This window comes from Megascapheus bottae, chromosome 25 (genome assembly GCF_031878675.1).
Source record: "Megascapheus bottae isolate mThoBot1 chromosome 25, mThoBot2.hap1, whole genome shotgun sequence".
In the NCBI taxonomy this organism is placed as follows: domain Eukaryota; kingdom Metazoa; phylum Chordata; class Mammalia; order Rodentia; family Geomyidae; genus Megascapheus; species Megascapheus bottae.
Window position 1 is genome coordinate 15,077,852 of NC_143533.1, and position 495,552 is coordinate 15,573,403.

The following is a 495,552-nucleotide window of genomic DNA, read 5'->3' on the forward strand; positions in this document are numbered from 1 at the left end:
TACTTCATGCCGAAGCAGCACTGGATGATTTAATAAAGGAAAAAAATAATAACTCAGTAGAAACACAAGGCAAAAAAATAGGAAGAAGCAGTTCACAGGGAAAGAAATCTAAATGGATTATACAAAGATAAAAAGGTTTTAATGTTATTTACAGTGAATGATGATCAAACAATGTGAATACTGACAAAGTGGACAATGTTTGATAATATGGAGACCAGGAAGGAAGAAACTGCCCATCTCTAACATTAGGGAGGAGAGGAAAATGTTACCATGGGATTGAAACTTTTGTCTTTCCCGTCATGAGGTTTGAACAGGCGCTGTCCCTGAGCTTCTTTTGCTCAATGCTAGTGCGCTACCACTTGAGCCACAGGGCCACCTTTGGCATTTTCGGTTTTGTGGTACTGATGAATCGAACTCAGGGCTTCGTGTATGCTAGGCAAGCACTCTACCACTAAGCCATACGCCATACTCCCAGCACCCCAGTCCCTTTTTTGCTTTTTTTTTTTTCTTTGTCAGTCAAGAACTCAGGGCCTGGGTGCTGTCCTGAGCTGTTTTGCTCCAGGCTAGGACTCTAATGTGAGCCACAGTTCCACATCTGGTTTTCTAGTGGTTAATTGAACTTTATTTGAACCTTGATCCTCAGATCTCAGCCTTCTGAGTAGTTAGGATTACAGGTGAGAGTCCGGCTTTTGCTCTCTTTTTGTACATAGGGTCTTGGGCTTTTGTCTGGGAGTGGCCTTGGACACTAGTCCTCTTATTCATGCCTCCTGCATAGCAGAGCTGAGATTGCAGGCCATACCACCACATCTTGCTTATTTGTTGAGATAGAGAGTCTTTCTCTTTGCCCAGGATGGCCTCAAAGCATGATCCTTTCAATCCCTGCCTCCCAAAGAGCTGGGATCACTGCATCTGGTGAGATTGAATGTGGGTAGGGAAGAGAACTGAGTACTGACCAACAGAAACACTGAGCAGCTGTAACTGATTTTCTGTGAATGGCATTTCTCAGTCATGGAAGGGTGCTTAGCTGCTCAGGATCAAGGATTTAAAATTCTAACTGTATTTCAGCGCCATGTGCAGGTATTGGGGCTCTTGCTTGGCTTTTTCAATCAAGGGTGATTTCAATCAAGTGGTGATGCTCTACCACTTGCGCCACAGCTCTATTTTTTTTCTGGTTAATTACAGTTAGGAGTCTGCCTGGATTTTTCTGCCCTGGGGCTGCATTTGTTTTAGGCTTCTCATATCTCAGCCTCCTGAGTAGTTCAGATTATAGGCATGAGCCACCAGTAGATGATTTTTTTTTTTTGCGTGTCCTGGCACTTGCATTCAGGTTCTGGGCACTGTCTTTGAGCTTTCTCAAGGCTAGTGCTCTACCACTTGAGCCACAGCACCACGTCTGGATTTTTTTCTATGCATGTGGTACCAAGGAATTGAATCCCGGTCTTCATGCGTGCTAGGCAAGCACTGTACCACTAGGACAAAATCCCTGCCCCTGGATGAATGTTTTTATGTCAAGGCATCTAGGGTTACCTGCAGTTCAGTCTGGTTCAGTTACACAAAAAACAGCAATAAAAAACTCTTCTACTTGCAGAATAGTTGGTGTGTTGAGACACTGTAATAAAACATCCATCTTAAGAATTCACAGCTGGTGAGGATCCATTCTATGCCCTTCCCTACACACAGATGGTGGACCTGAGGCCGAGTCCTGCCAACGTGTGCCAGTCCAGTTGGAGGCTGAACTGGGAGTCCACTATTCATTTTGCCTCCCTTGGTCAGGCATTACCAAAAAGTTTAAAGCTGCAAATGATTTTTTAATACTAGCATCAGTATTTTAGAGACCAGGATAATATCCCACCATGAGATTTCTAGACAGCAAAACTATTTTACCGTAGCAGAGAATGATTCAAAATCCTTCCACTTTGTCCTCTGCATTCACATATGATCTTAGAATTTTGAATGAATGTTTTGTTCTTTCCCAGCAGACCTTGAATCCTGATCCTCCTGTTCTTAGCTGCCTGAATAGCTGGGATTATAGGCATGAGCCACTCAGACTTGGCAGTGTCATGCATTTGTCTCGCATTTTCTTTAAAAAATTCTCATTATTAAAATTATGTAGAACATATAACTCAACTAACAATAATTGTTTAAAAATGATCTTATAAAGTTTCAGGACTGGAATCCCATCCTTTTTGTATTACATTTTCTGAATAGCAGTTGGTTTTTCAACCAGAAACAACGTGCAGCTAAAAAAGATAAGCACACTATAACTTTGATCTATAGAGAGTTTTTTTGCACATGCAATGAATCTCCCTTTATATTAGACCCAGGAAAGAACAAAAATCTTAAACTCTGTTCCCTTGGACTTGGGCATGGTGGCTCATACTTGTTATCAATCCTGGCTTCTAGGGAGGTAGATACTAGGAGGATAATTTCAGGCCAGCTTGGGCATTTGAAGGACCTCATCTCAAGCAATAGTGTGTGTGTGGTGTGTATGTGTGTATGTATCTTCCTGGTTTCCTGAGAAGTATACATGGATGATTTTAATCTAGGCTGTTCTGGGCATAAAGACAAGATCTATTTGGAAAATAAAGCAAAAAAGGTCTGGGGGCTTGGTTCAATTGGCAAAATGCTCACCTAGCAAATTCAAGGCCTGAGTTCAAATCTCAGTACTGTGGAACAAAATTTCCTTGACGCAGCTGCTGCCCATTGAGCCTGAGAACTCCTGTTGTTAGTGACTTAGGCTTAGGATTCAGAATCCATTTGAAGGTTCACCAAATTATTACAGGCTTTTTAAGATCTCTGGCTTGCTGGTATTTAAAGGTTATTTCTAATAGCTCTGCAAGGGAATGCTTCATAAAAATGAAATAAAACCAGGAACAGTGTTCTAAAGTCCCTTGCATAGTACAAAATTCCCCAACCCAGAGAGTGAAATGTCTTCTCTTTAAGCTCCCTTGAGTGACAGGCAGAGTGACTGGCCAGTGGGGGTGATATGGCAGTAAGGAAAGAGCATTAATCTTGGAGTCTGGAGGCCATGAGCCTGGGGAGCTGCTTTCCAGCCTTCCTGCTTGATGAGTTCTGTGACCTTTGCAAATCCTTTCACCCCTGTGGGGTATGTTCCCTCATTTGAAAATGAATGGGGATTCAAGCTAGATTATTTCTAATATACAATCCATCTTAAGGTTCTATTTAATAGAACCATTTTTAGTAGTTGAGATTGAGAGGTAACTTGTCAATTTTTCATTTTGAAATAAGACTCGTGAATATTTGAGAGGAAAAGCTGGTGAACAGATGGATCAGGATAAGGAAAGGCAGAGGGTATGTGAACTGTGATTCTCAGGACTAATTGACTGTAACCATGGAGTTTCAGCTGGAGTAGAGTAGATTCTAAATCTATAAGTTGATACAGTGATTTGTATCTTAAGTGTCCCCCAAAGATTCATGTGCTAAAAGCTTGGTCCGTAGCCTGTAGCACCAGTGGGAGGTGGGACCTATCGGGAGTAAGGTTGTTGGAGGTGGGGCCTCATGGGAGCAAGTTAGGTCATTGTTGACATCAGTACCAAGAGCCTCCCCAAAGTCACAATTACTATCCCACTGGGATGCCAGGTATGGATTTTGGGGGAGACACAAGTATCTAGACCACAGCACAAAGACTGTGATGTTCCTTGGGAGAACATGAGGTGAGCTGAGAGATTTTTAAATTTTTTATTTTGCCAGTCCTGGTGCTTGAACTCAGGACCTAGGCACTGCCCTTGTGCATGTTCTGCTCAAGGCTAGCACTCTGCCACTTGAGCCAGCGCACTGTTTCCAGTTGTTTCTGTGTTTGTGGTACTGAGAAATCAAACCCAGGGCTTGCCAGTCAAGCACTCCACCACTAGACCACACTCCCAGCCCCTGAGCTAAGAGATTTTTGTGTGAGTGGAAGAGAAAAGTCTAGAAGCCAAAATTGGCAGTCAGGTTTTGTTTGTATTGTATTCTCCCTTGGTAGTGGTGGTTTGGCAGAAAAGCAGTTCTCTTTGGAGAGCTACTATTACCCTGATGCTTTTCTGTCAGAGACCCTCATGCCTACTCAGGGGGTCTGCCCTTGCAGAAAAGATATGCCAGAAGCCATCCACAAAATTGAACCTAATTTTACCAGTGTTGAGCATGTTTGGGATTTGAATGTTCTCACTAATCCTAACATTTTTTTTTTGAAAAAGGATACTTGGTTCCTCAGCCTAAGAGGATGCTGCTTTCTTTGAGTGGGAAGTTCAGCAAATCATCCCAGTTACGTGCATCGATTCTCCCGCTCCAGCAGTTAGATCGATGTGAGGAGTGGATGCTGTTACATCCTGTGCTGTCTGTCCACAGTCGGAGGCACCTGCAAAGATTTTGAACTTTTACTTGGGGTAATTGTTAAAAACAAAACCATTCTGTGTTACTTCTGGAAAACAGGGATGTAGTGTGGTTATGCCTGTTCGTAGACCAAGATTTGGCAAAGATCAGAAAATCTGGAGGGGTTTTGATTCTACTTACGAATCCAGAGATGGTGGATATTAGTTCTTTATGCCATATGATAATGAGACAAAAATCCTCTTAAGTCTGTCACCTTGCACTGCTTTGTATATGAATGTGCAGAAACTATCCTTGCAAATTTCTTTCTCTTTTTTTCTTCTGCCAGTCCTGGAGTTTGACTTGAGTCTTGAGCACTGTCCCTGAGCCTTTTCCTTTGCTCAAGGCTAGCATTCTACCAATGAGCCACAACTCCACTTCTGGCTTTTTAGTGGTTAGTTCCACTGGTGCATAGTTTTGATCTATTTTTTGATGTGGCATTTAATTTCCTTTGGATTTTTGATGTTTTAAAGACTCAAAAATGTTAGGAAGATACAAAAATTGTCTGGAAATGATCCAAGCTCATTTCGATGAGAGAAAAGTTGGTTCCAGTGCTGTTGTTTTAAATTTTATTACCTGCATATGAAATATCCATTAATAGGGTTTCCATCAACCTCTGTGCTCAGGAGTTCTAAATTGAGTTTTTTTTTTGTTTTTAATACTGTGGTCTCTTCCGTAAATGTTCATATTATCTTTGTTCTCTTCCTAGTTCTTATCTATAGCCTGAAACACAACTCTCTATCCTTTCTTTTTCTTCTAACTCATTTCTTCCTATTCAGTTCCTTTTTTTTGGGGGGGGGGAGAAGAGGGGCTATAGTCTTAGCACTTGAACTTTTTTACTCGAAGCTAATGTTGAGCCCAGGCTACTCCATGAGCCCCAGCTCCACGAATGGCTTTTTGCTGGTTAATTGGCAATCAGAGCATCATGGATTTTTCTGCCCAAGCTGGCTTTAAACCTCAATCTTCAGATCTCAATCTCCTGAGTTGTTAGGATTACAGGCATAAGCCACTGACACCTGACAAGGTATAGCCTGTTCTGATGCTCACATGGAGGTAAGGAAGCTACCTTTGCTCCTGTCTCCCTAATTCTGGCTTCTCTCATCTACCAAAGTAAATAGTTACAATAGATATTATTGACTATGATTAAAATATTTTAAATACTATTAATTAAAATTATTTTAGTTTGGCAGTAAGTGTGCTTATTTCAACTATCCACTATCTTCCACTGTCTATTGTTAGATTTTAAAAGGGTTTGTCATCCACCTTGGCAGATTGAAAAGCAGCTTTTATGACTTGCTTTGAAACGAAGTTAAAACTTAATTCTTCCATCATATCCCAAGAGATCTGTCCTTTTGAATTATTTAAGGCTGGCTAATAATCCGATGACACATTATCCCTCCACAGTGATAGACTGAGATAGATCTGCTCCTCAGGCCAAAAAAATTCCCCCAAGACACCACTTCAAATCAAGTTCATGAATTATCATCTCCTCCTTGAGCCCATCCTATGGTTAATTACCATCAGGAGGGAAGTCACTGACTTGCACTGTCTCCTTGAAGTTGAGAAGTTCTTTGACTATATTCAGATGCCACAATCTTCTGTGATAGAGGAGAGGGTTAAGTACATGTGACAATATAAATATGCGAGGATGCATTTTTGTGGGGTTTACTGTTGGTCAATCCTCTGAAAGTCCTGGCTGGGCATAGAATAAGACACCCTGGCTCCCCATCATCCTTCTGTGAAAAGACTGCAGAGGGCCTGCCTAATGCTTATGTATAACATGGGTGTTTCTTTATGACAGGATCATATTTAACGTTTCAGATATGTACTCAGGGTAAAAATAATTTATTGCAATTTATAGAAATAACAGTTTATTAACTACCAAGTCACAGTGGGTTTTGTTGTTGTTTAAGCATTGTTTTAGTTGGGCACCGGTGGCTCATTATCCTAGTTACTCAGGCTGAGATCTGAAAATTACAGTTTGAAGCCAGTCCAGGAAGGAAAGTCTGGGAAACTATTAACTAAAATAAACTACTGAGAAAAAGCTGGAAGTGGCTCAAGTGGTAGAGCGCTAGTCTTGAGCACAGAGGCTCAGAAACAGCACCCAGGCCTTGAGTTCAAGCCCCAGGAGTGGCAAATGAAAAAAAGGACAAACTTACCTCAGAAAGTCAAAATTGACTTCTGCAAAAAAAAATGCACCATTAGCCTGAAATCTGGCAAGCAACCACATAGAGCAGGCAGGATGTTCCCTCCCTCACCCATGTATCCCTAACACACAGGCCCTGTCCCTCTGCTCAGATTGGTTGAATTCAGGTTCACAGTCTTGAATAGGGTAAAATGTATTTACATAAAGTGACTTTGAACTAAGATTAACAGTACACTAGTACTCTGTGTGTATGTGTGTGGGTGTGTGCATGTGTGCCCACATGCACATATGCCAGTACTAGGGCTTGAATTCAGAACTTGGGTGCTGTCCCTAAGTGTTGTTGCTCAAGGATTGCACTCAACCATTTGAGCAAAAGTTCCACTTATGGTGTTTTGGGTAATTTAGTGGAGATAATCACATAAGCATTCCTGGTTTGGTTGACCTTGAACCACAATCTTTAGATACCAGATTCTTGGGGAGCTAGGATTTATAAGAGTGAGCCATTGGTGCCTTGCTGTGACTTCTTTTTTGGCCAGTCCTGGTTTGAACTTGGGGCCTAGGTACTGTCCTTGGGCTTTCTTAAGGCTACAGCTGTACCACTTGAGCCATAGCACCACTTCCAGCTTTTTCTATGTATGTGGTACCAAGGAATTGAATCTGGGTCTTCATGCGTGCAGGGCAAGCAGTCTATCAGTATGCCAATTTCCCAGCACAGCTGTGACTTTTTTGCTTTTTGTTTTTGACAACTGTGAAGGTAGACCCTGTTTTCCTTTTACATGTATAGAAGCCTACATTTCTGATTGTGAGGTTGGCTCGGGTTCAAAGCTCATTTAAATATGATTTAGGTCTCTAGAGGAGAACTGTCTCAGGCATATGTGTGTGCTTTTTGTTGCTTCCAGAATAACTTTTCAAGACTGTGGCACAGAATTGAATTGAGAAAGTCAGTACATTCATTTCAGTAAGAAAATTGATTCAGCTGAAAGTGTGAGATATTGACATGTTAGGTCATAAACAGCTAGTATCGGGGAAGAAAAAACAATTAATTCTTAAATTGAAAACAAAAAGAAAGGCATTATGGGTATTGGCTTGGTCCATGTGATTCATTTTTTCTGTCATTTCCTCAGGCTCCATTGGTTTGGGGAAAAGAAGCCATAACCATGGCTCAGTCAGCTCTTTCCCTACTGGAAACGAATCACCCCCCTTCCACCCCCTCAAAGTATTGCATTTGCTGAGACATGCTCATCATAGAAAACTAGTGGGAAATAAAAGAAAATGAGTTCTTATCCCATCCAAGATGACTTGTGACTGAGGGCTTGGCATGAGTTCCTGGGGTACCAGATATTGGATGTACCTCAATTACTCCATTTCAGTGCGGACTATAGCAGCTTCGAGACAGCAGTAAAAGGTTTCAGCTCAAATGAATACACTTGGAAAAGTTCAAAGTCAGTGTTTTGCCCCAGCTTGAGGAAAGGCTACTCCTCACTGCCCTGATAAATTCAGTGAAATTCAGTACATTTTTTTTCCTTCCTCCATTTTGGTCTCTGTCTCTCTCTGCTTTGTCACGTCTCCTTTGCCACCTGCTGTACCTGGCTTCTGTCTCTCTGTGGCCTCCATCTTCTTCTTCAGAATGGCCTTTAGGATAAAGGATCTTGCTCTGGCTTCTGCTGAATGTGCTTGGGTGTCTCTGAAAAAGACTTTCTTCAGGGTCTCTGACCTGTGTGTTCCCCGGTTAGGAAGCTGTTATGCTGGGGGGATGCATTTTTCATGAAGAGATGATAGTAGGATGCTACTGCTCTATCAAGAAGAATAATGTTATATAACATGCAGAAAAATGGATGGACCTAGAAAAAAAGGAGGGGAAGCGAAGTAAGCCAGGCCCAGAGAGGCCAAGGGCACATGTGTTTCTCTCAGAGCTACATGATGAGCACCTATGAAAGCATAGGACTACACACACACACACACACACACACACACACACACACACACCACACGTTTCATCTGAAACACAGTGTACTCTAGGGAGGATTCCAGTGGTGTGAGCCTTTGCATAATGAACTTACAGTGTAAAAAATGAGTGACAGGGAGCTTGAGGTGAAGGGGTAGGGATGAGGTCAAGGGAATGGGGTAGATGAATGGAGAGGGGACGTGGGGTGGAGGCAGGCACATGTGAAAATGGAACCATGTAACTTGAGGGGACAGGTGGGGCTGAGGGAGATGGGGAACAATGAAAGGGGTGACATGGACCAGGATGCATTGTAGTCCTAAACAGACGTGCATCAAATCAAAACACTTTTGTACAACTACTTAAGGGAAATACATTTTTTTTTGTCAGTCCTGGGCCTTGAACTCAAAGCCTGGGCACTGTCCTTGGGTTTTCTCAAGGCTAGGGCTCTACCACTTGAACCACAGCACCACTTTCAGCTTTTTTCTAGGTATGTGGTACTAAGGAATCAAACTCCGGTCCTGGTACATGCTAGGCAAGTACTCTACTACTAGGCCAAAGTTCCAGCCTCTAAAAAACCTTTTTTAATTTGAATTCAGGGCCTGGGCTTACCCCTAAGCTTTTTTTGCTCAAGGGGCTCTACCACTTTGAGCCACAGCTCCACTTCTGGTTTTCTGGTGGTTCACTGGAGATAAAGAGTCTCAGGATTGGGGGAGGTGGCTCATATCCGTAAGCATAGCTACTCAGGAGGCTGAGATCTGAGGATCAAGGTTCAAAGTCAGCCCCAGCTTAAGGCTACTACCCTACCTGTGGGCCTGGGCCTTGTCCCTGAGCTCTTCAGCTCAAGGGTAGGGCGGTACCACCCTACCCTTGAGCCAAGCCCCACTTTCCTTTTCTAGAGGTTAATTGGAGGTAAGAGTCTCAGGTCCTTTTGAACCTTGATCCTCAGATTTCAGCCTCCTGAGTAGCTAAGATTACAGGTGTGAGGCACTGCACTGGCTAGGTACTTACTTTTAAGCACATTTTTTTTTTTCTCTCTGAGCAGACACAGTGGGAAGGCAAAATACACCCTTAAACTGTTGGATGGGATTTGATTGTGTTAGGTTAACTTCCCAGGCAATGGCTTTGGAGACTTTCTTCTTTAATTATAGATTAAAGCAGACCTTGACAGTGTCCTTTTGAATCAATGTGAAATACAGCACATAAATCAATACTACTATACAGTGTAGAGTAAGAAATTCTTAAAAAGAAAATGGAATTTACAAATGGTCTTAGACAAGAGTTTTTCTTGACTCCATTTTGATCAAGTTTAAAATCTTAACACGCGCACTCATGTGCGCACACACAATTATCTATCTTTACCTTCATCTCTGTAAGGTTTGTGTTCAGATTTCCAGTTGATTAATCAGTTGATTAATCTTTTTTTCCTTAAGATGGTCCAGTATTAGAATTCAGGATTTCTTAGAATGTCGAGTCATATAAATATATATGTAAGCATGTGTGCTGGTATTAGGGGTAAACTCAGGGCCTTGTATTCTTGCTTAGCTTCATGTGTATGTGCATGTGCTCTACTACATGAGCCAAACTTACATGTTTGACTTTTTGATTGTTAATTGGAGATAAGAGTCTCATATTTGTCTGCCTGTGCTGGCTTGGAAACTTGATCCTCAGGTCTTAACCTCTTGAGTAGCTGGGATTACAGGTATGAGCCACTGGGTACCTGGCCAGTTTTTCTAATCATTCATGGTCATTGTTCTGGTTTCTTTTTTTTTTTGCCAGTCCTGTGCTTGGGCTCAGGGCTTGAGCACTGTCCTTGGACTTTCTCAAGGCTAGCACTTGAGCCTCAGCACCACTTCTGGCTTTTTTGTATGTATGTGGTACCAAGGAATCGAACCCGGGTCTTCGTGAATGCTAGGCAAGCACTTTAACCACTAGGCCAAACTCCCAGCCTGTTCTGGTTTCTTTACCTTTTTTTTTTTTTGCCAGTCCTAGGGGTTGAACTCAGAGCCTGAGCACTGTTCTTGAGCTTTCTCAAGGCTAGAACTCTACCTCTTGAACTACAACATCACTTCCAGCTTTTCCTAGGTATATGGTTATTAAGGAATCAAACCCAGGTCTTTGTGCATGCTAGGCAAGCACTCTACCACTAGGCCAAACTCTCAGCCCTTCTTTACCTTTAAAGAAAATTGGACTAGATGAGCTCGAACAGCTCCAGTTTCTGAAATGTACTAACGACTCTGTTGTTAAAAAGGATCTCTTGGCATTTACTGACATTTTCCTCAAAGAGTTTGAGGAAATATGAATGTGTGTGAAAACATGAGCCCAAATGGAAAGTTTGGTAAAACATGGAAAGCTGTTTACTTGCTTAAAAAAGAGAAGTTGGACTATAGTATATGCATAGGTGGAAAATCAGCTCAACTGGAGGATACCTTGAGCATTCCACTAATTTCTGTACATGCTCATGTTTGAGATTTTCTCTCTTTTGGTGCCTGTCTAGGACTTGAACGCAGGCACTAGGTGGTGTTTCTAAGCTTTTATGCGCAAGGCTATCACTCTTACCACTTGAGCCACAGCTCCATTTTCAGCTTTTTTGGTAGTTCCTTGGAGATGAGTGTCTCATGGACTTTTCTTCCCTGGCTGGCTTTGAACCATGATCCTTAGATCTCAGTCTCCTGAGTAGCTAGGATGACATGTGTGAGTCCCTGTTGATTATGTCTGAGATTCTTGATAAAGCGTTCTTAATTTAAAGTAGGGATTTATTCTGCATATTCACATAGTCGTATTATTTTTCTTCCATTTTTTTTAATGCCTATCAGTTGTGGAAGGTATTTGAGTAAAGGTATAATACAAATCAATCTGTACATTATTCAATCATCTTTCTTGATATTATGGATGTCAAAGTACTATTTCTGGTAATTGTGTTTGTCTTATTGTCTGTGTTTCCCCCTCTTGTGGTTTTAGGAGAAAGACCTTTGGCTAATACGATGGGAATGGCAAACACTTTCCATACAACCAGTGATGGAGTAAGGAAGTAAAATCTGTACAGGCATGACTCTTTTGCCATGTACTAGAAAGATGCCAGGATCATATCACATGTGAGGACTATCCTTTGAATTCATCCAAATCTGACTGATTTTTTTTTTAGTTGTTTTTGAGAAAGGATCTTGCTATGTAGCTTTGACTTACCTTGGATCTATGATCTACTACTGCAGCCCAAATGTTAGGACATGGCCTTATCCGCTGCCCATGGCTAGAGAATGATAGGTGATTCCCATAGGTGTTCTCTGGTTGTTTATTATCATCTTGTATTGTTCTATTGGTTTAAAGAGTTGTTTTTTTCCTCTGCTTTCCTTTTCTTTTTGCTCCTCTCCTCAGCTCTCCCCTCCCCGTCTACCCTCTCTGTTCTCCTTCCCTTCCTGACTTGACATTCAAGGAAATCCTGAATTCGCCTATAATTTTTTTCTAACATCTCTGAGGGGGAAATAGCCACAGTTGCTAGGACAACTATTATTTCTTAGTTGTCTTAGCATAAAACCATACAGTATCTGTAACAGCATATCTTTAAAAAAGAACATTATTATTGTTATTATTTAATTAATGGTACTAATTTATTTAACTTGGTTTATTCAGTAGCTACCTGCCCTGTAAGTTTAAGTTGAGCCCCAAGGCTAATAAATTCCCTCTCATTGCAGCTCCAGTTTTGTTTTTGTCATGGACTCTGGCAGACAGTCAATCAAGATTTTGCTTATGTTTACTTAGTTTCTAGAACTGAGGGGATCTGGAGGTTCTGTTTAAAGAACAGAAATCACAATGTAGAACTCGCAATGCTGTCCTGAGCTCTTCCTTTGCAAATTCTGGAAAATCACAGCTAGTGATCTCATAGACCTGAAGAAGGCTGCATTGTTGGCTCCAGGAGGACCAGCAGGCAGCATGATCTTGGGAGTTAGAGCCCGCTGTTCACACGCTGCGGGGTCAGCCATGCTAAAAATACGCCAGACAGTGCATGGGTTCTGAGGCAGCAGCTGCAAACTCTGCTTCCTTCACCCCGTCTACACCTGGGAGATCTGGAAAGCATTCAACTCAGGCACATGTACACGCACATATACAGACAGACAGTCTCTCTCCCTCCCTCTCCCTCTCTCCCTCTCCCTCCCTCCCTCCCTCCCTCTCCCTCTCCCTCTCCCCCCCTCTCTCTCCCCCTCTCTCTCTCTTCCCCCCCCTCTCTCTCTCCCCCTCTCCCCCCCTCCTTCTCCCTCTCCTTCTCCCCAGCCCGACATACACATACACAAACATCTAATTGTATAAGCTAATTAAGGCAACCAAGTTACTGCCTCCTTCCCTCGCTCCTTTTTCCTTCCTTTCCCTCCTCTTCCTCCATTCCCCCATTCCTCCTTCCCTCCTTCTCTTCCTCCCTCTTCCTTTCCTTCTTTCCTTCTCTCCTCTTCCTCTCTTCCTCCCTCCCCATCCCTCCCCCCCTCCCCCTCCCTCCCTCCCTCCCTCCCTCCCTCCCTCCTTCCCTCCTTCCTTCTCTTCCTCTCCCTAAGCCTGACACCTTGTACTCAAAGTCGTCATCAAGTTACAACCCTCAGGGTCTCTTGTCATAGAAGGGTCTGTGGGCTGGAGAGCACTCCATTGAGGCTGGTTGTGAATTTGGGTGTGTGCCAGGGATCCCTCTCCTCTTGCTGCAGCCAATTTCTGGAACAGGTGCCAGCTGTTACAGGGTGGTAGCCAGGCCTGGAGCCAAGCAATTCAGTTTTCCTTGAGTGATTGGCAGCCATCTGAGTGCTTACTTCAGGGGAAGTGTCCAGGAATGACAAGATCCTTGTCATCTTGGGCCAGTGTGATGGCAGTCCAGCCCTGTGGGTGGTCCGCTGGGGTGGGGACAGTGTTATGCTACCTGGATTTATTTATTACATACTAAGTGAGGGGAGGGTGAGTGTGAGGGAATTAAACCCAGGGGGCATTGAACAAGTCTTGTATTTTTCTTTGTGCTGACACTGGGATTTGAACTCGGGGCCTCATGTTCTCATTTGGTATTTTCCACTCAGATCTGATAAATAAATCCTCCCAAACTATTCCCAGGCATTCTGCCACAAATTGTGTTCTGCCAGATGCTAGTGGTTCACCTGTCATCCTAGTTACCCAGGAGGCTGAAATCTGAGGTTCAGGGTTCGAAGCCAGTTCAGGCAGGAAAGTTGATGAGACTCTATTGCCAATTAACCACCAAAAAAGCCAGCATGGATCTGGGAGTCAAATGGTAGAATACCAGCTGAACCAAAAAAGCTCAGTGTCAGCACTTGAGCCCCACATTCTAGCTTCAAGTCTTCCTCTCTCCCTCTCTTCCTCTCTCCCTCTGTCCCTCTGTCTCTCTCTCTCTCCCTCTCCCCCTTCTCTCATACACACATTGTAAAATTGTGCTTTGAATATATTTTGAAGTATGAAGGTGTTAATTTTAAGTGAGTCAGCAAGAAGAGAATGGCTGGAACCGGTTGGAGAAATTGGTTTGAATTAAAAAAAAGTCAAAGTATTCTCCCAACTCAGAAATCTTCTTCTCAAAGGTAATAAAGGAAACACTTGTGTTATTGAATAAGCTTTAAGCCACAGTGCATTGTGTATCACTAAGGGATTGCAACGGGCAGAAAGAAATCTCAATATATAGCCAAACAGTCATAAGCAACAACATAAATGTGTTCTCAAGATCAGGAATAAGTGGTTCTCAATATTTGCCACCCATAGTGCAGTTCAAGCTTTCCCTGGTAAGCAGAAGTGGCCACCTGTGTTCACTAACTTGATCTGGAGAGAAAAGACACTTCTCTTCTCTTGAAGACAGGAAGTCCTTCAATAACTTGGGGCGAGCAGCCTGAAAAGGGGAGGACATGGGGACCCAAGAGCTTCATCTCTCCAGTTCTGAATTTCAAAGAGATATTTCCTCAGCTTTTTAGGAAAAATGTGTTGAGTAGACACAGGCCAAGCAAGGAAAGGCTAATCTGATTTTCTAAAGAATTGTCAAAAATGAGATTGTGTTGCAATGTTTTATAATTCCCAGCTTTCTAAGGTTAATAAATAGAAAAGAGAGAAGAAAAATGTTTTCCTTTTTTTTCTTCATGCTGGTAGTGGAGCTTGAACTCAGGCCTCATATAGTCTTGCTTAGCTTTTTTCTTTAAGGCTGGCACTCTGTCCATTGAGCTACAGGTCCATTTCTTGTTTTTGGCAGTTAATTGGAGATAAAAACCTCTCAGATACGTCTGTTGGTTTGGAATTTCCATCCTCAGAAGAAGCTAGGATTACAGATGTGAGCCATTTGCACCTGTCACTTCGGCCATATTTTTCAACAGGCAGAGTTAAAGCACACTTTACATTTGTATTTCTCCACTCAGATGAAAACAGCTCCAGAGTGAGAGGATCCTAAGAAGGTGAATGGATCTGGAGCCCTGGGATGGGAAAAGAATCTATGCAGATGAGTCTTGAGAAGCAAGGATCACTCACCCATACACATCCCACTACCCTCTGGGGGAGTAGCAGAGTGCTGTGCTTAGTAGCCTTCTTATAGCTCACCCTGTTGGCACGTTCTCCTTCATCCTTGCCTGGGAGTGTTGGCTGATCTTATTGAATCAATTTCCTTCTTTGGATGTTTAAGACATTTGAAGATGCGGCTCCCTTCTAATTACATTTCTACATTTATTCGTCATTCCTTCCCATTCATTTCCCATCAGACCTCACTTTCCCAGGCTTCAGCCAAACCCATGCTGTTTCTTGCTTTTGGTCTACAGAATTCTCGTTTATAGTTGATTAAGACTCTTTATTTTTCAGGTTTGTAGATTAGAAAAGGTACAATTTTGTGGATTAAGGGGTTGCATTTTTAAAAGTCAGGGAGATGAGAATGTTTCTTTTTGCACAGTATCAGCCCTCTTCCTTTGACGTCCTTCATCTCCCCCTCCGGTCCCAGCCCACATGTTGCATAGTCACGTTCTACATAGTGTCTCCTGTATTACCACAACTGCATTTGTTCACCTTAAAAATACTGAGCTCACTAGGCTATCTTTTAGGTATATACAGCAGTCTCTTTATAGTCTTCTGTCATATTTATTCACAACTTGAAATAGGAATCCATAAAATCCTTATTTGCACACATTTCCTAACTTTTTTTGGGGGGAGGGGGTCAGTTGTGGTACTTGAACTCTGGGCCTGGACATTGTCCTTGAGCCCTTCAGCTCAAGGCTACTCCCTACCCCTTGAGCCACAGTGCCACTTCTGGTTTTTTTGGTGATTAATTGGACATTAGAATCTCATGGACTTTAGTGCCCAGGCTGGCTTTGAACCTCAGTCCTCAGATTTCAGCCTCTTGAGTAGCTAAGATTACAGGCCTGAGCCACCATGCCTGGCTTTTGTGTGTGTTTTTTTTTTTCTTTTAAAAACTCTAATAGAGTAATCAAGAAGCGTAAAAAAAGATGAAACACAATAAAACACACAGAATCAATTTAATAGCAAAAAAAACAAGGCAAGCATCCCAAATGACAAATGAAATACGAGGACCAGATAGGATCATTCTGGTATGTTTATAGGAATCAGGAGCAAATAAAAATGAAAATAAATTCAGGGCAGACTGATTTAGAAACTAAAAACTGCAGTTTAGAAGCTCAGTATAAGAGGAAGAATGAGGAAGGATTAAGAAAAAAGTAATATAGATGGGGAGAATTTGAGCCAAGTACCTCATATGCATGTATGCAAATAGCTAGATGCCTTTATACAATTAATGCTAATAAAAATTTTAAAGCCTCATAAAATTAGCTATTCTGTGCACAAATCCAGGCACAAATAGTAATGTATCAATAGCAAGTAGACATTTATAATCCTGAATGAGAGCCAGAGCCCAGCCTTCTGCACTATGCTTTCTCCTTCCTCATCTCTGTTACTTGTGATTTATTTGGATAATAAATGGTAAAAGAAGTGGGTACTTTTATTTCTTCTCAGAGGAGGAAGCTGGAAAAAGAGTTGTGTTTTTTTTGTTTGTTTTTGTTTTTGGAAAACACCCACACCGAACCAAATTTTTCCTATGAATATTCAGCCAGTTTGAGGCTGCAGATTGTAAACCTTGTTATTTTTATAAAGAAAACCCTTTTTTTTGGGGGGTGGGGAGAGGGAAATGGGGACAAAAACATAAGAAGGTATCAATGTGTGAGAAGTAATGCACCTACTATCTGGCGAATATAACTGTACTCCCTTTATACATTACCTGGATAATAATAAAATAATTTTTTTTAAAGGAAAACCCTGTTCAAAGAGCACAATGTAGGTCAGTAAGATAGGGAGGAAATGAAAATGGACTTCCTCTGACTGTATAGGCTCCTTTGGGAAATTGTGCCTTTTTCCTCCCCTGACTCTTACCCCTTTCTTCCCTCCCCCCTCTCTCTGTCTCTCTCTCCTCTCTCTTCTCTCCTCTCTCTACTTGGGTCATAAGCACAATACTTCAGTGTTTTTACTTGGAGACACAGTGTTGCCATTTTTTTTTTTTTTGTCACGGGGCTGTCCCTGAGCTGAAGAGCTCACCCTTGAGCCACAGCCCCACTTCCCGTTTTCTAGTGATTAGTTGAAGACAAGAGTCTCAGGTTCTTTAATGCCTGGGCTGACTTTGAACCGTGATCCTTAGATCTCAGCCTCCTGAGTAGTTAGGATTACAGGCTGAGCCACCGAGCCAGCAATCCACTTTTTGTTTTTGTTTGTTTTTGGAGATAAGCGTCACAGAATTTTCCTTTCTGTGTGGCTTAGAACCGTGACCCTGAGATCGCAGCCTCCCGAGTACTAGGATTATAGGCACAAGTGACAGATGCCTGGCTTGGTTTGCTTTTTTTTTTTAAAAGGTGGAGTTCAATCATGGGCAGTGGTTGGGGAAAAGATAAGAACATATTTCATGAATAGGGTATTAATACCATAGGAGGAAGAAAATAGTTGATAAATTTGCCAAGAGTCATTATAGTGGACTCATGGGGATGGAAGTTAATTTGATTCCGAAGTGGTTAGATGATGATACGATAAGAGACTGTGGACAAACCTTTAGATGAGCTTTATTGTGAGAGATTTGGAAAAAAATTGGAATAGTAAGACTTAAGATAACATTGGCTCCAGAAAATGTTATTGCAGAGTTGTAAACATACTATCATGCTACTGGGAATGATCCACTTGGGAGGACTAAAATAATCATATGAAAACAAAACAAAAACATGGGGAAAAGGCTGGGCATGGGAATACACACCTGTAATCCCAACTACTTAGAAGTAGAGACACAGGATTGTGTTTCAAGCTAATCTTTTTTTTTTTTTTTTTTTGCCAGTCCTGGGGTTTGAACTCAGGGCCTGGGTACTACTTTTTGCTCAAGGCTAATGCTTTGCCACCTGAGCCATAGCACCACTTTTGGCTTTTTCTGTGTATGTGGTACCGAGGAATTGAACCCAGGGCTTTGTACATGCCAGGCGATCACTCTACCAGTAGGCTGTTCACCCAGCCCTTCAGGCTAATCTTGGGCGAAAGCAAGAGACCATTTGAAAAGTAAAGGACTAGGAGCCAGTTTTCAATGGTTGAGACCCTGAGTTCAAATTCCACTGCCATCAATAAAAAAGTGTATGTGTGTGTTGGGGGATTATTATACTTTTAACAGGACCAAGGGACTTTAGTATCAGGTGATTACATGATAGGAAAATAGAAAAGTGAGAGGCCCTAGGGATTAGAACAAGTGAGTGAAGGATGCCCAAGACAAACTTGAATTAAATTTGAATTAAGGGGTTGAACTTGTTCTAATTCTGACTCTTCATATCTCTGTCTTGTAGACATTCTGGGGGTGGGGTGGGTGGGTCATGGGCCTTGAACTTGGCCTGGGCATTGTCCCTGAGCTCTTCAGCTCAAGGCTACTGCATTACCCTTGAGCCAAGTCCTACTTCCCATTTTCAAGAGGTTAGTTGGAGATAAGAATCTCAGGTCCTTTTGTTCTGGGCTGGCTTTGAACCTTGATCCTCAGATCTCAATTTCCTGAGTAGCTAGGATTACAGGTGTGATAGATCTATCTGGTCCCTAGGATAGATCTATCGATCTATCTATCTATCTATCTATCTATCTATCTATCTATCTATCTATCTATCTATCTATCTTGCTTTCTTTTTCTTTCTTTCTTTTCTTTTTCTCCTCCTCTTCCTCCTCCTCTTCCTCCTCTTCCTCCTCCTCTTCCTCCTCCTCCTCCTCCTCCTCCTCTTCCTCCTCCTCCTCCTCCTCCTCCTCTTCCTCCTCCTCCTCCTCCTTTTCCTCTTCCTTCACCTTGTCTTCAACTGAAGAATGAATAGTTGGAGAGAAGAGTATGTTCCCCCCCCCCAAAAAAAACCCTCCAAAAACCTTGAGTTAACTGCAAATTAATCCCAGATAATAAGTTTATCAAGGGAGCCTATGAGCTTTAACTCCAAGCCAGCAGCAATGGAATTAGCAAGAAAAAGGATTTAGCTGAAGAAATGAAGTGACAACTGTAACTGTTTTCCATAGGAGACATATAACATGGGTCAAATGAAAAGACAGGGAAGGTAGAGGAAGGTTAATTGGAAATAGTTATTTATAGGTTTGTATCTCTTTACATTTTGTAGTCTCTGGGAGTCTAGACTGTTATGTTTATGTAGACAGAATTGTGACTGAAAAAAGCAAAAAACATGTTCTGGTGATTTTGATTTTCCAGAAATAGCTCAGAAAAAGTTCATTGTAAGTCAGTTGTGATTGATAGCTGCCCCTGAGGAAAGAAAAAGAAGGGTGGGGGGAGGGAGGAGAGCATACCAGGATGTAATTGAGCATGCTCATTTATAACATGGAAGGCCCTCCTCTCCTCTGATACTTCATTTGCATATTTGTCCAACTTAGCTCAGACAAAGGTAATTGTTTTTAGGAAGGGTGTTAAATGGGATGGCTGAGAATTTGGGGCTCAGAGTGGTGGAGCCTGAGCCTGTGTTTGAACACTAGCTTTGTTAATATTTAGCCCCTAAGTTGTAGTTGTGTGTGTGTGCGTGTGTCGGTCGGTCGGTCCGTCCCCCTGTCCCTGTTGGTCCATCCATCCATCCGTGTCCGTGGGCCTGAAATCTGGGCCTGGGCACTGTGAGGAGCTTTTGTGCTCAAGGCTAGTAGTCTTCCACTTGAAGCACTGCTCCATTTCTGGCTTCTTAGTGGTTAGTTGGAGATAAGAGGCTTACACACTTTCCTGCCTAGGCTGGCTTTGAACCCTGATCCTTGGTTCTCAGCTCCTGATTAACTGGGATTTCAGGCTTGAGCCACTGGGTGCCAGTTCACCTGGAAACTTTGTAAAGCTTTTAATGACTTGTTAGGCAATCCAATAAAAATATCTGGAGTGAGAGGTTCTACAGTCATGGTTGACTCACAGGTGAGGTTGCTTCCTGGTCCAGGAGATCATACTTGAAATAGCAATGAGAGAAGTTGAGGTGTGCAGGAAGCAGAAGGAAGAAGTAGAGATTAAGGAACCAGTAACAACTCACTGGTTTCAGGAGGAAATCAACAGGTATCTGTTGATTCAAGATTCCTGAGTTTCTGAAGCTAAAATTCCTGGAGGTTTTCTTTGGTTTATTATTATTATTGCCACTCCTGGGGCTTGAACTCAGCCATGCTGTCCTTGAGCCACAGCATCACTTCGGTGTCATGACTGCTTTCCACAGAAATGAGTCAGGAAGTGAATACTGTATTCCGGGGAAGGCTGGATGGGACTCACCTGTCGAAGAAGTGTCAGATTATGTAGAGGTTTGCAGATAACTACAGATGCTTCCCTTTCCCTCTCCTCCCACCTTGCTTTTCTTTTTTCTTTGGACTTTAGGAAAAGCTGATCATATTCTCAGCAGGTAGCTCCTCCTTAGTTGAAATCAGTGGTTCTCAAAATGCCTGGGAACTGAGTGTGTAAATATTTGTGTGCAGGCTGTGGAGTTCAATGCCCTCTTTTACCAAGCTCTCTTGGCCCATCAGCTTCAATCCGCCTGGGGTATTCTATGCCCTTTTGCTAGTTTGGGGTCTGGTTTTGGAGACCAGTGAGCTCTGAGGAAATATGTATACCGTGGAAAGCTTTTGAGGTTGATTTTATGGCATAAAGAAGCACACTGCAAGCCGAGTGCTAGTGGTTCATACCTGTACTTCTAGCTACTCAGAATGCTGAAATCTGGGGATTGAAGTTCAAAGTCCATGAGTCTCTTAACTCCAGTTATCCACCAGGAAGTGGGAAGAGGCTCTGTGGATAGAGTGGTAGAGTGCTAGTCTTGAGCACAGAGAGCTCAGGGAGAGTGCCCAGGACCTGAGTTCAGATCCCACTATCAGAAAAAAAAAAAAAGGAAGCCATTTGTGCTGGCAGCTTGATGTGGAACTCAGTGGTTGGAGCATTGGAGGTGGATGCATGCCTGGGACATGAATGCCCCTTTGAGGAAGTCTGTCTGCAGGGCAAACTTAGTTGGGTGAGCTATTTATTTTTCTGGATGTTTATGCCAGTTTGAGATAGTTTTCTCTTAATTTGCCACTGATACCATCCCATAATTTTCTTGTAACCAAAAGAATGTTGAACTCTATGGTATGGAATTCTGTCTGCATATTTGGTTATGAGGGAAGCTTTTGTTTTCCTCTTAGAGATTTTGATTTAGGACTGGCCTTGGCATTGGAGTTTTTTCATATATTTTTTATTGTAATTAATAGAAGGGTTACATTATATTCACCAGATAGAAGGTGCATTACTTCATATACATTGATACCATTTGTCATGTCTTGGTCCCCATTTCCCTCCCCCTACCCCTGCCCCTCATCTTGTTTTCCTCCCTTCCCTATCTGACTTCAAATAACCAAATACGCATATATACAATATATCAGATAACCAGGTGAAATACTATAACAACATGAGATAACCAAGGGACATCAAGAGATGAGAGATAACATAGTACATTAAGGACAACAATCACTCGTTATATGGCTTTTGTTTCTATATTCTGAAGGTCCTTTCATTTAGTGTCAATCTATATGGCCTTATGTATCTAGCTTTTGTTCTATTGTAAATCTTTGCTAGGCGAGCCCAAGGTTTCTACTGATTATGACACATGAAGGAAACCATTGAGCCTATGTTCCTTTGAGTCTGGCTTACTTACAGCAGATTGTAAAATGCAGGGCAGTTCTGAGAACTGTTGATGAATCAACTCTTCTCTTTTTTGAAAGTATTGAGAACAGTTAAAAAATATTATCATCAAGGTACTCAAGAACTAATAAACCAAAAGAAAACAGGTGTTTTAGATGATATGCTTTTATCTTTTTCTCCATAGTTGATGACTAAAATGATATTGGTTAGGTGAACATGACTACTTCTATACATTTATTAATCCAAGTCTTACCAACGAAGAATCTTATTCTGATAATAGATAGATATACACATACAGTGGTACTATATATATATATATACATACATTTAATTTTTATTTTTGCCACTCCTGGGGCTTGAACTCAGGGCCTGAGCATTCTCAAGGCTAGTGCTTTACCACTTGAGCCACAGCACCACCTCCAGCTTTTTCTGTGTATGTGATACTGAGGAATTGAGCCCAGGGCTTTGTTCATGCTAGGCAAGCACTCTACCACTAGGCTACACTCCTGGCCCCTATATATTTATATATGAAGAATGAATTATCAAGTGTTTGGCACCTTTCTACAAGTCTTGTTTCTTGATTGAGGTTATTAGTGAATTTGGATAAAAGTAAGTTTTCCTACAGATAGTCTTAGAAACTTTTGGGTACTTGTGAAAAATGCTTTAAGTTAAATTTCTTCTTTGTTTGAGCAGGTCTGCTTCTCCTGTAGCTGGTGAAGTCACTCAGGCTCAGAGACTAAGGACATGTATTTTCTCTCATGTGGAAGTTAGATCTAATGTATAATTGTAGATCTAATTTATCAATATGTAAACTTACAATACAGGGTCATATACATAAATGCATGAACTGAAATATGGTATACGCAGGGTGTCGTGCCTTTGAACCCAGGGGAACAAAATGAACACCAGGAAGCTGGAGTCTTAGGTGTCAGGAGAGGGTAAGATGGGGTGAGGGAGTAGAAAGATCAATGGAGAGACAAAGAATGAGCAAATGCTGTCGTAATATTCAATGTGCACATGTGAAAATGAGCCAGGTAACATAAGGGGAGGGTGAGGTTGGGAGAGATGGGGAATGATTCAAGGGGTGCATTGCACTCATAGACTGGTGTGTCAGATTGAAGCCCCTTTGTACAACCACTTAAAAGTAATATAATAATGCTAGGGAGCCTTTTCCTGGGACCTTACTCAGACATATGGAATTATGAACACAGTTGTTCATGAATCATAAGTTAGACAGGTGGCTGTCATGTAGGCTCTGATTTGAGAACTTTCTGGCCTGCACTCTTACCATCCCTTCCCCCTTATTATCCTCGTTGAAACCCAAGGTTTTATCTTCCCATTTGCTAAGAGTACCAGAGTCACAGGTGCATTGTAATGACAGCTCTCTAGTCAGGGAGGGAGTCAGTGCCAGTGTTGGGTCAGCTTGCGCTAGTGGGTTTTGGCTTTGTGAAAAGCTGATTATGTTGGCTGTTGAGTTTATTTCTCAGAGTAGCAGATGTGTGGCCCGTACCCTTCCCACAGGTATTGTAGAATCAAGTGAAATAAAAGCAGACAAAATATTTGAGTGTCCTAAGTATACTTTGTGCTTAGTATGCACAAAGACCCAGGATCCATTCCTCGGTACCACAGTCATAGAAGTGGTGCTGTGGCTCAAGTGGTAGAGCACTAGTCTTGAGAAAGCCCCAAGGACTAAGGGCAGTGCTCAAGCCCTAAATTCAGTCCCCAGGACTGGCCAAAGAAATGCAAAAGATGAGTTAATAGAAATAGTGGGCTACTATTTAATGTTAAGGGGGCCAGAATGTTGGTGCAAGGAAAAGAATAAACCAACAACTTTGAAAAGCAAGCAACTATTAACTCAGTAGTAAAATGGGTGTGATGGGAAACACTTTGGAGTTTGTTGAGTGTGACATATGATAATTATCCTTGTGTGTTTGTGCACGTGCACACACTGGACCTGGGTACTGTGCTTGAGCTTAAAAAGCTCATTATATTTTTAAGTAATTATACAAAGTAGTCACCATTCACCAAATCAGTTTATAAGTACTGTGCAACTTGATCAGTTCTCCCCCTTTCATCCTTCTCCCTCTCTCCTCCCAGGCGCTCTCTTCCCCTCCATTTCCTTAATTTCATAGGATGGATGTGGACTATTACGACTGTGTTTTCCCTCCTGCCTCTCTTCCTTTGCCTGCCCCCACCTTCCCTTAGCCTCCTCTTCCCCACTCCACTTTTTTTCATATATCTTTTATTGTAATTAATAGAAGGGTTACATTATATTCACCAGATAAAAGGTGCATTACTTCACAAACATTGATACCCTTTCTCATGTCTTGGTTCCCATTTCCCTCCCTCCACCCCTGCCCCTCATCTTGTTTTCCCCCCTTCCCTATCATATTTCAAATAACCAAATAAGCATATATACAATATATCAGATATCAAGTAAATTACTGTAACAATATGAAATAGCCAAGGGACAGCAAAAGCGATGAGAGATAACATAGTACATTAAGGACAACAATCACTCGTTATATGGCTTTTGTTTCTATATCCTGGAGGTCCTTTCATTTAGCGTCATTCTATATGGCCTTATGTATCTAGATTTTGTTCTATTGTAAATCTGTGCTAGGAGAGCTCTAGGTTTCTACTGATTATGACAAATGAGGGAAACTTTGAGCCCATGTTCCTTTGAGTCTGGCTTACTTCAGTTAATATGATTTTTTCTGTCTTTCCATTTCCTTACAAACGGGGAGATGTCGTTCTTTCTGACAGCAGCATAGAATTCCATTGTGTATAAATACCACATCTTGTTGATCCACTCATCAACTGAGGGGCATCTGGGTTGGTTCCATATCTTTGCTATGGTAAACAGTGCTGCAGTGAACATTGTTGTGCTGGTGGATTTAGTATGTCCTTGTTTCTGGAAGATTGGGTAAATGCCAAGTTCCCCACTCAGCTACCTGGTATTTATTTTGTTGGACTGTGAGTTGGTTTTTCTAAGGAGTTACCCTACTTGAACTCAGTGTTTTGGTTGGTATGTTTGTGCACACTTGCATATAACTCTGTGGATGACCCATGGAGGGTCATCTGGGCTGATTGCATTCCTTGTTGGTGGTAAATAGTGCATCCCACACCTCGTGGTTGTTACATACTGGATACTGGTTTTTTTTTTTTTTTTGCCAGTCCTGGGCTTGAACTCAGGGCCTGAGCACTGTCCTTGGACTTTCTCAAGGCTAGAGCTGTACCACTTGAGCCTCAGCACCACTTCAGGCTTTTTTTCTAAATGTGGTACCGAGGAATCGAACCCGGGTCTTCATGCATGCTAGGCAAGCACTTTAACCACTAGGCCAAACTCCCGGCCCTCTGGATACTGTTTATATGCTATAACAGGAGTGATTTCGGGTGTGTTTGTGTGTGTGTGTGTGTGTCCCTGGCCTGGGGTTTGAACTCAGCACCTGGGTGCCATTTCTGAGCTTTTGTACTCAAGGCTAGCTCTCTACCACTTGAGCCATAGCTCTATTTTCAGCTTTTTGGTAATTTATTGGAGATAAACATCTTCTAAGCTTTTTTTTTTTTGCCCAGTCTGTCTTTGAACTGTGATCTTCCAGAGTAGCTGGAATTACAGGTATGAGCCACCAGTGCCTGGCTGATTTTTTTTTTTTCTTTGAACACTGAAGCCTTTTTTTTCCTGCTTAGGTACTTAGAGTAAGGGGCCAATTATTTATGTTCTTTCTATGACTCAGTTGTACCAGTGCTGGCAGCAGCTTTAGAAACTAGGTATTTGTTTCTGTTTAAATGAAGCCACAACTTCTTTTTCCACTGTGTCTTTGTTCTGGGAGGAAAGTTGTGACAAACTTTGTTGATCTGTCTCTCTAATCAAGTCTTGCAAGGCCTAAGCATGCAGGTTCTGTAAGACTGTATAAGATTGCCTAGTGTCTATATTGTGTTCAGTCTGCTTGCAGGCTGGAGAAAGGCACTCAGGCAAGTGACTTATTTTGTGTTTTGTTTTCTGGAGGGTGCTGTGTCAGATGCCAATCCAAGCTGCCTGTCTACACTGCATTCCAGTGCTCTCGTCATCTCTGAAAAATCACCTGAGCCACCGCAGGCCTACCAGCTGCTGCCTCTCAGGTAGGAGAAAACTGCTTCCATTCTCCAGTCACTGAGGAGTACATCTTTTCTTTTTGGGCTTTTGCACAGGAACATTTCTAGCTGAGTTTATCTTGTGACCACAGGACCCAAGTTTGGTTGATTTTGACATGGGTTTATGGATAAAAATATTTATATTAAACTACAGTGGTATGGAGCCTCTGGTTTCAATACTGGGGATGAAAGCGACTTGTTCTCCTTCTTTCCCTTTTTCTTTTTTCTTTTTTTCTTTTCTTTTCTTTTTTTTTTGGTGCCAGTCCTGATGCTTGAACTCAGGGCCTAGGATGTCCCTGAGCTTTTGTACTCAAGGCTAGTGCTCTACCCCTTTGAGCCACAGCCCCACTTCTGGCTTTTTTAGTAGTTGATTGAAGAGCCTTATGTGCTTTACTATTTAGGTATGTCTTTAACCATGCTCCTCAGATCTCAGCCTCCCGAGTAGCTAGGATTACTGGAGTGAGCCACCAGCACCTGGCTTAGCCCATAAGGGTGAAGATAGCAAGGTAGTTGTCTAGATTTAGTAATGAATATTCTCCTTGATACAGTCTCTGGTCATCCAAACACATCATGCAAGAAAGTGAAAGAATAATAGAGAAAAGTAGAAATTCAGAATACCAATGGCTAAAATGGCATAACAGTTAACACTGTTTGGGTGGAAAAATTGCAGGCATGTAAGGCTCAGAGAACAGAGTTAAATTATCATGTAACTCTGCAGTACTGCTTCATAATAATGTGAAATGATCCTTAGCTTACTCGGCACAGATTTCTTACCCTTGACCATGCAAGGTCATTCTGGAAGATGGCCTGGGTTAATAAATAAAGGTGGGACATTTATTGTCCCTGCTGACATAGACGCTTCACTGATGGCTTCTGTAATGAGCCATGATGAGTTTGTGGGAGTAAACTGCCAATGTTTAAATTGTAGACTAAAATATATCCAGGGAAGGAGCCTTTGGGCACCTGAGAGCAAATGGCAGGACCATAGAATTGTTGTTCAGTATGCTTTGGGATGTAGATTCTAGCACAAGTGAGTTCACAACGTGCAGAGGTAGTGTTCTCAGGATACCCAGTGCTGATCTTTCCACGACCTGAGAAATGGCTTCAGGTGTGGATAACAAGTGCTCTTCCCCTAAAGGAGCTTTGTCTGTTGCCATCTTCCGCTTCAGCTACTTGCCATTGCTTTTTAGTGGTTGGCTCATGCCCGTGATCCTAGCACCTCTGGAGGCTGAAATCTGAGGATCACAGTTCAAAGCTAACCCAGGCAAGAAACTGGGTGAGAATCATATAGCTGGAAGTGGAGCTGTGGCTCAAATGATAGAGAGAAAAAGCAAAAGGGAAAGTGTCCAGGCGCTGAGTTCAAGCCCCAGGAGTGGTTCTTCTAGTTCCCTTATTTTTTTTTTTTTTTTCTGGTCCTGGGCTTGAGCTCAGGGCCTGAGCACTGTCCTTGGACTTTCTCAAGACTACCACTTGAGCCTCAGCACCACTTCCAGCTTTTTTCTGTGTATGTGGTACCGAGGAATCGAACCTGGGTCTTTGTGCATGCTAGGCAAGCACTCTACCACTAGGCCAATCTCCCTGCCCTAGTTCCCTTAGTTTTTAAGCTCTCTTGGGTGGCAATAGCAGTTTTCTCTTTGAGCCATTCTTTTAAAGGAATTTCACTGACTTTTTCCTGGAGCATAAAGCTTTTGCATGCTAATCGTATATAGAGAGCTAGAAACTTGGAAAAGAAAAAGGGACTTCAGATGGAGAAAAAGGAGAGTGGATCAGAGGAGGCCTGGGCACCTATTTTTAGTAGCCATGTTTATTTGAGCTGGGGATTGAGTGAGATAATTTTGGGAGACATTTTGTCATGAAAATGAAATGAAAATGGCCCAAGATGGATTAAATAGTTAAAAAAATTACTATTATGTAGGCAGTAATACCTTTTACTACTGATCTAAACTTATTTTCACTTAAAAAAACCAAACAGGAATATAAATTTTCTTTCAATTGGAAGCATCCCACTGTGACCCCAGGTTACATTTGGGTTGTGCTTTCTGGGTGGCGCTTGGTATGCCATAATCAATAAAAATTGATTTCCTCTAGTTCCCCTCTATTACTCTTAAATATTTCCCAGACCCCTTCACACAAGGGTAACTGAATTTCCACTTGGGGAATGTAATCCCCCTCTTTTATTGCTGTTAATTTAGGATTTTCTCTATTTCTTTTATTGAAGTAGAAGTTCAAGCTCAGAAATTTTGAATTTAAGATAATTTTGGCTTCTAGATATTTGCTATTTTTTTTAAAAAATAAAATTCAAAGGTGTGTGTGTATAGGTCCCGAGGTTTGATTTAAGGGTTTGGATGCTATCCTTGAGCTTTTCTGCCAAAATCTGCCTCTCTATCAATTGAGCCACTGCACTACTTCCATGTTTTTGGTGGCAATCAGAGATAAGAGTGCCACTGAATCTCCTGCTGGAGTTGGCTTCAGTTTCCCTTATTGTAAGACTTTGTGCAACTTGAAACTATGGTCCTCCTTGGACTAGAAACTGGTATAAACTATTGGTACTTTAGTGAGGGATGTCTTTATAAAACATGACTCATTTGGCCCGGTGCTAGTGGCTCACGGCCTGTAATCCTAGCTATTCCTAAGGCTGAGATGGAGGTTCAAAGCTTGCCCAGAAAGGAAAGTTTATGAGGCTCTTGAACCACCAAAAAGCTGGGAAAGGAACTGTAGCTCAAGTGGTAGAATACCAGTCTTGAGCAAAAGAAGTTCAGAGACAGACAGCGCCTAGGCCCTAAGTTCAAGCCCCAGGACTGGCACTTCCCTCCCCTGCCCCCAGTCAGAAAGTGTCAGTACAGAACACTATTATTGAGTTGAGGTACTTGATAACACACAGCACTGCTCACAAATGAAAGCTAAAAATACTCATGTGTGGGATGGAAGTTTGTAGGTGTATCTGACTATATAAATGCAGAACCTCAAATAGAAGTGGGGGGACATGGTGTTGCTTAGCAATGCAAATAGAAATAGGAGGAAAACAAGAGTCTTTGGTGGAGAAAAAAAGTTATTTACTAGAAGTAAAGATGTACCAGTGGCTGATTTTTTTTTTAACTTTGTCTGTAGTGGTGAATAGAATCGTCTTGAAGTTCTTGGCTGGTTATTGGCAATAGTGACTTGTCCTAGCTTTGAACCAAGGTTCTTAGATCTCAGCTTCCTTAGTTAGGATGACAGACATGAGCTACAGGAGCCTGGCTGAGCTCTAGCTTTTTTCCATCCACTGACTCACCTGAAAAGGAGCCTTTCAGAGTGGTGCCAACACTAGGAAAGTTTTCAGTGGTTAGTTGATCTTGAGTTACAAAAGTTCTGTAGTTGAGGGGAGGAGGCGGGGCACACTTACACGACAAAGCTCAGGTTCTGAAGGGCGATTGCCCTAACATCTAATTTATCTTTTTCCTTGTTGCTCAGATTAGCACAGGTTAGCCACATCATAATTAGCTCAGGCACAGTGATCTCATCTTTAAGGCTTTACAGTGCTTTGCCAAGGTGTTTACACTAGATATATAAGCATCTGTTTGTTGATAGAACTGCAGCTGCTACCTAAAATTTCAGGGAAAGGCTGAATATATTCACAATTAGAGCTTGATGTAGAATGAAAGGGACAAAGATGATCTTCTAAAGCCTGCTTTGATCTGATGTGAAAGTAGAAAAATGTACGAGGCAAGTAAGGAGCTAGCCAGAAAGAATATCATGGAAGGTCATTCCTTTATCATTGAAAAAAAGTTAATCAACAAGTCATGAACAGAGTTTTCTGTTCATTAAAAACTTGCTTAGGCCTGGTGCCACTGGCTCATGCCTGTTTAGCTATTCAAGAGGCTGAGATTTGAGGATTGTAGTTCAATGCCAGTTTGGACAGGAAATTCCATGAGATTATCTCCATTGAACCAACAAAAAGCCACAAGGGGAGTTGTGGCTCAAATGGTAGAGCACTGATCTGAACAACAAAGCTCAAGAACACTGCCCAGGCTGTGTGCTGAAGCCTCAGAATTAGCAGGAAAAATGTCTCTCTATATAATCAACAAGCACGGAGTCAGACTTTGAGACAAATCAGGGTTGTTAGCTTCATGTAGCTGCTATTACAATAAGGAAACTAGACCAAAAGCAACTTCGGGGGAAAGTGAGCTCACTTAGTCATCATAATCATGTAATTAAAATTGATAAATCATTCCACAATTAGGATTAAAGAGTTGTAAGCATTAGGTGGGTATGTTTGATTTATTGTGGGTTGTGTAGATCATTCTTACCACTAAGTTTTGCAGGAGAAAGGCATACAAATATAGAAAAATAAACTGGTAAAAGCTTTTGTGGTATAAACTATGTATGAAATGTTGTAATGTGTGCAAAAAAGCAGTAAATTGTAGATGGAAGCCGAATTCTCCATCTAGACATTAAATATTAAATATATTCAATTAAGTTAAAATGGATCAGGCATTTCCTAATAGCATTATTTTAAAAGAATCAGAATTTGGCTCTATTTTGGCCAAGGGAAAGAAATAATTCTAAATAAAACAGAATGTAATTATCTTTAGTTTAAAGAGTTGAATGCCAGTGATTTGCACCTATAGTCCTAGCTACTCTGGAGGCCCAGAGTACAAGCATTGAAGTTTGAGGCCAGCCTGAGCAGAAGTTTTCAAGACCTTAATCTCCAAAATCATGAGCATAGATAACAGACAAAAACCAAAGCCAGGATTGGAGATGTGGCTCAAGTGGTAAAGCACCAGCCTAGCAATCTTGAGATGTTGAGTTCATTTTCTAGCACTCTCTATTCCTCAAAGCCATCGTGCTTCTTAAATGATTTTACTTTATGAAGCAAACTCGGTAATATCTGTAGCTTTCAGTGATGTATTAGAATCTGGGTTATGTAAGTAATATTAATGAAGTTAATTTGGCAAGAATCACATGTCTATGTATTAATGATCATCATAAACTATTAAAGCAACAGTCACTGTATCATTAGATCTATCAGATGACTTGTTAGCAATTCATTTGTTGGACATCATTATAGTGTATTATCAAGTTAGTGTCTACTTGCTGTTTTAAATGGTTTAAGACCAAGTAACTAGTTACCATTTTACATTAAATGTAAGACAGTCTTTTTAGTGAATATGGCACCTAAGTAATTTACTTGTGCATCCCTTTCTCTTTCTTTGTTTTTATTTTTTAATTTTTAATTAATTAATTTGCCAGTCTGGGGCTCAAACTCTGGGCCTGAGCACTGTCCTTGGCTTTCTCATGCCTAGTGCTCTACCACTTGAGCCACAGCACCACTTCCAGCATTTTTCTATATATGTGGTACTGAGGAATCGAACCTGGGTCTTTGTGCATGCCAGGCAAGCACTCTACCACTAGGCCAAACTCCTGGCCCTGTTTTTGTTTTTATTTATTTATTTATTTTTATTTTTAAATACATATTTTTATGCTAATCCTGAGGCTTGAATTTGGGGCCTGGGCACTGTTCCTGAGCTTTTTGGTTAGAACTTACTGCTCTAGCTCTTGAGCCATAGTGCCACCTCTGGTTTTCTGGTGGTTCATTGGAGATAAAGGTCAAACTTTCCTGTACAAGCTGGCTTTTTTTTTTTTTTGGCCAGTCCTGGGCTTGGGCTCAGGGCCTGAGCACTGTCCTTGGGCTTTCTCAAGCCTAGAGTTCTACCACTTGAGCCTCAACACCACTTCCAGCTTTTTTCTATGTATGTGGTACTGAGGAATGGAACCTGGGTCTTTGTGCATGGTAAGCAAGCACTTTACCATGAGGCCAAACTCCCAGCCTCAAGCTGGCTTTGACCCATGACCTTCAGATCTCATCCTCCCAAGTAGGAGTACAGGCATGAGCCATCAGTGCCTGGCTTTATTATTTTTTTGATATGTAATACCTTTGTTTTAATTTATTTTTTATTGTCAGGGTAATGTATAGAGGGGTTATACTTACATTCGCCAGGTAGTAGGTGCATTACTTCTTACACATTGATATCCCTTCTCATATTTTTGGTCCCATTTTCCTCCCCCAACCCCCTCCCAATCATCTTGTGTTCCTCACTTCCCTTTCCTATTTCAAATAAACAAATGTAGGCTTTATTTTTGTGTTTTAATTGTGTTAGAGATCAAGATTGGGGCCCCCTGATACTCATGGACGTGGTCAAGTAGTCGAACAATGCTTTTTCGTCTGTTTTTACAAATGTGTGTTTTATAGGATCCCACTTTGTCTTTTGTTAATCTGCACCCATCTTAAGTTGATTTTGAGAATTTTACTATTTTAAGAAGTTGTACAAAGGGGCTTCAATGCAGCCTGTCAGTTTACAAGGACAGTGCATCTGATCCATGTTGCCCTTTCCATCATTCTCCCCTAGCCATCCCTCTCATTCTCTTTTTTTTGATTTTTTAATTGTAATTAATAAAAGGGTTATATGATATTTGCCAGATAGAAGGTGCATTAATTCACATACATTGATACCCATTCATATGTCTTGTCCCCCATTACCCTCCCCCTCTCCCCGCTCTCATACTCTTATTTATTTTTGAAACAGAGCCTTTCTATGTAGACAAGGCCAGCCTCAAACTTGTGGTCCTCCAAGCTCAACCTCACAAGTGCCAGGATTACAGGTGTGCACCACCATGCCTGGTTCTGATCTTAATTTTGCTTTGTGTTTCTTACTGGCAAAATCCATGATGGGAATATTGCATAGAAAGGAAAAAAAACATGGGAATATTGCATAGAATGGATAAAAACAACAGGAGGACCATCAAATTAGCTCCTTGTTAGGGGATACTGACTTTGAAACTCAGAGGCCTCCCCCAGAACCTCCTGATAGCTAGTAGTACAGGTGGCTTCAAGTGTGGGGTGTGTGTGTGTGTGTGTATTGAACTCAGGAGGCTTGGGCACTGTCCCTAAGCTGCTTTTGCTCTAGGCTACTGTTCTACCACTTGAGGCATAGTTCTACTTTAGATTTTTCTTTTGGAGATGAGTCTCATAGACTTTCCTACCCAGGCTGGCTTCCTATAATGATCCTCAGATCTTAGCCTCCCTTACCTAGGATGACAGGCATGAGCTATCAGAGCTTGTCTTGATCATAGTTATTATTAAAGCTAGAAAAGGAAAAACCTTTTTCTTCAACAGGACTGAAGTCTGATGGGGAGTTAGGAAGTATTGAAAGGTCTGAAATGCAGACATGAGAGTGTTTCCATTGCTAAGATTGGCTGAACTCTGATAACTGAAGGTTTTCCTGGCTCTCATCCTCTCCCTGTATCCCAGCTCCCTTCCTCCTATTATCCTGACAGGTGCATCACTTGCAGAGGGAGACAGTAAGAGGTTAAGGAACTATCCAGCTCTCTACTTTGTTCAGATTTTCCTTCTGTATGGCTAAAACAGATGTGGAGTTAAGAAACTCGGAGGCATCATTATTTTCGATTGCTTTTTGCTTTTATTTTTTTTTAAGAATAAATGTTCACCAGTGACTGATTTTGCGATCAACATTAAAAAAATAGCTCCAAGCACTTCATTGTAGAATCAACACTCTCCCAGTCATTTGGCTTTTTCATATCTTGCTAATAGGCAACAGAAGATTCATCATGCAATTTTATTTCCCCATGGTGTTATCACAAATCCAGACACAGTGAAGTTGGCATTGTGATCTATGCCTGTAATCCCAGCACTCGGGAGGCTGAGTTGGGAGGATCACACATTTTGGGGTGCATAGTGAAACTGTCTTAAAAACCCAACCACACAAATGTAGTAAAAACCACAAAAATCCAACAAAAAGCCAACCAGAATCCATTTAGAAAATTGCTTTTGAGGCCTTATGTCTCATAACATTCCTAGGACTGTTTTTTCAGACAGCAGGATTGTTTGCAGAACCTGACTTAAGTTACTCAGGGAATACTCTGTCCTTGTAGACTTCAAAAAGGCAAAGTGTCTGTTGCATTTTGTACCATCCTGGGATATTTCCACCAAAGGTCTCTCTTTGACCTTTGCCATCATATTGCTAACTTTGACCTTAATCCTTGGTTATTTATGTAATAGTCCTTCAAGAGTTAAAAACATACTCAAAAATCAAAGTCCATCGTTACTCATTAAGTCAGGGCTATTTCATAAGTAAAGAAAGACAGAGCTTACATTAGATTGTATGTGGACATTAGATTATATGCAGAAATATATACTAGGTTACATGTGGGCTTATATAAAAGAACAAAGAAATGAATAAGTAGGCTGGACCTTCATGAGCAGGTTACCACTGCATAGTTGTCAGGCATTCTACCTCCTAATTTTAGAAGTGTGTGTGTGTGTGTGTGTGTGTGTGTGTGTGTGTGTGTATATATACATATATGTGTACGTATGTGTATGTATTGGGGGTGGGTCCTGGGGCTCAAGCTCAGGGTCTGAGTGCTGTTCCTGAGCTCTTTTTGCTTAAGGCAATACTCTACTGTGTGAGCCGCAACTCCACTTTAAGCTGAAAAACAAAAAACAATAAACCTGGCACCAGTAGCTCCTGGCTGTAACCTTAGCTACTCAGAAGGCTGAGATTTGAGGATTGAGGTTTGAAACCAGCTTGGGAAAGAACGTCCATGAGACTTGTATCTCCAAATTACCAGAAAAAAAGCTGGAAGTGGTGCTATGGCTCAAAGTGATAGAGTCCTAGCCTTGGGCAAAAGAGCTCAGGGACAGGGCTTGGCTCCTGAAATCAAGCCCTACGAACACTGCCACCAGCATCAAAAATGTCTCAGGGACTTCGTGCTCATCTACCACTGTCATTACCATCACCACCATCATCATCTTAGTTCTCGTCTATGTTTGAGGGGGAAAATGGCATTTGACTTTTCAGGTATGGCTTATTTTGGCTAATTAAAATCTCTGAGCAAAAGAACGTAAGTGCTGGGGGTCATCTGAGGTTTTGAGTTCTAGAATGCAAAACCCAGACCACTGCTTCAAGGGTTGACTTAAAAGGATTTGAGGTGGTAAAATACTGAGCTCAGAGTACAAGGAATAACTTCCCGCTCACCCTTTTGGAGGGGAAAATAGCTTTCTCTGTTAGAAGTCAGTTTTGTCATCGTGGCTGTGTTTTATGCCATCCTGCCAGTCCTCCAGACACGACAGAAAAGAATAAAGCAGAACAAACATCCCCAGCCGTGCCACTGCCCTCTGCTCAAAGTGGCCTTTGGAGCAGCTTGCTGGAGTGCATGCTTATAGATGGCCGCTTTCAAGGAAGTAATTTGCAGTTCCGTGGTCTTTTATTTTAAAATGTGCTAATGTACTGGTGGAAGAGGGCAATAATTTATCAAAACCAAAGCACTATCAAAACATACCCATACAGTGATCTGATGTTTACACTGAGGTGATGTGGCCATTAAATGGAAATTACTATCCAGTACAGCTGAATTTGCCATTTCTTTTGGGAGGGGGAGTAAAGGAGAGCCATTTATATTTATCACCCTTGCTGCTGCCAGGCTTCTGCATACCAAAAAAGGATCAGCTTCCAGAGGCTGATGTTGCAGGAATGTGGCAATTATTAAATATTATATATATTGCTAAATTTTAGTTGGTATCAGACAACTGTGTAGCAGTATGTTACAGAGCTTAAAAGAAAAGGAAATTTCCATATTTTATCTAATGGGGCCGCGATGTGGAAGGAGTTGTGTCCATAACACAAGCAAATTGTAAGACTGTAGAGAAGTCTGGTAGAGTCATTGTGGTATTTGTGTAAGCCCAGAGAAATGAATAGATGAATGATATTGAATAAACGTATGGATAGCCTGCTCACGAATGAAACTTGATGTATAAAAGGTAGTTTCCCAAAGGCACTTGACATCCAACTCAGGACCTGTTGGAAAGCTCAATCTGGAGGGCAGACAGTAGGAGAAATGGGTGGCCATCTGTATGATTGAGGAATAGGGAAGGTCTCAATTTAAGAAGAATTTGTGTGGGAAGGCTTTAAAGTGAAATGAAAAATACTGCTTTTTTCTTTTTGGAAGAGTTTGAGGTTTCCTACATGAGTGTATTATTCTGCTTCCCAATCTTTGCACATCTTTAGACAATTAGGTCTGAAATGTTACATTGTCATAAATAGAATACTCAAATAGCAGTACATAAAGCACAAAGTCCTGATTTGAATAGTCTGTTATTCTTTTAATACTTAAGTGTAATTTTGCTCATTTTTAAGTTTTTAGGTGCTTTAAAAAATTTACAGTTTTTGTTGTTGGTGGTGGTGGTGTTGGTCATGGGGCTTGAATTTAGGGGCTGGCCATTGTTTCTGAGTCTCTTCATGCACTCTCCCACTTTCAGCCTTTTCTGAGTAATTCACGAGAGAAGTAGTTCATTAAGGTCAGAGACTCTTCTACCCATGCTGACTTCAAACTGTAATACTCATATCTCAGCCTCCTGAGCAGTTAGGATTTACAGGCATGAGCCACCAATACTCAGCTTTATTTATTTTCGTATGTATTTTTTATTATCGTTAAGAAGTTGTATAAAGGGTTCTTTTGAACTCAACATATATTTATGAGTACAGCACCACTCCATCAGTGTCACCCCTCCCATTATTGCCTACTTCCATCTGTGCCAGAGATTGAACAGGGGACCTTGTGCATCTCGGGCAAGAAATCTACCACTGAACTATATCTCTAGCTCTACTTTGATCCCCTTAAGACACATAGTAAGTATGGGTGTTGGGAGATGTGAATGGGGGAGAGGAAGTGTGTATGTTCTTTACCAGGTGTCTGTGAAGTATGGTAGATTCCAGTTCACACATCTACTGTGCATTTTTTGATTGGACAGGGCTTTGTTTTTGGGTGAACATAATCTCTCAGTGAGTATCATTCTCAAAACCTCTCTAGGCTCTCAAGGTATGAGCCGGCAAGGAGGCTTCTGTTTTTTTTTTTTTTAATATATTTTTATTGTAATCAATAAAAGGGTTACATGATATTTGCCAGATAGAAGGTGCATTAATTCACATACATTGATACCCTTTCACATGTCTTGGTACCCATTACCCTCCCCCCACCCACCACCCACTCCCCAGAGGCTTCTGGTTTTATGCAGGCCTGTGCTCCTGTGTTTTCTTTGTTTCTTGACATTTCTCTGTGGCCCTAGGGATTGTATTGAGAGCATAGAAATCGATTTGCATGTCTGGTAGGCAAATGAAAAATAACTCTGGTCTCTATACTTTTGACTCTTATCAATCGTTTGTTTGTGTCTTACTACTGAGGATGTATTAGGTCAGCAATCTGAGATTCATTAATTTGAGGGAACAAAATAACCACAGGGCAGTCAGTGATGGATGCTGGCGTGTGAGCAGTGGTATTTTGCAGAATTCAGGATTTTATGTCTCATATCTGGGTGCTGGGGGTAGCCTTGGTGCTCTGAGGCCATGGGAGGCGCTAATGGGTTGTGGCACAGACAGAAGTCATGGCATAGTCTGAAGCTGGGCTTGGGGAAGCCCCTCCTTCTGGGGTTTCCCTTCAGATTTGAGAGAATTCTCCACTTCAGCTTCTCAATGTACAAAAATTATGGCAAGAGTAGGAAAGTGGGTCCTGATGTATTTTCCTTGACTTGAAAATTAATATTGAGCATATCTCTTGAGTGTATACCATATTCTAATTATTATTCATTGTTAAGATTTGGATATAAAATGTCTCCTAGAAGGCTCATGTTTTGAAAGCCTGGTGTCTAGCTGGTGGATCCAGCCATTGTGAGGTGATAGATCAGGTGGGCTCTGACCTGAATCACCAGTGGAATTCATGGGTGAGGTCAGTGATGGTAGGTGATTGGTAGGTGTGCCTGTGAAGGGCGCATCTTGTGCAGGAGCTAGTTCTCTTCCCATCTCTGGCTTCTGGACCACCATGAGGTAGCTTTCTCTGCCAGGCTTCTGCTGGCCTGAACTCTGCCTCCTCACAAGGCCTAGCAATGGGGCCGGTTGACACCACACGAGAACTGTGGGCCCAAGTAAGTGGTACCTGCCTTAAAATATTTCTGATATTTTGTGACAGTGACAGACAAATTCATACCCATGTAACCCGTTTTTAGAAAACACTGAAGGCCAGGAGTTTGGCCTAGTGGTTAAAGTGCTTGCCTAGCATGTATGAAGACCCGGGTTCGATTCCTCAGTACCACATACATAGAAAAAAGCCGGAAGTGGTGTTGAGGCTCAAGTGGTAGAGCTCTAGCTTTGAGAAAGTCCAAGGACAGTGCTCAGGCCCTGAGCTCAAGCCCAGGACTGGCAAAAAAATAAAAAAATAAATAAAAAATAAAATAGAAAACACTGAAAAAAAAACCCTAAAGATGAAACTAATCCTATTACGAAAAGGTAGCCAATTCTAAAATATGTGTGTGCACCACATGCATGTATGCATGCATGCATACGTGGATGTTGGTGCTTAAGCTCTGGGCCTGGGTGCTGTTCCTGAAGTCTTAAGGCTAGCACTCATCATTTGAGCTATAGCCCCACTTACGGCTTTTTCTGTGTAGTTCATTTGAGATGTGTCTCAAGGACTTTTCCTGCCGGGCTGGCTTTGAATTGTGATTTTCAGATCTCAGCTTCCTGAATAGCAAGGATTATGGTCATAAACCATGGGCTCCCAGCAATATTACAACTGTTATGAGGGGGGGAGAAGAGTAGGGAAAGTGGGAGAAAAACAGGGGGTATTCAACAAGAAACATATTCATTGCCTCACGTATGTAACTGTAATCCCTCTATCCATCACCTTGACAGTAAAATTAAATTCAAAATATATTTATGAATAGTCTTTACTCATGCCTTAGGGACATGCATATTGTGTATTTTTGAAAGATGGTAGATTGTATTTTATATGCTATTTTCTTCCAGTTATAAAATAGTCTCCCATGATACAAAATATTGCTCAGAAGTATTTATTTAGTGCTTAGTAAAATTTAAATTTTGTTGACATAGCATAATTTAATTTGCATCAGAATTGCTTTCAAGTCTTTGTTTTCATAAATAATCCAGTTAATACCTTACTACATTGCAGGACTTTGATCAAATTTTTGGTGACTGCCTAGGGATAAATTCCTTCATGCAGTGTTACTTTGTGAAAATGAGTGCCTATTTCTCCTATTTTGGGAAGGTTGGGCCACTGTTTTCATGGGCTGGCTGGAGGAGGAGGGGATCCCTGTTAGGAAATCAGGGAGGCAGAGAGGGCCTTCCCCTTGGTCATCCAGTTTTCATTGGTTATGGGGCTTGAACTAAGGGTCCAGATGCTGTCTGTGAGTTCTTTTTTCTTGAGGCCAAAGTGCTACCACTTTGAGCCTCAGTTCCCCTACTAGTTTTTGAGTAATTAGAGATAAGTGTGCCACAGGGACTTTCCTGCCCACTAGGCTGGCTTTCAACAGCGATCCTCAAATCTCAGCCTTCTGAATATCTTAGGATTACAGGCGTGAGCTGCAGGCACCTGACTTTGTCATTTGTCATTCCGGTTTTTTCTTTTCCTTCCCACTCTCCCCCTCTCTCCACCCCCCCCGACACGTGCCTTTGCGCCTTTGGCCCAACGGACAGACCATGTGATGGAAAAAGGTCCCTTGTATTGTATTTACTGTCTTGTGGGAGACATGGGTTGTAGGCTGAGGGGCTGTCTGTCTGTGGGTGGGTGGGGTGTTACTTTTCAGTTGAAGCTAAGGTTGGCGTCCTTGACCTGGCTGTTGCAGGCAGCATTGAGAGATTTTGTAACTTGTTTTTCTGTATCCAAGTAGAAGTAATTGGTAATACTTGCTTTGTGTTTGGTGCTGTCTAATGGTAAAGGATCAGTATAAAGCTGTTAGTTAACAGACACTTGCAAGAAACTTGTTTGGCAGATCTGATGCATGATTATATTAGGAATTATTATTATTATTTTTTACTAGGCCACTGTTTTGACAAGCCACTGTTGCAAAAGTATTTTGTCAGGGAAGTTCACCTCACTGAAAAGTTCCAGCTAGGTGATTGCTTGAGTTCTTTTGAAATACAAAATTTTAGGCTCAGCTTCTTCAAAATGTTTTCTGAAGCATTAATTGTTTTAGATTTTATTAGCACTGATTTTTTACATCATATTTCAAATGTTTAACAGTAAGTATTCAAGAATGGGATTTTCTTCTGTGGGTCGTGGGGCTTGAACTCAGCCTGGGCGCTGTCCCTGAGCTCTTCAGCTCAAGGCTACCACCCTACCCCTCGGCCTGGGGATTGTCCCTGAGCTCTTCAGCTCAAGACTACCATACATCCCTTGATCCAAGCCCCACTTCCCATTTTCTACGGGATAATTGGAGATGTGTCTCAGGTCCTTTTGTGCCTGGGCTGCCTTTGAACTTGATCCTCAGATCTCAGCCTCCTGAGTAGCTAGGATTACAGGCAAGAATGGGATTTCTATATGCAGTCACTGACACATAAATTTAAGAACAAAATTAAAATTAAGGTGAGAGTTTGTATTTCATAGATATATATCGATCTATATAACATTGTCTATAGAGTATATATCCCATCATAGATTTTTATGCCTAGGTAGTTATATCTCCAAGATCGTGTCATTGACCTTGAGTACCTGAATGTTGAGTCATCACTCTTGTACTGTTTGGATCTAATATCCACATATCAAGGAGACCATGAGCCTTTTGTTCCTTTGGTCTTACCTCACTCAACATGATTCGCTCTAGTTTCATCCACTTCCTAGCAAATGCCATTATTTTATCTTGTCTGTTGGCTATGTAGAATTCCATTGTATATATGTACCACATTTTTCGTATTCATTCACTGTAGTGGGGCATCTGGGTTGTTTCCATTGCCTGATTATTGTGAATAGTGCAGAGATGAACATGGCTGAGCAGGTATACTAATCATACCCTGGGTTATGATGCTCAGGGTAGATGCTTAGGGGTGGTATGGCTGGGTCATAGGGAAGGTCTGTTTTTCATTTTTTTTTTTTTTGAGAAACCTCCAAACTGCCTTCCAGAGTGACTGTACTAGTTTACATTCCTACCAGCAGTGCAGTAGGGTTCCTCTTTCTCTCCACATTCCTGCCAGTATTTGTCATTGTCTGAGTTCAGAATATTGGCCATTCTGATTGGGGTAAACTGGTATCTTAGGGTTGTTTTTATTTGCATTTCCTTTATGACCATAGATGATGAGCATTTTTGCATATGTTCCTTTGCCATTATAACCTCTTCTTTTGATAGGTCTCTCTTTAGTTCCCTTGCCCATTTAGTGATTGGTTTGTTGGGTTTGGGGGGATTAGTTAAGTTCTCTGTAGATATTTGATATAAAGCATTTGTCTGATGGATTATTAGTAAATATCTTTTCCCAGTTGTTTGGCTGTCTTTCTACTTTAGTAGCTATGCCTTTGTCTGTGCAGAAAGTTTTTATTTTTAGGTAGTCCCATTTGTGAAGTCTCCAAACTATTGTGACCCTGGGACTCTGTTCAAGGAGCTTTTGCTTGTGCCTATGAGTGCCAGTGTTTCTCCTACTCTGTTGTGTAGCTGTTTCAGGGTTTCAAGTCTGATATTGAGATCTTTGATCCATTTTGAGTTAATGTTTGTGCATGACGACAGGCTGGGATCAATTTTTAGTTTTCTGCATGTGGCTGCCCAGTTTTCCCAGCACCAATAATTGAAGAGGCTGTACTTATCCCACTGCATATCTGACTCCTTTGTTGAATACAAGTATGTGGTTTTGTTTCTAGATGTTCTGTTCCATTGATCTTCTGGTCTATTTTTGTGCTGATACCATGCTGTTTTTGTTATTATGGCTCTATAGTAGTAGAGTTTGAAGTCTGGTATCGTAATATCACCTGCATTGCTCTTTGCTTAGAAATGTTTTGGCTAATCTAGGTCTTTTATTGTTCCATATGAACCTTTGGATTACACCTTCTATTTCAGTAAAGAATGTCTTGGGATTTTGATGGGGATTGCATTGAAACTGGATATCAATTTTGGCAATATGGCCATTTTCACTATATTGGTTCTCTCTACCCATGAGCATGGGATGTCATTCCATTTCCTGGTATCCTCTTTGATTTCTTTCTTCAGGCTTTTACAGTTTATGTTAAATATTTCCTTTACATCCTTGGTTAGGTTAAATTCCTAAATATTTTTATTCTTTTGGGGGTTACTGCAAATGAGATCATTTTATTGATTTCTCCTTCTGTTTGTATATTGTTGGCATACAGAAGGGCTACTGAATTTTGAAGGTTGATTTTGTATCCTGCCACTTTGCCAAAGTGATTTATTAGTTCTAGGAATTTGGGAGTGGAATTTATTGGGTCGTTCAGGTATAGGATCATGTCATCTATGAATAGGGATAGTTTAATTTCTTCTTTCCCTATGTGGATCCCTTTGATGTCCTTCTCTTGCCTTATTGTCTGGCTAAGGGTTCCAGCACTATATTGAAGAAAAGTGGAGGGAGTGGGCATACCTTTCTAATTCCTGATTTTAAGGTCAATGGTTCCAGTCTTTTTCCATTTAGTATGATATTGTATTGGCTGTAGGTTTGTCATATATGGCTTTAATTATTTTAAAGAATGTACCTCCTATTCCTATTTTCTCTAGTGCTTTCAACATTAATGGATGCTGTATCTTGTCAAATGCCTTCTTGGCATCCAGAGAAATGATCATGTGATAACATTAGCTCTATTGATATGATGATTGATTTACGAATGTTAAACCAGCCTTGCATCTGTGGGATGAAGCCTACTTGACCATAGTGTATAATTTTTAAAATTGTTTCTGGACTCTGTTTGCTAGTATTTTATTGAGGAGCTTTGCATCTGCGATCATCAGAGAGATTGGTCTGTAGTTCTCTTTTTTTGTTGGATCTTTTCCTGGTTTGGGGATGAGTGTGGTAATAGCTTCATAAAATGATTTTGGGATGGCTCCCTCTGCTTCTATTTCTCAGAGTTTCAAGACCATAGGTATTAACTCATCTTTAAAAGTATTGTAGAATTCTGCAGTGAAACCATCTGGACCTGGGCTCTTTTTGGTTGGCATGCCTCTAATTGCTTCTGCTGTTTCATTGTATGAAATTGGTTTGTTCAGTTGACTTATCTCTTCTTGGTTCAATGTGGGCAGCCTATGTTTAAAAAAATCACCATCAATTTCTACTAAATTTTCCTGTTTATTTGAATATAAGCCCTGGAAGTACTTACTCATGATGATCTAAATTTTTTGAATGTCAATTGATTGTTCCTGTGGGATCTCTAATCTTGTTTATTTGAGTCTCCTCTCTCCTTTTTTAGATTAATCTTGCCAAGGGTCTGTCAATTTTGTTGACTCTTTCAAAGAACCAACTTTTTGATTTATTTTATGTATAGTAGATCTTATTTCAATCTCAGATATTTCCGATTTTAATTTTGTTATTTCTGTCCTTCTAGTTTTAGAATTAACTTTTTCTTGCTCCTCTAGATACTTTAATTGTGAACCATTAATTTTTCATGTTGAGTTTAGGAAACTTGACCAGTGTGTGTGTGTGTGTGTGTGTGTGTGTGTGTGTGTGTGTGTGTGTGTGTGTGTGTGTAAGTATATTCTGTCAATACAGAAGTTTACTGATGATATGCTAAGGAATTGTTGAAGGTTTTGTAAATATGTAAAACCCAATCCCATGGCCCTTCAAATTCAGAAAGAACTTTTATGGGACACCTGTCCTTGGGGCTATGCACTGTTAGAATTTTCTGCTTAACTCTGGCTATTGAGCCACCGTGCAACTTTTGGCTTTTTGGTGGTTAGTTGGTGATAAGGCTCATGGGCTTTCCTACCTGGGTTGGCTTTGAACTGTGATCCTCAAATCTCAACCTTTTGAGTAGCCAGGATTATAGGCAGGCATAAGCCACTGGTGCCAGCCTGTGAGAAGATGTTTTTCTACTACACGAAAGAAACATCAAAGATCCATTTTAACTCTGAGAAATCCTCCATGGAGGATGCTCAGAGTTTTCACAGTGAACTTCAAATTTTAAAAAATTATTTTTAAAAAGTCTATTTGGATTATTATTAGCACGTACCATCTTAAACATTGTAAATATTGGGTATTTGTTTTGGCTCTTAAACACAGTGTACATAATTGAAGTAGCATATTCACTTACAAAAATCTGTCTTTATGTATCTATTATGAACAGTCATTTAGCGTATGGCTTATATATAAGATTTGAGATAGGATCTTAACTATATGGCCTGTGGCTTCTTGAAATCATGATCCTCCACTCCAGCCTTTCCAATAGCTGGGATTATAGGAATATACCACAGTTCCTAATTGAGGTGCTTACTCTTGATTTTATACACACATTGAACAAGGTTCTTAGCTCCTGCAGAAGATTTTGGAGATGGGCACTAAATTCCCAAAAGATGCTTTATGAAATGGGAACTTTATAGGTGGACTTTATGTGACAGGTGCTAGAAACTGGTTTCGCTTGTGTTATTCCAGGCCTTCTAGAGAAAAAAAAATCATGGATTAATTGTGGACAAGTACTTTGGTCAAAAACCTTGAGCTTTTATCTAATAATTATAAATATAAAAATCTACTTTAGAGCACCTGTTTCTGACATAAATAAGAGTTTTGTGCAGAAGAGAGTAGTATCCTGTTTTTGTAAAGTCTATTTTTATTTTATTTTTGTGCTGGTCCTGGGCTTGAACTCAGCACCTGCACTCTATCCCTGAGCTTTTTTGCCCAAGGCCTGTGCTATACCACTTGGGCCATAGCTCCAGTTCTGGCCTTTTTTGTGGTCAATTGGAGATAATGAATCTCATGGACTCTCCTGCCCAGGCTGGCTTCAAGCCATGGTCCTCAGATCTCAGCCTCTTGAGTAGCTAGGATGACAGGCATAGCCATTAGTACCAGGCTAATATAATACAAGGCATCTTGATGGAAGGGCATATCACCCCTTCCATCGTTCACCCCTGTCTACAGCTTCCCCATCCCCTCAAGTTCCCTGGCTCCACTTTCACAGCTGTACACTGAGTATTACTACTCCCTTCACCCACCCTTCTTCTACCCGCCTCCCCTTGGCCTCACTCCCACATACCTCTGGTTCCAGATCCCTGGCATTCATTTTGTTAATCCTCCCATGTGCACAGCATAGCTTAGTAGATTGGTTTGTGTATATGTCTACGGCCCTGGGGTGTGTTCTGGTATGTTCATAAATTAGATCTAACTTCCACATGTGAGGGGAAACGTGTGTCACTCAGAGCTTAACTTACTTGATCTAACGTAATCCCCACCTTGTTCTCTAAGTACATTCCTCTTAACTGCCTAAATTTGCAGGGTCCCCATATTGAAAGGGGAGGTAAGTGGGGTATATATTTTTGAGTTCTTAGTGTGTGTACTCAGAGTTGAAAAGAGATTTGTTATTTACCTAAGGCTGAAAGACCAACACTGAGAGACTATGGGGGCTAAGAGGAAAGATGAGAGAAAATGAGTGGGAGAAGGGAGAGAGCAGTGTTAAGCCACGTTCTTGCGGGATGGGGTGGGGTGGACTCCAGGTACCCATTGTTTTTAAGTGAATTCCAACAAGCTTTTGTCCTCCATGGAAAGACTGGTGATTGAATCCCCATGAGTGCTTATTCCATTCGCACAACTAGTACTGGCACACAGATGCCAGCATTAGTAGTCAAATATCTGGGTGAGTGGTAATATTGGAGAGAAAATAAACTCTAGCTGGGACTCTTGGGGTGATGGAAGATGAAACTGATTTATTTCAGGCTAACACAGTTTTCAGTGAATTCTTTGTTGTATACTTCAGATCTGGGGCAACAGGGTTATTATTTATTTATTTTTAACAAAAGTTCCTTTGAACTCAAGCAGTGATGGATCCTATTTTCTTTACTGAGCTGCAGAACTAGGCATGGTTACAGAAGGTCAATGAGATAGGTGCGTGCTTTCAAGTGTAAGAACTCTTTCTTTGTGGAAGCAGACTATTTCAAACCTCTTGTTCTTATTTTAGTCAGTTGCTTAAACAGCTAGCTGGGACAGCTCTGCTTCAGTGTCCTTAGGATTAAGAAAAGAGCTTTCTCCATGGGTTATGGTTGTTAAGATGAAATTTTTACATAGAGGAAGGAGGAGAGATGAGAATCACATTGGAAGAAGAACCGGGAGGCTCTGGAGATAGAAATAGCTCTCCGATATTAATTACTAATATTTCAAAAAGTCTAAGGCCAAGATAGATGTTTGGTAGGAAACTAACACTCTAGAATACAAGTGTATATGGAGAGGGAAATAAAAGGAGATTAGAGAAAACTTGAATTATAATTAAGTGCCCTTCAATAACACAGTCACACAGTCTTCTTGTCTCCTCCCCCACCCCCAACACTCTTGCCATTTAGCTGAATTGGAGAAAATGTTCAGGGAGTCTAGACTGATTGACACAATAGGATTTGTACATGAAAGTTGTTTTCCAAGCTGGGAGTTGTTGGTTCATGCCTGTAATAATAGTTACTCAGGAGGCTGAAGTCTGAGGATCACACTTTGAAGCCAACCCAGATAGAAGAGTCTATGAGACTCTTATCTCCAGTTAACTATGAGAAGTGAAGCTGTGGCTTAAATGGTAGAGCCCTAGCTTTGAGAAAACAACAAAACCCAAAACGAACAGGGACAGTACTCTGACCCTGAGTTAAGCCCTAAGACTGGCACACACACACACACACACACACACACACACACACACTCACTCTCTCTCTCTCTCTCTCTCTCTCTCTCTCTCTCTCACACACACACACACACACACACACACACACTTACTGAATTCTCTTGCATTTCCAGGAGATCTGAAACTCACACTTCAGCTGCATATTAGCACTGTGTTTGAATACCTATATGCTGCTGCTCACAGAAGTTGAAATGCCCAGCTCAGTTGGGCAGGAATTGTGCACACAAACATTATAGAGACTTGAGTATCTGGCTATTCTTTGATAGATTGAAGGTTCTGTCAGTTTATGTTGAGCTGGGACACTCAACATATGCTAGGCATATGTGTCCATTGTTTTCTTTGGCTCATTAATGCTCACATTCTTGACCTAATGAGAGATCTTAATCCAGAGCATTTTTTTGTTTTGGGTTAGTCGTGGGACTTGAACTCTGGTCCTCTTTAGCTCAAGGCTAGCTCTCTACCTCTTGAGCCACAACACCACTTCCGCTTTTCTGGTGGTTGATTGGAGATGAGTCTCATGGACTTTTGTGCCCAGGCTGGCTTTGAATAGCAATTCTCAAATCTCTGCCTCCTGAGTTGCTAGGATTACAGGCTTGAGCCACCAGTACCCAGCAATTCAGAGCTTTTGTGTTCTTCCTTCCTACACACCTACACACTGGTGGATCAGCTTTGTGAGTGGCTTTTTTCTTCTTCTTTTTTTTTTTTTTGGCCAATTGTAGGGCTTGAACTCAGGGCTTGGGCACTATCCTTGAGCTTTCTCAAGGCTAGCGCTCTACCACCTCAGTGGTGGAGCCAGAAGCCCCACTTCTGGCTTTTTTTGTCTTTATTTGTTTTTTATTGTAATGTACAGAGGGGTTACAGTTACATTCACCAGGAAGTAGGTACATTACTTCTCACACATTGATACCTCTTCTCATGTTTTTGTCCCCATTTCTGTGTATGTGGTAACCAGGAATTGAGCCCAGGGCTTCATGGATGCTAGGCAAGCACTCGACCACTAGGCAACACTTTCAGCCCCAATAAATATTTTTTCTTTAGTGTTGGTCCTATGACAGGAACTCAGGGCCTGGATATTCTCATTGAGCTCTCCTCCCACCCCTCCCCAAAGCAGGCTCTTTACCACTTGAGAGCAACTTAGGGCTTTTTTTGGAGAGGTTCATTGGCAATGAAGATTTTCATGGACTTTCTTGCCCAGGATGGTTTTGAACTGTGATCCTTAGATCTCAGCCTCTTGAGTAGAGAGGATTATAGGTGTGGGCCACTGGTGCCCAACTTGTAGCTTTTGTTTTGCAGTAAGTGGCATTGTGGGGTAGTTTTGTATTTGAGATGGACAAGCCAATGAGGAGATCAGGAGAGTCTCCTAAGAAGTGATGAATTGAGGTATAACAGTAAGGAAGGAGCTTGAGAGTCATGTAGAGAGACTTGTGGGGAACTGGTAATTGGAGGTAGGAAGCAATAAAAAGGAAGTTATCACTCTAGGGGTATGAGGTGAGTTACAGTGCCAATTAAATTCCAGGGGGAATTTAGGAACTTAAAATTAGCTGTGAAGTTCCTTCACGCCGTGACACCTAATGAGGAGGCAGCATCACTGTATAGTCATTCTTTAGAGAAAGGACACTGACCAGAAGACAGACACTGAGAGGAGAATCAATCAGCTCTGTGTGTGTGTGTGTATGTGTATGTGTGTATGTATGTGTGTGTATGTATGTATTCATGCACCAGTCCTGGGGTTTGAACTCAGTACCTGAGTGCTGTCCTTGAGCTTTTTTGCTGTCATCTAGTACTTTACTACATTGAGTCATAGCTCCACTTCTGCTTTTCTGGTGGTTCATTGGAGATAAGTCTCCTTGCAGTCTCTATGGAGTCTATTATACTCGTTCATTTTAACCCCTTGCTTATCTCCCAGTGTGTTTAATAGTAATTTATAGCTACCACAAATAAGGGAAACTATGCAACCATTGTTCCTCTGGTTCTGGCTTACTTCACCAAATATTTTTTTCCCCAAGTCTTTCCATTTCCTTCCACGTGAATATCATTCTTTCTGATGAATGAATAGAACTGGTGTGTGTGTAAATTTTCTTGATCCATCCTTCACTGAGAGGTATCTGGGCTGATTCCATATCTTGGCTATGGCAAATAGTTCCCCAGTGAACATGGTTGTGCTGGTGGTTTTAGTGTATCCTTGTTTATCTTCTGTTGGGTAGAATTGCTGGTCATTGGATAGTTTTTTTGAGGAACCACTATACTGCTTTCTAGAGTCATTGAACAAGCTTATATTCCCACCAACAGTGTAATAAGAGTTCCAATATATTTGTGATGGATGAATAAAGTTAACATTTTGTGTATGTGTGTGTGTAAATATGTTTAGGAACTGCATAGTTGCTATAAAGAATAAATGTGTACACAAATCCCTATTTCACATTTTCCAGGTCCTCTCATCTATTGTAGGGCATCTGGGCTATTTTCATAACTTGGCTATGGTGAATAATGTGGCAATGAATAGGGGTGGGTGAGAAAGTGTGTTTGCTGTATCCTGACTTGCAGTCTTCTGGATAAATGCCCAAGACTGGTATGACTGAAATATAGAGGAGTTCTATTTTTCATTTCTTGAGCATCTCCAAACTGCCTTCCCTACTGGTGGCACTGATTTACATTCCTGCCCATAGTGTCACAGGCTAGCCCCTGCATCAGGAGGTACTCCTGTGCCAATCCTCAGCCCACCTGCTTGTCTCCCCAAGGCACTCTCAGGGGCTGGAGGACTGCTCTCACGCCCTTGCATGGCCTTCTAGAGAACATCACTCTATAAAACTGCTCTTGGCCATATGTTGGTTATTGAGCAGTGGGTGGGAGCAGCACTGGTTCTCCTTCTTGCCTCTGTTTCCCTCATGGTCCTCAGTGCCTTTGTTGCATTATTCCTAGTTTATTCCACTGACTTGAAGCCCCGAGAGGGCTCCAGGGAGAGCACTGTGGACTACCCTTCTTTTCTCTCCATTTATAGACAAGAAAACAAGAGTTCCACACTATGAAGTGGAGCATTGCTTAGGTGAGAACTAGGACTCCAGGTCAAGTCTTCTTGATCCTGCACTGAAGCAATCGTGATTCTGGAGACTCGTCAAGGAAATGGACCTGGGAGCCAGGTGTTGGTGAATTGGGTGTGAAAACAGGGTACTCTCAGAACATCTCCCAAATTCCTACGCAGAGTTAATGATGTGCGCCTCTGGGTGATGAATGAGTGATGAGTCCATGATCTTTCCAGTGGTTTCCTTTCAACTTACAACAGCTGGACACACTGTATCTTAAATTCATGCCCCATGTGAGGGCTGCATTGTCTACACAGAGACTTTTTTTCTCAGCTAATACACTTCCTGAAATGTGCAGTGTGCTTGGTAATCATTATTGAAAAAGAAATGACCTATTAATTTATTGTCAAGCCTTAAAATATCATTAGACCAAAACAAAACAAAGCAATTTAATAAAAAATTCATCAACTTGGCAGGAAGAGGTTTTCTTTCTGGGAGCTCACCTGTGTATTAGATGAACTTGAAGGCTAGACAGTGAGGGTTTTTTTTTTCCCCTCTCATTTGCATTTCCTTCCTTGCCAAAGCTGGGAAATCTCCAGTGATTTGGTCCAGCAATATCTTTCCCTGACAGGCTGATTGGCATTGCTATTTATAAGTGAGAATTTTTGTGGTTTTCATTTTTTTTCTTGGAAGGCAATTAGACCTGTTCTGCCTGAGATGGTAATGTTGAGATCTTTCCCTCAACTTTACATGTAGTTATACAGGACCAATAAAAATATCCTGCTGCTAGGTGCTGGTGGCTCAAGCCTGTAATTCCACCTAGTCAGGGGCAGGGATCTGAGGATCGTGGTTTGAAGCTAGCCTGAGCAGAAAAGTCCTCAACTCTTATCTCCAATAGGAACTACTCAGAAAAAGCTGGACGTGGTACTGTGGCTCATAGTGGTAGAGCACTAGCTTTGATCCATAGAGCTCAGGGATAGTGCCCAGGGCCTGAGATCAAGCCCCACTACCAACATCAAAAAGAGATAAGAAGCTGTGACATGTTTTGCCAGAGGAGGGCAGGACTTAAGGGGAGGGGGCAGATGAAGAAAAGAAGCAGTGGAAAATCCAGGCATAGTGTTCAGTGTGCAGATGTGAGCATGGATCTGGCTAACTGGAGGGGTGGGGGAGGGGTTGGGAGAGATGAAGGAGAGTGATGGAGGGAGTGACACTGAAGTCATAAACTGATATGTTGAATTGGAACCTCTTTGAACTGCTACTCAAAGAAAACAGGGAAGAAAAGAAAAAGAGAAAATGGGTGCAAAAGCTCTTTAAAAAGCATGAGCCATAAAGCTAAATAATGATAGGCATAATTATTATGGAAGTACAGAATATTCTTATAAAGAAGCTCACTGGTTAAAGGTCTTCTAAGCAAGCTTGATGTAAGAACTGGTTTCTTTTTTTTCTCCCTCACAGAAGAAAAAGGATTAGCAAAGTGTTGTATCCTCCTTAAAAGTCTACATAACACAACCCCAAATCGCTGCCTGGGGAAATGGTTCAGCCTGCACGGACAGCTATGACTCCAGTTTCTGCCCACGGGGACAAGGTCCCCTGTGTGGGAGAATTTGACTTCTGCAGGCTCCACCAATCAAACCGCTGCTGCACACTGGCTGGTGCTGGTGGCGGGACCGCACCTGCACCCACACATCCCCTGAGCCTCTCCCTGCAGCCCAGAACGTGCGTGGCTGCCCACACTCCCTCAGCACCCCCAAAATACAGTGAACCAATGGAGGGAGAGTTTCTTTTTAGAACCATGACATTTTCTTTTTTTCTGAAACAGAAGAGAGCAAAGGTAGGAAGTTTGGCTTATCCATGGTTAATACCCTTTTACTTGTCCTAATAATAACTGAACAAGTAGATCATATCAGATTTCTGGAGTATAGTCAGTTCTTGTGCCCACCATGGCTATGGCAGGACACACACACACACGCACACACAATATGTTCCTGCACTCATAATGAAAGACTACATAATTCTCACATCTTATTATTTGTCCTTTTATGACACCTAGAGCAGAAAGGTCCTGCTGTGTGAGGTTGTTGCAGCACTGACAGGACCCAACATCTGGAGTGCTAAACTGTCCACATAACACAGGTGCATCAGAGAACTTTTTTTTTTTGTCAGTCATGGGGGGACCTGGGTGGTGTCTCTGAGCTCTTTCTGCGCATGCCTAGCACTCTACCACTTTGAGCCACAGCACCATTTCTGACTTATTCTGAGTAGTACTTATTGAAAATACGAGTGTTGAAAACTTTTCTGGCCAGGCTGGTCTCAGTCTGCAATCCTCAGATCTCAGCTTCCTGAGTAGCCAGGATTACAGATGTAAGCCATCAGCGCCTGGTAGAGGGCTCAAATTCCAGCAGGTACTTTAGGGTCATTTGGAATGAAGGGTTGTTTGAGCTGTGAACTCTTCAGGTACCGAGGTTGCATCATCTTCATACTGCGAGTTGCATTGGGATCAGTCCAGGAGTTTTGTTTTTGCTTTTGCTTTGGTTTTGCACTTAACAGTTGACATGGAAACTCTTTAACAGGTGGCTGCTTGACAGAGATGGATGAAAGCTATTAAATGCTGGAGCACTTACCTGGTTGAAAGGCAAATGACTTGAGGCTTGGGGAGAATTCTTTTTCTCACAGGAATGGGGTGAAGTAAGTTAAATGTATAATGCCACCTGGCCTCAAGCATGGCTATCTCCCCAAGGCCTGCCTTCAGCTCTATCCTCTGCCTGCACTGCTGCTCACCCTTCTGCCTCCCATGTTTCTCTCCATGCTCTTACTTCTTAGCCTGTGTTAGCTACACAGGGGCATTTCATTTAGACATGTCCAGGTGTGCATACTGCTTCCATCACTCACCCCATCCCCGCTCCTCCCTCTTCAAACCAGTCATGTTCCATTGTTAAACAGGTACTGTTTAACAGTACCTGTTTACCTGCCTGCCATTTAGGGTGTGTGTGTATGTATGCGTGTATGTGCACGCACGTGCATGTGTACGCTGTTTCTGGGGCTTGAATTCAGGGCCTGGGTGCTGTTTCTGAGCTTTTTTTTTTTCTCTCCCAGGCTAGCAGCTCTGCCACTTTGAGCCACATCTCCACTTCTGGCATTTTGGTGGTTCATTGGAGATCAGAATCTCTCAGGCTTCCTTGCCTTGGCTCCTTTTGTACCTTGACCCTCAGATATCAGCTTCCCAAATAGCTAGGATTACAGATGAAAGCCACCAGCGCCCAGCTGTCAATTCATTTATTCTTTAAAGAGATTTCCTTTTACTGTGGTGTTTCCCATGCCAATCTACAGTACTTCAATCAGATTAAGCTCCTTGCTCCTCTCATTTTCCCAATTTCCATGAATCCCCTGTTTAAATGCCAGTCAGTGTGTTTCTTAATTTTGGGAGGTATAGTTTTTATTTTTTATTTATTTTTTGCCAGTCCTGTGGCTTGAGGTCAGGGCCTCAGCACTATCCTTGGGCTTTCTCAAGGCTAGCACTCTACCACTTGACCCACAGCACCACTTCTGGCTTTTTCTATGTATGTGGGGTGCTGAAGAATTGAACCCAGGTCTTCATGCATGCTAGGCAAGCACTCTTACCACTAGGCCAAACTCCCAGCCCCCTATCTTTTGATGCCTGTAATATGTCTTGAACTCAGGGCCTCATGCTGTTGCTCAGCTTTTTCCACACAAGGCTGGTGCTGTACCACTTGTGCCACAGCTTCTACTTAGATCAATGAGTGTCCTTTTGCTATTATGAACTAGTTTCACACACTGCAGCAGGGTTGTAAATAATTATATGAACCCCCATAAGCCTTTTATTGATCTTAATCCAGTTTCAACATCCTGTACAAACACTGATCTTTAGGAGAGATGCAGAATCCCACTTTACATTTAGTTGCTAAGTTTCTTTTGCCTGGAAATTCCTTAGAAAATTGCCTCTCTCTCTCTCTCTCTTGCTCTCTCTCTGTCTGTCTCTCTTTCTCTCTTGCTCTCTCTCTGTCTTTCTGTCTCTCCTCTCTCTTTCCTCTCTCTTTCTCTCTCTCTCCTTTCTCTCTCTGTCTGTCTCTCTCTCTCTGCCTGTCTCTCTCTCCTCTCTCCTTTCTCTCTCTCTCTCTCCTCTCTTCTCTTCTCTCTCTCTCTCTCTCTCTCTCTCTCTCTCTCTCTCTCTCTCTCTCTCTCTCCCCTCCCTCCCTCCCTCCCTCTCTCTCTCTCCCCTCCCTCCCTCTCTCTCTCTCCCCTCCCTCCCTCTCTCTCTCTCTCTCCCCCCTCTCTCTCTCCCCCCTCTCTCTCTCCCCCCCCTCTCTCTCCTCTCTCTCTCTCTCTGCATTTCCTGACCTTGGTTTATTGAAACAGCACTAGTTGGTTGCTTTGGAGACTGTCCCTACTTTGTTGGAATTTAGCTTGGTCTTCTTCATGCCTATCCTGAAACTGCTTTTGTCATGAATTATAAAAACTATTCTACCACTAGGCCAAACTCCTGGCCCCATGAATTACAAAAAGTTTATACACATTCTTCTATAAAACACTCATCTTGAAAAAAATGGGTTGTGTGTGTGTGTGTGTGTGTGTGTGTTTAGGCATAAACAATCACGTTTGTAAGCTTACCACTGCCTCGAGTATATTATAAATAAGAGGTTTTAGTTAGAAAAGAAAGGAGATTTTCTTTCTTTTAAAACCCAATCTAGTTTTGACAGGGTACCTACCATATCTTAAGAATCTCATCAATGCTAGTTTGTTTTTGTGGGTCCTGGGGCATTGATTGGCTTGAGCTTCTTTTGCACAAGGCTGTAGTGTTCTGCTGCTTGAGCTACAGCGCCGCTTCTGGACCTTTCTGAGTAATTTACTGAAGACAGGAGTCTCATGGACTTTCTTGCCTGGGCTGGCTAGGAGTCTTGATCCCAAGATCTCAGCCTCCTGACAGCTAGGATTACAGGCGTGCACCACCCGTCCCCAACCTTCATCAGTGCCATTTGATGGTGATAATTATGATTCAAAATAATTGAATTCTAGATATGTAGCAAAGACCACCATGAAGGATTTTGTATAAATTACTTGGGAAGGCAGGGCTGTGAGGGACTCTGATTCATATTCTTAGATTGTTTTCTTAGGAACCTAGTAATATCCATTGCTGAAAGCCATGTTTTCTTAGGAAACTAGTAACATCTAAGGCTGAAAGTCATGTTTTCTTAGGAAATTAGTATAATCTGTTGCTGAAAGTTATGGTGCCATCTGCAACCCTTCCACGAGACACCCTGAAATGCAGAAGGCATTAAGAAATCTAGATGAATGTATTTGGCTACCTGGTTTATGGAGAGAGAAGTTCGGGCTCATTTGGGGGCTGTTGGAGCAACAGTTAGAATATTAAGCGGCTTTCAGAGCATGATTGTGTCCTTCTAAGTCAGGATCTGAGGATAAAAGGCAGGATCACAGGACTTCCTGGTCCTCTGTATTGACAGGCAAAGCAGTGTTCCTCCAGGAATTCAGAACCGACACCCACATCCTGACTCTGCCCAAGGATGTTCTGTATGTTTTATACCAGACAGTGTTATGACAGGCTGTGAAAGTTACAGAAGTAGAATGTCCTCTTCTTATTTGGAGCTGGAAAGGTTTATGGCTCAGCTCACCAATTAAAAACATGATAGTGCTCTCAGTTTCTCCCTTGCTCTCTCTCTCCCTTCTCCCCCCTCCCTCCTTCCCCCCCTCCCCCCTCCCCCCTCCTCCCCCCTCCCCCCTTCCTCCTTCCTCCTCCTTCCTCCCCCCTCCCTCCTCCCCCCTCCTCCCCCTTCCTCCCCCTCCCTCCTCCCCCCTTCTCTCTCTCTCTCTCTCTCTCTCTCTCTCTCTCTCTCTCTCTCTCTCTCTCATCGTCTCTGTGCTTATTTCCCCCTCTATTCCCCTCCCCCTTCTTTCTCTTCTTCCTTCCCTCTTCCCCTTCCTCTCCCTTCCTTCCTTCCTTCCTCCCTTCTCTATCTCCTCCTTCTTTCACCCCTCCCCTCCTCTTACCTTTCCTCTTCATCCTTCTTTCCTCCCCATTCTCCCCCTCACCTCCAAGCCTGCCATCTCAACCAGCCACTCTGAGACCCACAGGCATTAGCTGAGTTTTCATCAATAATGTGAGTTTTCACATCAACCATATTTATTCAAGCTAAGTACCATTCTTTACAAACAAGAAAAATGAGTTTTCCTCCCTGTGCCTGCCCCCCCCCCCAACTTGTAGGCCAACATCCCTTCTCCTTTCTCACCCTGCCTCTTGGCAGCTTCCAGGGTTCCCAGTACAAGCTTCTCACATTAAATTCACCCCGTTAGCCTAGTTTAGTTGCTGCTACTTTTACATCAAGCTTTGACTCTCTGACTCCTGCATGTCCCCCTAAGCCATGACAGAAACTTATACCCCACACTGCAGTTAAATGTGTGAAGCTTTTCCGGGGAGGTGGTGTGGGGTCAGGAAATGACACCATTCCCCTGCTGTTCAGTCTTGGTATACCTGGGGCTATCTCAATTATGAGTCTTTTCCTGGGCCCCTTAATACCTTGGAAATTGTGGGCATGGACAAAGATGCTTTTGAGGCAGCAAGGCTATTTTTAGAAACAAAATAAAAGAAATGCAAGGCTGTCTTGTGAACAGACATCGTGCTGGACCAAAAGAAGCAACAAGGGTGGGGAGGGCAGATGGGAGGGTTCCCTGATTCTAAGCAATAAAGCTTAAGGAGGAAGAAGAGGCTATTTAAAGATAAAACAAATCCACAAGTGATAAAGGTTTTGCTTTTGCTCTCATTTGGTTCTGTCATCTCAGAAGTGGCAGAAAAATTGTGCTTACAAAGATCTGTCTCTCCCTCTTTTTCACCCCCCCCCCCCCGCATCTTTTAAAATTCCTTATTTATCAAATGTTAAAGATTGAACACCGGCCCTTCCGCATGCTAAGCAATGTTGTAACACAGAGTTAAATTGTGGCCCCTTAGTAACAATTTCTCTTGCAATGTAAATTCACAGTACAAGGACTGCATTATATTTCCATGTATGTATATACATACACTTTGACTAAAGTCAGCTAGAGTAGCTATAGCTAAGAATTGGTTTTTGTGTATGTGAGATCTGGGGCTTTACGTCAGGGCCTTGGCATTGTCTCTGAGCCTTTTCACTCAAGCCTGGCAGCTTACTACTGGACCCATAGTTCTACTCAATTGTTTTGCTAGCTAGTTGGAGAAAAGAGTCTCATGGACTTTTCATCCAGACTGGCTTCAAACCGCATTCCTCAGATCTCAGCCCCCTGAGTAGTTAGGATTACAATCATGAGCCACTGGCCCCTGCCTACCTCTGTACTAAAGTATCTAAAAGTATTTTTTTTTAATCAGAGATTTTATACAGTATTTGTCCTGTGATTGATTGACTTCCCTAACTAAATATTGGGTGTAACAAACAGCCATTAAAAAGAAATGAGAATTGATTTTTTTTCAAGTTAGCTTGTTTTTTTTATTTGTTTTTCTTTGCCAAGTGGGCTGAATGTTATGTTTTAGCTTAGTGAGAAGAGTAATCCTAAATATTGGTTAAATTGAGGCCAAAGCTCTTCATTCCTACTAGATTGAATTTTGGAATCCTTAAATATTTGACCTCTTCTATTATAAAGTGAGACAAGAAGATGAGATTCTGTTTTCCGTGTTTTCTTTCCCTGAAGGTTTCAGTTGAAAGTACTCCATCAAATAAAGCATTATTACATTGTGAATAATGTATTAAGTCTTTGCAGAGACCAGAAGCTGCAAGGAACCAAAAAAGGGGGGCATATTTTTACTGGGAAATATTGTTTTTGTGCTCAGTTAATCTCATCTTTCCCTTGTAGTGTGTTTATTGATGTTTTCGTCTCAGCTAGGTCTTTTATGTTAATCTCTTACCATCAAACTTCCTCCCTTATTTATGGCAAGAGTATGTATAGCAAACCATTTTGGTCTCCATTTATGTCTTATTATTTATTTATTTATTTAGTGGGTCATGGGGCTTGACCTTGACCTGAGTACTGTCTTTGAGCTCTTCAGCTCAAGGCTACTGCCCTACTCCTTGAGCCACAGTTCCACTTCTGGTTTTCTGGTGGTAAATTGGAGATAAGGGTCTCACAGACTTTAGTGCTCAGACTGGCTTGGAACTGCTATCCTCAGATCTCTGCCTCCTGAATAGCTAGTGTATTTACTTTCTGTTAAGTAATTTATACATGTTTTTAAAGTTCAAAAATGGCCTTTAAAAATGATATTTGTGAGCTAGAAGTTTGACCTAGTCATAGAGTGCTTGCCTAGCATGGGTTCTATTCTTCTGTACCACATATAGAGGAAAAGCTGGAATTGGTGCTGTGGCTCAAGTGGTAGAGCTCTAGCCTAGAGAAAGCCCAGGGACAGTTCTCAGGCCCTAAGATCAAGCCCCAGAACTGGCAAAAAATGGTATTTGTATTATCTTTTAGTTGTACAAAGGGGTTTTGATTCCACATGTCAGTTTGTGAGGACAATGTGTCTTGGGCTATGTCACCCCTTCCATCATTCTCCCCATCTCCTGACCCCACTTCTCTTTACAGTCTTCCTGGTTCCATTTTCACATGTTTGCTCTGAACGTTTTGAGTACACTTGTCCATGCTTCCTCTCTCCCCTTGATCTCATCCTATCACCACTCCTCCCAGCTCACCCAGTACCTCTAGTTGATCAGCCAAAGTTCTGCTTGTTCCCCTCTTAGCAGCAGTCTGCCATCTTACAATTGGGTTGCTTGTATTATAGGATAAATTGTATTTCTTCTAAATCCATATGTTTAAGTCTTGCCCTTGGTGCTTGAGAACTAGACCTCTACCAAGTTCAAATGATGTCATGGGACAGGGCCCTTTAGTAGATTCTGGGGTGTGAGGACAGAACCACCTTGGCCTCACATCCCAGAATCCATTTCTTTTTTAAAGATATTTTATTGTAATTAATAGAAGGGTTACATTATATTCGCCAGATAGAAGGTGAATTACTTCACAAACATTGATACCCTTTCTCATGTTTTTGTTCCCACTTCCCTCCCCCACCTTCTACCCTCATCTTGTTTTCCCCCTTCCCTATCCTACTTAAACATATATACAATATACAATATATACAATATACAGATATATCAGATATATAATATATCAGATAACAAGGTAACAATATGAGATAACCAAGGGACAACAAAAGAGATGACATAGGATAGTACATTAAGAACAACAATCACTCATTATATGGCTCTTGTTTCTATATCCTGGCCTTATGTATCTAGGTTTTGCCTTATTGTAAACCTCTGCTAGGAGAGTCCAAGGTTTATACTGATTATGACAAATGAGGGAAACCATTGAGCCTATGTTCCTTTGAGTCTGGCTTATTTCACTTAATATGATTTTTTTCTAAGTCTTTCCATTCCAGCATCCATTTCTTCTAGGGTTACTGGTTTTAAGTATACTTGTTGCTGCAGTCCCCAGTGAAGAGCAGTAAGGCTTGAATTTAAAAAACAAACAAACAAAAAACAAATGTTAGGATTTTTAGAAAGATGAGGGCTGCTTGTCATTAAATTTAACCCTTTCCTCCCTCCCTTCCACTCTAAAGAACATAGACTGAGGTCTATGCCCTGAGAAAAGAAAGGTCAAGTCAAGCCCCAGGCGGGGCTGAGGGGGGGGGGTGGTGGTGGTGGTGGGTGGTGGTGGTGGTTTAGATGGTAGAGCACCAGACAATGAGGAAAATGTCAGGTACAGAGTTTGAGTACCATCTCAGAAAAAGGAAGAAAAGGAAGGAAGAGGGTAAGTCAATTCTAATATAAAGCACCAAGATGAACGCTATTCTGGAAGCATGCACAAAGATTTGGGCTCAGCATATATCTGATTAGGGGGCTTAGGACGGGCGAGAGAGCTGATCTATAGTGAGTTCACAGGGCCTGGAGGGGTAGAATAGGAGAATCAAATCAGGAGTTTTTCTGATTCCTGACATTGCTGCTAAGATTTGATGCTATCAGTCAATGGGTTATTAGTCAAACCAATGGAAAACATACTTATTTGTTATATTTCCATACAGACGTGATTATCTAACATATTACTGATGACAATCATTTCTGTGTTTCCTCTGCTCATGTGTGTCACTTTTTCTACGTGTGTATTTATTACCTAACATGTATTTTTTTTGAGTACATAATCTCTGTTGTATATAATCTGTTGCCAGTGTTGCCAACACTTGCTTCAAAGTTTCTCTTTGAACTTTCTAGTGGCTTTGAACTTTTCAGTTTTGATGTGGTAAAATATGGCAATCTGGTTCACTCAGGCCAGGGGAACGAGCTTTAGGAAAACATCCCCTCCCCCACCTCTGTGTTTACTGATGTGACCATATTTCCCATTCTAGCAGTGACCTTGTTAATAACATGGACAGCTCAGCCCATTTAAAAACATGAATTCCTATGCATTTCTATTAGCACATATAAAAATAAAGAGAAATGTGAAGGAAGAGGACATAGAGTTAACAGCTGTATGTAATCCATCTGCTTCAAATGACTAATTAAATAGCTTAGCTGATGAATCTCAATGATTTGACCTACTTTCAAACAACTCTAGAAGGAAACTCTGAGAGATACAGAACTCTTTTGTATTACTTTTACTGTTACTGTGAGTTACCTCTGTACTCTAGGAGAGATTTGATTTCCAGCTTCCTGTGTCATCAGTACTGTATTGGCTCTTATCGCTTACTTAAAGTTGCCTAATCACAGGAAATGAAATGAATTTCATTTCCTATTTGTTATTGTGAGTGGAATCAAAACTAGGTACTAGGTAAAATGTTAAAATATATATCTTTGTAGTCTTTCATCCAGGAAAAGTTTTGCCTGCCTGTCCACCCTCCCACCCTTTCTCTATCCCAGTTCTGAGGCTTGCACCCAGTGCCCTCACTTGGCTTTTTCTTTCAAGACTGGCGCTCTACCACTTGTGTTACAGTCTACTTCCTGTTCTTCCTGGTTAATTAGATGTAAGTCTCATGGAATCTTCTGCCTGGCTCACTTGGGAACCATGATCCTCTGACTTAATAGCTAGGGTAACAGATGTGATCCACTGGCACCCAGAAACATCTTTTTTTTTTTTTTTTTTTTCCCCAATCCTTGAGCTCAGGGCCTGTCCTTGAACTTTCTCAAGGCTAGAGCTCTACCACTTGAGCCTCAGCACCACTTCCGGCTTTTTTCTATGTATGTGCTACCGAGAAATTGAATCCTGGCTAGGCAAGCACTTTACCACCGGCCCACATCTTTTTTTTTTTTTTTCTAATTAAATAACTCAATCTTAAAATCATTAGGCTGAGTCTATCGCTTAAGTGGCAGAGTACTTGCCTAGCAAACATGCCGGAAGTGGTGCTGTGGCTGAAATGGTAGAGTGCTAGTCTTGAACAAACGAAGCTCAGGGACAGTGCCCAGGCCCTGAGTTCAAGCTCCAGCATTGGCAGGGGAAAAAAAAATTAAGATTATAAGTTACCTAGTAGAGTTGAAACTGAGATGTTTGACTTCAAAAGAGAAATTAGGGAGAAGGAAGGAGTTAAGTATCTGATTTTTTTTGGGGGGGGGGAGGGACTGGGCGCAGTCATGGGGCTTTGAATTTAGGACCTAGGCTCTGTCCCTGAGCCTATTTGTGCTCAAGCCTAGCATTCGACCACAGGAACTGCAGTGTGCCACTTCTGGATTTTTCTGAAAAGTTTGTTGGGAGATGAGTCTCATCAATTTTCCTGTCAGGGCTGGCTTTGAACTGTGATCCTCAGATCTCAGCCTCCTGAGTAGCTAGGATTACAGGTATGAGTCCCACCAAGTATCTGATTTTATAGCACCCTAATGGGCCAGGCAAATCGCAATGATTTCATCACTTTATCTCCCCTGAGACTTATCCAATAATTCCAAACTTAGTAGTGGCTTATATCACTGTATTGATTCCTGTTAAATTTCCAATACGTTGCTGAACAGTGACCTCTCCCTCTAGCCTGAAGAAGGCCCATCAGCAAGGTCCTTTCTTCTGCACTTTTGACCCTCAACCCCTCTGCTTTTCTTAGGTTGGCATCAGGTGAACTCTGTCCAAAATGAAGGGAAAGGAAGAGGAAGAGAGGGATGTGAGGAAGTAGAAGCAAAGGCAAAATCTGGAAAAGGTGCCAGGAGATCAGAGTAGAGGGAAATGAGGAAAAGAGCCATTTCCATGGAGCTCTCCTTATTTTTTAAATCTCTCTTTGTTGTTGTTGTTGATGGGGTGGTGGTCATGGGGCTTGAACTCTGGGCCTGGACACTGTCTCTGAGCTCTTCAGGTCAAGGCTACTATCCTACCCCTTGAGCCACAGCACCACTTCCAATTTCTTAAATCTCTTACATGATAATTTGCATCCCAAATCATGTGTTAGAAGCAATAGAATGAAGGAGGACAGAATAATCTAAATTCATTCATGGATTTAACTGCTTTTGTTTTGTCTGAATGAAACTATGGGTGCATGCGTCTCTATCACTCTTCAGTGTGTGTAGATTTTCTGGCGAGAGGATCAGAGGCTACAGTGTTTAATTTTTGTGATCACCACCAGACTGTTTATATCACCTGAGTTTAATATTCAACTGAACTAGGCTTTACTATGTTTTATCTCTAATGTACAGAATAATTTAGGAAGGAGTTTGGGAGTGCTTGAAAGCTGCTGAAATTCACATAGCAAGTGAAGGTGGATCTAAGACTTGAAATTAGACTGTTGGGCTGTTGATCTATATAGCTCTTCATTAGTAGAATAGCTCTGAATTTCAAATTGTGAAGAGAACTAGGGCCAACTGCAAATTGAAGGAATTTTTCCTAGTATATTTTGTGACATGTTTGTATCTCCAGAAAAGACTTAATAAATAATATTTATTATTTCTCTGAGAAACCCTGTGGAGAAAGTACTTTGTTAAATGAAAATAAATTCTTAACATTAGTACAAAATTTAAAGTACCACAAACTACATTGCATTAGTAATAACTTAAATTTTGTATTTAAGCTTACCTATACTACATTTAGATGTACATACTTCATAAGCATTTCTTTTTTGTTGTTGTTGTGCTGGTCCTGGACACTGTCCCTGAACATTTTTTTTTTGCTCTAGACTAGTCTTGTACCGCTTGAGCCACATCACTGCTTTCAGCTGTTTTGCTCATTAACTGAAAACAAGAATCACAGATTTTCTTGCCTAAATTGGTTTGAGCTGTGATCCTCAGATCTCAGCCTTCTGAGTTGCTAGGATTGCAGAGATGATGCACCAGTATTCAGCAACATGTTTTATTTTTTAAAGTTTCATTGTGAGATTTTTTTTTTTTGCCAATCCTGGGCTTGAGCTCAGGGCCTGAGCACTGTCCTTGGACTTTCTCAAGGCTAGAGCTCTACCACTTGAGCCTCAGCACCACTTCTGGCTTTTTTCTATATATATGGTACTGAGGAATTGAACCCGGGTCTTCGCATGCTAGGCAGGCACTTTACCACTAGGCAAAACTCCCAGCCTCATTGTGAGAATTTTATGTTGAGTTTCTTCTAATCCTATTCCTCAGTTTACTATTAATTTGTCCCTTTCCACCCATCCTTTGTTTTCTCTAGCAATCTCTTCCAGAAATGAGTGTTAGGCTTTATAACATATATATGGGATTTCATTTCATAGAAAGTCTTCGGTGTAATACTTCCACGTTAAATACTTGAGGAAATAAATACTTAAAAATGAGGGATGAGGAATTAGGGCCTTTATAATACTTTCGTACTCAAGTCTAACTCTAATAGTATTTTTTAACCTTAAAAAATTCTATTTTTAAAGAAATAAAAACATTTTTCTTCTCTTACAAAAATAGTCCCTATCATTGTATTATAACATTCTAGGCCATTCATAAAAGCACAAAGAAGATTCATAAAATCAGCCTACATATTTTTTCTCTCCCACCATGAAACTCTTAGCATCTGTCTTCCTGTAGAGTCACAGCAAGCCATAGCCATGACTGATAAGATTTGGCTTTCCTTAATGTCACTTCTAGTGATAGTGTGACAGGGCTGTCCAAATGCTAGTTGGACAGCTTTATGTTGTTAGAATTCTCTCTGCAGAAGAGCGATGGAAAGACTTAGCACGTGTGCATCCATTCTTCTTCCCTGCACCTTGGCACATATCACCAACTGATCATGATTTCTTCAAGACAGTGGATATACCACTCCATGCACTGGAAATGGCTTAAGAGATGAGCTCTCTTTGCCAGCTTAAACTCCAAGGTTGGGCACTATCCCTTTTGTATCCAAAGCTAGCTCTCTACCACTTTGAACCACAGCACCACTTCCAGTTTTCTGGTTGTTAATTGGCGATAATTGTCTTACACACTTTACTGCCCAGGCTGACTCTGAGCCATGATCCTCAGATCCCAGCCTCTTAAGTAGCTAGGATTACCCAGGTGAAGCACTGGGACCTGGCTCCAAGTCTTCTTTTTTAATATTCTGACTTAACAATTCTTTTCCTTATATGACTCTGATGTTGAGACGCACAGGTCCCAGCATCTCTTGAACAAACTGCCCTCCATCCCGTTCAAATCCTCAGCTTCACATGGTGCCCCATCCTTCCCTTCTCATTGGATGTAACTCCTTTCTTTGCCAGTAAGGAACTGAGTTCCACTCAGTGATTTAAAAAAATTAATAACGTTCTGGGTCGGAAATAATTTTAGACATAACATAAAATTACAATAATAATTTCAAGTTCTTGTACACCACTCATCGTTTTGCCTTAACATTATCACCTTGTGTAACCCTGTTACAATGGTCAGAAATGAAAAATTAACATTGGTGCATCATGATTAATTCAACGATAGGCATTATTCTTAGCTGCTGGTTTCCCCACCAATATGAATTGCATCTTGGGATAGCACAAGAATGACACTAGTTGATATTTAGCCCTCAATGTTTTGTTTAAAATAGAGCTAGTTCTCCTGCCAATTTTCAGTGCCCTTTGACCTTGGAGATAAAAAATCTTGTAGCTTTATGACTACAGCTAAAGTTTGGCCTCAGTGTGAAGGACAAGATATTTAGAGGTGTCAGGCCCACAAGACTCGGAAAACTGAACATTCAGTGGACACTATCTCTGCCAAGAGTAATAAAACTTTAAGATTGCCATATTATTTCCATCACAAGAACATGAGCAATGTGCCCACTGGTGTTATTATCTCTGGGCATTGTTTCGGGCACATTTTTTATTAAATCAATGCCTGTTTTAAAATTCTGGACACTGAGAAAAAAATAGTATTGGCTTAGGCAGCCAGGGAGAGGTCTGTTCCCAGTAGATTGCAGTTGGCCTTCTTAAGACAAGCCAGGCCTGGGGCTGGAAATGTTTACACACATTAAAATGCGGGGTGGTGATCCTATTCTTCAGTTTGGTGGAGGAGAAAATGTAGCATTAAGCACTTCTAACAGCTTCTCATGAGTAGATGGACACTAGTAGCTCAGGCTTGTCATCCTAGCTGTTCAGGAATCTGAGATAGGAGGGAGAATCATGATTCTCAAAGCCCAGGCGGGACAGTGTGTGAGGTGTGAGATGCTTATCTAATATACCACCAAATAAGCCAGAAATGGTAAAGTGCTAGCTTTGAGCAAAAAAGCTCAGGAGTAGTACCTAGAACCTAAGTTCAAGATCCAGGACTGGCACGCGCGCGCACGCACACACACACACACACACACACACACACACACACACACACACACACACACACACACACACACACACACACACACACACACACACACACAGAGTCAGGATTTACTGGTAGCTGTCAGCTGTCCCATGCCTGTGACACAGGCATCTTGATGAGCATGGTACACTGTGAGTCATAGCACTTACAGGTTTCAAAGTGACAAAAAACAGGATTATTCCCAGAACTGATGCTGATAATTGGTAAAAATGTGTGTTTTCAATGCTTGACTGCATAAGGTTTATCTGGAGAAAACATATGTGGATATTGCACTTGGAAGAGACTTTGAATATATATTTTGTCCTAAAATACAAACCTCATTGTCTTAGGCACGAACCAAAACAAAGGTGCCTTTATTTTTGTATGTTGTGTATTTCTAGAAATTATATAATGGCTGAAAATGGCATGCCCGAGTTAATATTATAAGAGGATTTCTGTTCCCAGAATGCTAAAAATATGAGATGCCTACTTGCTATTTGACTTTGAAACATCACATTTGAGGATTAAGTGTAATAATTTTTGTTTTAATACCTAGGTTGTGTCTATCTCAAACTGGTGAGTACCCATGGCTAAGTGTACTTAGCTTCCAGAACAGCTGCGGTTTACATTGTTATCCAATTTATAAACCATCCATTACTTTAAGGAAATTTAACTTGTCTAGCCTCTCTTTATTAATCTATCAAGTGAGAACCCATAATATCACCATAATGATTCAGTATAATGTTTGGTACATTAGAGTAAGAACACCATATATTTTCCTTTTCTTCTTTGTGCTGGTCCACAGCTCCATTTCTGGCATTTTTGGCAGTTCATTGGAGAATAAGCATCTCACAGACTTTGCTGCCTAGAGTGGCTTCAAATTGTGATCCTCAGATCTCAGCTTTCTGAGTAGCAAGGATTATAGGTGTGAGCTACCCACTGGCACCTGGTTTTATAGTAAGGTTTTAAGCATGGTAATTTTGTCCTCATTTTAGTCCTTCTGCATGTGTTCATATGAAAATAGGTCACATTTTAGATCCCAGGCAAATGTCTTTACCGTATTCCAAGTTGTCATCTTTTGGATAAATGTCCAACACGGCTACCACTGGATGGTATAGTAGTTGTATGTTTGTGGACATATGACCATATGCACATGTGTTAATGCAAATATGGTCCACACAGGGGCAGACTCCAGTGGTGCAACTCTTTGGAACAACAGTCTTATAGTTTAACAAAATAAATGCCAAGAAACTGGAGCATGTGTTGTCAGGGGATGGGACAGGCAGATGAAGACAGGAAATGTAGGTGATCGTGGTTACATATGTGAAAATGGGGCAGGGGAAGTGGGGGGACGGGTGAGGTTGGGAGAGCCTGGGCCAGCACGATGGAAGAGTTGACGATGCATCCTAACAAACGGACAGTCACAAAACCAGCTCAGCCCCTCTGTTACTGTGGGCTCCCTCACAGTAAACCTTTGTGAGGCTGAGAGATTTGGCACCAACAAACCTGTCAGGGTTTGATGAAGGCAGCCAGTGGTCCATAGGAAAAGCATTTTTATTTTTTTTAATCTGTTTCAATTCATTGGTGTTCACTACTTGCTATAACAAGCAATTCCTCAAACCTAGTTTAACCCCTCCAGGCTCAACAAGAAACAGCTTGCATTTTCTGCACAATCTTAGGCTGTTTTCAATTAGTGTGTGTGTGTGTGTGTGTGTGTGTGTGTGTGTGTGTGTGTGTGTGTGTGTGTGTGTGTGCGCGCGCGTGCACTCACGTGTATGTGCATGCACAGCCCTGGATCTTGAACTCAGGACCTGGGCTCTGAGCTTTTTTATTCAAGGCTAATGCTCTAACCACTTGAGCCATAGCTCCACTTTTTTTTTTTTGTGGTGGTGGTGATTAAGAGACAAGAGTGTTACGGACTTTCCTGCCTGGCTGGCTTTGAACTATGATCTTCAGATTTCAGCCTCCTGAGTAGCTAGAATCACAGGTATGGGTACCTGGATTGATCATTTTTCTTTTTAAAAGGTGACCGACCATGATCTACTAAATTTGTTCAAAAGTACTCTGCTAAGCCTTGAGTTTTAAGGCAAGTGTCTGGACGTGAACCCTCAGTCAGAATTAAGAAGGCTCCGATGTTTCCTATAGTTCTGTCATGCCATGGAGGAGGAGATGGGAAACAGAAGCTGAGCTGGAAATAATCATGGGTCTGGCTTCTTTCTGTTTAATGGATGTCAGCCATGACATGGCTGTGATGTGCTATGGATGTGATGTGTGTGGCCCCTAGTCCATCTCCGCTCTGTGAGAATTCTGTGTTGGAACTGAGCATCCACAGTGCTCACCCAAACACATTCTCTGACATTATGAAAAGGCCCTAGCCTTTGTCATTCTTCACAAGCTGGAAAAGCTTTATGTTTATCCATTCAGCCATTCATTTATGTATTTATTTTTGCCAAGATCATCTTCATCTGACATTTTCCACTAGACTTACAAAAGTATGTTGACAAAGAATCCCTTTTTCCTGATTGTTTGGAAGAGGGTCAGGATTTGTGACTATTGGCATTTGGATTGAGGAAAGAAATCACCTCCTTCCCTATTCCCTCAGACACACACGCGCGCGTGCGCGCGCGCGCACACACACACACACACACAATGATTTGCTCTCTGAGGAATTTGTGATGTATCTCATCAAGAACTGCATACAGTAGGACACCCTCCGTGACCTTCTGTCTTGGCGGAGTGCTTTTGAACTGAAACCATGTTTTGGGCTCAAAGATATGTTTGTAAGCATAATTGACCTCTGTTGATCCCTGCTCTTTTTCCAGAGACTTCTCTGAAGAGGAGGTAGTGAGTTGTTAGGCTGGAAGTCATTAGGAGTGACTGGAAGTATGAGGCTTGAGGGGGACAAGGAAAGTAACTTCAGCCCCTTTCTGTGGGGTGATGGCCCAGCAAAAGGCCGTATTTTATTAGCCTTACCTGGCATTTCACAGGTGGGCAATCTGTGTGTAAATCCCTCTGAAGACTGAAACCGTGGCCTGGGAGTGGTTGTGCTTACAAGACTTATGCCACCTATGGAGGGAAAGAATCTCAACATGGCAGGCACTAGATTCTCAAGGAGTGTGATGTATTTGGAGGTTTTTCTACCTAGAAAGCCAAGGCTTTCTCTTCATTCTCAAGGAATGGAGAAGGACAGGTGTGAGAAACAAGGGCTCATGAGCAGAGGAGAAAGTTAGATATGAAAGTTCACAGTGGATTACTTGTGAAGGCTTTGAAAGTAGTTAAGAAGACTTGAGATGGATGCAGACTGAGGGCCCAGCAGAAAGGAGAGATGGACCAGCGGGAGAATGGAGAGATGGAGAATTGAAAGGATGGAGGAAACGTTTAATCTGATACCTGTGACTCTAACGTGAGAGAGTGGAGGGTGGAGCAACATTTTGTGGTGGTTGTTGGTCATGGGGCTGGAACTTAATGGAGCTATCCTTGAGCTCCTTTGCTGAAGGCTAGGATTCCAGTGCTCCACCTTGACTCTGTGCTGCTTCTAGCTTTTTTCTGTGATTCATTGGAGATTAAGAGTCTCAGGGGCTTTCCTACTAGAGGTGGTTTTGAACTCTGATCCTCAGATCTCAGTCTTAGTAGCTAAGATTACAGGTGTGTGTGAGCCACCAGCACCCAGCCTGGGGCAGCAAACTAAGTATCAAATGTCCCTTAATAATAGGAGTTAAGGTTTTCGCCTAAGGCCTGTGACACAGAATTAAAATTCATAGCCAAGTATGTCTATGTCTCTATCCTCATTTGTAAAGTGAGCATAGTGAAGAAATTTTCTGGGTTGTTAATAGAATTAAATAAGATCATGAGAATTAAATAAGATCGTCTGTGCTAGTAACAGATTATAGGAATGAAACCCTACTTGATTTGTTGTAAGTGAAATATGTAATGTCTTTACACTGTATATGGCTGTTCAGGTCCATCAAAATCATTGAGATACTTGTAAATATACACATACACTCGTAAATATTCTCTCTCTCCCCCCCCTCTCTCTCTTTCTCTCTCTCTCCCCTCAGAGTGATCTTGTCCAAGAGCCTTTTAATCAGAGAAAAGTTTCTAAATTTTTAATAGCAACATGTCTGTTATCTTCATTTTATTCCTTAAAGCAAGAAGATATGGGCATGCTGTGGAGACTTAAAATGGTAGTATTGACGATAATTTCTTTTGTACAGAAATCATCATGACCCTCCCCCCCTGCCCAGTGCTGGTAGAATTTATCATCTTGCATTTTTTATAGACTCATTGGGGGAAATGTCATGGTTTATCAGAGCCTCATAAATCAGGATCTTCTGATTTAATCTAGACTTCAGGTATCTCCTGGGGGAAGAGAATTGCCTGGAGTCTCTGTGTGTGCATGCGGATACCTGTATCTCTGTGGGCATGTATGTGTCACTGGGTGTGTATGACTGTCTATGTGAATGTGTGTATATGTATGTATACATTTAAATAAAAACATGCAAGGCGAACAGCTCATATTTTAAAAATAGGAAGAAATTTGAGCTAGGAAGAGATATCACTGGATATAAGAGATGTAAATTTTCTTAAAATGTAGGTCCAAACACAGCAGTAACATATAGTACGTGATAGCAGTTCTGAGCTATTATGCTTTGTAAATGTTTCTAGAGTTCTAGAAGTCTCCCTTTTTTCTGTAGTATTTCTTTGCCACATACTGTGTCAAAGCTTCTGTGGTAGCTGTCGTGACAGTTCATACTCAGAAATATGGAGATAAGCCATTGGGATGGTTTGGAAATCTGTATTAAAAGTGATGATGGCTGGGCGCTGGTGGCTCACACCTGGAATACTAGCTACTCAGAGGGCTGCGATCTGACGATTGTACTTTGAAGCCAGCCCAGGCAGGAAAGCCCACTGGACTTTCTTTCTCTCTTTCTTTCTTTTTATAACAAATTTCAATTTATTTGAAGCAATTCAGTTTCAAAAATTTTAAGCTACAGCAGTCACGAAAACCAGGGAATAGTCCAAAATAATGAAAGAATGATCAGATCAGGAGTACTGTATTATTTAACTTGTTTGTTTTTTTTCTAACACTGTCATGGCTTATTCAAAACCCAGTGTTGCACAAAAGTATTCAAAATTTTAAGGAGAGATTCTTGAAGAACTTAACACATTGTATACATACTGCCATACAAAGAGCATTAAAACAGGACCCGAAACTTCTATAACATATAATTCCACCCTTATTTGTATGAAAATACCACCCACAGAGATAAGGAAGTCTTAAAAGTTATCTGGAGGCTTGGAAGTGAAGTCTTCAAAACAAAGAACTTTAATTTTGATTGCACAATAAGATGATTGATAAGAGTCAATATATAGGTTTTACTTTAAGCATTTTATAATGGGCAGAGTGAGCAATTTTTAGGAACTAACATTTCAATTGATAAAACTAGGAGAAAAACAATGTTCATCCATTGTAGATTTCAATCTCTCCCACCAAATTTATCTCAAGAGTTTTTATTTCAGTTATTTGATCAGTCTTTAGTTTTTCACAAATGTCTTATTTTAAAACACTAAATTACACATCTTAAACTGAGAGAATGACAGCAATACTATACTCAGATGGACTCTTTATTTTTTTGTACAACTATTTAAACGCAATAAAAATATTTTTATAAGGGAGATGCTGGACAAAGCAGTTTACGAATACAGCGCATCTCAAACCACGTTGCCCTTTTTAACATTCTCATCCAATCTGCAATGAACTATCCAGAAGCCAGAAGTAGAGCTGTGGCTCAAATGCTACAGTGTGCATGCACGCCTCCCCCCCCCCCCCCCACTCTCATACTCTCACACTTCCTTGCTTCCAAATGCACAGTGGTTATCCATCTCTTCCCTCCTCTCCACAGAATAGTGGAGATTTCTTCATTGAGAAGTAGAGTTACAGAGAGTCTAAGTGTTGGGGGGCAGAGGTGAGGGATTAAAGTAGTTAAACTCTGAAAGCAAAGGGATTATGTCAATGCAACCAGTGGGACAATGGAGCCATTTCTTCTCTCATCTCCTCAGCCCTGCTTGTTTTATACCTTCGCCTCCTGTCACCACGCTGAGCTACATCTTCCACACAGCCCTTTCTCTGGGCCTGGTAACCCAGCACCGCCAGTGGCCACCACAGCTGGTGCTCTGCCCTTTTGGCTGGTTGTCATTCCCTGCTTCCAGAACAAGTGCTCGTTGTTAAGTCCCTTTTGAGTATCTCACTGTTCTGCCGGGGGCAGGAGAGGCACGGGAAGTTCCTCTCTGGAGTGTCTTTTCCATAAAAAGGACAACCCCTTCAGTGGGAGGTTTTCCTTATTAGCCAGCTATTCACTCCCATCACCATCTACTGAAAACCAGTCCACCGCTGGGCCCAGCCCAGTGCAGAACTCCCCGTCAGCGCCCTCCACAGAACCACAGACCTGTGAAAGAAGCGCATCCTTCCATGTGCTAGACAGCCTATGCTTCATCTTCCTCACCTAAAAGGTTTATACTGCTGTAGCCGAGTTTGCTTTTGGTTTCCCAGTAGAATTGCAAGCAAAGAACAGTCATACATACATGCATGCATACGTACATACATGCATACATACATACACACACATGCATGTCTATATACATATATGTGAAAGAGCCCTCCTCACCCCCTGTCCTCAGAAAGGACTTAACAGTGGGCACTTGTACTGGAAGCAGAGAGTAACCACCAGCTCTGGTAGCCACGGTCAGTACTGAGTTGCCTGGCACAGGGAAGAGGCTGTCTTGGGGAGATGGAACTCTAGGGTGACTGGAGGTGAAGGCATATATGTCTGTCTTTGTCTGTCCATTCACATACGTGTGTGTGTGTGTGTGTGTGTGTGTGTGTGTGTATGTATGTATGTATGTATGTGTGAGCGTATGTGCTAGTCTTGGGGATTGGACTCAGGGCCTGGGCACTGTTCCTGAGCTTTTTATGTGCAAGGCTAACACTCTACTACAGCACCACTTCTGGCTTTTTCTCAGTAGTTTATTGGAGATAAGAGTCTCATGGACTCTCCTGTTTGGGCTGGCTTCAAACTTCGATCCTCAGATCTGAGCCTCTTGAGTAGCTAGGATTATAGGTGTAAGTCCCCTCCCCCCGACTGTGTTTGAATAAGTTTCAGAGGATTGATTCATGGACATCCTCAGCACGATAGGTCAAAAATTCAGCCACCGTCACTACTTGGTATCATGATTTTCACGATTTCCAACCTGCAATCAATGATCATCAGTAAGGCCTCAGGGCAGCACTCCGTTCACCCTGCAGTTACCTCCTCGCATGTTTCATAGGAACTCGAAAGCAAGAGCTACAGATTTCAGGAATGATGACTGCTTAGTCTCCAAATTCTAGATGATCTTAGCCTGTGGCAGAGACACTGAAAGAAATAAATGTGGCAAGTGCCTGCTCAGCATTGAATGGAGAACACTGTGCTATGATTTAGAGTACTTGATTATGTATATAAGTAATATGAAGTACATAGTTTGCATTCAATACAGGATAATTTTATCCTTAATGTCAATATCCTTAGGGTCTTTTTTTTTATTTTGGTCAGTCCTGGGCTTGAGCTTAGGGCCTGAGCACTGTCCTTGGACTTTCTCAAGGCTAGAGCTCTACCACTTGAGCCTCAGCACCATTTCCAGCTTTTTTTCTATGTATGTGGTGCTGAGTAATTGAACCCGGGTCTCCGTGCATGCTAGGCAAGCACTCTACCACTAGGCCAAACTCCTAGCCTGTGCTGTGATTTATAAGGAAGAGAAAGAAGATAGACTTGACAAGAGGAAAAGGGAATGAAAAATACATGTAAAAAAGCGAGCAATTGCGTGTTGATGAATGTAATGTAGTAGATATTATTTCCAGAGAACATTTCTTTGGGTTAGAAGAACCTTCTCACCCACCTTTTATTTTGGTCCTGGGAATGGAACTCAGGCCATTGACCTGCCATACAAGCACTCTGCCACTGAGCTGTGCCCAGAGTTCCAAAAGAACTTAAAAAAAATTTTACTGTATAGTTAAATGTTCTTAAATTTAAAATCTAGTGGGTTGACTTCTAAGCCTGGTTATCTGTAAAGCCATATATAAAAAGAGACTGTCTCAGTACTTACTAATAAAAATGTTCCTAAGGCTGGATGCCAGTGGCTCATGCCTGTCATCTACTCAGGAGACTGAGCTCTGAGGATTGAGAGTCCAAGCCAACCTGGGCACAAAAGTCCATGAGACTTTTAGTTCCAGTTAGCCAAAAAGCAGGAAGTAGAGCTATGGCTCAAGTGATGCAGTGCTAACTGTTGTGCTCTGAGGAGGGGTCCCTAAAGAAGACCACCCAGATCAAGGCGTCCAAAATGCAACAGCAAGGTTTATTGTGGGATACAAGCCAGGCAAAGAACTTGTCCGCACGGACCCAACACAGTGAAGCCGGGAGGAGTTGTTAATCAGTGTTTTTAAAGGCAAAACCCACAGATTTACAGCCACCAGGTGATTGAGTGAGATAAGGTGGGGGTCAGGGGACTTTCCAGGGTGCCGGAAACTGACGGGAAGTTCTCATACCGGTTGAGTCCCATTCATCTGTCAGAGAGTAGTTTTATGGCTTGGCAAACAAATGCTATACATGCAATCTAATTTTTGGCACAAAATAGGCTAGTTCCTGGAGCTTATGGACACCAGCATGAGCAATGGCTGGCTAGGGTTTAGAAGTTCCTTTCAGATAAGGTGGCTTATTAATTGTTCTTTCCTGTTTGTGAAGCTGCTGGGTCCTCGGAAACTTTTTCGAAACCTTTATCTATGAGTCAAGTGGAGTTTCTATTCTGCTAACTGAAGGGGAATAATTTTGGGTCTGGGGGTAGTTATTTTTCATCTATACACTAACTTTGAGCAAAAAAGTGTTCAAAGACAGTGCCCAGGCCCTGAGTTCAAGCTCTAGGACAGGCAACACACACACACACACACACACACACACACACACACGCACGCACGCACGCACGCACGCACGCACGCACGCACACACGCACACACGATCTGAACTTTATAGAAGTACCGAAGTAAAATAATAAAAGCATTAAGAGAAAAAAAATTTAAAAAACTTTGACAAGTTGATACAATTCTGATTATCTACCAACAGAATTATGTGTTCATTTTCTCTTCTAATTTCCATTTTAATATCTAAGTCAGGTTATATAAATAGTTTTGCCAGAAAGAAATCTTGGCTGTATCAATACCTTAAATAGTGACTAAGCACTTACAAATTAAATTTCTCTGGGGAATTAAATTTCTCTGGGGAGCGTTACCTCTCAGGGTATGGAGCAGAGCTGTTCCATGCATCTGTTGCCATGTAAACACATTGTACCTGATTTAATTGGGAACACCTGGACTAGCAGCATTCCAGTGTGATTTTGTTTTCTTAAACAGTCACTTTGTACATTCTGCCTCTTTCATATACTTGGAACTTTAAAAAAAAAAAAGTATTCTTGCCAGGGTTTGCCTGGGGAACAGCGTCTCTTCTTTGGCCATTTCATAGCTTCATCCAGCTCTTTCAGACAGTCCCTACTAAGATTCAGTAGGTTCATCTGATTCCACATGTGTCTTCTCTGCTGCCCTTTTTGCCACCAAACACCTCTCAAATACCTCAAGGGACTTCTTTTTTTTTTCCATTGCCAGTCCTGGGGTTTAAACTCAGTCCCTGGGTGCTGTCTCTAAGCTTTTGTGCTCAAGGCTAGCCCTGTACCCCTGGAGCACAGCTCCACTTCTGGCTTCTTGGTGATTAATTGAAGATGAGTATTATGAACTTTCCTGCCCTGGCTGACATTAAACCATGATCCTTATCTCTCAGCTTCTAATCAAGTGAGATTACAGATATAAGCTTCTGGTGCCTGGTTTCAACGAACTTTTTAATATATTTGTGTGTCATTTAATATTTAATTCAGTCCATTTCTGATCCAAGTCCAACTTACAGTCTCAGGAAGTTCAAGTTGGTTAGAGTACTCATTGATGACTTTCATGGTGCCATATGCACCTAAGATAATAAATATATTATTATATATGTTACATACTTAATATAGATATATCATATATATGTAACCTTTTTTTAAAATAGGCTTTCACAAAAGCCATATAACGAATGATTGTTGTCCTTAATGTACTATGTTGTCTCTCATCTCCTTTGCTGTCCCTTGGTTATCTCATATTGTTATAGTATCTCACTTTGTTATCTGATATATTGAATTTATTTGTATTTGGATATTTGAAATTTGATAGGGAAGGGGGGAAAACCAAGACGGGTGGGGGGTGTGGGGGGGGAGGGAAATGGGTACCAACACATGTGAAAGGGTATCAATGTATGTGAATTAATGCACCTTCTATCTGGCAAATATCATGTAACCCGTTTACTAATTACAATAAAAAAAATAGGCTTTCATTTTGATTTCCAGAACCCTGTACTGTATTTTTTTTTTAATTTCCAGAACCCTGTACTTGTTTTCTTTTTGCTCTCAAGCTCGTTCTTGGATTCTCTGCTAGATCTTAGCTGTACTTCATCAGGCTTGTTAACAGGGACCATGGGAAGCAGAATACATTAACTGGAAGCCTGGGTGCCCTGTGGTTCCTACCGAGAATATGGCTGGCTTGTTTGATTAATTCTGCGAGTTGGTAGGGAAGTGAAATCTCTCAACTGAGGGTCCAGTCAGGTAGAAGAGAGTTTAGCTACAAGGAGGAGTTTTGGTTTTTGGTTTTCCAAAGGTGTGTGTGTGTGTGTGTGTGTGTGTGTGTGTGTCTGTCTGTGTCTGTGTCTTTCTGCCAGTACTGGGGCTTGAACTCAGTGCCTGGGCACTGTCCCTGAGCATTTTTGCTCAAGGATAGAGCACTCTACCACTTGAGCCACAGCTCCACCATCAAAAAGTCAGAAATGGAGTTGTGGTTTGTTTTTCCTACTGTTGTCTGCCTTTGTATTTCCTGGACGATGGTAACAGAGGCAAGCCTTAACACTCCCCCCAAAAATCTCGATTCCTTTTCTCTTACTTGGTATGTTTTCCCTCCATTTTTTTCTGTCATTATTTCCTCAGCTGTACAAATCAGGAATTTAGCAGTGATACTTTATTTCTCCCTTTGTCCACCTTTCACAGCCTGCCACATCAGACACTGCATTTAAAGAACCAAATCTCATCAATACCACCCACGGCTCTTTGTTTCCATCACCAATCATTGAGGCACCTGTTTTCTATCTTTGCGTTTGAGGACAATCATGAATTCCTAACAAACCCTTCTAGTTTTTCCTCCTGGCTCTGCAATCTGTTCTTATTCAGCAGTTAGAATGAATTTTTAGAAATATAAAATTCAGTTTAGGAACCGGGAGGTTAGCCTAGTGGTAGAGTCTTTGTGCCTAGCGTGCACAAAGACCAGGGTTGGATTCCTTGGTACCACATATATAGAAAAAAGCCAGAAGTGACGCTGTGGCTCAAGTGGTAGGGCTCTAGCCTTGAGAAAACCCAAGGACAGTGCTTAGGCCCTGAGTTAAGTCCCTAGGACTGGCAAAACAGAAACAGAAACCTCAGTTTATTTTCTCTGGGCTCCACTTCCATTTTATTTATTTTCTCACAAGCAAGTCCCTTTTTCCCTGGTGAGAGTATGGTTCAGAGAACACTAAGGAACAAGCATAGTAATTACTGTAAGACTGACTGCCACAAGGGTCATGAGGACGTTGAGATTTAACTGTGTTTCTCAATTACCTCCGTGGAAATGACACGTGGGTTATAGTGGATGCACGTCAGAATGTACTTGCTTTTCATCTCCAACCCTGTTCACCAGCCCTGTCTCAGAAGGTGAGGAATAGTTGCAGGGTTTTCATAGTAGAGGCAGAGTTGGCTGGTATTTGGATTGGAGAGTGTGCAAAGAGGTGAGGATGCCTGCTAGGAACTTTCACTAGCCATTAAAAAATCAGCTATTCATTTATGTAATGCAAAATAAAAAGTCAGTTGCAATCGATTGCATATTGATTCTCTCCACTCTGAAAAAGAAGAGATGAACTGGCTGCTTCGGCCATCGAGCTGCCCTAGCAGCAGCACGGTGACCCCGAGGGTGGCTTGGCTCTGAGGCCTGGTCATTCCTTGGGTCTCACAGCCCTGCTGCGTTATTGGCCTGCTCTGCATTCTTCTGGTCAAATTGAGAGATCCATCCTATGTGATGTTCATATAGATCTCCAGATTATTATTACTATTTAGGTGCCAATGAATGTTTTTATGTTTCAAACATGGAGAGTGCTTCTTTCTTCATCTATTTAATAGACTTGGAAATCAACCAACAGCTGTGTTCATGACCAAATTCACACCATGACAGACTGCAAGCCAGTGTGCTTTCCAGCCAGTGGGCTTTTATGACAGTCCCTCGTAATTTCCCAAATCAGTGATAATCCTAACAATTTAGCCTAAGGACAGAAGAGAGCTAGCTTATACTCCACCTGTATCCCCACCACATGTCGTTGTTTATGTCCAGCCACACAACTATGTATACACTCACACTCCTCCTCCACCCCATCACAATGTAAGATAATTGGATGTTTCTTCACCTACTTCTCAAATCTAAACATGTATCAGAATCCCATTAAGCACAGAGATTTTTGGTTCTGGAAGTTTGGCTGTGGGGTTCTAGAATTTGCATTTATTATAAATTTATGGACCCCAGGACGCCTGTATTTGAGCAGTGCTCTAGGAGCAGGAAAGAAAGGATAGTTCCTCTAATGCATCAGTCTGAGAGATTTCATTACTCACCTCTTTCCTTCTTGGCTTTCCCAGGACAGCTTTCTCTCAAAATGCTTCAAGTTTTCCCCTGGAAAAATGGTCATGATAAATCCTCAAGGCGGTTACAAATATCACTAACAATCTGCAAGCAAAATGGAATAATAAAGTACACTAAATCCAAAAGACAGAAAGGAGCAATGAAGGACCATAAAATAGTAAAATGGGAAAGCAGATGATTTCTGCGTAATCACGACTTTTAATAAAGGCAAATGGACTAAATTTAAAAAATGATGACAAATGTTTTCTGTTTGAATGTCAAATCTGTTATGCTAACATATTTCATTGTGTGTATGTAATTTTATAATGTATAATTTAATTTATAAAACAGCAAAATATTTGTTTAATATATTTATACTACATGTTATACTAATATAACATTTGTGTTTAAAATTAGAATCATGTATATTTAATACTTCATATATGAAACAGGGTTTTATATATAAAATTATATAAATTCCTCTCCTTAGTGAATATTTCTGGAAACGTGTTCACAGAACACGTTTGTTTGGTAGCACTGGCTTGAACTCAGGAGTGGATTCATACCTCCTTCAATACAAAGAACTGAGATTTTGTAAAATCATGAGGCTGGGATGGTTCCAAATATCTCCTGCTGTACTCTCGAATAACACATAAACTAAGGGAGGAGACCAAATAGAGCCAGGGCCCATTCTTTCTGCACCAGCAGGAAGCCAAGGCCTTGGCATTCTGATGACCTACACATCTCCTGATGTGTGCTTGTCACGCCAAGCCTGTGGTCATGGCGGAAAGGGAAAGAGGAGGCTTGAGGAAATCCAGGACAGGGACAGAGGGGCAGAAGAGAATTTAGGAAATGGACAAAGAAGAATAAGGGAAAGAAAAAGTAAAAGTTAAAGCACGACAGCTTTGACCACTGGAAAGGAGTTTGGAAGTGTGGGGGAGAGAATCAAAGCACAGCTTCAGGCTGGTATAGGAGCAATCTCGAGCCACTGTTCGGATGTCTCACTTGCTGTCATAACTGATCCAGGGGGGCTACTTAGAGCGTATGCCATAGGCTACACCCCATTGATGGCTATAGCCCTCCTCTTTTCTTTTGAAAGTCCAAGCTAGCTTTATTGTTTTTCTTCTATTTCTGCTGCTTCTTTTAAAATTTATAAGCTATAATGACATAGTTCTCAGTATTAAAAAATTTTACTTCAAAATATAAACCATATAAAGTTAAAAAAATAGTCTGGGGCTAGTGTTGGTTGCTTATTGCACTTATAATCCTAGTTATTCAGAAGGCCAACATCTGAGGATCAAGGTTCAAAACCAGCCACCAGAAAACCAGAAATAGAGCTGTGGCTCAAAGTGGTAGAGTCCTAGCCTACCACTTTAACTTTTACTTATAGATTTATGTATAAATAAAAGCATATAAGTATATACATGTAAACATAGTACATGATATATAAACATATACAATACTGTAGTTAGTGGAAATATAGTTATAGAGCATATAAATAAATATAATATAACTATAGTAATATATAACTATGTATTCATATATATTTACTATATATAAGTATATAAATTTATATGATCTATGAATCATATGAACAATAGTACAAAGACAGTGGTTATGCTAAGTATATAAACATTGTTATAGCTGTTATAACTATGGCTATACATCTAGTCTGTATGTATATGTAACTATACATCTACTATATACACTAGATGTATATACATCTAGTTGCATATGTAACTAGAATATATACTAGATGTATAGTTACATATGCAACTGGATGTATAGTTATAGTGTAAGTAGATGTTATACATAATTACATGTATAGATATATTTATATTCTAGTATATAGAACTATATACTAGCACATATATAAAATATACACATATTTTATTTGTATATAAAATACACATATGTTAATATACTATATGTACTATTATGCATATAGTACTATGCTACGTATACTATACTATTATGCATACTAGTATATATACACTAAATATCTCATGTTAGTATATGTACTATATGTAACATAAAATGAATATATATGTGTATGGACTATAGTGTATACAGTATATATTTATATATAAATTTTATGTTTAACCCACATTATACACTATGTACCCTAGAGTACAAAATATGTATAGTATGTGGAGTATATACTATATACTGCACAGTATATAGTAAACATACTATTTATACCATATATTATATAGTATATACCATATGTACACTATATTATGTTTTAGTTATATAATTATATTTTTATAATTTTACTTATATAAAATTATAAATTTTTTATTTTTAATTTTTTTTCTTAATTTTTTTATTGTGATTAATAGAAGGGTTACATTATATTCACCAGATAAAAGGTGCATAACTTCACAAACATTGATACTCTTTCTCATGACATGGTCCCCATTTAAATTATACTATAAAATAATCAACATATATTTAGTTAATTTGACAGACCACTGGAAGTAAAAGATTTTGAAATCAGGTTGAAGTATTCTTTCCAAATTTCTAAATGAGTCTATGTGACATTTTATTAAGTGGGTAACACAGATCGTTCCTGGAATTATGATAACATCACATAAAAATTTCCAACTATCTTTGTCATTCACTGTTTCCTTAGGATAAATGAACACAGGAATAAAAAAATGAGTCTATTATCTGTATTTGAGATAACTTTTGTGTAAATGTATGGCATTTAAAGATTAAAGTACAACTTGATCAGTAGATAGGCAGATGGATCCATAAATCCTTATATTTTTTAAATTGGAGAATATAGTTACATTTGAAAATGATTTATGTGTGCACTGTATTGTGTGTTTTCAAAATAGATTTTGATGTGTTACTGAGATATGAACAAATATATGCTTTGCTGTTAGGAAGGCCTATTTTAAAATTTCCTTCTTTCCTTCTTTCTTTCCCCTTCTCCTTTTCCCTTTCATGCCAGTCTTGGGGTTTAAATTCAGGGTCTGGTCACTATCTCTGAGCCTCTTCGTGCTCTACCATTTGAGGCACAGCATCACTTCTGATTTTTATTTTTTTTTTTAGTAGTTTATTGGAGATATGAATCTCATGGAGACTTTTCTACCTGGGCTTGCTTTGAACCATGATCCTCAGATCTTAGCCTCCTGAGTAGCTAAGATTACAGGCATGAGCCATGAGTGCTGGGCTAGGATGGGATTTTTTTTTTTTTTGCCAGTTGTGGGGCTTGAACTCAGGGCAGGGCCTGAGCACTGTCCTTGGACTTTCTCAAGGCTAAGGCTCTACCTTGAGCCACAGCACCACTTCCAGCTTTTTTCTATGTATGTGGTGCCAAGGAATCGAAACCAGATCTTTGTGCATGCTAGGCAAGCACTCTATCACTAGGCCAAACTCCTGGCCCAGATGGGATATTTTTTTAAACATAATTTTATTATTATTTAGGTATTGTACATTGGGGTTACCATTTCCTAAGTCAGGTAATGATTTACATTTCTTTTTTTTTTTGGACATTATCACCCCTTCCTTTGCTTTGCCCGTTTCCTTCTCCCATCCCTGCCTATAGTTTCGATAGGTCATTTTTTAATTATTAGTTTTAGTCAGTCTGGGGCTTGAGCTCAGGCCCTGGGCTCCACCCCTGAAATTCTTTTTCTCAAGGCTAGAGCTCTACCATTTGAGCCACAGCGCCACTTCTGTTTTTTTCTGTGTATGTGGCACTGAGGAATTGAACTCAGGGCTTCATGTATGCGAGGCAAGTGCTCTATCACTAGGCCAAACTCCCAGGCCTTCATAGGTCATTTTTAAGCAGTGTCTACTGACTAGCAGGATTGCATTTGTTCACAGTTTGTCCCTCCATTTCTGTGCCCACCCCCTTCACCCCTTGAAAGAAAAAAGAAACCAAAGCGAAAAGGGGTTTTATTTATTTATATTTATTTAACTTTATGAGCTCTGTCTGTGAATTGTTCTTTACTTGCCTTGCACTCTGCAGCCAGCACCTAGGCCTGGGTGGGACTAAGTGTGAAGCAAGGTTTGTGATTACTACTGAGACAATGATATGTATTGTGAGACTTGAAATGTGCTCCCATGAATGCCGGGAGGTTTGAGAATTCATGTATTTAAACATGTGTTTTTATTTTTTCTGGACTAATGCCTGGTGATTTTTTATCTGTCACTGTGTACAGATACAGGCAGTTTTGTAAGAAGGCTGAGATAAATGGGCTTTGTGAGTGACAAAGTGACAACATTAGTGGCCCAAATGAGAATATATGAGAGCGCCGAAGGCACAGGGAATGTGATGAAAACTCTAGTGTGCTCAGCACTTGTGCTGTGCTGCTTTGGGAAGTTGGAGAGGTGTGGAATAGTGTTCTAATTTATACCAATTACTGGCTTGCATTGGCCTATGACAAGTATCTTCTAAGATCACATAAATTAAACCGGTTCTTACTGAAAATGAAGAAAGCTGTAGTATAGTGGTAAACTCCAATTGTGTTGAAGATAAGGAGCTACTTGGTTTCCAACATCATGGAACAGCATAATAGAATTTATCTAAGGTATACAAACGACCAGATTGTGAAGATAAATGTCGTCATGTCAGGAAGCTGGTTTTGATGTGAGAGAGTGGAGCCTTAGCCAAATGACTCATACTGCCTGAAATCAAACCCACCAGGCGGGGTGCATGCCTGTAATCCTAGCTACTCAGGAGGCTGAGATCTAAGGATTGCGATTCGAAGTCATCCCAGCCAGAAACCAATAGATGGTGCTGTCGCTCACAGTGGTAGAGTGCTAGCCTTGAGAAAACTTGTTCAGGAACAGTGCCCAGGCCTAGAGTTCAAGCCTCACAACCAACAACCAGCAAAGTCCCCTGACTTTCTATGTGTTCTGTTATATATGTTTCTGTGTATGTTATTAGTGCTCTACTTTCCTTCTAGTTGTTTAATCTCTTCTTTATGATTTAAAAAATTCTCCAGCCATGTAAGTGTGTTTATATATTATGGAGTCATGTAAAATCTCATATTTTGGAGGAGGGAGAAGGAGAGGGGGGGAAAGAGTGAGAGAGAGCATGCCAGAGAGCATGCGTGCTCAAGGCTACTGCATGGTCAGATAAGCAATCTTTCTCATCATTTTTCTCCCTACCTTGTTCTTTATATCAGTATTACTGGGTCAGTTTCCTTTTGAGTAAATTGGTTCTTTTAATTAATGTAAGTATTTGTATTATTTCATTGGATATCTGTCCTTTATTTTTCTCTTGAACTTTCTCAATCCTAAGTACAGAATTTTCTTTCTTGATACCACTACACAGGATTACTTTATATCCTTAAGCCATTTTTCTTTTTGGAAGGAAATAACACGTGGGCATCCTTTGTTATTTATTCGTTGGAAGTCCCCATTGTGTATAAAATAAAGAGAGTCTGGCTTTCTGAGAAGGTCAATGTGAAGTGGTTTCGTGGCCCACTGTGTCTGCCAGCTGGTGACTAGCATGCAGTGTGGTAGGAAGACGGGGCATTTGTGGTAGAAAAGGGAAAACAGTCTCTCGGTACGTTTTTCCCTCCTCCTGATAGCTTCCCATCTTTACACTTTCCCCTGTCTGTGGTCCTTCCTAGTCTAGTATTCTACTGATTCCTTCAGTCTTGGTACCCTGCTTTCCTCCTCCTGTGGCTAATCTTGCAGTGTATAGTTCATCTTTCCTGGGTTATGACTGACCTATAGTAAAAATCTATTTTGGTATTCTGGCTGTTTGGCCTAGTGGAAGAGTGCTTGCCTAGCATGCGTGAAGACCTGGGTTCAATTCCTCAATGCTATATACCTAGGAAAAGCTGGAAGTGGTGCTGTGGCTCAAGTGGTAGAGCTCTAGCATTGAGAAAGCTCAAGCACAGTGCTCAGGCCCTGAGTTTAAGTCCCAGGACTGGCAAAAAAATCTGTTTTTAAGTGAACATTTTGATGAAGGTTGACAGATATATCACATAAACCATGATTTAAAAAGAAAAAGAAAGGTAGGGCTGTAGTCTTGAGCTGAAGAGCACAGGGACAATGCTTAGGCCCAGGCAGGGGTAGGGCGGTAGCCTTGAGCTGAAGAGCACAAGGACAGCGCCCAAGCCTAGTGCAAGCCCCATGACCCACAAAAAAGGCATTTTTGTCACACAGGGATAGTTCCTCATGATTTATGTTATTTATTTTTATCTCTGGGGCTTGAACTCAGGGTCTTGTGCTGTTGCTTGACTATGCCTCCAGTTCCAGCTTTTTGCTGGTTACTTGGACAATAAGAGCCTTGCAAATTGGTTTGCCCAGGCTGTCTTTGAACTTTGATCCTCAAGCTCTTAGCCATCCAAGTAGCTATCATTATAGGACTAAGTCACTAGTGTTTGGCTTGGAAACTTGATAACTTTTATTTAACTTTATATCACAAGGGTTTTGTCTCTCACTTAACAAACTTTTATTCATAGAAAATGAAAAAGAAATCTTGGACTTTCTCTTCCTCTTGTTGTAGCTCCCCAAATTCTATGTATGTTTATCATCTATCCATTATGTCAAATGATTTAATTCTTAAACTAAGGCTATGGGAAGACCTTTAGATTGTATACAGAATGAAACACAAAGGACTTCTGTCTTGGTTTATTGTTATGAGGACTTAGCATGTAGCTTTATTAACCTTCAATTAAAGAAAACACAAGCAGGGCCGGGAGCTTGGTCTAGTAGTAGAGTGCTTGCCTAGCATGCACAAAGACCCAGGTTTAATTCCTCGGTACCACATACATAGAAAAAAACCAGAAGTGGTGCTGAGGCTCAAATGGTAGAGCTCTAGCCTTGAGAAAGTCCACAAACATTGCTCAGGTCCTGAGCTCAAGCCCAGGACTGGCAAAAAAAACAAACAAACAAAAAAAAAAAACAAAAAAAAACAACACAAGCAGTCCCCTTGAGGACATTGAAATAATAAAGATTAGAGTACATAAAAGACAATAATTAAACCATACTTATTCAACAGAATACTCATGTGGTACCTCATGTGACATCAAGTCTATGAAAACCCCTCACTTATATGATTGGAATCATTTCAGAAAATGAAAACTTCATTTTTATTTTATTTTATTTTTTGGTTGTGGGGCTTGAACTCAGCCTGGGCATTATTCCTGAGTTCTTTTGTTCAAGTCTAGCACTCGATCATTTTGAGCCACAGCTCCACTTGCAGCTTTTTCTGTGATTAACTGGAGATAAGACTCTCTTGGACTTGTCTGGCTGGCTTTGAACTGTAAACTCAGATCTCAACCTCTGGAGTACCCAGGATTACAGGCATGAGCCACCAATGCCTGACAATTTAGATTCTCAATTCCATTTTATTACAGGGGTTTCAAGTCTCTATACTCATTGCTTTTGCTTTCTCTTGCTTTGCTTTCTTTCCAGTGTTTGTTCAATCACATAAATAATAATTACTGTACAAGTGGTTCTACCATAAAACTCAATACAAGTCATTTTTCCCATCTCCGATTTGGGGTTTCTCGATAGGTGCTAGCCTTGTTTATGTGTATTTTCTTACAATAGCAACCTTTCTACTTTGAGTGGAATGGATTTTAGCATCAAACTAGCTATTTGGTTATTTGAAATTGGATAGGGAAGGGGGGGAAAACCAAGACGAGGTGGGGGGGGTGGAGGGGAGGGTAATGGGGACCAAGACATGTGAAAGGGTATCAATATATGTGAATTAATGCACCTTCTATCTGGCAAATATCATGTAACCCTTTTATTAATTACAATAAAAAATAACAACAACAACAACAAAAAACTAGCTACCTGCTTGCAGGAGGCTCCAAGAAGATAAGCTCACATTGGCCGGGGGCGGAGGCTGATTTGAGTCTCATTTTATGCATACAATGAATTGCTATTGGGTGTAATTTTGGGCTGTGGGTGAATTTCACCTGTCATCTCCAGGGCTGCGTGCCTCAAATAAGATCTTGCCATTTCTGATGCTCTTTGTCTTCATTAATCTTCCTCCCCTCATCATTTCTCTTGCTCACTTAACATGGCTTGACTAGCTTAACAGGCAGGCTACACAGACTGCAGACAAATACCTGGAAATCCAAGGATTAGTAAATGTATTCTCTTTTATTTTGCTAGCTGTTCTTATTTTTTTGGTCATTGTCTAACAAGGCCACTTTGTCCTCATCTTTCCCTCCCTTCTCTTCCTCTCCTCCTCCTCTTCCCCTCCTGTACTCCTCCCTTCTTCCTTCTCTTCTTCCTCTTCCACCCTTCTTACTCCTCCCTACTTTCTTGATCTCCTCCATCTTTTCCTCTTCTTTCTCTTCCTCCTCCTGCTTCTCCTCCTCACTTCCCCTAATAGCACTAGAAAGACAGGTAATAAGAGAGAATCACTTGGACAGGCTCCTGGGATTGATACCAGTGTAAAAATCTCTATTAAACTCACCACTGTCTACTCCATAGTTGTTTTGCTAGTTTAGAAGTTCTTTGAGGTCAGGACCATGCCTTAATCTTTATACTTCAAACGTAAAGCATTTGAGGTTCTTACAGTGTACCCTGGAATGCAGAAAGACAGTTGTATGGTAGGCTAATGTACCATGGCCTGGTTTGGAGATCACAAAAGATGTGGCAGGTTAATTGTCCAGAGGTGTTACATGAACACACACACACACAGCTCCTCTGCTTAGACGAGTTGAGCCGGTGGTGGAAGCTGATGAACATGTCCACCCCTCGGCACGGGAGAGGCTGGCACCCTGGTGCTCAAGGAAGCAATGCCATACGGAAAGACAAGACAAAGGCTGTCCTTCTAACTTATAATATTAATATGTTGTCTTTAGATTACCTTTCAGAGTTGCTTATTTTGGGGGAGAGCCTTCTGGCAGCTTCCAAAGAGGACTTTTTTCCCTCTAAAACTGTCATTATGACTTCATGGATGTCTGCCCATCCATCCATCCATGTATGTATGTATGTATGTATGTATGTATGTATGTATGTATGTATGTATCTTCTATATCTAATTTGTGGTTGGGCTTGAATTCAGGGCTTTTGGCTTGCTAGGGATATGCTCTACTACTTGAGCCATTCTCCTAGAGATTTCTTGGGGTGTGTGTATGTGCGTGTGTGTGCACACACACATGCGTGTATGCATGCATAAATGCGTGGATGCATGCATAAATGCGTGGATGAATGTGTGCACTTGTCCTGAGACTGGGTACTCTCCCTTAGCTTTTTGCTCAAGGCTAGTGCTCTACTACTTGAGCCACACCTCCACTTTCAGCATTGTGGTGGATAATGGGAAATAAGAGTGTCACAAGCTTTCCTTTCTTGAGTTGACTTTGAATAATGATCCTCACAGATCAGCCTCCTGAGTAGCTAGGATTACAGGTGTGACCCAGCGGTGCCCAGCTCTGAAGGTTTGTTTTTTTTTTTTTGCCAGTCCTGGGCTTGAGCTCAGGGCCTGAGCACTGTCCTTGGACTTTCTCAAGGCTAGAGCTCTACCACTTGAGCCACAGCACCACTCCTGGCTTTTTTCTATGTATGTGGTACAGAGGAATTGAACCTGGTCTTTGTGCATGCTAGGCAAGCACTCTACCACTAGGCCAGATTCTCAGCCCCAGCTCTGAAGTTTTAACCAATACACTTCCTGTTTTCATTCAAACAGTTATTATTGGCTCTGGGGTGGCAAGTATTCCTCAAAGGCCCTTGGGTTACAGACTTGGTGTCAGAGTGGCAGTAGTTGGAGTTGCTGCCACCTTGAACCAGGTGGGACCATATTAGTAGAAAGTTGTTAATTTATTGAGGGGACTGGTCTCTTCCTCTTTCTCCTTTGCTGACTGCCTCATGTTGTAAGGTGTTACTTCTGCCCTATGCCTCTTACTATGAGATGCTGCTTTGTGACTGGTCCAGAACAGTGGGACCAATTGATAAGGGAGGCTGGAATGGCCAGAATCAATCATACCTCTTCGTGTGCTACTTACCTTAGATATTTTGTTTAGTGACAGAAGGCTTGCTATCTTATTATCCTTATTTCCTTATTTTCTACTTTGGCCTCTATTTTTCATGGAAATATGGTTTCAAGTTTTATTTCTTCCTTAAACAGGAATATGCACCAGATCCATTTTTGTATAGTCTCTGAAACACACAGATCTGGAATAAGCTATTTGTCCTCAGAGCCCTGGTTCTAGTAGAATGCTTTGCACAGACAGTAATCTGGGAAATTGTGGTGTTAATTGCTACTGAGTTTTTATTGCTTTAAAGCCATTTCTGGGAGCATAACTAGAAAATACATTTTAAAGGAAGAAATGCATATTTACAACCAAGATTTAAGAATGCAAATTTCTACCTTAATTAAAATATATATCTTTTTCTGTTTAAACTTGAGCAGATTATTTTAGTGTATTTTAATAGCTCTTTCTCTTATTCTGCAATATGCACATAATTGCAGATAGCAATTCCAATATTACAACAAATAGTAAGGCACACCATACACAGTTTTCTACCTTGTTTTTTTTTTTTTTGCTTTACATCTGTTGAGTGAAGATCATTTCATATTGCTTCATGGAGGCATTCCTCATAATACTTTTCATGTGTTTCAAAGCCCATTAAGGGAAGAATAATATAAAACGTCCTCATGCTGTCATCTTGGCCTTCATTCCCAGATTCTTCTAGTTGATATTGGATCTCCTCTGCTCTTCCTCTCTCTCTCTATAGCATATTTGATATATTTATATACCACGTACTAGGTGCTCTTTAGCATTACGTGGTCTCAACCATTTGAAAGTGTATCACAAAACTTTCACTCCCTCTATTACTCTGTTTATATCTCTTTTCCTCATAAATGCAGTGCACTTATCCAAGAAATACATGAGTACAGACACCATTTGCATTTCACCATTTCTCCTCACAGTGTATCTTACAGGATTCTTCAATCCATGTCACCTATAGATCCTGGCTGTCATGTTTACATCTCCTTTTAATAGGTAACCCCTTTAACATGATTACAGCCCCTCAACCTGGGGCCTACATTGCTTCCTCATGAGCATATTTACACTGAAGCTAGATTTGAGGGCCTGCTAACAATGCCAGAAGGAGAGGGAGCTCTGTTCTAGATTGGAATATTGCCGTGTATCTTGTGTATTGTAAGGAAAAGAGAAAACACTGTAAAATAGTAAACTAACACTTGAATTTAATGCCTACAATTTGCCTGTTATATTACTGTGAGATATCAAAGTGTTCACCTTTCAAACCACAGTCGTCTTCACTGTTCTCTGTGTGTGTGTGTATGTGTGTGTGTGTGCGTGTGCGCTCGCGCATGCATGCTGCAGTTTAAAGTTATGGCTGGGTACTGTCCTTGGGCTTTTTTGCTCTACCACTTGACACACAGCTCCCTTTCTGGCTTTTTGCTGATTAACTGGGGATAAGAATCTCGGGGATTGGCTTTGAACCTTGATCCTCAGGTCTCATCCTCTTGAGTAGCCAAAATTACAGGTGTGAGCCATCAGTGCCCAGCCTTATTTTAATATTTTTTGTATCATTTTTCTCTAGCACCAACGACCCTTCCTGGCTTGATGGCACACACCTGAAATTCCTCTCTTATGAAGTGGAGGCCATAGGATCCCAAGTTCGAAGTCAGTCTGGGCTACAAATCAAGACCCTGGCTCAAGCAAAAGAAAATGAAATCTTACAGTGCCATGGCCAAGGTTTAATAAGCAGGCTTGCATTACTTCTGTTGTTTAAATTAGTCTAGTTTCTGTTAATTTGGAGGGCTGGCTTCTAAATAATATCCGTCCTATTAAGTTTCCATATTGCCTGTTTTAGGGGATGTCATGAATGGAACGGGGCTCACATACGCTACTTTCCCCGCAAGCCCTGTGTGTTGTGATAGCACAGGCTCGGAGGGTTTTCCTTTACCAGCACCTGTGGTGACATGTGGACATTTTCCTGAGTCCCTTCTCTTGAGGATTGTTCTGGAAGGTTGGCTATTGCAGAGGAAGCGATGCACCCTACAATGGCTACTTTTTGGAAGGACTTTCTGGAAATAGTGGGGCTGGTCTTCCTCATCCAGTGGGCATTTGGGCTGGTGATGGAGTTGCCATTCTCCTCCGCTACTTCACCTCAGAAATACCCCACATGTGACATGGCTAGCCCTCTACAGCCCAGGAACCTATGTCCATGGGGACAGTCCCCTGTCACATGACTTTAAAAAAATGATTGCAAGATGTTGAGAAATGAATCTGCACACACCCTTCTTTTTGCATATGCAGACTCACAGCGGTGTACAGTCAGGAATGGAGGCGAGCGTTGTCATCAATGGTGGCTTCGTTTTCTCACACATTAGTTCCCATAGCCCTGAGGATGCCAGGTCTAGCTCACACTGCCCAAATGGGTCATTGTAAAATAGCTGTGCCTCTTGTCATTTCAACCTGACCTTATTCGGGGCCTCATGCTTGGGCAGCAAAACTTTGCCCAGTCATGCAGAACCTGTTTTGTTGTGCACTGGCATGAGTTATGTCTTATTAAAGGGGATATATTAAGAGGTTGATGCTGACTCATCTTTTAGCATTACTGCAGCTTCCTGCTGCCTCCTTCACTGGCTACTAGGGACACTTTTGGTAAGGGTCTGAAGTCTCTGAAACTGGCTCCACCTATAATCATGGTTACTTAGGAGGCTAAGATCTGAGGATCAAGGTCAGAAGCCAACCCAAGCGAGAAAGACCACGAGACTCATCTCAGTCAAGTACCACCTCCTCCCCCCAATAAAAGCCAGAAGTGGAGCTGTGGCTCGAGTGGTACAGTGCCAGCCCTGAATGAAAAAAGAGCTCAGGGACAGCTCCCAGGCCCTGAGTTCAAGTCCGCGGAATGGCACACACATACAAATTCCTATGTGTGAGGTCATGATCACGGAACTTAGTAACCATGAAGTGCTAATTATGGCTTTGTTTAAATGAGTGAACAACCAAAACCTTGGCTGCCCAATCCCATGTGCATATGCAGACATGTTCCCTGTGGCCGGCTCCCAGGACTATGAGGCTGCAAGCCTGGTGCGCTGTCGGGTGGTTTGCTGGCTGGATAGATACCAAGGTAGGGGGACCCGGAGTGACAGGAGCCATCTCGCCATCTTCTTCTTCTTCTTCTTCCTGACTTCCATGACTTTGGACAGGTTACAGAACCTCTCAACTTCAGAGATTTGTGTCATGAATGACTATGGTCATTCATCGTAGAAGGGGTGTCACATTGAGCAGTTTCTTATATGTGGCAGGGGTCCTTTGAATAGGCATTATCGCTCTACAATTCTTTTTCTCAACTTCAGCTTTATAGTATGTAGTTTATAGACTAGCGTGTTACCATTTGAGCCACAGCTCCAGTTCTAGCTTTTTGGTGGTTACCTGGAGATAAGCATCTCATGGATTTTCCTGCTTGAGCTGGCTTTGAATTGCGATCCTCAGATCTCAGCTTCTTGAGCAGTGCGGATTACAGGTGTGGGCCCCTGGTGCCTGGCTAGTCAGAGAATATTACAGCATCCAAATGATGGTCTGTCCATCAGGAAACACTTTTCAAATCCCCAGTTTTCCCCCAAATGACTAAAGCCTAAATCCAGTATAGAAGTATTGAAATATTTGAATTGGGACTGTCTTGAAGTATCAGTTGAAATTAACTCTTGGTGGTGAAATTAACATCCTTCTGTGTTATAAAAAAATAAGTAGTGTCAACAACCATTACTGGAAAAAAGTTGCTGTCCATCCGGTCCGAATAGACCTTTTCTAATGGTGAGATTGCTGTTGATTCTCTGGAAGGACTTCATTGGTCAGTAGTGAAAATGGATGGGACATATTCAACCAGAGACTGGCCACAGTGACCCACACTGCTTGGAATAACAGATTCCTGAGCGTTGACCTGCACATGTAATACATTTAAAGCTGTAGTCAGTGCAAAATACACCCCGACACACAAGTATGGTTGCCCATGCCTTGCCAGAAAACAAAAGAAAAAAAACCCAAATCAAAAACCTTGGATAGAGTTGTCAACTTTTTAGAGGATTGGCTATCATTGGCATTTTTCAGGAGGAAATCTAGGGAGAATTAATAGCACTAGAGACAGGAAGTAAGCGGCTTTTAAAAGAAGAGCTAGTACCATATACGATTACATTGTAGATTCTGTCAGTCAGCCAGGCTTAATACGGCCCTACGAACTGAGACCACAGGAAAAGAAGCTATTGTTCACACCATGGTAAACGGGATCTGGTCATTGTGTGGATTCCATCTTGGTGAGAATGAAGGACCTATTAGAGATGACATTCTTCAGCACCTGCACAGCATTGGAACTCAGAGCAGGAACGTGAGTCGAGTTGGGCTTTGCTAGATATTCCCACCCTGCATTTCAGATGGGCTCCCTCCTTTATCTTGGCCGTGTGATCTAATGGTTGACACTAGCAGGAAGCACCAGAGACCGGAGTGTTGATTTCTGTCTTCTACGCTGGCCAAGGGCTGTGGTGCCTAAGGCCACCGCTCGTAGTGGAGACAGTAACCCACTACTGGCTTCCTGCATCTGCTCTCGGCAAGACACTCTTTGTGGATTCCCTTAACCCTGTCTATCTGTTTCTCTCTCCGTTTTTTGGGGGGATGAATAGTCTGTTGATTAAACCCTCTTTATTATCCCTTTGAAGTAGGCTGTCTGTTGGTTATTGTAACTTTTTTTTTTTCTCAAAAAGGAGTATGGTAGAAAGGATGGCTCAGTTTAATCATAGATTCTCTCTCAGCTTTCATTAAATGTTGGCTATAAACCGGTTAGTAATCTCAGCCTGTTTATATTCCTCACCATGGGGTCGCTGTGTGTGTGTATGTGTATACATATATATATATGTACACACATACGTGCATACTAGGGCTTGAACTTAGGCCCAGAGTGTTGTCCCTTAGTTTTTTTTCTTTTTCTTTTTTTTACTGAACACTAGTGCTCTATCACTTGAGCCAAATCTCCACTTCCGGATTTTTGTAGTCCAGAGATAAGACTCCATAGATTTTCCTGCTTGGGTTGGCTTCAAACCTTCATCTTCAGGTCTCAGCCGAATCTGAGTAGGATTATAGTCATGAGCTACTAGAGCCAAGCCATATGTAGTTCTTATTATTCATAGAACAAAAAGAATATCGTGATAGAAATTAGATAACATTTTGAATTGACTAATGTTTAACGTTGTTATAGAATGCTAATATTTTTTAAAATGAGTTATATTCTATAGTCTATCCAAAAAACCACTGCAAAATAAACATTTAAAAAGTATCATTCCAGTGCCATCAAGAAACAGACGATAGTGATCTGTTGAGTAAAATACATGTTCTGTCTATACGTTGAAGATGTCAGATGCTACAGGACAACATGTGATGCTCATTCCCATGGGCCAGGCTCATTTCCTTAACATGATAATCTGTCTCTCCGTCTGATTTGTTGAAGACTTTTGCATTTGTTTTCATCAATGATATTGGTCTGTTGGGTTTTATTGTTGTTATTGGACCCAGGTTTTAGTGTTTAGAGTTTGTTTGGAAGAATTCCTTTTTTTATTTTTAGGAATAATTTAAGGAGAATTGATTGTACCTTTTTGGTTTTTCTTTTCTTCAATATTTGGTAGAACACAGCAGTGAACCAGCCATCTACTATGCAACTTTTCTTCATTGGGAGGTTTTTTTTTTTAATTCCCCATTTCTTCTGCTTACTTCTCTGTTCATGACATTTCATTATCAGTCTTGGAAAGCTTAGGTGTGTGTGAAGTCTTTGAAGCTAATCCAATCTCCTGGTATATAAGTTTTTCTCTAAATCTCTAGTGAGTCCAAAAAACTTATTGACAATATTTATCTTTTGGCAAACCAGCTCTTTATTTTGTTGATTTCTTGTATTCTATCTTTAATCTTTATTTCTGTTCAGATCTTAATTCTTTCATTCAATTGATACTGGATTTTACTTGACCTCTTGTGTATGTGCATGTGTGCCTGTACTGGGTTTGAACTCAGGGCCTGGGCACTGTCCTTTACCTTTTTTTCTCTAGGCTGGTGACCGCTAGAGTCCCTGTTCTACTTCTGAGTTTTCGGTGGTAAACTGGAGATAAGTCTCATGTAGTTTCCTATCTGGGCTGACTTTAAACTGTGATCTTCCAATCTTGGCCTTCTGAGTAGCTAGGAGTCTTGGCTTGAGCTACTACTACTCAGCTACAAACCTCTTTCAATTGAGTTCATTTCTTTGTTTTAGCTTCATATCTGACTACCACCTATTGCCTAGAATTGCTTAAGATTTCAAAATAATGCACCTCATTCTACATTTGCTTCAGGTGCTCAGTAAATGTGAACCCCTTTTCCCTCGAATTAAAACAATGATTACTATCTTTAGCTGTCCAAGAGACCAGATGATGAGTGCAATGCGTCTCACCCAGGTCACCGCTTCCATGTTCTCCCGCATGTTTCCCAGCCCCGTCCATAAGCTTTTCTCAAATTTGGACTCAGCCTGGAACACTGAGGCTGACATCTTTGAGTAAGACTGTCTGGTCTTATTTAAAACAACAATACTAATTGCAAGACAGAGCAAACATAAGCTTTCTCAGTCACTGGCATGTAACAGTATGTGTGTTCGTTTTAATGAGTCCACGTGGTACCCTTTTCCTTAGCAAAGAATGCATCACACTGGGAGCTTTTACTTATTCCAGTTGCTGTGTTAGGTGTGAAAAACAAGTGACAGGGTACTATGAAGCTAATGTTACTTGCTACCATAAATCAGATTTCGTATATGAGTGTCTATGTGTATATGTGGAAGTAGAGGAATCTATCTGAGGCTGATGGAAGATCTATTTACTGCTTAGAATTATCTTGTTAAAATTTAGTGAGGCCAAAACATCCTTCCAGAATGTGTGTGTGTGTGTATGTGTATGTGTGTGGGTACATTATTTATACAGATCTAATTTTTGTTTTTGGCCCATACTATCTAACATCCCTTACCCTTATTTAGTACAGAGGTGGATTGTCTGTCACATAACTGGGCATTTAGATTTGGTTCATGTACCCCATAAAGAAAAATAGGGAAATAACTTGCTAAGGTTTTTTGTCAGTCATGGGTCCAGAACTCAGGAATATGGGTGCTATTCCCTGAGTGCTTTTTATTCAAGATTGGCACTCTACCACTTTGCGCCATGGTGCCATTTCTGGTTTTCTGATGGTTAATTAGAAGAGTGTCATGGTGTCTCTTTCTCTGGGCTGGCTTTGAACTGTGATCTTCTGATGTCAGCCTCCTGAGTAGCTAGGGTTATAGACATGAGTAGCTGGCTCCAGGCTCCCCTAAGCAGCTTTTACTCCATCTCAGAGATGACGGTCAAAGTGAGGGCAATGGAAGGCAGATACCTGGCCAACGGTGCCCATTCAGAGCAGGCAAAAAGATCCTTGAAACCTGTGAACCCTGTCAGACTTCTAAGTAAAACTGGCTGTCAACTGGGTAATCTGAAGTAATTTCTTAGGTGGAGAATATTGTATTAAGCAGCTGGAACATGATCCCGAGAGCCCTTTCTGCGGATAGGTAGACCCGTTTACATGGCCTTCACTGGACTCCACAGGTGACAGCTGCCAGTTTGCATTAGTAGACATGCATGGAGTGTTTAACCACACTACTTCCTCTGAATCCCATTTTATCAGCTTTTAAATAATCACTGTGTACACTGGTTTGTGATTTGGAGCACTTAGCCAGTAGGCAGGCATCGTGACTGCTGAGAACTAGCCATGGCTGGTTTTTGAAACAGGTATGTGTGGCAAGGAAGGTTGGGTGCTGAAGCCTTGTTACCTGGCCAGCAGGCACAGAGTGGAACGGAACACGGAAGTCCTCACAAGGCAGGCATCTCATCCTCATGAAGGGAGCCTGTCTGTGTGCTTTAGGCAGGCCCAAGGCTCAGGGCTCTGCTGCTATTCCTTGTAAAGATCCAGTCCTTGTTTTATCCTCTGTATAGTGAGCTTGAACCTGCGTAGACCAGGTGGGAACCCAATGCGATGGGAGGTGGATCTCCATGGAGAGACATGACTGAAATGAGTCCAGAGTCCTGCTGAAGGTTACAAGCTAAACTGCACCCTGGGCAAAGGGGCCTCGGTGGGCCAGTGTCATGAGTTACGATAGGTGGTAGGACAGGAGTGATGTCAACTTGCTTAGCAAAGAATACATAGAACACAACCCTAGGAGGGGGGTTCAAACTTGGTTATCCAACTAAATATTTTCTTCTTCCTTGAAAAAACAAGAAACACTGTCAACTTTTTTTGAGTAACATTTGATTCCAGAACACATTTAAAAGTAAACTAATACAATTGGTCCCTATTGGCAATAGAAAGAAGTGATGTTATCTAAATGCTGCTTCATTGCAATGACAGGGCCCAGAGGGAGACAGAGATGAACCAGGAAGCTGCAATCCCTCCCCCCACCTCATGTACTTTTGTGACATTTGACAATTTTCTCTAGCTAGGGGAAATCATTAAATTTTATGTTGCTTAGAATCAGTTAGTGAGAACAACACTGTTTTGCTGATATGAGAGAGTGGTTTTGATTAAACTGGTTTTTCAAGAGCATTAATCCTAGAATTAAAATACTACTGGTATAGTTTGGTCCTTCTTTTAAAAGAGTTCTCATGTCTGGGGTGTATGATGTAATGGAAATAATCCTTTTTCCCCCATCAATGAATTTCTAATTTATATTCTTTCCAAATGTGTTTCCTTTTTACCGAGTTTATTTTTTAAAAGATACTCCTTGTAATCCTAGCTACTCAGGAGGCTGAGATCTGAGAATCAAGGTAGCCTAAGTACAAAAAAACTCTTACCTCCAATTAACGTCTAGAAAATGAACAGTGGGGCTTGGCTCAAGGGTAGGGCCATAGCCTTAAGATGAAGGACAACGCCCAGGTCTGGTCCAGTTCAAGCCTTATCACCGCCTCCCCCCCACACACAGATACTCCTTACATAACAAACCTTAGTTATTTACAATGTTAACTGTATAAGCTAATCATTTTTTGTTTTAATAATTGAATTTTATAATATCTAAGAGATCTTTTCAAATCTCTCTTGATCTCTAGTCTCCCTTTATATCTTAGCTTCTTTTCAAAGAAAAGTATCTCGGGATTTTCATTTTTTACATGTAAATATTTTGAAACATGTGTTTCTTGAAGTACCTGTAAGTTTCAAGTAAGAGAAGAAACCTTGTGCCTGGATGCTGCTGTTCCACATAGTTGAAAGCCTCGGCGTACAGTAGCGCCTGTGTTGCCATGAGTTCCTGTGTCCTGTTGATGGTCCCTGCCAAGGCTCTGATACAGAGCTCTTCCCCAGTGTGGCCTCCCTTTTCTGTCTCTCTTTGTGGTAGGCCTGGGTACTGCTGTCCCTCAGCTTTTGTTCTCAAAACAAACACTCTACCACTTTGAGCCTCAGGAGCACTTTTTTTTGTGGTTTATTGGAGATAGTCTCAGAGACTTCTGCCTGGGCTGCTTTTTTGAACCTCAATCCTCAGATCTCAGCTTCTTGAGTAGCTAGAATTACAGGTATGAGTCACCAGTGCATGGACTGTTTGCTCCCTTCTCAAAACACTATGATGCCTTGTCCCATCTGGACCCTTCAATGACTTCTTCCATGTATGGAACCTACTTAATGTTGACAGATGGCTTTCCCAAATGGCTGCACCGGCTGCCATACCTACTGGAATTTTGGGGGAGATACAGACTCTTTTGAAGAAACATTTCAATTTAAAAAAATGCTTGAAGGTTTAAGTTCTGTATGTGTACCTGTTAGATGAGCACCTGTATTTTTCTAGGAATTCAACAAGCCCCCCTTTTTTGGTTAGTGTTTATAATTTCTTTTAGCATTACTCCTATATTTGTTTCATAGTCCTGCATTTCTTTCTGCACTTCAGTTGTGTTTTCTATTCTTCGTTGGCTTGCCAAAGGTTTCCCTAAGTTCTTAATCTTTTCAGGAAACAAAATTCTCGTTTTGTTAAAATTCTGTGTGCGTATTTTGTTGAGAACTTTTAGGTCTATTTTTTTTCCCGTCCTAATATTCACTTTGTCTTCTGTCACATTTTTCTTTAAATTAAAAAAAAATATTTTCAGGGTAATATATAGAGGGGTTGCAGTTACATTCACCAGGTAGTAGGTGTATTATTCCTCACACATTGATACCCCTCCTCATGTTTTTGTCCCCATTTCCGTCCCCGTGTCACATTTTCTGTTCCACTATTTTGCTTCTCTTTCAACCAATCCAATTGAATCCCTGATTATGTGTGGTTTCATTTTTCCATGATTTTAGTTACCTGTGGTACAAGAAATACCAAAAAAAATTATTCCTGAAACAGTGTTTACAGTTGAAGTTGTGTGCCATCTGAGTAGCCTGAGGAATTGGAATATGAATGCCATCACGGTCCGGTATCCATGCTACAGGTGCTACCTGCTCTTGAGTCACCCAGTGGCCTTTTGAGTAATGGTTATTCTGTATATATTTTTAAATATCCCCCATTTCATTTCATAATGGCAAAGAATAATATCACTATCAAGGTCATTTATAGTAATATTAAATGTAAAAATTTGTAATGTTCATTATAAGTGGTTTAACTATAGTGACACAACTATAAAATATGTAATTATGTTAGTATAATCTTATATAAAATCATTAATCTGTTACTGATAATTATAATTTAAGAATTTATACTCAATACCTATGTAGTTATAATTTTAATATCTATATAGTTGTAATTTTAAAATTATAATTTTAAATTTGATAGAAATGATCTAATCATATTCACATAATACAATAATATATAATTGTATATTATTTATGTAATAACATAAAATTATTCATTTATTACTGGGCCTGTGTTTTAAATTAAACATCATACCTAGGGAAAAATATAACATATATTGTATAAGCTTTCAGTTATGATTCATGTCTTCAAGCATCTCTTGGGGGTCTTAGAACACATTCCTACACATTCCTTCCTGGATAAAGGGAAAGTACTGTGTCATGTGTGGTACCCTATGTACCAAAAGAAAAAGTCAAATATTTAAGTTATTACAAAAGAGATATCTCCTAAGTTATTCAAATTAGTATTTATGGCCCATCATTTTTCATTTCTTAGTTGCTTCTGCCAAAACAAAACCCATGAGAAGTGTGAACAGAAGAGATGGATGGATGATGTAGACAGCCTGGGAGTCCACAGAGCAAAGCAGCAGCTGTCTCAAACGACTTGGGTGAGCGTGGCTACAGCCATGGCCTGAGGAAGCTCTGCTTCTTTAATGGCCGGAATTCTTCCACTCTGTCGAGAGCCAATCAGGTAAGTGCTGGTGGATACTTACTAGAATGCGTAGAGACATTGAGGAGGAACAGTTACGTGAGTACCTTTTTTGACAATGTTACCCCTTCCCTGGCTTTTTCCCTTCTGTCCCCATCCACAAGTTGTGTAGTTCATTGCACATAGTATCTAGTGAGTACCAGTGCTGCGCCCTTTGAGGACATTATTATATGATTTTTGGGCTGTCCCTTTGTTGCTCAAGGCTACTGCTCTACCACTTGAGCCACAGTTCAATTTCCAACTGTTAGCTGGAGATGAGAGTATCATGTACTCTCCTGCTTTTCTGTGCACCTCAGCCACTTGGAGTAGTTAGGATTACAGGTGTGAGCCATTGGTGGACACCTTTTGTTTTTTTTTGTGTTTTTGCCAGTCCTGGGGCTTGAATTCAGGGCCTGAGCACTGTCCTTGGACTTTCTCAAGCCTAGTGCTGTACCACTTGAGCCACAGCACCACTTCCGGCTTTTTTCTATCTATGTGGTACCAAGGAATCGAACCCAGGTTTTGGTGCATGCTATGTAAGCACCTAGCACTAGGCCAAACTCCCCGCTCCCGTGTTAATATTTTTATATTCAAATTACAATATCTAAGATAAAATGGTAGGTAATATAGCTCTACCTTTATGCAACTGTAGACTGACTAATAGGAGAAAATAAATGCTAGGCCTCATATATTTTGTAAGACCGAATCTACGACATTCGTTAGATCTGTTACTTGTACATGTGCCTCATTTAAAGTGAATTCAGTATATAAATTTTATCTTAGAAGTAGGTGAATTCGAGCAGGTGTGATAAGAATGTCTGATTGCTTACCTTAAATAATTCATCTGAGAACTCCTTCGGTAAATGTTCCATTAAGATTATAAATAGGCCAAAATAGATTTACATGGGTATCTGTGAGAACTTAATATGAGATTTATCTGTACGTGAGTAAGTGTTGTCTTTGTACATAAATTGCCACACTTCTAATAGAGCCATACAGGTAACAGAGACCCTTGTGAACCTCAGAGTGACTGAGTCTAGGTAAGTAATTACAAGAGGCTTCGTGAGAAAAACGTGCTGTATTAATAACTATTCCACAGTTATCACCTGGGCTTTATAATAGAAGTAGGCTGACTTAATTCATATCATCACTATTGACTTTGATATGATAGAAAAATATCCAATTAAACATAGAGCATACAAACACTATAAGCTCATAATTTCTTTTAAATGATCAATGCAGTGCTGAGCTTCCACTGGTTCAAATGTTGGGTGATTTATGATAATGTGCTTCTAAAGAGCTCAGGTCAATGTTATACAAAATGGATCTCATCAGTTATTATTGATGTTTCATGACCAATGTTTTGCAGTTTTATATGATTTGTCTTCAAGGCTTATGTCCAATAACACATAGGTAGGTACTTATTTTTCCTGAGTACAACACTTGGATATAATTATATCCATCTCAACAAAAGACTTTATGTTTGTGTTACTGGGTAATGAAATCATAGTGCATATATTAAAGGAGAAGGCAAAGATACAGTAGTGTCGAATATGCTTAATATACATTTATTAACGCATATGCCAGAGGATAGCATCATACTTATGCATTTGCAAAAAGTCACTAACAAAGCAACTGACTAAGAATTTAACATGAATTATCCACTGTCACCAGTTTGTATATTCTCATACCCAGTAGCAGAATGGTTCTGAGATTTCTAGTAATCAATTCTGTTTGAAATGTAACAGATTATAGTTTTTCTTTCTTTCTGCACACATAGGTAGTCCATTAAAACAGGACTGAAAACTACACTACAATGTATGGGTTCTGAGGTTAAATATTTAGGGATAGACTAAAAACTCAAAAAATGCAAATATTCATAAATGATCTCATATACCCAAACCAATCTAGATGGATTTTTATTACTGAGCAGTATTGTTTTCTTACTGTAGTCAATGCCATCCGGTACATGTAACAAAAAAAACTGAGCAATTCTTCAGAGTTTATTTTACACTTTTTTCACTAAATAGATGAATACATGACTATAGCTCCAGTGCAATAATATATATTATTAGTAATGCTGCATTCAGTATAGTCATTGAATATTTATAAATAAACATTTAAATAGATAAGGCGGAGATAGTCATAGCAGTTAAAGGGAAAATACTAGCAATTTTGTTATCACAGATAATTTAAAGAAGCAAATCTTCTGTCTAAGCTATGAATGCCATAGCTTTCCAAAGAATGAAATGTTGAAATGTGATAAAGCTGAGACATAATGCTACCTGGCAAATGCACTGGCTTTTTTTTTTCTTATAAATTGTGACGTGAGCGTGGCAGTTGTAAAGAATATGTATCAAACAGTAACAAACAAGCACTGCTTGGTCTGAGTTTGCTTTTAAATTGCATTTCTTCACAGTGATATTTCAGAAAGGTTGGAAACTGGTCAGCACAAAATATTTCCCACCTTTTCTATTTTAATTTGTATGCAAAAAAAATCATCACCCCTATATCCATGACTATAAAATTACAAATGCTTTCTGGGAAATCACCGTTAGACATCTTACTAGTTCTGGTAGAAAAAGTGTAAGACATCCAGAATGAGGGGAGGTGAAATTAGAACAGAGCTTCAGCAACAAATGCTATTTTGGAGGTGGTGGGGGTGGATAGAAGCGAATTCAACCAAGACCGGACTTTGTTAGGGATGGGCAGATTGCTCACAACCATGACACACTAACATTTAAAAAAGATAGTCGAGATTATTTCACTTCATTTTGGCACTTCATGGAACATGTATTTCCTAAAGAGCAGGATTATTATAAAAAGTTGAGTCAGGTTTTCCACATACCTTGTAGACATTGTGGTCAAGTACTGGCAAGACACTGAAAGAGTGTGATAAACATTCCTGTGGAGTTTGGGCGTGCATGCAGTGTGCTCAGACAATGAGCGATTGGGTTTCAAGCACTGTCTTCCGTAGATCTTGTCTCAGATTTTAGTCTTACAAACTCTTTAGCCACATCATCACTGGTCCTCTGAGAGAGGATTCTCAGGATAGTCAGGCCAGTCTCATCCAGAGAGATACTTTTCAAGAGTGGATACCAGGCTCCATGGCTTCCTTTCTCTGCTATGTTACGGAGCTGAATGACGGTCATTCCAATAATTCTATCTTCCCGAGCAAAGCAGTAATCCTTGACTGACAGGTGGAGTTCATAGGACCCTGGGCGATTATCTTTACCTAGAATGCTGTGCAAATCAGAAACACAAATGGAGATTTTACTAGGACTAGACTGGCAGGTTAGAGTATCATACATTCAAACCTCTATGCCTTTACATTTAATAAGTATAACAAGAATGTAACTTCCCTCCCCCCAGGAAGAGTTGTAAGGTCTGCCTCTCCTGATCAACATACAGGCAGTAGTCTCAGGAACATGGAAGGCCATTGGAATGTCACCTATTGAAATCCTTTATCTTGGGCTTCTAGGTAAGCTATCATGTCCCGACCCTGGCTCACAGAACAGACTACCAAGCACTATTGACAAGATGCTAAATTGGATACAAATCTCTACAGTCAGTCAGTGACTTCTTTCCTGTGATGTGGAGCTGCTCCTGCCTACGAGCAGGTACTTACCTCTACACTGGGCTCAAAACGCTCTCAATTCTCTTCCTTACAGGATCCATGCTTTCTCTAGGTTTTTAACATTCACATGCTCAGTTTTCCTGACTACTAAGGCAATAAGTCATTGTACTTACTATTTTTAATTTTTATCATGTCTAGAAATCAACCCCTGTGGGAGCAAACGTCTTCTATTCCATGTATCTGATGTATGTTGACATTGACTATATGCCAGTGCTTTTAAATTCCTTCATTCAGTGGCTGGATGTATCTACCAATGATGAATGTGAGCACTGATAAATGAGGGGATCTAATGACAGTGTCATTTGCTGTCAAGAGGAAAGCCAAACCTCTGGGTTTTACTTTCCACTTGGAGCTGTACAGTGGTGATTTCAGGATGGAGTTAGTTGGGTTGATAACTTACAATTGAAATGTCTCATTGTACTTTGGTGACCAGGTGTTGCTTTTGGTCTTTGTGCCTTGTTTTCTCTTCTTGTCTCCAAGGTTGGGTCCTAGCATGCAAACTTCCACAAAGGGGCGGAACATGGCTGTGGTCTGCCAGTTCAGGTCATTGATAGCAATCACTACAATCCAAAAAGGGAAAAAGACGACGAAAGGAAGGGGTTTTAAGCAAATGAATGTATCCAATTCTATAAGCAAGGAATTGTATATGAAACAATAATAATACGGATCAGCTGTAACTGGTATGACATTGGCAGTAAAAAGTTGTAAGTGAAATAACTGACATTTGTTACTGATGAAAAAGCAAATACTCGGATGTGGCATGCATGCTCAAGTGGTAGAGCGGTAGCCTTGAGCTGAAGAGCTCTGGAACAGTGCCTAGGCTGAGAGTTCAAGTAAGAAACGCAAGCACGCCTCTTGGGCAAAAGTATACTGTTTTTATGTCATGAAATACTTAGAAAAGATACAAAAATACTCCTTTAAACTCATACTTCTGACTTCTTAGAGTGGCTTAATATTTTAGTATGCATATACACATTCAATATTAGGTACAAAGTGGACCATTTTAGGTACAAAGTGGACCATGAAGTATTTTATTCCTAGTAGCTTTAAAACCCATTATGGTTATCTAATTCCATTGTCTACATACAGAATGGAACAACCAACCATAGTCATTTATTGAAGATAGTCATAGTGTTTAATGATAATAAACCTTCTGATAATATGTATGTATCCCTTCGCTTATTCTTTTAAAACTTTCCTAGTGATATTATAAAATCACAAATGATTTATAAAATGCTATTTGAAGCATATTGAAAGTAGCTTTTGAGGAACACGAGTATGTGCATCTCTCTGTAGCATGACTGGTACTCTGTATTCTGAACTTACTGGAGCTAATAGTCATGGTACATTGCTACCCTTTCTCATGTTTTTGTCCCCATTTCCTCCTGCCACCCCTCCCCTCATCTTGTTTTCCCCCCTTTCCTTTCCTATTTCAAATAAACATATATATATATATATATATATATATATAATATACCAGATTCTGCAACAATATGAGATTAACCAAGGGGCAACAAAAGAGATGAGAAATAACATACTCATTAAGAACAACAATCACACATCATAAAGCTCTTGTTTCCATATCCTGGAGATCCTTTCATTTAGCCTCATCCTATATGGTCTTAGAGGAAAATAGATTTTTATTCATTGTTTCTCAAGGGGACTTTAGTTTTATGAGTTCAAGAGTTTCAATAGAAGGATTATTATGGAAATTAATTTTTAAGTTTAATTTGAAAAAGTAGAGTTCCTAGGAGAGTTATAAACCAACGGGAAGTATCTAGTTGAGACATATCACTAATACCTAGGTTTTGAGCTATTATAATCCTTTGCTTGGAGAAGCCAAGGTTTGTACTAATTATTATAAATGTGAGAAACCATTGAGCCTATGTTCCTTTGGGTCTAGCTTATTACTTCACTTAATGATTTTTTTTCCAAGTCTTTTTCTATTTCCTTGCAAATGGGGCTAGTTATGGTATTGCACATACACACCGCTAGTACCATAGCTAAGATCATATAAAAGATACAGTAGGAGATCATAGTTCTGGATTAAAGTTTGAACTTTTATCTACATTTATTTAAAGTGACATTTTATAGATGGATACGCTCTTAAATTCCACTTTTAATTCAGAAAAGGGGAAAACACGATGACTGAGAGGGGGTATCAATGTGTGAGAAGTAATGCACCTACCACCTGATGAATGTAGCTGTAACCCCTTTATATATTATCCCAACAATAAAAAATAATTCAAGTACTAAGTAGCTAGATCATGTGAATATTAAGAGTATTTTGATTGTCAGCCATCACTATGATTGACAGCATCAATGACACAATATATCCAGTTGTAAAACTTTGTAGTTACTGAATATGTAGGTAACTAGTAAAACATTTTGAGGAAATTCTCAGTGTGTCCTATGGTAGTTTTAATATGCATTTTGGAAACCCGGTGCAAGGAAGGTGGCGTTATGTGTGTGTCATGGTTGCTGTAGGCCTTTTTACCTTTGACAGTGACTTTATGGTCTCCAGTTCCAGGGGTGGCAGCCACGTCTACATGCACAGAAATCTGACCCACAGCATCTTTGGAGGAGCAACCTGCCATGAAGCAGAAGTGGGTTAGCCTGCACTCTGTGACCACTTTCCTAAAGTGTAAGAGTAAAATAGCTCATTGCAAATTAGAAACAAATAATACGAAGTACTGATAAATGTCCATGAGCTAAGAGCTTTCCTATACACTGACATTCTAGAGCGCCAGAGACATGAAGAGACTCAGTGCACAGTGCATACACAGGGGGTATAAATTTACATATGTTTATATAATGTACTTAGAGAATTTCATCTGTTCCTCTTGTTTGGGCTGCCCTCGCTCCTTCAACCCTAGATCGGAAGCACTTGTGTAATACGTACCCCCGACTTTCACAACGTTCAATGCATAACTGAAAAGGAATCACAAATATTTTATAACTATTCAAACATTAAGATGTCATGCAACTTCTACTTCTCCAAGATCAAAGCACAACAATAGACCAAACCAGGAGACAGGACCCCTTACCCACAAAAGGTCACTATCAAAAGCTCAAATAGTCTTCATATTAGCCTTCTTCCCAGAACCACGAGGAGAAAAGTTTAAGTCTGGGAGAACAGAGGTGTAATACACCGTTTTGACTTGACTTGGAGAGAGAGGTGGAAAGATCGGAAGCAACCATTGATTACTAACTTCAAAACTTGGGTCACTTTTTTAGGAGCACAGTACTACATGGCCTGTGAGATTCTGGAGAGGTGTCTGTGCTAGGAAAGTGGGCTCATAGAGAAGAGCTGGTAAGTAATCATGTTGGGAAAAATAAAACGACTTCCTGTCACTCCTAACCTGGTGCTACAGAGTCCTATTCAAGGATACAAATAGACCTATCTTCCCATTATCTAACTCTTGTTCTGTGTTACTTTTTTTTAGAAAGAGTAATGTGTATTGAATGAGAAGTTTATTTCTATGCCATTACAATTTGTAATAGGAATGCTAATTAGTTTTGCACCAACGCAATTGAATTTTTAATGAAAGAATACAATTAAATTTTCAATACATGAAATTATACTGGAATTTATACTTTCAATAATTGAAATATTGTTCTTGTTAGCTTGCTTGGTAAGCTTTATTAACCTGTACTCCACATTATCGTTATCATGATAATGTCAAAAATGACTGGACTTACCCCCTATATTTTTTGTGTGGCTGTAGGTACAGAGAACTCAGGGTCTCATACTTGCTGACCTCTACCATTTGAACAACTTCCCCAGTCCTCCAGTAGGTTCTTGAGGTTTATTTTCTATCTACTCCTGCTGTCACAGGGTAAATTTCAGTGGTTTCCCAGAATTCTGCCTTCTACTATGGTTTTGCCAGACAGAAATCCCAGTAAGAGATTAGAAGGAAAGAGGAGAGAGAACCCAGCACCTTTCCTGCTTTAGTTTCTATCCTGTGGGGTCCGCTTCTTCTAGCTGAATTCTACAACCTAGCTATCCCTCAGGCAGCACGTATTATTTCCTGGTTCTGTTTTTGCTATAGTGATGTTGGGAGGTTAGTTCACTATTTCTTCTGGTTTTATAAATACTTCACCATATCTTTGTTTTTAATTTTCTTTTTAAAATATCCTCTAGGAATCTTAACTTGGGTATGCCTTCTGATTCTTAGAAAATCAATGCTGTTAATTTAAAAATGCTTCCAGAATATCCTATCTCATTGATTTATAATGCATTAATCTTTGGTGGTGCTGATGTAGGGGAAATTGCAAATAGAGTTATTATACTATGTAGCTATTATGAATGTGGCATCAAGGAGAAAATGTCTATGGTGGCTCTGAAAGGTTGAATGGAATTTATCTTAGTCAAGGGCACAAGGTGTAATGGTAACTCCTAGAAGTTGCAGAATTCAGTGTGGACAGAAAGAAGAGGGGCAGATAGAGAGTCTTTAGACACTGTTCTGAGTTGCTGAAAATTCTTACTATATATGCCACCAATGTCTGAAAATGTAAGATCGCAGGAAGGCCTCCTACCTGCACTGAGCACGGTTCTCTCTCGTCACCCTTTCTTCCCCAGTCTATTATGCGCAGGAACAGGTCCCGCAACTCAGCCTTCATCTCCCTTTTATTCCATCTCTTACTGCTTGCATTGATTTAAATCAACATTAATGCAACATTCTTGTTCCATTATTCTTTATGGTGTTTTTGACTGCCTCATATGTTATATATGCCACTGTAGTAACTCTAATGGAATTAAAACTACCTAAACTTCCATTCTTTCAAAATGACACAAAATTATCTACCTGTAACACTGCTGAGGCATCGAAAAGGTAAGCTACTTATTTTTGTACTTTTTAATGTGCCTTGCAGGTAATAGCTGTCCAATAAATGGCTCTAGATTCGTTATCATCTTCATTATTGAGCTATTATAACTCAAGTTATTGAATGCCATACAATCCATGCATAATGCAACATTAGAAAACTATAAAATCCATAGAGGAAAGGGTAACTAGTTTTCTAAATCATAGTATCTCTAATACCATAGTATTATACCTTTGGAATGACTGTATTTATCTTCAACAACTTGGAAGCTCTTTGCTCAGTAAGAATTCCTTGGCTAAGTGTAATAAAGATGTCAGATTTTTGTAAGACCGCCACTCAGGTATCTGCTGGGAAAAACATCTCCCTGCTCTGATGTCTTCACTTGGATCAACCAAGAATCCCGGGAACTGTTCTTTCTTGATAAAAAGTATGGTTGTAAAGTCCTACTGGCTCCACAGAAGAGGTCTAGAACTCATGGCAATATCAAAATGACAAAAGATGAATGCTGAAAACGATGACAAGAGGGACCCTGACATACTATTTGTGGAAATGGACAGTCATTAAGGACAGCAGTCCAGAGGATTCTCAGAAGAGAGAGAACTGCCATGAAAGTCAGCATTGGGTGCACGAAAGAAACACCTTCTCTCTTCTCCTGTTCATGGCAGCGCTAGTCACAACAGCCAAGAAGGACAAGAAGCCCAAGTGCATCGGCAGTGCCCTGGCAGGAGATGAAAAAACTCACCATGGTACACCTGCATGACGAAGTACGATTCTTCCATAGAGAAGAACTGAAATCCTGTCATTTGCAGCCAGCTGCATATGTCTAGAGGACATCACATTAAGTGAAAACCAAAACCTGCCTGATCCCACTCAAGGGTACAATTTTAAACAGTTACTATCGTAGACGGTGGGTGTAGAATGGTTGTGACTGGAACATGGGGGAGGCATGTGGGGACGTAAATCAGTGGAGACTAAGAGTTAGGTGCAAAGAAGTTCCAGTGTATGCTGGAAATGTACTGTACAACTTGCGGGGAGGAGGGAGTAAGGGAGGGAAAAAACTGGGAGAGAATAAGGTCAAGTGACACTGCTCAAAAAGAAAAGTAGTCAGTACCTGACTCATGAAACTAACTCCTCTGTATTAAACCTTTACCAAAAGAGATAATAGCTTTGAATCTGAAAACTTCTAGTATGTCCTACACAATAGAGCAAGATAATCACAATACAGCTAGAATGAAGGATTACATTTTCACCATCACAAAATTATCAGTGTTTGAGGAGACAGGCATGTTTAACCCCACTTAAACATGACACTATATATCCACATCAAAGCCTTATGTGATATCACACCCATATATCTATTACATATCAACAAAATAAATGGCAAACTAGGCATTGAGCTGGCTCTAATTCTGCCAGTTTAAATTTCATATAAGCCTTTCCATAGGGCATAAAATAGCAATGTCTGGCTTTCTACCCTGAATAAATAGCAGGAAATGACTGCCAAATTGTTCCTATAACATTTATAAATTAGTACAGCTTTCTATCAAAGCAGTCACCAGAGTAACGGAAAGGCTTTACTTGGATTGCTATGGAATTCAAGAGATTTATATAAGGGGAACTATGCATTTCTAATTAAGACAAATATGTGAGTTCTGGATACCAAGGCAGAACAGAACTGCTGTTACTACTCTCATTTATGAAGATTCCCAACACTCACTTGCCCCTCCAGAGTAACAAGCATACAGCGACATTCAGAGGTAAGTGACTGGGGAAGGACACCAGCAATCAACTAGAGAGAGACTGGGACCTTCCCCACAGGAAGGAAGGAAAGCATCTGCCAACCTGACTGGGGTAGGCCCAGCAAACCATGGTGTGCATGCTGGCTAACCTTGCTCTTAGGAGACAGTGCCCCAATTCTCAGAGGCTCACGCCCATGGAAACAGTGATCAAGTGTCTGCACAGTGGCACTGCTTATGGAAAGACTCTCACCTCATTGTCCATAGGATCCCTAGGCTGCTCTGGCTGGAGTCATCTGTAAGGAGGTGACTGCATGGGGCAGAACCTTCTGCACAGCCGAGCACATTCAATCCCACAGTGACCCTGTTCCCAGTCTGCCAGGCATCCTGCCTTGCGGGGGACAAATGTTGTGAGGTAGGGGTACCAGAAGGTGCCACCCAACCTCAAGAACCTGGAGATGAGGGAGCTAGAGCTTTGAGACTGGGAGACAACCAGCCGGCCGTGTGAGCTCCAGCTGTCACTCTGCCCACAGCTTGCATTTGGCTGAGGGGTGCGCTGTGCAGGTAACTCTGCTTGCTCTGGTTGAATCTCATTTTCCAGCACGTGCAGGCCCATGGGGTCCCCCACCAAGTGACTTTGCTTGGCTTCCGTGTGAAGGGCTACTGCCACCCCCGTAGAGGTGTCCACACACTACCTTCCCCTGGGAGCCATCCGATGGCAGACACAAGTGAGGATGGCTGAAGCGGCCACCCTTCCTGCCCTGCCTCCAGGGGAGGCCTCCAGCCCGTATTACCCATGGGTTGGAGTTTTAAGTGCTTTAAGCTCTTGCTAGCAGCAGAGGCAGCATCAATCCAGCCTAAGGACCCCTCCCCCCACATATCCCAGGGCTCACGGGCCAGAGCTCCCCGGTCCCCTAACTTTTTCCCTTGTTGAGTGGTGACTGGTCATTGTTAATATACACACACAACCTGGAGTTGCGTTACCCCTTAGTGCCTCAGTTCTATATCCGTAACCACAGGTCATGAAAAGAGGAAACGGAGTACAGAAAGAAAGGGCACCAATGGTCTAGATGAATTTCCTTCTGGAATGAATGGTCACTCCAGAATGGCATCCTTGCAGAGTCTAGGTAAAGAACCACTTGGTGATGTGGGTATGGGAAAAGATCTCTCCAGAAAGACGAGACTGATGTAAAAAGTCTTAAAAACAAGTCCTCGTGTCTGGGCTCTCATTTTCAGTCCAAGGTTCTTCCCACTGACAAACTAGCTTGGCTCTGATCTCTTATATAAGCCCTGTATTTATATCCATATATTTATATAATTAGATTCTCCTCTAGATATCTTACTGTTTTACTGTGATTTTACTTAATATTGAGACAGGGTATTCTATGTAGCCTGGCTAGTCTGGAACTCTCAATCCTTCCATCTCCTGAAGGCTGGAATTACAAAGCTACACACAAAGCTGTGGCTTTATTGCTATTTGTCTTTTTATGTTTGAATGGATTATTACTTGTATAAAGGATGTTGATGAATTTGTATTTTTGTCAGTCCTGAGACTTGCTCTCTGGGTCTGGGCACTGTCCTCGGGCTTTCTCAAGGCTAGAGCTTTACCACTTGAGCAAGCCTCAGTACTTCTGGCTTCTTCTACAGATCTGGTACCAAAGAATCAAACTTGAGTCTTTGTGCATGCTAAGCAAGAATTCCTAGCCCCTGGAATAGCTTTATAAGTCAACTTATTTTCCTAATAGTTCCTATATTAAAATGTTTTTATTTTCAATGTATATAACTACAGTGTCTATCTTCTTATCTCTGTATAACCTTGAGAGAATTATGACAGGCAAAGGCTACAGTAAAAGGCTCCCCCAATTTGTAAATAAAATACTAGTATTTGATAACCCTTTCCTCAAGCTCAAGTTATAATGAAAGAGTTCATATTTAAATTCTCATAAATGTCCTCAAAGCAATCAATAAAATACCCACAAATAAATGACTGGAAATATCCATTTCAATAGAGAACAATGTAAGACTATGAAAAATAATCTGTACCCTGAAATGAAAATGTTAGGACCTTGATAAACAGAAAATATGGTGTCATTCTGCAATGACCTGAACTATTTTGCAAAAACATGTGTATAAGAACACCTAATAAGTGAAAAATGGTTTTCTCAGGTTAATTTGGTAAAATAACAAGAGAAAATAACAATTTTAAAGGCTAATATGTCCTTTCAAAGGCTAATATGTCCTTTCAAAGTAGAAAAGTTATGTCCTGAAATAAAATAAGCCCATGAAATTTGACTCAGACTCAGAATAATGAAAAATTAAGTATCTACAGAGTAGGTAAAATTCTGCCCAAAGTATAGGAAACAAGAGCAAATGTAGACAAATGAGATAATGTCAAAACTGAAATGCATTTTAGAAAGGAAATAACCAATAAATAGAAAAACCTACGGAACAAGAAGGGAAAAGCCATTTTAGCCTGCATTGTTTTCCAAATAGGGTCTGACACTTATGCTCAAGCTGGGGATTGGACCACGAGCCTCCTGTGTATGGTTGCTGCACAGCTGGGATGCCATGGACAGCCTTTTGTGTTGAGATGGGGCTCTCATTAGCTAGATGCCTGAGCTGGATCGGAACTGCAGTCCTCCTGATTTCTGCCTTCCAAGTAGCTATGACCGTAAGTGTGAGCCATAAGTGCCTGCCTTGCCCACTTTCTCAATCAGAAGCAATTTTAAAGTTATTAGAAAGATGTTTGAGTCAACTATATGTGAAATATATGTGAAATATATGCATCAACCTGTTAAATGTAACATTACCTGTGTATGAACTTGGAGAAGTTGGAGTAGAGGAGAACATCCTATTTCTTATGAAATCCTATGACTGCACACTAAAATCATGAAGGAAATCTGTAGGTAAGACCTAGTTAGGCACTTAACTATTCAGAAAGCTGAGATATGAGAATCATAGTTTAGACCAGCTGGGACAGGAAAGCCCAACTAACCACCAAAACCTTAGAAATGGGTGCTGTGGTTCAACTGGTAAAAATGCTAGCCTTGAGAAAAACTCAGGGGTAGTACTCAGGTCCCGAGTTCAAGCCCCAGGACCAGCATACACACACATACACACACAGCTATTATTATATTGAATATTGTATGCAAAAAAAAAACCAACAAAATTGTACTGATAGCCAAGATGAGAGGAAGAAAAGGGAACACTGTGTGAAATCTTGAGTTTTGGGCCATGTACCACTGAACGGTGGATGATGAATACAGTGTATAAGAGAGATGGAGTCAACTATACTCACTTTTCCCATGGAAAGAACATGTTCATGTGATCTGATTCGCTTTCATTAAGTTGCCATTTGTCAAAGACAAGAACTGAATATACATATATAGTAAGGAGCTGAGCCACGAGCATGGGGAAGAGCGGGCAGGGTCACCCGGCATGTGACGGCCCCATGCCCTCCCCCTCAGGAGACATGCTGCCGTCTGCAGCTCAGTTGTTTGGACCAGCCTGTGATCCTGTCACGCAGTGCTCATGTCCCACCTTCTGAAGGCAGCACAGGAACAAGTAATTGAGGAGTGCTGAGAGGAAAATTGGTAATGCGCACTGATGGAGGATGAGCAGCGTCCACAGTGATGTCATAATAAGTATGCAGATGATAGCGAAAGGCAGAATGACTTCCCACCATCAGTGAGCCATGCCCACCCAGCAGAAGGCTCAAGCAGCAGCCCCAAGAGCCATGTCATAGAGACATGGAGAGGGAGAGAGGAGACAGACACAGGAGAGATACATGGAGACAGTGAAGACAGTGAGTGACAAATGACAGAAAAGATAAGACAGAGACACAGACATACACCCTGGGAGACAAAAGAAACAGAAGCACAGAGAAGTCAGTGATACAAGGAGAGACACAGATGGAGATGGGGAAGACAGAGACAGACACAAAAAAAGACAGAGACAGAGGAACAAAAAAGACAGATTGGGGCCAGGAGTTTGGCCTAGTGGTAGAGTGCTTGCCTACCATGCATAAAGACTAAGGTTCGATTCCTTGGTACCATATACATAGAAATAAAGCTGGCAGTGGTGCTGTGGCTCAAGTCGCAGAGCTCTAGCCTTGAGAGAACCCAAGGACAATGCTCAGGGCCTGAGGCCTTGCGGGGGGGGGGGGGAGGGACAGACAAGGAGACAGGAAGGAGATAGATGGAGAGACAGACATACACATGAGAGACATAGGAGATACATGAGATGAGGGGTGGAGAGAGAGAAAGACACTGAAAGAGAAACTTTGCAGTGGACAAGTGGATCCAGTAGTTCTTGGCAGTGGTCAGGTTCTGAGCTTATGCCTGACAGATCACATCATGTTTGCATTTGGTAAGAAATTGAAATTAGAAGCCAAAGCTCAAAGTAAAATGTAACTCTCACTGCCACTGTGAAGCAGCCACTCTGTAGGAGGCGGACAGCCACCAAACAACTCCTCCACAGGAGAGGCAATGGGCGCAGTGATTTAGCACTGGTCCAGTCCAGCAAATGCAGCAGGAATGGCATGTCAGATCAACAATAATGAGGACAGAGTGAATAATATTTGTCAAAAGAGACACAGGGAATAGATATGACTCCACTTCCAAGAACATACAGTACTCGAGGCAACATTCCACAAGGTCCTCTGGGCTTCCCTTTCTTTTTGCCGGCACCTGGGAATTGTCCTCAAGCTCCTTGTGCTCAAGCCTAGCTTCTACCACTTCAGCCACAATGCCACTTCTGGCCTTCTTTCCTGTGATTTAATTGGAGATAAGAGCCTCACAGACTTGCCTGTCTGGGATGGCTTTGAACTGTGATCCTGAGATCTCAGCCTTCTGAGTAGCTAGGATTACATAGGCATGAGCCACTGGTACCCTGCTTTTTGTTTATTTAGTGACCATTACACAGCACTAAGACTGTAATCTGGGATATAAAAATAAATTTTAAAATAACCAAAATTCACAAGGTGCCAATGGCTCACACCTGTAATCCTCAATTCTCTGGAGTCTGAAGATTGCAGTTTCAAGCCAGCTCTTTTTTTTTTTTTTTTTTTTTTAAGCTAAGGGACTCAGGCCAGGCCCTTGACTTCAAGCTTCACTAATGTCACACATGTGTGTACGCACGCGCGCACACACACACACACACACACACACATACACATATACAGTAAATAATTTGGTAACACTAAGATGCACTATACTCATAAACTGACAAGTTGAATTAAATCCCTTTGTACCACCATTTAAAGGTAACAAAATAAGATTTAAAATAATGAAAAGATAAATGATTACATTACTTTTAAATCAGATATAAAACTAAAAAAAAATCTAATATATTCTAGGTATTTCTCCTTAAAACAATTCATAAAAGGATTAAGTTTCTTACACATGTGAAATAGGGGCTTTTAAACAAACAGGTCATTTTTTGCATACCAAAGGAGAGCTGGGTATGGTGCTAATGCCGATGGCCCTAGCCATACAGCTTTATGTGGGAGGGTTCTTATATATGTATGATATATATAGTGACCAGTCTTGACATTGACCAACATGCATTGTACTCAGTATGTAACATGTTAAATTGTAGCCTCTTTGTATTCATGGTAGTAAAAAGGAAGAAAAGGAATGTGCCAGTGGACCTCTTTGAAAGTTTATAACCAGCCTCCTGCCATTTTCTCAATTGTTCTGAGTGAAGTCTTGGCTCAGATCTGGGGCTAGAAAGGAGGAAGAGAATTCTCCAAAAGAAACATAATTTAGAATCTAGGAAAACCTCCACGATTTTTATCACGGTGACAGATTGTTTTCAACATATAATTTATAAAATTATATATATGTAAATTATATACGAAATATCATTCGCTTTAAAAGTAATTGAACAGAATAGTATGCTATTATCCAGAAGGTGATTTGTGTTTTACCCTCACAGGAATGGCCCCGCAGTGTTGTGGAGTGTTTGCACACACACATGAATGTTGCTTTGCTCAGGATATGGCCACCGGCCCTGGCTTATTTTCCCTGTTGGTGAGGAAAAGGCCTCTTTTCAATAGTTGCAGGCAGCAATGGCCTAACGTCCATGAACCCTGCTTACGCAGACAGGAAATGCTCATGGATTTTGTCTGTTAAGAAAGGAAAAAAATAGCCCTTGCTAGCAAAGCACTGATGCCATGACTAATAGGGACGTGACTCCTCTTTGTTGGTCCTGTTTCATCCTAGCTGACTGAATCCAGGGCTCAGTCATGCTGTTCTTCATGAGGTCTCCTTCCAACAACAGGCAGGCATTACGGTCTGTGCAGCGTGGCGATCCATGACCCTTACCGTAAATCAGAAACTCCGGAGGAATTTTAAAACACAATTTAAAAAATGTCCTGGCTGTCCAAGTACTGGTGCCTCCCATCTCTAAATCCTAGCTATCAGGAGGCTGAGATCTGAGGATCATGGTTGGAAGCCAGCCTGGGCAGGAAAGTCTGTGAGACTTGTCTCTAATGAATGACCAGAAAATTGGAAGTGGTGCTGCAGATCACAGTGGTATGGCACTAGCCTTAACATGGAGCAACAAAAAAATCCTGGTAGCTCACACCCGTCATCCTAGCTACTCAGGAGACAGATCTGAGGATCATGGTTCAAAGCCAGGCAGGTAAATCTAACACTCTTATCTCCAATTAACCATGGAAAAGTAGAAGTGCAGGTGTGTGGCTCCATTGGTAGTAAAATAACCAAGCAAGCATGTGACCATCACACACGCACGCAGACACTCTGGATGGAGTCTGAATATGCAAGCAGAGATGGGAACTTCGCGGAAAGTCCCATGGGATAAGCAAAATCCACAAATCCTCCCCAGAGAGATGCTCACGGAGGGCGAGAGCGACACGGCAGTTACCATGCGGTGCGCCCGACGCAGGACAGTACTCTACTCCAGTGCTGGGGTTGGGCTGCCCAGGGGACTGGGGTTCAGAGCGTGAACTCCAGGAACCAAGGGCATGCCCCTCCTGTGCCACGCAGCAGCTGGTGTTTCTTGACACTGAACGCCCTTGGGTGGTGGCTGCCTTACGTGGCCCACAGCTCAATGTGCGCCGGGCCGCGCAGTGGTGGATGGGCCTCTTCTCAAGACCAGTGTCCCCCTGCTCCTCTCCATGTCTTCCTCAGTGTCACCACCCAGCAGGTGCCGTGCCTGGTGTGACAGGCAGAGTTGTAACTTCTAGCTGGGGGAAGTGCTGGGACAGACAGCGCTGCTAAGGCAGCCTCAGCCACTGGAGGTAAGAAGATGCCTCACTGCAGAGCGCGGCGCTCGTGTTCACTGAGCCAGGCCTGAGCCCACACTGGTTGTCTGTGTTTGTTACTCACAGAGGGGATTCTGTGCAGGGTGTCTTTTACCACCCTGTCTAGTACAGTGCTATTCCACACCCCCTGGGTGGACCACCAAAGGTTTTCAAGGCATCAGTGGCATGGCACAGCCCTAGGCTGGCACCAGAACATTCTTCTTCCAGCAGGAATCGCTGACTTCAAAGACCAAAGGGAAGTCTACTCCCCCAGGACTGGCCTCTATTTCCCAGAATAATCTATCTTTAGAACTGGATCTCCCTTCCGGAAGTCAGGGAATCTCCCAGAAGGTGACATGCCCTGGAGGCTAAAGGTAGCAGGGCATCAAAATTAAGTGTTCACAGGCAAAGCTAAACCCAGACACTGCAGCTGTAACTTCTGGTTTAAGACTAAGTACCCTTGCACATTTTTAGTTGTTGTTTCTTCCTTAAATAATTGGAGATAACCTACAAGTGCCAGATATGCAGCTAAGTGTATTCTAGCAAAACTATAGGATGAGAGCTTACCTATTCTTTCAAACATGTCTGCACATTAAACTTCTACCCTTAGAAATACTAAATGAATATGTTTAGAGTTGATTTTTCCCCTCAATACAAGGATCTAAACTCAGGGCTTTTCCTTTGCTTGCTTTTGCTTGACTGGGGCTCTGCCACTGGAGCCACGCTGCCATCCCTGAAAGTTAGCCATCACAGAGGAAAGTGTTACATTATTGGAGAAGAGTGATGTCTGAGAAACATAACGGCAGGGCTTGAGAAGTCACCACAGGAGCCAGCTAGACTAGGCGGGACTGGGAAAGGCAGATCCGGTGAGGAGGCTGGCAGGTGCTCAGGTCTCAGGTCAGCAGGCTGTAGGCTGAAGCCTCAGAGGCAGATCAAAGGCCTGGAAATCTGGACACTGGGCACCCATAGCCAAGAGATTAAAAATCTATTACTAAGTGGAAATCAGCATGGAAGCGTTTTAGTTATGAAGATAGTAGAGAGTTGTGTTTAGGAAGTCAGGTTATGAAGATTCATACTTTTGCCTGTAATTCTAGCTACTTAGGGGGCTGAGATCTGAGGATCATGGCTGAAAGCCCGTGTAGGTAGGAAAGTCTGTCAGACTCTTGTTTCCAACTAATCACCCCAAATCCTGAAGTGGAGCAATGCCACAAGTGATCAAGCTCCAGCCTGGAGAGAAAAAGCTAAGGGACAGCACCAAGGCCCTGACTGAGTCCAAGTCCCCGCACCAACACAAAGCAACAATAAAAGCTCAAACAACAAATGAATACTGGAAATGAGTCTGCAATGAAGTCTGTCTAGAACGAAGAGCTATTACATCTTCATTATTAATGTGAAGGGACTTGGGGTGAGCTGTAGACACACATCTGGTCTAGGATATTGGCACCTGAATTTTCTGTGTGTAACTAAGAATGAATGCAGCCCCACAAACAACATGCTAGTAGCAAATTAACTGGACAAGTAACCAGATCTTCCCCTATCGTCCCTCCCTCCCTCACTCCTCCCCCCCCCCAGTTTGGAGTTTGAACTCTGGGCCTGGGCACTGTCCCAGAGCCAATTTGTGCTCATAGCTAGCATTCTGTCACTTGAGCCACGTCTGGATTCTTCTGATTAATTTACTGGCGATAAGAATCTTATTAAGAGTCTTACGGACTTTCTGCCTGGGCTGGTTTGAGGTGTGATCCTCAAATCTCAGCTTCCAGAGTAGTTGTTGATTACGTAAGCCACTGGTGACAGTCCACATGCTTTAATATACATTATCTCCCTCCAAAGCTATACTCAATTACAAGAGTTATTCTTATGCGATGCATGTCTACTTTTGGTATCTTCTAAAACCCACAAAACATATCTATAGGAACTCCTAGGAAGAGCAAAAAATCAAGGAAAACATTCACCACGAAACAGGTGTCAAGGTAGCCCCTCACACTGCACATCCCACGACGCAGATGTCATCAGTCATCATGACAGTGTTGTGTGACTCTTGTCCATAGGGAAGAGGAGCAAAGGGAACAGAGACAGGGCCAAGGTGTGAGAGCAGCTGACCTCTTGCAGGTCTCCTCTTCCCTAACAGGTGAAACTTGAGTTGAAAACTGCAGAACCCACAAGCCAGTGTACATGACTCCACCAGAGCTACACGGAATCACACTAGTTCAGTTCATAATCATAAAAATACAGGCGAGTAGAGATTCTACAATCCATCAATCTATGTTCTTCAACAGATAAATTATAAACAAAAGGACAGGAGAAAACTAAACTAAAAGGACTTAGATACCAACTTATAAAACGAGGGGCAGGTCAGGCACCAGTGGCTCACGCCTACAATCCTAGCTACTCAGGAGGCTGAGATCTGAGGATCGCAGTTTGAAGCCAGCCCAGGCAGAAAAGTCCCCATAAGACTTTTTATCTCCAATTAGCCACTCCAAATCAAACCCAAACGAAGCAAACCCAGAAGGAGCACTGTGGCTCAAGTGGTAGAGCAGTGTCCTTGAGCACAAAGAGATTCAGGGACAGCACCTAGGTCAAGTCTCAAGTTCAAGTCCCACAACTGGCAAAAATAAAAACTATAATGCCTAAGGATCTATTCTGGGGTATGAAGACTACAGTAACCTTATTTTATTTGCAGACTTGTTATATATGGTTTTAACCAAATGTGGTGAAAAAAATAGATAACTAAATTAAAACTGTCAGGTCAGTTGATGAGAAATCCTTACTGCTGCTTTGTTGTTGGTTGTATTTAAATTGTGTGATCTGTACTTTGTGCCCTTCAGTTGTTTTTAAAAATAAGCCTTCTCCAAACTCAAAATGTGCCCCCCACCAAAACAAACATATAAAAACAAATGTACTCAAGAAAGTGAACATTTTAGGTGATTTGAAAGACAGCCAGTCTTTTGTAGAAGGAGACGTGGTGTGGGGGAAAAAAAGGGCCAAGGATCTGTAGTGCCACCCCATAGCCATGCATCCTGAACGCTGCTAGCACACTCACACCACAGTCTCCTCAATCCCAGGAACACCAAGCGTATATGGTATAAAACAACTCTTAAGAGATGACTAAGAGGACCACTACTACACTGCTGGTGGGAGTGAAAACTCCTTCAGCCAGTATGGAAAGCAGTATGGGGGTTCCTCAAAAGACTAAACATAGAGCTCCCCTGTGACCCAGCAATTCCACTACTTGGCATTTACCCAATCGTCCAGAAACAAGGACATACTAAATCCACAAGCACAACAATGTTCACTGCAGCACTATTTACCATAGTGAAGATATGGAACTAACTCAGATGTCCCTCAGTTGATGAGTAGATCAACAAGATACACAATGGACTTCTATGCTGCTGTCAGAAAGAATGACATCATCCCATTTGTAAGGAAATGGAAAGACTTAGAAAAAAATCATACTAAGTGAAGTAAGCCAGACTCAAAGGAACATAGGCTCAATGGTTTCCCTCATTTGTCATAATCAGTAGAAACCTTGGGCTCTCCTAAGCAGAGATTTACCATAGAACAAAACCTAGATACATAAGGCCAGATACGATGAGGCTAAATGAAAGGACCTCCAGGATATAGAAACAAAAGCCATATAATGAGTGATTGTTGTCCTTAATGTACTATGTTATCTCTCATCTCTTTTTCTGTCCCTTGGTTATCTCACATTTTTACAGTATTTCACCTTGTTATCTGATATATTGTATATATGTTTATTTGGTTATTTGAAGTTGGATAGGGAAGGGGGGAAAACAAGATGAGGGGCAGGGATGGGGGGAAGGAAATGGGGACCAACACATGAGAAAGGGTATCAATGTATGTGAAGTAATGTACCTTCTATCTGGTGAATATAATGTAACCCTTCTATTAATTACAATAAAAATATATGGAAAAAAGAGATGACTATGAATGTCAGGATAGGGGTTCCCTTTATAGTAAAGGTTTGATCCAGGATTGAGCAAATGGGGATCTTCTAGGGTGGCTGGAAAAATTCTCTGTTGACTCTAGTCAATTATCCTTGCCTCTGTTTCATAAAGAAACTTCAAAAGAATGCAAAACAAAAATGTCAAAATGGAATCAAAAGGCATAAACTCCTCTGAATTGTTTATCAAAATGAATTACTAGGAAATGGAGGCATGTGTCTTATTTGGGGATTGGGGAGCAAAAGAGGCGACAGGAATGGAGTCATTGTATTCAATGTATGCTATGTAAAAACAACAGAAACTATGTCACTTGTGTTGGTAGGCATCGGAGGGGGAAAATGGCACACAACGGGGGATGACTCTGATCAAGAAGTATTATATTCATAACCTGAGTTAGGGCCTTGTAACCCCTTTGTACAATTCCTTAACACCAATAAAAAAGTTAGAATGTTCTAAGATACGCTTACGCTTCATTTGTCAACCAGCGGTGAGCATACTGAAGCATCACATTATCTGCCAATCTTTCTCCGCCAATCTTTCTCCTCTATTTCAATACTGCACTCAGGTGTCCCCTGTGGAACTCTGGAGTGGCCTTTTCAAGGCTGGCCCTGTGTCTCAGAGCAGGTGGCGGCAGTAACAATTCTCTTCCTATTTCTACCTTCCTCTGCTCCTCTGCATGTTCCACTCAGTGAAATCTATCTGCTGTCCGCATAGAAGCCTATGAGACCCTCGCAGTTGTGACGCTGAATGAGTTGTTGCTGAGCTCTGATGGAGTAAGCCATCCCCTCCCCCCAGACTCGAAAGCTTCATGGAAGCCAACTACACACTTGCTTCCTTTGGATAGTGTCTTGGTCCCAATAAGCTGCTAACTGGTGGAAATGAGCTGCAATTTGAATCTAAGCCAGGATAACTCTGCCAAGAAGAATGCCACCAGATTGGGCAAGAACAGAGGACTGGTGTCCTGGCTGCAGGGCCTCAGGGGAGGACCAATCCTGCTCTCAGGCAAGACTGTAGCTACAGGAGGATGGAAATCACTGCATTAGATGGTGGATATCAGGCAGCTTGTCTCCCTGTTATTAAAGAAACAGGGTTTCACTGATCCTACTCTTCCTATTTTGAGGGAAAATGGAATCTTAAGTGAATGATGGTAGCCTGGGGTGATTTTCCTTCCAAAATTCAACAGTGGAAGGAAAGAGAGGAGAGAGAGAGGAGAGAGAGAGGAGAGAGAGAGAGAGAGAGAGAGAGAGAGAGAGAGAGAGAGAGAGAGAGAGAGAGAGAGAGAGAGAGAGAGAGAGAGAGAGAGAGAGAGAGGAGAGAGAGAGGAGAGAGGGAAGAGAGAGACAAAGAGAAAGAGAAAGAAAAACAGAGAAAGATAGAGAATGAGAGAGAGACAGAAAAACATAGAAAGAATGAGAGAGAGAAAGAGAGAGAGAGAGAGAGAGAGAGAGAGAGAGAGAGAGAGAGAGAGAGAGAGAAAGAGAAAGTATGTTTACCACTCAAGCAAGCTCCAAAGTGAGAGTGCAGCCTGGCAATAAGCAATGAGACGTCTGTATTTTCTCCTCACACAAACTTGCACGCTTTTGCCTGCTGACAGAATCAGGAAAACTCAAAGTCAGTCCTTGTGTGTCTGCCTAGGACTGATGCATCTAAGACACATGCTCTTTGCCATCTTATGTCTTTTTCCCCCCTTTGGCAGGTAACAATGTAAACCTTATCCAAGCCAAGGGTCTTCTCTCCCACTGTTTTCTCAGACCATTTCTACCATCAGAATTGGAGGCACAGTTCCAATAAGAAGCAAGTTGGAAGGCCCTGAGTTCAAATTCTAATACTGTCCAAAATACTTAAACGGAACAATCAGAGACTAAATACAAAATATAAATGAAATAAAGAGCTAGTTCTTGGTGCTGAGAGTTTGGCCTACTGGTAGAGTGATTGCCTAGCATGCACGAAGACCTGGGTTCGATTCCTTGATACCACATACATAGAAAAAGCCAGAAGTGGTGCTGTGGTGCCAAGTGGTAGGGCTGTAGCCTTAAAAAAGCTGAAGAACAGTGCTCAGGCCCTGAGTACTAGTTAGAGCTACTTCTCTAAAAACATAAACGAATTCCTCGAACTAGGAAAGAGAGGCACAAATGATGGATATACCGCAACAGACAACACTGGGGACACAGTCAATATCAAATTATTCAATTACACATTCTTTGCCTTCATGAAGAAATTGGAAAAATAAACAGGTAACAATCAAATGAGATTAAGTATCCAAAATTTTTCCAGCGAAGAGGTAAGACCAGACATCTACTGAAATCTATACAAATATTTAAAGAACTAATACCAAAGGTTCTCCAAAAGTTAATTCTAAGGAGAGAAGAGGAAGGATAGCCTCCAAATACATTCTACAATGTATTACCCTAATGCCAAAGCAAGAAGCCACCCGTCTACATCAAAAACTAGACAGCAGTGAAACTGAAATGCCAATGATCTAGATCAAGTGAGATTCATTGTAAAGATACAGAGACATCTCAAAATATGTAAGAAATCAGGAACATCAACAGATTGAAAATCTATAGTTGTTTCAAGAGAAGCGGTAAAGGCATTCGATAAAGAATTCATTTGCGATGAAAACACTGTAAAAATTAAGGAATAAACCTAAGTTGAATGAGGGTTAATTATTATAAATCAACACCTGGCATTACAATGAGGGAAAGCTTCCAGCTTTCTAAGGTGTGGAATAGATACAAATCTCCCCTTCACCACCCTTGTTCAGATCAAGTTTTAGCTACAACAACTAGGCAAGAGATAGACACAGGTATTCAAAATGGAAAAGAGGGAGTTAAATTGTCCATTTGGAGATGATATAATCTTATGCCTAGAAACCCCCCAAACCCCTACCAAAAACATGTTAGAACTAATAAATGACTCCAACAGACCCACAAAAATATGTAAAAACCAGTACCAACTGGTAAATTATCTAAGTCAAAATTAAATAATCTCACTTACAGTAACTACAAAGTAAAAACACAAAAATCACACATTTAAGAATTTGACCAAGGGGCCGGGAGTTTGGCCTAGTGGTTAAAGTGCTTGCCTAGCATGCACGAAGACCCAGGTTCGATTCCTCGGTACCACATACATAGAAAAAAGCCGGAAGTGGTGCTGAGGCTCAAGTGGTAGAGCTCTAGCCTTGAGAAAGTCCAAGGACAGTGCTCAGGCCCTGAGCTCAAGCCCAGGACTGGCAAAAAAAAAAAAAAAAAAAAAAAAAAGAATTTGACCAAATAGCAGAAATAGCTTGTTAATACTATAAAACAGCTGGGTTTAAGCTCAATGGCAGCCCTAGGTACTAAGGAGGCTGAGGTCTAAGGATTGCAGTTTGAAGCCAGCCTGGACAATTAAGTCTAAGACATAAAATAATCTGAAAGTAGAACTGTTGTTTAAGTAGCAGAGTGCCATCCCTAAGTAATAAAGCCAAGGACCAGCACCAAGGCCTTGAGTTTAAGGTCCAGTCAACACACTGACATTCATGTATATGCACGTGCGCGTGCGCTGCGCAGCGCGCACACACACACACATACACACAAATTATAAAATATTAATGGAATAAATTCCAAGGACACAGGAAAAGAACCCAAGTTTATGAAAAGAATCATATTTTAAAATATCTATATGATCCAAAATAATTTATGTTCAATGTAATCATTATTAAAATACCTAAGACAATTTAAAAGTCCTAAAAATTTATATGGAATTAACAACACACAAAACAGTGCTTGCCTAGCATGCACAAAGGCTTGGATTTGATTCCTTGGTACCACATACAGAGAAAAAGAAGTGGTGCTGTGGCTCAAGTGGTACAGTGACCTTGAGGAAAGCCCAAGGACAGTGCTCAGGCCCTGAGTTCAAGGCCCAGGACTGGAAAACAAAATAAAACAAAAAACAGGCAGCATGAGCCAGTGTACTACTTGATAGTAAAACATTGCAGGAAAAGGTAGCAATCCAAACAGCATAAAATTTGCTGGCATGCACACTGGTGGAGCACAGCAAAATCCCTAGGAGCAACGCACACAGCTACAACCAACTGATTTTGATGAAGCACTGAACAGATGCATTGACAAAAGTATAGTCTCACTGTGGAACGGGGCAAGCTAGGAATCCAGATGCGAAAGATGAAACTACACCTCTACGTCTCGCCAGATTCATAAATTGGTTCAAACTTTGTATTTCAAATCCATTTCCATACCCACGAGGGTGTGCCACATAGAAAATTTAAGAAAAATGCTTCAGGATAATTGGAATAAAGGAGGATGATATCTGAGAAGTAAAGGAAAATTACCGAAAGGGAATTGCCTGAAATCAAAATGGTTTCCCGTCACAGAATGCAGAATAATTAACTAAGAGGAATCCTTTGTGGTGTACGCATCTGACTAGTGGTTGATGTCTGAAACTTGAAAACTTTAATAGCAAAAACTAAAAGTAAAACCAAAACTCCAAAACACACAGTGAGAGACAAACGGGTAATAGATTGAAATGGACATTTCTCAAAAGACAACATAGCAGTGTCAAAAGGTAGCATGAGAAAAATGGTCAATAACATCAAAACAATTCAAAATCACAGTGAACTGCTTTATCCCATGAAAATAAAGGCTACTATCAAAAAGGCTAAAGGAGACTAGATGCAGCAACCTCCACTGTAAAAGGGTTCTTACAGAGTGATGAGAATGTAGATTAATTCAAGCATTATGCAACACAGGACAGAGATATTCATCAACAAACTAACAGTGGAGTTATGGCGTGCTCTGGCAATCCCTATACCGGGCAGAGATCCAAAAAGAACAAAATTAATATGTCACAGAGACATCTGTACTTCCGTGTCCTTTGCAGCAATGTGGTCTTCCTTCCCCTTGGACATTTTCACCCAGATAGATATCTTTGAGGTTTGTAAACAAAAGACGCTAAGCCCTGGTCTAAGTAAGACAAAACCTGTCTGTGTGCACGAGGACTGGCTGGGACTGTGCTAAAATCCTTACAACCCTTTTGTGCTTTCTCTGGTCTACTGCAGCTGCTCGGGGCTCCCTCCTCCCAGTGTTGTATCTCACTCAGTCATGCTTCATTGACTCTCAGTTGGGCTCTTCAGTCATTGCATATGCGACCAGCAGAAAGTCGCTCCTCAGAGCAAATCGCAAGACCTAAAGACATCTACGTTTTCATCATGGTCATACTCTATTTCCTTCCAACTCAGAAAACCATATAGCCAAGTATGTTAGCACCAGCCTGGAATCCCTGTACTTGGGCGACTGCAGCAGGCGGATCACAAGTTTAAGGTGTCGGTTACATAATGAGACTTTGTCTCAAACAACAATAAAACTGTCACAAAACTAAAAAAAAGACCAAAATAAGGTGATGACAAATTCACAGGGAGGTACATGAAAGATTGGTTTTGGGGAAGGGGACAGTCTTGGAACCTGAACTCAACTGAACTCAAAAGCTCACACAACTGAACACAAACGCTTTTGTGCTCAAGGCTAGCATGCTGTGACTTGAACCATGGTTCCACTTCTGGCCTTTATGGTGGTTATTTAGGGAAAAGAAGCTCACAGACTTTTCCTGCCCAGGCTGCATTTGAATCAGGATCCTCAGTGACACTCAGAATACTCGGAGCACCCTGTCTCCTGAGTAGCTGGAATTACAGACTCATGCCCACTGTCCCCAGGGAAGTGCTTTATTGTTAATGTCGCAAGCCTGGTAGGAAAGATGCCTGGTTGGACTTAGCACTATTTATGTACAATGTAAAGTAAAAAATTCCTGGTGATTTCTGAAGTTTACATATAACCTTCATTTTGAACTTTTAGACTAAGTAGTTTAACTCCTGACCAATTCAGCTAAACTCAGTCATGGTGGGTGTTGAGTCCAAATGTCCAATTCATTTGCTTGGAACACTCAAACCATGCCTAATTATCACACCAAGACAATCTGAACTACTACTGAAGTAATTTCCATCAGTTGACAATTTTAAGATGATGATGTTAATACTTAATATTTGTTATGTTTCAGAAATTATGTTTGCTACTTGATTTAATCGTTTTCAAGATATGGAGCCATTAATTAAATGAATAAAAATTGTATTTCAATTAGCTCACTACATTTCTCTACAAGATCAAGTGTAACTTATTGGAAAATTGCTAACAATGAAACCAGTGGAAGCAGCCCAAGAATTTTAAATTTAAAAACAAATTACAAAATAGGTCTGCCAGAGGAGCTTGCCACCAACCACTGATATATATGCAAAATAAACCAACATGTCAATAACAAGCTACGCACTGCCATGGCAGCAGCAGTCAAGAAATAACCAGCTTGCATGCAATGGATGAGTGAAGAGAAAGTGGCATGCATCAGTATCACCTGAGAGTATTCTTCAGCCCAGAAAAATAATACCATTTTTAAGTTCCACTGTACTAATTACTCTGGTTTTAGCCTTACGAAATGGATATACATAGCAAGATGTTTCACTGTACTAAATAAACATTAAAATGGAGCCCGGCACCAGGGGCTCAGGCCTGTAATTTCTGTTACTTAAGAGGCCCAGATCTGGGGGCTGCTCCTTGACACCAGCTGGGGTAGGAAAGTCAGGGAGACTCATCTCCAGTTAACCACCAGAAAACACTGAAAGCAATGCTGTGGCTCAAGTGGTAGAGTGCTAACTTTGAGCAAAAGCAGCTCAGGGACAGTGCGTAGGCCCAGAGTACAAGACTAGCAAACTAAACAAAGCCAACAAACAAAACAACCCAAAAGCAAGCAACTTAATTCTTGGTTCACATAATGAACAATGACATCCGACTTCAATATATACATGAAAACCCCAGAGGAGGTCGCCTTTAAGGAATTCCGTAGGTTTAAATGAAGTCCAAAGGTCGGGGCCCTCATCTGAACAGGCTATTGTGTCATGGCAAAAAAGAGAGGACACTGGAGTTTTTCTTTCTTCCCCTGAACAGAGGAAAGATCACAATAATATCTAACCCCGTCTAGTGATTATGAGTCACTAGACCCATGAGAAATCTCCATTGTTTAAGTTAATACCCCCACCACGCACATTTCCACTTCACAAGCCATCCCCCATGGTGGAAATTTTTTCCTAGAGACTCCTGCATTTCATCAGCTTCAGCCTCCTCCCCTCCTCCTCCTCCTCCTCCTCCTCCTCCTCTCCTTCCTCCTTGTAGGACGTGATGCTTATGGCTTTGCTCTGTTGAACTTGGTTCTACTTGCTAAGGAGGAGGCTCTAGTAACGGACACTTCTGTGAGAGGGAATTCGAGGTGTTTACAAACCAAGAGAAGGCGATGGCTTCAAGCAGGAGCTAAAACTCAGTGGGACATTAACTGCAGAACAAGACAGCCAAGAGGATGACGAGGTAGCAACAGAGTCTGGAGCTGCAGTGGGTCTAGTGGGTCCTCAACCTCTGTAAACCCGTTTTACCCTACGAATAGGAGCTGGCCAGGAAACAGCCAAGCTTTTCATTGTTTTCATTGTCTCAACGACAGCTGTGGATTAAGGTTTGGAGGTCTATTAAGAGTGGCCCAAGGGCTGGGAGTTTGGCCTAGTGGTGGAGTGCTTGCTTAGCATGCACCAAGACCCGGGTTCAATTCCTCAGTACCACATATATAGAAAAAAGCCAGAAGTGGTGCTGAGGCTCAAGTGGTAGAGCTCTAGCCTTGAGAAAGTCCAAGGACAGTGCTCAGGCCCTGAGCTCAAGCCCAGGACTGGCAAAAAAAAAAGAGTGGCCCAAGGCCAAAATAGTTGCTTCCTGGAGAGCCCGGGCAGAAGAAAATGTCAGGTTCTGGAAAGTCCACAGTAAGGTTGTAACACAAAATGTGTAAAATAGAACAGTTTACTCACACGTCCAGGGACATGAGAATGGCTGACAGGAAGTCTGGCGTGCTACGATGTTCAGGCTGATGGTGCGGCCTAGGGGCCCACAAATTTGTGTTTTTTATTTTGAAAGTCTGACTCTTCAATTCCTTAGGCGTTCCTGTGGGGCCTGTGGATTGGCTCATTTAAAGGAAACACGTGTTGCATTTTCATTGGCTGTTGGGTTTATTGTGCTCTGCAGCTGCAGGGAGCAGTGGAGTTTTGAGAAGAGGAACAGATGTGGGTCGTTGAATTTGAATTAGACCAAAGGTAATGGGGAATCCAGCTGGGTTGCAAAGGACTTATCTTGGACTTGAAAATGAATTCCAAGGGAGCAAAAAGCATCCAACACATTTGTGATTCATTCCCTTCGTAGGACTTGATCTTTTGGTTTTAAATGATTTGTACGTGTGTGCGCGTGCACACATAGACATAGACATAGACATAGACATAGACATAGACATAGACATAGACACACACACACACACTCACTCACATAACAGACAAAACCGAACTGAAAATACTTGAATCATTGCTTTGTTTTAGACTAATGGGCAGGAATCTCATTTCTAGGTTCTTGTATTATTTATTGACTAAGTTTCAATGAAAGCTAAGCTACAAGAAAAAAATAGTGAGTTAGAGATGCTAGCTTGAGCTTTGACTTTGGAAAGTATGGAAATGATTTTGGTTTTCTTTCATAAAAAGCCTTTCTGGTATTCTAGTTTTGCCTTTTTTTTTTTTTGTAGCTTAGTCTTCACAAAAAGTCTTCCCCCACCCTCCAAACAAAACTTTCACTGGAAGAACACTTCTTATAGACTGTATATTTTGTTATTACGAATTTTGAGGTTTTTTTTTTTTTTAAATCTAGAGGCTCTGGTCTATGAACACACTGTTTAAACAAAATATGTGTCGGAGCCGGGCTTCCTCTCTGTAAACTTGAGCTGCCGTTTTTCAAAGCGTGGTCCGTGGTCCCTGAGACCTGTAATAAACACAGCTTCGCAGATACCAAGCAAAACCTTCCAAACCAGAATCTCTAAGACTGACACTCAAATGTGTGTGGACTGCTACAAACCCTTTAGATGCTTCTGAGGAGCCTTAGCCACTACAGAACCACCATTTTATTTTGTGTGAAACCCTAGATAAGGGAATGCATCTTGTACATACAGAAGATGGACTAAAATCTTTTAAGTCTTTTGCATACTTCTGAAGGCCAGTGCTGTGTGTGTGTGTGTGTGTGTGTGCATGCACACACATACATGTATATGCATGCATATATACGTACCATTCCTAGGGCTTGAGCTCAGGGACTGTGCCCAGGCTCTTTGTACCATAATCCTCAGATCTCAGCCTCCCGAGTAGCTAGAATTATAGCCCTGCACCACGGGTACCCAGCTAGAATTTGCTTAATCTTAATCACCACTCTATGCAATATTTATTTGGTAACTTGCTTCCTGAAGTAAGCTTTAAAAGTTACTAAATCATATGGAACCAACTCAGATGCCCTGCAGTTGATGAGTGGATCAACAAGATGTGGTATTTATACACAATGGAATTCTACGCTGCTGTCAGAAAGAATGACATCGCCCCATTTGTAAGGAAATGGAAAGACTTAGAAAAAATCATATTAAGTGAAGTAAGCCAGACTCAAAGGAACATAGGCTCAATGTTTTCCTTCATTTTTCCTAATCAGTAGAAACCTTGGGCTCTCCTAGCAGAGATTTACGATAGAACAAAATGAAGATTCCTAAGGCCGTATAGAATGACGCTAAATGAAAGGACCTCCAGGATATAGAAACAAAAGCCATATAATGAGTGACTGTTGTCCTTAATGTACTATGTTATCTCTCATCTCTTTTGTTGTCCCTTGGTTGTCTCATATTGTTACAGTATTTATCCTGGTTATCTGATATATTGTATATATACTATCTGGTTATTTGAAGTTGGATATGGAAGGGAGGAAAACAAGATGAGGGGTGGGGTGGGGGGAGGGAAATGGGGATCATGACATGAGAAAGGGTATCAATGTATATGAAGTAATGCACCTTCTATCTGGTGAATATAATGTAACCCTTCTATTAATTACAATAAAAATATATGAAAAAAGTTACTAAATCAAATATGTCCATTAGCCCACACCCATATTTGTATATATGCAGCACACATGTGTGTGTAAGTATACTGTGTGGTTCCCAAACCAGAGAATTCTTTTATATACCGAGAAATTTTGAGATCCTTTGAATACTAAAGAGAAACATTAATGTAAACCCACAGACGAAAATTTAAGACCCCCAAAGATTCTGAAATCCATCTCTCTTAATGAACTACATCTTGGTAATCAGTTAAATGAATTTACTCCACAGAAGAAAATTTTGCTTTCCTCTCACGTGTCCTACTTCAGAGCTCCGTCTCAAGCCACCTTTCTCTCTCCATCTTTATTATTTTTTTTTAACCAACCCAACCCACCTCATCTCTCATCTGGAACCTTGCTATAGCCTGCAGCTCCTCGGCCTGTCTCATCTCCTGTCTTTCTTTTTTCCTTCCTTGTATTATTGCTCAAGTCACATGAATGCCACTCACCCACAGCTTCTGGATGTCACAACGGTCTTAAAAGGGCACCTAGCAGAGCAATGTGAAATATTGGACCAATAATCCAAAGACCTCTGTCTGACTTTGCAGGATTGGTCTGATGAAAAAAATAGTCAACCAAAAAAAATGTGTAGGAAGATGTGAGCTGAAGTGAGTGGCAGGGTGTGAGTTTGATGGTCACACGTAAAGGCCGACTATGTCTTGGGGGGAAAATCCATTTAGTAATTACTTAGGCCAATCTTAGCACTTGAAAACTAAGTAATGGAGAAAATGGTAAGTCCAAAAACAGAGCATCTAATTCCAGTAAGAGTCAGCATAATTCACAAATGAAACCTGGTCTTATCCAATTGAGAAATGAGAACCACAGAAACATGCCCACATGCAGAATATTAACCTGCTATGCATCATATGATAAAGAGGATGAATCTTTCATGTATTCATGCCAAAATCATGAATAAACATTGGAATGAAACCTATTCCTTGCCAGAAATATGGTATTTTAGTACATTAGCACAGTCAAAATGTTAATATTCCACTTCATGATATACAACAAACATCTGCCTGCTCTGTTCTGTGACAACTCTTAAATTATACAAATGGTTCATCCAGGACTCCCAGTGGCTTGGTTTCCAAAGAAGACAATGTAGAGGGGACCATGGACGCAGCAGCCCCGGGCACTGTGCTTAGAGGCTGCATGGAGAATGAACGTCTGACTTTCCTCTTCCCTTGTATGATCTACTCTCTTCCCTCTTCTGCAGCTTGAGAGGAAATTCTTACTGGCTAAACCTAGAGGGAAACAGATGGGGCTTCCATAGGTATAATCCAGACAGCTCATGAGAAGAGAGAGGCATGTTATCAGGAGGGACAAATGGAAGCCATTCACCATAGCCTTCCATTGTGTTATACCTGACACTTAGCACCAAGCCTGACACATTGCAAATGATCCTTAAAAATGAGTCCAAGGTGGACAGGGAGCGTGGCCTAATCATAGAGTGCTTGCCTAACATGCATGAAGCTCTGGGTTCTATTCCTTGGTACCACATACACAGAAAAGGCCGGAAGTGGTGCTGTGGTTCAAGTGGTAGAGTACTAGTCTTGAGAAAACTTAAGTTCAAACCCCAGGACTGGAAAAAAAAATCCAAGGAAAAGAACAAATTCAGTTACTTAAACTGAACACAATATTGGTTATAATCATGATTACATTATGATTATGGCACCTACTATTTCCAGCCTTACATTAACAAAGAGTTATCAGCCACAAAGTTATAAGCTTTATTCTCTAAGGACACACACACACACACACGCACAAACACTTTGGGTGCTTCAATAGTTTCTAGCATAAAGATGTAAACACAGTAACTATGTTGGAAAGTAATTATGTTGCAATCACAGTCATTCAAATATCAAGTCTATGCTAACCATACACATTCAAATAATTGTAAACATATTCAAATAATTCCAATATGAGAAGACAGAATGGCTAGTTATCAGGCGTGCTATAACTCGCTGTGCTAGCATATATTAGGAAATGATCGTTCTGCTAGCAGGAAAGAGGGGAGAAAAGGTAGAACAGGAGACTAAGCAGCAACATCCTGCACAACACCTGACACAAGAAGATACCGGAATCAAAAGAGTTTTCTGAAAGCAGGGTGCATCTTCTTACATCCAGCTTGGATTCCTACAGTGTGAATTCTTCCAATGAATATTTAAGTTCTGATTCCTGAGCATGCTCAGTAGCTAGGGCTAGCATGAACAGGATGAAGTCAGATGTTTGAGGAAGGAGTTTCTTGATGACATAACAAATGTATCCATTTAAAGATTACATGCAGAATGGAAGGGAATTTAGTCAATATAAAATGTCCAGAAAGGAAGCAAGGTTCACACTTCCATGGGTCATGTTTGTCATCTTAGCTATTCAGGAGGCTGAGATCTGGAGGATAGTGGTGTGAACTAGAGATTCAAACATTTTACTCACATTGTGTAAAAAAGAGACTTATAAACACCAAGGCCAAGTCTCTAGTGACACCTGTTATCTCAACTACTTGGGGAAGAGGTGGAGATAGGATAGAAAGAACAGAGATCTAGGCCCACCTGGGCAAAAGTTAGCTGGGGGTGTCCTATGTCTGGCCTCAGTTCCTCAGGAGGTTGAGGCAGGAATTGTGGTTGGGGCCAGTGCAGGGAAGGTTAGCCTGATCTGAAAAGCAAATTAAAGCTCAAATAGTAGATTAGATGGAGGTTCTGAATTTAACCTCCAACATGCATACATTCATACAGACATATTTCTGTACATATATTCTGTATTCTAGTTGGTAGAGCCACTAAGTATAAAATTTTCCTTTTTGTTTCCTGCTACTAAGGTTTAAACTCAGGGCCTTACAATTGCTCAGCAGATGCCTCTGCTATGAACTATGTCTCCAGTCCAGCATTTTTTTGCTGATTGTAGGGCTTGAACTCAGGGCCTAGGTGCTGTTCCTAAGCCTCTCTGTGCTCAAGGCTAGCATTGTACCACTTGAGTCACAATTCCACTATCAGTTTTTTTGAGTGGTTAATTGGAGATAAGAGTCTCATAGGCATTTTTCTTCCCTGGGCTGGCTTTGAACCATAGTCTTCAGATCTCAGCCTCCCTGAATAGCTAGGAGTACAGGCATAATCCACTCTCACCGGGCTCCCACCCAGCTTTTTGTCTCTCATTTTGGAGATGAGACCTAGTGAACTTTCATGCCTAGGCTGGTCTTGAACAGATCCTCTGACTCAGCCTCCTGAACAGCTGAGATTACAGATGTAAGCCATCCATACTTGGCTAAAAGTTTTATTTCCTTTAGGGAAGAGTTACTACTCAGGCATAAAGCATCTCTGTTTTTGGTGAAAAGAATTCGTGACTCAAGTTCCTCATGCTGTAATAAAAGCTCAGATAAGGAAGCAGAACGCCATGTAGGGTGGCAGAGCAGTTAATCATTCTGCACTTCGTTCTAAATTGTGTTACCACTGAAAAACCTCTACTTAATACATTCAACTTTTGGATATTTTTCACTGTCTACTACTGCATAAAATATTCAAAGAGCTCTTAGTATACTGAAATAGCTGTAAGGATTAAAGCATCTTTTTCTGATGAATATTGTAATTAACATGAAAGAAATGCACTTTTTGTTTTTTACCACCTTCTAGCACTGTAAGTAACACATCCTTGACAAGCAACACTGACAAGAATAGTATAACTTTTCAAGCTAACTACCCCATTTAAACCATGCAGCCAGCTCAGGAAGGAATACATAAAACTATTACCATTATTAAAATACTTGCTGTTCATGACACCAAAATTCTACCCTATAATTTATGTGTGTGTGTGTGGGTGTGAATACCGTAGGGAAACCTCAAGCTCTTTTCAGAATATCCATTGATAGGTAGTAATATGGAAAATAATGTTTGGAAAGCAAACATGTTTTCCCTCTAATAAAACCATACCAGCCCACTGTGGTGGCTCACGCCTGTAATCCTAGCTACTCAGGAGGCTGAGATCTGAAGATCATGGTTTAAAGCCAGCCCAGGCACTAAAGACCTTGAGATTCTTATCTCCAATTAACCACTAGAAATCCAGAAGAAGTGCTGTGGCTCAAGGGGTAGGGCAGTAGCCTTGAGCTGAGGAGATCAGGAACAGTGTCCAGGCCCAAAGTTCAAGCCCCATGACTGACAAAACAAACAAGCAAAAAAAAAATACCCCAAATAAAAGCAATCACACAGAAAACATACCCATTAGCTTGGCACTGGTGGCTTATACCAGTAGCCCGAGGTACTCAAGGAACTGTGATCTGAGGATCACAGTTCAAACCAGCCTGGGTAGGGAAAGTCCATGAAACTTATTCAGTTATCTACCAAAAACAGATTGAAGTGGAGCTGGGGCTCCAAGTCTAGCTTGAGCCAAAGAAGCTCCAGGACAGTGCCCAGGCCCCAAGTTCAGTCCTAGGATAAGCACAAAATTATAGACTACCGACATGCTTATCAAATAGGAATTTTAAAGTTAAGATAGTAAGGTGAATATTTTCCTGGACAGTTTCTGGGCCCAGGACACCATTCTTTTTGACTAGCTTGTGACTCGGTCTATTTGCCTGCTTCTCCAATCTTTCCTGCCTCTTGAAGCTATAATTTCCATTCTTCTAGTATGGCTTTTTAAAAATCATTTTCTCATTGAGCCGCTTGTATTATGTTAGCGCAGATTTTCCTGGCTTCTATTTTGTTCCAATTTGATTTTTGCTGTTTTTGGAGGAATCCAGCTATTTCTCTAAGTCTCTAGCCTCCAAATGCTGGAAACAGAACCACTGCTCTCAGATGGGACAGACAGACCACCATTCCCACATGTCACAGCCAGGGCTGCCACTCCAGATATGAGAGGCAAAGTGCTCTAGATACTGCCTAATGTCCTGTGGGGGAAAAATCACCCCTGCTTGCTAAATCATATTCATGCAACTTGCATAGATAACATTTGGGTCTTGGTTAGAGGTGATTTTCATGAGTGCAAAATGAGACAGTACTTTTGAATTAGAGTCAGTGGCTAGAATAACAAAGTCATTAGAAACTCAGCTTTGTTTCACTTAAGAACTGAAGAACATTTCTCCAGCCACTTTCGGTTTGTTTGGTTTTTATCCTAGTGTGTTCGAGTTCGAGAAGCCATTGTTTTTCCAGTAGGATAGGTTTCATTTGAACTCTGTGGTTCATAAATTTCTAATGGGACTTGAAGAACCTTGGATATTTTTCTTTCCTTTCTCTCTCCTAGTTTCTTTTAGTACTAGAGAAAGATTAATCTAACAAAACCCTACAGTGAGACAGAAGAAAGAAGAAAGTAGGGTAAAATGGGAAAGAAGGAAGAAAACATTAGGGAAGGCAGGAAAAAAAACCCCAAACGAGTAAGCAAGCATTCTATATGCTTTTCTATACTTAAAATCCACTTATGGAAAAGTTAAATTTTAAAACAAATTACGTTCTTTTGGACAGTCAGAAGAGATAATTTAATTAAAAGCACTGAGTTTTTCCTTCATATAAAATACTCCAGTTAATGTAATTCTGACAAAGTGAAAAACAGAAACGAGAAAGAAGGAAGAAAATGTTTAAAGGAAGAAAAAAGAAGGAATGTTGTGTATCACCAGTTGTTTCTGCAGTTCTGGTTACCAAAGCATGAGAAACAGGCACAAAGCAGCTGGGCGGGGATTGGGGGGGTCAAGGTGTTCAGCAGTTACATTTATCATCAAGGTACTGAAGAGCAGGCGCTGCAGAAGTAGACTTACAGACGTACAACATGGATCTCCACTTTTTAGGCATGGGGCCTTGGGTTTGGGTTCTCTGAGAAGTAGAGCCTGACATACACATTCAAGGAGAAAAGCATCTATTTGAGAAGACACCAGAAACATACTTCATGAGGGAGAAAAGATGTGAGAGAAGGAAGAGTCAAGGACGCTACAAACGAGTGTTATCAAACTAGCCTTTTGAGGGGGAGCTGGCGCCCCATCTCACAGGGGTATGTGGGGGAAAAGGAAGGTTATTCACTCCCCCTTTAAAATAATTTGCCAATCAACTTCCCACTCTTCTCAATTATAACCAGTCAATGGGGAAAGAAAACCTTAATATTTCGTATTAATCCAAATACAAAATCACCCATTCTTAATAGTGCTTCAGTTTAGTGTAGTGACAATATAAATACTATGTATGGTAATTCTAATGTCTTATGTTGCTTTAGAGTTTGGTTTACCTTAGTCTCTGGTTGCATGTGGTACTTACTCTGTGAAGTCTGAGTGTCTATGAATTTCTTTACCAAGGCGTCAGTCGTCTGGGTATAAAGACTGAGGGCATATCTCAGAGACTGAAGATCTGGGCTTTTCTCCAAGAAATTCTTTTTCAGGCCATTTCCTCCTGCATGGAAGTATTGCTACAAAAGAATAAGAGTGTCATATAAGCAAGGCATTTAAGAAGAACTATGGAAGGAATGACTTTATTACTTCAATAACAAACCATTTGCCCACTGCAAAGTCATCATCACTATGTTCCTGGTTCCCCTCAAATAAGATCTTTATAGAGGTTTAACTAAGCCTTTCCCTCACATTGCTGCACTTTTCATTCACCACAGCCAATTTATAGAAAATACCCAGATGCCCTTCAAGTGACTGATGGATCAATATATAATGCACACATATGCATATATGTATGTTTGTATATAAATGTGTGTATGTATGCATATACAATATACACATATAAATGTACACAATGGAATTGTACTCATTCATCAGGAAGAATACTATGATATCATTTGCAGGAAAATGGATGGATTTGGAAAAAATTATGTTAAGTGAAAGAAGTCAAGCCCAGAGGCAAAGAATGCATGATGGATTCTTCTCATATGTGGAAGTTATATCTGATTTATAAGTATATTTGAACATATGCAAGGTCATATGCATGTACGCACAGACATTAACTAAAGTATGTGAGGAGGGTCTTAATGGTATAACACCTTTGAGCAACTAAATTACAGTTTAACAAAATGAATACCAAGAAGCTGGAACCTGTGGTAAGGAGGGGGTAAGGTGAAGAGGAAGGAAGATGAAGAGAGAGAGGAAGGATGGGAAAATGTAGCTCTAATATTCAATGTACACATATGAAAAGGGAACCAGATAAATTGAGGGGCTGGGTAGGGTTGGAACAGATTCGGGGGAATGAGTGAAAGGGTGACACGGCTCAAGATGCAGTCTACTCATAAATTGTTATGTTTACTTGGACCTCCTTATACAACTACTTAAGGATAATAAAACAAGTAAATAATAAATGTCAGTAAGCAAAATGAGGTTATATGCTCAGATACTGTGGTCAGAATCCTTATGGGGTGATAGATGTAGCTGAACAGTCATCAACCTCGCTATTCTATTTCTGAAGAATATGTAGGACTGTTAAAGTCACATTCTTTGCAGACACTTGCTTGGAATTCTAGACCTAGTGCCCTCTGCACCATCCTGCTCCCTCTCCAAACACAGGGGTGCAGGTGGAAGCCCGCTGGATACAGCAGAATGCCCTGGGAAATCCAACCCCTTCTGACTTTGCATCTCATAAACAGAATAAAGCATGATTTTGTTGTTGTTGGTTATGGGGCTTGAACTCAGGGCCTGAGCTCTATCCCCAGGCTTTTCTGATCAAGGCTAGTGCTCCACCACTTTGAGCCACTGACTCACTTTCAGTTTTCTGGTGGTTAACTGGAGATAAGAGTCTTATGGACTTTCCTGCCCAGGCTGGCTTGGAACCATGATCCTTACATCTCAGCAGTTATATTACAAGCGGGGGCCACCAGTGCCTGACTATAAAACATGATTTTCTTTTCCTGCTGTTGACACCAAACTTGAAACACTTCCATGTGTATCCACAATGTAATAGAGAAGATATATGTTCATTGACGATAAATATGGTTATTGAGAGGTGTTAGTGTTTTTCATGTTGCATTTCACAAGAAATCTTTGTGAAAGGCGTAGAATGCCTACAAATGAGTATAACATCATGAAACTTACTTTAAGCATTTAAAATGGCTCTATACTGTATTTATAATAGTCTTTGGTGGTTAGATAGTTGATTTTTCTGTCTTGATGCTAAAGCAAATAGAACACTCATTGGGAAGTATGGCTCCTTCTCACATAATAGAATATTAGAGAAGATACTTTACAAACAAATCTTATTCACTCTTTCAAATGAAGAGGTGTCATTTCTTTACCTAATTCTTTTGAGTTTCTAGGTGGAACAATTCAGTGAACTGAAAAATCCGAACTTTCTCAATTCTCTTCTCTATTCAAAGGGAGATGTAGAAAACATTCCCTGCATTTGTAAGCATGAGTGAGTTCACTTCGAATAACACAACGTAGAAGAGATTGAAAAGAGCCTAGATATAGACAATGGGATTTAACTTTAAGAAACTATAGGAACTATAAGAAATGTGGTTGTACCTGGGTGCTGGTGGCTCACATCTAGCAGTTCAAGGCTGGATCTGAACATCAAGGTTCAAGGCCAGCACAAGCAGGCAAGCTCATGAAACTCTTCTCTCCAATTAACCACCCAAAAGCCAGAAGTGGGGCTGCATTTCAAGTGATAGATAGCCTTGCGTGTAGAAGCTAAGGGACAGCATTCAGGTCCTGAAGTCAAGCCCTAGTACTGGCACAAAAAAAAAAAAAAAAGAGGGGAAGGGAAAGGAAAAGGAAAGGAAAGGGAAGGAGGAAATAAAGAAAGGAAAGGAAAGAAGGAAGGAAGGAAGGAGAGGGAGGGAGGGAAGGAAGGAAGGAAGGAAGGAAGGAAGGAAGGAAGGAAGGAAGGAAGGAAGGAAGGGAAGGGAAGAAAGGAAGGAAGGGAAGGAAGGAAGGTCTCAGCTATGAGATATAAACTTTGTATTTGTCCCAGAATACTTTATAATAACTGTGTAGGAAGACATATCTTTGTAGCACTCAGGGACTTTGGGAACTAATTGTGAAATAAGAGCAAAAACTAAGATATGAATCTGCTTTGAGAATGCTAGAGGGCCTCCAATGAGTTTTAGCTTACAATGCTCAACTGACTTCTTCCATTCCAGCCCCAGACTTATGAGTCAGTCATTCCAGGAAAGCTCCTAGTAGGATACTTGGTGTGCAGAGACTTGGTATGGGCAGAAATGACGCCTTTGTCTTTTGAGTGTATTTTGTAATAGGAAATGTTGCGATAGAAAACCCTATGATAGAGGGTAGCACTGTCAGGAGAGAACACAAAGCACATGGTGCAAAGAATAAGAGCATTCTAGCCTAGCACGTGCCATAGGATCCCCATTCAAACAGAGGAAATGATTTCCACAGCAATGCTAATGTACACTATACTGCTTTATGGAAGCAGTTGGTGAAAATGGCACACAAGAGCGCTCTGGGTTTTCTCTCTGACATAGGAAATCAGGAAAAAAGAAGTTACAGTTTTTGTATAAAACTTGGCTGTCAGGGATTTCACATTCACTTTTGGTTGTTTTGGTCCTAGGGCTTGAACTCAGGGCCCTGGGACTTAAACTCAGGGCCCAGGGGCTGCTTTTTTTTGGGGGGGGGGCTGGGCACTGTCCCTGAGCTGGTCAGCTCAAGACTAGCTCTCTGCCACTTGAATAATGGTGCCACTTGCAGTTTTCTGGTGGTTAATTGGAGACAGGAGTTTCACAGACTTTCATGCCCAGCTGGCTTGGAACCCTGATCCTCAGATCTCAGCCTCCTGAGTAGCTAGGATCATAGGCATGAGCCAGCAGTGCCTGGCTGTCCCTTAGCTTCTTTATTCAAGATTAGTATCATACTACTTGAGCTTCAGCTCCACTTTTTTTTTTTTTTTTGATGATTAACTGGAGATACCAATCTCATGAATTTTCCTGCCTGGGCAGACTTTGAATTGCAATCCTCAGATTCAGCCTCCTGAGTAGCTAGGATTACAGCTAGCTTCAATTGACTGACACCCGGAAAATTTACTTCTGACTTTGTGGGGGACCCCTGAGGAACTGGAGGAGCAGAAATGATATTTGGCTGAGGCTTGTGTTTAAAGGACTTGAATGTGGAGATGCTGTGTAGGAAGGAGTGAATGACTTTACGTGTGAAACTAATTTTGCTATCCACAGCTACATGTCGACATTGCTCTGCATTCATTCCAGTGAATTATAGGCTAGAAGAAAATGATATGGTAGAGAGGAATTATATGCTGGGGGAAAATTTGAAAATGTTAGGGTTTGGAAGCTGTTTAGATGTTTCTCTGACACACCTGTAAGCAGATTCTTTTCAACTGGTTCGAAATAAAAGATGGATTGCTGGGTCTCTTGGTCTACTTTTTTGAGTAAAACTCAATCTAGAGCCCTCTGGTCTAGAATCTTCTGGTTACACTGGTACTGATGGGAAGAAACTAATCCACAGAATAAGTTGAGATAGGTCATTTCTTCCTCTCTCCCAAAAAGAGAGCTTGAACATTCAGCTGGAGGTGGTATCTTGGTTTTTTTGTGGTAGAAAAAAAAATGGGTCAAAGTGAGCCAACACTTAGGAAGTTTTCTACATGATAGGAGCTGTTTAAATAGCTTTATTTAGGGCTGGGAATTTGGCCTAGTGGTTAAAGTGCTTGCCTAGCATGCATGAAGACCTGGGTTTGATTCCTCGGTACCACATACATAGAAAAAAGCCAGAAGTGGTGCTGAGGCTCAAGTGGTAGAGCTCTAGCCTTGAGAAAGTCCAAGGACAGTGCTCAGGCCCTGAGCTCAAGCCCAGGACTGGCAAAAAAAAAATAGCTTTATTTGTGATAACCTATTTAAAAACGTATTATTCCCACAGGAAAGGAAGCTGGACATTTGTATTTTATTTTACTATTTCTCTCAACTACCCACTCTCATGGTGTTGCAACTACTAATGTCACAACACCCTGAATTATTTCCAGTATTTTGTTTACGTGTTTATTCATATTCAACTCTTGATGTTTGGAAAGGTTCCATTCTAGACATACTGGTTTCACTGATGTCAGGGTGGGTGTTGAGTAAACACATATTTTATTTGACCTGGGGGTGAGAAGAATTGTATGTCAAGTATCATTTCTGTCATCTTGTGAATGGAGGGAGAATTTTTTTGCTCCTTATGTTCTTTATGAAACTGTAGAAAATAAGCTACTTCAGAGCTGGCTGTGATTTGTGAGAAGAAAATAGTACTGCCAGATTTGAAAATATGAGGATAAATATTGCCTATACGCTTAGCAAGCCATCTTTAAAAAATTCCCCCCAAAATGGTGTCACTTTTTCTAGCTCTTCATATTTACCAGATATTACAGGTCTTTTCCAACCTATTTTTAACTAATTTATGGAGACATGCTAATGCATTTTTTTACAAGTTGTCAAAGGAAAAGTCGCTTGTTATTATTGTATTATTATATATTATTTTGGTAGCAATTGCTTATCACTTTTTGTATTATTTTAAGCACCTGTATCATACACTACTTTTTGCAAATCCATGTGGACAATTCATTTCTCAAATTTAGGTGTACAGCTTTACTGACTTTCTTTGCACTAGTACTGGGGCTTGAACTCAGGGTACAGGATGAGGTAGGCTAGCACTCTACCACTTAAGCCACTTTAACTTCGGTGGTTAATTGGAGATAAGAGTCTCACAGAATTTTCTGTCTGGGCTAACTTTGAACTTGATCCTCAGATCTCAGCCTCCTGAGTAGCTACAGTTGCAGGCATGAGCTACTAGTGCCTGGCTACTTTCTCATCTCTTCAGCTGCTACAGCAGGTAAAGCACAAGTGGCAGAGCCCAACCAACCTATCTCAAACATGTCAATCATAACTTTTGTTATTTCTGACATTATAATTGAGACACAGCTGGGCACAGTGTCTCATGCTTGTAATCCTAGGTCCTCAGATGATCGTGGTTCAAGGCTATTCCAAGCAAAAGCTTTGAGTGATCCTCAGCTCAACTGGGATGGTGCCATGTGCTTCTCATCCTGGAGTGTGGGAAGTAGAAACAGGAGCCTAGCAGTCCAAGATGGCCGGGGCATGAAGGTAAAGCTAGTTTTCAGAAACACCTAAAGCAAAAAAGGAGTGATGGTGTGGCTCCAATAAGAAATGTCTCTGTAAAAGTTCTGGTTTTTTTTTTTTTTTTTTTTTTTGCCAGTCCTGGGCTTGAGCTCAGGGCCTGAGCACTGTCCTTGGACTTTCTCAAGGCTAGAGCTCTACCACTTGAGCCTCAGCACCACTTACAGCTTTTTTTTTTTTCTATGTATGTGGTACTGAGGAATTGAACCTGGGTCGTCGTGCATGCTAGGCAAGCACTGTACCACTAGGCCAAACTCCCAGTCCTAAAAGTTCTGTTTTTAAGTAGCACTTTCTTCCTTTAGCAAAATGGGTATTCGTTAATTATATTACAAAATAATCATTTGAATGCGAAGATATTTCAAAAAAAAAAGAAGCACCTTCCTGGCAAGTGCAAGACGCTGAGTTCAAAAAATTTTAAAAAAGATAAAAGGAACAATATGTCACTGCTGTGAAAAAGTAGTTGCACTTCGATCAAAGTTTTTGAATTTAAAAGAATATTTTCATTAATACCTGTGTAGAGAGGGAATTACTTTAAGTTATTTTTAAATAGGAAAGAATCTAGGCAACTGAATTATGCATTCTACTATAGAAAGAAGAAATAGCATCTGTCTGAAGAAATAGCATCCCCTTTGTCTGAGAAGGGCAGGAGATTAGTATTTTTTTATATGATTTGAGTAATGGCAGAAAACGCAGACACAAATTCTGCTAACTTAAAGCCCTCTTGACCCATCTGTTTAACTAGGGTTTCAAGATGCATATCATTTTTTGAAGAAAAGAAAATCCTGGGCGCAGTGGCACACACCTGTAATCCTAGCTACTCAGGAGGCTGAGATCTGAGGATCCTGCTCCAAAAGCCAGCTAGAGCACTAAAGAAGTAAAGAATGTGAAACTCTTCTCTCTAATTAATCACTAGAAAATGGGAAGTGGTGCTATGGCTCAAGGGGTAGGCCGGTAGCCTTGAGCTGAAGAGCTCAGGGACAGTGCCCAGGCCCAGAGTTCAAGCCCCATGGCTGACCAAAAGCAAAAGAAAGAAAATCCTGCAACATTAGTTTATGGCACTAAAGCAAAGGGAAAAGCCTTGTGGTGCATCTAGGAGAAGCATCATCTTACCTTGATGGTAGCTAGGACCATCTCCATAATAGCACACTGTCTTGGTGTCAGACCCTTGGCATCCTCCCGAATCATGTGCTCCTACAAAACGGGAATAATTTGCTTTATGAATCGGCTCCCAGAATCTGTATAATTTCCACATGCAAGCTCCTCCTGTTTGAAATAACTTCCAGGGATTTAGCAATAATGACTAGAAGTTAGCCTGTGTTTATGCATTCAAATAAAAACATCTCTGGAAAAGCAGAGTGATAGTTATTATTTAAGTAAAGCCAGCAGTATTTCCTCAGGTATTTTTGATATTGTATCAACAGTCTAAGTAGATTTATAAATATTTAATGTATTTAACTGTATCAAGCTAATAGGTTTCTTTCCAGCAAAAAAATAACCTAAAAAGACAGTCTACAGAATGGAAGGTCTTTGCCAGCTATATATCAGATAAGGGCATAATATCCAGATGTACCAAGATCTCAAGAAGCTGAATCCTCAGTGAAGCAATAACGCAATTAATGGGCAAAGGATCTAAACAGAGACTTCTAGGAAGAAGAGTTAAAAATGGTGATTTTGTCTCTATAAAACTTGAAGTTCCAAGGATATAAAAGCAGAGATGCCATCTCACAACTAGGAAAGAAGGTTTGTTGGGTACTACATCAGACACAGACAGAAGCAAAATTGGGAAATGGGGAAGTGGGTCTTGTAACATTGCTTGAATTCTTAATTAGCAGTCGCAGAAAGCCAAATTAGCCCTGAACTATAAAATTCCATGAACAGTGAATACCCTCTTTTCTGTCACTTGAAACTAAAACATTTCTAGCTGATATAACATTCCACTCAGGAAACAGAAGTCTTGGGAGATGGAGTATGTTTCATTAAAAACACAGATGCTATCTACATGGTTGGGGTAATTTCTTTTATAATGAGACCTAAGCTATTTTGCTGTCACAGTTTTATAGGAGAAACTTTGGCACCATGTAAATCAATTTTTCAAGCTGGGGTCCAGAAATCCCAGAGTGGCAATAATAGATAGAGATCGGAGATCCATCCATCCATCCATACCTACACACACACACACACACACACACACACACACGTATTTGTATTTGTAGGTGTATCTTAATTCCTATTATTCTAGATAGGCGAATATTTACATAGTTATATTTTAAATTACATCTAATAAGTACTTCCAACAAATATTTCTTAACTCTCAACTCTCAGAACACCTGTGGAAATAAACTTTAGGTGATGGTTATGTCTTTTAGGTAGATTATCTTTGAGATTTTTTTTTTCTGAGAAAGGAGAAAATGTTGATGATAGAGCAGGGTGCTAAAATTATAGAGCATATCTTTAACACTGTAATTATGTAAGTTTGATTAGCCTTCTTCTGTGTTACAGATACAAAACAATACCAGAGGTACTTAGCTCTGAGCTATCAGCTGGGGTAAAAGGAATATAGCTCCCACTTGAGGTCAGAGGAAGCAAATTCTTTGCAGTCACCAAGCAAGCATAATATATGTGCTATCTGATTTATTCTCACAACAATCCTATAAACTGAATGATAAAATTTTCTGCATTTTACAAATGTCACATCTGAAAATTGGAAAAGTTGGGCTGGGAATTTGGCCTAGTGTTAGAGTGCTTGCCTAACATGCATGAAGACCTGAGTTTGATTCTTCAGTACCAAATACATAGAAAAAGCCAGTAGTGGTGGTGCTGTAGCTCAAGTGGTAGAGCTCCAGCCTTGAGAAAGCCCAAGGACAGTGCTCAGGTCCTGAGTTCAAGCCCCAGGACTGGCAAAAAAAAAAGAAAGGGAGAAAATTGGAAAAGTTAAATGAAATTTCAGTTACATGCTTTGGTCCAAGTCACAAAGTTTGAGGGCAAATAAATTAGCCAGTCATCTGTAGCTATATTCTAGTAGATAGAATAAAACAATGTATTTCATCAGCTATGTTCCCATCCTAGAGAAATAAGGACTGAGAATATGTTGTATACATTCAAAATTTTAGGAATTCCAAGTGGCAGTTAAAGATTATTTACTTATTTATTGTGTGCACATGCGTGAGCACACATGTATGTACCTGAGTTTGAATTCCAGGCCACGTCACTGTCTCTTAGCTTTTCACTTAAGACTGATGCTCTACCATGCAAGCCATAGCTTCACTTGTGGCTTTTTGTTGGCTAATTGGAGATAAGAATCTCATGGATTTTGTGTCCGGATTGGCTTTGAACTGAGATCCATAGATTTCAGACTCTGGTGTAGCTAGGATTATAGGCTTTAGCCACCAGTACTCAACAATGGTAGGGTTTGTAAACAAAACTTTCTGTTGAGTTCAGCATGTGGACAGGTTCATTGATTTGATGAATTTCATTTTCCCACATAGTGATTCTTGGCTTTAAGATATAAGATTTCACCACATTTTCATGCAGCCCTCCATTATTTCTGGCCAGGCAGTGGTGGCCTAGCTACTCAGGAGGTTGAGATCTGAGGATCATGATTCAAAGCCATCCAGGCATGGAAGTCTGTGAAGCTCTTATCTGTAATTAACCACCAGGAAGCCGGAAGTGGCTCTATGGCTCAAGTGGTAGAGCATTAGCCTTGAGCTGAAGAACTCAGGGACAGCACTCAGGCCCAGAGTTCAAACCCCTCGACTGATGACAAAAAAAACCCAAAACAAACAAAAACCTGAACTGGAAAAAAAGGTTCCAGTTTCTTCTAAAACAATAATGCTAAATGTTATAAACACAAGGTTACAGATTTATAAAGCAAACCATGAGAGCAAACAGGCATCTTCTTAATTCTGCCCTGGTATAATATTACTAGCAGGATGGCTTCACACAGCGCTGTAAGCAGCTCATTACTTTTCACTGGCAACCAGCTTCCTTCATTCTAATTACCTTCAGTTTGGAGAGCTGTCCCAGATCTTTAGCAGCAATGAAAATCATCTGGGGTCCCTAAAAACAAAAAAAGATTGTCTTAAGATTTTTCAGTCTTAGCATTGAAAAGCAATCAACAGAGGCTGTTTTTTATTTCTCATACTAGATTGTGGTTGTTAGTGTATTTAATTTTGCTTTTTCATGTTTAAATAGTTCTATAAAGGGATTTCAATTGAGCATGTTTGTTTATGAGTATAATATATTTTTTTGGGGGGGGAGTTGCTGCAGTCCTAGGACTAAACTCAGGGACTGGGCACTGTTCCTGAGCATATTCTGCTCAAGGCTAGCACTCTACCACTTGAGCCATAGCTCCACTTCTGGCTTTTTGGTAATATTGGAGATAAGTCTCATAGACTTTCCTGCCTGGGCTGGCTTTGAACTGTGGTCTTCTGATCTGAGCCTCCTAAGTAGCTAGGAATACAGGTGTGACCTGCTAGCACCGGCTTCGCAATGCATCTTAATCAACGTTATGCCTTCATCATTCTCCCCAGTACTACGCCAATAATCTCCACTCAGTCCACTTAGCTAGTTCCCTTTTCACATATACACACTGAACATTCCAACTGCATTTTTCCACCCCCACCCTTTCTGCATTCAGCTGCCTTCCTCAATTCTTCAAACTTCAACTCTTCAAACGAATGTGTTTTAAGGACAAGATATGTCGGAAGACTGGCAGTATAGCAAAGCTCATTGTGTCCCTCTTCTGACAATCTTAAGGAGGGGGGTATCACCGAATCAGTTGCATATGGATTAAACTCTCATTATTTCTATCAAATCCCTTACTCTACAGCTCATTGAAACAAATCTGTGAGCATTAAGTCATAGTGTTGAAGAAAATAGAACTGCGCATCCAGAAAGGCCAGCCCTTCCTCAGTGGGGGCTTTCTCTAGAACTTGGAGTCCCTGGAGACACATACACAAAGAAAGAAAGAACGAAATGAAGGAATGAAGGAAGGAAGGAAGGAAGGAAGGAAGGAAGGAAGGAAAAGAAAAGACAGAATCCCCAAATGGAGCTGGGCTCCCCCGGTGGGAGATCACACCTGCAATCCTAGCTTTTTAGGAGGCTGAGATTTGAGGATTACAGTTCAAAGCCAGAAAACCAGTCTGGGCAGGAAAGTCCACGAAACTCTCCTTACCAATTAACTGCCAAAACAAACAAACAAACAAAAGGCAGAAATGGAGCTGTGGTTCAAGTGGTAGAATGTTAGCAGTTCAAGCCACAGAACCAGCGCACACACACAAATCCAGAGCTCATTAGAATGAAATAATGGCTGGAGCCATGTCTGTCAATGTGTGGATGTGTGTATATGTGTTTGTAGGTACTAAATTTGGCCAAATTCATTAGTAGCTTGGAGTATCTTCACAGAAAGGAAAACCTGCACTGATAGTTTGTATTGTCTTTCTCCATTTAGAATACATAGTCACTGGAGATCAGCAATCAGGGCTAAATTTAATTCATGTTGATAAATATGAATAATGATAAAATATGGTGTCCAGCACACTTAGAAGCACAAGGAAGTATTTAATCTATGAATGAATGAATAATGAAGTTCACTGGTGGAAATCTCGGTGTGAGAGAAAATTCAGATGGTGATAAGCCTTCCTATGAAAGATCTCATATATAGAGAACAATATGATATATAGATATACATATATATAGCATGCTACCACAATATGATATAACCATTCCTGAAGAGTCTTAACATTCCTCAAAAACAGGAGTGTTTTTTAGGAGCAGTGGGCTAAAAATATGCAGCCTGGACCACGTGATTGAAGTCCAGACAATTTTGTGCTCAAGGAACTATCCAAATAGTAATTTCTAGTTGGACAACTGGCAGGGAACTCAGTGACGCTGATGGCAAGGCATGAGGGCAGAAACATATACACTAGAGCACAGTAAGACTGTATCTACACATGTGATTTGGCCATCTATGTATTTAGATTGTAATAGATGAAACCACATATTGATGATGCTAAGCAAAACTCCATGTAACTTATATTTTATCAGTTGCTGGCAGTAAGCTGACAAATACACATGCATGTTTGTATCTTTGTATGTTTTGTAAGAAAATACTTTCTATTTAATTCCCCTGGGTAAATATGGACTGAGAGCATAAAAATGGTGTCAGTGTGTCTTCCCTAGTCACCGGAAAAAAAAAATCAATTACACTCTAACAAGCATTTGTTGGGTTATTTTTATCTTGCTTGCTGCAGGATACTGAAAGCCCCCGGTATGGCGTAGTCACCTGACCACAGTCTAGCTTTGCTGCCAAATGATCTTTCTGGTTCTCTTGTACTTCACTGTGTGTGATACAATCATGGCTCTCAAACCCACTAAAAGCTGTCACCTCTATTAACCTCCAAGTGAGAAAGTAATAAGTGAAGATGGCCTGGAAAGGCAAAGATTATCCTGTATTGTAGTGTTGGAATTACCTTTTTAGGCTACAAGATTTAACAAAGAAATACAGCCTCTCTCCCTCTCTCTTTCCCTTCCCATCCCTTTCCCCCTCCCCTTCTCTTTCTTTTTCTCACCCCTACTCCCCAGTACAATTAAGGAAAAATTACAAGTGTAAGCCAGATCATCTTACAAATCGAACTCTGATGCAATTAATAAAAGATGAATTTTGATTGGCACGTAGGTGGGAAGTTTAACTCCTATCATCACTATTTAAACTTGATTTAGACAGAAAAATGTAATTAGATAGATCATTTGTCAAGAAATTATTTACCAAATACTTGTTTCCAAAAAATTGTATTTAATTAGTACTATATGTTATCTGGATACATACCATTATTTAAAAGTAAAAAAAGACAATGTAGTAAGATATAAAAAATTAAAAGAAAACATACTTACTGTTTGATCTGTCAGAGGTGGGAGAACAATTTGTTTTTCTATTTTGTTAAGGACTAGTTTCCATAGCTCTTTCAAAACTCGCTTCAGGACTGTTTTCTCACAAATCTTTGCTGAGAGACTTAATCTGAAATAATATTGAAACATAGATACTCACTTAAATTTCATCAATATATCAACTTACTTAATTGGTTAAAAATCTACATAAACTACTGAAATTCCAATAACAGAATTGGCCCCTATCTTGGAATTTTATTAATTTTCTATAAGAATAAATGAGACAATATGTCATCTACCATATACAGCTTTGGTCTCTTCATTGATACCAGTTATTCTACATTTAGTATTGTAGTTTTTGAGTGAAAATTGAGTGAACCTAACGCAGTGCTCAGGATTACAACTGTTGTGTGTTGTAGAGATTTTGGATTTGGGAATATTTTCAAAGACTATCACCAGTATCCTTAAAAAATCTGAAATTTTATGGGATATATATATATATATATGTATGTATATATATTTACCCCCCAGTGGAGGATCTCATGCATGCCCAGGAAGCACTCTACTACTGAATAACACTCCACACCTTCTCCAGAAAATTAGAAACTTTCTTTTTGAGAATGACGTTGGCATTCGAAATATAGTGATTTTAGAAAAATTCAGATTTTGCTGTCCCTTGGTTATCTCATATTGGTATAGTATCTCACTTTGTTATCTGATATATTGAATTTATTTGTATTTGGATATTTGAAATTTGATAGGGAAGGGGGGAAAACCAAGATGGGTGGGGGGTGTGGGGGGGAGGGAAATGGGTACCAAGACATGTGAAAGGGTATCAATGTATGTGAATTAATGCACCTTCTATCTGGCAAATATCATGTAACCCTTTTACTAATTACAATAAAAAATGTATAAAAAAAAAGAAAAAAAAGAAAAATTCAGATTTAAGGTTCTTGAGCTTGGGAAGCTTATATCCATGTTTATGAGACTGTGTCTTTGGTTCTTTTAGATCAGTAACTCCCAAATTTGGGTGTGTATTAAATTACAGGTACCCTGACCTTCCCCCAACTTACTCAAGTAGACTGGTTGAGAACAGGAACAGTGAAGAAACATTTTAAAAAGCATCAACCAACCAATGAACCAAGGGTCCCTTTAAGTTAAAAACTTTGACTTAATCGACATTAAGGTTTCACTCATCACTACTACTACACCGTAAACGTCTTGGCACCAGTGGTTTCAACTTTCTTTCCATCATTTCAAAGTGCTTAGAATAAGCTTTTCAGTAGATGTCCACACAGTATATAGTTACTGAAGGTTGGTCAGGCAGCTGTCTGCTGGCCTGTCAGTCGAATTAATTCTAGTCACATTTGTGTTATTTTCTTCTCCAGCAAGTGAAATTGGACACTGCGGATTCAATTCAGTCTTTTTTCTATGTCTAAGAGGATGCAAAACAATATGATATCTGTGGAGCCTAAAATTTTAAATCTTCAGAACACCAACATTCTTAGCTTCCAATATTTATTTCCTCCTATTTTTCCTTTGCCTTTTGTACAGAAATAAAAATGTGTTGTTCTTTAATGAACCCATTTGTCTCTCAGAAGATACTTTACATAGAGAACAATTTTCCTCAAACTCTTACTAGCTATCCTTAGGAATTTCTGGAAATTAAAAGAAGGATAAAGTTAGGCAGAAAACTTACGTTTTGTCCAAAAAATCCATAAGAGGTCTTAATACAATTTCTGCTTCCATCGTTGCACTGTTCTTATTAGATGTGGTATTGCCATTTGCTCTCATTTGATTTAACTCAAAACTCATCTGCTTTATACACTCTTCAATTATAAGCTGAAAACTGAAAATAAGGAATATGAACTTGAGAGTCAAATGTGAACATTGTTTCTCAGTCTGTCTGAATTCTACCCCGAGGAGTCTGATCTGTTTCAAATCCTATGAATTCCTTGCATTTTCAAACTTAACTCTGCAAAGCATTTTGTTGTGATCAAGTCTTACTTGAATTGCTTTGATTTAAAGCAGATAAAAGTGATGGTTTTTCAGGCTGAACAAATGTGAGTAGGGTTTGTTCTTTCAGTCTCTATCCCTGATAGAAATAGTTATCATACTTTTCTGAGTACTGTTTAGAAAAATGGTGAATCCAGAAAGGCGGCTGTTACTAGGACCTAGTTTCTAGACCCTTGCTTCTGTGATTCCATGCTTTGCTGACTTTTCTCCAGCCTCACTGGCTCCTCCTCATTAAGGGCTGGCCTCCATTATAGTAGGACTGCCATATTTATGAGATAAAAGCAGAGTGCACAGTTAAATTTCAAATCATAAACATTTTTAGTACAAGACTGTCCATGTAATATTTGGGAAATTCACTAAAATTCTATATTGTTTATGTGAAATTCAAATTTAACTTTTAAATCTGGTCATCTCTGTTGTCATACTCTGGGACTGAGCCTTAGAAATCATGTGTTTTCCCCAAGACACTTGTCTGTGTCTGTCTGTCTGTCTACCCACCATCACTTTTTACTTTTGAACATGTGAAACAATTTACTCATTGTCTCTGTTTAGCCCTCTCTGGCATCCTTTTAGAGACAAGATTATGCTTTTCTTTGGTTGAAAAATCTTCAATGGCTACTAAATACAAGTATAACAAAATCTAAAACTGTTTCAGAGACAGAACTGGCTGACAGAGGCTGGCGTGGGTGATCTCAGTGCTATTGTTTCTCCCACACTTCTTCTCACTATAATATATACTCACTAGTCTCTCCCTTGTGTTCTTGTTAGATCCTGAGAACAAGCTTACTTTAGATCTGCTGTTCCTGGCCCATCTGCCATGGAATTCTCATGGTGCTCTTGGTCTCTCATTTGTGTCAGGTGTATACAACAACACACCTCAGAGAAGTCTTCTCTGAGCACTCAAACTAAAGTGACATTCCTATCATTTTCTACTCCCTATTACTTCCTTCTCCCCCCACCCCATTACCTGACACAGTACATACATTTGCTTATTGTTTGTGGCTTCCATTAGGATGTAAGCTCTATAAGAGCAGGGCCTTGGTTTTTTCTTTACTGTATAACCGCATGGTGGTAATAGGTCTTGTGCCTGGTACAAAGCAGTTGCTCAAGAAACACTGGGATGGTAGTTACAAATACTGTAATTTATTTACCAGTATTTATAGTAAATATTGTATTGTAGTGAATTATTTACTTATAATAAAATTAAAGAAGAGAGATTGTAAATTTTCTCAAATTCACACAAATGGCATCTCTTTGGAAGTGACAGGTATGCTAAATAGCTGGAATGGGTTGAACACTTCCTAATGTATAAACATGATCAAAACATCAAATTAATCACTTTAATTATATAAGATTGTGCATGTGAATGATATCACAGTAAAAATATTTTTTTAAAAAAAACACTAGTTGAATGTACTAATAGATCATCTCCTAACTGCCTAGCCATTTTAAGTATGTTTATGGAGAGTAATTCTTTGTGTTGTACTTTTTTTATTCTTTGTATCCCCAGCCCCAGTTTTGATGGTTCTTATGTAAGCAGTGGCAACAAGTAGGAGTGATTAGCATTCCTATTAATAATATTTTCCAATAATATTATTCCAATATTATTTCCAATAATATTTTCATGTTCCCAACAACAGGAATAAGTGTAACACGTGAACATGCCAGTATAAAAAAACAGGATGATGGGAAATGGTCATATCACTGGAATGATAATTAGGAAGGAAGGAACTCATTTCAGTATCAGAATCAAGTCTAGTCCTGTTCTTTTGTCACACACAATGATTCATTCCAACACTGAAAAGCAGTTAAGTACATGAATTCCTCAGCTTTTATGTAGAGGCTTAGAAGCTTTCACTATATAATGTTTATGTGTTTAAGTGTTGGTTCATGCTTACATATATTTATAGATTTTAATAATGTGCTAATCATTATTTTAGGTGTTTTAAAAAAATAAAGCAGGCATGGTATCTTGCTCTTGTAACACAGCTGAATTCTCCTAGTATTTACATAATGAAATAGTCTACTATAGTCTTTTTTATTTTTTGTTTTTACCTATTGCAGAAAATCATCAGTGAATTTTAAATGATTACATTTTGTGGTCATAGCTCTTTAAAAGCAAGTTATATAGCCATGTCAGTTTGATATATAGTCAAAGCTTAATTCTATTTTTACTATTATGTTTGGCTTATCTCCATCTTTAGCTCTGGGACAACATCTCTTTAGCTTCCTTAACTTCTCATGGTACTATTGTTATCTCTTTTGACTCACGATTTGTGTTGGATTCCTTGATCCCTCGAGTTTGACTGACCTTTATGGATGTGGCTCGTTTCTTAACTTCATTTTATGCAATTCGAAGGAATAAGCTCTTCTAATCTCATTCAGGAAAATTCAAATCCCTGACCATCTGGCTTTTACATAGACAGATCTGCCTTAGGTTTTAGTCAGGTCGTGGTTTCCAGGGAATGTGGGGATGGTGGAGAAGGTGGGGATGGTGGGTCTCTGTGCTGGCAGATGTATTTAAAAGGGCAATGGCCGCAGATAGTTGGGATGATAGAAAAAGAAGGCAGAGGATGTTGGAAATATCTAACGCATTGATGTAAAATTGGATCATTCATGATTTTTTTAGCTGGACAAAAAATCACCATCGTAGCACCTACTTTTTTGGGGGAGGGGCACCAAATCTCAAATTACAGAATCCAGGTGGGGGATAGATCAAGCAAAGGGTATGGAATTTATATTTTAAAACTGGGAAAAGTAAGGGTTATCCTCAGATCTATATTGTAAACTCAACCCGGAAGCCAGCAACATGATCTCATTGATCCCTGTAGACTCCCCCACTAGACCCCCAGCTGGGTGTGCGCGTGATGTATCACAGCAATAAGGAGGCAATAATCATTCTTCCTTAAGGAAAGCATGCAGTATTGCCCATTTACTCCAATAACTGGAATCACTCAAATTGACCAAAGCACTACGGTCACTCCAGTATCTGAAAAGTAACAAGGGCATAGTAGTAGCTGTGGTTTACAGGTTTCGAATAGTTGCTTCTACAAACACATCTCTTTAGGGGCCCTCTTGATGCCACCAATCCTCTCTTCATCATTAAAGTCTCTGCTGTGACTATTTTAAAACCAGAATTCACATTTGTAGACCTTTTAATCCAAATAAGCCTCCTTTTTGAGTGGGTAGAGGTAAGCCTTGACAGGATGCAAGAGGGAAGGAGGGAAGTAGGCCATACCTTACACACCTGTTTTGGGTTGTGCTTTGCTAAATTGTATATTGCATTGTACTTCTATACTGAAATACTCATACTGAATAATTCATCTCTAACCCTACACATGGTGAAAGCCAAGATTCCCTGCTGTAGGTCTCAGGGATCTGACTGCAACTATTAAAACATCCTAAAGATGGGAAACTATTAACACATTTACCTTTTCCTTTTCTATTTAATAAGATCATAGTAACTACCTAAGTACAGTGTGCTCCTTACCTTTCGCCGTAAGTGACGCTGAGCTCATCCAGAACTCCACTGAGTTTAACTTGAAGCTCTTTTAGAATAGTGCTAGCTTCAGGGTCTAGCTGCAGAGAGACCAGAAATGGTATTACTTTGGAGCTTGGAAAAGCATGACTGTTTCTCTTACAAGCATCTTGCTTGTAACTTGCTTGATAACTTCTAACACCAACCAACTCATATATATTTTTTGCTCTCCTGTTTTTTTTTTTTTTTGGTGTTGTCTGTTTGCTTGTCTTTGGAATCAAATGCACAAGAAACTGTGAAGAAACCAGGAGGGCTTTCATATATGAAGAAGTCAATGGAATTAATTGCACGGCATGCTTGCAAATTAGAGCTAGACAGCAGCAAAGCTTTTATTGATTGCAGCGAGGAGTGCAAGGCATGACAAGAAATATTCCCCAGAACGGGATAATTTTATAATTTTGTAAACCTAATATGCAAAGAAAAAGAAAACCTAATATATACATTAGTTGAACATAGGTGCCACTTTAAAATATATTTCAGTCTTTAATGCTGTCACTTTAAAATATATTTTAGTCTTTAATACTGCCATAAAGAAATGGACTTACTAGAAATAGAGGCTTCAGTTAAAATTAAATTTTGAGAACAAACTGGGGATTCCTAAAAGAAAATGCATCAGACCTTGGGTTTCATATTTCAGAGTTGTCCAAATTTTGAAATATTTGCCTAAACTTGACTGCCTTACAATTTTTTTTCTTTTTTCTTTTTTTTGGCCAGTCCTGGGCTTGAGCTCAGGGCCTGAGCACTGTCCTTGGGCTTTCTCAAGGCTAGAGCTCTACCACTTAAGCCTCAGCACCACTTCTGGCTTTTTCTATGTATGTGGTACTGAGGAATCAAACCTGGGTCTTTGTGCATGCTAGGCAACCACTCTACCGCTAGGCCAAATTCCTGGCCCCTTTTTGCTTGGCATTTTTTTTTATTGAAGAATTTATTAACATTGATTTTTACATCATATTTCAAATGACATGTTTAACACACAAATATTCAAGAAGGGAATCTTTATATACAATCACAGGCACTTAATTTTTAGAACATAATCAAGATTAGGCTAAGGGTTTGTATATCATAGATACGTATTAATCAATGTAATAAAACATTATGTCTATAGAGTCATAAGTTTTTATGTCTATGTAGTATTTATATTTCCCATACCATGTCCATATCGTTGGGCATGCAAATATTTTGTCCTCGCTCTTGCACTGTTTGGATCTAAAAGCCACCTATTAAGGATACCAGGGCCTGCTTGGCATTTTTTATCCATAACATAAAGACCTGAAATGTTTCCCAAACTGAAACTTGTTGAAGAGCAACAGGATACTTCCTCTCATCACCTAATTTTGATTTTGGAGCATTTTGGATTTTAGATTTTTAGATGAAGTGTGCTAAACCAGTATTGTGCTGTGCCTTTATTAAAATATATTTTCCAAAAATTTTAGCATTTTATACAATAAGAGAAATTAAGCATTTATATGTCCTTTTAGAGCTGATATAACTGACTTATTTTCCAAGGCATCATTTGAAACCTAGAGTTGAACATTTAAAATTTAACCTTTTAATTTTTTTCCTTTACTTTTTTTTCCATATTTTTTATTGTAATTAATAGAGGGGTTGTTTCCTTTTCTTTAGCTATTGTTTACAGCTTGAAGTTGAGCTGGCAAGGAAATTTTGGGGTAAAGTATCAGATCAAGAAACATTATTTCTGGTATATTTTTTATAGTTATCCTCTTTGAAGACAACTTTTACTCTCTGCTATAAACATATACAATAAATTGACACACTGATATGTTAACTTGAGTTAATTTTCTCAATTAAAGATTAACATGTATTTACTAAGCATTTTAGAAAATTTGACCCAGTTTTTCAAATTATACTATTTGCAAAAAATTACTGCTTGGGTTTTAAAGAAACATAAAACAAAGACTTGTAAGAGACACACTTTATTAACCAGAGAGAAATTCACCTATAGGATAATCAGTAGTAATCTCTGAAATTGAAATGTAAAAATGTCCTTCCCTTGAACCTGTAGAAATTTAGTTTCTGATCATTAGTATGTGAAGTTCTTGTGCAAACTAGTCTGATACTGAAAAAAGCATGGGATAAAGCCAAACTTCTGGAAGTTTCCATAGACTATGGAATCTTCCAGATTTCATAGTTAAAGTCCAGAATTCAGGATCTACACAAATGCACAAGCCATCCCCAAACACTTAAGCTACTTCTCTGGGAGTAGAAAAATTAAAATACCTCCACAGTCTCAAACTTTCCAAAAGTTTGATTCAGCTATAACTAGTTTTAGGGCATTGATCAGAAAAGCAATAAAATAATGTTCACATAGTTTTTTAAAAATAATAAACGAGGGCCAGGAGTTTGGCCTAGTGGTAGAGTGCTTGCCTAGCATGCATGAAGACCTGGGTTCGATTCCTCAGTACCACATACATAGAAAAAAAGCCAGAAGTGGTGCTGAGGCTCAAGTGGTAGAGCTCTAGCCTTGAGAAAGTCCAAGGACAGTGCTCAGGCCCTGAGCTCAAGCCCAGGACTGGCAAAAAAAAAATTAAAAAAAAAAAGAATAAACGAAGCAAAATACTGTTGATACAACTGATACACATCTAAACTAAATCGACTAACAAATCCTACTTCCTGAACACTTAACCAAGAAGAGACAGGTGACTGACCACTCTGATCTTAGAATGCCATTCATGTTATACTCTGTTATGGTTTCCTGTGGTTGCTGTATTAACAACACAACCATGCTTACAGGGTCATATGCACTTGCACACACACGTATATTAATTGCAGCAGGGATCATGCAGAGGAGAATTCCAGTGGTATGACTCCTTTGAATAACTTACATTCTAAAATGGATACCAGGAAGCTGAAATCTGAGGAGTGGGTGGTAGGAAAGTCAAGGGGAGGGGAGCAAGCAGTAGATGGACCAAGGAAGCCTGGGAGATGTGGGTGTGGTAGTGTATATGAGAAAATGAACTAGGAAAATTGAAAAGTAGGTTTGGTTTGGGGGGTGGTGAGGAGGTGAAAGGGATGACATTGATCAAGATGCACTGTCCTTCCCAAATGACACATTGAACGGAGACCTCTGTACAGCTACTTATAGACATTAAAACTATATATATGGAAAAGGGATGATAGAAAAGTCCTCTGATTTGGTTTTATCCAGCTTCCTTTTTCCCTGCAGACAGACAGCTATACCTTACCCACACAGGTCTCCCTAAGGATATAACTTTAAAAGTACAGTTTTATTTTTTTTTAAACCTCAAGGTAGGATTGCCTGTTATTTAAAGTATTTTCATATTTGTTTGATAGATAACTGAAGGTTGTTGGCTCACTAGTTAAAATAATAACTTTAAAGCCATACAAAATGATTACATGGGGCGCTTGTGTGAAATTATGCTATTTTCCCATAAAACTATTTCAGGCCACTTTAGGTATTTTGTGAGCAGACATTTCTTATCAAATAATTGGTTATTACTTGGAAAAAAAATCTCAGACTGTCAAACTATGGCAATTTAACTATGGCTTTTAATTTTGTGATAGACATGTTTGTTTCTAAGTAAGTACAGACAGAAAGCATGTGCCACAAAATCAGGCCAAAGGAGATAAAAAGCCAAAAGGAGAAAAATAATTAGCTTCAGTTTTGATGCAAATAATACCGGGAATTATATACACACAATAATTCTGATGCCTGATGCCAGTATGTGTATCCAGCCGACTGTAGGGTTTTTTTTTGGCAATAATGAGAATAATGAAAACATGTATCTAATTATAGTCTTACTAAGAAGAGAAAAGTCCTAAGATTTGATTGAGTTCTATATTTTTTTTTGCCAGTCCTGGGCTTGAATTCAGGGCCTGAACACTGTCCTTGAACTTTCCTCAGGGCTACAGCTCCACCACTAGAGGCCACAGCACCACTTTTAGTTTTTTTCTATGTATGTGGTACCAAAGAATCAAACCTGGGTCTTTGTGCATGCTAGGCAAGCACTCTACCACTAGGTCAAACTCATCAGATATCTTAACATGAACTCATGAAATAGAGTTTGCATGACCAATGATCTTCAGAATGAAACTCATCTCCTTTCCAGAGTATTTACTGCCACCTTATCTCCATACTTTCCTATACTTCACCAAGCTTCCTTGCCTTGTGTTCAACTCATCGATTCAGGTGTACTATAATCTTGTCACCTGCAGAAATGTAGGTCTGGCCGGGAGTTTGGCCTAATGGTAGAGTGCTTGCCTAGCATGCATCAAGATCTGGGTTGGATTCCTCAGTACCACATACATAGAAAAAAGCTAGAAATGATGCTGTGGCTCAAGTGGCAGAGTGCCAGCCTTGAGGAAAAAGCCCAAGGACAGTGCTCAGGCCTTGAGTTCAAGCCCCAGGACTAGTAATAAAAACAAAACAAAACAAAAAAACTGTAGGTCTGGAGGAAGGTCACTACCTGACCCTCATTTCCTGAGAAAGTAGGTCCAAGGTTTACCCATTAGTCTGGTAGGTTCACCCTTCTAACAATAATTCCTCTAATACTCTTCGCGTTAAATAAATCTGTTAGTACACATGCATTAAATTCTTTACCTTATATCTTTTAATATTTTGAATTAAATACTTTAATAAATGCAAAGTCTACCACTACATCTCTGGAAAAGAAAACCTCACTTTCCAGAAAAACTGTGCTTGAATTGAGGACCTGGTTCCTTCCTTTGGATTTTGTTTTATGTATCATTCCCTGGTCTTCATCTTAAATCGTTCTACCATTATTTTTACTTTCTTGCCTTACAAATAGGTCACAACAATGTTAGATATGTTGAAAGATAGAACAAATAAGAGAAGTCAACTTATTTGGAACAATCTTCCAGTTGACATTCAGCTAATATCTTTCCTTCCCTTGACCTGCCAAAGGCTCTCAAGAACAACCATTACCTCCCCATCCTTGACTCTGCAGCGTGACTTTTGCTCTGGGTACACCAACAATATGTTCAGTATAGATGACCAATGGCATCAGGTTGGCCAGTTCAGTCACCATGTTTATCCTGTTCATCTTCATTTAGTTCTTTAGGCTCTTACGTCTTTGTTCTCCATTTCCTTGCTGACTTCAAGTCCTCCGATATACTCCTTATATTAGTGTCTCCTTCAATTTGATCTTTCTATTCTTTCTATTCTACATTTTCTCCATGAGCAATCACAAGCCTAAGGCTCCAACTGCTACCTCTATGCAGATGATCCCAAATCTACCACGCTCAGTGTTCGCAGCACACCTGAACACGCTGTCCATCTTCTCAAGAGTCCACTTCGGTGGTGTGCATACATAAACCTCAGTTTATGAATGTATTTAGAAATGGAACTTATTACCTTGTCATCCTGAATTTACTTCTCTTTTTATCGTCTCTGGTTTGGTTAGTGTCCTTCAGTACTTTATTTTCTGTCAATCCTTTCTCAAGGCTGGTGCTCTACCACTTGGGCCACAGCACCATTTCTGGCTTTTGTATGTCTGAGGTAGTAAGGAATCGAATCCAGGGTCTTCGTGCATGCTAGGCAAGCACTCTACCACTAGGCCAATTTTTGGGCCCTTCTATTTTTTTTTAAGGAAGAAATATTAAAATAATCTTTCAATTCTACATTCTTCCTCCTATATGTACATGAACATGGTCTCTCTGAAATATTTTCTCCATGTTGCGTCCCGACTCAGCACTTCCCACCTCCAGCTTGTGCTGCTGTTCTCTACTTTCTCGCTCCGGCTATTCCCAGAGCAGGTTCACTGTAACCATGTCTGATCTTAGCCCTTGCTCATCTTGCCAGCTGGCATTCACCAGGGAAAGGATTTCAAGCAATTTCTCACAGTCTTATCTGGCTTCTGGCATTTCTTTTACTTTTGAAAAAGGTTAATTCTCTCCAACACTTCTACTGATCTGGATCTATTGATTTAACAAAGACTAGTTCAAACTGAAATAATTGATAAATCAGTGGAGATTCCCTAATAAGGTTGTTCTCTTTGAAATGCCCTAAGTCACTATAAAATTGTGACATTTGCTTGGGGACTATAGTACATGGTTGAAAAAATATATATTATCCTCTCTACTTAAGCCAATTTCCTTAGCACCGGGGACATTATGCAGTTTTTGTTGCTGCTTTATTTTTTTCATTTTTCTTCTTTGAAGGGAACTGCCTCGAGTTTACATGCTCATCTTAGAGACAGATTATGTCATATTCCTCATTTCATTCAGATTTGCATGGATGATGTGCTATGGTATCAGTTATATTATATGTTCACATTTCTAACTTTCTGGTTTTTCAAAAAATTGAAGGCTCTCTATAGTTGTCTCCTATGCTAATTGAAAAGAGTATTCAGTGAACCTATCATTACACTTCAAATCAGCTACATGTCTTTGGGATAAGTCAGTTTATTTAGCCTAGATAGCCAAAGGGGAAAGGGAAAAGGATAATTTTATCTTTTGTAATTCATTCACTATAGTTCTGAATTTAGGATTTTTCTACCTCTATGTTTGTTTGTTTTTGTTTTTGTTTTTTTTGTTTGCCAGTCCTGTGGCTTGAATCCAGGGCTGGGCACTGTCCTTGGACATTTTGTGCTCAAGGCTAGCACTCTGTCACTTGAGTGACAGTGCCACTTCTCGCTTTTTCTGTGTATGTGGTGCTGGGGAATTGAGCACAGGGCTTTGTGCATGCTAGGCAAGCACTCTACCACTAGGCCATGCTCCTGGCCCCTTCTATGATTTTTCTACTTCAAAAATTTAGGATTGTTCTACTTCTATGTGTCTAGACTGTTTTACTTTGAATTATGTCTTTGAGCCTTATCTAGTGATGGGACACTTCTATTTCATATAGATTATCTTTCTATTAATGGATAACAAAGACTCCTGTCCTTATAACTACAAAATTTTTGAACATTAACTTCTCTTTTTTACAGCTGGGCCATAAAAAAAAAGTTCAGATAATGTCATGTTTTTAGAACCACATGGACATTGAAGCTATTTTTCCCCAAGGCAATTCCATTCTGAAAATGTTCACTATAAAAAGAAGAATTTAGTGTGTCTAAAGGCTGTGAAATTGCGCAAGGTAAAGAATAAGCCAGGATAGAAGAAATGAGATCCTGTAGTTTTTTCCTGTAAATACTGACTTAAAAAAAGTCATTTAGTCCTAGCTGGGTGCGGTGGCTCATGCCTGTAATCCTAGCTACTCAGGAGGCTGAGATCTGAGGATCAAGGTTCAAAACCAGCTCAAACACAAAAGGACCTGAGACTCATCTCCAATTAACCCCTAGAAAACAGAAAGTGGGGCTTGGCTCAAAAGTAGGGTGGTAGCCTTGATCTAAAGAGCTCAGGGACAGGGCCCTGGCTGAGTTCAAACCCCATCTCTCACACACACACACACACACACACACACACACACACACACACACACGCACGCACGCACGCACGCACTAACTGTAATTAAGACTAAAAAATAATGTGAAAAAGGGAAGCTATGTTTTGATCACTGACTGCAAGGACTGGTGATGTGTTGGAGCACGCAACAACAGTCAAAAATGATGCTTGCAAAGTCACAGGAAGGAGTTTTTTCCCTTGAAGATGGCAACTGAAGGGCAACTCTGATTTCTTTCCCTCTTGGCTTTCTCCTGAAGTGTTCTCAAGGGTCAGAGAGAGAGGTTAGTCTAAAAAGAGACCTGACAGTAAGTAACCCACACCATGAGCTCTCCAGAACACTGGGGCAAGGGGGTTAACAAGCAGTGCTTGTGTGGTCAGCATGAGGCAGGCAGCCAGGGATCTTTCAACTTCTGTGGCCTGGCCTTTGCTTGAACCACACGATTAGCTGTTAAACCTAACTTTATGTGGTATCTGTTCATGCTGGATTCTTATAGTTATGAAATCACTTCAAAATAAGTTGCCCTTCTAGCCTTCATTATCCTCTTAATTTTCTATTCAGTCCAATTTGTTAATTCTAATTACAGAAAAGCAATCAGTCAGCATCTGAATTCTATCAAAATAAAAGCCCAGCACTTCAAACATTCAGTTCTTTTTCTTTTCCTTCCTTCCTTCTTTTTTTTTTTTCCAATCCTGGGGCTTGAACTCAAGGCCTGGACACTGTCCTTGGGCTTTTTCAAGACTAGTGCTCTACCACTTGAGTTGCTGCACCACTCTGGCTTTTTCTGTGTATGTGGTGATGAGGAATTGAACCCAGGGCTTTGTGCATGCTAGGCAAGCACTCTACCACTAGGCCACACCTCTGGCCCAAACATTCAATTTTCTTTATGTCCTGGACCTGAAAAACTAAAAGTCACTGGTTACATTCACTCAATTCAGACAAGGAATATCTCCCTTTCCAGCTTTCTTTTTACATGACAGAAAGCGAGAAATCGGAGCTTATTCTATTATTGCAGGGTAAAATAGCCACAATTTGTGTGTGTGTGTGTGTGTGTGTGTGTGATGATACTTGGGCTTGAAATCAAGGCTTGTTTATTGTTCTTTACCTTTTTTGCTCAGGGCTGGTGCTTTACCACCTGAGCCTCAGGTCCAGGTTTTCGCTAGTTAAGTGGAGATCAGAGTCTTATGGAGCATCTCCTGCCCAGGGTTGGTTGTGAAACAGGATCCTTAGATCTCAGCCGTTTGAATAGCTAAGATTACAGGCATGAGCCACTGACATTTGTCTTGAACTTTTTTTTTTTAAAGGTGACGCTTCATGATTTGTGAAGCTTATTTTCTTGGTATGCTTTCTAGAGGAACCAGAGTTATAATGCCTTAGGGTACTCTTAATTGGTATATAATAGAACAGGCTGGAAACTCACTTTATGTGGTAAACAATTTAATGGCTTTCTTTGTTCTTTTGATTAAAAAAAATGAACTGGGACAACATGGCCTATAGGACACGGTACATGCCACCATAAATGCTAGCTGCTCAGGTGACTACTCTCAGAGTCATTGCTAACAACAGAATATCCAGGATATTCAGAAGTTTACACATGCTTCCATCACAGACTCTGCTTTAGCCAGATCAGGTTAAAGCAGTGGAGGGGCAGCATCACGCAGCTTTGCCCACCAGCGGCAAGCACGTCACAGACAGAACCAGAGGCAGCAACAGTGCTATCTGAAGCCAATTAGGAAACATAGAGCATTTAAAATTATCTTGAACAAATGCGTAAGTGATTATTTTCTAACTAGATTTTGTTCTAGTTGTAGCAAGAAGTGTACATTCCAGCAAAGATGATGGAGGGCAATAAACTCCTAAGAGAGGAAGAATAAAGCCTGGGTTGGCAAGTTTCCCTTAGCAATATCAGTCAGAGTTCTGATAAACAGTTCCATTGACAGGAGGAAGAAACTGGGAATTACCATTTGTTCACGTTGTATAACTTCCACAGGTCATTGGGTTTTTCTATGCCAAGTGCTATAGCTTTGCTTCCTACTGAATGCTGAATCCTGTCATTCTCTCTCTCTCTCTCTCTCTCTCTCTCTATATATATATATATATATATACATATATATACATATATATATATATTTTTTTTTTTTTGCCAGTCCTGGGCTTGAGCTCAGGGTCTGAGCACTGTCCTTGGACTTTCTCAAGGCTAGAGCTCAACCACTTGAGCCTCAGCACCACTTCCGGCTTTTTTCTATATGTGGTACCGAGGAATTGAACCCGGGTCTTTGGGCATGCAAGGCAAGCACTTTAACCACTAGGCCAAACTCCCGGCCAACCTTTTATATTTTTTTAAAAAGCCTTAAGTTAAGGAACCCATTTAGATACTGACATATACAGATAATTGTAGTAGGAATCTACCAAGTATTTTGAGACCAATGAAGCAACCGATAACTCTAACATAGTTTTATATTTATCAAGCTCTTTTCTGGGTGTGGGGAGCTGGGAGATTTCTTCCTTGCAATACATCTTTTGATCCCTATGTTGTTGCTATTTGGATCTTCTTTTTCTAAGCAACAAGAGATAAGAGATTAAGATGGAAGGGGAATGGAGAAAAGAAATAAGGACAAGGATGGAAATATGGAAGTAGAGTCAATGATACCAGCCCAACAGATTATATATATTGAGAAGCTAAGCCTTAAAGTTGATTTCACTCATTTCCTTCAGTGGATTGTCCTTGTGCATTATTTTGGAGGAGTTTAACAAATAAACATTTGCATGAGTTACAAAGAGAGAAAGCTCCTATGCCCAGAAACCCTCGAAATTTCTGCCTTCATCATTTTTTTCCCAGTAAAGTAGAGGAGGTCTCTGATTCAGAATTCATTTGAAACTAAGTTATAGAGTCCCTTATAACGTGTCAGGTTAGAAGATGGCCTGCTCTGAACAGTTTCCTAAAAGTTCAGGCCCCAATTGTTTACTCTGATTTGTCTGATTCATAAATACTCAGTTTGCCAGCATATTACCATATGAGATCTGACACTTAGAAGAGTGACGAAATAGTAGTAGCGGGAGTAAGTTTCTAGAAATACATTTTAAAGGTCACTTCATTTTTTAAAAAAATCCACTGAATTTAGGTCAGATTTCCCAGAAAAACCAGTATTTTCTTCAGTACTTTTCCATACATGCAAGTGGACCTCTAGGTTTGAATATAAAACAGCACTGAAATTAAAAGAGCATCTCAAGTGATAACTCCTGACTGTTGTACTCAGGCCCAATCTTTTAAAAAAAGCCTCAGAAATTTAGAAATTTGCTTTGAATTCCAATCTGGCATTCCATGTGTTCCCTTTACCACATAAGGGGAAAGGGAGTAAAGGTAACATGAAGGAATCTTAAAGAGAAATGTTTAATACACGTGACACAGTACCCTTGGGAGAGTTTCATTGGTGGGAGATGGAATGGAAGAACCCTAACTTCTTCGTGATGTTCTTCCCAACATTCTCCATCTCTCAGATGTTTACACTGGTTAATGAAAAAGACGACTACAGCGGGAGGAAGCGGGGTGCGCACAGCTAAGGTTTCTCTCTTGGTCCCATCCAAACAAAGCAGATGAGAACTGGTAGGAAATGCGCTCAAGGTGTAGGGAGGGGACACACAGCCAGGGAAAGCTTGGAAGGTGCTTATTACTACCACGAACCTCATAAGAGAATCTTTCTCCTTCCTTCTTCTGTTGTTCATTATTGGCAAGCCAGAGACATTGGACAGAGACAGGACCATTACATGCACAACACAGCACATTTGACACAATTTTCCCCATGTACAAAAGTAAACCACTGACAGATCCAAAACCACTAGTGCCAGAATACCACTTACAAATGGACACTGTATGATAAAAGGAAAATCGACTTTTCTGCGGTTCTTTACAGATCATTAGCATATGCATATATACATATACATACACACGTGAAATTGTGTGTTTAGATCTACTGGAAATCAAGTACTTCCTCCTATTCAAACTTCTGTTTCCCAATGTATTCTGTTGTAAGCAATTATCATCTTAATTGTTCATGGTATATTAGGCTGTTATCAACTTCCTGGTCATTGATAAACCACTTAAGAACTTGGTCAAGACACCTTTCACAGCTAAGCAATACGTTGCTAATGATCTGTAAGTCAGACATTTGGCAAACACAGTAGTGAAGATCTACTCACCTCTTTCCCTCCCATCGATTCAAACATTTTTTCCAGCTGGACTCGCAATTGTTGAATATTGTTCATCAAGATACAGGGCTTCAAGTTAAAAAAATAAAGGACAGTATTATGAATACCTTTTATATATTTGATTATTGAACGAGTCATACATATGTCACTATTTGTGGTGTCTTATTAAATTTGGAAAGCACAATAATTATGCTATTTTAAGCTATGGTTTTTAACAGCCTAGAATGGATAAAAAAATTAATGACCATCATATAGGATGAGTCTAAATGAAAGGATCTCTAGGATATGGAAACAAGAGCTTTCTCTTATGTGATTGTTGTTCTTAATGTACTATGTTATGTCTCTTCTCTTTTTTTTTGCCCTTACGGTTAATCTCATATTGTTATTGTATCTGACTTTGTTACCTGATATATTGTATATACATTCATTTGCTTATTTGAAATAAGAAAAGGAAGGGGAGAAAACAAGATGCTTGAGAGGGGGTGGAGTGAGGGAAACTGGGATAAAAAAATGAGAAGGGTTATCAGTATGTGAGAATTAATGCACCTACTACTTGGCAAATGTAACTGTAACCCTTCTATACATTACCCTGACAATAAAAAAATTAATGACCATGTTGGTTATATTTAATAACTTGTTCACACAATGAACCATGAAAGATTTGCTACCAAAGTTTCTTTCATCCTTAGTTTTATATACTTACAAATTAAACATATTGTGTAATATTATGGTATTATATACTTACAAATTAAACATACTGAGTTTGAAAATTTTGGATTAGAGAAAAGTGGGGAGCTTAAATTCTCATGTGATCACATGGTATTAAAACCAAAACTGCCACCAGAAATTTTTATCTCCAAGAAATGCTAAAAGAAACTGATATATTGAATGGAAACTCCTTTGCACAGCTACAGATAACAAAAATAAATAAATAAAACACCTTTAATAGAGTCTCCGGTTGTCGATAGAGTCTTTAGGCTGGCAATTGCATCCCTTCATTATCTGGCCTCTTATCCTACTCTTTGATGATCTGAAACATTGATCAATTCAAAGCTTTCTTTCCTAGCTTTTTTTTCACTGTTCTGTCACTCACTTAGCATTTGTCTTATGTTTCCCTAGGTTAGAGTTGTTGATATCTATATTCTCAGCTAGACATTATACATGTTGTTGTGTATTTTTCCAATTTTCTTTATTTACCATACTATCCTTAAAAACATTTCTTCTGTGAGTCTGGGAGGGCAATGAGAGGAGGGAGCACACAAATGTTAGAAAGAAGGATAATCATAAAGACACTCATTCTATTCAATTGTATTATGTAAAAAATTGGTCCAGATAACCTGAAGGTAGAGATGGGGTCAGAAATATGGGGGAGGATGATGGAAAGATTGAAATTGATCAAGATATATCATGCTCATAACCTGCCTCTGGGAATTGAAATCTTTCTATATAACTGCTTAATAAAAATAAATATTTTAAAAACTGCTGTATGCCAGTGGCTCGTGCCTTTACTCCTAAGTACTCAGGTGCTAAGATCTGAGGATTACAGTTCAAAGCCAGCCTGGGCTGGTACATCTATGAGAATCTTATCTCCATGTAACCACCAAATAAATAAATAAATAAAAGCTAGAAGTGGAGCTCAAGTAGTAAGCCTTGAACAAAAAGGCTTAGTGTCAGAGCCAGGACTTGAGTTCAAGCCCCAGGAGGGAGGGAGGGAGACAGAAAATCAGACAGAGAGACAGAGACAGAGAGAGAGACAGACAGACACACACACACACACACACACACACACACACACACACACACACACACACCTGAAGAAATAGTGATATAATAATGGCAAAGATGTAAGATTTGGTGACTATAGTAGATATGACTTTAATAACTGTAGAAATTAATTTTGCATTGGAAAATAGAATTTGGAATCTTGACAGAATCATTTAATGGTTGCTACACATTGATTCCAAAGAGCTAGCAGATGAAAGGAGAGACAGCAGACAAAGAAAAGAAAATAGATCTATCTTCCAGATTGCCGGGAAAAGAGCCAGTAACGAATCAAGGACTCTCAGGATGTCAAAGAGGTGGCTCTCCTTAGTGGAAAGATTTTATTATAACCTTAAACACATGACTGACCTTTGCAAAACTTTGTACTTGACTCTTAAAGTGACCACATCCTAGATATGATTTACAAACACAATTTTAAACCTCTATTCGGTTCCCTTGAATTCCAGCCACTTAAAATGCTTTAGTTTTTAAATGCAGGCACCTGAGAATTATCCCCCACAGGTTCAGATTCTGCAGGCTGAACTGGAATACCCAGAAATCATTCTGCTCTGAGTGGGACTTCCTGATCTAAGCTTACTCTTTTCTATAGATGGGATGGAAAATTTTCAAACTTTTAGAGGAAATGAGTATCTGAGCCAAAGTCTACAAACTGAGCCAATTAGGAATTTCATTTCCACTAGAAAAACAAAAGGACAACTTGGTATATTTTTAGGGACTTGAATTTGAGCAATCCTACCAGAAAGGAATCCAAAGTCAAAATAAGACCTTGACCTATAATGAGAAGACTTCATGGGTGAAGGAATTCGTTACTTACTCCTCATGTGGTTAGGTTAGCTTGGCTCTTCTGTGATGATCTAAGTCTTCAGGCTTATCCTTCTTATTTCCTTTTTTTTGTCTGTCATGGGGCTTGAACTTTTGGCCTGGGTGCTGTTCATGAGCTCTTCAGCTCGTTTATCACAAGTGAGCCACAAAACCACTTCTGGCCTTCTAGTGGCTAATTGGAGATAAGAGTGCCTGGGCTGGCTTTGAACCGTAATCCTCAAATCTCAACCTCTTGAGTAGCTATGATTACAGATGTGAGCCACTGCATCTGGCCTTACTTCCCTTTTCTATTTTCTATGTTGTTGGGAGTGTGATCAAACCCAGGGGGCCTTGCATGCTATTGCCTCACCACTGAGCTACATTACTATCCTTTAGGCTTTGAGACAAAAAGTCTCCCTATGCTTCTCAGGCTGATCTCAAACTCAACTCTTCCTGCATTTATTTTCTGAGTAGTAGAATTACAAATAGGAACCTTAAGGCCTTACCTTGAGCCTATGTTTATAGGTACATATAAAGTACCAGCTTTATAAATTAAAGCCAACTGACAAAGCATCTTTTTTGGATTTTTTTGTTTTGTAATCATTTTTTAATTGTAATGTATAGAGGGGCTACAGTTACATTTGCCAGATAGAGGGTACAATACTTCTCACACATTGATACCCCTTCCCATGGTTTTGTCCTCATTTCCCTCCCTCCATCTCCTCTCAATCATCTTGCTTCCCCCCATTCCTTTCCTATTTCAAATAAACAAATAAACATATATACAATATATCAGGTAATGATGCCAGATACTGTAACAATATGAGATTACCCAAAGGGCAACAGAAGAGAAGAGAAATAACATAGTACATTAAGAACAACAGTCACATAATATAAAGCTCTTGTTTCCATACCCTGGAGCTCCTTTCACTTAGCCTCATCCTATATGGCCTATATATCTAAGCTTTGAGCTATTGTAATCCTCTGCTAGGAGACTGACAAAACATCTTGATGTGATGACTTCCTATGGAAAATAAAAGAACTACTAAGGAGGAAATGAGCACCAACAGTTGGATTCCCCTGGTATGATCCCAAATTAATTATCTAGGAATATGTAGATTTTTAATTATTAAGTCTCCATTTGTTCCTTATCAAAAAGCAAAGCCTTGGGCCAGGGTTCACTCTTTTTGTGAATCTGATACTAAAGCCAGTGGTTCAAGTCTACAAGGTACGTTCTTTTTTTTTTTTTCATTCTTTTTTGTCGGGATAATGTATAGAGGGGTTGTAATAGCATTCATCAGGCAGTAAGTGCACTATTTCTTGCATATTGATATTCCTTCTCATGTTTTTGTCTCCATTTCCCTCCCTCCACCACTCCCAATAATCTTGTTTCCCCCCTTCCCTTCCTTATTTCAAATAAACATATATACAATATACCAGGTAACAAAGCCAGATACAGTAACCACATGAGATTAACCGTAAGCAAGCTCTGTTCTTATGTCCCTCCATTTCCTGCGGTCCCTAATCATCACCCTCTATGAAAATAAAGAAATAATCTCCCTTGCTAACCTCAAGTTGGAAAATATAAAAATCAACTGAGAGCTACTTGAAAGTAGAAAGTTTTACTCACCACATTCTCCTTATTACAGTAGGAACTGAAATCAGTGGATATAATTGCTGCATATTGGACCAACACTTTATTGATAGTCTAAGAAAGAAAATAAATTGGAAAATGTATCCATGTAAGTAAGCAAATCAGTACATATACTATGCACACTAGTGTTAAACTGAGCATATATCATTTTTGGCCCAGAAGGAACCATGCATGTACAATGACTAAGCCCACACCCTTCACAAACCAAGAATTTTATTGAGTAGCTTAAAATGAACTGGGAAAAAATTTCAAAGCATAAGCTAAAGTAGCAATTCCAAGTTAAATGTTTAAAAGTATAAACTCCAAGTATGACTATGTGTTTATTTTGCAGACCTTAACAATCACAACAAAACCTAGAATTACGGTAACACGAAGACATAAAGTTGACATTTTGTGGAGGCATATAATAATATGATTATAGTACTAAGAAAACTTGGTCTTGAAAAATATGAGATCTTTGAGCAGGATGGGGGAGGGTAATGGAAATAGTAACAATGTGACCGTGATCAAGAAGCATGGTGCTCATAAACTGACACATTGAATTGAAACCTCTTTGGAAAAGACTTAAAGATAATTAAAAAAAAAACCCAAAATGTAAGACATTATCGACAGAACAATAAGTCTAGGAAAATGTATTTCTAACAGGATTGATCTGTCTTCCACCTATGACTTTTCATGTTTACTTTAGGCTTAATGCTGAATTACTCTGGGCTTTGCTAAGGAGCACGTGTTCATTTGTACACATGAACACGACTCTGTCATTTGGTGACTGTGCAAATGGTAGGAGGTACTTCACTACTGCAAACATGGAAGCACTGTCTTGACTTTAATGCTTGTTGATCTCAGTCATTATGATTTACTGAGGATAAAGTTGGGATGGCACAAAATCCTCTATAATCCAGGGTTGCTTAGATGTTTTGCCATCTGCTGAGTGATTTGTTGAACAGCGAGGGGCAAGGGGCGAGGGGCAGAAGAGGGCGGGAGCTCAGGCGGGCAGGAGTTCTCAGGGCCTGTGACCAGGTATAACTTTCCTCTCCTCTCTCACAGTGCTTCGATGGAGTCTGTCCAGCTAGGAAACCTGCTCTTGCTCTTCTGATGGAGAATTCAACTGACTTTTCTAATGTTCTGCACAGTTTAAACAGTATGCTACTACATATATGAACTCTGGGAATTCAAACAATTATCCTAGGGTTCTACTACAAGTGGAACAGCATTTTTTAAAAATCATTATTGAAAAGGTGATGCTGGAGGTGTGGGGAGGGTTGTGGGGGTTACCGTTTCTCACTGCTACCCCATCTCTCATTTCTCCTGCTTGCCCCTCCCTAAGTGGCACAGAATTCTAACAGCATATACCATTCTTTTTGAATACTACATCCATAATGTCCCATCCCTCCTTTCTTCCTTCTCTTTGTATTTCTCTCTCCCTTCCCTCTCCTTCCTCCTTTTGTCTTTTTGCCAGTCCTCTCTCTTTCTTCTTCCTCTCTCCAACCCACCCTGCCCTTCCCTCCCTTAATCTCCTTCCCCCCTTCTCTGCTCTCCCTCTCTCCCTTTCCTTTATCTCTAAATTCCTATACTTCGCTGTCTCTTTCTTCTTTCCCTTCCTGCCAACCTACTCTTCCCTCCCTCTCTCCCTTTCCTTCCCTATCCCTTCTTTCCCCATCCTTTCCCCCCTCTTTCCCCTTCTCCTTCCCTCCAACCCACCCTTTCTTTCCTTCCTGCAGTTACATAAGTCAGGTCATGAGTATATTTCTATTTGGACAATGTCATCCCCAATTGAATTTTTTCATAAGCTCTTCTAATATTTCTTTCCCTCCCTCCCCCTCTCTTCTTTCTCTATCCTTCCCTCCCTTTTCCTCTTTCCTCCTTTCTTCCACTCTCTCTTCCTCCCTTCCTCCCTCAGTTTGAAACTACAATCCCTCTGCTTCATCTTTCATTTTGATAGGTCTGGCTTGGGTCAAATCCTACACTTTGCCTTAGTCTATTCTTCAACATTTCTCCCTTAGGCGTGTAACAGTCCTTCTCTTACAAGAAAGCCAGTGCTTCAGGTTTTCTCAAGCACCTCCCACTCTGTTTACTGTGATCCTACTATTTATGTTTGAGTTGTGTCCCTTTCCAATTAGAGTATGATTTCTTTCTTTTTTCTTTTTGATATGTTTTATTTGCAGAGCTGAGGATCCAACCCAAGGCCTAGTTCATATTAGACAAGCTCTCTACTTTCAAAAGATCTTAGCAAATAACAAGTTGCTTTAACATTTTAAGGTGAGAAAAGGTCTTAAGAGAAATTGGCTGACCAAAATCAATCTGTCACATAAGAATACAGAATCCACAAAAATCAATTGTACTTCTCAAGATTTCTGTGACATTTATTGGCTGATTATCAGACTTCCATTTTAAGGATTCCAACTTTAATGCATGTTGCACTATACTGTGATGTTTGCTACAAACTAGTCACCAATTTCAATATTAGGTTCTAAGACTAGACTGTCTAATAAGAAGGTTTTAGATGATCCAGCCAAGCCGGAGTGGTGGCTCACGCCTGTAATCCTAGCTACTCAGAAGGCTGAGATCTGAGGATCAAGGTTCAAAGCCAGCCCAGGTACAAAAGGACCTGAGATTCTTATCTCCAGTTAACTTCTAGAAAACAAGAAGTGGGGCTTGACTCAAGGGTAGGATGGTAGCTTTGAGCTGAGGAGCTCAGGGGCAGCACCCAGGCCAAGTTCAAGCCCCATGACCCACACAAAAAGAGATATATCCATTATTGCACAAGTAGGAAGTAGACAATAAAAGGGGATGCAATTCCTGAAAAGGTTTGAACCTAACAGTGTGGAATTATGAATTGAACTGGGGTAGAGGCATCAGAGAAAACATGCTCTACTCAACTGACAACATTTTTCAGGCTGTCACCAGTCCAGAAAGGACTCATTCCCTTTAACTCACCTTTGCAAATCTTCTCATTAGGTGAGACAATGCTTCAGGATTCGGGCATTCCAGTTTCTTAATAATCTCGAAGCTCTGATTAAGCTGAGCAAAGACGTCAACCACGGAGCATGAGAAGAGAGCATGATCTGATGTTTGCTGGAACTGAGGGGAGGAAAGGCAAGACCACCCCGGGATGCAGAGCGTTAGGGAGACGAATGAAGAATCGGCTCTACTTCACAGAAGCCACTGGGTCTCACATATCATGTACCCATATTTCCCTGCGATAAAATGCTTACTACACTTTTCAAATAGTTCAATGTGTCAGCCCTGGCATGGTTTAGTGAGCTGGATTTGGATCAGGATTTTGAGTCACTGAGAGGAACAGGGAGGTGTTTCTAGTCTCAACAATTTGGAAAGGTTTCAGAATAGTCAAGTTTTGTACCAGTTTAGTAACTTGCAGAATTATTGATACAGGAAGAAATAAAGACACTTGGGGGAAAAGATTTTGTGCTTCTGTTTGCTTTTTTGTTCTTAGTGATATTAGGGTTTAAAATCAGGGTCTTGTGCTTGCTAGGAAAGTACTACACCACTTCACCCATGCTTCCAGCCTTTTTTAAACTTAGTTTTCAGAAAGGGCTTCAGTTTTTGACACCTGCCTCTTGGCTGGCTAAGCTTATAGATGCATGGTATCATGCTCAGCTTACCTTTTGAGGTAATTTTTGTTCCTAGGCTGGCTTAGAACTGCAACCCCCTCCCCTATCTCTACCTCCTGTGTAGCAGTGATACAGGTATGTACCATCATATCTGGCGGTTTTGTTTTTCATTTGAGCAGCTCCTTAGGGTTTTGATCCGAAAACAAAATTGTTAAAACTTATTTTTGTCTTTGGGAAAATCATTCAAGTCAACCCTGGAACAAGGGACAATGGATAGTTGTGCACAGTTTAGAGACAGGATCCTAGTAAGAAGCCAACTTAAGGCAACTACAACTCACTCCATCTTTTTTGTCTCTTTCTAGTGCTCCATGCAGGAATTCCACAGCCACATCTTCATTTTCATCCAGCCACTGCATAACAAAAGGTTCAAACCACCTAAAAAACAACAACATACCACAAATCACATCATTTGGATATCAACATTATACTGTTCAATTATGAAAATAATTCAGGATTCATCCTCTCCTTTTAGTTCCTTCTTCCAGTTTTTCTACCTCAGAGGTCTTCTCTTTTTTGTTTGCTTATTTTATTGTTGGGGCAATATATCATACTCTTTAATAGCCCCATTACCTAATAGGCAATTACATAGTTGTTCCCCATTTTTCAAATTTCCTCTTGCAAGTCTATATGAGTATTCGCAGCCCTTGGTATTTTATGAGTGATTTTGAGTAGATTTGCTGTTAACAGAGTACTGGGGCTTGAACTCATGATATCATACTTGCTTGGCTTGGCTGCTCTATCACATGAACCACACCTTCCATTTCCAGCTTTGCCAGTAAACTGGAGATAAGAGTCTCTCAGATTTGTTTGTCTGGGCTGAGCCTCTGATCTCAGCTTACCCTCATCACAGGATCCTTCATTTCTTTCTTTCTTTTTTTTTTTTTTTTTTTTTTGCCAGTCCTGGGCTTGAGCTCAGGGCCTGAGCACTGTCCTTGGACTTTCTCAAGGCTAGAGCTCTACCACTTGAGCCTCAGCACCACTTCCGGCTTTTTCTATATATGTGGTGCCAAGGAATCGAACCCGGGTCTTCATGCATGCTAGGCAAGCACTTTAACCACTAGGCCAAATTCCCGGCCCCAGGATCCTTCATTTCTAACAAGATTTGATCTCTGTATTTTGTCCATAGAGCTCATACTGTAGAAGTCTCCACTTAAGTTTCAGATTCCTGGGGGGCTTGAAACTCATGACCTAGGTGTTGTTCCTGGGCTTTTTTTTTTAGCTCAAGGCTAGCACTCTACCACTTGACCCACTGCTCTCAGTCTGGGTTTCTGGAAGTTAATTTGAGATAAGAGTCTCTGGGATCCTCAGATCTTAGACTACCAAGTAGCTTGGATTATCGGCACAAGCCACCAGCACTCAGCTATTTTAAATTTTGTTGATGTCCCTCCATTCCACTTATTTCTTTCTGCCTAAATCTCCACATATAGGTAGACCAGGAAATTGCATACACAGTGTTGTGCTCAGGTCCCGGGGGTCCATTTTTGTGAGAGTATGGTCCTACAAATCTAAAAAGCCTTCATAACCCTGGGCAATAATAGTTGTGAGTTATTGATCACTGTTTGCAGCACTGTATTGCAAAAAGGTAAACAGATGCAGTTATGAGTAGGAGAGGAGGAAATCTCCTAAAGTGAATTCATCTTTTCTTGGGCACTGTCACTTCTCACTTGGGGGTTGGATTGAGTGCTCTCTCACACTGCTTAAAGTGATTCAGTTTAATTAGTCTTCAGTGAACACATTAGTCTGACTTGAGTTTAATGTAGTAAGTCTACCAGAGATAAAGGCAGATGTCTCTGGCACACAGTTCCCCTGATTTACTTCCCTCACCTTGATCAATGCTATGACCACCAACTGCTTCCATATGTGCACTTCATATTTAATGTTTTCCAACTTTTATGATCACACATAGTTGTTAAATTCTGTAAACTTCTATTTTCAAAACTTCCTTTCCAACTATTTTTTAAATCTTCATTCTTTAATTTTTTTCTTCTTTTAAAGAAGGTTATTGTAAATGTACATAAAGGTGATATAGAGAGGGGTCACAGTTTCCTACAATGTCACCCATTTTTTTGCTCTCTCCCAATTTTTTTTTTGCTAGTCCTGGGCTTGAGTCCAGGGCCTGAGCACTGTCCTTGAGGTTTCTTAAGGCTAGAGCTCTACCACTTGAACCACAGCACCATTTCTGGCTTTTTTTCTATGTATTGGTATTGAGGAATTGAACCCAGGTCTTCGTTCATGCTAGGCAAGCACTCTACCAGTCTGGCCTTCTCTCCCAATTTTTCCTTCCCATCCCCACCTACAAGTTGTATAATTCATTCTCCATATAGTGTCCAGTGAATACCACTGTGATACTTTACCTTTGTGTTCTTACTTAAGCACTCTATCTTATTAGTATAAACTCTTGAATTATGATGGATATGGCTTTATATTTAATACATTTTCATCGACAAAATAGTTGGTATTTACTAACATAGTAAATAACTGTGAATACATTATAAAATATATATGCTTTGGGGAAGGCTTAGATTGAATTAATAACTATGTATGTTAGACCTTGGGTAGTGAGAACAGGTAAAAAAGATTCTTGGGAATTTCTGATATAATGCACTGTTATTATATACTCAGTAAATTCCTTGAACTTACTCTTCCTAACTCAATTTTTGAATCCTTTGCTCACTGGCTTCTCAACTGCTCTCTTACTTGTAGTATATATTCTTAATCTGTCCTATTATCCACTTGTATGTCTGTGAAGAAAGCTGGACTACAGACTGTCAGTATCTCATCATCACCTTGTTCTAAACCTTCTCAGTCTCTTTCCTGACTTTCAGTCTCTTTGAATTCCTCCAATGACTTATTTATGCAGTCCAAGGTTCATAACATCTACTCATAACAATCCCAAACTATGTTTCCCATAGTGCTTTCTACTGACTTTTATTTTAAAAGAACTTCCCTAGAGCTTTTTAGAAAATGCTATTTCCTCTGTCTCACACCCACCTATTCCATACTCTACAATTATACTCACAACTTTTCAATCCCATCTTAATGCTTATTTTCCTTTTTCTTGCCACTGATTTTTCAGTGTACAACCCATGTGACTACACCATGTGCTGTGAGTACTGTGTTATGTCCTACAAATTATAGTAATGCCTTTCTTCTGTGAGAATCTATAATATTTCGTTTAGGCTTTTTAACTTGTTTTGTCTTCCTGCTGTGTCATACTTTTCTTACTTATCAATCATTGCCGAAGTGTAAGCTCCTTTCAGGGAGAAAACCTGCACTTTATGCACTATTGTGCAAAACAAATGATAACTCTTAGCTTCATGCCGGACAAATGGAAGGTGACCCTTTAATTAGATAAAACATGTGAGCACCTCCATTAGAAAACCTGCACTTTCATACTTTTGAAGGTTTGTTGATCCTGAGGGTTGAACTCAGGGTCTAGGTGATGTACTACTTAAGCCACAGCTTCACTTTTAGCTTTTTTACTGGTTTGTTCTAGATAAGCATTTCATGCCCAAGCTGGCTTTGAACTCTGATCCTCAGATCTCAGCTTCCCGACTACGAATATTACAGGCATGAGTCACTGGCACCCAGCTCTGGCACTTTTTACAGGAAATAGTTTAATCATATTCTATTATACAGTTCTTTAAGTTGAATATCCAGGTAAGGCACCTGGAAAAAAGCACATCACAATTCAATTAAATATGGCTCTTACTTGCCAACTTTTAAGCATTAATTTCATGACAAGAACTTGGCATTCAAATGAAGACCGTGAAGAGATTTTTTTTCAGCCACTGCACAGTTCAGAAAGAACTATGAATGGAGAACAAATAGGAGGGATATAAAAATCATTACTTACAAGGAGTATTCAGGAACTGCATCCTTGAAGGCAGGAAGTTCTCGTACATATTCATTATAAAACCATTTCACTTTGAAATGCAAATTCATGTAATCAGTGCTCTTGCATAACCGTTGCTTCTCATGTTCTATAATAGAGGAAGTAAAACAATTAATAAGGTTTGGTTTGCCAACAATGCTGCTGTATCCCAATCTGCTTTTGGTAATCTTATCTCTGTAAAGGAGAAGAAAGAATGTTACAAGTAGGGGCAAATTGCTTAAGGAACACTTGAAATATCACAACATATAAAAAATAAAAAACACATGCCCCTTTAAGACAAGTCAAGTAGAAATGCAAAGTAAATGATTTCCATGTGTCATAATGGAAAAAGTGTGAATTTTGATACAACTAAAGAAAAAGAATGTACTAAGATTTTCATATTTTGGCTCTGATGCAAGATAATAGAATAAATTAATATTCTGAGCATGAGTAAAGCATGATTTAAACCAGGAGCCATAACCACAGATTAATACGGTATATTTTTTCTAATACTTAAAAAATTAAGGTAGCTGAAAAGGTAGAAAATATATAATTTCTCAGCTAAATGGTTTTTATTTCACCTTTTAAGCTCAGCTAGAATTACTCTGAACTCTGTGGCTTTTTGATATTTCTTTAGCGGAATTTTCTAATACGGAACATTTCTGCCTGAAAGTGTGGCTTAAAACTATATTAGTGATATGGTCATAGAGAACTCAGAGAAAGGAGATATAGAAATTTGCTCATGATACATTTCTGATAGTGATATCTTAAAAAAATACTAGGAAAAAAAGATAAGTAGAAAATTATCTTCCTCCCTCATAGATACATTTCTGGTCTATCTACTTAGAATTCTGGTCTAGACCTTCCATCCGCAAAGCTAGATGGTTATATTTAAAGTAAGCAATTACTCCGGATTAGACTTCATTAATGGACTTAATTTATGCAACATAGATTTATTGGTCATCTGTTATGAAACTGGGAATTCAACAAAGCAGCAAGACAGTGTCTCTGTTACCATGGAGCTTATAATATAGTTAAGAGGCAGACAATAAAAGTATTCAATGTAATGTGAAGTAGTGGTAAGTGTTCTGGGGAAAAAATAGTACAGGTTAAGAGAGGAAATAAGCTGAGAGTGCCTTTTTAAATGGGTATTCAAGGAAGGTCTCTAATGAGATGACAAAAGTGAGAAGCATTCTGAATTCAGAGAGCAAACCATACAGCCATCTCCTGCGATTCCATCTCAAGTGAAGAGACTCTCAAGTAAGAGTGCACTTCACAAGTGCAAGAGAAGCAAGGAGGCCAATGAGACAGAAGCAGAGGGCACAGGGTCATGTTGAGAGTTGAGCAAGTTGAGTTTAGGAAAAAGCCAGGACTAGTTGGCATAGCACTTCAGAATCTGTAATGCAGACATTTCCCCTGGGTCACTGGATAACTCCAAACAATTTGGATCTAATTTCCATTCGCAAAAACACCACCCTGTTTCCTGTCTGGAGAAAACATTAAGAGGACTCAAAATGGGAGAGGAAAGAATGTTGTAAAATGCTATTATTGCACAACACCAAGCAGTGGACTTGGTGGTGACAATGATCCTTGTCATGAGGATGGGTTCTAATCTTGGCCCTGAGCCATTCTATTATCACACAATCTTGCATCTCATCTCCTTTCTTCTTAATTGTTTGGAGGGAAGAAATGACCACTGATGGACACAAATCTATTTTCATATAATCATAGGTTGATAGATGAACAAATGGTTATTAAGGTATCCACCACCCCTTTTGCAACTCTTTAATTTTCTCATCTTCTCCTTGGACTATGCCACCACTCATCCTAATGGAGAGTGTGTTTAACCCTGGGTTTGGTCTACAGGATTTCTGGCGTAGAGCTTCCCTGGGAGCATATCACTGCTTAATTTAATTATTTAAGATACTGAAATAAAAGGACTGATTTCTGTCATGACTTCATTTTTCTAACAACTGTCAATAAAATATGAAAATAATTTCCTTCCATAATCCTTAGCTCTTATTAACTATGCAGGAGCAAGTTTCTTATATTTCTCAGAAGTTTATAACTCTTTAGAGCAAAATCACTGTCTAGTTTTGTGGATTTTCTTATTAAAAGACTCAAATCTTGATAGATTTTACTTCTGCAATTTCGTGTACATTTTCTCAGAATGTATTTAAAAATAACCTGTAGTGGAGAACCATTTTTAGAATAAAATTGATTTCTATCAATTATTTATAACATAGAAAACCAAAAAGTAAGAATTTATCTTTTTGGAAGATTTAAACTTAGCCTTTTTATCCCCTTTATTCCTTATAAGGGGAAATAAAACAAATTGATTTATCATGAAGATAAAGTGAAAAAAATGATCCATATAGGTTATTGTTGGCCTGGAAGTAATCAAGTAATTACTTCCAGTAAAACAATAACTGAACAATTAAAAAGTAATTAAATAATTAACTATTCGGTAATTTTTAACCTACTATTAGCAGCAATGGCTATTTTTCTTACATTATGGTTAATTTCTTTGATTAATAAGTTTCTTTCCTCCACAGACTCATTTTAAGTCTAATATAATAGATTTCAGCTACTGGTTTAAAAATAATATCTGGGTAGACATCCCTTACTCTAGCCTGATGACATTTTACACTGAAAATATTTCCAATAGGTACAAAAAGGTATGAATACTTTCATGACCACTAAAACATGAAAATCATGGTCAGTGTGAAGAGGAATCTCCACAATATCCTGGCTTTATAAAACTTCAATAGATGGTCCTCCTAGACAGGTTATGAGAACCTAAAAGTATGACCCTGTAATAATCCTGGTACCTTTCTTACACTTTCTCTTGGCTAGCCAGTTTTTCTGCGTCTTCAACTGCATGCCAGGTAGAGAAATTCTGTAGGGGACCAAGTTGTTTATTCAAAGGCAGAGTTCTTATTGGTCGTAGAGATGTTACATCAAGCTCATTGCTTGATCATCTTATACACCCCACTATACTTGTCAGGTTATTTTCCTCTTCATCTGGAATGAATCCTCAGCTCATCTACACTCAGCCATCGTTACCATATTTAAGCATACCTTTAAATTCTCATAATCTAAGAAGTTATCACCAATTGATGTCATTCCATACTGACTGATCTCTTAGTAAGAGATTCTACTAATGACTCCTTGTATTTTCCTAATAACCCTTCCTTTAAGTATACTTTATCTCCAAGACAAATCAGTATCTCTTTCATAGAGCTTTTATCAGTGTCAGTAAACGGAGGTTCAATTATTTTTACATGATTGAGTTGTAATTTATCATTTATAGGATAAAAAATTTGACTAGTGAAACTATGAATACTATAACATCTAATCTATCATCTCCTCATGTATTCTGAAGGAGTAACTGTTTTATTAGGACAATGTGAAGATAAATAGAATCACATAACACCTTGGAAAGCTGGGGATTTATCCTGTTCTCTCTACAGTCTAATTGTCTCCTTTGTGTTCATTTGTTGGAGTTTTTCAAGCTGTGAGACATCACAGACATATTCCCTAAGCAGACAACAATAGCATGAGAACATATTGAAATCACATGAAATGGAACACTACCATCAGATATGTGCTATCAATTCAGCAAACATTCTAATATATAATAAAGGAGCTATTATTCTTGTGGCTATACAAGAAACTAGCAAAATCATTGTACTGTAGAAGTGCTTAAATGCAAAGAAAGGAAATGGCTTTGAAACTAGTCTCTAAAAGCATTTCATTCCTAAGTTGTTAGGATAAGAGTCAATCAAGTGGTCTGTCTCCTAGGATTTCATTGAATTATTATTCTTTTCCAGATAATCCAAAATTACTGGGAATGGTATCACTTGATATATATATATATATATGCATATATATGTATGCATATACATGTGTGCATGTAGGAAGAATGTGTGGTTACTTTGGCCTCTCCTAGCAGAGATTTGCAATAGAGCAAAACCTAGATACATAAGGCCATGCAGTATGACGCTAAACAAAATGACCTCTAGGTTATAGAAACAAAAGCCATATAATGAATGGTTGTTATCCTTAATGTACTATGTTATCTCTCATCTCTTTTGCTGTCCCTTGGTTATCTCATATTGATACAGTATCTCACTTTGTTATCTGATATATTGGATATATTTGTATTTGGTTATTTGAAATTGGATAGGGAAGTGGGGAAAACAAGATGAGGGGTGGAGATGGGGGGGAGGGAAATGGGGACCAAGACATGAGAAAGGGTATCAATGTATGTGAAGTAATGCACTTTCTATCTGGTGAATATAATGTAACACTTCTATTAATTGCAATAAAAATATATGAAAAAAAGAATGTGTGGTTACTGCTGAGAATGTAGGATTCTAGTGTTATTCAAGTAAAATTTTAGTTAAACCTAAGATATATATCTTTTCCTTGTGCTAGCTACAAGAAGTATGGAATGTTTTAAGATATATTTAACATAGAGATATGTGTTCTCATCCTTCAGATGAAAGAATAAACCTCTACTCATCTAATTAAAGAATACCTCAATTTTTATCAAGCTGATTTTCTATTTATAGCCAATTAAGAGAGAGCTTATCTACAATGCGTATTTTCAAGAATGGAAAGTGTATTATTATGTTACTAAAATATCCACATAAAAGTAATTGGGAGGAGTCCCGAGTGTAGCCTAGTGGTAGAGTGCTCACCTAGCACGCACGGAGCCCTGGGTTGGATTCCTTGGTACCACATACTCAGAAAAAGCCAGAAGTGGACTGTGGCTCAAATGGTAGAGGGCTAGCCTTCAGCAAAAAGTGTCCAAAGACAGTGCCCAAGCCCTGAGTTTAAGCCCTATGACTGGCAAAAAAAATAATTAGGTAGCAGGGCACTCATACCTGGAATCCCAGCTTTACAGAGGATATATGTCATCTGATGATTATGGTTTGTGGCTTTCCCAAACAAAAACAAGAGACTCTATATCAAAATCATAAGCATAAAGGACTGGAAGTCTTGTCCAAGTAGTAGATACTTGCCTAGCAAGCTTGAAGCTCTGAACCCAACTCCCACTACTTCCTCAAACATACAAAACCCCCACAAAATTGGAAAATACTTGCAGGAGATTTCTTTTTCTCTTTGTTCCAGTGATGTTTCTGTCAAATAGGTAATAAAAGATGACTACTCTTGCAGAAAAAAATAGACAAAGGTTAGGAATAGAAAAAGAATTACAAATGACTGTACAGGGTAAAATGCTTACTCAACTGCCTTAATTATTAAAAAGAAAAAAAGAACCTGAAGTATTTATTTTCAGCAGAAGTTTGATAAAGATTAAACATATTCTTCAGTATGTGCTAGAAAGAGAGAAGCAGGTATTTTAAGAATCCTATTAGTCAAAACTTTAAATGATGAACCTTACCGAAAATTACTATTGATGCTTAAGATTTAGATTCTGTTGCTTATTGCTTACTTAAAAAAAATCACCATCAATCATGTCTTCAGTGTGAGTGTGTGTGTTTTACAATCATGTAGATGGATAATTTGGTGCTCTGGCTTTCAGCCTGGGACATCCACTTCTCTCCTGGGATTGTCCTTTTCCTTTTTTTTTTTCCTTGTCAATTCTGGGACTTGAACTCTGGCCTTGGGCGTTGTCCCTGATCTCTACAGCTCAAAGCTACCACCCTATCCCTTAGGGCCCTAGCGCCACTTCCAGTGGTTAATCGAGATAAGAGTCTCACAAACTTTAGTGCCCAAGCTGGCTTTGAAGTGAGACCCTCAGATCTCAGCCTCCTGAGTAGCTTGGATTACAAGTGTGAGCCACTGTGCCCTGGTTCTGGGATTGTCTTTCTATCTCAGCCATCCTGTCTAGGGTCTCACCCTAGATCATGTTCTGACCAAAAAAAGCATTCCCTTCATAAACCTCATCTGGAGGCATCTTGCTTGTTGATAACAGTCTGACTATTGGAACATAAACTGCCTCCCATCTCCTTGCTTGTTTTATCCAAGGAAAAATGACATTTTCTCTATAGGATCCCCTTTGTAACTATTTCCACCTCACTTTGCTGAGTCAATCTATATCATGATTGTAATCCTAGTTGTGACTCTTACCTAATTGGCTTCTCTTTATCTTTGTCATACCCATGTGACAAAGACATAAGGGGAATAATTCCCAGTCCCTATCTGCTCTGTGACAGGACTTCAGTGTATCCATATGCTTGGAGATCCATATTACCATGCTATCTGATCTGATCTAAAAAGATGACCACAGAATTCCAAGAAGGGCCTTGACACAGGTATCTGCCTCTCACAGAACATCTTTGCTTCCTACAATCCAAGGTCCTCAGTTTACACAAATGTCTTTCTCTGTCCTCAACTATCCAAGAATCTCTTCTTTCCTGAACGGGTCCGCATCTCCCACTACCCTTTTCACCAGTCTGCCTTCTCCTTTGCCCTGCTCTTGCCCTTACAATCAAAATTTTCGTACTGTGATTTAAGGCTTAACTTGTGTACTTGCAAACCAGATCCTACTCAATTTCTTCAAGGTGAGGAGTTTGCTGAAATTACATGATTTGTCTTCTACATTACTCATTTTTTCTCTGTGTACTGAATTACTCCCGCCATCATAAAAATGAATGATATTCCCTCATTATTTTAAATGTGTTTTTAATACTGAAATGAAGACCAAGAAGATTATGGAATTAATATGTCCTGTAGAATAATGATAATCTTTAAGCTAAAAGAAACCACAGTATCAAGAGATTATACAACCTAATAAGCCCTTGCAACAAAAACAATGCATCTTAAGTGGTAAATACCAAGAGAAACATGCATTTAGCACATGTTTGTATAGTACAATGTTACTTTATCAACAGTCAAACTAAAAGTTAAAACAGTAATCAATCAATTAAAGATCAATATTTAGGGCAAAGGCATATATTGGAAGAAAAAGCAGAGAGATAAATAAAATTAACCAGCAAGTATGAGACAAATTTCCAATTTCTGTTATGGCTGAAATTCAAAGTCTAAACAAACAGGTTCTCCTTTTTAACTATCCCAATACCTAATTTAAAATGAGCACCATATTCTATTCTGTCACTGGTCTGCTGAGAAAAGAACACCCATATACTGATCATGCTATTGAAAACATTGGGAAATAATTTGGCAATGAATTTTGAAAGAAATACAACATTAATCTTTTTCAAGTCAATAATTCTACTCTGCATAATTTGCCCAAAGATATAAACAACAAAATGAAAAGAAAAGCAGACTACAAGAACATTTTCACTGTAGCATTATTCATTATAATTTAAAGAATACTAACAACTTGATTATTCCCCAAACAGGAATTACAATGTTGAAGTTGATAGCTTTGGTGGAATATTACATAACTATTTAAATGACTTTGACACTATATGTCAATATGCTGTGCTTCAAATGTGAAAATAAGACATCATAAACACTGGTGTCATATGAAATTCTACAGGCAAATATAGCACTGGAAAATATGATGGTAGGATCGTAACTAGCCTGAAGTTTTATTTTTTTTACATAAGATAATGAAAATGCAAAAATAAATCAGAGCCAGGTGCAGTGGCTCATGCCTGTAATCCTAGCTACTCAGGAGCCTGGGCACAAAAGAATCTGAGACTCTTATCTCCAAATAACCTCTAGAAAATGAGAAGTGGGGCTTGGCCCAAGGGTAGGGTGGTAGCCTTGAGCTAAAGAGGGACAGTGTCCAGTCTGAGTTCAAGCCCCATGACCCACAAAATAAATAAATAAATCAAATAAATCAAATAAATCAATTCACAATATTCAGTTTAGGAATCAGGTTTCACGTTTCTTCAAGGATATGATTCCTCCACCAGACCCCCAGTCCACAGATTTTAATATACAGAATTATTCACTTGAATAGTTAATATGTTGTAATGATGTGTTCTATATTTAGAATAATTTTTTGTAGTACAGGAAGATAGGGACATGTAAGTATAGATGGATCGCATACAGGAAGAGAGATTTGGGAGGGCTGGTGGCTGAAAGGATTTCATGGGAAACATAGTATCTTGAACTAGTGCAGTGATAGGTGGGAGAGAGAGAGAGGGGAGGGAGGGAGAGGAGGAGAGAGAGGGGAGGGAAAGGGTGGGGGAGAGAGAGAGGGAGGGAGGGAAGGAGGGAGAGAGAGAGAGAGAGAGAAGGAGAGGGAGAGAGAGAGGGGGAGAGGGGGAGAGGGGGGAGAGGGAGAGAGAGAGAGAGAGAGAGAGAGAGAGAGAGAGAGAGAGAGAGAGAGAGAGAGAGAGAGAGAGAGAGCGAGCGCGCGCACGAACTTGCGCGAGAGCTCAAGTGCATGCTAGCTAGCTTGGAAGTAATACAGCTCTAACTCTGTCAGCAAGGAAAGAGGGAAAGGGGTAGATGTGTTCTGACTTGAAGATTCAACACCATTATTGGTGTCAACTATAGGGACTATGAATGGGAGAAGTGCTTGAAATCACGTTCTCAATGTGCTGGCGGGAATCTGGAACATTTTCCCTAGAAATGAATCAAAAGTTACAGATGTATAGATGATAAGCAGTTCAAGAATGTGGGAAACTGAACTTAAAGTATCAAATTAGACAATGTGTGTCAGTACAGAACAGGTACAGACACTAAGGTAGATTCTAGTTCTCATTTACAAGTAGAAAGATTTGGGCAGTAAGAATCTAGGACTTTAGAAAGAAGATCTCTTCATAGTGACTACATGCAACAATCCCCATATAAATCTAGGTTATTTCTTTTTTTAAATATGCATGTGTACAATTTGGTCAGCACAAAATTCCAGAAGTAAGAAAATTCAATGTTTGAATCTCAGCTCTCTTGTAGACATTTTATTTTCCCCTCAGAAGGAAAGCAAACAGATGGCATTTTTATTTTGTGGTTCACTTCCATCTGAAGATAATTTGGGGCCATGAGACGTACAAGCAATCAATTGAGTTTGTAAGGACGTAATCATGCGTTTTTTGTGGCTCAAACTTTCTGTGGGGTCAGAATTGTGGGCTGGGTCATTTGAAATTTAAAAATACCTAGAGGAAAAGGGAAGTGTAGGGTCAGGGTAGTAATATGAGTATTCATGGTTCTTTTTTTTCTTCTAAGAGGGCCTGTATGCTTTCTACAAATATCTGTAGAAGGGGAGGCCTGGAGTTTGGCCTAGTGGTAGAGTACTTGCCTATCATGTATAAAGAGTTCAATTCCTTGGAAGTGGCACTGTAGTTCAAGTGGCAGAGCGCTAGCCACGAGCAAAAAGTGTTCAAGGACGGTGTCCAGGCCCTGAGTTTAAGCCCCAGGACTGGCCAAAAAAATTTTTAAAAAATGGGGCTGGGAGTTTGGCTTAGTGATAGAGTACTTGCCTAGCATGCATGAAGACGGCGTTTGATTCCTCAGTACCACATACACAGAAAAAAACTGGAAGTGGTGCTGTGGCTCAAGTGGTAGAACCCTAGGTTTGAGAAAAGTCCAAGGACAGTGCTCAGTCCCTGAGTTCAAGCCCCATGACTAGAAAAAATATTTAAAAAATATTTTGTAGAAGGACTAGTCATATGACTACCTAAAAATTGATTTTTTTCCTTATGAATGTACCTAACTCTGCCAATTATAGATATGCATGAGGTTTAGATAGTTGAAAAAATGTAACAGATCTAATTACATGAAAGTGGTAAGATTACTTTCAGCATGTACAGAAAATACACTGATATTTTAAGCTGCCTGTAAGTTTCTTACTTAAGTATTTTTATATAGATTTCAAATCTAAATCTACATAATAACTCTATGAAATGTAAACATGCCACCCACATTCTTATTTGTTATAGGACAGATCTGGACTAAAGATCTGTCTAGAGAAAGGAAAAGGCTGTGAAATGAGCAGTCAACTCTATCATTGATGAGATTCTGATTTTATGAAACAACACCAAATGTTTTGAGAATTACAAGTTTTAGAAATTTTGGAGCATCTGTTGAGCCAGGTTTTTCCCCCCCTATGCCGCATATAATAGAAGTGACAACAATATTTAGATGCTACTGAATATGTATGTCAAGCTTGCCGGCTGGGAAGTGTTTCATGACTAAAATATCATGAGCATAATCAAACAGCTAAATATGGACATGCATTTCCTCTTTTGGAACATTCTGGGGACTTGCCAACATGGAAAACAGTTGAGGCTAACTGGTAACCATGAAGAGTAATTGTCCAAGGGTAAGCTAGTTTCACAATAAGGAAAAACCAATTTGTTACTGGACAATTTAAACTGGTGAATACACATGCACATAAACAGCCAACAGAGGAATGTAAACTCTAAATTTCACAGACTATAGCATTTAAGGATCAATGTTGAAAATTTAAAAATTGGCAGTTAGCATGTATTTTGGGCTGGGCATTGGTGGCTCATGCCTGCAATCCTAGCTACTCAGGAGGCTGAGATCTGAGGATCACAGTTCAAAGCCCAGGCACTAAAGTCCTTGAGACTTTTATCTCAGTTGCCTTGCAATCTACTCTTATGATATAGATTATAATACAGACCTTAGTAAATCTGTTTTGTAGAACACACACACATATTACCATAGACTAAAAAGACGAAACATTGCATTTGAAATACTGTATTACAGTCGAAATATTTAGCCATTACAAAAGAAGTTGAGAACTTTTACAAAGTCAGATGAAAAGTGCTGGATCTTCATGCAGAAAAAAAATTCTTCTGACTAAAGATGTGAAATTGGCAAAAGAGAAGTAGTTCTCTAATAGAAAGGACCCATATTCAAGAATATCTAAAACTTAGATTTTTCAATTATTTCAGGAAATTTGATTGTCTCAAAATTCTGCATGGAATTGGTTTTATACATTGCCTTTCTTGAGTATGTCAATTAACAAAACCAAATATTAACCCCCAATCCAGTACTCTGATAGCAATTTTTTCCCTGAGTAGTGACTTAATAAATTAACTTCTCTCTCAAGGTCAGCAGAAGCCATAAAATGTTAATGACACTCTTTTAGATATTATCTTCTGTCCAGGTTTTTCTAAAGGAGAATCTGCAACATGGTTATAACATCTGAAGATTCCCTTAGGAAGACTTGCATCACTAAGTAGGCAAGATCTATTCAAATTCACATAACAATGATTCCCACAGTTGCACTAGCTGTTTGAATATGGGTACCAAATGGCAGAACCTCTCAGTGGAATAGACAAATGAAAGACCTCTAACACCCAGTAGGCTCATCCTACTTCTTGAAATTCCTGAGCTAGGATTTAGGGTAAGTGATTAAAATCATGGGTTTCCTCTTCCATGTAGTAAAGAGAGAATGTGATTTAAATTCTCATGCAAATAGTTTTATCCAGTTGGTGCACACTCAAACAACTCTTCTAAATGCAACAGCAGAGGAAATATGATTTGACAAGCCACTTAGCCTCTGTACATCTTAAATGTTATTAAAAAAAGCTTCATATTTATTTACCTCATAAAACATTGGGAGGCTTATTAGCCAAATGAACAGGAGCAACTAGCACATTTTTAAAAATATTTAAAATAGGATAGGGAAGGGGAAAAACAAGATGAGGGGCGGGGGTGAGGGGAGGGAAATAGGGACCAAAACATAAGAAAGGGTATCAATGTTTGTGAAGTAATGCCTTTTCTATCTGGTGAATATAACTCTTCTATTAATTACAATAAAAATATATGGAAAAATATTTAAACTCGGATGAAATGTAGCATTCAATATGAAAAGCAGACAGATATTTATAATAATAGAAATTTTAGGAGCATGGCCTAGTGGTAGAGTGCTTGCCTAGCATGCATGAAGCCCCTGGGTTCAATTCCTCAGTATCGCATACCCAGAAAAAGCCAGTGGCACTGTGGCTCAAGTGATAGAATGCTATCTTTGAGAAAGCTCAAAGACAGTGCCCAGGCCCTGAGTTCAAGCCCTAAAATAATAGAAATTTTAATATTTATTTACACTTTACCATAACTCATCTAGAAAGTCTGGTAAGTGATACCAGTTCGGTCTGGTTTCCAAACATTAACAAAAACTAAAAAAACTAAAAATAATGTGAAAAATGAAAGACTAAATACAACCATATTTTATTACTCCAAATTCATTGGAATAAGACTTGATAAATCATTACTTCAAAGGAGAAGAACCTGTAATCCCAGTTCCCCAAGAAGCGGACATCTGAGGATCACATTTCAAAGCTAGCCTGGGTAGAACAGTCTGTAACATGCTTATTTTCAATTAGCAAATAAAAAGCTGGAACTGGAGCTGTGGCTTAAGTGGTAGAGCATCATCCTTGAGCACAAAAGCTAAGGAATACTACCCAGACTCTAAGTTAAAGCCCTGTCCTGGTGAGGAGAAGGGGAGGAGGAAGAGAGGGAAAAGGAAGAGGAGGAGGAGGACGACGACAACAAAGGGCAGGGTAGGGAAAGAAAAGGAAAGGAAAGGAAAGGAAAGGAAAAGGAGACAAAGAGAGAAAGGAAAGAAATACTGAGTTGATATTCCCTTGTTTTCAAAATGTAAGTATTGTATTTAAGACCTCTACTTCTCAAATATGGCAATTATATATCTTAGAGTCTGACTAAATATTTTCCATAGTATAATGTATGATTTTTGTTGGTGGTGGTGGTTGTGGAGCTTGAACTCAGGGCCTGGGCACCATCCCAGAGCCTCTTTGTGCTCAAGGCTAATGTTCTTTCACAGAGGAGCCACAGCTCCCCTTTCCTGGTTTTTGAGTTAATTGGAGATGAGTCTCATGGGGAATTTTCTGCCTGGGGTTGGCTTTGAATTGTGATCCTAATAACTCAACCTCCCGAGTAGATAGTATTTCAGGCATAAGCCTCTGTTGCCTGGCAGGTTTTTGTTTTCCTTTTCAAAGCTGCTGAACTTAATTTCAGGACGCATAAGGCAAGTATTCAATAAGTAGATTCACTTATACTGTAGTAACATTCATAGTCCGAGAAGTTAACTTAGTCCTTTTTTTTTTTTTTTTGGCTATTCAATTTTTTCAGTTGGACCCAGAGAAAGCAGGTTAATTGCATACTTATTCTGATGTCTATCAAAAGACTGTGGGGTACTACTTGGGTCAACATGTTTTAATTACCTTCTACGAAAATAGGTAGCAAGGTGAATTGGTAGCTGGGTAAAGGTTACAATGAGTAATGGCACTGAAACATTCTGCATGCTTATTTTTCTTTCCTGTTATTTAGAAGTCACACTAATCAGCATTTTTCTAGATTAATTACACATAAGGTTTATTCTCTCAGTATACTCTAGAATTAGAAAGCATAGTTTCAACTTAATTACAAGAGATTGGTGAGGCAGGTGGGAGCAAAGAAAACTTCCAGGAAGGAAGCTGAAATGTGTTTTCTTTTAAACAAACAAACAGCCCTGCTTTTTCTTCTTCAAGGTGAATAAGGAAGTGGAGAAACTGTTAAGTAGGTAGAAACAAAAGGTTGCAGACATGTTAGATCAATAGGGATAACACAATGGTGCTTCTTCTTTCCATAGTGCTTTGGACTTCTGCTCAAATACTTGTTTTTCCCACAGTGCCCTTGGAACCTAATCAACTAATGAAAACAGCTCAGGTAACTCATGCACAAGCCATCAAGCAGTCAAAGCCCAAAGGAGGACATATGGGAGGATTCCTTTGGCCTCCTCGATGGAGCCTCTCTCTTGGGAGACTTCTTACTTTCCTTTAGCTGCTTGCCTTTCACTTTCAAATAAACTTTCTGTCTGCTTTACACACTTTGCTGTCTTTCATGGGTAAGAAAATATAAACTTTACCTCTCCAGGGCATCAAAAGGAAACAAGAATCTTTGGAATTTCTGAAAATCGTGTTTTGAGAGGTAGAAAGTAGAGGGTCTTATAAGCTTCAGTTCTAGTTTCCATTTCATTGACTTCCATGCTTATTCCCACAGGGTCACCTGTAGTTCTCTTGTGTTCACAGGATTTTTTGTCTTCTGTTTTTGTCACTTCTAGCCTCCCCAGGTTTTAACTGTAATGCTTTCCCACCCTCATTTGTTCATTTATTGGTCCTGGGGCTTGAACTCAAGGTATAGGTGCTCTCGCTGAGCCTCTTTTTGCTCAATGCCAGTGCTCTAGCACTTGAGCCACAGCCTCACTTTCAGCTTTTTCTGAGTAGTTTATTGGAGATAAGAGACTCATGGACTTCGTTCTGTCTGGGGGGCTTGGAACCACAAGTCACAGATCTGAGCCTCCTGCTTAGCTAGGATTGCAGGTGTGAGACACCAGAGCCTGGCTTCATCCTTATTTTGATTTCAGATCTTTTGGAAGCCACAATAACCAAGATATTCCAAGCACTCAATGTGGAAAGGAAGATGGAGATGAAGGAGAGAGTAAGCAGAGGGCTGAAGAACAAATCAGAGCAAGCAAAGGAAGATGGACCTGAAACTCACTTATTTCTCTTGGTTCTTGTCAGATTCACTCTCCCTGATCCCTATTTCCCCATGAAATGACACAGGGAATTTGATGGAATGCTATTCAATTTTTGGTTTGTGGATCCTGACAGCTAAATTTGATAAGCCAGCCCATGAAATCTGCTGGATAGTTAAAATTTGACTTTACCTTACAAAAGGAGAATTTTGCCATATGTGCCAGGTGCCACCCTTGCTAATGTAAAATAGATTGTTTGACATTCGGTAGTATTTGGCTGAGGATTAAAATTAAATTGCTTACCCATGAAAGGTACTCTGGATACTGAAACCCTACTGTGCTATTATTACTCAGTTATCAACATGGATCCTTAACTCATAAATAATGTATTTTGACATGAAATTAACTGGAAAACATATAGGAACTTTCGTTTAGAGACAGTGAGAAATTCTTAGTTCTAATCTGAAACAAAGTCATTCTCAGTACATAATTAATTTACACAGACACACCCATACAGATAGTCTTCGTACACTTTAGATTTTTATTTGTCCATCATTTACTAAGCAAGTACCATATACTAGGTCAGATTTAAGGATTGAAACATAGTTACTAGAGTCCTATCCCATCTATAGCTCATAATCTCATCATCTTACCATTAAAACCATAATTCTACTAAAAAGCAATAAAATATGTGAATCTTCAAAATATATAAAACATGGAGAGTTAATGGAAAATATCACTGCACAAAATTTCACACAAATTTCCAATTAAACCCACTTTGATAAAATCTGGCAATGCTATCTTTATAATACCTGACTTATCCACAAATATGATACAAAAGAGATTCCTCAGGAGGCTGAGATCTAAGGATCATGGTTCAAAGCTAGCCTGGGCAGGAAAGTCCATTAGACTCTTATCTGCAATTAACCACAGAAAAAACTGGAGGCGGTGTGTGATGGCTCAAGTGGCAAACTGCTAGCCTTGAGCACAAAACCTCAAAGACAGTACCTGAACCTAGAGTTCAAGCCCCAAGGGTGGGCAAAATAATAATAATAAAAAAGTGATGAAGTGTTTGCAAATGCATTGAGTTTTCTTCTATTAAAAATCATATGGACCTCAAGAAAGATGTCAAAATTATATCAAAGGAAATATATCTGATTAGTTGAGATTTCACTCAAAAGTAAAACCAAAAACAGTAGTGATAACCTGTAGTATTTCTATGCAGTATTTTATGTTCATAATAAAAGATGAAACAAAACAAGAAAGCTGTCTATTGTCTATTACCTTTAAAATTTTTTTTTTATTTGCTATAGCCTGGGGCTTGATTTGAGGGCCTAGGTGCTTTTTGTGTTCCAAGCTAATGATCTGCCCAGCTTTACTTCAAGTTTGTTTGTTTTTTTTTAATAATCAACAGTTAATTGGAGAAAAAGTATTATGGACTTTTCTGCCCAGGCTGGCTTTGTACCATGATCTTCAGATCTCAGCCTCCTGATTAGCAAGTATTATAGGTGTGAGCCTCCAACTCCTGGCTAAAAGTTTTATATTCTTTTACAAGACATAGTTATTTCTTCAAATATAAATAGTTGGCCATGTTTTCCTCTTCAAGTTTCTCTCATTGGCTTTCATGCTGCCCTTTGCACTTCTTGACTTAGTCTATTCTCTTCATACGTTCATTTACTATGGAAATATTTCTTTTCTTTAGGTAAAGTTCTAAATGTTCTAATGTTAAAGGTTGGCCTAAATCAAAGCAACATATATTTGAAGAAAGGGGATAAATAATTCATCAGAATAAACTCCAGTGATTTTACAAAACTAACTCCATTTCAATATGAAATGAGATATCCCATCCAAACATATTTTGACTTCCTATACACCCTTTTCTAAAAAAATAATCATATTTTCTTTCAAATATGAATACATTTTATTTTACTTGGATTAAGCCAAGTAAATAAGATCTAGCAAGTTCTGTCTTTATGGTGATCAAATGAATGGCTGCTTATTAAATATTTAAAAGATTAATGTCAAATATAAAAACAGAACAAGTTGGCTCATAGAGATAAAGCCATGTTTGGAAAAGTGGTTGTGTTTTTTGAAATTATTTCCTTTGTCACAGAAGATGAGTTCATGAAGTAAAGCAGAGACTGTATCCCAAATCCAGTGATGCATAAATTGTAGCCAGCTCTGCTGTTGACCTGACTGCTGCTTAGGAGTCAGGCTCAAATGCTTTTAATGACAAGACGAATTATGCAGCCCAAATTATATAATAACAACACACAGTCTTTCTAGGTCAGTAGCTTGCAGCACTACTCCGCACTCAATTAACTTTAACAACGTTCTATAAAGCAAATAGGCAGAGTAAGAGCATTACTATCAAAGCACCAAAGAGTGCTAGAGCAATTTTTCTCAGTATATGCCTTCCAAATCCTGAGATACTCTTTTTTTTTTTTTTTTTTTTTTTTGCCAGTCCTGGAGCTTGAGTTCAGGAGGGCCTTGGGCTTTCTCAAGGCTACCACTCTACCACTTGAGCCACAGCACCACTTCCAGCTTTTTCTGTGTTTGTGGTACTGAGGAATCGAATCCAGGGCTTCCTGCATGCTAGGCAAGCACTCTAGCACTAGGCCACACTCCTGGCCCCTCTGAGATATGTTTAATCCTTATTTTTTCTCTAATGATTATAATTATTACTAGTTTTTTTAAAGATATGTTTCTGGAAGTCAACTATTGATTGAAATGAGAAAAGGAAAATGGAAAAGAGAGTGAGTAGATTGTCAGGTGTTTTTTAAACTTTCTGCTAAGAGCTAAAACTTCAATGATTCCTGTAGAAGATCATTTGTAACATTGACATTTCTTTCTCTACTTGTGCAAGAACTGTGATATATTTATATTTTATGTACTATATATTTACTACATATTATGAAATATACATGATACTATATAATTACCATATACTATGTTATATATAATTATATACATAAATATACAACATATATTTTATATAATGTATAACACATTCCATAATACAGAACTTATATGAATATATTATTTTGGAGTTTACAAAGTACATTAACACATAATTTGATTCCCACACCAACCTGGGAACTGTTACTATTATTTTGTGAGTTAGGAATATAATATTTAGAGATATTATGCAAAACACCACAAAGATAGTAAGTGATTAAGCATTTTGTACTGTGTTCCTTCGAGTCTGGAATCTTGTTTTGATTGCCTTGGAGTTTGCAATACCACCCATGATCAGGTGAGGCATGGCTAAGTATTCCAATCTTATCCTCAAGATTCTTTCACAAGGTTGCTGCATTTATAATTTGACTCAAATAAACAAAGGCAGAGGGAGTTTAGATAAGGTTTTGTGATTACAAGGGTAACAAATATAACCCTGGAACATAAAAGGGTTTCTCATGTCAACTATGCCTTCTTGAAAATATGGGCAAGGACAATTATTGTATTATATAATTCAAATAGGTGAATTCTATGTTAATTAAATTATATTCTTAACAAATCTACTTTTAAAAGCCAAGTAAATTAAAACCTTATTTAGAAGCTAAATAAAGAATAAAATCACAAAATATTAATGAACCCCTTCATCTTCATCTACTTTTTGTTAATTCCATATCAATACTTTTGTTAATCTAGAGTATGAACTCAGGTCCCTGAACTTGCTAGGTAAATGCCTCTGTCACTGATTCATGCCTCCTGACCTATCTTGAATATCAGCATTTTGAGTTAGTTTTTGTAATGAGTATATAATTATGTAAGCAAAATTAAAGATGTTTTGTTGATTGCATTTACATTTTCATTGTTTCAATTATTTAACAATCCTCAACTTTATATTTCTTTACATAAACATTATATTTGTTTAAAATCACTACTTATTTTAACAGAATAATATGGAACGAAACACTCAGTTTCTGTGCAGGCAAAGATAAAGACAATGACTAGACAAATGTAGGCTGGCAGTCGATGTGTTCTCATCATGGGCGTCACATTCCCATGGGAATGTGAGTCACCCTGTAGGTGGCTCAGACCTTTGGCCCAGTATGCACCTTTCACTTTAGAGGACAATGGAATACAGATCTTGGGGTAAGATGGCAGATGAAATGCTTTTTGTTTTGTTTTGTTTCCATGCGACTCAATGAGTGACTAAAGTCAAGGTTGCAAAAATAATAGTTCAAGGATAGAAAGAGACGGAGTCCATTGGGAATCATGAAAGATGAAATAAGACAGCTCAAAACAGGACATACAGGAAGACTGTGCAAAGGGAAGTAGGAAGCAGTTGGCAGATCCAACACTGGCTCCCTAAGGCCCAATAGATAGCTGCTGAAAAAGCACATTTTTTTTTCTATTAGATCGTGAGTTCAAGCAGAGAAGCCTGATTTATAGTTAGATCACTGCCTTGAAAAATAGCAAAGGGTGATTACAGATTATTTAAAGAATTATTTCTGTTATTGCTTTTCACTGTCATAAGCTTTGGTCTTCTCTTAACTTTCCTCTCCATGGATATTATTTCTAGGTCCAGATTTTCCTCTCCTTAAATTCTGCCGTGGTAAAGTACACTTCCATAAAGATTACCTGCAACCACATCAGTCTACAAGTGAAATATACCTAACCAAAGTACATATGTGTATGCTTGTGTGTAAGCGTGTAGAAATATACCTGTAACAAGGCCTCCTAAAGTTTCTCGTAAAGAAACTTCTTTAGTTTTTCCTAAGTACTTGAAGAGTTTATCACCTACAGTTTAGAGATACGTTTTAGAACAATAATCATAATAATCATAATAATCCATGTTTTAATGTGTCCATTTCTTACATTTAAAGCTAACAATAAAATCACAATTGAAGTAAAGCATTGTTCTGGTAAGAAAGGATATGTGTACTTACCTTCTAACGCATATTTCATATCTAGAGCAAAAAGAGTCCACATAATCTCAGCACTTATTTTCCCCATGTTTAGTTCTTGAGGAAACCTAAAACCAAACATAAATTATTAGTGTATCAAAAGATGAATTCGGCTAAGGAAAATATTTGACTCTCTACACACACTGTACATCCACACCCCATAATAGTTATTATATAATGCCTGTATTTCTTTTATTCATAAACTTTCTGTTTATGGATTTTCATATGAAAGGGAAAATGCCACACATAAGTGTGGTCCTGAATACAACATTGGTTGATGGCAAAATAGATTTCATTGTATCACTGACAAAGTAATGGTGCAGAAAACTGAAGTTAGATACTTATATATCACCCTACACCAGAATCAACTGCAAATGGATCAAAGACCTTCAGGAAAGAGCAGATACCCTAAAAATATTACCGGAAGGGATAGGGGTACACTAGGGTTTCTTGGCACAGGTCAAAATTTCATAAATAAATCCAGAAACACAACAAATTAAAGAAAGGCTGGATAAATGGGATTGAACCAAACTGCAGAGCTTATGCATGGCAAAGGACATAGCTAGCAAGATAAATAGAAAGGTCATACATTGGGAGATTACTAGTTATACAACAAAGGCCTCATATCAAAAATAAACCTAGAGCACAAAAAATTAACTCCCCCAACAGCAAATCCTCAAAGAAACAACCATTCCATTATTAAAAAGAGACCTCTTTGGAAAGGAAATAAGAATAGCCAATAGACATATGAAGAAATGTTCAACATCTCTGGCCATAAAAGAAATGTAAATCAAAACAACATTGAGATTCTATCTCACCTCAGTTAGAATGTTCATTATCCGGAAAACAAAGAATAGCAGATTCTGGCATAGATGTGGCCAAAAGAGAATGCTACTTCATGGATGGTAGGAATGTAAACTGGTTCATTTACTCTGGAAGGCAGTATGGAGGTTCCTCAAAAGACTAAATGTAGAACTACCCTATTATCCAGCAATCCCACTCCTGGGCATTTGCCCAAATGAACACAAACAAGGCTATCAGCCCAACTATGTGCATTGTAGCATTATTTACCATAGCTACGACATGGAATCAACCCAGATGCCCCTCAGTAGATGAAAGGATCAGGAAAATGGGGATATACACAATGAAATCCTATACTTCCATCACAAAAAATGACATCACCCCATTTGTAAGGAAATGGAAAGATCTGAAAAAAATCACAGTAAGTAAAATAAGCCAGAGTCAAAGAAACATAGGCTCCATGGTTTATCATTTGTAATAATTAGGATATGTCTAGGATAATCCTGGCAGAGGATCATAATAGTTCAATAGTTATGTACACATGACCATATAAGATGATGCTAAGTGAAATGAACTCCAAGATATGGAAACAAGAGGCTTTTGTTGCTTTTAAAAAATGTACTGTATAAAGTTATTTCTTTATTCCCCCCTTTGGTTTACCCAGTTATTGTTGTGTTTGATTTTGGTACTCTGCGCCTTGTATATATGTTTATCTGATTTGGGAAAGGGAAATAACAAAACAGTGAGACAAAGAACAAAGGGTGAACCAATGCAGCAGCGATCCTCATAGACACCACGCTGGAAATGAACTTTACAACATGGGGGGAAGGGGAGTTGGGGGGAAGAAAAGTGGGAGAAAATGAGGGATGGGATAACAATGTTCAATAAGAAATGTACTCATTATCTTATGTATGTAACTGTAACCCCTCTGTATATCACTTTTACAATTAAAAAAGAGCGTGAGGCTCTTAGTTCTAGCGGGGGCGGGGGGGAAGGAAGGACAGAAAGAGACAGAGAGAGAAAGAGAGAGAGAGGAAAAGAATTAGCAGTGATTTAAATAGTATAAGGACAAGGAGAAATGTAAGATTATAAACAGACCCAGGCGTGGTGGCTCACACCTGTAATCCTAGCTACTCAGGAGGCTGAGATCTGAGGATCATGGTTCAAAGCCAGCCCGGGCACTGGGTCCATGAGACTCTTAGCTCCAATTAACCACCAGAAAACTGGAAGTGGTGCTGTGGCTCAAGGGATAGGGCAGAAGTCTTGAGCTGAAGAGCTCAGGGGCAATGCCCAGGCCCAGAGTTCAAGTCCCACAACCAACAATAACAACAACAACAAAACCCAAACAAACAAATAAGAACAAAAAAACCTCACTCGTTATGATTATACAATCATGTCCCTTTCCTGTCCACATGGCTCAAGAAATTCCAGAAATCAGGCTATCATCTAGGATATTTGTGTAACTATCAGTTCCCCCAAAGAATTCTTTATTCCTTCCTACATTTGTGAGAAAAAAACCCTAATATGGATAAAATACAACAGATAAACTGAAAAAAATAGATCAGTGCTTGGGAGTCAAGCCATCCAGTTTTTTCCATGACTTGATTTCTTTACATCCTATGTTTTTAGCTTTTAAGAATGAATGGAATCATTGCATTCCAATCCTTCTGGGTTTTCCACTGTGTTCAAATTGCTATCAAAGATTTGTAAAATACATGGTATCACTTAGCCACCACAGTTTATATGTTTCATCTACACTACTGTGTAAGTATCAAGATGACTTAAAAGCAGGGCTGTTTTCTTTCAACATACTCCTCATTTGAATTTTCAGCATTTTGTAGAAAGGGCCAGCTACAAAGTACGTATCATTTACCTAGTGGGCTTACTTTCCACAGTCTGACACAGATTTCCTTTGCATAAGTCCCAGCAGTAACATCTTGTGGCTAAATCTCTGTATAATCAAAAGGATGGAGATTGTATTTCCCCTCTGCTACTGAACTAATTGACTCAGTAGAACAATTAGTCTTGTCTCTAGAACTCCATTACCTCTTCTGACAAATGAGGATGATAAAAATTGTGCAACATGTGGGGGGGAGTTATTGTAGGGCTGTGGTGAGGTTTCAATGATATTTTACATGTAAATATGTTCACATCTTTAGCACGTAGTAAACACTCAGTCCACGGGTGCTGCTGGTGATACTGCAATTCCAACTGCAAACAGGGTGTTGAAAATATCGTCCAGATTCTACTGGTTTCTAGTGAGAAAAGTAACCCAGAGGTGAATGGAAGTTTATGTTTGTATGTGCTGGGTTTCCAGTCTCCAGATCAAAAAAAAAAAAAAGAAAAAGAAAAAAGAAAGAAAGAAGACGATAGATGTTAACAGCAACAAACTTGATTGCAAAGGAAAATTTTTATGTACTCAGAGAAACACACTTCAGACATCCCAATGGACACACTAACAATTCCTGTGCTAATTAGAAATAAATTCCAAACTGCAACAGACACAAGCCTGTACAAGCTTGTGCTTCCACAAGCTCATCTCATAGAAATTAGTACATCTGCTTAAAAGTCAATACAAGTAGCCCATAAATATGACACATTAGTTGTTCATCTTCCATTTATATATACATTATATGCATATATATCAATATATTGATTTAAGAATATAGGCATTTGTTGACACTAAAAATACACATACATTTAAGTTTAATAAGTTTAAATACATGTATATTTTTATCATTTCTTCTACAATTTGATCCTTCTTTTAGTTTGAAATTACAGAATATAAAGCCTATCTTTGCCATATATATATATATATATTGATTTAAGTATTTAGGCATTTATGATGATACTGAAAATATACATATAAGTTTAATAATTTATGTTTAAAATTATGCTTATTTTAATCATTCCTTCTATAATTTGATCCTTCTTCTAATCTGAAATTATGGAATATAAAGCCTATCTTTGCTGTACGTGGTGGCACTCACCCATTATTCTAACACTGGGTAGACTGAAGCAGAGGGATCAAGAGTTTGAGGTTAAGGGCTGGAGGCATGGCTCAAATAGTTGAGAGCTAGCCTAGGAAGCTCAAGAACTTGAGTTCAAATTCCGATACTGTCAAAAGAGTTTGAAATCTTCCTGGGCAACACAGAGAGATCCTAGCTGTCAATAAGTAGATAGATAAGTAGACAGGTAGATGATAGATACATAAAGTCAACTTCTTTTTCAATTCAGCCAAAGTCTTAAACTATAATTTAGAAACACAGGTTTAATGAAATAACTGATCTAGTCTACCTTTAGGAGACTATTTCCTATTTTTAATTTGCAACAATTAATACAAAGCATAAATGTTTTAAACTTCAAGTCTTATGAGACACAACGGTTTAATAAACCTATTTATTATCGTGCAAATTGCTTAGTGAGATAAGGAAAACATCATCCACCACTGTCAAATTTGATACTTCTGATTCATTAGTCGTAACACATAAAATTAGAATCCATTAAGTGTGAGGCATCATTTTGATATGCAAAGTAGGTCTTGAAAGAAAAGTTGGCTCATTATTACAAATGAATAAGCAATGGTTATATGTTACTGCCTGCCATGGCAGTGACTGAAACTTGATTCTCTTACCTCCAGTTCAAAATGGATTTAATTTTCTGTGCTCTCAAATTAAAAAAAATCCTGTTAGTATGTTCTGTATTTCATCATTAATGCTATTTTCCATACTTAAGAGTGCTTTTGCTTTATCTTTAGTTACTATGTATTCCTCATATTGAAAATTATTGAAATGGTTCAGAGAATTATAATGAGATACATTTGATGGGAGGAAAAAAATTAAATAAAAATTGAGGACATATGAGATCAGAGATGCACTTAGATCCTACAGAATTATTAAGTATGACTGTATTTTGTCATGCCCTATACCTCATTCAAAGAGGAAAATGATTATTTTTATGGTTCTCGATTGCTTACAAAGCACAATTCTTTAAATCAGTGAATTCTAAGAGAATTTTTAATTTTTTTCTCCTAAACATACCAGTGGCTACATATTTCATATTTAACATTTTTTATTACACATTTCAGACTTTTTTGTATTTTTTTTTGTTTTGCCAGTCTTGGGCTTGGGCTCAGGGCCTGAGCACTGTCCTTGGACTTTCTCAAGGCTAGAGCTCTGCCACTTGAGTCTCAGCACCACTTCCAGCTTTTTTCTATGTATGTGGTACCGAGGAATCGAACCTGGGTATTCGTGCATGCTAGGCAAGCACTCTACCACTAGCCAAACTCCCAGCCCCAATTTTTTGTATTGGTTTATATCTAATTGCAACATCCTCCAATTTTGTTGAAAGTTATTATAACCTAGTTTCAGATACATTAGAAATGTTGGCCTGAATAAGTATGACATTAAATGAAAGGACCTCCAGGATATAGAAACAAAAGCCATATAATGTGTGATTGTTGTCCTTAGTGTACTATGTTATCGCTCATCTCTTTTGCTGTCCCTTGGTTACAGTATTTTACCTTGTTATCTGATATAATGTATATATGCATATTTGGTTATTTGAAATTGGATAGGGAAGGGGGGAAAACAAGATGAGGGTGGGGGTGGGGGATGTAAAAAGGGACCAAGACATGAGAAAGGGTATCAATACTTGTGAAGTAATGCACCTTCTATCTGGTGAATATAATGTAACCCTTCTATTAATTACAATAAAAATATATGAAAAAAAAGAAATGTTGGCCTGAAGATCAGTGCTCTTCTGTCTGTAGAGAAATGCAGTCCATTAACCATACTGTTAGTGTCTAGTTGGCCAATCTGATACTTTGCCTTTACCTCAGATTTGTGCAACATTAAAGTAAAGCTGGATTTAGAAAATCATCTAGGAATAAATATTTTACATAGGAGAAAACAGAGACCCAAAGAAACTAGATAATCTGCCCAAAGTCACACAGCAAATGCCATTTGGAGAAAATAGTAGTTTTAAAGACTCTCTTGTACAACAGTCATACATCTAATCCATTTATCTTATTTAAATTCCATAAATTACAGGTAGTAACTTACAAAAGTTGACGGGTGCTTTTTTTGTGTGTGGTTCACTGGGCTTAAACTAGGCCTGGATACTGTCCCTGAGCTCTTCAGCTCAAGGCTACCATCCTACCCTTGAGCCAAGCCCCACTTCCTGTTTTCTAGAGGTTAATTGGAGATAAGAGTCTCGGGTCCTTTTGTGCCTGGGCTGGCTTTGAATCTTGATCCTCAGATCTCAGCCTCCTGAGTAGCCAGGATTATAGGCATGCGTCATCCTGCCCAGCATGGGTACTTTTTAAAGGTATATTAACTTTGTAAATGGAATAAACCTTGTAAAAAGTGGTTCTCATCTGTAATCTTAGCTACAAAGGAAGCTAAGATCTGATGACTGTGGTTTGAAGTCACCTGGGCAGAAAAGTCTGTGAAACTCTTATCTTTGATTAATGAGCAAAAATCCAGAAGTGGAGATGTAGACCAAATGGTAGAATGAGCCTCTGAGTGACAAAAGCTGGGCAAGAGTACAAGGCCCTCAGAGGCCTTGTTCAAACCCTAGTATGACACAAAGAATACATTAATTTTTATTATACCCACTATTAAAAATACATGGGGATTTTTTTGGCCAAATCTATAAAGGGGATCCAAATAGGGAAAGGAGAAGGAAAGCTATCTTTCTTTCTGGACATGATCCTGTATTTTAAAGAACTCTATAGATTTCCTCACCCAAGCTATTAGAATTGATCCAAAACTTTGGCAAAGTAGTGAATTACAAAATCAATCCACAAAAACCAGTAGCCTTCTTGTATGCCAGCAAGGAGGAGAGTAATGTTGAAATCAGAAAAGCAACTCCATTTGTAATAGCTTCAAGAAAATAAAATATATGAATTATCTTAATCAAGGAAAGATCTCTACCATAAAAACTTTAAAACTCTGAAAAAAGAAAGGGAAGCAGACCTAAGGAAATGGTAAAAACATCCCAAGTTTCTGGTTGGGAAGAATGAACATAGTAAAAATGGTAAGTTTGCCTAGAGCAACATACAAATTCAATGCAATACCCACCAAAATCCCAACAACTTTCTTCAAAAAAATAGAGAAATCAATCCAAAAATTCCTATGGAATAATAAAAGATCTGAAATAGCAAAAAGAAAAATCCTTAACAAGAAGAATAGCACTGGAGGAATATCAATACTAAACTTCAAGCTTTATTTTAAAACAGCTTGGTACAAGAATAGGACCACTGGAATAGAAGACACAGAAATCAGCCCACAAACATATATTCACCTAATCTTTGATGCGAGAGCCAAAAACACATATTGGAAGAAAGACAGCCTCTTTAACAAACAGTGCTGGCAAAACTGGCTATCAAGATGCAAAAAACTCAAGCTAGATACCCATCGTGGCATTTTAATAATACAGAATGGAATATATTCAATACCAGTATTTTGACCTTTTTTTGTTTGGAAGAGTATACTTTTTCTTTCTGAAACAATAGGAAAACTGTAGAAAGAAGCAGAGGAAAGATAAAAATTTTCATGTTAAATAAAAAATGAGATCTTGGCAAATATTTGTCTCCATGTCCAAATAATCATATTCTATGTAGTTCAAACTAAAAAATTCTCAATAGCACTGAACTGATATTTACTGATGAAAGTAGACACATAATGTTCTCTGCTGCTTAATTTGGTAAAAAGGTTTTCCTTGCCATTATACTCTGTGCTTAAAACACATTATTGTCATTATTGGCCCATTGTGATGGCTGGAACTCAGCGCCTGGGTGTTGCCCTTGAGCTCTTTTTGTTCAAGGCCAGTGTTGTACCACCTGGAGCCACAGCTCCATATCCCATTTTTTTTTTTTTTCACTTTCCTGGAATACAACTACAAAGATTTTCCAAAAAATTTTCAGAAAAAGAGTAAACTTACTGATTCAAGACAGGTGTATAGGCAGTTTTATCTTCATCAATGATAGTGACCATCAGTGTTATCAGTTGTGGCCAAAAATCCAAATTCTTGGTGGTTGGTCCCTGATCTTCCCGAGTGATATCCTGTTTCTTCCTCTGCTCATGAGGATGATCACATGCAAAAGAAAAAGGTTACATAGGATGACTTAGTTATTTGTCATTGTCAAGTAGGAGGATCAGAGAAAAACAACTGTGGTAAGAACTCTTAAATGGCAGATAGAAAGCTACTAAATGCAGATTTCCTTTCTTCAATGAATGGTATCCCGCAGGGCAAACTCTGGCCAGTCTTGAATTTCTAATCATTCTTTTGCTTGTGGCTTAACTTCCATCATTCTTTATTTGGTTCTGGAATGAAAATTTCTTCTCCTTCTGAACTAAAATTGACAATCTTTGGAATTACTGTGGAAAAGTCCCCCCTTATCTTGTTTTTTTTTTTTCTTTTTCATCTGCAGAGCTATAAAGGTACATGTGTTTCCAGGTGTGAGTATCATACCCTAAATATTTTGCTCCAAGTCACAATGGTGTAGAACTTAACAGCTGTCTGCTTATAAAAAGTATCATTGTAAAATTCTATATTATACACCTGCTGTATGAACTGCCTGCAAGTCCACCATCCTGCCCACAAGTTTATGTGGTGAACTGGAATGTTGTAAATATTCAATTTATTCCAGTTTAAATTCCCTCTCCCTCTTAGAAAGATGAATGTGGCCTGGAATAAGCCAAACCTATTTTGAGGTTAACAAGATAAAATAATAATCTTTAATGTCTTACATATAAATTGGGTACACAATATATACAATTCTTTCCAGCATGAATATAAATTACTTTTGTATATAGTATATCAAGCATGTACATACTTTTTTTTTTCTTTTTTGCTAGTCCTGGGCTTCAGCTCAGGGCATGAGCCCTGTCCTTGGACTTTCTCAAGGCTAGAGCTCTACCCTTGAGCCAAGCCCCACTTCCTGTTTTCTAGAGGTTAACTAGAGGTAAGAGTCTCAGGTCCTTTTGTGCCTGGGCTGGCTTTGAACCTTGATCCTCAGATCTCAGCCTCCTGAGTAGCTAGGATTACAGATGTGAGCCACTGTGCCTGACCGATGGAGTTATTTTGTGTTCAACATGCAACAGATGTTAAAACATTCCAAGCTAAATTACAACGGTCAGTAAATTAGTGGATAGCATAAATTGGTTCAAACTGGCAGGATAAACTGTTGCAAGCAATCAAAGGGTCCTAAGAACACGGTGCATCAGATCACTGAGAATCATTTGCGATGCCTTGGCAGATGTCCTTCAATTCTTGAGAAAGATCAAGATGTATTCATAGAAGGAAAAGGAGGATGATTTTTTTTTTTTGTCAGTCGTGGAGCTTGAACTCTGGGCTTAGGCATTGTCCCTGAGCTCTTCAGCTCAAGGCTAGCACCCTACCTCTTGAGCCACAGCACCACTTCCAGTTTTCTAGTGGTCAGTTGGAGATTAGACTCTCATAGACTTTAGTTCCCAGGCTGGTTTTGAACCATGATCCTCAGTAGCTAGGATTACAAGTGTGAGCTACTGTGTTTGGCCAAGGCAGATGGCTTTTATGCAAGATTTTTGAAATCAAGATTTATGTTTATTGTGTGAGTTGGACTTCATTATTTTCACAAGAAAGTCATTATTGACATTCTATTAAGCTCGATAGAAATTTTTTTCTGTGTGTGCAGTATTTAGAAATCTGGACAGCCTGGTGAGCTGTGAAGGCTGTAAATTAGTTTGAAAAGACACAGTGGGCTCTATTAAGATATTACCATTAATCACTGTGATGTGTACATGGCTAACGACTTGTCTCACATATTTCACTTGGTGTGATTAAGTGGAAGGATATTACTATAAATGATATGCCTTATCATCATTCTGAAAAATGTGATAGGGAAAGGAAGAGAGGAATTAATGGATGCGTTAAATCCAAAGTCCCTTATTTAGTATATTAGTACATATTGGAATTCTATCACTCTGTTTATGACACCAGAGTATTATTGATGCTGCAGGCTTTTTTTTTTTGCATGGAATTCTCTATACTGCATCAGAACAAACCGAACTAGATGTTTAATTATTAATTTTATATATAATACACTATAGTAACACAAATCAGATTTTCAGTACTTTAATATACTGCATGCTTAAAATATAGGATATAATTAGGTGTATTTTCTTAGTTTCTTATGGACTAAATTTTTCTAGGAGGGAAGAAAGGAGAGTGATGGGGTGAGATTAATGAATATACTGTAAATATGTGTGGAGGTGTAATAATGAGATACCCTTCTGTATTATTTTGTACTTGCATTTTATTGTCGAGGTGATGTAAAGAAGGGTTACAGTTATATTCTCATCAAGTAATGGGTACATTACTTCTTGTACATTGATACCCTTTTTAATGTTTTTTTTTTTTCCAGTCCTGGGCTTGAGCTCAGGGCTTGAGCATTGTCTTTGTCCCTACCACTTAAGCCTCAGCACCACTTCTGGCTTTTTTTTCATATATTTTTTATTGTAATTAATAGAAGGGTTACATGATATTTGCCAGATAGATGGTGCATTAATTCCCATATATTGATACCCTTTCACATGTCTTGGTCCCCATTTCCCTCCCCCCCACCCCACCCCTCATTTTGTCTTCCCCCCTTCCCTATCCAATTTCAGATAACCAAATACAAATATATCCAATATATCAGGTAACAAAGTGAGATACTATACCAATATGAGATAACCAAGGGACAGCAAAAGAGATGAGAGCTAACATAGTACCTTAAGAACAACAATCATTCATTATATGGCTTATGTTTCTATATCCTAGAGATCCTTTCATTTAGCGTCCTACTATATGGCCTTATGTATCAAGGTTTTGCTCTATTGCAAATCTCTGCTAGGAGAGCCCAAGGTTTCTACTGATTATGACAAATGAGGGAAACCATTGAGCCTAAGTTCCTTTGAGACTGGCTTACTTCATTTAATATGATCTTTTCTAAGTCTTTCCATTTCCTAGATGTCCCTCAGTTGATGAGTGGATCAACACGATGTGGTACTTATACACAATGGAATTCTATGCTGCTGTCTGGCTTTTTTTTCTATGTATGTGGTACCAAAGAATTGAACCTGGACCTTTGTGCATGCTAGGCAAACACTCTACCACTAGGCCAAACTCCTGGCCATCTTCCAATGTTTTTTTTCCCCCCACCTCCTCCCAATCATCTTGTATTTCTCCTTTCCTTCCCTATTTCAAATAAACAGAAAAATGTATATATAATATACCAGGTACCAAAGTCAGATACACTGATAATATGAGATAAACCATAAGGAGAGAAACCAAACCAACCAAACAAAAACAAAGAGAAATGGGGGGGGGGGGAGAATAACCTCACACGGTAGGTTGAGTGCAACAAATAAAAAAATCAAACTATTGTTTCCATATCCTGGAGTTCATTTCACTTATCCTCATCCTATATGGCTATGTTCACATAGCTATTATCTAGTGTGGTCCTCTCCTAGGAAAATCTTAGATATGTACTACTTATTGCAAATGAGGGAAACCATAGAGCCTGTTTCTTTGGGTCTCACTTATTTCATTTAATATGATTTTTTTCCAAATCTATTTCCTTATGAATGGGGCCATGTCATTCTTTTTGATGGCAGCACAGAATTCCATTGTGTATAAATACCACATCTTGATCCATTCATCTACTGGGGGCATCTGGGTTGGTTCCATATCTTAGCTATGGTGAATAATGCTGCAATGAACATTATTGTACTAGTAGCTTTAGTATGTCCTTGTTTATGGACATTTGGGTAAATGCTCAGGAGTAGGATTGCTGGGTCATGAGGGAGCTCTATGTGCAGTCTTTCGAGGAACCATTATACTGTTTTCTAAAGTGGTGAACTAGTTTACACTCCCAACAGTATATCAGTGTTCCATTTTGCCCACATCATTTCTATATTTCTAAAGTCAACTAATATAATTTTTTTCTAGGTAACACTTTACTAATATATCCTAAAAATCTTCTAAATATGTAGGCTTATGATTGGAAAAATGAAGGTACTGCATGGTGATAGAAATTTAGAAATATTAACAAGAAGGAGGTTTGTATTTACCAAAATTAACACTTAAAATAATAAACCTCCACCAATTATGAGCTCATTAATTAGAAGTTACAATACATCCACAAAATATGACTTAAAATCAAATATAGTGATTATTACAGTAGTAACTAAAAATTATTTTTTCAATAGATGATGGAGGAAAGAGACTTGAAAGAAGCCAGAATCTGATGGAGAGATGTTTTAATTCAAGAAAGTCAAAGCTGTGACAAAAGATGTCTTGACAACAAGGTTCATTGTGAAGGTTCACTGAATCTTGTTGCTAACAAGTAGAAAAAAATAAAGACCACTATGGATATAAGTAAAATGAAAGGAGATAGAACTGAGCTCAAACACTTCAAAAGAAATAAGTGTGATAAAACATAGCAGGATAAATTAACATTCAACTGTTCATTACACAGCTCTTATGTAATATGATTGTGTTTGCAACATCCTTTATCCTTGAGTTGATTGTTTTGCTTCTCATACTTCTGAGAAGGAAACCACAGCACTAGTATTTCCTAGGTTAAAACTAGGAGTCCTGCAATTGGTTTGGGAGGTAGACATAAAGTTTAAGACCCTTTAGGGATCTCAGCTCCTGGTGAAGATAAATGTAGACAGTTGATTAGGCAGGAAAGGGGAGAGCATCTATCTTATTTTGTATCTAGACAGGACTGAGGAAGACAATTTCTCTAAGTGCTTTTCCACATCTCAAGGCAACCTCTCCGACATTCTTAATAGAAGTAGAACTGGCCTTCTTGCGTCTCCTTTTTAGATATGACTACCTTTCTCTTACTGGCTAGTAATATCTATGGCTACCTCCAATAACACAACAGAGGAATTTTTTCAACCTTTTCCAATTTCAGTATCCTCTCACACAAAAAGAACATGTTAGCCTCGAAGAATGAATAAACAGACAATAATGACTAGACCACATACAACAGAATTCAGACCCTAATTTCTCCTATACAGTCAGACATAAACCAACCAATTACCTGTAGTAATTCACCCAGAATAGTTAAGGATTTAGCACTGGCTCTTCATATTTTTCTGTTATTGCCAATTCAGGACCAACTAGAGAAAGGCAGACATGGTTCTCAAATCAGTCAGAGAGGATGCTCCTTTTCTATTTAGCTGACTTGAAGCTTTCTGATCCTAATGGCCTTCAGTCTATTACACTGTGAGCCTAACACATGGCCCTGCCGGCCCCAAGTCTTAGCCAAAATCAGGAAATCATGGTTATTTTCTCTGCTATCCAAGAACTGAATAAAAACTATATTTGAGCTGGGAAATGGTGGCTCATACCTGTAATCCTCACTCCTCCCAGGAGGAAGAAAACTGAAGATCATAATTTGAAGCCAGCTCAGGAAAGGAAAAGTTTGTGTGACTTTTATTGCCAATTAACCAGCCAAAAGCCATGAGTAGAGCTGTGGCTCAAGTGGTAGAGTGCTACCCTTGAGTAAAAAATCTAAGAGACAGTGCCTAGGCCCAGAATTCAAGCCTCAATATTGTATTGGTTCTCATTTGAATGGTTTTCCTTTCTTTCTAAATATTAAAGATACCATCACCAGAAAGATAAGTAAAGTGAGCCTGAACATAATTTCCACCACTATTTCTTAAGTATCTTTTCTTCTTTTTAGTTTCCATCCCAGGACCTAGTTATATGGTTTATAAACACAAGTGACAATTACTATCACATAGTAATAATCCCAAGTTCATTTTTTCTCAGGTATTCATCACAAGTAAGATGATCTTTCAGAAAACAAAGTTACTGATCTTTGTGGGAAATCCCAGTGCACTTCCAGAGTCCTGGACAGTCCCAACTACTAAATAGTCATTTGCTCTTTAGGTAGAAGTGCAATCACGGTCTAAGGTCATTTCCATTTGATTTTGCTTCCATCTAGAGCAGTCTCTGTGTGTGTGTGTGTGCACATGTGTGCCAATATTGGGGTCCTCACTTGGCTTTTCGTTCCTTCTACCAATTGATTCACACCTCTGTTTCCAGTTTTTTGGTGGTTAGCTAGGGTTAAGAGTCTCAGAGACTTTCCTGCCCAGGCTGGATTTGAATTTTCATTCTCAGGTCTCAGCCTCCTAAGGAGATGGGATTATAAGAGTGAGCCACCAGTGGCTGGCTGGCAAACATTCTTAATTTACACCGGTTAGTCTCTGCTGCCCTGTTCCAACACACAGTCCTATCAAGTTACTGGTCCTTTTATTCATTTTATCATGGCCCATTCATTTGTTTCTCCTGTTTTGACTGAATTCTCTTTGGGGCAGTGGGAGAAACCAAACATAGATACAAAGGGGGATTCAGGGAGCTCTGCTCTGAGCGATACCTACAGTTCCACTACTGGTTTTTTAGTGGTTCACTGGAGATAATAGTCTCACAGGGACTTTGTTGCCCCAGCTGGCTTCAAACCATGATCCTTATATCTCAGCTTCCTGTGTAGGTAGGAAGCACCCAGCTTATTATGCTTCTCTTTACCTTCTTCTCTTGTTTTTTGTATAAAAAGAATAGGTGAGTGTTGTTCTCAATGTACTGTTATTTCTCTTCTCTTTTTTCCTCCTTATAGTTAATCTCATGTTGTTACGGTATCTGACTTTGTTACTTGCTATATTGTATGTACGTTTATTTATTTGAAATCAATAAGGAAGGGAAGGGGGAAAAACAAGATGATTGGGAGGGAGAGGGAGGAGGGAAAATGGGGACAAACACATGAAAAGGGGTGTCGGTGTATGGGAAGTAATGCACCTGCTACGTGACAAATGTAACTGTAACTTTTCTATACATTGTCCCAACAATAAAAAAATAGATGATGTTCTTTTAAAATGTATTTTCTAATCACACTGAAGGATTAAAAATATCAATACTGATTATATCTATCGCAATTTATATATATTACAGATAGGAAGCTAAGCCTGGAATGGTTTAAAGAAACATATTCAAGGTCATATGAGGTCAGAAAAATCAGAATACTAGACCACAAAAACTCAATATTCTCAAGAGAGCTTGTTTCATTCAAATTGCAGCTTTCTTGTGAAGTCAAGAATGAATCAAGTTAGGAGAAAAGAGTCAAATTTTGTTTGTCAATACATGTACAAGCAAATGAACGTATTTCTCAAGAAAGTAAGAAGTAGGAAACATCATTATTTTTTGACAGATGAAAGTATTTATGAAAGTTCTTCCATTTCTCTTGCTTTGTTTGCTTTTATTTATGAAAGTTCTTCCATTTCTCTTGCTTTGTTTGCTTTTGGCAATGTTCACTTTTTATCTTACTTAGATCTCTTTTCAACGTCATCACCTTTTATCTACCCACTTCAAAGTTTGTTTCTACTATTAATCTTTAATGTCGCTGTCAAAGCTGCTTTTTTCATCCCCTAAACATTAGCAAGACATAGTAAGTTGCTTCAGTGAGCCTTCTGAGCAAACATTCTTAATTTATAATGTTTGGTCTTTGCTGCCTTGTTATAACAAATATTCCAAGTTTTTAAAAAATTCATATTGTCATGGTCCTTTCATCTGTTTTTCCTGTTTTAATTCTGTTGTTTGGGGGCAGTAGGAGAAACCAAACATAGACAATGGGGCAATTCAGGGAATCGCGAATGGGAAAAATGTGGACATGTAAGTTGAAGAAATGAAGAATGGCTGAACTCCCTAACTGGTTAGATTTTGAACAAACACCTAGCATTCTAGTTAACTTGTATATTAATCTTAGTTTACTGTTACTGTGGCTAAGTAATGATAACTTAGCCTTCTGGGATAGCTGTGGCAGAGTCCATATTCCACTTTTCCTGATCTAACATGTAAGCATTTTTTAAAAATCTAGTTTAAATGTGCCTTGGGGAAAATAGAAATTGTAACATCTACAGGGAATCTTAAACAATACAGTAAAATTTGAGAAGAAGTTCAAAGCTATTATTGGAGATATCTAGGGCCACAATGCCACTTCCAGTTTTCTAGTGGTTAATTGGAGATAAAAATCTCACAGACTTTAGTGCTGGGGCTTTGAAACACTATCCTTAGATCTCAGAGTCCCAAGTAGCTAGGAATACAGGCATGAGCCACCAGCACCTAGCTGGCCATTGTTTTTCTAAGTCTTGGCATGGGTTATATTATTGAGTTACACAGAGTAGTTTCAGATCTTATAGACCTTGTTGCAGACTGACTAAACCAGAGTACCTGAAAGAGGAACTCTCATAGTCATCATTGCTCTTATGAAGTCCTTGTATTCATGGAAAGAACCAACTACTTACTAGCTTGGAATTAAATCAGGTAAAAATAAGCTTCAATTTTTAGGAAGAAGACAGATCCAATTTCTCCTAGATGCCAATATCTGCTGCCATCATCATCATCATCATCATCATCATCATCATCATCATCATCATCATCACTAAAGGCATTGATTTAACCTCTACATCAGAAATATTGCCCAGTAAACACAGTTCCCTAATATAAGATGAGGTGGTATATCTTACTGGATATTTATGTGGCAAATATTCAAGTCTATAAATGAAAGGATCTCTAGCATATGAAAGCAAGAGCTTTATCTTGTGTGATTGTTTGTAACTACTATTATTTCTCTTCTCCTTTCTTGTCCTTTGATTAATCTCATATTACTGTATCTGACTTTGTTACCTGGTATATTGTGTATACATTTGTTTATTTGAAATAGGAGAACGAAGGGGGGAAAACAAGATGATTGGGAGAGGGGTGGGGTAAGGGAAATAGGGATAAAAACCGTGAGAAGGGGTATCAATGTATGAGAAGTAATGCACCTGCTACCTGGTGAATGTTAACTTTAACCCCTCTATACATTACCCTGACAATAAAAAATTAAAGAAATTCTACTGTTGGTAGATTCCATTGTCCTGTCCTTTTGTAAAATATTACTTTTTAAATAATCAAGTCAGTAGAAAATTACTGTTACCCTGAAATAATATACAGCTGCAAATTAGGACCAACTAGCAAGAAAATAAGCAATAACTAACACTCTAAAGCAAGACTAATGATTCAAAACTAAAAAAATTATATTGAAGTAGTTAGAAAAGTAGGGAATTCCTATATACTGGAATATTTCACTTTCCTCACAATGAAATTACTCAAGGAATCTTTGTGGAGTCTTTCCAGCTTTAATACATCAGAAATATCCTAATATGTAAAGTGCCAAGACTGCATTTCAAAGTGTTTGGACACTCTAAGTGGTTTTTAACAGCTCTTAATGGTTTGTTGAATTTGAATAGCCTATAGTTCTGTAAGAAATCTTTATTTAACTATAAAATATTACAATTCTCAACATGGATAGCTAGAGCTACAAATTATGTAACAGCCTCTGAATAACAGAGAAAAATTACTTGAACACTGGTAGAAGGTTATATTCTGGTCTCTGCTTACATTAATATGTATTAAATTTGGGCAAAGTGAAAATCTCCTCAAAACCTACATTTTTCATATTGAAATGTTCACATTTTCATATAAATATACAAATAAATATAAATGCTATATATAAATGTGTACCTATATACATATGGATATGTAAATATTACATGTATAATAAATATATACTTATATATAAATATACTCTAAATTCTGGCAAACACATTTAAAGACTATTTTACTATTAAACATTTTATGTATTATATAAAATATTTTATATAAAATTATACATATTAAATATATGTCAACATTTTAGTAATATTTGTTACCATAATAAACTCACATGATTAAATTGATGGTATATGATACAATTGCCAAGATGCTTACTATTAGCCTCAAAAACATACTTATGAAGGTTCTTGAACCATTTTAATGGATGAGCCAATGACATTTTCTTTCTCTTTAATCAAACAGATTACAAAAGAAGAATGCAATAGTTCACACTCAGTGGACACTGATTTACCACTAAAGGTAACTTATATTAAAAGCATTGGCATCATTTAGACCAAAGAGTAAATTCAAGATGAACAGGAGAGCCCACCTAAAGACATGAGGAACTGTGAAGTATGAAGACATTAAAAACTAAATTTTATCTGCCTTGTGTGTTAAGAAAATGGTGCTAACATTGTGGGTGAAATGTTCAATTAGACAAGTTTTCAGCACAATTTCAAAAGTTGTTTTATGCCATGTAAAAGGTGATGCTTGTTGTCTGGTGAGAGAAAGCTTGGCAGCAGCAGCATCTTCAAACAATGTGGAGAGAAGTAGATTTATCTGAATGCTGAAAGGGCCACCTGTTTTCTTATAGCTACCCAGAGTAGGAAATCAAAATGATTATTTTCCAAGCACAATCCAGGGGACTATAAAGATATCAGAGTCTCATTGGTTTCAAAATTTTATTTTCTCTTCCACTCTCTTTAGAGGGAAAGACTGTCCAGGTGGCAATCAAATTCAAGCATACTTCACTAGTGTGGCTGTAAGTCCTGTGAGTTGTTTGGGTCCAAAGGAAGATTTCTGAAAGGTTCATGACCAACTAGTAGGGCTTAGAAAATGCCTAAGTGCACTGTCTGGTGGCTCTCTGACTTAATCTGAGATGGTGGTCCATCCATGCCAGAAAGCTATGTGGATGTGTATTGCTTTTATCTAATGAAGTTTTGCAAATATTTGAAATAAAAATATCCAATTAGGATGGAAAACGGTTATATCGGTATACAATAAAGAGACATTTGACCCGTCAAACTCAACTATGGTGACTAAAGAGACTAACAGACTATCCATCTGTAATCATGAGATGTTGTTAATGGAATGAGATAGATAATATAAAGCAAAAGCCAAGAACCTAGAGGATGAAACTAGGAGTCAAGACAATTGTGCCCAAAGAACAGAACTAGGCCTTCACCAAGAACCAGTGCCTGATACAGGGGCTGTACACCTGTGGTCCTATCTACTCATGGGGATGAGACCCAGAGGATCACAATACAAACTAGCCTGGACAGAAATACCTCAGGACTCCATCTCTAATTAAATAGCAAAATGTTTGTACTGGAGGCATGGCTGAAGTGGTAGAGGGCCAGCCATGATCAAGAAAACTGAACAAAGCAGAGTATTACAATAGCTCAAAACCTAGGTACATAAGGCCATAGAGGATGAAACTATATGAAAGGATCTCTAGGATATGGAAACAAGAGCTTTATCTTGTGTGATTGTTCTTTCTCTTCTCTTTTGTTGCCCTTTGGTTAATCTCATATTGTTACTGTAGCTGACTTTGCTAACTGGTATATTGTATATATTGTATATACATTAATTTGTTTATTTGACATAGGAAAAGGAAGGGGGAAAACAAGATGATTGGGAGGGAGTGGAGAGAGGGAAATGGGGACAAAAACGATGAGAAGGGGTATCAATGTGTGAGAAGTAATGCACCTACTATCTGGCCAATGTAACTGTAACCCCTCTATACATTATCCTGACAATAAAAAAACCTGAACAATTACAAGTGGGCAAATATCATATCTCCTACATTCTGGATTGGGACAATTCTGGGATATATTATAGGTGGCTTCCCAGTTGTTCTCAGAGAATCAACTCTTCAGCTGACCTTGAAGTCATCAGTCAGTTCATTATACCCTTTTATCACTTTCCTCTCTTCCTTTTCTTATTTTCTCTGTATATACAATTCTTTCTTAGGTCATTTTTTATATGAATGACACATAATCCCCCACCCCTGTGAGTGTGTCTCTCTCTCTTTTGTGGGTCATGGGGCTTGACCTCAGCCTGGGCGCTGTCCCTGAGCTCTTCAGCTCAAGGCTACTGCCTTACCCTTGAGTTAAGCTTCACTTCCCAATTTCTAGAGGTTAACTAGAGATAAGATTTTCAGGTCCTTTTGTGCTGGGCTGGCTTTGAACCTCGATGCTCAGATCTCAGCCTCCTGAGTAGTTAGGATTACAGGCGTGAGCCACCAGACCTGGCTCCTTCTCTCTTTTTTAAGTCCCTTCTGTTAGAAAACTCAAACTATACCAGGAAGATCAATCAGGCAGAGTGATTTTTTTTTACAGACTCTTACATGAGTAAGAGTCACACCTGTCACTCATATTTTAGTTGGTTTGCTTTTGTAGCTAGCTTGAAATATAATAGTATAGCTCCATTATTATTTGTAAATCTTCTTACCCTTAATGGAATCTTGAAATTCTGTATATCTCCTTCACCTGCTCCTTTTTTAGACTAGATATTGCTAGATTCTTCAAGAAAGTCAATTTAGGGTATTTTTCCTTGAAAGTGACATACACCATTTCCCCATCCTTGAGTTTCTAAAAATGGACTTATCCATGGAAAAGGATGTCGTTTCTTTGAGATAGCATGCTATAGCTACTTGAATGATGGTTGGGGTCTCTTTTCAAGGAATTAAGAATTCTTCTAAATATCATAGAAATAGTAATCTATCATTCTGAAGACAAAAGACCTGAGGGAGTGGAATAGATGGAGAAAATAAAATGATAGGATTAAAAAAGGAGAAAAATCTGCTGTTCCCAGGTGTTTTTTGCTGTTTATTATTGTCTAACAGGTCATCTCAATTTTAGTAGGTATAAGTAAAATGTGTTATTACTGAACTATTAATCATATTGTTCACAGGTCAGAAGTCTATGCACTATTTCTGTGGATTTCCCTTTCCTGAAAATCCCAGGAGGCTGCAATCAAGGCATTGGAATTTCTTATGTGGTTGTTGGTACAACTAAATTCGTTCTAGCTTAAAAATTTCATAAAAGGAATTCTATGGTGCCATCGGAAAGAATGACATTGCCATTTGTAAGGAAATAGAAAGACTTGGAAAAAAATCATATTAACTGAAGTAAGCCAGACTCAAAGGAACATAGGCTCCATGGTTTCCCTCATTTGTAATAATTAATACAAACCTTGGACTCTCCTAGCAGAGGATTACAATAGCTCAAAACCTAGATCTATAAGGCCATATAGGATGCGGCTAAATGAAAGGACCTCCAGGATATGGAAACAAGAGCTATATAACGTGTGATTGTTGTTCTTAATGTATTATGGTATTTCTCATCTCTTTTGTTGTCCCTTGGCTATTCTCATATTGTTAAAGTATCTTACCTTGTTATCTTGTATATTGTAAATATGTTTGTTTATTTGAAATAGGAAAGGGAAGGGGGAAAAACAAGATGAGGGGAGGGGGTTGGGGGAGGGAAATGGGGACAAAAACATGAGAAGGGGTATCAATGTATGTAAAGTAATGCACCTTCTATCTGGTGAATATAATTGTAACCTTTCTATTAATTACAATTTAAAAAAAATTTAAAAATTCCATAAAAACTTGATTCCTTAACATCATTTTTTTTTGAGGGTGGGGTGGGGCTTGAACTTGGCCTGGGCGCTGTCCCTGAGCTCTTCAGCTCAAGGCTACTGCCCTATCCTTGAGCCAAGCTCCACTTCCCATTTTCTAGAGGTTAATTGGAGATAAGAGTCTCAGGTCCTTTTGTGCTCAGGCTGGCTCTGACCACCTTGATCCTCAGATCTCAGCCCCCTGAATAGCTAGGATTACAGGTGTGAGTCACTGTGCCTGGCTCCTTAACATTATTTTAAGACAATTTTCTGACTTCAAAAGAAATTTCACATGTTCTTTTAAAGGTCTCACCCGACTGGGCCAGACACACCCTCTTTTTTAAAAAAAAAATCAATTCATATTGATGAGGAATCTTATTGGACTCCTTTGCCTTCAATAAAGAACGTGAATTTTTTGTTTTTGCTTTATGGATTTTGCCTTGTTCTATCAGCCAGAGGCAAGTCACAGGTTCTGTCCACATTCAAGAGAAAAGCAAGAGCCTGACTCACTGGGGATTACTTACGATTCTGTAAATCTGCTTCAGGGTAGAACTTACTTAAAACTTTATGCAGAGGAAAATGATACTAATGACTCAAGGGAAAAACTTCAAGTTTATTCTCTGCATGACTGATTAGAAATCCTTGATAAACTTCTCCCAATTGGATATATCATAGATTATGTCTATAATTTATAAAATATCAAACCATCATTTATACACAACGGAATTCTATACAGCCATCAGAAAGAATGACATTGCCCCATTTGTAAGGAAATGGAAAGACTTGGAAAAAATCATATTAAGTAAGCCACATCTAAAGGAACATAGGTTCCGTGGTTTCCCTCATTTGTAATAATTAGTACACATCTAGGACTCTCCCAACAGAGGATTACAATAGTGCAAAACCTAGATACATAGGGTCATATAGATGAGACAAAATGAAAGGATCTCTAGGATATGGAAACAAGAGCTCTACCTTGTGTGATTGTTGTTCTTAATGTTCTTATTTCTCTTCTCTTTTGTTGCCCATAGGTTAATCTCATATTGTTAGTGTAGCTGACTTTGTTGCCTGGTATATTATATATATATATATATATATATATATGTTTATTTGAAATAGGAAAGGGAAGAGGGGAAAACAAGATGATTGGAAGGGAGTGGGGAGAGAATGGGGACAAAACCATGAGAAGTGGTATCAATGTGTGAGAAGTAATGCACCTACTACCTGGCGAATATAACTGTAACCCCTCTATATATGACCCCGACAATAAAAAATAAATCAAACCACCATGGCAAACAAATGATTTGTAGTATCATGTGTACACTGAATATAACTTCTACAAGTTCATTTAGAGGAACGTATGCTGGAAGTACTCTGGTACTTTTTCACTTGGAAAAATAGGCAGAGAATACTTGCAGAAAAATCACTCACAAAAAGCCAGCTGTCCATTGCCTGTAGATCAATCCTTTGTAATTTGAATTTGTGTATCTAATGGAAGTAACAATCCTGCAGCAAATATGAAGGTCAACAGTAAAGTTCTCTCTGTAATATTCAACTTAGAGTCCCAAAGAATAATAGGGAACAGAAGTCTTTATAGAAAAGGTGGTATCTAAGTTGAGCCTTTATGGCTAGAGGTTGGATTGTGAAACTAATCATAGCAGGTGAAAGAGCTCTATCAGAAAGGGAAGAAAAAATATGAACTGTGTTTAGGAAGATGGTCTGAACTGGTCTGAATAGGGTTGTGTGGCCCATATAGGGTGTGGCTTCTTTCCTATGATTTTTTTTTTGGTCCTTTCTGTACTGATAGCTTCTGAGAAAAAATTTTAATACACAAGTATTTTTTTTTTTTGTGGGTCAGCCTGGGCACTCTCTCTAAGATCTTCAGCTCAAGGCTACCACCCTACCCTTGAGCTAAGCCCCACTTCCCAATTGCTAGAGGTTAACTGGAGATAAGAGTTTCAGATCCTTTTGTGCCTGGGCTGGCTTTGAACTTTGATCCTCAGTTTTCAGCCTCCTGAGTAGCTAGGATTACAGGTGTGAGCCACCATGCTTGCAGACAGAAGTATTTAAAAATGGACTTTTTTTTTTTTTTTGCCAGTCCTGGAGCTTTAACCCAGGGCCTGGCTACTGTCTTTGAGCACTTTTGTATAAGGCTAGAACTCTTCCATTTGAGCCACAGCACCACTTTGGGCTTTTTCTGTGTATGTGGTACCATGGAATCAAATCCAGTGCTTTGTGCATGTGAGGCAAGCAGTCTACCATTAGGCCACACTCTTTAATTTTATTAATTAAAATTAATAATTTTGTCATTACTAGCTGATTTTATGCATCATTGAACTGTATAGACTTTATAGTAACTTGTTTTTTCCTTGAGTTTTTTTTGACAGATTTCCTATGAGAAGACAGTGGTGTTAGGACCCTCAAAATCCCTGATTTCACTGGGTCTTGGGAAATGAGTGTCCTGTTCTAACAAGGATATTACTCCCCCATAGCATATGAAGAAGAGCTGTACAAAATATACTTCAAACTGGACAGACATGTCATCTCAGGAAAGAAAGTCTTTTATCGATTTTTCTTTTTTTTTTTTTCTTTTGCTGTCTTTTTTTAAACCAGTCCTGGGCTTGAGCTCAGGGCCTGAGCACTGTCCTTGGACTTTTCTCAAGGCTAGAGCTCTACCACTTGAGCCACAGCACCACTTCTGGATTTTTTTTTCTATGTATGTGGTACCGAGGAATTGAACCCAGGTCTTGAGGCATGCCAGGCAAGCACTCTATCACTAGACCAAATCCCTGGCTTCTCTTTTATCGATTTTATACAAAGTAATTGTGACTACTTAGGCAAATGGCTGCCATAAACACTCTCCTATCTATTTGAGATTGATATTTAATAGAAATACCTCTGAGGAACTTCCTCTTCCCCTTCTAGTGTCAGGTTTCCTTCTCCTTGTTTTGTTTTGTTGCCAGTCATGGCACTTGAACTCAGGGCCTGGACACTGTCCTTGGACACTTTTTGTTCAAGGCTAGTGTTCTGCCGCTTGAGCCACAGCACCATTTCTGGCTTTTTCTGTGTATGTGGTACTGAGGAATCAAACCCAGGGCTTCATGCATGCTAGGCGAGTACTCCACCACTAGGCCACATTCCCAGCCTGAGGTTTCCTTCTCCTTGTAATCTCTGATTCCTTAATTTATGCAAATATCTTGATTCACGTGGCTAATTATTCCCACCCATTCCCAAATGTCCTTAATAGATAATAATGTTTTAGCACATAAGCTTTATAGACTGGAGATAATAAGAAAGAAGAAAATTATAATGTACCAGATATTGGGGGGGAGAGAGAATGTGTGTTCATGTATTAAAAAACAAATGTAATAAAATTCTTTTGGATAATGATGCTTTTTTATCCTAAGAATGTAAAATGGGGTTGGAAAGTAAATCTCAGGCATAGACTATAGAAGGATTTAAACCCACATCTGTAAAGCCATAAGGTAAACAGAAAATACCCTAAGCTGCTGGCTTCCTGATAACATTTTGTCATGTTATAGAGCGAAATCTGCTATATAGCAGGATGGAGTTACTCACAGACAAAACATCAGCTATTAATTTTTCAAACAATCACTGTAAAAAGCAGATGTGCTTACACAAACACAAGGATTTTGTATCTCTCCAAGAGATGCTTAATTTTTAAAGGGCACTGTTAATAAAAATAAGGAATAAATAATATACGCTAGCAATATTCCAAATGGTTTTCTGAAACACCAATGTATGAAACACACTCATCTCCCAGAATGCCTCTGCCTAATGTATGGCAAAGCCTGGAATAGTGATCTCAAATGTAAGAATCTCCAAGCTGAGGAACTGGACAGAAATTTTATGAGTATGTATATACTTTCTGAATACCTATCTTGGAGATAAAAATGTAGATAGGTAAAAGGATAGGTAGATGGAGGGGTGAACACACATATACACATATATGATATATATTGTACAAACACATAATCTCAGATTACCAGGAAGTACAAAGTATATATTGCAAATATAAAAAGAAACAAGTTTTTTTCAAATATAGAGAAAACTTCACAAGGTGATGGTCTGTTATGTTGTTTAGTGGGACACAGTAAGTACCATCAGTCCTGTATTTATGTTTCTAAGTAGCCTGAGTACAGGACCTCAATGTTCCATAAGTGTTTTGAACTTTTGTTACGTTCACATGAGTTTACCCATAAAAATGTTATTAAGCTGAGATCTTACTGTCTTTCACTGAAAGTATGAACTGTCATCATTTTAATCAGATTACAAAAATCCCTACTACTCAATGGTGAAGTGAATTTCAATGTATATTAAATGACATTCAAAGCCCAGGAGGCCTGGTTTGTCTAAGAAAATTGAACAGTGAATTGGAACTTTCTCAATTCTGAAGACCACTGGGCTGTTTTTGAAAGCAAATGTCTCTTCTCTCATCGCAATGTAATTACTTACAAATAAAATATAAGTTTTATCTAAAAGAACCAAATTATTTTTATGCCATTTAATTTTGCTTTTCATTTAGCTCTTTCTTTTGCCTCATGCTTGGGTAATCATCTAATTCATTTGGGGCCAGCTATATCATATAACAGCTAAATGCCATGGGTATGTAATCTTTAACTACAGAGATATGCATTCATGTTTCTTCCACTGGCTCCTATTTCTTTTTCTTTCATACTGCATCTGTGAAGCGAAATACCCATTTTCTCATGGTTTTGTCCTTCAGAGATACAAAAGCCAAGTTCTTGTTTATAATCAGTACCAAAGAACTAGTGTGCTTACAATGACTTAACATAATTTCAGCCAAAATGAAAGAAACGTGGTTTTGAACTTGCTTTCATATGTGTGTATGAGTCCTGTTGGATTTTTTTTGAAATATACTGAAAATAGCTAACTTTCTCCACACTTTCAGTAAACACCTATACATGTGTAGGATCCCCAGACTGGCAAGTATTTAAAAAATAAGATATTCATCTTGCTGTATGCATTATTTGTACTCAACATCCACCAAAGTGATGGAGCAGATTTTGGTGAGTCTTTTGGAAAGAACAAGATTTTATTAGGCTATTTAGTAAAGTCATATTGTCACAACAGCCCATTAGCTATTCTCTGTACTTCTATCATACCCTTCCACTGAAGTCTCAATTTTGTAGTCAGATTCATCTTATATGTATACATATGTATGTACAAGTACAAGGGCTTGAATTTAGAGACTTGTGTTCTTGCTCAGTTTTCTGGCTCACAACTAGTGCTCTACCACATGAGCCATGCCTCTAGTCTGGCACTTCGTTGGCTGATTAAAGACTTATTCTCTTGGGCTTTTCTGTCTATGCTGGCTTTGAACTATAAGTTTCCAGGACTTAGCCTTCTGAGTAGCTAGGGTCACAGGTATGAGTCATTGACATCTAGTTGAGTCACATCTGTTTTTTATGAACACAAATAAGATCATGCAAAGTCCCTACATAAAATCCATAGTGACTCTTGAGATGGTTTGGTTTGCTTCAGACAAATTCCAAAATCCTTAGCTTGATTTCTAAAACATCTGTTTCACTCTTCTCAGCCTTACTGATCACCAGCAAAGGAATTTATTTGAAGTTCTTAAAATTTTCACAATTTTATCAAAGGACTTATAACACTCTGATTCCTATGAGGCCTTGTGGTTAATTCAGTGCTGAAAATTGTTTCAGCCTTCATGTCTGAGAGTGCCAAACCCTCATAAACTCCTTCACTAGAATACTCTCTTTGGCCCATTTATCTTCCGTGCACAATAATTTCTTTACGTTATATTCATATAGCTTTTAGATAACAATACAACATATGCTGAAGAATATTTCTAGGTCAATATCTACTGATTGTACATATGTGTGTATGTATGTGTGCATTTGTAAATATGTATATGTCTATATGTCTATATATATTTGTACGTGGGTATATATATATATGTACACACACACACGCAGTTTTCATATACATTGCCAAACCCTAGCTTTAAGTTTTTATTTCTCACATTAACGAAAAGGATTAGTATTATAATAATATATGATATCTAGCTTGAAACCCAGCCTATATATAGTCCCACTTGCCTTCTCCTAGAACTTTTTGTACTCAAGTAACCAAAAAATTTTTCCGGGAAATTGATCCATTTCTATTATCTAGTAGAGCAACTATGCTTTTCAGGGAAGAAAAGAGGGTATAGACACTAGAAAGCAACTGCAAGGGCAAAGTGCTAGTGGCTCACACCTGTAATCCTAGCTGCTCAGGAGACTGAAGTCTAAGGATTCTGGTCTGAAACCAGCCCAGTTAGGAAAGTCTGTGAGATCCTCGTTGCCAATAATCCACCAAAAAAAGCCAGAAGGGGAGCTGTGGTTCACATGGTAGAATGCCAGCCCTGAGTGCAAAAGCTAAGGGATAGCACCGAGGCCCTGAGTTCAAGCCCAGGACTGACACAAGAGAAAACGCAATCATAAATACCAATTTTATAGACTATAATAGTGTATGGTACAAAACTACAGAGTACAAAAAGCATGTCATAAAAGGTTGAATATGTAAAATCTACATGAACTATAAAGCAGGGACATTAGGGATATTCTAGAATTAACTATGAATTAATAAGGAAAAGACAAGTAACTCTAGAGGACTAGACAAAGGCCGTGTCAACAGGCAGTTCACTGAAGGGGACACTGAGGTTCACTAAACACATGTACAACATGATCAAGTTTACCCTGTTACAACTATGGTCATCTCACAAAAAGGAAGAGAGGAAGACAACTCACAAGCACAAGGTGAAATGTCATTTGTTGTTGCATATTTAGTGCTTTCCTAAATGTTAACATTTAGTCATCTAACTGATAGGTAGATGCATGGCTGATTTACTTCCTGTCTTATCTTTTGTAGTTTTAAAATCCTTCTTACCAACAAATTAACAATTTTTTAAACAAATTTACTGCATTAGTTCTTTTAAAAAAAGTTCCCCATCTATCACTTTTTATAAGGTAAAATGATTCAGAAAGATATGCAAATTCAGGGAAGAATATACAAAGAAGAGCTGACAATCTCAAAATCTAATCTCATGTCTGTCACCCACTGTGTGATCTTGAGCCAATCACTTAATCCTAAACCTGATTCCTCTTCTGGAAAACCCTAAGCGATTAACATATGTCCACATTATATAAATTACTGTCCAGGAGTGAATTCATTCAAGTATACCAAAATGCTGTGATGGAATGGTATAAATATTCTCAAACCTGAAGTTATTTTGAAATTCAATGAGTATGTTTTCTCATTCGCTACTAGGATAAACTTATTGACATTAGACACAGAAAAAGGAAGGTAATAAAAAACCCTATTTTCTTACCGGGTCTATGAGCTGAGAATAGAGTTCATGGCAATTGTCGAAAATATACTTGTATGTAGAATCCAGGCATGCGCGGACACAGTCCTTGACCACCATGCTAGCTTTTGGGGGACTCTGAAGCTCTAGAACCTGACAGATAAATTATGTTCTTAAATGCAAGAGAATGTTATATGACCATAAACTTTTCTTAAACATAGTACAATGTTACTTGTATATGTACATGTACATGCACATGTTAGTGCATGCATGTGTGTGCACACACATGCACGTAGAATTCATAAAGTAGCTAGGGCTGAAAGCAGAAACACAATTGAGTGTGGGAGACAATCAATCCCTCTATTAATATTTTATTTGTTTGTTTTGCCAGTCGTGGGGCTTAAACTGAGGGCCTGAGCACTGTCCCTGAACTTCTTTTGTTGACAGTTTACCACTTGAGTCACAGACCCACTTCTGGCTTTTTCTTCATGTATGGTATAATGAGGAATTGAACCAGTAAGCCACATTACTAGCTGTCAGCTCCTCTCTTACAAAGAAAAGTCAGCAGAACATTTGACTTAAAGTTAAAATAAGTAGGCTTCATTTCCATTGAGCATTCTTTGAGATTTTTTTAAAATGTCAAGTCCATTAGTGAAAGAGCTTTAAGATAAATTTAAAACTAAATTTGAGCCAAAGACATTGTAGTATTTATCTGTCTAGGAAAATCCTTTCTTTAATACACCTTACATTGGGAGATTCATTTAGAAGAAGAGAGATTGAAAAAAAGAGGCTGGGAGTTTGGCCTACTGGTAGAGTGCTTGCCTAGCATGCACGAAGACCTAGGTTCAATTCCTTGGTACCACATGCATAGAAAAAAGCCAGAAGTGGTACTGTGGCTCAAGTGGTAGAGCTCTAGCCTTGAGAAAGTCCAAGGACAGTGCTCAGGCCCTGAGCTCAAGGCCCAGGACTGGCAAAAAAAAAAAAAAGAGTAAAAGAAAGTTTACCAATAGGGAGGCACAGGGGCTTAGTAAGGAGCCAAGGGGCAGTGGATTTGGCAATGATGTTTATGTAATAGTTTCCCCAACTGTTTCTTAGGAATGGGGTGTGAAGAGCTCCCAGGCTGGCAAATGTACGGAGGTCTTGAGAGTTTGGCATTCTTGGGAAGGTTGTAGAAGCTTATGTCTTTCATCCCTTGCCCTATGCAAGTTTTCCTTTTGGTTGTTTCCGAGTTGAGTTGTTTATCATAAATGTGTTGCTGTATGTAATGTGCTTTCTTCACATAAAAAAATAAAGTTCTGCCAAGCAATCAAGTATTCTTATGGCACACTGTAACATGGACAGAAATAGAGATACCTTCAGTCTAAAGAAGGTGATGCTGGTTAGAAGATCAACAGTTGATTTCAGGTCTTGCAATCTTTCACTATTGCTTGCAGGAAAGTTTTCCTAGTAAAGAACCAACAGAAAATGGGTACAGTTATCATTCAGTAAGAAAATAAAACCGAAGCCAGCTTACTATGGAAAAAAAAACAGGAAACACTGCATAGACACTTAAATAATATTCCTAAAGAGTTTAAAAATATGTTTATCCCCAAACATGTAGAAGGTAGAACATGAAGAAATAGTCCCTTCTTCATTGCACCTCCTTTTAGTCTTCATGATTCAATAAAATGTACCAAACATTATTGAAATGTTAAAGATGTTCATTTTGTGCACCAAGTACATTTGCTACTAAAATAAGTGGGGATAGTGAGTATATAAAAATATGTTCATTTCCTACACGTATTTTTTCAGAAATACTTTGAACATTATATTTGTAATTCACATAAGTGAACATGCGGTGTATCACTTGGAGGTAAAATAATAGAATTGTTGACAATGGACATCTTTGCATGAGCATATTGTATTGATGTCCTGACTGATCTAGGAGAAGAGAATCACACTGCAAATTCCAATGGGGAATCGCAGAGGCTGGGGACATACCAGTAGATTATACCAGTAATAAAGAGTAGTTTCTCAAATGAGGACTTAGCTACATTTCTACTACCTGGATGAGATGAATATCACAATATATGATGGCTCTTTTTAAACCTAACACACACGCATACACTCACAGAGAGTTATTACTGTAGTCTTAACTGGCACAATGCTCCCTAACAGTAAAGGAGTCCAACAAAATGACTTCCTGTCTTGTAGAAAGTGAAGTCAATGTGTTCACTTCTCTATGTAGAATGGGTCAATATGACAAGAAACTACTTGAAGCACACATAACAGTTTGCCTGTAGGAAGATAATTTTGTACTTACTCTGTACTTAGATAGGTCAATTCTTAAAGAGTTGTGCAACTGGTCCAGTAGTTTTATGAATTTTTCCCTCTGTACACAAGAAAACACGAAGTAGAAAGATGGAAATGAATGAATGATTCTGTATGAGTTAGTGTTGCCATTTTACTGAATGGAAGGGTTAAAGATGTCAATGACTGGTCTAAGATTATAGTTGCTAGTATGTGGCATGGTGGTGATTTTAACTCAGGCCTTTCTGACATCAAATCTATTCTCCTCCCAGGAAGTCACACAACCTTTACTTTTTCTTTTTTTGTTAGTCATGGGTCTTGAACTCTGGGCCTGGGTGCTGTCCCTGAGCTCTTCAGCTCAAGGCTAGTGCTTTACCATATTGAGCCACAGCACCACTTCCAGTTTTCTGGTGGTTAATTGGAGAGAAGACTCTCGGGGACTTTAATGCCTGGGCTGGCTTTGAACTGCAGTCCTCAGATCTCAGCCTCCTGAATAGCTAGGATTATAAGTGTGAGCCACTGGCACCGGCCCATACTCCCTTTCTGGAGTGAATAAAGTATAACTGTTAACAAAGCACACAGAGTTGTGCTCTAGAGAGAAAGCTCCAACAAATCAATTACCACCGTACTCATCTGTATGCAATGATTCATAGTGATGTAATAAGTCAACAAGAGAAAGTACATCCCATCCCCTCAGTCTACTCCCAAGTAACAATCCAAGCCCCCAGAAGATAAATGACTGATTTTTCAAAACTTATCTATGAATGTGGAAACAGCCATTATTTTGTGTCAAAAACAATTTTCAAAGCTATTTTCTCCTTTTAGAGGGAAATGTAGACAATCCTCTAACAGGATTAGTTGCCTTTAAGCAATATTTATGATTTAGTGCTGAAAGTGGTATAAAAATCAAGTCCCCAAGATTGCCATTTCTATCTGTACTATTCAATCAGTGCTGAAATGTCTTCCTGACAGGATTGAAAGATGATGAATAAAAGGTATTTGATAGTAAGTGAGCTAAACATGAACAAGGAGCCAGCTACTGGTGGCTTATGCCTGTAAGCTACTCAGGAGGCTGTGATCTGAATACCAAGGCTCAAAGTTACCCCAGGCAGGAAAGTCCTTGTGATTCTTATCTCCAATTAAACAGCAAAAGTCTGGAATTGGAGCTCTGGCTCAAGTGGTTAGGGCTGGTATTGAGCAAAACAGCTCAAGGACAATATCAAGGCTCTGAGGTCAGGTTCTGGATATATACACAAAAATAGACAAACAAGGGCAAAATTTTAAAGCCATACACAAAACCAACAGTCGTTACTCATTTTTCTGAGTCTTCATTTCCTTATTTTAAAAAAGCTAAGCAACAAAGCAAAAATAAGAGGAGAAGATGGAGAGAGGGCTCTGCCTTCATTAATATTCTATAAAGACAAAATTGCATTTTGCAAGGTACTGACAAAATAATACTCTTGTTAAGCAAGTAAAGACTGTCTCCCCACAAGTACAGATGAGGTTAATGTCTCTGTTTTCTCTCCCCATCCTCTCTCTAATCACAGCTTCCCAAAGGATGAGACAAGCAATGCAATCCTTTATTACCTTCTTCCTTCCACTCATGTGAACCAGTAGCTCTCTATCAAGACAATAATACAGTAAATAAAAGAGCCACTGCATAAGTTAGGGCTACAGTGGAGCTAATTATTCAGATGACTTTACAAGTCAGTCTTACAGTGATTCATGCCATTATCTCTGGATGCTTTGTATGACCTCTGGGATTGGCACAAATCATCAAAACAGCTGAGGTGATCAACCAGGCTGTGGCCCAAAACATTGACCCTATTATACATGCTAGAGCAAGCTATGCTGGCTGCTTACCCAATATCAATTTTTCCTCTATTCCTAACTAATGCCATCCCATGTGCCTAATATGACCCTAGAGAAATTCTTACCTTCCTGGACAATTTAATATCATGGTCTAGGTAGCATGATATGCGTGTGTGTGTATGTACTTGCATCTATATGTACACGCATATATGTACATCTAATTAAGAGGAAGGATTCAACCAGCATATTAGGAATGAATAATTATATGAAAATATCTTAAATTGATATTGAACAGATGACATTCACTATAGGATTCTGTGTTAAATATAGCTTTCAACTGCTTTTTCCTTTCATTTGGTATGCTCTTCTTCTCTTTTCCTGCCTAAACTCTGATGTCATGAGGAAGAACCAGTATCGTAACTTTAAAGACAGGGAGTCAGGCCAGGCACTATTAGCTTACTTGTAATCCTAGCCATTCCAGAGGCTGAGATCCGAGGATCAAGGTTCAAAGCCAGCCTAGGCTGAAAAATCCAAGAGACTCTTATCTCCACTTAATCAGCAAAAATCCAGAAGTGGAGCTGTGGTACAAGTAGTAGAGCATTCGCCTAAAGCAGAACAGAGTGCTCATGCTCTATTTTTGAGCCCCAGTATTGACAATGACACATGTGCACATATGCACACACCCTCAAAACACCCAAAGTAGCCAAAAGAACCTTCGTTCCTTGTCCTACAATTATCTAACCACTTTTGAAAGCACAGTGACTCTGAGCTGCTATATTAGTATTGAATTCCTTACCTCTAGATTTTACATCACATGGGGGGAAAAGGACCTCACTGAGTTAAATTTGTGTACTTGAGTTTGTCTCATTCAGCTGACAAGAATTTTGATGAATCCCCACCTCACAGTTGGTCTCTCCACCTTGGGCTTCAGATTCCAGCTGGAAATTTTATATGCCAGGAATATAAAGCACCACAGTGAAAACTGCTGGGGTTATCGTCCCAGAATCCCAAACAATATCAGATGCTGGGAAATTAAAAGTGTGCCACTGATTGAATTTTCAGAGTGATTCTTTAAACAGCAGGGATAGCTTGAGATGTAATCTGATTTAGCATTATTTCTATTTAACTAGGATAGAGACTGGCTTTGCAAGAATGAAGGAGGTCTGCTGTCTGCATGGTACCTTCTGAGGACTAACAGAAGATGAGTGATTAAAATGGTTCCTCCAAAGCTTATGTCTACAACATCAGGAAGTGCCACATTACTCAGCTCTTTGTATTAGGTAAGCACCCCCTATATCTAGAAGGAGAGGAACCAATGATAATAATACAAAGTATTATAAGTTATCAAAATTTGGATTTAGCTAGTTGCTCAAAATGAGATGAGAATTTGGTAAACTATCTCTTTCTAAGCTGTCTGCCATGTCCCTGCTCTCTTGCCCTATCAGTTCTCTTATTTTTCCCTCTAAATCACTATTTAGACTCAGTGTCACATTGCCTTTCCATGATTAGCATAGTCATCCTCTTACCAGCTTCCTTCTAGGCTCAACACCAAGGACTGGGTTATTATTGCGATTTGCACGCTGAATACCATACTTGTGTTAAACCTTCCCAACAGATTTCTTTCAGGACCTTAGCTCATGACTAATAGATGCAAGTATATTGATTTGCACCGCTGGAAAGAGACGCATTGCTGCACGTGGTCAAGTTGTTTCCTTGTCAGTAGCTTTGTGGTTTTAAAAACACAGTTGTACTAGCAACTACTTCATGGTGGTAAGGAAGGTTATAGTTTTTCTCACAAATCCATTTTATTTTCCTATGTGGAGAGTTGGGACAGTATTTTGGGACAGAGTTTTGGGACAGAGTTTTGGGACAGAGTTTTGGGACAGAGTTTTGGGACAGAGTTTTGGATAGTATTGTACGCAACTAGGTTTTTACTTAAAAGTTGGCAGGATGGTTTGTGTTACTGCCAGTGTACTCTATCTTAGACACAGTGCACCTCTTCCCAGTGCTTCTTTACTCTGTACCATGAAATCCTGTTTATAATCTACACTTGAAGCCCAAACAGCTCAATGACTATTAAAAGCTCTCAGTCATCTGAGGTTCACATAAGGATCCAGTCTCCCTCACGTATCCTTCATTCTGTTTGCCCTACTGACTTATTCACACTTGAGAACTTATTTTGCATCTTTTTCCTATCTTTTCTGATCATTATTTTATTGTTGTTAAATAGTTGTACAAAGAGGTTTCAAGTGAACATCTCAATTTATATGTGAAATGCATCTTGATTACTGGGACCACCACCAGCATTCACCTTTCATCTATCCTAACTCCACCCATTCCCTTGTTTTCGATTTCTATTTTCATATATGAATGTGAGTATTATATTATCAAATCATTAGCAACAATATACTATATTCTTTTTTCTTTTTGCCAGTTCTGGGGCTTGAATTCAGGGCCTGGGCACTCTCCTTAAGCTATCTCAAGACTAGAGTTCTACCACTTGAGCCACAGCACCCACTTTTGGCTTCTTCTATGTATATGGTACTGAGGAATCAAACCAATGGCATCAAACATGATAGACAAGCACTCTACCACTAGGCCACACTCTCAGTCCAAAATACTGTATTTTTTTTTCAAAATACTGTATTAACAGATGATTGCATCATTGGTATTGTGGATATTTCCTTCTAGTTTTATTTCTGTATGTGTGTATGTGTGTGATTTTATGTATAAATGTGTGGGAATGGTTATATGTTTGTGTGTGTATAGTTTTTATGTTGGAACTATTTTCTAGAGTTTTGTATCACTTTTCTACTAACTATTGTATCATAGACAGTGTTCAATTACATGAATTCTCCTTTAAAATCTTGATTTTAAAAGTTGTATTACATATTATATTCTATATGTTACATTCTATTTTTTGTGACTAAATAAACCCTAATGGAGTCACCCAACTGTGTAATTACTCAATATTCCATGAAGTCAGGCTTCATCCTCACCTGCTTTCCTGAACAACAGTCATTGGTGGACCAATTTCAATGGTCTCGTTTTTTTTTCCATCTTACCTGAACTGTCTAAGATTCCTTTCTGAAAGAATTTACATTGTCTAACTTTCATGATGATTCTCTACCTATTCTGCCTATCTCCTCAAAACTCAAGGTTCCATCTTTTTTCTGCTTATTCTTGTTCACTTTTCAACTGTACCATGTCTGAAAAGTATTTGCCTACAAAAATTTTGATTTTTATTTTTTTTAGCACAATGAACTTTTTCTTTTCTTAGAGATTTGTTTTTACAATTATCACAAGAAAGTTTCCTTTCCTGCTTTGGCTTGGAGACCTGACATGTCAGTATGACTGCTTGGGAGAAGAATAAAGAAGGGACTACATAATCACCACTGTGTCCCAACTGATAAGCTTCGGTAGCTCAATAAAATCCTGCAGTTCCAAAGTGAAGATGGCAATGTTATATTTAACATACTGGAAGAGGCAAACAGCATTCTCTTCAATAGTTAAGAGAAAAATACAAATCTATCTGCCAAATCACTGATGTATGAAGCTATAGTTTGAAGACACATTCTGTTTGCTTCTTTGCTACAAGAAGTTATTTGAGTCACAGAACGAAGTTTCTTGTAATCATCCTGCCAATGAAACTGCAAATGAACTAAAACCAATTTGCTTTTTCTTCTTGGGGTCAGCATGAAGCAAAAGAGCAAAATACCTAATTTTCCTCTAGGTAGCTTTTATGGCAGATATTAATCATATCACCATATCATCTTTCTGAGATGTAGAATGGCTCAGTGTTCTGCAAGACGGGCTTATTTTCAGCAATGCAAAGTGGCAAAATATTAGAAGCCAAAAAACTTCATACCGTGGAATGCTATACAGGTAAAATTCTAAGAGCAGGAGTTCTGTTACTGAGATGAGAATTTGACAACAAAACTTCCCTGTAATCTGATATATGGCCAACAAACAGTATTTTGGTTAACTGACCAGGGAATGGTCAGTGGTTTTAAGTCCTACAAGAGTCAATCTGTGTAACAGAAGTAGCTGCAGAGGTATTGAAAACACTCTATTTAGGAGAAACAAAATTATTTATATAATTCCCAAACTCTCTCAGATTATACACTAGAACAGAGTGTGTGTGTGTGTGTGTGTGTGTGTGTGTGTGCGCGCACGCGTTCTGGTACTAGTGCTTGAACTCAACTCAGAACCTAAGCATTGACCCTTAACTTTTCTGTTCACGTCAGGTGCTCTACCACTTGAGCCACAGCTTCACTTCTGGCTTTTTGTTGGTTAATCAGAGATGAGTCTTATAGATCTGTCTGGTCTGGCTTCAAGTTGCAATCCTCAGATCTCAGCTTCCTAAGTAGTGAGGATTCCAGGCTTGAGTCACTACCACATGGCTCATCATTTGTCAATCTCATTTTATCTTCATCATAAATTTGAAACAGGTTAGAAACAAATTTGTTATTGTCGTAGAGCAGACTGAGGTTTAGATGACCAAGGAACTTGCTAACTCACAATAAAAATTCAAACCCATCATTCCCATCCCCCCAAGTGTTTACAGTTATTAATGTTTCTTTTAATTTGTCAGTAACTTTCTCTTTTGGCTCATGCAGTTATGTTCTCTGTTTCATTCTAATTCATACATCTCACTCATGTAAAGGAAGGGGGGGAAATGAGAGTATCGAGTAAGAGTAAAAACAAAAACAAATTTAAAAAATGAAAATATATATATAAAAAAGGAAATAATCAAGCCTTTGGGGTTGGATACATGTCTCAGTTGGTAGAGTACTAGCCAATGAGCAAAAATGGCAGGTACTTAGTGTTAATCCCATGCTCAGACCAAAAACATACCAACAAACAAAACAGAAAAAAACAGAGAGAGACTAAAAACAGAGGCAGATTTCCCTTTTGTTTAGTTTGTCATTTACTTTCTGGGCCCCAAATATTTCTATTCTAGGATACACATTCCAAAATTTGATTTCTGACAATATACTCAAATATATATATATATATATATTTTTTCAGTGAACCAAATTGGAAGGGTGATGGGATAAGTAACTATGTAGTCTTAGAAATCACTTTTCTAAGGTTCCCCCTACCTGTCCCATGAACCAAAGGAGAAAAAAACCTCTTGCCTCATGACCTAACTAAGCAGGACAATTGCCTTACCCAGCTGCCCTGGCCTGAAACTTGGCTATCTTCCTGGATTTCTTTCTCTTTCCTTCACTGGCTATGTCTTCAAAGACAGTAAGTTCTGGCTTTATGATGGATTTTATGGCCTGAAAGTTGTGGTATCAGTTCTTCCTTTCCCATTTCCACTTTACTCCCACTTTTCACTTCACTGGGTGATAACTAATTTACATGCTAATTATAGTCTTACCAATTTTAATTTTATTACACTTGGATAGAATGAATTTCACTAATTTGTTTGGCAGACAGATGTCTTAGAAGATCTAGGTTTCTCCTTTTTTAAAGTGCTGTTGTTGACTTTGAATACTTCAGGTACATAGCTTTAACTAGACAGTAAGTCTCTTGGACTCTTTCTTTACCTACTTCTTTTCATTTAGAGGATGAACTATTGCAATTATCAACAATAGAAATCAAGGGGTGATGCAAAGGGAGCCTATCACGCTCCAGGGAAAGCAGCCAGTCAGTTTTCTGGAGACTAGTGAACGTGAAATGGTGAACCCGAAATTGTGCATGCATGCACAATTCCCTACGAGGTCCTAGCATGTACTTACAAAACGCATTTCCCTAGTGGAACAGATCATCCCAGCTATAGAGATTCAACCAATGAAGATTCATTTTTCTTGGCTGTCAAATCGAGTTATTTCACAGAAACTAATGCATTGCAAGACACAACTTATTATACCAAGAGAAATTCCCGAGGTGTCCCTTTTTGCAAAAAGATTTGAGTGAGTTATTGGTTATAAAAGCCCTCGAAAATGTATGCCCCCTAGAAGTTACCGGATAGTTTAATGTTTAAAAAAAATATATATATGTATATACTCACACCAAAGTTAGTAGCAGCGAACCGATCAGAGGCAGAAACCTGGATGTTTGTTGAAACTGTTGTGTGAGCATAGAAAGCATTTATATTTGCCAGCAACGTACTCATGACGGCAGGGACACCAGGGCACATGTATTTCGAAGACAGGCATGAGAAGTGCCTGTAGGACCAAAAAAGCATAAAGTGCCTTGAAAAACAGAAGTGAATTCATTTGCATCTCAGCCTAGCTTCTTTTTTAAAATTTTAAGTTGTTATTATAAAGGTGATGTACAGAGGAGTTACGGTTACCTAAGTCAGGTAACAAGAACATTTCTTTTGGGACAATATCAGGCACAGCCTGTCTAATGTCAGCAACTAAGTCATTCTTCCACCTATGAAAAGGAGTAGGAAGTGCCCCAAACTTTAAATGAAAGAGAAAATAATTTCAGCCTTTTGATCAAATTTCTCATTCAAAAATGGAGTGTCTAGAATGTATCTTTCTGTGAGATCGAGGATTTCTCTCACCTTGAGAGTATGTGCAGGATGCAAAAATATAATTGGAAAGTAAAGACACAAGAGCCTCCCTCCAAACTACCAGGATAAGTAGAATATGTTGAAATTTAGATACTTTTTTGAATAAAAATTACTTGAAAAATTGTGATGATCTAGCTAAAAAGAAAAAAAAGAGTCTCCCCTTCTGTCCCTCATCCTGTCCTCATTGATTTCCATCCCTAAAATGCCATATTCCAGACAAAAACTTGTTTTTTTTCTCTGAACTCCATTTCCATTAGTGTGTGTGCATGTCAATATTGGTGCTTGACCTCAGGACCTCACAGTCAGTGCTTTTTTGTATGTATGGCTGGTGGTCTATTGCCTGAGCCATACTTCCAGTCTGCCATTTTGCTGGTTACTTTGGCTATAGAAGCTTAAGGCATTTTCTCTTACATCTAGCTTGGAATAAAAACCTTCCAGATCTCAGCTTCCTTAGGTAGCTAGGATTCTAGATGTGAAACACTGATGCACAGGTTGTTGTACACTGGTATATATTTTACAAAAAGCAGAAAAGCAAATGGCCTCCTTCCATAGCACATTGATTAACAAGTCAACCTTGTTACTTTAGTTTTTCCAGAAAGAAATATCTTCTCTAACTAATTGTTTTCTAAGTACTTTGTTAAGAGACATGGTTTAATTAGGCACAGGATAAACTTTATCTTTATCTTGAAGACTTTCTTTTCAACTTTGAATAATAGTGTCATTGATAATGTCAAAAATCATCCAGCATTCAGTTCTATTTCTTTTCTCAAGGAAACCTGGTTTCCTGTGGGCTGTAACAAAAGCTCTGAAAATTGAAAGCACAGCTTATGATAAATGTGAAAGATAAAATATGTATACAAGAAAGAAATGGGCAATATAGAATCCAATCGTATTTTACCCTCATATCTTAGTAATTTACCCTACAACTCAGCATCGTGGTATTTTGTATTCTTGAATGAATAGCAACATATGCTGAAGGTGACTAGCAAAATAAAAGTGCAAGCAGAGAATTGTAGCTTTTCTCAGATCTCAAGTGGGTCATTTTTGCCTATCTTATTTTTTATAGTACTAAATTATGACAGCAGGTTCATTTTTTAAGATGGAAAATAACAATGTATACCACAGAAGCTACATGACTTACATAATTTAATTACAGGAATTGAATCATCAATGAGTGCTTTTTTAAGGTGAATTATATCCATTTAATTTAAAAGTTAAAGTATGGATTCTACCAAGAGTGGTTTTTTTTTTAGCTTTTATATCAACTTTATTTTCAGAGCTAACCTGAATGAGTTAACAATATCCCCCGACCACTGCCCACTATTGTAGGAATCATATTCATTCTTACAGGTACCAAAACCTCATACTCAGCAATGAGTTCTGGATTGCAAAAGAGGATTTACTGTTTGCACCAGCCTATAAGGCTTTGTTACAACAAATTAAACTAAACAAAGACATAATTGCTACAGCGAAGTTTTTTTTTTAATTAAATATCCCTAGAGATATGCCATCACATTTTTTTTTGCTCAGAAATTCACAAGTAACTGTATTTGTTAACTCACATAACAGGTCAAGAGTTAAAGAATATGCAGTCTTAAGTTTAACCATGGGGAAGATGTTAAGAGGAAATACCCCTATATAGTAGGAAAAAAGAGATATCATAAAAAGAACAGGTAATTGTCAAAATAAACTTCTAAGAAACTTTAAAGCTGAACTTTTTGTCCTGAACTTGAGGTCATGACAATGAACAACTTTGTTCTAAGTTTAAGAGAAAGATTAGTGCCTACAGTGCAGCATGTTACTCAGTTTTGTGTGTGTGGGAGGGCGAGAAGGGATTTGAACTCAGGGCCTTATGTTTGCTTGCTCAACCTAGGTTCTACCACTTGACCCATGCCTCAAGACCAGATTTTGCTGGTTACTTTGGAGATGAAATCTAGAGAACCTTCTTCTCGGACTGGCTTTAAACGGTGATTCTCCAAATCTACACCTCTTTGAGAGAGGTGAGGCTTATAGGCACGAATCACTGTTGTTTGGCTAATCTCGACTTCTTCCACTACCTACAAGTTTTGGTGCTCAATCAAGATGGCAGCAGCACCTTAAGAGTTTCTTCAAGCATAAATCACGGAGAAAAAAAGCCAGATAGGAAAAGGAAGGTCAAGGATCAGAATTGGTAACATAGGGATTTTTGCAAGGGAAAGGAAGCTTTGCCCTAATTTGGTAAGACTCTTAAGAAAATGAGGACAGAAATTACTGGATTAACAAATAAACATCATGGTTCCTTAGCAACATCATTGTTACTGGAGAGACAGGAGTTTGCACCCAGAGGAAATGAGAAGCAAAATGAGAGGTGCCCAAAGTTACCCAAGGTTAAGTAGGTCAGGGCAGATTGTGGCTGGTAACTAGCTGAGAAGGCTGGCTCTCTTATGTGAACTTCATGGTTTCCTGCGAGTTTTATGGTAGAAGTTGTTATCTTAGGTGAATCTCAAAATGATGCCACTGACATGTGCAAATATTGGAAGCAAAAAAAAAAAAATCAAACTGGGAGGTAGAAGAACAAATGGACCCTTTCAGCCTATGTCCAATACTGCTAAACTCTGATCCTCTTATCCAGATCATACTTAACCTACTAATTTCCCATCCCCAGGAATTAGCCAACAATGTTTTCTTGACCAAAACAAAGCAAAGGTACTGGGCCAGGAGTTCGGCCTAGTGGTACAGTGCTTACCTAACATACATGAAGACCTAGGTTCCATATATGTATATCACATATACAGAAAAAAAAAGCTGGAAATGGTGCTGTGGCTCAAGTGGTAGAGCCCTAGCCTTTAGAAAGCCCAGGGACAGTACTCAGGCCCTGAGTTCAAGCCCCAGGACTGGCAAAAAAAAGAGTTAAAGGTACTAATCCATAATTAAAGAACTGAAGACATGTACCCGAGGTATGACAGTTTATGGCAACATCCAATTACTTTGTGAACTGAGTAGCCAATGCTGTAATGATGATAGCTACTTTGAAGGTTAATAATGCTCTACTCGTCAGCAGTATACTGAGAGAAGTATTTGAAAATTTCCAGAGCATCAGGCATGGATCCATCTTAGAGAACTTTTGGAAATATCACACTTCCTGATTAAAATTTAACAGGTAATTTCTTGGGAGGGATAGGAAGTAGCTAGCTGAGTCACTACCCCTTTAAGCCTCTCATGGAAACTTCAAATAAAAGATGAGGTTAAATCACAACTACACTAGAAATATAGGGCACTAGTCAATGATTTCCTAGTACCTGGGAGGAATATTCCCTAACTTCAGGGCAGCTGATGAGACTGAGCAATAACCAGTGCTTTACTAGTATCTAAACTACTAAACTAGTAACCTAACTAGAAAGACATGGGGAGATATTTCTAGGAACCATTCATTGTATTCTTCTGCATCAGAGATTTGGGCCTAACTTGCTTTCCCAAAGGTCTGTCAATCAATCCCTATTCCACTCAGAAAGGAGACAGTCTGGAAGAACACCTGGGAGGTGCACTCTCGGGAGGATGTGTGTTTTGCTCCTAGCAATCAAAATTTACAGGTTGCTCCTAGTCTCATGCTTTGAGAGGAAACTTAGAGCATGCCAGTAGGAGCAGATGAATGTCTTTTCCCTGTCTAAGAGAATACTTCATTTGAAAAAAGACATGGCAGAGAATGGAAAAGAAAGTGTTTAGGGAATTGCCTTTCACTTTAAGGTCTGCTGGCAGGTGTTGGCAGCACTCAGGTGGTCCATAAATATGAAAAGGAAACCCTCAAACAGCATCATTAGCACATTCTGTTATCTTATTTTTTTAAATGTACTATATATATATATTAAATATTGCTAATTCAACTCTTACTCTACTGTAAATTTGTGTGCATGAGTGCATGTATGAATGTGCATGTATGCATGTGGTGTGGTGTGTGTTCATGTGTACATGCACAATTTTGCTGCTGGTTCTGGGGCTTGGATGCTGTCCTTAAGTTTTTTTGCTCAAGGCTAATGCTTTACCATTTGTGACACAGCTCTACTTCTTCCATTTTTGGTGGTTAATTGGAGGTAAGAGTCTTATGGGGTTTCCTGCCGTGGCTGGCTGTGAACCTCGACCCTCAGATCTCAGCCTCCTGAGTAGATTACATATGTAAGCCACTGGCTGGTTGTCCAGCCAAACAGTAATCTTACACTAACTTAGAAATATAGAACTATCAGAAACTCATTTTTATGTCAGTCCTGGGCGTGAGCTCAGGGCCGGAGCACTGTCCTTGGACTTTCTCAAGGCTGGAGCTCTACCACTTGAGCCTCAACACCACTTCCAGCTTTTTTCTATATACGTGGTACTGAGAAATGGAACCTGGGTCTTTGTGCATGCTAGGCAAGCACTCTACCACTAGGCCAAATTCCCAGCCCCTGAAACTCATTTTTAAAATATCATGACAAAGTTTTACAAATAGGTTTGAAGGGTGACTATGAACAAAGTGCATATATGGGAATGTCACAATGCAACCCCTCAGTTTGTACAATATATACTACTGTTTTTCTTTTTAAGTAAGATTATCACTCCTTGAATGAGATTTTCCCATCTATAAAATGGACCATCTAATTCTGACAAGCGCTATCAGACTATGCACCTGGACATGGATAACATGTGAGATCACATCTTCCTGTCACCAGCAAGTGACTTGGTTGAAACCTTGAGAGTGTTTGCCTGAGGGTCTGTCCTTTGCAGAACTTCCAGCTAACGGGCTTCTATCCTATATAAAATTTGGCAAAATGCTCTGAGTTTATGTGTACTCTATGTGTGGTTACAGCCAAAGTAATTTTTTCCTTGCTTCTAACCGCTTCTTTAAAAAAAATTCCCTTTTTCCTTTAAAAGGTTACAATTACAATATTAAACTGTTTGCAAGGGGAAACAGGATTAACAGTTAAAAACAACTTTTAAAATGATTGAGTGCATCTGTCTTGCAAATAACCCTTCAACCAAGACATGTGAAAGGGTATCAATGTATGGGAATTAATGCACCATCTATCTGGCAAATATCATGTAACCCTTCTATTAATTACGATAAAAATATATGAAAAAAGAAAAAAACTACCCCTTCAGAATAAGAATACATGAGTGCTCAAAAAAGCAACTAGGTCACAAAGTACTACTGAAATCCCTAGAAATGTTTAGCATTCTCCCCTTCCCGTCAAAGACTTGATTAAAAATGGATTAATAATGTTAAAAGCACTTGTCTACACTTCTACAAGTATATTGTCAAAACAATTTAACAAATGTAGTTTGAGACTCCCTGGGAAAATTAAAATAACATGCTCAAAAACAATACTTAAATTGTGAATAATACAGCACGAAACTAATATAAAAACTGACAGAGAGCCCAATGCAACAGGACAGAGAGCTCAGAGATAAGCTGAAATGACAGCCAGCTGATTTTTTTTTTAACAAAGTGACAAAAACACACAATATGGATGTCTTTGCAATATGTATGGGAAAAGCATATCCGCATGAAGAAACATGATACCAACCCTTATCTCATATTATACAAAAAATCAACTTAAAGGTAAGACCTCAAAGTATGAAACTATTAGAAGAAAACAGGGAAACATAGACCTAAATAAGTCATTTAATTTCTCTGAGTCTCAAATACACTTCCTGTTCCCAAAATGGCAATGATTATTCCTAACTCATGTTTTGTTTCTTTAGAACTATTAGAAGAAAGCCTCTGTTATTTCTAGGATTTGAATTAAATGTAGAGATTCCACTTAGCAAAGGGAGAAGCTTTATATAACATTGGTCTGGCCAATGGCTATTTGGATATGAGCCCAAAGAATTGAGGACAAAAGCAAGCTTCTGCAGAACAACAGACACAATCAATGAATGAAGAATGAGAAGGTAATTGCAAACTATCCATCTGATAAATAGTTAACATTTCAAATATATAAATAACAAAATAATCCAACAGTACAAAAATTGTATATCTTAAGATTTAACATTCATGGGCATATTCTTCGGAGGAGGTCACAATTGATGAAGAAGCACCAAATGCTAGAGTTCAATAGTCTAAAAGTTCTAAGTTTTACCTATACTATTTGTATAGAGTTCTGAGAATCCATAACCACAAAACCACCTATTAAAGTAGGCTAAATTACTGTCATAAAATTACAGTTGTGTACATTAATACAGCTCATCAAATATTAGATATTGCTGCATGCTAGTTATCTTAAACGTTGTAGGTGGATAATTAATTTTTCCTGTGATGCCACCTAACTTTTGTCAAAGACATGTTGCTTCTCAACAAATCTAATTAACTAAGTTTATTTTATACTTCAGGACCCTGACTTTTTTGTTGGGCATCATTGGTTTATGGGAGGCATATTTTCACAAAATTATTCTCCTATTTAAGCTTCCCTGATAGCTGGGATAATAGTTGTTGAGATAAAGTTCTCATGAACTTTTCTTATCTGTGCCAGCCTCAAAAATGTGATCCTCTTGCTCTTGGTATCCTGAGGAGCTAGGATTACAGGTGTGAGCCACTAGTGGCTGGTGAAAATTACCTGTATTTTAGAGAGTCGATTTCATTTGGTTGCTAAGTGGCACAAATTGTTTAGTGCTGACACTTCTGTAAACAGGAAGGTGGTAGCCCCTCTCTTCCTCAAGAATGTTCTAGAATAAGGATATATTCTTTTATGCAACAGTAAGATGAGTGATAGGGCCCTTATGGGGAATAGTCTATGGTTAAAAAATGTGATGAGTGCATTTACAGTGAGCAGGAAGTATCTTGGAGGACTGGGAAATTGAGTGTTAGTGAACATGCTATTTACCAGCAAAACAGATTCAGTTCCCTGAATACAAGGAGAAATCCACGGGAGAAAAATTTAATAATGCACTAGCAGACTCTCTGACTTAATACACACTTCCTCTTATTTATTTCTTCTCCAAATCCATCTTCAAAGAAGTGGGAATGTACATAAGGGAAAGCAAAGAATCTGCATTAAGCAGATGATTATGAACTCACCTGGGGATTTGGATAAGCATACAAAAAGAAACTGTAATGTGAGTTATTTTTTATATCCAAATGGCATAACTAGGAGAATGCACAAGAATCAAGTTGGTTTTGTACTTTCCCAAACTTGCATGTCTTCTTACTACACAGACATCACATTTTTCCCCTGTGAAGTAGAGCTCGATTTTGTGCTTTTAAAAATTAAGAGGAAATAATGTGTGATGGTTGTTCTTAATGTACTATGTTATTTATCATCTCTTTTTTGCTGTCCCTTGGTTATTTCATATTGTTGCAATATCTTACCTTGTTATCTGGTATATTGTATATATGTTTATTTGTTTATGTGAAATAGGATAGGGAAGGGGAGAAAACAAGATGAGGGGAGGGGGTAAGGGGAGGGAAATGGGGACACAAACATGAGAAGGGGTTATCAATGTATGTGAAGTAATGCACCTTCTGTCTGGCGAATATAATGCAATCCTCCATTTATTATAATAAAAATACAAAAAAATTAAGAGGAAGTAGTTCTGAAATAAACTTGAACTATGCAGGCCTACGATATCTCCTTTCTGCTGTTAGTAGTAGTTACTTGTGTGGGGATTTCTTATGGTGATCTATCTATATATAGAGAGAGATATAGATATATCCCTTTCTCTATATATATCTCTGTTTTTTTGTTTTGGTCCCCTGAAGCAAACCTTCAAAATAGGAGGAAAATACTGGGTCACTAGTCAACCAGTTTAAATTTGAAGACAGGTTTATTTATAAATTGTCTTTCCTTTTCCAGCTGAGTTGTATTTTTAGCTTACAATAAGTCAGGAGTCAAGTTTATATAGTTCAATTGCTGAAGTATCATTTTGAAATTATGGTCAAAAATGATACCAAAAAGTTATAATTCAATAAATGACTAAAAAAAGTCACTATCAAAAACTTTTCCAAATGTTAAAAATGATCAGTACAGTTTGTTGTAAGATGCTTAAACACAGTACAAATGGTAAAAATGATCAGTACAGTTTGTTGTAAGATGCTTAAACACAGTACAAATGTTGGGATCAATATCTGTGTCAGCTGAAACTTTTCAAATTCTGTTTTTTTTTGCCAGTCCTGGGGCTTGAACTCAGGGTCTGGGCATTGTACCTGTGTATTCTCAAGGCTAGAGCTCTACCACTTAAGTCACAGCACCACTTCTGGCTTTTTTTGTGTGTATGTGGTTCTAAGGAATCGAACCCAGGGCTTCGTGCATGCTAGGCAAACACTCTACCACTAGGCTGTGCTCCTGGCCCTCAAATTCTATTTTATTTGCTTTTGGTGCCAGCCCAGGCACAAAAGGACCGGAGACTCTTATCTCCAATTAATCTCTAGAAAAAATGGGAAGTGGGGCTTGGCTCAAGGGTAGGGTGGTAGCCTTGAGCTGGAGAGCTCAGGGACAGCACCCAGGCCGAGTTCCAAGCCCCATAAAAACCAAACAACAACAACAAAAGACCAAAAAACTCCACAGAATGCTGGGTTCCACCTCCCAATTTCCCATTTGGGGGTCTGGGGTTGGTAGAGAATTTGGATTTCCAGTTCCCTAGAGCCTGCTGGGGATAAACAAGAAAAGTGAACATAGTGGTAGTCACACTCCTAATACTTGAGAGCTATAAAACATGTATAATAAGCTGGGGGCCTGTGGAGACAGCTGAGGATCACAGTTGAGGCCAGCCCAACCAGGAAAGCTTTTGAGACTCTTAGCTCCAATTAATTATCAAAAATCTGGAAGTGGAGCTGTGGCTTGTGTTAGAGCATTGAACAAAGAAGCTCAGGGACAGTGCTAAGGCCCTAAGTTCAAGCCCCAGAATTGGCATACCTGCCTGTGTGCATGCGTGCATGTACACATGTGTACACATACATACATACATACATACATACATACATACATACACACACATACACGCATGCACCCACTACCATAAATAAAAGCAGAAAAACAAACATGTACCACAAAATCAGTTTCATTTGAACTATAGGAACAGATATAAATGCCTTTTCATTTTAATTTCAGTAGACACATCAGACTGTGTGTTTTATAGTACTTACGTCATAGCTTGGTAAATAGATTCAATCCCGTAACGCATGGCAAACTCATCAACGATTTCTTGGGAAGCATCATCAAAAAAAACCTTCCAGGCTTCATCTCCTTTGACCTCTGGGATCTTCACTCCACCATTAGCTTTCACTTCAGTCAAGTAATGGAAAAGATTCTGAAAGCAAGTGGGTTTACAGGTGCTCAGTGAGTCTTCAGAACAGACCAGAAGTACTTAACCGGAAGTTTCAATAAGATAAACTTGCACACAGTCACTTCTAATACTGTGCCAACATCTAAAAGCAAAAGGAATATCCTGAATATTTATTTTATTTGTCCCACAATATCTGCCTTTACTTCTGTCTCAGACTATATAGAATCAGAAATTTACATAGTTTATATCCACCCAGCAATTTCCAGAATGAAGTAAAAATGTTTGTGTGTAAAAATATTTTGCATTCATGGACCCAGAGTGAATTATAGTGCTCTGGATGGATAATATGAGGTTGGCTACACTGACACAGAATTTAGTTAAATAAATGATATAAATAAGCTTTTTAGTTAAATAAATGATATGAATGGCAAGATTCAGGATAATGAATAGAGGGTGGAAACGAGTGTTTGAGAATTATGTAATGAAAAAAATCAGTATTCTCAATTCTTTTCTTCTAACAGGTTTGGAACTGCTGTATAGATTTAACTTGGATCAAGTGAAGATGCTTTTCTTGGATTCTATCTCCTTCTGGCTGTTGAATCAGGAGAAAAAGATTCTGCGAAAAGAAGTTTAAAAACACAAATCTTTTCTTCCTGTGATCAGTATGTTTGAACCAATCCTTTGGTTTTCACAATTAAGCACATAGAGAACCAATGCTTAATTATAAAATTAATTCATAATGCTTAATTCATAATTAAAGAGTGGTTCTGTAACCAATTATTGTAATAAATAAATAATTTAAATATTCTTTCTCATTTTCTCTTTAGTAAAATGAAGTGCAAATATTCACATATGCCAAATATCCACAGATTTAAAATTTCAAGTTTAGGAAAAATGATATACAAAATAGCAAAGCTGCCTTTTTAATGTCTCTTAGGAAAGATACTTTATCTGTTTGAAGGTAGTTCCTCATCTTTTTGCTATATCCATCAAGTATCATTTGTATCAGGATTCTCCAGTGACAGCTCTAACCTACTTGTTCAATACAAAGGATCTAAAGGAACCCCAAGATATTAATAAAAGGGACTAAGGGAACAATGAGTCTGTCTTATATCACCTGCCTCATGAATATATTCCAAAGTCTCCTTAAAGATAAAGCTCTTCAGGGTCAATGCAAAAGACCAAGAGAGTGTAGTCTGAACTCCAGTCAAGTCCATGATTAAAAAAAAAAAACAACTTACTACTTTGTCTTATCCATCATCAAGCACATTTTTCTTTAGTATGCTTTATCTTTAATAAAATGTATTTACCTCATGTAAACATGTATATTGTATATGATACGGAGCAACCTTTTCCTCTCCTTTTATTTCCACATTGATTTTCAACCGAATGGCTCCGGATACAGCTGACTTATCTGTCCGTTTCTCTGATGAAGTAATAAATAAAGTATGTGGTTATTCATGTCACCTAGAGCCAATTTCTTATCCAAGTTCTCAAAACATGTAATAAAAAGCATATATGCCTAAGGTTCAGTTTGATGATATAGTCATGGTGATTCACAGTTTAAAATATGTGCCTGTTATGTCACAGTAGCTATTAATCTTACAAGGGAGGGGAAATTAGGAGAAAACAAAGTAGGGGGTAATAATGTTTGACAAGAAATACACCCTTTACCTTATTTATGTAACTGGAACCCTCTGATATCATCCTTACAATAAAATTTAAAAGGATTTTCCAAATAGAAAATGTCAATCATAAAAAGATCTTGCCCTTTCAAATTGGATATTTGAATACTGGATATTTGCATGTGACCAGTTTAAACAGTAAAATTAAGTAAATGTTGTTTGAATATTGGATATTTGCACGAGATCAGTTTAAACAGTAAAGTAAATGTGACAATTAAAAGTAAGAGGACTAAAGTTAACCAAAAAGCTAAAAGAGTTTCATTTAAAAGTATCTCAAAGCTCAGTTTCTTTTTTTTTGTTTTCTGGACTAGAAAAAAAATGAAACAAGGGCAGGGTAATCCTAACAAAAAAACACAACAACATAATTTTTATTTTCAATGATTCGTAAGAACTATAATCTGTGTAGGGTCTTTGTAGATTTACAAATATCAATTATATACATATATAATATATACAAATATTAATTGATGATTTAAGTGCAATCAAAATGCTGTCTATTCAAATTGTGTGTTTGTATGTGTTTGAGAGAGAGAGAAAAAAAGACAGGTAAACTGATCTACAGATCTGACAAAAAATTCCTAAAGTGTCGGGGCCAGGAGTTTGGCCTAGTGGTAGAGTGCTTGCCTAGCATGCACGAAGACCTGGGTTCGATTCCTCGGTACCACATGTATAGAAAAGCCAGAACTGGTGCTGTGGCTGAAGTGGTAGAGCTCTAGCCTTGAGAAAGCCCAAGGACAGTACTCAGGCCCTGAGTTCAAGCCTCAGGGCTGGCCCCCCCAAAAAATTCCTAAAGTGTAAATGTAGGCAGGGGTCTAAGTTTGATACCTATTCCACAATTAAATATACAGAAGTTAGGCTTATATTTTAATGAAGGAAAGTAGGCCTTAAACAAATTGACACAAAATCTGTGCTGGAAATTCCTTTGACTGGTCACATTTATCAATGTAACTACATTTTTAGTTATATTTGATGTATGTATGTGAAAATGGAAACCAGTAAATCGAGGGAATGGGTGGGGTTGGGACAGATGAGGGAGAATTATGGAAGGCATGACACAGATGCATTGTACTTATAAGCTAAAATCTTAGATTGAAACCCTTTGTATGATTCCTTAAAGAAAACAATGATGTTATAGATAAGTCATGAAGCTACTTTTCTTTTATAGAATGCCTGCTGAAGTTTCATTTCACTTTTTAATCATCACTGGGTTGTAAAGATTCTTTTTTTGCCAGTCCTGGGCTTGGGCTCAGGGCCTGAGCACTGTCCTTGGACTTTCTCAAGGCTACAGCTCTACCACTTGAGCCTCAGCACCACTTCCGGCTTTTTTCTATGTATGTGGTACCGAGGAATTGAACCCGGGTCTTCGTGCATGCTAGGCAAGCACTCTACCACTAGGCCAAACTCCCGGTCGTAAAGATTCTTTTCTTACAGTCTCAGGACCATGCAAGTTTTTCCTGCCAAAAGAGATACTGTTGATTCTCAACAATTCTCTGCTGGCCCTAAGAGGAATTCAAATCCTGGCATCTGCATGCCGCCTGCCTCTTTCTAGAGTTTCAGGGGAGCTTTATTGATTCTTTTGATTTTTAACTGTGATTATGCCAACGGTTCTATGGAAAGGAGACTCTGAGAGAACTGCCAGGGCTTGTGTCCAAGTCTTTTGTGCAGTGGGATGAATTCTGAGAAGGGAAGTTAGACAAAGAACTACACACAAAGCTATGAAAGCTGAACATTGCTTCTTTCCTCTCTCCTTCTCTCCCCTCCCACCTGCCACCCATACTCCTCACTTTCTCCCTCTTCATCACCTTCCCCACCTCAGGTTCAACAATGAGAGTACAACACTGCTTGCTGAAGATCAACTGGCAAGGCCAACTACACTGTGCGGAATTATAATTTCCTCTTCAGACAAAAAGTTTCAGCATGAAATCTGGAAAGCCAATTTTAGTAGAAGCACGTTGGGTTCCTCAGCAAACAACTATAACTCTTAAATACCTGGTTTGAGTCCTGGGGCTTGAACTCAGGGGTTGGGCATTGTCCTCGAGCTTTCTCAAGGCTAGCACTCTACCATTTGAGCCACAGCACTGCTGGCTTTTTCTGCTGATCTGGTGCTAAGGAATCAAACCTAGGGCTTTATATATGCTAGGCAAGCACTCTAACACTAGGCCACACATCCAGCTCCTTGAGGAATTTCTATTCTTAGAATTTTACTAACTCAAGTACTTACTGACTAGAAAGAGAGGAAAAAATCTATGCATAGGTAAACTTCTTTAATTAAAATATAATTTGTGACTACAGCATAGACTCAATGGCTGTAGTTTCCTTCTAACATCTTAGCTTTTATATGTAAAGTCACTTAGTAATTTAAACAAGATGTGGGCGGGTTCTCATTGTCACTTAGGTTCAAAATTCTACTTCAATATTATAGAAGTCCCAATCTTCTGTAAGGAATATTTTTTTAATAAAATATTCCTGGTAATGATTTCATAGTCTAGCTTGACCATTAGTGTCTAGATTAAGTTAAATCTGCTCCCTTCCTTAAATTATTACACAATTTACAGTTGTGTTAACCCATGAGAAACTTCAGATTTAACTTTTTCAACTACTATATTATTCCAAGTTTGCAAGAAATAGAAATGTCAACAGCAGTCTTATATTGCTAAAGCTTACTGGTGACTTAAGTGGTATTTCTTTGTAACACTGGGGCTGTGACAAGTTTTGATTCATGATCATCATTCCTCAAAAATTTAATTAAGACATTTCAGGGACTGCAATTAAGATCACTTTGGATCATGTCCTTTATAGAGAAATGCTGATGAAGCTAGGTTATTTTTCAATTCTAATAAAAATCAGATAGGATCATCAGTTCTCTCAAGGCCAGCCTAGGAATATGCCACCAATAATCTAATTTTAAGTTATTTTTGAGTAGATATAAAGATAATCACCTAAGTTGTACCAGACATCCATTTCTCCACTCAGTGTTCTTACTTCTACAATTGTTTGTCCCAGAAAATCATCTGATTCCTTTTTGAAATGTTGCTTGACTCTGGATTTAATATCATCATCTTCATCCCACACTCTGACTTTGATTCGGTCTGTGGAGTTATGGCATTCGCTGAAAATAAATGTGCAGAAGTTAGCAACCATGGGAAATGGCTCTAAAAATTCCATCTGATGTCAGCAATTTATTGTAAAACTGTCTAATCCAGAAATATGTGGTATACTGCAATATAAATGGAATTCTCCACTGATTTGCTCCAACCACTGGATGCCGCAGAAATACAATACAGGTATATTGACTAGTTCAATAATGTTAATAAGGGAAAAATCCTATTCCATTTCTGTCTATTTCTGATAACTATATTAGATATAGTCAAATGTGGGTCAGAGATGTTTGCCTGGGGTATTTTCAATTATGCCACACTTCCCATTTGCAAGAGTTATCTTGAAGAACATACTTGGGACATTTTTTTCATAAAAATACAAAGCTAATTTTATTGCAGTAGGCAATGGATAATTAGACTTTACAGAGTAGAAAATGACAGTACAGCAGACCCTTGGGTCTGTGAAAGTACATGGCTCCAAGAAGATCATCTCTAAGGAAAAACCAGGGGTGCTTGGGATGCATACTGTTTGTACTGCACCGTAGATGCTTGATTCATTTTTCTGGCAATGCTGCCATACTTGCATCCAAGACTTGCTGCCTATCACTGCATCTAAAATGTTTATTTTATCACTGAAATCAGGCACATTATATGACCACTTTTATCTAACTTTTATATAGTGGTTTTTTTTTGCATCCTTTGCTTTGGGGGAGTCAGATTTTCACAAAATGAAGGGCAGATAACCACTTAGCAGATGAGATAGCAAGTTCAACATAACTGACCATAATGCATGACTAGCCAAGAGCTTGATTCTACATCAACAAGTTGTATAATGAATAGATGAGAAATTAACATTTTAGTTTTAAAGTTCCTTCCCTTCCCATACCTTCGTCCTCTTCCCTCCCTTTTCTTTCTTCTTTTTATTACCATGCTTAGTCAAAACAGCATATAATAAATCCACAAATAAGGTGGGCTTACTAAATAGCAATATGAAAAACCTGATAAACTACCAATCCAAGAGTGCAAGTTTCTCATTGTTGTGACATAATACAGAAGAGAAATGACTATAAGAAGGAAAGATTTCTTGAGGCCTATGGTGTCAAAGGTTGAAGTCTGTGATTGGCTGATACCATTGCTTTGGGCCTGAGGCAGGGGCAGGATATCATCCTGAAGAGACTCAGTGGAGCAGAGATACAACCTTGTGTCAGGTGGAAAGCAGAAAGAGAAAGGACAAAGCCAGGGATAAGATTTATTCTTCAAAAGAATGTCCCCAAGCAGTCCTCAACTTTCTAAAAGCCCATTGGATGAGGAGTTTCTCCGTGGATGGATCCACTGGTGGTATCTGAATACTAATGATCCAGTGTCTTAACACTTCCACCTGGGGATCAAGCCTTCCGCATATGATGATGCTTCCTGTCCAAATCAGGGCATTCCATATACAGACAGGACTGTCAAATCATATAGAATTGGATCAAATTTACTGAAAATTTGAAGAATCTTAACATGTGCTATTCTTAAACATTCTAGCCTATCTTTCAATTGTAGTTTTCCTTCATCTCTTTTGCTGAAGCAAACTATGTATGTATCCCACACATATTATAGCCTTTTCTGAACTTATGATGTCTTCAATATACTTTGTCCTATGCTTTGCCTTCTGACATGGTAGCTGATATTTTCTTATCTGCTATAAACATCTTGCAAAAGAGGTATTACTGCCCCTCTTATAAACAAAGTGAGATACACCAAAATTTTATGGATGAAAATAATAAATCCCAACTCTGTCACTACAATCAGATAAATAATTGTAAATAGAAAATCACCATAGCATGGAGATTAGATGACCAAAGCTTTGGTAATTTGCCCAGAATTTATATCAAAATGGCCAAGATTTTAATGTTTTTGATCTGTTTTTTTTGCTAGTCCTGGGCATGAGCTCAGGGCCTGAGCATTGTCCTTGGGCTTTCTGAGTCTCAGCATCATTTCTAGCCTTTTTCTATGTATGAGGTACCAAGAAATTGAACTGGGTCTTCATGCATGCTAGACAAGCACTCTACCCCTAGGCCAAATATCTGTGGTCTTTAAAAATCTAAGTAGAAACAAAAATTCAACCACTAGTCTGTTTGCTTTACTCTTGTCTTAGGAAAAGATCCAAAGAAAATCTTACAGGAGCAAGAAAAATAAGTTAATCTTGTGATGAGCTTAACACTTACGATAGTAGTAAAGCAGAAAGATGTTCCCCTTACTAGCTTTTTTATACAAATAAGACACCAGAGTGCATATTAGCCCCTAAACATGAAAGATCTAATTAGTTTTTAACCTGAAAATAGAAGGCAAAATAAGTAGAAAACTCTAGGATAATAGATAGGTAATTATTTTTGTAATCAATTACTTAACACAAAATATCCTGTCTCATTTTGATGAGACAATGTATGTGAGTATGTTTGCATATATACAAATATCTATATACATATTTATGAAAATAGTTCTATACATAATACTGCAATGATATCCATTTTTTGTTTTTAATTATTTATTGTTGTTATAAAGGTGATGTGCAGAAGGATTACAATTAGATGAGTGCATTGTAATGAGTACATTTCCCTTCATACAGTGTCTTCTGTTTCCTCACTCTCTCCCAGTCCCTCCTCTCCATCTCCACCCTCTGATTATATAGCTTACTATATAAACCATAAAGAAGACATACCATATATATATATAATGTATGATATAACCAGATGCACATGGTATGACCTTATTTATCCAGTTTCGTTTCTATATATTATATACAAATACTATGCTGTAAGAGGAGAGATAATACAATCTTGCCAGATATCTACTTGAAATAACACACACAGGAACTTCAGAAATGGGCACTTTGACCTTTCCAACAATCCCCGAGCCAGCTAATTGCTTATGAAACCACGTTTTCTCTGCATAAACCAGAGCAGACAGTGCTATATGCAACAGAGAATACTAGCTATCATAATAACTTCAGAGGCATGAAAAGGGCTGCAAGTAACAACACTAAACTATAGAACCTACCCTAGAGAAGATGCTAGGGCAGATGGAAGACTTAATTGCCCTGGGATGGTGAGCGAGTGCATTCTGATATGCTCTGCAAGAGCAGCACAGCTGTGCTTGTTATATATCTGACTCCAACCACATGCCTCCAGTAGAGGCGGATTCTTCAGGGAATGGTGGGGTAGCATTCAGCATGCTGGCGCACACTTTTAAAGAATCTCAATACTTTCCAATCCATACTGTAGTCAATGCTCTCAAACTTGAGCTGGGTAGATCTGTAAGCAGAGGTGAAAGGGAGCACAGTTTTCCCCCAAAGAGGTTCACTTTGCTTGCATCCAGCCGTGTAAATTGAGAATATCATAATTTGGAATCCCGCAAGGTGGAGAAAAGCTGGCTTCTTTGGCGTCCAAAAATATGGTGACTATATAAGCAGAGGCTTCTAAGTGCAACTTTAAATAGAGATAAAAATTGTTGCTCCTGGACTTTTCTAGTACTTCCCTTTCTTAGGTCTCTGAGGGGCACAGAAGGGGAAATTAGTGTGAAGATGAGATTAAAGGTGTTGTGTTCTCTCCCTAGCATATTTACTTTACAAGGCCTGAGGGTTCAGGGAGGCAAATTAGAACACAGAAGCCAACAGCTAAGAGCTAAAACTTCCAGTCTTATGTGGTTACTGACTCATAAAAAAACTATCTTGAATCCTGATTGCTAGAAGACCCATAACTTGTCTCTTAGAAACATAAGTGAAATATAACTCAAATTTGTCTGGCTACTGCTATACTTAAAAGAATTTCCAAGTCTTACATTTAGTGCAATAAGAAGTAGACTCCAAGTACAGTGCTCTCTCAAGAAAATCTCATGCCAGGATTTTTCAGGCATGGCCCCAGTTTATGGGTACCATCAACACTGCAATGACTTTTAATTATGCTTAGAGTCTCTTTCCAATTATTTGTACTCCACACGGTACCCATCTTGAGCATAGACACTGACAAAGTGCTATGCAGATGTAGATCCTAGGATTTGGTAGGCAATAACAGACAGCACAGAAGAAAGGTAACAGGGTCTGGTACTTGCTCATCAATTTGCTCAATTAGTTATTTCTGTTACTAGGATCAAGATATTCTGATTATAGCATCCAGTGGGACATTATTTGCTGTGTCAATTGTTATGAATTTCCCTCTTCCTGAATAAGAACTTTTAAACTTATTATTCTCCCTTTCCTCTCTACATCTGGAATGGGGAGAAGTTGAGATGTCTTCGACAGGTCATCTAACCAACCAAGAATCAAATCTGGAACTCATGAAAAGTCTCCCTAAATATTCTCAAAGACTTTTCTGCCTGGGCTGGCTTTGAACCATGATTCTTTGAAATAAGTTTCCTATCTATGACCCAACTATGTGTCTACATATCTCATGATGATTTTCTTACTCAAATTATCATAATTTAACCCATTATAAGATTAATTGGTCTAAAGCTTGATTACATGTTCTTCACTAGAAAAAAAAAACAAAACAATTCCTACTCAAGTGTACCCCTTGCTCAGTACAAAAGCAGTAGACCCACAAACGGTTGTTCAAATGGACAACGAACTTAAGAATTAAGGTAGAGCTAATAAAACAACTACAATATCTCAGAAAATGTATGTTGGAAAAAAATCAATAGAAATAATGTCATTAAATTCATTGATACACTAAAATTTCTAGCTATACATTTTTCCATATATTTTTTTATTATAATTAATAGTAGGGTTAAAGTATATTCACCAGGGAAAAGGTGCATTACTTCACAAACATTGATACCCTTTCTCATGTCATGATCCCCATTCCCCTCCTCCCCTCCTCCCCGCTCATCTTGATCTAGCTACATATTTTAAGCAAATAAGAGATTTGCTTAAAGGTTCTGCAATATTTCTAACTAGCAAAGTGCTAGATTTTATTGTAAGATACATTTGATGATATATATTTGATATAAATAAGTCTGTCTTCCTGCCTGTCTATCAATCAACTTATCTATCAAAATTAAGACCAGGTACTGATGATTCACAACTGTTATTCTGACTATTTAGAAGGGGGAGATCTGAGGATTGTGATTCAAGGCCAGCTCGGGAGGGCAAATCTAAGAGAACCTTATTTTCAATTAACCATCAAAAACTGTGGCTCACAACAAGAGAGTACCAGCCTTGAGTAAAAAAGCCAAGTGACAATGTAACCCAGTTCTGGCAAAAGAAAGAAGGAAGGAAGGAAGGGAGCAAGGGAAGGAAGGAATCATACAAGGAAGGAAGGATATAAGGGTCCCCATAGGTGGTATAATTCATGTATATTTTATTTTTAAAAATTTCTTTCTTTTTCTTTTTCGGTCAGTCGTGGGACTTGAACTCTGGGCCTTGGCGTTGTCCCTAAGCTCTTCAGCTCAAGGCTACCCCTCTACTCCTTGAACCACAGCACCACTTCCAATTCTTTACAATTTCTGCTACAAAAAAATTATACTTTAAAATATCTTCTGGTAACTATATGTAATCTCATTTCAACTGAAGCAGGAAGGTAGGGCATTGATTTAAAATCCTATGAGCCACGAATCTGTAAGAGCCATTTGGAGACAGCCTTTCAAAGAGTAATTAAATTCTCGACTTACAGCCTAATTCCGTAAACTCTGACCCACTAAGTGGCAATACTATAGATACTCAGCTTTCACATTTCCTCTGAATGATTTAGTATGAATGATGTAACCATTTCCGTTGCCATGTTGGTTTTGAATTGGTTACTGAATCAGGATCCCTCACCCTGCGATCTTTGAATTCTTTGTATTCTGTTATAGTAGATGGAAAAACTCAGTAACAATGCAGGGAAACTTTCCACTTCTTTGCACCTTTTATTTCTGAGGATATCATATCAGGCAGCCCAGATTAGCCATGAACTCATGATCCTGTGGCCTCAAACTCTCAAAGTGCAGGGATTATAGACATTAAGTCACTACACTCTGCTCTCACAGAGACATTTATTATGGGAGTTAGTAAAACAACAACTGGCATTTTAGGTTTTCTCAAGGATTTTTTTTGTACTTGTGGCATCATTATAAATTTACTATGTAAGTTAATGACATTAGAGATCACAAAAGATGAATTACACTATTAGCATGTTTCCTTTAAAAAAAAAAGCAAAGTGAAGCAAGAAAGTCCATGCACATTAATGTATCACAAAGTCAAAAGGCAAGAAGGGCTCTTTTGTGATGCATTCATCGCCTTGTCACAACTGTCACAAAAATACCTTACAATCTTTATAGTCAAATCTCTCTCCTCATACACTGTCATGGCAGGATAAACTAATGGTTTGGGGTGTGTGTGTTGGTACTAAGGCTTGAGTTCAGAGCCTGGGTGCTGTTCCTGAGATTGTTTTTGCTCAAGAGCTTTATCACTTAAGCCATAGCCTTACTTTAGTGAAGCTTTTTGGTGGTTAATAAGAAATTAGAGTCTCTAAGATTTATCTGGCTAGGCTGGCTTTGAACTTCAATCTTCAGATCTCAGCTTCATGAGTAGCTAGGATTACAGTGTAGGCCAACTGTACCTAGCTAGTATAAATTAATTTTAACAGCTGTTTTGAAAATTGTTAATATTAAAAATTAAAGAACCAAGTCCAACAAGAAAAGAATGGAGTAATGGAATGGGATGGTATCCCCACAATGCAAAAGATTTTTTAAAAATATTTGTATATTCATTTGTATAAATGAATAACCTAAAGAGATACCACAAAATGGGTACAACTCAGAAAGCATCATGTTAATTGCATGCTAATTGTTAAAAACCATCATATTTAAAATGTGTGAATGGCATTGTATGTCTGCCACATCACAGTAAAGTTGGTCTGGTTCTACGATTTTTTTATTTTGTTCGTCATGGGGCTAGAACTCTGGGCCTGGGTGCTATTCTACAGCTCAAAGCTACCACCCTACCCCTGGGCCTGGGCATTGTCCCTGAGCTCTTTAGCTCAAGGCTACCACTCTACCCCTGGAGCTACAGTCCCACTTCCCATTTTCTAGTGATTAATTGGAGATAAGGGTCTCACTCCTCCTCCTCTTTCTTTAGTGCTGAGGCTGGCTTTGAACCACAATCCTTAGATCTCAGCCTCCTGAGTAGCTAGGATTATAAGCATGAGCCACCGCACCTGGCTATATGTTTTTAATATATTAGTTCACTTCTCTGTGTCTCAGTTTTCAAATGTCTAATGCTGGTATTAAGCAACTGATTGCATGAGTGTCTCAGAGGAGCACACAGGACCACAGAGATATCACCGACAGTACCTGTAAATCTGTTAAATGAGTGTAGTCATTCTTCAGCCTCACAATTAACCGATGAAGTCTGTGTTTTCATACTGTCTTCCACAGTTGCATTTCATGAATCATGAGGAAACTGTGAAAGTGGCTAACTTCCAAGACAGAAATGTGCTTCCTAAGAAAATGTAATGTGTGTGCTCAGTTTGCTTTACTTGCCAAGCTTTGTTTAGATAACTGTTGAAAATGGAAGATCACACGAGAGAAATATGTGATTACTGGGAGCAGGAGGAATTACTCATCATTCTATGTAAACTAAGAATGAATGATGCCAAGAAAGTACAAAGTCCCATTAAGGGTTGGAGAGACCAAACGCTGTGGGTGGCTCAAAGCAGTAGTTCACAGGTCAGAAAGAAGAGCTGATGGGAGTCACTCTGTACTCTCTTATTTTTTTTTTTTAACTTTTTTTTTTTTTGGTGGCATTAGAGTTTAAACTCAGGCCTTCACAAGTTACTGAACTGAGCTGTCACTCTACCACTTGATCCATGCTTTTAGCTGGCTCTTGTGGAGATGGAATTCTGAAGATTTCCCTGCCCAAACTCGCCCCAAATCTTGATCAGCCAGATCTCAGCCACCTGACCATCTAGGATTACAGGACTGGGACACCAGAGCAGGGACCCAGTCTATCTCCTTGATGAAGAGTTCATGTCCAGGATTTGGCTATGCTCTAAATAGGGGGATACCTGCTCCAACTCAAAGCTCTTTCTACTGTCTAGTAGAAACAATGTTCTTTCTATTGTCCAACTTGCTGGACAATCACCTCAGATTCTGAGTGTTTAGTTGACACAGTCTTTGACATATGTGATATTTCCAAATGGATATGAATTGTATACTGACTACATGTGCACAAATAGATTAAAACTGGTTTGTCAGTTCTACTCTCTTAAAACCATCAAAGAAATACCAGATGCATGTGACAATCAAATATCAATGAATACATTAAAGCCCGGTAGTTCATTTTTACCACTATCTTACTGTTCTGCAGGATTCTTACGAATTCCTTTAAACTAAAACCTGACTCACACAGGGAAACAAAAAAGAGAACTACTTATTCCTTGTTTGTAGCTACAATGAATAGAATGATAAAACACACTGCCCTTAGCCTGGTTAAGTGAACCCAATGAAACTGCACATATATATACACACACACACACACACACACACACACACACACACACACACACACACATATGTATATACATACATATATACAAATACACACATATTTAAAGTCTGCATTTATAAATGCATTAATTTAGTCAGAAGCAGTCAGAAGTCAGTCTATATCCTAAAACACTTGGGAATTTAACATAGAAATTACTTATACTATGGGCCCCCAGAAACTAAGCACCACAGGAAGCTGCTACATAGCTTCTGTTGGAAGAACAGAGGGAAGAGGTAGTGTTATTAGACCCCAGAAGCAGAGGATACACAATCAAGGAAGAGCTAAGAGGTAGGGAAAACTACAGAAAGACTCTAGCTAATGAATTTGAATGATAAGGAGACACCCAGACAGACCCTAGGGGGATGCCTGCCCTGCTAAGGCAGGAAAAGAAAGGAAGAAGTATGCGCCTATCTCTCATTTTCTGACATTTGATAGATCTGAAGTTCCTTTTCCTGGATAAATTTAATGGGAAAGGAAGTCTGGAAGAGATAGCCTGCAGAGTTGAGTTCCCTGAGATACAGAAAAAAAGTAGAAGAAAGTTCAGGGAGTAAGCAGAAGAACAAACAGATCAGCACATATGTCAGATCTAGGTAGAAAATGCTACAGTGAGATGCCTAAAGCTATTATATTTAGCCTGGACCTTCCAATATGTCTTTGCTTTCCTGCCCCCCACCTGGAAAGGTCTTAACATTTGCTTCTTTTTGTTGTTTTGTTGTTAATGTTTTTTGTTGTTTTTGTTTTATTTATTTATTTTTTTGAGGCACTGAGATGGAGTTGTTGGTACATAGCCCAGGCTGATCTCAAACTTGCAATCCTCCTGCTTTAATCTCTTGAGTGGCAAAACTATAGGCATACACCACTGTTCCTTGTTTAGCATTTGACTCTTTTACAGATGAAATTCTTAAAGCACTAAAGGTATTTTTAAAGACTGTATCATACAATTCTTATTTTAGGAAATCAAATAGAAAATATGGAATAGTGGAATTAGGAGTGGTGACTCAAGCCCATGATTTTAGCTACTTGGGAGGCAGACTTTGAAGACTGTGGTTTGAAGCTGGCCTGGACATAAAGTTGGTGACACTCTACTTCAACCAATGGCTGCTGTGGTCGTATGTGCCTATACATTAATCTTCATGACAGAGGGAAACACAAGTAGAAGGATCACAACCAAGGTCAGCCCAGTGACACGTTAATAATAGGGGCTCCAGGCATGGCTTAAGTGATGGAGAATAACACCAATGTAACAAGGGTGAGGCTATGAGTTCAAACCCTAGCACCATATGCACACATATCCACTCACACTCAAAAAAACGCTACTGGACGAGGTAACGCATGTACTCTAAATTGCTACAAGTAGGTTAAGTTCTGTTTATCATTTGACACCTTGACTTTTTAACTTTAATATTTCATGTATATCCTGACATGGATATTACATGGATACCACCATAGTATTCATTTTGAGCGATCATATACTGGTTCATTATATAAAAATATGAGCTGGGCACCATTGACTCACACCTGAAATCCTAACTACTCAGGAGGCTGAGATCCAAGGATCGCAGTTTAAAGCCAGCCCAGGCGCAAAAGTCCATGAGGCTCTTATCTGCAATTAACCACCAGAAAACCAGAAGTAGCACTGTGGCTCAAAGGGTAGGGTGGTAGTCTTGAGCTGAAGAGCTCAGGGGCAGCACCTAGGCTCAGAGTTCAAGCCCCGCAGCAAACAAGCAAAAAAAGCGTGCTAGTTTACAGGAAATCTTGACTGTATACTTTATGAACTAGCAAAAACAGTTAAAGAAACAAATTGTTAAAAGTAGATTTGAAGCTGAGCATTGTGATGTACAATGTGACCTACAATTTTGGAGGCTAAGGCAAGAGGATTGTGAATTGGAGGCCAGCCTAGACTACACAGTGAGTTTCAGCCAGCCTGGGCTACAGACCAAGATTCTACCTCAACAAAAACCACACCCAACAGAAATGTCAAGGTACATTTCCTAGGTGGAATATGAGTAATAAGTATATGGACATCAACATACATTCAAACCTGTACACATTACTAGAATATTCCTCTAGAAATCATATATATGCTTTCCATTCTCTACTATGAATGATCATATTTTAATGTTTTCTAATAAGGACACTGAAAAATCTATACCTTTTGTTTTGACTTTTAAGTAGCACACCCATCACACATGAAATGACATATGCTTGTGTATTTATTCATTACTTTTCCTCTTTCTGTTACTAATGTCTCAGTGAATGGAAAAAATGTAGTAAAAAGTGGCCCATCATCCTGAGACACTTCTACATAGATTAACGCTATTTTTTTTGAAAAGAGAATATGTTAAACTAAATAATCAAAACTTAGCTCTGGTAAAAAAAATTGCTTTGAATAGCCATGTAATTGGTTTTTTCCCTTTCTTTACTGGAAGCGGGGCTTCCATTTCTCCAAGAAACTGAAGTAACAGAGACATGTTAGTAGCATACTACAGTTGCATTCACTTCTGAAACCAGAGTTTATATGAAAACCAACCTTAATCAAGAGAGGCAATCATAAAGGTAAATACTGTTTACTTCCATTCCCTCTGATCTGAAATATCATCAATACATAAAACATGGCATCAGGACTACAGAAAACCTTACCCAGAATCAATGAGGAATTGTTTAAGAAATCTCAGGAAATACACTCCAATTAACTTTTCCACTTAAAACTAAGCTTCAACCAATTACCTGGAATAGAGCAATGCTGCTTGAGAACTCATAAAATAGTAATGTTGGTAAGGCCATATAGTATGAAGCTAATTGAAAGGACCTCCAGGATATTGAAACAAAGCCATATAACGAATGATTGTTGTCCTTAATGTACTATGTTGTCTCTCATCTCCTTTGCTGTCCCTTGGTTATCTCATACTGTTACAGTATCTGACTTTGTTATCTGATATATTGAATTTATTTGTATTTGGTTATTTGAAATTTGATAGGGAAGGGTGGAAAACCAAGACAGGTGGGGGGTGTGGGGGGGAGGGTAATGGGTACCAAGACATGTGAAAGGGTATCAATGTATGTGAATTAATGCACCTTCTATCTGGCAAATATCATGTAACCCTTTTACTAATTACAATAAAAAAATAAGTATAAAAATAGTAATGTTGGTTATATTTCACTTTTCCCTTGAATTTTGGTGGGTATTATGCAAAAGGGAAAAGAGAATTTTTTAAGTCTAATTCATTGCACAGATATTACAAAACCTGTAATATAAACCTGTAATATTTTGGTGTTTGTATGTATTTTATTTGGCCAGAGTTTGAAATCAGGGCTACTTGCTTGCTCAGCAAGCATTCTTTTCCTTTTGAGCCTTGCTTCTAGTCCTGCCTTTTGCTAATTATTCTGGGGATGGAGGGTTTTTTTGTTTTGTTTTGTTTTTTTTGTTTTTGCTAGTCCTGGGACTTAAACTCAGGGCCTGAGCATTGTCCTTGGGTTTTCTCAAGGTTAGAGCTCTATCACTTAAGCCACAGCACCATTTCTAGCTGTTTTTTCCAATGTATGTGGTACCAAGGAATCAAACTCAGGTCCTCGTGCATGCTAGGCAAGCACTCTACCATTAGGCTAAACTCCCAGCCCCTGGGGATGGAGTTTTGAAGACTCTTCTGCCTAGGCTAGCTTTGAACCTTAATTCTCCAGATGTTAGTCTCCTGAACTAATAAGGATAAGAGTGCAACTCTAGCACCCAAATGGTATTTATTTTTGTTATGTATTTTTGTTCCTGCTGATACAAGGGTTTGATCTCAGGATCTAATACTTCCACCTCAATTATTTAGGTGCTATACCACTTGATCCATAATTCCAGTCTCACTTTGTTGCTGGTTAGAACCTCACAGATTTTGTTTTGGTTAGCTTTAAATCATGATCCTTAGATCTCAGCTTCCTGAGTAACTAGAATTACAAGTATGAAGCACTGATACCCAGCTTTTCATTTTTAATAATTACCTTTTATCATTAAAATGCCAACTTAAATGGCATGAAAAAGAAAAGTATATGTAAGTATGTATGATATAGCTACAGATGGACAAATATAGAGATAGAGATGACATAAAACTAAAAAGATAGAGATAGATATGAATATCTAGGTGAAAAAAGTACTAAAATACTTTGGAACATATCAAAAATTCCACAAGTTCATTAAAGCAGTATTTACCATAGCTAAGATATAGAATCAGCCCAGATGCACCTCTATGGATGAAGAGATCATGGAAATTTGATATATAGGCACATCTATTATTTATTAAAAAGAATGATGTTGTATGATATGTATGATATTCATAAGGAAATGAAAGACTCAGGAGAAATATATGAAGTAAGCTAGATCCAGAGAAACAAAGGTTACATGTTTTTCCTTACTTGTGGCTGTTAACTGGTAATAAATGAATTAACTAGAATATAACAGAGTCTACACAGAGCTCAAATAGCATTAATTTTTTTTTTTTTGTGGGTTATGGGGCTTGAACTCCGGGCCTGGGCGCTGTCCCTGAACTCTTCAGCTCAAGGCTACTGCCCTATCCCTGGGCCTAAGCACTATGCCTGAGTTTTTTAGCTTAAGGCTACTGCTCTACTCCTGAGCCCCAGCCCCACTTCAAGTTTTCTAGTGATTAATTGGAGATAAGAGTCTAGCGGGGGCCAGGAGTTTGGCCTAGTGGTTAAAGTGCTTGCCTAGCATGCACATATATAGAAAAAGCCGGAAGTGGTGCTGAGGCTCAAGTGGTAGAGTTCTAGCCTTGAGAAAGACCAAGGACAGTGCTCAGGCCCTGAGCTCAAGCCCAGGGCTGGCAAAAAAAAAAAACCAAAAAAAACAAAAAAACCTTGATACATAAGGCCCTATAGTATGAAGCTAATTGAAAGGACTTCCAGGATATTGAAACAAAAGCCATATAACAAATGATTGTTGTCCTTAATGTACTATGTTATGTCTCATCTCCTTTGCTGTCCCTTGGATATCTCATATTGTTACAGTACCTCACTCTGTTGTCTGATATATTGAATTTATTTGTATTTGATTATTTGCAATTTGATAGGGAAGGGGGGAAAAACCAAGAGGGGGGGGCGGTAGGGGGGAGGGTAAAGGATACCAAGACATGTGAAAGGGTATCAATGTATGTGAATTAATGCACCTTCTATATGGCAAATATCATGTAACCCTTTTATTAATTACAATAAAAAAATAACAACAACAAAAAAAAGAGGCTAGCGATCTTTTGTCCCCAGGTTGGCTTTGAACTGCGATCCTCAGATCCTCAGATTTCAGCCTCCTGCTTAGCTAGGATTACAGGTGTGAGCCACCGCGCCCAGCTCAAATAGTATAATTTTTAAAGAATAAATCTGAATAAAATAAACATCAGGAAATGGGCACCTGCAAAGGGAGGAGAGGGAAGGAATGAGAGTAGGAGAAAAATGAAGGGTAGAAGGGTTGGAGAATGCAGTCAAGAATTTTTTTGGTCAGTCATGGGGCTTGAACTCTAGGCCTAGGTGCTGTCTCTGAGCTCTTCAGCTCAGGGATACCACCCTACCTGTTGAGTCACAGCGCCACTTCTGCTTTTCTCAAGGCTAATTGGAGATAAGATTCATAGGCTCTTTAGTGCCCGCGCTGGCTTTGAACTGCAATCCTCAGATCTCAGCCTCCTGAGTAGCTAAATCATAGATGTGAGCCACCGCACCAGGCCATGGCTCAAGTTTTTAAAAAGCATTATAAATACCATGCTTTAGGTAGTAAAAAGTATTAGTGATTCATATATAGTACCTATACCTACTATCAACATTGAATAAAAGGTATTTCTTAGTCAGGCACTGGTGACTCATGTCTGTAATCCTAGCTACTCAAGAGGCTGAGATGTGAGAATCATGGTTTAAAGCCAGCACAGGCAACTAAAATAGTTATATAATTCACAATAATTCTGGTTTAAATAACCAGGTTTCATTTTGAGCCTTATGAATGAATATACATTTCTTAGAATATGCAAATAAGCAACAGCTTCAAATTAGATATTAAATAAGGCATGCTTTAAACCATATTAATCATGACTCTTGCACTAATTATACTAAAAATGTTAGTATCTTCTTTTTGGATGGAATTTTCCCAAGATGTATACTTATTACTCCACAGTAGAGCTCCATAAACAATAAACCTATGAGGCTGGAAAAGGCCTTAGAACGTACTCAGTGATAAAGATATGCAAAATGTTCCCCCTGAGTTTGTGTTAGCTTTATATAGGGAGCTTTCTTAGACATAGTTTGATGAGGGCAAAGAGAAAAAGCTTAACATTATTCAGTCATAGTGTAAGCTCAAAAGGTTCCTAATTTCATGTCTTTACACAGGTCAAAATCAGTTTTGTTCTTTTTATTGTCCCTCTAAGTCCAATCCTAGTCAAAAGTAGCATCACAGTTTATTGGACAGACACATATTGAAATAAAAGAACTAATTTATCTGAAGGCTCGTGACACCATTAAGATTTTACCAGGCGAGCCAGGGACTTGTGGCTCATGCTTGCTACTCATGAGGCTGAGATATGAGGGTTACAGTTTAAAGTCAGCCCTGGCAGAACAAGTTTGTGAGACTGATCTCCAATTAACCACTAGAAAGACAGAAGTGGAAGTGTGGCTCAAGGGGTAGAACACTAGCCTTGAATGGAAAAAGCTAAGGGACAGAACCACAACCTGAGTTCAAGCCCAAGTATTGATACACACACACAAATATAAATATATATATATATATATATATATATAGAGAGAGAGAGAGAGAGAGAGAGAGAGAGAGAGAGAGAAAACACAAGAGAGAAAGAAGGATTTCATCAAGCTGGAAAAACATTTTGACCATTAAAAAGTCAACATCTGGGTTCATCAAAATAAGATTCATGTGCAGAGAACAAAAAGACATGCCTTTGGAGCTTCTTAGAAGAATACCAATAAGAAGGAAAAGAGGATGAAGTCCTTTTACAAATAAAGAAGATACTTGCATGGGTAAGAAATAAACTTCACAATTTTTCCTTTAAAAATAATCCTGGGGCCTGGTTTTTGGCCTAGTGGTACAGTGCTTGCCTAGCATGCACGAAGATATGGGTTCGATTCCTCAGTACCATATACATAGAAATAAGCCAGAAGTGGTGCTGAGGCTCAACTGGTAGAGTTCTGGTCTTGAAAAAGTCCAAGGACAGTGCTCAGACCCTGAGCTCAAGCCTAGGACTGGCCAAAAAAAAAATAATCATGAAGTAAATCTAGGTTCTGTGAATGTTTTCTTTGTAAATAGTAATAGTGCTGGTCATGAGCAAAAAAATGCCTAGAAAACTGGGTTTTGTGTTGTGTAGATCTAAGGCAGTAGAAATCTGCCAACTTCCTGTTGAGCTAGGAATAGTACGACATGGCAACCTTCTTTTCCTGCTTTTAAAATAGCTCATCTACACACATAAAGGAAAGATGTAGAGGAAAGAAACAAGTAGAGACAGATTGGCAATATAGTATTTGGGTTCCTGAAAATACTAAGTCAGATTGTTCGAAGTACCCTTACTAGATATATTATACTCAGAGAAAATTGCTTTAATCCACAAATGAGTGATAACCAAGTAGTAAAATCGCAAAGCTTCCTTCTATCTTCTGTCTGTCTGTCTGCTCTCTCTCTCTCACAGAGAGAGCAGAGAGAGAGCGAGAGAGCGAGAGAGATGAGAGCGAGAGCGAGAGCGACGAGAGCGAGAGAGACGAGAGCGAGAGAGCGAGAGAGCGAGAGCGAGAGAGCGAGAGAGAGCGAGAGAGAGCGAGAGAGAGCGAGAGAGAGCGAGAGAGAGCGAGAGAGAGCGAGAGAGAGAGAGAGAGAGAGAGAGAGAGAGAGAGAGAGAGAGAGAGAGAGAATATCCCTTTTCTATGGATAAGACAGAGACAGGAAGAGGTAGAGGGACATACCAAGGGGAGAGGATGGGAGAGATGGAGGAAGGGAGTGAGGAAGAGGGAGAGGGAAGGAGATTGGGGGAGAGAGGGAGAGAGAGGGAGAGGGAGGGAGAGGGAGGGAGAGAGAGGGAGAGAGAGGGAGGGAGAGGGAGGGAGAGAGGAAGGGAGGGACCTACAGTGACTCCACTTCTCCAGGGACAGTTGTTGCTTCTAATTCAATGCTCTGTGAAGTTTTTAGGACTTCATTGGAATTTCTTCAGTTTTCAATTTAAAATGCAGAGAAGTTCACTGCACCTGGCCTACACAGTTTGGCAGGGCTATCTTTAGGGAGGCATTGCGATCTGCTTTTACATGGTTTGTTGACTGTGATCACATTCTTTTTTTGGTGACCCTAAGTTCATATTCCATGAAGATCAGTTCAGATCTCTTTTCACTCACCCTTCCTCATCTTTCCAAACCCTTAGGTTTGACTGTGATGTCCTGATTAAAAAAAATTCCATTCTATTTTTCCCAGTGTGCAGATGAATAACAATTCCACTCTCCATCTTAAGTGAACGGCATGACGGGCTAGTATTTTTCTCTACCTTGAGGTCTCTCCATAAGGTACACTAGGCTTAACAAGAATTTTTAAATGTCTAGTCATGTAAAAGTGTGACTAGATTCTGCTTTAGACAACTGTGGGATCATCTTCAATGACAAAATGACATGCCAGTCCTAACACTGTAAGCTTGCTCTGGCACCTGAGATGATTTCTTTCCCATGAAGCCTAGGAAACAGTGATGCCAGAGAGGCAGGCTATAAATCAAACCCTTGATTGTGTTCTGGATGTCATTTTTGAAATATTTATCATGGTACCATGCAGTTATGTTTATTTACTTGTAATGTTAGACCAGCTGTCTCCTATAGCATGCACCAGTATGTTTAATTTATGCTCATCCCTGGCTTGGTGAGACTCAGGGGCCTGAGACATTGCCTGCCACCACAGCTGGGTTGCTGGAAAGTGAATGTGGCCCACAGACATTTCAAAATGGCCAAGGCAATCAGGCCTCTGTACAACAGCATTACAAATCTGTGGTGTTTTTTATTTGTGGGGCTTGAACTCTAGGACTGTGCACTATCCCTGAGCTCTTCAGCTCAAGGCTACTACCTTACCCCTTAAGCCACAGCCCCACTTCTGGCTTTCTTGTGGTTAATTGGAGATAAGAGTCTCAACGCCTTTAGTGCCTAGGCTAGCTTTGAACCTTGATCCTCAGATCTCAGCCTCCTGAGAAGGATTGTAGGCGTGAGCCACTGTGCCTGGCTGTGATACTTTTTTATTCTACTCTACCTCCTAAGGTAAGGAATAAGTTTTTATACACATTTCTGGCTAAAATTTACAACCTCATAGGACACATAGTTTTCTGGTATAAGAAGGAATTGTTTTTTGGAGTCAATACTTTCCCTGGTTCAGTGTTCTGCCTATCATGGTCACTCAGCAGAGCAAGAAAAGCTCATCACCAGGTTAGGTGCATAAATACAATATGTACACATCACTACCATTCCAATGCAGCACCAAAACAAATGAGGTCATGTTTGTACTATAGTGACAGGAACTATGTTGAATAGCCTGATAGTAAGAATTTTTCTCTCCCTCTTCCTGTTTTCTCTCTCCTTTTCCCTATCCTCCCTCCCTTCCCTTCTCATATTCCACCCCCTCCACTGCTGCTAGTACTATGACTTGAACTCCAGGCCTCCCACTGTGTCTTGGCTCTACCACTGGAGCCATGTCTATACTTTTAACTTTTTGCTGGTTAGAGATGGCTCTGAACCATGTTTTTTTTTTTTTTTTTTAGATCTCAGCCTTCTTATTAGTAGAGTCATGAGCTACCAGCACCTAGCTAACACAATCCTTTATTCCAAGGCTTAATATCAATTAAAATAGATTAAGCAACTCTTCTGTCACCTTTATTATCTACCCTGTAGAAAGTAGTACAAAATTTTGTTTTTATTCCAGAAAGTAGAAAAAAAGATGTATCTTGTTCTAGCTTTAGAAGCCCCAGAAAATATACCAACAACTTCATATATGAATATGTGTGTAAGTAAGTAAATAGTGTCTTCTTTGAAGGAGAGGCATGGCCCAGGTGGTAGAATGCTTAAATAATGCAAATGAGAGCCTGAATGCCCAAGTTCAAGCTCTAATACTGGTATACATGTGCATATGTACATGTACACACACATACACACATACTCAAAGTAAGTCTTCTAATTCTCATATTGATTACTCAACTGGGAACACTATAGTGCCTTTTTTCTTTCTCACCCACCAGGATAAACTTCTTTCCCTTCACTCTTGAGAGAATAATTTATGATAGGCATACAACATTTCACTACCTGTAGCACAGGAAAGTAAAATCCAACAACATCATTAATCCATCATTAATCAGGAAATGATTAACCATGCAGCTTACTAAGATCAAAGACCATAGGTAATGAGCACCTTAGGTTTCTATAAAATCTTCATCACCTTCAAAGCAGTTCTGTTGTTACACTATTTCAACTAATCTTTGTGTGCTGTCTTAAAAATTATATGTTTACAACTCCTTCCAACTAAGACTTTGACAAGTGCTTAATGATTCATGCCTCAGTTCTTAGTCACCTTTTCTAGAACCTCCCACTCTAGAGTCATACAACCTTCACTGTCATTGATTGATTGATTGCCAGTCCTGGGGCCTGAACTCAGGGCCTGGGCACAGTCCTTGGACACTTTTTACACAAGGCTAGTGCTCTGCCACCTGAGCCACAGCACCACTTCTGGCTTTTTCTGTGTATGTGGTACTGAGGAATCAAACCCAGGGCTTCATGCATGCTAGGTGAACACTCTACCACTAGGCCACACTCCCAGCCCCTCCACTTGAAGTGTCACAATTCTGTTTTTAACCTGTAGTAAGAGAAGTAAAATTAATCCTAAGAAAAGAGAAGAGGTAATTCAGAGGGAGGTGGTGTGAGGATATTGAAGGAGTAACACTGATCAAGGTGAATTGTATCCGTAAACTGCTTTGTTAAATGGCATCTCCTTTGTACCACTACTTAGAGATAACTTTAAAAATACATTAAATTACTGTTTCTGAAACCTTCGTAATGTGAATGGTATCTCAAAATTCCGAAACCAAGAGACCAAAACTGTTTAAGACAACTTTAGCATGAGTTTTTACATTATTGAATAATTCACCAAAGAAGATAGATGACAAGGAGGTTTTTAAATGATTACTAGAGAAATGTAAACTAAAACCTGTATAAGATATCACTACACACCTTTTAGAAAGACTGAAACTCAAAAAAACTCATCATATCAAGTATTAGAAAGTTGGAATAGACCTGGCACTCACATACATTCATGGCAAAAATGTAACATGTTATAATCACCTGAGATATAATATGGGAAAAAGAAGATACACTGCACAACGTGGATGGGACTCAGAATAGTCATATTGAATGAATGGAACCCCATCAGATGGGCATATTTCTTATTGTTTTACTTATAAATGGTTCTAAAGATTATGAAATAAAAAATAGTTTTATAGCATCAGAAAGCAGATCAATGATTTTCCTAGTCGTAGTGAAGTAGCTGGGACCACGTGAAAAAGATTACTAAGGTTGGCATTAAACGCTGGAACCTGTAATCCTAGCCACTCAGGAGGCTGAGATCTGAAGATAGTGGCTGAAGACAGCCCCCACAAAAAAAGTCCTTGAGACTCTTATCTCCAATTAACAACCCAAAAGTCAGAAGCAGAGCAGTGGCTCAAGCCGCAAGCATGCCAGCCATTAGTTAAAAAAAAAAAAAAAAGCCCCTTCAAAATTGAGGCATTGAATTCAAATTCCAGTCTTAGCATTCAGATGTGCACAGGCACATGGACACTCAGATGCAAAATACTCTCACAGGAAATGAGAAACAGGTCAAGTATGAAGGACCCCATGAAGGACCAGTGATGCCTCAAGTCTTTCATCTACCATTAGTCATAATCTCCAGGGGTCAGGAGACTGCTGAAGTGCACCTGTGACCTCTGAGTTACTATGAACTCATCCCAAGTTTCAGATCATGTTGTGAACTAGTTTTCCCCTCCATCAATGTCACCCCAACAGTGTCATCTTTTATCTGAAATATTCTTTTTGTTCATATGCTTCTAAAGAATACATTATACACATTCTAAGAGTATCAAGTTTAGCACAGTAAGTTTTGCACCTTTTGTGATTGGAAAAATGTAAATTATGACTTGGGTTATTTGGATAGCTTCCATCCATTCTCAAATATTCAAATATTTGTAAAAGTGTTTCCATGATCTACTCACAAATAAAACTTCTCATCCCATACTGGATTCAAGTTTCCAAAAATGGTTTTCGTCCTTCTTTTATTTTTTCCAACTTGAACTGTAACGTAGGGGTCGCTTGACCCTGTTTTGTCTTTTGCTTGCAAGCCTTGGGCTGATACCACTGAAATAAGCCAAATAAGCACATGAATATATGCTTAGAAACCATAAGGAATATAGACACTTTGATTTTTGTCCTTTAGGTTTGTAGATGCATCCGTAAGACTTTGAAAATATGCAATAAAAGGATAAGTACATGGAAGACTAAAATATTCCTCTGATGGCTGAAAGATAAACGTTCTCTTGTATATTAATCTTATTTTCTTATCCATTAATCCACTGATGGAGATTTAGATTACTTTCATAACTTGGCTATTGTCAATGCTGTTGTAAACAATCCTGGGAGTTTAGGTATCTCTTTCCAACATACAGATTTCTTCTAGATATCTACCCCCAGTAGTAGGACAGTTGAAAAATATGGTAGTTGTTTTGCATTTTTGAAGACATTTCCATACTGTTTATTACCGTGGCTGTTATTAATTTATATTCTCAAAAGCAGTGTCTAATGGTTTCCTTGTTTCACATCTTTTATCATACTTGTCATCTTGTTTTCAAAATAGGCATTTTAACATGTGGGAGGTGATACCTTATTGTAGCTTTTAATCTGCATATCCCTGATAATTAGGGAAGTTGAACTTTTTTCCCCCCATACATCTTGTTGGTCAGTTCTAAGTATTATTTTGAGAACTGTATATTCAGGACCTTTGCTTATTTTTAAGTAGAAAAAAAGAAAAGGAAATCCTTTTAATCACAACTGTGTGTATAAACCTGGAGGAAATTATATGGAATGAAATAACACTTGGAACAGAAAGACAAATGTTGTATGTTGTTACCCCATGTGTAATGTAAAAAGGTTCGTCAAAAGAAGAGAAGTGGTGATTATCAGAAGTGAGGATAGCTGGAAGGAGGTAGAATGGAAAGATGTGCATTGAACATATCTTTATGACTTGACAGGAAAAATAAAATGCAAGAGATCTATGGTAAGACAGGTATCATAGGAAATATTACCTGTTATAGTCTTCAAACACATACAGAGTAAATGCTGCATGTTTTCACAACAAATTTAATGTGTGAGGTACTGTATTTGTTAACAAGCTAGATTTAGAATTGCCATAATGTATATATACTTCAAAACATTCAGTGTACATAATTGAAAACATGCAATGTTCTCAGTAAAAAAAATAAGTCCTATGGATAGTATTTGCCTCTGTATATACTGATTAGTAGTTTACACATGCAGTCTCACTGTACATGTACATTATTGTCCACATATTGTTCAAAGATGACTCTGCATGTATAAAATTCAACATAATCAAAGGTCTGTGACTTAAAACTTAAATTAAATCTGTGGATTTGCACTCAGTATTGATCATCAACTCAACTTAGCTAAAGAAGGATCTTTATAATCACATTATAAATATGAGTAAAGGTAAAATCTTACTAATCATGAACAGTCTGTGTAGGCTGTTAACATCACAAGCCATTCTGGAAATTCTCAATTTTTCCATCTACTTGGTATCATTAACTCTCATGGCATCTATTCAAGGATCCAATGGTTAAGTGAGGAAGAACTAAAATGATGGTTCTTTAAAAAAAAAGTGTACTGAAGAGATTGACCATACCTGAAATTAATGGCAGGCAATAAAAAAATCTAATTTCATATAGTGTTTGAGGTATTGATGAATGTATGAGAAAACAGCCTGAAATTCCTTCAGTTATCTGGTATATATTTTAGAAATTTGAAGCACCAGCTAGACTTGTCAATATTGCAAGACTGAAAACATTTCTACTACTTTTTACCCATGATGTCGATTAGCAGAACCACACAAAAACCTCGCTACAGAATGAAAATGTTAAGGGAAGACTTATTTTTACCTGTAATGGTTATTTTTGCTGACCACTTAGATGTCCCGTCTAACACACTCTGCTTGGCGGCCTTTGTGTATTGCACAAAATCTTCTTTAGAAATCTGAAACATTTCCTGAATGACTTCAAAGACCTCTGGCCTATTTTTCTCCCTGATCTTCATTCTTTCTTTCATGGCTGTGATAATGGTTTGCGTCTTGTCTTCGGCACCGTGCTTAGAACTTTTTTCTGCTGCTCCTACAATGGAGAAAACAGTGATGGTATCAGTTGCCCTCAGTTACTTTGTACTTGTTCAAAAGAAGAGAAAGGGGGCTGAGTATGACAATGCACAGCTACCCCAGCTACTTGGGAGGCAGAGACTGGGGATTTTGTGCTTTGAGACCAGTGAGCACAAAACACTTACAAGACTATTTCAACAGTAACAACAACAACAAAAAGCCAGGCTTGTTGATATGAAACTGATCTCAGCGATGTAGGAGGATCATGATGTTAGGCCAGCCCCAAGAGAAAGCTAGAGACTCTTAATTGGAAAGTCACTAAAGCGTAAAGGGATGGAGTGTAGCTCAAGTGTTAGCAAAGCAGTCTCGCAAGTGCAAGGCCCTCAGTTCAAATCCTAGTAGCAAATAAAAAGGAGGAGAAGAAATGGGAAGAGAATGTTTATATTAGTCTTGAGGAGAAATGGGGGCTTTTGGAAAAATACTAAGAAAATAAATCACTCTATTGAGCTGTGAAACAATTAGTCCTTGTTAATATTATCATTGGCAAATAAATTGACCTCCATGGATCTCAGGTTTCTCAATGATCAATACTGTAAGAAATAAAGAATTCTAATAATATTTGGTTAGAATTTTCAAAGGAAGCTTTTAAAACCCCAAAGTACGCACAATAAATATTATATTGCATGAGCATCTACTCGCTAAAAACTCAAAGCAAAACTGGAAAACAGATTAGATATGTGACAGATCAATAAATTCAAATACTTGAGTTCATCCAACTCATTATTTTTTCTTGTTGGGAATTACTATCAATGTTTCTGAATTTTCTTTACATTTATTATTTTTGTTTCCATGTATTATCTATTGAAAGGTGCAGTGCAAAACTTCATCTATAAAAAATGTGATTTTACTGGGTAGCAGGATTAGGATCACTAGTCTGGGTAACATGCAAAGTGTCTGAGCAGATTTGAGCTTTCTCATATATTTGTAATTTGTCTATAATTTATCTACCAATCAATCATCTCTCTATATGTGTATGTATACATGTATGCATGTATGTATCTATCATTATCTACCAATCATCTCTATCTACCTAGCCTTCCAGCTATCATCCATCTTTTGCTATCTCTGTGTAACTATTTATCTATCTGTCCATGTATCCAGCTATCCATATGTCCATTTATTCATCCATACAAGCATCCATCTTGTGAGGGTGATGCATAGAGGGGTTACAGGTAGTAGATATAGCACTTCTTGAACATTGATACCCCTTTCCCATACTTTTCTTCCCCTTTCTCTCCTCTCATCCCTTCCAAATCATCTTGTTTTTCCCCGTACCCTTAACTATTTTAAATAAACAAATATATATACTGTATATACAATATACCAATAGTGGGGTTTTCATACTCTCTTGCTCACATCTTACACTCCACCACTTGAGGCATGCACCCTGCTGATATTTTGCTGGTTAACTGGAGATGAAGTCTCTTGGACTTTCCTGCTCTGGCCAGCTTTGAATCAAGACCTTCCAGATTAACAGACTCCAAGAATTACAGGTGTGATTGAACAGCATCTGGCTTTAATGATAGGCTGCTTTATTGATAGGCTACATGTTCATTTTCTACATAAAACCTTTTGTGATTCCTAAGACAGTGTGTGTGTGTGTGTGTGTGTGTGTGTGTGTGTGTGTGTGTGTGTGTGTGTGTGTGTGTGCATGCGCGCCTGGAGCCTCACTTCTGGCTTTTTTTGGTGCATAATGGGAGATGAGTTTCTTAGACTTTCTTCCCTACACTGGCTTTGAACCAAGATCCTCAGATGTCAGCCTCCTGAGTAGCTAAGATTATAGGCATGAACTACCAGTGCTGGGCCTAGGAAACTAGTGTTATGATAGATGTCAACTTTCTGGACTGTTCTCTTTGTAGCAATGAAGTGATGAAGCATTTCCAAATTTCTCTTTTGGGCCCCTCGGTTTCTCTACCTATCAAAGTCAGTCAATGTTCTCAGTGCTGGGTGTGCCCTGCTGGGTTGTATAATATTACACAAATCAGTAGAAAACCCTGATTCTGTTTCTCATAACTTCTGTTTCAATGTGAAGAAGATAGTGTCACATACCAGTGGAACACACTAATAAATCCTAACAATTTGAAGGACACAGATATGGGGGAAGAATCTGAAGGCCTGGGTTCATAGTATAATTGTTGTAGTTTTCATTTACAGAGCTATAAGCATTATCCAAATTGTGTTGGATATTTTCTAGAATTTATAAAATGGACATCTAAATACTTCATAAATATGAGATTAAATCAGATAATTGCATTGTTTCTATCCTTGAAAATCGAATTCTGCAAATATTAAGTTCCATTTAAGAATAAATGATAAAGCAAAAGAAAAATCAATAATTAATTTCCCTCCTGATAAATTCATATATACTTTGATAACATTAGCTTAATGAGAAAATTGATTTGTTTTAACGCAGAACATTTGTTTCTTAAAGTGGTGAAATATATCGATGATAATTAAGGTGTGACTAGCAGTTGGTAAGAGGTGAAAATTTATCTTTCTGGTAGAAAAGAGGAGATTATTTTTTATCCTTTTGTTTGAACTTGGAGGACTGCCACATTTAAGTGAAAAAATATAATAAAAGGGTTAAGTTCTAGTGAATAAAAATTTAAAGGACATTCTAAATGCTCTCCTCACCTGTTAAAGCATGTCCTACAACTGCCACATATGTGTAAATTATTCACTACTAATATGGAACATAATTTATCAATAATGCCCTAGCTACTGTATATATACTGTTTTTCAGTAAAATTTGCTTAGATTAGACTATTTAGCTGCAAAAAAGCATATTTTGCCTCAAGTTTTGGAAGTCATTAAATGTAAAGGATCATGGTGGCTTAGAAGACCTAATCTTCAAAAGTGAAGGTATCCTCAAAAGCACATCTTAGATACTTTTAAATTTAGAGTCTGTTCCCTGAATAAAAATTCCCAAATAAGCAATAACTAATCATAAATTCAACAGTGTTGAGATATTTTTGTCCAACAGAGTCAAATCTCTGATCTTAATAGCTGTCTCTTGTATATTTTTCAAAAAAAGTTTTTATCGTAAGGATGATGTACAGAGGACTTACGTTATACAATTCAGGTACTGAGCATGTTTCTTTTTTAACAGTGTCACCTCTTTCCTTGTTTTTCCCACTATTGTTCCTACTGATCCCTCCCCAAGTTGTATAGTTCATTTTCAACACAGTATCTAGTGAGCATCACTGTTGTAAAAAACTATTACAAAGGGTAAACTAATCCCTTGTTCCACCATTTCTGGACATCCGCTTCCTCTCTCCAAATCAGACAAACTTACATATAAGACAAAAGGTATGGAAGTCAAAAGCAGTGGCAAAAGGGGGAAACCAGAAAAAAATAATTAGGGAAATTTTAACAACTTCAGATCTTACCATCTCTTTTTATGTAAAAAGAGATGGACATGTAAACTCATATTAACAATTCTAGAAGAGCAGGCTAATAGAGACTTAGGTTTAAACCTGTTATCTGTCATTTCTAGAAAAGACATGCTGCTGCTTTCACATTTTTTTTCTGATTCATTTCTATTCTGAAGAAAACAAAGTGATTCAACTCAGTTTTGTTTTGCTCATAGAATTAGCACACATTTGTAATTTTTTTGGTTACTGATTTACAAATACCTTTTATTCTCCTGTTTATCAAATTCACATGTCCTATTTTCTAATCAAACCATGCCTTAAATGGTTGCAATTTGTCATGGATTTCTAGTCCTATGGGTTTATTATTTTCCTTCAGGCTTATTCTGTTTATTTCAAAGCAATCGGAGAGAACTTAAAGTTTGCATTTATCTAAGTCCTTCTTCCAAATGTGAAGTAGTCTATTATATTCACTGAACTACAGTGAGCCTAACAATAAATGAGATCAAAAGAGAATGCACAGAAAAACACTTGATAAAGTGTAGTACATTATCCAAATGAAGTCCATTGCTGTTACTTTTTAAATATTTAATAGATAGGTCAGTCAGTACTACTAAGCACAGCAAAATTATGAGATAGAAGCCAACTTTATATCCCAGGCAGGGAAAAAGAAAACTCATTTCTATATAATTTAAAGGGACAATCAACCAGAACCTCTTATTTTCCTTCATTATTTAACTTATTAACCAAAATATCTCAGTTTTAAAACAGTTACATGAAAATCCAGTTTTAGTGGTTTTATTTCAGAGTCCCCTTTCTTTCTCCTTTTTAATCACTCTTTCACTCTCTTTCCTTTTCCTTTCATTTTTTCACACATATCTATTAACCCTCTGTCTCTATCTACAATTTTAACATTGTACCTTGTCCCCAGTCAATTTTTTTCTTATTTTTCTCAATAGCTTTTCCAAAACACTTTCATTTTCTTTGGGTCACAAAGCTAACCTCCATTATCCTCTCTTTTCTATGTATGATTGTGTGTTCTTCACAGAAAATAAAGACCTCTTACACTCAATAGTTACATTCTCTTGCCGCTACAGGAAGAAGAATAAAAACAAAATCTAGACCTGATTTGGAGCATTAGCATATTCCATTGCTGCAAATACTGTTGGCATGGCAAGTCCTGCAAAACAATCGCCATGACACATCAACTGCTACATATTCTCTCATGCTACCCAGTAATGCACACTTCTATTAAAATGTACATTACAAGTATCTGAGCAAATACACATCAGAGATGCCAAACTTTTTCTTGGGGAAATTTAAGATAAAATCGTGTTCATAATTGAGTATTTAATTTGGCTCTATGTTTAATTTAATGAGTTAAGTTCTTCTGGTAAACCCGGATCCTAAGGCTGCAAATCTGCCAGAAACAAGAACCCATTCAATGCAAAAGGATATACAAGCTATGGGGAACATACCAAGAAGATAGAAAAACATGTGTGGTGCTTGATTTTAGATTTTAAATTCTTAGAAAATAAATGTGGTGTGTCCATCCATAGAAAGCAGAATATGGCTGACCTACCCACTATCTGTCTTTCAGAGTCAGCAAAAAGCAAGGGCATAACTCCAACTACAAATGGAAGAAATCCATTAAGAAAATCACATCTTCATAGACTAAAGAGCATAGTAGTTAATGAAGCTTTAGGTACAGAAGGAGAATCTTCATCTTACACTACTGACTGCCGTGCTCTGAATGTATGTAATCCTCCCAAATCCTTATACCCAGGTCACAGCATTAGGAGGTGGAGTTTTTGGCAAGTGGGGAGGGTCATGAGGGTAGAAGCCTTCAGAAGGGCACTGGTAACTTTTTCACAATGGCCCATTCAACAGTGTGAGACACACAAGGAGAGAGTAGTCCAAATGTGGAAGAATCTGACTGAATTGATCTGATACTCTGGGTCTTGGGCCCCCACCTCTGGACCTGTGAGGAGTAAGCTTGAGTTGTGCAGCCATCTACTCACTTTATGAGAATTCCCACTTGGGAACAGACTAAGATGCTAGCATTTTGGACGGGGTCTAGTTATTTTTGCTCCCTGAAGCCTTAGTTTTTCTGTCTATAAAACAAAGGGAAAAATGATGCCTTAACCACCTTACATGAGGATTAAGTTGTGACAAGATGCATAGGTATCACAATAATAATTGAAGACAGGGAAAAGACAGTGACAGCTATTTTAAAAGTTTCACCTTAACAAAAGACTTTGAGTTTCAACTTCATAGTAATTGCGACACAACATGAAAAGTCCTGTGAACAGAATCAAGCTCAGTGACTGCCACACATTACATACACGGATGGCGTGTATGATGCTCCTGTACAGACAAGAAATGAAAATTCAAAGAATATGCAAAAACACTTTTTTTTGAAAGTTAGTGTAATGGCATGCACCTGTAATCCCAACTTGTCAGGAGGATGACATAGGGAGGATCATATAGTTCAATGACAGTTGAGACAAAACGAGTGTAAGGCTGTATTGTGTCTGTGACTGTAGATATAGCAGGAGGTAAAGGTAGGAAGATCAAGGCCCATCCTGGCCCAGAGAAAAATGAACAAAGCATAACTAAACACACAGTGATCTAGGGAAGATAAATGGGCCCAGAGAATGTGGGGGTTAGCATCCATGGGAAGTATGCAGAGGGTCTGCTGTTGGAGGCTTTTGAACAGTGCTTTTCCTTTCTCGTCCTCTTGTTGTATAGAAATGGGTCGTTGTTGCTTTTCCTTACTCAGTACAGTCTCGTGGGTGGGCTTGCTCTGCATGCTTCTGTTTTTCTTTCCCATGGAATCGTGTGGGTGGGCATGAAGTTGGCATTTTCTACTCTTTCCCATTAGTTGCTTTACAACCAAGATAACCTTAGCCCTCCTCTCTTAACATACCTTCAATCATTGCAAGGAACAAACCTACAACTCCCCCAGTCTTCAAGTCAACCGCCTCCCCTTTTCTTATAAAATCAAAGCCACACACTCTACATTTTCTGGAGAACAACAAAGGACTGACGTTTAGTGAAGAGTAACTGGAGGAGGAAGGACCTAACATAGCATCATCTCCCACTTCTGTAGGTGTGGCTTTGTCACGACAGTGGGACAGTGTGGGCAGGTAATCCTCTCCCCAACAACTACCAATATCTATAGTGTGACTTCACTGTTAGGGAACTTGCCCCCCATCCCAAACAAGCACAGTACTCAAACCTGTCCTGCACTATCCCTGCCACATCCAACATCTCACTACCAGGACACGAAAACTTTCAGAATGAGTATGGAAAATTTAAAACTACAAAGTCAGAGATGCTCTATTAAGCACATGTTCAAGGCTGATATATTCCATCTGCGATTTCTAGAGAACTTCTAATCCTTACAGAATTGCAAAATATGTAAGGAACAAATCAATAATAAAAATGTGCACAATTTTCTCAATACCTTTACAGAGCAAGGAAAAGCAGAAGGAAATATGTAAGAGGACAGATGCTTTTGTTCTGACCACATTTTGGGTACTTACATGTGTTTACAACTTACTCAAGAGATAAACAGAAACAGATGTACACACCATCTTCAAACACAGGATTTCTTTTTAAATCATTTTTTCCCCTTAAATAGCTTCTGACATCTAACAACTTAGGTGACGACATTCCCTGTTTCCACTGTTGGGAGCTGGCCAGGAGGGGTTGTGGCTGGGCTCTACTATCTTCTGTAGGACACTCTCCTAAGACATGTTCACTGCAGTGTGTGCTAAAGCAAGGTGTGCAGGTACTTCATTGTTGTTAATTTGTCTAGGCACGGACAAAAACAAGATCACTGTGAAAGCCACCGAAGCCCAAACAACCTCTTAAGAGAAGTGTCCATTGTTAAAGTGGCTGGAACTACAGTCATACAACATAGTGCTCTACTTGCTAGATAAAATTTTTAAACAGGTGAGGTTACAGGCTTGTCTCTACACCTATGCAATATATTATCCAGAGCAAACTTTTGTCTTGTAATGCTATTTTGGTCAACTGTCTTAAACTTTACCCTGGCAAGTGTCTCTCTCACAGTTATGGATAATTAAAGGAATATACTAACAGCCAGTATGTTTCTGGTTTCCTTTGGCTAGAAGGTATGGGTAAGTATTATGAACTATGTACACATATCAGGAAAATGATATCTGGAGAGTCGTGAAAAATTCTAGCAGCAACAGAATTGGAAGTCAGGTCTTTAAAAAGTAGCTGTCTCTCATTATTATAATACTGGTACAGGTATATACCACTATATGCAGACCAATATAGTACTTCTAAGAATCCTGAGTCCTAATCACATGGACTCATTTTGTATAATTACTGTTGAAAGAATAGAATATCAAAAGTATCTAAAGTATGTGTTCATATGTATTCATCTGAGTCAGATTTTGAAATAGAATGTTTAATCCAGCACAAGTTCCTCATCTTTTTTCTAAGCTTTGAAGGCTCAAAAACAAACATAAAAGAACAAAATAAGCTCCTAGCTATGGTAGATACTCAATATATGCATTATTTTAACTATTTTAAAAGATCCTGTGTGCAAAATGTGGTAATGTAACAAAGAAAGCAGGATCAATATCCAATTTGCAAAGAAGAATAGGTGAGCCAGATTTTATTAATGTTAGAGTCTACATGTGCTTCCATTAGGTAGAACATAAGCTTGACATGACCAGTGGGAAACACAGCACAATTTACAAGATCTGCTTTGCTGAATTCTTGGGGAACCTCTGGCTTCATGGAGGTACTTAAACTCTGCCATTTCATATTGAAATAAAGCAAATGTTAATTTTGTGGCACTTTAGATTTCTACTTGGAGGGAAAAAAAGGTTAGATGCCATTCTTTACTGAAGTTTTTTTTCCAGTTTCTATAGTCATATAATTTTTATATTACAAAGATAATCTAGGAAAATATTTTATGTTGATCTCTCTTTCATTTGTCTCACTCTAAATGAAGTCCTCATTACAACAAACACATTTGTTTTTGCTTTGTCCTCGTTTAAAATTGCAGTAATGGGTCAATGGCTGGGTCCTTACTGATTACAGTTCGCTCTTTCACTTTCCATAATTCAATTCTGCCTCTACCATTTCCCCTCTAAACATAACTTCTAATGAGCTAACTGTAAGAAGAGCAGGTGGAAGTTGACTTGCAACTGAAGGGTAAAGATCAGCCCATTCTCTTTTCTCTATTACCCTTTGTTATTTTCCATTCCTACCTTCCACCCTATGGCTGTCAGCCCTTGGCGAGGGGAAGATCGTCAAGTACCAGAGTCACTACTAGGAAAAAGAGCTGAAGAAAAACTGAGATGAGGCAGGAGATGCTGTTTGGGCAACTTATTGGCTATTTACATTCTCCTCTGAATCTTTTTTTTGTCATTGTTGGGATAATGTATAGAGGGTTACAGTTATATTTGTTAGATAGTAAGTGCATTACTTTTCACATATTGATACATTCTCTCATGTTTTTGTCCCCATTTCCCTCCCACCACCCCCTCCCAATCATCTTGTTCCCCCCTTTCCTTTCCTATTTCAAATAAACAAATAAACATATAGACAATTCACCAGGCAACAAAGTCAGATACTGTAACAATATGAGATTATCCATAAGGGTAAAAAAAAAGAGAAATAACAGCTCCTTTGAATCTTAAGAAAGCACTGTAACAGTGCAAGGGATCTTAACAATCACCCGGGCTGATTTCTCTTGACTCACACTGTGCAAGTCACAAACCCAAGACCTTGTGAGGATGAAACACCAAACCCAACCAACCAGAAGTAAGTGGACATACTTTGACATGGCCACAAGTAGACAACCTCTTTTCCTTTCCCTCTTACTCCCTCTGCCCTCTCCATGTCCTTTGATAGAATGCATTGATTTCAGAAAAGAATTAAGAAGATGAGAGTTCCAGTAATCCAAAGCAGACTAGGTAATTATTTTCAAGTATTTCTCAGAAACTGGGGAGGAACTAAGTCTCTTTGAAGATTTATACTTGACAAGTGTACAATCCCGATCCAAGGGCTTACTTGAAGGATGCCAAGGCAAGCTACATCAGCATAGCAGGAATGCATTCCCTCAGAGTATCAGTAGGCAGTGTGTGTGTCTTTTGTGCAAGTCAGGGGAGCAAGGAGGGCACCTGTGACAGGTTGAAAACCTGAAGAGGTCTAGCCTGGAGGCATGTGGGGTAAGGCAGGGTCTGCTCACCATGCAGGCATCCTGAGTACTCACTCTGCAAACAGTCGGCATTGAGGAGGTCCTGGCACTTTTCATGGCACTTGACTCCACACTCCAAACACTTCATGCCTTGTCGTGCAATGCCCCATAGGAGTCCCTCACACTCATAGCAGTAGGTGGGCGTCGTAGCTGTCCAGACCTCAAAATTGTGTGGGGTAGTGGAAGAGATGGGGTAGATCAATGCCTGCAAGGTTTTCTTGAAGACATGCATTTTCTGCAAGACAGAGGTTACCAATGCAGGTCAAGGCAGAATTCCAATTGGAGAATTCCAATTTCAAACCATCTATTTATCACATTTCTCCCAAAAATGCAATTTTGAGAGATCTCCTTGATTACTGATATAAGCAGTAGCACTAACCACAATGATGCTGCTTATTTCTTCTCTCAGTATTCTGGGGCCCAATTCAATTATTTGCTCCCAAATATTCCAGACTGGACTGGACTCAACTGCCATACCATTTGATTCATAGTAATCTGTAATTCTAACTTACTGATAAGTTAAATAATAAGTTAATATATGATACTAACTACTTATTGATACTTATGTTCCCTGATACACTCCAACTCCTATAAGGACTTAACAGTCAGAGGACGACCTGGCTCTTGATTTAAGGCAAAACAAACATTTAACCTAACTGCTAATGGCTCTTGACTGCCATCCTAACTGCTCAGGAGGCTGAGATCTGAAGAACGTGATTTGAAGCCAGCCTGGGCAAGAAAATCTATTGAAACTCTTACCTACAATTATCCACTAAAAAGTGGGAAGGGGATCTGTGGCTCAAGTGATAGTAGAGCACTAGCCTTAAGTACAAAAGCTTAGGAGACAGTGCCCAGGCTCTGTGTTCAAGCTAGAGGAGTGGAACAAAACCCAAACCCAAACTAAAATATACTTCAAAAAATAAGCTTAAATTGCACTGGTAGATCACTTTGTGAAAAATAAGTACAGTGGAAGGAAATACATTGCCAATTCTACAGCAACTATTTGAACAAACTAAAAAGTCTGAAAAATAAAGCAATCAAGCTTCCACTTTAAAACAATGGCCAGTGTTTTCAGACCATCAGTACTCAGAACTTCCAACTGTCAGTGAATCCAGTGGAACAAAGCTTGTTTGCCTCACTGGCTTTCTTTCTTTTCTTTTCTCTATCATGTTAATCTGTAACTAAAATAATGGAGTTTACTTCCCGCTTTACCCTCTGAATTTTCCTTGGGAGACTGTGTAAATTGACCAATCCATACACTTCAAAAAAAAAATCACACAAAATTATGTTTGGAAATCATGTGTTTCATGCATTTCTTGCACATATTTTAGTAAAGAAATAGATTTTCTCTCCTGTAGGCAAATATTTTACCATTTCTGAACAAAAGGATCAGAGAGATTTGCAGTCAAGTCTTAGAGACAACTCAATCTTGGAAATTTATTTTAAATGTGAGAACAATGCTAGAATAAGTTTCTGAGTATAAAAACAGACGTATTTTCAGCGCAAATTTACTCATCAGAATAATCATCACCTAAGACTGACTCTACAAGCTAAAAATTGCTCAGATAAAATTTTTGGTAATAAAACGTACAAACAGAAAATAGAAGCTATGTCTATTTTATGCCTATTGATGAAAGATTCTTATTCTGACTTATATTATCTCTTAACTAATACTAATTAACATTTGCATTTGCCTAAGTAATTTGTGTGTCCACAGATGAGGAAAACAAATAGTTAATGAAAATAGTAATATATTAATCATATGTTTATCATGAGTTAAACATAGATACATGGATGTACCATGACTACTTGTTCATGTTGTAAATATTCTTTTATGTGCAGTTATTAAGATCAATTAAAGTGTAAGCATAATAGATTCAGTTCTCTAAGTTGGAAGTTTACTTTCAATGTGGAGGCAAGCAAAGAATATAATAAATCTAAAGGAGACAAGTCAGAAGTAAATGAAATGAAAATTGGAGAAAAAATAGAATCAAACAAGGCAAACAGACATTTTCTTTATTGTTTGTAATCCTTGACTTTAGCACTGATTCTATAGGAGAGAAATTATAACCTGTAACCAAACTTGTTTATAAATAAATTATGATGTGGTTTAAATGACACACATTTTATAAATAAAAATCCAACAGATAGAATTGAATTCAAAAATTTAGAAAAAAAAGGAGCTGAGGAGTATGGCTCAATGGTAAAGCTCTTGGTTTCATCTGCTTACAATCCTAAAATTATCTCAAGTACTATAGAGAGACACAAAGAGAAAAAGAGAGCTCTTTAGTGCAATCCTCATCACCATCAGGAGGAGGGAAACAAGGAAGAAAGGAAGGAAGAAAGGCAGGAAGAAAGAAAGGAAGGAAGGAAGGAAGGAAAAATAGACAATCTTATGAACAAATAGAAATTAAATAAATACAATAAAAACCAAGCCACGAACAAATATTTAAAGTTCATGGTTATAGTCATTATGCTAAATAAGTTGATTTGACTCAGTAGTCAAATAACCTCTGTCAAAATAATTGCAAGTCCAGATGGGTTTAGAGGTAAGTTGTGCCACTCCTTCAAGGTCAAGAAATTTACTTGTGCAAACCATGCTAGATTTACTTGGGAAAGGAGAGCTCCTACTTTATAAATGTAGTTTAACGTCAATGCCAAAATGGTTCAAGACTATAACAAACCAGAGGCTATTTTTCCATATAAACATTGATACAAAAGTTACATAAGTAGCAGCATGTAAGAAAAAAATCAAGACCAAGAGAGTGTCTGCAACTTACCCAAAATCTCACAACTCTAAAATTGTGGAGCTAGCCTAACATGTACCTCAAGCTAAGAACTGCTTGTGAAGCACAGAATTACAAGCAATAGCACTGTTTTCTGTTCTGTTTTCATTTTGGGTTTTTTTTTTCTTTAAGACATCTTCAAATTTTCTTCTTATCATGCCAACATTCTCTAGCGAGGATCTAAGCATCAACTGCAAGGAGTCAGGTTGGCACTTGTGTTCATGAAGTCAGTCTTAGCTGATATCTTACTTCCTGTCTTAGAGTACTCTCTGTCCTTTGGAAGAAATGATGTTTTGCGCGCGTGTGTGTGTGTGTGTGTGTGTGTGTGTGTGTGTGTGTGTGTGTGTGTGTGTGTGTGTGTGTGTGTGTGTGTGTGTGTGTGTGTGTGTGTGTGTGTGTGTGTGTGTGTGTGTGTGTGTGTGTGTGTGTGTGTGTGTGTGTGTGTGTGTGTGTGTGTGTGTGTGTGTGTGTATTTCCTTAATTAAAACTGAAATGGTATCATTTCCCACATGGCCTCCTCAGCTTTCCTCATGGAAAAGGCAAATATTTCATGCTTCCACATCCAAAGGATCTAGCAAGGCTGTCAACAATCAAGTGTGGAAATTGTTCACATCAGCATTTTTGTTAGTTGCCCGTGTAATGACTGAACATGACAGCTTGTCAAGAGTGACGTTTAATTCGGCTGTTGTACAGAAGTCATGTTTCATTTACTTTTTGAGACATGGGCTCCAGGGAAATAGGCTGTGTGAATTTGAGAAGGAGTTAATATGCCCTATTCAGTCACCCGACACACACAGAGAAATCCTTCTACTTAGGCATTCTAAGACTGAATAAAAAAAGATACAATGATATTTTAAAATTTGTGAACAGTAGATGGATAGTTAATTTACCCAGAAAGTAAGGATTAATTTCCCTACTAAAGATTTCAGAAAATGTAATGGAATCCCATTAATATCTATGGCTTTCCTATTAACTTTGTGTTGAAATTGACATGCACAGTTCAGATCACTTGTCTCATTGAAAGAAAAAGAAGAGGAGTTTATCAGTAACATCCTTCAATGCTGGTTATTTCCTTAAAAGAAAATGAATAGATTTGTCAAGATTCAGCAAATAGGATGGGAGTCTCCTCATCATGTGCCAGAAATTGTCAACATTATTTTGTATCTCAAGTAAATCTAAACTATCACATAATATTATAACTCTAACAGGTAAGACTATGACCATAGGAAAGTAGTCTGTTTTCTTAATCCTATAATACAACAACAATATACAAACTTGCTAAAGTCTCTAGATATTTGAAGTGGATATGCTCAATGTCTGTGTGGGAACTCTTCATCTTTTCACACTTTTGATTGGATATGCATGATTTTATGTAGGTCAAACGCTGATGGAAAAGTCTGAATTTTGGATGGAAGATAATATAGAAAGATAAAAATGAGAAATAGTGAGGGAACTAACTGTCATTACATGTCAAGTGTGTAGAAAGGTAAAAGAAGATTTGCATTAATTGCCTAGGGCTGGTGACTCACACCTGAAACACCACATATTTGAGAGGCTAAAATCCAGAGGACCAAGGTTCAAAGCCACCCCAGACAAAAGTTTTAGAAACTCTACCTCCAAAATAACTAGCAAAAGGTCAGTCTGGAAGCATGCCTGAAGTGGTAGAACACTAGCTGAGCAAACTTGAGGCCTTGAGTTCAGATCATGGTCCCGGCAAGCAAACAAACGAACGAGTGAATGAATAAGATGAAAACCTACACAATTTTTCTTCTATAAGGATGACAAGAATTGCCAAATCTGGGAGAGGCAGGACATATTAGTTCCCACAAGGGAGGACACAGATATATTTTCTCAGCAAACCCTCTCAGTCAACCATGCAGGCCAACATCCATAACACAATATCCATATCATAGATATCCAGATTTCTCAAACATCCCTTTCCCACAGACATCCCTGAAGCCAACAAAGTCAGAATTTCTGGGAATAACAGATGTCTTACATCTTCCCATTAGGCTGTTTAACACAAATTTATAAGCATTTACAAGTGCCTGGTGGTACACTAAATAATGGTGATGGAAGCACTTAAACCAGAGCAATGCACAAGTGATAGGACTCACTTCAAAGATAAGAGAGTCCATCAGGAAGGATCCGTACAAACGCTCGTATTTATTGCAATAACACAAATAGCAAGGGCTCATATATACTGTTTATTGTGCTCTGGGCTATGCTGTTTCTTGAATCTTTTCAGTTTCGTTAGATCCTCACTTTCTAAATGACAGAATCCAGATTCATGAAATTTACATAATACACATGACCTAGCAGTTTGACTAAGTGGTATGGATAGAACTTATACATAGCTTTCCTTCCTGAGCAAGCTACAGTAAGGAGTACATGCTAATGCTACATGATCAAATGCCTTGAGAGCCTGAGAATGAAACTAATAACTCAACCTGAAGAGGAAGATGGAAGAAGATGGTAAAAAATGAACCTTAGATATAAAAATACTTATCTGAGTTTTGCAAGGACAGAATAGCAGGCAGTCTATACTCCATTGGAAAATGTATGCCCACTGGAAGCTTGGAGGACAAGTGGTAGGATATTGAGCTGAGGTTTTGTGGATGTTTTATTGGGGCCAGGCGTTCCCCAACTCCTAGTTACTGAAACATTGAAATGAACATTTTACAGGAGTAGCTCAAGCAGAATTTTCACTCCTGAAACTCTAATCAATCCATTAACAGACATGGGCACTTCACCTACCAGTTCCTCATTGTTTAGTGATGTCCTAATCACCATAGCCAGGGAGAGTCCAGATTTCCGGGCAGCCAGGGTCTGAAATAAACAATATTGTGATTTATTAGTACATGGGGAGGTTGTGGGGCATATATTGCTTAGAAAAATGGAAAAATAACATTGGCCACCACTGGTTATATGTCTGACAGTGGGGACCTGGCATTCTCAATCAAGCAAACAGAATGGGAACTCTTAGAATTGCTAACGCTGGAGACGTTTCTGCAGATTAACAACCACAACTCCTCTGCTTTATAGGTAATGAAATTGAGGCCGAGCACATTATCTCTCCTTAGAGCTTCAGTCATACATGCACACAAGATTTTGCACATATCTAAATTGGGAAGTCACTTTCCACCCCTAAAATAGACAATAAATTTAAAGCTGTGAGCTGGTAGTTCATACTGTGATACGGAAGTATTTTGTGATCCACAAAATACTTGTTAATGCTTATAGCCTTTTCATTTCAATAATTTAATACACACCAGTATTAATATCTTTAGTTACTAATGAGAAATAGTTTCTAAATTATGCTCATCTCTCATTTCTGCATTTGTACTTACTGTATACATGATTTTGCTTTTCAGAACTGAACCAGATGTTAAATTCCTGGAAAACTAAGCTTCTTATTATATTTCCATTCCCTCCCCTTGCTCTTTTATTATATCATTAGTAAGGGCAGGGAATGTGTGAGAGAAGATTGCCAAATGATAATCAAATAACTTGAAAAGCACTTACCATGGCCTGAAGATTCCAGCATTGAAAGCAAACAAAGTTTAAATAATTAAACATAAGAAAGGTAGGAAGAACATGTAAGCAACAATGTTAAATTAGTCTAATATTTTAAAATAACATCTGCAGTATGAAGACAGAATCTGAGCTAATTATATTGGCATGTCATGATTCCCAGAGTTAGCTCTCCCTAGGCAAAATCTTTTTTTAAAAAAATTATATTGTAAAAGTGATGTACAGAAGTGTTACAGTACCATAAGCCAGGTAATGAGTACATTTCTTTTTGAGCAATGTCATTCCCTTCCTCATTTTTCTCCCAGTTTTCCCCTCCCTCCACGTCATATGGTTTATTTCTATCAGTGTCTAGAGAGTATCACTGGTGAATTGGTTCACTCTTTATCCCACTATTTCAGTGCTACCACTTTACTACTGAGATCAAATAAACTTATATACAGGAAAAGGGGTACAGACATGCCCATAGAAAAATGTAGAACTTTTTTTTTTGAGATAGGATCTCAAATGCCTCAATCTACTATATGTTATGATTTTAGGCATGTGTCACCATTGCCAGTCTGTCACCTGCAACATTTTGGATAATGAATAAATTTTTTTAAAGTTGGGCACTGGTGGCCAATGCCTATACATATAGCTATGCAGGGGTGGAGATACAAAGGATTGAAGTTAAGAAGCCATCCACTGAAGGGCCCACGAGATTCTATCTTCATTTAAATAGAAATAATACCAAGGCTGAAGGCATGGCTCAAATGGTAGAGTGTCAGCCAAGGAGAAGCCCTTGAGTTCAAACCCAAGGAATACCTTTTTAATGATATCAGCCCTTTTCTTCTCAATAATTAAATACAGACCAGTATCTTACAATTATCAGTCCTATATATTTTTAGGTAGTCCCTAGAATATTTCATTATAGGAGAATGAGTTATTTAGAATCATGCTTGGAACTACAGGGAACTACAGTTTTCTTTAGATAGAAGAGTATACTAGTTTCTGTAGAATTGATCTTTATATAATATTTTTTCTTCATATAATATTATAAGGAGTTGATTATTATCTGGTTCCTTTATAAAGCACTCAATTCTACTGGATAGAAGTCAAAGCAACTCAAACTTCCCAAGTTAAACTTGAACGTTCAGCTTATAGTCAGTTAAAACCAAACTGCAATAGCTCACTTGGCAGGCTGTGTGATTCTTTTGGCTCACTTACAGAGTCTTTTTAACTTAATTTGTAATTTCAACTAATATCAAGAACAGCTGAAAAGTTAGTCATTTCCCTCATCAAATATATTTTAAAGAACAATAAACATAAAACTTGGTATAATCTGGCCTCATATATTTTACTCTATTAAATATTTATAGCTAGCTAGTTTATGAGCACTCCATTTCATTTCAATGGAGGAAAAGTCAATGCAGGAAATCAGGAAGAATTAAATGGGAGAGACTTACAACATCTCGTACAATAGGCAAAGTTTTTTTCCTGCGGAGATCAGGCATGCTGTCGATACCATAAAGTCCCCGCCCAGCCCTGGAAGAGTGTAAAAGAGTAATAATTTCAATAAACAAAATAATTTTTTATAAGAAAACAATGCAATGTATATTATATAAAGTTTGGAAAAAATGAAACAGATGCCACAGTGTTCAGCTAATTCACAAAAGAGCAAGGATCTGAGGCTCTAAAAAGATGTTATCAAGTTTATTAAAATGGCCTTCATTCCACCAACCTATTACTTATTGTTGTAGTGATAACATAAATGCTTTCCTGAATTTTAAGAAGCTGCAGATTTGGAAAGGGGAAAAGAACAAACCTATTTTCCCCTTCACACCATTATAGTAACCTGTTTTCCTCTATCCTCTTTTCCTATTTCTCCCTTCACACCAACTCACGCTTATAGCTCTCCCATCTCAAACACTGAATACCTAGGCAGGTCAATGGTTTCAAAGCCATTTTGCCAGTATCATTTGCTCCAATATTCTGCTGTGATCTGCGAGCAATTTTTGCCTTTGCCCTTCCATGAGCAGTATCATCAATGACATAACATTTGCATTAATAAATACTCTTCCACCACATGGCACATCAGTCACACTATCTGCCTTCAAGTGTTTGGAAATGTTTTGACACTTAAATAATACAACTTTCACACCAAAGTAAAGAATCACTGTCAGTTGAGCAAGGGATTTCATAGGCTGCCAAGTAGTACATATCTGAGTGGTATATTTTCTATCAGTAAGGATTTCTTTTGTTTTCTTTCTTTGCAAAGAACTTAATTCAAGACCTCAATGTGCTATAAACTGAGTACAAGTGGCTCATGCCTGTAATCCTAGCTACTTAGCAGGGTCTCATTTCACGCCAGCCCAGGCAGGAAAGAAGCTGTAGAGTGGAAGTGTGGTAGAGCGCTGGCCCAGAGTGCTCAAGCCCCTGGAGCAACAAAAAAGAAAAAAGAAAAAGACAGCCCTATACACTCACAAGTATGGGAATCACATATAAGCAGTTCTAGAGCTTGGCATTTTCTCCTATACTTGTCATGACAAAGCAAAGGAGCTAGACCAACCATGAGCATTATGGAATAAGGAGCTCATGTGAGAACTCAAGTATCCCAAATCTCTCCCCCTCTTCTGAATTTGTCTTATTTATTTGTTGGTTGGTTGGTAGTGAGGCATGAAGTCCAACTCTGATGCTCTCATTTTGCCTTTTTTTGCTCAAAGCTGGCACATTATGATTCATGTCATACTCTACTGCTGGCTGCTTGTTAGTTTGCTGGAGATAAGAGTGCCTTGAGTTTGTCTGCTTGGGCTGATTTTGAACCAAGATCCTAAGGAGGATGAAATTTAAGGATCACAGCTCAAAGCCAGCCCAGGCACAAAAGTCTGTGAAACTCTTACCTCCAATTAACCACCAGAAAACTGGAAGTGGCATTATTTGGTTCAAAGTGGTAGAGCACCAGCCTTGAGCTGAAGAGCTCAGGGACAGCGCCCAGGCCCAGAGTTCAAGCACCACAACCAATAAAAAATTTTAAAAAGGTCCTGCATAGAAAACAAATACATAGTATTTTTTTATTTGTTTTGAGACAGGTAGTGGATAGGGTATATAATTAATCATTTTTAGCATTATAAAACATTAAGACATTGTAAAATAATAAATCATTCTAGATTCCTTCCCATAATTGAATTCTCTGTCAGACTTTTAAGATACTTCTTTGTATTTGTTAAATGGTAGGACACAGTAACGTATTTTGCTGGTTTTACCAACATTTCATGTTGTACATTGTGTGTACATTGAACAGAATTTCATAAAGATCATTACATTCCTCATTTATTAGCTCTTTAAGATGTTTCCTTCCTACCCTCTTTTCCAATTATTGTCAAAACTGAATGAATATTTGTGTCTATTTTAATTGATGATTCATTCCCCAAGCAGGATTCATCAACAGTTCCTGCAGTTTTTTAAGATTCTAATTTTTATCAAAGCTAAGATACCATCTGTTGTAAAACAAAACATAATTTTACATACTACTGAAAATCCAATTAAATTATGATACCACATTTTCTTAGTAATTAAAATTTCAATATAGAGTACTCTTTTTTTTTTGCCAGTCCTGGGCTTGAGCTCAGGGCCTGAGCACTGTCTTTGGACTTTCTCAAGCCAGCACTCTACCACTTGAGCCTCAGCACCACTTCTGGCTTTTTGCTATGTATGTGGGGTACCGAGGAATCGAACCCAGGTCTTCATGCATGCTAGGCAAGAACTCTACCACTAGGCCAAACTCCCGGCCCCTATAGAGTACTCTTAAATGAACTTAATTTATGACCCAGATTTCTATAATTTATTAATCAATTTTACTTTACATAGATATGAAAAAAGAAAAACAAACTAAAAGATTCTTTTTAAAAATGAAAGTCAAACTTTTAGGGATTCATCTTCAAATTAGGATTGAGAGTTTTCCCAAATTACTGTTTTCTAAATGACTAAGAGCATCACTGACTGGGTCTTAGGTAACCCATTGTTATATATTTTGATGTTGTTATAGGAGAGAGCTGTGTTGAGAATGCAAAAATATAAATGTATAATATAAATGTATACTAGTTAAACAGTGGTATTTGGGGGATCTGTTCACTTCCTCTCTGTGCCTTATTCCAAATCTTACCTGTTATCTTACTATATCTTACTAAGATTATACTATTCCACACTTACCTATTTTTTACAGCTTTTTTATTTTAATTAATAGAAGGGTTACGTTATATTCACCAGATAGAAGGTGCATTACTTCACAAACATTGATACCCCTTTCTCATGTTTTTGTCTCCATTTGCCTTCCCCCAACTATTCCCCTCATCTTGTTTCCCCCCTTCCGTTTCCTATTTCAAATAAACAACTAATTGTATATACAATATACCAGATAACAAGGTAAGATCCTGTAACAATATGAGAATAATCAAGGAAAAATATTCTTAAAACATTAAGAACAATCACACATTATATAGCTCTTGTTCCCATATCCTGGAGGTCCTTTCATTTAACCTCATCCTATATGGCCTTATGTATCTAGGTTTACAGCTATTGTAATCCTCTGCTAGGAGAGTCCTTGGTGTGTACTAATTATCACAAATGAGGGAAAGCATTGAGCTTATGTTTCTTTGGATCTGGCTTACTTCACTTAATATGATTTTTTCCAAGTCTTTCCATTTCCTTATAAATGGGGCAATGTCATTCTTTCTGATGGCAGCAAAGAATTCCATTGTGTATAAATACCACATCTTGTTGATCCAATCAACTACTGAGGGGCATCTGGGTTGGTTCCATATCTCTGCTATGGTAAATAATGTGCAGTGAACATAGTTGTGCTAGTGGGTTTACTATGTCCTTGTTTCTGGATGATTGGGGAAATGCCAAGTAGTGGAATTGCTGGGTCACAAGGCAGTTCTGTATTTAGTCTTTTGAGGAACCGCCATACTGCTTTCCATAGTGGTTGAAGGAGTTTACACTGCCACCAACAGTGCAGCTGTGATCCCTCCTCCTGGCCACATCCCCTCCAGCATCTGTTGTTATTAGATTTCTAGCTGGAGTGAGGTGGAATCTTAGAGGTTTTTTTTTTTTTCCTTTGAGAATAGCTTTTTTTTTTTTTTTTAAATTGAGATTAATTAGAACGGTTACATTATATTCACCAGAAAAAAGGTGTATAACTTAACATTGATACTCTTTCTCATTACATGGTCCCCATTTCCCTCCCACTCTCCCCCTGTCTATCTTGATTTCCCCCCTTCCCTATCCAATTTCAAATAACCAATTAAGCACACTTACCTATTTTTAATCACCGTATACTCTCTACCAGCACTAGTCTCTTCATCAAGAAGCATAAGCTACCCTTTATTTATCTTTAAAATAAAACTTGTGCATAAACTTCATTAATCTAGGAGGCAGAGAACATCTTTTTAGCAGGCTGCTTACAAGGCCCATGAAATCATTTGATCGGATGCTGCTGAGGTAACCACAATAAATCCAGAAACATTTTTTTCATAGCAACTTAAATATCAGTACCAGTTGATATCACATACCAAGTACACTGGGCAAAAATAACAATTATCCTCAGTAACTCCATTATGTGTAAGTATCTTCTTCTTCAGCTTTGTTATCAAGGTTTCTCAAAAAGGGAAGAAAGGAAGGAGAAGAGAAGAGGAGGGGTAATTCCTATGAAGGTTGACAACTGCTAATGTTAGAAAGATGTCTTATGTTTTGATTGAGCTGAGTCCAAAATGTTTGAGGACAACCGTTCTAACTCTTCTGCTATAGGTCTTGGTTATTTGTTCCCAAGCAATGTTTCCATTACAATAGCTTAAAAATTGAGTTGGCCGAGCGATGAAGCTCATGCCTGTAATCCTAGCTACTCAGGAGGCTGAGATCTGAGGATCAAGATTCAAAGCCAGCCTAGGCACAAAAGGACCTGAGACTCTTATCCCTAATTAACCTCTAGAAAATGGGAAATGGGGCTTGGCTCAAGGGTATGAGGGTTGCCTTGAGCTAAAGAGCTCAAGGACAGCGCCCAGGCCTAGCTCAAGTCCCATGACCTGCCCCCCCCAAAAAAAACACAACACCAAAAAAACAAGAAAACAAAAAGAACCCTGGAAGGTATCCAGCATGAGGGAAAAGTAGTGAGGAAGTCACTGGTAAGGAGGCCTTGCCACCAGAAACTTCACATTAAACAGACTATGGCCTTTGTTTCAGAAAAAGTTTCACCTATGAAATATTGTGTGGGAAGAGTAAAATAGAAGCTTGAAGATCAGGGATAAAGGGGGAGAGCACAGTCTGAAGAGCCTTAGTGGGCAAGGACTTAGTCACAGGGGGGAAAAACGGTAAGAATATTTACAAAGCCAGTGAATTTTTTTTTTTAAGTTTTATAAATCTTGTCTCCTAGAAAGCAGAAAAAAAGTACCTTCCTTTTGGCATTGCTGGGGATGTGCTGAGATAATATACACAAGCAGCTTCTGTATTATTGCTGGTAATTATTTTTATCACAAAAAATGATATCAGAAAAAACAATTTTGAAGCTGGTTTCAACCACCATGAACCCAGGGTTAGTGACATTTTTTCACACTAAGAAAGCTATCAGGAAGGAAACCTCTGGCAGATATGTACTTAGTTTGTAGCTACACAAAGAATAAAAGGTCAGAAAAAACCCACAATTTTGAGAAGTCCTGGGTGTTTCGTAAGTTCTGTCAAACTTCCTCTTTGACAGGACTGTGGTCCAGACTTTCTCTGCTTATCCTTGCTAGCGCTTTAATTCTAAGAATGTTCCATCTTGTTTGAGTCACTTGTTTGAGTCCTAGTCACTGGCATTTTTTCATTGTAGAAGAGGGTCACAAATGACCTAACCAAGTTCATTTTCTTGTTTACAATTTCTGAAGAACACCGAATGCATCCTTCAAATATTTTTTTCTAAGCTTAGTCTCAAAGTGAAAGTATACTTTAGAAGAATAAAGTTCTTCCTCAGCACTCATCAGCACAGACTCCACTATTGTCTTTCCTAGATCCCCTTAAATATGACTACAAGTAAAATGCTTTTGTTTATTGTAAATTACAGATAGTATTCTGATGTAGCCTTGATGACCTCTCTGGAGAGAACATTTCAGACCATTGTGCCATCTCTTAATAAAATTAATATAGCCATATTTTCACTGGTCTTGGAGACACCACTGGTTCTTTGATTAAGCACGAGAGGAGTGGCTTGAGTTTAGAGGCCATGGGTGTGTGGAAAATGTATACAAAATTACACCAGGCAGAACAATGGTGTTCATGCTTGAGAAGTGTTGATTTCCTAAGAGGAAAATTGGAACAGGCCAGGGAACGTTCATCTTTCATTCCATTCATTCTGTGCTACAATAACAGAACAATGAACTGACATGTAGAATTGTTCATCTTTTACCTTCCCACAAGCCTGCCAGCCAAGATATCTTTCAAGCCAAGATATCTATTTTAGAGTCAAATTGTTCTACCTGCAAAACTCCGTGAATGTCTCCTTTTGATTTCTTTGCATTGCATGATACTGTCACATGCACAGAAAATGTCTATGAGAGCACATGTGTGTTTATCTTTGTTTCATTTTTAACAAGCAGTGCAAACAGTAAATCCTCTTTTGTAGCCCAGAACTCACTGCTGAATATGAGATTCTGATACTTGTAAGAAGGAATACGATTTCTACAATGGTTGGCAAGGTTTATGTTTGGGGGTTTATTAACTCACAGAATGGTTCTGAGAATAAAGTTGATGTAAAAGTTAAAAAATAACATCTGTGATACTACAGAACAGCTAATCTATGCCCTAAAGTGAAACAGCTTATATTTTAGGGATGTGGAGATTGAGCTGCAAAGAACTTAAAAGTGTATCCAAGGCACCTGGATTATTGTCCACAAGCTAGAAGTACTCAAAATGTTCAGAATTTCAGACAGTTATAATTCTGTCCTTTCTCTTTGTGTGACTCATATTCAAGAGCTTGACTACTGTCCTTTATTCATTCTCTCTTTCTCCTCTCTCTTTCTCTGCTTGGGTTATCACATATATTCGTAGCGAATTTTATTGTGTCATACTTGGAATTTTTTCAATGTCTTTCCACTATTTTCACCATCTCTACTTTGCCTGTTTCAGAGCATCTCTAGCCATCTGCAGTGTTCTTCTTCCTCTGGGTATTCAGCAATGACACTTCCACGATGACAGCACTGTTGTATAATGATTAATATGGAGGGCAAGTAAAGGAATCTGACAAGTAGCCTAAAAGGTGTAGTAATCCTGGATTCCTGTACGGATTTTGTAATAAGGGTCTTGAATGGAGTGGCTTCATCACATTCTTTCTGAACTATGGAAAATTCACCAATCTAACCCACTATAATATTTTGAAAATGGCTTCACTGCTAAACATACGCTTTGTACTGGACTCCATTATTCTCCATTCTTTTGTCACTTGCCCTCTTTTTTTTTTTTAAGAATTTCCCCCATTCTTTATTTTCAATAAGCTGATCTGCTACATAAGAATTTAGTGACAAATAAGCTTTGGAAAGATATGTCACTTGCCCTCTTACAACTCTGTAATTCTCCTGTAATATTTTTGGCAGGCTTTTTTATTTTCTTCAGATCTTGGCCCTTTGACACATATTTTTAGAAGCACTGACAACCTCTGTCCTTATTTTTAAAAAGCTAATATTATGTTTAAATGTAAAGGCAATTGGAAGAGATGAGCGATCCTGGTTGGGAAGGGGACTGCAAATTGCATTTATAATGATGGAAAACTTATTTTTTACAGCCAAAGAAATAATCAAACATCCCTAAATTTTTGTCATGAGTTAAGTAAGTGCAAACTTAAATGAAGATTTTAAACATTCTTCTGAAAGTTTTTCTCAAAGCTAGACTTTAAGAAAAGGTCAGTTGTCAGAGATTATCTTCTAACATTCAGTTTAATACATTATTATATGGCTCATTTCCCCAACAAACTATCATAAGGACAATATGTCCTTTCCTAAAGCATACAGTTTCCTATATCAAATTCTTTGTTGCCCATCTCATAAGGTTATATATACCGAAATAACTTCACACATTATTTGCTACAGAACAGAAAACAAATAATGTAGCCCCAAGCTTTTCATAATCAAGTACCAATTACTATTGGAAAACAACTCATACTAGATAGTAGGGTCAAAATTCAGGATGCCAGTTGCTAAACTTTTGCCATAACTATGAAATTATGTCTATAATTGTATCTTGGATTTTAATTACTGTTCTTTTATTTTTTATTTTAATGCATAGAGGGGTTACAGTTATATTCACCAGATAGAAGGTACATTACTTCTCATACATTGATACCCCTTCTCATGTTTTTGTCCCCTTTTCCCTCCCCCTTCCCCTTCACCTCAATTTTCCCCCTATTTCAAATAAACAAGTAAACATCTATATAATACACCAGGTAACAAAGTGGGATACTGTAACAATATGAGATTAACTAAAGGGCAACACAAGAGAAGAGTGAAAAACAATGTATTAAGAATAACAGTCACTCATAATTAAGCTCTTGTTTCCATGTCCTGGAGGTCCATTAATTTGGCCTCATCCTGTATGGCCTTAAGTCATTTCTTTTGGGGGACAATTTATGTAGAGTCATTGGAGTAAAATCATTCATAATTAATGAAAGATCAGCTTCTTAATAGGCTATACTTTCATGCAATTAAATAGAATCAAATAGCAATAGCAAGGAAACTACCTGTCTTAAAGCTAAAACCTTAGATTTCTCTTTAATTATCCTTTGCTTAAAAAGAATTGTGCATATTTAAACCTAGGACATTAAAAAAACAATTAATACTTCTTCTATCGTGAATGAAAATTCTCAGTACCTGAATGTAAAGGTAAAAGGTACAAAGTGTATCCCAGACTTTTTCAGCATGTGTCCCTCTTGTATTTAGACAATGTTCCTTCCATTTTTAAAAAAGAGTTTTCTAGTTCCATGATGACAGGGATGCAAACTATAGCCCAGGCTCTAGCTCAGACTAAAATATCCAACTCAGTCATTTCAGCATTTTTAGATAGTGCCAGGGAAAAAAACCTTTCAGGATCTGCTCACCTGAATAATGGATAAAGAATGAATACCTTGCTCTGGGCATCATAGTAAGTTCTACATTCACAGATAAAAGATAACCAAAACAACTTCTGACTATGTATTATCCTATGATTGTCTTATTAAGGAAGATTACAGAACTGTTAGGATAGAACAACAAATACAACAAACAACAAACAAACAAAACAACAAATACACACTAGGTGACATTTTGATCTATTGAAAATTCAGGGGATTAGTGAAGGGATTCCAATAGATTGTATTAAGATAAAATACAATATTGTAGTATCAAATATGAATTTGCTGTATTGGGATTTGAAACCAGTCGGTTACTCCATTATTTGAGCCATTTTTTTGTTATTGCTAAGATGATAGGTGTGTGAACAACTTTTTATTGACTGAGATGGGTGGGAAGTCTCGAGAAGATTATACCTAGGTCAGACTTGAACTGTGATCCTTCCAATCTCAGCTTCCAAGTAGCTAGAATTACAGTATGAACCACTGTACCAGACTCTAACCACTCATTTTCATTTAGTTATTCCTCGACCTCAAGCTCAAGCTGTTTTTTGTTTGTTTGTTTTTTGCCAGTTCTGGGGCTTGAACTCAAGGCCTGAGCATTGTGCTTGGGCTCTCTCAAGGCTAGCGCTCTACCACTTGAGCTACAGCACCACTTCCCGCTTTTCCTGTGTATGTGGTACCAAGGAATTGAACCCGGGTTTTTGTGCATGCTAGGCAAGCACTCTACCACTAGGCCAAACTCCCGACCCCAGCTCAGGCTGTTCGCTTATCTTACTAGATATGTGATCTTGACTCTGATAGCCAGGTGCCTCCTGAGCCCTTTGGAATAGATAACACTCTCACCTCAGAAAGTTCAAGCATGACTACCCACTCTGCTTGGCTAGTTGCAAAATAATTACCTGCTCCAAAATAATTGTGTCTGCAGCCTGCACAGGTACTCAAGGGAGCAATTACCCAGGGCTGTGCTTTTGCACCAAAGCTTACAGAGTTAACAAGATTAACTGCATGCTCTTAAATAACTTTATTTAATAGCCAAGAACCAATCTGATCCCACTACAATTGTACCCAAGTTTTATCCTTTATAATATACATTATTGTGCTGAAGTTATCTGCATACAGGTTCTACCCTCACAGATAACAGACTCAAGATGGGAGCTACAAGACACTTAATCTCTACAATTCAGTATAGAACTTTTATGCATTACTTAGTAAATAAAATTGAATGGAAGAATTCCTTAACCAGTAAAAACACTCCTTGCAAAATGTGCATGCATACAATCACACACACACACATGCATGCATACAAACACACACACCTTGAATAGCTAGGAATTAAGAGACTATCCTAGTTTTCCTTTCCATCTCAGGGTTGAGAATAGAGATTATTGTTGAAACAAACACGATCCTCTGAAAATTGGAAAACGAAATACCTTCCTTATTTCTTTAATCCAAATGTTGTCCTTCCTGTTCTTAACATGGGAGAATTTGTCTCCTCAAGGCAATTAGGAAATGAGGTAGAGAACGGGAATTGTGCATTCTTCCTAAGGGAAGGGCTTTGTATTTTCAGGTGCAGCCGCTGAGACTGAAATGATGCTTTATAAAATACACATCCAACCCCCAAGTAATTATAGCTATTTAAACAAAGGCTAATCCATCTATGTTTAGCTTAATGTGCAATCAGCTCTGCTAGCAAACTATCAGACTAGTATTCTTGAAACATTATTTTAAAACCATCTACCACTAGGGTAGAGAGGACAGAGGGAAGCAAACCATGTAGACCTGGAGGATCTGGCTGTGCTGCCCAAAGACACAGAAAACAGGGACACTTTCTTTAGTCTGTCTAACCCTGGTAGGGAACAACTCAGCACACAATCGTGTCATTTTCTTTCTTGAGGTTAATGATACTCAGAGCTGTAAATGACCTGGCCAATGGTGGGTAAGCATGGTTCTCTGAAAGCCATGTATTTTCTGAATAGGATCAATCACAAAAAAATAATCTGAAAAAAATCTCCCTCAATTTTTTTTTCTTTGGGTGCATTTTTGCCTGGAATTTGTCTTTAACTGCTTTCATATGCCTCTTTCTTCAGCAGTGTGACATGTAACTGATTTTTTCCCTTTATTACTTTGCTCTGGCAAATGTGACAAAGAGTGTACACATCAATGTGTCTTATACACTGCACTATAATAAGGGAACAAAGGTAGCAGGCCTTGTGCAGGTCACCAAAGGCTGGTCACAGAATGTAATAATTCTGAGTTCTAACTTCATCACTTGGTTTCTCTGTGCAAGTGAAAGCATTTGAGCCAATGAAAATTTGAGTTTCATAAAAAGTAACTGTGTGTTAGCAGTGAATCACCCAGCAAGAAGTCATCTCTTAGCTCTTACCTTTCAACCTGGGACATTGTAGCAGCTACACAGCTGCCTTTGCCTCTGATCCTATTATTATCGTAGGGGATAAAGACTTAAGTTGTATCTTGAGCTCTGCTGCACAGCTGAGAATGCTGTCATGGAAACTCATGGTCTTTGATTTTTCTGTCATACAGTGACTAAGATCAAATATAGGATAATCTATAAACCCTACTAGTATTGCTCCAGACTGTTTGCAGTGAGGGACACTCTGGAGACAAAAAAGTGAGCCCTGGAGATTAAAGATTCCAGTTTGTATAACGCTTTTTCTGTCATGGCTCTGGAGAACACACTTCAGTGCTCAGAGATGCCACATGCATAGCCTGCAACTGACCACAGTTGGATAATGAATACCAGAAAAATAAGTGATTGCTACAAATTAGAGCCTTTTTTTAAAGGAGAGCCAGTTATACAATATCCACTAACCCTAACCGTTGCTAATATCCCAATAAGGAAATCCTGTAATTCGTCACTGAACTTCATCCTTTTTCCTGTCACTGTCATCTTTGATATTCTTCACTAAGCCCTTCCAGAATTCAGTTCTCATTAGTCAAGTAGTCACTCAAAGAACTGTCTAACAGCCAAAGAATTGTCCTAGCATTGTTTCATTTCTCCAGTTAGTACTTTTATTTTCTCCATGACATGTAGTAATATTTGATGAGTGCTCCCTTGGCTATTTCTTTTAATATCCTGAAATTTAAGTTCAAGAGCAAGATCCTCTTTTACTTATTTGACAGTTGCAAGACATTAAAAGCCATGTGTTGAATGGATGAATTTTTTTGAATACTCTGATAATCAGCAAAGAAGTGCTTCATCTTCTTGAGCAAGGGAGGCTACATGTACCCAGAGCAGTATGTTCAAATGTGTTCAGACTAGAAAGACAGTGCTAATAGGATAATAGAAATTCTGGTGAATTGCATTATTTAACTGAATTTCAATGAAGAAAGAACAGTCGGAAAATTTATACTGCCAGGGAATAAAGATAAAACACACTGAATTATTATAGTCTTAAACTGTAGGAGATTAGCAAAGGGGGCTGCAACTGGAAGAAACTGCAAAAAATTTTCCTGTGTATGTAAGAAGGAAGAAATAAATAAATGACTTTTAAATAGTTTTCATTTCAATTACTACTTCTAAACTGTAATTCTGAAAGCCAGATTTGTGAATTCAGCACTCAGTAATATGTAGGTAACAAGAAAATCATTTCAGGAAGACGGTTTTCCTTAAAGAGCTTTTGCTGAGGTAAGACCGTATCACTTAACCCTATATGGCCTTGAACACTCATTGATAATTGAAGCTAACAACAGTGGATGTAGAGTGACAGGCTGTTGTTACTTCACTTGCAGTAAATTCAGAAAAGAATGACAAGGTAGGGAATATAGGTAGTGTTTGTGAATTGTGAGAAGAGGAAACACGGACAAGTAGTCTCCTGCTTGTAATTGAAGGTACTTAAGAGGTTGAGATCAGAGGATTGAGGCTGAGCCAGCCCCGATGGAAAAGTCTGAAAGATTGTCTCCAATTAACCAGCCAAAATGCCCCCTTGAATAGATGATGTGGCAGAGCAATAAACCTGAACAACAAAAACAGATGAGTAAGAGCATGAGGCTCTGATTTCAAGCCCTGGTACTGACATACACATACCTTAATAGTAACTAATTTGTATGGTTAAGCTACATGAAGGGACCAAAATGATAAAAGTCTGACCTTGCTCTTTACCTTCTTAACCTACTGTGCAGTTCCAGCATGCCCTCTCAAGACAATTTTGTAGACATTGGTTCAGTCCCTGAAGCTTTCTTATAAAAGCAACACCATTATCTAATCAGGACTATCCACCCAGAATGTAAAATAATATTTTTTCTACTTTTCCAAGTTGCTTAAATTAATTCTATTCCTTTCAGTAGCAAGGATTTGTACTGAAATGGGTATCAAGGAGCACCAGAGAACAAAATGCCACAAGGAAGCAGCATTCCTCTCATTCACCATAATTTGATCTACATCTGCTCCTTGTCTAAGTGTCATCACAGTTAACATTGACTCATGACTAGTAAACTAATATAAAAGGGTCAATTTCTCCCATAGTCTGCAGCTTGTGGCTCATGCATGCAGCCTTAGATAGTCAGAGAACTGAACTCCATAGAATCATAATTTGAGAGCATCCCGGGTAGAAAGATCTACAAGACTCCATCTCCAATTAACCAGTAAAACCCAGGGCTGGGGTCTAAAGATGGAGAGCTCCAAATGATCAAGTGTGAGTCCCTGAATTTAAACCTCACCACTGCCCACAAATAATAAATTATAATCAAATTACCTTCAATATCTTGTTTCCATTTGCCCCAAATATCTGCAAGCCTGCTTCAACAGTCTCTTTCATGTTAGCACTGTAGACACAACTCCTCACCTATAATACTCTAAAATCTGTTAATAACATCTTCTGAGGTAGTGACTACTTAACAGAGCCCATTTTCCTAATAGCTATTAAAGATCCAGCAGGCAAGGAGTGCTATGAAAATGCTGTGTTTTTTTTCATTACAAGTGCTATTAAAATAAATTGAATTTTTAAAAATGGCACACCAAAGGGTTCAATTTATAAAAAAAAAATCTTAAAAGAACATGAACCAGCAAATGAAACACACCCATATTCTCCATCTCCTTTTTCCTTGTGTGCCCAGGGAGTGACTATTTCCTGGTTATGGAGAAGACAGACTCTCTAGAGTCACTTTTTATATATGCTACTTTGGTTTCTCACACTGACCTGGGAAAGTAAGGATCTTCTCCTGTTTTCTACAAGCTCAGATGATCAGTATTTCTAATAGCTAGTGAGATGCCTTGGCTGTTTCATTTAATTGTCTTTGGTGCAGAAATAGCAATTTTCTAGGAATAATGGACTCTTTTCGGAATACTATTTTGCTAAAAGCCACATTCAAAGCAACAGCAGTCTTAAATTTCAGACGCATTTTTCTCAAAACAGTATTATCGATGTATATAACTTATTGTTAGAGAATTGGATATTCTGACAATGAGAGAATTCACACTTCTTCCTGAGAAAAATACTTCTAAATAGAAAAGGCAGTATATGTAAGCATTAGTGATCTTCCCTATTTGTAATGATCAATTTTAAATATCCAATACGTGTAGTAATTCAAGGATGGTATCTTGTCAATAGGATAATAAAAGTTATCCACTTATGATAATCAAGGGAGCTCATATACATAAAGCCCCTAAGCAGAGTGCACGACAGTAAATGACAGCTAATATGATATACAATAAAAATTATCATAGCACATCAGTACTAACATCTCTGGGTGATCTTGGTGTTTTGTTTATTCTTTGTGCCTGTACTGAGGCTTGAATTCAGGGCCTCAAATTTTCACTCAACCTCTTAAATCATACTTCTGGCTTTTTGCTGTCTTACTGGAGATAAGAGTCTCATAAACGTTCCTCTATGGGCTGGCTTTGAACAACAACAGGAGACCTCAGCTTCCTAAGTAGCTAGGATTACAGGAGTAAGCTGCCAGTGCCAGTGCCTGGCTTGCAATCTTGTTTTGATTCAATTCATATTTCCTCTTATGAGTATCAACTATGTTAATGTTTACAAGCTGTTTCCTGGAACCTCACTTAACTAATGAATGTGAAATAAATGTACTTTTCTGTACTTAACATGATCATAAAAGTTTTTTTATACATTCTATTAAAATTACACATATTTTGACAATAAAAGTATATTTATTTTATAAAATTGCACTGCCTATTTTTGTAATAGGAACCCAACAAATAGTTTACTTTTCTTTACTTTCATGCACAACTGGGAAATTATTTAACATAATCTGTGTTTATATAAAATAAGAGTATTTTGTGGCTTTTTAAGCTATTGAAATGAGCTGTATATTAAGTTAAATGAAATTGCTTCTTTTAGTTCTACTATGTACCAAATGCACTCTGCTGGATGTTGGAAACATAGAAGTCAGTAAAATAAGTTGTATAAATCCTGGTAACCTTGAATGTGAAACAGAAACAGAAAATTTTCATGAAATTATTACACTGATAGAGATTAGGTGCTGTTAAGAAGATACACAACGTGTCATAAGAAATTATTACAAATGAAAATCCTCATCACAGAGACTAACAAGGAGAGAGTTTTTGGAAAGATTTTCTGACTGAAATTGGCTGGATAAATAGAAATATGCCAGTGTTAAGTGGAAAGAATAGGTATCAGAGACAAAGGATGAGAGGCAGGAAAAAAAGCTAGACATATCATAGATACATGGTAGAATATCCAGATCCAATGTAGCAAGAATGCAAACAGTAGGACTAAGGACTAAAGAGGTATTTCATAGCTGTTTATTTTTTATGCTTTATTTTTTTCAGAGTCGGTGCTAGAGCTTGAACTCAGGGCCTGGGCCTTGTCCTGAGAGGGTTTTTTTTTTTTTTTGCTCAAGACTAGCTAGCACTCTACTACTTGAGCCATAGCTCTACTTCCAGCTTTTTAGGGGGTGCTTGATTGGAGGTAAGAGTCTCACAGACATTTTTGTCCAGGCTGGCTTTGAACCATGATCCTCATATCTCAGCTTCCTGAATAGCTAGGATTACAGGTATGTACCACAGGCACCCAGTACCTCCCATCTATTAAACAGTAATGGAAAGTCAGAAGAATTTTGATCATTATGATTATACAAAAATGAATGCATAATGAAATATTCTATTCTAGCCAAGGAAATAGCAGAAACATAGTAGATTTGGGGGTGAACTAAAGCAGTTTAATTCCTTACAAGGCTAACTCACAGACCAACAAAATAAATTCCAGGAACTACTCAAAAAGGATGGGATCAAGCAGAGTGGGGTAGACAAATTAAGAGAGAAAGGGGGAAGAATGCAGTCATAAAATACAACATATATCCTACAAACTTAAGCCAATTGAGGAAAGAGAGGTAGGCTGGGAAAGATGGGTGAGAATGATCATTGATCAAGATGCATTGTATTTAGAAATTGCTTTCTGAATGGCAACTCCTTTGTACACTTACTTAAACAAAAATGTATTAAAAAACAAAAACAAAGCCAGGCACTGTGGTGCACACCTTTAATCCTAGTTACTCAGGAGGCTGAGATCTGAGGATTATGGTTCAAAGCTAGTCTGGGCACTAAAGTCTGTGAGACTCCAATTAACCACCAGAAAACCGGAAGTAGCCTGTGGCTCAAGGGATAGGGTGGTAGCCTTGAGCTGAGGAGCTCAAGGCCAATGCCCAGGCCCCGATTTCAAGTCCTATAACAGACACAAATAAAATAAAATAAAATAAAATAAATAAAGTTATGTGTGTGGGGAAAAAGGTGCTGGCATTTTACTTTAAGCCTGATTAGGTTTGAAATGTGAGTCAGCAGAGGATTCAGATTTTCTGTTGGGCTGCTCATCTTATTTATTTTGATTACTCATATTATATCTTTCATTTACAAGTCCAGTGATTTTTTTTTGTTGCCTGTATATAAGATACACACACAGGAAACATCAAAGCTCTGGTTGATTGCCTTTTCTTGAGAGGGTTTCCTTTTCTTTCATTATGGAAAGTAAGATGGGGATGAAAAGATACTTGTTGCTTTTATTCCACCATCAACTGAGATTAGTTATTACCTGGCCTGGAACTTTTCTAAGAATTTATTTCTGTTTCATCGTTATTTCTGAAGCATTTGGCATGCTGTTGACTGAGAGACTAGTGAGTTTCTATCTCCATATCTATAAGTCACTATGGAAAGATTTAATTAGCCTTTGTAGGTTTTGAGTTTTGATATCTGACCTTCCATGCATGTTACTTCTCAAGTTGGCATTTGTCTTGGGCAAAAGCGGGTCATGTTCCTTCAGGGCAATTTTATTTCTTTAATTCGGTTAGGGGATGGGAATAGTATTCTTATAAAGTTCCCTGGCTTTCAGCAGGCACTAAAATTTGGTAAATATGCATTGTAGAAAATATGATTTTATGTGTTCTTAAAAGACTGTGTAAGTTCCTCACAAAAATGTTTACTCCTCTGCATGACCCTGATTCATACTGAGAACTGATAAGCATTGCCAGAAGGACAACAATTGGTGTCCAGCTTTGTACCCTGGAAAGGCCTACCCAACTTGGACTTTCTGTTCTTTTAACCTTGTTTGATGGCACAATTCTTTTTAGGGGCTGCTTATAAAACACAAGTTATTTAAGACTTTAAGAGCTGTTCTTCTATGTATTTGTGGAGAGCTTTTATTTTGGAATGTCTCACGAATGGCTTAAAACCCTGTTGATTTTTTAAATCATGACAAAACCAAGCACTGATAAGCTGGCTCATGGAGGCTATCCTGACATGGGTACTTTCTCTACTCAAGGAGATGGCAGAGGAAAAAAAACATCTCTTTAAATCCCACTTCAAACAAAAGAGATCTAGATTAAATGGTTTTACACATACAAATTTATAAGAGTTTGCCACTTTCTAATAGGATTCTATAGCCTAATTAAAAAAAAAAAGCTTAGTGATCAAATTTTCCCACCGAAAAGAAAAAACACCATGAAAATCAAACAGAGAGTGGAACCTGGAGACTGATGGTTTTCTCATTTAGCCAAAACAGCAGGCAAAAATAAACTCTGCATAAACAAAATATTCTGAGTAATAAATTCTTGTAGGATAACTGGCCACAAAATACTAAAAAAGGAAGATAATGGATATTTAATATTTGAATGCAATCAAGTATTAAAGTAAAATAGGCTTCTGTGAAAAGAGAAGATCATTTTCTTAGGAAGGTCATAACAAAGCTGCTATACTAAGCTAACTCAAGAGGACAAACATCCACAAGTAACCAGAGGTGTATTGAAATAACTCTGTATTATACATCATTGTAATTAAAGGAAACATAGTTTACTAGCTTTATGATTCATAATACCTCTGATTATATCATGCTTCAATAAAAAGTTGATTGACAACAGATTTTACATTTCTTTTCTTTGAAATTTTGAAACCTTTTTTCTCTTTAGCTTATTCCTCAGTCAACATTGATGAATTTTTTTTTAATCCATAGTAAAATTCTGCTGCAGCAAGAAAACAAATCATGGGAAAGAAATGTTTTACAATAAATAATGAGCTTTGAAGATTTGGAAAGATGTGGCTCTGATCCTCTGCTGTCTAAGTACTTCTGAAATAAAAGCTTGGTGAGTGCAAGCAAAACAAATGGGGTCAAAACCTAAACTTGGCAAAACTTTGAACCTGGAAAAAAATATTGCAGGGTTTGGCAAAAGCAAAAATTGAATTTCGTGAGGTTTCATTTAAATAAGTTCAATTCCAATGTTTGTCAGCTTCAGACACTTGGTATCTTAGAGAAACTTGGAAAACAAAAAACCAGCAAAAGATATCTCCCCTCTGACCTAGTTTATCAGTAGGTATAAACAGGTTCTTTTTAGGAGAGAAGGAAAGATATGCACATTCCTTTAACTATAAAGTGCTGTGACTTGAAAGGAAATAACTAGTCAGGGGGTACTGGAGTTAATGCATAGCCCAGCCTTCATTTAAGAGTTTAGGATTAAGAGCCAGGCAACTGGTGGCTCACTATAATCCTAGCTGTCAGAAGGCTGAGATTTGAATATTGAAATTTGAAGTCAGCCAGCCAGAGAAGTCCATGAGACTCAACTCCAATTAACTGGTAAACAAACAAACAAACAAACAATAAGTGGAGATGTAGCTCAAGTGGTAGAGCATGGATCTTAAATGAAAAAGCCAAGTAAGAATGTGAGGCCTTCAGTTCAAGCCCCAACACAAAGCCATAAAAAATGAGGACAAAAATAAAACTATGTTTCTCTTGTTTAGAAAAGTTGGTATGTTTTAAGTACAAGTTGATATGAATCAACTTGTTTTTGGTTTTGTTTATTCATGCTCTGCCACTTTGACATTAAGAACACAATATTTAAATCCTAACAAAACATTTGCTAAGTATTCTTGATATGAATCAAAGCAGCCAAAGTATTGTTAAAAATTAAAAACATCTATGATCCTGCCATACCACCCCTGGGCATCTACCCTGAACATCATAACCCAAGATATGATAAGGACACCTGCTCAGCTATGTTTATCTCTGCACTATTCACAATAGCCAGGCGATGGAAACAATCCAGATGCCCTACTGCAGATGAATGGATACAGAAAATGTGGTATATATACACAATGGAATTCTACATAGTCAACAGACAAGATAAAATAATGGCATTTGCAGGGAAGTGGATGAATCTAGAGCGAATCATGTTGAGTGAGACAAGTCAAGACCAAAGGAACCAAAGGTGCATGGTATCCTGAATATGTGGCTATTAGATCCAAACAGTACAAGAGTGAGGACTCAATATTTACATACCCAATACTATGGACATGGTATTGGAAATATAAACACAACTACATAGACATAAAAACCTATAGCTCTATAGACATAATGTTTTATTATATAAATTAATATGTATCTATGATATACAAAAAATTAAAAACATAGACATGTTTTATTAATATATTAATATGTATCAATGACATACAAACCCTGAGCTTAATTTTAATTATGTTCTAAAATCTATATGCCAGTGATTGTATATAGAGATTTCCTTCTTGAATACTTGTTTGTTAAACATGACATTCGAAATATTATGTAGAAATCAATGTTAGTAAAATGTTTAATAAAAAAATTAAAAACAATGTTTTCAATGACTAATGGAGTTGACTAATGAGGTAGCTCATTAGTGGTACAAATACTTGCATTCCTGGAGAATATATAATTAGTATAAAAGAAAATTCTACTTTGTTTTACAATTATTAAAGGAAGAAATAACATCATTTAAACTCAAAACATAAAGAAGGAATGCTTCCCTACATATTTTATGGGAATAACATGATGTCAAGACAAAATTCACACAAATGAATTACCTGAAAAGAAAACCAAAGAGTAACTCCCCTTAGGAAGACAGATACAATATAGTATCTATACATTATTGTATTGATTTTGACAACATATTAAGGAAAAATATATGATGACCAAGTAAGAGTTTATGTAGGAATGCAACGTTGATGACAACTTTTGGTAATACAACAGTTATATTTGTCATATGAGCTGGTCAAAGGTAAAAGCCTACCTGAGCATGCAAAAATGGTACTTGACAAAATTCAACACAAATATATGATTTTTTTTACTCTTAAGAGTAAGCATTTTATTTGAGATACTAATAAATGTGTTTAGATAAGAAATGTAAACCCATACATACTGTAAATAAAGCTATGGAAATGTTTACATATTCAAAGACTAGATACCATGAAGATTATGCATCTTGAAATTAATAAACAATCTGCAAAAATATGAAAACTAGTGAGAATGCAATGGTACAGAATGCAAGATCAATATATCGAAAATAAATTTGCTTGGTGCCAGTGACTGATGCCTGTAATCCTAGCTACTCAGGAGGCTGAGATCTGAGGATCACAGTTTAAAGCTAGCGCAGCACAAAAGTCCACGAGACTCATCTCACTATGAAACTGGAAGTGATACTGTGGCTCGAAGTGATAGCCTTGAGTTGAAGAGCTCAGGGATAGCGCCCAGGCCCAGAGTCCAATTCCCACAACCAACAAATATAAAATAAATACTCAACTCTAATTATGAGAAACAAAAATAACAGAAAAATCAAATAAAAATTATAATAACATCTCAAACCAGAAAATACTTAGATGTAAATTCAAAAATGCAAGCAGAATTGCATACTGGCTATGAAAGAGAAATGCACAGACAAATTGGAAAAAAACAATAAGCAATGATATTCCACATTCTAGGCTCAGAACAGCAACAATCTTTTTTTTTTTTTGCCAGTCCTGGGCTTGAGCTCAGGGCCTGAGCACTGTCCTTGGACTTTCTCAAGGCTAGAACTCTACCACTTGAGCCTCAGCACCACTTCCGGCTTTTTTCTATATATGTGGTACCGAGGAATCAAACCCGGGTCTTCATGCATGCTAGGCAAGCACTTTAACCACTAGGCCAAACTCCCGGCCCCTCAATTTCTAAGATAATTATTTTCCTGCTTACTGGGCATTTATTGTACATTGGGAATAACAACATGAAGTTAAATGTCAATGATACTTTCTATTAAAAATTATTCTAATAAATGGTTTCCCTCATTTGTCATAGTCAGTAGAAACCTTGTGCTCTCCTAGCAGAAATTTACAATAGAACAAAACCTACATGCATAAGGCCATATAGTATGACGCTAAATGAAAGGACCTCCAGGATATAGAAACAAAATCCATATAATGAGTGATTGTTGTCCTTACTGTGCTATGTTATCTTTCATCTCTTTTGCTGTCCCTTGGTTATCTCATATTGTTACAGTATTTCACCTTGTTATCTGATACATTGGATATATGCTTGATTGGTTATTTGAAATTGGATAGGGAAGGGGGGAAGACAACATGAGTGGCGGGGGGGGGGCAGGGAAATGGGGACCATGACATGAGAAAGGGTATCAATGCATGTGAAGTAATGCACCTTCTATCTGGTGAATATAATGTAACCCTTCTATGAATTACAATAAAAATATATGAAAAAGAATTATTCTAAGTTTTACTTGGAATATTTGCCACTAATACTGATTTAAGGTATTTTATCAAATAATTCATAAATTATGATGAGAGATATATGCTATCTGTATTCATATTTTGAATATATAAATATTACAATTACTTATTTTGCAAATAAGTAAATAATAACCTATCTCTGCCACATTAATTCCAGATAAATTATTCAACAACATGAGGACTGTCCTTGGACTTTTTCAAGGCTAGAGCTTTACCACTTGAGCCACAGCACCACTTCCAGCTTTTTCTATGTATGTGGTACCGAGGAATTGAACCTGGGTCTTCGTGCGTTTTAGGCAAGCACTCTACCACTAGGCCAAACTCCCAGCCCTGAGATAACTTTTAACTATAATCCCAACAGGGATTTTCTTTCATAGCACTTGTAAGCATTTTTTTTTCAAAAATCAAAAAGCTTAGAATAGCTCAAAATAATTTTGAAAGCAAACAAAATTAGGAAAATACACTGAAGGATTTTATGTCTTACTCTAAAGTGGCAGATATCATGATGATAAGGATATAAAAAAAAAACCACAAACAGAGCCCAATGCTAATTGCTCACACATGTAATCCTCACTACTCAGGAGGCTGAAATCTGTAGGATCAAGGTTGGAAACTAGCAACGGCAGAAAAGGTCTACAGATTCCATCTCCAATTAACCAGCAAACAAAATACAGGGCTGGTGACATGACTTAGATTGTATAGCACCAGTGATGAGTGGCCAAGTTGAACAAAACTGTGAAGCCCTGTGTTTGAGCCCTGGAACCAGGATACAGGAATACAGAAAGGAAGGGGGAAGAGAAGAAGGAACAAGGGAGCAATACAGATAGATCTGTGATTAGCAGAGAGTCCAGAAATTGATTGATTCATTCATATAAAGTCAGTTCATTCTCATCAAGGTAATTGTACAAGATAAATGCTAGTATCTTCAATAAAAATACTGTAAGAGCTGAATATTCATATGTGGAAAAATAAATCTTATCTCTTACGGTTCTAATGTACAAAAAAAAAAAATCAAGAAGCCAGGCCCTGTTGGCTCCTGCCTGTAATCCTAGTTACTCAGGAGGCTGAGATCTGAGGATTATGGTTTGAAGTCAGCCCGGGCAGGAAAGTCTGTGCGATGCTTATCTCCAATTAATTATCTAAAGGCAGGAAGTGGAACTGTGGCTTAAGTGGTATAGCACCAACCTTGAAAGACTTAAGGGACAACACCTAGGCCTTAAGTTCAAGCCCCAATTACTAGTATTAAAAAAATAAAAAGAATAGATCATAGATTGCAATATAAAAGCTACAACTATGAATTTTCTGAAGGACACCGGAGAACAAGTTGAGGATTGAGGGAATGAAGAAAACTGCAGTCAAGGTACATTCCACTAGAGAAGTGACCCTTGATACTGCTGTGATTGACTGCTTGAGGGAAAAGAATACTTAGTGTGATGCCTCCTTAATGGAAGATTCAAGAATATGCACATCAACTGACAATAATTATAAGTTGTCAGTGATTACCTGCAGTCTTGAGTTTGAGGTTGATTATATTTCTATACTGATATGGTGTTTCTGCTAACAAAAGTACATGTACAATCATCATAATGATCACACTGTACATTGAAAAATTTTTATTACTGTATACCATGAATTGTGCCCCATCCCTGTGGCTTTCCTGCCCACACTTTTAAAACAGATTCTTCATAACCTTTCTTAACTCTATTCTGAGGGTGCACACATCCTAACAGAAATACCTCAGGTATTTAACCTCCTGGGTTTCTTCATTAAGTACTTCTAGTATAATGAGATTCTTGAAGTCTCTTTTCTATCCAAAAAGTAAATTAATGTACTAAAAAAAAATCACTTATGAAGTATTCAACATAGGTCCATCTCTAGCTGATCATTGTGCATTCAAAGCATTGTCTTCAACCTAAATAAGTTTCAGGTTCAAGATTCATACTATAATACCAAAACTTCTGCAACATTTTTAGATGAAATGATTATTTTGGACATAAGAGTTTAGGGGGAAAGGATATCAACAACCCATGTATCATGCTTTTAATTTTAAAGGGGGCATATTTGATGTTTTCTCAGTCCCATCTACAATAAAGGTATTTTTCAAAACCCCATGATTTTTACTGATTGCCTTCCTTTATCTATGTATACTTTTTTGTATTCCTTATAGATTCATGTATTTGTCTTTTGTCAAATGATGTATGTGAAGTTGATAATCCTTTGTGTACAATGAGCTAAATGATTATGTTTTTCCCATTTTTTCCCTTAGCACACTGCTTAAGATACTTCTTGGTTTTCTTCTGTTTTCTGCCTTAGAATGTCATTATTAAAAATTTCAAGTCTTTAACATGTTGTATACTATTTATATACAAATGCTCATCAAGTGCAAATCTATTAAGTTACTATCAGCACGGATAGAGACAAGTACCTCTTTTCTTCTAAAAGATATGCGAGAGCTTAGTCTTATCTGAAAGCAACAGAAACATATTTGGAGAGCATTCATTTTTTAAAAGAAGTGTTAATGGAACTCCTATTATACACAGCACACCATAATAGGTACAAGGAACAAGTGATTTTTTAAAAATAGTGTCCTTGTTAAAATGAAGCTTGCAACCTTGTATGAGAGAAAAAAAGACATCAACCACACGATCAAATAAAAGATACATGTTTGAGCTGGCAAGTATTTGCTAACGAAAATTACTAATCACTAGTAGAGTAAGCAGGGGAATTTGATATAAATTTTAAGGCCAGGGAAAATGTCTTGGAAAAGAATCTCCTAAGCAGAGACCTATGGTGTGAACAGGAGTAGAGAGAAGAGGTGATTATGTGCCACAAGATGTTGCAGGGGTCAATAACAGGAAGCATTGTGAAGGGAGGAGGAAAAGCTTCAAAGGATGTGGAGGGAGTAACACAGGCCTTCCAGGTCATGTTGAGTCGAGCATATTGGGTTTTATTTGTAACTTCCATGAACGTTACCTGAAACTCCCAATAGTCAACTCTGGAATCAGTAGAGTGCTTAGTAAGGGGGCCTGTAATGGGCAAAACATTGCAAAATAAATAAAAGCCCTGTAAGTAGCGGTAATTCTATACTTAAGGAGAATTTGGGTTCTGAAACTGTTCATAATCTCATGGGTGGGATTGATAGCCATCAGGCATATTTCTAACAAGCTTATAACCTTGTTTATTGATGTTAACAGGATTTAGTCTCCTAAACATTCTCTAGGGCTTTTCTGAAAGGATGGTTTTCATCAGTATTGAAGCAAATGCAATCAAATAATCACCTCTTTGGTGATGTGTGCCATTTATTATCTGGGCCAACTATAAAATTTTCTTGCATGAGTTCTGAGGTTTCCTCTCTTTCAAGCTGGGGTCTTCAGCTCATCTAATCTTCGTTGAAGTTACGTTAATTGCTTTCATCTGTTCTTGGTAAAAGTATCTGTTGTTATTAGATTTCTTGATAATGGCCATTTTAGCTGGGGTGAGGTGGATTCTCAAAGGTGTTTTGATTTCCATTTCTTTTATGGCCAGAGATATTGAACATTTCTTTCATGTGTCTACTGGCCATTCTTATTTCCTCTTCAGAGAAGTCTCTATCCTACTCATAAAACTACCTCAAATATAATCAAGCACAAGAAGACATCCACTCCTGCCTTAAAAGCACAACATGAACAAAATCTCCCCATCTGAGGTTTAGTGGTGGTAGAGAGAACTTGAACTTTACTTGGAATTTTTTTGCACATTTTTGGGCACAGAGCTAATATATTATTTAAAACTTATTCTTATATGTATGCTGAGTTTGCGTTTTGATCTTTTTTATTTTTTGGGGGGGGCAGGAAATCTTCCAGAATGAGGCCATAGAATTCAAATGTTTCCTCTCCAATTGCATGGGCTGGCCCAGAATGCCTTCTCGTCCGTCTATCTGGGATTCAGAGGCACAAGCTAAGAGAATCAGGTCTCCAGACTCTGCAAACAAGGGGTTAGAACCCAAAGGCAACTGAAGAGAGAAACACACCTTTCTGCTTTTTCATAAATTACTAGAGAATATATGCTAGTTACTTGTCTAGGCTCACCACTACTCTTTTGATTAGCTATTACTGATGGTGAAAATTATTAGATATGAGTATTACATTGAATATGATTCCCTTTTCTTAAAGTTATGTATTTAAGTAGGCTATCTTTTAAAAGAATAAAAACAAAAATCTGGAACCATTAGCACTTGAGAGGCAGACATGAAAAGAGAGAAATTTATATATAGCACTAACACCACATGGCCCCATCATATCTAACTTCCTAATTACTAGAGACCAAAGAAGCATGGAAACGTTAAATAACCAACACAAAATCTGTGTTTCAACAACAATAAAAACCCCAAATCCTTCCATGACACAGATGTGCAATTGTTTGGAAAAAAAAACCAAGCTCCTATTGGTAGTCGACAGAAGGGCTTATAGTATCCAATCTGAAAACACAAACATACCAAAACCAAAACAACTCTGAATTTGTTTAACTGATTGTACAGATGTTTATTCCCATTATACGAGAAATTGTGGCAGTTCTTAACTGTCCCTGGCCATTGCAGTAAGGTTAAATCCATGAACATTTAAATGTGCCAGCTACAGTTTGAGTGGAGAAAAAAATTATTAATCTCAGGATGTTTCTATAATAGCTGAATGATGGGCTACATGTGTCTGCAGCAAGTCAGATGATTAACATGCAAGACCAAGGACTTCACTCTCTGTCAAAACTGGCCAGCTTTGTAAGCTCATGTATATTATTCAATTTATAAAATGACCAGAGATGAAAATTGGTGATATTGTTTTTACTACAACTCATATGATTTGGGTAAATTAGCCAAGCCTGTGTGTGTGTGTGTGTGTGTGTGTGTGTGTGTGTGTGCGTGCACTTGCACAAGTGCACTGATAATGGGACCTAAACTCAAAAAGCCTGTCTCAGCTTTCTACTGAAGTCTGGTCCTCTACCACTTGAGCCACAGCTCCACTTAATGAATTTTTGGTGGTAAATCTGAGCTAAGAGTCTCACAGTTTCTCCTGTCCAGGCTGAGTTTTAACCCTATTATTCAAGTCTCAGCCTTCTGAGTAGCTAGCATTACGAGCATGAGCCAGGCCAACCTCCTGTTTCCAGCTTGAGGGGTCTTTCTGTCACTTGCTTGCCCACACTTAGGCTGACATGTCCTTGGACATGTCATAATCAACTCTGAATGTTCAGACTTGTGGTTTTCCTCCTTTTTCCCTCATTATAATGAATGCCTGAGTTCCTACTAAAATACAGTTCAGGCTGGGAGTTTGGCCTAGTGGTAGAGTGCTTGCCCAGCATGCACGAAGACCCAGGTTCAATAACTTGGAACCACATACATAGAAAAAAGCCGGAAGTAGTGCTGAGGCTCAACTGGTAGAGCTCTAGCCTTGAGAAAGTCCGAGGACAGTGCTGAGGCCCTGAGCTCAAGCCTAAGACTGGCAATATATATATATATATATATATATATATATATATATATATATACAGTTCAACATACTTCAGGTATTTGAAGTCAGAAAAACATGTTTAAAAAAGGCAGGCCAACTAATCTCTAGAGAAACAACCATCTCATTAAAAGATGGGCCAAAGACTTAAAGAGAGTCTTCTCTGAAGAAGTAAGAATGGCCTATAGACACATGAAGAAATGCTCGACATCTCTGGCCATAAATGAACTGCAAATCAAAACAATTCTTAGATTCCACCTCACTCCAGTTAGAATGGCCAGGATCAAGAAATATAATAACAAGAGATGCAGGCAGGGATGTGGCCAGGAGGGACCACTACACTGTTGGTAGGAGTGCAAACTCATTCAACCACTATGGAAAGCAGTATGGCATTTTCTCAAAAGACTAAACATAGAGCTCCCCTATGACCCAGCAATTCCACTACTTGGCATTTACCCAATCATCCAGAAACAAGGACATAGTAAACCCACTAGCACAATGATGTTCACTGCAGCATTATTTACCACAGCAAAGATATGGAACCAACCCAGATGCTCCTCAGTTGATGAGTGGATCAATAAGATGTGGTATTTATACACAATGGAATTCTATGCTGCAGTCAGAAAGAACATCCCCCCATTTGTAAGGAAATGGAAAGACTTAGAAAAAAAATCATATTAAGTGAAGTAAGCCAGACTCAAAGGAACATAGGGTCAATGGTTTCCCTCGTTTGTCATAGTCAGTAGAAACTTTGGGCTCTCCTAGCAGAGATTTACAATAGAGCAAAACCTAGATACATAAGTCCATATAGTATGACGCTAAATGAAAGGACCTCCAGGATATAGAAACATGTAATGAGTTATTGTTGTCCTTAATGCACTATGTTATCTCTCATCTCTTTTGCTGTCCCTTGGTTATCTCATATTGTTATAGTATTTTACATTGTTATCTGATATATTCTGTATATGTTTATTTGGTCATTTGAAATAGGATAGGGAAGGGGAGAAAACAAGATGATGTGCAGGGGTTGGGGGAGGGAGATGGGGACCAAAACAGGAGAAAAGATATCAGTGTTTGTGAAGTAATGCACCTTCTTTCTGGTGAATATAATGTAATTCTTCTATTAATTACAATAAAAATATATGGAAAAAAAGGCATGCCAGGGCCAGGAGTTTGACCTAGTAGTAGAGTGCTTGCCTAGCACGCACGAAGACCCAGGTTCAATTCCTTGGTACCACATAAATAGAAAAAGCTGGAAGTGGGGCTATGGCTCAAGTGGTAGAGCCTTAGTCTTGAGGAAAGTCCAAGGACAGTGTTCAGGTCCTGAATTCAATTCCTGGGGAAAAAAAAAGAAGGCAGGCCAATAAGCCCCTATCAAAACTTGACGCCAACCTGTCTTTAAAATCCTTACATTTGAATCATATCCTCATGAATCTTATGCATCTACCAAATTACACCCATGATGCATGTATTCAAATGACTGCTCCTGGCTAAAGTAAGGTCTTAAATGTCAAAACACTGAGAAACATTCCAGCCACAGTACTGCTGGCTTTCTTTTTCCAATTCCTATGGTACACTGCTTGTCTTGTTCACCTGACTATCTTGTCCGCTAAATATAATGCACAAGAAATAAACTTGTGATTTGCAACTTGTACTCAAATAAAAAAAAAAGACCCACAGAATGAATAGTGCTATTGAATGAATAGCGCAGTGTCTTGACTTCATTGAAATGTTATAGTTCTCTCCCTCTGGGTTTTCCCCTTTTATTCAAATCCATTGATATTAATATTGTGTCAGACTTTTACTGCGTTCATTCTGCCTGCTCCATTGGTCTAAATAGAATATGAACGCTACAGAAAAGTTGGAAATTATGGTATCAGCATATTTACCAGACAGTTCTACTGTTGTCTGCTCAGTAGTGTACATAAAATAGCTGAAGTATAGTAAGGCACGTTGCCAGGGGAGGGAGTTGTTCAATGGCGTGAGATCGAGTGTGAGGAGTTTCTAAGTGGGAGACAATGTCTTTCCAGAGTTGACGGCAACAAAATAGGGGTCTGCTTGCCTAGCACTAGGAAATAATATCTCACTCACGTTCCAGTTGACAGGAAGATGCAGCTTGAAGTAAAGAAGAAACAGTTCCAGCAATGAAATTGAAAAGCGGCTGGCTGAAGTAGGCAGTTATATTTTCAAGCAGGAATCCATGAATTTTCTTATGCAGAAGCCCAGGGATGTAGAGCCTCATGAATAGAAGTATACTACCTAACTTAATTTTCTAAATATGTTTCTGTGTGCGTGTGTGTGTGCATGCCCAAGTTTTGTGATGGCACTCTTTTTTTTTTTTAATTTAAGGCTTATATTCTTGAGCTACAGCTCTCTCTCTCTCTCTCTCTCTCTCTCTCTCTCTCTCTCTCTCTCTCTCTCTCTCTCTCTCTCCCTCTCCCTCTCCCTCTCCCTCTCCCTCTCCCTCTCCCTCTCCCTCTCCCCCTCTCTCCCTCTCTTCTCTCTTCCTCCCCCATTTTTTTGCCCTGGGGCATGAACTCAGGGCTTGGGTACTTGGTGCTCAGAGCCAGCATTCTACCACTTAAGCCACAATACCATTTCAGGCCTTTTCTGATTAGTTTATCAAAGATAATAGTCTTACAGACTTTCCTGCCTAGGCTGGCTTTGAACCACAATCCTAAAATCTCAGCCTCCTGAGAAGCTAGGATTACAGGCATAAACTACTCACACCTGGCTAAATGATAGATTTTAGTGAGTTATGTGTGTTAATTGGTATGCTAGCATCGAGGAAATTTTTGAGTAGCCAGTTGGGTCCTCCAAAGTCCCATGGATCCACTAAGCAATTGCTTAGGATCTTACTGATTTTAGCAGTGAAACATCTGCATTCAGGAAACCTTTCCTGAATCATGAAAACCCTACCTCTGCTCACCAAAAGCAAAGCTTTACACGTTCCCTAGAATGTTTCGTAGAGCTAGTACCTTCTATAAATGAGCTAAAGAAAACACTGAAAAACATGAATTCTGTGACTGCATTAGGATATAGTGGGATGACGATTGCTAACCTTCATTTGCAAATAAAACATTAAAGACCCAAGGGGTTCTGGAGTTGCTGCTGTATAAATCTAGAACAACGATTTAAAGTATTTCATCCTGAAACAGGTTTCTATGTCAAGATGAGATTCAGGTCGTGTCACTTTGTGTAAAAAGATTCATACTCAGATCTTTCCAGGGATGATGGCATGTACAAATCTCCATCTCTGGCCTTTCTTATCTGACACCTCAGAGTCTACACATCAAGATAATGAGGAAGAGTTACAATGGTGCTTGTTATGGTTGACAGGCTTGTGTAAAAGTCCTCAAAGCAAAAGAGAAGCTTGCTCTGCCTGAGTGCTCTTGTTTCTGGAAACTAATACCTTTCTAAAAATTCTTTTACATAACTTTTGACAGATGATTCTTCTCTGGTTGATTGAAAAAACTATCGTGAATATAAATAAGTATTCACTATCTTCTTCCTCTCATTACCCCAGCACACATTAGTTCCTATTCATCCCTGTGTCTACTACACCTGAGTCATTCTTTTCCAAGGTGGAAGTTCTGATATGTCTATATTTATCTATATATGTATATATGTGCATATACATTTATGTGTATACACATACATATATAGAATATACATATTACACACATACATACAGAAACATATGTATGTGTAACTCCAAAGAATGATAACATTAGCAAGGCATTCACACTTACAGGTCACCTTTCCAAACACATAATCTACTTCTCTAAGCAACATGTGATGACACCAGTGTCCAATACACTTTTGGGTTTGAATATGACTTTCTGGTGTGTATTTTATTTTGCATGTCCACATGCCACAATTCAAGTTCTGAATCAATGCTATCTCCTCTATGAGATCTGACCTGATCATTCTAAATCATGAGACACTGGCGTTCAGTGGCTCATGCCTACAATCCTAGCTACTGGGAAGGTTGAGATCTGATGATTGTGTTTTAAAGCCAGCCCAGACAGAAAAGTCCATGACACGCTTACCTCCAATAAACTACTCAGAAAAAGCCAGAAGTGGTGCTGTAGCTCAATTGGTACAGTGCTAGCTTTTACTACAAAGAGGCTCAGGGACATTGCCTGGACCCTGAGTTCAAGCCCTAGGACAGGCCAAAACTAAAAACCCACAAAAAAACAGGACTTCTCCTCTCTTAAGATTACAGAGTCCTGTGTCCAGTTAGCTATTATAGCTGAGATCACATATACAATAATACAAAATAATACAACAAGATTCTCATATGTTGTGGCATTTTTTTCACTGCAAGTTCAAAATATGCTATCTTTTAAGTAGGGACAAAATTGTAGCACAACATTCTATCTACTTCAAGTTAGGAAACACATATACTTGGAAGAGCTTTTTAGTTTGCTAGTAAGCATGGAACAAGGTATGTTTTCACATTCCTTGTGAGATACCCCGCTGGACTCAGGACTTGTTTTACATCACAGTGCTGCAAGTGACAGGTGTTGCTCTCTAGCCCTGGAAGAACATGCCCGCATATGCTTACAGCTGTTATGTTAGAATCCTGTCATTACCACTGCAGAAGCTTGTGGCGCTAGCTGTATTATGAATGACACACTGCATCCTTGTGATCCCAGGCAACAGACAGACACTGGAGCACTGTCTTTTTCCAGCTCACTTGGCATGCATGAATGAATGCAGAGCAGACAAGCAGATTCAGTGCTTTAAGCCTCTGGAGTGGTTTGTTCACAGAAAATCTGACATCATGGTGCTATTATAAGATATAACATAAGTGACAGCCTCTTAACACTGGAAGAGGGCTTCAAGATTTTTCTCTGCACTTTCTTTTTGTCACACTCAGTGGTCTACACTGTGATGGAGTGTGTCATGAGCTACTAGGTTAAGGGAATCAATATCAAAAATGAATTCATTATTCTATTTTGCAATTATCTATGATTCAACCACAATCTCACTCCTAAGATTTTGCCCTCTATTTTCTCCATTTGCTCTCTACTTTATTTGCTGCAACTTTGAAACAGACATGCCTTGAGACTGGACACTGAGAAATTCTCTTGATGCTTGAAAATTATCCACCCTCTGCCACTAATATATTATCAATACCTTTTGAACAGTTATTTCAAAAGGCTGTTTCTGGAAGAAAAATAATGTGTGAAGTGTCAACTGAAGATGCCAGTGACTCGATTTAGAAAGTTGCATAACATACATTTAAGAAAAACATGGAGGTAGAGCTTTGTTACTTTGACAATGACAAAGGTCCCTGTTTGTAAAGGAATGAGAACCCAAGCTGTGAGGAATGAATGATGGGAGTTCTGGTAGGTATGGAGATTCAGGGTCTTTAAAGTCATCAACTCCAAGGTCATTACACAATTTTCAAGTTGCAAAGACAATATGGTGTACTGGCTAAAATAACAGAATTTTAGATTAGATATATGCTTATAAACAAACTTTGCACTTAATAGTACTTAATTCATAAGCCACTGTAAGAACCAAGCAGAACAGTTTGTGGTATAAAGTTAGAATTAAATTAGTTGTTTATCTGTTTACATATAGAATAGCCTAATTTTGTTAAACTATACACAGCTCTTGACTTCATATAAACATAGATATGAAAGGAAGCATGAAGAAAAAAGCCTGTAACAAACATGCCAGAGTGAGACCACTATATAACTCAGAGGGCTTCATACATGATTTTCCAATTCAATACTACATCTTTTGATGCATTAATTAAATGTAATACATGTAACCATGACAAAAAATAGTAAGGATTATCTTCATCAAATAGAAAGATATTCATGCAGACATCCGTAAGTGTAAGCAAATAGATCAAAACAGCACTTGAGATACAGAAACACAGTTCTGTCACACTGTGTGGCTATATTCATGTATGTCAAGATTATGCTAAAACATTGTTTGGTTAGATTACTCCAGTTGCATTCCATATATGTGCGTATATTTATGTATACTCAGATTAGAATTTTTGATATGAAATTAATGTGTCCCATTAATTTCAAAGCAAAAAGTATAAGCTTTGCTTTACTGTGGAAGATAAAGAAAAAGCACCTAAAGCAATGATGCTTTAATGGATTATACCATCCTGCAACAACAAGCCTTCTCTAAACACTTGACAACTGCGATTTACAACAGAACAAGTTAGGAAGGTAACGAATGTACTTACCCACCAAATACCTGTAGTGCAGAGAATTTGGAAGCATCCAAGTCACTGCCATTTACTATCCGAGCCTTAAATGAAGAAGAAGAGAAAAACAAACAGACCTTTAGCATACTACGACTGGATGGATGCATATCTCGGACACAGGTCAACTGCACTACACACGTAACACCTAGTATGACAGATGCTAAGCAGGGTCAGCTCCAAGTCAAAGCTGTATTTTGGTGAGTGGAAGTTTTGAAATTAGCCATCCGCATTTAAACAAAGCACTGGCAAAGTCCAGGAAAAATACATCATACTGCAAATACTCTTTGACCTTAAAACTGGATTATGTGCAATGAAGATCATGAATCAGTCAGCAAGGTCATGGCTTAGCCAGACTTAAGGACAGATGCTGTGTTTGACCGCAGCAGACCCCTGAGTTTGGCAGGTATAAGCTAAGGTAAGCGCAGCTGGCAAGGTGTGACCTCTTCAGAAATGCAACGTATTGAAGGCACACTTTCAAGGACAACCAAAGAATGGAAAGCCAGGATGACATGCACATTTCACAAGTAAAACAGAGAAACCAAAACAGGTCTAAGATGTCACAAACAAACATGTACAAAAGACAAGATCCCTCAGGAGGGAAGAAAAAGTATGATTGAAAACCTTTTCATCCATAGAACTGCTATCTGAAAGAGAATTGGGAAAAGAAGGGATAAGTGTTAGATGGAGTACATTTCAAGGAATCATAACATACACACGAATAATGTGCTATTGTAACATTGTTTAAAAACACAACAGGTTTCAAGAATAAATCCCCAAGGGAATAGCGATAGTTGGGCCCATAATTTAAAGAGCTGAAAAATGTTCCTAAATGCTTGAAAAGTATTTAACAGGCAACTGCTGTATTTTGTGAATAAAAACATGCCCTATTGAGAAAAGAATACCATTGGAAAATCAAAAATCCTGGGCTCCTGCCAAGGTTCTGCCATTTATTAAAGGCATTAAGAAAATAAATTTTCTAGCATTTAAACCCAACTTTTAAATCCCAACACTGTTGACAAAATCAACTGAGTAAATATTTATGGAAATAAACCTCAGATGAGTATACAACTTCCTATTATTAAAGATCTATGTCTTCTCTTATCATAAAGCTGAAAATGAATATAAAAGACTGTCTTACCCATATTTAAAAATGTTCACTGACTTAAGATCACAGAGTTAGTAAATGGCAGAAATGAGACAAACACAGGACTCGAGGTCCTCCACTTATGTGTTTTAAATCCATTGTTTTGGGTGAATTTTACAAAGCAACCAAAGTGGTTTGTCTCTAGTCCTCCAGTTCAGTGTATAACAAAATATAGGGCTGATATTTTAAAGTTTCAACAGCTCATGAGCGTAAGTAGATAGACAACTAACTATTAGGTGGTTATTATTATTGCTGTGTTCAAAAAAAGCTATAAATCTTCTGGCGTCATAGAGATAAGATCATTGTTACTTCAAGTAGAATGATTGCTCTTACTCAGCCATGCTTATTAAGAATAAAGCTGGAGCAACAACTCTACTAGCAGGATATTGGTTCTGGATGGACCTTAGAGTTGAGTCACATTGCTTTTCTGGAGATGAATCTCAGAAAGATCATTTGCCCAAGGTCATGTATCTCAACAATGATACTTACTGATGACAGTCTGAAATATCTGAATTTCCCTGACTCATTAAGTATGGATTGATTGCCATGATTAAATATTTTGTGTTTCTAATGTCAGGATTTTAGCTTCAAATACAAAACATAGTAAAATTATATTGTAAGGTAATAAAGAAAAAATCTTATAAGTGTGTAAAGTACTGTAAAATATATCAAATACAAGTCAGCATTATTTTAGAAGAAAAATACAACCACATCCAAGAATATCTTATCCCAAATATGATTTAAAAACCTAAGAATAACTAATTGAATATGACACATCAACCAATAACACATCTATTATTCAGAAATTTGTCTCTGAATGCCAACTATTCTCAAAAATTAATTTGATTTCATTTTCTAAATGGTTCTTAGAAACTTCTTTAACAAAGGATTATAATGGATTATCCTAAAACTGAATATACTTTAAAAAAACCCTCCTATTTAAAATTCAGAATCATCAATATATGTGTGAAATATTAGCCATTTCCATTAAGAAGAGAAAAACACAACTCTGATTATTTTAACTTCAGGAAATTCTGGCTAATTTAAAAAGCATTAAAACAATCAAAGCATAAACATAAATGACATAAATAGAAGAAATCAAGAGATAAAGTTGCTCTTTATCAGGATTATAATCTACAGAAAATAAAACCAAATACCTGGGAAATTATCAGAGTTAATTAAAAACAGTTAACGAAACAGTCAATATATAACAAAATAGTAATTAATAATAATAGCTATTTCCTACACATTAGCAGTTTATTGGTTTAGAAATAAAGATCTCATATCAAATATTCCAAATTCTGAATAAATAGTTTTTATCCATTATTTCCCATTGAGATCTGTCTTCCTCATCCACCTCATTGAACAAAAGTAATCTTGCCACGGTCATTAATCACAATGCAGATGCTCAACCCAGCAATGCATTGACTCATTCATTCGTGAGTTGCTATAACATGCATTGGTTATCAATGGACTCATTTCCATGTGTACTTTTAAACTTTCCTTCCTTGGTTTCATGGACTTTCTTACCTCCCTGCTGGTAATATTCAGTCCCTCTAAGCTCCATAAAACATAGACATTACCCACCACTGCCTTCTTCATAGCCCATTCAATGTCCCAATGAAAGAAAATGGGATCCAGGATTAAGACAGTCATAAATTTCCTCATTTCTCTTCCACCTCCCAAACTTTGTCAGTCAGAATCAAAATACAAAATACTGAAGTTTCTTTTTTTTTTTTTTCTGCCAGTCCTAGGCTTCAGCTCAGAGCCTGAGCACTGTCCTTGGGCTTTCCTCAAGGCTAGTGTTCTACCCTGAGCTACCATACCACTTCTGGCCTTTTCTATGTATGTGGTATTGAGGAATCAAACCCTGGTCTTCGTGCATGCTAGATAGGCATGAGGCCAAACTCCTGGCCCTGAAGTTTCATTTTTATATCATATTCTTTGAAAATTATATACCTTAGCATTTTTCATTTCCTTCCTCTAAAACAATTTTTCTCTCTTCGTGATTCAGCCATCAGCCTGATACTCTTCAAATCTCTGCTGGAGCAAACTTCTCCCCCTGAAACATTTTTTTGATTTGGGGTTCAAGGCCCTTGTACTGGGCATTTTACATTATAAATCTCCCAGAACCTAAGTATCTTGAAATTAGTAGAATTTTCAATTTGTTCTCTTAACTTTCACCATATTGTTAAGATGGGTATCTTTATCTCATGCATATACCACAAGGTCCCATATATTTAAAAAAATTAAATATAAAATAAATGAAGAAAAACAAAGTATAGAAGGAATATGTACTAAATATACAGAATAATATATTGAAAGTTAGATTTTAGATAGTTCAACTATGACACTTAAGTGTGGAAAAATCCAATTACTATATTATTGAAGTTAGCAATAGAATAAAGATAAAATTTTATGACACTAGAAATAATTTCTAAAACTACTGAAGGTATCATAAATCAAACACTGAGTGCAAGACTGTACAAATTCAATACATTTAATAAAAGTTTCAGAAACCTTTTAGTAATGCTTTCACTAGTGAATTCCAGTTTTGAGAGTTGGTTCTAAGGAAATGTTGACTGAATAATTGCAGAGATAATTAATTACCAGGATATAATATTAAAGTAGATGTATCCTTCCTCAACAACTTCAAAAAAAAAAAAAAGCATGGCTCTGTGAACTTTTGATCTTGGCCTCCTATTCTTCAGCAATGCAAGTGCCATTCTAAGATGCTTAGTTTGTAGCACTTTGTAACAGTATTAGCAAACTTTAAATACTGAAAAATAATTCATGCATAAAGAACAACATTGCTTCATTGCTTGTAATTCCAAAGTGAAAAAAAACCCAAATCGTACATAGTATAGATGTCTGGATTAAAAATCTATGATTTTGACATAGTAATTTGTGACCACTAATACTGATGCATTTAATGATCATTTTAATCTTAAATTTCCTACATTTTAAATGTAGGAAATGTTACAGATTATGTAGTAAAACTCAGGAAGTAAGATTATGTTTATAGCATAGTGTTACTTATGTAAAATCAAAATATTTGAAAGCAATAATCACCAGAATGTTAACTATTACCAGTATGTTACTATTACCTATTACCAGTATGACAACATATTCCTTTCTATACCCTGTGATATTTTCTAAGTTCCTTTTACTTAGTAATCAGATTTTTTTTAATAAAAATGATATAGTGTGTCATCCAACAGTAATAGACTACATGTTCTTTCAAAGTACCCATGTAACACTTTCAAAGACGTAATATGTTGGGCTAACATAGCAAATGTCAACCAATTTAATACTGAAATCATATCAAGTATATTTTCTGACTATAATATATGAAACTTAAGTAAAATAAAAAATTTAGAAAATCAAGATATGGAAAGAAGAAACCAACTTCTAAACAAGCAGTGGGCAAAGAACAAATCAGATGCTTAACAAAACAATCAAATGTACTAACAACATAGCAAACTTGCAAATTTTACATATTACATGCTACTATGAAAATAACAGAATGTAAACTTTCCCTTTCTGCCATTAATATATGTGAATAAAAATGTATGGAATCAGCAAAAGCAGTTTCTCGAAGGGAATTTATGATAAATATAGTATTTTAAAAACTGCCAAATGAACAATCTTAGCTTATATTTTAACGAACAGAAAAACAAAACAAAGTAATTTCAAAGTTAATGGAAAGAAAGAACAGGGAAGATTAGAGAATGAAACAGACAATAGGATAACAACAGCTATAAAATTAGTTTTTTTCAAAAGATAGACATAATTGCAAACTGTTAGCTATACTTAGTTAAAAAAGACTCAAGTAAATGAAGTGATAAACATGTTATAATTACTAACAAAATAAATTAAAAACAAAAAATAAAAAGGACCAACAGGGACTACTGTGAATATCGATGAGCTAGAAAATCTAAAAATTGGTTGCTACAACCTACCAAGAATAATTTTTTTTTTTTTTTGCCAGTCCTGGGCTTGAGCTTAGGGCCTGAGCACTGTCCTTGGACTTTCTCAAGGCTAGAGCTCTACCACTTGAGCCTCAGCACCACTTCTGGCTTTTATCTATGTATGTGGTACCGAGGAATCAAACCCGGGTCTTCATGCATGCTAGGCAAGCACTTTAACCACTAGGCCAAACTCCCAGCCCAGCCTACCAAGAATAATAATGAAAACAAACCTGTAGACAAAATGACGCAACAATAAAAATCTCATATGTGAGTTCTGGCAATCAGTGAAAGAATGACAATTTGTTTAGTCTTTCTTAAAATTTAAGAAGAAGGGGCTGGGAGTTTGGCCTAGTGGTAGAGTGCTTGCCTTGCATGCACAAAGACCTGGGTTTGATTCCTTGGTACCACATACATAGAAAAAAAAAAAAGCTAGAAGTGGTGCTGAGGCTCAAGTGGTAGAGATATCATAAAGCTAGAGCTCTAGCCTTGCGAAAGTCCAAGGAAGAGCTCAAGTCCAGGACTGACAAAAATTTTTTTAAGAAGAAACACTTAGTCTATTTTATAATAACATATTCATATAAGAACAATACAAAGAAAGAAATTACAAGACAATATTCACGATGAACATAGATGAAAAAAAAAATCCCTTAACAAAAGTTGAACCAAAGCGAACATTAAAACGACTGAGCACTGGTGGTTCACAATTGTAATCCTAGCTACTCAGGAGGCAGAGATCTGAAGATTAGTTAGAAGCTAGCCTTGGCATAAAAGTCTGTGAGATTATCATCTTCAACTACTCAGAAAAAAGCCAGCGGTAGAACTGTGGCTCAAGGAGTATTGTGTCAGCTCTGCATGAAGAAGATAAGAGTTTGAAGTTCAAGCCACAGTAATGGCACAAATAAAGGATCATATACTATGATCAAGTTAGATTCATTTCTAGACTGCTGGCTTAGTTTAATATTCACAAATCAAGGATAAAAAAATACATCATTTCAAATGGCCAAAGTATTTGATAAAATGTTACATACTTTTATGACAAATAATATATGCCTAATGACAATAAAAGCTATTGGTGACCTGCCCACAACTAACATTATAAACAATAGTGAAGAGCTAAAAACTTTTTTTTCTAATGTTAGGTACTCAAGGATTTCTACTCTCAACAATTTCTATTCAACATAGAAGTATCAACTAGACAAATCACAGAAGTTAAAGGAAGTACAAACATTAAAACTGGATCTGAAGAATATAAATTCACTGTTTGTTCTATGTTAACATGGATAATACATGTTAACCTAAATTGTTCAGAGAATTATGTACAATAAATATTGATTTAAAGTATTTAAATAAGAATTATGTAGAGATATTCATTTAACTCACTTTAAGGAAATTATGTCAACAAGAACGAAATAAAAGACAGATAGTAAAAGATATTCTATTTGTTCTGTGTGTGAAACCTTATACACAAGGAACTTTTTGAAGCAGATGTTTCAACTGAAATTATCATTTGGGGCTGGATATTGGTGGAAAATGGGAGTTTGGAGACAAAGTATTCAAACTTTGAGGGATCTAATTAGGGATCTAATCTGAAGCATGTGGGTAGAGCTAACGTTATATTCTCAGGATTTACTAAGAAAATTGATGTTCAGAATTCTCACCACACACATATACACACATGGATGCAGAAATAATAGTCATTAAAATTAGTGATGAATTTGCTTATTTTGTTGTAATCATATAATTATCATGTTTTATACAACATATACAATTTTAATTTTAGTTACATTAATAAGGTTGAGAAAAATATAAAAATAGAATATGCAAAAGGCCTGACTATTGCTTTATAAAGTACTGTGATGAATACATATGTAACAATGTAAACACACACAATCATATGTATCTGTTCTTATGCAAATATGTGTATATATTAACATATGTAAATGCATCATAAGATATGTGACCAAAAATAAATATAGATATACAAAGGTTTTGCTTCCTGATAAATTGCTTTTTATACTCTTGATAATTATTGTTTTCAAGTGATGACTAAATCACTCTCATCAAATGATGAAAATTCTCTACAGTGCTGCTCCCAGTATTTCCTGTCTTGGATATCATAACCTTTCAGAGCATGGCAGCTCAGTGACTTAATTTCATTAGAGCTAGACATAGGTACATCTACCTACTGAATAATTTTAAATCATATAGATGAGATTGAAATCATGTTCCAGTGCTGTATACATTTTTAATGTCTCAGAATTCCATAAGCTGGAAATTTAAAATTTAAAGAACCCATAAATTACTAACTGAACATTCTATTCACCTATGCTGCTCACCAAAACTCATGTAATTCAAACCCTCAATGTATAGGAATGTTTGTGGGTATGGATCTCATAAGGATTAACATCATCAAATTTCATCAGTGAGCCATTCTGAGAAGAAAATTTGAATATGCTCTAAGGTAATACATCATTTCCCTAATCCTTTTTTATATGTCTATGTCTAAAAGGACATGGCTTTTGGCTGGGTGTGATAATGTATGTTTGTAATGTCATTACTCAGGAGGTAAATACAGGAGGAACATGAGTTTGAGGCTAGCCTAAGCTACATAGTAAGTCCCTATATTAAAAATCAAAGAGTTAAAAAAAAAGACAGGCCTTTTAAATCTTGTATACCATGCTTAAATGTTACCATTTGGAAGCTAAACAACAGTGTGTCTGAGGGGTGGTTTATGTACTCATTCTGGGGCTGTTTAGTTTTTGTTATTTTTAACTACTCTAAGACAGTACTGTACAGTTCTAATTATTGCAATTTCAATCCAAGACAAAATTAATAATACTGTCAAAAGTAGTCATAATATTCTTTTAAAAACAAAACAATTTGGTGTATGTGGCTTTGCTCAATAACACAAACTGAAAATATTATAAAATCTCTTTAAAATTCAAAGAAAAACAAAACATGTATTTTGATATACTACTTGACAACTTTGTGTAATTCTACATAAAAATACACTTAATTCAAATATAGTCAAATAATACTTTTGCTTTAATAGCCTTAGAGGACAGCTTATGCTTTGGGGAATGCAACTTTCCTTTAAAATAACTTTCTTCATGACTCACAGCAAGAAACATGCTGGAGTCAGACACTGGCCCTCTCTGTACCAGCCAAAATTTTGCAAAATAGGTTTTTGTTTGAAAACTCGGAAACAGACAATTTGTTTATTTTCTAATTGCTTTGTCTTCCAGGCAATTGCCAGTCAACAACCCTTGGTTAAATTTTTAATATCATCCAATTTTGAATTATTATTTTGGCCTATTTAAACCTGAGCTGCATAGAATCTCAATGTGTTTTCACAGGGAGGGAGGGAGGGAGGGAGAGAGGGAAGGAGGGAAGGAGGGAAGGAGGGAAGGAGAGAGGGAGAGAGGGAGAGAGGGAGAGAGGGAGAGAGGGAGGGAGGGAGGGAAGAATGACTAAGGAAAGAGAAACCTGAGGAGACAGGAGATAGCCCATAATGCATAGAACAATTAGCTTTACTTGAAGATAGGAGGTGACTGCTTTGCTGAAACTTCAGAAAAACAAGAGGACCCATATGTGTGGGGAAATGATGCTTGGACAGTACATTAACTCTGAGTGAGTTCAGCGCAAGTTACCATGCAAACTTTTAAATCAGAATCACTTTTTAACAGCAAAACCTTCAAGAAATCTTTTCTGATGTTATTTTTTTACAATATTTAGAGGTTTTTAGGCGATGACTGGGGTATTACAGCTTTTGTTTTAATATTTATTCTCTTTAAGACATCCTGAGCATTAGTAATGATTCCCTTTTTTATAAGAAAGGAAATTATCCATTCTGAGAAGCCCAAACTCTAGTCCTCTGAGTATATTCTACATATATTATCCCCTGCTTCTATAAACATGAATCTCAAAGGTTTTATTAGTCTTTTGGATTTCAAATAAAGGTAGATGCTATGTAATTACTACATTCCTTATATCTACTAAATGAGTCAAGGGATCTAGAAAAATGATTGTACTGACAAATAGAATTATTAGAGCTCTAAAGAATGACTCTAACACACATTGCACAAACTGCCTTTAAAATTTCCCTAAGTTAGAAGCATCTATCTAGAGACATTTCTACTTGGGTAAACCTAAGTATCTCAAACTCAAAAACTAGAATTGATCTGATCCTTTGCTCTTTTCCTCCTCCATTTTATTTAAAAGAGAGAAACCAGTATCCATTCAGCCACTGAGTCAAAAGCCATGAGATCATTTTAGAATTGGTTTCCTAATACTTATTCCAATTATTCCATTTTCTCTGAAAGATAACCCCCGTGGAAGAGAAATATAAATTATAAACATATAAAATCATATAAGGTTGTGATACAATGTTATATGAAAACACACAAATTGACTAAAGTACAGTATATGCAGAAGAAGATTCCAGTGGTGTAACTCTGTTGGATAACTTACACTTTAACAAAATGAATACCAAGAAGTTGAAACATGGGTGGGGAGGATAAGACTAAGTAGGGAGGGCAGAAAAACAGAATGAGGAAGGGTAGGAGAATGTAGTCATGATATTTAGTATACACACATAAAAATGGACTCAGATAACCTGAGAGGATGGGAGAGATGGGGGAGAATAAGGGAATAGTTGCCATTTATTGAATTGCATTTTGTATTCAAACTGACATGCTGAGTTGAAATACTTATACAAATGAATTTCAAGATATTAACAGATAAATGATCGGCTCTTGACCTGAAGTAATTCCACCTTGGTCATGTCTACATGTATTATATGTCTATATGAATTATAAGTAACTTTTTATTTAAAATTATTTTCTTCTGCTTTAAAAATGTTTATAGAGCACATTCATAATAATCAATAGTGGAAGAAGTAGGACTCATTCAAAAACGGAGAGAAAAAATAAATAGCTGTATTCTAATGTAACTCATTCAGAAATAAAAAAGAAAAGGGAAGAGAAACAGTAATATAGTGCAGTAAAATCAGCAATGGGATGTTCTACCTGTACTATCAGCCAGATAACCAAAAAGAAAAGGATTAGAAGTAAAAACTGAATCATCAGGCTATCTAGATACTGAAGTTATCAAAAAGGAAATTTAAAAACTATGGTAAGTGTGTTGAACAAAACATTTATCAATTTTGCCATAAAATAAAAATTTATGGAAATTAAGAGATTCTCAAATTAAAAATAATAAAATATTTAAATGAATTTAAGCCATGTAGTTATTTGGTTGCTGAATATCTTGGTATACATATACTACATGTGTTTTATATATATATATAATACATCAACAAATGTATTTTTTTGGTCTTGGGGCTTGTACTCTGGGCCTGGGCGCTGTCCCTGAGCTCATCATCTGAAGACTAGTGCTCTACCACATAAGCCACAGCACCATGTCAGTTTTCTGGTGATTAATTGGATATAAAAGTATCACAGACTTTAGTGCCTCAGATCTCAGCTTCCGGAGTAGCTAGGATTACAGGCATGAGCAACTGTTGCCTGGTAACAAATGTATTTCTAAGTTTATTCCTCCTACAGTGCAGAAAATGGATTAGGGAATGTAGAGGGCTGGGCAGGAGTAAAACAGTGAGTAGACTGAAGAAGCCATATAGTTAGCCACCAAAAGAGATGGTGGACTGGTGATGAGGAGAGAAAAAATGACAAGTGGAAAGATTGCAAGATAATATTAACTGAATTGCTAATGTATTTATAAGTGACTAATGTATTTATAATTCTGTATTATACATTATAACTATAATGTATAATATATTTATATTTCATTTTATTACAAACATTAAATTTGATATTACTATGAAACATCTGTTGCAACTACACAGCTGGGTATTCAAGTAAGGAGGGGAATGGTGACTAAACATATAGATGCAGGTGTTGACATAAAATAGAGAAAACCATAAGACAATGAAATAGGGAGAAAATGGAGAGGAGGAAGAGTCTAGATCCTGAAATGCACCACTGTGTAGAATCTGGATGCAGTAAAGAACTGAAGGTATTTCTAGAAAGGGAACAGCCAGCATACATAGTACTTCCACCCATTCTCACCCTCTCTGAAAGGATTCCAGTGGAAGTAAAAGAAAACCCTTAAAAGAAGTGATGCAAAAGAATAAAAAATAGCTGGGTACTGGTAGCTTATCCCTGTAATTCTAGCAACTGAGGAGGCAGATATCTGAGAATCACAGTTCAACACCAACCGTGTCCAGATAAAGGCAAAAACAAATACCCAGTTGCTCAAGTCGTAGAATGTCAATCATTAATAAAAAGGTTGAAAGAAAGCATGAAGCTCCAAGTTCAAGATCCAGTAAAAGGGCAGGCAGAAGGGTGGGCGAGCAGGTGGGTAGGCAGGCACGCATGCATGTGCGCGCACACACACGCACACACACGCACACACACACACACACACACACACACACACACACACACACACACAGAAAGAGTAGGAGTGGAGACAACTAATAAAGACTCTTTCATTGTACAAAAGTAAGAAAATAGGTTGGTAACTAGAGGTCTTCCTCTTCTTCCCACCCCAAACATCAACCTGAATGCTACAAAAGCTTCTGCTTATAAAAGCAAATGTTTAAAAACTAAGGTTGATATATAAAGACTGCAAGCGAAGGAGAATCAAGTGTGGCTATGTGGGCAGAGACACCAGACAGATATAGGAATTCCAGAGTAGAAGGATTGTTGGCTTCAATTTTCTTATGAATATTCTGAAACACTCCATCATACTATGGGCATATTAGAAGAAGAAAAAAATGCAACATGCCAGTTTAGTAGTCCAATGCATCTTGAACAATGTCACCCCTTTCGCTGAACTGAAACTCCCTCAAACACTTAAATATATATATCTATCTACATGTATATGTGTACCTATACACATATCTGTAATCTATTTGTATATATAACACATACTATATACATCTATGTGGTATAATATACATATAGGTGGGCCAAAAAGGTTAAAAGAAAGAAGATATAAAGGTAATCATTTTGGGGTATTAGGAAACAAGTTTTTGAGCTAATGCAGAGTTAAGAGCCCTTCTGAGATGCATAGCCAAAGATCTACAGTAAGACCATTTGTGAAGATTTGCTATTTCTCTCTTGTGAGAGCAAGCGGAAGGTTAGATGTAAACACAATCTGGATTTTTTTTCCCTAGGGTAATGAGTAATAGACAGAAAATAGATGGAAGCAAATAGTCATTCACAGAGATGCTATAGACTCTTACAGTGAAACACACCAGAAAGTTTGGTTACCCCACGGCCGGGATGATAAGTTTGAATTTGTTATCTATTATGATTCTACTCTACTCTATTCTAATCATCAGCCCACAAAGAAATCTCAAGTTTGGAGATTTAAAGAGGTTTGTAATAAAAGTAAATCATGTGAAATACTTGACTCCAGAATGCCATTTCCTGTCACCCTTGAATTCTTTCCTTAGGCAGTGTCAGGGAAGGGGCTATTCTATCATTGAGGCAGAAAGAAAAATTCTAACCACAGCGTGTACAGGATGAAACTGTGGAAAGAAAATGTTTAAGAAGACATAAATCTTTCCACATCTCTCAAAAGAAAGGCCCCACATCCCAAGTCTGAAGTCCAAGATGTACAGGAAATGTGAATTCAATGTCGGTCAATATGGATATCAAATTTCTGAAGAGCTGTTTTCAGATTCTTTTAAAAACACAAAGGAAAGTAACATGGTTGATGCATAGCAAGCAACTTTGCTCACAAACAGAACGCTCAAAATTAAGGAATAAATCTCAACAGGAAAACTCTGGTAGCAGAAACCAAGCCAAACGGAAAATTTTACGACCTAAGTAACAAACTCAATAAAGTGATATCCTTAGAAAACCTTCCAACTAAAAACTATGAGCTAATAACAGATTTAGAATCAGGTCAGATTACAAAATAAAGTCACATGTTAATAATAGCAATATTCAGCTACTCAAAGGAGAAAAATATATAAAATCTATATAACAAGTAATTTATACTTCAAAGTAATAAGACAAGTAATCTGATTTATGAATAATCTTGTAATTGCAATCTGTGAATTTACATTTATTATCTGTATTTACAGAAGGAGACCTCAAAAAAATGCAAGCATATAGAAAAGCAAGGACAGGAGAATTTGCCATTATAAATGTATCAGCTCTTCTAACGAACCCATGAATTTAAAGTAGCCCTGGTATAAATTTCTTGGTAGTATGAAAAGCTCCCCAAACCTTGGAATTTGTTTTTAAACCAACTGGGAAGAATAAATGGGGAAAATGTCCTCTCCGACCTCCTCCAAATGAGACTGGTGCTCTGTTAAGAGAACTAGAGAAAGGTTGTTGGTTTTATTTCCTATTAAACTACATAAGGCAAGAAAGACAGGAAGGTCTTGTCATGTGAGGGTCATTTAGAGAAAGCAGAGGTGCTAGAGGAGCAAGTACGAATCCAAAGCTAAGATAAGTCAAAGGCAAGATCAGTCTCGTTAGCACCGTGAAGCAGTTCAGCATGATCCACTAAAAAGAGCCATGGGGTGGCACCCTGGGGCAACCCGCTCACCAGCAAGGTGTGCCTCACTGGTATTTAGGGATGACATTATGAACCAAGGCTAAGTAAACACCTGGTTGCACATAGGCTTCAAGTTTACCTTCAGGCTGCTCAGTCATATCACCCTCAGGCCATAATGCCAGCCCTACGACTTATCCTCAGTCACAGAGGAACCAAACCAATCCTTGCTTCCTAGGGAAAATACACTTGTGGAAATCTTAGGCAACTTAGCCCCAAATGGGGGCTCTGCCCACCTGAGATCCAAAAGGAACCACTGAATGCTTATTACCCTGTCTCTCTAGAAGGTCAATATAAAGATGGTAAAAGAGGATGGGTAATTCCCATCCATCAGATAGTTTCAATTATTTCATGGCAGTATTCAGAACAGACTTCTTGATTGGCTCAATTGTTAAGGATATACCCCTGAGCCTGGGTAAGGGATTGAAGTCTGATTTTTACCACTTTCTAACAGCTCATTTAGACCTGTTTTGTATACAAAAGCTGGGGTCAGTATAAGATGGTTGTGAAGATTACTAAAAAGAAATTAAAGAAGCATGTTTATAACACAGCATTATAAAGCATCGGCTCTTTTTCTTGCTTTAACTCAGACATTTAGTATTTGGTAGACAGAAATTCTTATCCTTACACCTTCGTGGCAATACCTTTTGCTTTCTATAAAAATAGCAGAATCATAACTGACAAATCTGCTCTCAAACAGTACCTGGAAAAAATATCCTTCAGTGGGGGCAAAATTGTCCCAAGAGAAGATATATTCAGAATGCACTCTCCCCTGCAACTCTAAATCAGTTCTATTTCTAGTGACAGGCTTCCCTCTAGCTAGCACAAAATAATAATCGCTTGACATTTACAAGTGATGCATGTCCTCAGAGAAAGAAACATAACCAATGTCAGAGTTCTCCTGTACATCAGCAAAAGAAACATGTGTATGCCCCAGGCTTACTTACATGAAGTCAAAATCCTTCCCAGTCACATGGGGCCAGACTCCACTACAACCCACTGCTTCCGTCAGATACCCCACAGTGTAATCTCCAGTAGGGCTGAGGCCTACTTCTTAGCCTCATTTCATTCCCTCAAGTCAGTCTGGAGAGGCATGGAACCAAATCTCATTTTCAGGTATTTTATTTATACCCTCATAATATCTCTTCCCATTAAGAGTTGAATTGTCAGGTTGATTGATAGGTTCCATCTTAAGGCATTCTCTCCAGGCAACAGAAATTAATGACCCTTGCTGAATAAAAATGTGATACATCAACCCAGCCAGGTATTTAGATTGGCCAAAGAAAAAGGATATGGAAGCAATACAAGAGTGTCTCCACTGGATGAGTCTAAAATTTAGGGAAAAAAACCCCAAAATATAGAAAGGCTATAAATACTTTTTCCACTCAGTTTAACACCTCCACCCTCACATGAGCCATCTTTCTCCTCTAACCTGGAGAAGATGCATTCTGGAAAGTGCTATTGACAAATGCTGGCACATGACACGAAGTCAAGATCCTCAGGCCACGCTTCATCTCTGCCAAACCCAGGAATTCTAGGAAAGTCCAGGTAGGACTTTGTCACACTAAGATGAAGGACATCCATCTTCATCCTTACTAAATGGAAGAAATGATAACGAAATGACAAACTTTCATAAGATCAACTGCTGCTTATACAATGAACTATCTTTGCAGGTTAATAGGCATAATTCATCTTTCGTTTTCACAAGAGTCAACCAACCCAACTTTACCAACCTGGGGAAGATAAGTGACATACCTAATGTCAGACCCCTGGTCCATAAACCACATAGTAAAGAGGCTGGAGCAGGATGGAGGCAATTAAGAGAGGCAATTAATGTTACATAGGGAAAGAAAGGGTGGAACACACATGCTGGCAATGGTACCTACATCTATGAGATCTTGGTATTACCAAACCCAGTATCAAGTTTCTGGGATTTCCTTTCCCCAAAACCAGGGGTGCAGGGAAGAGCAATTATAAGTTTTCTTTTGGTTCACTAGGGGAAAATTAGTTTCTCCTTCTCCTTGAATTATTCCCCTTCTCAACCCTTCTTTATTGGAAGAAGTAAAAATAATATTCCAGAAAAAGCAAAACAAAAGTGTTTAGAACACCAATTTATTGCTTGCAAAGGGAATGCTGGGTCAAACTACATATGACATTGTCTTCACCCTCCATATGCTTAAAATTAGAGATAAAAGGATGCACAGAGGGCAGCCATTTCCTTCTCAACCTGTGATCCCAACTTTCATCTCAACAGCAATTATAAAAAATAGCACACATAAGAAAGATAAAAGAAAATTTCCATAAGAAAATAGTATGCTTTGACAGCAAAGACCCTAGGAATAGATAAACGTATTTGAGCCAGGAACAACGGCATACACATCTAAATCCTAAATCTCCTACTCAGGAGGTAGAGGTAAGGAGAATCACCATTGGAGGCCAGCACAGCAAAAACTAATGCTGAAAAGCCCATCTGGAAAAACAAACTAAAAACACAAGTGGCTCAAGTGGCAAAATATTTCCCTAGCATGTGGAAAGCTCTATGTCTGATGCCCAACACTATAGATAAACACTTGAACACAAAAAACAGTTTTCAAGTTAATTTTCAATTCAAACACCACTTACCATAAAACCATGATTTACTTCCTGGTTTAATCATAGTAAACCATAATTAAAGAACAAAATAAATCCTCCCAAATCAGTACAACCTCCTGTCTACTTAACACCCATGTATTGATTCGAACTACTTCTGCAGTCAGAGATGGATGCTAATTAGGCCAATACTCAATAACAGATTCTCCTTCTCCCCAATTTCTAAGAGACAAAGACTGTCTTGCTCAAACTGGAAGTGACTGGACCAAGCAGGGGTATGTGTGGTGAACCTCGAGTCCTGCCTGGGACACTAGGTGCTGTATTGGATAGTTAAGGGAAGAGCAGTTTACAGCTGCGGCTTCATCTTGACCTAACACACTGCACAAAAAGAAAGGTGTGACGGATAGGGAGATAATTCACTTCCATAGAAACTAGTAAGAGCCCATTGTAACAGAGTAATTTTAAAGACTCTACCAATCAGAGGTGCATGTTATATTCTGGATTCCTCCCTTGTAGATGGGTATGTTTTCATTTGAATGTTTCACATGTCTTTAGGATACAACGGTCTTTTTTTGTCCCCTCAAAATTTTAATATAGCAATTAATTGTACAAAGGGGATTTCATTGGGAGATCTATGCATACATGGAAACTTGATTATACTCACTCTTTTCATAGCTCTCCCTGAACATGGTGATACAGACCAAATCTTTTTATTTCTCTACACCTCAGCATCTCTTTAACTTTGATTAATAAAGCTCAGAGAAGTCTTATAAAATTATTTATGGGATACATGCCTAAACACTGGAAGTGACAACAGAGAACATATTCTGAGGCAGAGATTATGACTTAAAAAGGAGGCAGAAATAATTCAACCTTGAGCCTGGAGATTTGGAAAGCAGAAATCAATCATTTAAATTAAAACTTAAGAGGAATGGAAACTTAAATGTCTCTCCAATCCATTATGTCTGAATGATAAAGATAATCTCTAAACCCATAAAACACAGCTACAGAAAAGGAAAGAATCCAAAATTTAGTTGATTGGACTTAACTAATTAAAAGGAACAGTAGGAAATATACAAGAGCTATCACCATAATAAAAAGGTGGTGAAAAAAGACAAATAAAATTATGCAGGCTTATTTGTTTAGGTTGCAATTGCTTATTTAGCATGGTGCTTCGTAATTATTGTTATTAAATTTAATGAGATATTATGGGACCAATAAAGTGGTAACTGTTTATGCCAATTACAGAATTAGACTGTAAGAGTGAAAATCTTGTTGAAGAAATTTGCAAATAAGAAAGTGCATTAAAATGCACCATGGAAACATGTTCAACAATCTGTAATGAGTATTTAGACATTTCCAAAGAAGGTATTCAGTAACAAACAACCTATTCATGAGGCTGTTCTTCCCATTTTCCCTTTGCCTCTTAGGAATGCAGGGAAGAAAACCTGTTGCTTCTGTATTTGTCTACAGATAAACCAAAAAGCAAATGCCAATAATATAGCTACAGATAAATCAAAAGGAAAATGGCAATAGCGAGAAAATACCAATTTTGGAAAAAAGAGACAACAGATTTATTTTGTCTTGGGTTTTCCTATCTCAGATATGATTAAACCAGGAAGTAAATCTATAGACTACAATATCCCAGAGAGAATGCACCCCTAGACCAAGATTAGCTATAGATAAAGCTCCTGGCTTCCATCTTAGAACTGGGAAGAACAGAAGATACAAAGCATGTGCTGCAGTAACAAAGAAAGATATTGAGGATCAAATTCTTCAGGGGATTAGGAGGGATATACATAGATAGCACAATAAACAAAATTCAAGGTGGTCTCAGGAAATCAGATAGAGTGATATACGTTTCCTTTCCAAGGCCAGACATGGAAGGTTAAGAACAAGCATATCAGTAGCCAGAGATATTGAGAACAGCAGGGAATATATGACCAAAAATAGGGCAGAAAAGATTAGAAAGATATCTTCAATTTTGCAGGACAGATGGTCCCTGATGCACCTGTTTAACAATACATTTTATGAAAATGATTTTGATTATGTCCCATACTTTATGTATGGACACTGAAATACAGATTTTAAATAAGTTTTACACATTTTTAATTGTGCTTCTATTGATATTTTATCCATTTCAGAATATTTAAAAATTCTTGGCTTGCTGTCTACAAAAATAGAGCAGATTAAGGGCCGGGAGTTGGGTCCATGGTAGAGTGCTTGCCTAGCATGCACGAAGACCCGGGTTCGATTCCTCGGTACCACATACATAGAAAAAAGCTGGAAATGGTGCTGAGGCTCGAGTGTTAGAGCTCTAGCCTTGAGAAAGTCCAAGGACAGTGCTCAGACCCTGAGCTCAAGCCCAGGACTGGCAAAAAAAAAAAAATTTAGCAGATCACATTTGCCATATACTGATTGTTTATTGACACTAGTCTAGTTCAAGGTAAGCCATTCAGAACAAATAATTTGAAGTCCTTCTTTCCTTCCTTCTTTCTTTCCTCCTTCCTTGCTCACTCCTTCCCTTCTGTCCCTTCAATCCTTCTTTCATCTCCCTGTTCCTTTCCTCTCTACCTTGCTTTGTCCTCCCTACACTTTTTCTTTTTTCAACTTTGTTTTGGTGCTCCTATGTGGTTAAAATTGGACACTTTCTTAAAGTGGTACCAGGACAAACTCATGGATTGGTTATGAAATGCATATAATTGGATAGGGAAGGGGGGAAAACCAAGACGGGGTGGGGTAGAGGGGAGGGTAATGGGGACCAAGACATGTGAAAGGGTATAAATATATGTGAATTAATGCACCTTCTATCTGGCAAATATCATGTAACCCTTTTATTAATTACAATAAAAAAAATAAAAAGAAATAAAAAAAGAAATGCACATTTTACACAAAATACAAATCACAGAAAATAAAAGTAGTCATTATTTATATAGATATTACCATGTCCTAGGTACTGCTTGTTGCACATAGTAAACCTCTGAGGAAATATGGAACTATTACTACTTATATTTTTACATAATAAAAGCTGAAGACAAGGATGGTTCGGACATATTATGATCTGTACCTACCCACAAGTTATCTGCAGTTAAGTCATTTTAAAAGTTGACCAATAAAAAAATATAGCAAAATCTGTTGTGAATTGGTAGCTAGGTACAATCTGTATTATATCTTCCACTTAGGGGAATAACTATATATTCCATTATAGAAATATAGTTTATCAAATGTATACCCTAAATCTTGCAGGATTTCTTCCATAATAGCTGATGTACTTACTATTTTTCTGACATTTTAAACATTTTGGATTTCAAACAACTTTGTCCCAAATGATGTTGGAGAGTGAATTTTACAGTTTTAACTCCATATTCTGCCACAAAGTGTGACCTGAAGAGTGTGATCAAGGAAAGGAAAATGAATTAACAGAAGTCTTTGGGTTTAATGTAGCCTCTTGGTAATTTGTTGGCATCTCCCAAAACTAACTTCCTCTTCTCTCATTTTGAGATTTTAATTATTCACAGGACCAAACAAGAAATCTAAATGGAGAAACAACAGCCATCATGAGTGGGCAGCAGACTGAGAAATAGAGGTCTTGACTTTTGCTATGTTGACATGTGTGGATCCAGATATAATTAAAGTGTTTGGGGGAAATACATATAAATAACTGATTATGCAAATTAGTCAACATTTAACATAAAGATCCAACTCTGTAGGTTTACCAGGTATGTAAATTAAGTGAGATACATCAGCTACAAGCCTCAATCAGATGATGGACTATAATACTGTCTTATGTTATAAAGTTCAAGTCCTTTCCTTCCCAGTTTCACATTCAGTGGGTAGCGTTTTGCCCTTCTTTCTATGCCTATAGTAGGTATATATTCCATGCAGTCAGCTCTCCACATGGACTGTCTTCTATTTTCATAATTTATGTCCTTTCGCCTTAACTAGATTAAAAGATATTTGAGGGTCCTTATGGGTGATGAAGTATCTCTAAATTTCCATAACAACTGGCTTAGTGCCTTCTCCACAGCAAGGATTTAATGAAAAACATTTGGAGTGTTGTAAAAACAGGTTTATAAATAGCAGTACCTACATCAGAAAAACTCAAGTCTGAGTAACTTGGATTCTTCATTGCCAGTGGGAGCCATTGTGGCAAAATTACCCAAATTTTAGGAGCTTTGGACTCCAACAGACCTAAATCAAAATGTCAGCTTCAACCTGTATGACCTTGAGCTTGTTACATACTTTTTCAAGAATCAATTTTACCTCATTTGTAAGATGAAAGGTTAACCACAGCCAATTCATTCTGTGGATTAAGTGAAATAATGTTTCAAGTATTTGGTATAGAGCAGATGTCGGGTGGCTATTGATTCCCTTCTTTGCTTTTGTAGAAAAGGAAAGAAAAGGTCTATACAGAACATCTAGGACTACCACTCTTCATATTGTTCTTCATTAGCTACAGAAAATCAAGTCCAACATCTGCTGTGGAATTCCCACAGTCAAGCAAATCTCTGTGGTTGTAGATGAGTACCCCACATTTCCCCTGTAATTTATATAACTGCAACTCAACTACTGATTTCTCAGTTGCCTTGGAAATTTAAGTCTTCTCCTACAAAGCAATTGAAGTACCTCAGCAAATGCATGACTTTTAGCCAAGAAGATGTCTGTAGCTGTCATAAAGTAAGTTTGAAGCAAATTTGGCAAAATGAATGTGCTTTTCAGAATCTGAAACACAGCAGTTTAGTCAAGAACATGGTACTCAATTAATTTTGTAAAGAATGGAATAGATTTGTAAAATAACTAGCCCTATTAGGAATCTTACAGGTTGGGGGGGATGTGGCTGAAGTGGTAGAATACTTGCCTAGCAAGAGCAAGGCCTGAAGCTCCATCTCCAGTCGTGCACAAACAAAATAACCAACTAACCAATCAATGAGCAAACAAAAACAAAAGGACTGTTACAGAGGTTCAGTATTCACAGACAACACTTGTGACATTATCAGTGCCCTAAACATATTGTTGTAATAAAAAGGAGGCTATGAACAGGACTTCCAGACTGTTAATCATAGAATCCCAGCATGCAAAGGAACTGTCAAGCTGGATATGAGTGATTCATATCTGTAATTTTAGCTATTCAGGAGGCTGAGATCTGAGGATCACAGTTGGAAGCTCATGAAGTCTGTGAGACTCTTATCTTACAGCAGAAAGCTAGAAGTGGAGCAGTAATTCAACTTGGTAGAACACCAGTCTTAAGTAAAAGATCCAAGTGAGAACCCAGGCCCCAAGTTCAAGTCCCAGTACTGGCATATACACCAAAAAGGGACTACCACAGCTACCTGCCACAGCCCTTATCACTGTACCTTCCTGATGTCCTTCTTGAAGTTAAAGACTTTCAAACAAAAGGTAAACTCAAATCCTTACAGTGATTTGACAAATCAAGAGCACTAAAACTCAAGCAAGATCTGAGGTCTGTTGCTTATTCTCTTTTACTTCATTTCTGCAGTCATATAGGATAGATTATTATGCAAGCATATATATTTGTAGGAATAAATTCTGAATATCCCACTGTATTTTGGGAATTATAAAACCTAATAGATAACACAAGATAAATCAAATGTGTTTTCTTACATAATTTGTCACAGGGATGACAAAACCAATGTATTATTACAGCTCAGTTGAGAATGTTTCCATAGACATAATGCCCCCAAACAGTAAGTTGTTAATCATTATTGTCTAATAATGCACTTAAACCTTATTATGGGATCAAAACCATAATGAGACAAACAATTCAGTTCTCACAATTGTAATGTGCCTGCAATTTAGCGCCTACTACATTTGTAGCAATCTCTGTATTCCCTTGGAGTATTGTGAGGATCATGCTCTCTCATTTTTCAAAAGGAAAATCATGTACTTAGTCTGGCTCTGCCTGTGATACTAAGAACAGAAAGCTCAATTATATTCCTATACCTATGGGTAAAACCCACCGGTGGGAGCCATTTCCAAGTATAGCATAGTAGACTAGGAAGTGCACTGGCTTGGGAGTCAGGAGAATGAATCTCTAGCTGTGGCCCTTCCTAGTTCTGTTATTCCTGCCATAGCCAGCAATCACTTTACAAACTTGGGCTTGACTCTTCATCTCCACTTGAAGTAAATCAGATGATCTTTAACTGATCTTCAATCACAATACCAACATCTAAGTTCTTTACATCTCCCACTGTTGTGGTTGCGCTGTTCCTTTATACTAACATTACCTTAGTTTTTGTCAAGGCTTTAGACTCAATGGCCCTCTAAAAGGTACCAGCCCCCTGATAACTGTCACCAATACAAAGGACAAGAAATGACGGGGAATGTTGTTTCCCTTCGGAAAGTATTTTGTTGCTCATCTGAAGTTTAAATATACCTGGGAATACTGTATCTTATTTGGGTCCAACTCCTTAATCTGGGAATGAAGTCAGTCTAGACATTTTTACAGGAGCAGTTTCACATGTAGTGACCTTATTGTCTCTCAGAGTCTTGTTTCCATTGTTTCTCACAAGAATCCAACTCTTCATGCTAATCAGGAAAAGGATGAGGCTACAATACTTAGAAATTATCTAAGATCAGAATGTTAGAGATAAACACATCTCAATACCCACAACTAACTACAGAGATTTATAAGTATTTACTTCACTTGAGAGTTGCCTGCTTAGGATAAGGCATTCATGATGATGTACCTATTAAGAGTATTAACTTCTCATTGACATTCTGTTTTATATACACTGTACATTTTTATCTATTACCTAAAATGACTTTACCTGTCATAATATGACTTATTGATTGAAACAATTTCTCCTCTGGAGGAAGGGCATTTTTTAATAATCAACTGAAGAGAGTCAAATATTTAATGTCACAAAGACATTAATTAAACATAGAAATTGAGAATTTAAACACAGATGCAGAGTGCCTTGAAAGACAACTTAATAGATTAAGAGATCAAGCAAAGGATTAAAAGGCATTTTAAACATGGCACTCATCTAAATATTCAATAAGGTCTTTAGGACGATAACCCAGTTTTTCCTTGAAGAAATTAAGTGAGGACACATAACTTGCAAAAGTACTCAATCTCAATTATGAAAAATGGTCAATACTCAAGGTGGCCTAAATAGTGGTAGAGCAAGAATTACTATCTCAACCATCTAAGAAATTCATTTATCTGGAAAAATAGCCTTATAAACCAAGAACTTTGGGCAAAAACACCAAGCAAGCCAAGCATTAGATGGAATGAGTGGTGTAGCATCCCATATTTGTATGGAAAACATCTATTCTGCTTAGTATGTAAATAACTAAATACAAGTTTCTATGTCTCCTACCAATAGTCATCCTAAAAGTCTAGGCAATAAGCTTGGATGTTTCCATGGGAGAAAATCTTCCCAATTAGAATACTATGCAGGATAATCTGACAGATACTTTCACATGAACATACACAGTCCTATTACTCCTTTACTCCTCCTTCCCCAATTCTGAGTGCTCACAGCCCCTTCTATGTTAACTTCTGAGTTCTACTCCTCCATTGACAGAAATGACTTGTCAGTTTAACCAGTAACTTTCTAAACATTAAAAGTCCAATGTATGATTCCTTCTGAGACTCCCAAATTCCGTCTGGGGTGGGGTTGGGGATGGGGTTTCAATTTTCTGAAGTGAAGAATTTTCTTGTGACCACCCTGAGACAGAGCTGAGGTTTGGGACTGAATATTGTTTTTTTTTGGGTTTTTTTGGTTTTTTTTTTGCCAGTCCTGGGCTTGAGCTCAGGGCCTGAGCACTGTCCTTGGACTTTCTCAAGGCTAGAGCTCTACCACTTGAGCCTCAGCACCACTTCCGGCTTTTTTCTATGTATGTGGTGCCAAGGAATCGAACCCGGGTCTTCATGCATGCTAGGCAAGCACTTTATAACCTCTAGGCCAAACTCCCGGCCCCCCTGAATATTGTTATCTCTGTGTTTTTTGTACATATGTGTGCTGGTAATGCTGAACTGAATATGGACTTCAGCACCCAAAAACATTAAGCACAAAATGAGCTGAGTCTAAACAAACCTAAAACCCGAATTTGCTAACAAAGGACTTAAAAATCTTATCTTCAAGTCCACTGGAGAAATTCCTTATGAGAGCAGGAATCAAATAACTAAAAGGCAAAATTTTATTCAGTATTTAATAGGTTATAAATTCTCCCCCAAAGAGGCAAGAAGAGCTTTAGATTTAACCTTAATGAAGCTATGACTACTTATTAAATTATATGATCCACAATATATTTTCATTGACACTAACTACATAAAGAAAACCAACTATTCCTGGAAGCTACTCTGGAATTGAGTGTTATAACTGGCTTAAGAGTTTGAACTTTCATATGCTTAAAACTACCACAGTATTAAAGTCATAATTAAGAGATAAGGTATTTCAAATCTCCAGAATTTTTTTATATATTTTTATTGTAATTAATAGAAGGGTTACATGATATTTGCCAGATAGATGGTGCATTAATTCCCATACATTGATACCCTTTCACATGTCTTGGTCCTCATTTCCCTCCCCCCCACCCCCACTCCTCACTCATCTTGTTTTCCCCCGTTCCCTCTCCAATTTCAAATAACCAAATACAAATATATCCGATATATTAGGTAACAAAGTGAGATACTGTAAGAATATGAGATAACCAAGGGACAGCAAAAGAGATGAGAGATTAGATAGTACCTTAAGAACAACAATCATTCATTATATGGCTTATGTTTCAAATCTCCAGAATTTTTTATACCATGTGTGCATTCCAGAATATTGAATACTCTGGTTAATCATTGAAGAAAAAAATGAACTAAACTGCATTTATTTTGGTTTCTCTAAAGTCAGTTTTCTTAGTCATTTTGTGTTGATCTAACAGAAAGCCACAATCAAGATTTGTTCAAATGCAAACAAATCTGTTTCTTAGAATTTTAGAAGCAGGCAAGTTCAACCTCAAGGAGCTGTCATCGGCTGAGGGCTTTTCTGCTGCATCAGGGACAAGAGAGTGAAGCAACACATGACCCAACAGGGAAGGATATGCCGGCATAGTTTTCTCTTAGTTTTTATATTAATCCACTAATGCCATTATTGCTTTCCACACATCTATTATCTCATCTAAATCCTAAATACCTCCCCCAAAGGCCTCACCTCTCAACACAATCAACATAAAGATCTGAGAACTAATTTTCTACCTTTTGAACAACTGGGAGACATTCAAACCAATGTATAAGTGCTATGATTCTACCCTTTGTTGGGAATCAACATCATTAGTAAGTGCAGGAGAGATATGAAGATGTTCAATAACACCATTTCTTTTTCCTTAGCACACAAAAGGAACAAATTGCCAGTATCACTGGCATTAGCTTCGAGCCATGGGACTAACTCTAAACCAACAGACTGGGCTGGTCCTTTAGAATTCATGCCCTTCAGAAAGTCCTGGACTTCCTTCTACTAACTGGAAACAGTATCTGTGTATTTGTATATCTGCATTTTTCATATCCTCACTGGGAAGAAAGCCTCCTAATCAGCATTGAGCTATTGTATGGGCAAGGAGTCATGGCTTTTTTTGCATTAAACCTCTGAGATTAGGGACCTTTTTTCTAAAATACTGTTCCAGCATGCTTCTGTCATCAAGAAAGAGGCTCAACACTGTTTACAACAATAATAGTAGAATGTGATTGGTGCGTGTGTATGTGTTTACATACAATACACATGTATGTATATAATATGCATCATGGAATGTTACACGGACACAGAGAAAAATGAAATCATGTCATCTGCAAGAACATAAATGGAAATAGAGAACATCATATGGAGCAAAACAAGGCAAGCTGAAAGATCTAGATACATGTTTTGCTCATAGAATTGAAAGACATAGTCATGGAGAAGTGCATATACACATATGTAGATATAATTATAGGCATATATGTCTACACATAGAACATGAGCCTAAGGGACAACTGAGGAAAATAGGGAAGGAAAGAAGAATTTTGACATATACCATATGAGTACATGAAAATAACATACAGAATCTCTGTGAAAGCTGTTGATCAACAGAGAGATAAAGGTCAGGGAAAGATAATGGGGCTACATTGAAGTGGGTAAAACTTGTGGGAGAGGATTGGCTAATGGGAGGGATATGAATGAGGATGAATATGGTCAAAGTAGATTATTCACATGTATGAAAGTAGAACAATAAAATTTGCTGAAATTGTTGTAGGAAGAGAGTGACTAAGAGAGGGGGAGATTGATTGAAATAGACTGTATATATGTGTGAGAGTGTCAGGAGGAATGTTTCCTTTGTATAACTAATGTGTTTTAATACAAACAAAAGAAGGAAGAAGGATTGGAGAGAAGGAAGGAAAGATTGGATGGGGGGAAGGAGAGAGGAAGAGGGGCAGGTTTAGGCCGAATATTCTGAATCATCTTAGTACATCATTCCTAAAAAATACTCAGGTCTAAAAAGGAAAGGTGTAAAAAAGATGAAGAGTGTATGCTGGTAGAAAATAAAAAACAAAACAGAGGGCAAATGGTGGAACGGAGGGGACTAAGACAGCTAAAAATCTAGAAACTGCAGTAGTCCAGGCAGAACTGAAGAGCATCTTTGTCTTCCTGGTAAAATGGGTCACTGCCAGGGAGGCTATCCCTGAGGACCTTCATGACTGTACTTGGCGTTTCTCTCTTGCATCCATTCTAAGAATGAGCTCTGGACAAATTGAAATGCACACTGCAGAAGACGACAGCTCAGAGAGAGACTGTGTGGTCTGCATATGTAATTTGGAGACCAAGATGTTTACTCAGAATTCCAAAAGTATCAGGAAAACTGGAGCGAATGAATCTTCGATCAGCAGTTTTCTATAACAAAAGTGGTATCAGCTAGAAATCTTGCAGGGTGAATTTATTCACATATTTCACTTTTCAAGTACTCTTATCTTTTTCCAATTTTGAGAACTAAACACAAGATTTTCTTCAAAAGTCTCTTCCTTCCTTCCTACTGATGTCCAGTAATAGCAAGTTCAGTGCTCTAAGATTTTTGGCAAGCTTGTCCACAGAGATTGGAGCTCTTCAATTAAAGCCTGTTTCCTGGCGGTAAATTGAACAGTGCCTCTTGTTGTTTCTCTCTAACTGCACTTAACAAGATTTTAGGTACTGATTCTTGTTGGTAGATTGAATGCAGAGGAGCGAGAAGGATGGGAAATGAGAAAGAGAAGTGAGACATGTAAGTAAATATGGATTTGGAATATTTCAAATGAGCCAATGTTGGCTACCCGCATCTCTTGAGAAATCTACCACAGTGCACTGTCTTGAGGCTCCTACATGCATATCCAATGAGAGACTGCAGATTGTCTCTGCTAATTCAAAGGGAGATGGTAAATACCGGAACCACTGATTCTTCCAGACCTGTACTGTGAGGAAAGATCTCATCGTGGTATCCCCTCTTCAGACATTTTTCAAGCTTTGGGGTAATGGTCATTTCTTTATTTGTTGCACAACTACTGAATTAGGGGTATGCAGAGCCAGTCTTTCTGGGCAGAAATAATGAATACTGAACATGGAGTCGTAGCCCCTGGATGTTGCCACTAGAAAACTTTGACTTGAAAATCTCTAAAAAATTCTCTGTACCTTACCTTACTTTCTCACACGTTAATCATTCTTGCTGAAAAATTTTGACTGTAGTTAAGAAGCAAAAAGACACATACCTGATGAATCTAAAGGAGGGAGGAGAGCCACTGAAACGAGGAGATGTTAGATACAAAGAGGGGGAATGAGATGCCTTGTCCCTCCAATTCCTTTAATTACTTGGTTGTGGAATCAAGTATCAGAAATTCATGGGTGACCATAAGCAGTGAGTGTTCTCTCCATGAAACTACTAAATACCCATTTTATCATTGGAAATTCTACTGTCAGATTTTCCAGGGCAAGATCCCTCCAAGACAGAATCCTTTTAAAATTTGTCTTCCATGCTATTGAAATATATATTTATATGTATATATACAAAATATACACAGCAATACAATACCCATGCATACTTTTGCTATACTTAGACAGAAATAAAGAATAGAAGAATAAAGACAAGAAATATTGAAGCAAATGAGGATACTAAAAGTAAATGACCACTATGCTTGACTGAGAAACAATGGCTTCTAAAAAGGGCTATTAAAATTAAAATGACAAAACATATGCTTGCTTTGCCTTATGCTCAGTTCTCTCCCAAGGTGTCCTATACAAGCTCACCATTTTTCCCTACCACAGGGAGCAGCCTGGGAAGTCCACATATTTCCCACTCATCCCTGCATCAGTCTTGCTTTGGAATTTCTCTTCCCTTAAACCAAAGCTAGTAGCATCTTCTTTAGGAGTAGCAGCCAGATTCAAAGGAAAGTTAATTAAGCTAATTCACACTAAGTTTATGAGTAATCATCTCCCCACATACTCATTAACCTACGCAGTAATGTTTCCTTATTAACTCTGGTAAAATTTAAGTTCGTATATATAGAAGATAAGCACTCTCATCCAGAAAGTTGGAGACAAAAACCACACATTTTCTCTTAATCGGCTTTTGAGAGGAAAGTGAGCCATTTCTTCTTACATCAACTTCCTGAGTCAAGATCAGTGAGTCTCTTCAATCACAGCCTCCTCTCCCAGTCAAAAGGTCTGCAGTACAGACTTTTATAATAAGGTAGGACAGGACCTGTTTGTGCCCATTCTTGGTTGATCATTATATAAGCAGAGAAGGATGTGTCTCTTCCACACACCCTTATATCCATGTTGAGGAGTTACCTTCTTTTCTCTACGCTCTTGCTCCCTCTGCTCTGTGCCGCTTAAGCATATGTAAAGGGGCTTGATGTACCATTTCAGTAATAAATGAAGTTATATTCTAAGATCTGGATCTCAGAATAAGGACTAGAAACTTCCTAACAATTTTTTATGATCTTTTTTTCATATATTTTTTATTGTAATTAATAAAGGGTTACATGATATTTACCAGATAGATGGTGCATTAATTCCCATATATTGATACCCTTTCACATGTCTTGGTCCCCATTTCCCTCCCCCCACCCCCACCCCTCATTTTGTTTTCCCCTGTTCCCTATACAATTTCAAATAACCAAATACAAATATATCTGATATATCAGGTAACAAGTGAGATACTGTAACAATATGAGATAACCAAGGGACAGCAAAAGAGATGAGAGATAACATAGTACCTTAAGAACAACAATCATTCATTATATGGCTTATGTTTCTATATCCTAGAAATCCTTTCATTCAGCGTCATACTATATAGCCTTTTTTTTTCCAGTCCTGGGCTTGAGCTCAGGGCCTGAGCACTGTCCTTGGACTTTCTCAAGGCTAGAGTTCTACCACTTGAGCCTCAGCACCACTTCCAGCTTTTTTCTATGTATGTGGTACCAAGGAATCGAACCCGGGTCTTCATGCATGCTAGGCAAGCACTTTAACCACTAGGCCAAACTCCCGGCCCACTATATGGCCTTTTGTATCAAGTTCCTAACAAATTTTTATGGTGAGATTTTTGTTTTCAATCACTGATAGTGAATACAATTGATGACATTTTAATATAGAAAGGTGAATTTCATAGTATGCAGACTGTATTTCAATATGCACTTGTTAAAGTACTCTGAAATTAAAGCAGAAATAATGGGTGGTACAAGGAAAAATGGCTTCTAACAGTGCTACCAGTCCAAGGATGCATCATCTAATCAGTGAGTTAACAATTTATAGAGATGTAGTTGTATGATCTGCACAGGCAGACAGAAAGAACAGGATTAAAACAGAGCCAAAATAAATCCTGAAGAAATGTCCCAAGACGGAGAAGCTCTGATGGTAGAATTTACCACCAAGCTGAGGATTCATTAAAACGAGCCACATTCATATATATTAGTGGCACCAACAGGAATGTTGAACCATGTGAAATCACCCCTCAGAGATGATTTCGTTCAGAGACTCCTTTTCCATTCTTCCTTGTGCCTACAAAGATAATGAAAGAAGCTCAAAATTGCTTAGAAAAGACATAACCAGTTCCCTTCCTGTGACTGCTACCCCAGACCAGCCTCAAAGTGAAAAATAATCTGTTGCTAAAAAGAAGAAGTCTAGACTTAGGTTTTAAAATTCAAAGTCTATGCACATTTATGTCGCAAAACATGATGTGGTATAATTTCCAGTGTCAGATGGCTTGATAGCTCAAAAACAAACAAACAGTGGTATTAGTATTGCCCAAATCTTTTTTCTAGACAGTGTTCTCTCTGCAAAATCTATATGTTGTACAAGGCTGCTTCTGGTATTATGGAAATAAATTAGAGTTCGCCATGTCTAAAACAGACGAAGCAATTAAAAGATGCTTACCCCCTTACTGTTTGAAAGGGATGAATTTATTAAAGCTTACTCTGGTACAGTTGTGGTATGAGCCATACTTGTTCTCTAGCAAGCAAGCATATCATAAGGCTCTTTGTTAGAGAAAGGAGTAGCCATGTTTTCAGGCTTAATAAGTATCACTTACTGAAATCCGTTACAAAAAAAATTCACCTCACAACCTTGATGTCTAAAACCAGTCAGAGCCAATGCTCGCTAAAAGCTTTCTAAGCCACTAAGCAAATGAACATTGAGTGTCTGCTTTGTCCTCCATATTTTGTATTTGGGATTTGTAGCTTTCCTCTTTCACAGCGACAACTCTACTTCATAGCTGTGTCCATATATTTAATCATTTGCCTAGATCTGCACGTGTACTGAAATTGAAAAAGCACTGTTAATATTGCACCTGCCAACTTGCATTTTTCATAAATTCACAGTCTTTCAGTGATAAATTTTAATTTATGCCACTGTTTATTTATGTACTCTTTGTTTTGTAAATTTATCTGATTTGGGGAGGGGCAGGGGAAGCATAGAAACAAATGGACGAACAAAGGATGAACAAATTCAACAGTGAAACCCCCTAGATACCATGTTTGAAATCAACTACAAACTTGGAGGGAGTCAGGAAAAACTGGGAAAGAATGTGTGAATGGGTAACATTGTTTAAAAGGAAATGTACTCATCACCTGACTTATTTAACTGTAACCCCATTGTATATTACTTTTACAATTTTTAAAATTGAAAAAATAAAAAATTGGTATACATTGTTTTGTTATCCAATTAATATATAATTATATTTATTTTTAGCAAACAGGAAAAGTGTTCCAGAAATTATTTGGTTGCAATATCTGGCTAGTGCAGAATTAAAATTTCTTGGAATGCCAAGCCCAAGCTGAATCAGGCAAAACGGAGATATAGAAGACCAGGTTGTAAAAATGGTACAGTCTCCTTAAATCTTCCCATGAATCCTCTTCACCACGGACAGCTGGATGTTCCCAGGACAGATACATTTTACCAGGGATGAAGTACTAGAAATGTTCCTTTCCCTGGAATTAGGCCCAGTGACAGCTTCATTCAAAGCATTCACTTGAAGCCAGATGTTTCATATGTACCTTATTTTATAGCCTCTCCCATTGCCTGCTCTCAAGTTCAAACTACTTAGGCAGTACCATCTTCACTATCCATGAGCTAGAGTTAATTCCCCTGCCAATTAGAAGTATCCTGAGGAATTTTATACCCTGCTCTGAGGAACAGCCTGGAGTTCTTAGAAAGGTTTTGAAAAAGAGCTCACCTAAATATTTGAGTCACCATTACTCTTGGCCCTTGGACCAGTAAGAGAGTTATTCTTTTTCCTGACCTCTTACTCAATTTTCCCTCAGAAACTATAGGCTAATTTAGAAGTATAAGCCAAATGAAAATTTAGCTCTTAAATGGTATTAGGGAGATTAATGAAGTAAACACTAAAGCAATAATAAAAATATAGGTAAACAATCTCTAGTTATTGAAACGAAGAAAATCTCCTACATTAAAAAATGAATCCATCACATAGAAAAATTTCCTGATAGGACATGATTTATGGATAATCAAACTAAACAATAGTAAACATTAAGTTGGGAAAACACTTGCCTGTAATATAATAGACTAATATTGTTATGTAAGTCAAAGAGAAAATACTATTAGAAAACATTTCTCAAGAAAAAAAGTACAAATGTCAAATATCTCAAAAGGGAAAATGTAATATAAACATAAAAGACAAAATTTCAGCTCCTGAAATTCCTAAATGCAAAGGGCACATACAGTAAAACTAAAGTTCCATAAACTCTCTTATCCATATAAAAAGGTCTCAACTTCACAATAGTGAATAAATATGTACTTATTTTCTATCCTGATTACCCACTTAAGAAATTCAATTCTTGCACTAACTCTAAGGGGTAAGCACTACAATTTTTTATTATTCCTATTCAACAAATGAAGAAGGTAAAAGTAAGTTAAGCACTGTTTCAAATCATAAACTCAAACTAGAAAGACAAAATCATTTTCTTAATCACTATCCATTGTTGCCTAAGCATGGCATTTACTTATAAAATATCCTTACAAATTTATTCATAATTGGTTAGACAATAGGCACCAAATTTGTTAAATACATTTTATATGAGTCTTGAAAGCGATATTTGGTGATTGAAGAGATTTAATCTGAGGAATTCAACTTGAAAATAATGATTAAAATAATTTATAAACAGGGAAACTCAGGACTTCATTATATTTAATTGCCCTCCCCCCATGAAACCTAGAAAACAGTCTAAATAGAAAATGTTAAGAGAATGTTTTTGTTGTGATTGGTAGAGACAACATATTTGGGATTTAACAGCAAATGTTATGTAAGAGATTTCATGATATATAGGAAATACTTTGAATGTTAAGTACCAGCAAGCTAAGCAGACATACCATCGCTGGTGGTACCTAAGTTTCCAGGGGAACAGATAGCGTATTAAGTACACAGATTACATATAAATTAAAAGGAAGAGCAGGTTCTGTATGGCAAAGGACATAGCTAGCAAATTAACTAGAAAGCCTACAGAGTGGGAGAAGATCTTCACTAACCATACAACAGACAAAGGCCTCATATCTAAAATATATCAACAGCTCAAAACATTGAATCATTCCAAAACTAATCTCCAAAGAAACAACCATCCCATTAAAAGATGGGCCAAAGACTTAAAGAGGGTCTTCTCTGAAGAAGAAATAAAAATGGCCTATAGACACATGAAGAAATGCTCAACATCTGTGGCCATAAAAGAAATGCAAATCAAAACAACTCTAAGATTCCACCTCACTCCAGTTAGAATGGCCAGGATCAAGAAATCTAACAACAGAGGGGATGCGGGCAGAAGGGATCACTACTACACTGTTGGTGGGAATGCAAACTCGTTCAGCCACTGTGGAAAGCAGTATGGTAGTTACTCAAAAGACTAAACATAGAACTCCCCCATGACCCAGCAATTCCACTACTTGGCATTTACCCAGTCGTCCAGAAACAAGGACATACTAAATCCACTAGCACAACGATGTTCACTGCAGCACTATTTACCATAACAAAGATATGGAACCAACCCAGATGTCCCTCAGTAGATGAGTGGATCAACAAGATGTGATATTTCTACACAATGGAATTCTATGCTGCTGTCAGCAAGAATGACATCGCCCCATTTGTAAGGAAATGGAAAGACTTAGAAAAAAATCATATTAAGTGAAGTAAGCCAGACTCAAAGGAACATAGGCTCAATGGTCTTCCTCATTTGTCATTATCAGTAGAAACCTTGGGCTCTCCTAGCAGAGATTTACGATAGAACAAAATGAAGATTCCTAAGACCATATAGAATGACGCTAAATGAAAGGACCTCCAGGATATAGAAACAAAAGCCATATAATGAGTGACTGTTGTCCTTAATGTACTATGTTATCTCTCATCTCTTTTGTTGTCCCTTGATTATCTCATATTGTTACAGTATTTCACTTTGTTATCTGATACATTGGATATATGCTTGGTTATTTGAAATTGGATAGGAAAGGGGAGAAAACAACATGGGGGTGAGGGTGGGGGGGAAAGACATGAGAAAGGGTATCAATGTATGTGAAGTAATGCACCTTCCATCTGGTGAATATAATGTAACCCTTCTATTAATTACAATAAAAAATCTATGGAAAAATAGGAAGAGCAAGGTGATGGAAATTAGGAATTCTGTGGTGGTACAGGCAGCTGATAAAATTAAGAAAAAGTAAGCTTTACAGATATAGTACAATGTAAGCAAAGACTTTGAGAAGGAGGTAAATTAACTAAGAGAATACTGGAAGGAAGAGTACATTTAAAAGAGAGAAAAGCTAAAATACAGGCTCAATAGCAGCTGCTAGCATACTCTTTCCTACACATTTGAAGAAAGTTTGTAAGAGCACTCATGATTTTGTTCCTGTTGGTCTTTATTTTCAGGTTATGGACCATGCTAAGCCAATACATGGTACAAGCTTGAATGGCCTATGGAGAAGACTTAAAAATCAGCTCCAGAATGATGACCAAACACGAAATTATCCATCTATACATAGGTAACTCAGAGGCATATTCTATACTGTCTACTAGAACAATGGTTCCTAATGAATTAAGGTCCTTATTAAAATTCGGATTATCAACCAGGCACTGGTGGTTCGTATTTGTAATCTTAGGCTACTCACGAGGCTGAGGTCTGAGGATGATGATTTGAAATCAGCCCAGGAAGAAAGCCCACGAGATTCTTATCTTTGATTAACCACCAAAAAAATCAGAAATGGAGCTGTGGCTCAAGTGGTTAAGCCCTAGCCTCAAGTAAAAAAAATGTTCAGGGACAATTCTAAGCCCCAAGTTTGAGGGAAGGAGAAAAAAAGGAAAAAAAAAAAACTGGGAGAAAATGAAGGAGGCGGTGACACTATTCAAAAAGAAATGTATTCATTACCTGCCAGGTAACTATGACCACTCTATCACTTTTACAATAAATATTAAGTAATCTCTTCTTTAAAAATCAGGTTGTATAGGATGAGCCCTGAACATGTCTTTTTTTTTTTTTTTTTTTTTTTTGCCAGTCCTGGGCTTGGGCTCAGGGCCTGAGCACTGTCCTTGGACTTTCTCAAGGCTAGAGCTCTACCACTTGAGCCTCAGCACCACTTCTGGCTTTTTTCTATGTATGTGGTACCAAGGAATTGAACCCGGGTCTTCGTGCATGCTAGGCAAGCACTCAACCACTAGGCCAAACTCCCAGCCCCTGACCATGTCTTTTAAATGAATTCCTAATCAATACCAAAGTAACTGGTCTGCAGGTCATACCAGAAGTTGCAAAGTTGTCGAGTTTTATTGAGTGGAATTGGGTCGATTTACCCAAAATATAAATATCTTTTATGAACTTCCTTGCATCCCTGACTCATTTCCTCCCTCCCACACAGTGCTTCCTAGCACTTTAAAATAAACTCATTGCATTCACTTTGTCTTTGGGCCTGCTTGGATGAGCTCTAACCATAGGAGTGTGTCTGCTGAGCTAGAGGGACAGAGTTCCTCCAGCTAATTGGTGCAGAATGAACAGACTCAATACTATGAAAAAGGAAAAGCAGGTGGAAGGGTAGTAAAGGAAAAGTGTGAGTCCACTGTAAGGGCTTGGGTTGAAGCTCAGAGTAAAACTAAGAGCTATTATAATCTTGAATAGAGGCTGGCACGAGAATTAACTCTGACATCAGTGGTCTCACTCTGGCTGCTGGTGGTCAAGGGCAGAGCAGAGGGCAGAGACGATGGAGGAAGATAATGAAGGAATATGGAGAGATGCTTGCAAAGGAGTCAAATCAGTTGATATGTAAGAAATACATAATGACATTTAAAGACATGAAGCAAAGTAGTCAGTACTAAGTATAAATAGCTGGGGGGAGGGAAGCGTTTAAGAATTGGTCCCTGAATTCTTAGGGGAGGAATGTATAGGTTTAATGCCTTTGAACAAATAATGTAGTGTTTATCAAAATAAATATCGGGAGATAGAAACATATTTGGAGGGAGGGTAAACATAAGAGGCACACAAGAATGGAGGGAGGACCAAACATAGCCATTACAGTCAATGTACATTCTGTAAAAAATGAATTACATAATCTAGGTAGGGACAGGAGGGGGAAAAGGGAGGGGAAACAAAGATGGGTGACACTGATCAAGAAGCATTTTACTGATAACTTATGGAATTGTAATTCCTCTGTACAACTATGCAATAACAACAACAACAATAAAATAATAGAGAATTTAATTCCTGAAACCTGTCAGTTTTAGGAAACTGGAATCCAATTATGTTCCAAGTCAACAGTAACAATGTCTATTTGGAGAAATTCTAAATGGTTGTTATTTTTCTTGACTCATTAGCTCAACTGCAGTGCTATGCCTGTGGAGCCAAAGACCCAAGGGATATAGAACATCCAATGACTTGTCATTCTATCTCACTGTGGCCTTGACAGCTGGGAACAATAGAAAAAGAATAAAGGCTCTTGACAACTCAAATGAGGCAATAAAATTAAACGAGATTTCAATGAAGAAAACTGATGAAATGGAAATAAAATGTGTCTTGAGTCAGAGGAGAAAAACATTTAATTGTATTAAGAAAATCAAGTAAGTACAAACCCTGATTAAGTTTAAAACTACAAATTTAAATATAATTACTTGACTGGGATTTTTCTGGTGTTACTATGATTTGAACTCAGGGCCTTGTGCTTAATGAGTAGGTACTCTACCACTTGAGCCATGCTCTAAAATAGATGAATCTAGATGATACTATGTTAAGTAAATCAAACCAGGTACTGTATTCACCTATATGTGGAATTTACTTATTTTTTGTTGGTCCTGGGGCTTGAACTCAGGGTCCGAGCGTTGTCCCTGAGCTACTTGGTGTTCAAGGGTAGCTTTCGACCACTTGAGCCATACTGCCACATCTGGCATTTTCTGAATAGTTTATTAAAGGTAAGAGCCTCATGGACTTTCCAGCCATGGCTGGCTTTGAACTGAAATACTCAGAGCTCAGCCTCCAGGTTAGCTAGGATGGCAGGCATGAGCTATTAGTACTTGGCTATCTACGGAATTGTAAAAATGTCAATCTTAGCCTGGTGCTGGTGGCTCATATCTATAATCTTAGGTACTCAGAGGGCTGAGATCTAAAGACTGTGATTTGAAGGCCAGCCACAGTAAACAAATCTTCAAGGCTCTTATCGCCATTTCACCAGCAAAGAAATCTGAAATAGGAGGGTGGTTCAAGTGTCAGGCTTGAACAGAAAAGGTCAAGTGAGAGCAAGAAGCCTTGTGTTCAAGCCCCAGTTCAACACCAACATTAAGTAATAAATAAGAAAGGTCAATCTTTCAGAAACAGAGCGCAGAAAGATAGTAACCAAAGGCTAAGGAGAAGTAGGAAGAAGATGATAAAGGGAATATGTCCATCTTAGCTGTCTATTAAACTGGAGGTGCAGCTTAGAGTCATCTATTTTACTGCATGATATCCACAGTGAACAATAACTATTGTAAATCCCCTAAAGAAATGCATTTTTAAATTATCATCACAAAAGAAAGATAAATTATAGGGGTGAACAAAGTGTTTATTAGCCTGACTGAATCTACCTACAACATATATATGGATCAAAGCTACACACTGCACCTTGCAAATACATCGTTATTATTAAAGAGAAATCTGAAAAAAGGTAATTACTTTACATTATAGACAATTCTAGAGTATTAAAAAGCAACAATACTAGGTCAAAAAATTACAGCTATGCACTACTACACTGTAGTGAATCATTTTGCAAATGAGTTGACTTTTAATATTATCAGTACTTCTACACCCAGCTTCAAGGAAGATTCTTGGGAGACTCAAGACAGATGACACAGAGAGAGCCAGAAGGAGATGATTGATAGGTAGGTAGGTAGGTAAGTAGGTAGACAGACAGATTATAGAGACACAGAGGGAAAATAAGGCAGCAAAGTAAGACAGATCCAGAGAACCAAAGGTTGCATGGTTTCCTTAATTTGTAGTAGAGAGAATGTACCTATAAATCTGTAAGTGAACATGTTGGCTGGTTGCAAATCAATTACTTCAAGTATAACAGAATCTATGGAGGGCTCAATTAGTATAATCATTTTGAAAAAAAAAACCAGGTCAAAGCCCCTAAAAACCAACACCAGTAAATGGGTAAATCCAAGATGGGGAGAGAGGCTAGTCAGAGATGGGTAGCAAATAAAGGAAGGGATGGGGAGAATGTAGTCAGAATCCATTGTGTACATCATAAAAGTAAGAAAAGTAAGAGAAGGGGTGGGTTGAAGGGGGTGAAAATGTTGAAGTGACACTGATAAAGATGTATTCATAAACTTTGTTGCATGATGCCTCTTTTGTACAATTTGAACATAACCAATGTAAGAGCAATACACACAAGATAATATGTTAGAAATGAAGCCTATGACTTGGCGGGGGATGGGGAGAAAGAGGAAAAACATGGAGAGGATAAAAATGTGCAAAAAGAAATGTACTCACGAAAGACTTGGAAAAAATCATATTAAGTGAAGTAAGCCAGACCCAAAGGAACATAGGCTCGATGGTTTCCCTCATTTGTAATAATTAGTACACATCTAGGATGTCTAGCAAAGGTCATATAGGATGAGACTAAATGAAAGGATCCCTAGGATATGGAAACAAGAGCTTTATCTTGAGTGATTGATATTCTTAATGTTATTTCTCTTTTCCTTTGTTGCCCTTTGGTTAATCTCATATTGTTACCGTGTCTGACTTTGTTACCTGGTATATTGTATATATATTTATTTGTTATTTGAAATAGGAGAGGGAAGGGGAAAACAAGATGATTGGGAGGGGATGGGGAGAGGTAAATGGTGACAAAAATATAATAATGGGTATCAATGTGTGAGAAGTAATTCACCAACTATCCGGCAAATGTAACTGTAACCCCTGTATACATTACCTCAATAATAAAAATAAAATTAAAAAAGTGTACTCACTACCGTATGTATGTAATTGAAACCCCTTTGTACATCACCCTAACAAAATTAAATTTAAAAAATATTTGAAAGATACAGAGAGAAAGTGTTCCTGTTGTGATACCTACCACACTTCTAACTTCAAAGAGTTTGACTTTTTTATATTACATATATAAAGAAGAACATGCAGTGCTTGTCTTTTTGTGTTTGGCTTATTCACATAACATAATAATCAGTTCTGGCCAACTTGTCCAGAGGGCAGAGTTTTTTTTTAAGTCTTTCTTTTCTCTTTTTTCCATATATTTTTATTGTAATTAATAGAAGGGTTACATTATATTCACCAGATAAAAGGTGCATTACTTCGCAAACACTGATACCCTTTCTCATGTCTTGGTCCCCATTTCCTTCCCTCCATCCCCGCCCCTCATCTTGTTTTCCCCTCTTCCCTTTATTCTGAAAAGCATACTCCACTGGGTATGTGCAGCACATTATTTTTATTCATGTACCAGTCCATAGACTTAGGTGGTTTCCAGTTCTTGACTGAAGTAAACACGGAAGAACAGATGACTCCAAGCTGCTCCTCCAGTTTAATAGCCAGCTAAGATGGCATCCTCCCTTTATCCCTTCTTCCTACTTCTCCTTAGCCTTTGGTTACCATCTTTCTGCTCTCTGTTTCTGGGTAGTGTTTTATAGCAAGGTGTTCATGGTTGAATTTGTTCAGGTTAGTAATGAAAAAAAATAAGGCATTGCTATCTCACCATGCCTGGGCAGCCAAGGAGAGAAAAATCTGTTGGCATCAGTCCAATGCCCAGTAAGCAGATGGCCTTGGGCATAAAACCATCATGACAATTGGCACCTCACTGGGATGCTCTGAGCAGGGGAAAGGCCTGGAAAACATCCTTCTTTGGCTGCCCTTCCTTCAGAAGCATATTGGTAGCACAGGATGGGGAACCTGCCTGCCTGCTGCAAGGAAGAGGGAGATGGCCTTTAAAATCTAGGCTACTGCAGCCTCCTGGGTAGTCAATCTGGTGCCTTTCAGCTTCCAGAGAGGATCTTAAAGATGTGTGTGCCGATTTCCTCTAGGACAGGGGATATCTGACAGATTTCATTCAAAGTCAGCTCAGAGAATGACAGCAAGCCATCTTCCAAGATTTTGGTAGAATCTGAGTTCTCTATAGCTAAGTTTTGAATGTCAGTTATATAGAACAAGATGGTTTTCTCTGATTGAGAATTCTTAGCATTGGCGTATAGATAGCTAAATGTATTTTTGTGTTCCTATAAGTGCTACTAGACATTTAAGTGGCACTTCTACTTCACAGAAGCTTGCTAACTTGGAATTTTTAATTTAGTTTATAAATGAATTACGTATATCGAGAGTATATAATGTGAAACCTATATAGGTCCAATCTGAGTAATGTCCCATTACTTGTCTTTAGCACAGTTTCTTTCTTAAAAAATTGAAGATCCGGCTGGGAGTTTGGCCTAGTGGTAGAGTGCTTGCTTAGCATGCATGAGGACCCGGGTTCAATTCCTCCGTACCACACACATAGAAAAAAGCTGGAAGTGGTGCTGTGGCTCAAGTAGTAGAGCTCTAGCCTTGAGAAAGTCCAAGGACAGTGCTCAGGCCCTGAGCTGAAGCCCAAGACTGGCAAAAAAAAAAAATTGAAGATCCATTCTCTTGAAGCTTATGATCTCATCTTATTTATGTTACCTAACCCTAAGGTTCCCTAACCAACTGATTCAAACTCCTACTATCTCTCTCCTTTGTCCTTTCCCCCTCTATCTCTCACACATGCAGAGTTGTGTTTTGCCTCTCTCTGACTAAACATCTCTATATTAACTACCAATAGAATATAATGTATTTACTCCACAAAATTGCCATGAGTCATAATAAACAAAGGCCTCTCCCCAAAATTACAAATGATATAGAAAGTATTAATTTAAATTATTTTATGTAACGTTTGACTACTTTGCATTTTCAAATCCATCTTACGTATAGATAAGCATTACAGATAAGCATTATCCACACTTTGAATAAAACTGCACCAAAGTCAGAGCCAATGCCCCATACATCTCTTTTATTTTTTTGCCAGTCGTGGAGCATGAACTCAAGGCCTGAACACTGTTCTTGGGCTTTCCTCCAGGCTAGTGCTCTACCACTTGAGCCACAGCACCATTTCCAGCTTTTCTTTTTTTTTTTTTCTATATATATGATACCGAGGAATTGAACTTGTGTCTTCGTGCATGCCAGGCAAGCGCTCTACCACTAGGCCAAACTCCCGGCCCTTATATACCTCTTTTAAATGAATTCTATAGTGTGTTGCTTCATATAGATGTATTTTAGAGTGGGGAAATCTAATTGTGATTCCAATTCTCTTAGAGCTTGTAATGAGTGAACAGTAAAGGCATTTGATTATTCAGTTAGTAACCCAAATAAACCAGAAAATGGCAATCTTTTTTAAGGTCTACTCCCAGTTTGACGAAGACAAGTCACAATTAGCTACTGACTACAAAAACAATTCTATTCTATTATTTTGAGCAGATATCACAAATAACATGAATGTATCTTTATGAAACATTAAAGTCAGAATTTTAGGTAAAGATGAAAAATTATAGTTGGGAAAACATTAATAAAATATAATTCATTAAAAAGGTATAATAATCTCTAAAATGTAAAGTAATAAAAATATAAATCAATAGTAAGTAATTTAGATGAGTGCACATTTACTTAGTTTGATGAATACAAACATTAATGAACTCTAATACTTATACATAGGTACCAATATTTGATCCAAAATTTCTTCTTCAGGAAATGAAGAATTGTTACATAACATTTCCTCCTAGTCTACTCTTCAGGAGGAAAATTCTCTAATCAGTCCCTTTACTAATTCATCCTCAATGATGTCTGACCATTTGGCCATGATCTGTGGTCTTGAAGGCATTATTCTCCCATAGTGCATCAATAGGAGATAAAGAAGTTCATGGTCATTTATGAGACCATGATTGGTGGGCTCTAGCTCTTTCTATAATCAGGCTCCAAATTGTTTGATGGGAAGAGTGGTTAAATCTAAATGTCCATCTTTTCAAAGTTACAATTAACTACACTTTTCTTCTCACTCCTATAAACCTAATGGAACCGAGGAGCAGACCCCAGGCTATGGCTGAAGGAGCTATATTTTGATTTCATTATTTGTCTTCCTTTACAACCAATGCCACATAATTGCTTAATATAAATGTAGCACAGAAATCTTGTTCAGTAGTGGGGCAAAGTGTGGGCTCATTTCAATATTACCCATCTGAAGTATGGTTGGATTTAAAATCATGAAGCCCAATTTGTTGGGAAAATGGAAGGAAAAATAAAACAAAGTCATTGCATTAAATTATCCCAAAGAAACACAGAACAACCTCTTAAACAGCACTGTTCAATGTTAAAACATGATTAACTTATGTAGTATTTAAATATAAGTACCTCCAGCCAGGATCTTCTCTTCCAACTCTGCCATTTGCTTCTTATAGGCCTTTAAAGCTGCTTCTTTAAAAGAGGGGCGGATTCTCTTTGGCTTCGTGATTGCCACGGGAGGTGGTTCAGGGATGTTTTGGTTTTCATCTTCTCTCATTTCCATGTCTACGGATGATTCATTGAAGGGTTCCAATTCCCCTTCACTCACCACATCATCTCCCTGCCCTTCATACCCCTCATCTTGTGGGGTTTCATAAGGTGTTTCATAGGAAGGGTGGTTGTACTCCTGCATTTGTTCATCCGCTTCTGTAATACTAGTCCTGTTTTCTAGCTTAGCCAGGACTTGTTCCATCACTTCCACATAATCTGTTTCATTATCAGCCACAGGTTCACTATAGTCTTCTTCTTCCTCAGCTTTGTAGTAATAGGGCTCTGTGTAGACATCTGAGTCAAGGGTTGTACTTGACTCATCTGCAGTTGATTGAGATAATGTCCGAAATCTGCCCATGAAGGAAGAACCACTGTCCTCGTACCCACTAAGACTCTGTGTACTTTTGTTCCATACCACTTCCAAAGCTGATTTAGCCCTCTGGAGTGTAGATCCAAATTTTGGGAAGCTGAATGTCTTATCAGAAAGGTCAATGCTTAATCGACTATGCCAAGATTTGGGTGGGGCATCCTCTGAGTCATCACTTTGCAGTTCACTTTGACTTCGGTACATCATTGACAACTGGCCCTGGTTTTGGTACAGTTCATTAGAATTCACCTCCTGAGAAGAATCATACTGGCCAACCCACTGGCCTTGTGGTTCATTATCCAACCCAGGGCATGGAGATGAGTTATCATCTTGGGTTAAATCATAGCTCTCAGAGTCATCTTGTAGGTCACTGTGGTATTTTCCCAAGTCTTCTAGGTCTTTATTGAGGACATCCAGTTGTTGGTCAGACAGACTGTTTGTGTTATAGTCCAAAGCTTCCTGTGTGGATGAATCTAAGCCTAAAGCAGCCCCTTGCTCTATTTGATTCCATTCTTTCCATGGAGAAAGATCCTCATGTAGAGAGAGCTGAGAATCAGTATAGTGACTTCGGTCTCCAGATGCACATGCCATGCTATTACTCATTCCACTATCCACTGTCTCTGTATTCTCAATTTCACTCTGTACTTGGATGCTTTGAGGGCTCCCATCAAATCGCTGGTCATACAAGGTTGTTGTGCCCTCCTGTTTTCGCTGCCAGAGTTCCCTGTCTGAAGATGACAAGAGGGAACTCCCATTAGTTCTAGTAAAATATTGGTTTTCTGAAAAATCTTCTGAGTACGATTGGCACAATTTGGAAAAGTCTGATTCAGAACGACTAAGTTTCCCAGTGAAAAAATCACTCTGTGAGTGCCAGAGAGGAGTTGCCTCTGCATACTGGGGTGTGGTTTGCTTTTCCAAATCATTTGATTGTGGCAGTTGGGAGGGCACTTTAGCACGAACAGATTTATTTGAAACTCTGCTGCTATTAGCACTTTTATTCTTAGATCTAGCACTGTGCGATTTTGAGCTTGACTTAGAAGTACTCCCCTTTGTGGGATACTCTGCTTTGGAAAGCACAGCGTAACTGTTTTGATTGAGGTCAGAGTCCAATTCTCCATCGCTGTCTTCAGGTGACTGCCAGTTGTTCTTCTTGATTTTGGGCTCTGGAGTAGACAACTTCATGTCCATGCTCTCGTATGTCTGGGAAGATGGTATGCCTTTCTCTTTTCTTTCTCTGATGTCATAAGTCAGAATATCTGTAGAGATGCCAATGCCGGTTCCTTTGAGTTTATAGGATTTTTTTAAGACAGAATCTCTTTGTTGAGGAGTTTCAAAGTACACAAGGATAGGTCGAGGTTTTGCATTTGGGCAGTCCTTCTGATGTCCTATCCTCTGAGCAAATTCAATTTTAATAGCATTTGGTGCATCTGAAAAACCCATTTTATCTACTAAAATATGGTATGCCACACTCTCCACATATTCAAATCTTTCTTCCGGCACATTTAAAAATCTCAGGCTTGTCTTGCTACCCGTATGACTTAAGTGTCTAATATAATCATGGATATCTCTAGTTTCTCTCCGAGACTGAACAAACCCAGTACGTAGCTGCTCAATCTCACTTTGTACAACCTCCACACTACTGGAGATCTCATCAATGGAGTGCTTGAGAGCGTTGACATGTCCACGGAGTTCAGAAAGTTCTGTTTCAATCTGACTTATTCCCTGAAGTTCCTTAAATATCATTTCCATGACATCATGTGTTTGGCTAATGCATCCCGAGGAGCTGAAACCAGGCTCTAGAGCATTGGTCTTTGGGTTTCGGGCTGTCCTATCCAAAGACTTGCTTCTTATTCCCCAAGTTTTCTTTACAGTGCTCAACTCTGAATCTGAGGAGACACATTCTTGACTTTTCTTCCATTTCCTCAGTTTTCGTAAAGCTCCTAGTTTTAAGCTATGCAGAGTGCGTTCTCCATCAGAGCTGCCCTCAGAGGGAGCCAGACTGCTTGAACTCTTTCTGTTGCGCCTAACTGGCATGGTGTGTGTTGACTGTTCCTGGTTTTCGGTACTGCTCCTTAGTTCGTTTAATGATTCTGAGTAGGAACTCTCAATAGAAGATAGCTCTTGAAGCAGATCTTCATTATCACTGCTGGTTATATTAGTATTCTTCTGCAGGCCATTGGCAATAGCTACTCGATAACTGAACGTTGGAGAGAGGGAAAAGTCTCTGTTAGCTTCCTCTTCTTCAATAGATAAGTTGCGAGCAGATGAACACTTTGCAATTTTCTTTACTGTGCTCTTCAAAGTGTTAGAAAATGTGGGGGGTTTGTTCTGGCCAGCAGTAGGAAAATCTTGATTCTTTTTCTGCTGATGATTCTCTCTTTTTTTGGTTGTATTTCCCAGTTTCTTTGTAAACATTCCTTTGTAAAGCTTATGGATATAAGGTAAAATCAAGCTCTTGAAAAGATTAGCCACCATGGAGAACAATTAGTACAAACGTCTGCCCCAAAGAAGTAAACAAGCAATCAGGATAGAAAGCTGTAAATCCAAGGCAGACATCACTGTTCAAATGTTCTGGGAATCACTGGAAATAGCAGGAAAGGCCACAATGTCAATGTCCTGTGGATACCAGAAGCAGAGCTCCATTTATGAAAGGATTTCCCTCTTAGAGGAGAGTAATTGTAAATCTCTCTGATTTCCACATAACTTCCGGTAGAGTCTGAAAAAGGACAAATATTAAAATAAGTGTCAGAATTCAATTCTCTATCCCATTTTCTAAAATTTTTCAAAAGTATCATGACACATAAAAATAGATGAAAAATTGCAGAGAGGGCAAAGAAATATCTGGAGGTAAATACAAATTTACCTATTACAAATTATGCCTTTTCTAAAAGCATTTACTGATAGCCATGATTGAAATGGTTAAAAAAGGTAATGAAGATTACTTTTAAAATACTGGTAAAATGGCAATTTAAATAGAGACATCAATTTCCTGTTGTCATTTCTACTTTATCTCCTTTCCTGAAGTCATGTTTATTTACAAAAACATAAGGATTTAAATGTATTTTCCCTTAGGATTAAAAATTCACTAAATATTATTATCCACATATGTAAGACTTTTCTAATTCAAGTAATCTCTTATTTCTCTACCTATTTAATTATTAAAATTTTTTAAATTATTAATCAAAATATATAACATATATGATAAATGGATGCCAAAAGAAACTAGATCTTATGTAGACACCAAATTGTCAAGGGAATACCATAAATTGAAAATGATTTAAAGCCATGCCAAGTTAGCACTGGAAAAACAAGGGAAAAAAAGCAAAATACATTTGCAATTGTAGGTAATACATTCACATTTTGAAATTTGTGGTTGAGATAGCAGAACCAAGTAGGCAGGACATAAAAGTTACTGAGGTATGTCCTGCCTACTGGAATAACATTCATATCCAGTCCTTCTTGTCTGTAAAAAGAAATTGTATTTCAACTCTAAAATCATTTGTCTTCTGCAGACTTCATCCATCACCCAAGCACAGTTGTACCACACAGTTAATAGGTTATTAGAATTCTTCCATATTGCAATCATACTTATTTCCTTCACTACACTGTGCCCTCTTTAGGTAAAAAAAATGTCTTAGATAATTTTAAACATTCAAAACAGGGGACACTCTAATATTTAGGAGAGAATCGGCATACATTTCAACCACTATGCATCTCTTACTAGGCTACTCAAAAGTCAACATTATCCTAAACTTTGTTATTTCTCTCAGTTACTTATCTCAATCAATGTTATGATTATTTTCATTCCCAAGACATACAGGAATAATCCCAGATTTCATAGGATCCACCCATATGCATGTCTGATCGTGTCACTTCATTCAACTACTAATTCAATCCTGGATTGCATATTTTCTCCCCTGGATTCTTGTGAAGAATGTTCTGTGACTTTGGATTTGACTGCCAACTTGATTAGTCTTGAAAACCCTCATAGATTAGTAAAGCACATTTCTAGGTGTGTGGTCAATTCCAGAGATATGCCTCATCAGTAAATGTTTTAAACTAGACAGTAGAATCTATAATTCAAAAGATTCTTTCCAAAATAAATATAATACATAAACATGATTTTATAAAATGTTTTCTTAGTAGTAGAATTCATGGTGACTTGAAAAGCACTGATTCAAAGACACTTCACATCTGGTAGAAGGCAGAAGGGCTACAGAGGAGAAACCTAACAACATTCTGAGTGAGAAAGCTCAGGGGAAAACACTGGGCAGCATGTTTCCTAGGCGGTTTTGAAAGCAAGTTCCTTCCAGCACAGAAAAAAAGATACCCAGGCTGGCTGTGGATGCAAGTGCCAGCCAGCCACACCAGTAACTATAGAGGAGTCTAGTGATGGAACAAGCTGGGATGAAACTAGTGACAAATAAATAGGTTGCTATGGAAGATTAAGTCTTCCAGTCTTGTCAAATGACTTTCCTGGGTCAATGATGCAGATTTCTTCCTATTCTCTGCATCTTTTCTACATGAGGGAATAAAAGGTCTGTGTGTATGTCATAAGAATGTTTGTGACAAAACTGATGAAATATACTATGGTGTAGGTAACTGACCCTTAAAATTCATGTACTAAAAAGTTTGATTCCAAGAGTAACACTGTTGGGAGCTTATAAGGTCATTCAAAAGACAAACCAAGACTGGAAAGTTGTATACATTTCTTTAATCTTTTGCATATTGTACCTACAGTCTAAAGAATAGTGTCTTATTTTTCTTATAAAGCATTCAACAAATATTGTGAAACTTTAAAAAAAATGTATTGCCTGCCAGACAGTCTTGGAGTGCTCTGGGTGAGTTGCTACATTAATATTTGATAGTCATATGTGAAATGGGTCATGTTATTAGTTCCATTTTACAAATGAAAAGATTGAGAGCATGGCTATTTAGTCCAAAGCTGCTCAGCTGCAAAACGTTGGAGTAGGTGCAATTTGATGTGACCAAGTTCTGAGTCCTTTCCTCTAAATGCCAGGTTGTCCAATTGTGCCTTGGAGTATCAACCTTAAAGAACAGATGGTCATGGATAGAGTACACTCACAGAGCTCACACCTTAAGAAAAATCTGTAATTTCTATTATTAAATCTTTATTCCTCTTTACTAAAGGATTTTGTTCTTGACTTCTGTATATGAAGTGATATATGAGAACATTCTTCAAGACAAGAATGAGACTAAGCCTTGACTCGCATCTTGCACTGTTGGTATGGCCTGGTTCTGCTCCCAGCCCTACAGCTTACTCAGTCTGTATAACTTCTGACCAATGCACAGAGAGAAAAGCACAGGGACATTGGTTCAGAAATAAGCAACTTAGAACAACAGATCTGCAAGCCTAAATTGTTATAAAGTTCCTGTTTTTGCTCTCTAAAGTCATTACCAACAATTCAACCCTTTCATTTTCCTCAGTATCACCAAATATAAAAACTCTATGAACATGACTGGCAAAATAGGGGTGTTTCAGTTGAATTAATGGAATTGCACTGGGGTACTTTTTATCCTACCACTCTTAACAGAAATTATAGCTCTAGACAAAGTCCCAAGAGGTAAGGAGTATGTATGGTTTCAAAGAATGAATCCTCAACTTTCACGCACAGCACAAAAAGGAAACCTAAAAGGTCCAAACATCTGCCTGAGTTCACCCAGCAGAGTTGGGGCAGAAACACAGCAATCCTGCCTCAACTCAATATTCTTGTCCTGGTGCTGTGCTATCTTTTTTTCCCGTAAAGCTACAACATCTAACAGTTTGGGCATTTTCCTCCAATTGTTCATATATACCTTGACAGGGTAATCTAAGTAAATTGACTTTTATCTTGAGTCTTTATAGTCAATTTCTAAATCTGGAATTGGAAAGTCCATTGAAATTAAGAGGGATTTCTGAAGTAAATCTAGTGAATTTTTGACATGCATTTGAGTTCTTATTCTGGAGCAAAAGTCACAACCAAATCTAGTGACTTCTGTACCTAACATATTACCATATTAGACAGGTGACCATCGAAATGTCCTATGCCAAGATAGAGGGTCTTTGTTCTTCCTAAGTGTGTGTGTGTGTGTGTGTGTGTGTGTGTGTGTGTGTGTGTCTGTGTGTTTACTATCAGCATCTTAACAGGAATGGATAGTAATATTTGCTATCTTCAATAAGCTAATAGGACTAATCTATCTTCTTGAAACAATTTCACAAAGCAAAATATCATGTTCATTTTAAAGATGAGAAAAAAACTTAGATGAGACTGTAGGTGAATTACCCAAGTGACAGAGCTATGATTTGAACAATCTCTATATGAGTACCAAACCATGATATGCTTCCTATGCTAGGATGCAAATTGAATTAGGGACATTTTAATCTCTGGAACAGGCAGCATATGTCATTTGTAGCCTATCTTTTCTCCAGTATACACCATGACTTATGGGGGTGATTTTAAGGTGCAGACTTAAGCCGGAATGCTTGCTTTAAATTATGTTTTTCGTGCACCAGATGGACACATTGAACAAATGGTTTAACCTCTGTTCCTCAGTGTGCTCACTTAACAAGTATATAATAACAGTACTAAATTAACCAGGTAGCTTGACGAATTAAATAAGATATCATCAAAGTAGTTCTTGGGACATTAGAAACACTAAATGTGTTGGCTATTATTCTTTTTATCAACCACTATTAATAAATAATATTTTCATCCGATAAGACCTCTGGTTTAACTCAAAGAAGCAAGAAAACCCTATAATCACTAATACAAACCATCCAACACTTCTGGGTACTGTAAAATTCATACTAAGTTTTGGGGCTGGGAGTTTGGCCTAGCAGTAGAGTACTTGCCTAGCATACACGAAGACCCAGGTTCAAATCCTTGGTACCACATACATAGAAAAATATCAGAAGCGGTGCTGTGACTCAAGTGGTAAAGTTCTAGTCTTGAGAAAGTTCAAAGACAATGCTCAGGCCCTGAATTCAAGGCCCAGGACTGGCAAAAAAAAAATCGTACTAAGTTAGACATTTGTATTGTTATATGTAAGGATATTTCTTCAAGACTGTTATAATGGAGTTGATAGACTCATTACAAATAAATCTCATTTGGATTTTAGTGATACTAATACCCATATTTGGATATTTCAATATTTCTGAAATCAGGATTGAGAGGACAGAAAGCTTCCTTTTTCTTATTAATCTGAAATGATATGATCTATTTCACAGTAATATCCACCAGATATGTTATTGAATGTGAAAGACATTCACAAATATGTGTATCCCATATTTCTTTGTGGGGTACATTGTTGGGTTTCCATTAATATCCATTTTCTACTTTGTTTTTCCTTCTTTTACCTTGACATCAAACCCCACTAAGACAGCCAGAGTGTCTTGAATTCTTTACTTGGAAAGGTGGATTTTAAGCCAAGATCAAGCAACATTTTCTTGTAGAAGACTCCCTGATGACCAATCCACACAAGAGTTAACATTCCTCCATTTGTGTTAAGAGCTCAGGTGAATGTAATGGAGGCCTTTAATGAAGAATCCCCACACATCCACTGTAACATGTGTCATGGGATAATAAGAACCCTTATGTTTTTCCTATCTGTTTTCCTTGATGAAAGTGTGACAGAGATTTCAAATTTTGCCACACATACACACACATATACACACACATACACAGGAACACTGTTCACTGTACAACTGAATAACAGCTTCCCTGGTATACTTTATTAAGCATCCTGATATAGTCTATTGAATAGGTACCTACTAGATAGGTGCACCAGTACATTCTATTGGACATATCTATTGAATGTATTGAATAACATTCCATGTAATTAAAAAACAATTCAGTAAATGTCTAAAGAATGCAATAAATTAATGCATCAAACCACACTATGGGCTATCACTAAGTCACTAAACTGTAAATGGGACGTGACCTAAATGTTAGTAGGAACTATAAATGGAATTTGACCTAGATGTTAGTTTTGTGGAGGGGGAAAAGAGCTATTTTCTTAATACAAATTTATTGCTCTCCAAGATGAAAGAATGATCTCATCTTCTAAAAGTGTAAAGACCAAAAGTGTAAGGTTTTATTAAAAGCCTATAGAATTTGCCTTTATAATAAAATGTCAGTGAAAATATGCTGAAGCTACATTAAACACATTTACAATAAGAAATACTACATAGTGCTCGGTGCTTGTGGCTCATGCCTGTAATCCTAGCTACCCAGGAAGCTGAGATCTGAAGATCATGGCTCAAAGCCAGCCAAGAAAGGAAATGCCTTGTTACTCTTATATCCAATTAACCACCAAAAAAACAGAAGTAGAGCTGTGGCTCAAAGTGGTAGAGCACTAGCCTTGAGTATAAAAGCTCAGGGACAGCAACTAGACCCTGAGTTCAAGCACCTGGACTGACAAGAAGAAAAAGCAATAGTATATCATGTAACAAAGTGGTTCACTAATTCAACAGATACATGTTCAAGTAATGAAACTTGATGAGCTCAGTATTTGGGGAATCACAATAAAAATCTTCTGACAAAGCATTTCTCCTACATTATTATGTTAGGCTGGCTTATGTTCCTACTTATGTTCTTGTCCATAAACTTGCTATTAGGTCCAGAGCACATCTCTAAAAGCAAAACATTGTTTAATAATCAGGCTGACTTCTAAATTTGGTTTTTCTAAGACCATAATGAAGAGCAAGATACTGATGTATAATGAATTTCTGTAATGCTAAATCCATGACCAAAATTGATTTTAGTTTTGACTGAAATGAGCTAGAGATTTATGCTATTTATAGTATAAAAATGCCACCACCTTAGTTTATATTGAGATTTCAAATTATGTCATATGAATACATATACATACACATATATACTCGTGTTTGATCCTAAGAAGAGTGAGAGTGCTTCATCATGGGAAGATGTCATATGAGTCATTATCCCTAGGTCAATGTTTAGAGATCTTATTTGAGTTGGTCAAGGTCACAGAGCTTAGTTCCAGCATTCCTGACTTATACAAATTACTCCGTTATTTATAATTAAGTGCTGTCCCTGAGCCCACAATATCTTCCTGTTTTTTTTTTTACATATTTGAATCATCCCATGGTACCTATTTTAGAAGGAATACTTCATACTTCTTCATCAGGGTTATTCTCTCAAACAACCTATCTACCTTTGAAATTAAGACTATATAAACATTATATAATTAAATAACATAAATAAAATACCATGCAACTCATTTTACACAATTTTAGAAACTTGCATTCCTTTCATGTGAAAGTAGTCCATTAGAAAGGTAGATCAATACTGGATCTTAAAACAAATGTCAGTCATTTCAAAAGATTAACATTTTGGATTGTAATAAACTTAAAAATTAGGCACAACTACATATCTAGAAACATCCACTATGACATTTTGAAGTTAAACAATATTCTTCCAATAACTCATTGGTCAAAAGTGAAACTATAAGAGAAATAGAAGTATTTTAAAATAAGTGATAATTTTGAAAACATTTGAATTCATAAGAAATAGCTAAAGCAATGATTGAGTGATCAAGTATAGCTTCAAAAATATTGAAAAATTCCTCATCTAAGTTTTATCTCCAGTAGCCAGCCAATGAGGAGCAAATGAAATGCACAACAGTTAGTAGCAAGGATACAATAACATATCATAAATCTTTGGGAAAAGTGATAAAACAATCTGAGGAAAGCACAAATTGTCAGTATCACAAATAAAAAGAGACTCATAGTTATTAATCACAGTCATGAAGAAATCAATGAGAATACTATACAAACTTCATTAATGCATAAGAACTATTCATTTCTTAGAAACAACAAATTATAAGCCCTGGAGGAAGTTTTCTGTATAGATTGTCTTTAGATCTAGTTTCTTGCCTTATTGGGTTTTTTTGGTCTTTTATAGTTTGTTTTTTTTTTTCCAGAGCCGGGGACCGAACCCAGGGCCTTGCATTTGCCAAGCCCCCGACCCCTAGATCTAGTTCTATCTATTAGAGAATACCTAAAGTAAATATATATGTAAGCAAATAGCTTTCCATAAAAGCAGCTCTGGGCATTGGTTCCTCTAGGAAAATCTAGTAAATATTAAAAAAAAAACAAAAAACAAATGAGCCAGGTGCAGTGGCTCACACCTGTAATCCTAGCTACTTAGGAGGCTGAGTTCAAAGTTATCCCAGGCACAAAAGGATCTGAGACTCTTATCTCCAATTAACCTCTAGAAAATGGGAAGTGGGGCTTTGCTCAAGGGTAGGGTGGTAGCCTTGAGCTGAAGAGCTTAGGAACAGTGCCCATGCCAAGCTCAATCCCCATGACCCACAAAAACAAACAAACAAAACATAAATGTGAACATGAAACTAAGAAAACTGAGGGAATGGGTAAGGCTAAAAGATATGGGAAAGAATTATGAAAGGAGTGACATTAAGATGCATACATTATTATATTTATAAACTGACATATTGAATCAAACACCCTCTGAAAATTCATTTGCATATTTTCTATAAAATAATCATAAAATAATCTATAGATTGAACATGATCCCAATCAAAATATTAGCGTAGGTTTTCATACTTCAAAAGAAAAAAAAAACTTCCAGACAGGCGCAAGTGGCTCCTGCCTATAATCCTAGCTACTCAAGAGCTTGGGACTTACAGATCACAGTTCAAAGCTAACTGGGACAAGAAAGTTGTGAGACTCTTAGCTATACTTCAGCACCAAAAAAAGCTGGAAGTAGACCTGTGGCTCAAATGGTAGAATACTAGCATTGAACAAAAGGTTCAAGGATAGTGTACAAGCCCTCAGTTCAAGCCCTGGGACCAGTACAAGAAAAGGGAACTACTGAAATGCACATGAAATACAAAGAATCTAGTAGTTAACAAAAATCTGCAATAAGAAATAATAAATTTAGAAGTGGTGCTATGGCTCAAGTGGCAGAACAGTAGTGTGGAGAAAGCTCAAGGACAGTGCCCAGGCCCTGAGTTCAAGCCCCAGAACTGGAAAAAATACCCAAATTTGTACCAGGGGCATGGCTCAAGTGATAAGAGTACCTGTCTACCAAGGATTAGCTCCTGAGTTCAAATCCTGATACCATTCAGATAAAATAATTTCAATATATTTTTCAGATTACTAGTAGTTCTTCCAACCTCACTGTACATAAGTCTAGATGTGTCTTTATTCTGTAAAAAAAAGTGAGAATTTTAAATGAATGTTTCTAAGAATGTTGCTCAGCATAGCAAAAAAACAGAATGTAAATGCTTACATAATTATCTCTCTCCCTTCCCCTTTTCTGTATTGGAGCCAGCACAATTCTCCACTCACAACAGAGCCTCTTTGGATTTGAATGCATAGATGAATGCCAATTATTTATGTTTCAAAGCACTCAGGCAACATGGGTGTGGCATTTAGAGTAATATTTTCAACAAATGAGCCTGGAACAATTAGGTAAACATATGGGAAATTTAAATTGGTGTCGCTAAACAGACCTGCAGTTTCATCACTTTCCTGTACCACAGGGTGCTTTTAAAGTAAATCCCATAAGAAACTATTCCAAAATGCCTAATAGCAAGACCTCTTTTAAACTTTCAGTAAAGACATCTCATTCCATGTAAAGACATGTAATGTAGGATCCCAATGAATTCAGTTCAGTGTCTGAAAATTTTCTGAAATTTTCATTATGGAATAATGAAATATGTAAGTCTCTTCAGTTTAAAGCTAAAGCATGAAGGCTGGGGGTGTTGATCAAGTGGCAGATGAGCTATCTAGAGCAATAATGATAACAATAACAACAACATGCTTAGCATCAACTAACTTTCATTTTCATCTGTGTGTATGTGTGTGTACACATGCGTGCCTGCACATATGCAGGGTGTGTGTGCAAGTGTACACACATACTATTACTATTCCTGAGCTTTTTTGCTTAAGGTTGGAACTCTACTACTTAAGTCACATCTCCACCCCCAGCTTTAAAAATATTATTTTATTGGTTTTTGTATAGATATATACAGACAGGTTACACTTACATGAATCCGGTTTAATCAGTACAATTCGTTTTGAACCATGTCTCCCCTTTTGTCTCTCCCAGTCTTTCCCTCCTCCTGTCTCCACCTTTAAAATAGCCAGTTCATTTTCCACATAGTGGCTAGTGAGTATCACTGTTGTACTTTTTCATCCTTGTTCCACCTTTTTATGTGCTCTCTCTATCCCTCCCAAATACAAACAAACTAATGAACAAGATAAAAGGAAAAGAAAAGAAAAATAGCTATAATGGAAAGTAAAGAAAGTCTCTTGTTTACTTTGGTTGGAGTTCATTTTATCCATCAGAAAGAACGATATTGTATCATTTGTAAGGAAATGGAAAGACTTGAAAAAAATCATTAACCCAAGTAAGCCAGGGCCAAAGAAACATAGGCTACAAGGTTTCCCTCGTTTTTAATAACTAGAATATACATTTAAATCTACAAGTAAGTCTACACTGAATGTCTAAAATAACAACACTAACATATGATACATTTTTAGACCCTAGTCATTAACATAGAGACCAAAGGAGGCTACATATAGGAGTGGTGGACAAAGGCTCAAATAGCTATGGACAGATGATCCTTTCCAGCTTTCTGGTGGTTAACTGGAGGTAAAAGCCTCACAGACTTTCCCACCCAGGCTGGCTTCAAACCATGATCCTCAAAACTCAGCCTCCTGAGTAGTTAGGGTTACAGAGATGTGAGCCACCAGCATCTGGCAGCATCAGTAAACTTTTACTTTAAAGAATAACTGGGAATAAGCACAACAAAGGCAGTCAGTATAGTACAATAAAGGTTGGCCAACAGAAAAAAATAAACAGAAAGGATAAAAATATCAATAATAATCACAAATGTAAAAATATGCCATTTAAAGGCCTTTCTAACAAAAGGAAGGAGTTTTCCATCCTATACAATCCCATTAAGACTAGGCAATTGTGCTTGTGATTTTTCTGGTTTTCTCACTCACTCTAGACCTTTTATATAGGCCTTGACCATGGTTGTAAGTAATGTCCCAAAATGTGAAAAACTACAGACTGTTTCATATCCAGGAAGAACGGCATGCCCATTTTCTAAAGCACCATTTTGTAAAAATAAATAAATAGTAAGATAACAAAAATAAAAGTAAATATCTTCTGCATCAATCATGTCTTTGAAGGAGGATACAGACATGCTATCACCAAGGATGCATAGTTTTCTAAAAATCCTTGAATAAATAGTGTCAATCTTAATATTTGCATTCCAGCCTCCTGCCCAGTCATTCCCTTCAGAATAAATAGGAAGATACAACATAGCATAGTTATGTATGCCACACAGGTATCCTCCCTGAAGATTGTGTTACTTTTCCTCCAAATTGCAAGCGCTGTATTGGTTGCTAAGGGCTCATATTTGAGTCACTCTGTGAGAATGGTCCATGGTCAAGAAGTTATTCTTCCTCCTCTGGGGCAGGCTACACTCAGTGAGTAATAGATGGGTTCAAATGATGAAACCTCTTGCTTCAAACTGAGCTTTCTGTGGAGACTGACTGAGTGAGACCTCACTTTCAAATGTGTTGCAGCTCAGCATCTCCCTCTATATAATTCGTAAGATGCTCTGCCCTCATCTCTATTTTATAGTCTGTTGCCTAGGGAACCTGATCCAAGACAGTTGGTACCAAAAGATCACTAAAGGTGTGACTCTAAATGAGTTATTTTATGGATCTGAAATCTAATCATTGAGGTTATGTACAAAACCAACAGCTTTATAGAAGTACAGTTAGCATTCTCACTATTGTAGGATGGGACAGGATAGCAGTAGCAGGGAAGTTACAAGTAAATAAATGGCATGCTTTGGGTACTTGAGTTCAAGAGAAACAATTGGCATAGAGGAGATTGATTCAGTGGAGAAAAACAGTGTCAGGTTAAAGCAATCATTAAATTGATGGTAACGGTAAAGACAATAGACCTTAAATCACCATAGTCCATACTTCTTAGAGTGGTGCAGAGAAAGGTAAGCACTGGGCCTAGGAATTAATCAAAAGAGGGTAGATAAGATTTAATTCCTGACTTAGGTGGGTTAGCTAGGTTGAAACCAAAGACTTCATTATGGAAATAGCACGGAAAGCCTTAGGATAAGACCTCTGTCATATCCTAACTTGAAACTCTTGAATCTCTAGATTCTTTTGAATCAACAGGTACAAAAATATGACCTTCACCTTCTCCAGAGCTAGCATTACATCCTTGGCTGAAGACAATACAGAAGTTTCTTCTTTGAGAGAAAACGCATTCATCAATTAAGGTCTATCACAAGCATTCCCTCCCCCTGGATCTGCAGACCAATAACTGAAGCGGATCCATGGTATAATCAAGTTGATGAATCACAGGTTATGTTAGGTAAAGAAAGAGGGTATACTGAAGATGGTGTAGGATCTTACTATACATATATATATATGTATGAATAGAATAATGGATTTTGTTTATGCTAGATCAATGGGACAGAATACAGGAGAATTTGTTTCTGTATCTACAGAAAGCAAACAATTTAAAGGAGCATAAGAAATGATGAATGGATGATGTGGATGTTGAGGGCATTCTCCGTAAAAGATTCACCAAAGTGGGGAGGAAAAGTGGGAGAAAAACATGGGAAGGGGTAACAATATTCCAGAAGTAATGCACTCACTACCTTACAAATGTAACTGTAACGTCACTATACATAATTCTGACAATAAAATTTTTAAAAAAAGATTTACCAAAGCTGTTGATCTTTGACAGCTAGAAGCCCCAATACCAATCATGAACCTGATACAAGATGGATCAACCAGACATTTAGCAGCTGTTAGTTACATTGGGGTAACTTTTACTAATGAAAGGATAGTACCTCATAAACTGGAAACAACACAATTTAAGCAATGGGATTGCCATTCCCATGCAGAGAATTTCACTTCTGATTCAGGGTCTCCTTTACAGAAATAGAGGTAGGAAACCAAATATTTCCCTAGTTCTATCACATCATACCCCGGAAGATTCTATCATAATAAACATACTTTTACTGGTACATTTAAAGTATTAGCTTGGTAAATAATTCCTTGAGGTAGGCAGCCCATCATTTAGAGTGCAGCATCTATTATAAATCTGTGACTATGACCCAGTAGACAGAATGTATGAGTCTAGGAACCAAGAGATTCAAGTCGAAATAATACTACTCACTATCATTCTGTATCCCCTGGGTGATTATGGATATCCTGGATTCCAGAAGGGAAATTGCTTCTATAAGAAGATACAGTAGAGAGCATATAATCTTCAGATTGGGTTACCACTTTGTCATTTTACACTTAGAATGAATTGACTGATCATAAAGAGTATACAGTATTGAAATTTTACAGTGGGGACAGATGCTCAGATAAGCTACTAGACAAATACTTGACAACTCTTTGTCCAAATGGACTGCAAACAGATAAAAATACCCAATGACTAAGAGCTAAGATCCTTCACCAATCACAATCTTGGTCATGGTATCATGTAAGCCATGTCTAGCAACAGAGGTGCTAGATGTATGGTGTTTAGATTTCGGCATCTTATATATTCGCTATAGCCTTAAACCAAGCTGAAAGTATAGGAACTTCCACCCACTTCATTGTATTCATTTATGTTTACCCAGGAAAACATTCCAGCTAGAACCTTGGAGAAGTAATTCTCCAATGGTATTAATTTGTCTCATGAGGCACATAGGGTGTGATGTGTTTAGGACTAGGATGCTCATTCCTTGGTCATCCTCTAGGAATGACCTTCAACTGAGGGAAATTCTTGGTTTCCTGGACTGGCATTAATTCACACCTTTTACATGTTTGTTCAGAAATATGTTCTAGTTCTGAGCAGCAGGTTGTTTGAATTCAAACCAACAAAATATATTTTCATAATATGTTACAGGTAGTGGAAGTGGATGGTGGGTGACAAAGAACAGTATCTGCTTCTCTGTTCTAGGCACTTGCTAAACATGTAAGTTTAATGATGACTGCAATACTCCACAAAGCATTCTACACTTTCTCCGATTGTAAAGATTGGCCTAGCACAAATTAAGACACATCGGCCAGCATTACACTACTAAAAAATAATACCTACTACTAAATTTAGGTGATGAAATCATAAAGCCTTAAACTTATACCATTATATTATACAGATATTATAAACATCTAACTATAGTATTTGTATCTGAGGAAAATAAATCTATACTGCCTAACTATCTACCATATTATACCACACAATGTATAAAATCTAACCATACTAAATATGATCATGAAAAGCCCCTGGTGATATATTGTACAATATTTTAAAATCACTCCTGATTCCTTATTGTGAATTGTTTTCTCTCCAAGACAGAGACCCCACTGCCAAGCTGTGCTATACTATGTAACTAAATCCTAAATGAAGGATTACGAGCAAAACATGGATACCCCAAACAGTTGGTTTGACTGATGGAGTTAAGGGACACAGAAAGGTCTGTGCCTAGAACTACTAAAATTTGTGAAATAAATTTTATGTAACATTTTTTTGTCAGTTGTGGGCTTGAGCTCAGGGCCTGAGCACTGTCCTTGGACTTTCTCAAGGCTTGAGCTCTACCACTTGAGCCTCAGCACCATTTCTGGCTTTTTTCTATGTATGTGGTACCGAGGAATCGAACCCAGGTCTTCGTGCATGCTAGGCAAGCACTCTACCACTAGGCCAAACTCCTGGCCCCTATGTAGCATTTTGTCCTACTTAATGATGCTTTCCTCTGCCTAAGTCCTCAAGACAGTCTGTTTTTACCTGACTGAAACTTTTAGATGAATATGATTACTTGAGAGGTAATTAATGAAGATAGCATAGATTCATTTCTTTTCTATTTGGAAATTTTTGATAATAACTAAGCTTCAATATAGTAAGAAGGATAAAGAAGGGGTGAGTTGTTTTCTGTTCATAAGACCACCATGACCCTAAAATCTTATGAAATAAGATTCTCTTCTGGGGCCGGAAGTTTGGCCTAGTGGTAGAGTGCTTGCCTAGCATGCACGAAGACCCGGGTTCAATTCCTAGGTATCACATACATAGAAAAAAAGCCAGAAATGGTGCTGAGGCTCAAGTGGTAGAGCTCTAGCCTTGAGAAAGTCCAAGGACAGTGCTCAGGCCCTGAGCTCAAGCCCAGGACTGGCAAAAAAAAAAAAAAAAGATTCTCTTCTGAACATATCGTTTATTTTAAGCTATTGTTACTTAAGAGCTCAAACTTTAATAGAGAATTTGAATCCATCAAAACGATCCAAGGGAAAAATATATGAACTTTTACAGTTTTAGGAAGGAAATATAAAGCAGGAAAAATACATGCCTCTATCCTCAATAAAATCAAAAGTGTTCAATGTGTTTTATCATGTCACACATAGATGTGACTCCAATGTGTCCTTCACCTATCAATACAAATGTATTAAGCCAGTGTTGTACCCCTAATTAATTCTCCAGGAAAGAACAAGTCAGATGGTCCCCATTATTCCTACTCTACATTTAATCTTCTTAACCTTTCTGTGCCCACTTGAAATCTATGTAATTCTTTATCTAGGGCCTATTGTTTTGGTAATCCCAAGTCACAGGTAACAAGTATCTAAAGGAAAAATCCAAAGAGTCTCATAAAAAGATTAAGACACAAAAAAGGTATATTTTATTAGGGAAAGATGTTTTTCAATGAGGCATAGAGAAGCAGGTTAAGGTAGAAAGCCATGTCTATGTGAGATTCAGCATTCAGATACTTAAGCTATCTTATCTTGCTTGCCTTTCAGACAACCTGCCCTTTTCTCATTTTAGAAATTTCCCCCAATTGAGTAACCCCTACCTCATTTCCTTCATTTGGTAAAATAATCAGTAATAAAGAAAGCATGGAATAGGAATATTGTTAGCCCATGTCTTTCTCTGCTTTCCTTATTGGCACGGTAGCCTGTCAGCACCTAGGACAGCTTTTTACAAAACCAACTGATGGAGTAACCTGATGTTTCAAAGCTCATGTATGTCATAGTATTAAGAAAACTCTTACTTTGAAAAATAGATACAATGATGCTTGGGAACTGATTTATAAGCACATTTAGCACAACTTCCCAGGAAAAAATTTCCTTAGGAAATTGAACATTAACATTGTATATTTTGCCTATCTATATGGTGTATTAGTTAAGAAAAACTTGGACTAAAAAGTGAAAAACAATCCTCCCACCGGTGAGCATTTTTCTATTTTATTATTATTGATTTTTTTGAGAGAGGGTCTCTCAGGCTGGTTGGGAACTCCTAATCCTCTCGACTCAGCCTTCCAAGTGCTAGAAGTAGCCATACCCAGCTCACCTGGACTTTTATCCAACATTCAAAAAAGGAACTAGTTTTGCATGGCATAATAAAACATACAAACATGTTCTCTATTTTTAAAAGAGTGTATCTAATGGAAAAATTAGGAGAAACGTGAGGAATAATTTTTCAATTTAAGGTAACTACCCATGCTATGGTGTCTTTAGGAGTTATTTGGATTTTTCTATTTTTTCATTTTTTAAAATTTTATTGTCAAGGTGTTGTGAAGAAGGGTTATAGTTATATTCATAAGGTAGTGAGTACATTATTTCTGTTTTAATGTTTTTAAATTTTTTATTTTAATGTATAGAGGAGTTAGTTATATTCGCTAGATAGAAGGTGCATTACTTCTCACACATTGATATCCCTTCTTATGTTTTTGTCTCCATGTCCCTTCCCCTACCCCTATCCTGATTTTTCCTCTCCTATTTCAAATAAGCAAGTAAACATCTATATAACATACTAGGTAACACAGTGGGATACTGTAACAATATGAGATTAACCAAAGGGCAACACAAAAGAAGAGAGAAAAACAAAGTACATTAAGAATAACAGTCACTCATACTTAGGATCTTGCTTTCATGTCCTGGAGGTCCATTAAGTTGGCCTCATCCTATATGGCCTCATGTATCTAGGGTTTGAGCTATTGTAATCCTCTGCTAGGAGAGTTCTAGATGTGTACTAATTATTACAAATGAGGGAAATCATTGAGCCTATGTTCCTTTGGGTCTGGCTTACTTCACTTAATATGATTTTTTCCAAGTCTTTCCATTTCCTTACAAATGGTATTTTTCTATTTTTATCCTTGAATTTCCTACCAGGCTATTGTTTCAGGCAGAAACCAAGAAAGATTGCCTAGATCCTTTTTTAAGCAATTAAGCAGTACACATTAATCAGATTGTGTTGACGGTTTTCCAAGATTGTAATTGAGGTTATATAACCTTGTCTTCATTAATAAATGCCAATTGAGCCACAATGTTCATGTAAGAAATATCTCATCACAATTTAGAAGGAAGATATTTAGCAGATTCTAAAATATTAAACAGTTGTAGAAACACCCTAACTTACCTTGTAGTTTTACTGAGACTATATTTGGTATTTATACCTCACTTTTCCCATAAGGTTGTAAGACACTCATCAGTATCCTAGAAGACAATTCCATTGTCTGCATGGTTAATGCAGAGATAAAATTCTGGGTTTGAAGTCTAATGCTTTTATGCTTTCTAGCTGTATAGAGAGATCAACACTCATTAACCCACAGATATTTATTGGGTGCTAGTTATAGCTTGTGACCTGTACTGAGACTGGTGAATTGAGAAGCAATAATCCCTAACCTTTTGCAAGATCCAAATAAATAGTTATTCAAGGAAAAGATTTCAATAAACACTATTATTTTCTCTACCAAAATATGATTGCTTGATGCCAACTTGATGGCACTCAAATATTACAAAGCCCTACCACTCACCAAACATTCTCTGTTGTAACACAAAGCATCTCTACTTATTGGCTTGATTATAATGAATTTTCATTTTGTTCTCACCAAGCCATCCCTGTTGCAACATAGACTTATCATTCTTTCCTTCTTTGCATGAGTTTCCCAAATTCAGTAGATGTAAGATCTTTTGAATGTAGGTCTCTGTAAAATTCATCTTTACATTCCTTCTCTAGAGCTTGGCCAAGTGACAGAGTCTTTTGGGGGGAGGGGGTTCATGGGGCTTGGACTCTGCCTGGGTGCTATCCCTGAGCTCTTCAGCTTAAGGTTATTGCCCTACCCCTGGACCTGGGGTTGTTCCTGATCTCTTCAGCTCAAGGCTACCACCCTACCTTTGAGCCACAGCCCTACTTCCCATTTTCTAGCCATTAACTGGAGATAAGAATCTCAGGTCCTTTTGTGCCTGGGCTGTCTTTGAACCTTGATCCTCTCAGCCTCCGAACTAGCTAGGATTACAGGCATGGGCCACTGCGCCTGGCTTCACAACTTTCTTTTCATCACATAAATATTTTTTCTGTCTGGAAATACTCTTTCTGGCCTAGAATTAGCCATTACATAGGGCACTGCTTTCTACTTAAAATATCAAGAAAAACTCCTTTAAGCACTATTTGTATTATTGATGTCAGACACAGGAATCTGCTATATTATATCCCCTTTGCTCTATTTTAATTCACCATTTCCCTTCCTGGACCTGTGCCTAATTTATGCAAGCATTAAATGAGATTTACAGAAAGGAGCACATCTGTCTTCAAAGAAAACTCACCATCTACTAAAGGGTAGACAAGAAAGCAGGAACAGTCACTAGAATTCAGATCAAACTAGATGGCGAGGGACAGGTGCTAGGAAAGCCTTAAGGCTTCTACACAGGTAAGTACACATGAAACCCATATAGACACATCTGGTCTGAAATAGAACTTTATTTCACCTGCAATCGCTGCTCACAGCTCTGTAATTAACCCAGAGGAACCCCCCCTAAGACTCCAAGTGTTTTATAAATAGTCTCTAATTAGAACAAAAGTAGCAACCCAAGAGATCAGAGAACACTTCTCAATCAGAAAGATGCAATGATTCCTCTTAGATAGCCTAAGGCATAGAGCAAGAACAGAAAATGTCTACTCCACTGCCTCAGTGTGCTGGGGTCTCTACAATGGGAATTTGGGGCTCATATTTCACATCCAAGCTTGATTTTGTCTTGTTCTCCATGGCATTTCTGCTCTGATATTCTTTAGTCAACAGCTGAGACCTACAAACTTATTTCAGTAACAACAACCTAAGCAAAATGCAATTAAGACAAACTTGGTTGTACTAAGAAATATAAAAAATTCACTGTCTTTCAGCTCCAATTCTCTTTCAGTAGGGTGCTGGCTTTGCTTTTCTGGGAAAATGATGCATTTTTCATAACCACAATCTCTTTCTTATTCCTTAAGGATGCGTTTGGACCTGAGTATGTGATGTTAGAAGAGTATATCCCTCTGTGCTGGTAACCAATCAGTGTAGGAGTTAAATTACATTCCAAATGATCATTACTACCACCTCCCAAACCAAACAAAATAGAACTGTAATTACTCCCACCATTGCTTTTCACAAACATCATATTACTTAACTGAATCAAAAATGCCTCTCTATAGTATCTACTTATCAGCGAATCAGAAGGTATTAAGTGTATTACTAATCTTGCTAAGCATAATTTAATATTTTTTCATGTAGAAAGTAATTTGGGGAAGTGCTGAGAATTCATGCTGTCATAGTGAATACATATATCATTATTATACAATATTTTACCCAAAAGACTGCATGTCTCTACTTACTCTTATAGCATACTTGCCTATAAATAGGTGTCTTTTCTTTTAAAATTATTGCTATAAATTTGAATTTTGTCCACTAGTGTTTAAATTGCTGATAAATACTTCAAAATGTTTCTCTATTCAATTTCAGATTGGTTATTATTTACACTGATTTTCATAGGCAAGAAGTAACAGATTTGGTTTTCTCATATTGTTACAGTATTTTACCTTGTTATCTGATATACTATATATATGCTTATTTGGTTATTTGAAATCGGAAAGGGAAGGGGGGAAAACAAGATGAGGGGTGGAAATGGGGGAGGGAAATGGGGACCAAGACATGAGAAAGGGAATCAATGTATGTGAAGTAATGCATCTTCTCTCTGGTGAATATAATGTAACCCTTCTATTAATTACAATAAAATATATGGAAAAAAGAAAAAACATGAACAAGCATTGATTTTTGGTCCACTTTTATCTAACATTAAGTAGTGCAGTAAATCATCTGCCCTGTAACAGTTTCACATAAATAAATGAGATTAACTTTACAGTAAAGAATGAGAAAATATGAGAATTGAGAAGCAACTGGGAAACATATCTAGAAGTTATAATTACTTTAATAAGAACCTTCTTTATGTTCCATAATTTAAAAAATATCTAAAGCAGTATGCTTGTGGCTTGCACCTATAATCTTAGTTACTTCGGAGGCAGAGACCTAAAGGATCATACTTTTAAGTCTGGTGGGGACAGAAAAGTTCATGACAGTCCACCTTCAAAATAGCCAAAAAGTTGGGATTAGAGATATGGTAAAAGTGCCAGCCATGAGAAAAATGCTGAGAACATGATATTCTGAGTGTATGAGCCTATACCAAGAAAAACATAGATACTGTTTTAGAATCTCCTTGAAATTTAAAACTTGCATCCATCTTGTGGGGTTTAAAATTTTTCTTAGTTCTAAGAAACTTCACTCTCAAAAAAGATGCTAGATATTCAGAATAATCAACAAATAACATCTTGAAGTCTAGATAATCACAACTATTAGAGAAGTTCATCAAAACATATAGTGAGAAGGGTCAAAAGGAAAATACTATAAAAATGCAGAAACTCACAAGAAAATCCTTGCCAAGTATACTCTTTGTAGATTTTAGAACTGACCATACTTCTCCCTCCTAACTGAACTCAAGAGAAGAATTCAGGACCTACTCCAACTTATTTTTGCCACCTTTACAGAAATCTCTCTCCAACTGGAAATATCACAGGATAAGGCATCTACCTGTAACTAGCACATGAACTACTATTTTAAAAATAGAATGCCTTAAGAATTCATTTAAAAAAAAAAACTAAAACAAATCACTGGGAATTCCTTGAATTTCCTCCCCAAAGTGTGACTTATCCATGATCTTTTTGGGAGCTAAATGCCAGCAGATAATAGCTATAGTTGCAGAGATCAATCCTGGAACATTTGCTATGCTAAAACAGCTAATAAAATAGGACGAAGTTATACTAAAATTTAGATTATTGGTGGATATCAAAATAAAAAATTGAGGTTAGAGAAAATAAAAGATATTGGGATATGAAGACCAATGAGAAAGAAGAGGCCATAACCAGTTGACATGGGCCTTTAGTGTGTCAGAGTTATAATGTCAAGTTGGGCAAGCAGTTCACTTATTCTTTTTTTCATATATTTTTATTGTAATTAATAGAAGGGTTACATTATATTCACCAGATAGAAAGTGCATTACTTCACAAACACTGATACCCTTTCTCATGTCTTGGTCCCCATTTTCCTCCCCCCACGCCACTTATTCTTAAATATCCATCTACCCTTTCCTTCTGCTTCCTCATGGTTGAGTTCATTAAGGCATTACTCAGTCACTTAGTGTCCCTTTAGGTTGGGAGCTTTGAACAAAAGAGAATAGGCTGTGTGGTAAGACCTCTCTTATTTCCAGGAGCATTTTACAATGGCATATTCTTTATGAAAACCTCATACACTGTACCATTTCATTTCATAGAAATTACTGACCAAACATTGGGAAACACAAATACACTTAAATTAAGATTTCAATGCAATTGATTTCATAAATAACAGGATACTCAAAGCTAATACAGTTTCTTCTAAAGTTCACTTATGAGGTCATAACTATCTCAGGACACAGGACTTTGTTATTTCTTATTTTGTATACCAAATGTTTTCCTTCCCCTGCCAATATTCAAGAATGCAAATCATACACAAAAATCAAGCATATATTTACTGAGCAGATACCTATTATTCACAGATGCTAAATATAAATACAACTGTACTAAATTCTAAATTCCATTCACCAAACACCCTATATTATTCCATTTCCTAAGATCCTCTATCTACAATTTCATTATTTTCTTTTTGAGAATTAAGAGGGAGGACTGTTGAAGAATTGTCCTGTTTGCTTACACATTGTACTTAGTGATTTAATAGTCTAGATAACAGTATTTTTCAAGTAACATGAGACACTAAAGGTTTAAAGTGAGTGTCCACACCAGAGGAGAATTTCATGCAAAAATCTGCAATATGTTAATTAACGAATTTGAAAAGTCCCCAGTAATTATAGTCTCATAGCATGCCAGAATTTGGATCTGTGAGCAATCAGTGGATTTTGGGATCGAAATTGGGTAAGGAACTTGAAAAGTAAACTGGAAAGGCCATCTGGGGTCTAGTGGTAAAAGGTATTTCTTTCCACATAATGAATTTTTATGTTTTATTTTAAATTCAAGTTTTTGAGCAGGGAGTGATATATGCCATGACAGTTTTCAAGACAATGAATTTGGCAGTAGCATGCAGAACAGATGCTCAGAGGACAGGTTCATAACACAAAGAACAATCAGAAGACCTGAGGAGTATTCTAGACATAACATGGCAAGGTTGTAAACATGGCAAGGGCTGACCAGGAAACAGAAAGAAAGCATAACTGAAGATAATTATGAAATAGAAAATCTGAGTGGACAAATGACTGAATGTGAGCTACAGGGAAGAACACGGCAGTGAGAATGATGAGATTTGAGCCCAAGAGGAAAAGGGAATCAAGAGGACAAGCTGCTTAGGGGAAAGTACTGGAATTAAATCTGAACTTGTTAGTAGAAATCCATTGGAGAAACAGTATAGGCCATTAATGCAATTTAAGAGAGTAGAGAGATTTAAGGAATACTTGATTGGGACTTGAGGATAAACAAATGAAGACAGCAATTGAAGAATGATACTATTATAATGTGCTGTATGTATTAAATGTTATACTTATCAATTATTCTTTGTGCCAATATGTTCTTCAGCTACCTGACATATAATATAGTGATTTCTTACTGAGTAATAAAACACACTTTTGTTTGCTCAGTGGGCTATTTCCTACAAAGCAAATAAATTATATACATTTAAGAATATGAAATTTCTTTTCATATTCTTTTAAGAATATGAATTTATGAAATTATCTAGCTAATTTGCCTCCTGGCAATCAACCTCCATTAAGTTAAAGATTATAAATTCTCTTTAGACTTTAGAAGACTGTCTACTTGAATTTGTCTCTTCAATCATGAAATCTTACAAACCCCCTACCTTGACTTTCCACAGGATTCTCCTTCAGTGCACCTATCCAGAGAGACGGCTGGAGCGAACATAAGGAAGCTATTCTAATGACTGGAGTATGTTTATTTTTATTTTATTTTTACTTTCAAAACTGTGTAAGGGGAATTCCATTTTACATATCCACTTCTATATGCATTGCTTCTTTATCAGAGCCACACCTTCCATAATTCTCCCTTATCCATCTGCCCCTTCCTCCAAAATGCTCATGTTCCCTACTTCCTTTATCATATTATACCGAGTATTCTGACTATACTTGTCCCCAGATCCTATTTTCAAAAGTGCCATTCTATGAATGACTGTAAAGAAAAGAGAACAGATAAGTCCTCTAGCAGCATTTGTCTCGTGCTAAACAACAGCAGTTCAACTGCTATCAAAGATCCAGCAAATACGTAATGACTCACAGTTACAGAACCAGTCATAAGCACAGTACGGTGGTCCTCAGACCCACAGGTTCTGCATTCATCGATTCAACCAACTACAGACCATGAATTTAAATTTTTCCCACATAGAGTGAGAATTTGCCAACTTTTTCTTACTATTCGTACCTAAATAATTACTATCACAACATTTCAATTACAGTTATTATTAATGAACTAGAGATGATTTAAGATATGTAGAAGGATGCGCTTACAGGATATGAAAATAGTTCATCATCTGTGGGTTTGTGGTATCTGTGGGGATCTTGAAACCAAATGCCCATTGGATATTGAGAAATAATTGTATAGAGCTATGTAGGATACAATTAAGCTGACACTTTTGCCTATTTGTCTCAAGGATGAAAAGCTGACAACCTTCTATTCAATTTTAACAGAATTAATATTATTTCTTCAGTTTATTAAACAACTAAGTGCCTTCTGCATGCTTCTGGAGTCTTTGTCAAAGTAAATCAGAGGAAAATAATTCTGTAAGTACATCTCAAATGAAGTCCACTTTATAGAGTTTTAAGAAGAGGCAGGAGACCAGAGGGCATCAAAAAGAAATAAGATAGAGTGATGGAGAGGAAAATGTGATCCAAGCATATGATACACATTTGAAAATGTTATATAAAAACCCATTGTTTTGTACCATTATATGCAAAAATAAGAAACTGTTTCTGTAAAAAGAAGGCAGAGGTGGGACGGGAGGAAGAAGAAGAAAGAGGAGGAGGAGGAGGAGGAGGAAAAGGAGGAGCAGCAGCAGTGTCTCTAAGCTGGAGAAGTAAAAGGGAACTGCATGGGCATCGAAGCACACATACAAATAAGAAAATCAAGATTTACAAACAAAATGACACCACAATATTTTCTAGTCAGGAGAAGACTTAGCCTGGACATTATAAATTCTACTTTTCTTCTACTAGAGAACAAAAACTCTAACTCCTGTCCAAATGGGCACACTAATTCTCTAGATTTATCTTACTCTCAACGTTTACCTAGGATTTCTCATTAATGGGCAAATGAATTTTTCCATTTTTTTCCAATTACATACCCATTAACAATGGCAGGATTCCAAACACATCCCTTCTTCCTCTAGGTATCCTTGGATCAAGTCCATATCCCAACCTTTACTCAGAATAAAAGACTCAGATACTCTACCTAAGATCATCAGCTCTTCCATACTGAAATAGAGTAAACTCATCCCTACTCCACTTATAATTTTACTTCTCTTTCTCTGTTGTTTTTTTCCCCTTTAGACTGTGTGTGCCTGGGAAAATTACTTTGAGAGTATGGTATTTCTAGTTATAAACAGGTGAGCCAAATATTTTTATGTGAGACATTTTTTTTTCTCTATCCAAATGGCATATTGTACCCAGATCCTCAAGAGCCAAAGTGCTCAGAAAGAAGTTGTGCTTGGTCCTGAGCATTGGTCAATGAAGACTTGACTCACAGAAATAGTAATAGGCTTAAAGTTGGATTATACAACTTCTCCAAGACCAACATACATATAGACGTATCAATAAATGTGTGTATACATTTGAAAAGGAAGCCTACCTATTGTGATTACCTTTCAAGACTATGTTAAAAACTGCCAAGTTTGAATATTGAGTTTATCTTGTTATCTGGCATCATTTCTGTATTTCTGTAACTATCTAGGTAAGTAGATAGAGCTATATAAATGTTTTCTTGAGTAAGGATGGCAGTAACTTCTACATGTGGTGGCTAACACATACACGAGGCATAAGAAACATATGACTCGTGGATCACAACTACTTTCTTGGATCACAACCAGTTTCACAGGGAAGGAGAAAAGATTCAGTGTCTACTTTTCTTCTAGGGAATTAGCTCTAGAACATTTATTCCTGTCTTCCCAACTATGTCTTAGATGGGGACAAATGAAACATACAGTGTTGTAGCCCTCATTATCTGTGTAGATACTTTAAGACCAGGAACTCTTTCTGCATGTTCAAAAGCTACAGGCTGAGAAGGATAAATAAGTCCTCTTTTTAAAAAGAAAAGGAATGACAGCCTAGCAACACAAACTATTTACAAAAAGATGTAACTTCAATTTTTAGAATTTTCAATTTCTGTTTGAGCGATGCTATTCTAAACATGCACTAACAAGTAAATCAATATGAGGTGTGCATATAATAGAGCTAGTTGCTTCCTGTCTGAAAAAGGGTATTTAAAATCCCTAAAAATTTTTAGCTGAAAAGCAGAGATACCTTTATTCTAATATCTTGCAAAAAGTTGGAGAAAGCCCTCATGTAGTGAAGATTATGGGATGGAAAGAATGCACAGCGAAAGTTGGTACTAAAACTAGAGAAGACAACGTACAGGTAGCACAGTGCTCCAGGGAACTCCAAGTAGAGTGTAGGCATGACATTAGCTAGGAAGATCAATATACATGGAAGACATGGAACATTGAGAAAATATCATACCAAAAGTATATGATAATACTCAAGGACCCAGGTTTGCCCTAATATTGTAAAAGACTCAGAAGTGCAGTCTCTTCTCACAGATTCTACATACGCTCAATGTAATTTGTTTTGGAAAAGGGAATCAACACATTTTCATCTGTCTACAATGACCCATGACACTTAAGGAAACAGTTTTGTGTGCTACATTTTTCACACCTTAACATTTAAAGACCAGCAGTCATAGATGTTATTATACAGCCTAGGAAGGAAAGCAATTCCATGGTTAATAAGAGACATGCAAAGTGATCGCTCTGGGCTTATCTAACACATTCACCTCATATTTCATTTAGGTATCAACTGACACAAATGATGATTTATGGGAGAAGTTTCCAAATCTCTCTGCTAAGAGTCTAATAATAAATAACTTCATGCTTAGGAAATGGGCCTGAAGATATAGTAGATCCAAGTTTGTGTTTGTGTGTGTGTGTGTGTTCTCATTTATATATATATATATGTATATATATATTCTTATTGATAGCTAATATCTCTCTTCTAGATGTAAGTATCTACTTATATACAAAAGTATCTACTTTCTAATCCAAGTCCACAATTCTACTGAAGAAATTATATTCCCCAAAAATGTAATTGGAAAAGACAACTTTTGTAGCTAGAAAGGATGACTCATTTGGAACTTAGAGAGTTACAAATGGTCTTTTGTTTTACCTCAACTTCTTACTTTCACAAATGATAATTCCAATACTTCTACAAAATTATTGTTGCATCATTGCTTCATCTACAGATGTCAGATTCTTTTCCATATAACAAAGACACAGTTCTTCATGTTCCCCAGATGAACAAAACTCAATACTTGTCCATCTTCTATCACTCTCTACATTCTTCAGAATTACTTGTAGTGGCTGATCATATGTTGGCATGGTTATTTTGGCAAGATACAGAATAGTGAAGCAAGTGGTTACCTCATTTTGTTTTGTAGTTCAAGTCAGAGCTCCTGACCATTGCCTATGGCAAAAAATGAGGCATCCTCTTTAAGTAGTGGATTATCTTATAGTATACATGATTAATTAAACCCTATTTTCCCCTAGCTCATCTGGACTTCTCATTGTAATAATTAATCATTAAAAGGAAAGGTCTCAGAAGTTTAGGGTTAAATCTTTATGTGAACAAAGCACTAAAAATCCCATCTATAAAAATATTTCACAAAGATATAACCAACATTTTCATACTGTTTCTTCCCTCTGGCAAAGCTCATTTACATGCTCCAGTGTAGCCAGAATTAACCACTCCTGTGGCAATAAAGTATTGAAGAGTAAAGGATAGTAAGATTATTCTAGGAGCACTGCATTTGTCACTCATTCCAAATAATATAGGCTTATATTCTTAATGTTTCAATACAGAGTATTTTTCTGAACTCTGTGTGCTACCTTCTCATCCTCTTTTAGAAAAACTGATTTTAAGCTTTGTCATCTCAGCCTAGGTACTAAAGGCAACCAATGTTGGTAACTGTTGCCCTATATGTCTTTTCTGTTATTGCACAAGTATATTGATGATGTAATTCAGAAGTTAGGCTTTTACAATCAGAAGGATTTTTTTTAAAGACTGCCTCCTTCTAGCATTTAGAGAAGAGTTGTAAAACAGAACCAAGTCTGCAATTTTATTAATGCATCTCTCGAAAGTAAATCTGCAGATCTCCATTCTGACCAGGAGCTAGATAGGCAGAAGCAATGTAAAGATCAACTGGCTCCAGTCTAGATGCCAAGCTAGGGGAAAAAAAAGAAAGCCTGGAGTGACATAACACTAGTCTATGACATCTTACCTTTTAACCCTTTCCTAAAGTCTCAACTTTTCCATTTGGTTCTCATTTCCCCTCTAAAATTCAAAAGAAATAGGGAATTCTCTAGCTGGCATCCCAATCCATGCTCTTTTTCTCTATGCAGATATTCTCCTGAAAGTTGAGGAGAAACTAAGCAAGATCTGTATCATTCTAAATTTAAAACAAGGCGGTGGTTTCAAAGACCCTGTCTTCTACAGAGTCACACCTATGTTTAACACAGAAGAGGTAAGCTGTAACAATGCAATAAAGAGCTCTTTGGTTGTAATTCGAAGTGCAGACAGAATCAAGAAGAAAAGGCAGAGGCAAAATATCACATGCAGATGAAGCAGTGCAAAAGGAGAAAAAGAACATACCTCAGGGATTCTCCTTTAAAAAAAAAAAAAAAAGGTGCAGCCAGCCGAGTTGTTCCTCCCCTCCTTTTGGGGTGTATGTTTTCTTTCAGGAATCCCACTTGCAATTGTGTTTCTAGTCTCCTTTTCTTTATTCAGATGTATATAGTTAGAACAGGAGAAGCAGTGTTCCAGCGACCCAATCATGAGCAATCAGGCATGTCTTTAATCTGCCACCGTGTCTGTTCCTTTTTTTGTCAATCCTATCCGCGCTTCCTGGGTTGCCTTCCAAAGCAATTTTTACAACTTAGCTGCTGACAGGAAACTGCCTTTCACTCTTCTCAGTGCCAGATTCCTTGGGCAGCTCATTTCTCATCCCTTTCTCTAAGGAAGAAAAATGGGATCTTTTTTCTCTTGTTGACAACGGCCAAGGTTCATTAACAATTGAAGGTGAGTGCGTGTAAGGAAACTTCACACACCCTGGGTGGCTGCTACTGAATCAGACCTCTGCCTTTCAGAATGCAGCAGGGATGCTGCGAGATTCCCCAGCCTCCTGTATCAGGAGAGTCTAGGCTCCCTCTGCTGCCGCTGGAGCTGCACAGAGCAGCTCTGCCAGGGTGAGACACAGCCTTGCTCACAGATGCACTGTGGACGCTGCCAGGTGTGGCCAACATCACCGCACTGACAACTAACCGTGTGCATCATCGTGCCTGGGGAAATGCTGGGATGGGATGCCTAACTGTACCTGTATCACTGGAGGATGACCTCGGAGACTATCAGAGGACAGAGTCTACTGGTGGTGTTAATGGAATAACAGGATGGTTATTCAACACTGTTAGTTAATAATTACTGCTCCAAAGGTAACCTAGAATCATGACAAATATTCTGACCAAGGTGTAATTCTCAATTAGACATCAAAAAGCAGTTAACAAGATTCCTTATTAGATGGAGATACTGACATCACATCCCAGGTGGGAAGCTTTCCCTTTTTCTTCCTCCCTTTCTCTTTCTCTCCCTCCCTTCTTTTCTTCTCCCCTCCTCTTCCCTCTCTCCTTCCCTGCTTTAATTCTTCTTCCCCTCCTCCTTCCTCTCTCTCCCTCCTTCTTCTTCCTCCCCCTCCTCTTCCTCCTCCTCTTTTTTAGTGATTATGAAAAGCCACTTGAAGGTGACTCCCCAATGGTCTGAATTAAAAACACATACACATATCAAAATAGGAAATGTCAGAAAAATGGTGCTTCAAGCGTTCTTCTGACTTCTCCTTTGTCATTAACATTTGGAAGATCTGATGTAGGACTGAATGGGCTGGCTTTCTTTTTCAGTCTTGCTGAGTAGAGGAGCAGTGGGGGAATAGCAGCTCCCACTTTCCATCAATTAAACATTTGAATTCTCTAACCCTCCTGTTGAGACAAATATACAAAGTACTGATTCTTAAAATAGAGCCTTAAACAAGCTCAAGTCCTGAAATAATTTGGAGGATTTAGGCTGCATCTGCTGTACTGGCTCAGTTGTTTTTATTTTCTTTGCTTTGTAGAGAAATGGGAGGATATTTCCCAGGCTTGGGAGGAAAAGTCAACTAGTAACTAAGGTTAAACAGAGTAAGAAGACTAAAGTCAGAGTCACATGGCTATTTTTAGTATAATGTAGGGATAAGTGTGGATAGATCAACTGTACAATTCGTTCTATGTCTCCATGAACATTTGATATAGAACAGCTCTCAACCAGCTGAACAGTTAGGCTTGATAGAACACTTTTTGGCACAGCTGGTAGCAAAAATATACTCTACCTACCAAACATGTCAAGTAATGAATAACTTTGCAATTTGGAAGAATCATCCCTAAATTTGGGTTATGATATGTCTGCCAGGGACTGGCAGCTGAGCCCTCTCCGTTCCTAGCTCCCAGCCCCACCTTGGGCCCACAGTAGCAAAGCTTCTCTCCAACCCCACCAGCTGCTCAAGTGTCCACTAATGGACTTGAGCAGCTGTTCAGGATCTGGTAGCCTGGACAAGTGTCTTCCATGCCCTCCGTGCTCGTGGAGTGGCAGGTCTGGCAAAGCTCTGCTGTCTCTCTCCCTGTCTCTACATACTTAAGAGCAGCAAAAACAAATTAAGTCAGACCTAAACAGATGTGATAGGGTTTGCACATATTGAGGGGGTTTTTTGGCACAGAAAAATTCAAACTAGATGTCCTTCAAGACATCAATAGAGAAGCACATGCTCACAATCGGTTGGTTCATAGCCTGCCCCTTTTGTGTGTGCAATAACCACAATAAAATGTTAAAGATATATAGAGAGAGACACACACACATAAATACATACATAGCCATAAATACAATCAACAAATTAAGACTTATACTCCATTATTAACTGTTTAAATCAACAGAAGGAAAACAAGTAAAATGATCTAAGTAGTGTGGTATATAGAATGAACCTTTGGTGTGATCAGAAAATGGTAAAAATATTGATCTAATGCAAACCATCTGGTAAAGGAAATAACCCCCTGGAGGGTGAGAAGCAGTCTTTGTTGGTAGTAATTAATCTTGTTTTGTATTTACACCAGTACATGTATCCTGAGGAGGAATATTTTGCTTAACATTAATGATCAAAACTCTGGTCTTACATCTCAAAGTAGAAATCATTTACATCTCTGAAAGTGACAGCTATCATGTGTTGAAGGGACAGAGACTGCTAATAAAATATGTCATTTCTGAAGAGAGTGATAAAGCTTTATTATTTTCCTGACTTACAAGGGCAGAATTTGTGTGACTACTGAATGCCTGCTTTGAATAAATAATATATAATTAGAATGACATACAGAAATAAGTTAGAGCACTACATATTCTTATGAGAAGCATGCATTCCATTTCTGCAACATAGCTTTTCAAACTCTTTGGCTAGTGTCAGGAGGAAACCCAGGATAAGAATGAGTGATTTCCACTCACATGCTTGGTTCTCCCAGGTAGAGGCCTCAAATCTTACCACAAAGATGGACTGACTGATGAGATCATTTCTCCTTCAAATCCTCCAGCCACAATTTCAAAACGAAAATTTCTAGTGTCCCATTTAGCCTCCATGTCCCAAAACGGTAAACTGGGCTACTTTGTCGCATTTATAGATGTAGGGGGTGAGAGGTAGAAACAGAGTATCTAAGATGCTGGTCATTTTTCTTTACTAGTAAAAAAAATGTATTATCTATTTGGCTAAAGCAAATAGATTAAAAAAAACTTCCTGTTTACTTGAAGGTAAGCAACGGAGAAATTCTTGCCAAAGCCTTAAAAAAAATCAGTTGCCTACTGACTCATAGTTTTAGCTCTGTAGAAAAATCTCTGGAAGTCACTGCTTTCTGTATTTATTGAAATGATTGGATTGGTAGACAAGATTATTGAGCAATATAATTATGATTGCTATGATTACCTTTTTTGTGGTACTGGGGCTAGAATCCAAGGCTTCACACCTACTCCCTACCATTTGACCAACATCTGCAATTCTTTTTTTTTTGAGGTAGAGTTTTCCTAAGTTTACCTTCATCGGCATCAGCCTATATCCTCCTGTCTCCTTCTCTCAAGTAGCTGGAATTACAGGTGTGAACTACTTCATCCACCTTCATAATTATTTTGAAAGTACCAAGTTAATGCTTGTTTCTAGTTCTACTAAAGTGAATCAAACAAAAGGAAAAAAATATATGAGAATAAGCCATCTAAATGTAACTTGGAGAGATTTGCTATATGAAGGTACATGCTATCAATGTATAGCTTCAGTTCCGTTCTGAAATTAGCTTGCCATTCAGTTCTGCATCACTTTAAAAGTTTACCTCTGAGTAGAGAGCATATAACTTCAGAGTTAGAGTCATAGGAGATTCTGCTGCTTCTCCTTTGTCCACACTCTTGGCTTGCTCACCTACAAGAAATGAGCTGCTATGTTATAGTGACACTCAAGCGATAGCCAAGGAGACAATCACCTGATGAATCACCAGGAACTAAAGGAATTTAAAAGCAGCAGAACAGGAACTGAGACTTCCCTCCTATCAGCGAGTGGATGTTGGCCCCTCTAAACACACTGAAGCTGGCAAATGACTGTACCCACTTGCTGACAGAACAAAACAACGTGAGACAGCTTAAGGGACAAATCCCAGCTAATGAATTCCTGAAACTTTGAGTACCACAGAGATAATAGTAACTGTTCATTGTGTAAGTAAAATAAAAGTACTTTTGAAACTTCAAAAATAAGGAAGATTGCCTATTGTGCAACTGTAAGATTTCAGTGCACTTACGTGTTTTAAGTCATCAAATCTGAGGCTCAATGCATTCAGTCACAAGATGAGAAACTTCCCTAATCATATTGGCAAGTCCTCTAGCATTTTGAGCAGCTCAGTGAATCTCTACTGTAGCACTGGTTATTAAGTACCTCAACTCTTAACTTACTCCTCTGCCTTTCATTGTTCAATTGTGAGCTCCGAGAGGGCAGATCCATGGTTCATTCATCATGGTATTGTCAATGCCCAGCCAAATGCCAGATAGATTTAAAGGTAGCTGAAGTAACAGTGTGATTAGTAAAGCACAAAGTTAGTGAGGGGAGGACATGGGTTGTCTTGGTACAGCCAATTAGCTCTGTTCTATTTCTTGGTCCAAATGGCCACCTTAATTCTCAGTCTGTGGGTGCACCAATGTTTTAACTACACATTATAAGCATAGTATGATCTCAGGTCCAGCAGTATTATAATCATTATTGCATGTATCTTATTTGATACTTGCCTTCTTAACACCTAAGGCATACATACACTAAAATTTCTTTCTAATAGTCAATCCTCCTTTTTTTTTTAATCAATCTGCAATGTTCTGTTGGTTGTGCCTTCTACCATCTGTGGAGCTGAGATTTCTGGAAGTCCAGAGTTTCTGGAATGCAAACCCAACCCAGGTTTTGGAAATGTAATTGTTTTCATCCAAGTAGTACTAAAACTGTAAATGCAGACAACTGGATGCTCAAGAAAGCCATGTCAGTACAAAATCAGTTGAGGGTGATAAAAGAAGAGAGAAGACTACTATGGAAACTGAAGAGTACACACCTTCATTAACACGATAACTTCCAAATGAGAAAGGTACCAAACAAAATCTGTGGTTACAATAGGAAAGAAATTTGTAACTTTGTGTGAAATCTTGCAATGGCTAGAACAACCTACATGCAAAGCAAAATTTAATGAAGAAATCCAATGTGTTGGCCACCAACTTTCAATCCTTGGTACAAGACTCAAATGGATTAAGAAATGTAGACCCTCTTCTAAATTTAAATTCTACATCAAGGAAAGACTCCTCTCTAAAATAGAGAGAAACACATAAGGAGAAAAGATGTTCTGCATCTTAAGAATTCTACAAAAGTCTTCTACTGAAGTCTTCCCATAAAAGCATTTTAACTTTGGAATTTTAAAATTCATTTAGTAATTAATGCCCCTTGGAACTGCCAGAACGCTCTGGAGTTGCTTCCCCATTGCACAGCATAGACTGACTCTCATCTCTACATCACTCTGATATGCAGTGGCTAGACCAGATTCAAGTATCTAAATTATGAATATAATTACATTTTATCATTTGTCATGCTCTATACTATATAGCAAATGAATGTATGCATTTAATTTCAGGTATGTAAATCATGTCCAAGTAGCTTTTCCCCAATTAAATGTATTAAAATATTTTTTAAAAATACAGAAATCAGGGGCTAGGAGTTTGGCCTAGTGGTAGAGTGCTTGTCTAGCATGCATAAAGACCCAGGTTCCATTCCTCAGTACCACATACATAGAAAAAAGCCAGAAACAGTGCTGTGGCTCAAGTGGAAAAGCTCCAGCCTTGAGAAAGTTCAAGGACCGTGCTTAGGCCTTGAGTTCAGCCCCCAGGACTGGCAAAAAAAAAAAAAAAAAAAAACAGAAATAAAAAAAAAAGAGGACACAAACTTTACAGGTTCTACAGATTTGGGGGGAATGGGCCATATATTATACTTGAGTTATTCCATATTTGAATACATAAAACTGCCCAATTAATTTCAATAAATGGTTTTGTGTCAATTACAGATATTTATAACCAGGAAAGGTAAATATATCAGTAAAGTGTACAAAAGCTCAATGTAATTTGATCTCCTCCTTGGTCCCTACCTTGTTCTATATAGTGAGCTATCTTTAAGTAGTTTAAAGAAACAACTCTTAAAGCTAGATGAACTAAAAGGACAACAAAACAAATAATCCACAGGTAATTCAAGTGGTTGTTGTTAAGATGCCTTCTTGAACCCAAACTAGCTGTAGACTGTCTGAGCTGTTTTAAAGACTAGAGGTAACCACAGGTTAACCCAAAAGTTAACAAAGGCACTGTCTTGAAAATAGGATGGCCATGTGAAAACAGCAGCTATACTATTCAACTCAGCCCAAAGGTCTACATTTAATCTTATTTAAATGATAAAAGAAGGGAAGGGAAAACCAACAAGTGGACACAGGAAGGGTGGTGAAAACAACCATACTATTCAATGTACAGACGTGACAATGGGACCGTGTATCTTGAGGGAAAGGTGAGATTGAGACAGATGGGGGAAATGATGAAAGGGGTGGCACGCATCAAGATGGAGGCTATGCATCACTGAAACCACTCTGTACAGCTGTTTAAAAATACTTCAAGTGAGGAACAGAAAAGGAACACACCCATATCTCATACAAAACTAACAGAAAGAAATCATATTTTAAATAATAGCAAATCTCTAGAAGATGAAAATGTAATACAAAACCTAACACAAAACACAAACAAAAATAAATATTCAAAACGCGAAAAGCCAGGTGCCAGTGACACACACCTGAAATCCTAGCCAATCAGGAGGCTGAGATCTGAGGACTGCAGTTCAAGGCAAACCTGGGAAAGTCTGTGAGACTTGTCTCTGCAATTAACCACCAAAAATGGAGCTGTGGCTCAAATGGTAGAGCACTAGCCTTGAGTAAAACTAAGGGAACTAAAATCTAAGAAAAATTAAAATACATATAATGAGAACACCCAAAGTACAAAAAATAGTAAAACGTTAATTCAGGGTTACTTGATGTATATGGGAGCTGAAAAGAGCTATGATGCCTTAGTATCTTCCATTCTGGAGAAACTCTAGGAGGAAATTACAAAGGATGTTAAGACTCGAGAACAGATAAACCCCAAAGTAAGTAAAGGTACTCTCTTAAGTATGTATCAGCTAATCAAAATAAATTCTTTGTGGGAGAAAGCTGACTATACACCAGAGAGTATCAACCAGAAAAGGGCATTGCCAAGGACAAATTCTAGAAAATTATTTGGCCATCTAGTCCAAATGATAATGTTATTTGTAAGGCAAAGAGTCATTATGGACTCGGGTATTTCGACATGCTTTAATGCCAGGATGCAACGGAGTTACAAAATTACGATACTTCATTAAGCAAAGGAAATATGATATAAATTTGGTATTCAGATAAATTAACTTTGAAAGAGTATAACTTGCTGCAAGCATACAGACATTAGAAGAATATGATTTCTGTGGTCTCCTCTGGAGAATGTACTAGAAGAACTTCAGATGAGCAGTACAAACAAGGGCCTACTGGCATCAAAAGAAGTTAACACTGAACACCTGCCATTGTTAACGTCACAAGAAGGGAGAGCCTGATACTGTGTGCTTTCTTAGGGAAAGGTACAGAGCCACTTATGAAATGTGGCTGCCAAAGAAAATTGAACTTAAGTCTATGAAGCCAGCAGATTTGAGTACTGACACACAGAAAATTCAGAGAGAAGAATTTGACTGGACCATAGGAATGCACCAGTAGAATATGGAATGCTATAAATCAAGTAAGTCTTAAAATTTCTGCATAAAGATCAAAAAAAGGAAAAGAAAAACCATAAGAGGTAGAGGAGAAAACTTAAGAGTATATTTTAAACATATAGCAAGTACATTTTTTTTTTTGGCCAGTCCTGGGCTTGAGCTCAGGGACTGAGCTCTGTCCTTGGGATTTCTCAAGGCTAGAGCTCTACCACTTGAGCCTCAGCACCACTTCCGGCTTTTTCCTATGTATGTGGTACCGAGGAACCGAACCCAAGTCTTTGTGCATGCTAGGCAGGCACTCTACCACTAGGCCAAACTCCCAGCCCAGCAAGTACATTTTATAGTTTGATATTAACTGAATTCTTGTAAGAAAAAAGGAAAGGGTTGACACTCAAGTAGTGGAGTGTGTGTCTAGCATGTATAAGGCCCTGGGTTCAATTCCAACTACTGTATGAATGGGACAGACAGGCAGATGGGTAAGGAGGGAGGGAGGAAGAGAATGAACCAAAGGAAGGAGGGCAATCTCCGTAAGATAATTAAAATGTAGACATTCAAACGGATATTCGGTGATTACACTATCATTGCTAAATGTGAAATGTTATTAAAAATCTTAAAATGCTGAAATATTTTAAATGTATTATGCTTACAAATTAAATAATACATTTAATTTAAAGCAGTTAAACTAATACTGTTTAAGGGATGAGACATATAAATAGTCACATGTTAATCACTAAAGTCAGTAGACACCTGAGAGCTGTAACAATCTACTGGCTTTTTATTTTTTATTTTTTTAAATTTTTTATTGTAATTAGTAGAAGGGTTACATGATATTTGCCAGATAGAAGGTGCATTAATTCACATACATTGATACCCTTTCACATGTCTTGGTACCTATTAACCTCCCCCTCACACCCCCCACCCGTCTTGGTTTTTTCCCTCTTCCCTATCAAATTTCAAATAACCAAATACAAATAAATTCAAGATATCAGATAACAAAGTGAGATACTGTAACAATATAAGATAACCAAGGGACAGCAAAGGAGATGAGAGACAACATAGTACATTAAGGACAACAATCATTCGTTATATGGCTTTTGTTTCAATATCCTGGAGGTCCTTTCAATTAGCTTCATACTATATGGCCTTATGTATCAAGATTTTGCTCTATTGCAGATCTCTGCTATCTACTGGCTTTTTATATGTTTAACATTTTATATAATAAAATATTGCTCCAGTTATATGTCTAATGATTATGTTGTAACCTTGTGTGAATGCAATCCACAATATTTTTGTCAAGCCATTGTAGGCGAACGTAATCTGGATTTTCTCCTATTTTCTGCAGTGCTGGTCTTTAAACTCAGGGTCTTGTCCTTGCTGTTAGGAACTCCATCTGAATCATATTACTAGATTTTTTTTTCCTTTTTGCCAGTCCCTGGGGCTTAAACTCAAGGCCTGGGCACTGTCCTCGGACACTTTTGCTCAAGGCTAGCCCTCTGCCACATGATCCCCAGTGCTACTTCTGGCTTTTTCTGGTACCAAGGAATCAAACTAGCCCTTCGTGCATGCTAGGTGAGCACTCTACCACTAGGTTACACTCCCAGCGCTAAATTTTGCTTTAAATTATTTTTTGGATAGAATCTCTTTCTCTTGCAGCCTAAGATTCTGCTTTTGCCCATAAACACACGCTTTATTTATACTTCCCACAAAACTGAAAGGTGTATACCTAACTTTTTTGCTGGGGAGGCTATGGTTCTAGACAGCGTGGAACCACAGTCCTCCCCATCTTTGCCTCCCTACAAGCCTGATCCATTGTGCCTGGCCCTTCCTAGAGTGTATTTAGAAAGGAAAACTTATTTATAAGTTTCCCTGTAGAGTTGCTGTTTCTTACCTAAAAGATGCTCATCTAGGGTTAGGGGAAGATGGCCTAAAGTATTAACCGTCTTTTAAAGATCAGAAACCATTTTTAAATATTCATGAGACATGGCTCTGGAGGGGTCTCGTGCAATATTTAACAAGTTTCACAAAGAAAAGTTTGATGACAATAATGCTTTTAATGACAAAAACACCTCCCCTATCCGAAGAAATTTTTCTTTTTGCAAGGTGCTGCTATCCTAGGAAAGATGCAATTTGGAATTCATCTCAGCAACTTTTGCATGTGTTCAATAGGGGCTAACAACAGGGCTTAAGCTGTGCTACCACATCTGTACGGTGACATTAGCAGCTGTTACCTTCCTCCAAGGTACTGAAGCCCGTCTTGTTCCCTGTCAAATCCTCACCTCATTCTAAATGAAATGCTACTTCTGAAACATTCCTGGGAAGCTGGACCAAGGTAGCCTGGGCCTGCAATCCTAGAGGCTTAGGAGGCTGAGTTCTGAAGATTGCAGTTCAGAGAGAGCCCAGATAGGATAATCCATGAGACTCTTATCTCCAATCAACTACCAAAAACAACAACAACAACAAAAAAAGGATGTGGAGACATGGCTCAAGTAGGTAGAATGCTAGCCTTAAGCAAAAAAAGAAGGAAAAAACCCCTTAGGGACAGTACCCAGGGCCCAGGGCTAGGTTTTTCAAGGTGCACACATGTGCACTCATGCACTTGCACACATCCATATGCGCTCGCACATACATATACGCACACACTATTTGGGTTTAAAACACAACATGACATTTCCTGTATCATCTTTCGTAAGGAAAGTAAAGTCTTTGTTCTGAGATTAGTTCGCAGGCTTGTATTCAGCTGTATATTTAAATATCTCAGAAGAATAACTGAGCATCACCTAGAATTCATTTTACTCCTTCAAGGTATATTACATATCCTTAGACTATTGAAAAATATGGGCTACTCAGCAATTGTTCAACAAAAGATTTTCCTATAGTTTTCCACAGGTGACTACAGTGATGGTTCTGTACAAGGAGCTTCAAAAATGCTGTGACTGTAGTGCAATTCATAGGTGTAAAATACTATCTCCATCAGATATTCAGGATTTAGGGAAGATAGAAACCAGCACTCTTTCCAGTAAGTTGGTGAGCATCATTGTAAAATTACTCACCCGCTTTGAAAACCTCTAAGGAAAGCTGACTGATTAGTAGCGCCCTGATACACAGTTCATGATGAGGAATTAAGCTGGTCTTTCTCATAAGATTTACTAGTACTCGTTCTGTTTCAGAAATATAAACACATTGGCCTTTTCTGGTTTTACTTCTTCAAATTGTAATTCTTTTTTTTTTAAATCCACCAAGGTCCCATCTTTTATCTGGCAAGCCTCCAAGTCATAAATGTACAACGGGTAAAGGCCATTTCTCTCTAGGCAGATGGAACTGTTTGTGATTTGCCAGAGAAGGATATGCTCTTCCCAAAATCCTACCAGGTAGGAGTGCTAAAATAGACGCAGAAAATCCCTCTGTCCTGATATAACTGCTTGACTGAAAATTACGTCTCTGGATATAAAACCATATGACCTCTTTTATTTCCATCCAAATGCAACACTGAATTCCTAATGATTTCTTGGTCATTTCAGGTTTGTGAACCGTAAACTTTAGTCATTTGCTCCTTGCTCTAATGTAAAATCACCTCTGCTACCTGAAATGCACATCAGCCTTCCTTGAGCATCTCATTCTTCAGCTTCTTTATTGATAGCCTTTTCCAAATCTATACTTAACAGGGCTTCTGTAATAATATTGTTAGTTTTGAGGGTGAACTCTTTCCTAGGACTTGTACTAAGAGCTGGTCGCATGTAGTACTTACAAGTTTACTGTGTGACTGTTACACCATCTACATTGCATCTTTTATAGAAATCTCCATGCCATATGAAGTTAGATACCCTTCATATCCCTACTTCACTGAAGAACAGAATGAAGGTCAGAGAAGTCAAAGAATTTGCCTTAGACCATACACATCTCTGTGGTTTAAACCCAGCAAGGATGGATTTCATTCTAAACCTAAAACTCCAGAAACTGCAACATGCTAAGCTGTCTTTTTCCTACCTGACGGCAATAAATAATAATGTTGGATATAATACTTGTAGATAGAATTTTAGAATCTTCTTGACCACACAGGAACTCTGTTCGTTTTAATTTTGAAAATAAAGTCCCTCAAATAATTAAGTATAATTATTAATTTCACATAGAGGGCGAAGGTTTGTCTACAAAACTGAGTGTGAATCTGAAGCTTTGTCATGGCTAATGCTTGCCCCCTGCTGGTGAATCTAATTTGTGCTTCAGACTGAAATCTTGTCATTTGTCACAGACTGGATGAACCTGGAATGCTAGACATGAAATCAACCAGGCACAAAATGGCAAATAATGCATGATCTCATTCATGTGTAGAGTCTATGAGAATTAATTGCATAGGTTTAGAGAGTCAAATGCTGATTACCAGAGGCTAGGAATATGGGTTAAGGGAGGTGGTGGTTGGTGAGAGGGTTTGTTTAAAAAAAAAATCCAAAATTGTTGGCGTAAAGGTTTGAGAAGTATTCCCTCATGATATTCTGGATGTTGGTAATTTCTGTCGTGATATTACCATTTTCGTCTGTGATTTTGTTTATTTCGGTATGCTCCCTTCTTTTTTTGGTAAGATTGCTAAGAGTTTGTCAATTTTGTTAATTCTTTCAAAGAACCAACTCCTTGTTTTCTTGATTCTTTCTATAGTTTTTTTGGATTCCAATTCATTTAATTCTGCTTTGATTTTAATAATTTGCTTCCTTCTAGTGGGATTAGGGTTGGTTTGTTGCTCTTTTTCCAGGAGCTTAAGGTGACAAATTAAATTTTTGGTTTGCGATTTTTCCAATTTGTTATTGTAGGCAGTTAGAGCTATAAATTTTCCGAGGAAATGGGGACCAAGACATGTGAAAGGGTATCAATGTATGGGAATTAATGCACCATCTATCTGGCAAATATCATTAACCCTTCTATTAATTACAATAAAAATATATGAAAAAATCCAAAATTGTAGTTAGTTCAACGGATTCATTTGAAAACATAATGACTATAGAAAATTAGCAATTAGCAATAGGTGGACTTTTTTTTTAAATCAAATGTCTTGTGCTCTCATCACAAAAAATATAACTCTGAAATTAAGCATATGCTGATTAGCTAGATTTATCATTAGTATATGTTAATTATCAAGCTTTAGCAATTCCAGAATGTTATGCACAATACAATTAGAAAGAAAAATTAGGTCTATTATCAGTGTATTTAACAAAGTTCATTTGAAAATTTTTTAAGTGTAGGTATAACCATCCCTTGGGAATCTGTTATCAAAGAGGGACTAGGTCCATGAATGCCATATGTAACAAAATCTGTGACCCCTCTACTTTCTAAGATAAAATGGCATAGTATTTCATCTGATCTATGGATATCTTCATATATACTTTAAGTTACCTATAGATTATCTAAAATACAAAAACCAAGTAGTTGTCATATTTATGTCATGTTTATGGAATAAGGCCCAGAAAAAATACTCATTTTAGATACAGGGTGTTTTTTTCTCCAAAATAAGTATGATTGGTGGTTGGTCAATTTAGGCATTCAGAACTTATGGATACAAAGAGGTAGCTAGTTATACTTCAAAATATCCTTTGGACATCATAGATACATATGATTTTATGTATCTAAATAAATAAGCAAGCAGGCTCTCCAAGGCTGGACCCTACTGTAAAATATAACTCATCTCCTGCATTTTAGAAAATCAGCTTTTGATATCCACAGGTCCAGATGCAAACAAACTGCAATAGAAAGAATGTCAGGATTATATTCTATTCTCATTTCTTTCTAGGTGGGGGATGGGTTACTAACTTTTATTTTGAAGAACTGGGAATTCTATTACATGCAAAAAGATGGCAGGTGAATTCTTATATTCTTTGGGTGGCTATGAGGAGAGCAGAGAAAGCTGACATTCTAACCAAGGAAAGAATTAATTAGAGCAGAGGCTCACCTCTGTGATTCCATTTTATGTTTGAGGGGCAAAAAAAGGACACTAAAACCAGTGACATTTGCTCACCTATTCCCCTCTTCTCTTCAATGATGCAGTCTCTCCACTGTAGTTAGTGATGTAATGAATTCTCAACACTGAAGGGGAGAAACCAGCAGCATGGATGTTCCTTGAGACAGATGACTGTCACTAAGTTTGTGATGGCTTCCACTGGAGCTAAGGAAATCATTATTTCTCTTTGACATGATTATGTAATCAGATGTGATCTCTGCGACAAATAGGTAGGCTTGGAATATTATAAATTCACATTCTAACCCAGGCACATGTACACATATGGGATTTCAAATAGATCTGAAAGCAATCTTTATGAGAGAGGAAATATATAACAATATTAATTCATTCAAATAGTAACCAGGATTCAAGATAGGAATATTTAAAAATATTAACAAAGTAATATCCTTAAAGTCTGTGCTCCCTGTTCTATTTCTCACATAGAAGTTTATATATTTGTCTACTATCCTCATTAAAACCATTTGTTAAGTGATCAAAAGGCTTAATTAGCATTATCAGATATTAGTCAGACACCGGAAGTTTAAAGAAAATTCAAGCAAGAATTTAATAGTTCCCAACCTTTATTTTTATTGATTTATATTTTAGGTCTAAGACTAGGACACAAACTCAGTATCTGACACTTTGGCTCATGGCTAGCTAGCATTCTATCGACTGAGTCATGCATCCAACTCTATATGCCTAACCTTTAAGTAGTAAAAGTTACTTGAAAGAGATAAAAAGGAGCTATCATTTGGAGAACAGTTGTAACCCCTAAAGTTTGAAAATATAAACAGAAGCAGAGAGATAGGGAAAAGGTATTAAAGATAAGAGAATAAACAAACAGTAGAAACAAGGCTTGTAATTTCTATCCCTTCTTTGACCCAGATTCTTGGCATTGTGGACTCAGATTGTGGTTTCTCATGTTGGTGTACTGTTGGACATGCAGCTTTTTCAATGTGTGGCATGTGTTTACACATGGTAAATTATCTCTCATGTGGCATAAGTAGGGTATTAGTGACAAGGTACTTCAGGGTTGCCTATTTTTGTCATAATAGTAAAATTTCTCAAAGGCATAAACAACCTTTTATCCACATTTATAATCCTAGCTAGTTAGGGGGCTGAGATGTAGAGGGCTGCAATTTGAAGTCAATAAAACTCCATCTCCAAAATAACGAGGCAAAAGTTGAGATGGAGGTATGGCTCACAGGGTAGACACCAGCCATGTAAGCAAGTGAAGTGAGTACAAGGCACTGAGTTTCAACTCCCGTATTGCCCAAATCAATCAATCAATTAATAAATCAATAAATCAATCAACACTTTTATGCTTGGAACTTAACCAGCTTAGTAACTCTCAACCACCTCACCTTTTCTTGACTCTTGGGGAAATGAAAGCTTACAGACATCCTACAACAATCAAATCTCAGTGTGAACATTTCTGAATTTTTTTGCCACTCTGTGTTGCTCTTTCTTGATTCTAGACCTGCTCTTAATAACTGTGCCCTGTGTTTCTAAGACCCTGGTGATAAAAAGCTTTGTGACCCCCATGTTCATCTTCAGCCTTCATCACAAGGTCAAGGGAAGAGACGTGGTTTTCAGTCAAAAGATCTGAAAGTCCAACTTTATAGGGTTCCTTGAATATGGGGCCATTTCCTGAATAGGGAAATAATTCACAGAGGAAGGGTGAGTGACCATGGCAAAGCCTGGTCATGGCCAGGTGCTAGGCAAGAGGGAAAGACTGGGAGAAAGCAAATACATTTCTTTTGGTAATGCCTCATTGTCTGGAATAAGACATCCAGGGAATCTAATTTTTCACTCACTATTTGCTACAATAAAATGTTCACAAGAAAAGAGGCCCAGGGACCATCAAAAAGTTAGGCACATACTCAGAGGGTGAATTTTCAGCATCTATACATTATAAGTAAAGGCATACACATATCCAAACACAGACTAAATAAATCTTTAAAATTCATAGTTTTAACTAAGTATGATAGTATAATTCTACCTGTACTTAGAAGGTTGAGGTAAGAAGACCATGAATTCAAAAGCAGCCTGGGCTATATCATATTTTGTTTAACCTTCATATCTGTAAAATGTAACACTAATTTTAGCTATAAGATTTATCATACTTGATATATGTTTTTGACCTATTATAAAATATGTCAACCAGAGAAGATATATTAGGGAAAAAACCTAGTATACTGCTCAAAGTTGGGCAGAAGGAAATAAGTTGGACACAATATAAGCAAGATTAAAGGATCAAACATAACCTGATAGAAAACTTGGTATGTTAGGATCAGCTGGCATGCATATGAAAATATTGATCATTACAAAAAGTATCTAGGCTCCTACCTCCCCCAAAGAGCATCCTTTAGGATCTACCATTCCATCAACCCATGCTCATAATAACCTCGAATAAAATTGTGTGTGTGTGTGGCTAGAGTTCTTGAACATCTTATTTCAACACCCATTCATTAAGCAAATGGTACACTAAGGGGCTTAACGTGTTGAACTTTAAATTAGACAAAAAAATACCAAACAATCTCTCAAACAATAGGGATACTGATTACATTTCTAAGATTCTATAAAACCCAAGTTACCAAAAAGAGGATGTTAGACAATGTTATAGACTTTGTATTTGTTTTATTTCCTACAGGACTATGTACAGTTCTTATACAATCCTCTCCAGGAGGTATTGTTTATTATGTTGATAAAGAATTAACTAAGGGTTAGAGAAGTTAATTCTCTACTCAAGATTGTAATGTGGAGTGAGGATTATGGTTCTATTTAGATAGAAATAATCCTTTAACTGCTGTAAGAAATGGGATAAATGTCCTAATTCCTGGGAGATAGCATACTTCTGAGTGCCTACAGGAAGCCAAGGCCTGACAATGACCTCCCCAGTCTTTTTCAGGATAAACTCTAAGTTATTTTTGTTTTATAAAGTGAGAAAAATAATATGTATCCTGGAAGCTCTAAATATTGCCTTTAAGTCAACTTCACTACATTTATTAAAATGTCACTACATTTTTTTCTTCCAAATACAATTTGTAAAGATTTGCTTCTTTATTGAAATGATGCTCAGCTCAAATATTGTAATAAAGTCCATGGGGAAAAATGTAAATCAAATCACTTTATGAAAAATTGCCCATAAAATGTATTCTTCTCAACATGGTGGGTCATCTACATCATATTGAGTTTCCAAAACTAATATTGTAGCTTGGATCCCATTGTGTTTGGTGGAATTTAATACACAAAATATTGCCATCAAATCTCTATCAAGTAATACTGAAAACAATAAATTACCAAACTGAGTGAAAACCTCTTTGAGCCCTGAAAACTAAAGACAGCCTGCCCAGTTTCACGAGACTATGAGCCAGGTAGGAGGTATGGATGGAAAGTTAGCAATCAGGGTTAAACTAAGATGGCCCCTTGTATGAACACAAGCAATGGTATGAACTTGGGAAAGCAAGGTCAGCAGGAAGATCCTGGGGCAAATAAATAAACCTGAATGTCATCATTATTCTATCATCAAAGGACGAAATCTGGGCACAACAAGGGAAGCCTATAATCCTTGGGAGATAGAGGCTTGGTTCACAGGCAGACCAGGCCAAAGCATCAATAAAAAAAAAATGTAACAAAATGCAATAATCACAGTGACTGCCATGAGAAGGCATAAGGCTGGAAAAGGAACTGACTAGATGATCAATTTGACTATTTATAAAGCCTATCAATCTTTAGGACCAAAGAGGGAATTCAACCTTCTCTGTACTTATTGCCAACTACCTGTTCAGACTTTTCATCTGTTCATACGTCAGTACTGTCCCAGATTTCCATAAAGAATTATCTACGTGTACTTAAATGTTATGGAGATGGAATTTCAACAGTCTTGTTGCTGTGATCATGTTTTGGCCAAATGTAGATTGCTCTAATTGCCCACATAATTTCACTGGGGCAGTTTCAATTTTTCTTATTTCCTAGTCCCTTTCATTCTAATGAAGTAACAGGATCAGAGCAGCTGAAAACTCATGTCTCTTACTAACCCTGTCCCTCATGATTTATCAACCTCAATGAATATTCAATATTAAAATTTTCAATATTAAAAATTGATGGGAAATTATACTTTTTCTCATCATGACATTTTCCTAGCTAGAATATGTATGTATATATTTGTTAGAAAAGAATTGACAACTTTGATATCAATAGTCATAAGTCTTCATAAAGCAGTTCGGTATCTTTGAGTAAGGGAAAAACTACACATAAGGGAAGGTACTATTCAGATAATTCATGCTCAAAATAAATATTTGTCTGAAATTGCTTTGCCCTTAATGACACTGATATTTTTGTGCTTCTACAAATGAACAGCTACATTTCAGTTTCCTTATAGTCACTAAAGTACTTTAATTAAAACTTTCAGTTAGGGCTGGGAGTTTGGCCTAGTGGTAGAGTGCTTGCTTAGCATGCACGAAGACCTGGGTTTGAATCCTTGGTACCACATACATAGATAAAAGCCAGAAGTGATGCTGAGGCTCAACTGTTAGAGCTCAGGATTTAGAAAAGTCCAAAGACAGTGTTCAGGCCCTGAGCTCAGGCCCAGGACTGGAAAAGAAAACGGAATTGCATTTTAGTTGTGCTGACTCATTTTTAGCATTCTAATTAGGTTGTGGATCTATGTTAGTACCTCAGCCATACTAACCTTTAATCTTGACTTTAGTCTCAAAATAAAATATGAAAGTAACAAGAAGATAATAGTATACAAGAATTCTCCTATGACCAGAAACATTCACTTTCTTATGTTTTGGAAATGTAAAAGCAACCATAACTTTTTGTAATCACTTATATGAAGTTTCTCTCAAGTTTGAGATAGAGAATTTCCTCTCAAACATAGCAACCCATTGAAGAAAAAAAATTTTATTATCCTTTCTTAATCTAGGAGCCATTTTAACTCATAGTTCTCTTATAGACAGATCAAACTCCTAACTTCCATTTGAAGCCTATAATTAGAAGACAAACTCTGGCTAGCTAGTTATGAAAGGGTACGGCTCTATTTGATGTGTATTTCATTTCCATTCTTAAAAGGAGACTGGAATGACAGGTATAACTTTGGGGTTTTTCCTACTTGAGGTTTGCAGCTGATGGTCCAGGATGTGCAAAATATTTTTGAACTTAATGGATTTTAATTTCCTGATCCTCACCTCACTCAATATTTGCATCTTTGGCAAGTATCAAGCACTATCTAAATAAATGTATGATTATTCTTATATATTCTCCACAGCAATTGTTCACTGTCTATCCTCATGAAAAAACTTGGATCCTAATAGCATAAACAGACAAAGAAAACTGTGCTGCAGATTGAGACATGAAGCATGCCATAGGAAGACAGCCAGGAAATGTAGCCCAGACTTTGCAAAAATGGTAACCGTTTCTGCTGAGTTAAATAAGATTGGTCCCATGAAGGAGGTGAACACATAGTAATTATTCTCTCAATCCATGACTATATGAAATCCAGGACGTCTTAAGAATGAGAAGGAAATACTGAATAAGGAATAACGGACACATGTCAAGAGGATAAAGGGAGATATGGCTGCTCTGCTATTCCTTCTGTCTAAAGCTCATCTTTGTCTGGCCAGTGGTCACAGCTCCTGTCAATTCGTGCCTAACTGCACAAGGCATCTGTCAGCCAATTAACAGGAAGCTCAGAAATCTGCTCTGCCTCTGCTTCCAGGAGGTAGAAGAGCAAGAAAAGATTGGTGATAAGGAAATCTATCAACCCTATTTGACTTAAAGGCAAGTTAGACAAAAACATGAGAAGGGGTATGAATTTGTGAGAAATAATGCACCTACTACCTGATGAATGTAACTGTAACCCCTCTATACATTATCCTGACAATAAAAAAAAAAAAAAACATGAAAAAAAGGCAAGTTAGCAGGGCCACCAAAAGCCCTACGATCTCTTCCCATCTTGTCCAATCCTGTAACTTCCCAGGCATTATTAATATCTAATGTGGTGGCATACATAATGACAAATGCTGTTGGACATGCAGATTACTTTCTAAGTATTCATTATGTCTCCAAGTCGCTGCCTCTGGTCACTGCCACAGAGCAACTGACCCTGCTTTGTACTGCATTCATTTTCAGACTAAACTTGTTCAAATTTTACTTCAATCTAAAAAGGAGAGTCTTTTTTCCTGCTTGTCTTGTAATACTCTTGGGTAATGCCTTATTATATAGCTGTTCCAGAAATATCCCTAGCTCTAAAGATTCCTGAGGGTTGAGTTCGACAGGAGCTGGAGATGCAATGCTAATATGTCTTGACTTTTGGGAGCCTTCTGAGGGTGAATGAGGGGATACCTGGAGCAGCAAAACAACAGCTCCCCGGAGGCATAGCCTGGCTCCCTCCTCACCCAGCATGCACTGAGAAGGAAAGCACCCCTTACTCATTTTCCCTTGGGATTCAAACAATGATTGCTTTGTATCAAATTAATGGGGATTCTTCACACAGACATAAAATGTGATCTCTGATCATTTAACCATGTGAATCTTATGGGAAAGAAGAATTCTCAAAGCACATTTCAAAATCTTCTCATCACATCGAAGACTCAACCATGAAATAAAAAGAAAGAAACCTAGATTTCCCCTCTGAGAGCAGTTGCTATAAGGTGCTCAGTAACAATTTGTTCTATTCACATCTACTATTTTACTTAGTGTTCTGAACAGAGAAGAGACATATACATCATATTTCATACTTCACAGAAAAAAGGAGTGCACCAAAAAAATCACATTTTTCATTTGGCTATGTGGTTCCCTGAACATCTCAGAAACAAAAAGCCATGTTGTAAAATTTATCAACTTTTATATTCCCTGAATATTATAACCATGATAGAACCTAGTGCTTCAATGTTTTGCCTATGCTTTCCAATAAAAAAAAGGTGAGCTCTGAATTCCTAATTTCATTGCCAATTTTAAAGGGCATCAATTTGCTTTGGTGTGTTTGTTCCTAAACATGTGTCAGCATAAGGCATTCCTAACTTGGTTAAGATAGTAAAATTAGCTGGTGAGTTCTCTAAAGAAAAATAATTCTGAAGCCTGGCTTGCAGGCTGTTGCAGCAAAATGAGAGTTCCTATGTTGCCAGATGATTAGAGTTCAATAATTTTTAAGGGAGCTCAAGGTACTCCAAATAGACATAAAATTTGGTAACTACTGGCCTAACCAAAGATTTGATAATGAATTCAATAGAATTTACACCTAGAAATTTTGAGTTTAAGATCTAATGTATTTCATAAGAGTTTTATCTTGTGTGATTGTTTTTTTTGTGATTATTGTTCTTAATGTACTATTATTTCCCTTATTTTGCCTTTATGGTTAATCTCATATTGTTACTGTATCTGGCTTTGTTGCCTGGTATATTACATACACATTTATTTGTTTATTTGAAATAGGAAAAGGAAGGAGGGAAAAAAAGATAATTGGGAGGGGGTAGAGGGAAGGAAATGGGGACAAAAACATGAGAAGGGGTATCAATGTGTGTGAAGTAACATACCTACTACCTGATAGATGTAACTCCTCTATGCCTTATCCTGACAGTAAACAAATTCTGCAATAAAATTCTTATAATTGCAAAAAAAAGGGATCTAATGTATTTTGATGCCATATTAAGAAACTCAAAAGCAATTATCAATCTATTTCTACTGATATACAATAGGGGTGATTATACTGCTTGAACAATAATAACATCTTAATCATCATTAGTGTCATCATCATCAACTACTCCATTGTGATCCACATTTGTGCACACCAAAGCCATCACCACACAGCTCCAGGCTATGTGCTCAAGGTCTTGGACAATCTCCTTTATCAAACTGTTTTCTTTACTTCCCAGGTCAATGACTGCTCTAAGAATGACCTATCCTGTTATTTACCTTAGGAATATAAACTCAAATCCTATCATCCTACACAGCCTCTATCCATTATTCTTTTTTGGTCAGTTTTCCATTTAGAGGGGCTAAAGGAAGGAGTAAATACACCTTGAACAAAGATGAAATACTTGTGACCAGCTGTTCTCCAGATCTTGCTGGGACAGAGCCAGTGGAATCACCTGAACTTGTAACGAGATGGATAAGGGAAATATCCTCGGAGTGAAGGTTGTTGGCATTTAACTCTATAGGATACCATATTGTGTAAGAATTACTCTACCAGGGGCCGGGAGTTTGGCCGAGTGGTTAAAGTGCTTGCCTAGCATGCACGAATTCCTCCGTACCACATACATAGAAAAAAGCCAGAAATGGTGCTGAGGCTCAAGTGGTAGAGCGCTAGCCTTGAGAAAGTCCAAGGACAGTGCTCAGGCCCTGAGCTCAAGCCCAGGACTGGCAAAAAAAAAAAAAAAAAAAAAAAAAAAATTACTCTACCAGTAAGTGATGCTTTCTCAACTCAATTTTATAGTGAAAGCCTGCAGCAGAAAGGTGGCTTGAAATGACACACAGGAACATGCTGGATAGAGGACCAGGATCTGTATCCTTGTCTAATCTCAGTGCTGTTCACACAGGAGATAGCACAGGCACAGAGTCATTTACAGCTAGACAAAGGGGAAGAGATCCTTAGAAATTCAGGCCTGGGCTGCATCCTTCATACATACACACATTTCTGAGTAGGATGATGTGGTTTCCTTTTTTTTTTTTAAAGTCATTTTGAAATGAAATCACATTTACTTTGACTTTTGCTAGACAGTTGACCTCAGGACCTTTGCAAGCTCCCTATGTGCTATGGAAATATGCCTTCTTAGTAGGCTATGCTTCCCTTCTAAGAACTGTAGTTTTTGTTTTTCTGTTTTTGACTTTTGTTTTAATCGATAGCTATTGTTTCAAAGGTGCCAAGGCCAAAGATGAGCATTGCACTTTTCCCTTTTAGCTAAAAAGCCACAAATCCTTCCTTTTCAAAGTCACCAAGAGTTTTTTGGTGTCTTTTCTTACCTTCCTAATTCCCCCCTTCATCTTTCCTTCTCTTTTATTCTCTGTCACAATTTTTTAAGTTGTACTTAAGATTTTTTTTTTGTCGGTCATGTGGCTTGAACTCGGCCTGGGTGCTGTCCCTGAGCTCTTTAGCTCAAGGAGCTTCAGCTCTACTGCCCTACCCTTGAGCCAAGCCCCACTTCCTGTTTTCTAGAGGTTAATTGGAGATAAGTCTCTGGTCTTTTTGCTTTTGTGCTTGGGCTGGCTCTGAATCTTGATCCTCAGATCTCAGCCTCCTGATTAGCTAGGATTACAGGCATGAGCCACCGCACCTGGCAATTGTACTTAGATTTTTAAAAAATATATCATTTTATTATTTTTAATTAGTTCCAATTTGACACTCAAAAGACTGAGATCCAAAGATTATGGTTCAAAGTCAGGCCAAGCAGAAAAGTTCAAAAGATTCTTAACTGTAATTAATTAGTAAAAAAAAAAAAAAAAAGCCAGAAATTGAGCTCTGGATAACTACCTTTGAGTGGAAAAAGCCAAGCAAAAGTATAAAGCCGAGTTCAAGTTGTAGTACCAGAACACACACAAGAAAATCAAATGAGAATGAAACTGTCTTCGTCACTTGGCTGTTGTATAGATTAAACAAATTCATTCATATGAACTAAGTGCCACATGGTAGTTCTCAATAGCTGATCACCATTATCTAGCTCTCTCTCTTTGTAGTTCAAGCTTTAGATGTTTCCATAGAGATGACTTTGAATTTCCTTGCTGGGGTTAATGTAGACTTTCTCCCCAATGCATTCTGATGTAACTGAACTGAGGAAGAATGTTCCCAATGTTTTTTTTTTTCAAATACATTTCTGTGTATTGACGTTCATATCTTCTTCCTGCTTGTGCTTTTGACATTGAGGATAGTGATTCCAAAAATAGGAAAAGAACAACAACAAAAGATAGCAGAGATTTTTAAGGTCAAACATAATGTTAGTTAAATCTCACTATTTTTAAGTTAAAATAGTTTCTCTACTCACAAAGAATTAAGTTCTTGATTATACTATTCAACAAGCAACATTATATTGAGTACCTTAGTAAATACTTCTTGGACTTAGTGTAAGAATTCTTTAATAATAGTATTTAAATGCCAATTCCCAAGCCTTCTGAATAAAATCTGATTTAATATATCTGGACCACAACTCTAGGAAACTGCATTTCCACAAGTTCAAGAAGAAACTTTGAGAAAATAATTCCTTGGATATGTCAAGATCTCTGCATAGGATTCAGTTACAGTGCTCACAGTCCTCCAAACCTGGGCCATAAAACCAGATGGTCAGTCGGCACACAGAAATCCAGTGCAGTCAGGCACAGAACACTATGTCAAAATAGGAAAGACGATGTCTTATGTAAGCCAAGTCATGGTCAGCAAATCTTTGAGAATCTATTTTACACGTATTACCATCGATAACTTGCCACTTACTTTCTATTTCTCTCAGAACAACAAACACAACACAAATCCAAGTGAAACTTCTATGACCTTTCTTAGTCACTTCAACAAATAATACCCAAACAGGTGCTCAGTTTATTAAACTTCTACCTACTTCCCTTCCAACAAATAGGAACTGGTCTGGAATTTAGATGAAGTGCCTACTTGATACAAGTGCTTATGTTTGGGTGGCTTATAGCTGTCCTCCAAACTAGACCAAAAGTAAGCAATCTAAACTATTGGTTACTCCCTTTTTTGTGTTTTGGCAGTACTGGGGTTTGAACTCAGGACTCCACACTTGCCAGGCAAGAGCTCTACCACTGAGCCATGCCCTTAACCCTTGTTCTTTTAGGTATTTTGCAGATAGAATCTTGCACTTTTTGCTTGGGTTTGGTCTCAGACCATAGTCATTCTATCTTTATTTCTCCTGTGGCTGGGATTACAGATATGAGCCACCATGTCTGGCTAGTTCTTTGAAGTGCCTCTTTACTCATGCCAGCCTCAAATTGAGGTCTTCCTACCTATACCTTGTGAATAGTTGGAATTACATATATAAATTACTGTGCCTGACATTGGTAACTCCTTAATAAGATACCAAGCCTCACCATAACAGACCTTGGTATTCATTATACTATAATTGCTTATTCATTTCTCTGTCCCTCTTATTACAGCCTGAGTCCCTTGAGGAAAGGCATTCTGTCTTGCCAGCTTCTCTCACTCTGTCTCTCTCCATCTCTCTCTAATACGTAGGAAAGTAATCTATGAATAGTTGGCAAATGAATTAATTGGAAATATATTTAATGGTTTATCCTGAATAAAGAATAAATATCAAACTTTTCAAATATCACATCAGGAACATTATGATAGTAAAAGGGCTTAGATGACTCTTTCAATAAAGAGGGTTGGGAGATCATAACAGAATGTGAATAAAAACCTTCAAAGGGTAGAAAGTGACCAGTGGCCTGATGAAAAACTGTTGAGATTTCAGGAAAGGAAGGTCACAAGTTAGGAGAGAACCCAGAAAATGCTCTGAAAGAACTGGAGTTTAAACTGTACTCTGGAGGATGGGGAACTAGGTGGGGAGAGAAGATGTAAGAAAGTATATTCTAACTGAACTGGTGACTGTGCTTGAGAATAAGGCTGATAAATCAATGTTCTGCCTCACTGCATTATTCACTTGCCAAATATTTATCAAATACCTTCCACTTGGCTCCACTATGTTATGATTTAAGAAATAGTGTTGAACAAGAAGAACACAGCCTCTGTCCTGGAGCTTAGTCTAATACCCTCAATCCACACTTCTCATTAAGTCTTATTAATTCATTTGGAAATTTGGAAGACAGCACATTCTTGGAACTCATTAGAGCATAGATTCCAGGGCCTAGGGCAGCACATACAGATTGTTGGTTGATTGCACATAAGTAATCACTGCCACTTTGAGACAAAATTTTATATCTACATTTGGCAAGTACTGAACAAAAGATAAAAGACTCTGATGGCAAACTCATACACCAAACATAATAAACTGGATCTACAATCTAGACTCTCTATTATTGTCTTTACATAGAGCCAAACTAAGTTATCAAAACACTAAAAGGTAGATAATTTGTAATTTTGGTGTTTTAAGAGACGTCAATTAGGGAACATGAAGCCATCTTAGGGTGATAAGACACGAGCTGCTTCATTCTTACTAGAGTGAGATGGAGTCTCACCATTATTTTGATGTATATTTCCTTTATAGCCAAAGATGTTGAACATTCTTCATGTATTTATTGGCCATTTTTACTTCTTTGAAGAAGTCTCTATTTCACTTCTTTGCTCATATTTTAGTTGGGTTATTAATTCTCTGAAGTTTAGTTTCTTAAGCTCTTTATGTACTCTGGATATTAGACCTAGGCCAAAGGTATAGCTGGCAATGATTTCCCATTTTGTAGGCTGTCTTTTAAACTTAGTAACTATGGCCTTTGCTTTACAGAAATTTTTTAGTTTGATGCAATCTCACTTTTAAATTCTCTTACCTATTGGCTGAGCCCTTCTATTCAATTATTCAAGTCCTCCTAGGAAAAAATACCTTTCCTCCTCCTCAACTCTAGTGCTATATAGAGTTCAAATACTTGTCATTTCAACCTGGATGATTAAAATTGCATCCTAACAAATCACATAGAATAGCTTTTCATTATTTCATCCTTATTTTTAATTTTTTAATTATCATTAAGTGATTATATAAAGGGGTTACAATTCAACATGTTGGTTTATGAGTATAATGCATCTTGATCAGTGTCATCCCTTTTATTGTTCTTCTCCATCTCTCACAACTTCATCCATCCCTTCAAGTTTAATGGCCCCATTGTCACATATATATGTTGAATATGACTGTATTCACCCACTCTTCCTCTACCTATTTGTCTGCTTTCCCCACCCCTCACCTAACTGTTTAAAGGCAAGTTAGAAGATGGAAAGGTAGGAAAATGAATCAGAAGCAAAGCTTGTAATAGTGAAAAGTGCAGACAGAACTGGGAGTCCAGGTAAGAGAGAATTCATGAAGTATAATGATTTGTCTTATTGCTGCAGTGAAACTACATTCCCTCATGCATGCTCTTACTAACATTGTTGACAATTCACTGAGCACCTATAATTATACAAAATGCATTGTCTCCAAAATTATGGAGACTATAATTTATAAAAAAAGACATACCAATTTGTCTCAACGACATTTTCACCTGTCATACATCAGAGGTCAGCAATGTCAATCTAGCTCCCAGTAGATAAGCGAGCAACAGCATGAAGGATACACTGTACATGATTAAAGGCACTGATTCTGACAGAAATCCTAGATGTTAATGATCAACTTCATTTCGATAAATGACCTTGCCAATGTCAGAATTGGAATCACTCACAACATGGATAATACAAATGACTTAAATTGACTTACAAACATATGTGTTGCATGTGGCATTGGTCATAATAGCAAAATACATGGGATATTTCACCAAAATACAACTCAATTCATACTTTTTAATAGTCCATAAAATGTAACTAGGTATTTACCTTCAAATCTTTAATAAGTTTTAAACTATAGTCTAGATTCATCAGCAAAAAGTCAAGGGCTGTACTACCCAACCCCTCAACCGGAGTCACCCAGGAATTAGGAATGAATAACCAAAGAAACAATCAATAGAGTGAAGAGAGAGCCTATGACATGGAAAATAGTCTTTGCCCGATATTCATCTGACAGATGATTAATATAAAGATGTGAATATATAAAGAAAAAGTAAACACCAAAATAATAATCTAAAGTAACAAATGGGCAAATGAACGAAGAGACACTTGTCAAGCAAAAAAGTACAAATGATGAAACAAAAGGAAAAATGTTCACGAAGCTAGCCATGAGGGAAATACAAACCAAATTGATACTGGAATTCCATCTCACTCCAATTAGAATGACTGTCATCAAGGAATCAAAAGAAAATGGCATATGCTAGGGAAGATGTGGGGGTGGGAGCAGAGACCTCTTTGCTGCTGCTGCTGGGAATGTAAATTAGTGCATCCATTCTGGAAATCAGTTCATTGGTTCCTCAATAACTTAAAACTCTCATCTGTGCCAACCACATTGCTTCTGAATATATACGCCAAAGAATCAAAGATCTGCAGGTGCACATTATAGCAATATTCTTCACAACAGCCAAATTATGGAATCAGGGTATGTGCCATCAATGGATGTCTGGGTAAAGAAAATGTGGTTTGTATGTATGTATATATATTTATATATATAATAAACTTGTACTCAGTCTTTAAGGAGAATGAAATTATGTTGTTTGATGAAGGAAACATAAGTAGAACTGGAAATAATCATGTTAAATGAAATAAGTCAGTCCCACAAATACAAGTATGGTCACACATTTTCTTTCACTTGTGGAACCTAGTACTGGAACCTTTTCCTAAAATGAAAATATATTCTTGGAAAAGGCTGGTATCTAAGGAACACAACAATGACAGCAATCAACAATCATGAATTGAAAAATAATCAAGGTCATGGGGGAAGTGAATATGATCAAAGCATATTAGGCATATGTACAAAAATTTATACAAATAAAAAGAACTTGTACATGCATACTTTACCATGCAAACTTTATAATAAGCAAAAGGAAAAAGCAAAAAGTATCAGATCCTACCAGAGAAACAACTTTAGCTCATGGAGATGTTGACACCATTGAATAGCATTAGACAATTAGACAATTATCACCTGCTGATTTCTCCCTAGGAAACTGCTTAAAATGTTCCTTCCAATTAAGAACATTCAATTTTGGAAGAACCTATTAGAAAATAGCTAGCGAACATTTTTCATTTGATATAACTGAGTATTTTCTGCAGAGGGTGACAATAGCTTTGTTAGGTTTTAAATCTAATGTTCATTTCCCTGTTCTAGAAATATCAACACTAAAATAAATGTTCTAAGATCTCAACACTGAAATGCACAAGGAAGGCAACTCTGATTGCATTGTTCATAGCTATCTTCATAAAACTGAATCTAATCCTTAGAAGGCCCTCAATAATTGATAAAACTTTTGTTTTCATGTTGAACACATTACATATCCTGGTGATTTTGTTGGGTAATGATAACAGTCTAGATGGAGAATATACAAATAAAACCTAGCAAGGCTTACTTCCCCTGCATAGGCAGAGCAAGATGGTTCTTCCTACGTGGCATGTTTCATATATTTAGTCCACTTCTACTTTTGAAAGAGCTGTCTCTTCAGGAAAGCTATTGGTTATGATGTGGTTAATAATTATTTCTAAGTGTCAACATGCCATTTTTCCTTCTCATCACAAACTACCTCTTATCAAGAACTAGAGATAATTTTCCTTTCCTATGGATCTGAGCATGCCTTGTGACTTTCCTCGACCTGAAGGATGCAAAGAGAGAAACTTGTATGAACTCAGGCCTAGTGGCTGAGAGGACTAGAGAGATGTACTGCTTCTTGGCACTCAGGTTCCAGGCTGTAAAGAATTCCATGATCTCTTGCTGGAAAGAAGACCCAGAAGATCCTAGAAAACTGAAATTGCCCAGCAGACAGTCAATAATGTCAGCTCTCCAGACAGGAGAGGAAGGCCGCCGTCTGGCATGTTTCAGTCCAGGTCATCAATCAGATGAGTGAATTTAATTCAAGGATGCTGGCCAGAAAATAAGGAGCTCTTGGACCACCCATCAAATGTCCAGAAATGGCAAGTTGCTGTTGTTTGAGATTCTTGTTTGGGGTATTTTATTATACAGTAGTATATAACTAAAATTAAACATGGTTTAGTCCTATTCTGGTACCAGTAGCAATTTTTTGACACTTTTCTTATAGAAATTGTACCCCCATTTCCTTTCTCTGTCATGTTGGGATTAGTTTCTAAAATAAAGAGATATTCTTGAAAAAAGACTGGTTTTTAAAACTTTCCAGTGGATACAATGCCAGATAACTTGACATTTATTACAACAGAGGCAGTTTCTAAAGTTTTTTAATCAAATTTGCAGAACTTAAAATATTCCAGTGCATGGAAGTTTTTACTCCCAAAATTCTGCTGATGGTAAAGGAAATGAGTATGAGAAATCAAAGCCTAACTTTTCTGTACCCTACCTCCATGAGAGACTTAAAAATATGTATCAGATCTAAGCTGATCCATTCTATAGTTATCCAAATGCCTAATTACAATGCCTAATTCTCCAATTACAAATAGTTTCCTTTATCATTTTAAATTTCAGTAATAGATGCTTTGAAACTATCAAGAGTAGATACTCTCTTGAGGGTAGGTGGAGAATAATGAAAGGGGTTACACTGATCAAATATGCATTGCCCTCATAAGGTGACATTCAAAATTCAAATACCTTTGTACAGCTATTTAAAGATAATTTTAAAATGTTTTAAAAAGAGCAAGTACTCTCTTTAAAAAAAGTCTTCTGGTAACATCATTTTTACATATTGCCAAAATAACTTGACACCATGAGGTTAAACACTCTATAAAACCTCCCAGCCAATATTGAGCATGATCCTTTTGTCCTCTATTCCTGTGATAACATAACCTTCATCTCTTTCTTCAGGGCTTAACTATCAATCTGGAGTCTTCCCAGAGTGAACATTTAAGTCATGACCTTCTCCTGAAATTGTGCACGTTCAAGTTGCTCCAATACAAGGGATAGAACAGTCATTTAGGCCTGCCAGGCCTTTGTGAGAGCAGTGAACTCTCTAGGAACATGCCATGGCCTGTCATAGAAAGCCATTTACTTTAAACCAAACTGTGTTATGAATCCCAGTTGCAAGAGCCCAAAGTGACATTTTCTGATAAAGCTGAAAGCAGATATGATCAAGTGTTCTCTTTAGGAGACTCTAAACACAACTTTATTTTTGAATAGACAAATAGTTCATCTCTATGCCGAAATGTTCAACTTGTAGACATGCTCTGTGCCTTCATTTTTGAAACAATCATTTCTGAAGCTGTCAAACACAATACACAGCTACACTTGTGCATTTCAAGTAATTGCTGGAAGGCAGGTGTGATATTTGCTAATTCTTTCATTTACCAGGACTTCTTAGCTATCTAGTATAAGAGGCGCCATAACTGGTCCCTCTGGATCTCCTCCAAACCCTCTGCTCATTTCACTTTATTCCAAATGAGACAAATCAATTATCATTATTTGTGAGCTGGATCAAACCAACAGGGATGTTTCTAAAATTTCTCTGGGTAAACACCTCTAGGCCAACAACCCAAAACTAACACCAGACTCCAACTCTTCCTTTGAATTCTACCTTCAAAGAATCACATCCCTTCTGTACACAACTGCCTAAAACTATGCAGCTGCCTCACTTAGTCATTCTTCCATTCATGCCCTAGTACTTACTATCATGGTAATGGAATTATCATCTACCCAGAAACATGAGATCCTTAACTTCTTTCCTATAGCATTTGCTTGATAGTTATTACCAACTCTATCTCCAAATGCACCTTTTGGATCTTCTCTCTTGCCTAAGGAATGCATTATTTCTGAACTAGACTCATGTATGCACATCTCAATTTTCTTCCTGCTTGTAACCCTGCCTCCTTTCCAACTCAATCCCTTGCATAACAGTTGAAGTGATCTTTCTAAAAAGTGGAACCCATTGGAGTGGCAGTATAATAGTGTGATTAAGAATGTGACTATAGCTGGATGTTGGTATCTCAAGCCTATAATCCTACTCAGGAGGCTGAGATGTGAGGACTGGAGTTCAAAGCCAACTGGAGCAGAAATGATTGTGAGACTGTTATCTGTAATAAACTATGCAGAAAAAGCCCGAAGTGGGGCTATGGCTTAAGTGGTCAAGCCTAGCCTTGAGCCCTGAGTTCAAGTGCCAGGACCAGCAAAAGAAAAGAATGTGACTCCAGAGCCTGGGTTCAATCCCGTTGGGTCCGTTGCTTACAAGGTGTGTTTCATTGGGAGTATAGATTAACCTTCCTTTGTATTGCTTGCCTATGAAGATAAATAGAAATAAAAATCTCTACATATCCTAGTTATATGAAAATGAGATGAAACATTAATACCATTCTGAGAACTCTTCCTGGAATCATAAAATACAGAAGAAACATATATTAACACAAGGAAGCCACTTATATGCTACCTCGATGCTTATATGTTTGCTCAGCAAAAGTAAAGCTCTACATACAGTAAACTATCAGCAGATCCAATTTGTCCTGCCATTTCATTCCTCCTTTCCCTGTCTTATGCAATGCTTTGCCTTCTGCAATGCAGATGGAATTTACACCAACCCTTCAGGCAACAAATGAGTAGTTAGCTTCTTTCTTATAAAGCCCTTCTAGACCCTCTCAAGCCCAACTACCCATTTCCTTTTCTGAGCTACTGTGAGACCTAAGAGACCATTTTATTTATCACCATGCCTTGCAATTGTATTTTTGACAAACTTATCATTCCTACTAGGTGATATGTTCTTTGAGGTCATGAGTTGTATTCTATATTCCTCTTTGATATATAATAGAATGCCATGGAACAAACAGTTCAATAGTTATTTGCTTTTCCTTTTTTCCAGGGCTGACTCTCAAATCAGGACAAGTACATGCTAGACAAGTACTCTACCACAGAGTTATACCCCTAGCCTTACTACAATATTTGTATTTTTATCATTCTCTCTTTCCCAACAAGGTTAGTCATGGATGTATACATCTTCGATATACACACATCATATTTCTATAGTCTTTATAGGTATAGTTATATTCTAATGTATAGAAGACAAAAAATATACCAATTTCACTGAGGTCTCAGAAATTAAATGCTTTCCCTACAATTATGTAGTCATTATTAAAATCCAAACCTAGCAATGCCTATGATTTTTTCCCTTTTAAGGCTCTCTCTTTAAGGGTCTTAAAAGAGAATCCTTTAAAATGACAATTCTGTGTTAAATTCTAGAAAATTAATGATACTGGTCTCTATATCTCTTTTAAGAAGCATATTAATATGCCTGCAAGATTTCATACTTCTTTCAAAAAACAAAAACAAAAGACAATTAAGTTGTCCTCCAAGATACAGTATTGTTCCAAATACATTTATTACTTACAAGTATATCTTGCCAATTCCCAGACGGGTGTCTTTTAAGAACACCTTGTGTTTCCATCAGGGTGAAGGATATGTATGCTATTCAAGGGCACAAAGTCCTTGGAGCCAGGTAAGGATGCTTCATCTCCATGTCATATTTTACAGACCCAGCCGGGAATGGCCACACAAACAAAACACCTGGTTAGGCATGAAGATTTTTCATGAGATCAAAACAAGGTAGATTTTTCTTTAAGAAACAGTTTTTGTAGACACCTGAAGATTAGGCTTTGAGCCAGTGTCACTGGTAAATAATAGTCTGGTGTTTATATTTTCGCCAGGGATTGTTTCTCCCGACACCACAAATTAAATAAGGCAGCCAGACGTTCACAGCCTACAATCTTAGCAGCTGGGAGGGCTGTGTGTTTAAAAATCCAAACAAAATGGCTAGACTATCTTTTCAGAACTTCAAGAAAAGCCATAATGTAGCATGCAAAAACATTTCTATCTCATTTGACTAAGGAACTTTATGGTAAAGCTTTAAAAATGGTTTTTCTCTCACCTCAGAAGTCTCTCCAAAATCAGGTGTGTGGCAAATGCCAGTTGCCACAGAGAAAACAAGTCTCTCCCCTGGGAAGGAGAGGGAGAGATCTTTGGGGATTTGAAATCTTGGCAAGACTGAACAAAAGCTTCTTGTTTTTTTCCTTATTTATACATTATAGTATTTATTGATTATGATATAAATAAGTTTAATAGGATGTGCTTAATTTCTACTTTGGGGTGACTTTCACTGACCTATGAGAAGCTATCTGAAATAAGATTCTAATATGATCACTATAAAAAGTCTATGAATAGCCAATCAAATGACCTGGTCACATTTATCCCCTCCTCTGAAAGAGACAGAATAATGGAAATTCCTTTTGTTCTGGGATATTCCACATGAAGCTAAGTGCTGCTCTCAATTTATAAAAACTATTGACTGAAACAATACCTCTGATTCAATATTTGGGTGACAATAGCCATGAAAGCACCATTTTCTATGGATATCTTAATTCTTACCTCACGTCGGGATTTTTATAGTCAGCTTTGAAAGCACGTAATGTTATAATTCATCAACACAATTTATAAACAGTATTCCTCAAACAAAAAAGTTTCATTTTTATGAACATCAAAGAGGGATTATTTAAACATATATACACACACATCACAACATGTATATAGACACATATATACAAATATGTATAACACGTCTTGATTACTGTCACTGTCACCCCCTTTATCATTTTACTTCCTTCCTCCCCAAATACTAATTTTTGAAGTCAGCTGTTTTAAATTTTGGCTTAAGTAAGTAAATGTTCATTGATGAAGGAATGACAATGAGCAAGATGTACTGTCCACATAAAAGACCATGAAATTTTTTTGTACTACTAGTTGAAGATAATGATAAAGAGAAAAAAGTCAATTCTGACTCTTTTTTGAGAGACTACTAAAATTTTATCAATTTCATCTTTAAAAGTAGACTCTGTATACCACAAAAAATGTGAAGATACTTTTTTTGGGGGGGTGGGGAGGCATGAACTGGGATCAAGCCCAGGTCATTGCACTTGCTAGGCAAGCACTTTGCCACTGAGCTACATCCCAGCCCAGAATGTGAGGGCCATGAAAATAGTATAGTCATAATGCACCCCTTAATCACATACATCCATCTGTATGGACCCCACGCAATAAAATTCTACCCATCACTATCTACATGTCACCAAAAAGGAGGCTGAGCACTGAATCTTTTATAGCCCATGAAAAATTAAGGCATAAATAGTTGTAATTTGTTCTGACATTTAGAAAGTTGATATCACACTGGAGAAGTTACGAGGTTACAGAGCTATGAGAATAATGGATGTTTAAGCTATTTGACTTACTTTCGTCTGCAATATATAGTCTCCAACTTTAATGTCAAGCAGAGTATTTATATTTTCTTGGCTTGGCTTAGAAATTATCTTGAAAATGAAATGTCTTTTATTGACAAAGTCAGAAAAGTAAATTTCTTCCCTTAAAAACAGCAATGAAAGTCTATGGTAACTCCTTTCCCTTAACCCATTATGAGTGAAATATTATTAATAAGCATACATAGACCACCATGCCCACCTGAAAGGTTTTTGCTAGTATTAGAGCCAGTTTTTATAGCAACATTACTGAGAAGTTCACTAAACAAAACTAAGGGCGGGGGGTGGTGGTGGTGGTGGGGAATACCAACCTAGTTCTTCCATTCACATCCAGCTTAAGTTTTCTGAGCAATGTAACTTCCTGTTATAAAAACAATGCCCAACACATGTGCTGTAGCTACCTCGATATCACTACTGTAAGACCAGTTCAAGTGTATTACCCAAAGCCCAGAAAATATACCATCTTCTGATGTAATTCTACTTGTACTTTAGAAGTCAATTCAAACATGATTTCTCAGAAAAATTTCCACAGCCTCTTACCTTGATCACATTCCCAGAGTTAAACATTTTTGACATGCATTTATTTTTTCAGATATTGTTAGAAATGTTATTGCTTATATATTAAAATTTACTCACAAATTTCAAACTCTAAGAGCACAAGAACCACATCTTTTTGCTCACTATCCTATTCCAGAGTACCTGTAACATACAAAAGAATTCAGTTAATGTTTTTAAAGGAAAACTATTTAGAAAACTCTACCCACTCTTGTATGCCATGTGTTTGTAGACATCTTCAATTAAACTCCATGTCTGGAGTCATTATTGCTAATGGATCTGAAACAACAAGGAGTTAATGGCTCATAAAAATAAAATTATACATAGCTACTAAACTAATCAGGAAGCCTACAGAGTGGGAGAAGATCTTCACCAACCAAACAATGGACAAAGGCCTCATATCTAAAATATATCAACAACTCAAAAAATTGAATCACTCCAAAACTAACCTCCAAAGTAACAACCATCCCATTAAAAAATGGGCCAAAGACTTAAAGAGAGTCTTCTCTGAAGAAGAAACAAAAATGGCCTATAGACACATGAAGAAATGCTCAACATCTCTGGTCATAAAAGAAATGCAAATCAAAACAACTCTAAGATTCCACCTCACTCCAGCTAGAATGGCCAGGATCAGGAAAACGAATGACAACAGATGCTGGAGGGGATGTGGCCAGGAGGGATCACTACTACACTGTTGGTGGGAGTGCAAACTCGTTCAACCACTATGGAAAGCAGTATGGCAGTGCCTCAAAAGGCTAAACATAGAACTCCCCTATGACCCAGCAATTCCACTACTTGGCATTTACCCAACCATCCAGAAACAAGGACATACTAAACCCACTAGCACAACAATGTTCATTGCAGCACTATTCACCATAGCAAAGATATGGAACCAACCTAGATGTCCCTCAGTTGATGAATGGATCAACAAGTTGTGGTATTTGTACACAATGGAATTCTATGCTGCTGTCAGAAAGAATGACATCGCCCCATTTGTTAGGAAATGGAAAGACTTAGAAAAAATCCTATTAAGTGAAGTAAGCCAGACTCAAAGGAACTTAGGCTCAATGGTTTCCCTCATTCGTCATAATCAGTAGAAACCTTGGGCTCTACTAGCAGAGATTTGCAATAGAGCAAAATCTTGATACATAAGGACATATAATGTGAAGCTAATTGAAAGGACCTCCAGGATAGTGAAACAAAAGCCATATAATGAATGATTGTTGTCCTTAATGTACTATGTTGTCTCTCATCTCCTTTGCTGTCCCTTGGTTATCTCATATTGGTATAGTATCTCACTTTGTTATCTGATATATTGAATTTATTTGTATTTGGATATTTGAAATTTGATAGGGAAGGGGGGAAAACCAAGACGGGTGGGGGGTGTGGGGGGGGAGGGAAACGGGTACCAAGACATGTGAAAGGGTATCAATGTATGTGAATTAATGCACCTTCTATCTGGCAAATATCATGTAACCCTTTTACTAATTACAATTAAAAAAATAAAGCAAAAAAATAAAATAAAATTATAGTAACAATTATAAATATTACTACTTTTAAACTGATTCCTCGAGAAAAATATAAGACAATGTGAAAGTTTTAAATACAGAAATACAAGCTGAAGCAATATCTTCACAATAATATGGACATGACATTTGCACTCAATAGAAAAGAGATGGTAAGTCCAGTTGTACCTATCAGTAGTACCTCTGTTAAGATGAATAAATATGAAACTTTTGTTAAGAAAATAAAGCTAACTGAAAAAGAACAGAAATATAAAACTGTATATTTTCTAAGAACTGATGCATATACCTGCTGATATACATAAATTTGAAAGTAACACAGGGAAAAAAATAAGTTGATATGGCACTGTGGGAAGGATATATGCTGCATAGTTAAAGTTTATTCCTGCTTTAACACTCTTTTTCAAAGTAATTATTTTAAATAAGAAAATACAATATTCAGAGGCTTTAAGAACACTATAATTTCACATATCATATAGCAAAGATGGGAGAGGGCCGGGTACCAGTGGCTCATGCCTGTAATCGGAGTTACTCAGGAGACTGAAATCTGAGGGTTGTGTTCAAAACCAGCTGGTGCAAGAAAGTCTGAGACTCTTCATTCTAGTTAACCACCAAAAAGGTGGAAGTGAGGCTATGGCTGAAGTGGTAGAGCATAAGCCTTGAACACAAAAGGTCAGAGACAGCTCCCAGACACTGAATTTATTTTTTTTCTTTTTTTAAATTTTTTATTGTAATTAATAAAAGGGTTACATGATATTTGCCAGATAGAAGGTGCATTAATTCACATACATTGATACCCTTTCACATGTCTTGGTACCCACTTTCTCCCCCCCCCGCCCGTCTTGGTTTTCCCCCCTTCCCTATCAAATTTCAAATAACCAAATACAAATAAATTCAATATATCCGATAACAAAGTGAGATACTGTAACAATATAAGATACCCAAGGGACAGCAAAGGAGATGAGAGACAACATAGTACATTAAGGACAACAATCATTTGTTATATGGCTTTTGTTTCAATATCCTGGAGGTCCTTTCAATTAGCTTCATACTATATGGCCAGGCACCGAATTTAATTTCCAAGACCAGCACCAAGAGATAAAGACAGTAAGATGGATGGATGGATGGATGGATGGATGGACAGATGGGAGGGAGGGAGGGAAAGAGAAAGGAAGAAGGAAAGAGAGAGGAAGAGAGAAAGGAGGGAGGGAGAAGAAGGGAAGAAAAAGAAAGAAAAAGGAAAGAGAAAAAGAAAAAAATACTGAGAGGAAAAAACAAACACTATTCACTTTCCCCTCCCGTCGAGCAAAGGAAGCAGCTGTCTAGGACTGAAAAAGCTGTTCTCATGTATACACATATATATTACATATATTATGTACATGCATGTGTGCATTTATACACACATTCTTTCTCTCTGAAGTTCTCTGCAATGTACCAACTGAAGATCTACCAGACAAATTTTGTAGTATGTGAGACAGAGACTCCCTGAGGGCAGGCCTTCGCAGGAAGAAAGTCTGTAGCCTTGTGATCTGTGCTCTAACACTAGTTAAGTCTCAGCAAATAGCCAATTCCCGAGTCCCTGTGGAACTAGGCAGTCACCAGACTGTGGATGTGAACAAACCCCAGTGTGAGTAACTCCAGGAGATATTTGATATTTAAGAGGAAAAGAACCTACTAGGCACTGATGGCTCATGCCTCTAATCCTACTTGAAGAGGCTAACATCTGAGAATCACAGTTTGAAGCCAGTGGGGCAGGAAAGTCAGTGACAGTCTATCTCCAATTAAGTATCCAAGAGCGAAAAGAGCCTCTTACATGCCAGCCTTAACTGAAAAAGCTAAGCAGTAGCGCCTAGGTCCTGAGTTTAAGACCCAGTATAGGCACAAAAATAAAACAAAGAAGAAGAGAAAAGAAGGAAAGAGAGAAAGGAAAGGAAACGAAGCAAGAAGGAATAAAAAGAAAAAAAGGAAGAAGGAAAGCAAGAGGGAGGGAGAGAAAGAAGGAAACAAAACTCACACACACACAATCACTTCACCAATCATTGACAAAAGCATGGAAGAATTTACAATCTATTCAGCATTGAAGGTTGACATATTATTTCCACCTGAACTTTAATCGAGAAGACTTTATAAGACACTGCTGGGTGACTTGTGAAGAGTGTGGGAAGGGGTGGGGGAAGGGAGAATCTGTATAGAGATATAAACAGTTTGCAGATGGAAGAGGAGACAACTAGGCCTGAAGCCAAGTACCTGCTCAGGTCCCTGGAGGTACAGCCAGGAGAGCAGCACAAACAGGACTCAATACTCAGCTGTTGCTTCTGCAATTAAGCAGCACAAACAGGACTCAATACTCCCTGTTGCTTCTGCAATTAAGCAGCTTTCATAAGCAAAATCAAAACAAGCAAAAAGAAAACACAAGTTGAAAGTGAGCAGCCAATGAATGATTAACAGTTTAAAAACTATCCAAATCGTCTGAGTAAATAAAATTCTGGCCAGAGACTTAGAAGGCATGTGGGTGGGGGAGGGGAGAGATTTATTAGACAAATATTCCCAGTGTCTGCTCTCCAAGTCTGTTTCCTTGCTGAACTAGAATGTCCTGATCCAACTGTCATCTTACTCTTTCTTAAAACTTGCTTAACTTGGGCCGGGAGTTTGGCCTAGTGGTAGAGTGCTTGCCTAGCATGCACAAAGACCCTGGTTTGATTCCTCGGTATCACATACATAGGAAAAAGCGGAAAATGGTGCTGAGGCTCAAGTGGTAGAGCTCTAGCCTTGAGAAAGTCCAAGGACAGTGCTCAGGCCCTGAGCTCAAGCCCAGGACTAGCAAAACAACAACAACAAAAAACTTGCTTAACTCAACAACGTCAAAGAAATATTTGTTAATTCTTTACATAATCTCAGAGAAGACAGGTGAATGTGTTTTAAGTTGACTAAAAATTTAGGCAGAACAAAAATAAAGGAAATAAGCTAGCAGAAAATAATTTTTTAAAAATACTGTTTCCCTAACAAAGTCAATGAAATTAGCAAATAAGTTCACATAGCTCTCAATCCTGTGGTTCTAACCATCCCTCTCCCCACCCCCACTCAACCCCTAAAGAAAAAAACTGGCTCAAACTTGAATCCAACTTGCCCATCCTATTTTAACTTCAAATAACAGAATGCTGACAGAGCCACAGAAAGAAGGACAGAGGGACAGGGACAAAGTAAGACAGAGACAGGCAGACAGTTTTAAGCAGGGAGCCTGGTATGGGGTCAGCATGGGGAGGAGTGGCGAGGACAAGCTTCTCCTTAGTGTAGTTTTTCAGTCTATGTGCTGTTTACCATTGAACACATTTCTCTAAATCTACAACATTCCCGTTAAGCGTTTGAGTGCTCATATCAATTCCAAGGCTTCCTTCAGACCAATGACAGCAACTTAGAGCTAATATACTCACTAGTGTATTCACTCTTAGATGTTTCTTTTGGAGCCAGATGAGAACTCAGATTTCTCTTTTTCTTTTCCGTTGGCAAACTAGCACTTTTCCTGCTTTGCACAGGCTTCCAACTGAACGCTAAGCCAGCGACAAGGAAGGTGTTGGACACAGCTTGATTGGTCTCAGCCTCAAGCAATTGCTAACCAATGCTTAAGGTTTCTATCAGGTGAAAACATTGATCCCACATAGGAGCTGAACTCCCAGAATTCATCCCTCTGCAGATTCACCGCCTATATGAAAATGAGAGGGGAGAAAGAACAAGATTTGTCCTCAAAATTCACAACCCTGTTTAAATATTAAGCAAAGGCACTAGAACTATCATAAAAAGAAATACATAAGTAAGGGGTTAATAAAGATGGCACTGATGACGCTGTTCTTAATACCTACTTATATTCTAGTCATTGCATTGTTTTTTCACTGATATTTAACTACCTTCTATGCATGTATGACAGTTTTTTCCAAAGTATAATTTTGATCAATTTGTCACAAAGACCCATGGTGTGTGTTTAAAAATTGAGTCGTTTACAGGATTTTAAGGGCAGGGCATCAGTGGAATCTAGGAATGTGTACTTTTCCTAATAAGTTTCTTATGTATCTCATGCATGTCAAGGTTTTGTTTTGATTTTCAAAATTTTAAAACAAAAGTGATGTCCATCATTTGGTGAAGATATCTAAAATGCACATTCTCAGGATTCAGAACAGTTCTGAGTTAAGCCCCACAGTCTGGATTTTTAGAAAGCCACTGTGGTCATTCTGAATTATAAGCAGACTCTGGACAGCGCAACATTTCTGTGTCCTTTAGAATGTAGGCAGTTCTTCATAGACCTTTAACTACTTTCCTTACATCTTACTAATCTTAGCTTTTTTCCATTTCTCTGACTTTCCCCAGAGATATGATTCCTCCATGTTTTCTGTTCTAGACAACCTACTCTTTAGATTAAAATGTACAAAAAGGCTAAGTGCCAGCAACTGGCCTGTCATCCTAGCTACTTAGGAGACTGAGATTTGTAGATCCTGGTTTGAAGCCAGCTTGGGCAGGAAAATCTGAGTCTTATCTCCAAATAACCACCAAAAAGCTAGAAGTGAAGCTGTATCTCAAGTGCTAGAGTATCATCCTTAAGCACAAAAGGCTCTCAGTTGAAATCCCAGTACCTGCACACATGCATACAAATGTAAAAATAAACATCACCAGAGACTGAGTATGTTTTAGGAACCATGGGGCCACTGTAAAGATAAGTAATAACATAGCCGGCATGGTGGCTCACGCCTGTATTCCTAGCTACTCAAGAGGCTGAGATCTGAGGATCAAGGTTCAAAGCCAGCCCAGGCACAAGAGGACCTGAGACTCTTATTTCCAGTTAACTTCTAGAAAATGGAAGTGGGGCTGTGGCTCAAGGATAGGGTGGTAGCTTTGAGCTGAAGAGCTCAGGGATAATGCCAAGGCCCAGGGGTAGGGTGGTAGCCTTGAGCTGAAGAGCTCAGGGACAGCACCCAGGCCAAATTCAAGCCCTATGACCCACAAAAAAAATCATAATATAATTCTCATAATTGAGGGTGTGTGCTCTCAGCAGAACTACACTGGACTTTTTCCAAATGACCTGGAGGCCCTGGCACCAGACCCTAACAAGTGGCTTATAGTCTTATAATCAGCTTCCCCAAATCTTCCTTCTAGACTCAAGGGCAGTCAATGACAAATTGGGTTATGTTTCTGCTTTAGAATTCCTGCTAGTCTAACAAAAAAATGTATTAAATACTTTTCCTGAATTATACCTTGTCTGTATGTCTACCACAATAATCTCTATCCATTTGCCAAGCTACTTTTAAGTCTTGTTATATATTTTCATATCAAAGATAAGCATAAATATTGTAACAGAAATTTTAAGATGGGTATGATGGCATACAATGATAATCTCAGCTACTAAAGAAGCAGAGCCAAGACAGTCACATGTTCAAGACCTTGTATATATAGACAAAGTTAGGGAAACCCTGTCTTTAAAACAAAAACAAAAGGGATGGAGCTCAAATGACAGCAAGTTCAAGGTTCAATCCCTAATATAGTAACAAATATTTGGGAAAATAAAAGCAAAATAACTTAATTGATGTATTCATTTCTCTGGTGTATAGATAAAGAAACAGATATAGAGCAATGGCTATTCTATTATTATATTTAGTATTACATCACTATTATACATATGGGAAAGTCAAGACAGATTTGACATGGATATGTACATGCATGTACACATATACATGTATGCATGTGCATCTATTATATACTCATAGTCAATGCTTATATCTTCGAGTATAAAGTAATTTAATTCCCTAAAGTCATCAATCCACCTCTTCATTTGTTTATTCAATGCTTATTACTATGGGGCAGTATGACACAATTAGTTTATATTCTTTCATTCATTACCAATGCAGACTTAGAATTTTAAATTTCTTTTCTTAAATGCATATGTAATTGTGCATGTTTATGGAGTACAATGTGATACAGTTCTTGGAAAAAATTTTGCTGATGGAAAATATGGTATGACCTAGCTTCATTTGCCTTGATTTTCTTGCTAGGAAAGTTAACTATGTTTTCTACTATTTGTCTCTTTATTATAGTTCTTCACTTGTTAAACACCATGTTCTAAAACTCTGTAGATTTGTCATTTGAACATATTCATTTGTCTCATGAATGTTCACAACAGGATGGAACTACTGTTATAATTGATCTTTAAGTCAACAAAAGTGGCATCATCAAGGTTAAGTAACCTACCCAAAGTATAACTAACAAATGGTACAAGCTCGTTATTAACTGAAGTTCATGAGTATAAACTCTCAAGTTTGTGCCAAAATTTGTGTTCAGGACCATGAAATATAGTTCCTTCTAAACTATATCATTTGAACAACGTGAAAAGAACATCTTATTTAGGAATAATAACATGAGGTTTTAAAATTTTGCTGAAGTTCAAGATAACCTATTCTATGAATATATTTTGAGTTCTCCAAAATGGAATATTATTTTCTGAAAGTAATGACATGACATACCTCATAACCACCTTAAGGCAAGCAAAGAGTTCAGTTAATATAACAAGCACTGATGTGATTTTTCTCATTTTTATTGCTTTATTTTCATGCTGATATCTTTTTGAATTTGTATACTGAGAGACCATGTTGCATACAGATAGAAATGAAAATGTGATTGTTTCATTACATTATTATATTTCAAGTTATTCTGCCTTATAATATGTATTTGTTTATAAAACTGTTTTGTGTCTATGTTGGATGTTAGATCATTTAAACTTGAGAAAAGATATGATCTCATAAATTCTTGAAATGCTAATTCGAGGAATGATGAGATAAATATGAAACTATTCTAAAGTGGAAACAGAGCCAAAAGAGCCCATCAACTCAGCAGGAAAAGGCTTTATCTCTGAATATCCAAAAAGATTAAAAATCATAATTCTAAGAATTTATAATGGGTCATAAACAACCAAGAATTACTAAACATGTATGATATTTGTGTTAAAGATCCAATGGGGTTCAAGGTTTTATTATTTTTAACCTTTTGTGTCTGAATAATATCATTTTGAATTCACATTATAATTCTTTTCCAATGTACTTTCATGATCTGAACAGTAAGTGCTGTCTCAGATTGAAATCACACAAAGATCTCAGAAAAGTCTTGTCACTAAACACCTCATTCATAGCAAATTAGGATACACTTACAACTTCTTGCCTAACCCATTCTTGAACAAAACTCAGCCACTTCCCATTTCCCAGAACCAGTTCATGTCTACAGCCTACTTCCATTACTTTTTCTGCTCTCAAGCTACAGAGTATTTTAGGATAGAAAGAAAACTCCTAGAGACTGATAGGAATTGTTATTAAACTGCCATGGTAAAGAGTGCTGGTATTGAAAGGAACAAAATTATCTGATCAGCCTTGTGGCTATCTAGTTCCACGTGGGGATATCATCATAATCTTAAATTAACAAAGAGGGGCCTTGTTGGATTTGTCTTGTTCTGTCTGGATTTCAAATTCGGAAAACTTAATTAGAACGGAAATTGTTTTTCTCTATAGAGACTGTATTTCAAACGACACTTAATGGATATGTCTCTGATTTATTTTGATGAGCTTCATTAGGGAATCATATTAGGTAGAACAGTATGTGTCTCAGCTCTTGGATTCTTGCTAGGAAATAACAGGGTGAATCTGTTGGGGCCAGAGCAGTCTTAAAATCTGAGTTGAAGCTGGGACAATGGCTCATGCCTGTAATCCTAGCTACTCAGGAGGCAGAAATCTGAGGATAGTGGTTCAAAGCTAGCCCGACACTAAAGTGCATAACTCTTATCTCCAATTAACCACCAGAAGATCAGAAGTAGTGTTATAGTTCAAGGGGTAGGGTGGCAGCCTTGCGCTGAAGAGCTCGGGTACACTGCCCAAATCTAGAGTTTAAGTCCCATGGCCGACCGAAAAAAAAGATGAGTTGATCTCCTGTTGTAGTTTACATTAGCTTCTACCATTCCCAAATGGATACTAGTATGTCAACATGACATGTTTCAGTTTTTAATACAGAAAACTGTAACTTACATAAACAAATGACCACATTAGCTCTGTCTTTTAATTATTTCATCAAAATTCAAGATTCAGACTAGCTATGGGATCATCACTGACATCTTCCAAAGACACTTTTAAGACCCCAACCTATCTTGAAAACTCCACCCTTCTTTGAGCCAATCATGTGAAGCTTCTACTGGTTTTGATTTTTTTTCCTTGCATCTTTCCTACCACCAGTTTGTACACCATTTCCCCCTTCATACTTTATATTATTTGAAAATGAATCTCTCTGGGCTTCTCTGTTGCCTTTGCTACCATTAGGAGGATCTGTTTAATGCTACAGTCAGTGGACACTGCTGCTCCCTATGCCTCTTGAGAACCCTCTGCCAATCTGTTTATGTACTGGCTTTTATTATTACAGATATATTTTACTCCTGCTGATATAAATACTAAATCAGCCACCTCTTTTTAAAACTAATACATTTATTCAATTATAAATATTGATACTTCATATTTTATTATTTTTAAAAATTTATTTGGATTGTATATGTGTGTAAATATTTGGAATTCTGTTCAAACTACTGCTATAGTTACTTCTTTACTGATCTTTTTCAATTTAAATTTTATATATACAAAGGGGTTACGGTTATGTAAGTCAGCTAGAAGGTTTGTATAGGAAAAACAAGAAAATCACTATTCAGAAATTAAGGAAGAGGGATTTAGACTCTGACTCTTTTGGGAAGCTAAAAAAGTTGGTTCCTCAAAAGAGTAAAAATAGAATTACCATATGAACCTGCTGTACTATCCTCGGGCATATAACCACAAGAATGTATGACAGCATGTAACAAATGTCTGTACACCCATAATTATAGCAGTACTGTTCATATTACCAATCTATGGAAGCAATCTAAGTACCCAACAAATGATGGATAAAGAAAAATGTGTCATATATATACACACATGCACATACACACATAATGGACTATTATTTGGCAATACAGAAGAATGAAATTATGTCATCTCCAGGAAAAGTGGATGGATCTTGAGTTCATTGTGTTGAGCAACATAAGTCAAGCTTAGAAAGCCAAATATTGCATGCTTTCTTTCATATGTGGAATAAAAGACCTAAAAACATGAATGAAGCAGGGAACCTTTGGAAGAGATTAGAGAAAGGAAAGGATGATAGAGGATATATAACTATGATTAAAGTATATTACATTACATATGTATAAATATAACTCAAAAAGCCTACCATTATGAAAACCAGACTCCCTTTGAAGTCACCAGCATGCACCCCTTATGTCTTTTCAGAGGCCAAGACATATGAGTTTTTGTTTTTGTTGTTTTTTGGTTTTTTTTTTTGCTAAGGGGATACACAGCCTAAACAACCTGCTCCAGTTTCACAAAGAGGAAAAAAAGGTAAATACCTAATCTGCCACAGAGCTCAAGTGTAAAATCATATGCCTGTTTTAGTACCCAATGCACCATGGCAATAATAATAGGGTGCTACAAGAGCACTCATACTTGCATAAGAAAAAATACACATTCAAACAAATATTGGCTAGTGATACCTTAAAAAACAAAGAATCTGTGCAATTCAGATGCATGAGATGTATGAGCCTAAGCCAGAACCACAAAGCAGTATTCAAGGTAAGTGCTAAGACTATGTCAAAATCAAGTATTAGATCTAGGTTTGCAGTTGCTTAGTTATGTTTAACACATATGTTTTCCTTATTTTCTACAAGTAAGTTAAAAATTAAAAATCTCATAATGATATTACATGCTTTTTAACTGAAAAAACATACTTATAAAACATAAGATAAGCCCGGCATGGTGGTTCACGCCTGTAATCCTAGCACTCAGGAGGGTAAGATCTGAGGATAGATGTTCAAAGACAGCCTGGGCACAAAAGGACCTGAGACTCTTATCTCCAATTAACCTCTAGAAAATGGGAAGTGGGGCTTGGCTCAAGGGTACGGAGATAGCCTTGAGCTGTAGAGTTCAGGGACAGCACCCAGGCCAACTTCAAGCCCCATGAACCAAAAAAAAAACAAAACAAAGATATTCAACTATACTGAGAGAAAACGGAAGTTTTCTAGACTCCCTCATAAAAGAACAGTACATCACCCAAATGAGAAAACAGGAGAAGGTCACTTGAGGGAATAGATGGAAGTGAAAGGAGAATGATAAAAAGCTGTGACATTGATCAAAATGTATTGTACTTATTAACATGTTGAGTTGAAGACCCTTTATATAAATATTGAAAAATAATAAAAATTAAAAAAGATATTAGCACATTAGTGCTCAGGTGTTACATTTATGTAGTATAGTTTTCTAATTTATTCAAGAGGTGTCTTGAAGTAAAAATTGAAATATCTGTAGAGTTCTGAAGAAAGTCAGAGAAATGAGAAAGTTAAAATTAAATTTAATTAACACACTCAGAATTTCTAATGTTTTATGCTTCAGAAGAGCCTTGCCTTTGTTAAAAATGTTAAAATTAATCAATAAACAAATGGTCATCTTGGTTCATGTTTTCATTAAACATGAATATGTGTTCATTAAATGGTAGTGATTTCTCAGAGGTTCAAATTATTTGAAACAGACATGGAGATAATATTGATGATCCAGATTCAGAGATAAGTAAAACCTCATCTATAAGTCATATGAAACAGAGAAGTTCTATTCATGCTTTTTTAATAAATATTTTAATTTTCTCCCCCAGTTCTCCCAACCCCACCCAGAGGTTTGTTCACATTCTAATCTCATGAACAGCTGGAGAATACAAAACTCATTTGTGAGGGATTACATGCCTTATTAGTTAGATTTATAGTTCCTTAAGCTGGGATATATTTTAATTATGTTTATAAAATCACTCTGTATCTATTTTACAGAAAATAGGCCTTGATTTTATGAACACTCAATTATCTCATCTTGGATATAAACTATACCAGAGCATGCCTAAACCTAGACTACCTATTTCTCAAAAGGTAAAGATGACTGTTTACTGACCTAACAATTTCATTTATAAGCAATGATTCTAATAACAGAAAAGCATTTATTCACAAGAATAATCACTAGATAATTAACATAGAATTTAAATTTGAAAGTATTATAAATATAATAGAATACAGTGTTGAGCCAAGTGTGAAAGGGAATACTTAAATGAAACACTATCAGCCATTGGGTAATTGTTGTTGAAACTGATGATTATGGGGATTTATTTAAATTTATCTCCTGACTTACATAAATATTAGAAGTTTTCCATAATAATGATTTCAGAAATAATTTTTTAAGAATTCACAATTGCCAGGGACAGTAGCTCACACCTATAATCCTAGCTACTCAAGACTCAGATCTGAGGATCCCAGTTTGAAGCCAGCCCAGGCAGAAAAGTCTCCATGAGACTTTTATCTCCAATTAGTTACTCAAAACCTGTAAGTATCACTGTGGCTCAAGTGGTAGAGTGCTAGTCTTGAGCACAAGGTGGCTCAGAGATAGCACCCAGGCCCTAAGATCCAGCCCCACAACAACAACAAAAAACGTATTTACAACTAAGTACTTTATTATTGTAAAAAAAAAATTCTCCTAGCTTTCCAATGATGTAACTCCTTTGAACTACAAACTTACAATCTAACAAAATGCGTATCATGAACTGGGGTGGAGGGAGGTGTCAAGGGGAAAGAGGGTCAAAACTGGGGGGAGTAAGGGTGGGAGAACGCATATATAATATTCGATAAATATAGGTGCTAATGAAACTAGTAAAACTGAATAGATGGGTGAGGTAGTGTTAGAAGAGATGAAAGTAAGTGTGAAGAGGGTGACATGGATCAAAATGAATTGTATTCATATATTAACATTTTGAATGGAAAGCCCTTTGTACAACTATAGTAAGATATATGTATATACATATTAATTTAAGAACATTTAAAAAATTCTTCTAGTTGAGATACTTAGAAAAGCTTCTTTGCTTCTCTTTGGCTACAAAAGTTTTCTAGGTATGGGATGGAGAGTGACTATGTTATAATTCCCTTGGCTCTCAACTATCACATTGGTGCTTAGGTAGGCTAAGTCATGCCCCACGTTTCCTGCTAGGTCTATTGAATAGATGCTGCCCACTGCAGGGCTGAATTTACTGGAACTGCCATTATCCCTGACCAGTGCAGGGCAGGCAGCTGCTATTCCACTCCAGAGTTTCAAAAACTATGTGTTGGGAGAGGTGGGAAGGGATGACAACAGTGGAAGTCACCAGAAGCCCTGACTGTACATCCCTGGGTTTAGCAAATGGCCCAGCCATGACATATTTTCAAATATCTCAGAGGGCAGGGAAGGCAAACATGCAACTAGGTCTGAGATACAAATGAGGCACCATAGCAACTGTGCAATCCATGGGTCTGTTTTCTGTATGCCCAGACCTTGCCTGTCTAGCTACTTATCACAGAAAACAGGGCCAAGGGCTGACCACACCCTCTAAAACCCATGCTCCCTACTGCTTCAGAATTCTCAGAAGCTTTGTGACAGAATGTCCCACACTTCATGACTGTCTCTCAGGGCCATCACCCACCTAGTCACTACAGTGGGCTGTGTCCAGGGACCCTGATTTTTTCTGATCCCCAGAGTAGTCCCTTTTCAAGATGGCCCCCCTGGTTATACTAAGAGAGATGGAGAATGATACAATGAATTTCTGTTTCTCTGAAATTAGTTTGGACTCCTCCTCCAGAGAAGTCGCTCCTATTAGATTTAAAGCTTGTAAGAATCCTAGCCAGGTGGTGGTGGTGACTACTCAGGAGGCAGAGATCTGAGGATCTAGGTTCAAAGCCAGCTAGGGTAGAAAAATCCCATGAGATACTGGAAATCCCATAAGGCATTTATCTCCAAATAACTACTAAAAAAAGGAAGAAACAGATCTGTGGCTCAAGTGGTAGAGTACTAAACTTAAGGGAAAAAAACACACAAAACAAAACACAGAGTCAAGGACAATACCCAGGCCCTCAGTTCAAGCCTCAGGATATTGTGTTCTCTCCTCTCCCCCTCTTCTTCACTCTCTTCCCCCCCCCCTCTCTCTCTCTCTCTCACACACACACACACACACACACACACAGTTTATAAGACTCCATAATGCCTCTTGCAGGTAAGAGTGATAGCCTGTTTTTATAACTGGGGCTACCAGAAATCTTGAGATGTACTCTCTCCTTCTTCTCACACACTAGAGCTACAGATTGTGAAGTATTTTTCTCTGAATGATCTTTCTGCTTCTCTGTGCTCTTCAGTTGTCCTATTATCCTTTTCTTGGTTCCCTAAGCTTTCTCTTACTCTGTCCTTCAAATATAGTTTTTTCCATGCTTGCCCTGACTCTTTGACCTCATAGCCCATGGAAAGATTTTCTTCTATTCCATCATCTTGACCTGGAAAACAGGTCCTGTGACTTTTTTGGGAGGGAGGGGCTTTTGGGGGGATCAGTCATGGGACTTGAACTCAGGGTCTGGGCACTATTCCTGAGCTTTTCTGCTCAAAGCTAGCACTCTAGCACTCTCAGCCACAGTGTCACTTCTGGTTTGCTGGTGATTAATTGAAGATAAGAGTGTTACAGACTTTCCTGATCAGGCTGGCTTTGAACTGCAATCCTCAAATCTCAGCCTCCTGAGTAGTTTGGATTACCACCAGTCGTTTGGTGTGAAATACCAGTGTCTGGCTCTTAAGTATCTCCTACTAAATCACCTTAACAACTATGAAAGTCTTGGTGGCTCAGAGGATACCCTAATTCAGACTTTCATGGGGCAAGAATAATCCATGGCTCCCAGATTCAGCATCAAAGCAAATGGTAAAATTGGAAAGAATAGGGAAAATGGGAGAAATTTACCCTCATATTCCCTCTAGCAATGTTTTTCTAGAACTGGGAGGGAAGGTAAACGAGTACCTTGAAATAATATTTCATATAATATCCCCAATATTTCATATAATATCCCAATTATGCCTTTTGGAAGTCCGAGTCTCTCGAAAGTCAAAACAAAACCTGCCTTTTAAAAAAAAACCTCAGTGTTCAGGTTTATGGACTTCTTAAAAGTAAATCAGAACCTTGGGAATTTTTCCTCTGATATTTCCATTACAGCTACAAACAAATATAGCTTCTTTGACAAGCAGCAGTTCTGTGTGACATGATGACTTAAAAACAAATGTTGTTAAAGAAAAAACCCAGTCTTGGGAAAACCTGATCTTGGGAAAACAGTCTGTCTATATTAAATAGCAATAATGGAGCCAGCATCTATCATGTCTGTCATTTGGGCATTTAATTGCTTTCCAACAGTTCTACCAAAGGACATGTGATAGACCTGAATTGGCATTTGGCTCATTCTTTCTGGGTTAAAGAAATCAAAGCAGCATGTGAATATGATGCAAAACTACAGTTATCTTTAAGGTTTCTTTTTGCTTGTGACTGCTTCTAAAAACATGAGGAACGTGTACTACTGGCCAGTCCTTGAGAGCTCTGTCCAGTACCAAGAGGAGATGCTTCAAAGTGGAACAACAACAGTATTTGTGATATCAACTAAAACAAGCAAAGCTTCCTCATTGTTCAGGCTCCCAAGGTTATCATCTGCAATCTAGATAGACTACCAGCTGTATTGCTCTTTCCACTTTTTTTAAAAAGTATTTTTATTATTTTTAAGTAGCTGTACAAAGGAGTTGCCATTCAACTACACAGTTTATAAATATCATACACTTGATCAAGGTTACCCCTTACAACATTCTCACCCATTTCCCCAACACACCCCTTTCCCTCACTCTTCTTAATTTTTTAGGCTATATACTGAATTTTTTTCCATGTACCAGTTTATATATACAACGCATCTTGATCTGTGCCATCGCTTCCAAGGTGATACTTAAGCCTTGTGAAAAGATTAAATTTGTATCATGTTAACTTACAATAAAAAAACAAACAGCCAATTTTTGAACCACTAGTATTTTCCTACAAGATTAGGTTTCTTCAGTGTTGTAGCTATATTGCTCTTCTGAAATGCTCTTGGTATGGAAAAAACCAGATGACTAGAATTTGTGTTATCTTCAGTGGAAAATACTATTTTTCCAAAGACTGTCCAGCTATGTAACATTTGATAACCTCTTTAGAGAACTGACAATCTATAAGTCAGTTCCTTGGGAATGTTACCTCTCACCAAAATTGGTTCCTTGAAACACTGATTGTACAAGTTTGAGAAGAGAATGAGCTACCAAATCCATTTGCAACAAATTTAAGTTATATATCACTTATTCATGTTACTTCAATAAACAGCAATATAAAGATATTTTTAAAATTATCTTTAAGTACTTGTACAAAGGGGTTATCATTCAACATATCAGTCTATAATTGGTATCACTTGATTGGTATGACCCCATACAAAGGTATTTAAATGTCTTTTCTCCACAGATGACACAAATAATAAAGACTTGCCAATAGGAGTTATTTCTGATTTATTTTAAAATGTGCCCACACATACATACAAACTTTTAAATGTGAAGTGCCAAGAAGAATCATGGATAATTGATTGTAATACACTAGCTTTAAGCAGCATATTTACAGATTCTATTTGAAGCAAAGTACTATGGGAAAAATAATATGCAACCTTGTAATTCCTAAACATAGTTATTTTTATATAGGATTGCATCATAAAAAAGTCATGAGCTGATAGATTTTTGAAGTGTTCATAAATCAAAATAAGATACAATTATTTTAAATATTTCACTATTATATGTAACTAAAAATGAAATATAGAGCTAGATGTTTCATTCAGTATCCTAAAATAAAACAGCTTAATGGTCACAGGATCATCAGAACTAAATATTATCTATATCTATTTTATAAAGCTTGCTATAATTATTTATGTTCTGATCTTCAGCTTCTGACCATCATTTCGATTCTTTTTCTTCAAAATTGATCTGTGATGTCTTTTCTATCAAGGTTCAAAGAGATTACTGCATAGACATCACAAAGATAATTTATGCTAAAGTGATCACAAGGATTAAAGGTGTACTATATAGCTCTTCATTGTAAGATTTGTAATTTAGCAAGGTCCTTTGTGATGTGACATAACCAATATTAAGAATATTTCAGGTTGGAAGTTTGGGCTAGTGGTAGAGTGCTTGCCTAGCAATCATGAAGACCTGGGTTCAATTCCTCAATATACCACATACATGGAAAAGCCCAAAGTGGTGCTGTGGCTCATGTGGCAGAGTGCTAGCCTTGAGGGAAAAGACCAAGGATAGTCTCAGGCCCTGAGTTCACGCCCCCAGACTGGCAAAAAAAAAAAAAAAAAAAGAATATTCTACTCACTGGCATGTCTCTAGAAGATTAATGAGAATGTGAATCCTCTAGATACTCTGCTAACGAATAGTCAATGGTCAGGATTCTGCAGGTGGCAAACTTAGACTTTCAAGTTTTAAAGTTTTTATGACAAGTGAGACTTGGTTTAAGAACTTTCTCCACAGGTGCTTAATTAAAAAATCTCTATTTCCTGGCTAACATCAAATTCTTATCAATGGGCAATTAGCTATGACAGAGAGTATTTAACAGAAACTATCAGCTCATGTTCATTCTAGAAGGTACTGTATGTATTTCCCCCTTTTATAAGTCTTACTTAAGGTGACTGAACTTGACATACTTGGTTAAGCAGGACTTCTTTAAAAATCATGTGAGGACAGTTTGGGTTATATTGTGAGATCCTGTCTCAAAAAAGTTGTCTCACATGAATTTGATTTCAAATGTCTACAGATTACAACTTATGATACAGGATGAATCATTTAATTTCAAGGTATTTTTAATGACCATTTTAACAATATGAGATTGGTTACCAGAATCCAAAATTCCCCTGACCACGTAAACAGGGAAGAGCAGTGATCCCTACAACAGTATGGCTTCACTGAGGCTCTGGATAAAGAATTTAAATACTTTTTAAGTTCAACGTCACTATTTTCCATCTTGCTAGCTTGCTCTTTTCTCTCCTCCCCTCTTCCTCCCTCCTTCCCTCCCTTCATAACTCAAGCCACTATGCTTATGACAAGGTCAACATTGCTCTGGGGAAACAGAAAGGATTGTTTTCGTTCTCTTCCCCCTCTAGTTCAGTCCACAGTTCTTTTTCTCTCAATACATTTCTTTGTATTGCAATACAAAGAAATACAAAGAAATGTATTGCAAACAGACTCTCACGGGCTGCTTCTTTTACTCTAACTGTTAAAACCAACCCATTATTATCCTAAAACCCACATGACTATTCCCTAAAGGGAGGAATAAGCAACAGCACTAAAGGCCACAGTGAGCAATTCCTTGCATCTTATTACTACCTGCTTATCCATTACCCACTGCAACAGCTCAGCAGAACTTTCTTCCTCTCTCTGCTCTGCTTCCTCTCCCTCTCCCTTCCCTGCCCTCTCATCCTCTGGGATGATTTCAGTGAGAAGAATAAAGGGGCAGGAGCAAAGCAACTTGCTTTCCAGGAGAGCACAAGGAGGTCATGGTTATTAATTCCTGTTGGAAATCCTCTCATTTCAAGAGCATTTGGGGTTATCCTGATAAGAGAGCTGGATCTGGGCCCCAGGGAGACTTCAGCTGACCTCCTAAGGAAGGTCCTTGGGACAAAGCTTCTCAGGCTGTCAACAAAATTCTGGCCCATCATTGAATTCTGAAGCCCTGTACACGATCCTCCCTGTCAAATACACATGCTGTTCAGACATCACTGGGTTATTCTTTCCACTTTTGATGAAAACAACTGCAAAGCTGTCACTACACAAATTAACTTCTTTGAAACTGAAAACATTGGGCATTATAGATTACGCCTAGGAATATTGATTTGCCATCTAGTTACCTCATTCTTTACAATACAGACTTTTTTTCCCAAATAGATTTCTGGATCTTGGCACTTGTAACATTGATCTTCATCAAATGCTTTCATTCACAGCTAGGCACCAGTCAGTAGCTCACTCCTGCAATCTCAGGTTCTCAGGAGGCTGAGAGGTGAGGATTGTGGTTTGAATTCAGCTCAGGCAGGAAAAATCTGTGCAACTCTTATCTTTAATTAACTACCAAAAAGACAAAGTGGCACTGTAGCTAGAGTAGTAGAGTACCAATCTTGGGCAGAAAAAGTGAGACAAAGGGCCCAGGCTCTGAGTTCAATGCCCAATGTGAAAGAGAGAGAGGGGGGGGGGGAAGGGGGAGATGGAGGGGGAGAGGGAGAGAGGGAGGGAGGGAGAGAGGGAGAGAGAGAGAGGGAGAGAGAGAGAGAGAGAGAGAGAGAGAGAGAGAGAGAGAGAGAGAGAGAGAGAGAGAGAGAGAGGAGGGAGGGAGGGAGGGAGGGAGGGAGGGAGGGAGGGAGGGAGGGAGGGAGAGAGAGAGAGAGAGAGAGAGAGAGAGAGAGAGAGAGAGAGAGAGCAAGCTTTTTCTTCTGCTACTTGTACAGTGTTTATAGAGATAGAGCAGGGAGAGCACTGGAAAAACATCTCCCAGAGAGCCTCGATTTTAATACCAGTTTCGTGTCTTTCTGGTCATTTAAAAAGATCATAGTCACTTACCCATGTCTATAAAATAGGCACAATGCTTATCTTGCTCACTTCACAAAATATTATAGGTTAATAACACATTTGCTAGTTTGTCTTAAAATGAGTCATCCCTGATAAACTTACCTAAAAGCAAAGAAGTACAACTTATACATGTAGTGAACATGAACGAACATGAGCAAACATGAACATATACAAATACACCCATGGTCTACATACACGCAAGCAGAGGACTAGGAAATGAAAATTAGTGCAGCCACTATGGAAAGCAATTATGATGGCTCACCCCCCCAAAAATTAAAAACTTTCATATGATTTAAACGTATCACTTTTTAGTATATTCTCAAAAGAATTAAAGTCAGCTTGCTATAGAGATACTATATGTTTGCTGTCACACCATTTACAATAGCCACGCTTTGAGACCCATCCATGAATCTGTAGGCAGGAGTGAGGGAGAGGTCATAAATTGTCAGGAGATGGCTTCTAGTGAGAGAGGGTTGGGCTAATGAGGAGAATAAAGGCGGCTAAGTACAGTTAAAATTATTTAAAAGCTTAAGTCAAAATGCTCATAGCACAACAGAGGAAACTTTCTAAATATTAGCACTTCAGCTAATAAATGGTACATTTGTACACTTCTGTGCTTCTAAGGTTCATTTACTAGCTGGTTCCATGATCAAAATGTAATAATACTTCAGCAATACAATGGTTTTATAAAGAAAAAGAAAACTGCAACTATCTTAAATCCTTTTCCATGTATTGTTATTGGTGCCAGTACTTTCTGAGGCTTGAACTTAGAATATGGAGGCTATCCTCATCTACACGGAAGGCTAGCATTCCACCACGTTAGCCACAGTTCCACTTCCAGCTTTCTTGGTAGTTTTACTTTAGATAAGAGTCTCACCAACTTTCCTGTCTGGGCTGAGTAGTCAGGATTTATAGGTGTGAACCACTGACACCCTACTCCATGTACTGTTTTTAGAGACACTTCCAGACTATGTTACCTTTAAAAAGTATTGTGTGAAAGGCTGAGAACAAAAAGCAGCACAGCTCACATGGTGGCTGTGAACAGGAAGGTTTAGCAGGATATTAGGGCTGTGTTGAAACCGCTCAAGCCCTTATGGCCACTCAGAGAGCTAGTAATTCCTATTGCAAGTGCAAAGAGATCTAAAAGAGTATCACAGCACTAAAGGAAATGGGGCGGGGGACAGGGAGCAAATTCCAAATGCACAACTCTTTTTCTAAGGCCTGGAACCTAGAATTTCTGAGTGTCAATCAAGGCAGAAGAAAATAGTGCTTGTGAACATATGTATTAACTGCCTGTTGTGGAATGTGATTCCTAAATAGGTCCAGGCATCTCCTGGGGTCACAGGTATAGTTTAAACCTGGGTGCTGAGGAAGTAGTAACAGTGGGCTAAGATAGTTTCCAAGATGAGTACAAATTTCAATCACCCTTCATTTCTAAATGGTTGCTCTAAACACAATTATATTCTGTCCAAAGATCGAAATTATAGCAACCACCATAAATAAGAAAAACAAAAACAAATGTTTTGTCGATAAACAAATGGATCTTTGCATAAAGCAGAATCATATTTGACACTCTTAGAGGAATAATTATGACACAAAAAACATGAATAAATGTAGAATATAATCTTACTATTGACTCCCCTTCTCCCCAAGTAAACCATAAAAGAAAATCATGATGTATGTGGAGTTCAAGTAGCATTAGACAAATGAAACCATGGTCATCACACCACAGCTACAAGAAGGTTGTGCTAGCTGGAAGGAAACCTAAGGATCTGCCTAACAGAAAAGTATGCTCTCTATATTAGATATTATGTATGCCATATGCACATATACTAATGCCTTCTGATTCTACACTTAAGATTTCTTAAAATGCATACATTTCGTCTTATATCTTTGCAAAGTGAAAAGATGGCCTCTCCTTTTTTTTTCTTCCCCATGAGTTTTCTAGTCCCTGAGGAAGTTCTTCCTCTTTAATTTCTGTAAATATTGACTTCGATTTTATGTTAGATTAGCTATACATAGTCCTCTAAAATTTGCAGCAGGAGCCTCCCTTAACTGGAGTCTGTTTTTCCTGAGGCTGGGATGCTGTGATCTAAGGGCTCCTTGGGTTGCTGAGGTGGGGGTGGGGGAGCAGTCACTGAAAGGGACTGATGGGGCAGGAGGCACTGGAGGAGTAAAGGAGTACTAGCTCTTTCTACTCTACTAAAAGTTACCTGTAGAGTACAGTAACATTTTTGCATGATTCATTTAGTCGAAGTTAATAGCTATGTTAGAATTTTTTTTTGCCAGTCCTGGGGAATAAACTCAGGGCCTGGGACTGTCCCTGAGCTTCTTTTGTTCAAGGCTAGCACTCTACCACTTGAGCTACAGCACCACTTGCAGCCTTTTCTGTTTATGTGGTACTGAGGAATTGAACCCAGGGCTTAGGCATGCTAGGCAAGCACTCTACCACTAAATCACATTACCAACCGTACAATGATGTGGTTTTTTTTTTTTTTTCCAGTCCTGGGTTTGAGCTCAGGGCCTGAGCACTGTCCTTGGACTTTCTCAAGGCTAGAGCTCTACCACTTGAGTCTCAGCACCACTTGTGGCTTTTTTTCTATGTATGTGGTACCAAGGAATCGAACCCGGGTCTTCAAGCATGCTAGGCAAGTACTCTACCACCAGGCCAAACTCCTGGCCCCTACAATGATATTTTTTAACCTAGATTTTTTGGTATGTGTTAGGGAGACTTTATGCCAACAACTTCCCAAATCACCCAGAGACACCACCTTCAGAATGTTGGACTTAGTAAGTTCTCACCAAGCTCTCACTAATTCAGACTAGTGCGCATGGACTTGACAACAGCCTGACATCTAACTCCAGGCAGTGTGTACTCTATTGGTAGGTCAATTGTCACAGACTTAGGCAATGTCCCTATTGAAGAGGAGGATCTTAGAGCAAGATGACATACAAGTATGAAAGGATCAATCACTGAGAAAATGTCAATAGTTGGACTTACAGAGAGGCAAATTTACTCTTAGAACCTTTTATGTATCATTCACTAGGCATCGAACTGTGAAGGTAGCTGTCCCTGAGGAGAGAAATCCCTGTTAGTTTCTCTTACTCATTTTTGTATTTGGCTGTTTTTTGCTAGAACAATTGATAGTTTTTTTTTTCAATTGGGAGTTTTTAAACAATCATATAAACTACTAAAGATATAATAAAAATTCTTCCATGCCAAGACAGAGAGGAGTAAGTAAGTAATCCTATCATTGGATACCAACTTTATTGCCCACATTTTAAGGGGAAGCGCATGGTCCTGGGAAAATTTATTCAAAGGTAATATTTTTTTAAATCAGTCGAAATGTAGAAAACCTAGTATTCAGTTTTTAAAACAAAATTTGGTGTGAATGCTATGAGATTCTGGGCTTTTTAGAGAAGAAATGAGCCCATGTTTGTAACACTTTCTAAATATTTTGATTCTAGTCTTGTAACATGGGAGATCCCTGAGTCAACTGAATTGGTAGGCCTTTCTGATATTCTTACAGAAACCAACACATCTCTGTGTCAGTCTTTGAAGCTTTGGTTTTAAGATATAGCACTGACATTTTTGAGAAGGGCTCAGTTGAGAAGCTCAACTCAATGGAAGATGGCTCCTTCAGCTATGACTTTCCGCTGACTTACAAAGACAGACACCTCTACACTGCTGAGAAAGTTTTGTGCCCCATTTTGCCAAAGTTATTTAAAGAGCCTTCACTTGCTGACAGGTGTGATTGGAGAAAAATTGATGTGTGTGAGCCAACCTTTTCACTTAGCCTATAGGAATATTTTGTTTTTTATTTTAATAAAAGAAATAACCATAAGACACACCTTATAAGCCCAGGAAAAAGAAAAAAAGATCTTACAAAGGGGCTGCAAAGATTCAAGGTGATGAACAAAGTACACAAAGTGCTGTACTAAGGCCTGGCAAATATTAGCTGTTCGTGTTAGGACCTAGAAACAGAAGTAACACACAGCAGTGGATGGAATGAGACAGAAAAGCATCTGTCTTTTAACCAGGTGTAAGTGAGGTAACCATGGTAAGTGAGGTGGCCAAGAACTCTCCATCCTGCTGCCCTGTCATGCTTGAGATGATTTCCATCCGACCAAGGACATCTCCAGTGAGAAACTGAAGAAAGGAAAAGTAAGGCATGCAGGCATAGTTCAAGTGCCAGGCCGTGAGTTCAAATCCCAGTGTTGTACTGAGATGGAATCCAGACTTAGTGCTGGCCAGGAAAGTTCTTTACTATCTCAGTTACACCATCAGTCCTTTTTTTCTTATTTTGCTTTTAAGAGAGAGTCTCCCTAACTTTGCCTGGTTGTCCTTGAACTCGCTGTCCATCTTGCAGCCACTCTGCAAGATGAGATCACAGGGATGCACTACCACACCTGGCTATGACATGCTAATACTTCATTAAAGGCAGAAACGACTTCATGGTGAGATTTAAGAAAAATTCATTTCTGGAGGTGAGGTTTGATTTAAAACTACTAATGAAAATTTGAACTAAAAGATGTGTTAATTTTGTTAAATAGGAACTTGGGACTACATTACAGAAATAGAAAACCAAAGGATTTATCTTTCAAACCAGAGGTATTTATTGTGAGAATTAAGTATTGGAGGAAAGTGAACAGAACTCCTTTCACCCCCCCATATATTATTAAAACATTGGCTTCAAGTATAGGGATATATACATATATGATATTTATATATGTATATATACATATGTATGTATATATACATATATATCCTCACGCTGAGAGAAAATAATTATGCCCACAAAAGAATTTCTATGGATTTCCTTTTTCACTGGCATGGCATCATGGGAGGAAGTATTAATGGTTTGCTTCTGCTCATGACAGTTTTTCAAAAGAAAAAAAAATTTGTTAGCTTGAGTCACACAGAATTTAAGTCACTTTGAGTTCAAGATTTTGTCGCCCTCATGTGGTCACCTAGTTAACTGCATGTCAATCATCCCTTTAAATCCTAGACCCTGATCCAGAACCTCTCTTCCCAAATAGTAACTAACTGATCCATTTACTTTTCATCCTTTAATGAGAACATATTATCTGTGGTTTCCAAGTCACTAAGGATATTCCCCAAGTTGGATAGTGGACTTCACCAAGTGGCCTCTTTACTCTCCTAATCGCTTGATTATCCCAGTAGTTTTCTGAATGCTGAAAATGTCTTTGTAAACACAAAACACAGCATAATGTTGTTTCAATAATCTGTTAAATTAAATATAATGTGTATGGGTTTTAATATATATATTTTCTTCATAGTTTATATGTAGATTAACTCTGATAAATGTAATTTTTGGTGCTCTTCCACCCCCCAACATTTTCTTTTTTTATTTTTATTTTATTTTATTTTTTTTTTGCCAGTCCTGGGCTTGGGCTCAGGGCCTGAGCACTGTCCTTGGACTTTCTCAAGGCTAGAGCTCTTCCGCTTGAGCCTCACCACCACTTCCGGCTTTTTTCTATATATGTGGTACCGAGGAATCAAACCCGGGTCTTCATGCATGCTAGGCAAGCACTTTAACCACTAGGCCAAACTCCCGGCCTCCCCCAACACTTCTGAAATGAGTGATATGCCATTTTCTTGAGTGAATTGATAATTTGCATGATTGCATTTCTAATAGCAAACCTGTATTTTGCAACAATTCAAAGGTATTAAATTTTTATGTTTTAAAATTAGACTGCATTTACAACCCAAATATCTTACAACCAAATTTCTTATGCCCATGATTCAGGGATGCTCTAATGTGACTGATGTCCCTACAAGAAGAGGAAGAGGCACATGCGCAAGCACACACAGAAAAGCAAGGAGGTCACAGTGCGAAGTGACAAGACAGAGACCCCAGAAGAAACAAACCTACAAACTCCTCCTGATCTTGGATTTTTTTTTTTCTAGTGGCCAGACCTGTGAGTGAATGAGTTTGTTTAAGCCATCTGGTATGTGGCAGTTTGGATGTAACTGGTTCAAGGGCCAGGATTCAAGCCTTCTGTATCCTGGCTAATCCTTTTCGTACTTAACACCCTCTTAATGATATAGACTCAAAGGTTTGTCTAGAAAATCTACATTCCCATTATTACAAACAGAACTGAACGGTAGTCATCCAATTACCTTTTGAGCTGTTATGAAATAAAATATTTGTTGGCCTCACCAAAATTCTAATGGAAAGCAAGTTTCCCCTCATGTAAGCAATACAATCTAGAAAAAAAGGTATTTCCATAGAGACTTCCATCTCTACAATTCTCACAAGATAGTTGTTTTTCTATAGGTTAACCTTCTCTGGTAAAAGAAAAAGCAAGAGAGAAAGAATTCCTTAGGTCTGAAATATTTAACAATATAGACAAGACAGAGAGCATAATAAAAGTTTAAAACTGCAATCCATTTGATGCCAGAAGTGCTTGAGGCCAGTGTTTCCTTCAATATTTCTTTTACTGCGAGCCACTGTATAATTATGCAACACAGTTTTGCAATATAAATCAGTGGAATTCATATTAAGTAGCTTCCTTTTGAAGAAGTTGAAACAAAACTGGGATTCAGAGAGACTGAACAGAGGAAAAAGTGCTGGTTTTGTTTCTCTACTTGAAAAAACTTGTACTCTGCCATGCACCAGTGGCTTATAGTTGAAATCCTAGCAACTCACTAGCTCTGAGGATCTCAGTTCAAAGACAGCCTAGACAGGAAAGTCTGTTAGACTTCTACCTCCAAGTAACCATGAAAAAGCTAGAAGTGAAATTGTAACTCAAGTAGTGGAGCAACAGTCCTGAATGGAAAAACTAAAAGACAGTACCCAGGCCCTGCACCAATCAATACCTCTCTCTTTCTCTTTCTCTTTCTTTCTCTCTCTCTCTCTCTCTCTCTCTCTCTCTCTCTCTCTCTCTCTCTCACACACACACACACTCACACACACACACACACACACACACACACACACTCACACACTCACACACTCAATTTATACTTTTTCCTTCTTCCCGATTCATGAAAGTTAATGCAGAAAAAGGAAAATAATCACTTTTAACCTCACCATCCTGACAAGTAACAACTTTTGTTAATCCAGTGCACAGCATTCTGTTGATTCTCCGTGAATATCAATGTTCTTTTCAAATGTCTTGGTTTTCATTTGGGTTGCCTTGAAAGGAGATAAGTTCTTGAGACAATGAGTCAAATGCCTGCGATTCATTCCGGTGATGGTGGCAAGAGGGGGAAAGTAAGGCATAGGAGGGAAGGGAGCCAAAAAATGGAAATTCTCCTTGTGGTTAACTGGAAGTGATGATCCCAATAAGGAATTAGAGAGACAATACCACACACAGATCTCAAAACAAAGGGATGAATGACATAAGGTATTTATATATGAACTCCATCCATCACTCAACAAGTGGCTCATTCAAGGGGCAGGAGTCCTCAACACTTCCAACATGCAAAGCTCATAAACAAATAAAACTTGAACAAAATGGACCTTAGCAATCCCAGCAAGCACTACAGCAGTAAGAAAGGAGACTTGTGGGTGTGGTACACAGAGCTTGTATCTCAGGGGAATGTTGTTCGGTGACCTATTTTGTTCATGTATTACATTAAATGATCTGGCTGTGTATTTTCATTCAATTCCACCACTCACAACTTCTTGAGTAACTACAGAAATCTCTCACTGTTGACAAGCATTCCAGCCTTTTCATGATAACAAACCGTGACAAGCATTATTCTACTGCAATCCTTGTGTACATACATCCTTATGATCAACAGCTAGCATCTGAAATGCTGAATCAAGGGGCATGCAAAATTTTATGGATTTTGTTGCATTGCATCTAAATAGATTATGATAATTTGCATAATTAGCAATGCATGGCCTTTCCATTGCTTTCCATTGAATACTGAAACAAAGAGGTAAATCGAGCCGGCACAGATTTGAAGGGAATATTCTCATCCTGGCTGACCTGGAAGGCAAAGCATAGTAGAATAATTTCCAGCCAGAGGTCTAATGGGACTTTCCTTGCTAGGCATTGGACTTCCTTAGAATCCATCTTCCCTTCCTTTCTCTCCCTTCTTCTATTTGCAGAAGCATGCCAATCACCACTGTATTCTAGAAACTTGTAACTTGTACAGCCTTCTAAGAGAAGACACCATTTTTGCCTGAGGATGAACCTTACATTCAACACCACTGAAGCCCTAACTTACATGGTATTTTAGGTGAAACTTTGGATTTCAGACTTTATCAATGATATTACATTGAGTTAAAAATGCAGAGGGGCACCTGGAATGGAATGGATGCATTTTGCATAGAAGAGGGCATGATGAAGACAGCTGTCCCTCAGAACTGAGCTGAAGCCTGGATTCCCAAGGTGCTCATCGTATTTGAAGAGGTCACTAGGAGATCACTAGGCTCCAGGTGTGTTCATTCTCATCTGACATGCCAGTGGCTTTTCCTATCCAAGAAAAGAAAGCCCACTGCACTGATGTAAAGTATCAGAACTGAAACCTATTTCAGGTAAAGGAAAATGTCTTTGAACTCTCTACCAAAACTGGAGACACAGTTCCAGTGAAGATTCCAAAGGTACAGTAATTAGAAGCAAATAGCAGGAGGAAGACCTAGGAAGTGTGCACAGCCCAAAGCCTCTGTAGAAAGCCTAGGTCACAAAGCCAGTAGTAGCATCAGAAGGATTAAGCAATGGAAAGACCACATGAGCAGCTGTGAGGATGTGACTGTGAGGTTTTTTTCAAGGGTTGGATTAGTAGCCTAGGAGTGTGTTCTGTAGATACGCATTTAGATGAAGTCTTCTGAATATAGAGATGGAGAGCTTATCACATAAAAAATGAAAGTAAAGGCTATGTGTTACATATTTATTGTGTAAACTGTTCTAGGATAGAGTTCTTCAAACTGAATATTACTTTTTTTTCTTTTTCTTTGGATGCTTCATGTTCTCTCTTTTGTGAAATAATAATTATAAATAATTTTGTTATGCTTAATGTTTCCACTGGTACTAAGAAATACTAAATACCTGGGCCAAACTCATCATTTATTTCTCTTTTTATTTCTTTCATCTATGAAAGTTAAAAGTCTGGAAATAATTGGTCCAGAACATCTACTTGTGTCTGCAATTTGTTTTGCAAGGGGGGATATAAGTTTTGGCTAAAATAAGTTTTAAGAGAATCAATTCAACTAGGTGCTGGTGGCTCACGCCTGTAATCTTAGCTACTCAGAAAACAGATATGAGGATCTCTACTCAGAAAACAGATATGAGGATCTCTACTCAGAAAACAGATATGAGGATCTCTACTCAGAAAACAGATATGAGGATCTCTACTCAGAAAACAGATATGAGGATCTCAGTTCCAAGTCAGCTTAGGCAGAAAAATCCATGAGATTCTAACCTTCAATTAGCGAGCAAAACAACAACAACAACAAAACCAAAACAAAACTAAGGAACAGAACCCAGATCCTAAGTTCAAGCTCCTGTACTGGTCCAAAAATAAAGTAAAAATAAATTCATCTACCAAATGCAATGTCAATAACTGTTCAAATTATTCCCATGGCATCATACAACTTTCAGTTAAAATATATTTAAATCTTTTAAATTACCATCTCAATATTCCAAATACTACACAGGAATCCTCACTCTTTGCTAGTTGCTTTAATGAATGAAGTGAAACTAGCTTCAATGTTCTATGAGTTGTAGATGCTTATATAGAGAACCTGCAAATAAGGAAAAATAAATCAACATTCATAAATTTCAATATTTAAATTCAGAAAATATTAAATATTCAATATCATTGATGTACAGATAGTTTTAACTCATTTAAGAATTCTTAGCTGATGACCCATACCTATAATCCTAGCTAGTCAGGAGGCTGACATCTGAGGATTGTGGTTCAAAGCCCACTAGCAAAGAAAAGCCTATTACACTTTTATCTCTAATTAAACATGAAAAGTCAGAAGTAAAGGAGTACTTAAAGCAGTAGAGCACCAGCATGGAGCAAAAAAAGCAACTGAGAGCTCAAAGCCTGAGTTCAAGTCCCAGTTCTAACACTGACACACTTACAAACACACACACAAATCTCAAATAAAATATAGCTGTGGAATAAAATGATAGTTTGAGCCATATATTTATGTATGCACTTGCTGAATAATTAAAACCATGCATCAATCTTCTCAGGATTAAAATAAATCATGAGTATTCATTTTATGCATTTACACTTGTAACATTTAAGAGGCAGTATGTTAATCATTAGGAGAAGGATTTTTTAGTCTGTTTCTAAATCTTATTACGAGCGGGAAATGAGAAAATAGATGATATATAATAATAAGATGTGCTTGTCATTGAAAATTCTGCTATCATGACATTAAAATAAAACCAAGCATAATTGAATAATCAAATGATTTAAAACATGCTTCAAATTCTTAAGTGTTTGACATTGTGACCTTCCAATTTCTGTGTAAATGTGGTATAAAAGAAAGCTCTAATTGACAGACTACTAGATGAACAAATTGCCTACCCTCATTTCTATCTAGACACAAAGCTATAATGCACTTATTAAAAATGAACAAATTAAACATGGCATATGACATTCATATAGAGTATAAAAATAGCATTTCTGTGAGAGTTTTATTGGAAATCTCAAAATAAAAATGTGTCGTTTTTCATATACTCACATTTTCCAAATTGAGAGAGCAGTATGTTAAGCATAAATCTTAATAAATGAACAGCTTTGGGAGAATAACAAATTCTGGATGACTAAGTTGTTTTAAAAATAACTTAGCATTCACTATTTTTAAGTAATATGAAAGAAAACCTGAATTCCAGTTCCCCGTGATACTTCCAACCCCATAAATGCAAATATCACTGAGAAGTTAGACTATCACATAATGTTATACTAAGTCATTTAATTTTGGGGGGGGGGGTAATTTCCTTTGCCAAAATCAGAGAGAAAATGAAATCTTTTCTTTGCATAGTCCTCCCTATCCCTCCCGACCCCCACCCTCAGCCAACTGCCATTGCCAGCAGCAGCTGATTAATAATAGAAACTCTATGACTCTTTAATTGTTGCTAGAATTAGGCAGCAGAGGCTTAAGTTAGCATAGAGAGATCATCTAGGCTCACTCGATGCCATGGATGTATATTCACCGTTTCCCTCAAGTTTGAACACTATAATGTTTTCCTGAAGATTTCTGCAAATTCCCAGGAGTTTATGTTCCTAAATCTCCCAGCTTTTTCTCCCAATATTAGTTCAGTTTAGGGTTGGTTAGCTTTCCATCTCAGATTGCTGTTTCCTGTCTGCCAATACAGAGCCAAATGGGAACATCAATTACTTTATTTTTAGTTTTTGTAAAACCAGAGTTTGAACGCAGGGATTCAAGACTGCTAGGCTGGGCTCTACTACTTGAGACACTTCTTTGTGTTGGTATTCTATTTTATTTTTTTGCTACCTCAGAGCATTACTTTATTAATTTGTATTCATCTTCAAATTTGTATACAAGGAAGTTACAATCTAAAATGTACATATATAAGCAGGGCTCAATGGCTCACACCTGTAATCCTAGGTACTTGTCAGACTAAGATCTGAGGATCAAGGCTCAAAGCCAGCCCAGGCACAAAAGGATCTGAGACTCTTATCTCCAATTAACCTCTAGAAAACAGGAAGTGGGGCTTGACTCAAGGGTAGGGTGGTAGCCTTGAGCTGAAGTGCTTTGGGACAGCGCCCAGGCGAGTTCAAGCCCCATGACTCACGCACAAAAAAATATAATGTACATTTATGTACACAATACATCTTGATTAGAAAAACACTTTCTAATTAGTTATTTTGAAGATGGATTTTACTGAACTTTTCTCTCCTACCTGGCTTTGAACCATGATCTTCCCTATCTACTGAGTAGCTAGGATTATAGGTAGAACCATGGGTACCTAGCTCTCTTCCTTCATTTTTAAGATATGATCCCCTATTTCCTTTTGTGTCTAGCAAACTCTAGTAAAGATGCCAGATATTAGATGTCAGATATCATCACAGAAACAATTTAAAATTCAATACTAAGGACTGCATGTCGTCAAACATCTCATTGTTTATTCTCTTCTCCTTCTATGAATAATAATTTATTTGCAGAAATAAGTAACTTTGGCTCCAGCTTTTCATCATGCAGTTTTCTCCTCCACTTTATCTTACTCCTTTTACATCTATTCTGTAGTCCTGTCTTGTTTGCTCCTACAGGGAATAAAATACAAATAACTCACTTTTTTTTAAAGCATGCTACAGTACTTCAAGTTGTCCTTAACAATGCCTTTCACAGTGCCTAAAAATAGCAAGATCAAAAAAAACTCATTTCTTTAGCATTAGAAGTTATTTTTTAAAGTCTCCCATATGAAATTCAAAACGATAATCAGAATAAACCCGCGAGCTATTTCGGTTCAAAGATCACTTGCTGAAAGACTTTGGCAAAGAATTCTCTCAATGACTCTTGGCAATTAGGTGCTATCCAAGAATGTATGCACCACAGAGTTGCCTCTATCAAGTTATAGGCCGAAGTTCAGTTTCATGAGCTCTGAAGGTAGTGGATATATATCTGCAGCTCAGTCAAATGCTCGTCCCTTTCTTAAGCTATATTAGGAAATTGTTAAGATTGTCCTATTTGTCCCTCATGTTCCAATGAGTTCTATAGAAATTTATGAGGAATTAATTAGCACCAGTGGCTTATGCCTATAATCCTTACTTCTCAAGAGGCTGAAATCTGAAGATGGCAGTTCAAAGCTAGCCCAAGAAACTCTTCAATTAACCACTTAAAAATGCCAGAAGTGGAGTTGTGGCTCAATTGGTAGAGCACTAAATTGGACCATAAAAACTAAGGGACAGTCCCAAGGCCCTAAGTTCAAGTCCCAGTGCCCATGGAGGAGTGGGAGGAGAAGAGGGAGGGAGAGGAGAAAGGGGAGAGAGAGGGAGACAGGGGAGAAAGATGGAGGGAGGGAGGGAGGGAGAGAGAGTGGGGGAAGAGAGGGAGGGAGAGGGAAAATGAGAGAGGAGGGAGGGAGGGAGGGAGAGAGAGAGGGAGAGAGGGAAGGAGGGAGGGAGGGAGGGAGTGAGGGAGGGAGGGAGGGAGGGAAAGAAGGAAGGAAGGAAGTAGCAAGTGAGCTCAAGTTTCAGAGAGGAAGAGAGGGCTAAAATTCCCAGCAAAGGAAAAGTCTAGAAAGGTGTTTTGCAGTTACCCTAAATCTGTGACTAAATTGAAATCTGTATATAGGTAGAAGGAAAACCCATGATGCTAAGCTAGAAAAATCTTCCAGAGAAGGGCAATCACAGAAAGCTTTAAATGAAAAATTGAAGAGTCACATATGGCATGGAATCTCTGGTTCCCAGCAGCGAAAGCACAAAGCCTCAGTGAGTAAAATCAGTATTAATTATAAATGACCAGACATTACAAATGGAGCTACAGTAAAGTTTACTTAATTAATACTCATTCTAAAGAAGCTTTATAACAACCTCAAAATGGTAAAAACTGATCATGAGTCTGGTACTCAGCCCCCCAAATCAATTAATTCAATATTTTAAATACCTAGAACTCAACCAAAAATAGTTTGCTATACAAAGAAGGAAGACAAATATAGCCACCAACCAGGAAAAAAATCATCAGCCAGAGGAAACACTTAGACCTAACAAACTCAAGGCCCTAGAGATAAAGATCTTGGAGCAGGTTAATTAAGTATATGTTCAAGGAAGTAGCATGAACATAATCACAACAATGAACGATAATGAAACCAAATGAGACTTCAAGAGATACAAGAAATAAACAAACAACACAGGAATAAAAACAACACAAGATAACATAAACAGTAGATCTTTCAGAGGAAAGATTCAGGAGCTTGAAGATAGCATAATAATACTTTCAAAAATGAAATGCACAAGTTAAAATACAGGTTTAAAAAATGACATAGGGCTCCCTCCACTCTACAAAAAGAAAATGGGTAATACAAAAAAATATATAGCCAAAATTTACCCAATTTTAATAAGAACAGTGAACCCACCTGTAGTTTGGTGATTTATTCTGAGAAGAGTGAAATAAAAATCATACTATGGGTACTCAATTATATTGATAAAAAATACAGTAGAATAGAGAAAAATATTTAAAAGAACCAGTAAGGGGCCAGGAGTTTGGCCTAGTGGTAGAGTGCTTGCCTAGCACGCACAAAGACCTGGATTCGATTCCTCGGTACCTTATACATAGAAAATAGCTTGAAATGGTGCTGTGGTTCAAGTAGTAGAGCTCTACCCTTAAGAAACCCCAAAGACAGGGCTTAAGCCCTGAGTTCAAGGCCCAGGTCTGGCAAAAAAAATGAACAACCAGTAAAAACAGTTTATGATGCAAATATTGTAAGAAAGTTGGAATTATGCCCCAACTTGAGGTAAAATAGACTTCTTGAAAGAAGATACCATTATTCGAAAGGAAATCTATTCTTTTCCTGATGTACATAACTGTAACCCCTCTGATTTTAGCATTTTCAAATAAAAATTTCTAAAAGAAATAACAGAAGAGAGAATAGCTAATGTAGTACAGTTAATTCATTGGGAATATTTAATAATACTCAAAATTCATGAACTATAGTAGTTACAAAAAGATAAAATAAAATGTAAAAGAACAGCATAATACATCATTATGTCAAAATTATAATTGTTTGGAGGTGTCTATACTTACATGTTCTATACCTATTGGTCAAATAGAGAGACATAAAATTGAACAGATACATACAGACACTAAAACACAAACAATATGATCTAATAGTTGCAGAATATACTTTCTTTTTTAATGTACATGGAATTTTCAGCCATATACACTGGATCCTGATCTACAAAACAAGTCAATAAATTTAGATAGAACAAAATCTTCCAAAGTGTGTTCTCTAACCATATCCAATTAAGTTGACCAATAAAACAGAATATTATCTTGAAAACTCTAAACATATTTGGACTAGCTTAATAAACATCTGAATAAGTAGCTCCAAGTAAAACTAGAAAATATTGTGAAATAAAGGGAAATAAAAACACAACATAACACTTAATTTGGGGGCAGAGCTCTGAGCTAAAAGCAGTAATATAATCTTTTATATGAAAAAACTATTAAAAGAACAATAGAATAAACAAATCAATGAGGAAAAGTACAACAAAATTAAGAGTATAAACCAGTGAAACAGAAAAAAAATAATAGAGACAATTAATCCAAAAGCCACTCCTTTGAAAAGGTCAATTCAATATAAAAATCACTAGCTGGACTGACCAAGGTAAAATAGAGGGGAAGGTAAGAGAAGAGGTACAGATACATCACCAATGTCAGGGACAAAGAAGGGATGTGGCTCAAGACCCTATTCACATCAAAAAGTGACAACTTTATGACCATTAATGTGACAATGGAAATAAAATGTCAAGTGCTCTTCTTCAAGGAATCTCATCAAATTTTCTGTGTGCTTTGATTGGTCCAAGTTTGGATACACGGATCCCTTTGCACCGGATTCCATTTGTCCAAAATTATGTTGACTAGGAAATAAAAATGTTAAACAGAGGGAGAAAACGCATGCCTACTGTATTGCAATAGTCCGTGTGCAACATTACTATTTCATCTTTGGCATTTGGGCTATGGGGTAAAAAGTGCTTATCTTGAAATCAATTCCTCCTGTCTAAATAGCGATACCCTTTCTGTTTAGCTTGGAAGGACACAAAAACTCAGTTAATGAAATAACTTGTCTGGTCTTTTTTTTTTTCCTAGCTTAAGTTACTGGACATTTTCTGAAATTCTTTGAAACACAAATTGGAAAATGGTGACAGCAAAAAACCCACAAGATCAAGTCTCTTCCAAAGTCTTAGACCAATTCTGAACTTGGTCCAAAAAGAGGCACAATGTCTCTTTACTTGTCTTTCTACCCTAGAACTCAAGTTCATCTTTCCTCGAATGTTTATTGTTCCTGACATCATATTCCCATCTTTCATTTGAGAATACTTTGGGCTCTCCATAACTGCTATTCTCAACATGCTATTGCAGGCCCTACCTTCATATCACAAAATACTATATGAATGCTAAATTCTGATCAAATCACTTCAGCGTAATTCTTCTTCTCAACAAATGAAGAAGAATGCTTCCTATATATGTCAGTAGAGTCTTGCTCAAGTTCAATTGTATCCCAGGAACACATTTAAAAGCTTTCCGAGTTCAGGGAAAAGGCATTTACACATAGTCACCATTTTAAGCAATGACTTTCCACCTTACTGTGGCTTTAATAAAAAAAATCCAAAACTGATCCAGAGATTCTTTCTACCTAGCTTCTATCAAAGTCTACTGGTAGGAAGCAGGAACCTTCTGTGCATAACTTGATGCCATCATATCACCATAGCAACAACAACCCTGAAGAGAAGAGATGCAAATTTTGGCCTGAAAATTAATCAGCTGCCAGTGACAATCCTTTTTTCCTGTCTGTGAAAATCTAGATAAGATTCCTGACAATCTTCCAGTCTACTTTCAGTAAATGAAACCCAGGTGTATGTTGAGAAAAAAATTTCCTTCAACACAAATCACAAACTTTTTATTCCTAGGCTTTCATGGGTAATATCCATTTATCACAAGTACTATAAGGATTTGTTAACTACATAATTTATACACTGGTTCTCAACTAATATACATTTTTTTACTTACTCCCTATTGTGCATAACAAAGATGATGTCTTAAGAAAGGAGATGAGGAATGAGATAACATGGAAAGAAAATCCACCTACTATAAGCTTTTAAAAAGGAAAATCTGAATAGTCTCACCTACATTGTAGCTCTCAATCCCTACTTTGAAAGAACAGTTCATTTCATTGAGAAATAGCAGTCTGTAAAAGGAAAACATACAGACTCCAGAGTCAAACGTATTTAAATCCTAGCTGCACTGGTCGACAGTTTAAAATGGTCAAGCCCTTTAGTCTCATTTCAATGTAAAATAGGAATCGATGATTCCTCAGTTTTTCAAGATACTAGAGAACATTACAAAAATGTAGATGAATAGTTTGACAAAGTCAATAGTCAAAAAATGCAAATGAAAGCAAGAATTGCTATTTTTCAGACCTTCTGTACATTGCTTTAACAACACTAGAACTCCTGGGCCTAAATTTCTTTACTTTTGATCCAGACTAAGCCTCTGAATCTCACTTACACGTATCCCATACAATAGTAATACCTTGAAATCAAGCTGATCTGTGAATGTCTCATAATTCTGCTCTACCCGAATTAGTAATCACAGAACCATGCTTACTTACACGTGATTCTTCTTGTCCTTCTATCCAGCTCTGTGGGATCCCATTTCCACTTCCACCATGTGCATTTATCCATAGCCAAAAGGATACCTCATAATGCGAGTAGCAAATCACACAAGTGTCATAAGACCTGGACACCAAGGACAAAGGATATTAACTATTTGCTGCCCACTACAGAAATCCCCTTCTCAGACTTCATCCCAGTAGCCTCGTGCTTAACTCTTTCCTTCCCAGTGTTTAACCCTAAAAGAAACAAATGGTTTTCTTCCAAAACATCACGACCTATCCTGCAAACTTTAAAGCCATCCTAGATTTATTTTCAACGTCAATCTTTGCCTTTTCCTGCCCTGGAAGCTGGCTTCATTCCCAGACGGAAGCTTGGCTCCTGGTAGGAGCCAACCAACTGCTAAAATGCAGGAACTAAGAAGCCAAAAGACTGGAAAGGAGAGCATACAGAATGAGTCAGCCTGCTAGTCATCTAACAGGCTGTCTTTGGTAGAGGGCAACAGAACAGAAGACCCAGCCAACAATGCAGCGATCTCCAGGATAGAGTACAGACATATGGGGCAAAATACAAGGATGTCCAGGCTTAAGACTGTTCTTAACCTGTATTCCACCTACGTAACACCCTAACTGCAATTCTTTTCATTTGATTGCATGCCAGGAACATCTCACCCTGAGTCACCTCTTCCCAAGGTGCTTTCTATTTTTTTTCCATCTTCTTTCATAATAATTTCATTTTTTGGCAAGCAATATTAATTCCTTCCTACCTTGTTAACTGTTACAGCAAGACATGAGTATGTCTAGTTACAGGTCCCACCACCTCCCTTTCCCCACAATACCAAATCTGTAAGACTGAATCAATTGAATAGATTTCTGAGATTAAGCAGGATAGTCTACCAATAGGAATCTATGAAAGTCAGAGTCCCTGGGAAGCACAATTTAAGTAGAAGCTTTATACTCAGGGTTACGTTTTCTGTATTAGAGTGTGGAATACTGACAAAAAACAATTGAGTACAATTTATAGATGTGGGTTATTTAGCAATAAAAGGACAGAGAAACATCCTGTCCCAGAAACTACAGGTGGCACTTTGAAGAACAACTCTCTCACAATCCCTATCTCTAAAGGCAAATGGAGAGAAACTCCTCACAGGAGTCTGTGTGGATTAATACAAATATTTTATTTTAGAAAGTATTTCCCTTTTTACACAGGTCTTTCATCTTGGCACATTATTTCACTTTCAGAATAAGCTGAAAGACTGTAAGACTAGTCCTTCTTACTTGCTGGGATCTTCTGTATGTCTATTTATTCAAAACTAATATATCTACAAAAATGCTTGTGTTAGCATTATAGGTATTCTGAGTCTAGACTCTAGTAGCAGATACAATAGGCCTGCTTTAGTAAAAGATTTACTACTTGTCATTTGGGCCAAGGGTACTCAAATAAATAAGCCAAAAGCAATTTCAGTAACAGGTTGTGGCTCATGCCTGTAATCCTAGCTACTCAGGAGGCTGAGATCTGAGGATCAAGGTTCAAAGCCATCCTGGGTACAAAAGGACCTGAGACTCATCTCCAATTAACCTCTAGAAAATGGGAAGTGGGGATTGGCTCAAGAGTAGGGTGGTAGCCTTGAGCTGAAGAGCTCAGGAATAATGGCCAGGTCCAGGGATAGGGTAGGAACCTTGAGCTAAAGAGCTCAGGGACAGTGCCCAGGCCGAGTTCAAGCCCCATGACCCACAAAAAAAAATAAAATTTCATTAACAAAAAATTTAATTCCCTGTGCACATGATTTACCTCGGTTGATATGCAGAGGAGCTCTCAGTCAGTCCCACATTGTCGTTTTGTTTAAAGTGCTTTTTTTTTAAAGTCTCTTGAGTATTGACTGTCCTTAATTTTACAAAAATATCTCCCTCCCCCAAAGCAAACAGTGTCCAATATGCAAGGTAAAATTTTTATGTTTATTTAAAGATAGCATGTCTTTAGAGGAAGTTTGACAATACTAGGAAAAAAGTAATGAAATCAACTATCCACAGCATTCAAGGTAAAGAGCATAGAGTACTATTTAGTTTTTGGTATTATTCAATTTTGTGACATATAACTTACTTTATGTGACTTCAAGTTATAGATGCCCAGCCTTCAGATCTACTGTAAACACAGGGGAAGTAATTTTTAAGACTGACCTCTAGGCATTCTGAGCATTTATACCTTTTCCTCAGCGGTCAACTCCTAGGGACCATGTACCTATCCATGAAGTCCAAATGTCTTCTGTACTCACATGAGTGATAAAATTTGCAGAACTTAATATACACATACATATCTGAGTATAAGTAAAATTTGGGAAATTAAAATTAGACCTTTGACTATATAAATGTCTCTATCCTGGTGGTGATATTGTGTTGTAGTTCGGCAAATATACAAGATCTATTTCTGTATTATTTCTTATACATGCAGATGAACCTTCAATTATCTCAAATTTGTTTAAGCTTCAAAAGCCAAACAAACCATCTGCTAAATAAAATACATTCCAAACTTCTATCCCGAAAAATACACTTCATAACTACCTACAATTCTAATTTTAAAATTCCAAATCCTTAGGGCATTGCACAAAGGGGTAGTTTCCCTGAAAAAGCTGTACCCTGTACTCCTCTTATCACGGTTACCGACATTAAACAAAGTACTTGAAAGGTACATTTGTTAGGAAACAAGCTCCAAACATACCCTTCCTGCCTCTTAAGATGACACTAAGTAGCTACAATAGGTTCTGAAAGCAAATTTGGAACCCCAAGAATGAGAAACTATTAGTCTCAGACACTCAGAGCTGGTCTGCTGGATAAGGTGGGAGGCCTTATAATCCCTTGATGGTCACAACTTCTAAGCCCTAAGAACGTGGTTTGATGTTCAAGGGCATACTCAGAAAGGGGCCAGGATGGAATTCCAAGGTAGGAATTTTCATGTCAAAGGCTAAGAGGACTATCAATCATTATGGCCATTTTATAGGTGAGAAAAATGAAGACAAATTTTGCTTCGTGTAGCTAATAATAGCAGGTTTTGTGCTGATAATAGCAGGTCTGTACCAAGATAGAATTCAAGGTCCTGTTGTAACTGTTATGGTACATTTTCCTGTTGGAAACCTGAATATAGAATGACCATTTCTTCTGTCTTTAAGGAGTCCACAAGGGCCTTTCTACCTGTTCACAGCTGTCCTAATTATGAACTTGATATAAAAGTTACCTTTCTCAAGACTGTGCTATTCATTTAATGAGACAGATAATTATTGAAGTTGTATCCAATTCTGACATTTGTTGAGAATCTACCTGCTCCACAGTCATTTAGACATGGCTCATTGTTTGCAGGACCAAGTCATTAATCTTCATTAGCTCTTGTGCCAGCTCTGTGACATTAAAAAATAGATGCTAAACATAAATGCATTATGCAGAAACCATTATAAAGAGTAATTCCTTAGCAGGCATCTCTGAAATCCTCCTATGCACTTGGCCTATTTTTCATTACTTCTCGAAATTTCTCCCTATTTCTTAAAGAATGAATAAATTAGATAGAATGACATACAAAATCTATTTTTTTCATCTTCTAGGATAGGAGAGAGAAACAAATAGACAAAGATGAAGATGAAGCATGACAACAGATAGAACTGAAAGAAAATAACAAAAACATTTAAGAGGCAAAATATTAATTTGTCAACAACCATCCTTCTAGGACCTCTTACTTCTAAATATAAAAAGAAAAGTCAGCTGTTCTCTCTCTTTCAACTGAGACATTCCACCTATTTCTTCGGGTGGGCCTAGTGTTTTCCAGCTGATTGAACAGGTTAGACAGAATGGGACCCAGTCCATCTAACTTTCATCAATGCTCAGGAGGTTGAGTTTAGTACAACAGCCTGAGGATAATGAAGGCCTCTTCATATTATATGGGATAATATACAGGATTCTCAAAGACCACAGCTCAGTGTGAAAGTCTTGCCTACCTTGTACAAAACCCTAAGTTTATGTCCATGACCACTAAAAAAAAAAAGAGAGAGAGAAAAAGGTAGTGTCCCTAGAAAGAGTCAGTGAAGAACTTCCTGCCAATGCCAATACCAGACGTTTATCATCTGTCTTTCCTAACTGTCATTTGTGGAAACAGGGCTGTAAGAGAAAGATTTGTGGACTTAACTGCAGAGATCTTTTACTTATCACCTAAAGGTAAATTCTTCTGGACTCTCACAGATGTTTCATGAAAGAGCTTTGAAAGAAAAATAATCACCAGATTAGAAAATTGTTAGATTTGAAAGAACCATAGAAAGTTATATCTATATCCATCTATCTATATGTATATACACACGTATATATGTTTATGTATTATAACACACACACACACACATATATATATATACACTAGGAGTCATAAATGTGGAAAGGATATATTTGCTTAAGCTTGGATGGTTTTGATCTAAGTTCATTTAAACCTAAGTGGGAATATTTCTTATTAATTCCTTCTTATTTAAAAAAATACTGTTTTTTCTATTTTTTAATTTAGAAAAATAAAAAAGCATTTCTAAAGTGACATATTTGGTAGAAACAACATTCCTGGAAGAATGTAGAAATGTTAAAACTATTCAAGGTATGTGAAGGGAATCTACTTGTTAATTTTTTCCACATATAAAATACACGGGGAGATGAGGAAATCAGTCAGTCCACCAAAATTAGAACAAATGAAGAGTGGGATGAGGCTGGAAGATGATCAGAGAAATGGCAAAGAAACAGGAATGCATGCTGTACAAGATAAAAAAAAAATTACTGAGCCCAAATCTGTACCACTTGGAGATAAATGTCCAACCAGAACTGGGCAGAATCTCCTGTCTCCACACTAGCCCTCATTTTCTTCCTGTGGTTTTCCTTTGAGTTCAATGATTTTTGATTAAAAGGTTGCTCAACCACCAAGTCATGTTTCAAGTCCTTTTTTGCTTTTACTTGCTTTTCTCATTGGGGATTGTGCTTTGCTCAGAGATGGCCTTGGAACAAGATCCTCCCCCTATTCCTCCCACACCGCTGGGATTCTTTCAGGTATGTACCTCCACACTGGGCTTGTTCTTTTAGAGGGGCTCTTGTTAACATTTTCCCTAGGCTGGCTTCAACCTGCAATCAGTTCTCTTAATCTCTTCTTTCCAAGATGAGACTTAAAATGTGATTCACTTGTATCCAGCCTTAATCATTACCTTCTATTTTCAACACACTCATGGTACTCCACCAAGACTTTCTATCATGAAAAGGAAGTGAAAAGTTCACAAGGCTTTCTGTCTTTGAATAATCTGACCTCCGCCATTTCCCATAACTCTTTCCATTTGTTTATTCTACTTGATCTACTTTGATTCACTTAGATTCCAAAAATATCTCATGTTTCCCCACTTAAAAATCTTTGCAGTTGTTCTATCCTCTACAAGGAATTCTCTTCCCTGTAATAGTTACAGATCTCTCTTTCTATCCTTATCTCTGTCTGCCTCTCTCTCCCCTCTTCCTCCTTTCTTTCTCTCACTGAAGGATGTATGCAGATATCACTCTCACCCAAGAACACATTCTTGGACACTATCCAAAACAGCATATATATTCACCTAAGTTGCTCTCTCTCTTCCTTGTATTTTTTCTTCCTAAAAAAGATTACTAAGTGACAGTATGCTACTCATTCATTTATTGTCCGAATTCCAGTTTCTTTTTAAAAATGGGGATTTTTGTATCTATAGTGCCTGAAACATACCCAGGACTTGGTAAAATCCATGAGTGCATATGTTGCATGGGACATTAAGTGAGATTTGGGAGTTTAAATATTAAAAACATAAAATGCGAGTTTGGATTTGGAGGCATTAATCATGCAGCAGAATCCAGTATAAATTCCTGCCATAAAGTAAGTATTGCTTAAACACTTCATGATATGATGTTAAGTGTTAACAAAAAAAAATAAATGCTGGATGCTAGTGGCTCATGCCTATAAATCACAGATGCTTAAAAGGATGAGATCTAAGGATGGCAATTCAAAGCCAGCCTGGGCAGTAAAGTCCTTAAGACTCTTATCTCTAGTTAACCACCAGAAAAACAGGAGTGGAGCTGTGGCTCAAAGTGGTCAAGTGCCAGTCTTGAGCAAAAGAGCTCAGGGACAGCATCCAGACCCTGAGGTCAAGCCCCATAACTGCCAAAAGAGGAAGGAAGGGAGAGGAGCCTGAACTGACCCAGATGTCCAATTGGACCTCCTGAATTCTTCTTCACTCATTCGGAATGTGGGTATCTTTTGATATTTCCGCTCCACAGAAAAGCAAGATTCTTTCTTGCCCATGGAGTCTTCTGGGAATTCTGTATGAAGCATGATATCAACTGATGATAGGAAACAGGACTGCTTCCCTTAACAGATGGATCAGTGAGGCAGCAAAGACCTTATTTAAAAGTGCCCTCAGACAATGCAGTATGGGAAGGGATGACTCATTTTCCTTGAAACAAGCATCCAACTTTCAAGTACATGTGTGGGGATGGTCTGATTGTTGTTGTTGTTGTGTGTGTCTGTGTGTGTGTGCCAGTACTAGGGCTTGAACTCAGAGCCACATGCTCTCACTTGGCTTTTTGCCTAAAGCTGATGTTCTACCACTTGAGCCACACATCACTTCTAGCATTTTGCTGTTTAATTAGAGGTAAGAATTTCACAGACTTATCTGCCTGGGGACTTTGAACTTGATCCTCAGACCTGATCCTTCTGAGTAGCTAGCATGAGCCACCAGCACCCAGCTTTCAATTCTATTGAAAGTTTTTAAGACAGAAAATACATCATTGAAACATCTTTAAGCCTTGTAATTTTCTAATGATCCCTTTAGGATGAGTTAAATATAGTGTCTTTGTGGTCATTGAAATTCTGCAATTGCAAAACTTGTGAGGCAGTCTAAAGAGAAGGAAGCTGTACTGGAATCTGTAGATATTGACTATGCTGGTTACTTACAAAAGATCCAATTATTAGGTTCCAATGTAAGAAAAGGTATAAATTGGGTGAGTTTTGGTAATACAGGCTGTTGTACTCTGGGAATTAGTCTGTGACCCTGTTTCATGTTTTGACCTCTTCAGAAATCAAAGCACGTGGGGCTGGGGGTTTGGCCTAGTGGTAGAATGCTTGCCTAACATGCACGAAGACCTGGGTTCAATTCCTTGGTACCACATACATAGAAAAAAAGCCAGAAGTGGTGCTGAAGCTCAAGTGGTAGAGCTCTAGCCTTGAGAAAGTCCAAGGACAGTGCTCAGGCCCTGAGCTCAAGCCCAGGACTGGCAAAAAAAAAAAAAAATCAAAGCCCTTTTTAATTCCCTCAGGTAAACGCATATATATTAGAAATAAGATAGAGGTTTTAAAATTTCCTGTCTTAATATTTATTCCAAGTTAGAAATGAATCATCTCACTGAGGCGAAAAGATCTCTGATACTGTCAAGCTGTGTTTATTTCTTTTCAATAAATACCTCCTGTCTGTTGCCAATGGTTTTTTTGTATATTTCCACAATTAATTAGGCTTATTAGGTTTCAATTAATATTTACATTTAATCTATTAAAATCTGTAAATTTTCCTGTAAATAGTACACCTGAAACTTTGTATTATATGGTTTAATTGATAGAATAACAGTCTTGAGAAAAAAGCTAACTTTAACCCTAGTTTAAAGCCCCATTACTGGCACAAATAGTACATGTGGGTAAGTACATAATGTTTTATCTTTTTTTTGTTGTTAAGTCCTATAATGTTAGTAGAACTATGCTCTAAATATCCATTAAAATGTGGATGTAGAAATGTTACCAAATTATAACCTAGGTTACATTACAGCAAACACTGTTTAATATGTACTTGTCAGATATTGGTGAAATGTGCTTATTCTATCAAAAGCTTATTTATAATTTTAATAGTTCTAAACTATGAAATAAAATTGCAAATATAATCTCATAAGATAGTTCTCAAAGGTTACTTTCCATTCAAGCTATTAGTGTTTATCTGGAAACCTCTATAATTAAAAATATCCTAAAATATGCCTTAGCAGTTGAACTAATGCTAAAGCTAAAACAGACTTACACTCACCATAAAAACATTAATCTTTAGAAATATAGTCTGAGAAACAGTTTTATGCATCTCATTAAGGGATGATATTATAGCATAAGTTTGCTATTGTACTTAATAATTAATAAGGTATACTTGAAAGAATTCTACAAGTATTTCATTTTAAGATATTAAATAAAAATTTTGTCTAACATTTACTCTTGGTTTTTTCCTATCTCTCTTCCTTTCTCCCTTTCTTTCTTCTCTCTCTTTCTCTCTCACCTTCCTTCTTTCCTCCTTCCCTTCCCTCCCTCCTATTCCTTCCTTCCTTCCTTCCTTCATTTTATGTTGATACTAGAGTTTGAATTCAGGCCTGGGTGCCATAATTCAGTTTTTTGTTTTTCTGTTTTTGTCTCAAGGCTGGCATTCTACCACTTCTAGCTTTTAGAAAGTTAATCAGAAACAGCAATCTCAGACTTTCCTGCCTGGGTAGGATTTGAACAGCTATCCTTAGATCCTCCTGAGTAGCTAGAGTTACAAGTGTGAGAACTGATGCCTAGATAGAAAAATATTTTCAATACAGTTTTCTTTAAATTGGAGCAAGCAAGGTTTTCTTCTATTTAATGTTATTATCTTCAAGTAGTTTTACAAAGAATTTCAGTTCAACATGTTGGCTTATGTGCCACAATGCCACATTTTCTTAACGCAAGAACTTGAAAAGCAAACATAATTCCAGGTTAAGTTAAATGAAACCCTTTTCTCATAGACATGGGGAAGAAAACATAAACAAAAAACCAAGGGGAAATAAAAGGAAAGGATTATCCTGTTCTCCTAATTGTTGTCCTAGCTCCAAATCAGTCCGTCAGCTTCCTGTACCAACCAAGACTTTTATTCATTTATTATTTTATTTTTTGTCAAAAATCAAACCATGTGGGGTCAGGAGTTTACCCTCATGGTACAAGTGCTTGCCTAGCATGCATGAAGACCCAGGTTCAATTCCTTGGTACCACTATATAGAAAAAAAAGCCAGAAATGATGCTGTGGCTCAAGTGGTAGAGCTCTAGCCTTGAGAAAGCCCAAAATCCCAAAGACGGTACCCAGGCCCTGAGTTCAAGGCCCAGTACTGGCAAGAAAGAAATGAAACCATGTTAGAAAATATGTACATATCCTGATCTACAGCCACAATTGCCAAACATGGTCTCTTTGGATTGTGTAACAATAGGTACTGAGAAATCACTCTCTAGTCAAAAAAAAAAAAAACTTGACTCCAAACTTAGGTCCACAAATCAACTAAACGTTGACATCCCTGCTTTCATTTTACATCTCATCTACAGCCTATAACCTAAGTCTGCCTCCTCTGCAACCATGCTGAGTTCCAGGAAAGACTGGACTGACAAGATAACATCTTTATGAGTCATGAGGCTTAAACTATACACCAGAAAAGGTGGGGCAGCATTCTCAGGACAGACCCCCCCACACACACAACAACATGAGGACAATTACCTGCAATGAGGATGCACCTGAAACTTGAATAAACATCACATGGAAACCAGATTGCTGACCTCTCATGATAATAACATAAACAACTCCTCCAGAGCCTGCAGAACCAGAAATAAGGTAATGATCAGCACAGCCACACTTTACCTGGACTCTCATCCCCTCCTGTAATTTGTCCTCTGTTTAAGCCTAAACAGGGGTCAGGGGTATAGTTTGTGAGGTAGAATACTCTCCTGGCAAGTGTGGGGTCTTAAACTCAAATACCAGTACCCAATACTATGAAATGAATGAGTTAGCCTAAATGTGAGCTGAAATGTTTACTGTGCCTCTTTCCTGTGGTGTACCTGTGCCACCTAATGAATCTGCTTCCTCTGCCCCTTCCCTTTCCCCTCCCCCATCCCTGTCTCCATCTGTTTCCCTTTCTCTGTCTCTGTTTCTCTTGCTGGTCTAGGGCCTTGAGCTAAGGGCTTGGGCTCTGTCCCTCAGCTTCTTCTGCACAAGGCTAGCACTCTACCAGTTGTACCACAGTGTCACTTCTGCCCTTTTCTGAGTAGTTTATTGAAGATGAGAGTCTCATGGACTTTCAAACTCTGATTCTCATATCGTAGCCTACTGAATACTTAGGATTATAGGCAAGATACACCAGCACTGAACAATATCTGTCTTTTTTTTTTTTTTTTGGCATTTTGAAACTAGCAACTCAACTGATATGTTGACACCCTAGAATTGAGCCATGGGATAGAAATTTTAGTTTACTTTGGTGAACTCCACAGAGTAGAATGTGAGCATTGCTGGCCTCACACCACACTTGTAAAGACACATAAAATTAAGACTCGGAAAGGTCTTCAGAACCATCTAGACTTGAGCAGGAATTTCTCCTCTGTCATAGGATTTAAGTCATATTTGCAAATGGCAGAACCCTCAACCAATGCATAGACATGCACTTTTTAGAGTATGTCAGGAGAATTTAAACCAAAAGAGAATTCATAGAACATGAGAAACTATGAAGAATTTCTGTGTATTAAATATAAGATCACTAAGTATTTGTGTCCATCCATTCTCTTGAAAATCTTGAAAAAGATTCAGGCAGGGACTGGGTAAGCAGTTCTCAAACTGTCCTCAGAGCCACACTTCCTGCCTATGATTTATCAAAGACCACAACGAATTTCAGTTCCTGTGAGTTATGTGTCTATCAGCACTTACCATATGGGGGAATAAAACAGAGAACTAATTTTGTGCCATAAAACAATAATGAATCAGTGGGTTATGATAATTAAAAACTTAGTTGCTGGGCCTGGAGTATGGCCAAGTGGTAGAGTACTTGTCTAGCATGTACAAAGCCCTGGGTTTGATTCCTCAGTACTACATACACAGAAAAGCCAGAAGTGGTGCTATGGCTCAAGTGCTAGCCTTGAGAAAGCCCAAGGACAGTGCCTAGGCCCTGCATTCAAGCCCCAGGACTGGCAAAAAAAAAAAATTACTTGCTCAAAACCTCTTTATTTTCAAGAAAATTTAGTGAGAAAGTAGCAATGTTTCACATTTTCTTATTCTTCATAAAGTTCACACCTGCTTTTGTATCAATTTCACCAAATCATATATATTATGAGTAACTTTATCAATGACACAAGCTATTTAATTTTAAGGAAGATATTAAGAAATATGTAACAAATATATGCCACTCACTACTGTGAGCAACTCCCTTCAAGAAAAATCAGACAAATATTCTTCTCACTATACTGAGGAGTGAGATTTTTCTATAAATCTTTGGTAACTCTCATGGCTCAAGTGATTGAATGCCTGACTTGTAAGACCAACGTACTGAGTTCCAACCCTAGTACTCCAAAAACAACAATAGTATTTACACTGCATCTATATTGCATACACTATAGATCTGAGATATGGTAAGCAATATGTAAATTTTGGAGTTAAAATATTACCAATTTACACCTGCACTATCAAAATTAACATTATTTAGCTCTCTTGTTAGAAACTAGATCCTACAGTGTCAGAGTGACCTCTAGTGGAAACAAGCTGAATGTAATGAGCAAGACAGAATAAAATTCTATCAATCTTGAACTAATTAAAATTTTGCAAGGGAGATTATCCTTTTAAATAGACTGACAACATAACACTTCACCCAAACATTAACCATTCAAGGTGAATATTTTAATAGAATAATTGGATTTAGAAACACCATAAACACTGTATTTGCTTTATAGGAAAGGCAGTCTGAATGGCAAAAAGCCCCAAAAAGATGGAATATGGTTTTAAACAGTGGAATTTTACATGATTCTTTTCTTCTTCTTACCTCTCCATATATTCAATACATGTTCTTCTATACTAGTATTCAGTAAGAAAAGAAATACGTTTCTTTTTTTCACATGTCTTTTAAAGAAGTGTGCCTGGTATTGTTTCCCCCTCTAGTGGAGACTAGGTGGAAATACACTGATGGAGACCATTCCTTTTCTTTCTCTTTTTCTGTCTGCAAACCTGTATGACCTACCTGCAGACCTACAGACTCTTCTGTCACAGTCAACTATTCTACTGTTCTACTTTGCAGAGGAACAAAATGGAACTGAGACAGAGAGTCATAAGCCAACTGATGATAGAGCCAGCCCCAGCTGGTGTCCTGGTCCAGTCTTCTATATGGTAAACCCTCAGCCTGTAAAATAACATAACAAGACTTGGGCAACATTCAGAATCCTCACATGAACCCCTTGGAGTTATTTTTAAGTGGGATGAAAGAGGAAACTATGATAAAAGTAGCTAAAATATCATAACAGGACTTGGGCAAAATTCAGAATCCTCACATGAACCCCTTGGATTTATTTTTAAATAGGATGAAAGAGGAAACCATGATAAAAGTAGCTAACTGGTTTCATCAGCTAATACCAAGATTTCAACTTCAGTGAAAATAAAATACAGAGGAACCATGGTTCAGAGCTTAAGAGTACAAAGCTTGGGACAAATTTTCCTAGGTTCAAATCCCAGCTCTACCATTTGTGGGCTCTATAATCTTAAGCAAGGAGCTTAACCTCTCTTTAACTCAGTTTCTCTGCTGGCAATTGGGAATGAGAATAGCAGCTCTTACAGAAGCTGTTCATAAAAAATATTTCTAAACAATGAAGAGCAGTTAAGAACTAATGTTTGTAGAAGAAAATTAAGCAAGGAATAGGAAACATGTCTCATGTTAATCCTAACTAAATTTCCAGAGTAAGTTCATTGGCTGCTGTAACCATGTGGTAGTTATAACTGGAAAAATGAACCTGCTTCCAGAACACAGTTTTACAACCTAAACAACATATTTAAGAAGGCAGTCTCCTCCAAGGCACTGGAGAACAATGAGGAACTAGAAGAAACAAGAATTACTACCTGATGGAACTGGAGGATTTTTATCTCCTTGCCTGAAGACAAGCTTCCAATCTTAAGGTAGATAAGAGCAGCACAATCCTTGCTCCAAACCTATAAAGCTAGATTACAGCATTCAGACAGCAGATAGACAGCTTGCATGGAAGGAGTCATATAGGGGGTGAGTTTCCACAAATGTGTAACTAATACTGGCCCATGCGGTTGGATGTTATCCACAAAGGAGACCCTAAGAAGTTTATTAAATAGCATTTGGAAAATTACACATGAGAGAAAATGTCCACTACTGACTGCAGGGGACACAGAATAAAGAGCATAAACATATTAATTCCTGACTGGAATAAGCCCCTCTTTGACAAATCTACTGTGCATCATTCCTAATACCAGGTATTCAATCAAAACACAAGGGACAGGAAAAAGGACCAAAGAATGTAACTCGAGATAACATGTAGAGATGATTAAAATGGTATAATTAGTAGTAAAACCAAAAGCAGACTGCAAATAGAAATGCCTCTCTTGAATAAGACAATTTGGTGATTTCTTTTGCTTTTCATAACCCTATTTCTTTTGAGAATTACTAGTCAGGAATGACAGCCCACTATTAGAAATTCTCTGATACTTTTCTCATAATTTCAGCAGGGCCATTAATTTGGAGAAGGAAGAGAAAAAAATGGGAAAGCGCCATTTTCATCACATCACCTTAGTCATATGAACATAATCAAAATATGATTTATGACTATTAATATTAATCTTGGTTATCTGACTGAAGTAGTGTTTGAAAAGTTTCTTTTTCTTTTTTTACCAACTGGGGTCTTAGAAAGAAGTCACTATAAACACATTAAGTCTCAAAGAGGAGGCAATTATGCTCCAACTCATACAATGGGGCAATATCTATATAACCTATGTGAAATATATATAGAAGATTTTTCTCTTCTTTACCATAACCTTTGCTTATTCAATCATTTATTTATATCTGTATATACTGTATGCATATTTACATTATACTTTGGATTATAAATCAGTTCATGAAATTGATGTCTCCCAGTTAAGCTACCATACATTGAAAATACCCTGTCAAAAAACATTTAAGCCCAGCACCTATAACCCTAGCTATTCAGAAGACTGAGATCTGAGGATCACAGTTTGAAGTAAGCCTGAGCTAGAAAATCCAGGAGATTCTTCACTACAATTAACCACCACAAAACCAGAAGTGACAGAGTGGTACAAGTGGCAGTGTGTTACTCTTGAGTGAAAAATCTAAGAGAGAGTGGGCAAGCCCTGAGTTTAAGTCCCAGTAGAGGCACACAATATTTTTTGAAATGAATAAAAATATAATATATCTAGCCTACTGAACACTATAGTTTAGCCTCTCAGTACACAGTATACTGTGCTGGTTTTAAGTTTGTGGTGGCATAGCTTTCCTGGAGCTGTCAATCTGCCTGGACCTAGCACAGAGACAGAGCTTCACCAGACCACACACATTTCCTCAAACCCTGGGAATAGGTCAGAATTCAAAGTTCATCTTTTCCTAAATATGTATCATTTTGCCACCATCAAAATGTTGAAAAATAACTTTTATCATCCTAAGTTACAGACAAGTTTGTACCACTTGATTTAACTACTTTAATTATTTTAGCTTTGGTCACAGAGCTCTTTCAGTTGGCACCTACATTCATTTCCCAGGGAAATTGTAACAATTTGCCTGAAATTCAATGGCTTAACTAACATACATGTATTCTCTCACTATTCTAGGTACAAGAAAATCAAAACCACTAAGCTAAGGAAAAGAATGCTGGCCAAGCTATGCTTCCTTTGGATGCAAGAATCCCTTGCTTTTCTCTCCCAGTTTCTAAGGGAATGCCACCAATTCTTGGATTGTGGCTACCTCACTCTAATTCCCTCCTCTAACAATCCCATCACCTTCTTCTCTTGCTTCTCCTCCAGTTAGCAGAAGAGGAAACAGAAATTTTTCAAACACTACTTCAGTCTTCTTATGAGGGAATATGTGGTTGTATTTAACGTCAAGCCTGTTTAACTTAGGAACATCTTCCTTATTTAATCATCAGATATTGCTATTGCCAGGTTTAAGGAATTCGAAACTGGTACCTTTGGAATATGTTATTTTGCTTAACATAATAATTCTTGTGTCCCTTTGGCCTACCATGATCAATGCAATTTGTAAGTTTGCGGTTGCTATTTTGGTTTTGACCATTTTTTTTTTACCAGTACTGGGCTTAAGCTCAGGGCCAGAGGACTGTCCTTGGTTTTTTCTCAAGGCTAAAACTCTACCACTTGAACCTCAGCACCACTTCTGGCTTTTCCTAAGTATGTGGTACCAAGGAATCGAACCCGGGTCTTTGTGCATGCTAGGCAAGCATGCTACCACTAGGCCAAACTCCCAGCCCTAGTTTTGACCATTTTAAAAAACATTCTGACACTACTGAGATACTCCAGGTCATCTTTCTTACTTCCTGCCACAACCCTAGAACTACCCAATTTTTTTTTGCCAGTCCTAGAGCTCGAACTCAGGGCCTGAGCACTGTCCTTGGGCTTTCTCAAGGCCGGAGCTCTACCACTTGAGCTACAGCACCAAATCCAGCTTTTTCTATGTATGTGGTACCGAGGAATCAAATCTTGGTCTGTGTACATGCTAGACAAGCACTCTACCAACTAGGCCAGACTCCCCACCCCGAGAATTACCCATTTTATCAAGTTCCTGTAGAGAATGGTATTAGAAACCCGATCCGGATGCTAGATTTACTTGTTTCTACAAAGACATTGGTTTTTGCAGACTGTGAAAAATATACGTGTATCAACACATGTATATACATATTTATGAATACTCCTAAAACCATCTGTGTCTATATCAAGTTAAACATACGTTCATGCAATCACTACCATATGGATTGTTCTAGCCTTCTCCTCTTGCTCATCTGTAAATCACTACAACTGTGAGAAAACTGGCCATCCATCTGTTAGTTGCTCAGTTTCAGTATTAATATATCTCAGTATAAGAACTATCACCCCTAACCCAAGGAAGAGATTTATTAACTCAGGTAGAGATGAGGGTATGGCTGAAGTGGTAGTGTGCTTGCCTTGCAAGTATGAGACCTTGAGTTCTATCCCTAGTGCCATCAAAAAAGAAAAATGTAAAGACTTATTAATGAAGAGAGTGCTTTGTGGAATTCCTTTTATCTCTCATCATATGAGTTCCACTCCTTTCCACAATTATTTGGATCATTGCCTTTCCTGCAAATACCTCAGTGAGGTTGCTTTATACATGAGCTGTGGAGTCAGGTTCTCTGGTTACAGTCTGCATTTTTCCTGTCTTTCTGAAATATCTTCAATAACTTTAAAATTTAACTATATTAATATTTACGCACTGAATTTTGAGAAATGCATAATGTATGTACAATCAAAGTATCATGAAGAATAGTTTCACCACCCTAAAAAAACTCTCATGCACTTAATCTATTTCTTCAGTTCTTCTTCCTCCTCTCCCTTCCCCTCCCGATTCTGGCAACCATAACTCTTTCAACCCCCTCTACTTTCAGCTTTTCCAGAATACCATATATTTGGCATGAGTGAGCATTCTGGCCTCTTTTACTTATAAATATGTATTAAGCCAGGTGCCAGGAGCTCACATCTGCAATCCTAGCTACTCAGGAGGCTGAGATCTGAGAATTACAGTTTGAAGTCCAATTAGGCAGGAGAGCCCATGAGACTCTTTCCTCCAATTAACCATAAAAGTCAGATGCAGAGATGAGTTTCAGGTAGAACACCAACTTTGAGTAAAAAACCTAAGGGACAGTGTCCCTAAGCCCTGAGTTCAAGTCTCAGTACCAGGATGCAGAGGTGCACAAACACATACACATACATATACATACACACACATGTGCCACATATTTTTATGGCATGATAATTTGTTTCCTCAGTAATACTCTATTGTTTTCATCTGACCAATATTGTTATAAATATTACTGCAAATGTTATCTTTTAGATCAACTAAGAAAAATAAAAGGGGCTGAGAGTTTGGCCTAGTGGTAGAGTGCTTGCCTAGCATGCACAAAGACCCGGGTTTGATTCCTTGGTACCACATACATAGAAAAATCTAGAAGTGGTGCTGTGGTTCAACTGGCAGAGCTATAGCCTTGAGAAAACCCAAGGTCAGTGCTCAGGCTCTGAGTTCAAGCCCCAGATGAAAAAAAAAGTTCCTATCTCCTTTTATTTCCTCTTTGATGCTCCCATTGTTAAGTAGATAAAACAGGTTCCAACCTACATTATTTTCTTTTCTCCAAGGAAATTCTTCCACTTTTTTTTTTTTGCCAGTCCTGGGCTTGGGCTCAGGGCCTGAGCACTGTCCTTGGACTTTCTCAAGGCTAGAGCTCTACCACTTGAGCCTCAGCACCACTTCTGGCTTTTTTCTATGTATGTGGTACCGAGGAATCAAACCCGGGTCTTCATGCATGCTAGGCAAGCACTCTACCACTAGGCCAAACTCCCGGCCCCCTCTCCAAGGAAATTCTTTTAACAGTTCTTTCATGGCTTGTGTACTTCTGATAGATTCTTTCCCTTTTTTGTTTTTCTGAGAAAGTATTTTTCACTTTTGAAGGATAGACTGGGAGAATACAGGATTTTAGAGCCATAATTTTTGTTCAAGACATGTATTTTACTGTCTTCATGATTTCGCCACACAATTTCACATAATTCATATCACTGTTTCTTTAATAGTGTTTTGTTTTCTCAGTTTTACAAAAAGATTTTCCTTCAGGAACGAGACAAGGATGTCTACTCTCTCCACTCCTCTTTAACATAATATTAGAATTCCTAGCCAGAGCAATAAGGCAAGAAGCAAACATAAAGGGGATCCAAATAGGGAAAGAGGAAGTAAAACTTTCCTTCTTTGCAGATGACATCATCCTGTATTTAAAGAACCCTGTAGACTCCACTTCCAAGCTGCTTGAGCTGATTCAAAACTTTGGTAAGGTATCAGGGTATAATATTAACCCTCAAAAATCAACCGCCTTCCTATATGCCAACAATGAGAGGAATGAGGCAACAATCAGGAAAGCAACTCCTTTTGCAATAGCCTCAAAGAAAATAAAGTATCTAGGAATTAACTTAACCAAGAATGTAAAGGACCTTTATGATGAAAACTTTAAAATCCTGAAAAAGGAAATTAAAGCAGAACTGAAGAAATGGAAAAATCTCCCATGCTCCTGGATGGGAAGAATTAGCATCATGAAAATAGCAATCTTGCCAAGGGCTATCTACAAATTCAATGCAATACCCATCAATATCCCAATGTCATTCTTTAAAGAAATAGAAGAGGCAATCCAAAATTTAATATGGAATAATAAAAGACCCCGTATAGCAAAAACAATTCTTAGCAGAAAGAACAGCACAGGAGGAATTTCAATACCAAAATTTAGACTCTATTACAGAGCTATAATTATCAAAACAGCTTGGTACTGGCACAAGAACAGGCCTGAAGACTAATGGAATAGAACTGAGGACCGAGATATTAAACCACAGGTCTATGGCCAACGCATCTTTGATAAGGAAGCCAGAAAAATATAATGGAAGAAAGACAGCCTCTTCAACAAGTGGTGCTGGCATAACTGGTTAAGCACCTGCAGAAAACTAAAACTGGATCCTTCTATGTCACCCTGCCCAGGATTAATTCCAAATGGATCAAAGATCACGAGGTAAAAATAGATACACTGAAAATTTACTTTACAGAAGGAATAGGAGATACACTAGGTCTCCTTGGCACAGGTCAAAAATTTCTTCATAAAGACCCAGAAAAACAATAAATCAAAGAAAATTTGGATAAACATTACTGTGTTGAATTGCAGAGCTTCTGAATGGCAAAGGACATAGCTAGCAAGTTAAATAGAAAGCCCACAGAGTGGGAGAAGATCTTCACTAACCATACAACAGACAAAGGCCTCATATCTAAATTATATCAACAGCTCAAAAAAAATTGAATCAATCCAAACTAATCTCCAAAGAAACAATCATTCCATTAAAAGATGGGCCAAAGACTTAAAGAGAGACTTCTCTGAAGAAATAAGAATGGCCTATAGACATGTGAAGAAATGCTCTACATCTCTGGCTATAAAAGAAATGCAAATCAAAACAACTCTGGGATTCTACCTCACTCCAGTTAGAATGGCCAGGATCAAGAAATCCCATAGCAACAGATGCTTGTGGAAATGTGGCCAGGAGGGAATACTACTACATTTTTGGTGGGACTGTAAACTCATTCAACCATTATGGAAAGCAGTATGGTGGTTCCTCAAAAGACTAAACATAGAGCTCCCCTGTGACCCAGCAATTCCACTACTTGGCATTTACCCAGTCATCCAGAAACAAGGACATACTAAACTCACTAGCACAACAATGTGCATTGCAGCACTCTTTACCATAGCAAAGATATGGAACCAACCCAGGTACCCCTCAGTAAATGACTGGATCAACAAGATGTGGTATTTATACACAATGGAATTCTACGCTGCCATCAGAAAGAATGACATTGCCCCATTTTAAGGAAATGGAATGACTTGGAAAAAAATCATATTAAGTGAAGTAAGCTAGACCCAAAGGAACATAGCTCAATGGTATCTCTTATTTGTCATAATTAGGATTATAATAGCTCAAAACCTAAGCCATATAGGGTGAGGCTAAATGAAAGGATCTCCAGGATATGGAAACAAGAGCTATATAATGTGTGATTGTTGGGCCGAGAGTTTGGCCTAGTGGTAGAGTTCTTGCCTAGCATGCACGAATACCCAGGTTCAACTCCTCAGTACCACATATATAGAAAAAAGCCAGAAGTGGTGCTGAGGCTCAAGTGGTAGAGTGGTAGCCTTGAGAAAGTCTAAGGACAGTGCTCAGGCCCTGAACCCAAGCCCAAGACTGGCAAAACAAAAAAAAATGTGTGATTGTTGTTAATGTACTATGTTATTTCTCATCTCTTTTGTTGCCCCTTATTCTCATATTTCACAGTATCTTACCTTGTTATCTAGTACATTGTATGTATGTTTATTTGTTTATTTGAAATAGGAAAGGGAAGGGGGGAAAACAAGATGAGGGGTCGGGGGAGGAAATGGGGACAAAAACATGAGAAGGGGTATCAATATGTGTGAAGCAATGCACCTTCTACCTGGTGAATACAACTGTAAACCTTCTATTAATTACAATAAAAATTATGAGAAAAAAAGAAACAGAAAAATAAAGATTTTCTTGTTTTCTTTGATTTTCCTCTCCTTCCCCTTCTCTGTCTATATCTCTGTCTCTAGCCTGCCTTGGGGCTTGAACTCTGGGCCTCAGTGCTGTTCATGAGCCTTTTTGTGCTTTAGGCTAGCACTCTACCACTTGAGCCGCAGCGCCCCTTTCAGCTTTATCTGAGTATAGTTTATTGGAGATAAGAGTCTCACGTACTTCACTGCCCAGGCTAGCTTCAAACCACGATCCTCAGATCTCATTCTACTGTTTTGATATGATGTAACGTATCAAAAAAAGCTGATGATCAGCTATTTTTTAGGCTTAATTTTCCCTTCTTTAAATGGGAAAGGGGGTTTAATGTTAACTAACAGTCCTCCCAACAGGTCATATTAGGCTCCTGTACCACATTTTTTTCCTTACCCCCACCCCCACCCCCCAGCAGATCAACTTGAGATGTTTCTTCAGATCTTACCTGGAGAACCTACTTTCAGAAGGTCACGTCTTCAAACCAGAGAACGTCCGTAAGCCCGTGACTCTAGGTATCCCTACTCACCCTGTAGAAATTCACCAAAATTACTCTGATTATGGCATCAGCAAACTCCTGTCTCTTGTAAATATCTTTTGGATGATCGCCTCACATCTGTCAATCTCCACAGATTTGAGGATGGAACTGGTCCTGTCATCCCTATTCTCTGGTGGTCCTAAGAGATGAAATAGTTTTTCAATTTGCTCCATGATCTTTTTTTTTCTGCTTATAAGGATAGAAGACATGATCTGTAAGCTCTTTAGCTAGCTTTATTCCATCTTTGGCCGGTACAACCCTTCCTTCCCTGTACCCTCAAAACTGGCTGTGGTATCCATTTGACATGAGCCCTGTTTCGATGAGCTTGTCTTTCAGTATCACAGGTTAGTCCAAGAATCTTTTATATATTTCCTGGTTCGGAGTTATAAGAAGACTTTACGTATTTTTCCTCCCTTGCTGGTTCTGGAGCTTGAATTCAAGGCCTGGGTGCTGTTCCTTTACGTAAGGCTATCATGTGAGCTACAGCTCTACTTCCAACTTTTTAGTAGTTAATTGGAATCTCATTGCCTGTCCTGGCTGGTTTTGAATCATGATCCTTAAATCTCAGCCTCCCAAGTTGCTAGGATTATAGGCATGAGCCACTGGTACCTGACTTTACTCAATCTCTGTATATGTATTCACTATTTTCATTCCTTCACACTAATTAAAGAAAGTAGACTATAGTTTTGTGGGTTTTCATATCCTAAAATTTAATGATTGCCTTCTCTGGGGAGTTTTCACATATACTTCTGGTTCTTCTGTTTCAGATCAAACTCCACTTTGATTTACGGCATGACTATTTCATAGTGGTGGAATGAACTTCTAATACGGGGCACACAGTGTCTACTTCTTTCCGTTCTTTCCTTTTTTGTGATGCAAAGTCTAAGTAGCAAGTTTGTCATTGTCAGACTGATTCATTCTTATAAAGTTCTCCATCAGCAATTCACTTAATGGTTTTAATAGCCATTGATGATCATGGCCTAAATCCATTATTTCATTAGGAGTTAAATGGTGATATTCTAATTTTACCATTGCTTCCATATTTATTTGCTGAAATTACTTTCAAATGTCTTTTCAAATTAACTACTGGCTAGCCTAGCATACTATTTGTATAAGAAATGTGATATAAAGGCTCGATTATTTCACTTAACTTACCAGTTTTCAGAAACAGTGTGGGTTTCATAATGACTTCCAAAGGTGACTAATGGTACTTGTGTATAAGTACCATTAGGAACTAATGGATTTTTTAAGCATATTTGAAGTATCTTAGTCCATTATCATTATTATTCTTTTTCTGTTGCTAGCATTATCCAATCTTTAGTCAGTGCAACCTCCCTTAAAACTGACTATGGTGTCCATTTGACATGAACCCTGTCTCTAATAGCTTGTCTTTCAGTATCACAGGATATTCAAAGCATATTTTATACATTTCCTGGTTCAAGATTGGTATTATCTATTTGTTCAAAGATCCCTATACTCTGTAAACTTTACCTTCTTAAAAACCATACAGGAAAAATAGTTGGAAATATTAGTTATTATTAGTTACTTTCTAATATTAGATTCTATTTCTGCCAGTCTTTACTGACATGTATATGGGATGTGGATCATAACAGATGTCATTACTAAAGATACTTTATGAAACAAAGTTAATGTCTCAGTTAATAATCTATGTGCTTTAAATATCATTCCATACATGCAAGCATGTCAAAATAGTATTTGTCATTGGTACTGGTATTACATGTTATGCAGAGATCAACCATATGCTTTTCATTACATTTCTCTTCATCTGCACTCTTAAGCTTCATGATTTTTCTCTCAATTCACCTGAGACAAATGGTTGACAGGCTCAGGTATGAGACTGAATAAGTTGATATACTTCTTTCTACCCTCTGACAATGAAAAATCTAATATATCCTAAGGTCGTAAACAATCTGTAAACAGATTGATAGTCCTTTCTTCAAAACGCAAACAATTTCCCTCCCTTGAACAGAGACTTTCTTCTAATGTATTACAGGGGAATAATGCTGGTTGACTTCCAAAGGCTAGGTCATAAAGGAAATAGGGATTCTACTTGCTCTTCTTCGGATCACATGCATTTGTAACAACTACCTTGGTGGTGGGGGGGGGGTGGTAACAACATGAAATGAGACAATTGGGAGTCCCAGTTTTTCAATCAGGTTGTTTTGATTTTCCAAGCTCTGGTATGAGATGTGTACAATAGATGCGTTACCCACCGTTTAAATGCAATTGCATAACATTCCTAAAGCCAGACCTCCCTGTTAATAGGAACAACAGAAAACTCACAGAAACTTAATTTTTAATGTTCTAGGTCCCTGTTTTGAAGTAATTTGTTATTCTGATAACCAAGAATTGCAGAGCCTACTTTGATACTAAGTCATTCCAATATGCTGACTCTCATGGTGATCATATTTGCTTCTTCTTGCTTTCTAAGTTCTGATTTTTTTCCTGTTAATTAACTTTACTATTCTTTTTCCTAGCCTGCCTCAAATTCTTCGAGACTTAAGTAGGATACAAATGACCAATGATTGTTGCTTCTCACTCATTGCTCCCTATTTTTACCTCTCAGTCAGTGTATTTTCCCCCATTCCCTTATGTAGTCTCAGAAAAAGAAGGAAGTATCATTTGTTTTTTCCTTCTCCAGTATCTTTAGTCTCTTGTCACATATCTCCTTGGCATGTGGTTTTAAGCACAAACGTCTTCTATCTTGAGAAAGCCTTGACTCTTTTTACCACTGCCATGTTTAATACTTCCATACTCAATCCTTTAAAGAATACTTCATTTCTCATTTTCTAGGGCTTAAACTGAATTTAGTCTTGTACCTACATCAGGTTGCAAGACAAGTACTTGGTCCCTAAACCTAGATTTCTTGTTTTTATTTTTTGTCAGTCATTGGGCTTGAACTCGGGCACTGTGCACTGTCCCTGAGCTCTTTTGCTCAAGGCTAGCATTCTGCAACTTTGAGTCATAGCTCTACTTCCAGTTCCCTGGTGGTTAATTGCAGATAAGAGTTTCAGGAATTTTTCTGCCTAGACTGGTTTTGAATCCCACCTCTCAGATCTCAGCCTCCTAAGCCACAGACAACCAACCAGATTCCTTATTTTTACTAGGGAAACTACAAGAACATACAGAAGTTCATATAGGTTAGTTCATACTTTAAATCCTTTACCTTGCCATTATGTAACTTTTGAAACCTTCAGAGAACAGTACTTATCATCACCACTTGTGTTATCAAGTAGTATGCCGAGACGTTTCATTGCCGCAGGTCAATTTATGAGCACAACGCTTTTGATCCATGTCTCCCCTTTCATCTTTCTCTTCCATCTCTCCCAACCCCACTCATCACTTCAATTTACCTGGTTCCATTTTCACATATGTACCACTTTGTAAAAGAAGCCTGAGGCCTAGAAAGACTTAAGTGCTCTGTTCCAAGTGTCATGGCTTTTAAAGACAATAGCTAGACGTACAACCCAGACTTCCTTGCTCTTGGAATGCACATTCTTACATACCACACTACAGCTGCTTCTCATAAAGTGATACAAAATGTGATAAAAGCACTTAATAAGAGGTTCAAATACAGGGGTTTCTTGAACTCTCTGGACTAAGATTCTGCACTTCAAGGAAAAGCAGAGTGCAACCCTAAAGGAAAGCACAAGAACTTTGACATCAAACAGCCCAAGTTGAAAGCTTATCACTTCAGCATCATGCTGTGTGACTTGGGATGAGTTTCTTCTCAGGGCAGGAACAGAAACTTAGAATCAAACAAGGTGTGGAACAGGGGAACATTGAAAATCAGAGGATGAGTCAGTCAGTAGTGACACTAGACAGATGGAAGGTAATTTATACTATGAAATGAGAAGCTGACAAGGTTTAACATGAATAACAAACATCCTAGGATGTCAACTATGGCATGCTTCTAAATGATGTCATTACACAACACCTGCTTTTAAAACAACTATACAAAGTCAAAAGCAAATGTTTTCCCTATCATGACCTTTCTCTAATTTGTGTGCCTCCTCCTCTAGCCTCATCAAATCAGTTGAAGTAACACATGAGAGTCTGAAGAAGTGAAATTCACACTGTAAGGTCTCGTTGTTACAGAGTTCAGTCCTAGTTCTTGAATTGATTTTTGCAGAATGATACTACTGCGGCATTAATTATG

The 495,552-nt window shown here is 38.2% G+C and overlaps 1 protein-coding gene, 1 long non-coding RNA gene, 1 other non-coding gene and 1 pseudogene across 3 annotated transcripts; 2 read left to right on the forward strand and 2 right to left on the reverse strand.

Moving 5' to 3' along the window:
* The first annotated feature begins 4,257 nt into the window (after positions 1–4,257).
* LOC150046447 (uncharacterized) lies at positions 4,258–102,724 on the forward strand. Its single transcript, XR_016539688.1, has 4 exons — positions 4,258–4,382; positions 25,598–25,710; positions 98,952–99,146; positions 102,625–102,724. It is a non-coding gene; the product is annotated as an uncharacterized LOC150046447 (long non-coding RNA).
* Positions 100,628–370,476, reverse strand: Unc13c (unc-13 homolog C). The gene is made up of 31 exons (XM_090358380.1): positions 367,257–370,476; positions 325,205–325,227; positions 324,563–324,627; positions 291,200–291,278; positions 288,981–289,052; positions 283,453–283,672; positions 273,551–273,778; positions 271,598–271,739; positions 250,685–250,854; positions 247,371–247,486; positions 245,921–246,084; positions 236,323–236,479; positions 228,505–228,573; positions 227,556–227,645; positions 226,227–226,355; positions 205,445–205,578; positions 197,681–197,766; positions 178,376–178,502; positions 174,798–174,894; positions 173,825–173,968; positions 170,864–170,941; positions 166,642–166,719; positions 155,016–155,104; positions 151,209–151,358; positions 149,516–149,639; positions 146,624–146,680; positions 143,735–143,815; positions 136,819–136,966; positions 105,278–105,370; positions 103,181–103,340; positions 100,628–102,386 (listed from the first exon to the last, which is right to left on the reverse strand). The coding sequence occupies exons 1-31, from the start codon at positions 370,237–370,239 to the stop codon at positions 102,101–102,103; spliced, it is 6,639 nt and encodes a 2,212-aa protein (XP_090214506.1). The 5' UTR covers positions 370,240–370,476; the 3' UTR covers positions 100,628–102,100.
* On the reverse strand, positions 238,166–238,297 carry LOC150046449 (small nucleolar RNA SNORA40). The gene has a single exon (XR_016532664.1). It is a non-coding gene; the product is annotated as a small nucleolar RNA SNORA40 (small nucleolar RNA).
* Positions 297,318–297,436, forward strand: LOC150046450 (small nucleolar RNA SNORA40; annotated as a pseudogene).
* Positions 370,477–495,552: the final 125,076 nt, after the last annotated feature.

What these genes read in the sequence shown, in the direction of transcription:
- Unc13c (XM_090358380.1), bottom strand. Translation starts at nt 370,239, where the DNA reads ATGGTGGCTAATCTTTTCAAGAGCTTGATTTTACCTTATATCCATAAG. An exon ending in GCACTACAGGTATTTGGTGG is followed by an intron (nt 291,279 to 324,562) that starts GTAAGTACATTC and finishes ACACTCTTCCAG; the next exon opens with GGCTGGGCGGGGACTTTATG. An exon ending in TTGACCTATCTAAGTACAGA is followed by an intron (nt 227,646 to 228,504) that starts GTAAGTACAAAA and finishes GTTCTTTACTAG; the next exon opens with GAAAACTTTCCTGCAAGCAA.